Raw genomic sequence first — 503,818 nt, forward strand, 5'->3', positions numbered from 1 at the left:
TTAAGGGTCACTCACTGTGTAACTGTACAGAGTCACTGTTTATTCAGGGTAAGGATCACTCACTGTGTAACTGTACAGAGTCACTGTTTATTCAGGGTAAGGATCACTCAGTGTGTAACTGTACAGAGGCACTGTTTATTCAGGGTAAGGATAACTCACTGTGTAACTGTGCAGAGTCATTGTTTATTCAGGGTCAGGATCACGCACTGTATAAATACACAGAGTCACTTTTTATTCAGGGTAAGAATCACTCACTGTGTAACTGTACAGAGTCACTGTTTATTCAGGTTAAGGATCACTCACTGTGTAAATCCACAGAGTCACTGTTTATTCAGGGCAAGGATCACTCACTTTGTAACTGTACAGATTCACTATTTATCCAGGGAAAGGTTCACTCACTGTGTAACTGTACAGAGTCACTGTTTATTCAGCCTGGTAAGGATCACTCACTGTTTAACTTTACCGAATCACTGTTTATTCAAGGTAAGGATCACTCACTGTGTAACTGTACAGAGTCACTATTTATCCAGGGAACGATTCACTCACTGTGTAACTGTATAGAGTCACTGTTTATTCAGGGTATGGATCACTCACTGTGTAACTGTACAGAGTCACTGTTTATTCAGGGAAAGCATCACTCACTGTGTAACTGTACAGAGTCACTGTTTATTCCGGGTAAGGATCACTCACTGTGTAACTGTACAGAGTCGTTGTTTATTCAGGGTAAGGGTCACTCACTGTGTAACTGTACAGAGTCACTGTAATTCAGTGTAAGGAACACTCTCTGTGTAACTGTACAGATTCACTGTTTATTCAGGGTGAGGGTCACTCACTGTATAACTGTACAGAGTCACTGCTTATTCAGGGTAAGTGTGACTCACTGTGTAACTGTACAGAATCACTGTTTATTCAGGGTGATGGTCACTCACTGTGTAAATCCACAGTGTCACTGTTTATTTAGTGTAAGGATCACTCACTGTGTAACTGTACAGAGTCACTGTTTATTCAGGGTAAGCATCACTCACTGTGTAACTGTACAGAGTCACTGTTTATTTTGGGTGAGGATCACTCACTGTGTAACTGTACAGAGTCACTGTTTATTCAGTGTAAGGATCACTCACTGTGTTACTGTACAGATTCACTGTTTATTCAGTGTAAGGGTCACTCACTGTGTTTCTGAACCGAGTCACTGTTTATTCCGGGTAAGTATCACTCACTGTGTAACTGTACGGAGTAATTGTTTATTCAGGGTAAGGATCACTCACTGTGTAACTGTACAGAGTCACTGTTTATTCAGGATAAGGGTCACTCACTGTGGAACTATACAGAGTCACTGTTTATTCAGAAGTATCACTCACTGTGTAACTGTACAGAGTCACTGTTTATTCAGGGTTAGTGTCACTCACTGTGTAACTGTACAGAGTCACTGCTTAATCAGGGTAAGTGTGACTCACTGTGTAACTCTATAGAATCACTGTTTATTCATGGTGATGGTCACTCACTGTGTAAATCCACAGTATCACTGTTTATTCAGGGTAAGGATCAATCATTGTGTAACTTTACAGAGTCACTGTTTATTCAGGGTAAGGATAACTCACTGTGTAACTGTACAGAGTCATTGTTTATTCAGGGTAAGGATCACTCACTGTGTAACTGTACAGAGTCACTGTTTATTTAGGGTCAGGATCACGCACTGTATAAATACACAGTGTCACTGTTTATTCAGGGTAAGAATGACTCACTGTGTAACTGTACAGAGTCACTCTTTATTCAGGTTAAGGATCACTCACTGTGTAAATCCACAGAGTCACTGTTTATTCAGGGCAAGGATCACTCACTTTGTAACTGTACAGAGTCACTGTTTATTCAGCCTGGTAAGTATCACTCACTGTTTAACTGTACAGAGTCACTATTTATCCTGGGAAAGGTTGACTCACAGTGTAACTGTACAGAGTCACTGTTTATTCAGGGTAAGGATCACTCACTGTGTAACTGTACAGAGTCACTGTTTATTCAAGGTAAGGATCACTCAATGTGTAACTGTACAGAGTCACCGTTTATCCAGGGAAAGGTTCACTCACTGTGTAACTGTACAGAGTCTCTGTTTATTCAGGGTAAGCATCACTCACTGTGTAACTGTACAGAGTCGTTGTTTATTCAGGGTAAGGGTCTCTCACTGTGTAACTGTACAGAGTCACTGCTTATTCAGGGTAAGAGTGACTCACTGTGTAACTGTACAGAATCACTTTTTATTCAGGATGATGGTCACTCACTGTGTAAATCCACAGTGTCACTGTTTATTCAGTGTAAGTATCACTCACTGTGTAACTGTACAGAGTCACTGTTTATTCAGGGTGAGGATCACTCACTGTGTAACTGTACAGAGTCACTGTTTATTCAGTGCAAGGATCACTCACTGTGTTACTGTACAGATTCACTGTTTATTCAGTGTAAGGGTCACTCACTGTGTTTCTGAACCGAGTCACTGTTTATTCCGGGTAAGGGTCACTCACTGTTTAACTGTACAGAGTCACTGTTTATTCAGGGTAAGGATCACTCATTGTGTAACTGTACAGAGTCACTGTTTATTCAGGGTCAGGATCACAAACTGTGTAACTGTACAGAGTCACTGTTTATTCAGGATAAGGGTCACTCACTGTGTAACCGTACAGAGTCACTGTTTATTCAGAAGTATCACTCAGTGTTTAAGTGTACAGAGTCATTGCTTAATCAGGGTAAGTGTGACTCACTGTGTAACTCTATAGAATCACTGTTTATTCATGGTGAAGGCCACTCAGTGTGTAAATCCACAGTATCACTGTTTATTCAGGGTAAGGATCAATCATTGTGTAACTTTACAGAGTCACTGTTTATTCAGGGTAAGGATAACTCACTGTGTAACTGTAAAGAGTCATTGTTTATTCAGGGTAAGGAGCACTCACTGTGTAACTGTACAGAGTCACTGTTTATTCACGGTAAGGATCACTCACTGTGTAACTGTACAGAGTCATTGCTTATTCAGGGTAAGGATCACTCACTGTGTAACTGTACAGAGTCACTGTTTATTCAGGGTCAGGATCACGCACTGTATAAATCCACAGAGTCATTGTTTATTCAGGGTAAGAATGACTCACTGTGTAACTGTACAGAGTCACTGTTTATTCAGGTTAAGGATCACTCACTGTGTAAATCCACAGAGTCACTGTTTATTCAGGGCAAGGATCACTCACTTTGTAACTGTACAGAGTCACTGTTTATTTAGCCTGGTAAGGATCACTCACTGTTTAACTGTACAGAGTCACTATTTATCCAGGGAAAGGTTGACTCACAGTGTAACTGTACAGAGTCACTGTTTATTCAGGGTATGGATTACTCACTGTGTAACTGTACAGAGTCACTATTTATCCAGGGAAAGGTTGACTCACAGTGTAACTGTACAGAGTCACTGTTTATTCAGGGTAAGGATCACTCCCTGTGTAACTGTACAGAGTCGTTGTTTATTCAGGGTAATGATTACTCACTGTGTAACAGTACAGATTCACTGTTTATTCAGGTTAAGGGTCACTCACTGTGTAACTGTACAGAGTCACTGTTTATTCAGGGTATGGGTCACTCACTGTGTAACTGTACAGAGTCACTGTTTATTCAGGGTAAGGATCACTCACTGTGTAACTGTACAGAGTCACTGTTTATTCAGGGTAAGGATCACTCAGTGTGTAACTGTACAGAGTCACTGTTTATTCAGGGTAAGGATAACTCACTGTGTAACTGTGCAGAGTCACTGTTTATTCGGGGCAATGGTGACTCACTGTGTAACTGTTCAGAGTCATTGTTTATTCAGGGTCAGGATCACGCACTGTATCAATACACAGAGTCACTTTTTATTCAGGGTAAGAATCACTCCCTGTGTAACTGTACAGAGTCACTGTTTATTCAGGGTATGGATCACTCACTGTGTAACTGTACAGAGTCACTATTTATCCAGGGAAAGGTTGACTCACAGTGTTACTGTACAGAGTCACTGTTTATTCAGGGTAAGGATCACTCCCTGTGTAACTGTACAGAGTCGTTTTTTATTCAGGGTAATGATTACTCACTGTGTAACAGTACAGATTCACTGTTTATTCAGGTTAAGGGTCACTCACTGTGTAACTTTACAGAGTCACTGTTTATTCAGGGTAAGGATCACTCACTGTGTAACTGTACAGAGTCACTGTTTATTCAGGGTAAGGATCACTCAGTGTGTAACTGCACAGAGTCACTGTTTATTCAGGGTAAGGATAACTCTCTGTGTAACTGTGCAGAGTCACTGTTTATTCGGGGTAATGGTGACTCACTGTGTAACTGTTCAGTGTCATTGTTTATTCAGGGTCAGGATCACGCACTGTATAAATACACAGGGTCACTTTATATTCAGGGTAAGAATCACTCACTGTGTAATTGTACAGAGTCACTGTTTATTCAGGTTAAGGATCACTCACTGTGTAAATCCACAGAGTCACTGTTTATTCAGGGCAAGGATCACTCACTTTGTAACTGTACAGATTCACTATTTATCCAGGGAAAGGTTCACTCACTGTGTAACTGTACAGAGTCACTGTTTATTCCGGGTAAGGATCACTCACTGTGTAACTGTACAGAGTCACTGTTTATTCAGGAAAAGCATCACTCACTGTGTAACTGTACAGAGTCGTTGTTTATTCAGGGTAAGGGTCACTCACTGTGTAACTGTACAGAGTCACTGTAATTCAGTGTAAGGAACACTCTCTGTGTAACTGTACAGATTCACTGTTTATTCAGGGTGAGGGTCACTCACTGTATAACTGTACAGAGTCACTGCTTATTCAGGGTAAGTGTGACTCACTGTGTAACTGTACAGAATCACTGTTTATTCAGGGTGATGGTCACTCACTGTGTAAATCCACAGTGTCACTGTTTATTTAGTGTAAGGATCACTCACTGTGTAACTGTATAGAGTCACTGTTTATTCAGGGTATGGATCACTCACTGTGTAACTGTACAGAGTCACTGTTTATTCAGGGAAAGCATCACTCACTGTGTAACTGTACAGAGTCGTTGTTTATTCAGGGTAAGGGTCACTCACTGTGTAACTGTACAGAGTCGCTGTAATTCAGTGTAAGGAACACTCTCTGTGTAACTGTACAGATTCACTGTTTATTCAGGGTGAGGGTCACTCACTGTATAACTGTACAGAGTCACTGCTTATTCAGGGTAAGTGTGACTCACTGTGTAACTGTACAGAATCACTGTTTATTCAGGGTGATGGTCACTCACTGTGTAAATCCACAGTGTCACTGTTTATTTAGTGTAAGGATCACTCACTGTGTAACTGTACAGAGTCACTGTTTATTCAGGGTAAGCATCACTCACTGTGTAACTGTACAGAGTCACTGTTTATTTTGGGTGAGGATCACTCAGTGTGTAACTGTACAGAGTCACTGTTTATTCAGTGTAAGGATCACTCACTGTGTTACTGTACAGATTCACTGTTTATTCAGTGTAAGGGTCACTCACTGTGTTTCTGAACCGTGTCACTGTTTATTCCGGGTAAGGATCACTCACTGTGTAACTGTACGGAGTAACTGTTTATTCAGGCTAAGGATCACTCACTGTGTAACTGTACAGAGTCACTGTTTATTCAGGATAAGGGTCACTCACTGTGTAACTATACAGAGTCACTGTTTATTCAGAAGTATCACTCACTGTGTAACTGTACAGAGTCACTGTTTATTCAGGGTTAGTGTCACTCACTGAGTAACTGTACAGAGTCACTGCTTAATCAGGGTAAGTGTGACTCACTGTGTACCTCTATAGAATCACTGTTTATTCATGGTGATGGACACTCACTGTGTAAATCCACAGTATCACTGTTTATTCAGGGTAAGGATCAATCATTGTGTAACTTTACAGAGTCACTGTTTATTCAGGGTAAGGATAACTCACTGTGTAACTGTACAGAGTCATTGTTTATTCAGGGTAAGGATCACTCACTGTGTAACTGTACAGAGTCACTGTTTATTTAGGGTCAGGATCACGCACTGTATAAATACACAGAGACACTGTTTATTCAGGGTAAGAATGACTCACTGTGTAACTGTCCAGAGTCACTCTTTATTCAGGTTAAGGATCACTCACTGTGTAAATCGACAGAGTCACTGTTTATTCAGGGCAAGGATCACTCACTTTGTAACTGTACAGAGTCACTGTTTATTTAGCCTGGTAAGTATCACTCACTGTTAACTGTACAGAGTCACTATTTATCCTGGGAAAGGTTGACTCACAGTGTAACTGTACAGAGTCACTGTTTATTCAGGGTAAGGATCACTCACTGTGTAACTGTACAGAGTCACTGTTTATTCAAGGTAAGGATCACTCAATGTGTAACTGTACAGAGTCACCGTTTATCCAGGGAAAGGTTCACTCACTGTGTAACTGTACAGAGTCTCTGTTTATTCAGGGTAAGCATCACTCACTGTGTAACTGTACAGAGTCGTTGTTTATTCAGGGTAAGGGTCTCTCACTGTGTAACTGTACAGAGTCACTGCTTATTCAGGGTAAGAGTGACTCACTGTGTAACTGTACAGAATCACTTTTTATTCAGGATGATGGTCACTCACTGTGTAAATCCACAGTGTCACTGTTTATTCAGTGTAAGTATCACTCACTGTGTAACTGTACAGAGTCACTGTTAATTCAGGGTAAGCATCACTCACTGTGTAAATGTACAGAGTCACTGTTTATTCAGGGTGAGGATCACTCACTGTGTAACTGTACAGAGTCACTGTTTATTCTGTGCAAGAATCACTCACTGTGTTACTGTACAGATTCACTGTTTATTCAGTGTAAGGGTCACTCACTGTGTTTCTGAACCGAGTCACTGTTTATTCCGGGTAAGGGTCACTCACTGTTTAACTGTACAGAGTCACTGTTTATTCAGGGTAAGGATCACTCATTGTGTAACTGTACAGAGTCACTGTTTATTCAGGGTCAGGATCACAAACTGTGTAACTGTACAGAGTCACTGTTTATTCAGGATAAGGGTCACTCACTGTGTAACCTTACAGAGTCACTGTTTATTCAGAAGTATCACTCAGTGTTTAAGTGTACAGAGTCATTGCTTAATCAGGGTAAGTGTGACTCACTGTGTAACTCTATAGAATCACTGTTTATTCATGGTGATGGCCACTCAGTGTGTAAATCCACAGTATCACTGTTTATTCAGGGTAAGGATCAATCATTGTGTAACTTTACAGAGTCACTGTTTATTCAGGGTAAGGATAACTCACTGTGTAACTGTAAAGAGTCATTGTTTATTCAGGGTAAGGAGCACTCACTGTGTAACTGTACAGAGTCACTGTTTATTCAGCGTAAGGATCAATCACTGTGTCACTGTACAGAGTCACTGTTTATTCAGGGTAAGGATCACTCTCCGTGTAACTGTACAGAGTCACTGTTTATTCAGCGTTAGGGTCACTCACTGTGTAAATGTACAGAGTGACTGTTTATTCAGGGTAAGGATCACTCACTGTGTAAATGTACAGAGTCACTGTTTATACAGGGTAAGGATCACTCACTGTGTAAATGTACAGAGTCACTGTCTATTCAGGGTAAGGGTCACTCACAGTGTAACTGTACATAGTCACGGTTTTTTCATGATCAGGATCAATCACTGTGTTACTGTACAGAGTCACTGTTTATTCAGGGTAAGGATCACTCACTGTGTAACTGTACAGAGTCACTGCTTATTCAGGGTAAGGATCACTCACTCTGTAACTGTACAGAGTCCTTTTTATGCAGGGTAAGGATCACTCACTGTTTAACTGTACAGAGTCACTGTTTATTAAGGTTAAGAATCACTCACTCTGTATATGTACAGAGTCACTGTTTATTCAGGGTAAGGGTCACTCACTGTGTTACTATACAGAGTCTCTGTTTATTCAGGGTAAGGATCACTCACTGTGTCACTGTACAGAGTCACAGTTTATTCAGGGTTAGTGTCACTCGCTGTGTAACTCTACAGAGTCACTGTTTATTCAGGGTAAGGATCACTCACTGTGTACGTGTACAGAGTCACTGTTTATTCAGAAGTATCACTCAGTATGTAACTGTACAGAGTCACTGTTTATTCAGGAGAAGGCTCACTCAGTTTGTAACTGTACAGAGTCACTGTTTATTCAGGAGAAGGATCACTCAGTTTGTAACTGTACAGAGTCACAGTTTAAAAAGGGTAAGTGCCACTCACTGTGTAACTGTACGGAGTGACTGTTTATTCAGGGTTAGTGTCACTCACTGTGTAAATGTACAGATTCACTGTTTATTCAGGGTAAGTGTTACTTACTGTGTAACAGTACAAAGTCACTGTTTATTCAGGGTTAGTGTCACTCGCTGTGTAACTGTACAGAGTCATTGCTTATTCATGGTAAGGATCACTCACTGTGTAACTGTACAGAGTCACTGTTTATTCAGGGTTAGGATCACTCTCTGTGTAACTGTACAGAGTCACTGTTTATTCAGGGTTAGGAAGAATCACTGTGTAACTGTACAGAGTCACTGTTTATTCAGGATAAGGATCACTCAGTGTAACTGTACAGAGTCAATGTTTATTGAGGGTCAGAAACATTCACTGGGTAACTGTACATAATCGCTGTTTACATATGGTTAGGGTCACTCACTGTGTAACTGTACAGACTCAATCTTTATTCAGAGTAAGGATCACTCACTGTGTAACTGTACAGATTCTCGGTTTATTCAGGGTAAGGTCACTCACAGTGTAATTGTACAGAATCACTGATTAATCAGGGTAAGGTCACTCACTGTGTAACTGTACAGAGTCACTGTTTATTCAGGGTTAGGATCACTCACTGTGTAACTGTACAGAGTCACTGTTTATTCAGGGTTAGGAACACTCACTGTGTAACTGTACAGAGTCAATGTTTATTGAGGGTCAGAATCATTCACTGGGTAATTGTACAGAATCGCTGTTTACATATGGTTGGGGTCACTCACTGTGTAACTGTACAGATTTACTGTTTATTCAGGGTAAGGATCACTCAGTGTGTAACTGTACAGATTTACTGTTTATTCAGAGTAAGGATCACTCACTGTGTAACTGTACAGAGTCACTGTTTATTCAGGGTGAGGATCACTCACTGTGTAACTGTACAGAGTCACTGTTTATTCAGGGTGAGGATCACTCACTGTGTAACTGTACAGAGTCACTGTTTATTCAGGGTGAGGATCACTCACTGAGTAACTGTACAGAGTCACTGTTTATTCAGGGTAAGGATCACTCTCCGTGTAACTGTACAGAGTCACTGTTTATTCAGGGTAAGGGTCACTCACTTTGTAACTGTACAGAGTGACTGTTTATTCAGGGTAAGGATCACTCACTGTGTAAATGTACAGAGTCACTGTTTATACAGGGTAAGGATCACTCACTGTGTAAATGTACAGAGTCACTGTCTATTCAGGGTAAGGGTCCCTCACAGTGTAACTGTACATCGTCACGGTTTTTTCATGATCAGGATCAATCACTGTGTTACTGCACAGAGTCACTGTTTGTTCTGGTTGAGGGTCACTCACTCTGTGACTGTACAGAGTCACTGTTTATTCAGGGTAAGGATCATTCACTGTGTAAATGTACAGACTCGCCGTTGATTCAGGATAAGGATCACTCACTGTGTAACTGTACAGTGTCACTCTTTATTCAGGGTAAGGATCACTCAGTGTGTAATTGTACAGAGTAACCGTTTATTCAGGGTAATTGTCACTCACTCTGTAACTGTACAGAGTCACTGTTTATTCAGGGTAAGGGACACTCACTGTGTCACTGTACAGAGTCACTGTTTATTCAGGGTAAGGGTCACTCACTGTGTAACTGTACAGAATCATTGTTTATTCAGGGAAAGGGTCACTCACTGTGTAACTGTACAGAGTCACTGTTTATTCAGGGGTAGGATCACTCACTGTGTAACTGTACAGAGTCACTGTTTATTCAGAGTATGGATCACTCACTGTGTAACTGTACAGAGTCATTGTTTATTCTGGGTGAGGGTCACTCACTCTGTAACTGTACAGAGTCACCGTTTATTCAGGATAAGGATCACTCACTTTGTAACTGCACAGAGTCACTGTTTATTCAGGGTAAGGATCACTCACTGTGTAACTGTACAGAGTCACTGTTTATTCAGGGTAAGGATCACTCAGTGTGTAACTGTACAGAGTCACATGTTTATTCAGGGTAAGAATCACTCACTGTGTAACTGTACAGAGTCACTATTTATTCAGGTTATTGGTGACTCACTGTGTAACTGTACAGAGTCATTGTTTATTCAGGGTAAGGATCACGCACTGTATAAATCCACTGAGTCACTGTTTATTCAGGGGAAGGATCACTCACTTTGTAACTGTACAGAGTCGCTGTTTATTCAGCCTGGTAAGTATCACTCACTGTTTAACTGTACAGAGTCACTATTTATCCTGGGAAAGGTTGACTCACAGTGTAACTGTACAGAGTCACTGTTTATTCAGGGTAAGGATCACTCACTGTGTAACTGTACAGAGTCACTGTTTATTCAAGGTAAGGATCACTCAATGTGTAACTGTACAGAGTCACCGTTTATCCAGGGAAAGGTTCACTCACTGTGTAACTGTACAGAGTCTCTGTTTATTCAGGGTAAGCATCACTCACTGTGTAACTGTACAGAGTCGTTGTTTATTCAGGGCAAGGGTCTCTCACTGTGTAACTGTACAGAGTCACTGCTTATTCAGGGTAAGAGTGACTCACTGTGTAACTGTACAGAATCACTTTTTATTCAGGATGATGGTCACTCACTGTGTAAATCCACAGTGTCACTGTTTATTCAGTGTAAGTATCACTCACTGTGTAACTGTACAGAGTCACTGTTAATTCAGGGTAAGCATCACTCACTGTGTAACTGTACAGAGTCACTGTTTATTCAGTGCAAGGATCACTCACTGTGTTACTGTACAGATTCACTGTTTATTCAGTGTAAGGGTCACTCACTGTGTTTCTGAACCGAGTCACTGTTTATTCCGGGTAAGGGTCACTCACTGTTTAACTGTACAGAGTCACTGTTTATTCAGGGTAAGGATCACTCATTGTGTAACTGTACAGAGTCACTGTTTATTCAGGGTCAGGATCACAAACTGTGTAACTGTACAGAGTCACTGTTTATTCAGGATAAGGGTCACTCACTGTGTAACCTTACAGAGTCACTGTTTATTCAGAAGTATCACTCAGTGTTTAAGTGTACAGAGTCATTGCTTAATCAGGGTAAGTGTGACTCACTGTGTAACTCTATAGAATCACTGTTTATTCATGGTGATGGCCACTCAGTGTGTAAATCCACAGTATCACTGTTTATTCAGGGTAAGGATCAATCATTGTGTAACTTTACAGAGTCACTGTTTATTCAGGGTAAGGATAACTCACTGTGTAACTGTAAAGAGTCATTGTTTATTCAGGGTAAGGAGCACTCACTGTGTAACTGTACAGAGTCACTGTTTATTCAGCGTAAGGATCAATCACTGTGTCACTGTACAGAGTCACTGTTTATTCAGGGTAAGGATCACTCTCCGTGTAACTGTACAGAGTCACTGTTTATTCAGCGTTAGGGTCACTCACTGTGTAAATGTACAGAGTCACTGTTTATACAGGGTAAGGATCACTCACTGTGTAAATGTACAGAGTCACTGTCTATTCAGGGTAAGGGTCACTCACAGTGTAACTGTACATAGTCACGGTTTTTTCATGATCAGGATCAATCACTGTGTTACTGTACAGAGTCACTGTTTATTCAGGGTAAGGATCACTCACTGTGTAACTGTACAGAGTCACTGCTTATTCAGGGTAAGGATCACTCACTCTGTGACTGTACAGAGTCCTTTTTATGCAGGGTAAGGATCACTCACTGTTTAACTGTACAGAGTCACTGTTTATTAAGGTTAAGAATCACTCACTCTGTATATGTACAGAGTCACTGTTTATTCAGGGTAAGGGTCACTCACTGTGTTACTATACAGAGTCTCTGTTTATTCAGGGTAAGGATCACTCACTGTGTCACTGTACAGAGTCACAGTTTATTCAGGGTTAGTGTCACTCGCTGTGTAACTCTACAGAGTCACTGTTTATTCAGGGTAAGGATCACTCACTGTGTACGTGTACAGAGTCACTGTTTATTCAGAAGTATCACTCAGTATGTAACTGTACAGAGTCACTGTTTATTCAGGAGAAGGCTCACTCAGTTTGTAACTGTACAGAGTCACTGTTTATTCAGGAGAAGGATCACTCAGTTTGTAACTGTACAGAGTCACAGTTTAAAAAGGGTAAGTGCCACTCACTGTGTAACTGTACGGAGTGACTGTTTATTCAGGGTTAGTGTCACTCACTGTGTAAATGTACAGATTCACTGTTTATTCAGGGTAAGTGTTACTTACTGTGTAACAGTACAAAGTCACTGTTTATTCAGGGTTAGTGTCACTCGCTGTGTAACTGTACAGAGTCATTGCTTATTCATGGTAAGGATCACTCACTGTGTAACTGTACAGAGTCACTGTTTATTCAGGGTTAGGATCACTCTCTGTGTAACTGTACAGAGTCACTGTTTATTCAGGGTTAGGAAGAATCACTGTGTAACTGTACAGAGTCACTGTTTATTCAGGATAAGGATCACTCAGTGTAACTGTACAGAGTCAATGTTTATTGAGGGTCAGAATCATTCACTGGGTAACTGTACATAATCGCTGTTTACATATGGTTAGGGTCACTCACTGTGTAACTGTACAGACTCAATCTTTATTCAGAGTAAGGATCACTCACTGTGTAACTGTACAGATTCTCGGTTTATTCAGGGTAAGGTCACTCACAGTGTAATTGTACAGAATCACTGATTAATCAGGGTAAGGTCACTCACTGTGTAACTGTACAGAATCACTTTTTATTCAGGATGATGGTCACTCACTGTGTAAATCCACAGTGTCACTGTTTATTCAGTGTAAGTATCACTCACTGTGTAACTGTACAGAGTCACTGTTAATTCAGGGTAAGCATCACTCACTGTGTAAATGTACAGAGTCACTGTTTATTCAGGGTGAGGATCACTCACTGTGTAACTGTACAGAGTCACTGTTTATTCAGTGCAAGGATCACTCACTGTGTTACTGTACAGATTCACTGTTTATTCAGTGTAAGGGTCACTCACTGTGTTTCTGAACCGAGTCACTGTTTATTCCGGGTAAGGGTCACTCACTGTTTAACTGTACAGAGTCACTGTTTATTCAGGGTAAGGATCACTCATTGTGTAACTGTACAGAGTCACTGTTTATTCAGGGTCAGGATCACAAACTGTGTAACTGTACAGAGTCACTGTTTATTCAGGATAAGGGTCACTCACTGTGTAACCGTACAGAGTCACTGTTTATTCAGAAGTATCACTCAGTGTTTAAGTGTACAGAGTCATTGCTTAATCAGGGTAATTGTGACTCACTGTGTAACTCTATAGAATCACTGTTTATTCATGGTGATGGCCACTCAGTGTGTAAATCCACAGTATCACTGTTTATTCAGGGTAAGGATCAATCATTGTGTAACTTTACAGAGTCACTGTTTATTCAGGGTAAGGATAACTCACTGTGTAACTGTAAAGAGTCATTGTTTATTCAGGGTAAGGAGCACTCACTGTGTAACTGTACAGAGTCACTGTTTATTCACGGTAAGGATCACTCACTGTGTAACTGTATAGAGTCATTGCTTATTCAGGGTAAGGATCACTCACTGTGTAACTGTACAGAGTCACTGTTTATTCAGGGTCAGGATCACGCACTGTATAAATCCACAGAGTCATTGTTTATTCAGGGTAAGAATGACTCACTGTGTAACTGTACAGAGTCACTGTTTATTCAGGTTAAGGATCACTCACTGTGTAAATCCACAGAGTCACTGTTTATTCAGGGCAAGGATCACTCACTTTGTAACTGTACAGAGTCACTGTTTATTTAGCCTGGTAAGGATCACTCACTGTTTAACTGTACAGAGTCACTATTTATCCAGGGAAAGGTTGACTCACAGTGTAACTGTACAGAGTCACTGTTTATTCAGGGTATGGATCACTCACTGTGTAACTGTACAGAGTCACTATTTATCCAGGGAAAGGTTGACTCACAGTGTAACTGTACAGAGTCACTGTTTATTCAGGGTAAGGATCACTCCCTGTGTAACTGTACAGAGTCGTTGTTTATTCAGGGTAATGATTACTCACTGTGTAACAGTACAGATTCACTGTTTATTCAGGTTAAGGGTCACTCACTGTGTAACTGTACAGAGTCACTGTTTATTCAGGGTATGGGTCACTCACTGTGTAACTGTACAGAGTCACTGTTTATTCAGGGTAAGGATCACTCACTGTGTAACTGTACAGAGTCACTGTTTATTCAGGGTAAGGATCACTCAGTGTGTAACTGTACAGAGTCACTGTTTATTCAGGGTAAGAATAACTCACTGTGTAACTGTGCAGAGTCACTGTTTATTCGGGGCAATGGTGACTCACTGTGTAACTGTTCAGAGTCATTGTTTATTCAGGGTCAGGATCACGCACTGTATAAATACACAGAGTCACTTTTTATTCAGGGTAAGAATCACTCCCTGTGTAACTGTACAGAGTCACTGTTTATTCAGGGTATGGATCACTCACTGTGTAACTGTACAGAGTCACTATTTATCCAGGGAAAGGTTGACTCACAGTGTTACTGTACAGAGTCACTGTTTATTCAGGGTAAGGATCACTCCCTGTGTAACTGTACAGAGTCGTTGTTTATTCAGTGTAATGATTACTCACTGTGTAACAGTACAGATTCACTGTTTATTCAGGTTAAGGGTCACTCACTGTGTAACTGTACAGAGTCACTGTTTATTCAGGGTAAGTATCACTCACTGTGTTACTGTAGAGATTCACTGTTTATTCAGTGTAAGGGTCACTCACTGTGTTTCTGAACCGAGTCACTGTTTATTCCGGCTAAGGATCAATCACTGTGTAACTGTACGGAGTAATTGTTTATTCAGGGTAAGGATCACTCATTGTGTAACTGTACAGAGTCACTGTTTATTCAGGATAAGGGTCACTCACTGTGTAACTATACAGAGTCACTGTTTATTCAGGGCAAGGATCACTCACTTTGTAACTGTACAGAGTCACTGTTTATTCAGGGTAAGGATCACTCACTGTTTAACTGTACAGAGTCACTTTTTATTCAGCCTGGTAAGGTTCACTCACTGTGTAACTGTACAGAGTCACTATTTATCCAGGGAAAGGATCACTTACTGTGTAACTGTACAGAGTCACTATTTAATCAGGGTAAGGATCACTCACTGTGTATCTGTACAGAGTCAGTTTTTATTCAGGGTAAGGGTCACTCACTGTGTAACTGTACAGAGTCACTGTTTATTCAGCGTAAGGATCACTCACTGTGTAACTGTGCAGAGTCACTGTTTATTCAGGTTAAGGATCACTCACTGTGTAAATTCACAGAGTCACTGTTTATTCAGGGCAAGGATCACTCACTTTGTAACTGTACAGAGTCACTTTTTATTCAGCCTGCTAAGGATCACTCACTGTGTTACTGTACAGAGTCACTATTTATCCAGGGAAAGGATCACTTACTGTGTAACTGTAAACAGTCACTATTTAATCAGGGTAAGGATCACTCACTGTGTATCTGTACAGAGTCAGTTTTTATTCAGGGTAAGGGTCACTCACTGTGTAACTGTACAGAGTCACTGTTTATTCAGGGTAAGGGTCACTCACTGTGTAACTGTACAGAGTCACTGTTTATTCAGCGTAAGGATCACTCACTGTGTAACTGTACAGAGTCACTGTTTATTCAGGGGGATGGTCGCTAACTGTGTAAATCCACAGTGTCACTGTTTATTCAGGGTAAGGATCAATCATTGTGTAACTGTACAGAGTCGATGTTTAATCAGGGTAAGGATCGCTCACTGTGTAACTGTACAGAGTCATTGTTTACTCAGGGTAAGGTCACTCACTGTCTAACTGTACAGAGCCACTGTTTATTCAGCGTAAGGATCACTCACTGTGTAACTGTACAGAGTCACTGTTTATTCAGGGGAAGGATCACTCACTGTGTAACTGTACAGAGTCACTGTTTATCCGGGGAAAGGATCACTCACTGTGTGACTGTACAGTGTCACTGTTTAATCAGGGTAAGTGTCACTCACTGTGTAACTGTACACAGTCACTGTTTATTCAGGGTAAGGATCACTCACTGTGTAACTGTACAGAGTAACTGTTTATTCAGGCTAAGCATCACTCACTTTGTAACTGTACAGAGTCGTTGTTTATTCAATGTATGGATCACTCTCTGTGTAACTGTACACTGTCACTGTTTATTCCGGGTAAGGGTCACTCACTGTGTATCTGTACAGAGTCACTCTTTATTCAGGGTGAGGGTCTCTCCCTGTGTATCTGTACAGATCACTGTCTATTCAGAAGGATCACTCAGTGTGTAACTGTACAGAGTCACTGTTTATTCAGGCTTAGTGTCACTCACTGTGTAACTGTACGGAGTCACTGTTTATTCAGGGTTAGTGTCACTCACTGTGTAAATGTACAGATTCACTGTTTATTCAGGGTGATGGTCACTCACTGTGTAAATCCACAGTGTCACTGTTTATTCAAGTTTAGGATCAATCATTGTGTAACTGCACATAGTCACTGTTTATTCAGGGTAAAGGTCGCTCCCTCTGTAACTGTGCAGAGTCACTGTTTATTCAGGGTGACGGTGACTCACTGTGTGACTGTACAGAATCATTGTTTATTCAGGGTAAGGATCACTCAGTGTGTAACTGCACAGAGTCACTGTTTATTCAGGGTAAGGGTCACTCACTGTGTAACTGTACAGAATCACTGTTTATTCAGGATAAGGATCACTCACTGTGTAACTGTACGGAGTCACTGTTTATTCAGGGTAAGGGTCAGTCACTGTGTAACTGTACAGAGTCACTGTATATTCAGGGTAAGGATCACTCACTGTGTATCTGTACAGAATCACTGTTTATTCAGCGTAAGGTTCAATCACTGTGTAACTGTACAGAATAATTGTTTATTCAGGGTAAGGGTCATTCACTGTGTAACTGTACAGAATCACTGTCTATTCAGGGTAAGGATCACTCACTGTGTAAATGTACAGAGGCAATTTATTCAGGGTGATGATCACTCACTGTGTAACTGTACAGAATAATTGTTTATTCAGGGTAAGGATTACTCACTGTTTAACTGTACAGAGTCACTGTTTATTAAGGTTAAGAATCACTCACTCTGTATCTGTACAGAGTCACTGTTTATTCAGGGTAAGGGTCACTCACTGTGTTACTATACAGAGTCTCTGTTTATTCAGGTTAAGGATCACTCACTGTGTCACTGTACAGAGTATCAGTTTATTCAGGGTTAGTGTCACTCGCTGTGTAACTCTACAGAGTCACTGTTTATTCAGGGTAAGGATCACTCACTGTGTACGTGTACAGAGTCACTGTTTATTCAGAAGTATCACTCAGTATGTAACTGTACAGAGTCACTGTTTATTCAGGAGTAGGATCACTCAGTTTGTAACTGTACAGAGTCACTGTTTAAAAAGGGTAAGTGCCACTCACTGTGTAACTGTACAGAGTCACTGTTTATTCAGGGTTAGTGTCACTCACTGTGTAAATGTACAGATTCACTGTTTATTCAGGGTAAGTGCCACTCACTGTGTAACTGTACAGAGTCACTGTTTATTCAGGTTTAGTGTCACTTACTGTGTAACAGTACAGAGTCACTGTTTATTCAGGGTTAGTGTCACTCGCTGTATAACTGTACAGAGTCACTGTTTATTCATGGTAAGGATCACTCACTGTGTAACTGTACAGAGTCACTGTTTATTCAGGTTTAGGATCACTCACTGTGTAACTGTACAGAGTCACTGTTTATTCAGGGTTAGGAAGACTCACTGTGTAACTGTACAGAGTCACTGTTTATTCAGGATAAGGATCACTCAGTGTAACTGTACAGAGTCAATGTTTATTGAGGGTCAGAATCATTCACTGGGTAACTGTACAGAATCGCTGTTTACATATGGTTAGGATCACTCACTGTGTAACTGTACAGACTCAATCTTTATTCAGAGTAAGGATCACTCACTGTGTAACTGTACATATTCTCGGTTTATTCAGGGTAAGGTCACTCAGTGTGTAATTGTACAGAATCACTGTTTATTCAGGGTAAGGTCACTCACTGTGTATTTGTACAGAATCACTGTTTATTCAGGGTAATGTCACTCACTGTGTAATTGTACAGAATCACTGTTTATTCAGGGTAAGGATCACTCACTGTGTAACTGTACAGAGTCAATGTTTATTCAGGGTTTGGATCACTCACTGTGTAACTGTACAGAGTCACTGTTTATTCAGGGTTAGGATCACTCACTGTGTAACTGTACAGAGTCACTGTTTATTCAGGGTTAGGAACACTCACTGTGTAACCGTACAGAGTCAATGTTTATTGAGGGTCAGAATCATTCACGGGGTAACTGTACAGAATCGCTGTTTACACATGGTTAGGGTCACTCACTGTGTAACTGTACAGACTCAATCTTTATTCAGAGTAAGGATCACTCACTGTGTAACTGTACAGATTTACTGTATATTCAGGGTAAGGTCACTCACAGTGTAATTGTACACAATCACTGTTTATTCAGGGTAAGGTCACTCACTGTGTAATTGTACAGAATCACTGTTTATTCAGGGTAAGGTCACTCACTGTGTAACTGTACAAAGTCACTGTTTATTCAGGGTAAGGATCACTCACTGTGTAACTGTACAGATTCACTGTTTATTCAGGGTAAGGTCACTCACTGTGTTATTGTACAGAGTCACTGTTTATTCATGGTAAGGATCACTTACTGTGTAACTGTACAGAGTCACTATTTAATCAGGGTAAGGATCACTCACTGTGTATCTGTACAGAGTCAGTTTTTATTCAGGGTAAGGGTCACTCACTGTGTAACTGTACAGAGTCACTGCTTATTCAGCGTAAGGATCACTCACTGTGTCACTGTAGAGAGTCACTGTTTATTCAGGGTAAGGATCACTCTCCGTGTAACTGTACAGAGTCACTGTTTATTCAGCGTAAGGGTCACTCACTGTGTAACTGTACAGAGTGACTGTTTATTCAGGGTAAGGATCACTCACTGTGTAAATGTACAGAGTCACTGTTTATACAGGGTAAGGATCACTCACTGTGTAAATGTACAGAGTCACTGTCTATTCAGGGTAAGGGTCACTCACAGTGTAACTGTACATAGTCACGGTTTTTTCATGATCAGGATCAATCACTGTGTTACTGTACAGAGTCACTGTTTATTCAGGGTAAGGATCACTCACTGTGTAACTGTACAGAGTCACTATTTATTCAGGGTAAGGATCACTCACTCTGTAACTGTACAGAGTCCTTTTTATTCAGGGTAAGGATCACTCACTGTTTAACTGTACAGAGTCACTGTTTATTAAGGTTAAGAATCACTCACTCTGTATATGTACAGAGTCACTGTTTATTCAGGGTAAGGGTCACTCACTGTGTTACTATACAGAGTCTCTGTTTATTCAGGGTAAGGATCACTCACTGTGTCACTGTACAGAGTCACAGTTTATTCAGGGTTAGTGTCACTCGCTGTGTAACTCTACAGAGTCACTGTTTATTCAGGGTAAGGATCACTCACTGTGTACGTGTACAGAGTCACTGTTTATTCAGAAGTATCACTCAGTATGTAACTGTACAGAGTCACTGTTTATTCAGGAGAAGGCTCACTCAGTTTGTAACTGTACAGAGTCACTGTTTATTCAGGAGAAGGATCACTCAGTTTGTAACTGTACAGAGTCACAGTTTAAAAAGGGTAAGTGCCACTCACTGTGTAACTGTACGGAGTGACTGTTTATTCAGGGTTAGTGTCACTCACTGTGTAACTGTACAGAGTCACTGTTTATTCAGGATAAGGATCACTCAGTGTAACTGTACAGAGTCAATGTTTATTGAGGGTCAGAATCATTCACTGGGTAACTGTACATAATCGCTGTTTACATATGGTTAGGGTCACTCACTGTGTAACTGTACAGACTCAATCTTTATTCAGAGTAAGGATCACTCACTGTGTAACTGTACAGATTCTCGGTTTATTCAGGGTAAGGTCACTCACAGTGTAATTGTACAGAATCACTGATTAATCAGGGTAAGGTCACTCACTGTGTAACTGTACAGAATCACTTTTTATTCAGGATGATGGTCACTCACTGTGTAAATCCACAGTGTCACTGTTTATTCAGTGTAAGTATCACTCACTGTGTAACTGTACAGAGTCACTGTTAATTCAGGGTAAGCATCACTCACTGTGTAAATGTACAGAGTCACTGTTTATTCAGGGTGAGGATCACTCACTGTGTAACTGTACAGAGTCACTGTTTATTCAGTGCAAGGATCACTCACTGTGTTACTGTACAGATTCACTGTTTATTCAGTGTAAGGGTCACTCACTGTGTTTCTGAACCGAGTCACTGTTTATTCCGGGTAAGGGTCACTCACTGTTTAACTGTACAGAGTCACTGTTTATTCAGGGTAAGGATCACTCATTGTGTAACTGTACAGAGTCACTGTTTATTCAGGGTCAGGATCACAAACTGTGTAACTGTACAGAGTCACTGTTTATTCAGGATAAGGGTCACTCACTGTGTAACCGTACAGAGTCACTGTTTATTCAGAAGTATCACTCAGTGTTTAAGTGTACAGAGTCATTGCTTAATCAGGGTAATTGTGACTCACTGTGTAACTCTATAGAATCACTGTTTATTCATGGTGATGGCCACTCAGTGTGTAAATCCACAGTATCACTGTTTATTCAGGGTAAGGATCAATCATTGTGTAACTTTACAGAGTCACTGTTTATTCAGGGTAAGGATAACTCACTGTGTAACTGTAAAGAGTCATTGTTTATTCAGGGTAAGGAGCACTCACTGTGTAACTGTACAGAGTCACTGTTTATTCACGGTAAGGATCACTCACTGTGTAACTGTATAGAGTCATTGCTTATTCAGGGTAAGGATCACTCACTGTGTAACTGTACAGAGTCACTGTTTATTCAGGGTCAGGATCACGCACTGTATAAATCCACAGAGTCATTGTTTATTCAGGGTAAGAATGACTCACTGTGTAACTGTACAGAGTCACTGTTTATTCAGGTTAAGGATCACTCACTGTGTAAATCCACAGAGTCACTGTTTATTCAGGGCAAGGAGCACTCACTTTGTAACTGTACAGAGTCACTGTTTATTTAGCCTGGTAAGGATCACTCACTGTTTAACTGTACAGAGTCACTATTTATCCAGGGAAAGGTTGACTCACAGTGTAACTGTACAGAGTCACTGTTTATTCAGGGTATGGATCACTCACTGTGTAACTGTACAGAGTCACTATTTATCCAGGGAAAGGTTGACTCACAGTGTAACTGTACAGAGTCACTGTTTATTCAGGGTAAGGATCACTCCCTGTGTAACTGTACAGAGTCGTTGTTTATTCAGGGTAATGATTACTCACTGTGTAACAGTACAGATTCACTGTTTATTCAGGTTAAGGGTCACTCACTGTGTAACTGTACAGAGTCACTGTTTATTCAGGGTATGGGTCACTCACTGTGTAACTGTACAGAGTCACTGTTTATTCAGGGTAAGGATCACTCACTGTGTAACTGTACAGAGTCACTGTTTATTCAGGGTAAGGATCACTCAGTGTGTAACTGTACAGAGTCACTGTTTATTCAGGGTAAGAATAACTCACTGTGTAACTGTGCAGAGTCACTGTTTATTCGGGGCAATGGTGACTCACTGTGTAACTGTTCAGAGTCATTGTTTATTCAGGGTCAGGATCACGCACTGTATAAATACACAGAGTCACTTTTTATTCAGGGTAAGAATCACTCCCTGTGTAACTGTACAGAGTCACTGTTTATTCAGGGTATGGATCACTCACTGTGTAACTGTACAGAGTCACTATTTATCCAGGGAAAGGTTGACTCACAGTGTTACTGTACAGAGTCACTGTTTATTCAGGGTAAGGATCACTCCCTGTGTAACTGTACAGAGTCGTTGTTTATTCAGTGTAATGATTACTCACTGTGTAACAGTACAGATTCACTGTTTATTCAGGTTAAGGGTCACTCACTGTGTAACTGTACAGAGTCACTGTTTATTCAGGGTAAGGATCACTCACTGTGTTACTGTAGAGATTCACTGTTTATTCAGTGTAAGGGTCACTCACTGTGTTTCTGAACCGAGTCACTGTTTATTCCGGCTATGGATCAATCACTGTGTAACTGTACGGAGTAATTGTTTATTCAGGGTAAGGATCACTCATTGTGTAACTGTACAGAGTCACTGTTTATTCAGGATAAGGGTCACTCACTGTGTAACTATACAGAGTCACTGTTTATTCAGGGCAAGGATCACTCACTTTGTAACTGTACAGAGTCACTGTTTATTCAGGGTAAGGATCACTCACTGTTTAACTGTACAGAGTCACTTTTTATTCAGCCTGGTAAGGTTCACTCACTGTGTAACTGTACAGAGTCACTATTTATCCAGGGAAAGGATCACTTACTGTGTAACTGTACAGAGTCACTATTTAATCAGGGTAAGGATCACTCACTGTGTATCTGTACAGAGTCAGTTTTTATTCAGGGTAAGGGTCACTCACTGTGTAACTGTACAGAGTCACTGTTTATTCAGCGTAAGGATCACTCACTGTGTAACTGTGCAGAGTCACTGTTTATTCAGGTTAAGGATCACTCACTGTGTAAATTCACAGAGTCACTGTTTATTCAGGGCAAGGATCACTCACTTTGTAACTGTACAGAGTCACTTTTTATTCAGCCTGCTAAGGATCACTCACTGTGTTACTGTACAGAGTCACTATTTATCCAGGGAAAGGATCACTTACTGTGTAACTGTAAACAGTCACTATTTAATCAGGGTAAGGATCACTCACTGTGTATCTGTACAGAGTCAGTTTTTATTCAGGGTAAGGGTCACTCACTGTGTAACTGTACAGAGTCACTGTTTATTCAGGGTAAGGGTCACTCACTGTGTAACTGTACAGAGTCACTGTTTATTCAGCGTAAGGATCACTCACTGTGTAACTGTACAGAGTCACTGTTTATTCAGGGGGATGGTCGCTAACTGTGTAAATCCACAGTGTCACTGTTTATTCAGGGTAAGGATCAATCATTGTGTAACTGTACAGAGTCGATGTTTAATCAGGGTAAGGATCGCTCACTGTGTAACTGTACAGAGTCATTGTTTACTCAGGGTAAGGTCACTCACTGTCTAACTGTACAGAGCCACTGTTTATTCAGCGTAAGGATCACTCACTGTGTAACTGTACAGAGTCACTGTTTATTCAGGGGAAGGATCACTCACTGTGTAACTGTACAGAGTCACTGTTTATCCGGGGAAAGGATCACTCACTGTGTGACTGTACAGTGTCACTGTTTAATCAGGGTAAGTGTCACTCACTGTGTAACTGTACACAGTCACTGTTTATTCAGGGTAAGGATCACTCACTGTGTAACTGTACAGAGTAACTGTTTATTCAGGCTAAGCATCACTCACTTTGTAACTGTACAGAGTCGTTGTTTATTCAATGTATGGATCACTCTCTGTGTAACTGTACACTGTCACTGTTTATTCCGGGTAAGGGTCACTCACTGTGTATCTGTACAGAGTCACTCTTTATTCAGGGTGAGGGTCTCTCCCTGTGTATCTGTACAGATCACTGTCTATTCAGAAGGATCACTCAGTGTGTAACTGTACAGAGTCACTGTTTATTCAGGCTTAGTGTCACTCACTGTGTAACTGTACGGAGTCACTGTTTATTCAGGGTTAGTGTCACTCACTGTGTAAATGTACAGATTCACTGTTTATTCAGGGTGATGGTCACTCACTGTGTAAATCCACAGTGTCACTGTTTATTCAAGTTTAGGATCAATCATTGTGTAACTGCACATAGTCACTGTTTATTCAGGGTAAAGGTCGCTCCCTCTGTAACTGTGCAGAGTCACTGTTTATTCAGGGTGACGGTGACTCACTGTGTGACTGTACAGAATCATTGTTTATTCAGGGTAAGGATCACTCAGTGTGTAACTGCACAGAGTCACTGTTTATTCAGGGTAAGGGTCACTCACTGTGTAACTGTACAGAATCACTGTTTATTCAGGATAAGGATCACTCACTGTGTAACTGTACGGAGTCACTGTTTATTCAGGGTAAGGGTCAGTCACTGTGTAACTGTACAGAGTCACTGTATATTCAGGGTAAGGATCACTCACTGTGTATCTGTACAGAATCACTGTTTATTCAGCGTAAGGTTCAATCACTGTGTAACTGTACAGAATAATTGTTTATTCAGGGTAAGGGTCATTCACTGTGTAACTGTACAGAATCACTGTCTATTCAGGGTAAGGATCACTCACTGTGTAAATGTACAGAGGCAATTTATTCAGGGTGATGATCACTCACTGTGTAACTGTACAGAATAATTGTTTATTCAGGGTAAGGATTACTCACTGTTTAACTGTACAGAGTCACTGTTTATTAAGGTTAAGAATCACTCACTCTGTATCTGTACAGAGTCACTGTTTATTCAGGGTAAGGGTCACTCACTGTGTTACTATACAGAGTCTCTGTTTATTCAGGTTAAGGATCACTCACTGTGTCACTGTACAGAGTATCAGTTTATTCAGGGTTAGTGTCACTCGCTGTGTAACTCTACAGAGTCACTGTTTATTCAGGGTAAGGATCACTCACTGTGTACGTGTACAGAGTCACTGTTTATTCAGAAGTATCACTCAGTATGTAACTGTACAGAGTCACTGTTTATTCAGGAGTAGGATCACTCAGTTTGTAAATGTACAGAGTCACTGTTTAAAAAGGGTAAGTGCCACTCACTGTGTAACTGTACAGAGTCACTGTTTATTCAGGGTTAGTGTCACTCACTGTGTAAATGTACAGATTCACTGTTTATTCAGGGTAAGTGCCACTCACTGTGTAACTGTACAGAGTCACTGTTTATTCAGGTTTAGTGTCACTTACTGTGTAACAGTACAGAGTCACTGTTTATTCAGGGTTAGTGTCACTCGCTGTATAACTGTACAGAGTCACTGTTTATTCATGGTAAGGATCACTCACTGTGTAACTGTACAGAGTCACTGTTTATTCAGGTTTAGGATCACTCACTGTGTAACTGTACAGAGTCACTGTTTATTCAGGGTTAGGAAGACTCACTGTGTAACTGTACAGAGTCACTGTTTATTCAGGATAAGGATCACTCAGTGTAACTGTACAGAGTCAATGTTTATTGAGGGTCAGAATCATTCACTGGGTAACTGTACAGAATCGCTGTTTACATATGGTTAGGATCACTCACTGTGTAACTGTACAGACTCAATCTTTATTCAGAGTAAGGATCACTCACTGTGTAACTGTACATATTCTCGGTTTATTCAGGGTAAGGTCACTCAGTGTGTAATTGTACAGAATCACTGTTTATTCAGGGTAAGGTCACTCACTGTGTATTTGTACAGAATCACTGTTTATTCAGGGTAATGTCACTCACTGTGTAACTGTACAGAGTCACTGTTTATTCAGGGTTAGGATCACTCACTGTGTAACTGTACAGAGTCACTGTTTATTCAGGGTTAGGAACACTCACTGTGTAACTGTACAGAGTCAATGTTTATTGAGGGTCAGAATCATTCACGGGGTAACTGTACAGAATCGCTGTTTGCACATGGTTAGGGTCACTCACTGTGTAACTGTACAGACTCAATCTTTATTCAGAGTAAGGATCACTCACTGTGTAACTGTACAGATTTACTGTATATTCAGGGTAAGGTCACTCACAGTGTAATTGTACACAATCACTGTTTATTCAGGGTAAGGTCACTCACTGTGTAATTGTACAGAATCACTGTTTATTCAGGGTAAGGTCACTCACTGTGTAACTGTACAAAGTCACTGTTTATTCAGGGTAAGGATCACTCACTGTGTAACTGTACAGATTCACTGTTTATTCAGGGTAAGGTCACTCACTGTGTTATTGTACAGAGTCACTGTTTATTCATGGTAAGGATCACTTACTGTGTAACTGTACAGAGTCACTATTTAATCAGGGTAAGGATCACTCACTGTGTATCTGTACAGAGTCACTGTTTATTCAGGGTAAGGGTCACTCACTGTGTAACTGTACAGAGTCACTGCTTATTCAGCGTAAGGATCACTCACTGTGTCACTGTAGAGAGTCACTGTTTATTCAGGGTAAGGATCACTCTCCGTGTAACTGTACAGAGTCACTGTTTATTCAGCGTAAGGGTCACTCACTGTGTAACTGTACAGAGTGACTGTTTATTCAGGGTAAGGATCACTCACTGTGTAAATGTACAGAGTCACTGTTTATACAGGGTAAGGATCACTCACTGTGTAAATGTACAGAGTCACTGTCTATTCAGGGTAAGGGTCACTCACAGTGTAACTGTACATAGTCACGGTTTTTTCATGATCAGGATCAATCACTGTGTTACTGTACAGAGTCACTGTTTATTCAGGGTAAGGATCACTCACTGTGTAACTGTACAGAGTCACTATTTATTCAGGGTAAGGATCACTCACTCTGTAACTGTACAGAGTCCTTTTTATTCAGGGTAAGGATCACTCACTGTTTAACTGTACAGAGTCACTGTTTATTAAGGTTAAGAATCACTCACTCTGTATATGTACAGAGTCACTGTTTATTCAGGGTAAGGGTCACTCACTGTGTTACTATACAGAGTCTCTGTTTATTCAGGGTAAGGATCACTCACTGTGTCACTGTACAGAGTCACAGTTTATTCAGGGTTAGTGTCACTCGCTGTGTAACTCTACAGAGTCACTGTTTATTCAGGGTAAGGATCACTCACTGTGTACGTGTACAGAGTCACTGTTTATTCAGAAGTATCACTCAGTATGTAACTGTACAGAGTCACTGTTTATTCAGGAGAAGGCTCACTCAGTTTGTAACTGTACAGAGTCACTGTTTATTCAGGAGAAGGATCACTCAGTTTGTAACTGTACAGAGTCACAGTTTAAAAAGGGTAAGTGCCACTCACTGTGTAACTGTACGGAGTGACTGTTTATTCAGGGTTAGTGTCACTCACTGTGTAAATGTACAGATTCACTGTTTATTCAGGGTAAGTGTCACTTACTGTGTAACAGTACAAAGTCACTGTTTATTCAGGGTTAGTGTCACTCGCTGTGTAACTGTACAGAGTCACTGCATATTCATGGTAAGGATCACTCACTGTGTAACTGTACAGAGTCACTGTTTATTCAGGGTTAGGATCACTCTCTGTGTAACTGTACAGAGTCACTGTTTATTCAGGGTTAGGAAGACTCACTGTGTAACTGTACAGAGTCACTGTTTATTCAGGATAAGGATCACTCAGTTTAACTGTACAGAGTCAATGTTTATTGAGGGTCAGAATCATTCACTGGGTAACTGTACATAATCGCTGTTTACATATGGTTAGGGTCACTCACTGTGTAACTGTACAGACTCAATCTTTATTCAGAGTAAGGATCACTCACTGTGTAACTGTACAGACTCAATCTTTATTCAGAGTAAGGATCACTCACTGTGTAACTGTACAGATTCTCGGTTTATTCAGGGTAAGGTCACTCACTGTGTAATTGTACAGAGTCGCTGTTTATTCAGGGTTAGGATCACTCACTGTGTAACTGTACAGAGTCACTGTTTATTCAGGGTAAGCAACACTCACTGTGTAAATGTACAGAGTCACTGTTTATTCAGGGTGAGGATCACTCACTGTGTAACTGTACAGAGTCACTGTTTATTCAGTGCAAGGATCACTCACTGTGTTACTGTACAGATTCACTGTTTATTCAGTGTAAGGGTCACTCACTGTGTTTCTGAACCGAGTCACTGTTTATTCCGGGTAAGGGTCACTCACTGTTTAACTGTACAGAGTCACTGTTTATTCAGGGTAAGGATCACTCATTGTGTAACTGTACAGAGTCACTGTTTATTCAGGGTCAGGATCACAAACTGTGTAACTGTACAGAGTCACTGTTTATTCAGGATAAGGGTCACTCACTGTGTAACCGTACAGAGTCACTGTTTATTCAGAAGTATCACTCAGTGTTTAAGTGTACAGAGTCATTGCTTAATCAGGGTAAGTGTGACTCACTGTGTAACTCTATAGAATCACTGTTTATTCATGGTGATGGCCACTCAGTGTGTAAATCCACAGTATCACTGTTTATTCAGGGTAAGGATCAATCATTGTGTAACTTTACAGAGTCACTGTTTATTCAGGGTAAGGATAACTCACTGTGTAACTGTAAAGAGTCATTGTTTATTCAGGGTAAGGAGCACTCACTGTGTAACTGTACAGAGTCACTGTTTATTCACGGTAAGGATCACTCACTGTGTAACTGTATAGAGTCATTGCTTATTCAGGGTAAGGATCACTCACTGTGTAACTGTACAGAGTCACTGTTTATTCAGGGTCAGGATCACGCACTGTATAAATCCACAGAGTCATTGTTTATTCAGGGTAAGAATGACTCACTGTGTAACTGTACAGAGTCACTGTTTATTCAGGTTAAGGATCACTCACTGTGTAAATCCACAGAGTCACTGTTTATTCAGGGCAAGGAGCACTCACTTTGTAACTGTACAGAGTCACTGTTTATTTAGCCTGGTAAGGATCACTCACTGTTTAACTGTACAGAGTCACTATTTATCCAGGGAAAGGTTGACTCACAGTGTAACTGTACAGAGTCACTGTTTATTCAGGGTATGGATCACTCACTGTGTAACTGTACAGAGTCACTATTTATCCAGGGAAAGGTTGACTCACAGTGTAACTGTACAGAGTCACTGTTTATTCAGGGTAAGGATCACTCCCTGTGTAACTGTACAGAGTCGTTGTTTATTCAGGGTAATGATTACTCACTGTGTAACAGTACAGATTCACTGTTTATTCAGGTTAAGGGTCACTCACTGTGTAACTGTACAGAGTCACTTTTTATTCAGCCTGCTAAGGATCACTCACTGTGTTACTGTACAGAGTCACTATTTATCCAGGGAAAGGATCACTTACTGTGTAACTGTAAACAGTCACTATTTAATCAGGGTAAGGATCACTCACTGTGTATCTGTACAGAGTCAGTTTTTATTCAGGGTAAGGGTCACTCACTGTGTAACTGTACAGAGTCACTGTTTATTCAGGGTAAGGGTCACTCACTGTGTAACTGTACAGAGTCACTGTTTATTCAGCGTAAGGATCACTCACTGTGTAACTGTACAGAGTCACTGTTTATTCAGGGGGATGGTCGCTAACTGTGTAAATCCACAGTGTCACTGTTTATTCAGGGTAAGGATCAATCATTGTGTAACTGTACAGAGTCGATGTTTAATCAGGGTAAGGATCGCTCACTGTGTAACTGTACAGAGTCATTGTTTACTCAGGGTAAGGTCACTCACTGTCTAACTGTACAGAGCCACTGTTTATTCAGCGTAAGGATCACTCACTGTGTAACTGTACAGAGTCACTGTTTATTCAGGGGAAGGATCACTCACTGTGTAACTGTACAGAGTCACTGTTTATCCGGGGAAAGGATCACTCACTGTGTGACTGTACAGTGTCACTGTTTAATCAGGGTAAGTGTCACTCACTGTGTAACTGTACACAGTCACTGTTTATTCAGGGTAAGGATCACTCACTGTGTAACTGTACAGAGTAACTGTTTATTCAGGCTAAGCATCACTCACTTTGTAACTGTACAGAGTCGTTGTTTATTCAATGTATGGATCACTCTCTGTGTAACTGTACACTGTCACTGTTTATTCCGGGTAAGGGTCACTCACTGTGTATCTGTACAGAGTCACTCTTTATTCAGGGTGAGGGTCTCTCCCTGTGTATCTGTACAGATCACTGTCTATTCAGAAGGATCACTCAGTGTGTAACTGTACAGAGTCACTGTTTATTCAGGCTTAGTGTCACTCACTGTGTAACTGTACGGAGTCACTGTTTATTCAGGGTTAGTGTCACTCACTGTGTAAATGTACAGATTCACTGTTTATTCAGGGTGATGGTCACTCACTGTGTAAATCCACAGTGTCACTGTTTATTCAAGTTTAGGATCAATCATTGTGTAACTGCACATAGTCACTGTTTATTCAGGGTAAAGGTCGCTCCCTCTGTAACTGTGCAGAGTCACTGTTTATTCAGGGTGACGGTGACTCACTGTGTGACTGTACAGAATCATTGTTTATTCAGGGTAAGGATCACTCAGTGTGTAACTGCACAGAGTCACTGTTTATTCAGGGTAAGGGTCACTCACTGTGTAACTGTACAGAATCACTGTTTATTCAGGATAAGGATCACTCACTGTGTAACTGTACGGAGTCACTGTTTATTCAGGGTAAGGGTCAGTCACTGTGTAACTGTACAGAGTCACTGTATATTCAGGGTAAGGATCACTCACTGTGTATCTGTACAGAATCACTGTTTATTCAGCGTAAGGTTCAATCACTGTGTAACTGTACAGAATAATTGTTTATTCAGGGTAAGGGTCATTCACTGTGTAACTGTACAGAATCACTGTCTATTCAGGGTAAGGATCACTCACTGTGTAAATGTACAGAGGCAATTTATTCAGGGTGATGATCACTCACTGTGTAACTGTACAGAATAATTGTTTATTCAGGGTAAGGATTACTCACTGTTTAACTGTACAGAGTCACTGTTTATTAAGGTTAAGAATCACTCACTCTGTATCTGTACAGAGTCACTGTTTATTCAGGGTAAGGGTCACTCACTGTGTTACTATACAGAGTCTCTGTTTATTCAGGTTAAGGATCACTCACTGTGTCACTGTACAGAGTATCAGTTTATTCAGGGTTAGTGTCACTCGCTGTGTAACTCTACAGAGTCACTGTTTATTCAGGGTAAGGATCACTCACTGTGTACGTGTACAGAGTCACTGTTTATTCAGAAGTATCACTCAGTATGTAACTGTACAGAGTCACTGTTTATTCAGGAGTAGGATCACTCAGTTTGTAAATGTACAGAGTCACTGTTTAAAAAGGGTAAGTGCCACTCACTGTGTAACTGTACAGAGTCACTGTTTATTCAGGGTTAGTGTCACTCACTGTGTAAATGTACAGATTCACTGTTTATTCAGGGTAAGTGCCACTCACTGTGTAACTGTACAGAGTCACTGTTTATTCAGGTTTAGTGTCACTTACTGTGTAACAGTACAGAGTCACTGTTTATTCAGGGTTAGTGTCACTCGCTGTATAACTGTACAGAGTCACTGTTTATTCATGGTAAGGATCACTCACTGTGTAACTGTACAGAGTCACTGTTTATTCAGGTTTAGGATCACTCACTGTGTAACTGTACAGAGTCACTGTTTATTCAGGGTTAGGAAGACTCACTGTGTAACTGTACAGAGTCACTGTTTATTCAGGATAAGGATCACTCAGTGTAACTGTACAGAGTCAATGTTTATTGAGGGTCAGAATCATTCACTGGGTAACTGTACAGAATCGCTGTTTACATATGGTTAGGATCACTCACTGTGTAACTGTACAGACTCAATCTTTATTCAGAGTAAGGATCACTCACTGTGTAACTGTACATATTCTCGGTTTATTCAGGGTAAGGTCACTCAGTGTGTAATTGTACAGAATCACTGTTTATTCAGGGTAAGGTCACTCACTGTGTATTTGTACAGAATCACTGTTTATTCAGGGTAATGTCACTCACTGTGTAACTGTACAGAGTCACTGTTTATTCAGGGTTAGGATCACTCACTGTGTAACTGTACAGAGTCACTGTTTATTCAGGGTTAGGAACACTCACTGTGTAACTGTACAGAGTCAATGTTTATTGAGGGTCAGAATCATTCACGGGGTAACTGTACAGAATCGCTGTTTGCACATGGTTAGGGTCACTCACTGTGTAACTGTACAGACTCAATCTTTATTCAGAGTAAGGATCACTCACTGTGTAACTGTACAGATTTACTGTATATTCAGGGTAAGGTCACTCACAGTGTAATTGTACACAATCACTGTTTATTCAGGGTAAGGTCACTCACTGTGTAATTGTACAGAATCACTGTTTATTCAGGGTAAGGTCACTCACTGTGTAACTGTACAAAGTCACTGTTTATTCAGGGTAAGGATCACTCACTGTGTAACTGTACAGATTCACTGTTTATTCAGGGTAAGGTCACTCACTGTGTTATTGTACAGAGTCACTGTTTATTCATGGTAAGGATCACTTACTGTGTAACTGTACAGAGTCACTATTTAATCAGGGTAAGGATCACTCACTGTGTATCTGTACAGAGTCACTGTTTATTCAGGGTAAGGGTCACTCACTGTGTAACTGTACAGAGTCACTGCTTATTCAGCGTAAGGATCACTCACTGTGTCACTGTAGAGAGTCACTGTTTATTCAGGGTAAGGATCACTCTCCGTGTAACTGTACAGAGTCACTGTTTATTCAGCGTAAGGGTCACTCACTGTGTAACTGTACAGAGTGACTGTTTATTCAGGGTAAGGATCACTCACTGTGTAAATGTACAGAGTCACTGTTTATACAGGGTAAGGATCACTCACTGTGTAAATGTACAGAGTCACTGTCTATTCAGGGTAAGGGTCACTCACAGTGTAACTGTACATAGTCACGGTTTTTTCATGATCAGGATCAATCACTGTGTTACTGTACAGAGTCACTGTTTATTCAGGGTAAGGATCACTCACTGTGTAACTGTACAGAGTCACTATTTATTCAGGGTAAGGATCACTCACTCTGTAACTGTACAGAGTCCTTTTTATTCAGGGTAAGGATCACTCACTGTTTAACTGTACAGAGTCACTGTTTATTAAGGTTAAGAATCACTCACTCTGTATATGTACAGAGTCACTGTTTATTCAGGGTAAGGGTCACTCACTGTGTTACTATACAGAGTCTCTGTTTATTCAGGGTAAGGATCACTCACTGTGTCACTGTACAGAGTCACAGTTTATTCAGGGTTAGTGTCACTCGCTGTGTAACTCTACAGAGTCACTGTTTATTCAGGGTAAGGATCACTCACTGTGTACGTGTACAGAGTCACTGTTTATTCAGAAGTATCACTCAGTATGTAACTGTACAGAGTCACTGTTTATTCAGGAGAAGGCTCACTCAGTTTGTAACTGTACAGAGTCACTGTTTATTCAGGAGAAGGATCACTCAGTTTGTAACTGTACAGAGTCACAGTTTAAAAAGGGTAAGTGCCACTCACTGTGTAACTGTACGGAGTGACTGTTTATTCAGGGTTAGTGTCACTCACTGTGTAAATGTACAGATTCACTGTTTATTCAGGGTAAGTGTCACTTACTGTGTAACAGTACAAAGTCACTGTTTATTCAGGGTTAGTGTCACTCGCTGTGTAACTGTACAGAGTCACTGCATATTCATGGTAAGGATCACTCACTGTGTAACTGTACAGAGTCACTGTTTATTCAGGGTTAGGATCACTCTCTGTGTAACTGTACAGAGTCACTGTTTATTCAGGGTTAGGAAGACTCACTGTGTAACTGTACAGAGTCACTGTTTATTCAGGATAAGGATCACTCAGTTTAACTGTACAGAGTCAATGTTTATTGAGGGTCAGAATCATTCACTGGGTAACTGTACATAATCGCTGTTTACATATGGTTAGGGTCACTCACTGTGTAACTGTACAGACTCAATCTTTATTCAGAGTAAGGATCACTCACTGTGTAACTGTACAGACTCAATCTTTATTCAGAGTAAGGATCACTCACTGTGTAACTGTACAGATTCTCGGTTTATTCAGGGTAAGGTCACTCACTGTGTAATTGTACAGAGTCGCTGTTTATTCAGGGTTAGGATCACTCACTGTGTAACTGTACAGAGTCACTGTTTATTCAGGGTAAGCAACACTCACTGTGTAAATGTACAGAGTCACTGTTTATTCAGGGTGAGGATCACTCACTGTGTAACTGTACAGAGTCACTGTTTATTCAGTGCAAGGATCACTCACTGTGTTACTGTACAGATTCACTGTTTATTCAGTGTAAGGGTCACTCACTGTGTTTCTGAACCGAGTCACTGTTTATTCCGGGTAAGGGTCACTCACTGTTTAACTGTACAGAGTCACTGTTTATTCAGGGTAAGGATCACTCATTGTGTAACTGTACAGAGTCACTGTTTATTCAGGGTCAGGATCACAAACTGTGTAACTGTACAGAGTCACTGTTTATTCAGGATAAGGGTCACTCACTGTGTAACCGTACAGAGTCACTGTTTATTCAGAAGTATCACTCAGTGTTTAAGTGTACAGAGTCATTGCTTAATCAGGGTAAGTGTGACTCACTGTGTAACTCTATAGAATCACTGTTTATTCATGGTGATGGCCACTCAGTGTGTAAATCCACAGTATCACTGTTTATTCAGGGTAAGGATCAATCATTGTGTAACTTTACAGAGTCACTGTTTATTCAGGGTAAGGATAACTCACTGTGTAACTGTAAAGAGTCATTGTTTATTCAGGGTAAGGAGCACTCACTGTGTAACTGTACAGAGTCACTGTTTATTCACGGTAAGGATCACTCACTGTGTAACTGTATAGAGTCATTGCTTATTCAGGGTAAGGATCACTCACTGTGTAACTGTACAGAGTCACTGTTTATTCAGGGTCAGGATCACGCACTGTATAAATCCACAGAGTCATTGTTTATTCAGGGTAAGAATGACTCACTGTGTAACTGTACAGAGTCACTGTTTATTCAGGTTAAGGATCACTCACTGTGTAAATCCACAGAGTCACTGTTTATTCAGGGCAAGGAGCACTCACTTTGTAACTGTACAGAGTCACTGTTTATTTAGCCTGGTAAGGATCACTCACTGTTTAACTGTACAGAGTCACTATTTATCCAGGGAAAGGTTGACTCACAGTGTAACTGTACAGAGTCACTGTTTATTCAGGGTATGGATCACTCACTGTGTAACTGTACAGAGTCACTATTTATCCAGGGAAAGGTTGACTCACAGTGTAACTGTACAGAGTCACTGTTTATTCAGGGTAAGGATCACTCCCTGTGTAACTGTACAGAGTCGTTGTTTATTCAGGGTAATGATTACTCACTGTGTAACAGTACAGATTCACTGTTTATTCAGGTTAAGGGTCACTCACTGTGTAACTGTACAGAGTCACTGTTTATTCAGGGTATGGGTCACTCACTGTGTAACTGTACAGAGTCACTGTTTATTCAGGGTAAGGATCACTCACTGTGTAACTGTACAGAGTCACTGTTTATTCAGGGTAAGGATCACTCAGTGTGTAACTGTACAGAGTCACTGTTTATTCAGGGTAAGAATAACTCACTGTGTAACTGTGCAGAGTCACTGTTTATTCGGGGCAATGGTGACTCACTGTGTAACTGTTCAGAGTCATTGTTTATTCAGGGTCAGGATCACGCACTGTATAAATACACAGAGTCACTTTTTATTCAGGGTAAGAATCACTCCCTGTGTAACTGTACAGAGTCACTGTTTATTCAGGGTATGGATCACTCACTGTGTAACTGTACAGAGTCACTATTTATCCAGGGAAAGGTTGACTCACAGTGTTACTGTACAGAGTCACTGTTTATTCAGGGTAAGGATCACTCCCTGTGTAACTGTACAGAGTCGTTGTTTATTCAGTGTAATGATTACTCACTGTGTAACAGTACAGATTCACTGTTTATTCAGGTTAAGGGTCACTCACTGTGTAACTGTACAGAGTCACTGTTTATTCAGGGTAAGTATCACTCACTGTGTTACTGTAGAGATTCACTGTTTATTCAGTGTAAGGGTCACTCACTGTGTTTCTGAACCGAGTCACTGTTTATTCCGGCTAAGGATCAATCACTGTGTAACTGTACGGAGTAATTGTTTATTCAGGGTAAGGATCACTCATTGTGTAACTGTACAGAGTCACTGTTTATTCAGGATAAGGGTCACTCACTGTGTAACTATACAGAGTCACTGTTTATTCAGGGCAAGGATCACTCACTTTGTAACTGTACAGAGTCACTGTTTATTCAGGGTAAGGATCACTCACTGTTTAACTGTACAGAGTCACTTTTTATTCAGCCTGGTAAGGTTCACTCACTGTGTAACTGTACAGAGTCACTATTTATCCAGGGAAAGGATCACTTACTGTGTAACTGTACAGAGTCACTATTTAATCAGGGTAAGGATCACTCACTGTGTATCTGTACAGAGTCAGTTTTTATTCAGGGTAAGGGTCACTCACTGTGTAACTGTACAGAGTCACTGTTTATTCAGCGTAAGGATCACTCACTGTGTAACTGTGCAGAGTCACTGTTTATTCAGGTTAAGGATCACTCACTGTGTAAATTCACAGAGTCACTGTTTATTCAGGGCAAGGATCACTCACTTTGTAACTGTACAGAGTCACTTTTTATTCAGCCTGCTAAGGATCACTCACTGTGTTACTGTACAGAGTCACTATTTATCCAGGGAAAGGATCACTTACTGTGTAACTGTAAACAGTCACTATTTAATCAGGGTAAGGATCACTCACTGTGTATCTGTACAGAGTCAGTTTTTATTCAGGGTAAGGGTCACTCACTGTGTAACTGTACAGAGTCACTGTTTATTCAGGGTAAGGGTCACTCACTGTGTAACTGTACAGAGTCACTGTTTATTCAGCGTAAGGATCACTCACTGTGTAACTGTACAGAGTCACTGTTTATTCAGGGGGATGGTCGCTAACTGTGTAAATCCACAGTGTCACTGTTTATTCAGGGTAAGGATCAATCATTGTGTAACTGTACAGAGTCGATGTTTAATCAGGGTAAGGATCGCTCACTGTGTAACTGTACAGAGTCATTGTTTACTCAGGGTAAGGTCACTCACTGTCTAACTGTACAGAGCCACTGTTTATTCAGCGTAAGGATCACTCACTGTGTAACTGTACAGAGTCACTGTTTATTCAGGGGAAGGATCACTCACTGTGTAACTGTACAGAGTCACTGATTATCCGGGGAAAGGATCACTCACTGTGTGACTGTACAGAGTCACTGTTTATTCAGGGTAAGGATCACTCCCTGTGTAACTGTACAGAGTCGTTGTTTATTCAGGGTAATGATTACTCACTGTGTAACAGTACAGATTCACTGTTTATTCAGGTTAAGGGTCACTCACTGTGTAACTGTACAGAGTCACTGTTTATTCAGGGTATGGGTCACTCACTGTGTAACTGTACAGAGTCACTGTTTATTCAGGGTAAGGATCACTCACTGTGTAACTGTACAGAGTCACTGTTTATTCAGGGTAAGGATCACTCAGTGTGTAACTGTACAGAGTCACTGTTTATTCAGGGTAAGAATAACTCACTGTGTAACTGTGCAGAGTCACTGTTTATTCGGGGCAATGGTGACTCACTGTGTAACTGTTCAGAGTCATTGTTTATTCAGGGTCAGGATCACGCACTGTATAAATACACAGAGTCACTTTTTATTCAGGGTAAGAATCACTCCCTGTGTAACTGTACAGAGTCACTGTTTATTCAGGGTATGGATCACTCACTGTGTAACTGTACAGAGTCACTATTTATCCAGGGAAAGGTTGACTCACAGTGTTACTGTACAGAGTCACTGTTTATTCAGGGTAAGGATCACTTCCTGTGTAACTGTACAGAGTCGTTGTTTATTCAGTGTAATGATTACTCACTGTGTAACAGTACAGATTCACTGTTTATTCAGGTTAAGGGTCACTCACTGTGTAACTGTACAGAGTCACTGTTTATTCAGGGTAAGGATCACTCACTGTGTTACTGTAGAGATTCACTGTTTATTCAGTGTAAGGGTCACTCACTGTGTTTCTGAACCGAGTCACTGTTTATTCCGGCTAAGGATCAATCACTGTGTAACTGTACGGAGTAATTGTTTATTCAGGGTAAGGATCACTCATTGTGTAACTGTACAGAGTCACTGTTTATTCAGGATAAGGGTCACTCACTGTGTAACTATACAGAGTCACTGTTTATTCAGGGCAAGGATCACTCACTTTGTAACTGTACAGAGTCACTGTTTATTGAGGGTAAGGATCACTCACTGTTTAACTGTACAGAGTCACTTTTTATTCAGCCTGGTAAGGTTCACTCACTGTGTAACTGTACAGAGTCACTATTTATCCAGGGAAAGGATCACTTACTGTGTAACTGTACAGAGTCACTATTTAATCAGGGTAAGGATCACTCACTGTGTATCTGTACAGAGTCAGTTTTTATTCAGGGTAAGGGTCACTCACTGTGTAACTGTACAGAGTCACTGTTTATTCAGCGTAAGGATCACTCACTGTGTAACTGTGCAGAGTCACTGTTTATTCAGGTTAAGGATCACTCACTGTGTAAATTCACAGAGTCACTGTTTATTCAGGGCAAGGATCACTCACTTTGTAACTGTACAGAGTCACTTTTTATTCAGCCTGCTAAGGATCACTCACTGTGTTACTGTACAGAGTCACTATTTATCCAGGGAAAGGATCACTTACTGTGTAACTGTAAACAGTCACTATTTAATCAGGGTAAGGATCACTCACTGTGTATCTGTACAGAGTCAGTTTTTATTCAGGGTAAGGGTCACTCACTGTGTAACTGTACAGAGTCACTGTTTATTCAGGGTAAGGGTCACTCACTGTGTAACTGTACAGAGTCACTGTTTATTCAGCGTAAGGATCACTCACTGTGTAACTGTACAGAGTCACTGTTTATTCAGGGGGATGGTCGCTAACTGTGTAAATCCACAGTGTCACTGTTTATTCAGGGTAAGGATCAATCATTGTGTAACTGTACAGAGTCGATGTTTAATCAGGGTAAGGATCGCTCACTGTGTAACTGTACAGAGTCATTGTTTACTCAGGGTAAGGTCACTCACTGTCTAACTGTACAGAGCCACTGTTTATTCAGCGTAAGGATCACTCACTGTGTAACTGTACAGAGTCACTGTTTATTCAGGGGAAGGATCACTCACTGTGTAACTGTACAGAGTCACTGTTTATCCGGGGAAAGGATCACTCACTGTGTGACTGTACAGTGTCACTGTTTAATCAGGGTAAGTGTCACTCACTGTGTAACTGTACACAGTCACTGTTTATTCAGGGTAAGGATCACTCACTGTGTAACTGTACAGAGTAACTGTTTATTCAGGCTAAGCATCACTCACTTTGTAACTGTACAGAGTCGTTGTTTAATCAGGGTAATGATTACTCACTGTGTAACAGTACAGATTCATTGTTTATTCAATGTATGGATCACTCTCTGTGTAACTGTACACTGTCACTGTTTATTCCGGGTAAGGGTCACTCACTGTGTATCTGTACAGAGTCACTCTTTATTCAGGGTGAGGGTCTCTCCCTGTGTATCTGTACAGATCACTGTCTATTCAGAAGGATCACTCAGTGTGTAACTGTACAGAGTCACTGTTTATTCAGGCTTAGTGTCACTCACTGTGTAACTGTACGGAGTCACTGTTTATTCAGGGTTAGTGTCACTCACTGTGTAAATGTACAGATTCACTGTTTATTCAGGGTGATGGTCACTCACTGTGTAAATCCACAGTGTCACTGTTTATTCAAGTTTAGGATCAATCATTGTGTAACTGCACATAGTCACTGTTTATTCAGGGTAAAGGTCGCTCCCTCTGTAACTGTGCAGAGTCACTGTTTATTCAGGGTGACGGTGACTCACTGTGTGACTGTACAGAATCATTGTTTATTCAGGGTAAGGATCACTCAGTGTGTAACTGCACAGAGTCACTGTTTATTCAGGGTAAGGGTCACTCACTGTGTAACTGTACAGAATCACTGTTTATTCAGGATAAGGATCACTCACTGTGTAACTGTACGGAGTCACTGTTTATTCAGGGTAAGGGTCAGTCACTGTGTAACTGTACAGAGTCACTGTATATTCAGGGTAAGGATCACTCACTGTGTATCTGTACAGAATCACTGTTTATTCAGCGTAAGGTTCAATCACTGTGTAACTGTACAGAATAATTGTTTATTCAGGGTAAGGGTCATTCACTGTGTAACTGTACAGAATCACTGTCTATTCAGGGTAAGGATCACTCACTGTGTAAATGTACAGAGGCAATTTATTCAGGGTGATGATCACTCACTGTGTAACTGTACAGAATAATTGTTTATTCAGGGTAAGGATTACTCACTGTTTAACTGTACAGAGTCACTGTTTATTAAGGTTAAGAATCACTCACTCTGTATCTGTACAGAGTCACTGTTTATTCAGGGTAAGGGTCACTCACTGTGTTACTATACAGAGTCTCTGTTTATTCAGGTTAAGGATCACTCACTGTGTCACTGTACAGAGTATCAGTTTATTCAGGGTTAGTGTCACTCGCTGTGTAACTCTACAGAGTCACTGTTTATTCAGGGTAAGGATCACTCACTGTGTACGTGTACAGAGTCACTGTTTATTCAGAAGTATCACTCAGTATGTAACTGTACAGAGTCACTGTTTATTCAGGAGTAGGATCACTCAGTTTGTAACTGTACAGAGTCACTGTTTAAAAAGGGTAAGTGCCACTCACTGTGTAACTGTACAGAGTCACTGTTTATTCAGGGTTAGTGTCACTCACTGTGTAAATGTACAGATTCACTGTTTATTCAGGGTAAGTGCCACTCACTGTGTAACTGTACAGAGTCACTGTTTATTCAGGTTTAGTGTCACTTACTGTGTAACAGTACAGAGTCACTGTTTATTCAGGGTTAGTGTCACTCGCTGTATAACTGTACAGAGTCACTGTTTATTCATGGTAAGGATCACTCACTGTGTAACTGTACAGAGTCACTGTTTATTCAGGTTTAGGATCACTCACTGTGTAACTGTACAGAGTCACTGTTTATTCAGGGTTAGGAAGACTCACTGTGTAACTGTACAGAGTCACTGTTTATTCAGGATAAGGATCACTCAGTGTAACTGTACAGAGTCAATGTTTATTGAGGGTCAGAATCATTCACTGGGTAACTGTACAGAATCGCTGTTTACATATGGTTAGGATCACTCATTGTGTAACTGTACAGACTCAATCTTTATTCAGAGTAAGGATCACTCACTGTGTAACTGTACATATTCTCGGTTTATTCAGGGTAAGGTCACTCACAGTGTAATTGTACAGATTCACTGTTTATTCAGGGTAAGGTCACTCAGTGTGTAATTGTACAGAATCACTGTTTATTCAGGGTAAGGTCACTCACTGTGTATTTGTACAGAATCACTGTTTATTCAGGGTAATGTCACTCACTGTGTAATTGTACAGAATCACTGTTTATTCAGGGTAAGGATCACTCACTGTGTAACTGTACAGAGTCAATGTTTATTCAGGGTTTGGATCACTCACTGTGTAACTGTACAGAGTCACTGTTTATTCAGGGTTAGGATCACTCACTGTGTAACTGTACAGAGTCACTGTTTATTCAGGGTTAGGAACACTCACTGTGTAACTGTACAGAGTCAATGTTTATTGAGGGTCAGAATCATTCACGGGGTAACTGTACAGAATCGCTGTTTACACATGGTTAGGGTCACTCACTGTGTAACTGTACAGACTCAATCTTTATTCAGAGTAAGGATCACTCACTGTGTAACTGTACAGATTTACTGTATATTCAGGGTAAGGTCACTCACAGTGTAATTGTACACAATCACTGTTTATTCAGGGTAAGGTCACTCACTGTGTAATTGTACAGAATCACTGTTTATTCAGGGTAAGGTCACTCACTGTGTAACTGTACAAAGTCACTGTTTATTCAGGGTAAGGATCACTCACTGTGTAACTGTACAGATTCACTGTTTATTCAGGGTAAGGTCACTCACTGTGTTATTGTACAGAGTCACTGTTTATTCATGGTAAGGATCACTTACTGTGTAACTGTACAGAGTCACTATTTAATCAGGGTAAGGATCACTCACTGTGTATCTGTACAGAGTCAGTTTTTATTCAGGGTAAGGGTCACTCACTGTGTAACTGTACAGAGTCACTGCTTATTCAGCGTAAGGATCACTCACTGTGTCACTGTAGAGAGTCACTGTTTATTCAGGGTAAGGATCACTCTCCGTGTAACTGTACAGAGTCACTGTTTATTCAGCGTAAGGGTCACTCACTGTGTAACTGTACAGAGTGACTGTTTATTCAGGGTAAGGATCACTCACTGTGTAAATGTACAGAGTCACTGTTTATACAGGGTAAGGATCACTCACTGTGTAAATGTACAGAGTCACTGTCTATTCAGGGTAAGGGTCACTCACAGTGTAACTGTACATAGTCACGGTTTTTTCATGATCAGGATCAATCACTGTGTTACTGTACAGAGTCACTGTTTATTCAGGGTAAGGATCACTCACTGTGTAACTGTACAGAGTCACTATTTATTCAGGGTAAGGATCACTCACTCTGTAACTGTACAGAGTCCTTTTTATTCAGGGTAAGGATCACTCACTGTTTAACTGTACAGAGTCACTGTTTATTAATGTTAAGAATCACTCACTCTGTATATGTACAGAGTCACTGTTTATTCAGGGTAAGGGTCACTCACTGTGTTACTATACAGAGTCTCTGTTTATTCAGGGTAAGGATCACTCACTGTGTCACTGTACAGAGTCACAGTTTATTCAGGGTTAGTGTCACTCGCTGTGTAACTCTACAGAGTCACTGTTTATTCAGAAGTATCACTCAGTATGTAACTGTACAGAGTCACTGTTTATTCAGGAGAAGGCTCACTCAGTTTGTAACTGTACAGAGTCACTGTTTATTCAGGAGAAGGATCACTCAGTTTGTAACTGTACAGAGTCACAGTTTAAAAAGGGTAAGTGCCACTCACTGTGTAACTGTACGGAGTGACTGTTTATTCAGGGTTAGTGTCACTCACTGTGTAAATGTACAGATTCACTGTTTATTCAGGGTAAGTGTCACTTACTGTGTAACAGTACAAAGTCACTGTTTATTCAGGGTTAGTGTCACTCGCTGTGTAACTGTACAGAGTCACTGCATATTCATGGTAAGGATCACTCACTGTGTAACTGTACAGAGTCACTGTTTATTCAGGGTTAGGATCACTCTCTGTGTAACTGTACAGAGTCACTGTTTATTCAGGGTTAGGAAGACTCACTGTGTAACTGTACAGAGTCACTGTTTATTCAGGATAAGGATCACTCAGTTTAACTGTACAGAGTCAATGTTTATTGAGGGTCAGAATCATTCACTGGGTAACTGTACATAATCGCTGTTTACATATGGTTAGGGTCACTCACTGTGTAACTGTACAGACTCAATCTTTATTCAGAGTAAGGATCACTCACTGTGTAACTGTACAGATTCTCGGTTTATTCAGGGTAAGGTCACTCACTGTGTAATTGTACAGAGTCACTGTTTATTCAGGGTTAGGATCACTCACTGTGTAACTGTACAGAGTCACTGTTTATTCAGGGTTAGGAACACTCACTGTGTAACTGTACAGAGTCAATGTTTATTCAGGGTTAGGAAGACTCACTGTGTAACTGTACAGAGTCACTGTTTATTCAGGATAAGGATCACTCAGTGTAACTGTACAGAGTCAATGTTTATTGAGGGTCAGAATCATTCACTGGGTAACTGTACAGAATCGCTGTTTACATATGGTTAGGATCACTCACTGTGTAACTGTACAGACTCAATCTTTATTCAGAGTAAGGATCACTCACTGCGTAACTGTACATATTCTCGGTTTATGCAGGGTAAGGTCACTCACAGTGTAATTGTACAGAATCATTGTTTATTCAGGGTAAGGTCACTCAGTGTGTAATTGTACAGAATCACTGTTTATTCAGGGTAAGGTCACTCACTGTGTATTTGTACAGAATCACTGTTTATTCAGGGTAATGTCACTCACTGTGTAATTGTACAGAATCACTGTTTATTCAGGGTAAGGATCACTCACTGTGTAACTGTACAGAGTCAATGTTTATTCAGGGTTTGGATCACTCACTGTGTAACTGTACAGAGTCACTGTTTATTCAGGGTTAGGATCACTCACTGTGTAACTGTACAGAGTCACTGTTTATTCAGGGTTAGGAACACTCACTGTGTAACTGTACAGAGTCAATGTTTATTGAGGGTCAGAATCATTCACGGGGTAACTGTACAGAATCGCTGTTTACACATGGTTAGGGTCACTCACTGTGTAACTGTACAGACTCAATCTTTATTCAGAGTAAGGATCACTCACTGTGTAACTGTACAGATTTACTGTATATTCAGGGTAAGTTCACTCACAGTGTAATTGTACACAATCACTGTTTATTCAGGGTAAGGTCACTCACTGTGTAATTGTACAGAATCACTGTTTATTCAGGGTAAGGTCACTCACTGTGTAACTGTACAAAGTCACTGTTTATTCAGGGTAAGGATCACTCACTGTGTAACTGTACAGATTCACTGTTTATTCAGGGTAAGGTCACTCACTGTGTTATTGTACAGAGTCACTGTTTATTCATGGTAAGGATCACTCACTGTGTAACTGTACAGAGTCACTGTTTATTCAGGATAAGGATCACTCAGTGTAACTGTACAGAGTCACTGTTTATTGAGGGTCAGAATCATTCACTGGGTAATTGTACAGAATCGCTGTTTACATATGGTTAGGGTCACTCACTGTTTAACTGTACAGAGTCACTCTTTATTCAGAGTAAGGATCACTCACTGTGTAACTGTACAGAGTCACTGTTTATTCAGGGTTTGGATCACTCACTGTGTAACTGTACAGAGTCACTATTTATTCACGGTTAGGATCACTCACTGTGTATCTGTACAGAGTCACTGTTTATTCAGGGTTAGGAACACTCACTGTGTAACTGTACAGAGTCAATGTTTATTGAGGGTCAGAATCATTCACTGGGTAACTGTACAGAATCGCTGTTTACATATGGTTAGGGTCACTCACTGATTAATTGTACAGACTCAATCTTTATTCAGAGTAAGGATCACTCACTGTGTAACTGTACAGATTCTCGGTTTATTCAGGGTAAGGTCACTCACAGTGTAATTGTACAGAATCACTGTTTATTCAGGTTAAGGTCACTCAGTGTGTAATTGTACAGAATCACTGTTTATTCAGGGTAAGGTCACTCACTGTGTAATTGTACAGAATCACTGTTTATTCAGGGTAAGGTCACTCACTGTGTAATTGTACAGAATCACTGTTTATTCAGGGTAAGGTAACTCACTGTGTAACTGTACAGAGTCACTGTTTATTCAGGGTAAGGATCACTCACTGTGTAACTGTACAGATTCACTGTTCATTCAGGGTAAGGTCACTCACTGTGTTATTGTACAGAGTCACTGTTTATTCATGGTAAGGATCATTCACTGTGTAACTGTACAGATTCACTGTTTATTCAGGGTAAGGTCACTCACAGTGCAATTGTACAGAATCACTGTATATTCAGGGTAAGTATCACTCACTGTGTCACTGTACAGAATCACTGTTTATTCAGGGTAATGGTCACTCACTGTTTAAATCCTCACGGTTTCTGTTTATTCTGGGTAAGCATCACTCACTGTGTAACTGTACAGAGTCACTGTTTATTGAGGGTAAGGGTCACTCACTGTGTAACTGTACAGCGTCAATGTTTATTGAGGGTAAGGGTCACTCACTGTGTAACTGTACAGAGTCACTGTTTATTCAGGGTAATGATCACTCAGTGTGTAACTGTATAGATTCACTGTTTATTCAGGGTCAGGATCATTCACTGTGTAACTCTACAGAATCTCTGTTTACACATGGTAAGGGTCTCTCACTGTGTAACTGTGCTGAGTCACTGTTTATTCAGGGTAAGGGTCACTCACAGTGTAACTGTACGGAGTCACTGTTTTTTCATGGCCAGTATCACTCACTGTGTAAATGTGCACAGTCACTGTTTATTCAGGGTAAGGGTCACTCACTGTGTAACTGTACAGAGTCACTGTTTATTCAGGGTAAGGATCACTCACTGTGTCACTGTGCAGAGTCACTTTTATTCAGGGTAAGGGTCACTCACTGTGTAACTGTACAGAGTCACTGTTTATGCAGAAGGATCACTCAGTGTGTAATTGTACAGAGTCATTCTTTATTCAGGAGAAGGATCACTCACTGTGTAACTGCACAGAGTCACTGTTTATTCAGGGTAAGGGACACTCACTGTGTCACTGTACAGAGTCACTGTTTATTCAGGGTAAGGGCCACTCACTGTGTAACTGTAGAGAATCATTGTTTATTCAGGCAAAGGGTCACTCACTATGTAACTGTACAGAGTCACTGTTTATTCAGGGTATGGATCACTCACTGTGTAACTGTACAGAGTCACTGTTTATTCAAGTTAAGGATCACTCACTGTGTAACTGTACAGAGTCACTGTTTATTCTGGGTGAGGGTCACTCACTCTGTAACTGTACAGAGTCACTGTTTATTAAGGGTAGTGATCACTCAGTGTGTAACTGTACAGAGTCACTGTTTATTCAGGGTAATGATCACTCAGTGTGTAACTGTACAGAGTCACTGTTTATTCAGGGTAATGATCACTCAGTGTGTAACTGTACAGAGTCACTGTTTATTCAGGGTCAGGATCATTCACTGTGTAACTCTACAGAATTCTGTTTACAAATGGTAAGGGTCTCTCACTGTGTAACTGTGTAGAGTCACTGTTTATTCAGGGTAAAGGTCACTCACAGTGTAACTGTACAGAGTCACTATTTTTTCATGGTCAGTATCACTCACTGTGTAACTGTATAGAATATCTGTTTACACATGGTAAGGGCCACTCACTGTGTAACTGTACAGTGTCACTGTTTATTCAGGGTAAGGATCACTCACTGTGTAACTGTACAGGGTCACTGTTTATTCAGGGTAAGGGTCACTCGCTCTGTAACTGTACAGATTCACTGTTTATTCAGGGTAAGGGTCACTCACTGTGTTACTGAACCGAGTCACTGTTTATTCCGGGTAAGGATCACTCACTGTGTCACTGTACAGAGTCACTTTTTATTCAGGGTAAGGGTAACTCACTGTTTAACTCTACAGATTCACTGTTAAATCTGGATAAGGATCACTCACTCTGTTACTGTACAGAGTCACTGTTTATTCAGGGTAAAGGTCACTCACTGTGTAACTGTATAGATTTACTGTTTATTGAGGGTAAGGATCACTCTCTGTGTAACTGTACAGATTTACTGTTTATTCAGGGTAAGGATCACTCACTGTGTAACTGTACAGATTCACTGTTTATTCAGGGTAAGGATCACCCTCTGTGTAACTGTACAGATTTACTGTTTATTCAGGGTAAGGATCACTCTGTGTAACTGTACAGAGTTACTGTTTATTCAGGATAAGGATCACTCTCTGTTTAACTGTACAGATTTACTGTTTATTCAGGGTAAGGTTCACTCTCTCTGTAACTGTACAGAGTGACTGTTTATTCAGGATAAGGATCACTCACTGTGTAAATGTACAGAGTCAATTTTTATACAGGGTAAGGATCACTCACTGTGTAAATGTACAGAGTCACTGTTTATTCAGGGAAAGGGTCCCTCACAGTGTAACTGTACATAGTCACGGTTTTTTCATGATCAGGATCACTCACTGTGTTACTGTACAGAGTCACTGTTTGTTCTGGGTGAGGGTCACTCACTCTGTGACTGTAAAGAGTCACTGTTTATTCAAGGTAAGGATCACTCACTGTGTAAATGTACAGACTCACCGTTTATTCAGGATAAGGATCATTCACTGTGTAACTGTACAGAGTCACTCTTTATTCAGGGTAAGGATCACTCAGTGTGTAACTGTACAGAGTCACCGTTTATTCAGGGTAAGTGTCACTCACTCTGTAACTGTACAGAGTCACTTTTTATTCAGGGTAAGGGACACTCACTGTGTCACTGTACAGAGTCACTGTTTATTCAGAGTATGGATCACTCATTGTGTAACTGTACAGAGTCACTGTTTATTCAGGGTAAGGGTCACTCACTGTGTAATTGTACAGAGTCACTGTTTATTCTGGGTGAGGGTCACTCACTCTGTAACTGTACAGAGTCACCGTTTATTCAGGATAAGGATCACTCACTTTGTAACTGCACAGAGTCACTGTTTATTCAGGGTAAGGATCACTCACTGTGTAACTGTACAGAGTCACTGTTTGTTCAGAAGGATGACTCAGTGTGTAACTATACAGAGTCACTGTTTATTCAGGGTAAAGGTCACTCATTGAGTATCTGTACAGAGTCACTGCTTATTCAGAAGGATCACTCAGTGTGTAACTGTACAGATTCACTGTTTATTCAGGAGAAGAATCACTCATTTTGTAAATGTACAGAGTCACAGTTTCATAAGTGTAAGTGCCACTCACTGTGCAACTGTACAGAGTCACTGTTTATTCAGTGTAAGGATCACTCACTGTGTAACTGTACAGAGTCACTGTTTATTCAGGGTAAGGGCCACTCACTGTGTAACTATACAGAGTCACTGTTTATTCTGGGTAAAGGTCACTCATTGAGTTTCTGTACAGAGTCAATGTTTATTCAGAAGGATCACTCAGTGTGTAACTATACAGAGTCACTGTTTATTCAGGGGAAGGATCACTCACTGTGTAACTGTACAGGGTCACTGTTTATTCAGGGTAAGGGTCACTCGCTCTGTATCTGTACAGATTCACTGTTTATTCAGGGTAAGGGTCACTCACTGTGTTACTGAACCAAGTCACTGTTTATTCCGGGTAAGGATCACTCACTGTTTAAATATACAGATTCACTGTTAAATCTGGATAAGGATCACTCTCTGTGTAACTGTACAGATTTACTGTTTATTCAGGGTAAGGATCACTCTCTGTGTAACTGTACAGAGTGACTGTTTATTCAGGATAAGGATCACTCTCTGTTTAACTGTACAGATTTACTGTTTATTCAGGGTAAGGATCACTCACTGTGTAACTGTTCAGAGTCACTGTTTATTCAGGGTAAGGGTCACTCACAGTTTACCTGTACAGAGTCACTGTTTGTTCTGGGTGAGGGTCACTCGCTCTGTAACTGTACAGACTCACCGTTTATTCAGGATAAGGATCACTCACTGTGTAACTGTACAGAGTCACTCTTTATTCAGGGTAAGGATCACTCACTGTGTCACTGTACAGAGTCACTGTTTATTCAGGGTAAGGGTCACTCACTGTGTAACTGTACAGAATCATTGTTTATTCAGGGAAAGGGTCACTCACTGTGTTACTGTACAGAGTCACTGTTTATTCTGGGTAAGGCTCACTCACTGTGTAAATGTACAGAGTCACTGTTTATTGAGGGCAAGGATCACTCTCTGTGTAACTGTACAGAGTCACTGTTTATTCAGGGTAAGGATCACTCTCTGTGTAACTGTACAGATTTACTGTTTATTCAGGGTAAGGATCACTCTCTGTGTAACTGTACAGAGTTACTGTTAATTCAGGATAAAGATCACTCTCTGTTTAACTATACAGAGTAACTGTTTATTCAGGGTAAGGATCACTCTCTATGTAACTGTACAGATTTACTGTTTATTCAGGGTAAGGTTCACTCACTGTGTAAATGTACGGAGTCACTGTTTATACAGGGTAAGGATCACTCACTGTGTTACTGTACAGAGTCACTGTTTGTTCTGGGTGAGGGTCACTCACTCTGTGACTGTACAGAGTCACTGTTTATTCAGGGTAAGGATCACTCACTGTGTAAATGTACAGACTCACCGTTTATTCAGGGTAAGGATCACTCAGTGTGTAACTGTACAGAGTCACCGTTTATTCAGGGTAAGTGACACTCACTCTGTAATGTACAGAGTCACTGTTTATTCAGGGTAAGGATCACTCACTGTGTAAATGTACAGAGGCAATTTATTCAGGGTGATGATCACTCACTGTGTAACTGTACAGAATAATTGTTTATTCAGGGTAAGGATTACTCACTGTTTAACTGTACAGAGTCACTGTTTATTAAGGTTAAGAATCACTCACTCTGTATCTGTACAGAGTCACTGTTTATTCAGGGTAAGGGTCACTCACTGTGTTACTATACAGAGTCTCTGTTTATTCAGGTTAAGGATCACTCACTGTGTCACTGTACAGAGTATCAGTTTATTCAGGGTTAGTGTCACTCGCTGTGTAACTCTACAGAGTCACTGTTTATTCAGGGTAAGGATCACTCACTGTGTACGTGTACAGAGTCACTGTTTATTCAGAAGTATCACTCAGTATGTAACTGTACAGAGTCACTGTTTATTCAGGAGAAGGCTCACTCAGTTTGTAACTGTACAGAGTCACTGTTTATTCAGGAGAAGGATCACTCAGTTTGTAACTGTACAGAGTCACAGTTTAAAAAGGGTAAGTGCCACTCACTGTGTAACTGTACGGAGTGACTGTTTATTCAGGGTTAGTGTCACTCACTGTGTAAATGTACAGATTCACTGTTTATTCAGGGTAAGTGTCACTTACTGTGTAACAGTACAAAGTCACTGTTTATTCAGGGTTAGTGTCACTCGCTGTGTAACTGTACAGAGTCACTGCATATTCATGGTAAGGATCACTCACTGTGTAACTGTACAGAGTCACTGTTTATTCAGGGTTAGGATCACTCTCTGTGTAACTGTACAGAGTCACTGTTTATTCAGGGTTAGGAAGACTCACTGTGTAACTGTACAGAGTCACTGTTTATTCAGGATAAGGATCACTCAGTTTAACTGTACAGAGTCAATGTTTATTGAGGGTCAGAATCATTCACTGGGTAACTGTACATAATCGCTGTTTACATATGGTTAGGGTCACTCACTGTGTAACTGTACAGACTCAATCTTTATTCAGAGTAAGGATCACTCACTGTGTAACTGTACAGATTCTCGGTTTATTCAGGGTAAGGGTCACTCACTGTGTAATTGTACAGAGTCACTGTTTATTCAGGGTTAGGATCACTCACTGTGTAACTGTACAGAGTCACTGTTTATTCAGGGTTAGGAACACTCACTGTGTAACTGTACAGAGTCAATGTTTATTCAGGGTTAGGAAGACTCACTGTGTAACTGTACAGAGTCACTGTTTATTCAGGATAAGGATCACTCAGTGTAACTGTACAGAGTCAATGTTTATTGAGGGTCAGAATCATTCACTGGGTAACTGTACAGAATCGCTGTTTACATATGGTTAGGATCACTCACTGTGTAACTGTACAGACTCAATCTTTATTCAGAGTAAGGATCACTCACTGCGTAACTGTACATATTCTCGGTTTATGCAGGGTAAGGTCACTCACAGTGTAATTGTACAGAATCATTGTTTATTCAGGGTAAGGTCACTCAGTGTGTAATTGTACAGAATCACTGTTTATTCAGGGTAAGGTCACTCACTGTGTATTTGTACAGAATCACTGTTTATTCAGGGTAATGTCACTCACTGTGTAATTGTACAGAATCACTGTTTATTCAGGGTAAGGATCACTCACTGTGTAACTGTACAGAGTCAATGTTTATTCAGGGTTTGGATCACTCACTGTGTAACTGTACAGAGTCACTGTTTATTCAGGGTTAGGATCACTCACTGTGTAACTGTACAGAGTCACTGTTTATTCAGGGTTAGGAACACTCACTGTGTAACTGTACAGAGTCAATGTTTATTGAGGGTCAGAATCATTCACGGGGTAACTGTACAGAATCGCTGTTTACACATGGTTAGGGTCACTCACTGTGTAACTGTACAGACTCAATCTTTATTCAGAGTAAGGATCACTCACTGTGTAACTGTACAGATTTACTGTATATTCAGGGTAAGTTCACTCACAGTGTAATTGTACACAATCACTGTTTATTCAGGGTAAGGTCACTCACTGTGTAATTGTACAGAATCACTGTTTATTCAGGGTAAGGTCACTCACTGTGTAACTGTACAAAGTCACTGTTTATTCAGGGTAAGGATCACTCACTGTGTAACTGTACAGATTCACTGTTTATTCAGGGTAAGGTCACTCACTGTGTTATTGTACAGAGTCACTGTTTATTCATGGTAAGGATCACTCACTGTGTAACTGTACAGAGTCACTGTTTATTCAGGATAAGGATCACTCAGTGTAACTGTACAGAGTCACTGTTTATTGAGGGTCAGAATCATTCACTGGGTAATTGTACAGAATCGCTGTTTACATATGGTTAGGGTCACTCACTGTTTAACTGTACAGAGTCACTCTTTATTCAGAGTAAGGATCACTCACTGTGTAACTGTACAGAGTCACTGTTTATTCAGGGTTTGGATCACTCACTGTGTAACTGTACAGAGTCACTATTTATTCACGGTTAGGATCACTCACTGTGTATCTGTACAGAGTCACTGTTTATTCAGGGTTAGGAACACTCACTGTGTAACTGTACAGAGTCAATGTTTATTGAGGGTCAGAATCATTCACTGGGTAACTGTACAGAATCGCTGTTTACATATGGTTAGGGTCACTCACTGATTAATTGTACAGACTCAATCTTTATTCAGAGTAAGGATCACTCACTGTGTAACTGTACAGATTCTCGGTTTATTCAGGGTAAGGTCACTCACAGTGTAATTGTACAGAATCACTGTTTATTCAGGTTAAGGTCACTCAGTGTGTAATTGTACAGAATCACTGTTTATTCAGGGTAAGGTCACTCACTGTGTAATTGTACAGAATCACTGTTTATTCAGGGTAAGGTCACTCACTGTGTAATTGTACAGAATCACTGTTTATTCAGGGTAAGGTAACTCACTGTGTAACTGTACAGAGTCACTGTTTATTCAGGGTAAGGATCACTCACTGTGTAACTGTACAGATTCACTGTTCATTCAGGGTAAGGTCACTCACTGTGTTATTGTACAGAGTCACTGTTTATTCATGGTAAGGATCATTCACTGTGTAACTGTACAGATTCACTGTTTATTCAGGGTAAGGTCACTCACAGTGCAATTGTACAGAATCACTGTATATTCAGGGTAAGTATCACTCACTGTGTCACTGTACAGAATCACTGTTTATTCAGGGTAATGGTCACTCACTGTTTAAATCCTCACGGTTTCTGTTTATTCTGGGTAAGCATCACTCACTGTGTAACTGTACAGAGTCACTGTTTATTGAGGGTAAGGGTCACTCACTGTGTAACTGTACAGCGTCAATGTTTATTGAGGGTAAGGGTCACTCACTGTGTAACTGTACAGAGTCACTGTTTATTCAGGGTAATGATCACTCAGTGTGTAACTGTATAGATTCACTGTTTATTCAGGGTCAGGATCATTCACTGTGTAACTCTACAGAATCTCTGTTTACACATGGTAAGGGTCTCTCACTGTGTAACTGTGCTGAGTCACTGTTTATTCAGGGTAAGGGTCACTCACAGTGTAACTGTACGGAGTCACTGTTTTTTCATGGCCAGTATCACTCACTGTGTAAATGTGCACAGTCACTGTTTATTCAGGGTAAGGGTCACTCACTGTGTAACTGTACAGAGTCACTGTTTATTCAGGGTAAGGATCACTCACTGTGTCACTGTGCAGAGTCACTTTTATTCAGGGTAAGGGTCACTCACTGTGTAACTGTACAGAGTCACTGTTTATGCAGAAGGATCACTCAGTGTGTAATTGTACAGAGTCATTCTTTATTCAGGAGAAGGATCACTCACTGTGTAACTGCACAGAGTCACTGTTTATTCAGGGTAAGGGACACTCACTGTGTCACTGTACAGAGTCACTGTTTATTCAGGGTAAGGGCCACTCACTGTGTAACTGTAGAGAATCATTGTTTATTCAGGCAAAGGGTCACTCACTATGTAACTGTACAGAGTCACTGTTTATTCAGGGTATGGATCACTCACTGTGTAACTGTACAGAGTCACTGTTTATTCAAGTTAAGGATCACTCACTGTGTAACTGTACAGAGTCACTGTTTATTCTGGGTGAGGGTCACTCACTCTGTAACTGTACAGAGTCACTGTTTATTAAGGGTAGTGATCACTCAGTGTGTAACTGTACAGAGTCACTGTTTATTCAGGGTAATGATCACTCAGTGTGTAACTGTACAGAGTCACTGTTTATTCAGGGTAATGATCACTCAGTGTGTAACTGTACAGAGTCACTGTTTATTCAGGGTCAGGATCATTCACTGTGTAACTCTACAGAATTCTGTTTACAAATGGTAAGGGTCTCTCACTGTGTAACTGTGTAGAGTCACTGTTTATTCAGGGTAAAGGTCACTCACAGTGTAACTGTACAGAGTCACTATTTTTTCATGGTCAGTATCACTCACTGTGTAACTGTATAGAATATCTGTTTACACATGGTAAGGGCCACTCACTGTGTAACTGTACAGTGTCACTGTTTATTCAGGGTAAGGATCACTCACTGTGTAACTGTACAGGGTCACTGTTTATTCAGGGTAAGGGTCACTCGCTCTGTAACTGTACAGATTCACTGTTTATTCAGGGTAAGGGTCACTCACTGTGTTACTGAACCGAGTCACTGTTTATTCCGGGTAAGGATCACTCACTGTGTCACTGTACAGAGTCACTTTTTATTCAGGGTAAGGGTAACTCACTGTTTAACTCTACAGATTCACTGTTAAATCTGGATAAGGATCACTCACTCTGTTACTGTACAGAGTCACTGTTTATTCAGGGTAAAGGTCACTCACTGTGTAACTGTATAGATTTACTGTTTATTGAGGGTAAGGATCACTCTCTGTGTAACTGTACAGATTTACTGTTTATTCAGGGTAAGGATCACTCACTGTGTAACTGTACAGATTCACTGTTTATTCAGGGTAAGGATCACCCTCTGTGTAACTGTACAGATTTACTGTTTATTCAGGGTAAGGATCACTCTGTGTAACTGTACAGAGTTACTGTTTATTCAGGATAAGGATCACTCTCTGTTTAACTGTACAGATTTACTGTTTATTCAGGGTAAGGTTCACTCTCTCTGTAACTGTACAGAGTGACTGTTTATTCAGGATAAGGATCACTCACTGTGTAAATGTACAGAGTCAATTTTTATACAGGGTAAGGATCACTCACTGTGTAAATGTACAGAGTCACTGTTTATTCAGGGAAAGGGTCCCTCACAGTGTAACTGTACATAGTCACGGTTTTTTCATGATCAGGATCACTCACTGTGTTACTGTACAGAGTCACTGTTTGTTCTGGGTGAGGGTCACTCACTCTGTGACTGTAAAGAGTCACTGTTTATTCAAGGTAAGGATCACTCACTGTGTAAATGTACAGACTCACCGTTTATTCAGGATAAGGATCATTCACTGTGTAACTGTACAGAGTCACTCTTTATTCAGGGTAAGGATCACTCAGTGTGTAACTGTACAGAGTCACCGTTTATTCAGGGTAAGTGTCACTCACTCTGTAACTGTACAGAGTCACTTTTTATTCAGGGTAAGGGACACTCACTGTGTCACTGTACAGAGTCACTGTTTATTCAGAGTATGGATCACTCATTGTGTAACTGTACAGAGTCACTGTTTATTCAGGGTAAGGGTCACTCACTGTGTAATTGTACAGAGTCACTGTTTATTCTGGGTGAGGGTCACTCACTCTGTAACTGTACAGAGTCACCGTTTATTCAGGATAAGGATCACTCACTTTGTAACTGCACAGAGTCACTGTTTATTCAGGGTAAGGATCACTCACTGTGTAACTGTACAGAGTCACTGTTTGTTCAGAAGGATGACTCAGTGTGTAACTATACAGAGTCACTGTTTATTCAGGGTAAAGGTCACTCATTGAGTATCTGTACAGAGTCACTGCTTATTCAGAAGGATCACTCAGTGTGTAACTGTACAGATTCACTGTTTATTCAGGAGAAGAATCACTCATTTTGTAAATGTACAGAGTCACAGTTTCATAAGTGTAAGTGCCACTCACTGTGCAACTGTACAGAGTCACTGTTTATTCAGTGTAAGGATCACTCACTGTGTAACTGTACAGAGTCACTGTTTATTCAGGGTAAGGGCCACTCACTGTGTAACTATACAGAGTCACTGTTTATTCTGGGTAAAGGTCACTCATTGAGTTTCTGTACAGAGTCAATGTTTATTCAGAAGGATCACTCAGTGTGTAACTATACAGAGTCACTGTTTATTCAGGGGAAGGATCACTCACTGTGTAACTGTACAGGGTCACTGTTTATTCAGGGTAAGGGTCACTCGCTCTGTATCTGTACAGATTCACTGTTTATTCAGGGTAAGGGTCACTCACTGTGTTACTGAACCAAGTCACTGTTTATTCCGGGTAAGGATCACTCACTGTTTAAATATACAGATTCACTGTTAAATCTGGATAAGGATCACTCTCTGTGTAACTGTACAGATTTACTGTTTATTCAGGGTAAGGATCACTCTCTGTGTAACTGTACAGAGTGACTGTTTATTCAGGATAAGGATCACTCTCTGTTTAACTGTACAGATTTACTGTTTATTCAGGGTAAGGATCACTCACTGTGTAACTGTTCAGAGTCACTGTTTATTCAGGGTAAGGGTCACTCACAGTTTACCTGTACAGAGTCACTGTTTGTTCTGGGTGAGGGTCACTCGCTCTGTAACTGTACAGACTCACCGTTTATTCAGGATAAGGATCACTCACTGTGTAACTGTACAGAGTCACTCTTTATTCAGGGTAAGGATCACTCACTGTGTCACTGTACAGAGTCACTGTTTATTCAGGGTAAGGGTCACTCACTGTGTAACTGTACAGAATCATTGTTTATTCAGGGAAAGGGTCACTCACTGTGTTACTGTACAGAGTCACTGTTTATTCTGGGTAAGGCTCACTCACTGTGTAAATGTACAGAGTCACTGTTTATTGAGGGCAAGGATCACTCTCTGTGTAACTGTACAGAGTCACTGTTTATTCAGGGTAAGGATCACTCTCTGTGTAACTGTACAGATTTACTGTTTATTCAGGGTAAGGATCACTCTCTGTGTAACTGTACAGAGTTACTGTTAATTCAGGATAAAGATCACTCTCTGTTTAACTATACAGAGTAACTGTTTATTCAGGGTAAGGATCACTCTCTATGTAACTGTACAGATTTACTGTTTATTCAGGGTAAGGTTCACTCACTGTGTAAATGTACGGAGTCACTGTTTATACAGGGTAAGGATCACTCACTGTGTTACTGTACAGAGTCACTGTTTGTTCTGGGTGAGGGTCACTCACTCTGTGACTGTACAGAGTCACTGTTTATTCAGGGTAAGGATCACTCACTGTGTAAATGTACAGACTCACCGTTTATTCAGGGTAAGGATCACTCAGTGTGTAACTGTACAGAGTCACCGTTTATTCAGGGTAAGTGACACTCACTCTGTAATGTACAGAGTCACTGTTTATTCAGGGTAAGGGACACTCACTGTGTCACTGTACAGAATCATTGTTTATTCAGGGAAAGGGTCACTCACTGTGTAACTGTACAGAGTCGCTGTTTATTCAGAGTATGGATCACTCACTGTGTAACTGTACAGAGTCACTGTTTATTCATGGTAAGGGTCACTCACTCTGTAACTGTACAGAGTCACTGTTTATTCAGGGTAAGGAGCACTCACTGTGTTACTGAACCGAGTCACTGTTTATTCAGGGTAAGGATCACTCGCTGTGTAACTGTATAGAATCTCTGTTTACACATGGTAAGGGTCACTCACTGTGTAACTGTACAGAGTGACTGTTTATTCAGGGTAAGGGTCACTCACTGTGTAACTGTACAGAATCACTGTTTATTCAGGGTAAGGATCACTCACTGTGAAACTGTACAGAATCACTGTATATTCAGGGTAAGGATCACTCACTGTGTCACTGTACAGAATCACTGTTTATTCAGGGTAATGGTCACTCACTGTTTAAATCCTCACGGTTTCTGTTTATTCTGGGTCAGCATCACTCACTGTGTAACTGTACAGAGTCACTGTTTATTGAGGGTAAGGGTCACTTACTGTGTAACTGTACAGCGTCACTGTTTATTGAGGGTAAGGGTCACTCACTGTGTAACTGTACAGAGTCACTGTTTATTCAGGGTAATGATCACTCAGTGTGTAACTGTATAGATTCACTGTTTATTCAGGGTCAGGATCATTCACTGTGTAACTCTACAGAATCTCTGTTTACACATGGTAAGGGTCTCTCACTGTGTAACTGTGCAGAGTCACTGTTTATTCAGGGTAAGGGTCACTCAATGTGTAACTGTACGGAGCCACTGTTTTTTCATGGCCAGTATCACTCACTGTGTAACTGTGCAGAGTCACTGTTTATTCAGGGTAAGGGTCACTCACTGTGTAACTGTACAGAGTCACTGTTTATTCAGGGTAAGGATCACTCACTGTGTCACTGTGCAGAGTCACTGTTATTCAGGGTAAGGGTCACTCACTGTGTAACTGTACAGAATCATTGTTTATTCAGGGTAAGGGTCACTCACTGTGTAACTGTATAGAGTCACTGTTTATTCAGGGTATGGATCACTCACTGTGTAACTGTACAGAGTCACTGTTTATTCAGGGTAAGGGTCACTCACTGTGTATCTGTACAGAGTCACTGTTTATGCAGAAGGATCACTCAGTGTGTAATTGTACAGAGTCATTCTTTATTCAGGAGAAGGATCACTCACTGTGTAACTGTACAGAGTCACTGTTTATTCAGGGTAAGGGACACACTGTGTAACTGTACAGAGTCACTGTCTATTCAAGTTAAGGTTCACTCATTGTGTAACTGTACAGAGTCACTGTTTATTCTGGGTGAGGGTCACTCACTCTGTAACTGTACAGAGTCACTGTTTATTCAGGGTCAGGATCATTCACTGTGTAACTCTACAGAATCTCTGTTTACAAATGGTAAGGGTCTCTCACTGTGTAACTGTGCAGAGTCACTGTTTATTCAGGGTAAAGGTCACTCACAGTGTAACTGTACATAGTCACTATTTTTTCATGGTCAGTATCACTCACTGTGTAACTGTATTGAATCTCTGTTTACACATGGTAAGGGTCACTCACTGTGTAACTGTACAGTGTCACTGTTTATTCAGGGTAAGGATCACTCACTGTGTAACTGTACAGGGTCACTGTTTATTCAGGGTAAGGGTCACTCGCTCTGTAACTGTACAAATTCACTGTTTATTCAGGGTAAGGGTCACTCACTGTGTTACTGAACCGAGTCACTGTTTATTCCGGGTAAGGATCACTCACTGTGTCACTGTACAGAGTCACTTTTTATTCAGGGTAAGGGTAAATCACTGTTTAACTCTACAGATTCACTGTTAAATCTGGATAAGGATCACTCACTGTGTTACTGTACAGAGTCACTGTTTATTCAGGGTAAAGGTCACTCACTGTGTAACTGTACAGATTTACTGTTTATTCAGGGTAAGGTCACTCACTGTGTAATTGTACAGAATCACTGTTTATTCAGGGTAAGGTCACTCACTGTGTAGTTGTACAGAATCACTGTTTATTCAGGGTAAGGTCACTCACTGTGTAATTGTACAGAATCACTGTTTATTCAGGGTAAGGTAACTCACAGTGTAACTGTACAGAGTCACTGTTTATTCAGGGTAAGGATCACTCACTGTGTAACTGTACAGATTCACTGTTTATTCAGGGTAAGCTCACTCACTGTGTTATTGTACAGAGTCACTGTTTATTCATGGTAAGGATCATTCACTGTGTAACTGTACAGATTCACTGTTTATTCAGGGTAAGGTCACTCACAGTGCAATTGTACAGAATCACTGTATATTCAGGGTAAGGATCACTCACTGTTTCACTGTACAGAATCACTGTTTATTCAGGGTAATGGTCACTCACTGTTTAAATCCTCACGGTTTCTGTTCATTCTGGGTAAGCATCACTCACTGTGTAACTGTACAGAGTCACTGTTTATTGAGGGTAAGGGTCACTCACTGTGTAAATGTACAGCGTCACTGTTTATTGAGGGTAAGGGTCACACACTGTGTAACTGTACAGAGTCACTGTTTATTCAGGGTAATGATCACTCAGTGTGTAACTGTATAGATTCACTGTTTATTCAGGGTCAGGATCATTCACTGTGTAACTCTACAGAATCTCTGTTTACACATGGTAAGGGTCTCTCACTGTGTAACTGTGCAGAGTCACTGTTTATTCAGTGTAAGGGTCACTCAATGTGTAACTGTACAGAGTCACTGTTTATTCATGGTAAGGAACACTCACTGTGTCACTGTGCAGAGTCACTGTTATTCAGGGTAAGGGTCACTCACTGTGTAACTGTACAGAATCATTGTTTATTCAGGGTAAGGGTCACTCAATGTGTAACTGCACAGAGTCACTGTTTATTCAGGGTATGGATCACTCACTGTGTAACTGTACAGAGTCACTGTTTATTCAGGGTAAGGGTCACTCACTGTGTATCTGTACAGACTCACTGTTTATGCAGAAGGATCACTCAGTGTGTAATTGTACAGAGTCATTCTTTATTCAGGAGAAGGATCACTCACTGTGTAACTGTACAGAGTCACTGTTTATTCAGGGTAAGGGACAGTCACTGTGTCACTGTACAGAGTCACTGTTTATTCAGGGTAAGGGCCACTCACTGTGTAACTGTAGAGAATCATTTTTTATTCAGGCAAAGGGTCACTCACTGTGTAACTGTACAGAGGCACTGTTTATTCAGGGTATGGATCACTCACTGTGTAACTGTACAGAGTCACTGTTTATTCAAGTTAAGTTTCACTCACTGTGTAACTGTACAGAGTCACTGTTTATTCTGGGTGAGGGTCACTCACTCTGTAACTGTACAGAGTCACTGTTTATTCAGGGTCAGGATCATTCACTGTGAAACTCTACAGAATCTCTGTTTACAAATGGTAAGGGTCTCTCACTGTGTAACTGTGCAGAGTCACTGTTTATTCAGGGTAAAGGTCACTCACAGTGTAACTGTACATAGTCACTATTTTTTCATGGTCAGTATCACTCACTGTGTAACTGTATTGAATCTCTGTTTTCACATGGTAAGGGTCACTCACTGTGTAACTGTACAGTGTCACTGTTTATTCAGGGTAAGGATCACTCACTGTGTAACTGTACAGGGTCACTGTTTATTCAGGGTAAGGGTCACTCACTCTGTAACTGTACAGATTCACTGTTTATTCAGGTTAAGGGTCACTCACTTTGTTACTGAACCGAGTCACTGTTTATTCCGGGTAAGGATCACTCACTGTGTCACTGTGCAGAGTCTCTTTTTATTCAGGGTAAGGGTAACTCACTGTTTAACTCTACAGATTCACTGTTAAATCTGGATAAGGATCACTCACTGTGTTACTGTACAGAGTCACTGTTTATTCAGGGTAAAGGTCACTCACTGTGTAACTGTACAGATTTACTGTTTATTCAGGGTAAGGATCACTCACTGTGTAACTGTACAGATTCACTGTTTATTCAGGGTAAGGTTCACTCTCTGTGTAACTGTACAGATTTACTATTTATTCAGGGTAAGGATCACTCTGTGTAACTGTACAGAGTTACTGTTTATTCAGGATAAGGATCACTCTCTGTTTAACTGTACAGATTTACTGTTTATTCAGGGTAAGGTTCACTCTCTGTGTAACTGTACAGAGTGACTGTTTATTCAGGGTAAGGGTCAGTCACTGTGTAACTGTACAGAATCATTGTTTATTCAGGGAAAGGGTCACTCACTGTGTAACTGTACAGAGTCACTGTTTATTCAGAGTATTCATCACTCACTGTGTAACTGTACAGAGTCACTGTTTATTCAGGGTAAGGGTCACTCAGTGTGTAACTGTACAGAGTCACTGTTTATTCTGGGTGAGGGTCACTCACTCTGTAACTGTACAGAGTCACCGTTTATTCAGGATAAGGATCACTCACTTTGTAACTGCACAGAGTCACTGTTTATTCAGGGTAAGGATCACTCACTGTGTAACTGTACAGAGTCACTGTTTATTCAGAAAGATCACTCAGTGTGTAACGAGACAGTGTCACTGTTTATTCAGGGTAAAGGTCACTCATTGAGTATCTGTACAGAGTCAGTGCTTATTCAGAAGGATCACTCAGTGTGTAACTGTACAGAGTCACTATTTATTCAGGAGAAGAATCACTCATTTTGTAAATGTACAGACTCACAGTTTCATAAGTGTAAGTGCCACACACTGTGTAACTGTACAGAGTCACTGTTTATTCAGTGTAAGGATCACTCACTGTGTAACTATACAGCGTCACTGTTTATTCAGGGTAAGGATCACTCACTGTGTCACTGTACAGAGTCACTGTTTATTCAGGGTAACGGTCACTCACTGTGTAACTGTACAGAATCACTGTTTATTCAGGGGAAGGGTCACTCACTGTGAAACTGTACAGAGTCACTGTTTATTCAGGGTAAGGGTCAGACACTGTGTAACTGTACAGAGTCACTGTTTATTCAGGGTAAGGATCACTCACTGTGGATCTGTACAGAATCACTGTTTATTCAGGGTAAGGTTCACTCACTTTGTAACTGTACAGAATAATTGTTTATTCAGGGTAAGGGACACTCACTGTGTAACTGTACAGAGTCACTGTTTATTCAGGGTAAGGATCACTCACTGTGTAACTGTACAGCGTCACTGTTTATTGAGGGTAAGGGTCACTCACTGTGTAACTGTACAGAGTCACTGTTTATTCAGGGTAATGATCACTCAGTGTGTAACTGTATAGATTCACTGTTTATTCAGGGTCAGGATCATTCACTGTGTAACTCTACAGAATCTCTGTTGACACATGGTAAGGGTCTCTCACTGTGTAACTGTGCAGAGTCACTGTTTATTCAGGGTAAGGGTCACTCAATGTGTAACTGTACGGAGCCACTGTTTTTTCATGGCCAGTATCACTCACTGTGTAACTGTGCAGAGTCACTGTTTATTCAGGGTAAGGGTCACTCACTGTGTTACTGTACAGAGTCACTGTTTATTCAGGGTAAGGATCACTCACTGTGTCACTGTGCAGAGTCACTGTTATTCAGGGTAAGGGTCACTCACTGTGTAACTGTACAGAATCATTGTTTATTCAGGGTAAGGTTCACTCACTGTGTAACTGTCAGGGTATGGATCACTCACTGTGTAACTGTACAGAGTCACTGTTTATTCAGGGTAAGGGTCACTCACTGTGTATCTGTACAGAGTCACTGTTTATGCAGAAGGATCACTCAGTGTGTAATTGTACAGAGTCATTCTTTATTCAGGAGAAGGATCACTCACTGTGTAACTGTACAGAGTCACTGTTTATTCAGGGTAAGGGACAGTCACTGTGTCACTGTACAGAGTCACTGTTTATTCAGGGTAAGGGCCACTCACTGTGTAACTGTAGAGAATCATTGTTTATTCAGGCAAAGGGTCACTCACTGTGTAACTGTACAGAGGCACTGATTATTCAGGGTATGGATCACTCACTGTGTAACTGTACAGAGTCACTGTCTATTCAAGTTAAGGTTCACTCACTGTGTAACTGAAAAGAGTCACTGTTTATTCTGGGTGAGGGTCACTCACTCTGTAACTGTACAGAGTCACTGTTTATTCAGGGTCAGGATCATTCACTGTGTAACTCTACAGAATCTCTGTTTACAAATGGTAAGGGTCTCTCACTGTGTAACTGTGCAGAGTCACTGTTTATTAAGGGTAAAGGTCACTCACAGTGTAACTGTACATAGTCACTATTTTTTCATGGTCAGTATCACTCACTGTGTAACTGTATTGAATCTCTGTTTACACATGGTAAGGGTCACTCACTGTGTAACTGTACAGTGTCACTGTTTATTCAGGGTAAGGATCACTCACTGTGTAACTGTACAGGGTCACTGTTTATTCAGGGTAAGGGTCACTCGCTCTGTAACTGTACAGATTCACTGTTTATTCAGGGTAAGGGTCACTCACTGTGTTACTGTACAGAGTCACTGTTTATTCAGGGTAAAGGTCACTCACTGTGTAATTGTACAGATTTACTGTTTATTCAGGGTAAGGTCACTCACTTTGTAATTGTATAGAATCACTGTTTATTCAGGGTAAGGTAACTCACTGTGTAGTTGTACAGAATCACTGTTTATTCAGGGTAAGGTCACTCACTGTGTAGTTGTACAGAGTCACTGTTTATTCAGGGTAAAGGTCACTCACTGTGTAACTGTACAGAATAATTGTTTATTCAGGGTAAGGGACACTCACTGTGTAACTGTACAGAGTCACTGTTTATTCAGGGTAAGGATCACTCACTGTGTAACTGTACAGAGTCACTGTTTATTCAGGGTAAGGATCACTCACTCTGTAACTGTACAGAGTCCTTTTTATTCAGGGTAAGGATCACTCACTGATTAACTGTACAGAGTCACTGTTTATTAAGGTTAAGAATCACTCACTCTGTATCTGTACAGAGTCACTGTTTATTCAGGGTAAGGTTCACTCACTGTGTTACTATACAGAGTCTCTGTTTATTCAGGGTCAGGATCACTCACTGTGTCACTGTACAGAGTCACAGTTTATTCAGGGTTTGTGTCACTCGCTGTGTAACTCTACAGAGTCACTGTTTATTCAGGGTAAGGATCACTCACTGTGTACGTGTACAGAGTCACTGTTTATTCAGAAGTATCACTCAGTATGTAACTGTACAGAGTCATTGTTTATTCAGGAGAAGGCTCACTCAGTTTGTAACTGTACAGAGTCACTGTTTATTCAGGAGTAGGATCACTCATTTTGTAACTCTACAGAGTCACAGTTTAAAAAGGGTAAGTGCCACTCACTGTGTAACTGTACAGAGTCACTGTTTATTCAGGGTTAGTGTCACTCGCTGTGTAACTGTACAGAGTCACTGTTTATTCATGGTAAGGATCACTCACTGTGTAACTGTACAGAGTCACTGTTTATTCAGGATAAGGATCACTCAGTGTAACTGTACAGAGTCAATGTTTATTGAGGGTCAGAATCATTCACTGGGTAACTGTACAGAATCGCTGTTTACATATGGTTAGGATCACTCACATTGTAACTGTACAGAGTCACTCTTTATTCAGAGTAAGGATCACTCACTGTGTAACTGTACAGAGTCACTGTTTATTCAGGGTTTGGATCACTCACTGTGTAACTGTACAGAGTCACTGTTTATTCAGGGTTAGGATCACTCACTGTGTAACTGTACAGAGTCACTGTTTATTCAGGGTTAGGAACACTCACTGTGTAACTGTACAGAGTCAATGTTTATTGAGGGTCAGAATCATTCACTGGGTAACTGTACAGAATCGCTGTTTACATATGGTTTGGGTCACTCACTGTGCAACTCTACAGACTCAATCTTTATTCAGAGTCAGGATCACTCACTGTGTAACTGTACAGATTCTCGGTTTATTCAGGGTAAGGTCACTCACAGTGTAATTGTACAGAATCACTGATTATTCAGGGTAAGGTCACTCACTGTGTAATTGTACAGAATCACTGTTTATTCAGGGTAAGGTAACTCACTGTGTAACTGTACAGAGTCACTGTTTATTCAGGGTAAGGATCACTCACTGTGTAACTGTACAGAATCACTGTTTATTCAGGGTAAGCATCACTCACTGTGTCACTGTACAGAATCACTGTTTATTCAGGATAATGGTCACTCACTGTTTAAATCCTCACGGTTTCTGTTTATTCTGGGTAAGCATCACTCACTGTGTAACTGAACAGAGTCACTGTTTATTGAGGGTGAGGATCACTCACTGTGTAACTGTACAGCGTCACTGTTTATTGAGGGTAAGGGTCACTCAATGTGTAACTGTACAGAGTCACTGTTTATTCAGGGTAATGATCACTGAGTGTGTAACTGTATAGATTCACTGTTTATTCAGGGTCAGGATCATTCACTGTGTAACTCTACAGAATCTCTGTTTAAACATGGTAAGGGTCACTCACTGTGTAACTGTACAGTGTCACTTTTTATTCAGGGTAAGGATCACTCACTGTGTAACTGTACAGGGTCACTGTTTATTCAGGGTAAGGGTCACTCGCTCTGTAACTGTACAGATTCACAATTTATTCAGGGTAAAGGTCACTCACTGTGTTACTGAACCGAGTCACTGTTTATTCCGGGTAAGGATCACTCACTGTGTCACTGTACAGAGTCACTTTTTATTCAGGGTAAGGGTAACTCACTGTTTAACTCTACAGATTCACTGTTAAATCTGGATAAGGATCACTCACTGTGTTACTGTACAGAGTCACTGTTTATTCAGGGTAAAGGTCACTCACTGTGTAACTGTACAGATTTACTGTTTATTCAGGGTAAGGATCACTCACTGTGTAACTGTACAGATTCGTTGTTTATTCAGGGTAAGGATCACTCTCTGTGTAACTGTACAGATTTACTGTTTATTCAGGGTAAGGATCACTCTGTGTAACTGTACAGAGTTACTGTTTATTCAGGATAAGGATCACTCTCTGTTTAACTGTACAGAGTGACTGTTTATTCAGGGTAAGGGTCAGTCACTGTGTGACTGTACAGAATCATTGTTTATTCAGGGAAAGGGTCACTCACTGTGTAACTGTACAGAGTCACTGTTTATTCAGAGTATTAATCACTCACTGTGTAACTGTACAGAGTCACTGTTTATTCAGGGTAAGGGTCACTCACTGTTTAACTGTACAGAGTCACTGTTTATTCTGGTTGAGGGTCACTCACTCTGTAACTGTACAGAGTCACCTTTTATTCAGGATAAGGATCACTCACTTTGTAACTGCACAGAGTCACTGTTTATTCAGGGTAAGGATCACTCACTGTGTAACTGTACAGAGTCACTGTTTATTCAGAAGGATCACTCAGTGTGTAACGATACAGAGTCACTGTTTATTCAGGGTAAAGGTCACTCATTGAGTATCTGTACAGAGTCAGTGCTTATTCAGAAGGATCACTCAGTGTGTAACTGTACAGAGTCACTGTTTATTCAGGAGAAGAATCACTCATTTTGTAAATGTACAGAGTCACAGTTTCATAAGTGTAAGTGCCACTCACTGTGTAACTGTACAGAGTCACTGTTTATTCAGTGTAAGGATCACTCACTGTGTAACTGTACAGAGTCACTGTTTATTCAGGGTTAGGGCCACTCACTGTGTAACTATACAGAGCCACTGTTTATTCAGGGTAAGGATCACTCACTGTGTCACTGTACAGAGTCAATGTTTATTCAGGGTAACGGTCACTCACTGTGTAACTGTACAGAATCACTGTTTACTCAGGGGAAGGATCACTCACTGTGAAACTGTACAGAGTCACTGTTTATTCAGGGTAAGGGTCAGTCACTGTGTAACTGTACAGAGTCACTGTTTATTCAGGGTAAGGATCACTCACTGTGGATCTGTACAGAATCACTGTTTATTCAGGGTAAGGTTCACTCACTGTGTAACTGTACAGAATAATTGTTTATTCAGGGTAAGGGACACTCACTGTGTAACTGTACAGAGTCACTGTTTATTCAGGGTAAGGATCACTCACTGTGTAACTGTACAGAGTCACTGTTTATTCAGGGTAAGGATCACTCACTCTGTAACTGTACAGAGTCCTTTTTATTCAGGGTAAGGATCACTCACTGTTTAACTGTACAGAGTCACTGTTTATTAAGGTTAAGAATCACTCACTCTGTATATGTACAGAGTCACTGTTTATTCAGGGTAAGGGTCACTCACTGTGTTACTATACAGAGTCTCTGTTTATTCAGGGTAAGGATCACTCACTGTGTCACTGTACAGAGTCACAGTTTATTCAGGGTTAGTGTCACTCGCTGTGTAACTCTACAGAGTCACTGTTTATTCAGGGTAAGGATCACTCACTGTGTACGTGTACAGAGTCACTGTTTATTCAGAAGTATCACTCAGTATGTAACTGTACAGAGTCATTGTTTATTCAGGAGAAGGCTCACTCAGTTTGTAACTGTACAGAGTCACTGTTTATTCAGGAGTAGGATCACTCAGTTTGTAACTCTACAGAGTCACAGTTTAAAAAGGGTAAGTGCCACTCACTGTGTAACTGTACAGAGTCACTGTTTATTCAGGGTTGGTGTCACTCGCTGTGTAACTGTACAGAGTCACTGTTTATTCATGGTAAGGATCACTCACTGTGTAACTGTACAGAGTTAGTGTTTATTCAGGATAAGGATCACTCAGTGTAACTGTACAGAGTCAATGTTTATTGAGGGTCAGAATCATTCACTGGGTAACTGTACAGAATCGCTGTTTACATATGGTTAGGGTCACTCACTGTGTAACTGTACCGAGTCACTGTTTATTCAGGGTTTGGATCACTCACTGTGTAACTGTACAGAGTCACTGTTTATTCAGGGTTAGGATCACTCACTGTGTAACTGTACAGAGTCACTGTTTATTCAGGGTTCGGAACACTCACTGTGTAACTGTACAGAGTCAATGTTTATTGAGGGTCAGGATCATTCACTGGGTAACTGTACAGAATCGCTGTTTACATATGGTTAGGGTCACTCACTGTGCAACTCTACAGACTCAATCTTTATTCAGAGTAAGGATCACTCACTGTGTAACTGTACAGATTCTCGGTTTATTCAGGGTAAGGTCACTCACAGTGTAATTGTACAGAATCACTGATTATTCAGGGTAAGGTCACTCACTGTGTAATTGTACAGAATCACTGTTTATTCAGGGTAAGGTCACTCACTGTGTAATTGTACAGAATCACTGTTTATTCAGGGTAAGGTCACTCACTGTGTAATTGTACAGAATCACTGTTTATTCAGGGTAAGATAAATCACTGTGTAACTGTACAGAGTCACTGTTTATTCAGGGTAAGGATCACTCACTGTGTAACTGTACAGAATCACTGTTTATTCAGGGTAAGGATCACTCACTGTGTCACTGTACAGAATCACTGTTTATTCAGGGTAATGGTCTCTCACTGTTTAAATCCTCACGGTTTCTGTTTATTCTGGGTAAGCCTCACTCACTGTGTAACTGTACAGAGTCACTGTTTATTGAGGGTAAGGGTCACTCACTGTGTAACTGTACAGCGTCACTGTTTATTGAGGGTAAAGGTCACTCAATGTGTAACTGTACAGAGTCACTGTTTATTCAGGGTAATGATCACTCAGTGTGTAACTCTATTGATTCACTGTTTATTCAGGGTCAGGATCATTCACTGTGTAACTCTACAGAATCTCTGTTCAAACATGGTAAGGGTCTCTCACTGTTTAACTGTGCAGAGTCACTGTTTATTCAGGGTAAGGGTCACTCACAGTGTAACTGTACGGAGTCACTATTTTTTCATGGCCAGTATCACTCACTGTGTAACTGTGCAGAGTCACTGTTTATTCAGGGTAAGGGTCACTCACTGTGTAACTGTACAGAGTCACTGTTTATTCAGGGTAAGGATCATTCACTGTGTCACTGTGCAGAGTCACTGTTATTCAGGGTAAGGGTCACTCACAGTGTAACTGTACAGAATCATTGTTTATTCAGGGTATGGGTCACTCACTGTGTAACTGTACAGAGTCACTGTTTATTCCGGGTATGGATCACTCACTCTGTAACTGTACAGAGTCCTTTTTATTCAGGGTAAGGATCACTCACTGTCTAACTGTACAGAGTCACTGTTTATTAAGGTTAAGAATCACTCACTCTGTATATGTACAGAGTCACTGTTTATTCAGGGTAAGGGTCACTCACTGTGTTACTATACAGAGTCTCTGTTTATTCAGGGCAAGGATCACTCACTGTGTCACTGTACAGAGTCACAGTTTATTCAGGGTTAGTGTCACTCGCTGTGTAACTCTACAGAGTCACTGTTTATTCAGGGTAAGGATCACTCACTGTGTACGTGTACAGAGTCACTGTTTATTCAGAAGTATCACTCAGTATGTAACTGTACAGAGTCATTGTTTATTCAGGAATAGGCTCACTCAGTTTGTAACTGTACAGAGTCACTGTTTATTCAGGAGTAGGATCACTCAGTTTGTAACTCTACAGAATCGCTGTTTACATATGGTTAGGGTCACTCACAGTGTAACTGTACAGAGTCACTCTTTATTCAGAGTTTGGATCACTCACTGTGTAACTGTACAGAGTCACTGTTTATTCAGGGTTTGGATCACTCACTGTGTAACTGTACAGAGTCACTGTTTATTCAGGGTTAGGATCACTCACTGTGTAACTGTACAGAGTCACTGTTTATTCAGGGTTAGGAACACTCACTGTGTAACTGTACAGAGTCAATGTTTATTGAGGGTCAGGATCATTCACTGGGTAACTGTACAGAATCGCTGTTTACATATGGTTAGGGTCACTCACTGTGCAACTCTACAGACTCAATCTTTATTCAGAGTAAGGATCACTCACTGTATAACTGTACAGATTCTCGGTTTATTCAGGGTAAGGTCACTCACAGTGTAATTGTACAGAATCACTGATTAATCAGGGTAAGGTCACTCACTGTGTAACTGTATAGAGTCACTGTTTATTCAGGGTAATGATCACTCAGTGTGTAACTGTATAGATTCACTGTTTATTCAGGGTCAGGATCATTCACTGTGTAACTCTACAGAATCTCTGTTTAAACATGGTAAGGGTCTCTCAGTGTTTAATTGTGCAGAGTCACTGTTTATTCAGGGTAAGGGTCACTCACAGTGTAACTGCACGGAGTCACTGTTTTTTCATGGCCAGTATCACTCACTGTGTAACTGTGCAGAGTCACTGTTTATTTAGGGTAAGGATCACTCGCTGTGTCACTGTGCAGAGTCACTGTTATTCAGGGTAAGGGTCACTCACAGAGTAACTGTACAGAATCATTGTTTATTCAGGGTAAGGGTCACTCACTGTGTAACTGTACAGAGTCACTGTTTATTCAGGGTAAGGGTCACTCACTGTGTATCTGTACAGACTCACTGTTTATGCAGAAGGATCACTCAGTGTGTAATTGTACAGAGTCATTCTTTATTCAGGAGAAGGATCACTCACTGTGTAACTGTACAGAGTCACTATTTATTCAGGGTAAGGGACACTCACTGTGTCAGTGTACAGAGTCACTGTTTATTCAGGGTAAGGGCCACTCACTGTGTAACTGTAGAGAATCATTGTTTATTCAGGCAAAGGATCACTCACTGTGTAACTGTACAGATTCACTGTTTATTCAGGGTATGGATCACTCACTGTGTAACTGTACAGAGTCACTGTTTATTCAAGTTAAGGTTCACTCACTGTGTAACTGTACAGAGTCACTGTTTTTTCTGGGTGAGAGTCACTCACTGTGTAACTGTACAGAGTCACTGTTTATTAAGGTTAATGATCACTCAGTGTGTAACTGTACAGAGTCACTGTTTATTCAGGGTAATGATCACTCAGTGTGTAACTGTAGAGAGTCACTGTTTATTCAGGGTAATGGTCACTCAGTGTGTAACTGTACAGAGTCACTGTTTATTCAGGGTCAGGATCATTCACTGTGTAACTCTACAGAATCTCTGTTTACAAATGGTAAGGGTCTCTCACTGTGTAACTGTGCAGAGTCACTGTTTATTCAGGGTAAAGGTCACTCACAGTGTAACTGTACAGAGTCACTATTTTTTCATGGTCAGTATCACTCACTGTGTAACTGTATAGAATCTATGTTTACACATGGTAAGGGCCACTCACTGTGTAAGTATACAGAGTCACTGTTTATTCAGCGTAAGGATCACTCACTGTGTCACTGTACAGAGTCACTGTTTATTCAGGGTAACGGTCACTCACTGTGTAACTGTACAGAATCACTGTTTATTCAGGGGAAGGATCACTCACTGTGAAACTGTACAGAGTCACTGTTTATTCAGGGTAAGGGTCAGTCACTGTGTAACTGTACAGAGTCACTGTTTATTCAGGGTAAGGATCACTCACTGTGGATCTGTACAGAATCACTGTTTATTCAGGGTAAGGTTCATTCACTGTGTAACTGTGCAGATTAATTGTTTTTTCAGGGTAAGGGTCATTCACTGTGTAACTGTACAGAGTCACTCTCTATTCAGGGTAAGGATCACTCACTGTGTAAATGTACAGAGGCAATTTATTTAGGGTGATGATCACTCACTGTGTAACTGTACAGAGTCACTGTTTATTCAGGGTAAGGATCACTCACTGTGTAACTGTACAGAGTCACTGTTTATTCAGGGTAAGTTTCACTCAGTTTGTAACTGTACAGAGTCCTTTTTATTCAGGGTAAGGATCACTCACTGTTTAACTGTACAGATTCACTGTTTATTAAGGTTAAGAATCACTCACTCTGTATCTGTACAGAGTCACTGTTTATTCAGAAGTATCACTCAGTATGTAACTGTACAGAGTCACTGTTTATTCAGGAGAAGGCTCACTCAGTTTGTAACTGTACAGAGTCACAGTTTAAAAAGGGTAAGTGCCACTCACTGTGTAACTGTACAGAGTCACTGTTTATTCAGGGTTAGTGTCACTTACTGTGTAACAGTACAGAGTCACTGTTTATTCATGGTAAGGATCACTCACTGTGTAACTGTACAGAGTCACTGTTTATTCAGGATAAGGATCTCTCAGTGTAACTGTACAGAGTCAATGTTTATTGAGGGTCAGAATCATTCACTGGGTAACTGTACAGAATCGCTGTTTACATATGGTTAGGGTCACTCACTGTGTAACTGTACAGAGTCACTCTTTATTCAGAGTAAGGATCACTTACTGTGTAACTGTACAGAATCACTGTTTATTCAGGGTTAGGATCACTCACTGTGTAACTGTACAGACTCACTGTTTATTCAGGGTTAGGAACACTCACTGTGTAACTGTACAGAGTCAATGTTTATTGAGGGTCAGGATCATTCACTGGGTAACTGTACAGAATCGCTGTTTACATATGGTTAGGGTCACTCACTGTGTAACTGTACAGACTCAATCTTTATTCAGAGTAAGGATCATTCACTGTGTAACTGTACAGATTCTCGGTTTATTCAGGGTAAGGTCACTCACAGTGTAATTGTAAAGAATCACTGTTTATTCAGGGTAAGGTCACTCACTGTGTAATTGTACAGAAACACTGTTTATTCAGGGTAAGGTCACTCACTGTGTAATTGTACAGAATCTCTGTTTATTCAGGGTAAGGTCACTCACTGTGTAATTGTACAGAATCACTGTTTATTCAGGGTAAGGTCACTCACTGTGTAACTGTACAGAGTCACTGTTTATTCAGGATAAGGATCACTCACTGTGTAACTGTACAGATTCACTGTTTATTTAGGGTAAGGTCACTCACTGTGTTATTGTACAGAGTCACTGTTTATTCATGGTAAGGATCATTCACTGTGTAACTGTACAGATTCACTGTTTATTCAGGGTAAGATCACTCACAGTGCAATTGTACAGAATCACTGTATATTCAGGGTAAGGATCATTCACTGTGTCACTGTACAGAATCACTGTTTATTCAGGGTAATGGTCACTCACTGTTTAAATCCTCACGGTTTCTGTTTATTCTGGGTAAGCATCACTCACTGTGTAACTGTACAGAGTCACTGTTTATTGAGGGTAAGGGTCACTCACTGTGTAACTGTACAGCGTCACTGTTTATTGAGGTTAAGGGTCACTCACTGTGTAACTGTACAGAGTCACTGTTTATTCAGGGTAATGATCACTCAGTGTGTAACTGTATAGATTCACTGTTTATTCAGGGTCAGGATCATTCACTGTGTAACTCTACAGAATCTCTGTTTAAACATGGTAAGGGTCTCTCACTGTTTAACTGTGCACAGTCACTGTTTATTCAGGGTAAGGGTCACTCACAGTGTAACTGTACGGAGTCACTGTTTTTTCATGGCCAGTATCACTCACTGTGTAACTGTGCAGAGTCACTGTTTATTCAGGGTAAGGGTCACTCACTGTGTAACTGTACAGAGTCACTGTTTATTCAGGGTAAGGATCACTCACTGTGTCACTGTGCTGAGTCACTGTTATTCAGGGTAAGGGTCACTCACTGTGTAACTGTACAGAATCACTGTTTATTCAGGGTAAGGATCACTCACTGTGTCACTGTGCAGAGTCATTGTTATTCAGGGTAAGGGTCACTCACTGTGTAACTGTACAGAATCATTGTTGATTCAGGGTAAGGGTCACTCACTGTGTAACTGTACAGAGTCACTGTTTATTCAGGGTATGGATCACTCACTGTGTATCTGTACAGAGTCACTGTTTATGCAGAAGGATCACTCAGTGTGTAATTGTACAGAGTCATTCTTTATTCAGGAGAAGGATCACTCACTGTGTAACTGTACAGAGTCACTGTTTATTCAGGGCAAGGGACACTCACTGTGTCACTGTACAGAGTCACTGTTTATTCAGGGTAAGGGCCACTCACTGTGTAACTGTCGAGAAGCATTGTTTATTCAGGCAAAGGGTCACTCACTGTGTAACTGTACAGATTCACTGTTTATTCAGGGTATGATTCACTCAATGTGTAACTGTACAGAGTCACTGTTTATTCAAGTTAAGGTTCACTCACTGTGTAACTGTACAGAGTCACTGTTTATTCTAGGTGAGGGTCACTCACTCTGTAACTGTACAGAGTCACTGTTTATTAAGGATAATGATCACTCAGTGTGTAACTGTACAGAGTCACTGTTTATTCAGGGTAATGATCACTCAGTGTGTAACTGTAGAGATTCACTGTTTACTCAGGGTAATGGTCACTCAATGTGTAACTGTACAGAGTCACTGTTTATTCAGGGTCAGGATCATTCACTGTGTAACTCTACAGAATCTCTGTTTACAAATGGTAAGGGTCTCTCACTGTGTAACTGTGCAGAGTCACTGTTTATTCAGGGTAAAGGTCACTCACAGTGTAACTGTACAGAGTCACTATTTTTTCATGGTCAGTATCACTCACTGTGTAACTGTATAGAATCTCTGTTTACACATGGTAAGGGTCACTCACTGTGTAACTGTACAGTGTCACTGTTTATTCAGGGTAAGGATCACTCACTGTGTAACTGTACAGGGTCACTGTTTATTCAGGGTAAGGGTCACTCGCTCTGTAACTGTACAGATTCACTGTTTATTCAGGGTAAGGGTCACTCACTGTGTTACTGAACCGAGTCACTGTTTATTCCGGCTAAGGATCACTCACTGTGTCACTGTACAGAGTCACTTTTTATTCAGGGGAAGGGTAAATTACTGTTTAACTCTACAGATTCACTGTTAAATCTGGATAAGGATCACTCACTGTGTTACTGTACAGAGTCACTGTTTATTCAGGGTAAAGATCACTCACTGTGTAACTGTACAGATTTACTGTTTATTGAGGGTAAGGATCACTCACTGTGTAACTGTACAGATTCACTGTTTATTCAGGGTAAGGATCACTCTCTGTGTAACTGTACAGATTTACTGTTTATTCAGGGTAAGGATCACTCATTGTGTAACTGTACAGATTCACTGTTTATTCAGGGTAAGGATCACTCTCTGTGTAACTGTGCAGATTTACTGTTTATTCAGGGTAAGGATCACTCTGTGTAACTGTACAGAGTTACTGTTTATTCAGGATAAGGATCACTCTCTGTTTAACTGTACAGATTTACTGTTTATTCAGGGTAAGGTTCATTCTCTGTGTAACTGTACAGAGTGACTGTTCATTCTGGGTAAGGATCACTCACAGTGTAACTGTACATAGTCACGGTTTTTTCATGATCAGGATCACTCACTGTGTTACTGTAGAGAGTCACTGTTTGTTCTGGGTGAGGGTCACTCACTCTGTGACTGTACAGAGTCACTGTTTATTCAGGGTAAGGATCACTCACTGTGTAAATGTACAGACTCACCGTTTATTCAGGATAAGGATCACTCACTGTGTACCTGTACAGAGTCACTCTTTATTCAGGGTAAGGATCACTCGGTGTGTAACTGTACAGAGTCACCGTTTATTCAGGGCAAGGGACACTCACTGTGTCACTGTACAGAGGCACTGTTTATTCAGGGTAAGGGTCACTCACTGTGTAACTGTACAGAATCATTGTTTATTCAGGGAAAGGGTCACTCACTGTGTAACTGTACAGAGTCACTGTTTATTCAGAGTATGGATCACTCACTGTGTAACTGTACAGAGTCACTGTTTATTCAGGGTAAGGGTCACTCACTGCGTAACTGCACAGAGTCACTGTTTATTCTGGGTGAGGGTCACTCACTCTGTAACTGTACAGATTCACCGTTTATTCAGGATAATGATCACTCACTTTGTAACTGCACAGAGTCACTGTTTATTCAGGGTAAGGATCACTCACTGTGTAACTGTACAGATTCACTGTTTATTCAGAAGGATCTCTAAGTGTGTAACGAGACAGAGTCACTGTTTATTCAGGGTAAAGGTCACTCATTGAGTATCTGTACAGAGTCACTGCTTAATCAGAAGGATCACTCAGTGTGTAACTGTACAGAGTCACTGTTTATTCAGGAGAAGATTCACTCATTTTGTAAATGAACAGAGTCACAGTTTCATAAGTGTCAGTGCCACTCACTGTGTAACTGTACAGAGTCACTGTTTATTCAGTGTAAGGATCACTCACTGTGTAACTGTACAGAGTCACTTTTTATTCAGGGTAAGGGCCACTCACTGTGTAATTATACAGAGTCACTGTTTATTCAGGGTAAGGATCACTCACTGTGTCACTGTACAGAGTCACTGTTTATTCAGGGTAACGGTCACTCACTGTGTAACTGTACAGAATCACTGTTTATTCAGGGGAAGGATCACTCACTGTGAAAATGTACAGAGTCACTGTTTATTCAGGGTTAGGGTCAGTCACTGTGTAACTGTGCAGAGTCACTGTTTATTCAGGGTAAGGATCACTCACTGTGGATCTGTACAGAATCACTGTTTATTCAGGGTAAGGTTCATTCACTGTGTAACTGTGCAGATTAATCGTTTATTCAGGGTAAGGGTCATTCACTGTGTAACTGTACAGAGTCACTCTCTATTCAGGGTAAGGATCACTCACTGTGTAAATGTACAGAGGCAATTTATTCAGGGTGATGATCACTCACTGTGTAACTGTACAGACTCACTGTTTATTCAGGGTAAGGATCACTCACTGTGTAACTGTACAGAGTCACTGTTTATTCAGGGTAAGGATCACTCAGTTTGTAACTGTACAGAGTCCTTTTTAGTCAGGGTAAGGATCACTCACTGTTTAACTGTACAGATTCACTGTTTATTAAGGTTAAGAATCACTCACTTTGTATCTGTACAGAGTCACTGTTTATTCAGGGTATGGGTCACTCGCTGTGTTACTATACAGAGTCTCTGTTTATTCAGGGTAAGGATCACTCACTGTGTACGTGTACAGAGTCACTGTTTATTCAGAAGTATCACTCAGTATGTAACTGTACAGAGTCACTGTTTATTCAGGAGAAGGCTCACTCAGTTTGTAACTGTACAGAGTCACTATTTATTCAGGAGAAGGATCACTCAGTTTGTAACTGTACAGAGTCACAGTTTAAAAAGGGTAAGTGCCACTCACTGTGTAACTGTACAGAGTCACTGTTTATTCAGCGTTAGTGTCACTTACTGTGTAACAGTACAGAGTCACTGTTTATTCATGGTAAGGATCACTCACTGTGTAACTGTACAGAGTCACTGTTTATTCAGGATAAGGATCTCTCAGTGTAACTGTAATGAGTCAATGTTTATTGAGGGTCAGAATCATTCACTGGGTAACTGTACAGAATCGCTGTTTACAGATGGTTAGGGTCACTCACTGTGTAACTGTACAGAGTCACTCTTTATTCAGAGTAAGGATCACTCACTGTGTAACTGTACAGAGTCACTGTTTATTCAGGGTAAGGGTCACTCACTGTGTAACTGTACAGAGTCACTGTTTATTCAGGGTTAGGATCACTCACTGTGTAACTGTACAGAGTCACTGTTTATTCAGGGTTAGGAACACTCACTGTGTAACTGTACAGAGTCAATGTTTATTGAGGGTCAGGATCATTCACTGGGTAACTGTACAGAATCGCTGTTTACATATGGTTAGGGTCACTCACTGTGTAACTGTACAGAGTCACTCTTTATTCAGAGTAAGGATCACTCACTGTGTAACTGTGCATAGTCACTGTTTATTCAGGGTAAGGGTCACTCACTGTGTAACTGTACAGAGTAACTGTTTATTCAGGGTTAGGATCACTCACTGTGTAACTGTACAGACTCACTGTTTATTCAGGGTTGGGAACACTCACTGTGTAACTGTACAGAGTCAATGTTTATAGAGGGTCAGGATCATTCACTGGGTAACTGTACAGAATCGCTGTTTACATATGGTTAGGGTCACTCACTGTGTAACTGTACAGACTCAATCTTTATTCAGAGTAAGGATCACTCACTGTGTAATTGTACAGAATCACTGTTTATTCAGGGTAAGGTCACTCACTGTGTAATTGTACAGAAACACTGTTTATTCAGGGTAAGGTCACTCACTGTGTAATTGTACAGAATCACTGTTTATTCAGGGTAAGGTCACTCACTGTGTAATTGTACAGAATCACTGTTTATTCAGGGTAAGGTAACTAACTGTGGAACTGTACAGAGTCACTGTTTATTCAGGGTAAGGATCACTCAATGTGTAACTGTACAGATTCACTGTTTATTCAGGGTAAGGTCACTCACTGTGTTATTGTACAGAGTCACTGTTTATTCATGGTAAGGATCACTCACTGTGTAACTGTACAGATTCACTGTTTATTCAGGGTAAGGTCACTCACAGTGCAATTGTACAGAATCACTGTATATTCAGGGTAAGGATCACTCACTGTGTCACTGTTCAGAATCACTGTTTATTCAGGGTAATGGTCACTCACTGTTTAAATCCTCACGGTTTCTGTTTATTCTGGGTAAGCATCACTCACTGTGTAACTGTACAGAGTCACTGTTTATTGAGGGTAAGGGTCACTCACTGTGTAACTATACAGCGTCACTGTTTATTGAGGTTAAGGGTCACTCACTGTGTAACTGTACAGAGTCACTGTTTATTCAGGGTAATGATCACTCAGTGTGTAACTCTATAGATTCACTGTTTATTCAGGGTCAGGATCATTCACTGTGTAACTCTACAGAATCTCTGTTTAAACATGGTAAGGGTCTCTCACTGTTTAACTGTGCAGAGTCATTGTTTATTCAGGGTAAGCGTCACTCACAGTGTAACTGTACGGAGTCACTGTTTTTTCATGGCCAGTATCACTCACTGTGTAACTGTGCAGAGTCATTGTTTATTCAGGGTAAGAGACACTCACTGTGTCACTGTACAGAGTCACTGTTTATTCAGGGTAAGGGCCACTCACTGTGTAACTGTTGAGAATCATTGTTTATTCAGGCAAAGGGTCACTCACTGTGTAACTGTACAGATTCACTGTTTATTCAGGGTATGGATCACTCACTGTGTAACTGTACAGAGTCACTGTTTATTCAAGTTAAGGTTCACTCACTGTGTAACTGTACAGAGTCACTGTTTATTAAGGATAATGATCACTCAGTGTGTAACTGTACAGAGTCACTGTTTATTCAGGGTAATGATCACTCACTGTGTAACTGTATAGAATCTCTGTTTACACATGGTAAGGGTCACTCGCTCTGTAACTGTACAGATTCAATGTTTATTCAGGGTAAGGGTCACTCACTGTGTTACTGAACCGAGTCACTGTTTATTCCGGGTAAGGATCACTCACTGTGTCACTGTACAGAGTCACTTTTTATTCAGGGTAAGGGTAAATTACTGTTTAACTCTACAGATTCACTGTTAAATCTGGATAAGGATCACTCACTGTGTTACTGTACAGAGTCACTGTTTATTCAGGGTAAAGGTCACTCACTGTGTAACTGTACAGATTTACTGTTTATTGAGAGTAAGGATCACTCACTGTGTAACTGTACAGATTCACTGTTTATTCAGGGTAAGGATCACTCTCTGTGTAACTGTACAGATTTACTGTTTATTCAGGGTAAGGATCACTCACTGTGTAACTGTACAGATTCACTGTTTATTCAGGGTAAGGATCACTCTCTGTGTAACTGTGCAGATTTACTGTTTATTCAGGGTAAGGATCACTCTGTGTATCTGTACAGAGTTACTGTTTATTCAGGATAAGGATCACTCTCTGTTTAACTGTACAGATTTACTGTTTATTCAGGGTAAGGTTCACTCTCTGTGTAAGTGTACAGAGTGACTGTTCATTCAGGGTAAGGATCACTCACAGTGTAACTGTACATAGTCACGGTTTTTTCATGATCAGGATCACTCACTGTGTTACTGTAGAGAGTCACTGTTTGTTCTGGGTGAGGGTCACTCACTCTGTGACTGTACAGAGTCACTGTTTATTCAGGGTAAGGATCACTCACTGTGTAAATGTACAGACTCACCGTTTATTCAGGATAAGGATCACTCACTGTGTACCTGTACAGAGTCACTCTTTATTCAGGGTAAGGATCACTCAGTGTGTAACTGTACCGAGTCACCGTTTATTCAGGGTAAGTGTCACTCACTCTGTAACTGTACAGAGTCACTGTTTATTCAGGGTAAGTGTCACTCACTGTGTAACTGTACAGAATCATTGTTTATTCAGGGAAAGGGTCACTCACTGTGTAACTGTACAGAGTCACTGTTTATTCAGAGTATGGATCACTCACTGTGTAACTGTACAGAGTCACTGTTTATTCAGGGTAAGGGTCACTCACTGTGTAACTGTACAGAGTCACTGTTTATTCTGGGTGAGGGTCACTCACTCTGTAACTGTACAGAGTCACCGTTTATTCAGGATAAGGATCACTCACTTTGTAACTGCACAGAGTCACTGTTTATTCAGGGTAAGGATCACTCACTGTGTAACTGTACAGATTCACTGTTTATTCAGAAGGATCACTCAGTGTGTAACGAGACAGAGTCACTGTTCATTCAGGGTAAAGGTCACTCATTGAGTATCTGTACAGAGTCACTGCTTAATCAGAAGGATCACTCAGTGTGTAACTGTACAGAGTCACTGTTTATTCAGGAGAAGAATCACTCGTTTTGTAAATGTACAGAGTCACAGTTTCATAAGTGTAAGTGCCACTAACTGTGTAACTGTTCAGAGTCACTGTTTATTCACTGTAAGGATCACTCACTGTGTAACTGTACAGAGTCACTTTTTATTCAGGGTAAGGGCCACTCACTGTGTAAGTATACAGAGTCACTGTTTATTCAGGGGAAGGATCACTCACTGTGAAACTGTACAGAGTCACTGTTTATTCAGGGTAAGGGTCACTCACTGTGTAACTGTACAGAGTCACTGTTTATTCAGGGTAAGGATCACTCACTGTGGATCTGTACAGAATCACTGTTTATTCAGGGTTAGGTTCATTCACTGTGTAACTGTGCAGATTAATTGTTTATTCAGGGTAAGGGTCATTCACTGTGTAACTGTACAGAGTCACTCTCTATTCAGGGTAAGGATCACTCACTGTGTAAATGTACAGAGGCAATTTATTCAGGGTGATGATCACTCACTGTGTAAATGTACAGGGTCACTGTTTATTCAGGGTAAGGGTCACTCGCTCTGTAACTGTACAGAATCATTGTTTATTCAGGGTAAGGTTCACTCACTGTGTTACTGAACCGAGTCACTGTTTATTCCGGGTAAGGATCACTCACTGTGTCACTGTACAGAGTCACTTTGTATTCAGGGTAAGGGTAACTCACTGTTTAACTCTACAGATTCACTGTTAAATCTGGATAAGGATCACTCACTGTATTACTGTACAGAGTCACTGTTTATTCAGGGTAAAGGTCACTCACTGTGTAACTGTACAGATTTACTGTTTATTCAGGGTAAGGATCACTCACTGTGTAATTGTACAGAGTCACTGTTTATTCAGGGTCAGGATCACTCACTGTGTAACTGTACAGAGTCACTGTTTATTCAGGGTGAGGATCACTCACTGTGTAACAGTACAGATTCACTGTTTATTCAGGGTAAGTTTCACTCTCTGTGTAACTGCACAGAGTCACTGTTTATTCAGGGTAAGGATCACTCACTGTGTAACTGTACAGAGTCACTGTTTATTCAGGGTAAGGGCCACTCACTGTGTAAGTATACAGAGTCACTGTTTATTCAGGGGAAGGATCACTCACTGTGAAACTGTACAGAGTCACTGTTTATTCAGGGTAAGGGTCAGTCACTGTGTAACTGTACAGAGTCACTGTTTATTCAGGGTAAGGATCACTCACTGTGGATCTGTACAGAATCACTGTTTATTCAGGGTTAGGTTCATTCACTGTGTAACTGTGCAGATTAATTGTTTATTCAGGGTAAGGGTCATTCACTGTGTAACTGTACAGAGTCACTCTCTATTCAGGGTAAGGATCACTCACTGTGTAAATGTACAGAGGCAATTTATTCAGGGTGACGATCACTCACTGTGTAAATGTACAGGGTCACTGTTTATTCAGGGTAAGGGTCACTCGCTCTGTAACTGTACAGAATCATTGTTTATTCAGGGTAAGGTTCACTCACTGTGTTACTGAACCGAGTCACTGTTTATTCCGGGTAAGGATCACTCACTGTGTCACTGTACAGAGTCACTTTGTATTCAGGGTAAGGGTAACTCACTGTTTAACTCTACAGATTCACTGTTAAATCTGGATAAGGATCACTCACTGTATTACTGTACAGAGTCACTGTTTATTCAGGGTAAAGGTCACTCACTGTGTAACTGTACAGATTTACTGTTTATTCAGGGTAAGGATCACTCACTGTGTAATTGTACAGAGTCACTGTTTATTCAGGGTCAGGATCACTCACTGTGTAACTGTACAGAGTCACTGTTTATTCAGGGTGAGGATCACTCACTGTGTAACAGTACAGATTCACTGTTTATTCAGGGTAAGTTTCACTCTCTGTGTAACTGTACAGAGTGACTGTTTATTCAGGGTAAGGATCACTCACTGTGTCACTGTACAGAGTCACTGTTTGTTCTGGGTGAGGGTCACTCACTCTGTGACTGTACAGAGTCACTGTTTATTCAGGGAAAGGATCACTCACTGTGTAAATGTACAGACTCACCGTTTATTCAGGATAAGGATCACTCACTGTGTAACTGTACAGAGTCACTCTTTATTCAGGGTAAGGATCACTCAGTGTGTAACTGTACAGAGTCACCGTTTATTCAGGTTAAGTGTCACTTACTCTGTAACTGTACAGAGTCACTGTTTATTCAGGGTAAGGGACACTCACTGTGTCACTGTACAGAGTCACTGTTTATTCAGGGTAAGGGTCACTCACTGTGTAACTGTACAGAATCATTGTTTATTCAGGGAAAGGGTCACTCACTGTGTAACTGTACAGAGTCACTGTTTATTCAGAGTATGGATCACTCACTGTGTAACTGTAAAGAGTCACTGTTTATTCAGGGTAAGGGTCACTCACTGTGTAACAGTACAGAGTCACCGTTTATTCAGGATAAGGATCACTCACTTTGTAACTGCACAGAGTCACTGTTTATTCAGGGTAAGGATCACTCACTGTGTAACTGTACAGAGTCAGTTTATTCAGAAGGATCACTCAGTGTGTAACGAGACAGAGTCACTGTTTATTCAGGGTAAAGGTCACTCATTGAGTATCTGTACAGAGTCACTACTTATTCAGAAGGATCACTCAGTGTGTAACTGTACAGAGTCACTGTTTACTCAGGAGAAGAATCACTCATTTTGTAAATGTACAGAGTCACAGTTTCATAAGTGTAAGTGCCACTCACTGTGTAACTGTACAGAGTCACTGTTTATTCAGTGTAAGGATCACTCACTGTGTAACTGTACAGAGTCACTGTTTATTCAGGGTAAGGGCCACTCACTGTGTAACTATACAGAGTCACTGTTTATTCAGGGTAAAGGTCACTCATTGAGTTTCTGTACAGAGTCAATGTTTATTCAGAAGGATCACTCAGTGTGTAACTATACAGAGTCACTGTTTATTCAGGGTAAGGATCACTCACTGTGTAACTGTACAGGGTAACTGTTTATTCAGGGTAAGGGTCACTCGCTCTGTATCTGTACCGATTCACTGTTTATTCAGGGTAAGGGTCACTCACTGTGTTACTGAACCGAGTCACTGTTTATTCCAGGTAAGGATCACTCACTGTGTCACTGTACAGAGTCACTTTTTATTCAGGGTAAGGGTTACTCACTGTTTAAATATACAGATTCACTGTTAAATCTGGATAAGGATCACTCACTGTGTAACTGTACAGAGTCACTGTTTATTCAGGGTGAGGATCACTCTGTGTAACAGTACAGATTCACTGTTTATTCAGGGTAAGGATCACTCTCTGTTTAACTGTACAGATTTACTGTTTATTCTGCGTAAGGATCACTCTGTGTAACTGTACAGAGTTACTGTTTATTCAGGATAAGGATCACTCTCTGTTTAACTGTACAGATTTACTGTTTATTCAGGGTAAGTTTCAGTCTCTGTGTAACTGTACAGAGTGACTGTTTATTCAGGGTAAGGATCACTCACTGTGTAAATGTACAGAGTCACTGTTTTTTCATGATCAGGATCACTCACTGTGTTACTGTACAGAGTCACTGTTTGTTCTAAGTGAGGGTCACTCACTCTGTGACTGTACAGAGTCACTGTTTGTTCAGGGTAAGGATCACTCACTGTGTAAATGTACATACTCACCGTTTAATCAGGATAAGGATCACTCACTGTTTAACTGTACAGAGTCACTCTTTATTCAGGGTAAGGATCACTCAGTGTGTAACTCTACACAGTCACCCTTTATTCAGGGTAAGTGTCAGTCACTCTGTAACTGTACAGAGTCACTGTTTATTCAGGGCAAGGGACACTCACTGTGTCACTGTACAGAGGCACTGTTTATTCAGGGTAAGGGTCACTCACTGTGTAACTGTACAGAATCATTGTTTATTCAGGGAAAGGGTCACTCACTGTGTAACTGTACAGAGTCACTGTTTATTCAGAGTATGGATCACTCACTGTGTAACTGTAAAGAGTCACTGTTTATTCAGGGTAAGGGTCACTCACTGTGTAACTGTACGGAGTCACTGTTTATTCTGGGTGAGGGTCACTCACTCTGTAACTGTACAGAGTCACCGTTTATTCAGGATAAGGATCACTCACTTTGTAAATGCACAGAGTCACTGTTTATTCAGGGTAAGGATCACTCACTGTGTAACTGTACAGAGTCACTCTTTATTCAGAAGGATCACTCAGTGTGTAACGAGACAGAGTCACTGTTTATTCAGGGTAAAGGTCACTCATTGAGTATCTGTACAGAGTCACTGCTTATTCAGAAGGATCACTCAGTGTGTAACTGTACAGAGTCACTGTTTATTCAGGAGAATAATCACTCATTTTGTAAATGTACAGAGTCACAGTTTCTTAAGTGTAAGTGCCACTCACTGTGTAACTGTACAGAGTCACTGTTTATTCAGTGTAAGGATCACTCACTGTGTAACTGTACAGAGTCACTGTTTATTCAGGGTAAGGGCCACTCACTGTGTAACTATACAGAGTCACTGTTTATTCAGGGTAAAGGTCACTCATTGAGTTTCTGTACAGAGTCAATGTTTATTCAGAAGGATCACTCAGTGTGCAACTATACAGAGTCACTGTTTATTCAGAGTATGGATCACTCACTGTGTAACTGTAAAGAGTCACTGTTTATTCAGGTTAAGGGTCACTCACTGTGTAACAGTACAGAGTCACCGTTTATTCAGGATAAGGATCACTCACTTTGTAACTGCACAGAGTCACTGTTTATTCAGGGTAAGGATCACTCACTGTGTAACTGTACAGAGTCACTGTTTATTCAGAAGGATCACTCAGTGTGTAACGAGACAGAGTCACTGTTTATTCAGGGTAAAGGTCACTCATTGAGTATCTGTACAGAGTCACTGCTTATTCAGAAGGATCACTCAGTGTGTAACTGTACAGAGTCACTGTTTACTCAGGAGAAGAATCACTCATTTTGTAAATGTACAGAGTCACAGTTTCATAAGTGTAAGTGCCACTCACTGTGTAACTGTACAGAGTCACTGTTTATTCAGTGTAAGGATCACTCACTGTGTAACTGTACAGAGTCACTGTTTATTCAGGGTAAGGGCCACTCACTGTGTAACTATACAGAGTCACTGTTTATTCAGGGTAAAGGTCACTCATTGAGTTTCTGTACAGAGTCAATGTTTATTCAGAAGGATCACTCAGTGTGTAACTATACAGAGTCACTGTTTATTCAGGGTAAGGATCACTCACTGTGTAACTGTACAGGGTAACTGTTTATTCAGGGTAAGGGTCACTCGCTCTGTAACTGTACCGATTCACTGTTTATTCAGGGTAAGGGTCACTCACTGTGTTACTGAACCGAGTCACTGTTTATTCCAGGTGAGGATCACTCACTGTGTCACTGTACAGAGTCACTTTTTATTCAGGGTAAGGGTTACTCACTGTTTAAATATACAGATTCACTGTTAAATCTGGATAAGGATCACTCACTGTGTAACTGTACAGAGTCACTGTTTATTCAGGGTGAGGATCACTCTGTGTAACAGTACAGATTCACTGTTTATTCAGGGTAAGGATCACTCTCTGTTTAACTGTACAGATTTACTGTTTATTCTGCGTAAGGATCACTCTGTGTAACTGTACAGAGTTACTGTTTATTCAGGATAAGGATCACTATCTGTTTAACTGTACAGATTTACTGTTTATTCAGGGTAAGTTTCAGTCTCTGTGTAACTGTACAGAGTGACTGTTTATTCAGGGTAAGGATCACTCACTGTGTAAATGTACAGAGTCACTGTTTTTTCATGATCAGGATCACTCACTGTGTTACTGTACAGAGTCACTGTTTGTTCTAAGTGAGGGTCACTCACTCTGTGACTGTACAGAGTCACTGTTTGTTCAGGGTAAGGATCACTCACTGTGTAAATGTACATACTCACCGTTTAATCAGGATAAGGATCACTCACTGTGTAACTGTACAGAGTCACTCTTTATTCAGGGTAAGGATCACTCAGTGTGTAACTCTACACAGTCACCCTTTATTCAGGGTAAGTGTCAGTCACTCTGTAACTGTACAGAGTCACTGTTTATTCAGGGCAAGGGACACTCACTGTGTCACTGTACAGAGGCACTGTTTATTCAGGGTAAGGGTCACTCACTGTGTAACTGTACAGAATCATTGTTTATTCAGGGAAAGGGTCACTCACTGTGTAACTGTACAGAGTCACTGTTTATTCAGGGAAAGGGTCACTCACTGTGTAACTGTACAGAGTCACTGTTTATTCAGAGTATGGATCACTCACTGTGTAACTGTACGGAGTCACTGTTTATTCTGGGTGAGGGTCACTCACTCTGTAACTGTACAGAGTCACCGTTTATTCAGGATAAGGATCACTCACTTTGTAAATGCACAGAGTCACTGTTTATTCAGGGTAAGGATCACTCACTGTGTAACTGTACAGAGTCACTCTTTATTCAGAAGGATCACTCAGTGTGTAACGAGACAGAGTCACTGTTTATTCAGGGTAAAGGTCACTCATTGAGTATCTGTACAGAGTCACTGCTTATTCAGAAGGATCACTCAGTGTGTAACTGTACAGAGTCACTGTTTATTCAGGAGAAGAATCACTCATTTTGTAAATGTACAGAGTCACAGTTTCTTAAGTGTAAGTGCCACTCACTGTGTAACTGTACAGAGTCACTGTTTATTCAGTGTAAGGATCACTCACTGTGTAACTGTACAGAGTCACTGTTTATTCAGGGTAAGGGCCACTCACTGTGTAACTATACAGAGTCACTGTTTATTCAGGGTAAAGGTCACTCATTGAGTTTCTGTACAGAGTCAATGTTTATTCAGAAGGATCACTCAGTGTGCAACTATACAGAGTCACTGTTTATTCAGAGTATGGATCACTCACTGTGTAACTGTAAAGAGTCACTGTTTATTCAGGTTAAGGGTCACTCACTGTGTAACAGTACAGAGTCACCGTTTATTCAGGATAAGGATCACTCACTTTGTAACTGCACAGAGTCACTGTTTATTCAGGGTAAGGATCACTCACTGTGTAACTGTACAGAGTCACTGTTTATTCAGAAGGATCACTCAGTGTGTAACGAGACAGAGTCACTGTTTATTCAGGGTAAAGGTCACTCATTGAGTATCTGTACAGAGTCACTGCTTATTCAGAAGGATCACTCAGTGTGTAACTGTACAGAGTCACTGTTTACTCAGGAGAAGAATCACTCATTTTGTAAATGTACAGAGTCACAGTTTCATAAGTGTAAGTGCCACTCACTGTGTAACTGTACAGAGTCACTGTTTATTCAGTGTAAGGATCACTCACTGTGTAACTGTACAGAGTCACTGTTTATTCAGGGTAAGGGCCACTCACTGTGTAACTATACAGAGTCACTGTTTATTCAGGGTAAAGGTCACTCATTGAGTTTCTGTACAGAGTCAATGTTTATTCAGAAGGATCACTCAGTGTGTAACTATACAGAGTCACTGTTTATTCAGGGTAAGGATCACTCACTGTGTAACTGTACAGGGTAACTGTTTATTCAGGGTAAGGGTCACTCGCTCTGTAACTGTACCGATTCACTGTTTATTCAGGGTAAGGGTCACTCACTGTGTTACTGAACCGAGTCACTGTTTATTCCAGGTGAGGATCACTCACTGTGTCACTGTACAGAGTCACTTTTTATTCAGGGTAAGGGTTACTCACTGTTTAAATATACAGATTCACTGTTAAATCTGGATAAGGATCACTCACTGTGTAACTGTACAGAGTCACTGTTTATTCAGGGTGAGGATCACTCTGTGTAACAGTACAGATTCACTGTTTATTCAGGGTAAGGATCACTCTCTGTTTAACTGTACAGATTTACTGTTTATTCTGCGTAAGGATCACTCTGTGTAACTGTACAGAGTTACTGTTTATTCAGGATAAGGATCACTCTCTGTTTAACTGTACAGATTTACTGTTTATTCAGGGTAAGTTTCAGTCTCTGTGTAACTGTACAGAGTGACTGTTTATTCAGGGTAAGGATCACTCACTGTGTAACTGTACAGGGTAACTGTTTATTCAGGGTAAGGGTCACTCGCTCTGTAACTGTACCGATTCACTGTTTATTCAGGGTAAGGGTCACTCACTGTGTTACTGAACCGAGTCACTGTTTATTCCAGGTGAGGATCACTCACTGTGTCACTGTACAGAGTCACTTTTTATTCAGGGTAAGGGTTACTCACTGTTTAAATATACAGATTCACTGTTAAATCTGGATAAGGATCACTCACTGTGTAACTGTACAGAGTCACTGTTTATTCAGGGTGAGGATCACTCTGTGTAACAGTACAGATTCACTGTTTATTCAGGGTAAGGATCACTCTCTGTTTAACTGTACAGATTTACTGTTTATTCTGCGTAAGGATCACTCTGTGTAACTGTACAGAGTTACTGTTTATTCAGGATAAGGATCACTATCTGTTTAACTGTACAGATTTACTGTTTATTCAGGGTAAGTTTCAGTCTCTGTGTAACTGTACAGAGTGACTGTTTATTCAGGGTAAGGATCACTCACTGTGTAACTGTACAGGGTAACTGTTTATTCAGGGTAAGGGTCACTCGCTCTGTAACTGTACCGATTCACTGTTTATTCAGGGTAAGGGTCACTCACTGTGTTACTGAACCGAGTCACTGTTTATTCCAGGTGAGGATCACTCACTGTGTCACTGTACAGAGTCACTTTTTATTCAGGGTAAGGGTTACTCACTGTTTAAATATACAGATTCACTGTTAAATCTGGATAAGGATCACTCACTGTGTAACTGTACAGAGTCACTGTTTATTCAGGGTGAGGATCACTCTGTGTAACAGTACAGATTCACTGTTTATTCAGGGTAAGGATCACTCTCTGTTTAACTGTACAGATTTACTGTTTATTCTGCGTAAGGATCACTCTGTGTAACTGTACAGAGTTACTGTTTATTCAGGATAAGGATCACTCTCTGTTTAACTGTACAGATTTACTGTTTATTCAGGGTAAGTTTCAGTCTCTGTGTAACTGTACAGAGTGACTGTTTATTCAGGGTAAGGATCACTCACTGTGTAACTGTACAGGGTAACTGTTTATTCAGGGTAAGGGTCACTCGCTCTGTAACTGTACCGATTCACTGTTTATTCAGGGTAAGGGTCACTCACTGTGTTACTGAACCGAGTCACTGTTTATTCCAGGTGAGGATCACTCACTGTGTCACTGTACAGAGTCACTTTTTATTCAGGGTAAGGGTTACTCACTGTTTAAATATACAGATTCACTGTTAAATCTGGATAAGGATCACTCACTGTGTAACTGTACAGAGTCACTGTTTATTCAGGGTGAGGATCACTCTGTGTAACAGTACAGATTCACTGTTTATTCAGGGTAAGGATCACTCACTGTGTAAATGTACAGAGGCAATTTATTCAGGGTGATGATCACTCACTGTGTAAATGTACAGGGTCACTGTTTATTCAGGGTAAGGGTCACTCGCTCTGTAACTGTACAGAATCATTGTTTATTCAGGGTAAGGTTCACTCACTGTGTTACTGAACCGAGTCACTGTTTATTCCGGGTAAGGATCACTCACTGTGTCACTGTACAGAGTCACTTTGTATTCAGGGTAAGGGTAACTCACTGTTTAACTCTACAGATTCACTGTTAAATCTGGATAAGGATCACTCACTGTATTACTGTACAGAGTCACTGTTTATTCAGGGTAAAGGTCACTCACTGTGTAACTGTACAGATTTACTGTTTATTCAGGGTAAGGATCACTCACTGTGTAATTGTACAGAGTCACTGTTTATTCAGGGTCAGGATCACTCACTGTGTAACTGTACAGAGTCACTGTTTATTCAGGGTGAGGATCACTCACTGTGTAACAGTACAGATTCACTGTTTATTCAGGGTAAGTTTCACTCTCTGTGTAACTGTACAGAGTGACTGTTTATTCAGGGTAAGGATCACTCACTGTGTCACTGTACAGAGTCACTGTTTGTTCTGGGTGAGGGTCACTCACTCTGTGACTGTACAGAGTCACTGTTTATTCAGGGAAAGGATCACTCACTGTGTAAATGTACAGACTCACCGTTTATTCAGGATAAGGATCACTCACTGTGTAACTGTACAGAGTCACTCTTTATTCAGGGTAAGGATCACTCAGTGTGTAACTGTACAGAGTCACCGTTTATTCAGGTTAAGTGTCACTTACTCTGTAACTGTACAGAGTCACTGTTTATTCAGGGTAAGGGACACTCACTGTGTCACTGTACAGAGTCACTGTTTATTCAGGGTAAGGGTCACTCACTGTGTAACTGTACAGAATCATTGTTTATTCAGGGAAAGGGTCACTCACTGTGTAACTGTACAGAGTCACTGTTTATTCAGAGTATGGATCACTCACTGTGTAACTGTAAAGAGTCACTGTTTATTCAGGGTAAGGGTCACTCACTGTGTAACAGTACAGAGTCACCGTTTATTCAGGATAAGGATCACTCACTTTGTAACTGCACAGAGTCACATTTAAAAAGGGTAAGTGCCACTCACTGTGCAACTGTACAGAGTCACTGTTTCTTTAGGGTAAGGGTCACTTACTGTCTATCTGTACAGAGTCACTGTTTATTCAGGGTGTGGATCACTCACTGTGTAACTGTACAGAGTCACTGTTTATTCAGGGTAAGGATCACTCACTCTGTAACTGTACAGAGTCACTGTTTATTCAGGTTAAGGGTCACTCACTCTGTAACTGTACAGATTCACTCTTTATTCAGGGTAAGGATCACTCACTGTGTATCTGTACAGAGTCACTGTTTATTCAGAAGGATCACTCAGTGTGCAACTGTACAGAGTCGCTGTTTATTCAGGAGAAGTATCACTCAGTTTGTAACTGAACAGAGTCACAGTTTAAAAAGGGTAAGTGCCACTCACTGTGCAACTGTACAGAGTCACTGTTTATTCAGGGTTAATGTCACTTACTGTGTAACTGTACAGAGTCATTGTTTATTAAGGGTTAGTGTCACTCGCTGTGTAACTGTACAGAGTATCTGTTTATTCAGTGTAAGTTTCACTCACAGTGTAACTGTACGGAGTCTCTGTTTATTCATGTTAAGGAGAACTGACTGTGTAACTGTACAGAGTCACTGCTTGTTCAGGGTAAGTATGACTCATTATGTAACTGTACAGAGGCACTGTTTATTCAGGGTAAGTGTGACTCTTTGTGTAACTGTACAGAGTCACTGCTTATTCAGGGTAAGTGAGACTCTCTGTGCAACTGTACAGAATCACTGTTTATTCAGGGTAATGGTCACTCACTGAGTAAATCCTCATGGTTTCTGTTTATTCAGCGTAAAGATCACTCATTGTGTAACTCTAAAGATTCACTGTTTATTCAGGGTAAGGATCACTCACTCTGTAACTGTACAGAGTCACTGTTATTTCTGGCTAAGGTGCACTCTCCGTGTAACTGTACAGAGTCACTGTTTATTCAGCATAAGTATCACTCACTGTGTAACTGTACGAGTCACTGTTTATTCAGGGTAAGGATCACTCATTGTGTAACTGTAAAGAGTCACTGTTTATTCAGGGTAAGGATCATTCATTGTGTAACTGTACAGAGTCACTGTTTATTCAGGGTAAGGATCACTCAGTGTGTAACTGTACAGAGTCACTGTTTATTCAGGGTAAGGGTCACTCACTTTGTATCTGTACAGAGTCACTGTTTATTCAGAATGATCACTCAGTGTGTAACTGTACAGAGTCACTGTTTATTCAGGGTAAGGGTCACTCACAGTGTAACTGTACAGATTCACGGTTTTTTCATGGTCAGGATCACTCACTGTGTAACTCTATAGAATCTCTGTTTACACTTGGTAAGGGTCACTTACTGTTTATCTGTACAGAGTCACTGTTTATTCAGGGTAAGGATGACTCAGTGTGTAACTGTACAGAGTATCTGTTTATTCAGGGTAAGGATCACTCACTGTGTAACTGTACAGAGTCACTGTTTATTCAGGGTAAGCATCACTCACTCTGTAACTGTACAGAGTCACTGTTTATTCAGGGTAAGGATCACTCACTCTGTAACGGTACAGAGTCACTGTTTATTCAGGGTAAGGGTCACTCACTGTGTATCTGTACCGAGTCACTGTTTATTCAGAAGGATCACTCAATGTGTAACTGTACAGAGTCACTGTTTATTCAGGAGAAGGATCACTCAGTTTGTAACTGTACAGAGTCACTGTTTATTCAGGGTAAGGATCATTCATGGTGTAACTGTACAGAGTCACTGTTTATTCAGGGTAAGGATCACTCAGTGTGTAACTGTACAGAGTCACTGTTTATTCAGGGTAAGGGTCACTCACTTTGTATCTGTACAGAGTCACTGTTTATTCAGAATGATCACTCAGTGTGTAACTGTACAGAGTCACTGTTTATTCAGGGTAAGGGTCACTCACAGTGTAACTGTACAGAGTCACGGTTTTTTCATGGTCAGGATCACTCACTGTGTAACTCTATAGAATCTCTGTTTACACATGGTAAGGGTCACTTACTGTTTATCTGTACAGAGTCACTGTTTATTCAGGGTAAGGATGACTCAGTGTGTAACTGTACAGAGTATCTGTTTATTCAGGGTAAGGATCACTCACTGTGTAACTGTACAGAGTCACTGTTTATTCAGGGTAAGCATCACTCACTCTGTAACTGTACAGAGTCACTGTTTATTCAGGGTAAGGATCACTCACTCTGTAACGGTACAGAGTCACTGTTTATTCAGGGTAAGGGTCACTCACTGTGTATCTGTACCGAGTCACTGTTTATTCAGAAGGATCACTCAATGTGTAACTGTACAGAGTCACTGTTTATTCAGGAGAAGGATCACTCAGTTTGTAACTGTACAGAGTCACAGTTTAAAAAGGTTATTGGCACTCACTGTGTAACTGTACAGAGTCACTGTTTATTCAGGGTTAGTGTCACTTACTGTGTAACTGTACAGAGTCACTGTTAATTCAGGGTTAGTGTCACTCGCTGTGTAACTGTACAGAGTAACTGTTTATTCAGGATAAGTGTGACTCTCTGTGTAACTGTACAGAATCACTGTTTATTCAGGGTAATGGTCACTCACTGAGTAAATCCTCATGGTTTATTTTTATTCAGGGTAAGGATCACTCATTGTGTAACTCTAAAGATTCACTGTTTATTCAGGGTAAGGATCACTCACTGTGTATCTGTACAGAGTCACTGTTTATTCAGAAGGATCACTCAGTTTGTAACTGTACAGAGTCACAGTTTAAATAGGGCAAGTGCCACTCACTGTGTAACTGTACAGAGTCACTGTTTATTCAGGGTTAGTGTCACTCGCTGTGTAACTGTACAGAGTCACTGTTTATTCAGTGTAAGTTTCACTCACAGTGTAACTGTACGGAGTCTCTGTTTATTCATGTTAAGGATCACTGACTGTGTAACTGAACGGAGTCACTGCTTATTCAGGGTAATTGTGACACTCTGTGTAACTGTACAGAATCACTGTTTAATCAGGGTAATGGTCACTCACTGTGTAAATCCTCATGGTTTCTGTTTATTCAGGGTAAGGATGACTCATTGTGTGACTCTAAAGATTCACTGTTTAACCAGGGTAAGCATCACTCACTGTGTAACTGAACATAGTCACTGTTTATTCAGGGTAAGGGTCACTCACTGTGTAACTGTACAGAGTCACTGTTTATTCAGGGTAATGATCACTCAGTGTGTAACTGTACAGAGTCTCTGTTTATTCTGGGTATGGGTCACTCACTCTGTAACTGTACAGAGTCACTGTTTATTCAGGGTAAGGATCCCTCACTGTGTATCTGTACAGAGTCACTGTTTATTCAGAAGGATCACTCATTGTGTAACTGCACAGAGTCAATGTTTATTCAGGAGAAGTTTCACTCAGTTTGTAACTGTACAGAGTCACAGTTTAAAAAGGGTAAGTGCCACTCACTGTGCAACTGTACAGAGTCACTGTTTATTCAGGGTTAGTGTCACTTACTGTGTAACTGTACAGAGTCACTGTTTATTCAGGGTTAGTGTCACTCGCTGTGTAACTGTACAGAGTCACTGTTTATTCAGTGTAAGTTTCACTCACTGTGTAACCGTACGGAGTCTCTGTTTATTCATGTTAAGGATCACTGACTGTGTGACTGTACAGAGTCACTGCTTATTCAGGGTAAGTGTGACACTCTGTGTAACTGTACAGAATCACTGTTTAATCAGGGTAATGTTCACTCACTGTGTAAATCCTCATGGTTTCTGTTTATTCAGGGTAAGGATCACTCATTGTGTAACTCTAAAGATTCACTGTTTAATCAGGGTAAGCATCACTCACTGTGTAACTGCACATAGTCACTGTTTATTCAGGGTAAGAGTCACTCACTGTGTAACTGTACAGAGTCACTGTTTATTCAGGGTAAGGATCACTCACAGTGTAACTGTCCAGAGTCACTGTTTATTCAGGCTAAGGAGCCCTCTACGTGTAACTGTACAGAGTCACTGTTTATTCAGGGTAAGAGTCACTCACTGTGTAACTGTACACAGTCACTGTTTATTCAGGGTAATGATCACTCACTGTGTAACTGTACAGAGTCACTGTTTATTCAGGCTAAGGAGCCCTCTACGTGTAACTGTACAGAGTCACTATTTATTCAGGGTCAGGATCATTCACTGTGTAACTCTACAGAATCTCTGTTTACACATGGTAAGGGTCACTCACTGTGTAACTGTACAGAGTCACTGTTTATTCAGGGTAAGGATCACTCACTGTGTAACTGTACAGGGTCACTGTTTATTCAGGGTAAGTGTCACTCGCTCTGTAACTGTACGAGTCACTGTTTATTCAGGGTAAGGATTACTCATTGTGTAACTGCACAGAGTCACTGTTTATTCATGGTAAGGATCACTCACTGTGTAACTGTGCAGATTCACTGTTTACTCAGGGTAAGGATCACTCAGTGTGAAACTGTACAGAGTCACTGTTCATTCAGGGTAAGGGTCACTCACTGTATAACTGTACAGAGTCACTGTTTATTCAGGCTAAGGAGCCCTCTACGTGTAAATGTACAGAGTCACTCTTTATTCAGCATAAGTGTCACTCACTGTGTAACTGTCCAGAGTCACTGTTTATTCAGGGAATGGGTCACTGACTGTGTAACTGTACAGAGTCACTGTTTATTCAGGGTAAGGATCACTCACTGTGTAACTGTAAAGAGTCACTGTTTATTCAGGGTAAGGATCACTCATTGTGTACCTGTACAGAGTCACTGTTTATTCAGGGTAAGGATCACTCACTGTGTAACTGTACAGAGTCACTGTTTATTCAGGGTAAGGAACACTCACTGTGTAACTGTACAGATTCATAGTTTTTTCAGGGTCAGGATCACTCACTCTGTAAATGTATAGAATCTCTGTTTACACATGGTAAGGGTCACTTGCTGTGTATCTGTACAGAGTCACTGTTTATTCAAGGTATGGATGACTCAGTGTGTAACTGTACAGAGTCACTGTTTATTCAGGGTAAGGGTCACTCACTGTGTAACTGTACAGAGTCATCATTTATTCAGGGTAAGGATCACTCACTGTGTAACTGTACAGAGTCACTCTTTATTCTGGGTAAGGGTCACTCACTCTGTAACTGTACAGAGTCACTGTTTATTCAGAAGGATCACTCAGTGTGTAACTGTACAGAGTCACTGTTTATTCAGGGTTAGTGTCACTTACTGTGTAACTGTACAGAGACACGGTTTATTCAGGGTTAGTGTCACTCGCTGTGTAACTGTACAGGGTCACTGTTTATTCAGTGTAAGTTTCACTCACAGTGTAACTGTACGGAGTCTCTGTTTATTCATGTTAAGGATCACTGACTGTGTAACTGTACAGAGTCACTGCTTATTCAGGATAAGTGTGACTTTCTGTGTAACTGTACAGAATCACTGTTTATTCAGGGTAATGGTCACTCACTGTGTAAATCCTCATGGTTTCTGTTTTCTCAGGGTAAGGATCACTCAGTGTGTAACTGTACAGAATCTCTGTTTACACATGGTAAGGTTCTCTCACTGTCTAACTGTGCAGAGTCACTGTTTATTCAGGGTAAGGGCCACTCACAGTGTAACTGTACAGAGTCACTGTTTTTTCATGGTCAGTATCACTCACTGTGTAACTGTATAGAATCTCTGTTTACACATGGTAAGGATCACTCACTGTGTAACTGTACAGGGTCACTGTTTATTCAAGGTAAGGGTCACTCACTTTGTAACTGTACAGAGTCACTGTTTATTCAGGGTAAGGGTCACTCACTGTGTAACTCTACAGATTCACTGTTTATTCAGTGTAAGGGTCACTCACTGTGTTACTGAACCGAGTCACTGTTTATTCAGGGTAAGGATCACTCACTGTGTCACTGTACAGAGTCACTGTTTATTCAGGGTAAGGGTCACTCACTGTGTAACTGTACAGTATCACTGTTTATTCAGGGTAATGCTCACTCACTGAGTAAATCCTCATGGATTCTGATTATTCAGGGTAAGGATCACTCATTGTGTAACTGTACAGAGTCACTGTTTATTCAGGGTAAGGATCACTCACTCTGTACCTGTACAGAGTCACTGTTTATTTAGGGTAAGGATCACTCACTGTTTAACTGTACAGAGTCACTGTTTATTCTGGGTATGGGTCACTCACTCTGTAACTGTACAGAGTCACTGTTTATTCAGGGTAAGGATCACTCACTGTGTATCTGTACAGAGTCACTGTTTATTCAGGAGAAGTATCACTAAGTTTGTAAGTGTACAGAGTCACAGTTTAAAAAGGGTAAGTGCCACTCACTGAGTAACTGTACAGAGTCACTGTTTATTCAGGGTTAGTGTCACTCGCTGTGTAACTCTACAGAGTCACTGTTTATTCAGTGTAAGTTTCACTTAAAGTGTAACTGTACAGAGTCACTGTTTATTCAGGGTTAGTGTCACTCGCTGTGTAACTGTACAGAGTCACTGTTTATTCAGTGTAAGTTTCACTCATAATGTAACTGTACAGAGTCACTGTTTATTCCGGGTTAGTGTCACTCGCTGTGTAACTGTACAGAGTCACTGTTTATTCAGTGGAAGTTTCACTCACAGTGTAACTGTACGGAGTCTCTGTTTATTCATGTTAAGGATCACTGACTGTGTAACTGAACAGAGTCACTGCTTATTCAGGGTAAGTGTGACACTCTGTGTAACTGTACAGAATCACTGTTTAATCAGGGTTAGTGTCACTCACTGTGTAAATCCTCATGGTTTCTGTTTATTCAGGGTAAGGATGACTCATTGTGTAACTCTAAAGATTCACTGTTTAATCAGGGTAAGCATCATTCACTGTGTAACTGCACTTAGTCACTGTTTATTCAGGGTAAGGATCACTCAGTGTGTAACTGTACAGAGTCACTGTTTATTCAGTGTAAGGATCACTCACTTTGTCACTGTACAGAGTCACTGTTTATTCAGTGTAAGGATCACTCACTGTGTCACTGTACAGAGTCACTATTTATTCAGGGTCAGGATCATTCACTGTGTAACTCTACAGAATCTCTGTTTACACATGGTCAGGATCACTCACTGTGTAACTCTACAGAATCTCTGTTTACACATGGTAAGGGTCACTTACTGTGTATCTGTACAGAGTCACTGTTTATTCAGGGTAAGGATAACTCAATTTGTAACTGTACAGAGTATCTGTTTATTCAGGGTAAGGATCACTCACTGTGTAACTGTACAGAGTCACCGTTTATTCAGGGTAAGGATCACTCACTCTGTAACTGTACAGAGTCACATTTAAAAAGGGTAAGTGCCACTCACTGTGCAACTGTACAGAGTCACTGTTTCTTTAGGGTAAGGGTCACTTACTGTCTATCTGTACAGAGTCACTGTTTATTCAGGGTGTGGATCACTCACTGTGTAACTGTACAGAGTCACTGTTTATTCAGGGTAAGGATCACTCACTCTGTAACTGTACAGAGTCACTGTTTATTCAGGTTAAGGGTCACTCACTCTGTAACTGTACAGATTCACTCTTTATTCAGGGTAAGGATCACTCACTGTGTATCTGTACAGAGTCACTGTTTATTCAGAAGGATCACTCAGTGTGCAACTGTACAGAGTCGCTGTTTATTCAGGAGAAGTATCACTCAGTTTGTAACTGAACAGAGTCACAGTTTAAAAAGGGTAAGTGCCACTCACTGTGCAACTGTACAGAGTCACTGTTTATTCAGGGTTAATGTCACTTACTGTGTAACTGTACAGAGTCATTGTTTATTCAGGGTTAGTGTCACTCGCTGTGTAACTGTACAGAGTATCTGTTTATTCAGTGTAAGTTTCACTCACAGTGTAACTGTACGGAGTCTCTGTTTATTCATGTTAAGGAGAACTGACTGTGTAACTGTACAGAGTCACTGCTTGTTCAGGGTAAGTATGACTCATTATGTAACTGTACAGAGGCACTGTTTATTCAGGGTAAGTGTGACTCTTTGTGTAACTGTACAGAGTCACTGCTTATTCAGGGTAAGTGAGTCTCTCTGTGCAACTGTACAGAATCACTGTTTATTCAGGGTAATGGTCACTCACTGAGTAAATCCTCATGGTGTCTGTTTATTCAGCGTAAAGATCACTCATTGTGTAACTCTAAAGATTCACTGTTTATTCAGGGTAAGGATCACTCACTCTGTAACTGTACAGAGTCACTGTTATTTCTGGCTAAGGTGCACTCTCCGTGTAACTGTACAGAGTCACTGTTTATTCAGCATAAGTATCACTCACTGTGTAACTGTACGAGTCACTGTTTATTCAGGGTAAGGATCACTCATTGTGTAACTGTAAAGAGTCACTGTTTATTCAGGGTAAGGATCATTCATTGTGTAACTGTACAGAGTCACTGTTTATTCAGGGTAAGGATCACTCAGTGTGTAACTGTACAGAGTCACTGTTTATTCAGGGTAAGGGTCACTCACTTTGTATCTGTACAGAGTCACTGTTTATTCAGAATGATCACTCAGTGTGTAACTGTACAGAGTCACTGTTTATTCAGGGTAAGGGTCACTCACAGTGTAACTGTACAGAGTCACGGTTTTTTCATGGTCAGGATCACTCACTGTGTAACTCTATAGAATCTCTGTTTACACATGGTAAGGGTCACTTACTGTTTATCTGTACAGAGTCACTGTTTATTCAGGGTAAGGATGACTCAGTGTGTAACTGTACAGAGTATCTGTTTATTCAGGGTAAGGATCACTCACTGTGTAACTGTACAGAGTCACTGTTTATTCAGGGTAAGCATCACTCACTCTGTAACTGTACAGAGTCACTGTTTATTCAGGGTAAGGGTCACTCACTCTGTAACTGTACAGAGTCACTGTTTATTCAGGGTAAGGATCACTCACTCTGTAACGGTACAGAGTCACTGTTTATTCAGGGTAAGGGTCACTCACTGTGTATCTGTACCGAGTCACTGTTTATTCAGAAGGATCATTCAATGTGTAACTGTACAGAGTCACTGTTTATTCAGGAGAAGGATCACTCCGTTTGTAACTGTACAGAGTCACAGTTTAAAAAGGTTATTGGCACTCACTGTGTAACTGTACAGAGTCACTGTTTATTCAGGGTTAGTGTCACTCGCTGTGTAACTGTACAGAGTAACTGTTTATTCAGGATAAGTGTGACTCTCTGTGTAACTGTACAGAATCACTGTTTATTCAGGGTAATGGTCACTCACTGAGTAAATTCTCATGGTTTATTTTTATTCAGGGTAAGGATCACTCATTGTGTAACTCTAAAGATTCACTGTTTATTCAGGGTAAGGATCACTCACTGTGTATCTGTACAGAGTCACTGTTTATTCAGAAGGATCACTCAGTTTGTAACTGTACAGAGTCACAGTTTAAATAGGGCAAGTGCCACTCACTGTGTAACTGTACAGAGTCACTGTTTATTCAGGGTTAGTGTCACTCGCTGTGTCTAACTGTACAGAGTCACTGTTTATTCAGTGTAAGTTTCACTCACAGTGTAACTGTACGGAGTCTCTGTTTATTCATGTTAAGGATCACTGACTGTGTAACTGAACGGAGTCACTGCTTATTCAGGGTAAGTGTGACACTCTGTGTAACTGTACAGAATCACTGTTTAATCAGGGTAATGGTCACTCACTGTGTAAATCCTCATGGTTTCTGTTTATTCAGGGTAAGGATGACTCATTGTGTGACTCTAAAGATTCACTGTTTAACCAGGGTAAGCATCACTCACTGTGTAACTGAACATAGTCACTGTTTATTCAGGGTAAGGGTCACTCACTGTGTAACTGTACAGAGTCACTGTTTATTCAGGGTAATGATCACTCAGTGTGTAACTGTACAGAGTCACTGTTTATTCTGGGTATGGGTCACTCACTCTGTAACTGTACAGAGTCACTGTTTATTCAGGGTAAGGATCCCTCACTGTGTATCTGTACAGAGTCACTGTTTATTCAGAAGGATCACTCATTGTGTAACTGCACAGAGTCAATGTTTATTCAGGAGAAGTTTCACTCAGTTTGTAACTGTACAGAGTCACAGTTTAAAAAGGGTAAGTGCCACTCACTGTGCAACTGTACAGAGTCACTGTTTATTCAGGGTTAGTGTCACTTACTGTGTAACTGTACAGAGTCACTGTTTATTCAGGGTTAGTGTCACTCGCTGTGTAACTGTACAGAGTCACTGTTTATTCAGTGTAAGTTTCACTCACTGTGTAACCGTACGGAGTCTCTGTTTATTCATGTTAAGGATCACTGACTGTGTGACTGTACAGAGTCACTGCTTATTCAGGGTAAGTGTGACACTCTGTGTAACTGTACAGAATCACTGTTTAATCAGGGTAATGTTCACTCACTGTGTAAATCCTCATGGTTTCTGTTTATTCAGGGTAAGGATCACTCATTGTGTAACTCTAAAGATTCACTGTTTAATCAGGGTAAGCATCACTCACTGTGTAACTGCACATAGTCACTGTTTATTCAGGGTAAGAGTCACTCACTGTGTAACTGTACAGAGTCACTGTTTATTCAGGGTAAGGATCACTCACAGTGTAACTGTCCAGAGTCACTGTTTATTCAGGCTAAGGAGCCCTCTACGTGTAACTGTACAGAGTCACTGTTTATTCAGGGTAAGAGTCACTCACTGTGTAACTGTACACAGTCACTGTTTATTCAGGGTAATGATCACTCACTGTGTAACTGTACAGAGTCACTGTTTATTCAGGCTAAGGAGCCCTCTACGTGTAACTGTACAGAGTCACTATTTATTCAGGGTCAGGATCATTCACTGTGTAACTCTACAGAATCTCTGTTTACACATGGTAAGGGTCACTCACTGTGTAACTGTACAGAGTCACTGTTTATTCAGGGTAAGGATCACTCACTGTGTAACTGTACAGGGTCACTGTTTATTCAGGGTAAGTGTCACTCGCTCTGTAACTGTACAGAGTCACTGTTTATTCAGGGAAAGGGTAACTGACTGTGTAACTGTACAGAGTCACTGTTTATTCAGGCTAAGGAGCCCTCTCCGTGTAACTGTACAGAGTCACTCTTTTTTCAGCATAAGTGTCAATCACTGTGTAACTGTACGAGTCACTGTTTATTCAGGGTAAGGATTACTCATTGTGTAACTGTCCAGAGTCACTGTTTATTCATGGTAAGGATCACTCACTGTGTAACTGTACAGATTCACTGTTTACTCAGGGTAAGGATCACTCAGTGTGAAACTGTACAGAGTCACTGTTCATTCAGGGTAAGGGTCACTCACTGTATAACTGTACAGAGTCACTGTTTATTCAGGCTAAGGAGCCCTCTACGTGTAAATGTACAGAGTCACTCTTTATTCAGCATAAGTGTCACTCACTGTGTAACTGTCCAGAGTCACTGTTTATTCAGGGAATGGGTCACTGACTGTGTAACTGTACAGAGTCACTGTTTATTCAGGGTAAGGATCACTCACTGTGTAACTGTACAGAGTCACTGTTTATTCAGGGTAAGGATCACTCATTGTGTACCTGTACAGAGTCACTGTTTATTCAGGGTAAGGATCACTCACTGTGTAACTGTACAGAGTCACTGTTTATTCAGGGTAAGGAACACTCACTGTGTAACTGTACAGAGTCACGGTTTTTTCAGGGTCAGGATCACTCACTCTGTAAATGTATAGAATCTCTGTTTACACATGGTAAGGGTCACTTGCTGTGTATCTGTACAGAGTCACTGTTTATTCAAGGTATGGATGACTCAGTGTGTAACTGTACAGAGTCACTGTTTATTCAGGGTAAGGGTCACTCACTGTGTAACTGTACAGAGTCATCGTTTATTCAGGGTAAGGATCACTCACTCTGTAACTGTACAGAGTCACTCTTTATTCAGGGTAAGGATCACTCACTGTGTAACTGTACAGAGTCACTCTTTATTCTGGGTAAGGGTCACTCACTCTGTAACTGTACAGAGTCACTGTTTATTCAGAAGGATCACTCAGTGTGTAACTGTACAGAGTCACTGTTTATTCAGGGTTAGTGTCACTTACTGTGTAACTGTACAGAGACACGGTTTATTCAGGGTTAGTGTCACTCGCTGTGTAACTGTACAGGGTCACTGTTTATTCAGTGTAAGTTTCACTCACAGTGTAACTGTACGGAGTCTCTGTTTATTCATGTTAAGGATCACTGACTGTGTAACTGTACAGAGTCACTGCTTATTCAGGATAAGTGTGACTTTCTGTGTAACTGTACAGAATCACTGTTTATTCAGGGTAATGGTCACTCACTGTGTAAATCCTCATGGTTTCTGTTTTCTCAGGGTAAGGATCACTCAGTGTGTAACTGTACAGAATCTCTGTTTACACATGGTAAGGTTCTCTCACTGTCTAACTGTGCAGAGTCACTGTTTATTCAGGGTAAGGGCCACTCACAGTGTAACTGTACAGAGTCACTGTTTTTTCATGGTCAGTATCACTCACTGTGTAACTGTATAGAATCTCTGTTTACACATGGTAAGGATCACTCACTGTGTAACTGTACAGGGTCACTGTTTATTCAGGGTAAGGGTCACTCACTTTGTAACTGTACAGAGTCACTGTTTATTCAGGGTAAGGGTCACTCACTGTGTAACTCTACAGATTCACTGTTTATTCAGTGTAAGGGTCACTCACTGTGTTACTGAACCGAGTCACTGTTTATTCAGGGTAAGGATCACTCACTGTGTCACTGTACAGAGTCACTGTTTATTCAGGGTAAGGGTCACTCACTGTGTAACTGTACAGAGTCACTGTTTATTCAGTGTAAGGGTCACTCACTGTGTTACTGAACCGAGTCACTGTTTATTCAGGGTAAGGATCACTCACTGTCTCACTGTACAGAGTCACTGTTTATTCAGGGTAAGGGTCACTCACTGTGTAACTATACAGATTCGCTGTTAATTCAGGATAAGGATCACTCACTGTGTAACTGTACAGAGTCACTTTTTATTCACGGTAAGGATCACTCACTGTGTAACTGTTCAGAGTCACTGTTTATTCAGGGTTAGGATCACTCTCTGTGTAACTGTACAGAGTCACTGTTTATTCAGGGTAAGGATCACTCACTGTGTAACTGTACAGAGTCACTGTTTATTCAGGGTTAGGATCACTCTCTGTGTATCTGTACAGAGTCACTGTTTATTCAGGGTAAGGATCACTCACTGTGTAACTGTACAGAGTCACTGGTTATTCAGGGTAATGATCACTCACTTTATAACTGTACAGATTCACTGTTTATTCAGGGTAATGATCACTCACTGTGTTACTGTTCAGAGACAATGTTTATTCAGGATATGGATCACTCACTGTGTAACTGTACAGAGTCACTGTTTATTCAGGGTAAGGATCACTCACTGTGTTACTGTACAGATTCACTGTTTATTCAGGGTAATGATCACTCACTGTGTTACTGTACAGAGACACTGTTTATTCAGGATATAGCTCACTCACTGTGTAACTGTACAGAGTCACTGTTTATTCAGGGTAAGGATCACTCACTGTGTAAAGGTACAGATAGATTGTTCACATTTAGCAGTGCTCTGTGTAATTTTACAGAGTCATTTTTCATTCAGAGTAAGGTTCCTTCACATTTTCCACTTTGCAACCAGAATTTGTTGTTTATTGTCTTTTATTTTTAGTGTTTCCCTTTGCTTCTGAAGCTCATCTTTCTGATTCTCTGTATTTGTACCTGCCAGTTTAGCTCCAATGCTGAGAATTGGACACAGCATCAAGTGAATACCGTCTTGATGAGCAGAGATTTTGCAGTTTTGTTTAATTTTACAGCCTCCTTGCCTGTTCCTCAGTGATATTTATGACCGTATCCTGCTCTCCTGTTCTGTTTCCCTCAATCACTAACAGTTTCGAGGGGTTGGACACTGTCCAGTGTGAAGAACACAATGCTGTGTTTGGCTCAGTCTCTGTGATCCTGAATCTTTAACCCAGACACTAATGATCTGGGTCTGATCACAGACCTGCCCTGTTTAATATTGTCATCGGCTCTGACAATGCACCAAGGAATAATTGTCTGTTTTGAAAGCCAGTGAGAGCTGTGTGATCAATCACTCAGTGTCTGCTGAGCTCAAAGCTGGGAATGACCACCTGATTTGCTGACTGTCAGCTGCTTTCCTGGGAGTCCTGCTGTGGTCAAGTGTTGGCTGAGACTCACTGCAAAAATGGTCAGTGTCCAAACCACAAACTGGGAATGAGCCACGAGTCAGGCAAGATGTCTGGATTGGCCCAGTGGGATCGATAACCCTGGACCCTTTCCACACAGTAACTTCATCTGTTTGGCTTGAATCCTCTCCCCTCAGACTCCACAATTGCAATTTCCTCCTGTTGGCCTGTAAACTGGAATCTTCCAACTGTAGCATCATTCAGGAGCCTCCAGGAGATTGGGGTTGGATGTCAATGTGAGGGATTAGGAAGGGGAAAATTGGGGGAGGGTTAAGGAAGTGGGAGAGCAAGGGAAGGAGGATTGGGGAATTGGGAAAATGAGTGGAGTGTAAGCAATGCAGAGAGGACACTGCGTGTAAAAGGTTTTATACACAGTACTTTAAAATATCTGATCCATTCTTCAGCTCTCGATTCCAGCTCTTTACAGTTTGTTTAATTTTCTCTGAGTCCACACCCAGGCTTAACCAATCAAGCCTCGTGGGCATCAATAGTAAATACACTCTCATAATCTAAACAATTGAACAATCGGACCGTACAGGGAGACTCCGGGAAGGGGGAACGGGGGAGGGTGGGAGGTAGAGAATGGGGAGCATCAGGGATTTGGGGAATGGGTTGAGGCCAGGGGAAGCTGAGGAATTGGGGGGGTTCAGAAAAGAGGAGAATGGGGACGGTGAGGGAAGTGGGGGAATTGGGTGAGGGTCGGGAAAGGGGGAATGGAGAGGATGGGGTTAAGTAGAGGAAAGGGGGATGCTGGGGGAAATGGGGAAACAGGGAGGGTCAGGTGGCTGAAGTGAGCAGGCCTCAGGTTCCATGATCTCCAGGTAGAAGCTGTTAACCCTGGGAGAGGCTTGGAGAAGCTGAGCAGAGACTGGCCTGGGGCTTCTTCCTGTTTGTTTCAAAATTAAATTTCTCTCTAAATGGCGGTGATACTATCTGAGGATGGAGTGGATCATATTCCTTCATAAATCACTGGCTACGGCCCAGCTGGAGGATTGCGTCCAACTCTGGCTTTACACTTTAGGAAGAATGTCAGGGCCTTGGAGAGGGTGCGGAGGAGATTTATCAGAATGGGACCAGGGATGAGGAACTTCAGTTAATGTGGGGAGACTGGAGAAGCTGGGATTGTTACGAACATATGAACAAGGAACAGGAGTAGGCCATTTGGCCCCTCGAGCCTGCTCTGCCATTCAGTAAGATCGTGGCTGATCTGTTTGTGTTTCGATTTCCACATTCCCATCTACCCCGATAACCTTTGATTCCCTTGCCTAACAAGAGTCTATCTACCTCTGCCTTAAAAATATTCAATGACCCCGCCTCCACCACCTTCTGAGGCAGAGAGTTCCAAAGTCAAACAACCCTCTGAGAAAAAATTCTCCTCATCTCTGTCCTAAAAGGGCGACCCCTAATTTTAAAACAGTTCCCCCTAGTTCTGGACTCACCCACAAGAGGAAACATCCTTTCCACATCCACCTTGTCAAGGCCGTTCAGGATCTTGTAAACTTCAATCAAATCACCCCTCACTCTTCTAAACTCCAGTGGAAACAAGCCCAGTCTGTCCAACCTTTCCTCATAAGACAACCCACTCATTCCAGGTATCAATCTAGTAAACCTCCTCTGAACCACCTCCAATGCATTTACATCCTTCCTTAAATAAGGAGACCAAAACTGCACACAGTATTCGAGGTGCGATCTCATCAATGCCCTGTATAACTGAAGCATAACATCCTTACTTTTATGTTCAATCCCTCTTGTAATAAAGGATAACATTCTATTAGCTTTCTTAAATACTTGCTGTACCTGCATACTAACTTTTTGTGAATTGTGCACTAGAATACTGAGCTCCTCCTGCATCTAAGAATTCTGCAGCCATTCTTTATTTATGTAATACTCTGCTTTTTTATTCTTCCTGCCCAAAGTGAACAACTTCACATGTCCTTACTTCATATGCCATCTGCCAGATATTTGCCCACGCACTCTATACCCTTCTTATGTCCTCTTCACAATATACCTCCTTACCTACCTTTATTTCATCTGCAATTTTAGCTATCATTTTTCTTGTTCATTCATGGGATGTGGGCTTTGCTGGCTGGACCAGCATTTATTACCCATCCCTAATTGCCCTTGAGAAGGTGGTGGTGAGCTGCCACCTTGAACCGCTGCAGTCCATGTAGTGTAGGTACACCCACAGTGCTGTTAGGGAGGGAGTTCCAGGGTTTTGACCCAGCGACAGTGAAGGAACGGTGATATATTTCCAAGTCAGGATGGTGAGTGACTTGGAGGGGAACTTCCAGGTGGTGGTGTTCCCATCTATCTGCTGCCCTTGTCCTTCTAGGTGGTAGTGGTCGTGGGTTTGGAAGGTGCTGCCCAAGGAGTCTTGGTGAATTCCTGCAGTTCATCTTGTAGATGGTACACACTTCTGTTACTGTGCGTTGATGGCAGAGAGAGTAAATGTTTGTGGATGGGGTGCCAATCAAGCGGGGCTGCTTTGTCCTGGGTGGTGTCCAGCTTCTTGAGTTTTGTGGGACCTGCACTCATCCAGGCAAGTGGGGAGTATTCCATCACACTCCTGACTTGCGCCTTGTAGATGGTGCCTTCACTCCCCTCATCTGACCCCTGTGGGACTTCACTTGTCACATTCTGCCAATCAGAAAAAGACCCATTTCTGCATACTCTCTGCTTTCTGCCAGACAACCAATCCTCTATCCACATTAAAATGTTACCCCCAACAACATGAGCTTTTATCTTCTGCAATAATCCTTGATGTGGCACCTTATCAAATGCCTTCTGGAAATCCAAGCACAGCACGTCTACAGGCTCCCCTTTATCCGAGTGGTGGACTCGGTGGGGGGTGGGGGGGGTGGGGGGGGTGGTGGTGTGGGTGGGTGTGGGAGGGGGAGGGGGTGGGTGTGGGAGGGCGTGGGTGGGGGTGGGTGGGGGTTGGGGTGGGGGTGGGAGGGGGTGTGGGAGGGGGAGCAGGGCTGGGCCTGAGTCCCAGGGGCCCGGAAGGAATGTTTGAATCTCCCTGAGATGCAGAATCTGCTTCAGAATCATTGACACTTGTTGAAAACATCATTAAATACAATAAAAATGTAATAAAACATTCCCCGTATGTGACTCTGCCACATGAGCTGGGGCGTTTTTATATCAAAAGGAAAGTTTTTATTTAGTGTTTATTTGTTTTAGGAAATCCCATCTCACCCGTGGATGAGGTTTCCTCGAAATTGTAAAGGCCACTCGGCCGTTCACCTGCTCATCGACCGTCCGGTCGGACAGGGAGTGTAAAATTCATTTCAATTCGCTTGTTAATGGCCAAAATAGACGCGCAGCCAAACTCCAGCGCCACACCCACCGAATGAAATATCGCATGAGTGCGCGATGACATCAGAACACGCGCCCAATGCCAACGCACGTCATGTCATTGCCTGGGCATGTCGGACACGCGCCCACTCACACAGCGTAACATTCTGGCCATCCTTTCCATGTCCACCTTGTCAAGGCCGTTCAGGATCTTGTAAACTTCAATCAAATCACCCCTCACTCTTCTAAACTCCAGTGGAAACAAGCCCAGTCTGTCCAACCTTTCCTCATAAGACAACCCACTCATTCCAGGTATCAATCTAGTAAACCTCCTCTGAACCGCCTCCAATGCATTTACATCCTTCCTTAAATAAGAAGACCAAAACTGCACAGAGTGTTCGAGGTGCAGTCTCCCCAATGCCCTGTATAACTGAAGTATAACATCATTACTTTTATGTTCAATCCCTCTTGTAATAAAGGATAACATTCCATTAACCATCCTAATTACTTGCTGTACCTGCAAACTAACTTTTTGTGACTCATGTACTAGAACACCCAGATCCCTCTGCACGTCAGAATTATGCAGCCGTTCTCCATTTAAGTAATACTCTGCTTTTTTGTTCTTCCTGCCAAAGTGAACAACTTCACATTTTCCCACATTAAACTCCATTTGCCAGATCTTTGCCCACTCACTCAACCTATCTCTATCCATCTGCAACCTCCTCATGTCCTCTTCACAATGTACTTTCCTACCTATCTTTGTGTCACCTGCAGATTGAGCTCCCATGTCTTCACTCCCCTCACCTAAGTCATTGATGTAAATCGTAAAAAGTTGAGGCCCCAGTACAGACCCCTGTGGGACTCCTCAGAGTGCAGTGGATGCTGGAACGCTGAATAAATTTAAGAAGGAGATAGACAGATTTTTAATTAGTAACAGGTTGAAAGGTTATGGGGAGAGGGCGGGAAATTGGAGTTGAGGCCGAAATGAGATCAGCCATGATGGTATTGAATGGCGGGGCAGGCTCGAGGGGCTGAATTGCCCACTCCTGCTCTTAGTTCTTATGTTCTATGTTTGAGTCATCTGCAAATTTAGCTACCATGCCTTCACTCCCCTCATCTAAGTCATTGATAAAATTGTAAAAAGTTGAGGCCCCAGTACAGACCCCTGTGGGACTCCACTTGTCACATCCTGCCAATCAGAAAAATACCCATTTCTGCATACTCTCTGCTTCCTGCCAGCCAGCCAATCCTCTATCCATGTTAATATGTTACCCACTACACCATGAGCTTTTATTTTCTGTAATAATCTTTGATGTGGCACCTTATCAAATGCCTTCTGGAAATCCAAGTACAGCACATCTACAGGTTCCCCTTTATCCACAGCGCATGTTACTCCTTCAAAAAACTCCAATAAATTGGTTAAACATTATTTTTCACAAAACCATACTGACTCTTCCCGATTAGCTTGAGCTCTTCTAATTGCCCAGTGATAAATTCCTTAATGATCGATTCTAATAACTTCCCCATGACAGACGTCAAGCTAACTGGCCTATAGTTTCCTGTTTTCTGTCTCCCTCCCTTCTTGAATAGAGGGGGTATATTTACTACTTCCCAGTCCGATGGAACGTTTCCAGAATCTAGCTAATTTTGGAAAATTAACACCAGCACATCGACTACCTCATTAGCACCTCTTATAAGACCCGAGGATATAGTCCATTGGGACCCGGAGACTTGCCAGCCCACAGCTCCATCAATTTGCTCAGTACCATTTCCCTAGTTACTGTAATTTCACCAAGTTCCTTTCTCCCTTTCACCCCCTGATTTGCAGCTATTACTGGAATATTTTTTGTATCCTCTACAGTGAACACTGAAGCAAAATATTTGTTCATTTCTTCTGCCATTTCCTTATTATCTACTATTAACTCCGCACTGTCACTCTCTAGAGGACCAACACTCACTTTACTTACTCTTATCCTTTTTAAATACCTGTAGAAACTCTTACTATCACAGAATCACAGAATCACACAGTACAGAAGAGGCCCTTCGGCCCATCGAGTCTGCACTGACACGTGAGAAACACCTGACCTACCTACCTAATCCCATTTACCAGTACTTGGCCCATAGCCTTGAATGTTATGACGTGCCAAGTGCTCATCCAGGTACTTTTTAAAGGATGTGAGGCAACTCGCCTCCACCACCCTCCCAGGCAGCGCATTCCAGACCGTCACCACCCTCTGGGTAAAAAGGTTTTTCCTCACATCCCCCCTAAACCTCCTGCCCCTCACCTTGAACTTATGCCCCCTTGTGACTGACCCTTCAACTAAGGGGAACAGCTGCTCCCTATCCACCCTGTTCGTGCCCCTCATAATCTTATACACCTCGATCAGGTCACCCCTCAGTCTTCTCTGCTCCAACAGAAAACAACCCAAGTCTATCCAACCTCTCTTCATAACTTAAATGTTTCATCCCAGGCAACATCCTGGTGAATCTCCTCTGCACCCCCTCCAGTGCAATCACATCCTTCTTATAATGTGGCGACCAGAACTGCACACAGTACTCCAGCTGTGGCCTTACCAAGGTTCTATACAACTCCAACATGACCTCCCTACTTTTGTAATCTATGCCTCGATTGATAAAGGCAAGTGTCCCATATGCCTTTTTCACCATCCCACTAACATGCCCCTCCGCCTTCAGAGATCTATGGACATACACGCCAAGGTCCCTTTGTTCCTCAGAACTTCCTAGTGCCATGCCATTCATTGAATTCTTCCCAGTCAAATTACTCCTTCCAAAGTGTATCACCTCACACTTTTCAAGGTTAAATTCCATCTGCCACTTATCTGCCCATTTGACCATCCCGTCTATATCTTCCTGTAGCCCGAGACACACAACCTCACTGTTAACCACCTGGCCAATCTTTGTGTCATCCGCAAACTTACTAATCCTACGCCCACATAGTCATCTGTGTCGTTTATATAAATGACAAATAATAGGGGACCCAGCACAGATCCCTGTGGTACGCCACTGGACACTGGCTTCCAGTCACCAAAGCATCCTTCTGTCATCACCCTCTGTCTCCTACAACTAAGCCAATCTTGAATCCACCTTATCAAATTACCCTGTATCCCATGTGCATTTGCTGCCTTTATAAGTCTCCCATGTGGGACCTTGACAAAGGCTTTGCTGAAATCCATATAAACTACATCAACTGCACTACCCTCATCTACACACCTGGTCACCTCCTCAAAAAAGTCAATCAAATTTGTCAGGCATGACCTCCCTCTGACAAAGCCATGCTGACTATCCCTGATCAAACCTTGCCTCTCCAAGTGGAGATAGATTCTCTCCTTCAGGACTTTCTCCAATAGTTTCTCTACCACTGACGTGAGACTCACTGGCCTGTAGTTCCCTGGCTTATCTCTACAATCCTTCTTAAATAGCGGAACCACATTAGCTGTTCTCCAGTCCTCTGGCACCTCCCCTGTGGCCAGAGAGGAATTAAAAATTTGGGTCAGAGCCCCTGCGATCTCCTCCCTTGCCTCCCTCAGCAGTCTGGGACACAAACCATCCAGACCTGGAGATTTGTCCACTTTTAAGCCTGCCAACACCTCCAATACCTTGTCACTCCCTATATCAATTTGCTTAAGAACCTCACAGTCTCTCTCCCCGAGTTTGATACCTTCAACCTCATTCTCTTGGGTGAAGACGGACGTGAAGTATTCATTCAACACTCTAGCGATGTCCTCTGGCTCCACCCATAGATTGCCCCCTTGGTCCCTTATGGGCCCTACTCTTTCCCTGGTTATCCTCTTCCCATTGTTATACTTATAGAATATCATGGGATTTTCCCTACTTTTACCAGCCAGAGCTTTCTCATATCCCCTCTTTGCTCTCTGAATTGCTTTCTTAAGCTCCACCCTGCACTTTCTGTGCTCCACTAATGCCTCCGCTGATTTGCTTCCCTTGTACCTGCTAAAAGCCTCTCTTTTCCTTCTCATCGTAACCTGAATATCTCTGGTCATCCATGGTTCTCTGGGCTTGTTACTCCTTCCTATCACCCTGGAGGGAACATGTTGAGCTTGTACCCTCCCCATTTCCTTTTTGAACGCCCCCCCCACTGTCCCTCTGTAGATTTCCCCACAAGTAACTGTTCCCAGTCTACCTTGGCCAGATCCTGCCTTATTTTACTAAAATCCACTCTCACCCAATCCAAAACATTTTTTTGCAACTTGTCGATTTCTTTGTCCATAACAAAACTTAAACTGTACCATGTTGTGGTCGCTATCGCTAAAATGCTCCCCCACCACCACCTCAGCCACCTGTCTGGCTTCATTCCCCAGAATTAGGTCCAGCAATGCACCGTCCCTTGTTGGACCCTCTACATATTGACCTAAAAAGTTCTCCTGTACACATTTCAAGAAATCCACTCCATCCAAGCCCTTAACACTATGTCTATCCCAATTAATGTTGGGAAAGTTCAAATCACCTAATATAATTACCCTATTGTTATTGTTTTTACACACCTCCACAAATTGTGCGCATATTTGCTCCTCAATTTCCTGCTGCCACTCTTGGGTCGATAATAAACACCTAATAATGTGGCTGCTCCTTTTTTATTCCTAAGCTCTACCGACAAAGCTTCGTTTGATGCCCCCTCCAAGATATCATCTCTCCTTACTGCAGTAACTGACTCCTTAACTAATAATGCAATGTCTCCTCCTCTTTTACCCCCTCCCCTGTCTCGCCTGAAGATTCTATATCCCGGAATGTTGAGCTGCCAATCCTGCCCTTCCCTCAACCACGTCTCAGTGATGGCTACTATATCACAATTCCACATGTCAATCCTCACCCTTAACTCATCCGTTTTACCTGTAATACTCCCGGCATTTAAGTACAGGCCATCCAGCCTTGCCTTACTCCCTTGAAGCTTATTGCAGCTGTACTCCCTCTGACTTGACTGTTTTACTGTATTATGATGTGTCCCTATTCTGCTAACATTCTGTGTCCCCTCCCCCTGCCGAATTAGTTTAAACTCCTCCCAACAGCACTAGCAAACCCGCCCACATTTCTAGCTAGCTTCTTCTCCTGCTCTAATTTCTTTCTCTTAATTAACCTTTTAGCCATTCCTTGCAGTTCCTTATATTCTGTCCAATCATCTGTCCTGTCACTCATCTTTGCGGAGTTATATGCTTTTTGCTTAAGTTTGATGTTTTCCTTAACTTATTTAGTTAACGACAGATGGTGGGTCCTCCCCTTAGAATTTTTCTGCATAGTAGGAATGTACTTATTCTGAATACTCTGAAATATCCTCTTAAATCTCTGCCACAGCTTCTCTATTGATCTATCCTCTAGCCTAGTTTCCCAGTTTACTTCAGCTAGCTCAGCTTTCATCACCACATAGTTGCCCTTATTTACGTTTAAGATACTAGTCTTAGACCCACTCTTCTCCCTTTCAAACTGGATATAAAATTCAATCATATTGTGGTCGCTGCTACCTAGGGGTGCCTTTACTTTGGGTCATTAATTAATCCTGTCACGTTACACAATACCAAGTCTAATATAACCTGCTCTCTGGTTGGTTCCAGAACATGCTGCTCTAAGAAACTATCTTGAAAGCATTCTAAGAACTCCTCATCCAGGCTACTACTGCCAATCTGATTTTTCCAGTTTATGTGTAGATTAAAACCACCCATGATTATTGCCGTCCCTTTATCACAAGCACACAATATTTTCTCTTGAATACTTTGTCCTACATTGTGGTTACTGTTAGGGGGCCTGTAGACCACTCCCACTAATGACTTTTTCCCCGACTATTCCTCATCTCCACCCAAACCAATTTTACAACCTGATTTCCTGAAACAAGGTCATCTCTAACTATTGCATCAATTCCCTCTTTGATTAACAGCGCTACCCCTCCACCTTTACTCAGCTTTCAATTCTTCTTGAATGTCATGTACCCTTCAATATTAAGGACCCAATCATTGTCGACCTGCAGCCATGTCTCTGTAATTACTATCAGATCATATTTATTTACTTCAATGTGCACTATCAATTCATTTACTTTGTTATGAATACTACACGCATTCAGACACAGAGCCTTTAGTTTTGTCTTTTAGTTACCTTTGTAACATCTAGTCTTGACTGTTGATAGATTCTTAGGTTTTTTCTCTCTGTCCCTTCCTGCCAATCTCTGACCCTCATTTCCCATGTTACTATTTTGCTTTCCTCTCTTGACTCTACACTTTGAATTGCTACCTCTACCCAAAACTTCATCCATCATCCCTCTTGTTTAGTTTAAAGCCCTCTCTACTTCCCCAGTTATGTGATGTGCGAGGACACTGGTCCCAGCACAGTTCAGGTGTAAACCATCCCAACGATACAGCCCCCACTTTCCCCAGTACTGATGCCAGTGCCCCACAAACTGGAACCCACTTCTCCCTCGCCAGTCTTTGAGCCACACATTCATCTCTCTGATCTTATTTGCCCTGTGCCAATTTGCACGTGGCTCAGATAATAATCCAGAGATTATCACCTTTGAGGTTCTGTTTAAATTGGTGCCGAGCTCCTCATATTAACTTTGCAGAACCTCTTTCCTAGTTCTACCTATGTCGTTAGTACCTACATGGACCATGACAACTGGATCCTCCCCCTCCCACGGCAAGTTCATCTCCAGCCCTGAGCACATGTCCTGAACCCTGGGACTGGGCAGGTAACACAGCCGCCTGGACTCCTGCTCTTTGCTGCAGAGAACAGTGTCAATCCCCCTCACTATACTGTCCCCGACTACCACTACATTCCTGTTTACTCCCCCAGCTTGAACGGCCTCCTGTACCACAGAGCCATGGCCAGTCAGCTCATCCACCTTGCAGACTTCGCTTTCATCCACACAGGTTGTGAGCACCTCAAACCTGTTTGACAATCGCAAAGTCTGAGGCTCCTCCCCCAATGTCTGCTCGGTCCCATTACCTGCCTCACTGACAGTCACATCCTCCTGTCCCTCACTGCTGACCAAAACAGATGACCCTCTTCCAAGAGGTGTGACTGTCTTCTCGAACAAAGTGCCCAGGTATTTCTCCCCCTCCCTTATGTCGTGCAATGTCTGCATTTCGGCTTCCAGATCAATAATCCTGATCTGGAATTCCTCAAGATGCTAACACTTCCTGCTGACGTGTTTGTCCTGAATCGCCTTGGCATCCAAAAGTGCCCACATTCCACAGCTGCAACATAACACCTGTCCACCATTCTAACTTATGTTACTTAGTTAATTTACTTTAATTACATAAGAAGAAAACATGCTACAATTTACTGTGTTTATTCAATGTTAGTACCGCTGATTACTAAAGGTTATATGCTTCTTAACTACAAGGAATGTGTTTTAGATATTTGTTTAAATTACTTTATTTTTATTGCCTTTTGTAAATCTTTATTGTTTGATTTTAAAGATTTCAAATTTTGGTTTATTATTTTAAAGTTTTAGTTCTTTTTATTTATGGATCTACCTGAACTCACCTGTCCTGAGCTGCTTTCTCACACACTGTCCCTTAGACTGAGCACCTACCGGCCAATCAGCTTACCAGCTTCCTGTGACATCACAGTTGCTTCTTCTCCCCGCCCCCCCACAGCCCCGCCCCCAGCCCCACCCCGCCCCCGCCCCCGGCCCCACCCCCAGCCCCGGCCCCCTGTCCCCCACCCGCTCCCCCCACCCCGCCCCCGGCCCGCCCCCCTTGCCCTGCTCCCCAGCTCTGCTCCTAATGGATACGTTGGTGGTCATCTTCCGAGATTCTATAGACTCCGGAACAGTTCCTACAGATTGGAGGGTAGCTAATGTAACCCCACTATTTAAAAAGGGAGGTAGAGAAAAAACAGGGAATTATGGACCAGTCAGCCTGACGTTGGTAGTGGGGAAAATTCTAGAGTCCATTATAAAAGATTTAACAGCTGAGCACTTGGAAAACAGTGACAGAATCGGACAGAGTCAGCATGGATTTACGAAAGGGAAATCATGCTTGACAAATCTACTGGAATTTTTCAGTGATGTAACTAGTAGAGTTGATGAGGGGGAGCCAGTGGATGTGGTTTATTTGGACTTTCAGAAGGTTTTTGACAAAGTTCCACATAAGAGATTAGCGTGTAAAATTAAAGCACATGGGATTGGGGGTAGTGTATTGAGATGGATAGAAAACTGGCTGGCAGACAGGAAACAAAAAGTAGGAATAAATGGGTCTTTTTCTGAATGGCAGGCAGTGACTAGTGGGGTACCGCAGGGATCGGTGCTGGGACCCCAGTTATTCACAATATATATTAGTGATTTAGATGAGGGAATTAATTGTAATATCTCCAAATTTGCAGATGACACAAAGCTGGGTGGGAGGGTGAGCTGTGAGGAGGATGCCGAGATGCTTCAGTGTGATTTGGACAAGCTGAGTGAGTGGGCAAATGCATGGCAGATGCAGTATAATATGGATAAATGTGAGATTATCCACTTTGATAGCAAAGACAGGAAGGCAGTTTATTATCTGAATGGCTATAAATTGAGAGAGGGGAATGTGCAACGAGACCTGGGTGTCCTTGTACACCAGTCGCTGAAGGTAAGCATGCAGGTGCAGCACGCGGTAAAGAAGGCAAATGGTATGTTGGCCTTCATAGCCAGAGGATTTGAGTACAGGAACAGGGATGTCTTGCTGCAATTATACAGGGCCTTGGTGAGACCACACCTGGAATATTGTTTGCAGTTTTGGTCTCCTTATCTGAGGAAGGGTGTACTTGCTATAGAGGGAGTGCAGCGAAGGTTTACCCAACTGATTCCTGGGATGGCGGGACTGACATATGAGGAGAGATTGAGTCGGTTAGGATTATATTCGCTGGAGTTCAGAACAATGAGGGAGGATCTCATAGAAACCTATAAAATTCTAACAGGACTAGACAGGGTAGATGCAGGAAGGATGTTCCCGATGGTGGGGGAGTCCAGAACCAGGGGTCACAGTCTGAGGATATGGGGTAGACCATTTAGGACTGAGATGAGGAGAAATTTCTTCACCCAGAGGGTGGTGAGCCTGTGGAATTTGCTACCACAGAAAGTAGTTGAGACCAAAACATTGTATGTTTTCAAGAAGGAGTTAGATATAGCTCTTGGGGTGAAAGGGATCAAAGGATATGGGGAGAAAGCGGGAGCAGGTTATTGAGTTGGATGATCAACCATGATCATAATGAATGGGGGAGCAGGCTCGAAGGGCTGAATGGCCTCCTCCTGCTCCTAGTTTCTATGTTCTACGTTTCAATTTGATACTATCCTTAACTTTTATGGTGAACCATGGTTGGTTTATCCCTTTCCGTGAATCCCCCTTCCTCACTGGGATCTATCTTTGTTGTGAGTCATGAACTATTTTCGTAAAGATCCGCCATTTGTTCATCAACTGTCTTTTCTGCTAAACTCCTTTCCCAGCTCACTCCAGCCAACTCTGCCCTAATTCCTTTGTAATCACCCTTATTTAAGTTTAGCACAGTTGTTTCCAACCCAAGTTTCTCAATCTCAAACTGATGGTAAATTCTACCATGTTATGGTCACTGTTTCCTCGGGGATCCTTTACTCTGAGATCATTTATTAAATCTGCCTCATTACACATTACCAGATCCAAAATAGCCTGATCCCTGGTTGGATCCACAACATGTTGCTCTAGGAAACTGTCCCGAATACTCTATGAATTCTTGCTCATGGCTACCTCTGCTAATTTGATTTTCCCAATCTACATGAAGATTAATGTCACCCATGATTAATGTACTGCCTTTTTTACATACCCTCATTATCTCCTGATTTATTCTCTGCCCTACAATATAGCTACTGTTAGGGGACCTACAGACTACTCTCACCAGTGCCGTCTTCCCTTAATTATTTCTTACCTCCACCCCTATGGATTCTACATCTTCTGATCCAAGATCATTTCTTGCTATCATACATATTCCATTTCGTACTAACAAAGCTACCCCACCACCCTCTCCTCCTTTCCTCTCCTTTCAAAAAGTGACATACCCCTGAATACTTAGTTCCCAGCTTTGATCCCCTTGTAACCATGTCTTCATAATGACTATAAGATCATACCACTAACCTCTGTTTGTGTTAATTCATTTATTTTGTTCCGAATACTATGTGCATTTAAATAAAGAGCCATTAATTTTGCCTTTTTACCATTTTTTCCCCCTTTGACCCTATTTGCTGCATTTTTTTTTATGTTTGTACACTCTGTCCCTTCCTGTCACACTCTGGTTATCATTATGTAAATAGCTGCCCTGCAAGGCTGCCATATCCTTTCACTTTGTAAGCTTACATACCCCTTTCCAGAACCCTCCCCCCCTCTATTTAGTTTAAAGCCACCTCTACAGCCCTAATTATTCGATTCGCCAGGACACTGGTCCCAGCACGGTTCAAGTGAAGCCCATCCCACTGGAACAGCTCCCTTCTACCCCAGTACTGGTGCCAGTGCCCCATGAACTGAAACCCATACCTCCTGCCCCAATCTCTGAGCCACACATTTATTTACCCTATGTCAGTTTGCCCAGGGCTCGGGCAGTAATCCCGCGTATGTTACAGTGGGGTGATGGCGGGAGGGCAAGTGAGACCCCGCCCAACATGGAAACGGACTGTTTCCTGGGAATGCAAAATAATGAGATGGGTTTGGGACCAGCGTTATCGGCGTGACCAGCGGTTAAATATCGTTTTACCCGCCCACTACCACACAGTGTGAATTAGGGAAAACTCTGACCAGTGTGTGTGAGAGAGAGGATGAGTGACTGTGTTTGAGAGTGTGGGTCAGTGTGTGAGAGAGTGAGTTTGTGTGAGGGTGTGTGTGTCAGAGACCGTGTGTGCGAGTGACTGTGTGTGCATGAGGGCGTGTGTGTGTTAGAGAGCGTGTGAGTGTGAGAGTGTGTGTGAGTGAATGTGTGAGTGTGAGTCAGTGTGAGTGTGTGTGTGTGAATGAGTGTGTGAGTGTGAGAGAGAGTGAGTGTGTGAGAGAGTGAGTGTGTGTGAGAGTGTGTGCATCAGCGAGAGTGTGTGTGTGTGACAGAGTGTGTGAAAGAGTGTGATTATGTTAGTATATGTGGGTGTATGAACGCAAGAGTGTGAGTATGTGAGTGTGTGTGTGAGTGCATGTGTGTGAGAGTGTGTATATGTGCGTATGAGGGTATGTGTGTGTGAGTGCGTGAGGGTGCAAATGTGTGTCAGAGTGTGCATGTGTGTGTGCGTGAGAGAGAGAGCGGGTGCGCGTGTATAAGAGAGAATGTGTGTGTGTGCGGGAGAGTGTGTGTGAGAGTGCGAGAGTGAGAGAGAGAGAATGTGTGTGTTTGTGAGTGAGAGTCTGTATGTGTGTCCGTGAGATTGTTTGAGAGAGCATGAGTGTGTGTGTATGTGTGTGTTAGGGTGAATGTGAGTGTGTGTGATTATGTTAGTGTGTGTGCGTGTGTGTGTGAGAGAGCGTGCGTGTCAGAGAGTTTGTCTGTGTGTGCATGAGAGTGTGTGTGTGTGTGTGCATGGTTTTGTGAGAGCGTGAGTCTGTGTGCGCGCATGCGTGTGAGGGGGGTGTGTGTGTGTTTGTGAGAGTGTGGGAGTGTTTGTGAGAGTGCATGTGTAAGAGAGCGAGTGAGTGTGTGTCTGAAGGAGTGTGATTGTGTGTGTTTGAGAGTGTATGAGTGTGTGTGTATATGAGGGTGTGTGTGTGTCTGAGAGCGCGTGTGTGTGTGTGTGTTTGAGAGTGTATGAGTGTGTGTGTCTGAGAGTGCGTGTGTGTGTGTGTTTCACTCCCAGTCTCAGACTTCTCTCTCACCCTCATCCCCACACACCAACAGCTGCTCCCACCCATTCACACAGTGGGCAAGGGTGTGAGTGGGTGAACATCCAGAGACTGGGAATGAGCCAGACACACACCAGTGTGTGTGAGAGAGAGGATGAGTGACTGTGTTTGAGAGTGTGTATATGTGTGTGTGTCAGAGAGCTTGTATGTGTGTATGAGAGTGTGTGTGTGTGTTTGAGAGTGTGGGTCAGTGTGTGAGAGAGTGAGAGTGTGTGAGGGTGTGTGTGTCAGAGAGGGTGCGTGTGCGAGTGACTGTGTGTGTGTGAGTGAATGTATGAGAGAGTGACTGTGTGTGCATGAGGGCGCGTGTGTGTTAGAGAGCATGAGTGTGAGTGTGTGTGTGTGAATGAGTGTGTGAGAGTGTGTGTGTGTGAGAGTGTGAGAGTGACTGTGTGTGTGTGTGTGTCAGAGTGTGTGTGTGTGTGAGCGTGAGTGTCTGTGAGAGTGAGAGCGTGTATGTGTGAGAATGTCTGTGTCAGAGATGGTATGAGAGTCTGTGAGAGAGAATATGTGTGTGTGTGAGGGTATGAGTGTGTGACAGAGTGTATGAGTGTGTGAGAGAGTGTGTGTGTATGTGAGAGTGTGTGTGTGAGTGAATGTGTGTGTGAGGGTGTGTGTATGTGTGTGTGAGGGAATGTGTGTGTGAGGGTATGAGTGTGTGAGAGTGTGTGTGTGTATGTGAGTGTGTGTGTATGTGTGTGTGTGAGAGGGAGTGTGTGAGTGTGTGTGAGAGTTTGTGTGAGTGTGTGTGTGTATGAGAGGGTGTGTGTGTATGAGAGTATGTCAGAAAGAAAGAGTGTGTGTGTGTGAGAGACAAAGAGTGCATGAGTGTGAGTGTGTGAGTGGTTTTGTGTGAGAGTGTATGTGTGTGTGAGAGAGTGGGTCAGTGTGTCAGAGAGTGTGTGTGTGAGAGGGAGTGTATGTGTTCATGAGTGTGAGTGTGCATGAGTGTGTGTTTGATAGAGCATGAGTGCGCATGCGAGTGCGTGTGTGAGAGAGTGTGGGTGACAGAGTGGGTGTGTTAGAGCGAGTGAGAGTGTATGTGCTTATGTTAGCAAGTGTGTGTGTGTGAATGTTCTTGTGTGAGAGTGTAAGAGTGTGTCTGTGATGGTTTGTGTGTGTTAGAGCGAGTGTGTGTGTGATTATGATAGCGAGTGTATGAGTGTGTGTCCTTGTGTGAGAGCGTAAGTGTGTGTGTGTGTGTGTGACAAAGTGTGTGAAAGAGGGTGTGAGTGTCTGAGAGCGCGTGTGTGTGTGTGTTTGAGAGTGTATGAGTGTGTGTGTATATGAGGGTGAGTGTCTGAGAGCGTGTGTGTGTGTGTTTGAGAGTTTTTGAGTGTATGTGTATATGAGGGTGTGTGTGTCTGAGAGCGTGTGTGTGTGTTTGAGAGTGTATGAGTGTGTGTGTCTGAGAGCGCGTGTGTGTGTCTGAGAGCGTGTGTGTGTGTGTGTTTGAGAGTGTATGAGTGTGTGTGTATATGAGGGTGTGTGTGTCTGAGAGCGTGTGTGTGTGTTTGAGAGTGTATGAGTGTGTGTGTATGAGGGTGTGTGTCTGAGAGCGTGTGTGTGTGTGTGTTTGAGAGTGTATGAGTGTGTGTGTGTCTGAGAGCGTGTGTGTGTGTGTGTGTGTTTGAGTGTATAAGTGTGTGTGTATATGAGGGTGTGTGTGTCTGAGAGCGTGTGTGTGTGTGTGTTTGAGAGTGTATGAGTGTGTGTGTATATGAGGGTGTGTGTGTCTGATAGCGTGTGTGTGTGTGTTTGAGAGTGTATGAGTGTGTGTGTATATGAGGGTGTGTGTCTGAGAGCGTGTGTGTGTGTGTTTGAGAGTGTATGAGTGTGTGTGTGTCTGAGAGCGTGTGTGTGTGTGTGTGTGTTTGAGGGTGTATGAGTGCGTGTGTATATGAGGGTGTGTGTGTCTGAGAGCGTGTGTGTGTGTGTTTGAGAGTGTATGAGTGTGTGTGTATATGAGGGTGTGTGTGTCTGAGAGCGTGTGTGTGTGTGTTTGAGAGTGTATGAGTGTGTGTGTATATGAGGGTGTGTGTGTCTGATAGCGTGTGTGTGTGTGTTTGAGAGTGTATGAGTGTGTGTGTGTCTGAGAGCGTGTGTGTGTGTGTGTGTGTTTGAGGGTGTATGAGTGTGTGTGTATATGAGGGTGTGTGTGTCTGAGAGCGTGTGTGTGTGTGTTTGAGAGTGTATGAGTGTGTGCGTATATGAGGGTGTGTGTGTGTGTTTCACTCCCAGTCTCAGACCTTCTCTCTCACCCTCATCCCCACACACCAACAGCTCCTCCCACCCACACACACAGTGGGCAAGGGTGTGAGTGGCTGAGCATCCAGAGACTGGGAATGAGCCAGACACACACACATACTGACCCTTTCACATTCTAATGGCCATCTTTATTAATTACTCCATTTTAAAATGATCAATTTATTGCTTTGCCATTGCTTTAGTTTTGCTCAGCAAGTTGTTTCTTTTCGTCATTCTCAACCTTTTTTGAAATTCATGTATCTTTCTGAAATTTGCTCATTGGTCCCTTGGGAAAAAAATGGAAATGTGTGACCGTCCACACACCCTGTTTTTAATCAGGAATCTATCTGGCTCTGCCTTAAAAACATTCAAAGACTCTGTTTCCACCGCCTCTCGAGGAAGAGAGTTCCAAAGACTCAAGACCCTCAGTGAAAAGATTTCGCCTCATCCCCATTTTAAATGAGTGACCCCTTATTTTTAAACAGTGACCCCTCGTTCTAGATTCTCCCACAAGAGGAAACATCCTCTCCACATCCACCCTGTCCAGACCCCTCAGGACCTTATATGTTTCAATCAAGTCGCCTCTCATAAACTCCAGTGGATACAAGCCTAACCTGTCCAACATTTCCTCATAAGACAACCCACCCATTCCAGGTATTAGTCTGGTAAACCTTCTCTGAACCGCTCCTAACACAACATTAATGAGTCTTGGACAAAGATTTGTACAAATCAATGGATTTAATGAAACGTCTGTTTATAAAAGTTGGACCAATATGGCACAGAGATCAAACATTTGCCCCACTGGGGATGCCATAAACAAGACTTTCCAATTCACCTTGAGATTCATGCAATTGTGTTAAATCAGAGTACAAAACACTGCTTATATTACAAAGTGTAAAAATAAATAAGACCTTTTATCTTTCGCACATTTCTGAATAAAAATAGCTGCAAAGAACAGAAATCAACCACGGCCAAGTCACTGCAAGGTCCCCACTGGGGTCAGGTTCCTCCACTGAGGTGAGATAAAGAATGACCAGAGATACAGAATCAGGTTCCCCAGGGTCCCAGTGTTTCAATGCTCTTCCCACATAGTCTGTGTCACTGAAACAAAACCCATCGCTCTATTCCGGCCACTGCAAAAGTCACTGATCTTTGATCACCAATGGGATCAACAGCTCCCTCAGTGAAAGAGGGAGCGAGGGGAAATCAGCCAGGGAACCTGCTCCTGATCACTGTCCAGTGATCCCTGATGGAGAGAGCATGTATCAACACTATGGCTTCCACACACACTGACTCTCACTGGGGTACGGGTCCCACACACACTGACTCTCACTGGGGTACGGGACCCACACACACTGACTCTCAATGGCTACAGGTTCCACAGTGTGTGTGGGACCTGTACCCCAGTGAGAGTCAGTGTGTGTGGCACCCGTACCCCAGTGAGAGTCAGTGGGTGTGGGACCCGTACCCCAGTGAGAGTCAGTGTGTGTGGGACCCGTACCCCAGTGAGAGTCAGTGTGTGTGGGTCCCGTACCCCAGTGACAGTCAGTGTGTGTGGGACCCGTACCCCAGTGAGAGTCAGTGTGTGTGGGACCCGTACCCCAGTGAGAGTCAGTGTGTGTGGGACCCGTACCCCTGTGAGAGTCAGTGTGCGTGGAACCCATACCCCAGTGAGAGTCAGTGTGTGTGGGACCTGTATCCCAGTGAGAGTCAGTGTGTGTGGGACCCCTAGCTCAGTGACAAAGCAGCAATTTGGACAAAGGAGGAGAAAAAAATTTGAACAATGAAAATTTGTGGTTGAACAACAAACTGAATTTTTTTCTTATTCACGTTATGAAATATCTCCAAACAACACAATCCAACACACAGCAAGACATCTCCCGGAGAGCTCAGCCACAGACTAACTCTCTGAGGCTCACTGTGCTATTGGCTGTCACTGATTCCCAATCGAGCTTTGGATAGTGATCGTCACTGTTCAGTTCTCGAACCCCTTCGCATTTTCCCTGTTGTTCTTCGATATTCCAGATCTCAACAATCTGGACACTTCTTAAACTCGAAAATGGAACATTCTACACGCAGCCCAATGAGAACTGTGTGGAATTCAAGAAGCGGTTAGGATTGAGTGTCTGTGAAGAGGGATCGCTGGTGGTTTAAGAATTGTGGAAAATTTCGGAGTGAGGGAGCTGGTCTCCGATTTGGAGCTTCTGAGTAGCCACCTGGTGAATCAGCGTTGGAGGAATCTCAGTCTCTGCATTCAGCCCCAGTCCTTGACTTGCGTTTCAAATACATTAAAAATGTTAAACATATGTAAATCTGAATTGCAGTCTCATGATATCATCTACTCCTGACCTTGCAAAGTAGTTTACAGGCAATTTACCAACTGGCCAGTCTTCACTGGCCATTGATAGAAAATCTGTTCTTTTATAGTCTCAGTAAATTACAATGATTATTTTACACAGCAGTTGTGCAAATTAAGGATAAAAATAGGAAAGTGAGGATTCACATCCTTTAAGTAGAGTTCTAATCTTTATTTACACTGGATTCTCCTGGAATCACATCAGGATTTGTTTAGGATTCTGGGCAAAGGGCAGGGGCAGTGTGTCACACAACACTGTCACACCGTCACATAACACTGTCACACCGTCACATAACACTGTCACACCGTCACATAACACTGTCATACCGTCACATAACATTGTCACATAACACTGTCATACCGTCACATAACACTGTCACACTGTCACATAACACTGTCACACCATCACATAACACTGTCACACTGTCACATAACACTGTCACATAAGACTGTCACACCGTCACATAACACTGTCAAACCGTCACATAACACTGTCACACTGTCACATAACACTATCACACCATCACATAACACTGTCACACTGTCACATAAGACTGTCACACCGTCACATAACACTGTCATACCGTCACATAACACTGTCACACTGTCACATAACACTATCACACCATCACATAACACTGTCACACAGTCACATAACACTGTCACACCGTCAAATAACACTGTCACGCCATCATATAACATTATCACACTGTCATATAACGCTGTCACACCGGCACACAACACTGTCACACAACACTGTCATACTGTCACAAAACACTGTCACACAACACTGTCACACACTTGTCATACCATCATATGACACTGTCACACAACACTGTCACACTGTCATATAACACTGTCACATACCGCTGTCACACAGTCGAATAACACTGTCACACAGTCACATAGCACTATCACACAGTCACATAACACTGTCACACAACACTGTCACACCGTCACATAACACTGTCACACTGGCAGACAACACTGTCACACTGGCAAACATTGTCACACCATCACACAACACTGTCACACAGTCACATAACACTGTCACACAGACACATAATGCTGTCACACCGTCATACAATGCTGTCACATCGTCACATAACGTTGTCACACTGGCACACAACACTGTCACATAACACTGTCACATAACACTATCATATAACACTGCCATATAACGCTGTCACACACCACTGTTACACTGTCACATAATACCGTCATGTCACCCTGTCACAGAACACTGTCAAATAATACTGTCACATTATCATATAACGCAGTCACACTGTTGCATGACACTTATGCTGACACATAACAATGTTACACTGTCACATTGTAACATAACACTGTCCCTCTGTCACAGAATTACTGTCACCCTATCACATTGTCACACTGACATATCACACTTTCACATAACGCTGTCACCTTATCACATAACACTCCCATACTGTCGCTGAACACTGCACATAACACTCTCACATTGTCACATAACACTGTCATACTGTCACATAATACTCTTACACTGTCACACACTATCACTTAATACTGTCACAGAATATTGTCCATTGTCCTGTCACACTGTCACAGAACACTGTCACACACCTTCACCTAACACTGTCACACTGTCACACACCTTCACCTAACACTGTCACACACCTTCACCTAACACTGTCACACTGTCCGTAACACTGTTAATGAATGTCATATAAAACATCCAATAGGAGGCCTGACCACTGCAGACCACTGGTCAGGATTTTCAGTTAGAAATCATGGTCATGCAGCTGGAAATGTGACTCATTTCTGAAGGTTAATTCATTTCACCGTGAACAGAAGAAAACCTTTAACAGAATTGTTTTCAAAACCCACAGGCTTCTCAGGACATTTGTGAAGGAACATTTCAGAGGTGAGGGCAGAGTTCAGGAGTGAAGGGGTAAGAGTCCTTGATATCAGCTATTGAGCAGGTATAGGGCAGGCACGAGTGGGGGTGTGACCCAAGGGGCTGTGAATACTTGTACCCGCTGTGTGATAGGCAAAACGGGCTGCAGGGAATAAACAGAGAAAACCATTTCAAGAGTTTAAAGAGGAAAATTCAACTTCCCTTTTCCTGCTTAACAGGAAATTCCAAACTGAGGCTAGCATCATGTTTCTGAGCTCCCCGAAGCCTAACCTTCATTGACCTCTGACCCTAAGCATCATTGATGCCTAATGTGAATCTTGACCATCACTAAACCCTGACCAGAACCTGAACCCAAACACTCACTGAGCCCGCTTGCAAGTGTGTGAGAGTGTGAAAGTCAGTGGGTCACTCAGGGTTCCTGTCTCCTTGTCTTTATTCTGGTCTGGGTTTAAGAGAGTCTGACACAGTGAAAAGGTGAAGATAAATAACACCAGTGATATCCCCATCAAACACTCCCAGGACAGCTACAGCACGGGGTTAGATACAGAGGATCTACACTGGTTCAATAATCTATTTAAGCCCTATCCCTCAATTAGGGAACTCCTGCTCCAACTGTCTGGCATTTTTCAACTCCCCACTTCAACTCTCTGAGGCTCAGAATCAGTTTGTCTCCAATCTCCTGGTAATGGTGGTGAGTTAGTTAATTGATGAATGAAATGCTGTTTTCATTCTGTTGACCTGGACTGTTTGGTGATTTGTTTCTTAGACTCTGACACCATCTCTTCCTAAACCTTTGCACAACGTCACAATGTTCAGGCGGCTGCTCTCACTGTGATCAGGGCCCAGTCTCTGCACCTTGTGAGTCTGAGTGAAGCTCATTGGTGCTGACCAAAGTTGAAATTATATTCGTAGTTCTGGTTCCTCTGCATTGTCTAAGGAGTGCTCGGTGCTAATCATTGAGGTTGAAGGTCCTTGGGAAACATCGAACGGGGATACAGCAGGTGATCGAGCTGCCAGAGGTGAGAGAGATGGGGAGAAGCTGGGAGACATGGCTGCCGATGTTATTGAGGCATCGCTGGTGATGGGGGACCGCGGCATTCCTGTCACGTGGCTATGGGTACGACCCACAGCCAGCCGAGGAGGTACAGACATGGCGTTGGGATGGGCCACAGAGGTGATGAGTGGAGGGGGATCAATACGAGGTTTGGGGTCCACTTTGGGTTTTGATTGGAAGTGTTTGCGAGGTGCACTCTCATCCTTGAGTCGAGCGATCTCAGTGAAGACACTGGCCAATGGCTGGAACTGTGGGCACCAGTTAAGCAGGTAGTCCCAGTTGTAGCTGCCTCTCAGTTCCTCATCGCTGGCAACAATGGCTGTCAGGGATCCTTGGGCTGATGGGCACCCATCTTCAGCAAAGACATAGTCTTTGGCTTGACAAACTCCCAGGCCCACTCCTGTTCGCATATAGCCACCTCCATCATCTCTGTACAGCTGCTGTTGTCCGACTGGCATCAGGAGACCACTGCTTTTCTTATGTTTAAACCACTCCATCCCTGGGTCAGTGGAAACGTCCGACATCTGATCAGCATCTTGCTGGATGCCAGAATCTGGGCCACGCGTAGACACATGTTCCTGCATGGAGGAAGTGATACTGCTCACACGTGGATACTCATTGATCATCCGAATTTCATTGTCTTCCACTGCTTCTGCCTCTGCTGATCCACGGCCACTAGAGTGCGAGGGATCTATCGAGTCCCCTCTGGTGTATGGACTTCCCACCACTGTCGGCTCCGCTGAGTATCCTGGCAACGTTTGATGGTAGATGCGGTCACTGGCTGGTAATGTAGCATCGTCTGCTCCCAATTTCTGTAAGGTGTTGTCCTGAATGTTGTTGAGTTGTGAACTGGTTTCTTCGTGATTCTTTCTCCTCCTGGCTCGTACAATCACCAGAGCTAAGCCAATGATGGCGAGAATCCCTCCAATACCCAGAGACGCTGCCAAGGCAACAATCAGCAGCAGGTTCACCTCAGGAGCTAGGCCAAAGGAGGTCTGGGTAATGTCGACACTTGCTTGGGTGATTGTGGACCTGGAAGTAGCCAATGGGCTCTTGGCTTGGATGTTCAGAGTCAGTGTCCGTGTTTCCCTCTTTGACCGCTTGCTCTGGTGTCTCTGACTATCCATCTTGAGAATAATGTCACCTGTGGTTTTGTTCACCTCAAAGTATTGTGATGGTGTCAACAGCGAGTACAGGACAATCCCATCCAGACCTCCATCCTCATCTGTAGCCATTACCTGCCCAATGATCTGGCCCTTCTTTGCATTCTCTGGAACAACAAAGTTGTATGTTGGGTTGACAAACACTGGGTCGTACTCGTCCTCACCGGTGACAAGTACCTGGACAGTGACAGTCGCTGAGGAATTCCCAGAATCCACTGCTTTCACCACAACTTGGAAGGTGTTTAACTTCTCGAAATCAAAGGAGAGTTTTGTGCGGAGTGCTCCTGTGGACTGGTTAATGTAAAAAATCTCTTTCTCTTTTCCTAGGCCCTGCTGGGAGATGGGTTGGCTGATTATCGAGTATTGTAGCTTGCCAAATATTCCACAGTCAAAGTCAATGGCGTGAACTTTAGTCACAAGTGAATGAGCGGGTAGATTTTCTCGAATGTTGGCACTCAGCTTTTCCATTGGGAAAAAGGGGTAATTGTCATTCACATCTTTAACTTCTACCATCAATGGGACCAGGGCAAAGTTGGAATGAGGGCCCTGGCTGTCGGTCACCTGGATAATGAAGGTGTGTCGATCCCGCGCCTCTCGGTCCAGTGGCTTCACCAATCTCACTAGTCCTGTTGTTTCGCTGACTGCAAACTGCCCGTTCTCATCGCCGGATGTGATGGTGTATCTGAGCTCCGAGTTCTGGCCAGAGTCTGGATCGTGGGCTGCCACCCGGACTATCTCAGTTCCCACGGCAACATTTTCACTCACTGTCACCTTGTACTGTGTACGGTTAAAAATTGGGGGATTATCATTCACATCCTGGATGGTTATGACGGCTGAAACAACAGCACTGTGCTGAGGAACGCCACGGTCTGACGCTGCGATGGTTAAATTGTACTCGGAGACAGTTTCAAAATCCAAAACATCCAGGAGGACAATGGACCCCAATGTTCTGAACTGACCGTTTTCAACCTGGACGCTGGTCTCCACCTGGAAAACATTGGCGGTGTTGCCATTGACGATGGTGTAATCCAAGCCGTTGTTATCTCGGGAAATATCAGAGTCCATGGCCTCCAAGGTGAGGATTGTACTCCCGGGTCGGATGTCCTCCAGAATGTGGGCCATGTACACTCTGTGGGTAAAGGTTGGCGAATGGTCATTGATGTCCAGGACCTGGATCTGGACAGTGGTGAGAGAGGAAAGAGGGGGAGAGCCTCCATCTCGCGCCTCAATCACCAGGTCCAATGGCTCGGAGACCCCAAAATCCACTTCTCGTACAGTAAATAGGGTCCCTAAAACAGAGAAAACAAGCCATAGTATAAACCAGCACTCGCACAGAGTTATCACCCACTCCCGCGCTCCCCCGAACTTTAAACTAACTCGGCAGGGGTGTGAGAACCAGGAAAGAATATTAGAGAGGAATACCAGGGGGCACGGAATACTGGGAGGGACAGATAGCACTAGTATAGGGAATAGTAAGTTAATAGGTGAAGTCAGGGTGAGGGAGAAAGTAACAGAATCTAAATCAGGGTTACTGTGCATGTGTGTGAATACACGGAGTATAGTGAATAAGATTGGGGAGTTACAGGTGCAGATTGCCATGTGGAAATATAATGTTGTGGCGATAACAGAGACCTGGCTCAAGGAAGGGCAGAACTGGGTGTTAAATATTCCTGGGTACAAGGTGTTCAGAAGAGATAGGAAAGGAGGAGGGGTGTCGGAGTTGGTTAAGGAGAGCATTGCAGTGCTGGAGAAAGAGGATGTCCCAGAGGGTTCAAGGACAGAATCAATTTGGCTCAAGCTAAGGAGCAAAAAGGGGAGAATTACATTGCTCAGTTAGACCACCAAATAGTGAGAAGGACGTAGAAGAACAAATCTGCAGGGAAATTATAGAGAGATGCAGACATTATAGAGTAGTTATAATGGGGGACTTCAATTACCTGAATGTAGACTGGGACAGTGGTAGTGTAAAGGGTGGAGAGGGGCAAATGTTCCTAGATTGTGTTCAGAATTTTCTACAGCAGTGTGTGTCCAATCCAACAAGAAAAGATGCACTGTTGGACTTGGTTTTTGGAAATGAGGTGGGCCAAGTAGATCAAGTGGTAGTGGAGGAACATTTAGGAGACAGTGATCATTGTATTGTACATTTTAGGATGATGATAGAAAAGGACGATAGGCGATCCAGGATAAGAATAATTAACTGGACAAGGGCCAACTTCAATGGGGCAAGAACAGAGCTGGGCCAGATAGACTGGAATGAATGATTGGCAGGAAAAACTGTAGCTGAACATTGGGCTACCTCCAAAAAAGAATTGGTTCAGGCACAGACAAGGTGTATTCCATCGAAAGGGAAAGGTAGGGCAAACAAATCCAGAGCTCCCTGGATGGAAAAGGAGATTGAAATTAAGATAAAGAAGAAAAAGTGTGTCTATGACAGTGTCAGGTAGAAAATACAATTGAGAACCAAGAGGAATACAGAAGGTTCAGAGGGGAGGTGAAAAAGTATTTTGGAGAAGTGAAGAGGGATTATGACAAAAGACTGGCAGCCAACATAAAGGGGAATCCCAAAGTCTTCTATAGGCATATAAATAGGAAAAGGGTGGTTAAAGGAGGAGTAGGGCTGATTAGGGACCTAACAGGGAAATTACAAATGGACGAAGGGGCCATGGCTGAGGTATTAAATGAATACTTTGCATTTGTCTTCACCAAGGAGGTAGATACTACCCAGGCCATGGTGACAGACGAGGAAACTCTGTCACTAGAAGGGTTCAAAATTGACAAGGAGGAAGTGATAGATAAACTGTTGGATAGGTTGACAAGGCACCGGGACTGGATGAGATACATCCAAGGATATTGAAGGAAGCGAGAGTAGAAATTGCTGGGGCACTGGCCACAATCTTTCAGTCTTCCCCAGGCTCAGGGGAGGTGCCAGAGGGCTGGGGAACTGCAAACATTATGCCCTTGTTCAAAAAAAGTTGTGAGGATAAGCCCAGCAATTACAGACCAGCCAGTTTAACTTCAGTGGTGGGCAAGATTCTAGAAACAATTATTTGGGATAGAATTAATAATCATATAGAAAAATATGGGTTGATAAGGAAGAGCCAGCATGGATTTCTAAAGGGGAAACAATGTTTAACTAACTTGCTGGAGTTTTTTGAAGAGGTAACAGAGAGTTGATGAGGGTAATGCTGTTGATGTGATGTACATGGACTTTCAAAAGGCATTTGACACAGTGCCACACAACAGACTTGTGAGAAAAGTTATTTTTCATGGAATAAAAGGGACATTAGCAACATGGATACAAAATTGGCTGAAAAATAGGAAGCAGAGAGTAATGGTTAATGGATATTTTTCGGGCTGGAGGAAGGTTTGTAGTGGAGTTCCCCAGGGGTCGATATTGGGACCCTTGCTTTTCCTGATATATATAAATGATCTAGATCTTGATATGCAGGGGACAATTTTAAAGTTTGCGGATGATATGAAGCTGGGGAGTGTTGTGAACTGCGAGGAGGATGGTGTGGAACTTCAAGAGGACAAGTTGGTGGAGTGGGCAGATAGGTGGCAGATGAAGTTCAATGTGGAGAAGTGTGAGGTGATGCATTTTGGTAGGAAGAACATGGATAGACAATATAAAATAAGGGGTGAAATTTTGAAGGGGGTGCAGGAGCAGAAAGACCTGGGTGTATATGTGTGTAGATCATCACAGGACAGGTGGAGAGAGCAGTTAATAAGGTATACAGTATCCTGGGCTTTATTAATAGGGACTTTATTAATAACAGCATAGAGTACAAGTGCAAGGAGGTTATGCTGAATTAATATAAGGCTCTCATTAGACCTCAGCTGGAATATTGTGTACAGTTCTGGGCAACACATTATAGGAAGAATGTAAACACATTGGAGAGAGTGCAGAAGAGGTTTACAAGAATGGTTCCAGAGATGAGAAACTTCAGCTATGAGGATAGATAGGAGAGGTTGGGACTGTTCTCCTTGGAGAGAAGAAGACTAAGAGGAGATATGATAGAGATGTTCAAAATCATGAGGGGGCTGGACAGAGTAGATAGGGAGAAGCTGTTCCCACTCGTAAAAGGATCAAGAACGAGAGGGCACAGATTTAAAGTGATTTGCAAAAGAAGCAAACGTGATGTGAGAAAAAACTTTTTCACACAACGAGTGGTTTGGGTCAGGAATGCACTGCCTGGAAGTGTGGTGGAGGCAGGTTCAATCGAGGCATTCAAGAGGGCATTAGATGATTATTTGAATAGAAACAATGTGCAGGGGTATAGGGAAAAGGCAGGGCAATGGCACTAGGTCATAATGTTCTTTCGGAGAGCCGGTGTAGACATGATGGGCTGAATGGCCTCCTTCTGCATTGTCACAATTCTCAGTGTCTTTGCAACTCTCTCCCTCAAAAGGTAGTGGAAGCAAAGTCTGAATATTTTTAAGGCAGAGCTGGATAGATTCTTGACAAGCAAGGGGGTGAAAGGTTATCGGGGGTGGGCAGGAATGTGGGATTGAGCTTACATTCAGATCAGTATCGATCTTATTGAATGGGGGAGCAGGTTCGAGGGGCCGAGTAGCCTACTCCTGCTCCTAATTCGTATGTTCACATGTTTCCCTGATTCCCCCCTCCCCATCCTTCACTCACTCACTTTCACACGCTCTCCCCCCAGCAGCCGCCCACAACTTCAATCACCCCCCCGCCCCCCTCAACCTTTCTGCTGCCCTGTTTCTGGCCCCCAAGGTCACTCACCATTGTGAGGGTCGATAGAAAATACCCCAGTTGATGGTGACGTCAGCCTGTAGAGAATTTGTCCATTCTCTCCAGAATCTCGGTCAGTCGCTGTCACAGTAACGATGCTACAGCCGGAACTCACAAACTCTGACATTGTTACCTGACAGGGGAATAAAATGGACAGAAGCTCAAGCTCATAGCACAAGATCGTACTAAACATCACACAGTTTTCATCATTTACACATGTGTCTCAGTGTCAGCTCCTGTACAGTCCGTGTGTGTGTCTCAGTGTCAGCTCCTGTAGGTTCCGTGTGTGTGTCTCAGTGTCAGCTCCTGTACAGTCCGTGTGTATGTCTCAGTGTCAGCTCCTGTACAGTCCGTGTGTGTGTCTCAGTGTCAGCTCCTGTACAGTCCATGTGTGTGTGTGTGTGTGTGTCTCAGTGTCAGCTCCTGTACGGTCCATGTGTGTGTGTCTCAGTGTCAGCTCCTGTACGGTCCGTGTGTGTGTCTCAGTGTCAGCTCCTGTACAGTCCGTGTGTGTCTCAGTGTCAGCTCCTGTACGGTCTGTGTGTGTGTCTCAGTGTCAGCTCCTGTAGGTTCCGTGTGTGTCTCAGTGTCAGCTCCTGTACAGTCCATGTGTGTGTGTGTGTGTGTGTGTGTGTGTGTCACAGTGTCAGCTCCTGTACAGTCCGTGTGTGTGTGTCTCAGTGTCAGCTCCTGTACGGTCCGTGTGTGTGTGTCTCAGTGTCAGCTCCTGTACAGTCCGTGTGTGTGTGTGTGTGTGTCACAGTGTCAGCTCCTGTACAGTCCGTGTGTGTGTGTCTCAGTGTCAGCTCCTGTACGGTCCATGTGTGTGTGTCTCAGTGTCAGCTCCTGTACAGTCCATGTGTGTGTGTGTGTGTGTGTGTGTGTGTCACAGTGTCAGCTCCTGTACGGTCCATGTGTGTGTGTCTCAGTGTCAGCTCCTGTACGGTCCGTGTGTGTGTTTCAGTGTCAGCTCCTGTGCAGTCCATGTGTGTGTGTGTGTGTGTGTGTGTGTCACAGTGTCAGCTCCTGTACGGTCCATGTGTGTGTGTCACAGTGTCAGCTCCTGTACGGTCCGTGTGTATGTCTCAGTGTCAGCTCCTGTACGGTCCGTGTGTGTGTTTCAGTGTCAGCTCCTGTGCAGTCCATGTGTGTGTGTGTGTGTGTCACAGTGTCAGCTCCTGTACGGTCCATGTGTGTGTGTCACAGTGTCAGCTCCTGTACGGTCCGTGTGTATGTCTCAGTGTCAGCTCCTGTACGGTCCGTGTGTGTGTTTCAGTGTCAGCTCCTGTGCAGTCCATGTGTGTGTGTGTGTGTGTCACAGTGTCAGCTCCTGTACAGTCCGTGTGTGTGTGTCACAGTGTCAGCTCCTGTACGGTCCGTGTGTATGTCTCAGTGTCAGCTCCTGTACGGTCCGTGTGTGTGTTTCAGTGTCAGCTCCTGTGCAGTCCATGTGTGTGTGTGTGTGTGTCACAGTGTCAGCTCCTGTACGGTCCATGTGTGTGTGTCTCAGTGTCAGCTCCTGTACGGTCCGTGTGTGTGTTTCAGTATCAGCTCCTGTGCAGTCCATGTGTGTGTGTCTCAGTGTCAGTGGCTCCCTCTCACCTGATACAAATCCTGTACAAAGACTGGAGGATTGTCATTAACATCCTCAACTACAATGGTCAGATTAGCCTCAGTTCCATGTTTCGAGTCGGATGTTTGGACTGTGAGCATATACCAGCTCCGATCTTCGAAGTCCAGTGTGTCTGACAGAGAGATGATGCCATGGTAAGGATTGATGCTGAACTTCTGACTCCCTGTCACCAACTTGTAGGACAACACAGGACCGGAATCCACATCATTTCCTGTCACCTTGGTGATCTCTGAGCCAATCAGTGCATCTGTAGCCAGGATAGAGAGAGAGGGAGATGAGTCACAAAGTCTCTGGAGGGTGATTCCTGCCTCATGCCCGGGGAGGGAATGTCCTGCCTGGGGTGGACAGGTAGCTGGCCTGGCCAGAAGGTGCTGGGTAAGGAGATAAACACACCAATCTCTCAGCCCTCAATCTCTGCTGCTTTACTCAGAGACATCACAAGAACTTATATTTGTACTTTTAACACAATAAAATGCCCCAGGGTGAGCAAAATAAAACAAAATCTGGCACCAAACCACAAAAGGAGAAACCAGATCAGGGGACCAAAAACTTGGGCAAAAAGGTAAGTTTTAAGAAGTGTCTTAAAGGAGCAAAGCGATGTAGAGAGGCAGAGAGGTTGTGGGTGGGAATTCCAGAGATTAAGTGAGGGATCCCAACAAGGATAAACATTTTAAAACCAAGACATTGCTTAACCGGTAGCCAATCGAGTACAGGAATGATAGGGAATGGTACTTGCTGTGGGTTAAGAAATGGGCAGTGGAGTTCTGGATAACCTCAAGTTTGCAGAGTGTAGAATGTGGAATACTAGCCAAGAGTGTGTTGAAATAATTGAGTCTAGAGGCAAGGAATACACGAATGAGCGTTTTAGCATCAGATGAACTGAGCAGAAGCTAAGTCATAAGATTAAATAGTTTATCTAGCACAGAACCAGGCCATTCAACCCAACCAGACCATGTGGGTGTTTACGTTCCTCTCAAACCTCATCCCATCGTTCCTCATCTAAATCTACCATTGGAACACTCTATTTCCTTCTCCCTCAGATGTTTATCCTGTTTCCCCTTAAATGTTTTTTGTTTTAACCTCCTGACTTCCCAATGTCTGCCCACCATCTACAAGGCACAAGTCAGGGGTGTGATGGAATACTCCCCACTTGCCTGGATGAGTGCAGCTCCAGCAACACTCAAGAAGCTTGACACCGTCCAGAACAAGGCAGCCCCGCTTGATCTGCAAAACACCTGTTCAATTCATCTGTCACCTCCTTATTTTCCATTATCTTTCCTTCTCACTTTCTATGGGACCAACGCTCACTTTGTTAACATCTTTTTAAAAAATCTATAAAAACTTATACCATCTGTTTTTATATTTCTAGCTAGCTTTCTCTCATCCTCAACTTTTTCCCTCTTAATATTTTTTTAGTTATTCTTTGCTGGTTCTTAAAATCTGCCCAATCTTCTGACTGACCAGTGATCTTTGCAGATTTGTAGTGTTTCTTTCAATTTGATACCATCCTTAACTTCTTTATCCAGCTACGAATGATGCATCCTTCTCAAAGAGTCTTTTTTTTCTCACGGGGATAAACCTTTGCTGAGACTTATTAAAAGCCTGCCACAGTATCTCTACTGTCCTACTTTTAACCTAGTTTCCCAGTTCACTTTAGTTAGCTCTTCTTTCATACCCTTATAATTGCCTTTTTTCAAGTTTAAAACATTAGTCTTAGATTCACACTTCACTCCTCCAAATGGAAAGGGGTATGTGAGAAAACATGCGACTACACCAGAATGAGACAGAGGCTGATTGAGTAGCGAACTGGGTTTACATGGTAAGCTCTGGTAAGTCCTTTTCAGCTTTTAACTGCAGATTAAGAATCAAGATGTGACATAGTACTAACCTTCAGGTTAACTTGTTAAACAGAAAACTACATGGGGTGGCAGTTATCTGTCAATCAACTGAAAATAGTTGGTTCAAGAGGTGTTAATTACTGTAGCAAAAAGCTAAACTAGCTAATGACTCATCAGAGGGCCTATAAAAGAGACAGGCTACCTGTTTATGAATTGAGTTGTTTTAGTTCAAAGGGGGATATATGCAGATTGTAAACGGTGTAAGGTAAAGATAGGGTAAGTTTGTTTTTACAAGTCTAAGAGCTAGCGTAAAGAAACGAGTTTAATCAATTCTAGGAAGAAAGCATTTCTGAAGAGACTGCTTAAGACAATAGAGAGATCAAAGGGAAGGAACGCAATTAAGGAAATACTGAAGCCCAGGTGGGGGCAGCTGCTCAGGTCTCCCAGAAGACAGCAGGATAGCTGTCAGAACTCCCAGAAAACAGTGTGAACAAGGCCAGACTGGGAGAACCAGTTGCTGTCAGCCTCAGGGGACACCCAAGGAAAAAGGCACAGTGTGGTAAAAATTACTGGAATTCTATAGATTTTCTATACAAGCTGCTGAACAGGAAAGGGGAAGGTTAGCTCTGAGGGTAGTTAAGTTATGATCTGTGGAACTGTTTTAAAATACTATTTATTGTGTGAAGCCATTCTTGTGTTCAAGGGTAATTGTGTTTTTCCCCCTTTATTCTTATAATAAATATTTACTTTACTATAAAATCATCACAAGGAGTCGGGGACATCATTTCCTGATTTCAGAACCACTCCTCATACTACACAATTCGCAAAAACCATATTGGCAGCTATTTCAAATTTCCCTCTGGGAACCTCAGCATTTACTATTAGCCATGTTACAACATTTTTCAAACCATACAATCAGTAAGGGGCATGTGAAGGGACAGGCGCCCAAGTCAGAGTGAGATGGGGACTGAGTGAGCCTCAGCTACATATGGGAATGAGGTGTGGTATACATGGGAATTATTCTAAGTGAATTAATTGAGTGCCTTACCCCAAAATCAACATCCTGGGGGTTACCATTAACCAGAAACTGAACTGGACCAGCCATATAAATACTGTGGCTACAAGAGCAGGTCAGAGGCTGGGAATCCTGCATTGAGTAACTCACCTCCTGACTCCCCAAAGCCTGTCCACCATCTACAGGGCACAAGTCAGGAGTGTGATGGAATACTCTCCACTTGCCTGGATGAGTACAGCTCCCACAACACTCAAGAAGCTTGACACCGTCCAGGACAAAGCAGCCCACTTGATTGGCATCACATCCACAAACATTCACTCCCTCCACCACCAACACACAGTAGCAGCAGTGTGTACCATCTACAAGATGCACTGCAGGAATTCACCAAGGCTCCTTCAACAGCACCTTCTAAACCCATGATCACTACCATCTAGAAGGACAAGGGCAGCAGATAGATGGGAACACCACCAACTGGAAGTTCCCCTCCAAGTCACTCACCATCCTGACTTGGAAATATATCGCCGTCCCTTCACTGTCTCTGGGTTAAATTCCTGGAACTCCCTTCCTAACAGCACTGTGGGTGTACCTACACCACATGGACTGCAGCGGTTCAAGAAGGCAGCTCACCACCACCTCCTCAAGGGCAATTAGGAATGGGCAATAAATGCTGGCCCAGCCAGTGAAGCCCACACCCTGTTAATGAATAAATGAATAAAAAATTAAATTAAATTAAGTTAACTAAATGAGTAACAATGGTGGGACAGGTGTTATGTTGCAGCTGTGGAATGTGGGCACTTTTGGATGCCAAGGCGATCCAGGACAAACACGTCAGCAGGAAGTGTTAGCAGTTTGAGGAATTCCAGATCAGGATTATTGATCTGGAAGCCGAAATGCAGACATTGCACGACATAAGGGAGGGGGAGAAATACCTGGGCACTTTGTTCCAGAAGACAGTCACACCTCTTGGAAGAGGGTCATCTGTTTTGGTCAGCAGTGAGGGACAGGAGGATGTGACTGTCAGTGAGGCAGGTAATGGGACCGAGCAGACAGTGGGGGGGAAGCCTCAGGCTTTGCGATTGTCAAACAGGTTTGAGGTGCTCACAACCTGTGTGGATGAAAGCGAAGTCTGCAAGGTGGATGAGCTGACTGGCCATGGCTCTGTGGTACAGGAGGCCGTTCAAGCTGGGGGAGTAAACAGGAATGTAGTGGTAGTCGGGGACAGTATAGTGAGGGGATTGACACTGTTCTCTGCAGCAAAGAGCAGGAGTCCAGGTGGCTGTGTTACCTGCCCGGTGCCTGGATTATTACCTGAGCCACATGCAAATTGGCATGGGGCAAATAAGATCAGAGAGATGAATGTGTGGCTCAGAGACTGGCGAGGGAGAAGTGGGTTCCGGTTTGTGGGGCACTGGCATCAGTACTGGGGAAAGTGGGGGCTGTATCGTTGGGACAGTTTACACATGAACTGTGATGGGACCAGTGTCCTCGCAAATCACATAACTGGGGAAGTAGAGAGGGCTTTAAACTAAACAAGATTGATGAGGGGCGGGAGTGGGGGTGAGGGATCAAGCTTGGGAAGATGTCAAGGGGTACAGTCAAGACAGGAGATCATAATAGCAATATGGGAACTGAGGGTCAGTGAATAGCAGGAAGGGGCAGAGAGATAAAACCTAAGGGTACAACAATAGTCAAGACTAGATTTTACAAAGATAACAAAAAGACAAAACTAATGGGTCTGTATCTGAATTGATAGTACACAGTGAAGTAAATAAATATGATCTGAAAGCCCTTATGGAGACATGGCTGCAGGATGAATAGTGAGAGGTAAATAACCTTCAAGAAGAAAAGGAAACTAGGTAAAGGTCGAGGGGTGGAGGGGTAGCGCTGTTAATCAAGGATGGCATTGGTGCAATAGTTAGAGATGACCTTGGTTCACGAGATCAGAATATAGAATCGGTTTGGGTGGAGATGGGGAATAGTAGGGGAAAGAAGTCACTAGTGGGAGTGGTCTACAGGCCCCCTAACAGTAGCCACAATGTAGGACAAAGTATACATAAGAAATATTGTGTGCTTGTGATAAAGGGACAGCAATAATCATGGGTGATTTTAGTCTACATTTAAACTGGAAAAATCAGATTGGCAGTAGCAGCCTGGATGAGGAGTTCTTAGAATGCTTTCCAGATAGTTTCTTAGAGCCATACATTCTGGAACCAACCAGAGAGCAGGTTATATTAGACTTGGTATTGTGTAACATGACAGGATTAATTAATGACCTCAGAGTAAAGGCACCCCTCGGCAGCAACAACCACAATATGATTGAATTTTACATACAGTTTGAAAGGGAGAAGAGTGGGTCTAAGACTAGTATCTTAAACTTAAATAAAGGCAACTATGTGACCATGAAAGCTGAGCTAGCTGAAGTGAACAGGGTTACTAGGCAAGGGGATAGAACAACAGAGAAGCAGTGACAGACATTAAAGGGGATATTTCAGGATACTCAGATACATTCCTTCTATAAAGAAAAATTCTAAGGGGAGGGACCCACCATCCGTGGTTAACTCGAGAAGTTAAGGAAAGCATCAAACTTAAGGAATAAACATATAACTGCGCAAAGATGAGCGGCAGGACAGATGATTGGTCAGAATATAAAATATGGCAGAGAATGACTAAAAGGTTAATCAGGAGAAAGAAATTAGAGCATGAGAGGAAGCTAGATAGAAATGTAAAACGGATAGCAAGAGTTTCTAGTATTTAAAAAGGAAAAGAGTAAATAAAGTGAGTGTTGGTCCACTAGAGAGTGACAGTGGGGAGTTAATAGTAGACAATAAGGAAATGGCAAAAGAAATGAACAAATATTTTATTTTTGTCCTCACTATAGAGGATATAAAAACATTCCAGTAATAGCTGTAAATCAGGAGGTGGAAGGGAGAGGGGAACTTGGTGAAATTATAATCACTAGGGAAGTGGGACTGAGCAAACTGATGGAGCTGTGGGCTGACACGTCTCTGGGTCCTGATGGACTTCATCCTAGGGTCTTAAAAGAGGCGGCTAATGAGGTAGTAGATACATTGGTATTAATTTTCCAAAATTCCTTAGATTCTGGAAAGGTTCCATCAGATTGGAAAGTAGCAAGTATAACCCCTCTATTCAAGGGAGGGAGGCAGAAAACAGGAAATTATAGGCCAGTTAGCTTGATGTCTATAGTGGGGAAGGTGTTAGAATCAATCATTAAGGAGGTTATAGTTGGGCACTTAGAAAAACTCAAGGTAATTGTGAAGAGTCAGCATGGTTTTGTGAAAGGGGAATTATGTTGAAACAATTTCTTGGAGTTCTTTGAAGGAGTAACATGCGCTGTGGATAAAGGGGAGCCTGTAGATGTGCTGTACTTGGATTTTCAGAAGGCAATTGATAAGGTGCCACATCAAGGATTATTGCAGAAAATAAAAGCTCATGTTGTTGGGGGTAACATTTTAATGTGGATAGAGGATTGGTTGTCTGGCAGAAAGCAGAGAGTATGCAGAAATGGGTCTTTTTCTGATTGGCAGAATGTGACAAGTGAAGTCCCACAGGGGTCTGTACTGGGGCCTCAGCTTTTTACAATTTACATCAATGACTTAAATGAGGGGAGTGAAGGCACCATCTACAAGGCACAAGTCAGGAGTGTGATGGAATCCTCTCCACTTGCCTGGATGAGTGCAGGTCCCACAACACTCAAGAAGCTGGACACCACCCAGGACAAAGCAGCCCCGCTTGATTGGCACCACATCCACAAACATTTACTCTCTCTGCCATCAACGCACAGTAACAGAAGTGTGTACCATCTACAAGATGAACTGCAGGAATTCACCAAGACTCCTTGGGCAGTACCTTCCAAACCCACGACCACTACCACCTAGAAGGACAAGGGCAGCAGATAGATGGGAACACCACCACCTGGAAGTTCCCTCCAATCACTCACCATCCTGACTTGGAAATATATCACCGTTCCTTCACTGTCGCTGGGTCAAAACCCTGGAACTCCCTCCCTAAGACTGTGGGTGTACCTACACCACATGGACTGCAGCGGTTCAAGGTGGCAGCTCACCACCACCTTCTCAAGAGCAACTAGGGATGGGCAATAAATGCTGGTCCAGCCAGCAAAGCCCACATCCCATGAATGAGCAAGAAAAATGATAGCTAAAATTGCAGATGAAATAAAGGTAGGTAAGGAGGTATATTGTGAAGAGGACATAAGAAGGGTATAGAGTGCGTGGGCAAATATCTGGCAGATGGCATATGAAGTAAGGACATGTGAAGTTGTTCACTTTGGGCAGGAAGAATTAAAAAGCAGAGTATTACATAAATAAAGAATGGCTGCAGAATTCTTAGATGCAGGAGGAACTCGGTATTCTAGTGCACAATTCACAAAAAGTTAGTATGCAGGTACAGCAAGTATTTAAGAAAGCTAATAGAATGTTATCCTTTATTACAAGCAGAATTGAACATAAAAGTAAGGATGTTATGCTTCAGTTATACAGGGCATTGGGGAGACTGCATCTCGAATACTGTGTGCAGTTTTGGTCTCCTTATTTAAGGAAGGATGTAAATACATTGGAGACGGTTCAGAGGAGGTTTACTAGATTGACACCTGGAATGAGTGGGTTGTCTTATGAGGAGAGGTTGGACAGACTGGGCTTGTTTCCATTGGAGTTTAGAAGAGTGAGGGGTGATTTGATTGAAGTTACAAGATCCTGAACGGCCTTGACAAGGTGGACGTGGAAAGGATGTTTCCTCTTGTGGGTGAGTCCAGGACTAGGGGACACTGCTTTTTCTCTGAGGGTTGTTTGACTTTGGAACTCTCTGCCTCAGAAGGTGGTGGAGGCAGGGTCATTGAATATTTTTAAGGCAGAGGTAGATAGACTCTTGTTAGGCAAGGGGATCAAAGGTTATCGGGGTAGATGGGAATGTGGAATTCGAAACACAAATAGATCAGCCATGATCGTGTTGAATGGCAGAGCAGGCTCGAGGGGCCGAATGGTCTACTCCTGTTCCTATTTCTTATGTTTGCATGCAGATGAAATTCTATCGTGTTATGATCGCTGTCACCACTGCCTGCTCCCTGGTTGGCTCTAGAACATACAGTATTCACAGAATCACAGAATTTTAACGGCACAGAAGGAGGCCATTCGGCCCATCTTGTCTGCACCGACTCTCCAAATGAGCATTATGACCTAGTACCATTGCCCTGCCTTTTCCCCATACCCCTGCACATTGATCCTATTTAAATAATCATCTAATGCCCTCCTGAATGCCTCGATTGAACCTGCCTCCACCACACTTCCAGGCCGTGCATTCCAGACCTGAACCACTCGCTGTGTGAGAAAGTTTTTTCTCACGTCACATTTGCTTCTTTTGCAAATCACTTTAAATCTGTGCCCTCTCGTTCCTGATCCTTTTACGAGTGGGAACAGTTTCTCCCTATCTACTCTGTCCAGCCCCCTCATGATTTTGAACATCTCTATCAAATCTCCTCTTAGTCTTCTTCTCTCCAAGGAGAACAGTCCCAACCTCTCCAATCTATCCTCATAGCTGAAGTTTCTCATCTCTGGAACCATTCTTGTAAACCTCTTCTGCACTCTCTCCAATGTGTTCACATCCTTCCTATGATATGGTGCCCAGAACTGTACACAATACTCCAGCTGGGATGTAACTAGTGTCTTATATAAATTCAGCATAACCTCCCTGCTCTTGTACTCTATGCCCCTGTTAATAAAGCCCAGGATACTATATACTTTATTAACTGCTCTCTCCACCCTCCTGCCATCTTCAATGATTTATGCACATATACACTCAGGTCTAACCCAACAAAAATAAATTCAAAAACAAATGCTGAAAAAATGCTGGAAAAACTCAGCAGGTCTGACAGCATCTGTGGAGAGAAAGACACAGTTAACGTTTCGAGTTGGTTTGACTCTTCTTCAGAGCCAAAGAGAAGTAAAAATGTGATGAAATTTATACTGTTTAAGAGGGGGTGGGGCAGGTGGAGCTGGATAGAAGGTCAGTGATAGGTGGAGGCAAAGGAGAGATTGACAAAGATGTCATAAATAAAAGGTGAAAGGGTTGTTAATGGTGGTGATACTGGCTAAAGGAGGAGCTAATGGTGACATGAAGATCAGAAAGCAGGATGTGGTAATGGCCGGACCAGGGTGAGCACTCTGGAAAGTGACAGATGGCCCTAGTGGGGGTGGGGTGGGGGGAAAGGACGGTGGAGGGAAAAATGATTGAAAATAGGGTAAAAACTGGAGATAAAACAATGAATAAAAATGGAAATAAGTTTAAAAAATAATAATAATGAAACTAAGTGGAATTAATAAATAAAAGTAAAAAAATAAAAATTAATATAGAAAAAAGGGGCACCAAAAAGTGGGTGGGGATGGAGGAGAGAGTTCATTGTCTGAAGTTGTTGAACACAATATTCAGTCCGGAAGGCTGTAAAGTGCCTAGTCGGAAGATGAGGTGCTGTTCCTCCAGTTTGCGTTGAGCTTCACTGGAACATTGCAGCAGGCCAAGGACGGACATGTGGGCATGAGAGCAGGGTGGAGTGTTAAAATGGCAAGCGACAGGGAGGTCTGGGTAATGCTTGCGGACAGACCGAAGGTGTTCAGCAAAGCGGTCACCCAGTCTGCATTTGGTCTCTCCAATGTAGAGGAAACCACATTGGGAGCAACGAATGCAGTAGACTAAATTGAGGGAAGTGCAAGTGAAATGCTGCTTCACTTGAAAGGAGTGTTTGGGCCCTTGGACGGTGAGGAGGGGGGAAGTGAAGGGGCAGGTGTTGCATGTTCTGCGTGGGCATGGGGAGGTGCCATAGGTGGGGGTTGAGGAGTAGGGGGTGATGGAGGAGTGGACCAGGGTGTCCCAGAGGGAACGATCCCTACGGAATGCCGCCAGGGGGGTTGAAGGGAAGATGTGTTTGGTGGTGGCATCATGCTGGAGTTGGCGGAAATGGCGGAGGATGATCCTTTGAATGCGGAGGCTGGTGGGGTGATAAGTGAGGACAAGGGGGACCCTATCATGTTTCTGGGAGGGAGAGGAAGGTGTGAGGGCGGATGCGTGGGAGATGGGCCGGACACGGTTGAGGGCCCTGTCAACCACCGTGGGTGGGAAACTTTGGTTACACCCAATTCAAAATTTCACCCTTTATTTTCTATTGTCTGTCCACGAACAGAATTTTCCCCCCGTCGGGGGAGAAGTTGGAGAATGGGCGCGTGGAGACACGCCTCTGATCAGCGCCCCCAATCGGGGTCATGCCGCCATTTTACGTGGGATGGCCAATTAAGGCCCGCCCAGCGTGATGTCCATCAGTAATCGCTATGCGCTCCCTGTGCGGGCGGGGGAGGGGGGAGGGGGGAGATTCCCCTATCCGGGGGTCTGCTCTTTCACACATACGCACACACTGATCTCCCGGAGGCTAAGCGCTGCCTCAGGGACATCGGCTTCACACTAAAAAATGCTCAAAACAGAAAAAAATATTTCCCTGACATGTTCCCTCATGGGGACACGTCACATGAGTTGGGACATGTCCATCACTTTGATTACACTTTTATTACATTTTTAAAACCCACATGAAACCTCATCCCGCCCGTGGATCAGGTTTGATGCTTTTTCTACTTCCTGCCAGGGCTCCCGGCCTGCCCGTTAACCTTAAGGTTGGACGGGCAGGTCCATTAATTACTTTAATTACTTTGTCAATGGCCTCAATTGGCCATTGACAGGTCGGTGGGCGCAGAGCTGATTCGGCTGTGCCCCCGCCTTCCTGAAAATTTAAATGGGGCGCGGTGACGTTGGGAGTTCCGCCCGTCACCCCACGTCATTTTACACATCGGCAAGCGGGCCCCATCCCCTCCGCTCACCGACCGGGAAACCCTGGCCCATGTCCTTCCTAACAAAATGCATCACCTCACACTTCTCTGCATTGAACTTCATCTGCCACCTATCTGCCCACCCCACCAACTTGTCTATGTCCTCTTGAAGTTCCACACCATCCTCGCAGTTTACAACACTCCCAAGCTTCGTATCATCCACAAATTTTGAAATTGTCCCCTGCACACTAAGATCTAGATCATTAATATATATCAGGAAAAGCAAGGGTCCCAATACCAACCCATGGGGAACTCCACTACAAACCTTCCTCCAGCCCAAAAAACTCCATTGACCATTCTCTCTGCTTCCTATTTTTCAACCAATTTTGTATCCATGTTGCTAGTGTCCCTTTTATTCCATGAGCAATAACTTTTCTCACAAGTCTGTTGTGTGGCACTGTGTCAAATGTCTTTTGAAAGTCCATGTGCACCACATCAACAGCATTACCCTCATCGACCTTTCCTGTTACTTCTTCAAAAAACTCCGGCAAGTTAGTTAAACACAATTTCCCCTTTAGAAATCCATGCTGGCTCTTCCTTATCAACCCATATTTTTCCACGTGACTACTAATTCTATCCCAAATAATTGTTTCTAGAATCTTGCCCACCACTGAAGTTAAACTGATTGGTTTGTAATTGCTGGGCTTATCCTTACAACCTTTTTTGAACAAGGGTGTAATGTTTGCAATTCCCCAGTCCTCTGGCACCTCCCCTGAGTCTGGGGAAGACTGAAAGATTGTGGCCAGTACCCCTGCAATTTCTACTCTCACTTCCTTCAATATCCTTGGATGCATCTCATCCAGTCCCGGTGCCTTGTCAACATTAAGTACCGACAGTCTATTCAACACTTCCTCCTTCTCAATTTTGAGCCCTTCTAGTGACAGAGTTTCCTTGTCTGTCACCACGGCCTGGGTAGTATCCAACTCCTTGGTAAAGACAGGTGCAAAGTATTCATTTAATACCTCAGACGTGGCCCCTTCGTCCATGTGTAAATTCCCTTTTAGGTCCCTAATCGGCCCTACTCCTCCTTTAACCACCCTTTTACTATTTATATGCCTATAGAAGACAGGATTTTCCTTTATGTTGGCTGCCAGTCTTTTCTCATAATCCCTCTTCACTTCTCTAATATGCTTTTTCACCTCCCCTCTGAACCTTCTGTATTCCTCTTGGTTCTCAATTGTATTTTCTACCTGACACTGTCATAGACACACTTTTTCTTCTTTATCTTAATTTGTATCTCCTTTTTCCATCCAGGGTGCTCTGGAATCATTTGCCCTACCTTTCCCTTTCGATGGAATACACCTTGACTGTGCCCGAACCAATTCTTTTTTGAAGGTAGCCCAATGTTCAGCTACAGTTTTTCCTGCCTATCTTTCATTCCAGTCTATCTGGCCCAGCTCCGTTCTTGCCCCGCCAGCTCTCACCCAGTTAATTATTCTTACTCTGGATTGCCTATCGTCCTTTTCTATCATCATCCTAAAATATACAATACAATGATCACTGTCTCCTAAATGCTCCCCCACATACACTTCATCTACTTGGCCCACCTCATTTCCAGGAATCAGGTCTAACAGTGCGTCTTTTCTTGTTGGATTGGACACATACTGCTGTAGAAAATTCTCCGGAACACAATCTAGGAACTTTTGCCCCTCTCCACCCTTTACACTACCACTGTCCCAGTCTACATTCAGGTAATTAAAGCCCCCCATTATAACTACTCTATAATGCCTGCATCTCTCTGTAATTTCCCTGCAGATTTGTTCTTCTACGTCCTTCTCACTAGTTGGTGGTCTATCGACTACACCGAGCAATGTAATTCCCCCCTTTTTGTTCCTTAGCTTGAGCCAAATTGATTCTGTCCTTGAACCCTCTGGGACATCCTCTTTCTCCAGCACTGCAATGCTCTCCTTAACCAACTCCGACACCCCTCCTCCTTTCCTATCTTTTCTGAACACCTTGTACCCAGGAATATTTAACACCCAGTTCTGCCCTTCCTTGAGCCAGGTCTCTGTTATCGCCACAACATCATATTTCCACATGGCAATCTGCACCTGTAACTCCCCAATCTTATTCACTATACTCCGTGTATTCACACACATGCACAGTAACCCTAATCCTGATTTAGAATTTGTTACTTTCTCCCTCACCCTGACTTCACCTATTAACTTACTGTTCTCTATACTAGTGCTATCTGTCTCTCCCAGTATTTTGTGCACACTGGTATTCCTCTCTAATGTTTTCTCTTGGTTCCCACACCCCTACCGAGTTAGTTTAAAGCCCTCCCAACAGCACTAGCAAAATGCCCCACAAGTAACTCAGTCCCAGCTCTGTTCAGGTACAACCTGTCCAGCTTGTACAGGTGCCGTCTCCCCCAGAGCCAGTCCCAGTGTCCCAGGAATCTAAAGCCCTCCCTCCTGCACCATCTTTCCAGCCACACATTCATCTGCCTTAACCTCCTATTTCTGTACTCACTGGCACGTGGCACTGGGAGTAATCTGGAGATTACTACATTAGAGGTCCTGTTTGCTAATTTTCTACCTAGCTCCCTAAATTCTGTCTGCAGGACCACATCCCCCTTCCTACCTAAGTCATTGGAACCAATGTGGACCACGACCTCTGGCTGTTTACCCTCCCCCAGAAGTATGTCCTACGGCCGCTCTGTGACAACCTTGACCCTGGTACCAGAGAGGCAACATCCCATCCTGCAGTCACATCTATGGCCACAGAAACACCTGTTTGTTCGCCTAACCAATGAATCCCCTAAAACTATAGCTCTTCCTTTCTACTTCCTGCCCTCCTGCACAGCCGAGCTATTCATGGTGCCACAAACTTGGCTCTGACTCCGCTCCTCTGAGGAACCAGTGCCCTCACCAGCTTCCAAAACCAAAAACTGATTTGTGAGCGGGACTCCAGGGGACCCCTGCACTGCCTGCCTACTTCTCTTGGACTGCCTGTTCCCTCTCTGTCTCCAGGCCCTTAAGCTGCAGTGTGACCACTTCTCTGACCGTGCTAGCCATGTAGTTCTCACCCTCCCGGATGTTCCACAGTGACTCCAGCCACTGTTTGAGCTCTGAAAACCGGAGCTCAAGTTTCTGCAGCTGACAGCACTTCCTGCATACGTGGTTGTCTAGGACACCGGTAGTGTCCATGACTTCCCACATATTACAGGACATGCATTCCACTTGACTGAGCTGCCCTACCATGTCTTAACTCTACTCCCCTTACGTTAACTTTATTCTACTTTGGATTATTTTCATTACTTTATTAATTTGGCCCTAAATTTCCCTTATTCCTGGCACTTCTCAATTAATTCCAAGTATAGAAACTTGTTTAAAAATCCCCTATGATTATTGCGGTACCTTTCTTACCTGCCCCATATATTTCTTCCTGTATATTCTGTCCTACAGTGTAACTACTTTTAGAGGCCGATAAACTTCTCCCACAAGTGACCCCTTACCTTTCCTATTTCTTATCTCTACCCAAACTGACTCTACATCTTGCTCTTTCGAGCTAAGGTCATCTCTCACTACTGCATTAATGACATCATTTATTAACAGAGCTACCCCACCACCTTTTCATAGCTTCCTATCTTTTCGAAAAAGTAAATACCCTTCAATATTCATGTCCTAGCCTTGGTCACCCTGTAACCTTGTCTCTGTAATGACTGTCAGGTCTTACATATTTATTACTATCTGTGCTAACAATTCATCCATTTTGTTATGAATTCTGCACACATTCAGATACAGAACCTTCAACTTTGTCTTTTTACCATTTCTGCAATCGCTGGCCTTATCTGCTGGTGCCCTCTTAAGTTTGTACTCTCTGTCCCTTCCTGCCACACTGGTTATCATTACCCAAATTGCTACTCTGATCTAGTATCTCATTGTTACCCTTTGATTTAGTACATCTCCTCTCACACAATCCCTTCCCTCAACTATTTAGTTTAAAGCCCTCTCCACCGCCCTAGATATACGACTTGCCAGAACACTGGTCCCAGCATGGCTCAGGTGAAGCTTGTCCCCACGGTACAGCTCCCACTTTCCCCAGTACTGGTGCCAGTGCCCCAGGAATTAAAACCCATTTCTCCCACACCAATCTTTGAGCCATGCATTTAACTCTCTAATCTTATCTACCCTGCACCAATTTGCTTGTGGCACAGGTAAAATCCAGAGATGATTACTTTTGAGGTTCTGATTTTAATTTAGCCCCTAGCTGCTCATACCCACCCAGCAGAACCTTTTTCCTAATCCTATATATGTCATTGGTAGCTACGTGGACCACAACCATTGGATCCTCCCCTTCCAACTGTAAGTTCCTCTCCAGCCCAGAGCAGATGTCCCGAACCCTGGAATCGGGCAGGGAACAGAGCCATCTAGAGCCTCGCTCTCGGCCGCAGAGTGGCTTCCTGTACCACGGAGTCATGGTCAGTTTGCTCATCCACCACTCCTGCTGGTCCCACAAAGACCTCAAACCTATTGGACAATTGCAAGGGCTGAGACTCTTCAATTTCTACCTTTTTGATTCCCTTACCATAAGACCATAAGACATAGGAGCAGAAATTAGGCCATTCGGCCCATCGAGTCTGCTCCGCCATTCAATCATCGCTGATAAGTTTCTCAACCCCATTCTCCCGCCTTCTCCCCGTAACCTTTGATCCCCTAACCAATCAAGAACCTATCTATCTCGATCTTAAATACACTCAATGACCTGGCCTCCACAGCCTTCTGTGGCAATGAATTCCATAGATTCACCACTCTCTGGCTAAAGAAGTTTCTCCTCATCTCTGTTCTAAAAGGTCTTCCCTTTACTCTGAGGCTGTCCCCTCGGGTCCTAGTCTCTCCTACTAATGGAAACATCTTCCCCACGTCCACTCTATCCAGGCTTCTCAGTATTCTGTAAGTTTCAATCAGATCCCCCCTCATCCTTCTAAACTCCATCAAGTATAGACCCAGAGTCCTCAAACATTCCTCATATGTTAAGCCTTTCATTCCTGGGATCATTCTCTGAACCTTCTCTGGACCCTCTCCAGGGCCAGCACATCCTTCCTGAGATACGGGGCCCAAAATTGCTCACAATATTCTAAATGTGGTCTGACCAGAGCCTTATAAAGCCTCAGCAGCACATCCCTGCTTTTATATTCTAGTCCTCTCGAAATAAATGCCAACATTGCATTTGCCTTCCTAACTACCGACTCAACCTGCAAGTTAACCTTAAGAGAATCCTGGACTAGGACTCCCAAGTCCCTTTGCACTCCAGATTTCTGAATTCTCTCCCCAGTTAGAAAATAGTCTATGCCTCTATTCTACCTACCAAAATGCATGACCTCACACTTGCCCACATTGTATTCCATTTACCACTTCTTTGCCCATTCTCCTAACCTGTCCAATTCCTTCTGCAGCCTCCCTGCCTCCTCAATGCTAATTGTCCCTCCACTTATCTTTGTATCATCGCAGTCACACCTTCCTAATCCTGACCAAATCAGAAAACCCTATTCTAAAGGATGTGACTGCCACCTGGAACAAACTGTCCAGGTAACTTCCCCCCTCCTTGATGTGTCTCAGTGTCTGCAGCTCGGCCTCCAGTGCTGATTCTCAGCCAAAGCTCCTTAAACTACTGGCACTCCCTGCAGATGTGTTCGCCTGGATCACTCCAGTATCCAGGATCACCAACATTCTGCAGTCACAACACATCATCTTTATTATGTGTTAATTCATTTATCTTCTTAAGTAATTTGTAATTAATAAACCCTACTATTCCCAAAGAGCTTACCACTGTTCATAAACCTTACTAATTCTAATAAAATCTTACAATTCCTAATAAATTACTCTGGGTTTTCAAAGATAAATGAACAAAATATTCACCAACCAATCACGTACTTGCTTCCCTCCTTCCTCACTGCACCAAAAGTCTTCACTCACCAAATTTCCAAGTTTACACTCTATGACTAACTGCACTCAGTGATGAGCTGCTGTCTTTGTGCTTGCTTACTTAAGAGCTCTGGAGAAGTTATATCAGCAATGCCTCTGCCACACCCAGTGCCATAATATCGCAACCAGAACTGCACACATTACTCTAAAATTTTGTCTAACCAAGGGTCCAATACAGGTTCAACATAACTACCTTATTTTTCAATTCTATCCCCCTAGAAATAAAGCCCAATGCTTGGTTGTTTTTTTTAATGACCTTGTGTACCTGTGGTGCAACTTTTAGTGATCGATATATTTGTACACCAAGGTTCCTTTATTCCTCTGCCCTACTTAGATTCACATTTACCTGTGTTGAACTTCACTTGCTAATTATTTGCTCAATCTGCAAGGTTATTAATGTCCTCCTGTAATTTGTCACAGTCGCCCTCAGTATTGACTATCCCCGCAAATTTAGGTGTTGTGTTTTTTGGGATTTTGAGATTGCAGTTGTAATTGGAATTGGGGGTATTTTTATTCCAGGGCTGGATACAGGGGGAGGTAAAGGGTGGGGCATGGAAGATGGATGTGGGTAGTGAGTGATACAAGGAAGTGATTGGAGAAGGCCTTATCTTTAATTCATACGGTGGGATTATCAGACCATGTGAGACGGTAAGGTCAAGGGGAGATCATCAATCTGGGTTGGGGGGTTTACATGGAGGGAGAGATTTGTGGAGGATGAGAGGGCAGTGAACTGAGAGGAGAGAGAACATGATGAGTTGAGATGGAGATTGATATCACTGAGGGTGAGAAGTCACTCGGTGCAGAGGCTGAGAGAGGAAAGCAGTGAAGACATTTTTATCAAAGGGCTGAATGGCCTACTCCTGCTCAAAAGTCCTTTGTTCCTATTGGAAGACAGATAGAACAACGAAAGCGAGGTCAGAGGGTCAAACAAATGAGATGCTCAAAAGAACCAACATTATGAACAGATTTAAGCTAAAAGCAAAAAACTGCGGATGCTGGAAATCCAAAACAAAAACAAAAATACCTGGAAAAACTCAGCAGGTCTGACAGCATCTGCGGAGAGGAACACAGTTAACGTTTCGAGTCCGAATGTCTGATGAACAGTCATACGGACTCTCCGCAGATGCTGTCAGACCTGCTGAGTTTTTCCAGGTAGTTTTGTTTTTGTCATGAACAGATTTAACTGTTCACTATCTCATTATCTCATTATCAATCTCTCAATATCTTATTGCTGTTTACAACATCTTACTGTTTGTAAATAGGATGCATGTTTCCAACATTAAAACTACCCTTTTAAAGTACTTCAGTGGCTTTAAAGCATATTGCGATACAATGAGAGCCATTATAGAGATGCAAATTTTCCTTCACTCTCAATCTCTCACTGTAAGTGTTTGTGTCTGTGTGAATGTATGTTTGCATGTGTGTGTGTGTGTGCATGTGCATGTGTGCATGTGTATGTGTGTGTGTGAATGTGTGTGTGAATGCCTGCATATGTGTGTGTGTGCATGTGCGTGTGTATGTGCATATGTGTGTGTGCATGCATCAGTGTATGTATGTGTGTGAGAATGTGTGTGTGTGAGCAAGTATGAGAGTGTGTGTATATGTGCATGTGTGTATGTGATTGTGTGTGTGTATGAGTGTGTATGTGGGAACGTGTGTGTGTGTGTGCACGCGTATGTGTGTGAATGTGTGTATGTGTGCGTGTGTGAGAATGTGCGTATGTGCGTGTGAGAATGTATGTGCATGAGTGTGTGTGTGAATGTCTGCGTATGTGCCTGTGTATGAGGATGTGTGTGTATGTGCGTGTGCATGTGTGTGTGTGCGTGAATGTGTGTGACAGATTGTGTGTATGCATGTGTACACACACGTGTGTGTGAATGTGGGTATGTGCGTGTGTGTGTGTGTGATCCAAAGGGGGTGTGGGAGGAGGTGGGAATGATTCTGGCGGGGTGAGCTTATAATGCAGGTGTATTACAATGAGGTTACATAAGAAACATAAGAAATAGGAACAGGAATAGACCATTCGGCCCATCGAGCCTGCTCCCCCATTCAACGGGATCATGGCTGATCTGTTTGTGTTTCCATTTCCACATTCCCATCTAACCCCGGTAACCTTTGATTCCCTTGCCTAACAAGAATCTATCTACCTCTGCCTTAAAAATATTCAATGATCCCGCATCCACCACCTTCTGAGGCAGAGAATTCCAAAGTCACAGGTTCCTGATGTCTGACAGCGGGAGATGCAGACTGCCATTGATGGGCAGAGCGGACGGTTTTTGGCCTCCTCACCATATTGTCCACTCACACCGCCGAACAGTGGGCATAGATAATTCTGCCCTTTGTGTGTGTGTGTGATTGTGAGTGTTTGTGTGTGTGTGTTTGTGTGTGTGTGTGTGTGTGTGATTGTGTGAGTGTGTTTGTGTGTGTGTGTGAGTGTGTGTTTGTGTGATTGTGTGTGTTTGTGTGTGAGTGTGTGTTTGTGTGATTGTGTGAGTGTGATTGTGTGTGTGTTTGTGTGTGTGTGTGTGATTGTGTGAGTGTGTTTGTGTGTGTGTGTTTGTGTGATTGTGAGTGAGTTTGTGTGTGTGTGAGTGTGTTTGTGTGTGTGTGTGTTTGTGTGAGTTTGTGTGTGTGTGTGTTTGTGTGATTGTGTGTGTGTGCTTGTGTGTGTGTTTGTGTTTGTGTGTGTGTGATTGTGCGAGTGTGTTTGTGTGTGTGTTTGTGTGTGTGTGTTTTTGTGATTGTGTGAGTGTGTTTGTGTGTGTGAACATGAGTTTGCATGTCAATGTGTGAATGTGAGGTTGTGTGTGTGAGAGATTTGTGTGTTATCTCTCTGCATGTTTTTTTCTGAGTGTGTGGCTGGTCCGAGTGTGTAAATGTGAGAGTTTGTGTGTGTGTAAATGTATGTATGCATGTGACATGTCACTGATGATGTGGTCACTCACTCTCTGGTACCCGCACCACACGGGGAAATGGGATGGTTGGGCTATTGTCATTCAGGTCCAGGACGATGACAGTCAGTGTGGAAGTGCCCACAAGCCTTGGAGTCCCTCTGTCTGTTGCTGTCAAACGCAACCTGAAATCACAAGGGAAGAAATCAGTTCAAAAAGCAGCCAATTTTAAATAATCACAATGCCCAGCAATGGCAGGTGTGGTCAGTGTCCAGAATCAAAAAATATTACAATGAGGTCAGCATGGATTTCAAAAGGGAAAATCTTGCTTGGCCAACCTTATTGAACTTTAGAGGGGTTGAGAGTAGACAATGGTGATGCAGTAGATGTAATCTATCTGGATTTTCAAAATCTTTGATAAGGTGCCTCATAATAGGCTAATGAATAAGGTCAGAGAATGTGGAGTTGGGACACCTGGCAGAATGGATTTCTGGCTGGCTTCAGACAGAGAGCAGACATTGGGAGTAAAGGGTTGTTATTCAGAGTCACAGAAAGTGGGAAATGGTGTTCCCCAAGAGTCACTGTTGGGATCACTGCTGTTTACAATTTACATTAACAATTTAGACTTTGAAATGAAAAACACAATTTCTAAATTTGCAGATGACACCAAACTGGCCGATAGTTAATACTGAGGAGAACTAACAAATTACAGGAGGAAATAATAAACTTGCAGAATTGGTAAATAGTTGGCAAATAATGTTCAACACAGATACATGTGAGTTAGTGCATTTTTATTGGAAGAATAAGGAGATCACTTATCACCATACAAACATACAAATTAAGAGGAGGCCATTCGGCCCCTACAGCCTGCTACGCCATTCAGTAAGATCATGATGATCTGATTGTGGCCCCAATTCCACATTCCCGCCTACCCCTGATAGCCTTTGACTCCTTTGTTAATCAAAAATTTATCTAACTCTGCCTTTAAAATATTCAATGACCCTGCCTCCACTGCTCTCTGGGGAAGAGAGTTCCAAAGACTTACAAATCCTCAGGGAAATAGTTTTTCCTCATCTCCATCTTAAAATGGGACACCCCTTATTTTCAAACTGTGTCCCCTAGTTCTAGTCTCTCCCAAAGGGGGAAACATCATTTCAACATCTACCCTGTCAAACCCCCTCAGGATATGTTTCAATAAGATCACCTTTCATTCTTCTGAACTCCAATGGATACAGGCCCAGCCTGTCCAACCTTTCCTCATAAGAAAAACCCTTCAACCCAGTAATCAGTCGAATTGCTTCTAATGCAATTATGTCCTTTCTTAAATTAGGAGACCAAAACAGTACACAGTATTCTAGATGTGTTCTCACTAATGCCCTGTACAACTGAAGCAACTGTCCCCTACTTTTATATTCAATTCCCCTCTCAATAAATAACAACATTCCATTTGCCTTCCTAAGCACTTGCTGCACCTGCATACCAACTTTTTGTGATTCATGTACCAGGACACCCAGATCTTTCTGTACCACCGAGTTCTGTAATCTCTCTCCATTTAAATTATTTGCTGCTTTTCTGTTCTTCCTGTCAAAGTGGACAATTCACATTTTCCACAATATACTCCACCTGCCAAATTTTTGCCCACCCACTTTAACCTGTCTCTATCCCTTTGCAGACTCTCTGGGCAGAATTTTGCCCTTGATGGGAGGACAGCCGGCGAAATGGGCCAAGCCGCCATTTTGAGTGGGCGGGGCCAGTTAAGGCCCACCCAGCGGGCTGCCCGACGGGAAGCGCTATGGAGGGGGGGGATTCCCCAGCTGTCAGAGTGCGCACTGCTCCTTGAAACTAAGTGCTGCCTCAGGGAGATCGGTGAAAGCTTTATAAACATCAAAAATAGAAAAATAAAAAAATTATTAACATGTCCCCCTCATGTGACAATGTCACACAAGATGGGATATGTTAATAAATATCACAGAAACTTTATTAAACTTTTTAAAAACAGACATGAAGCCTCATCCCGCTGGTGGATGAGGTTTGATGTTTTATCAGACGCCCCCTGGGTTTCCTGGCCTGCCCACCAGTCTCAAGGTTGGATGGGCAGGTCTTTAATTGGGTTAACTACCCTGTTAATGGCCTCAATTGGCCATTGACAGGTCGGCGGGCGGACAGCTGATTTCGTTGTCCGCCCGCCTTCCTGAAAATTTAAAGGGACAGGGATGATGTTGGGGATTCCTCCTGACATCATCCCGCGTCATTTTCCCCTCGGAGAGCGGGCCCTGCCCCCAAATCGCCGACGGGAAAATTCTGGCCTCTATTTCCTCTTGACAACTTACTTTCTTATCCATCTTTGTGCCATCAGGAAATTTAGCTACCATAGATTTGGTCCTTTCATCCCAGTCATTGATATAAATTGTAAATAGTTGAGGCTTCAGCACTGATCCCTGTGTCACTCCACTAGTTACAGCTTGCCAAACCCAAAAATTACCCATTTATTTCTACTCCATTTCCTGTAAGTTAATCAATCCTCTATCCATGCTAATGTGAGGTAACCTTCGGTGTAGAACAATCGGTGTCAAATGCCTTCTAGTAATCAAGTACACCACATCTACAGGTTCTCCTTTATGCATGTTGCTTGTTATTTCCTCAAAGAATTCTAATAAATTAGTCACGCACAATTTCCCTTTCACAAAGTGATGTTGACGGCATGATTGCATTGAGATTTTCCAAATGCCCTGCTTTAACATCTTTTACTAGGTGGAAGGTGTGAGTGAGGGTGGGGTAGTCTCGGGGTACAAATACACCAGTCACTGAAAGTTACTCCACAGGTTAACAAGGCCAGAAAAAAACAAACCAAGCATTAGGCTTTATTTCTAGAGGGATAGAATTGAAAGTAGGGAAGTTATGCTGAACCTGTATCGAACCTTGGTCAGACCCATACTTGGAGAACTGTGTGTAGCCCTGGTCACCATATTATAAAAAGAATATCGAGACATGGAGAGGGTGCAGAGAAGACTTACAAGGATGAAACCCGAAATGTGTGGGTATAAATATTAGGAAAGGATTGACAGGCTGGGTCTCCTCTCTTGAAAAACAAAGGCTGAGGGGTGACTTAATAGAGGTTTTTAAAATGATGAAAGGTTTTGATCGAGTGGACACAGAGAGAATGTTTCCTCTTGTGGGGAAGAGCATACCGAGAGGCGATCAGTATAAGATAGTCACCCAAAAAATCCAATAGGGAATCCAGAAGAAACTTCCTTACCCAGAGAGAATGGTGAGAACGTGGAACTCACTACCACAGGGAATAGTTATAAGGAATAGTATAGATGCATTTTAAGGGGAAGCTAGACAAACAGTTGAGGGAGGAGGGAATAGAGGGTTACGATGGTAGATTTAAATGAGAAAAGATGGGGCAAGGCTTCAGTGGAGCATAAGCACCAGCATGGACTGGTTAGGCCTGTTTCTGTGCCATATGTTTGATGTAATCCTATGTAAAGGAGGTGGTACAGCGAAGGGTCACTTGATTGGTCCCTGGGATGAGGGGGTTGTCCTATGATGAGAGGCTGAGTAAATTGGATTTATATTCTCTGGAGTTTTGGAGAATGAGAGGTGATCTCATTGAAACCTACAAAATTTGAAGGGGTTTGATAGGGTGGACACAGAGATTGTTTCCACCGGTCGGGGAATCTAAAACACGGGGGCACAGTCTCAGGATGAGGGACCGATCACTTAGGACTGGGATGAGGAGAAATTACTTTACTCAGGGTTGTGAAACTTTGGAATTCTCTACCCCAGAGGGTTGTGGATTCTCCACCGTTGAATATATTTAAGGCTGGGATAGACAGATTTTTGGTCTCTCGGGGAATTAAGGGATATGGGGAGTGGGCGGGAAAATGGAGTTGAAGCCCCAGATCAGCCATGATTGTATTGAATGATCCTGCAGAACAGGATCGACAGGCTGAATGGCCTAGACTTGCTCCTAATTCATATGATCTTATGTTCTATTTCTTATGAACATACGAGTTAGGAACAGGAGGAGGCCACTCGGCCCCTCGAACCTGTTCCGTCATTCAATGAGATCATGGCTGATCTGAATGTAACCTCAATCCACATTCCTGCCCACCCCTGATAACCTTTCACCCTCTTGTTAATCAGGAATCTATCTCGTTCTGCCTTAACTCTGCTTCCACTGCCTTTTGAGGAAGAGAGTTCCAAAGACTCACAACCCTCTGAGGGAAAAATTTTCTCATCTCTGTCTTAAATGAGCGACCCCTTATTTTTAAACAGTGACCCCTAGTTATAGATTCTCCCACAAGAGGAAACATCCTCTCTACATCCACCCTGTCAAGACCCCTCAGGATCTTATATGTTTCAATCAAGTCGCCTCTTACTCTTCTAAACTCCAGTGGATACAAGCCTAACCTGTCCAACGTTTTCTCATAAGATAACCTGCCCATTCCTGGTATTAGTCTGGCAAACCTTCTCTGAACTGCTTCTAATGCATTTACATCTTTCCTCAAATAAGGAAACCAAAACCGTACACAATACTCTAGATGTGGTCTCACTAGTGCCCTGTATAACTGAAGCATAACCTCCCTACTTTTATATTCAATTCCCCTCACAATAAACAATAACATTCTATTAGATTTCCTAATTACCTGCTGTACCTGCACACTAACCTTTTGTGATTCATACACTAGGACACCCAGATCCCTCTGAATCTCAGAGCTCTGCAATCTCTCACCATTTAGATAATAAGCTTCTCTTTATTCTTCCTGCCAAAATGGTCAATTTCACATTTTTCCATATTATACTCTATTTGCCAGATCTTTGCCCACTCACTTAACCTGTCTATGTCCTTTATAGTTTCCTTATGTCCTCACCACTTACTTTTCTATCTCTGTGTCATCAGCAAATTTAACAACCATTCCTTCGGTCCCTTTGTCCAAGTCATTTTTATAAATTGTAAAATGTTGAGACCCCAGCACTGATCCCTGTGACACACCACTCATCACATCCTGCCAACCAGAAAAATACCCATTTATGCCAACTCTCTGCTTCCTGTTAGCCAGCCAATCTTCTACCCATGTCAACATGTTACCCCCTACACCATGAGCTTTTATTTTCTGCAATCACCTTTGATGTGGCTCCTAATCAAATACCTTCTGGAAATCTAAGTACAGCACATCCACTGGTTCCCCTTATCCACAGCACATGTTACTCCTTCAAAGACTCCAATAAATTGGTAAAATAATTTCCATTTCACAAAGCCATGTAGACTCTGCTTAATTACTTTGAACTTTTCCAAGTGCTCTGAGATAACGTCTTTAATAATAGCTTCTAACATATTCCCTATGACAGGTGTTAGGCTAACTGGCCTGAACTTACCTGCTCTCTGCCTCCCTCCCTTTTTGAATAAAGCAGTAACATTCGCTATTTTCCAATCTAATGGAAGCTTCCCCAAATCTAGGGAATTTTGGAAAATTAAAACCAACACATAACTATTGCACTAGCCACTTCTTTTATTGAGTGTGGTAAGTGCTCGGACTAATCAACATTTGGTTTGGTCAGTATCGGTGTGGTCAGTGCCCAATGTGATCAGTACTGGTGCGATCAGTACCTAGACTGGTAAGTTTCTGGTGCAGTCAGTACCTGGTGTGGTCAGTACCGAGTGCGGTCAGTACCCAGTGCGGTCAGTACCCAGTGTGGTCAGTCCCCAGTGTGGTCAGTACCGAGTTTGGTCAGTACCCAGTGCGGTCAGTACCCAGTGTGGTCAGTCTCCAGTGTGGTCAGTACCCGGTGTGGTCAGTACCCAGTGCGGTCAGTACCCAGTGAGGTCAGTCCCCAGTGCAGTCAGTACCCAGTGCGGTCAGTACCCAGTGAGGTCAGTCCCCAGTGCAGTCAGTACCCAGTGTGGTCAGTACCCAGTGTGATCAGTACCCAGTGTAGTCAGTACCCAGTGCGGTCAGAACCCAGTGCGGTCAGTACCCGGTGTGGTCAGTGCCAAATGAGGTCAGTACCCAGTGCGGTCAGTACCCAGTGCGGTCAGTACCCGGTGTGGTCAGTGCCCAGTGAGGTCAGTACCCAGTGCGGTCAGTACCCAGTGCGGTCAGTACCCAGTGAGGTCAGTACCCGGTGTGGTCAGTGCCCAGTGAGGTCAGTACCCAGTGCGGTCAGTACCCAGTGCGGTCATTACCCAGTGCGGTCAGTACCCAGTGTAGTCAGTACACAGTGCGGTCAGTACCCAGTGCAGTCAGTACCCAGTGCAGTCAGTACCCGGTGTGGTCAGTGCCCAGTGAGGTCAGTACCCAGTGCGGTCAGTACCCAGTGTAGTCAGTACCCGGTGCAGTCAGTACCCAGTGCGGTCAGTACCCAGTGTAGTCAGTACCCAGTGCGGACAGTAACCAGTGTAGTCAGCACCCAGTGTGGTCAGTACCCAGTGCGGTCAGTACCCAGTGCGGTCAGTACCCAGTGCAGTTAGTACCCAGTGTGGTCAGTACCCAGTGTAGTCAGTACCCCGTGCGGTCGGTACCCAGTGAGGTCAGTAGCCAGTGAGGTCAGTACCCAGTGTGGTCAGTACCCAGTGCGGTCAGTACCCAGTGAAGTCAGTACCCGGTGCGATCAGTACCCAGTGAAGTCAGTACCCAGTGCGGTCAGTACCCAGTGCAGTCAGTACCCAGTGCGGTCAGTACCCGGTGCGGTCAGTACCCGGTGCGGTCAGAACCCGGTGTGGTCAGTATCCAGTGAAGTCAGTACCCGGTGTGGTCAGTACCCAGTGAAGTCAGTACCCAGTGCGGTCAGTACCCAGTGAAGTCAGTACCCGGTGCGGTCAGTACCCAGTGAAGTCAGTACCCGGTGCGGTCAGTATCCAGTGAAGTCAGTACCCAGTGCGGTCAGTACCCGGTGCAGTCAGTACCCGGTGTGGTCAGTATCCAGTGAAGTCAGTACCCGGTGCGGTCAGTACCCAGTGAAGTCAGTACCCAGTGCAGTCAGTACCCGGTGCGGTCAGTACCCAGTGCGGTCAGTACCCAGTGAAGTCAGTACCCGGTGCGGTCAGTACCCGGTGCGGTCAGTACCCAGTGAAGTCAGTACCCAGTGCGGTCAGTACCCGGTGCGGTCAGTACCCAGTGAAGTCAGTACCCAGCGCGGTCAGTACCCGGTGTGGTCAATACCCAGTGAAGTCAGTACCCGGTGCGGTCAGTACCCAGTGAAGTCAGTACCCAGTGCGGTCAGTACCCTGTGCAGTCAGTACCCGGTGCGGTCAGTACCCGGTGCGGTCAGTACCCAGTGCAGTTAGTACCCGGTGCGGTCAGTGCCCAGTGCGGTCAGTACCCGGTGCGGTCAGTACCCAGTGTGGTCAGTACCCAGTGAAGTCAGTACCCAGTGCGGTCAGTACCCGGTGCAGTCAGTACCCAGTGCAGTTAGTACCCGGTGCGGTCAGTGCCCAGTGCGGTCAGTACCCGGTGCGGTCAGTACCCAGTGAAGTCAGTACCCGGTGCGGTCAGTATCCAGTGCAGTTAGTACCCGGTGCAGTCAGTGCCCAGTGCGGTCAGTACCCGGTGTGGTCAGTACCCAGTGAAGTCAGTACCCAGTGCGGTCAGTACCCGGTGCGGTCAGTACCTAGTGCAGTTAGTACCCGGTGTGGTCAGTACCCAGTGCAGTTAGTACCCGGTGCGGTCAGTACCCAGTGCGGTCAGTACCCAGTGCAGTTAATACCCGGTGTGGTCAGTACCCAGTGGAGTTAGTACCCGGTGCGGTCAGTACCCAGTGTGGTCAGTACCCAGTGTGGTCAGTACCCAGTGCAGTCAGTTCTTACTGAGTTTGTGGCCAGATCTCACGGTCCATGATGGCAGCTGTGCTGATATCTCCTGTCAAGGGGTTGATTCGGAAGAGGTCACTCTGGGGAGAAGCTGCAATGGAGTACGTCACTTGGCCATTTTGTCCTTGGTCCAAATCATTTGCCAAAACCTGAGGGACACAAAATGACAGACACATAATCAGACAGAAACAGGCACAGAAAAGCAAAGAGAGAGGAACAGGCACAGAGGGAAAAATGGACACAGAAACAAAACAAGGCAGGCGTACAGAGGCACATAGGGTAGAAAGAAATGTGATTAAATATACTCAGCACAAATAGAATCATAGAATTCAACAGACGGCGGTAGTGAGAAGTGACTGAGAAGCATTCTGAGAGAAGTCAGCGCAGTCACCGCAACTTAGAAGGGGATTAAGGAGGACCCACTATCAAAGAATGGAATAGCCCCAAACATTACATTGCTGTAGTGTTTCCATCCCTCCCTCCTCCTCAAACTAAAACGAGAGAGAGAGAGAGGGAGGGAGAGGCAGTACCTTCAGGAGCGCACCAGATCTGCGAGGGACACTCTTCCGAAAGTGGATTTTAAAGAAAAAGCAGCTGATTGGTGAGTAAATCCTGGTGAGATGCTCTGAGGATGATTTTCCAATCTTCACTAGATACAGGGAAGGTACCGGAGGACTGGAGAAATGCAAACGTAGTTCCATTGTTTAAAAAGGGATCAAAGGAAATGCCAAACAATTATAGGCCAGTTAGTCTGAGCAAATTAGTAGAATCAATCCTGAGAGATAGGATTAACTGTCATGTGGAAAGGCATGGACTAGTCAGGGATGGTCAGCATGGATTTGTTAAAGGAAGGTCTTGCCTCACAAATTTGATTGAATTCTTTGAGGAAGTGAGAAGAAGGGTTGATGAAGGTAGTGCAGTGGATGTTGTGTACATGGATTTTAGCAAGGCATTTGACAAGGTCCCACATGGCAGATTGGTCAGGAAAGTAAAAGCCCATGGGATTCAGGGTAATGTGGCAAACTGGATGAAAGGTTGGCTTTGTAACAGGAAACAAAGGGTAATGGTCGATGGATGCCCTTGCGAATAGAAAGTTGTCTCAAGTGGTATTCCACAGGGCTCGGTGTTGGGACCCTTGCTGTTTGTGTTATATATTAACGATTTGGACGTGAACATGGGGGGCACGATTGGGAAATTTGCAGATGACACAAAGATTGGCCGAGTAGTGGATAGTGTAGAGGATAGCCATAATCTCCAAAACGATATAGATGGGTTGGTGGAGTGGACGGTAAAGTGGCAGATGGATTTTAACATAGAGAAGTGTGAGGTCATACATTTAGGGAGGTCAAACAGTTACAGGGATTACAAAATAAATGGGAATATACTAAGAGGGGTAGATGAAGTGAGAGATCTTGGTGTACAAGTACACAGGTCCCTGAAGGCAGCAGTTCAAGTAGACAAGGTTGTAAAGAAGGCATATGGAATGTTCTCCTTCATTGGCAGAGGTATAGAATATAAAAGTAAGGATATAATGTTGGAATTGTATAAAACACTGGTGAGACCACAACTGGAGTATTGTGTGCAGTTCTGGTCACCACATTACAGGAAGGATGTAATAGCTCTGGAGAGAGTGCAGAGGAGGTTTACAAGAATGTTGCCAGGGTTAGAAAAGTGTAGCTACGAGGAGAGATTGGATAGGTTGGGGTTATTTTCCTTAGAACAAAGAAGGCTGAGAGGTGACTTGATTGAGGTGTACAAAATTATGAGGGGAATGGATAGAGTGGACAGGATCAAATTGTTTCCCTTGGTGGAGAATTCTAGAACCAGGGGACAGAGATTCAGGATAAGTGGCAGAAGGTGTAGGGGGGACATGAGGAAGAACTTTTTTACACAGAGGGTAGTGGGTGTCTGGAATTCGCTGCCCAAGTTGGTGGTAGAGGCAGAAACTCTAAACTCTTTTAAAAAGTACCTGGATCTGCACCTTAAGTGCTGTAAGCTGCAGGGCTATGGGCCGGGTGCAGGAAGGTGGGATTAGAAAGGGCACCTGGGTGTCCTCGGGCTGGCATGGACAAGATGGGCCGAATGGTCTCCTTCTGTGCTGTAACTTTTCTATGGTTCTATGGTTCTACTGGGGTTATTTTCTTCAGAACAGAGAAGGCTGAGGGGGGACCTGATAGAGGTATACAAAATTATGAGGGGCATAGATAGGGTAGATAGGAAGAAACTTTTCCCCTTAGCGGAGGGGTCAATAACCTGGGGGCGTAGATTTAAGGTAAGGGGCAGGAGGTTTAGAGGGGATTTGAGGAAATTTTTTTCACCCAGAGGGTGGTTGGAATCTGGAACTCACTGCCTGAGGGGATGGTAGAGGCAGGAACCCTCACAACATTGAAGAAGTATTTAGATGAGCACTTGAAATGCCTCAGCACACAGGGCTACAGGCCAAGTGCTGGGAAATGGGATTAGAATAGATAGGGGCTTGATGGCCGACATGGACACGATGGGTCGAAGGGCCTCTTTCTGTGCTGTAAAATTCTCTGACTCTATAAGGTCAGAAGTGGGGATGTTCGCTGATGATTGAACAATGTTCAGCACCATTCACGACTCCTCAGATACTGAAGCAGTCCCATGTCCAAATGCAGCAAGACCTGGACAATATCCAGGCTTGGGCTGACAAGTGGCAAGTAACATTCATGCCACACAAGTGCCAGGCAATGACCATCTCCAACAAGAGAGAATCCAACCATCGCCCCTTGATGTTCAATGACATTACCATCACTGAATCCCCCACTATCAACATCCTGGGGGTTACCATTGACCAGAAACTGAACTGGACTAGCCATATAAATACTGTGGCTACAAGAGCAGGTCAGAGGCTAGGAATCCTGCATTGAGTAACTCACTTCCTGACTCCCCAAAGCCTGTCCACCATCTACCAGGCACAAGTCAGGAGTGTGATGGAATATTCCCCACTTGCCTGGGTGAGTGCAGCTCCCACAACATTGAAGGAGCTTAACACCATCCAGGACAAAGCAGCCGCTTGATTAGCACCACATCCACAAACATTCACTCCCTAGCTGCAGTGTGTACCATCTACAAGATGCACTGCAGGAATTCACCAAGGCTTCTTCAACAGCACCTTCCAAACCCACGACCACTACCATCTAGAAGGACAAGGGCAGCAGATAGATGGGAACACCACCACCTGGAAATTCCTCTCCAAGTCACTCACCATCCTGACTTGGAAATATATCACCGTTCCTTCACTGTCGCTGGGTCAAAATCCTGGAACTCCCTTTCTAACAGCACTGTGGGTGTACCTACACCACATGGACTGCAGCGGCTCAAGAAAGCAGCTCACCACCACCTTCTCAAGGGTAATTAGGGATGGGCAATAAATGTTGGCCAAAGCAGTGACACCCACATCTCATAAATGAATTTAAAAAAATGTCTGCCATGTGGGACCTTGCTAAAATCTATCTAGACTATATCAACTGCACCAACCTCATCAATCCTCCTTGTTCCCATCTCAAAAAATTCAAATTAGTTAGACATGATCTTCCCTTAACAAACCAATGCTGACGATCCCTGGTCAATCTGTGTCTAAGTGACAGTTAATCCTTTCTTTCAGAATTGATTCCAATAATTTGCCCGCTACCGAGGCCAGACTGACTGGCCTATAATTATTCGGTCTATCCCTCGCTTGCTTTTTAAACAAAGGTACAACGTTAGCAGACTTCCAATCCTCTGGCATCTCACCTGTATCCAGTGAGGATTGGAAAATGATGGTCAGACCCTCCGCAATTTCCTCCCTGGCTTCTTTTAACAGCCTGGGATACATTTCATCCGGTCCTGGTGATTAATTCAATTTCAATTTCAAGGATGCTAATCATCTTAATACTTCCTCTCTCTCTCTCAACGTTTATTACATCCAATATTTCACACTCCTCCTCCTTAACTACAATGTTTGCATTGTCCCCCTCGTGAAGTCAGATGCAAAAGTATTCATTAAGAACCATACCCACATCCTCTGCCTCCACACACAGGTTCCCTTTTTTGTCTTTTATGGGCCTTACTCTTTCCTTAGTTATCCTCTTACTCTTGATGTATTGATAAAACATCTTTGGGTCTCTTTGGTTTTACTTGCCAATATTCTTTCATGCCCTCTCTTTGCTCTCCGAATTTCCTTTTTGATTTCGCCCTTCCACTTTCTTTACTCCTCTTGGCTTTCTGTGGTATTGAGTTCTTGGTGTCTGACATAAGCTTTCCTTTTCTGCTTTAGCTTACCCTGTAAGTTCCTTGAGATCCAGGGGGCTCTAGATTTGACCATCCTAACCTTATTCTTTGCAGGAATATGTTTACTCTGAACCGCTTGAATCTCCGCTTTGGATGCCTCCCACTGCTCTGACACTGATTTACCTTCAAGTAGCTGTTTCCAGTCCACTTTTGCTGAATCACTCCTCAGCTTAGTAAAATTCCCTACTTGAAAATTTTGACATCATTTGACATCACTTACATTCAACAGTGTTCATTTGCACTCATTTGACATTAATGACACTCAAAAGCAATCATTTAGCTAACATTTAAAATTGCAATAGTGTAACTGACATTATTGTCATCGATTGCCCCTAAACTGCAGAACTCAAACATCTGCAATTAGCAACATCACTTCCCTTAAGCATTCGAACACCAAAAACAGAGTTTATTTTCCATAGTTCTGCATTTCAACAGCTTCAAACATCCTAAAACCGAGCTAACTATAAAAAAGACTCGGTTTTAACACAGCTTTTGATCAGCCACTTTAATGATTTTCTTCACAATCTATAACTAGTACAGCACAAACCTACCCCCCCCACACATGCCCCAACCCCCCCACCATCTTACACCCAACACCCCCCCACATGCCCCAACACCCACCATCTTACACCCACCCCCCCACATGCCCCAACACCCCCACCATCTTACACCCAACACCCCCCCACATGCCCCAACACCCCCACCATCTTACACCCAACACCCCCACCATCTTACACCCAACACCCCCACCATCTTATACCCAACACCCCCACCATCTTACACCCACCCCCCCACATGCCCCAACACCCCCACCATCTTACACCCAACACCCCCACCATCTTACACCCAACACCCCCACCATCTTACACCCAACACCCCCACCATCTATACACCCAACCCCCCCCCCCCAACCCCCGGGTTGCAGCAGTTTTCTCGACCCATCCCCCAAAGGTAACAAAAAGACAAAACTAAAGGCTCTGTGTCTGAATGTGTGTAGCATTCATAACAAAGTAAATGAATTGATAGTGCACATTGACGTAAATAAATATCACCTGATAGTAATTACAGAGACATGGCTGCAGGTCGACAATGATTGGGTCCTTAATATTGAAGGGTACATGACATTCAAGAAGAATTGGAAGCTGGGTAAAGGTGGAGGGGTAGCGCTGTTAATCAAAGAGGGCATTAGTGCAATAGTTAGAGATGACCTTGTTTCAGGAGATCAGGATATAGAATCGGTTTGGGTGGAGATGGGGAATAGTCGGGGGAAAAAGTCATTAGTGGGAGTGGTCTACAGGCCCCCTAACAGTAACCACAATGTAGGACAAAGTATTCAAGATAAAATATTGTGTGCTTGTGATAAAGGGACGGCAATAATCATGGGTGACTTTAATCTACATATAAACTTGAAAAATCACATTGGCAGTAGTAGCCTGGATGAGGAGTTCTTAGAAGGCTTTTTAGATAGTTTCTTAGAGCAGCATGTTCTGGAACCAACCAGAGAGCAGGTTATATTAGACTTGGTATTGTGTAACGTGACAGGATTAACTAATGACCCCAGAGTAAAGGCACCGCTAGGTAGCAGCGACCACAATATGATTGAATTTTACATCCAGTTTGAAAACGAGAAGAGTGGGTCTAAGACTAGTATCTTAAACTTAAATAAGGGTAACTATGTGGGGATGAAAGCTGAGCTAGCTGAAGTAAACAGGCTAGAGGATAGATCAATAGAGAAGCAGTGGCAGATATTTAAGGGGATATTTCAGAAGATTTGGAATAAGTACATTCCTACTACAAAGAAAGATTCTAAGGGGAGGACTCAACGTCTGTGGTTAACTAGAGAAGTTAAGGAAAGCATCAAACTTAAGGAAAAAGCATATAACTGTGCAAAGACGAGCGGCAGGACAGATGATTAGACAGAATATAAAGAATGACAGAGAATGACTAAAAGGTTAATCAGGAGAAAGAAATTAGAGTATAAGAGGAAGAAAGCTAGAAATATAAAAACAGATAGCAAGAGTTTCTACAGATGTTTAAAAAGAAAAGAGTAAGTAAAATGAGTGTTGGTTCTCTAGACAGTGACAGTGGGGAGTTAATAGTAGACAACAAGGAAATGGCGGAAGCTATGAACAAATATTTTGCTTTTGTGTTCACTATAGAGGATACAAAAAACATTCTAGTAATAGCTGCAAATCAGGGGGTGAAAGGGAGAAAGGAACTTGGTGAAATTACAGTAACTAGGGAAATGGTACTGAGCAAATTGATGGAGCTGTGGGCTGGCAAGGCTCCGGGTCCCAATGGACTATATCCTCGGGTCTTATAAGAGGTGCTAATGAGGTAGTCGATGCACTGGTGTTAATATTCCAAAATTAGCTAGATTCTGGAAAGGTTCCATCAGACTGGAAAGTAGTAAATATACCCCCTCTATTCAAGAAGGGAGGGAGGCAGAAAACAGGAAACTATAGGTCAGTTAGCTTGACGTCTGTCATGGGGAAGTTATTGGAATCGATCATTAAGGAGGTTACAACTGGGCACTTAGAAGAGCTCAAGGTAATCGGGAAGAGTCAGCATGGTTTTGTGAAAAATCATGTTTAACCAATTGGAGTTTTTTGAAGGAGTAACATGCACTGTGGATAAAGGGGAGCCTGTAGATGTGCTGTACTTGGATTTCCAGAAGATATGTGAGAAGGTGCCGCATCAAAGATTATTACAGAAAATAAATGCTCATGGTGTAATGGGTAACATATTAACATGGATAGAAGATTGGCTGACTGGCAGGAAGCAGAGAGTGTGCAGAAATGGGTCTTTTTCGGATTGTCAGGATGTGACGAGTGGAGTCCCACAGGGGTCTGTACTGGGGCCTCAACTTATTACAATTTACATCAATGACTTAGATGAGGGGAGTGAAGACATAATAGCTAAATTTGCAGGTGACACAAAGATAGGTAGGAAAGTATGTTGTGAAGAGGACATGAGGAGGTTGTAGATGGATACAGATAGGTTGAGTGAGTGGGCAAAAATCTGGCAAATGGAGTTTAATGGGGAAAATGTGAAGTTGTTCCCTTTGGCAGGAAGAACAAAAAACAGAGTATTACAGAGTATTAAATGGAGAACGGCTGCATAATCCTGAGATGCAGAGAGATCTAAGTGTTCTAGTACACGAGTCACAAAAAGTTAATATGAAGGTACAGCAAGTAATTAAGGAGGCTTCTTGTTCTTATAGTGTCCACGGACAGTCTATACACGGCCCAGCCGGAACTGGGGACATTTTTGCGCCTTGTTGTTGAATTCGGCAAGATCTGCAACAATGCAGAAGTGTTGACATCGCGGCCCTGTTTCTACCAATTCTACCACCACCACGCGCAGCAAGTAGTGTATTAAGAAAGCTAATGGAATGTTATCCTTTATTACGAGAGGGATTGAACATAAAAGTAAGGATGTTATGCTTCAGTTATACAGGGCATTGGGGAGATCGCACCTCGAATACTGTGTGCAGTTTTGGTCTCCTTATTTAAGGAAGGATGTAAATGTATTGGAGACGGTTCAGAGGAGGTTTACTAGATTGATACCTGGAATGAGTGGGTTGTCTTATGAGGAAAGGTTGGACAGACTGGGCTTGTTTCCACTGGAGTTTAGAAGAGTGAGGGGTGATTTGATTGAAGTTTACAAGATCCTGAACGGCCTTGACAAGGTGGATGTGGAAAGGATGTTTCCTCTTGTGAGTGAGCCCAGAACTAGGGGGCAGTGTTTTAAAATTAGGGGTCGCCCTTTTAGGACAGAGATGAGGAGAATTTTTTCTCTCAGAGGGTTGTGTGACTTTGGAACTCTCTGCCTCAGAAGGTGGTGGAGGCGGGGTCATTGAATATTTTTAAGGCAGAGGTAGATAGATTCTTGTTAGGCAAGGGAATCAAAGGTTATCGGGGTTAGATGGGAATGTGGAAATTGACACACAAACAGATCAGCCACGATCTTACTGAATGACAGAGCAGGCTCGAGGGGTCGAATGGTCTACTCCTGTTCCTAATGTTCTGAAAGCAATTTTCTTCTGCACCGCCAAACACCCCCCTCCCAGCCCCTTGGTGCAACAGTTTGCTTTCCCCATCTCCCCCCTCCCTTTCTCCCCTTCTTTCCTCCACCCTCTATCTCTCCATCCCAATGTTTTACCCACCTCTCCTTACTCCCTTTCTTTCAACCCTGTCCTACCCCTCTCTCTCCGCTCGTTCTCTATTTTTCATTCTTTCATGGGATGTGGGCTTCGCTGGCTGGGCCAGCATTTATTGCCCGTCCTTAGTTGCCCTTGAGAAGGTGGGGGTGAGCTGCCTTCTTGAACCGCTGTAGTCCATGTGGTGTAGGTACACCCACACTGCTGTTAGGGAGGGAGTTCCAGGATTTTGACCCAGCGACAATGAAGGGAACGGTGATATATTTCCAAGTTAGGATGGTGAGTGACTTGGAGGGGAACTTTCAGGTGGTGGTGTTCCCATCTATCTGCTGCCCTTGTCCTTCCAGGTGGTAGCGGTCTTGGGTTTGGAAGGTGCTGTCTAAGGAACCTTAGTGAATTCCTGCAGTGCATCTTATAGATGGTAATGCCATTGAATGTCAAGGGGCAATGGTTAGATTCTCTCTTGTTGGAGATAGTCATTGCCTGGCACTTGTATGGCGCGAATGTTACTTGCCACTTGTCAGCCCAAGCCTGGATATTGTCCAGGTCTTGCTGCATTGGGACAGGGGCTGCTTCAGTATCTGAGGAGTCTCACTAACTTGATCAAGTTTTTCGAGGAAGTGACAAAGATGATCGACGATGGAAGGGCAGTGGATGTTATCTACATGGATTTCAGTAAGGCCTTTGACAAGGTCCCTCATGGCAGACTGGTACAGAAGGTAAAGTCGCACGGGATCAGAGGTGAGCTGGCAAGATGGATACAGAATTGGCTTGGTCATAGAAGACAGGGGGTAGTAGTGGAAGGGTGCTTTTCTGAACGGAGAGCTGTGACTAGTGGAGTTCCGCAGGGATCAGTGCTGGGACCTTTGCTGTTTGTAGTATACATAAATGATTTGGAGGAAAATGTAACTGGGCTAATTAGTAAGTTTGCAGACGACACTAATGTTGGAGGAGTTGCAGATAGTGAAGAGAATTGTCAAAGGATACAATGGGATATAGATCGGTTGGAGACTTGGGCGGAAAAATGGCAGATGGAGTTTAATCCGGACAAATGTGAAGTAATGAATTTGGAAGGTCTAATACAGGTAGGAATTATACAGTAAATGGCAGAACCCTTAAGTGCATTGACGGGCAGAGGGATCTGGGTGTACAGGTCCACAGGTCACTGAAAGTGGCAACGCAGGTGGACAAGGTAGTCAGGAAGGCATATGGCATGCTTGCCTTCATTGGCAGGGGTATTGAGTATAAAAGCTGGGAAGTCATTCTGCAGCTGTATAAAACCTTGGTTAGGCCACACTTGGAATATTGCGTGCAATTCTGGTCGCCACATTACCAGAAGGATATGGAGGCGTTGGAGAGGGTGCAGAGGAGGTTTACCAGGGTACTGCCTGGTCTGGAGGTTATTAGCTATGAGGAGAGGTTGGAGAAACTCGGATTGTTTTCACTAGAGCGGCGGAGATTGAGGGGCGACTTGATAAAAGTTTACAAAATTATGAGTGGCATGGACAGAGTAGATAGTCAGAAGCTTTTTCCCAGGGTGGAAGAGTCAATTACTAGGGGACATAGATTTAAGGTGAGAGGAGAAAACTATAGAGGAGATGTGCGGGGCAAGTTTTTTACACAGAGGGTAGTGAGTGTCTGGAATTCGCTGCCAGAGGAGGTGGTGGAAGCAGGTACGATAGTGGTGTTTAAGAGGCAGCTTGACAAATACATGAATAGGATGGGAATAGAGGGATACGGACCCCGGAAGTGCAAAATGTTTTAGTTGATGGGCAATATGATCGGCGCAGGCTTGGAGGGCCGAAGGGCCTGTTCCTGTGCTGTACTTTTCTTTGTTCTTTGAGTCGCAAATGGTGCTGAACATTGTGACATCATCAGCGAACATCCCCACTTCTGACCTTATGATGGAAGGAAGGTCATTGATGAAGCAGCTGAAGATGGTTGGGCCGAGGACACTACCCTGAGAACTCCTGCAGTGATGTCCTGGAGCTGAGCTGACTGACCTCCAACAACCACAACCATCTCCCTTTGTGCTAGGTATGACTCCAACCAGTGGAGAGTTTACCCCCGATTCCCATTGACTCCAGTTTTGCTAGGGCTCCTTGATGCCACACTCGGTCAAATGCTGCCTTGATGTCAAGGGCAGTCACTCTCACCTCACCTCGGGAGTTCAGCTCTTTTGTCCATGTTTGAACCAAGGCTGTAATGAGGTCAGGAGCTGAGTGGCCCTGGTGGAACCCAAACTGGGCATCTGTGAGCAGGTTATTGCCGCTTGATAGCACTGTTGATGACCCATTCCATTACTTTGCTGATGATCGAGAGTAGATTGATGGGGAGGTAATTGGCCGGGTTGGATTTGTCCTGCTTTTTGTGTACAGGACACACCTGGGTAATTTTCCACATAGCCGGGTAGATGCCAGTGTTGTAGCTGTACTGGAACAGCTTGGCTAGGGGCGCGGCAAGTTCTGGAGCACAAGTCTTCAGTACTATTTCTGGAATAAAGTCAGGGCCCATAGCCTTTGCAGTATCCAGTGGCTTCAGCCGTATCTTGATATCATGTGGAGTGAATCTAATTGGCTGAAGACTGGCATCTGTGATGCTGGGGACCTCCAGAGGAGGCCGAGATGGATCATCCACTCGGCACTTCTGGCTGAAGATTGTAGCAAATGCTTCAGCCTTATCTTTTGCACTGATGTGCTGGGATCCTCCATCATTGAGGATGGGGATATTTGTGGAGCCTCCTCCTCCAATGAGTTGTTTAATTGTCCACCACCATTCACTACTGGATGTGGCAGGACTGCAGAGCTTAGATCAAATCCGTTGGTTGTGGGATCACTTAGCTCTGTTTATCACTTGCTGCTTATGCTGTTTGGCAAGTAGTCCTGTGTTAAAGCTTCACCAGGTTGACAGCTCATTTTTGGGTTTGCCTGGTGCTGCTCCTGGCATGCCCTCCTGCACTCTTCATTGAACCAGGGTTGATCCCCTGGCTTGATGGTAATAGTAGAGTGGGGGATATGCTGGGCCACGAGGTTACAGATTGTGTTCGAGTACAATTCTGCTGATGGCCCACAGCACCTCATGGATGCCCAGTCTTGAGTTGCTAGATCAAAATCTAACCCATTTAGCACGGTGGTAGTGCCACACAACATGATGGAGGGTATCCTTAATGTGAAGGTGGGACTTCGTCTCCACAATGATTGTGTGGTGGTCACTCCTACCGACACTGTCATGGACAGATGCATCTGTGGCAGGCAGGTTGGTGAGGATGAGGTCAAGTATGTTTTTCCCTCTTGTTGGTTGCCTCACCACCTGCCGCAGACCCAGTCTAGCAGCTATGTTATTCAGGACTCAGCCAGCTCGGTCAGTAGTGGTGCTACCGAGCCACTCTCGGTGATGGACATTGATGTCCCCACCCAGAGTACATTCTGCACCCTTGCAACCCTCAGTGCTTCCTCCAGGTGATGTTCAACATGGAGGAGCACTGATTCATTAGCTGAGGGAGGGCGGTACATGGTAATCAGCAGGAGGTTTCCTTGCCCATGTTTGACCTGATGCCATGAGACTTCATGGGGTCCGGAGTCAATGTTGAGGATTCCCAGGGCAAGTCTCTCCTGATTGTATACCACTGTGTCGCCACCTCTGCTGGGTCTGTCCTGCTGGTGGGACAGGACATATCCGGGGATGGTGATGGTGAGTCTGGGACATTATCTGTAAGATATGATTCGGTGAGGATGACTATGTCAGGCTGTTGCTTGACTAGTCTGTGTGACAGCTCTCCCAATTTTGGCACTAGCCCCCAGATGTTAGTAAGGGGAACTTTGCAGGGTTGACAGGGCTGAGTTTGCCGTTGTTGTTTCCGGTGCCCAGGTCGATGCCGGGTGGTCCGTCTGGTTTCATCCCTTTTTTATGATTTTGTAGCGGTTTGATATAACTGAGTGTCTGGATCGGCCATTTCAGAGTCAACCACATCACTGTGGGTCTGGAGCCACATGTAGGCCAGATAAGGGCAGCAGATTTCCTTCCCTAAAGGACATTAATGAACCAGATGGGTTTTTACAACAATCGATGGTTTCCTGGTCATCATCAGAATTTTAATCCCAGATTTTTATTGAATTCAAATTCTACCATCTGCCTTGATGGGATTGGAACCCGGGCCCCCAGAGCATTACCCCGGGTCTCTGGAATACTAGCCCAGTGACAATACCAGTGTATCATCACTGATGGGGATCTGGCGGTGTTCTCAGCATGTATAGTGGAAAGAATATTTGGGCAAAATGAAAAAAACTGAATAAATGCAGATATTATTTAAGTCTTTAATTTCTTGAATTTTTCAACGTGGTTGTTGAGCATGTTTGCTGCCTTTGAGTGTATTTGATCACTTTGAGCGTACTCGATGCGTTTCTCTGCCTTTTGCTATTGATCACATTTGATATCAAAGATGGTAAAACACCTGCTGAGTGAATGAAAACCTCATTTCAAATTAGAACATTTGGTGTCAAATGATCACTGATCATTTCTCAGCATTTGCAAACGCAAAAATAATGTCACAATTTTTGGGTAGGGAAGTGTCCAAACTCCAATTCAAAACTCGAACTTCTGTTCTTCCTGTCATTTCCCATAATTATATTAAAACTAAATGAATTGTGATCACATCTATCATCAATAATAGAAGTTTAAAGTGTAAGTAACAGAACAAGATCCAATTTCCATTTTGAAGGAGACCTGTGACTGAGAGACACCAGTCAGTGTACAGATATCTCCCTGAGAGAGAGGGAATGAGAGACATCAGTCAGTGTTCAGATATCTCCCTGAGAGAGAGGGGACTGAGAGATACCAGTCAGTGTACAGATATCTCTCTGAGAGAGAGGGGACTCAGAGACACCAGTCAGTGTACAGATATCTCCTTGAGAGAGAGAGGGACTGAGAGACACCAGTCAGTGTACAGATATCTCCTTGAGAGAGAGAGGGACTGAGAGACACCAGTCAGTGTACAGATATCTCCCTGAGAGAGAGGGACTGAGGGACACCAGTTAATGTACAGATATCACCCTGAGAGAGAGGGGACTGAGAGATACCAGTCAGTGTACAGATATCTCTCTGAGAGAGAGGGGACTCAGAGACACCAGTCAGTGTACAGATATCTCCCTGAGAGAGAGAGAGGGACTGAGAGACACCAGTCAGTGTACAGATATCTCCCTGAGAGAGAGAGAGGGGACTGAGAGACACCAGTCAGTGTACAGATATCTCCTTGAGAGAGAGAGGGACTGAGAGACACCAGTCAGTGTACAGATATCTCCCTGAGAGAGAGGGACTGAGGGACACCAGTTAATGTACAGATATCACCCTGAGAGAGAGGGGACTGAGAGATACCAGTCAGTGTACAGATATCTCTCTGAGAGAGAGGGGACTCAGAGACACCAGTCAGTGTACAGATATCTCCCTGAGAGAGAGAGAGGGACTGAGAGACACCAGTCAGTGTACAGATATCTCCCTGAGAGAGAGAGAGGGGACTGAGAGACACCAGTCAGTGTACAGATATCTCCTTGAGAGAGAGAGGGACTGAGAGACACCAGTCAGTGTACAGATATCTCCCTGAGAGAGAGGGACTGAGGGACACCAGTTAATGTACAGATATCACCCTGAGAGAGAGGGGACTGAGAGACACCAGTCAGTGTACAGATATCTCCCTGAGAGAGGGAATGAGAGACATCAGTCAGTGTTCAGATATCTCCCTGAGAGAGAGGGGACTGAGAGATACCAGTCAGTGTACAGATATCTCTCTGAGAGAGAGGGGACTCAGAGACACCAGTCAGTGTACAGATATCTCCTTGAGAGAGAGAGGGACTGAGAGACACCAGTCAGTGTACAGATATCTCCTTGAGAGAGAGAGGGACTGAGAGACACCAGTCAGTGTACAGATATCTCCCTGAGAGAGAGGGACTGAGGGACACCAGTTAATGTACAGATATCACCCTGAGAGAGAGGGGACTGAGAGATACCAGTCAGTGTACAGATATCTCTCTGAGAGAGAGGGGACTCAGAGACACCAGTCAGTGTACAGATATCTCCCTGAGAGAGAGAGAGGGACTGAGAGACACCAGTCAGTGTACAGATATCTCCCTGAGAGAGAGAGAGGGGACTGAGAGACACCAGTCAGTGTACAGATATCTCCTTGAGAGAGAGAGGGACTGAGAGACACCAGTCAGTGTACAGATATCTCCCTGAGAGAGAGGGACTGAGGGACACCAGTTAATGTACAGATATCACCCTGAGAGAGAGGGGACTGAGAGATACCAGTCAGTGTACAGATATCTCTCTGAGAGAGAGGGGACTCAGAGACACCAGTCAGTGTACAGATATCTCCCTGAGAGAGAGAGAGGGACTGAGAGACACCAGTCAGTGTACAGATATCTCCCTGAGAGAGAGGAACTGAGAGACACCAGTTAATGTACAGATATCACCCTGAGAGAGAGGGGACTGAGAGACACCAGTCAGTGTACAGATATCTCCCTGAGAGAGAGGGACTGAGAGATACCAGTCAGTGTACAGATATCTGCCTGAGAGAGAGGGACTGAGATACACCAGTTAATGTACAGATATCACCCTGAGAGAGAGGGGACTGAGAGATACCAGTCAGTGTACAGATATCTCCCTGAGAGAGAGGGACTGAGAGAGGCCAGTCAGTGTACAGATATCTCCCTGAGAGAGAGAGGGGACTGAGAGTCACCAGTCAGCGTACAGATATCACCCTGAGAGAGAGAGGGGACTGAGAGTCACCAGTCAGCGTACAGATATCTCCCTGAGAGAGAGAGGGGACTCAGAGAAACCAGTCAGTGTACAGATATCGCCCTGAGAGAGAGGGGACTGAGAGGCACCAGTCAGTGTACAGATATCTCCCTCAGAAAGAGGGACTGAGAGACACCAGTCAGTGTACAGATATCTCCCTGAGAGAGAGGGGGCTGAGAGACAGCAGGCTGTGCACAGATATCTCCCTGAGAGAGAGGGACTGAGAGAAGCCAGTCAGTGTACAGATAACTCCCTGAGAGAGAGACGGACTGAGAGACACCAGTCAGTGTACAGATATCTCCTTGAGAGAGAGAGGGACTGAGAGACACCAGTCAGTGTACAGATATCTCTCTGAGAGAGAGGGGACTCAGAGACACCAGTCAGTGTACAGATATCTCCCTGAGAGGGACTGAGAGACACCAGTTAATGTACAGATATCACGCTGAGACAGAGGGGACTGAGAGATACCATCAGTGTACAGATATCTCCCTGAGAGAGAGGGACTGAGAGACGCCAGTCAGTGTACAGATATCTCCCTGAGAGAGAGAGGGGACTGAGAGTCACCAGTCAGTGTACAGGTATCTCCCTCAGAGAGAGGGTCTGAGAGACACCAGTCAGTGTAAAGATATCACCCTGAGAGAGAGAGGGACTGAGAGACACCAGTCAGTGTACAGATACCTCCCTGAGAGAGAGAGGATTGAGAGACACCAGTCAGTGTACAGGTATCTCCTTGAGAGGGAGGGACTGAGAGACACCAGTCAGTGTACAGATATCTCCCTGAGAGAGAGAGGACTGAGAAACACCAGTCAGTGTACAGGTATCTCCATGAGAGAGAGGGACTGAGAGACACCAGTCAATGTACGGGTATCTCCTTGACAGAGAGTGACTGAGAGACACCAGTGTACAGATATCTCCCTGAGAGAGAGACGGACTGAGAGACACCAGTCAGTGCACAGGTATTTCCTTGAGAGAGAGGGACTGAGAGACACCAGTCAGTGTACAGATATCTCCTGGAGAGAGAGGGGACTGAGAGACACCAGTCAGTGTACAGATATCTCCCTGAGAGAGAGAGGGACTGAGAGACACCAGTCAGTGTGCAGATATCTGCCTGAGAGAGAGGGACTGAGATACACCAGTCAGTGTACAGATATCTCCCTGAGAGAGAGGGACTGAGAGACACCAGTCAGTGTACAGATATCTACCTGAGAGAGAGAGGGGACTGAGTCACCAGTCAGTGTACAGATATCTCCTTGAGAGACAGTGACTGAGAGACACCAGTCAGTGTACAGATATCTCCATGAGAGAGAGAGGGGACTGAGAGACGCCAGTCAGTGTACAGATATCTCCCTGAGAGAGAGACGGACTGAGAGACACCAGTCAGTGCACAGATATCTCCTTGAGAGAGAGTGACTGAGAGACACCAGTCAGTTTACAGATATCTCCCTGAGAGAGAGAGGGTCTGAGAGACACTAGTCAGTGTACAGATATCTCCTTGAGAGAGAGAGGGACTAAGAGACACCAGTCAGTGTACAGATATCTCCCTGAGAGACAGAGGGAGGACTGAGAGACACCAGTCAGTGCACAGATATCTCCATGAGAGAGAGGGGACTGAGAGATACCAGTCAGTGTACAGATATCTCCCTGAGAGAGAGAGGGACTGAGACACACCTTCAGTGTACTGATATCTCCCTGAGAGAGAGATGGGGGACTGAGAGACACCTGTCAGTGTACAGATATCTCCCTGAGGGAGAGAGGGACTGAGAGATACCAGTCAATGTACAGATATCTCCCTGAGAGAGAGATGGGGGACTGAGAGACACCAGTCAGTGTACAGATATCTCCTTGAGAGAGAGGGACTGAGAGACACCAGTCAGTGTACAGATATCTCTCTGAGAGAGAGGTGACTGAGAGACACCAGTCAGTGTACAGATATCTCCCTGAGAGAGAGGGACTGAGAGACACCAGTTAATGTACAGATTTCACCATGAGAGAGAGGGGACTGAGAGATACCAGTCAGTGTACAGATATCTCCCTGAGAGAGAGGGACGGAGAGACACCAGTCAGTGTACAGATATCTCTCTGAGAGAGAGGGGACTCAGAGACACCAGTCAGTGTACAGATATCACCCTGAGAGAGAGGGGACTGAGAGACACCAGTTAGTGTACAGATGTCTCCCTGAGAGAGAAAGGGGGGACTGAGAGACACCAGACAGTGTACAGATATCACCCTGAGAGAGAGAGGACTGAGAGACACCAGTTAGTGTACAGATATCTCCCTGAGAGAGAGGGACTGAGAGACACCAGTCAATGTACGGGTATCTCCTTGAGAGAGAGTGACTGAGAGTCACCAGTCAGTGTACAGATATCTCCCTGAGAAAGAGATGGACTGAGAGACACCAGTCAGTGTACAGGTATCTCCTAAAGAGAGAGGGGACTGAGAGACACCAGTCAGTGTACAGATATCTCCCTGAGAGAGAAAGGGACTGAGAGACACCAGTCAGTGTACAGGTATCTCCTTGAGAGAGAGAGGGACTGAGAGACACCAGTCAGTGGACAGATATCTCCTGGATAGAGAGGGGACTGAGAGACACCAGTCAGTGTACAGATATCTCCCTGAGAGAGAGAGGGACTGAGAGACACCAGTCAGTGTACAGATATCTACCTGAGAGAGAGGGACTGAGAGACACCAGTCAATGTACGGGTATCTACTTGAGAGAGAGTGACTGAGAGTCACCAGTCAGTGTACAGATATCTCCCTGAGAAAGAGATGGACTGAGAGACACCAGTCAGTGTACAGATATCTCCTGGAGAGACAGGGGACTGAGAGACACCAGTCAGTGTACAGATATCTCCCTGAGAGAGAAAGGGACTGAGAGACACCAGTCAGTGTACAGATATCTCCCTGAGAGAGAGGGACTGAGAGACACCAGTCAGTGTACAGATATCTCTCTGAGAGAGAGGGACTGAGAAACACCAGTCAGTGTACAGATATCTCCCTGAGAGAGAGGGACTGAAAGACACCAGTCAGTTTACAGATATCTCCCTGAGAGAGAGAGAGACTGAGAGACACCAGTCAGTGTACAGATATCTCCCTGAGACAGAGAGGGAGGACTGAGAGACACCAGTCAGTGCACAGATATCACCCTGAGAGAGAGGGGACTGAGAGACACCAGTCAGTGTACAGATATCTCCCTGAGAGAGAGGGACTGAGAGATACCAGTCAGTGTACAGATATCTCCCTGAGAGGGACTGAGAGACACCAGTTAATGTACAGATATCACGCTGAGACAGAGGGGACTGAGAGATACCATCAGTGTACAGATATCTCCCTGAGAGAGAGGGACTGAGAGACGCCAGTCAGTGTACAGATATCTCCCTGAGAGAGAGAGGGGACTGAGAGTCACCAGTCAGTGTACAGATATCTCCCTCAGAGAGAGGGTCTGAGAGACACCAGTCAGTGTACAGATATCACCCTGAGAGAGAGAGGGACTGAGAGACACCAGTCAGTGTACAGATACCTCCCTGAGAGAGAGAGGATTGAGAGACACCAGTCAGTGTACAGGTATCTCCTTGAGAGGGAGGGACTGAGAGATACCAGTCAGTGTACAGATATCTCCCTGAGAGAGAGAGGACTGAGAGACACCAGTCAGTGTACAGGTATCTCCTTGAGAGAGAGGGACTGAGAGACACCAGTGTACAGATATCTCCCTGAGAGAGAGACGGACTGAGAGACACCAGTCAGTGCACAGGTATCTCCTTGAGAGAGAGGGACTGAGAGACACCAGTCAGTGTACAGATATCTCCTGGAGAGAGAGGGGACTGAGAGACACCAGTCAGTGTACAGATATCTCCCTGAGAGAGAGAGGGACTGAGAGACACCAGTCAGTGTGCAGATATCTGCCTGAGAGAGAGGGACTGAGATACACCAGTCAGTGTACAGATATCTCCCTGAGAGAGAGGGACTGAGAGACACCAGTCAGTGTACAGATATCTACCTGAGAGAGAGAGGGGACTGAGTCACCAGTCAGTGTACAGATATCTCCTTGAGAGACAGTGACTGAGAGACACCAGTCAGTATACAGATATCTCGCTGAGAGAGAGGGACTGAGAGACACCAGTTAATGTACAGATTTCACCATGAGAGAGAGGGGACTGAGAGATACCAGTCAGTGTACAGATATCTCCCTGAGAGAGAGGGACGGAGAGACACCAGTCAGTGTACAGATATCTCTCTGAGAGAGAGGGGACTCAGAGACACCAGTCAGTGTACAGATATCACCCTGAGAGAGAGGGGACTGGGAGACGCCAGTCAGTGTACAGATATATCCCTGAGAGAGAGACGGACTGAGAGACACCAGTCAGTGCACAGATATCTCCTTGAGAGAGAGTGACTGAGAGACACCAGTCAGTTTACAGATATCTCCCTGAGAGAGAGAGGGACTGAGAGACACTAGTCAGTGTACAGATATCTCCTTGAGAGAGAGAGGGACTAAGAGACACCAGTCAGTGTACAGATATCTCCCTGAGAGACAGAGGGAGGACTGAGAGACACCAGTCAGTGCACAGATATCTCCATGAGAGAGAGGGGACTGAGAGATACCAGTCAGTGTACAGATATCTCCCTGAGAGAGAGAGGGACTGAGACACACCTTCAGTGTACTGATATCTCCCTGAGAGAGAGATGGGGGACTGAGAGACACCTGTCAGTGTACAGATATCTCCCTGAGGGAGAGAGGGACTGAGAGACACCAGTCAATGTACAGATATCTCCCTGAGAGAGAGATGGGGGACTGAGAGACACCAGTCAGTGTACAGATATCTCCATGAGAGAGAGGGCACTGAGAGACACCAGTCAGTGTACAGATATCTCCTTGAGAGAGAGGGACTGAGAGACACCAGTCAGTGTACAGATATCTCTCTGAGAGAGAGGTGACTGAGAGACACCAGTCAGTATACAGATATCTCGCTGAGAGAGAGGGACTGAGAGACACCAGTTAATGTACAGATTTCACCATGAGAGAGAGGGGACTGAGAGATACCAGTCAGTGTACAGATATCTCCCTGAGAGAGAGGGACGGAGAGATACCAGTCAGTGTACAGATATCTCTCTGAGAGAGAGGGGACTCAGAGACACCAGTCAGTGTACAGATATCACCCTGAGAGAGAGGGGATTGAGAGACACCAGTTAGTGTACAGATGTCTCCCTGAGAGAGAAAGGGGGGACTGAGAGACACCAGACAGTGTACAGATATCACCCTGAGAGAGAGAGGACTGAGAGACACCAGTTAGTGTACAGATATCTTCCTGAGAGAGAGGGACTGAGAGACACCAGTCAATGTACAGGTATCTCCTTAAGAGAGAGGGGACTGAGAGACACCAGTCAGTGTACAGATATCTCCCTGAGAGAGAAAGGGACTGAGAGACACCAGTCAGTGTACAGGTATCTCCTTGAGAGAGAGAGGGACTGAGAGACACCAGTCAGTGGACAGATATCTCCCTGAGAGAGAGAGGGACTGAGAGACACCAGTCAGTGTACAGATATCTCCCTGAGAGAGAGGGACTGAGAGACACCAGTCAATGTACGGGTATCTACTTGAGAGAGAGTGACTGAGAGTCACCAGTCAGTGTACAGATATCTCCCTGAGAAAGAGATGGACTGAGAGACACCAGTCCACAGATATCTCCTGGAGAGACAGGGGACTGAGAGACACCAGTCAGTGTACAGATATCTCCCTGAGAGAGAAAGGGACTGAGAGACACCAGTCAGTGTACAGATATCTCCCTGAGAGAGAGGGACTGAGAGACACCAGTCAGTGTACAGATATCTCTCTGAGAGAGAGGGACTGAGAAACACCAGTCAGTGTACAGATATCTCCCAGAGAGAGAGGGACTGAGAGACACCAGTCAGTGTACAGATATCTCCCTGAGAGAGAGAGGGACTGAGAGACACCAGTCAGTGTACAGATATCTACCTGAGAGAGAGGGACTGAGAGACACCAGTCAATGTACGGGTATCTACTTGAGAGAGAGTGACTGAGAGTCACCAGTCAGTGTACAGATATCTCCCTGAGAAAGAGATGGACTGAGAGACACCAGTCAGTGTACAGATATCTCCTGGAGAGACAGGGGACTGAGAGACACCAGTCAGTGTACAGATATCTCCCTGAGAGAGAAAGGGACTGAGAGACACCAGTCAGTGTACAGATATCTCCCTGAGAGAGAGGGACTGAGAGACACCAGTCAGTGTACAGATATCTCTCTGAGAGAGAGGGACTGAGAAACACCAGTCAGTGTACAGATATCTCCCTGAGAGAGAGGGACTGAAAGACACCAGTCAGTTTACAGATATCTCCCTGAGAGAGAGAGAGACTGAGAGACACCAGTCAGTGTACAGATATCTCCCTGAGACAGAGAGGGAGGACTGAGAGACACCAGTCAGTGCACAGATATCACCCTGAGAGAGAGGGGATTGAGAGACACCAGTCAGTGTACAGATATCTCCCTGAGAGAGAGGGACTGAGAGATACCAGTCAGTGTACAGATATCTCCCTGAGAGGGACTGAGAGACACCAGTTAATGTACAGATATCACGCTGAGACAGAGGGGACTGAGAGATACCATCAGTGTACAGATATCTCCCTGAGAGAGAGGGACTGAGAGACGCCAGTCAGTGTACAGATATCTCCCTGAGAGAGAGAGGGGACTGAGAGTCACCAGTCAGTGTACAGATATCTCCCTCAGAGAGAGGGTCTGAGAGACACCAGTCAGTGTACAGATATCACCCTGAGAGAGAGAGGGACTGAGAGACACCAGTCAGTGTACAGATACCTCCCTGAGAGAGAGAGGATTGAGAGACACCAGTCAGTGTACAGGTATCTCCTTGAGAGGGAGGGACTGAGAGACACCAGTCAGTGTACAGATATCTCCCTGAGAGAGAGAGGACTGAGAGACACCAGTCAGTGTACAGGTATCTCCTTGAGAGAGAGGGACTGAGAGACACCAGTGTACAGATATCTCCCTGAGAGAGAGACGGACTGAGAGACACCAGTCAGTGCACAGGTATCTCCTTGAGAGAGAGGGACTGAGAGACACCAGTCAGTGTACAGATATCTCCTGGAGAGAGAGGGGACTGAGAGACACCAGTCAGTGCACAGGTATCTCCTTGAGAGAGAGGGACTGAGAGACACCAGTCAGTGTACAGATATCTCCTGGAGAGAGAGGGGACTGAGAGACACCAGTCAGTGTACAGATATCTCCCTGAGAGAGAGGGACTGAGAGACACCAGTCAGTGTACAGATATCTACCTGAGAGAGAGAGGGGACTGAGTCACCAGTCAGTGTACAGATATCTCCTTGAGAGACAGTGACTGAGAGACACCAGTCAGTGTACAGATATCTCCATGAGAGAGAGAGGGGACTGAGAGACGCCAGTCAGTGTACAGATATCTCCCTGAGAGAGAGACGGACTGAGAGACACCAGTCAGTGCACAGATATCTCCTTGAGAGAGAGTGACTGAGAGACACCAGTCAGTTTACAGATATCTCCCTGAGAGAGAGAGGGACTGAGAGACACTAGTCAGTGTACAGATATCTCCTTGAGAGAGAGAGGGACTAAGAGACACCAGTCAGTGTACAGATATCTCCCTGAGAGACAGAGGGAGGACTGAGAGACACCAGTCAGTGCACAGATATCTCCATGAGAGAGAGGGGACTGAGAGATACCAGTCAGTGTACAGATATCTCCGTGAGAGAGAGAGGGACTGAGACACACCTTCAGTGTACTGATATCTCCCTGAGAGAGAGATGGGGGACTGAGAGACACCTGTCAGTGTACAGATATCTCCCTGAGGGAGAGAGGGACTGAGAGACACCAGTCAATGTACAGATATCTCCCTGAGAGAGAGATGGGGGACTGAGAGACACCAGTCAGTGTACAGATATCTCCCTGAGAGAGAGGGCACTGAGAGACACCAGTCAGTGTACAGATATCTCCTTGAGAGAGAGGGACTGAGAGACACCAGTCAGTGTACAGATATCTCTCTGAGAGAGAGGTGACTGAGAGACACCAGTCAGTATACAGATATCTCGCTGAGAGAGAGGGACTGAGAGACACCAGTTAATGTACAGATTTCACCATGAGAGAGAGGGGACTGAGAGATACCAGTCAGTGTACAGATATCTCCCTGAGAGAGAGGGACGGAGAGACACCAGTCAGTGTACAGATATCTCTCTGAGAGAGTGGGGACTCAGAGACACCAGTCAGTGTACAGATATCACCCTGAGAGAGAGGGGATTGAGAGACACCAGTTAGTGTACAGATGTCTCCCTGAGAGAGAAAGGGGGGACTGAGAGACACCAGACAGTGTACAGATATCACCCTGAGAGAGAGAGGACTGAGAGACACCAGTTAGTGTACAGATATCTTCCTGAGAGAGAGGGACTGAGAGACACCAGTCAATGTACAGGTATCTCCTTAAGAGAGAGGGGACTGAGAGACACCAGTCAGTGTACAGATATCTCCCTGAGAGAGAAAGGGACTGAGAGACACCAGTCAGTGTACAGGTATCTCCTTGAGAGAGAGAGGGACTGAGAGACACCAGTCAGTGGACAGATATCTCCCTGAGAGAGAGAGGGACTGAGAGACACCAGTCAGTGTACAGATATCTCCCTGAGAGAGAGGGACTGAGAGACACCAGTCAATGTACGGGTATCTACTTGAGAGAGAGTGACTGAGAGTCACCAGTCAGTGTACAGATATCTCCCTGAGAAAGAGATGGACTGAGAGACACCAGTCCACAGATATCTCCTGGAGAGACAGGGGACTGAGAGACACCAGTCAGTGTACAGATATCTCCCTGAGAGAGAAAGGGACTGAGAGACACCAGTCAGTGTACAGATATCTCCCTGAGAGAGAGGGACTGAGAGACACCAGTCAGTGTACAGATATCTCTCTGAGAGAGAGGGACTGAGAAACACCAGTCAGTGTACAGATATCTCCCAGAGAGAGAGGGACTGAGAGACACCAGTCAGTGTACAGATATCTACCTGAGAGAGAGTGACTGAGAGACACCAGTCAGTGTACAGATATCTCCATGAGAGAGAGTGACTGAGAGACGCCAGTCAGTGTACAGATATCTCCTTGAGAGAGAGTGACTGAAAGACACCAGTCAGTTTACAGATATCTCCCTGAGAGAGAGAGAGACTGAGAGACACCAGTCAGTGTACAGATATCTCCCTGAGACAGAGAGGGAGGACTGAGAGACACCAGTCAGTGCACAGATATCACCCTGGGAGAGAGGGTACTGAGAGACACCAGTCAGTGTACAGATATCTCCCTGAGAGAGAGGGACTGAGAGATACCAGTCAGTGTACAGATATCTGCCTGAGAGAGAGGGACTGAGATACACCAGTTAATGTACAGATATCACCCTGAGAGAGAGGGGACTGAGAGATACCAGTCAGTGTACAGATATCTCCCTGAGAGAGAGGGACTGAGAGACGCCAGTCAGTGTACAGATATCTCCCTGAGAGAGAGAAGGGACTGAGAGTCACCAGTCAGCGTACAGATATCTCCCTGAGAGAGAGAGGGGACTGAGAGTCACCAGTCAGCGTACAGATATCTCCCTGAAAGAGAGAGGGGACTCATAGAAACCAGTCAGTGTACAGATATCGCCCTGAGAGAGAGGGGACTGAGAGGCACCAGTCAGTGTACAGATATCTCCCTCAGAGAGAGGGACTGAGAGACACCAGTCAGTGTACAGATATCTCCCTGAGAGAGAGGGGGCTGAGAGACACCAGTCTGTGCACAGATATCTCCATGAGAGAGAGGGACTGAGAGATGCCAGTCAGTGTGCAGATAACTGCCTGAGAGAGAGACGGACTGAGAGACACCAGTCAGTGTACAGATATCTCCTTGAGAGAGAGAGGGACTGAGAGACACCAGTCAGTGTACAGATATCTCCTTGAGAAAGAGGGACTGAGAGACACCAGTCAGTGTACAGATATCTCTCTGAGAGAGAGGGGACTCAGAGACACCAGTCAGTGTAAAGATATCTCACTGAGAGGGACTGAGAGACACCAGTTAATGTACAGATATCACGCTGAGACAGAGGGGACTGAGAGAAACCATCAGTGTACAGATATCTCCCTGACAGAGAGGGACTGAGAGACGCCAGTCAGTGGACAGATATCTCCCTGAGAGAGAGAGGGGACTGAGAGTCACCAGTCAGTGTACAGATATCTCCCTCAGAGAGAGGGTCTGAGAGACACCAGTCAGTGTACAGATATCACCCTGAGAGAGAGAGGGACTGAGAGACACCAGTCAGTGTACAGGTATCTCCTTGAGAGGGAGGGACTTAGAGACACCAGTCAGTGTACAGATATCTCCCTGAGAGAGAGAGGACTGAGAGACACCAGTCAGTGCACAGATATCTCCTTGAGAGAGAGTGACTGAGAGACACCAGTCAGTTTACAGATATCTCCCTGAGAGAGAGAGGGACTGAGAGACACTAGTCAGTGTACAGATATCTCCTTGAGAGAGAGAGGGACTAAGAGACACCAGTCAGTGTACAGATATCTCCCTGAGAGACAGAGGGAGGACTGAGAGACACCAGTCAGTGCACAGATATCTCCATGAGAGAGAGGGGACTGAGAGACACCAGTCAGTGCACAGATATCTCCATGAGAGAGAGGGGACTGAGAGATACCAGTCAGTGTACTGATATCTCCCTGAGAGAGAGGGAGCTGGGAGACACCAGTCAGTGTACAGATATCTCCCTGAGAGAGAGATGGGGGACTGAGAGACACCTGTCAGTGTACAGATATCTCCCTGAGGGAGAGAGGGACTGAGGGACACCAGTCAATGTACAGATATCTCCCTGAGAGAGAGATGGGGGACTGAGAGACACCAGTCAGTGTACAGATATCTCCCTGAGAGAGAGGGGACTGAGAGACACCAGTCAGTGTACAGATATCTCCCTGAGAGAGAGAGGGACTGAGAGACACCAGTCAGTGTACAGATATCTCCCTGAGAGAGAGGGACTGAGAGACACCAGTCAATGTACGGGTATCTCCTTGAGAGAGAGTGACTGAGAGTCACCAGTCAGTGTACAGATATCTCCCTGAGAAAGAGATGGACTGAGAGACACCAGTCAGTGTACAGGTATCTCCTTAAGAGAGAGGGGACTGAGAGACACCAGTCAGTGTACAGATATCTCCCTGAGAGAGAAAGGGACTGAGAGACACCAGTCAGTGTACAGATATCTCCCTGAGAGAGAGGGACTGAGAGACACCAGTTAATGTACAGATTTCACCATGAGAGAGAGGGGACTGAGAGATACCAGTCAGTGTACAGATATCTCCCTGAGAGAGAGAGGGGACTCAGAGGCACCAGTCAGTGTACAGATATCTCCCTGAGAGAGAGGGACGGAGAGACACCAGTCAGTGTACAGATATCTCTCTGAGAGAGAGGGGACTCAGAGACACCAGTCAGTGTACAGATATCACCCTGAGAGAGAGGGGACTGGGAGACACCAGTTAGTGTACAGATGTCTCCCTGAGAGAGAAAGGGGGGACTGAGAGACACCAGACAGTGTACAGATATCACCCTGAGAGAGAGAGGACTGAGAGACACCAGTTAGTGTACAGATATCTCCCTGAGAGAGAGGGACTGAGAGACACCAGTCAATGTACGGGTATCTCCTTGAGAGAGAGTGACTGAGAGTCACCAGTCAGTGTACAGATATCTCCCTGAGAAAGAGATGGACTGAGAGACACCAGTCAGTGTACAGGTATCTCCTTAAGAGAGAGGGGACTGAGAGACACCAGTCAGTGTACAGATATCTCCCTGAGAGAGAAAGGGACTGAGAGACACCAGTCAGTGTACAGGTATCTCCTTGAGAGAGAGAGGGACTGAGAGACACCAGTCAGTGGACAGATATCTCCTGGAGAGAGAGGGGACTGAGAGACACCAGTCAGTGTACAGATATCTCCCTGAGAGAGAGAGGGACTGAGAGACACCAGTCAGTGTACAGATATCTCCCTGAGAGAGAGGGACTGAGAGACACCAGTCAATGTACGGGTATCTCCTTGAGAGAGAGTGACTGAGAGTCACCAGTCAGTATACAGATATCTCCTGGAGAGAGAGGGGACTGAGAGACACCAGTCAGTGTACAGATATCTCCTGGAGAGAGAGGGGACTGAGAGACACCAGTCAGTGTACAGATATCTCCCTGAGAGAGAAAGGGACTGAGAGACACCAGTCAGTGTACAGGTATCTCCTTGAGAGAGAGAGGGACTGAGAGACACCAGTCAGTGTACAGATATCTCCATGAGAGAGAGTGACTCAGAGACGCCAGTCAGTGTACAGATATCTCCCTGAGAGAGAGACGGACTGAGAGACACCAGTCAGTTTACAGATATCTCCCTGAGAGAGAGAGGGGACTGAGTCACCAGTCAGTGTACAGATATCTCCTTGAGAGAGAGTGACTGAGAGACACCAGTCAGTGTACAGATATCTCCCTGAGAGAGAGACGGACTGAGAGACACCAGTCAGTGTACAGATATCTCCTTGAGAGAGAGTGACTGAAAGACACCAGTCAGTTTACAGATATCTCCCTGAGCGAGAGAGGGACTGAGAGACACCAGTCAGTGTACAGATATCTCCCTGAGACAGAGAGGGAGGACTGAGAGACACCAGGCAGTGCACAGATATCTCCATGAGAGAGAGGGGACTGAGAGACACCAGTCAGTGTAGAGATATCTTCCTGAGAGAGAGGGACTGAGAGACACCAGTCAGTGTACAGATATCTCCCTGAGAGAGAGGGACTGAGAGACACCAGTTAATGTACAGATTTCACCATGAGAGAGAGGGACTGAGAGATACCAGTCAGTGTACAGATATCTCCCTGAGAGAGAGGGACTGAGAGACGCCAGTCAGTGTACAGATATCTCCCTGAGAGAGAGAGGGGACTCAGAGACACCAGTCAGTGTACAGATATCACCCTGAGAGAGAGGGGACTGAGAGACACCAGTTAGTGTACAGATGTCTCCCTGAGAGAGAGTGACTGAGAGACACCAGTCAGTTTACAGATATCTCCCTGAGAGAGAGAGGGACTGAGAGACACTAGTCAGTGTACAGATATCTCCTTGAGAGAGAGAGGGACTAAGAGACACCAGTCAGTGTACAGATATCTCCCTGAGAGACAGAGGGAGGACTGAGAGACACCAGTCAGTGCACAGATATCTCCATGAGAGAGAGGGGACTGAGAGACACCAGTCAGTGCACAGATATCTCCATGAGAGAGAGGGGACTGAGAGATACCAGTCAGTGTACTGATATCTCCCTGAGAGAGAGGGAGCTGAGAGACACCAGTCAGTGTACAGATATCTCCCTGAGAGAGAGATGGGGGACTGAGAGACACCTGTCAGTGTACAGATATCTCCCTGAGGGAGAGAGGGACTGAGGGACACCAGTCAATGTACAGATATCTCCCTGAGAGAGAGATGGGGGACTGAGAGACACCAGTCAGTGTACAGTTATCTCCCTGAGAGAGAGGGGACTGAGAGACACCAGTCAGTGTACAGATATCTCCTTGAGAGAGAGGGACTGAGAGACACCAGTCAGTGTACAGATATCTCTCTGAGAGAGAGGGGACTGAGAGACACCAGTCAGTGTACAGATATCTCCCTGAGAGAGAGGGACTGAGAGACACCAGTTAATGTACAGATTTCACCATGAGAGAGAGGGGACTGAGAGATACCAGTCAGTGTACAGATATCTCCCTGAGAGAGAGGGACGGAGAGACACCAGTCAGTGTACAGATATCTCTCTGAGAGAGAGGGGACTCAGAGACACCAGTCAGTGTACAGATATCACCCTGAGAGAGAGGGGACTGAGAGACACCAGTTAGTGTACAGATGTCTCCCTGAGAGAGAAAGGGGGGACTGAGAGACACCAGACAGTGTACAGATATCACCCTGAGAGAGAGAGGACTGAGAGACACCAGTTAGTGTACAGATATCTCCCTGAGAGAGAGGGACTGAGAGACACCAGTCAATGTACGGGTATCTCCTTGAGAGAGAGTGACTGAGAGTCACCAGTCAGTGTACAGATATCTCCCTGAGAAAGAGATGGACTGAGAGACACCAGTCAGTGTACAGGTATCTCCTTAAGAGAGAGGGGACTGAGAGACACCAGTCAGTGTACAGATATCTCCCTGAGAGAGAAAGGGACTGAGAGACACCAGTCAGTGTACAGGTATCTCCTTGAGAGAGAGAGGGACTGAGAGACACCAGTCAGTGGACAGATATCTCCTGGAGAGAGAGGGGACTGAGAGACACCAGTCAGTGTACAGATATCTCCCTGAGAGAGAGAGGGACTGAGAGACACCAGTCAGTGTACAGATATCTCCCTGAGAGAGAGGGACTGAGAGACACCAGTCAATGTACGGGTATCTCCTTGAGAGAGAGTGACTGAGAGTCACCAGTCAGTGTACAGATATCTCCCTGAGAAAGAGATGGACTGAGAGACACCAGTCAGTGTACAGATATCTCCTGGAGAGAGAGGGGACTGAGAGACACCAGTCAGTGTACAGATATCTCCTGGAGAGAGAGGGGACTGAGAGACACCAGTCAGTGTACAGATATCTCCCTGAGAGAGAAAGGGACTGAGAGACACCAGTCAGTGTACAGGTATCTCCTTGAGAGAGAGAGGGACTGAGAGACACCAGTCAGTGGGCAGATATCTCCTGGAGAGAGAGTGACTGAGAGACGCCAGTCAGTGTACAGATATCTCCCTGAGAGAGAGACGGACTGAGAGACACCAGTCAGTTTACAGATATCTCCTTGAGAGAGAGGGACTGAGAGGCACCAGTCAGTGTACAGATATCTCTCTGAGAGAGAGGGGACTCAGAGACACCAGTCAGTGTACAGATATCTCACTGAGAGGGACTGAGAGGCACCAGTTAATGTACAGATATCACGCTGAGACAGAGGGGACTGAGAGATACCATCAGTGTACAGATATCTCCCTGACAGAGAGGGACTGAGAGACGCCAGTCAGTGTACAGATATCTCCCTGAGAGAGAGACGGACTGAGAGACACCAGTCAGTTTACAGATATCTCCCTGAGAGAGAGAGGGGACTGAGTCACCAGTCAGTGTACAGATATCTCCTTGAGAGAGAGTGACTGAGAGACACCAGTCAGTGTACAGATATCTCCCTGAGAGAGAGACGGACTGAGAGACACCAGTCAGTGTACAGATATCTCCTTGAGAGAGAGTGACTGAAAGACACCAGTCAGTTTACAGATATCTCCCTGAGAGAGAGAGGGACTGAGAGACACCAGTCAGTGTACAGATATCTCCCTGAGACAGAGAGGGAGGACTGAGAGACACCAGTCAGTGCACAGATATCTCCATGAGAGAGAGGGGACTGAGAGACACCAGTCAGTGTAGAGATATCTTCCTGAGAGAGAGGGACTGAGAGACACCAGTCAGTGTACAGATATCTCCCTGAGAGAGAGGGACTGAGAGACACCAGTTAATGTACAGATTTCACCATGAGAGAGAGGGACTGAGAGATACCAGTCAGTGTACAGATATCTCCCTGAGAGAGAGGGACTGAGAGACGCCAGTCAGTGTACAGATATCTCCCTGAGAGAGAGAGGGGACTCAGAGACACCAGTCAGTGTACAGATATCACCCTGAGAGAGAGGGGACTGAGAGACACCAGTTAGTGTACAGATGTCTCCCTGAGAGAGAAAGGGGGGACTGAGAGACACCAGTCAGTGTACAGGTATCACCCTGAGAGAGAGGGGACTGAGAGACACCAGTCAGTGTACAGATATCTCCCTGAGAGAGAGGGACTGAGAGACCCCAGTCAATGTACGGGTATCTCCTTGAGAGAGAGTGACTGAGAGTCACCAGTCAGTGTACAGATATCTCCCTGAGAGAGAAAGGGACTGAGAGACACCAGTCAGTGTACAGGTATCTCCTGGAGAGAGAGGGGACTGAGAGACACCAGTCAGTGTACAGATATCTCCCTGAGTGAGAGAGGGACTGAGAGACACCAGTCAGTGTACAGATATCTCCCTGAGAGAGAGGGACTGAGAGACACCAGTCAGTGTACAGATATCTCCCTGAGAGAGAGGGGACTGAGATACACCAGTCAGTGTACAGATATCTCCTGGAGAGAGAGGGGACTGAGAGACACCAGTCAGTGTACAGGTATCTCCTGGAGAGAGAGGGGACTGAGAGACACCAGTCAGTGTACAGATATCTACCTGAGAGAGAGGGGACTGAGATACACCAGTCAGTGTACAGATATCTCCCTGAGAGAGAAAGGGGGGACTCAGAGGTACTATTTGCTCTGCTAATATCTCCATCAGGGGGAAATCTGCCCATTGCCCAACTCTGAAGGTTATTTTGCATTTTAGTGTCCTGAGTTTGTAGGCATTTTCCATGATCACAGGCTGAGGTACAGGCTGCTATTTTTTGTGTGATATCTGGTTATGAACAGCTCGATAAGGGTAGACTGAGCTTGGGCAATGTTAAACAGTGTGGTGTCGAGAACAGATTTCCCTGTGGTACACGTATGTCCTACCTGCATGATGGGCGTGTTATAGCCTTGCGCTTCCCAGATAAAGGCCACGTAATTTTGCAGCTGAAAATGTGGCAAATTATCGTTGACATCATTGAGACTGAGGGTGACAGCAGTGAAAACGAAGGAGGAAGATGATTCTGCTTTGACCACCAGGCGTAACTTGGGGCTTTGTTCATAGTCCAGTCCTGATGAACTCTTCACTGAGATATCACCTGGGGAGAGTAAGGAACCTGTCACTCTCTGTGCACAAAACCCTGCTAGTCCCTTAGTTTGAATACAGTCTGGCAAATCACTGACAATTTATACATCTCATTAACATAGAAACATAGAAAATAGGAGCAGGAGTAGGCCTTTCGGCCTTTCGAGCCTGCTCTGCCATTCAATATGATCAGAGCTGATCCCCTATCTCAAGGTCGTTCTCCCGCTCTCTCCCCAAACCACTTGACTTTAGAGTCCAGAAATCTATCTATTCCTTTCTTAAATATATACAGTGACTTGGCCTCCATGGCCCTCTGTGGTAGAGAATTCCACAGTACTGACCCCTTGACAGTGCGGCACTCCCTCAGTACTGACCCTCTGACAGTGCGGCGCTCCCTCAGTACTGACCCTCTGACAGTGCAGCACTCCCTCAGTACTGACCCACTGACAGTGCAGCACTCCCTCAGTACTGACCCCCTGACAGTGCAGCACTCCCTCAGTACTGACCCTCTGACAGTGCAGCACTCCCTCAGTACTGACCCCCTGACAGTGCAGCACTCCCTCAGTACTGACCCTCTGACAGTGCGGCACTCCCTCAGTACTGACCCTCTGACAGTGCAGCACTCCCTCAGTACTGACCCCCTGACAGTGCAGCACTCCCTCAGTACTGACCCCCTGACAGTGCAGCACTCCCTCAGTACTGACCCTCTGACAGTGCGGCGCTCCCTCAGTACTGACCCCCTGACAGTGCAGCACTCCCTCAGTACTGACCCCCTGACAGTGCAGCACTCCCTCAGTACTGACCCTCTGACAGTGCGGCACTCCCTCAGTACTGACCCTCTGACAGTGCGGCACTCCCTCAGTACTGACCCTCTGACAGTGCGGCACTCCCTCAGTACTGACCCCCTGACAGTGCGGCACTCCCTCAGTACTGACCCTCTGACAGTGCGGCACTCCCTCAGTACTGACCCTCTGACAGTGCAGCGCTCCCTCAGTACTGACCCTCTGACAGTGCAGCACTCCCTCAGTACTGACCCTCTGACAGTGCAGCACTCCCTCAGTACTGACCCTCTGACAGTGCAGCACTCCCTCAGTACTGACCCTCTGACAGTGCGGCGCTCCCTCAGTACTCACCCCCTGACAGTGCAGCACTCCCTCAGTACTGACCCCCTGACAGTGCAGCACTCCCTCAGTACTGACCCTCTGACAGTGCGGCACTCCCTCAGTACTGACCCTCTGACAGTGCAGCACTCCCTCAGTACTGACCCTCTGACAGTGCAGCACTCCCTCAGTACTGACCCCCTGACAGTGCAGCACTCCCTCAGTACTGACCCTCTGACAGTGCGGCACTCCCTCAGTACTGACCCTCTGACAGTGCAGCGCTCCCTCAGTACTGACCCTCTGACAGTGCAGCACTCCCTCAGTACTGACCCTCTGACAGTGCAGCACTCCCTCAGTACTGACCCTCTGACAGTGCAGCACTCCCTCAGTACTGACCCTCTGACAGTGCAGCACTCCCTCAGTACTGATCCTCTGGGAGTACACCTGGTCAGGTAGTGGGGCTGGTTTGGGGGTGGGGCTGGTTTGGGGGTGGGGCTGGTTTAGGGGTGGGGCTGGTTTGGGGGTGGGGCTGGTTTGGGGGTGGGGCTGGTTTGGGGGTGGAGCTGGTTTGGGGGTGGGGTTGGTTTGGGGGTGGGGCTGGTTTGGGGGTGGGGCTGGTTTGGGGGTGGGGCTGGTTTGGGGGTGGGGCTGGTTTGGGGGTGGGGCTGGTTTAGGGGTGGGGCTGGTTTGGGGGTGGGGCTGGTTTGGGGGTGGGGCTGGTTTGGGGGTGGGGCTGGTTTGGGGGTGGAGCTGGTTTGGGGGTGGGGTTGGTTTGGGGGTGGGGCTGGTTTGGGGGTGGGGCTGGTTTGGGGGTGGGGCTGGTTTGGGGGTGGGGCTGGTTTGGGGGTGGGGCTGGTTTAGGGGTGGGGCTGGTTTAGGGGTGGGGCTGGTTTGGGGGTGGGGCTGGTTTGGGGTTGGGGCTGGTTTGGGGGTGGGGCTGGTTTGGGGGTGGGGCTGGTTTGGGGGTGGGGCTGGCTTGGGGGTGGGGCTGGCTTGGGGGTGGGGCTGGTTAGAGGGTGGGGCTGGTTTAGGGGTGGGGCTGGTTTGGGGGTGGGGCTGGTTTGTGGGTGGGGCTGGTTTAGGGGTGGGGCTGGTTTGGGGGTGGGGCTGGTTTGGGGGTGGGGCTGGTTTGGGGGTGGGGCTGGTTAGGGGGTGGAGCTGGTTTAGGGGTGGGGCTTGTTTGGGGGTGGGGCTGGTTAGGGGGTGGGGCTGGTTTGGGAATTTCATGTAATATTTTTCTTATTGTACATATGAACAAAGAGCAGGAATAGGCCATTCAGCCCCTTGAACCTGCTCCACCATTTAATAAGATCATGGCTGATGTGATAGTAACCCTGAAATCTGCATCCCACCCACCCCCAATAACCTTTCACCCCCTAACTTAGCAAGAATCTATCCACCTCCATAGAAAATGAATAGGCAACGTCTCAACATCAGTACATTCATTTTGACAAACTCTTTCTCTGCCTCTTCACAGCTCCGCCTGTCAAGTGCTAAATAATAGGGAGTCAGAAGCGACTGCCAGACTGCTGCTTTTAGCTTTTTGTTTTTATATGCTGTGTAATGTCGTGTTTATAATTTTATGCTGCCTGGGTTCAGTGGCCAAACCTCAGGCAGAGAATGAGCTCAATGGAATGAAAGCATTTTGGGCCCTGCCTCACTGCTGCCTGTTCGTGTTTGGGAGAATCTTGTCAGCGAATGTGGGAAGCAGCTTTCAATGAGAAAAAGAGTTATGGGGACTTGATGGGGCAAAGGCTGGGACTGATTAGCAGTCACCTTCAAACTATGTTCTCCAACACTTCCACATGGAAACACTTGTAACACACAAACTGCTCAGAGAGAGAAGCAGTGCCAGCAACAAGCTCCATATCAACTTGTATATCGGGCTGTGAGCTTAAATATATAACAACAAACTGACCCAGAACTAAGGGGAATGAAAAGCTGAGGCCAAGAGGATCACTAGAGGGTAACTAAGGAAAGAACAGAGCCAATTAGAGACCAAAAAAGTAATGTGGCTCCAGAAAGCAAGACCAGATTTTTACTGAATACTTAGCATTTGTCTTCACAAAAAAGAGAGACAATTCAAATGTTGTAGGTAAGGAGGAGTGCAAAATATTGGATGTGTGAGGGAAAATATTCAAGCATTTAGTGTAGCATAAAGGGTTAACAGAATGGATATGCTAACCTATCAGGTACGTGATGATGTAGCACTGACATCAGGCAGTCCTGCGCTGAGTACCCCAAGAAGCAGACAGGCAGCCACGAGGGGAGATGTACCATCCCTGTAACCTACTTAGTACAAACTGTAAATAGTGTAAATAAACTAATTTTTAAGTAAATCTCCTGATAGGCCTACAGCTCTTCCTTGTTAGAATCCAAGCTTAGCACATTCTACAATATGGTACAGTGGTGGTGGCAACAATTTAGTCCATTGTTGGTGCCCATATGACAAAGAGCCCATGGTCCAAGATGACCAGGGTCCATGGTCGGTGCAGGACCTCATCAGGTATCTTAGTGACACCATCATCACAGACAAGGAGCGACGGCAACATTGCAGGAGCAGTCACTGCTCTACCCTGCCCGTTTACAAACCTCGCATACCCCACTCAGAGATCACTACTGGAAGACGCGACAATTTTCCACAGTTCCGAGTGGTTTCGGCTTTCTGCACCCACACATAGCCAGTCCAGGTCAGTCTTTTCCCTTCCTTTGGGGGGCCAGATGCGAATTGGAACATTGTCTCCCAGGCCTCCGATGGACCCATTCACTCAGTCCTGACCACATCGCGCTCCATAACTACTCCTTACCCACAACAGTCCTCAATACAACGTGGTTGGGATGGGCGGACTGAAACAAAGTGAATTTGGTCCACTAGCTCGCTGTGCACCAAGGTGAAGGCCCATGTCTCTGGCAGGCTCAAACACAGTAACTCCGCCAAAATGGTACAAAAGATGGGAAACTAGTCTTCTGCCATTTTGAAATGTGTGCGTTGTGGTGTGAGTTGAGGGTACAGAAAGCAGGATTGCCCTCAGGGGGCACTGGCGGTTTCAGGTGTGGCCGGACAGGACAATTCCAGCTCAGAAAGAGTCTCCAGCAAACAGAGCAAACAAGGGCACCATGAGAACATAACAGCTTCTCACATTTCTCACACATCCAACACTTCCTAGGCACAGTTCATCAGCATTTCCCAGGACTTGTAGTCCATCAATTTAGAGGTCAGAGGGTTCCCAACATGCTTCAGCCTTGACACAGGCGCAGGGTACCTGTACTGGCCGATCACCTTGCATGGTTCCGCACAATTGTTCTTCAGCCTTCCGATATAAAGCTTCAGGGACTGGGAGGGACAAGCCTCCACATTAAGGGTCAGATTACTACCACAAGGGGCAACAGATCACAGAGACGCTTTGTATCATTTGCAATCAAGCCACCAGTTTATATTTCTCCCTTCTCCTAACTATGCTTCAGTTCTGCCGAAGGGCCATGAAGGCTCGAAACGTTAACTGATTTCTTCTCCGCCAATGCTGCCAGACCTGCTGAGTTTTTCCAGGTAATTCTGTTTTTGTTTTGTTCCTAATTAGCAGGAACACTTGTACAGTTAGGCATCACACAGAAAGTCGATGAGATTCTTTCTTTTGAACCAGGGTTACATTCAGTCAGGAACTTTCACAACTTTTCCGAGGGCTGGGGAAGCTGAAGAGCGAATATCATATTTCTCTGCTCCCAGACACCGTGCCAGTCTGTCTGTTTACCCCTAGTGAGGTGCCACAACCCCTGTTGCTGAAGGTTAAGGAGAAACTTGACCACGTGTTACACAGGGCAACACTTCCCTGGTCACACAGGGCTTCTGCCCTGGTCACCATTCCTAAGCCTAATGATCACCTCTGGCTTCATGTGGATCTTACGCAGTTTAATAAAGTCGTCCAGAGGGAAGTCCACCTGCTGGCATTGGGAGACGACAGGTTTGCCAAGTTTGCCAATAGTGTCCAATTTAGTACGTTTGATGTGAACAGCGGCTTTTGGCAAATCCCCTTGACAAGGAACCTAGGCTCCTGGCAAGTTTTATCACATCCTCTCATCGATTTTGCTTTAATCACTTCCCTTTGACATTTTGTCTATCCTTGAGATATTCCAATGTACCACATCAACAATCCTCGAGGGATAACAAGGTGTTATCTGCTATTTGGACAACAGCCTCCTACACGGTTCCACATGAGCTGAACATGACAATAGTGTGAGAGGGTCCTCCAGGAAGCAGGCCTCATGCTGAATGCCAAGTGAGAGTTCATCAGGGCCAACATAAAATCCCTGGCACATCATCCAGCAGCTTGGTATTGCAGCCAATCCTCAGAAAGCAAAGGTCATTACTGAGTTTCCCAACCAACGTGCATCATCAACATTCAGCGTTTCCTGGGGAGGGTAAACCAGGTGGGAAAGTTTATGCTTAACTTGGCCACACTGACGAAACCCTTGAGAGACCTCCTACAAAGAGCTAACAATGATTCTGGGGCACGGAACAAATCAGGGCCTTTCTATCCATTAAAGGTCACCGAGCCTCCTAAGATGTCCTGGTGCATTACAACCCCATGTTTCCTACTGTTGTCACTGCAGACACTTTCCTCCACAGGCCTCAGCACTGGTCTCACCCAGTTGAAAAAGGATGGTGATAGAAAATCTGTCCATTTTGCTTCTAGAACTCTCACGGAAACTGAACAAAGGGATGTCACTATTGAGAAGGAGGCACTAGAGGGTACATGGGTTGTCAAGCGCTTTTCTGAAGACCTGATGGAGCTGCCCATTCAGGTGGAAACAGACCACAAGCCCCACACAACACTCCTCAAACCCACGGAGGTTGTTAAGATGCCGATCCGATTTCAACGATTTCACCTCCAGTTGATGTAGTCCCGATGTACAGCCGTCTATGTCCCAGGGAATTCAGAAAGGATGGATGATGTTCTTTCCAGAGCTACAGTTGACCAGACTGTTGCCCCTGATTTTGCGTTGGTTAAAGAAGTGGAAGCATTTTCCTCACCATCCTCAGCCACCTGCCAATATCCACCATGAAGCTTCAGGATGCTCAATGCACCAAAAAGACAATGCTGAATATATTCAAATGCAGGAGTTGTGCCTCAAAGATGGTCTAAGTGGAGCTCTACAAATGGTCATATCGACAAATACTATGAGCAGTGAGCCCATTTGGCTATTGCAGATGGCCCCCTAGTCTATAACCGTCATTCCAGGCGTCATGTGACAGCAGATTCTTCACGGTCTCCAAGGAGGGATCACTAAACGCAGAGCGAGAGCCTGTCAATCTGTCTGGTGGCCGGGCATCAGAGAAGCAGCCCAAGGTTTTGTCCAATCCTGCCACAGAGACACAGGATAAAAGAGCGAGAGGAGAGCGGAGACACAGCATTTATTGCCCATCCCTAATCGCCCTTGAGAAGGCGGTGGTGAGCTCCCACTTAAACTGCTGCAGTCCACCCACAGAACTGTTCTGCAACGAGCAATTAAGAATCAACCACATTGCTGTGCGTCTGGAGTTACACGTGGGCCAGAATAGGTAAGGACAGCAGATTTATTTCCCTACAGGACATTAGTGAACTGATGGTTTCATGATCATTATTACTGAAACTATCTTTTTATTCTAGATTTATTAATTGAATTTAAATATTCTGTAAAGAGATTCACTTTGCTGAAGTTTTTCATCTTACACTCATCAGGACAAACACAAGAATTCCAAATTTCAAACAATCACTGCAATTTATACTATAGGAGAAAAGGGCGCTGATTGGTTGGCAAGTCAACTCTGATTGGTTGAGGCATTGCTATGGAGAAAGCAATGGGAAACTATAGGCTCCCCAAGCTCTTTGGTAATTTAGAGAAGACAGAAGGCTTGAACATATTCCTTTTGTTTGCAGAGAACAGGTCCCTGTGTTTGAAACTCTTTCGAGTTATCAACAGTCACAGATTGCAACTCTTTCGAGTACAATCACAGTTCTTGGTTTCCGGGAGTGGGACATGAACCCACAACCCTCTGATTCAAAGGCGAGGGTGCTATGAACTGAGCCACAGCTGACACCTCTCCCTGTGCTTGAATGTGTGTCACTTATAGCACGTGTAAATGAGCTACCTTACAAGCTCGATTGATTATCTTAAATTGGTTGTACGTGTAGCCACTGGCGCATTCAGAATTGTTCAGCAATTATCCAGGAGCCCAGGGAGCAATTGGTACATCGTTGCTTTCTCCATGGAAATGCCTCAACTAGAGTCGACTTACCAACCAATCGGCACCCTTTCCTCCTGTACTATAAATTGTGATTATTTGAAATTTGGCAGCCTCTCTTTTCAGTAATATCCAATTTCTGTGCTGCCAAGTGACTCTTTCAATTTAAATTCCCCCAGTTAGTGTGGTGGGATTTGGGGGTGTGTGCGAATGCGCGCATGTGTGTGTATGTGTGTGGATGTGCATATGTGAGTGTCTGGGTGTGTGTGTGAGAGAGAGGGTGTGTGTGTGTGTGAGAGAGGATGTATGTCTGGTGTGTGTGTGTGTTTGTCCGTGTATGTCTGTCTGAGTGTGTGTCTGTGTGTGGGGGTGTGTCTGTGTGTGTGGCTGTCTGAGTGTGTGTCTGTGTGCGGGCGTGTGTGTCTGTCTGAGTGTGTGACTGTGTGCGGGCGTGTGTGTCTGTCTGAGTGTTTGACTGTGTGTGGAGGGGTGTGTGTGTGTGTGTCTGTCTGAGTGTGTGGGCGTGTGAGTGTGTGTGTCTGTCTGAGTGTGTGTCTGTGTATGGGCGTGTGAGTGTGTGTGTCTGTCTGAGTGCGTGTTTGTGTGTGGAGGTGTGTGGTGTCTGTGTGTGTGTGTCCGTGTGTGTGTGTGTCTGAGTGTGTGGGTGTGCGTCTGTGTATGGGTGTGCGTGTGTGTGTGTGTATCTGGGTGCGTGTCTGTGTGTGGGGGTGTGTGTGTGTCTGTGTGTGGGGGTGTGTGTGTATGTGTGTGTCTGGGTGTGTTTCTGTGTGTGTGTGTGTGTGTGGGTGTGCGCGCACGTGTGTATGTGGGGGGGTGGTGTGTGTATGTGTGTGTGTCTGCCTGGGTGTGTGTCTGTGTGTGTGTCTGAGTGTGTGTCTGTGTGTCTGTCAGGGTGTGTGTCTGTGTGTGGGTGTGGGTGTGCGTGTGTCTGTCGGGGTGTGTGTCTGTGTGTGCGGGTATGCGTGTGTGTCTGTCGAGGTGTGTTGGGGGAGTGCGTGGGGGTGTGTCTGTGTGTCTGTCGGGGTGTGTGGGGGTGCGTGTGTGTGTGTTGTGTCTGTCGGGGTGTGTGTCTGTCGGGGTGTGTGTGTGTGTTTGTCCGTGTATGTCTGTCTGAGTGTGTGTCTGTGTGTGGGGGTGTGTCTGTGTGTGTGTCTGTCTGGGTGTCTGTCTGCGTGTGGGGGGGTGTCTGTGTGTGTCTGTCTGAGTGTGTGTCTGTGTGCTGGCGTGTAAGTGTGTGTGTCTGTCTGAGTGTGTGTCTGTGTGTGGGCGTGTGAGTGTGTGTGTCTGTCTGAGTGTGTGTTTGTGTGTGGAGTGTGTGTGTGTGTCTGTGTGTGGGTGTGTGTGTATGTGTGTATCTGTCTGGGTGTGTTTCTGTGTGTGTGTGTGCGTGTGTGTGTGCGTGTGTATGTGGGCGTGTGTGTGTATGTGTGTGTGTATGTGTGTGTCTGCCTGGGTGTGTGTCTGTGTGTGGTGGTTGTGTGTGTGTGTCTGAGTGTGTGTATGTGTGTGTCTGTCGGGGTGTGTGTCTGTGTGTGGGTGTGTGTGTGTGTCTTTCTGGGTGTGTGCATGTGGGGGTGTGCGTGTGGGAGGGTGTGTGCATGTGTGAGTGGGGGTATGTGTATGTGTGTGTGTCTGTCCGGGTGTGTGTGTGTGTGGGGGTGGGTGTGTGTGTCTGTATGTCTGTCGGGGTGTGTGGGTGTGTGTGTGTGTCTGAGTGTGTGGCTGTCGGGGTGTGTGTCTGTGTGTGGGGGTGTGTGTGTGTGCCTGTGTGTCTGTCGGGGTGTGTGGGTGGGTGTGTGTGTGTGTGTGTGTGTGTCTGTCGGGGTGTGTGTCTGTGTGTGCGGGTATGTGTTTGTGTCTGTCGAGGTGTGTGGGGGGGGTGCATGGGGGTGTGTCTGTGTGTCTGTCGTGGTGTGTGTGTGTCTGTCGGGGTGTGTCTGTGTGTGGGTGTGTGTGTGTCTGTGTGTGCGTGTGTCTGTCAGGGTGTGTGTCTGTGTCTGGGGGTGTGTGTGTCTGTGTGTGTGTGTCTGTCGGGGTGTTTGTGTCTGTTGGGGTGTGCGTGTGTGTGTGTCTGTCGGGGTGTGTGGGGGTATGTGTATGTCTGTCGGGGTGTGAGTTTGTGTCTGTCGGGGTGTGTGTCTGTGTGTGTGTGTGTCTGTCGGGGTGTGTGGGGGTGCATGTGGGGGTGTGTGTGTATGTGTGAGTGGGGGTATGTGTATGTGTGTGTGTCTGTCGGGGCGTGTGGGGGGGTGCATGGGGGTGTGTCTGTGTGTCTGTCGTGGTGTGCGTGTGTCTGTCGGGGTGTGTCTGTGTGTGGGTGGCTGTGTGTCTGTCGGGGTGTGTCTCTGCCTCGGTGTGTGTCTGTGTGTCTGTCGGGGTGTGTGTCTGTTGGGGTGTGTGTGTGTGTGTGTGAGAGGATGTATGTCTGGTGTGTGTGTGTGTGTTTGTCCGTGTATGTCTGTCTGAGTGTGTGTCTGTGTGGGGGGGGGTGTCAGTCTGGGTGTCTGTCTGGGTGTGGGGGGGGTATCTGTGTGTGTCTGTCTGAGTGTGTGTCTGTGTGCGGGCGTGTGTGTGTGTCTGTCTGAGTGTGTGTGTGGGCGTGTAAGTGTGTGTGTCTGTCTGAGTGTGTGACTGTGTGTGGAGGTGTGTGTGTGTGTCTGTGTGTGTGTCTGTGTGTGGAGGTGTGTGTGTGTCTGAGTGTGTGGGTGTGCGTCTGTGTATGGGTGTGCATGTGTGTGTATCTGGGTGCGTGTCTGTGTGTGAGGGTGTGTGTGTATGGGTGTGTCTGTCTGGGTGTGTTTCTGTGTGTGTGTGTGTGTGTGCGCGCGCGTGTGTATGTGGGGGTTGTGTGTGTATGTGTGTGTCTGCCTGGGTGTGTGTGTGTGTGTGTGTGTGTGTCTGAGTGTGTGTCTGTTGGGGTGTGTGCCTGTGTGTGTGTGTATGTGGGGGGCGTGTGTGTATGTGTGTGTCTGCCTGGGTGTGTATCTGTGTGTGGGGGTTGTGTGTGTGTGTCTGAGTGTGTGTCTGTGTGTCTGTTGGGGTGTGTGTCTGTGTGTGGGTGTGTGTGTGTGTCTTTCTGGGTGTGTGCGTGTGGGGGTGTGTGTGTATGTGTGAGTGGGGGTATGTGTATGTGTGTGTGTCTGTCCGGGTGTGTGTCTGTCGGGGTGTGTGTCTGTGTGTGGGGGTGTGTGTGTCTGTGTGTGTGTGTCTGTCGGGGTGTGTGGTGGGCTGCATGGGGGTGTGTCTGTGTGTCTGTCGGGGTGTGTGTGTGTGTCTGGGGGTTTGTGTGTCTGTGTGTGTGTGTCTGTCGGGGTGTGTCTGTCGGGGTGTGTCTGTGTGTGGGGGGGTGTGTGCCTGTGTGTCTGTCGGGGTCTGTGTCTGTCGGGGTGTGTGTCTGTGTGCCTGTCAGTGTGTGTGTGTGTGTCTGTGGGGGGATGTCTGTCAGGGTGTGTCTGTGTGTCTGTCAGGGTGTGTGTGTGTGTGTGTCTGTGGGGGTGTGTCTGTTGGGGTGTGTGTGTGTGTCTGTGGGGATGTGTCTGTGTGTCTGTCGGGGTGTGTGTGTGTGTGTGTGTGTGTGTGTGTGTGTCTGTGGGGCTGTGTCTGTGTGTCTGTCAGGGTGTGTGTGTGTCTGTGGGGGTGTGTCTGTGTGTCTGTCGGGGTGTGTGTCTGTGTGCCTGTCAGTGTGTGTGTGTGTGTCTGTGGGGGGATGTCTGTCAGGGTGTGTCTGTGTGTCTGTCAGGGTGTGTGTGTGTGTGTGTCTGTGGGGGTGTGTCTGTTGGAGTGTGTGTGTGTGTGTCTGTTTGTCTGTCGGGGTGTGTCTGTCGGGGTGTGTGTGTGTGTGTGTCTGTGGGGGTGTGTCTGTGTGTCTGTCAGGGTGTGTGTGTGTCTGTGGGGGTGTGTCTGTCGGGGTGTGTGTGTGTGTGTGCGTGTCTGTGGGGGTGTGTGTGTGTCTGTGTGTGTGTGTGTGTCTGTGGGGGTGTGTGTGTGTCTGTGTGTGTGTGTGTGTCTGTGTGTGTGTGTGTCTGTGTGTAGCGGGGGAGTCTCTCCCCGGCCGCACTCTCTACCTGTATTTGAGCGAATGGTGAAGGCGCCTTTCTCATTGCCGCTGAAGATGCTGTAGAGGATTCCTCTGTGCGAACCATCCGGATGTTGGGCCTGTATCCTCACAACAGACGTACCTGCAATAAGTGGGAACACTGCATTAACACAACTGTGACCCGGTGCGTTAATATGGACAGTTCAGGGACAAAACTTCAAATCGAGTAACATTGACTCTACAGCACAAGAAGAGGCCATTTGCCCAGCTGCTCAATGCCAGGATTTATATTCCACACAAGCCAACTGCCCTCTCTTCCCAGGCAGCCATAAATCCTGACATTCTGGTCCTCCCTCGTCTCCCTTTCTTTCATTCTCCTTTCAGGGATATATTGACCCTCCCCTATGAGTGACTCACTCCTCCCAGCTTCAACCACTCCACTCGCAAACTCTCTATTTGAAGAAATTTCTCTGAAATCCTTTATTTTACCTCCGTAAGGTCACGTCTTAATCTTCTCTTGGCCGGGGAAGAGAGACCCGGTCGGTTCAATCTTTTCACCTGGTCCTGTAAATCTTGTTTGTGCTTCAGTTGTGCTTTAAAAAATATTCGATTCAAGTTTAACGTAATCTCTCTGCTTTTGTAATTGCTTCCACTCAGGATAAACCTCACTGCTTGATTTGTACTCTTTATGACCTTATTAACTTGTACTTGCAATTTTAATGATGAATGTGTTTGTGTTCCCAGACCCCACTTCTCCTGCATATCCTATATTGTGAGGCTGCCTCATTCCATCGCTCATAATGAAACATCTCACATTTCAGGAACTTGAATTTTATTTCCTATTCCAGATCATTCTGAAAGTCTTCTCCCTGGATTTTGGTTCAGTCTCTATTAATACTTAGAGTACATTAATCCCTACCAATTTGGCACTGGCTGCAAATTTTCACAATTCCTGAGTCTTAATCACTGACCCGTCCTGACTGATTCCCAGTGATCGGTGCTCTGGGCACTGCCTGCGATTAATGTTCCCGCCATTGATTCCTAGTTATCGATATTCCTGGCACTGATTCCCAGTGATCGGTGCTCCCGGCAGATTCCCAGCGATCGGTGTTCCCGGCATTGCCGGTTATTGGTGTTGTCCGTACTGATTGCCGGGGATTGATGACCCTGGCACTGATTGCTGGGGATCGGTGTTGCCTGCACTGACTCCTAGTGATCAATGCTCCCAACACTGATTGCCCGGGATCGATTTTCCCAGCACTGATTCCTGGTGATGCCATAGCTCACAATCATCTCCCTCAGTGCCTTAGTAACTGCCTCTGTGATAATCGTATATATTTGCTTCACCTCAACCCACCTGGAGAACCACTATAAGGAATGATTTGCTGTTGAATACAAACAGGTCAACACCCAGCCTCTCCGATGGCCTGGTGGGGAATTGTGTGGGGATGAGGGGCTCTCTTTGGCCCTCCCTATGCAGCGCACACACCTGACAGTTTGCTATGGTGTCCCCGGACACAAGGCAGCAGGTTGGGCCATGCTCTGCACTTGGTGATGCCCAGGTGGTTCTGGTGGATTTTTGGAAGGATCTCTGGTCACAGGGGAACTGGGATGACTGGCCACTCATTGTTGACCATGAGATTGTCAATGATCATAAAGTATTTTTATTGTTCAAACCCAGCTTTCATGGTACCACCGCTTGGTCTCTGCTGAGGCCAACCTTGTTGGCAATAATGGCAGCTGTGGGTACAATCCTCATCACGTATTCGTTCTGAGCAAATCTGTTGGAGTTTACTTGTGGTCGCTGGCAGGTGACTCCTTGTCAACTGGGAGTATGCTGCCAACTGTTTGATGAGATTGACAATCTGAATTGTCAGGAGGGCCCTGGAAAGTGTATCCGCTGTTGCCTTGTTTTTACCCTGGATGTATACCGTCTGATAGGTGAACCTCTTGGGGCGCAGGCCAAACCTCTAGATTCTGGGAGGCAGCTTTGCCAGCTTCTTCTCGTCCAATAAGGAGACTAGTGGCTTGTGATCTATTTTTGATTGTAACTCTGAGGCCAATGATATAGCCTGAAAACTTCTCGCATGAGCTGCGAGGGCTTCCTTTTCTATGACAGGTACCTGGTCTGTGTCTGACCACCCCCTGTACGCGTGGTACACAGGTCAACACCTTCCATCCAGTTGTTCCTGGAAGGTGACTGTTCCCAGGCCTATGGATGAAGCATCACTGCTATGGCAGTGGGCAGGGATTCTCTTTATTCTTTCATGGGGTGTGGGCTTTGCTGGCTGGGCCAGCATTTATTGCCCATCACTAATTGTCCTTGGGCAGAATTCTCCCCCCCATTAGGAGAGAAGTTTAGGAGTGGGTGCATGTGGGCGCGTGGAGACACGCCTCTGATCAGCGCCCCCAATCGGGGTCATGCCGCCATTTTACGTGGGATGGCCAATTAAGGCCCGCCCAGCGTGATGTCCGCCAGTAATCGCTATGCGCTCCCTGTGCGGGCGGGGGAGGGGGGAGGGGGGAGATTCCCCTATCTGGGGGTCTGCTCTTTCACACATACGCACACACTGATCTCCCGGAGGCTAAGCGCTGCCTCAGGGACATCGGCTTCACACTAAAAAATGCTCAAAACAAAAAAAACAATTTCCCTGACATGTTCCCTCATGGGGACACGTCACATGAGTTGGGACATGTCCATCACTTTGATTACACTTTTATTACATTTTTAAAACCCACATGAAACCTCATCCCGCCCGTGGATCAGGTTTGATGCTTTTTCTACTTCCTGCCAGGGCTCCCGGCCTGCCCGTTAACCTTAAGGTTGGACGGGCAGGTCCATTAATTACTTTAATTACTTTGTCAGTGGCCTCAATTGGCCATTGACAGGTCGGTGGGCGCAGAGCTGATTCGGCTGTGCCCCCGCCTTCCTGAAAATTTAAATGGGGCGCGGTGACGTTGGGAGTTCCGCCTGTCACCCCACGTCATTTTACACATCGGCAAGTGGGCCCCACCCCCTCCGCTCACCGACCGGGAAACCCTGGCCCTTGAGAAGGTGGTGGTGAGCTGCCTTCTTGAACCGCTGCAGTCCATGTGGTGTAGGTACACCCACAGTGCTGTTAGGAAGGGAGTTCCAGGATTTTGACCCAACGACAGTGAAGGAACGGGGATATATTTCCAAGTCAGGATGGTGAGTGATTTGGAGGGGAACTTCCAGGTGGTGGGCTTGGTCATAATGGAGAGTGGAGAGTAGCATCATCTTGATATGAGAGAAAGTTTACTCTTCACGGGAGTCCCAGCACCATGCATGGTCTTTCTTAAGTAGATACCTGAAGGGTTCTGTGACCTGTGCCAAATTTGGTAAATATTTTGCCAGCTGGTTCACCATCCTTAAGAATCACAGGAGGTCTGGAATTGAAGACAGGGTTGGGAACTTGCTGATACCTTTAGTTTTCTGTGAGTCAGCCGTGAAGCCTTCATTGCTGACAATGTGGCCCAGGAATTGAATTGAATTGAAACTTCTATTCAGTGTCAGCCCTGTTTCCTGCAAGCTTTCTAAACCTGCTCTGAGTCTCTCGTCATCTTCATCCATCATTGTACCATGAACCAATATCTTCGACCATGTGGCAAATGACCCTCTGAAGTCCCTGCAAAATGGCCAACAATATTTCTGGTGCCAAAGTGATTATAAACAGCTGTTTGCCTCCAGTTTTGAAAATATCGTGCTTTTCAACAAGTTAGTCAGGCTTTCATCCACTGAGGACATGGAATGTGCTCCTTTTGCTCTGGTTTTATCGAACTGTGTCAGGTCGATGCAGAAAAGAATGGACCCATTGGGTTTTGAGACTGGGACCATCCTGGAAGACCGTGCAGCTGGTTGTGTGACTGGGGAGATGATTCCCATGTTTGGCATCTCATCCAGCTGCTGCTACACCTGCTTCATGAGTGGGTGTGTGGGATCTTACGCGGTTTGTATAGGCACACAGGTTTAGCACCCTCCCTCAGTGTGATCCTCTTTACATTTTTCAGTCATTCCAGTTCTGTAAAGAGCTTCGGTAAATCACTTTTATACTTGGAACCAGGCCCTTGTTGGTTGACCTTGTCAATTTTTTGTAGAAGATTAAGTTCGACGCAGACTTGGCAGCTTTTAGAAGTGAACAGTCCTGAGCAGGGTCCCTTGGATTCTTTTACCCCTGTACCTCAATGTCACCTTCCGGGTGCCTTTTATGCCTCTTTGCTCCATCTAGGTGTGTTGTGGATGGTATCGTAGCCATGGTTCTCTGTCTGACAGGACTGTAACACTGGCCCCCGTGTCCAGTTTAAAACTTGTGAGATGGTCGTTAGCCACAATGTCCACATTCCAATCTGCAAATCCTGGATCTTTGAGCTCACTCAAGAAGCATGTCGATGGGTCTTCTTGATGCACAGTGTGAACTTCATGAATCATCTTTGGGTCTCCTGTATGTTTAGATGTTTTGGCCTTGCACAGTTACACTGACAGCATTGGGTGGAAATTGCAGGACATTAATTTCACCTGTGGGAGCGCTTTGCTCCATAGTGCTGATATCATCAGTCTACTGGTCAGTTAGGGTATGTCTCCCTTGGCCTGGAGAGTCCCTGTTTCTGTGCTGTTTCACTAACTCGACTGTGGGGTTTCCTTTGTACCAGGGTTTACTTTCTCCTCTTAAAATGGGCCTGTGCTGCACATGGAGCTCACACTGCTGAACAATCTGGATTTTAGGTCTCCGTACTCACAGTATTCAGCCATCCTGATCAGATCGATCGGGTCTCCTGGCTGTGAACACTTGTTCAATTTAACCCTTTCCAGGATTTTGTTGCTTCTTAGGTTGAAATAAACCTCAAATTATTTTAATACTTCTTCAAATTTAGCAAATGACTCATTGATTCCTTGTCCAGCAATAATGTTGTCTGCTTTCAGCCTACTGAGTAAAGCAATGTTAGCTTGTTCATCTCCTGTCCTTTTATCCAGACCTGAAGCGATTAGTATCTAAGGAATCTTTTTCTCCAGTTATGTGATTGATCTGGGCCTTGGATAAGCCCAATCTGATCTGGAAGAATGGATTTCAATCCATGATTAAAAAATGTTGAAGTGTAGGTTCAGCTTTAAGAAGCTGCTGAAATTGAAGATGGTGCTGCCGTTGGGTTGAAGACACAGGGTTTTCCCATGCCTGCCGGGCTCCCACTGTAACAGCCTTCACACTCAGCCTTGAAAAGCCTTTAAACAATGGCTGCTCGGATTGATGAGCCGCAGACTTCTCAGTTTGAGCGCAATGCTTTAGGATCACGAAAGCATCGAATCCTGGCCTTTGCTGGTCTTTAAAGCTGTTTCTTTAGTTGCAATTCTTCCGAATTAATTAATATGTTTTCTTCTCTGAGTGAGGTCAGCGGCCACCTGTTCAGGCGCTGACTGGGGATTCTGGCTGGGCCACGCCACTTTCAGAAATGCTCTGACTTTTCAAAGACTAAAATCATTTTTAAACTAGTTCTGGCCAAGAACTTAATTTTTTATCTCACCCCTGCAATGTCCTTTGATTCTGCAATCTGTGGGCATTCAATCTGAACCATCACGTGACCTTTCTCTTCTGTCCTCTGGTTCCAGTCCTGCTATGGAGCTTCTCTCAGGCTATCTCCCTCTGTGTTTTCACTTCAGGCACTTTCAGTCAGGACAGAACACTCCTCCTTTAATTCTCCAGCTGTTGAATTTCTGCTCCAGTTTCTCCGCGAGCTGCCACCATGTTGTAGGGTGTTGGATACTGTTTGGGAGGTCTTAGTGAAGGCTTTGTAGCCTTAAGTAGGTTAACCGTATGTATTACAAAAACAGAATTACCTGGAAAAACTCAGCAGGTCTGGCAGCATCGGCGGAGAAGAAAAGAGTTGACGTTTCGAATTCTGTTTTTGTTTTGGATTTCCAGCATCCGCAGTAGTTTTTTGTTTTTATAACCGTATGTATTTATTAATTCGAGAACTATGTACATATACAGTAAAGGGTTTAATCTAGGATGAATGAGAGGGAGGGAAGAGAACTATTGGCATATTAAAACATTGCTAAGAAGTGGAATGCAGAGACATTGACCATTGTCTGTATCGAGTTATAGATTCTCTTCAGGTGATATCATCAGATACATAGATGAATAAGCTCCTGACCAAGAGCAGGGCCGATCAGATTGTCTCACATATTGATACCGAGAGATTGGAAAGTGTTGCCATCGCCCTCTCACTAACCATTCCCAAGTTCAGTTCCACGGACACCAGGCCTCTTCCCACATCCCTCAAACACCCATATTATTCACGTGAAATTGTAGCTGGGCTCAATTTGCCACCCAGATTGTAAAAATTGTTCAAGTCAGTGCTCTTATTTCCCAGTTTTTACTGATTTTTCCTTTTGGGTAATGCTCCATAATTCTTGTTTTCAATCCCACCCCCTCCCAATCTCTGTAATCTCCTTCAGCCCCACAACTAATGAGATATTTCAGCTCATCTCATTCCAATTTTAACAGTGGTTACACCTTCAGCTCCTGGGCCCTAAGCTCTGGAGATTCCTTCCTAAGCCTCCCTACCTCACTTTCCTCCATTAACACATCAATTCAAACCTTGATCAAGCTTTTGATCACCTATCCTAATATCACCTTAGGTGTCAAAGTTTGTTTCACTACACTTTTGTGAAGTGCCAAGAAATGTTTTAATATGTTAAAGGCACCACATAAATCCAAATGATTATTATTGGGTGTGCGAGAGTGTAAGTGTAAGAGTGTGAGTGTAAGAGTGTGAGTGTAAGAGAGTGAGTGTAAGAGTGTGAGTGTAAGAGTGCGAGTGTAAGAGAGTGAGTGTAAGAGTGCGAGTGTAAGAGTGCGAGTGTAAGGGTGCGAGTGTAAGAGTGCGAGTGTAAAAGTGCGAGTGTAAGAATGCGAGTGTAAGAATGCGAGTGTAAGAGTGCGAGTGTAAGAGTGCGAGTGTAAGAGTGCGAGTGTAAGAATGCGAGTTTAAGAGTGCGAGTGTAAGAGTGCGAGTGTAAGGGTGCGAGTGTAAGAGTGCGAGTGTAAAAGTGCGAGTGTAAGAATGCGAGTATAAGAGTGCGAGTGTAAGAGTGCGAGTGTAAGAGTGCGAGTGTAAGAATGCGAGTTTAAGAGTGCGTGCGTAAGAGTGCGAGCATAAGAGTGCGAGTGTAAGAGTGTGAGTGTAAGAATGCGAGTGTAAGAGTGGGAGTGTAAGAGTGCGAGCGTAAGAGTGCGAGCGTAAGTGTGCGAGTGTAAGAGTGCGAGTGTAAGAATGCGAGTGTAAGAATGCGAGTGTAAGAGTGCGAGTGTAAGAGTGCGAGTGTAAGAGTGCGAGTGTAAGAGTGCGAGTGTAAGAGTGTGATTTTTCTTTCTTTTTATTCTTCCATGGGATGTGGGCGTCACTGGTAAGGTCAGTGTTTGTTGCCCATCCCTAATGTCCCTTGAACTGAGGGTCTCGCTTGGCCATTGCAGAGGGAATTTAAGAGTCAACCACATTGCTGTGGGTCTGGAGTCACATGTAGGCCAGACCAGGTAAGGACGGCAGATTTCCTTCCCTAAAGGACATCTGTGAACTCAATGGGTTTTTATGACAATTGGCAATGGCTTCATGGTCACTGTGACTGAAACTTGATTATCAGTTAATGGATTTTAAACTCCACCAGGTGCCAGGGTGGGATTTGAACACATGTCCCCAGAGCATTAGCCTGGGCCTCTGGATTACCAGTCCAGTGACATTACCACCATCTCCCCTTAAGATTATGGGTAGAGTTTTTAGCTCAGCATGCAGGCACGTGCCCGACCCACTCGAGCGTAAAATAGCGCATGATGGCGTCAGGTGAGCATCCCGATGTCATCCCGCGCTGACATGATATTCCGGTTGGCAGGCGTGCGCAGAAGTCAGAAGCTTGCCCACCGATGATTAAGAGGGCATTAAGCCTATTAAAGGTCTGAAGATTTAAGAAGTTGGATAGCAAAGAAAAAATGCAAAGAGCACCTCTTCCCCTCAGCACCAAATTCCCACTGTGCACCAACTGCCAATACCCACACTCACTCTGGCTCTGTCTCACTCAGGATAGAACCTCGGCGAGGCCACAGCTGGAGTACTGTGTGCAGTTCTGGTCATCACATTATAGGAAGGATGTGATTGCACTGGAGGGGGTGCAGAGGAGATTCACCAGGATGTTGCCTGGGATGAAACATTTAAGTTATGAAGAGAGGTTGGATAGACTTGGGTTGTTTTCGTTGGAGCAGAGAAGACTGAGGGGTGACCTGATCGAGGTGTACAAGATTATGAGGGACATGGACCGGGTGGATAGGGAGCAGCTGTTCTCCTGAGTTGAAGGGTCAGTCACAAGGTGGCATAAGTTCAAGGTGAGGGGCAGGAGGTTTAGGGGGGATGTGAGGAAAACCTTTTTTGCCCAGAGGGTGGTGACGGTCTGGAATGCACTGCCTGGGAGGGTGGTGGAGGCGGGTTGCCTCACATCCTTTAAAAAGTATCTGGATGAGCACTTGGCACGTCATAACATTCAAGGCTATGGGCCAAGTGCTGGTAAATGGGATTAGTTACGTAGGTCAGGTGTTTCTCACGTGTCGGTGCAGACTCGATGGATCGAAGGGCCTCTTCTGCACTGTGACTCTGTGATTCTGTGAAAATTCCAATTGGCCCCGGTTTTTCATGGTCTGTCCAACCTCGTGGGCGAATCTGCCGGGCGGACTCTGCATTTTTGATGAAACCTCATCCAAGGGCGGGATGAGGTTTCTGTTCTTAAATAAAAATATGTATGGACAGAATTTTCACCATTTATAAATTCCGGAGACTGATTCTGATTCGTGGACATTTTTTTACGGGTTTTAAAATCTTTATTTATTGGTTTTAAATTCTTCAGCTCTCGGTCTTCAGGGAGATTTCGTTCAGCGCCCACCCCCCACCACCCTCAACCCCCACCCACCCCCCCCAAACCCTCAACACCCCCCCCCCGCACCCCCAACCCCACCCGCACCCCCACCCCCCCCGCACCCCCCACCCCACCACCGAGTGAATGTGTCTATGTGTGTGTGTGTGAGTAAGTGTGTGAGAGTGAGTGTGTGAGTGAGTGTGTGAGAGTGAGTGTGTGAGTGAGTGTGTGAGAGTGAGTGTGAGTGTGTCTATGTGTGTGTGAGTGAGTGTGTGAGAGTGAGTGTGTGTGTGTGAGAGTGAGTGTGTGAGAGTGAGTGTGTGTGTGAGTGTGTGTGAGTGTGTGAGAGTGAGTGTGTGTGAGAGTGAGTGTGTCTATGTGTGTGTGAGTGAGTGTCTGAGTGAGTGTGTGTGTGTGAGAGTGAGTGTGTGAGAGTGAGAGTGAGTGTGAGTGTGTGTGTGAGAGTGAGTGTGTCTATGTGTGTGTGTGTGTGTGAGAGTGAGTGTGTGAGAGTGAGTGTGTGAGAGTGAGTGTGTCTATGTGTGTGTGAGTGAGTGTGTGAGAGTGAGTGTGTGTGTGTGTGAGAGTGAGTGAGTGTGTGTGTGTGTGTGAGAGTGAGTGTGTCTATGTGTGTGTGTGTGAGAGTGAGTGTGTGAGAGTGAGTGTGTGAGAGTGAGTGTGTCTATGTGTGTGTGAGTGAGTGTGTGAGAGTGAGTGTGTGAGAGTGAGAGTGAGTGTGAGTGTGTGAGTGTGTGAGAGTGAGTGTGTCTATGTGTGTGTGTGTAAGTGTGTGAGAGTGAGCGTGTGAGAGTGAGTGTGTGAGAGTGAGTGTGTGAGAGTGAGTGTGTCTATGTGTGTGTGAGTGAGTGTGTGAGAGTGAGTGTGTCTATGTGTGTGAGAGTGAGAGTGAGTGTGAGTGTGTGTGTGAGAGTGAGTGTGTCTATGTGTGTGTGTGTGAGTGTGTGAGAGTGAGTGTGTGAGAGTGAGTGAGTGTGTGTGTGAGTGTGTGAGAGTGAGTGTGTCTATGTGTGTGTGTGAGAGTGAGTGTGTGAGAGTGAGTGTGTGAGAGTGTGTGTGTCTATGTGTGTGTGAGTGAGTGTGTGAGAGTGAGTGTGAGAGTGAGAGTGAGTGTGTGTGTGAGAGTGAGTGTGTCTATGTGTGTGTGTGTGAGTGTGTGAGAGTGAGTGTGTGAGAGTGAGTGTGTGAGAGTGTGTGTGTCTATGTGTGTGTGAGTGAGTGTGTGAGAGTGAGTGTGAGAGTGAGAGTGAGTGTGTGTGTGAGAGTGAGTGTGTCTATGTGTGTGTGTGTGAGTGTGTGAGAGTGAGCGTGTGAGAGTGAGTGTGTGAGAGTGAGTGTGTGAGAGTGAGTGTGTCTATGTGTGTGTGAGTGAGTGTGTGAGAGTGAGTGTGTGAGAGTGAGTGTGTGAGAGTGAGCGTGTGAGAGTGAGTGTGTGAGAGTGAGTGTGTGAGTGAGAGTGAGTGTGTGTGAGTGTGTGAGTGTGAGAGTATGTGTGAGAGTGAGAGTGAGTGTGAGTGTGTATGAGAGTGAGTGTGTCTATGTGTGTGTGTGAGTGAGTGTGTCTATGTGTGTGTGAGTGTGTGTGAGAGTGAGCGTGTGAGAGTGAGTGTGTGAGTGTGAGATGTGTGAGAGTGAGTGTGTGAGTGTGTGAGAGTGAGTGTGTGAGAGTGAGCATGTGAGAGTGAGTGTGTGAGTGAGTGTGAGAGTGTGTGAGAGTGAGTGTGAGAGTGTGTGAGAGTGAGTGTGTGTGTGTGAGTGAGTGTGAGAGTGTGTGAGAGTGTGTGTGTGAGTGTGAGAGTGAGTGTGTGAGTGAGTGTGAGTGTGAGAGTGAGTGTGTGAGAGTGAGTGTGTGAGTGAGTGTGAGTGAGTGTGAGAGTGAGTGTGAGAGTGAGTGTGTGTCTGTGCACAGTTGCCTTTGATGAACAAGGTGTTTCTGGCGCTGGTACCTGGTGCGGAATTCTCAGCCAATGGGATCTCTCTGACACTGCGGCGGAATCGAATGCCGCGATATTGCTCCTCCTTCAGGTAGATGATCACGACTCCTGTGGATGAGCGAGATGGTGAACCCTGATCTGTCGCCACGACAAACAACGTACGCTGGCTCTGAGTCATCGAGGACGCTGGGGTCAGCAGGCGAATCTCTCCTGTGAAGGAATTGATGCTGAATCCTGAAATCACATCCGAGAAGCGATAGAATATGGAGGCATTTGCGCCAAAGTCTTTGTCCTCGGCCTTCATGGTGACCACAACCTGGTTGACGGGTAAGTGTTTGGAGATGTTGACGATGAGCGGGTCTGTGATGAAATGTGGAGAATTATCATTGACATCCTTCACATTCACTTCTACCCGGGTGGTGGAACTCCTCGGGTCGGAAGGTGCAGAGTCAACAGCTTGAACCAGGAATGTGTAGCTCGATTGTTTCTCCCGGTCCAGAGACATGACTGTGCTAATCTTTCCCATTTCATCGATGTGAAACATACCCTGTGCTTCACTGCTCAAATAATACAACACATCACCATTAGATCCCTCATCACCATCAGCAGCAGATACTACCTGAACCACTGTGCCCACTGCACTGTCCTCTGGGATGTCTATGGTGTAGGAAGGCTCCATGAATGTTGGGGAGTTATCATTGATGTCGAGCACAGTAACAGAGACAGACACGGTGCTGCTGTGTTGTGGGGTTCCCTGGTCTCGAGCCAGAATGGTCAAAGTATAGAGTGAAATGCTTTCCCTGTCGAGGCCACTGGTTGTGGACAAAATCCCGGTATTCTTGTCAATCCAAAAATGTCCATTGGGATCGCCCTCTGTAACAAGAAAAAAAGGAGCAAAAATAATTGGAGTGAAAGTGTTGTTTTTCCATCAAAGATGCCGACACTGAATTGTGACGATAAGAGAATCATTCAAATCCCACCAAACCCTCCACCGCAGCCCCTCCTCGCCAAACCCTCCACCGGAGCCCCTCCTCGCCAAACCCTCCACCGCAGCCCCTCCTCGCCAAACCCTCCACCGCAGCCCCTCCTCGCCAAACCCTCCACCGCAGCCCCTCCTCGCCAAACCCTCCACCGCAGCCCCTCCTCGCCAAACCCTCCACCGCAGCCCCTCCTCGCCAAACCCTCCACCGCAGCCCCTCCTCGCCAAACCCTCCACCGCAGCCCCTCCTCACCAAACCCTCCACTGCAGCCCCTCCTCGCCAAACCCTCCACTGCAGCCCCTCCTCACCAAACCCTCCACCGCAGCCCCTCCTCGCCAAACCCTCCACCGCAGCCCCTCCTCACCAAACCCTCCACCGCAGCCCCTCCTCGCCAAACCCTCCACCGCAGCCCCTCCTCACCAAACCCTCCACTGCAGCCCCTCCTCAACAGACACTTTGTCCCCAGGCTGAGTTTCTCTCTCTCTCTGTCTCTCTAACCCAGGGGTCACTGGACAGTGACCAGTCTATTCAGCCCCTCTAGCCTGTAATTCAGGAACAGAAGGAGGCCCTTCAGCCCCTTGAGCCTGTTACACAGGAAAAGGAGACCCTTGAGCTCTGCTCCCCCACTCATTTTACTCATTGCTGCTCCGTATCTTTACTCACGGCCACAGGGAACGGCTGAAGAAAATAGTGTTAAATATGGTTTTAAACATTTGAGTGAGAAAAGAATAAGTGGTTACAATGGTAGATTTAAATGCGAAAAGATGGGAGGAGGGTGGAGTGAAGCAGAAACACTGGAATAAGCTGTATAGGCCCAATGGCCTGTTTCTGTGCTGGGTACCCTCTCTAATTTTACACAACCAATTGTAACAAAGGGGCTTAACCTTAAAATGGGAGCCAGGTTGTTCAGGGGTGATGTCAGGAGGCAAAATCAATTGAGGCCATGGCTACAGGGTCAGCAAGAAAGGAACAGGTCAGCGAGTGGGAGAGGTCATGAGCGGAGGGACAGCGAGTGGGACAGGTCACGAGCGGAGGGTCATCGAGTGGGAGAGGTCACGGGCGGAGGGTCAGCGAGTGGGAGAGGTCACGGGCGGAGGGTCAGCGATTGGGAGAGGTCACGGGCGGAGGGTCAGCGAGTGGGAGAGGTCACGGGTGGAGGGTCATCGATTGGGAGAGGTCACGGGTGGAGGGTCAGCGAGTGGGAGAGGTCACGGGCGGAGGGTCAGCGAGTGGGAGAGGTCACGAGTGGAGGGTCAGCGAGTGGGAGAGGTCACGGGCGGAGGGTCAGCGATTGGGAGAGGTCACGGGCGGAGGGTCAGCGATTGGGAGAGGTCACGGGCGGAGGGTCAGCGAGTGGGAGAGGTCACGGGTGGAGGGTCATCGATTGGGAGAGGTCACGGGCAGAGGGTCAGCGATTGGGAGAGGTCACGGGCGGAGGGTCAGCGAGTGGGAGAGGTCACGAGTGGAGGGTCAGCGAGTGGGAGAGGTCACGAGTGGAGGGTCAGCGATTGGGAGACGTCACGGGTGGAGGGTCAGCGATTGGGAGAGGTCACGGGCGGAGGGTCAGCGAGTGGGAGAGGTCACGAGTGGAGGGTCAGCGATTGGGAGAGGTCACGAGTGGAGGGTCAGCGATTGGGAGAGGTCACGAGTGGAGGGTCAGCGATTGGAAGCTAAGTCGAAAGAATCAGCATATTTTTTTTATAATTTAAAATTTATTTTCTTTCAGAAATTATTTCTTTTACAAATATAAAAATATAGCAACGTAAAGTATTTCAACTTACAGGGCGAAAGGTTTTAACTTTTTTCTGATGAGAAAGATCCGACTGAACCTAACTACAGCTTTTAATGGGAAAATCTGATTCATTTAAAGTTGCACTTTTCAGGAACTCAGCTTCTAACTCAGGACTAACTGGGGACTGGGCCTTGGCCAATAAAGCCAGGCATCCTTGATTTTGATTGAATCACATTTTGAATCTACTTCCTTGCAGACTGGGAAACATTTCAAACTTTTAATTGAAACCTTTAAGATCCTGAGGTGTCATAGAGTTATACAGCACAGAAACAGGCCCTTCAACCCATCGTGTCTGTGCTGGCCATCAAGCCCCTATCTATTCTAATCCCATTTCCCAGCACTTGGCCTGTAGCCCTGTGTGTTGAGGTGTTTCAAGTGCTCATCTAAATACTTAAATGTTGTGAGGGTTTCTGCCTCTACCACCCCCTCAGGCAGTGAGTTCCAGATTCCAACCACCCTCTGGGTGAAAAAATCCCTCCTCAAATCCCCTCTAAACCTCCTGCCCCTTACCCTAAATCTATGCCCCCTGGTTATTGACACCTCCCTAAGGGGAAAAGTTTCTTCCTATCTACCCTATCTATGCCCCTCACAATTTTGTATACCTCTATCAGGTCCCCCCTCAGCCTTCTCTGCTCTAAGGAAAACAGCCCCAGCCTATCCAGTCTTTCTTCATAGCTGAAACACTCCAGCCCAGGCAACATCCTGGTGAATCTCCTCTGCACCCCCTCCAGTGCAATCACATCCTTCCATTAATGTGGCGACCGGAACTGCACACAGTACTCCAGCTGTGGCCTAACTAGCATTTTATACAGCTCCATCATAACCTCCTGCTCTTGTATTCAGTGCCTTGGCTAATAAAGGCAAGTATCCCATATGCCTTCTTAATGACCTTATCTACCTGTGCTGCTGCCTTCAGGGATCTATGGACATGTACACCAAGGTCCCTCTGATCCTCTGTACTTCCTAGGGTCCTACCATTCATTGTGTATTCCCTGCCTTGTTAGTCCTCCCAAAATGCATCACCTGACACTTCAGGATTAAATTCCATTTGCCACTGGTCTGCCCATCTTACCAGCCCATCTATATCGTCCTGTAATCTAAGACTTTCCTCCTCACTATTTACAACACCACCAATTTTCATGTCATCTGCGAAGTTACTGATCATACCTCCTATATTCACATCTAAATTGTAAATCCACATTACAAACAGCCAGGGTCCCAGCACTGATCCCTGTGGTACACCACTCGTCACAGGCTTCCAATCACAAAAACAACCTTCGACCATCACCCTCTGCCTCCTGCCCCTCAGCCAATTTTGGATCCAATTTGTCAAATTGCCCTGGATCCCATGGGCTCTTACCTTCTTGACCAGTCTCTTGTGTGGGACCTTGTCAAAAGCCTTACTGAAATCCATGTAAACCACATCAACTGCACTACCCTCATCTACACAATTAGTCACCTCCTTGAAAATTTCAATCAAATTTGTTAAGACATAATCTCCCCTTGACAAAGCCATGCTGACTATCCCTGATTAATCTCTGTCTCTCCAAGTGGAGATTAATTCTGTCCTTTAGAATTTTTTCCAATAGTTTCCCTAACACTGATGTTAGACTCACGGGACTATAGTTTCCTGGTTTATCCCTACTACCCTTCTTGAATAACGGTACCACATTCACTATCCTCCAGTCCTCTGGCACCTCTCCTTTGAGGTCCTACTTTTCAACTTACTTCCTAAATCCCCATATTCCCCCATATAGGACCTCATCCCTTTTTTTACCTATGTCGTTTGTACCAATGTGCACCACGACCACTGGCTGTTCATCCTCCCCCTTCAGAGTGTCCTGCATCCACTCTGAGACATCCTTGACCCTAGCACCAGGGAGGCAACATACCATCCTGGAGTCTCGTTTGCAGCCACAGAAACACCTATCTATTCCCCTTACAATTGAATCCCCGATAACTATTGCATTCCCACACTTTTTACTCCTCCCTGTGCAGCAGAGCCAACCACGGTGCAACAAATTTGGCTGTTGCTGCTTTCCCCTGAGAGGCCATTCCCCCCAACAGTATCCAAAGCGGGATATCTGTTTTGCAGGGGAATAGCCACAGGATATTCCTGCACTGCCTGCCTAGTCCTCTTGCTCTGCCTGGTGGTCACCCATTCCCTTCCTGCCTGTGGACTTTTAGCCTGCAGTGTGACCACCTCTCTATACGTGCTATCCACGATACTCTCCGCCTTGTGGATGCTCCACAGTGTCCCCAGCTGCCGCTCCAGCTCCGAAACCCGGGCTTCCAGGAGCTGCAGCTTCAGACACTTTCAGCACACATGCTGGTCCACTGGAAATGTTCCAGGCTTCCCACATAGAACAGGAGGAGCACAACACAGCTTTGAGCTCTCCTGCCATGACTTACCCCTTTAAATTAAATTAAACCTTTTGGAAGATACTCAATATTAAATAATATCAATTACTCTCAGGCCCTTCTTCCCTGCTCCTTGTTGTTACAGAATATAGCCCTTACAAATGATGAACCACAAAATAAGACCTTAAAAACTATAAGCGATAAAAGTAGTAAATACTTACCCGACCGTACTCATGGTACTCAAAGGGTCACCTCGTTCCCTCCTCACCAAACTCCCTCCGTCACCAAACTCCAACTTAAGCACTCTACTACAGCCCAAAGCAGCACTCCAGTGCAGACAAAGTCAGCACTGTAAGATGGCCTGTTTTTATACTCTCTGAATCTAGCCTCTGAAAACCTGTTTAAGCCAGTTATCTAATTAACTAGTAGCTGCAAGCAGAGCCTGTATAAACCCTGTTTTGAAACTAGCCTAAAACTTACCTTCTTCCAACCCAAACATCAACTTTTAGCTAATGACTAAATTAAAGAAAGACTAGACTTTAGATAGAAATTAACCCTTAAATTCCCTCAGTCACAAAACTCCAACTTAAGCACTCTACTGCAGCCCAAAGCAGCACTCCAGTATTGGCAATCACAGCCCTGTCAACCCTGCAAAGTCCCCCTTACTAACATCTGGGGGCAAGTGCCAAAATTGGGAGAGCTGTCTCACAGACTAGTCAAGCAACAGCCTGATATAGTCATCCTCACGGAATCATACCTTACAGATAATGTCCCAGGCTCCACCATCACCATCCCTGGGTATGTCCTGTCCCACCGGCAGGACAGACCCAGCAGAGGGGGCGGCACAGTGGTGTACAGTCGGGAGGGAGTTCCCCTGGGAGTCCTCCACATCGACTCCGGACCCCATGAAGTCTCATAGAATCAGGTCAAACATGGGCAAGGAAACCTCCTGCTGATTACCATATACCGCCCTCCCTCAGCTGATGAATCAGTGCTCCTCCATGTTGAACACCACTTGGAGGAAGCACTGAGGGTGACAAGGGCGCAGAATGTACTCTGGGTGGGGGACTTCAATGCCCATCATCAAGAGTGGCTCGGTAGCACCACTACTGACCGAGCTGGCCGAGTCCTAAAGGACATAGCTGCTAGACTGGGTCTGCGGCAGGTGGTGAGGGAACCAACAAGAGGGGAAAACATACTTGACCCCATCCTCACCAACCTGCCTGCCACAGATGCATCTGCCCATGACAGTATCGGTAGGAGTGACCACCGCACAATCATTGTGGAGATGATGTCCCACCTTCACATTGAGGATACTCTCCATCGTGTTGTGTGACACTACCACCGTGCTAAATGGGATAGATTTTGAACAGATCTAGCAACTCAAGACTGGGCATCCATGAGGTGCTGTGGGCCATCAGCAGCAGCAGAATTGTACTCGAACACAATCTGTAACCTCATGGCCCAGTATATCCCCCACTCTACCATTACCATCAAGCCAGGGGGTCAACCCTGGTTCAATGAAACGTGCAGGAGGACATGCCAGGAGGAGCACCAGGCAAACCTAAAAATGAGGGGTCAACCTGGTGACACAGGACTACTTGTGTGCCAAACAACATAAGCAGCAAGTGATAGATGGAGCTAAGCGATCCCACAACCAACGGACCAGATCTAAGCTCTGCAGTCCTGCCACATCCAGTCGTGAATGGTGGTGGACAATTAAACAACTCACTGGAGGAGGAGGCTCCACAAACATCCCCATCCGCAATGATGGAGGAGCCCAGCACATCAGTGCAAAAGATAAGGCTGAAGCATTTGCTACAATATTCAGCCAGAGGTGCCGAGTGGATGATCCATCTCGGCCTCCTCTGGAGGTCCCCAGCATCACAGATGCCAATCTTCAGCCAATTCGATTCACTCCATGTGATATCAAGAAACGGCTGAAGGCACTGGATACTGCAAAGGCTATGGGCCCTGACAATATTCTGGCAATAGGACTGAAGACCTGTGCTCCAGAACTTGCCGTGCCCCTAGCCAAGCTGTTCCAGTACAGCTACAACACTGGCATCTACCCGGCTATGTGGAAAATTGCCCAGGTGTGTCCCGTACACAAAAAGCAGGACAAATCCAACCCGGCCAATCACTGCCCCATCAGTCTACTCTCCATCATCAGTAAAGTAATGGAAGGGATCGTCAACAGTGATACCAAGCGGCACTTGCTTAGCAATAACCTGCTCACTGATGCCCAGTTTGGGTTCCGCCAGGGCCACTCAGTTCCTGACCTTATTACAGCCTTGGTTCAAACATAGAGAAAAGAGCTGAACTCCCGAGGTGAGATGAGAGTGACTGCCCTTGACATCAAGGCAGCATTTGACAGAGTGTGGCATCAAGGAGCCCTAGCAAAATGATCCAGTTGTTGTGGTCCACGTCGGGACAAATAACATAGGTAAGACTAGGAAAGAGGACCTGTTTGGGGATTATCAGGAACTAGGAACTAAATTAAAGAACAGGTCCTCAAGGGTTATAATCTCTGGATTACTACCCGAGCCACGTGCAAATTGGCATAGGGACGCGAGAATAAGGGAAGTAAACACGTGGCTAAAGGAGTGGTGCGGGAAAGAGGGGTTCCATTTCGTGGGGCACTGGCATCGGTATTGGAACAGGAGGGATCTGTACCGTTGGGACGGTCTCCACCTGAACCGATCTGGGACCAATGTTCTAGCGAAAAGGGTAAATAGGGTGGTCAACAGGATTTTAAACTAGAAAGTGGGGGGGAAGGGAAGGGTAAAACTCCAAGAAGTATGACTAATGGGATACAAAGCAGCAGGTTAGCGTATGGGGGAGGTGGATTCAACTTCATGGAAAATTATGAAAAAACTGAAAAGAAAGGAGAGCCCAGGAGATGCTATGAAAGTCCCCAGAACATAAAATAGGACAGAGTGTTTGGAAACGGCTAGGAACCTAACTTCAAGCACATCAGATAAAGGGACGACAATGAGAAAAGGGACGGGAAATACAGGGCTGAAGGTGTTGTATCTGAATGCACACAGTATACGAAATAAGGTAAATGAGCTTGTGGTGCAGATTGAAATTGGCAGGTATGATGTGGTGGGCATTACGGAGACATGGCTGCAAGGGGATCAGGACTGGGAGCTAAATATCCAAGGATATACATCTTATCGAAAAGATAGGCAGGTTAGCAGAGGGGGTGGGGTTGCTTTGTTAGTAAGAAATGAAATTAAATCGATAGCAAGAAACGACGTAGGGTCAGATGATGTAGAATCTGCGTGGGTAGAGTTGAGGAACCGCAAAGGTAAAAACATCATAATGGGAGTTATGTACAGGCCTCTGTATGTCAGGATGTGGGGCACAAGATACACCAGGAGATTGAAAAGAAAAGGTGTGTAAGAAAGGCAAGGTTACAGTGATCATGGGGGATTTCAATATGCAGGTAGACTGGGAAAATCAGGTTGGTAGTGGATCCCAAGAAAAGGAATTTGTGGAATGTCTACGAGATGGCTTTTTGGAGCAGCTTGTGGTGGAGCCCACTCGGGAACAGGCAATTCTAGATTTAGTGATGTGTAATGAGGCAGATTTGATAAGGAAGCTTAAGGTGAAGGAAACCTTAGGAGGAAGTGACCATAATATGATAGAATTTACCTGCAACTTGAAAGGAAAAAGCTGGAATCAGATGTAACGGTATTACAGTTGAATAAAGGCAACTACAGAGGCATGAGGGAGGAGCTGGCCAGAATTGACTGGGAGATGAGCCTAGCAGGAAAGACAGTGGAACAGCAGTGGCAGGAGTTTCTGGGAGTAATTTGGGAGACACAGCAAAAATTCATCCTTAGGAAGAAGAAGCATACTAAAGGGAGGACGAGGCAACCATGGCTGACAAGGGAAGTCAGGGACAGCATAAAAGCTAAAGAGAAAGCATACAATGCGGCGATGAGCAGTGGGAAACCAGGGGATTGGGAAGCCTACAAAGACCAACAGAGGACAACTAAAAAAGAAATAAGGAGGGAGAAGATTAAATATGAGGGTAAACTAGCCAGTAATATAAAAGAAGATTGCAAGAGCTTTTTTAGATATATAAAGGGTAAGAGAGAGGCAAATGTGGACATTGGGCCGCTGGAAAATGACGCTGGAGAAGTAGTAGTGGGAAACAAAGAAATGGCAGAGGAACTGAATAGGTACTTTGCGTCAGTCTTCACGATGGAAGACACGAGTAACATCCCCAAAGTTCAAGAGAGTCGGGGGGGCAGAGGTGAGTATGGTGGCCATTACCAAGGAGAAGGTGCTAGGAAAACTGAAAAGGTCTGAAGGTGGATAAATCACCTGGACCAGCTGGATTACATCCCAGAGTTCTGAAGGAGATAGCTCAAGAGATAGTGGAGGCATTAGTGGTGATCTTTCAGGAATCACTGGAGTCAGGGAGGGTCCCAGACGACTGGAAAATCACTAATGTAAACCACCTGTTTAAGAAGGGAGTGAGGCAAAAGACAGGAAATTACAGGCCGATTAGCCTGACTTCGGTCATTGGTGAGATTTTAGAGTCCATTATTAAGGATGAGATTTCAGAATACTTGGAAGTGCATGGTAAAATAGGGCAAAGTCAGCATGGTTTCATCAAGGGGAGGTCATGCCTGACAAATCTGTTAGAATTCTTTGAGGAGGTAACGAGTAGGTTAGACAAAGGAGCCAATGGATGTTATCTACTTGGACTTCCAGAAGGCCTTTGACAAGGTGCCGCACAGGGGGCTGCTCAGTAAGATAAGAGCCCATGGTGTTAGAGGCAAGGTACGAGCATGGATAGAAGATTGGCTGTCTGGCAGGAGGCAGAGAGTGGGGATAAGGGGGTCCTTCTCAGGATGGCAGTCGGTGACTAGTGGAGTTCCACAGGGGTCAGTGTTGGGACCACAACTTTTCACTCTATACATTAATGATCTAGATGAAGGAACTGAGGGCATCCTGGCTAAGTTTGCAGATGATACAAAGATAGGTGGAGGGACAGGTAGTATTGAGGAGGCGGGGAGGCTGCAGAAGGATTTGGAACGGTTAGGAGAATGGGCAAAGAAGTGGCAGATGGATTACAACATGGGCAAGTGTGAGGTCATGCACTTTGGTAGGAAGAATAGAGGCATAGACTATTTTCTAAATGGGGAGAGAATTCAGAAATCTGGAGTGCAAAGGGACTTGGGAGTCCTAGTCCAGGATTCTCTTAAGGTTAACTTGCAGGTTGAGTCGGTAGTTAGGAAGGCAAATGCAATGTTGGCATTTATTTCGAGAGGACTAGAATATAAAAGCAGGGATGTGCTGCTGAGGCTTTATAAGGCTCTGGTCAGACCACATTTAGAATATTGTGAGCAATTTTGGGCCCCGTATCTCAGGAAGGATGTGTTTGCCCTGGAGAGGGTCCAGAGGAGGTTCACGAGAATGATCCCAGGAATGAAAGGCTTAACATATGAGGAACGTTTGAGGACTCTGGGTCTATACTCGATGGAGTTTAGAAGGATGAGGGGGATCTGATTGAAACTTACAGAATACTGAAAGGCCTGGATAGAGTGGACGTGGGGAAGATGTTTCCATTAGTAGGAGAGACTAGGACCTGAGGGCACAACCTCAGAGTAAAGGGAAGACATTTTAGAACAGAGATGAGGAGAAACTTCTTTAGCCAGAGAATGGTGAATCTATGGAATTCATTGCCACAGAAGGCTGTGGAGGCCAGGTCATTGAGTGTATTTAAGACCGAGATTGATAGGTTCTTGATTGTTAAGGGGGTAAAAGGTTACGGGGAGAAGGCGGGAGAATGGGGCTGAGAAACTTATCAGCCATGATTGAATGGCGGAGCAGACTTGATGGGCCGAATGGCCTAATTTCTGCTCCTATGTCTTATGGTCTTATGGTCAAAACTGGAGTCAATGGGAATCAGGGGGAAAACTCTCCGCTGGTTGGAGTCATACCTAGCACAAAGGAATATGGTTGTGGTTGTTGGAGGTCAGTCATCTCAGCACCAGGACATCACTGCAGGAGTTCCTCAGGGTAGTGTCCTAGGCCCAACCATCTTCAGCTGCTTCATCAATGACCTTCCTTCCATCATAAGGTCAGAAGTGGGGATGTTCGCTGATGATTGCACAATGTTCTGCACCATTCACAACTATTCAGATACTGAAGCAGTCCATGTCCAAATGCAGCAAGACCTGGACAATATCCAGGCTTGGGCTGATAAGTGGCAAGTAACATTTGCGCCACACAAGTGCCAGGCAATGACCATCTCCACAAGAGAGAATCCAACCATCGCCCCTTGATTTTCAGTGGCTTTACCATCACTGAATCCCCCACTATCAACATCGTGGGGGTTACCAATGACCAGAAACTGAACTGAACCAGTCATATAAATACTGTGGCTACAAGAGCAGGTCAGAGGCTAGGAATCATGCGACAAGTAACTCACTTCCTGACTCCCCAAAGCCTGTCCACCAGCTACAAGGCACAAATCAGGAATGTGATGGAATACTCCCCACTTGCCTGGATAAGTGCAGCTCCTACAACATTGAAGGAGCTTGACACTGTCCAGGACAAAGCAGCCCCGCTTGATTGGCATCACATCCACAAACATTCACTCCCTCCACAACCGATGCACAGTAGCAGCAGTGTGTGTACCATCTACAAGATGCACTGCAGGAATTCACCAAGGCTCCTTCGACAGCATCTTCCAAACCCACGACCACTACCATCTAGAAGGACAAGGGCAGCAGATAGATGGGAACACCACCACCTGGAAGTTCCCCTCCAAGTCACTCATCATCCTGACTTGGAAATATATCGCCGTTCCTTCACTGTCACTGGGTCAAAATCCTGGAACTCCCTCCCTAACAGCACTGTGGGTGTACCTACACCACATGGACCGCAGCGGCTCAAGAAGGCAGCTCACTCCCACCTTCTCAAGGGTAATTAGAGATGGGCAATAAATGCTGGCCCAGCCAGCGAAGCCCACATCCCATGAATGTCTAAAAAAAAGGTGACTTAATTGATACCTTTAAGATTCTGAGGGGTCTTGACAGGGTGGGTGTGGAGAGGATGTTTCCTCTTGTGGGAGAATCTAGAACTAGGGGGTCACTGTTTAAAAATAAGGGGTCACTCATTTAAGACAGAGATGAGGAGAAATTTTTTCTCTCAGAGAGTTGTGAGTCTTTGGAACTCTCTTCCTCAAAAGAAGGTGGAAGCAGAGTCTTTGAATATTTTTAAAGCAGAGGTGGATAGATTCTTGACTAACAAGGGGGTGAAAGGTTATCAGGGGTAGGTAGGGATGTGGGGTTGAGGTTACAGCCATGATCTTATTGAATGGTGGAGCAGACTCGAGGGGCCGAGTGGCCTACTCCTGCTTCTAATTTGTATGCTCGTATTTCACCTGGGTCTGATGATTATATTGTCCAGTGCTTCACATGCTTTTTTTATTATTCATTCACAGGATGTGGGCTTCGCTGGCTGGGCCAGCATTTATTGCCCATCCCTAATTACCCTTGAGAAGGTGGTGGTGAGCTGCCTTCTTGAACCGCTGCAGTCCATGTGGTGTAGGTACACCCACAGTGCTGTTAGGGAGGGAGTTCCAGGATTTTGACCCAGCGACAGTGAAGGAACGGCGATATATTTCCAAGTCAGGATGGTGAGTGACTTGAAGAGGAACTTCCAGGTGGTGGTGTTCCCAACTATCTGCTCCCCTTGTCCTTCTAGATGGTAGTGGTCATGGTTTTGGGAGGTGCTGTCGAAGGAGCCTTGGTGAATTCCTGCAGTGCATCTTGTAGATGGTACACACTGCTGCTACTGTGTGTCGGTGCTGGAGGGAGTGAATGTTTGTGGATGTGGTGCCCATCAAGTCGGCTGCTTTGTCCTGGACAGTGTCAAGCTTCTTGAGTGTTGTGGGAGCTGCACTTATCCAGGCAAGTGGGGGGTATTCCATCACACTCCTGACTTGTGTCTTGTAGATGGTGGACAGGCTTTGTGGAGTCAGGAGGTGAGTTACTCATCACACGATTCCTAACCTCTGACCTGCTCTTGTAGCCACAGTATTTATATGGCTAGTCCAGTTCAGTTTCTGGTCAATGGTAACCCCCAGGATGTTTATAGTGGGGGATTCAGTGATGGTAATGCCATTGAACGTCAAGGGGCAATGGTTAGATTCTCTCTTGTTGGAGATGGTCATTGCCTGGCACTTGTGTGGCATGAATGTTACTTGCCACTTATCAGCCCAAGCCTGGATAATGTCCAGGTCTTGAGGCAATTGGACGTGGACTGCTCAGTATCTGAAGAGTCGTGAATGGTGCTGAACATTGTGTAATCATCAGCGAACATCCCCTCTTCTGACCTTATGATGGAAGGAAGGTCATTGATGAAGCAGCTGAAGATGGTTGGGCCGAGGACACTACCCTGAGGAACTCCTGCAGTGATGTCCTGGAGCTGAGATGATTGACCTCCAACAACCACAACCATCTTCTTTTGTGCTCAGTATGACTCCAACCAGCGGAGAGTTCCTCCCCCCGGGTCACTGTTTAAAAATAAGGGTTTGCACATTTAAAACCTAGATGAGGTGAATTTTTTTCACTCAGAGGGTCGTGAGTCTTTGGAACTCTCTTCCTGAAAAGGTGGTGGACACAGAGTCTTAAATATTTTTATGGCAGAGGTGGATAGATTCTTGGTAACCAAGGGAGTGATAGGTTATTGGGGGTAGGTGGGATACAGATTTGAGGTTACTATCAGGTTAGCAATAATCGTATTAAAGGGCGGAGCAGGCTCGAGGGGCCAAATGGCCTACTCCTGCTCCTCGTTCATATGCTCATATTCCCATTGACTCCAGTTTTGCTAGGTCTCCTTGATGCCTCACTTGGTCAAATGCGGCCTTGATGTCAAGGGCAGTCACTCTCATCTCACCTCGGGAGTTCAGCTCTTTTCTCTATGTTTGAACCAAGGCTGTAATGAGGTCAGGAGCTGAGTGGCCCTGGCGGAACCCAAACTGGGCGTCAGTGAGCAGGTTATTGCTAAGCAAGTGCTGCTTGATAGCACTGTTAATGACCCCTTCCATTACTTTACTGGTGATCGAGAGTAGACTAATGGGGCGGTAATTGGCCAGGTTGAATTTGTCCTGCTTTTTGTGTACAGGACATACCTGGGCAATTTTTCACATAGCCGGGTAGATGCCAGTGTTGTAGCTGTACTGGAACAGCTTGGCTAGGGGCGCGGCAAGTTCTGGAGCACAAGTCTTCAGTACTATTGCCGGAATATTGTCAGGGCCCATAGCCTTTGCAGTATCCAGTGCCTTCAATCATTTCTTGATATCACATGGAGTGAATCTAATTGGCTGAAGGCTGGCATCTGTGATGCTGGGGACCTCCGGAGGAGGCAGAGATGGATCATCCACTCAGCACTTCTGGCTGAAGATTGTAGCAAAGTCTTATCTTTTGCACTGATGTGCTGGGCTCCTCCATCATTGAGGATGGGGATATTTGTGGAGCCTCCTCTTCCAGTGAGTTGTTTAATTGTCCACCACCATTCATGATTGGATGTGGCAGGACTGCAAAGCTTAGGTCTGATCCATTGTTTGTGGGATCGCTTAGCTCTGTCTATCACTTGCTGCTTATGCTGTTTGTCACGCAAGTAGTCCTGTCTTATAGCTTCAGCAGGTTGACAATGTATTTTTCTGCATTCAAGAACAGAATAACATAAGAAATAGGAGCAGGTTTAGGCCATTCAGCCCCTCAAGCCTACCCCGTCATTCAATAAGATCATGGCTGATCTGCCCCAGGTCTCAACTCCTCTCTCATGCCCTCATAGCCCTCAACTCCCCGATATTTCAAAAATCTATCTACCTCCTCTTTAAATACTTTCAGTGATCTAGCCTCCACAGCTCTCCGAGGTAGAGAATTCCAGACATTCACTACCCTCTGAGAGAAGAAATACCTTTGCAGTTCAGTTTTAAATGAGTGTCCCCTTATTCTGTGACTATGTCCCCTAGTTTGAGATTCCCCCACTAGTGGAAACATCTTCTCAACATCTACCCTGTCAAGCCCCCTCAGAATCTTGTACATTTCAATAAGATCACCCCTCATTCTTCTAAACTCTAATGTATAAAGGCCTAACCTGTTTAGCCGTTCTTGATTATTCAACCCTTTCATTCCAGGAATCAGCCTAGTGAATCTCTTTTGAACTGCCTCCAATGCCAGTATATCCTTTCTTAAATATTGGGACCAAAATTGTACACAGTACTCCAGGTGCAGCCTCACCAACACCCTGTAAAGCTGTAACAAGGCTTCCCTGTTTTTAAACTCCAACCCCCTAGCAATACAGGCCAAAATTCCATTTACCTTCTGTTTCATGCACAAGAACACCCAGATCCCTCTGCGCTACACTTTTTTTGGAGTCTGTCCCCATTTAAATAATAGACTGCCTTTTGATTCTTCCTACCAAAGTGCATGACTTCACACTTTCCTACATTGAACTCCATCTGCCAAGTTTTTGCCTACTCACTCAACCTGTCTATATCCTTTACAAATTCCTTACGTCTTCATCACAACATGCCCTCCCATCTATTTTTGTATCATCAGCAAATTTGGATACATTACACTCTGCTCCCTCCTCCAAGTAATTAAAATAGACAGTAAATAATTGAGGCCCTAGGACTGATCCTTGAGGCCCTCCACTAGTTACGTCTTTCCAACCTGAAAAAGACCCATTAATCCTGACCCTCTGTCTTCTGTGTGTTAACCAATGCTCGATCCATGCTAATACATTACCCCCAATACCGTGAGCTCTTATCTTGTGCAATAACCTTCTGTGTGGCACCTTATCGAATGCCTTCTGGAAATCCAAATACATTACATCTACCAGTTCCCCTTTATCAACTCTGCTTGTTATATCCTCAAAGAACTCCAGCAAATTTGTCAAACCTGATTTCCCTTTCACAAAACCATGTTGACTCTGTTTGATTGTGTTAAACTTTTCTAAATGTCCTGCTATTTCTTCCTGAGTAATGGACTCTAGCATTTTTCCAACGACAGATGTTAGGCTGACTGTCCTATAGTTTCCTGCTTTTTGTCTCCCTCCCTTCTTGAACAGGGGTGTTACATTAGCAGTTTTCCAATCTGCTGGGACCCTCCCGGATTCCAGTGAGTTCTGGAATATTTCGACCAATGCCTCCACTATCTCTGCAGCCACTTCCTTTAAAACCCTTGGATTCAGGCCATCAGGTCCTGGAGACTTGTCTGCCTTTAGTCCCGTTGGCTTGTCAAATACTTTGTCCCTCATGATAGAGACTGTTACAAGATCTTTCCTCCCATTAGCTCCTTGCTTATCTGATATCTTTGCGATGTTTATAGTGTCCTCCACTGTGAAGGCCAATGCAAAATATTGGTTTAAATGCCTGGTGCTGCTCCTGGCATGCCCTCCTGCACCCTTCATTGAACCAGGGTTGATCCCCTGGCTTGATGGTAATGGTAGAGTGGGGGATATGCTGGGCCATGAGGTTACAGATTGTGTTCAAGTACAATTCTGCTGCTGCTGATGGCCCACAGCGCCTCATGGATGCCCAGTGTTGAGTTGCCAGATCTGTTTGAAATCTATCCCATTTAGCACGGTGGTAGTGCCACACAACACGATGGAGGGTATCCTCAATGTGAAGAGTGACTTCGTCTCCACATGAGTGTGTGGTGGTCACTCCTACCGATACTGTCATGGACAGATGCATCTGGGGCAGGCAGGTTGGTGAGGATGAAGTCAAGTATGATTTTCCTTCTATACAACGTCTGCATTACATCCTCTTTACTGAAGACAGATGCATAGTATACAATAAGAATCATTTCCAGATCTCCCGCCTCCAAATACAGGTAACTTTTTAGTTTCTAATGGACCCTCCTCTTGCTTTTTATGTGTATATTAAACATTCTTGGGTTTTGCTTCATTTTACTTGCCAATTCCTTTTCCATGCCCACTCACTGCTTTCCAAATTTTCTTTTTAATTTCACACCTGCATATTCAATACTCCACTATTTGACTTTGAGACAAGTTGCTGAGCAGATATACACACCTTCACTAAAGCCACCTCTTCCCATCTTGGTAACATCACCTGGCTTCGCTCCTGTCTCAGCTTGTCTACTGCTGCAACCTCGTCCATGCCTTTGTTAACTCTGCTCGACCATCCCAGAGCAGGCCTGGCTGACCTCCCATATTCAAGAACCTTCAATTCATTTAAGAGGTGTCTGGATATGCACCTGAAATCCTGACCACTCCAGGACTATGGGCCAAGTGCTGGAGAATAGGAGTAGGCTGGGTGCAGCCGGTGCACACACGATGGGCAGAGTGGCCTCCTTCTGTGCTGAAAATGTTTCTACATTTTCTAACTACCTGAAAGGAGTAATATGCAGTGATGTGGGGAGAAGGTAGGGGAGGGGCAGTAAGCGAATTGCTCCTTAGGAGAGCCAGCACGGACACAATGGGCCAAATGGCCGCCTTCTGTGCTGTAATGATTTTATGATTCTATCCTCTGTAAACTTGAGGTCACCCAAAATTCCTCTGCCCATGTCCAAACTCGCACCAAGCCCTGTCACCCATCACCCCTGTGCTCGCTGAACCTGGTAATGCAATGCCTCAATTTCTTAGATAAAAACAAAAAACTACTGCGGATGCTGGAAATCCAAAACAAAAACAGAATTACCTGGAAAAACTCAGCAGGTCTGGCAGCATCGGCGGAGAAGAAAAGAGTCAACGTTTCGAGTCCACATGACCCTTCAACAGAACTGGTCGAACTGGTAGAAGGGTCAAGTGGACTCGAAACGTCGACTCTTTTCTTCTCCGTCGATGCTGCCAGACCTGCTGAGTTTTTCCAGGTAATTCTGTTTTTGCCTCAATTTCTTATCCTTGTTTTCAAATCCCTCCATGGTCTTATCCTTCCCCATCTCTGTAATCTCCAACCCTCCAAGTTTTTTTTAACTTTTATTCCTTCATGGGTTGTGGGCATCACAGACAAGTTCAACATTTGTTGCCCATCCCTAATTGCCCTTGAACTGAGTGCCTTGCTAGGGCCATTTCAGAGGGCAGTTGTGGCTCTGGAGTCACATGTAGGCCAGACTGGGTAAGGACGGCAGATTTCCTTCCCTAAAGGTCATTAGTGAACTAGATGGGTTTTTACAACAAGCGATGGTTTTTAAAATTCATTCATGGAATGTGAGCTTCGCTGACTGGGCCAGAATTTATTGCCCATCCCTAGTTGCCCTTGAGAAGGTGGTGGTGAGCTACCTTCTTGAGCCGCTACAGTCTATGTGGTGTAGGTACACCCACAGTGCTGTTAGGGAGGGAGTTCCAGGATTTTGTCCCAGTGACAGTGAAGGAACGGCGATATATTTCCAAGTCAGGATGGTGAGTGACTTGGAGGGGAACTTCCAGGTGGTGGTGTTCCCATGTATCTGCTGCCCCTTGTCCTTCTAGATGGTAGCAGCCATGGGTTTGGAAGGTGCTGCCTAAGTCAGTTTATATATTTGGGGATGTCTTAGCTCCACAAAGTTGGAGGTCAAAAAGGTGTAAAATAGGTTTTTAACTATGGTTTCTTCCAAGAGGAAAAACAAGCCTTCTTTATGTTAAGACTAAAGTGTACAAAACATACTAATGTCCTCAGTTGAACTTTGACTTATTTAGTACCAACATAATGCTGGCTGGGCCTTAAACTAAACAAATATCTCTCAAACTTCAAGAACTTTCAGAACTGTAAAACAAAACTTGGTGAGTTGCTGCAGTGCATCCTGTAGATGGTACACACTGCTGCTACTGTGCGTCGGTGGTGGATGGAGTGATTGTTTGTGGATGTGGTGCCAATCAAGCGGGCTGCTTTGTCCTGGATGGTGTCCAGCTTCTTCACTGTTGTGGGTGCTGCACTCATCCAGACAAATGCGGAGTCTTCCATCACACTCCTGACTTGGGCCTTGTAGGTGGTGGGCAGGCTTTGGGGAGTCAGGAGGTGAGTTACTAGCCACAGGATTCCTAGCCTCTGACCTGCTCTTGTAGCCACAGTATTTATATGGCTGGTCCAGTTCAGTTTCTGGACAATGATAACCCCCAGGATGTTGATAGTGGGGGATTCAGTGATGGTAATGCCATTGAACATCAAGGGGTGATGGTTAGATTCTCTCTTGTTGGAGATGGCCTTTGCCTGGCACTTGTGTGGCGTGAATGTTACTTGCCACTTGTCAGCCCAAACCTGGATATTGTCCAGGTCTTGCTGCATTTGGACATTGGCTGCTTCAGTATCTGAGGAGTCGCCAATGGTGCAGAACATTGTGCAATCATCAGCGAACATCCCCATTTCTGACCTTATGATGGAAGAAAGGTCATTGATGAAGCAGCTGAAGATGGTTGGGCCGAGGACACTACCCTGAGGAACCCCTGCAGTGATGTCCTGGAGCTGAGATGATTGACCTTCAACAACCACAACCATCTTCCTTTGTGCTAGGTATGACTCCAACCAGTGGAGAGTTTTCCCCCTGATTCCCTTTAACTCCAGTTTTGCTAGGGCTCCTTGATGCCACACTCGGTCAAATGGAGCCTTGATGTCAAGGGCTGATCAGTGGCAAATGGAATTTAATCCGGATAAGTGTGAGGTGATGCACTTGGGCAGGACAAACAAGGCATGGGAATACACGATGAATGGTAGGACCCTGGGAAGTACCGGGGATCAGAGGGACCTTGGTGTGCATGTCCACTGGTCCCTTAAGGTAGCGAGACAGGTAGATAAGGTGGTTAAGAAGGCATATGGGATACTTGCCTTTATCAGCCGAGGCATAGAATATAAGAGCAGGGAGGTAATGCTGGAACTGTATAAAACACTGGTTAGGCCACAGCTGGAGTATTGCGTGCAGTTCTGGAATCCGCATTATAGGAAGGATGTGATTGCACTAGAGAGAGTGCAGAGGAGATTTACCAGGATGTTGCCTGGGCTGGAGAGTTTTAGTTATGAGGCGAGATTGGATAGACTGGGGTTATTTTCCCTGGAGCAGAGGAGATTGAGGGGGGACATGATTGAGGTGTATAAAATTATGAGGGGCATAGATAGGGTAGACATGAAGGAACTTTCCCTGTGGTGGAAGGACCAATAGCCAGGGGGCATAGATTTAAGGTAAGGGGCAGGAGGTTTAGAAGGGATGTGAGGAAGAATTTTTTCACCCAGAGGGTGGTGGGAATCTGGAACTCACTGCCTAAAATAACATAACATAACATTTAAGGAGTATTTGGATGTGCACTTGCAATGCCATGGCATACAAGGCTATGGGCCTAGTGCTGGAAAATGGGATTAGAATAGTTAGGTACTTGTTTGACCAGCGCAGACTGGATGGGCTGAAGGGCATTTTTCTATGCTGTAAACCTCTATGATTCTAGATGATGTGAGAATTGGCTGAGTTGGATTTGTCCTGCTTTGTGTGCACATGACATACCTGAGCAATTTTCCACATAGCCAGGTAGATGCCAGTGTTGTAGCTGCACTGGAACAGCTTGGATAGGGGTGCAGCACATTCTGGAGCACAAGTCTTCAGTACTATTGCCGGAATATTGTCAGGGCCCATAGCCTTTGCAGTATCCTGTGCCTTCAGCCATTTCTTGATATCACGTAGAGTGAATCTAATTGGCTGAAGACTGGCATCTGTGATGCTGGGGACCTCCGGAGGAGGCTGAGGTGGATCATCCGCTTGGCACTTCTGGCTGAAGATTGTTGCGAATGCTTCAGCCTTATCTTTTGCACTGATGTGCTGGGCACCCCCATCATTGATGATGGGGATGTTTGTGGAGCCTCCTCCTCCAGGGAGTTGTTTAATTGTCCATCACCATTCACAACTGGATGTGGCAGGACTGCAGAAGTTAGATCTGATCCATTGGTTGTGGGATGGCTTAGCTCTGTCTATCACCTGCAGCTTTTGCTGTTTGGCACACAAGTAGTCCTGTGTTATAGCTTCACCAGGTTGATACCTTATTTTTAGGTATGCCTGGTGCTGCTCCTGGCATGCCCTCCTGCACTCTTCATTGAACCAGGGTTAGTCGCCTGGCTTGGTGGTAATGGTAGAGTAGCAGATATGCCAAGCCATGAGGTTACAGATTGTGTTCGAGTACAATTCTGCTGCTGCTGATGGCCCACAGCACCTCATGGATAGCCAGTGTTGAGTTTCTAGATGTGTTCAAAATCTATCCCATTTAGCACGGTGGTAGTGCCACACAACATGATGGAGGGTATCCTCAATGTGAAGACGAGACTTCGTCTCCACAACGACTGTGCGGTGATCACTCCTACCGATACTGTTATAGACAGATGCATCTGTGGCAGGCAGGTTGGTGAGGATGAGGTCAAGTATGTTTTTCCCTCTTGTTGGTTCCTCACCACCTGCTGCAGACCCAGTCTAGCAGCTATGTCCTTTAGGACTCGGCCAGCTCGGTCAGTAGTGGTGCTACCGAGCCACTCTCGGTGATGGGCATTGAAGTCCCCACCCAGAGTACATTCTGTGCCCTTGTCACCCTCAGTGCTTCCTCCAGGTGATGTTCAACATGGAGGGGCACTGATTCATCAGCTGAGGGAGGGAGGTACGTGGTAATCAGCAGGAGGTTTCCTTGCCCATGTTTGACCTGATGCCATGAGACTTCATGGGGTCCGGAGTCGATGTTGAGGACTCCCAGGGCAACTCCCTCCTGACTGTATACCACTGTGCCCCTACCTCTGCTGGGTCTATCCTGCCAGTGGGACAGGACATACCCAGGGATGGTAATGGTGGTGTCTGGGACATTATCTGTAAGATATGATTCGGTGAGGATGACTATGTCAGGCTGTTGCTTGACTAGTCTGTGAGACAGCTCTCCCAATTTTGGCACAAGCCCCCAGATGTTAGTAAGGGGGACTTTGCAGGGTTGACAGGGCTGAGTTTGCCGTTGTTGTTTCTGGTGCCTAGGTCGATGCTGGGTGGTCTGTCCGGTCTCATTCCTTTTTAATTCAATTAATAAATCTGGAATGAGATGCTAATCACATTAGTAACAATCATTAAACTGCCATATTATTGTAAAAATCCATCTGGTTCACAAATGCCCTTATAAGACGTAGGAGCAGGAGTTGGCCATTCGGCCCATTGAGTCTGCTCCACCATTCAATGAGATCATGGATGATCTGATAATGTCCTTACCTGGTCTGCCCTACATGTGACTCCAGACTCATGGCAATGCGGTTGAATCTTAACTGTCCTCTGAAATGGCCTAGCAAGCCACTCAGTTCAAGGGCAATTAGGGATGGGCAACAAATGTTGACTCCGCCAGTGATGCCCACATCCCATGAAAGAATAAAAAAATGTAAACTCCAGTTGTTCTATTGAGACTCATTCACAAAATAGATACAAATTCTTACATTTGCTTACACACTAACACACTCACAAAACACACACACCTTCCACACTTAAATTCTCTCACCAACTCAAACACTCTCTTAATCTTACCAATGATCTCATATTCCAAGCGCCCATTTTCACCAGAGTCTTTATCTGTGGCCTTAGCTGTGAAGAGTGTCACACGCTCCTGGTTTTCTGGCACTTGCAGCTCATATACATCCTTCTCAAACATTGGCCTGTTGTCATTTTCATCTTCAATCCTGATGGAAACTGTCACCGTTGCAAAATTGGGAGGAGTCCCACTATCTTTAACATAAACTACAACAAATAACCTGTTAGTAAACAATGCAACCACGTAGACACTCCAAGATAAAAGAGGTGGAGTGATTGTGATAGAGAGAGGGAGAGTGGGCAAGGGACAGAAATGGGGAGAGAGAGAGAGGCAGAGAGAGAATGTGAGCATGAAAGGGACAATGAGAGCGGAATAATATTTCGGCACAGACTAGAAGGGCCGAATGACCTGTTTTCTGTGCTGTAGTGTTCTATGGTTCTATGGATAGTCACAGTATTGAGAAGGGGGAGGGAGAGAAAGAAGGAGAGAGACAGATAATGAGACAGACAGAAAGAGGGAGAGGAAAAATAGAGGCAGTGCGGCAGAGTTCACTAGATTGGTTCCTGAGATGTGAGGGTGATGATGAGAAGTGAGTAAATTGGGTCTATATTCTCTGGAGTTAAGAATGGGGGGTGATCTTATTGAAACATAGAAGGTTCTGAAGGGGCTTGACAGGGTAGATACTGAGAGGCTCTTTTCCCTGGCTGGGGAATGTAGATTACAGTGGCACTGTTTCAGAATGAGGGGTTAATCATTTAGGATTGAGATGTGGAGAAATTTCTTCACTCAAAGGGTTATGAATGTTTGGAATTCTCTACCCCAGAGGGTTGTGGATGTTCCATTGTTGAATATTTTTAAGGCTGAGATAAACGAATCTTTTGGTCTCTCAGGGAATAAAGGGATATGGGGAACAGGCAGGAAAGTGGAGTTAAGGTAGATCACTCATGACTTTACTGAATGGTGGAACTGGCTCGATGGGCTGAATGGTCTACTCCTGCTCCTATTTCTCATGTTCTTATTTAAAAGGATGGAGAGGAATAAACGATAAGGATAATATGATGATAGAGACAGAAAGGCTGGGAGTGAAGAAACAGAAGAAGAGAGACATATTATATAGAGGAGTGAGGCAGACAGAGTGACAGAGAGAGAGTGAGTGAAACAGAGGGTAAGAGAGAGATTGATGGAGAGAGAGACAGAGAGAGAGAGAGAGAAAGAAACTGTGAAGACATCATAGAGACAGAAAGAGAGAATTATTGTCGAGCTCTCTTGCAACATCAAATGGTCACTTACCTGTGACCTGATAGTGATCCTGTGCTTCTCTGTCCATTACTCGACTGGTTCTTATAACACCTGTCACTGGGTCAATGGAGAAACTGTTCTCCACCACCCCACCATACCTCAGGAGGCCATTAGAGCCTAGAGTGATGAAAGATAGAACTCATTTCAAAACTGGCAAAAAATAACAAACAGTAAAAGAAAGAGATACAATGGAGGCGTTTAATACAAACAAATATGGAACAAGGGAAATAGAACAAGACCTCGACCCATCAAGGGCATTCCAACCACAGCCCCATGTACACTCTCCCCTATCACTGACTCTACCCACCCATTTAATCCACTCCCACAGCCCCATGTACACTCTCCCCTATCACTGACTCTACCCACCCATTTAATCCACTCCCACAGCCCCATGTACACTCTCCCCTATCACTGACTCTACCCACCCATTCACTACCCTCCCACAGCCCCATGTACACTCTCCCCTATCACTGACTCTACCCACCTATTCACTACCCTCCCACAGCCCCATGTACACTCTCCCCTATCACTGACTCTACCCACCCATTCACTACCCTCCCACAGCCCCATGTACACTCTCCCCTATCACTGACTCTACCCACCCATTTAATCCACTCCCACAGCCCCATGTACACTCTCCCCTATCACTGACTCTACCCACCCATTTAATCCCCTCCCACAGCCCCATGTACACTCTCCCCTATCACTGACTCTACCCACCTATTCACTACCCTCCCACAGCCCCATGTACACTCTCCCCTATCACTGACTCTACCCACCCATTCACTACCCTCCCACAGCCCCATGTACACTCTCCCCTATCACTGACTCTACCCACCTATTCACTACCCTCCCACAGCCCCATGTACACTCTCCCCTATCACTGACTCTACTCACCCATTTAATCCCCTTCCACAGCCCCATGTACACTCTCCCCTATCACTGACTCTACCCACCCATTTAATCCCCTCCCACAGCCCCATGTACACTCTCCCCCTATCACTGACTCTACCCACCCATTTAATCCACTCCCACAGCCCCATGTACACTCTCCCCTATCACTGACTCTACCCACCCATTTAATCCCCTCCCACAGCCCCATGTACACTCTCCCCTATCACTGACTCTACCCACCCATTTAATCCCCTCCCACAGCCCCATGTACACTCTCCCCTATCACTGACTCTACCCACCCATTTAATCCCCTCCCACAGCCCCATGTACACTCTCCCCTATCACTGACTCTACCCACCCATTTAATCCCCTCCCACAGCCCCATGTACACTCTCCCCTATCACTGACTCTACCCACCCATTTAATCCCCTCCCACAGCCCCATGTACACTCTCCCCTATCACTGACTCTACCCACCCATTTAATCCACTCCCACAGTCCCATGTACATTCTCCCCTATCACTGACTCTACCCACCCATTTAATCCACTCCCACAGCCCCATGTACACTCTCCCCTATCACTGACTCTACCCACCCATTTAATCCACTCCCACAGCCCCATGTACACTCTCCCCTATCACTGACTCTACCCACCCATTTAATCCCCTCCCACAGCCCCATGTACACTCTCCCCTATCACTGACTCTACCCACCCATTTAATCCCCTCCCACAGCCCCATGTACACTCTCCCCTATCACTGACTCTACCCACCCATTTAATCCACTCCCACAGCCCCATGTACACTCTCCCCTATCACTGACTCTACCCACCCATTTAATCCCCTCCCACAGCCCCATGTACACTCTCCCCTATCACTGACTCTACCCACCCATTTAATCCCCTCCCACAGCCCCATGTACACTCTCCCCTATCACTGACTCTACCCACCCATTTAATCCCCTCCCACAGCCCCATGTACACTCTCCCCTATCACTGACTCTACCCACCCATTTAATCCCCTCCCACAGCCCCATGTACACTCTCCCCTATCACTGACTCTACCCACCCATTTAATCCCCTCCCACAGCCCCATGTACACTCTCCCCTATCACTGACTCTACCCACCCATTTAATCCCCTCCCACAGCCCCATGTACACTCTCCCCTATCACTGACTCTACCCACCCATTTAATCTCCTCCCACAGCCCCATGTACACTCTCCCCTATCACTGACTCTACCCACCCATTTAATCCCCTCCCACAGCCCCATGTACACTCTCCCCTATCACTGACTCTACCCACCCATTTAATCTCCTCCCACAGCCCCATGTACACTCTCCCCTATCACTGACTCTACCCACCCATTTAATCCCCTCCCACAGCCCCATGTACACTCTCCCCTATCACTGACTCTACCCACCCATTTAATCCCCTCCCACAGCCCCATGTACACTCTCCCCTATCACTGACTCTACCCACCCATTTAATCCCCTCCCACAGCCCCATGTACACTCTCCCCTATCACTGACTCTACCCACCCATTTAATCCACTCCCACAGCCCCATGTACACTCTCCCCTATCACTGACTCTACCCACCCATTTAATCCACTCCCACAGCCCCATGTACACTCTCCCCTATCACTGACTCTACCCACCCATTTAATCCCCTCCCACAGCCCCATGTACACTCTCCCCTATCACTGACTCTACCCACCCATTTAATCCCCTCCCACAGCCCCATGTACACTCTCCCCTATCACTGACTCTACCCACCCATTTAATCCTCTCCCACAGCCCCATGTACACTCTCCCCTATCACTGACTCTACCCACCCATTTAATCCCCTCCCACATCCCCATGTACACTCTCCCCTATCACTGACTCTACCCACCCATTTAATCCCCTCCCACAGCCCCATGTACACTCTCCCCTATCACTGACTCTACCCACCCATTTAATCCCCTCCCACAGCCCCATGTACACTCTCCCCTATCACTGACTCTACCCACCCATTTAATCCCCTCCCACAGCCCCATGTACACTCTCCCCTATCACTGACTCTACCCACCCATTTAATCCCCTCCCACAGCCCCATGTACACTCTCCCCTATCACTGACTCTACCCACCCATTTAATCCCCTCCCACAGCCCCATGTACACTCTCCCCTATCACTGACTCTACCCACCCATTTAATCCACTCCCACAGCCCCATGTACACTCTCCCCTATCACTGACTCTACCCACCCATTTAATCCCCTCCCACAGCCCCATGTACACTCTCCCCTATCACTGACTCTACCCACCCATTTAATCTCCTCCCACAGCCCCATGTACACTCTCCCCTATCACTGACTCTACCCACCCATTTAATCCCCTCCCACAGCCCCATGTACACTCTCCCATTTTGCTGCTACTCCTAGGCTGCAGCTGACAGCGTCAATCCAGATTTTTCCCCCAGGGTAGTTTGTACCCAGTTTTATGCTGTTAGTGTTTCATCTCCAGCAGCTGTGCTTGGAGTGACTGTTAGCGGGTCCATCACTCACCTTGACACCCCCAAACACTGCCCCTCCCAACATAGCCCAGGTTCTGTTTATCTGTCGAGTGAGTGGTTACCTTGGTCCCTGTCAGTGGCGTGGATCTGGATAACCTGAGTTCCAGTTGATTGATTCTCCATGACACTAGCTTCATACACCGTCTCCTCAAACATTGGCACCTCATCATTGACATCAATCAGCTGAATGTGGAGGAGCTGTGTAGCAGAGCGTCTGAAAGTGCCATGATCACAAGCCTCAATTGTCAGGTTAATCCAACTCTGTTCTTCACAATCTAGATCTTTCACAATGGACAAGGCCCCTGCAATCAAACAGGCAGGATCTTGATCATTAAGCAGTGATTCGCAGAACCCATTCTTCCAAACAACTGCAAGGCTCTGTGAAGGTCAGGCAACAGATGTGTGTGATCAGCAAAGGGGACAATGGGGAGGAGGGGGTCAGCTGGGGTAATCGGGGTGTTGACAGGGTAATTTTTTTTGTTCATGGGGTGTGGGTGTCGCTGGCTAGGCCAGCATTTATTGCCCATCTTGACTAGATAGCAGAGAACATCTAACAGTCAACCACATTACTGTGGGTCTGGAGTCACATGTAGGCCAGATCAGGTAAGGACAGCAGATTTCCTTCCCTAAAGGACATTAGTGAACCAGATGGATTTTTACAACAATCGGCAATGCTTTCATGGTCATCATCAGACTTTTAATTCCAGGTTTTTATTGAAATCAAATTCCACCATCTGCTGTGTCAGGATTCAAACCCAGGTCCCCAGAGCATTCGCAGAATCACAGAATCACACAGTGCAGAAGAGGCCCTTTGGCCCATCGAGTCTGCACCGACACGTGAGAAACACCTGACCTACCTACCTAATCCCATTTACCAGCACTTGGCCCATAGCTTTGAATGTTATGACGTGCCAAGTGCTCATCCAGGTACTTTTTAAAGGATGTGAGGCAACCCGCCTCCACCACCCTCCCAGGCAGTGCATTCCAGACCATCACCACCCTCTGGGTAAAAAAGTTTTTCCTCACATCCCCCCTAAACCTCCTGTCCCTCACCTTGAACTTATGTCCCTTCGTGACTGACCCTTCAACTAAGGGGAACAGCTGCTCCCTGTCCACCCTGTCCATGCCCCTCATAATCTTGTACACCTCGATCAGGTTGCCCCTCAGTCTTCTCTGCTCCAACGAAAACAACCCAAGTCTATCCAACCTCTCTTCATAACTTAAATGTTTCATCCCAGGCAACATCCTGGTGAATCTCCTCTGAACTCCCTCCAGTGCAATCACATCCTTCCTATAATGTGGCGACCAGAACTGCACACAGTACTCCAGCTGTGGCCTCACCAAGGTTCTATACAACTCCAACATGACCTCTCCACTTTTGTAAGCTATGCCTCGATTGATAAAGGAAAGGGTCCCAAATGCCTTTTTCACCACCCCACTAACATGCCCCTCCGCTCTCAGAGATCTATGGACACACACGCCAAGGACCCTTTGTTCCTCAGAACTTCCTAGTGTCATGCCGTTCATTGAATACTTCCTTGTCAAATTACTCCTTCCAAAGTCTATCACCTCACACTTTTCAGGGTTAAATTCCATCTGCCACTTATCTGCCCATTTAACCATCCCGTCTATATCTTCCTGTAGCCCAAGACACTCAACCTCACTGTTAACCACCTGGCCAATCTTTGTGTCATCCACAAACTTACTAATCCTACCCCCCAACATAGTCATCTATGTCGTTTATATAAATGACAAATAATAGGGGACCCAGCACAGATCCCTGTGGTACGCATTACCCTGGGTCTCTGAATTACTAGTCCAGCAACAATACCAACTACGCCATCGCCTCCTGGATACTTATGTGCTAATGGGGCTAATTGGGTGTACATTTGTGGTAATCGGTTAACTGTGGTAATTGAGGGTTATTTGGCATAATCAGGGTTATCTGGGGTAATCAGGGGTTAACTGGAATAATTGGCGGGGTTATCTGGGGTTAACTGTGGTAATTGGGGGTTTTCTGGGGATATTGGGGGTTAATAGAGAGATATCGGGGGTTATTGAGCATCCCTGTCTCCCTCAAACACCATCACTTAAATGCTCACCTGTGTTTGGATTGAGCCGGAACTTGCTGCCTCCAAAGCTGGATTTTAGACGGTAACTAAGTCGGCCGTTCTCTCCCAGGTCATCATCCTGGGCAACAACGTAAGAGATAATTGTGCCAATCGGCTGATTCTCCATCACATTGAGCACAGACGGGGAAAGGAAATGGGGACTGTTATCATTCTCATCAGTCACAAAGACACGAACAGTTACTGCTGAGGATTTGCGCTGGGAGCCGTTAATCGCTTGGTCCATAGCTTGTACCACAAGAAGGAAGAATGGAGTGAGCTCACGGTCAATAGGTGCTCCTGCTGTCAGTATCCCTGTAATTGGATCAATGTGGAGGAAGGTTCCTGGGGGAGTCTGTTGGAGAAGCGAGTATTGGACCTCACTGTTGGGGCCACTTCCATCTTTATCAACTGCCTGAAAGGTATAAACAGAGGCACCGAGCTCTGCATTCTCACTGATAACAACAGTGATGGGATCCTCAGCAAACTGTGGCGCATACTCATTGCGATCTTCAATATCAATTTCTACAATGGTAATGGTTCTGTGAGGAAAGCCTGTGCTCAGATCATCAATAGCAATCTCCAGCTGGTAACGTGAGCCTGATTCATAATCCAGCTCCTGAGCGAGGTAGATGTCACCTGTCAACCTGTCCACCACAAATCGCCCATCCAAATCCGTTCCCCCTACCACAGTGTAGGTTACCTGTCCATCCACACGTGTCAGTCGATCCTGGGGAGCTACTGAACCAATCACAGAGCCTGGGGCCATTCCCTCAATAGATTTGAATGTGACAGTGCTACTGCCAGGTTGGGGCAAGCTGCTGGGGGAGCTCATCACCTGATGGGTTAAACAAAAGCAAGTTAAAAGAGGATAGGAATGCAGGAAAGCTGGATAAACACAGAAGGGACAGAGGGTTACAATGATATGCTGATGAGGTGAGATGAAGAGGGATTGAGAAGAGGCTGTTTCTTTGCTCTCCACTTGATGTAATTTTAAATAAAAGTGGGTTGAAATCTCTGGTTGAGGTCAATTGGAACTGAAAACAAGCAAGGAAGACAGAAAGTTCTGGAAAATATTCCTCTCTCCTAGGCCTTTGTGCAGCAACAACATGTATTTATATTACATTTTAACCCTAAGGTACATCTCAGGAGCAATGGTCAAGTAAAATTTGAGACTGAGCCATTTAAGGCAATATTGGGTCAGGTGACCTAAACTTTGGTCAAAGATGTTGGTTATAAGCAACGTCTTAAAGGAGGAAAGTGAAGTAGAGAGGCGGAGAGGTTTAGGGAGGGAATTCCAGACCTTGGGGCCCAGGCAGCTGAAGGCACATAAGGCGGAGCAATTAAAATTGGGGATGGTCATGAGGCCAGAATTGGAGGAAAGCAGCTATCTGGCTGAGACAGAGAGAAGGCAGGGTGAGGCCATGGGAACGATACCATAGTGGTCATGTTACTGGCTGGGTAATGCAGAGGCCTGGACTGATGATCCACACGTATAAGTTCAAATCTCACCACAGCAGCTGGGAAATTTAAATAGTTAAATTAATCAAAAATAATAAGCCACTAGCAGTGATGGTGACCATGAAACTACTGAATTTTTGTAAAGACCCACCTGGTTCACTTAAGATCTTTAGGGAAGGAAATCTGCCATCCTTACTTGGTCTGGCCTACATGTGATCCCAGTCCCACAGCAATGTGGTTTGTTCTTAACTGTTCTCTGAAATGGCCAAGTGAGCCACTCAGTTGTATCAAACAGAAAAGGTGAATAATCATAGAAACAGAGCATTGGACACATCCAAGGCACACTCCAACCAGTCACACCTGCAAAGTTCTTCCATTTTTAAGAAATTCATTCATGGGATGTGGGCGTCACTGGCTGGGCCAGCTTTTATTGCCCATCCCTAATTGCCCTTGAGAAGGTGGTGGTGAGCTGCCTTCTTGAACTGCTGCAGTCCATGTGGTGCAGGTACACCCACAGTGCTGTTAGGGAGGGAGTTCCAGAATTTTGACCCAGTGGCAGTGAAGGAACGGCGATATATTTCCAAGTCAGGATGGTGAGTGACTTGGAGGGGAACTTCCAGGTGGTGGTGTTCCCATCTATCTGCTGCCCTTGTCCTTCTAGATAGTAGTGGTCATGGGTTTGGAAGGTGCTGTCTAAGGAGTCTTGGTGAGTTGCTGCAGTGCATCTTGTAGATGGTACACACTGCAGCTACTGTGCATTGGTGATGTAGGGAGTAACTGTTTATGGATGTGGTGCCAATCAAGTGGGCTGCTTTGTCCTGGACGGTGTCAAGCTTCTTGAGTGTTGTTGATGCTGCACTGATCCAGGCAAGTGGGGAGTATTTAATCACATTCCTGACTTGTGCCTTGTAGATGGTGGACAGGCTTTGGGGAGTCAGGAGGTGAGTTACTCGTCACACGATTCCTAGCCTCTGACCTGCTCTTGTAGCCACAGTATTGATATGGCTAGTCCAGTTCAGTTTCTGGTCGATGGTAACCCCCAGGATGTTGATAGTGGGGGATTCAGTGATGGTAATGCCATTGAACATCAAGGGGTGATGGTTGGATTCTCTCTTGTTGGAGATGGTATTTGCCTGACACTTGTGTGGTGTGAATGTTACTTGCCACTTGTCAGCCCAAGCCTGGATATTGTCCAGGTCTTGCTGCATTTGGACATGGACTGATTCAGTATCTGAGGAGTAGTGAATAGTGCTGAACATTTCACAATCATCAGCGAACATCCCCACTTCTGACCTTATGATGGAAGGAAGGTCATTGATGAAGCAGCTGAAGATGGTTGGACCTAGGACACTACCCTGAGGAACTCCTGCAGTGATGTCCTGAAGCTGAGATGACTGACCTCCAACAACCACAACCATCTTCCTTTGTGCTCGGTATGACTCCAACCAGCGGAGAGTTTTCCCTCTGATTCCCATTGATTCCAGTTTTGCTAGGGCTCCTTGATGCCACACTCAGTCAAATGCTGCTTTGATGTCAAGGGCAGTCACTCTCACCTCACCTCGGGAGTTCAGCTCTTTTCTCTATGTTTGAACCAAGGCTGTAATAAGGTCAGGAACTGAGTGGCCCTGGCAGAACCCAAACGGGGCATCAGTGAGCAGGTTATTGCTAAGCAAGTGCCGCTTGATAACACTGTTGATAACCCCTTCCATCACTTTACTGATGATTGAGAGTAGACTAATGGGGCAGTAATTGGCCAGTTGGATTTGTCCTGCTTTTTGTGTACAGGACACACCTGGGCAATTTTCCACATAGTCAGGTAGATGCCAGTGTTGTAGCTGTGCTGGAACAGCTTGGCTAGGGGTGCGGCAAGTTCTGGTGTACAAGTCGTCAGTACTATTGCCGGAATATCGTCAGAGCCCAAAGCCTTTGCAATATCCAATGCCTTCAGCTGTTTCTTGATATCACATGGAGTGAATCGAATTGGCTGGAGACTGGCATCTGTGATGCTGGGGACCTCCGGAGGAGGCCGAGATGCATCATCCACTCGGCACATCTGGCTGAAGATTGTAGCCAATGCTTCAACCTTATCTTTTGCACTGATGTGCTGGGCTCCTCCATCACTGAGGATGGGGATATTTGTGGAGTCTCCTCCTCCAGTGAGTTGTTTAATTGTCCACCACCATTCACGACTGGATGTGGCAGAACTGCAGGGCCTAGATCTGATTTGTTGGTTGTGGGATCACTTAGCTCTGTCCATCACTTGCTCCTTATGCTGTTTGGCACGCAAGCAGTCCTGTGTTATAGCTTCACCAGGTTGACCCCTCATTTTTAGGTGTGCCTGGTGCTGCTCCTGGCATGCCCTCCTGCACTCTTCATTGAACCAGGGTTGATCCCCTGGCTTGATGGTAATGGTAGAGTGGGGGATATGCCGGGCCATGAGGTTACAGATTGTGTTCGAGTACAATTCTGCTGCTGCTGATGGCCCAAAGCACCTCATGGATGCCCAGTCTTGCTCGATCTGTTTGAAATCTATCCCATTTAGCACGGTGGTAGTGCCACACAACATGATGGAGGGTATCCTCAATGTGAAAGTGGGACTTGTCTCCACAACAACTGTGCGGTGGTCACTCCTACTGATACTGTCATGGACAGATGCATCTGTGGCAGGCAGGTTGGTGAGGGTGAGGTCAAGTATGTTTTTCCTTCTTGTTAGTCCCCTTACCACCTGTCGCAGACCCAGTCTAGCAGCTATGTCCTTTAGGACTCGGCCAGCTCGGTCAGTAGTGGTGCTACCGAGCCACTCTCAATGATGGACTTTGAAGACCCCAACCAGAGTACATTCTGTGCCCTTGCCACCCTCAATGCTTCCTCCAGGTGACGTTCAACATGGAGGGGCACTGAATCATCAGCTGAGGGAGGGTGGTACATGGTAATCAGCAGGAGGTTTCCTTGCCCATGTTTGACCTGATGCCATGAGACTTCATGGGGTCCGGAGTCGATGTTGAGGACTCCCAGAGCAGCTCCCTCCCGACTGTATACCACTGTGCCGCTACCTCTGCTGGGTCTGTCCTGCTGGTGGGACAGGACATACCCAGAGATGGTGATGGTGGAGTCTGGGATATTATCTGTAAGATTTGATTCTGTGAGGATGACTATGTCAGGCTGTAGCTTGACTAGTCTGTGAGATAGTTCTCCCAAATTTGGCACAAGCCCCCAGATGTTAGTAAGGGGGACTTTGCAGGGTTGACAGGGCTGAGTTTGCTGTTGTTGTTTCTGGTGCCCAGGTCGATGCCGGGTGGTCTGTCTGGTTTCATTCCTTTTTTGAGACTTTGTCTTGGTTTATTACAACCGAGTGTCTGGATCGGCCATTTCAGAGTCAACCACATTGCTACCTTCAAACATCAGGGGGCTAGTGCCAAAATTGGGAGAGCTGTCTCACAAGAAAGTCAAGCAACAGCCTGACATAGTCATCCTCAAGGAATCATATCTTACAGATAATGTCCCAGACTCCATCATCATCATCCCTGGGTATGTCCTGTCCCACCGGCAGGATAGACCCAGCAGAGGTAGGGGCACAGTGGTATACAGTCGGGAGGGAGCTGCCCTGGGTGTCCTCAACATCGACTCCGGACCCCATGACGTCTCATGGCATCAGGTCAAACATGGGCAAGGAAACCTCCTGCTGATTACCATGTACCGCCCTCCCTCAGCTGATGAATCAGTGCCCCTCCATGTTGAACACCACTTGGAGGAAGCACTGAGGGTGACAAGGGCACAGAATGTACTCTGGGTGGGGACTTCAATGGCCATCACCAAGAGTGGCTCGGTAGCACCACTACTGACCGAGCTGGCTGAGTCCTGAATGACATAGCTGCTAGACTGGGTCTGCGGCAGGTGGTGAGGGAACCAACAGGAATTCCGCTCCTAAGCCACTCACCATCCTGACTTGGAAATATAGCACCGTTCCTTCACTGTCAAAATCCTGGAACTCCCTCTCTAACAGCACTGTGGGTGTACCTACACCACATGGACTGCAGCGGTTCAAGAAGGCAGCTCACCACCACCTTCTCAAGGGCAATTAGGGATGGGCAATAAATGTTGGCCCAGCCAGCGAAGCCCACATCCCATGAATGAAAATCTATGGAGTAACTAGTAAACAAGGATAAGAGTGGTGGTGTTGCCGGGCAGCGATCTAGTGTAGGTCAGCAATCACCTAGGTATGGGTAAATTGACCCTGGTGTGAGTTTGAGTGTGGTGAGTAGGGGTTTGGCTGAGTTCTGGTTTATGCGGGTTGGAAGATGGGAAGCTGAGCAGGAGTGCGATTCGATAGTTGTTTGTAGTGAACAAAGGCATGGATAGGGGTCTTGAAGCATGGACAGGCAATATATTACAGAGATGTTCCTGATGAAAGGATAGACATGGGGTCAGAAACTCATGTTCAATCAGCTTCAACTTCAGACAGGGACAGGGAGTGGGACCAGAGCACAGCGAGAATGTTGCACAGTTTTCACATTTTCAGATTCTGTACAGTCCAACATTACACATTTCCTGATTTCAGAAAGCTTTTTCCAAAATTTAGCTCGGGCAACATTCAATGTTTCACACAGGTATCCCCATCAAACACTCCCAGAACAGGTACAGCACGGGGTTAAATACAGAGTAAAGCTCCCTCTACACTAACCCATCAAACACTCCCAGGGCAGGTACAGGACAGGGTTACATACAGAGTAAAGCTCCCTCTACACTGTGCCCATCAAACATTCCCAGGTCACGTACAGCATGGGGTTAGATACAGAGTAAAGCTCCCTCTACACTGTCCCCATCAGACACTCCCAGGCCAGGTACAGCACGGGGTTAGAAACAGGGTATAGCTCCATCTGCACTGTCCCCATCAAACACTCCCAGGACAGGTAAAGCAAGGGTTAGATACAGATTAAAGCTCCCTCTACACTGTCCCCATCAAACACGACCAGGACAGGTACAGCACAGGGTTAGACACAGAGTAAAGCTCCCTCTACACTTTCCACATCAAACACTACCAGGGCTGGTACAGGAAGGGGTTAGATACAGAGTAAAGCTCCATCTACACTGTCCCCATCAAACACTCCCAGGGCAGGGACAGCACGGGGTTACATACAGAGTAAAGCACCATCTACATTGTCTCCGTCAAACACTCCCAGGACAGGTACAGCACGGGGTTAGATAGACAATAAAGCTCCCTCTACACTATCCCCGTCAAACACTCCCACGGCAGGTACAGCATGGGGTAAGATACAGACTAAAGCGCCCTCTACACTGTCCCCAACAAACACTTCCAGGACAGGTACAGCACGGGGTTAGATACAGAGTAAAGCTCCCTCTACACCGTCCCCAACAAACACTCCCAGGACAGGTACAGCACGGGATTAGATACAGAGTAAAGATTCCTCTACACTGTCCCCATCAAACAATCCCAGGGCAGGTACAGCGTGGGGTTAGCTACAGAGTAAAGCACCCTCTACACTGTCCCCAACAAACACTCCCAGGACAGGTACAGCACGGGGTTAGATACAAAGTAAAGCACCCTCTACACTGACCCCATCAAACACTCCCAGGACAGGTACAGCACGGGGTTAGATACAGAGTAAAGCGCCCTCTACGCTATCCCCATCAAACACTCCCAGGACAGGTACAGCATGGGGTTAGATACAGTGTAAAGCTCCATCTACACTGTCCCCGTCAAACACTCCCAGGATAGGTACAGCACGGGGTTAGATAGAGAATAAAGCTCCCTCTTCACTATCCCTGTCAAACTCTCCCAGGGCAGGTACAGCATGGGGTAAGATACAGACTAAAGCTCCCTCTACACTGTCCCCAACAAACACTTCCAGGACAGGTACAGCACAGGGTTAGATACAGAGTAAAGCTCCCTCTACACTAACCCATCAAACACTAACAGGAGTGGTCCAGCACGGGGTTAGATACAGAGTAAAGTTCCCGCTACACTGTCCCCATCAAACACTCCCAGGACAGGTACAGCACGGGGTTAGATACAGAGTAAAGCTCCCTCTACACTGTCACAATCAAACACTCCCAGGACAGGTACAGCACGGAGTTAGATACAGAGTAAAGATCCGTCTACACTGTCCCCATCAAACACTCCCAGGGCAGGTACAGCGTGGGGTTCGATACAGAGTAATGCTCGCTCTACACTGACCGCATCAAACACTCCCAGGACAGGGACTGCACGGGGCTAGATACAGAATAAATCCCTCTGTACGCTGTCCTCATCAAACACTCCAGGACAGGTACAGCACAGGGTTATACAGAGTAAAGCTCCCTCTACACTGTCCCCATCAAACACTCCCAGGGCAGGTATAGCAAGGGGTTAGATACAGAGTAAAACTCCCTCTACACTGACCCCATTAAACACTCCCAGGGCAGGGACAGCACGGGGTTAGATACAGAGTAATGATCCCTCTCCAATGGCCCCATCAAACACTCCCAGGGCAGGTACAGCATGGGGTTAGCTACAGAGTAAAGCTCCCTCTACACTATCCCTAACAAACACTCCCAGGACAGGTACAGCACAGGGTAAGATACAGAGTAAAGCACCCTCTACACTAACCCATCAAACACTCCCAGGGCAGGTACAGTACAGGGTTATATAAAGAGTAAAGCTCACTCTACACTGTCCCCATCAAACACTCCAGGGACAGGTACAGCACGGGGTTAGATACAGAGTAAAGCTCCCTCTACACTGTCCCCATCAAACACTCCCAGGACAGGTACAGCACGGGGTTAGATACAGAGTAAAGCTCCCTCTACACTGTCCCCATCAAACACTCCCAGGGCAGGTACAGCTTGGGGTTAGATACATAGTAAAGCTCCATCTACACCAAACCATCAAACACTCCCAGGGCAGGTACAGCACGGGGTTAGATACAGAGTAAAGCTCCCTCTACAGTGTCCATGTCAAACACTCCCAGGACAGGTACAGCACGGGGTTAGATACAGAGTAAAGATCCCTTTACACTTTCCACATCAAACACTCCCAGGGCTGGTACAGGACGGGGTTAGATACAGAGTAAAGCTCCCTCTATACTGTCCCCATTAAACACTCCCAGGACAGGTACAGCACGGGGTTAGATACAGGGTATAGCTCCCTCTGCACTGTCCCAATCAAACACTCCCAGGACAGGTAACGCACAGGGTTAGATACAGAGTAAAGCTCCCTCTACACTGTCCCCATCAAACACTCCCAGGATAGGTACAGCATGGGGTTAGATACAGAGTAAAGCTCCCTCTACACTGTCTCCATCAAACACTCCCAGGGCAGGTACAGCATGGGGTTAGATACAGAGTAAAGCTCCCTTTACACTTTCCACATCAAACAATCCCAGGGCTGGTACAGGACGGGGTTAGATACAGAGTAAAGCTCCCTCTACACTGTCCGCATCAAACACTCCCAGGACAGTTACAGCATGGGGTTAGATACAGAGTAAAGCTCCCTCTATACTGTCCCCATCAAACACTCCCAGGACAGGTACAGCACGGGGTTAGATACAGGGTATAGCTCCCTCTACACTGTCCCCATCAAACACTCCCAGGACAGGTAACGCACAGGGTTAGATACAGAGTAAAGCTCCCTCTACACTGTCCCCATCAAACACTCCCAGGATAGGTACAGCACGGGGTTAGATACAGAGTAAAGCTCCCTCTACACTGTCTCCATTAAACACTCCCAGGGCAGGTACATCATGGGGTAAGATACAGACTAAAGCTCCCTCTACACTGTCCCCAACAAACACTTCCAAGACAGGTACAGCACAGGGTTAGATACAGAGTAAAGCTCCCTCTACACTGTCCCCATCAAACACTCCCAGGACAGGTACAGCACGGGGTTAGGTAGACAATAAAGCTCCCTCTACACTATCCCCGTCAAACACTCCCAGGGCAGGTACAGCATGGAGTAAGATACTGACTAAAGCTCCCTCTACACTGTCCCCAACAAACACTCCCAGGACAGGTACAGCGTGGGGTTAGATACAGAGTAAAGCTTCCTCTACACTGACCCCATCAAACACTCCCAGGACAGGGACTGCACGGGGTTAGATACAGAGTAAATCCCTCTCTACGCTGACCTCATCAAACACTCTAGGACAGGTAGAGCACAGGGGTATACAGAGTAAAGCTCCCTCTACAATGTCCCCATCAAACACTCGCAGGGCAGGTACAGCAAGGAGTTAGATACAGAGTAAAGCTCCCTCTACATCGTCCCCAACAAACACTCCCAGGACAGGTACAGCATGGGATTAGATACAGAGTAAAGATCCCTCTACACTGTCCCCATCAAACACTCCCAGGGCAGGTACAGCGTGGGGTTAGATACAGAGTAAAGCACCCTCTACAATGTCCCCATCAAACACTCCCAGGACAGGTACAGCACGAGGTTAGATACAGAGTAATGTTCCCTCTACACTGACCCCATCAAACACTCCCAGGACAGGTACAGCACGGGGTTAGATACAGAGTAAAGCTACCTCTACACCAACCCATCAAACACTCCCAGGGCAGGTACAGCACGGGGTTAGATACAGAGTAAAGCTCCCTCAACACTATCCCCATCAAACACTCCCAGGACAGGTACAGCATGGGGTTAGATGCAGAGTAAAGCTCCATCTACACTGTCCCCGTCAAACACTCCCAGGACAGGTACAGCACGGGGTTAGATAGAGAATAAAGCTCCCTCTTCACTATCCCCGTCAAACACTCCCAGGGCAGGTACAGCATGGGGTAAGATACAGACTAAAGCTCCCTCTACACTGTCCCCAACAACCACTTCCAAGACAGGAACAGCACAGGGTTAGATACAGAGTAAAGCTCCCTCTACACTAACCCATCAAACACTCCCAGGACGGGTACAGCAAGGGGTTAGAAACAGGGTATAACTCCCTCTACACTGTCCCCATCAAACACTCCCAGGACAGGTAAAGCACAGGGTTAGATACAGAGTATAGCTCCCTCTACACTTTCCACATCAAACACTCCCAGGGCTGGTACAAGACGGGGTTAGATACAGAGTAAAGGTCCCTCTACACTCTCCCCATCAAACACTCCCAGGGCAGGTACAGCACGGGGATAGATACAGAGTAAAGCTCCATCTACACTGTCTCCGTCAAACACTCCCAGGACAGGTACGGCACGGGGTAAGATAGAAAATAAAGCTCCCTCTACACTATCCCCGTCAAACACTCACAGGGCAGGTACAGCATGGGGTAAGATACAGACAAAAGCTCCATCTACACTGTCCCGAACAAACACTCCCAGGACATGTACAGCACGGGATTAGATACAGAGTAAAGATCCCTCTACACTGTCCCCATCAAATACTACCAGGGCAGGTACAGCGTGGGGTTAAATACAGAGTAAAGCTCCCGCTACACTGAGCCCATCAAACACTCCCAGAACAGGGACTGCACGGGGTTACATACAGAGTAAATCCCTCTCTACGCTGACCTCATCAAACACTCCAGGACAGGTACAGCACAGGGTTATACAGAGTAAAGCTCCCTCTACACTGTCCCCATCAAACACTCCCAGGGCAGGTACAGCACGGGGTTAGATACAGAGTAAAGCTCCCTCTACAATGTCCCCATCAAACACTCCCAGGACAGGGAGAACACGGGGTTAGATACAGAGTAAAGCTCCCTCTACACTGTCCCCATTAAACACTCCAAGGGCAGGGACAGCACGGGGTTAGATACACAGTAATGATCCCTCTCCAATGGCCCCATCAAACACTCCCAGGGCAGGAACAGCACAGGGTTAGATACAGAGTAAAGCACCATCTACACTAACCCATCAAACACTCGCAGGGCAGGTACAGGACAGGGTTACATAAAGAGTAAAGCTCACTCTACACTGTCCCCATCAAACACTCCCAGGACAGGTACAGCACGGGGTTAGATACAGAGTAAAGCTCCCTCTACACTGTCCCCATCAAACACTCCCAGGTGAGGTACAGCGCGTGGTTAGATACAGAGTAAAGCTCGTTCTACACTAAACCATCAAACACTGCCAGGCAAGGTACAGCACGGGGTTAGATACAGAGTAAAGCTCCCTCTACACTGTCCCCGTCAAACACTCCCAAGGAAAGTTACAGCATGGGGTTAGACACAGAGTAATGCTCCCTCTACACTTTCCACATCAAACACTCCCAGGGCAGGTACAGCACGGGGATAGATACAGAGTAAAGCTCCATCTACACTATCTCCGTCAAACACTCCCAGGGCAGGTACAGCACGGGGTTAGATACAGAGTAAAGCTCCCGCTACACTATCCCCCTCAAACACTCACAGGGCAGGTACAGCATGGGGTAAGATACAGACAAAAGCTCCATCTACACTGTCCCCAACAAACACTCCCAGGACATGTACAGCACGGGATTAGATACAGAGTAAAGATTCCTCTACACTGTCTCCATCAAATACTACCAGGGCAGGTACAGCGTGGGGTTAAATACAGAGTAAAGCTCCCTCTACACTGAGCCCATCAAACACTCCCAGGACAGGGACTGCACGGGGTTACATACAGAGTAAATCCCTCTCTACGCTGACCTCATCAAACACTCCAGGACAGGTACAGCACAGGGTTATACAGAGTAAAGCTCCCTCTACACTGTCCCCATCAAACACTCCAAGGGCAGGTACAGCACGGGGTTAGATACAGAGTAAAGCTCCCTCTACAATGTCCCCATCGAACACTCCCAGGACAGGGAGAACACGGGGTTAGATACAGAGTAAAACTCCCTCTACACTGTCCCCATTAAACACTCCAAGGGCAGGGACAGCACGGGGTTAGATACACAGCAATGATCCCTCTCCAATGGCCCCATCAAACACTCCCAGGGCAGGAACAGCATGGGGTTAGCTACAGAGTAAAGCTCCCTCTACACTGTCCCCAACAAACACTTCCAAGACAGGTACAGCATAGGGTTAGATACAGAGTAAAGCTCCCTCTACACTGTCCCCATCAAACACTCCCAGGATAGGTACAGCACGGGGTTAGATACAGAGTAAAGCTCCCTCTACACTGTCTCCATCAAACACTCCCAGGGCAGGTACATCATGGGGTTAGATACAGACTAAATCTCCCTCTACACTGTCCCCAACAAACACTTCCAAGACAGGTACAGCACAGGGTTACATACAGAGTAAAGCTCCCTCTACACTAACCCATCAAACACTCCCAGGACAGGTACAGCACGGGGTTAGATACAGAGTAAATCTCCCTCTACACTTTCCACATCAAACACTCCCAGGGCTGGTACAGGACGGGGTTAGATACAGAGTAAAGCTCCCTCTACAGTGTCCCCATCAAACACTCCCAGGGCAGGTACAGCACGGGGATAGATACAAAGTAAAGCTCCATCTACTCTGTCTCCGTCAAACACTCCCAGGACAGGTACAGCACGGGTTTAGATAGACAATAAAGCTCCCTCTACACTATCCCCGTCAAACACTCCCAGGGCAGGTACAGCATGGGGTAAGATACAGACTAAAGCTCCCTCTACACTGGCCCCAACAAACACTCCCAGGACATGTACAGCACGGAATTAGATACAGAGTAAAGATACCTCTACACTGTCCCCATCAAACACTCCCAGGGCAGGTACAGCGTGGGGTTAGATACAGAGTAAAGCTCCATCTACACTGACCCCATCAAACACTCCCAGGACAGGGACGGCACGGGGTTAGATACAGAGTAAATCCCTCTCTACGCTGACCTCATCAAACATTGCAGGACAGGTACAGCACAGGGGTATACACAGTAAACCTCCATCTACACTGTCCCCATCAAACACTCCCAGGACAGGTACAGCACGGGGTTAGATACAGAGTAAAGCTCCCTCTACACCGTCCCCAACAAACACTCCCAGGACAGGTACAGCACGGGGTTAGATACAGAGTAAAGCTCCCTCGACACTGACCCCATCAAACACACCCAGGACAGGTACAGCACGGGGTGAGATACAGAGTAAAGCTACCGCTACACCAACCCATCAAACACCCCCAGGGCAGATACAGCACAGGGTTAGATACAGAGTAAAGCTCCCTCTACACTATCCCCATCAAACACTCCCAGGACAGGTACAGCATGGGGTTAGATGCAGAGTAAAGCTCCCTCTACACTGTCCCCGTCAAACACTCCCAGGACAGGTACAGCACGGGGTTAGAAAGAGAATTAAGATCCCTCTTCACTATCCCCGTCAAACAATCCCAGGGCAGGTACAGCATGGGGTAAGATACAGACTAAAGCTCCCTCTACACTGTCCCCAACAAACACTTCCAAGACAGGTACAGCACAGGGTTAGATACAGAGTACAGCTCCCTCTACACTAACCCATCAAACACTGCCAGGACAGGTACAGGATGGGGTTAGAAACAGGGTATAACTCCCTCTACACTGTCCCCATCAAACACTCCCAGGACAGGTAAAGCACAGGGTTAGATACAGAGTAAAGCTCCCTCTACACTGTCCCCATCAAACACTCCCAGGACAGGAACAGCACGGGGTTAGACAAAGAGTAAAGCTCCCTCTACACTTTCCACATCAAACACTCCCAGGGCTGGTACAGGACGGGATTAGATACAGATTAAAGCTCACTCTAGACTGTCCCCATCAAACACTCCCTGGGCAGGTACAGCACGGGGATAGATACAGAGTAAAGCTCCCTCTACACTAAACCATCAAACACTCCCAGGCCAGGTACAGCACGGGGTTAGATACAGAGTAAAGCTCCCTCTACACTGTCCCCGTCAAACACTCCCAGGACAGTTACAGCATGGGGTTAGATACAGAGTAAAGCTCCCTCTACACTGTCCCCATCAAACACTCCCAGGACAGGTACAGCACGGGGTTAGATACAGGGCATAGCTCCCTCTACACTGTCCCCATCAAACACTCCCAGGACAGGTACAGCATGGGGTTAGATACAGAGTAAAGCTCCCTCTAAACTGTCCCCATCAAACACTCCCACGACAGGTACAGCATGGGGTTAGATACAGAGTAAAGCTCCCTCTACACTGTCCCCATTAAACACTCCCAGGGCAGGTACATCATGGGGTAAGATACAGACTAAAGCTCCGTCTACACTGTCCCCATCAAAGACTCCCAGGACAGGTACAGCACGGGGTTAGATACAGGGTATAGCTCCCTCTACACTGTCCCCGTCAAACACTCCCAGGACAGGTACAGCACAGGGTTAGATACAGAGTAAAGCTCCCTCTACACTGTCCCCGTCAAACACTCCCAGGACAGGTACAGCACAGGGTTAGATACAGAGTAAAGCTCCCTCTACACTGTCCCCATCAAACACTCCCAGGGCAGATACAGCACGGGGTTTGATAAAGAGTAAAGCTCCATCTACACTGTCCCCGTCAAACATTCCCAGGACAGGTACAGCACGGGGTTAGATAGAGAATAAAGCTCCCTCTTCACGATCCCCGTCAAACCCTCCCAGGGCAGGTACAGCACGGGGTTAGATACAGAGTAAAGCTCCCTCTACACTAACCCATCAAACACTCCCAGGACAGGTACAGCACGGGGTTAGATACAGAGTAAAGATCCCTCTACACTGTCCCCATCAAACACTCCCAGGACAGGTACAGCACGGGGTTAGATACAGAGTAAAGATCCCTCTACACTGTCCCCATCAAACACTCCCAGGGAAGGTACAGCACGGGCTTAGATACAGAGTAAAGATCCCTCTACACTGGCCCCATCAAACACTCCCAGGGCAGGGACTGCACGGGGTTACATACAGAGTAAATCCCTCTCTACGCTGACCTCATCAAACACTCCAGGACAGGTACAGCACAGGGTTAGATACAGAGTAAAGCTCCCTCTACACTGTCCCCATCAAACACTCCAAGGGCAGGTACAGCACGGGGTTAGATACAGAGTAAAGCTCCCTCTACAATGTCCCCATCGAACACTTCCAGGACAGGGAGAACACGGGGTTAGATACAGAGTAAAACTCCCTCTACACTGTCCCCATTAAACACTCCAAGGGCAGGGACAGCACGGGGTTAGATACACAGCAATGATCCCTCTCCAATGGCCCCATCAAACACTCCCAGGGCAGGAACAGCATGGGGTTAGCTACAGAGTAAAGCTCCCTCTACACTGTCCCCAACAAACACTTCCAAGACAGGTACAGCATAGGGTTAGATACAGAGTAAAGCTCCCTCTACACTGTCCCCATCAAACACTCCCAGGATAGGTACAGCACGGGGTTAGATACAGAGTAAAGCTCCCTCTACACTGTCTCCATCAAACACTCCCAGGGCAGGTACATCATGGGGTTAGATACAGACTAAATCTCCCTCTACACTGTCCCCAACAAACACTTCCAAGACAGGTACAGCACAGGGTTACATACAGAGTAAAGCTCCCTCTACACTAACCCATCAAACACTCCCAGGACAGGTACAGCACGGGGTTAGATACAGAGTAAATCTCCCTCTACACTTTCCACATCAAACACTCCCAGGGCTGGTACAGGACGGGGTTAGATACAGAGTAAAGCTCCCTCTACAGTGTCCCCATCAAACACTCCCAGGGCAGGTACAGCACGGGGATAGATACAAAGTAAAGCTCCATCTACTCTGTCTCCGTCAAACACTCCCAGGACAGGTACAGCACGGGTTTAGATAGACAATAAAGCTCCCTCTACACTATCCCCGTCAAACACTCCCAGGGCAGGTACAGCATGGGGTAAGATACAGACTAAAGCTCCCTCTACACTGGCCCCAACAAACACTCCCAGGACATGTACAGCACGGAATTAGATACAGAGTAAAGATACCTCTACACTGTCCCCATCAAACACTCCCAGGGCAGGTACAGCGTGGGGTTAGATACAGAGTAAAGCTCCATCTACACTGACCCCATCAAACACTCCCAGGACAGGGACGGCACGGGGTTAGATACAGAGTAAATCCCTCTCTACGCTGACCTCATCAAACATTGCAGGACAGGTACAGCACAGGGGTATACACAGTAAACCTCCATCTACACTGTCCCCATCAAACACTCCCAGGACAGGTACAGCACGGGGTTAGATACAGAGTAAAGCTCCCTCTACACCGTCCCCAACAAACACTCCCAGGACAGGTACAGCACGGGGTTAGATACAGAGTAAAGCTCCCTCGACACTGACCCCATCAAACACACCCAGGACAGGTACAGCACGGGGTGAGATACAGAGTAAAGCTACCGCTACACCAACCCATCAAACACCCCCAGGGCAGATACAGCACAGGGTTAGATACAGAGTAAAGCTCCCTCTACACTATCCCCATCAAACACTCCCAGGACAGGTACAGCATGGGGTTAGATGCAGAGTAAAGCTCCCTCTACACTGTCCCCGTCAAACACTCCCAGGACAGGTACAGCACGGGGTTAGAAAGAGAATTAAGATCCCTCTTCACTATCCCCGTCAAACAATCCCAGGGCAGGTACAGCATGGGGTAAGATACAGACTAAAGCTCCCTCTACACTGTCCCCAACAAACACTTCCAAGACAGGTACAGCACAGGGTTAGATACAGAGTACAGCTCCCTCTACACTAACCCATCAAACACTGCCAGGACAGGTACAGGATGGGGTTAGAAACAGGGTATAACTCCCTCTACACTGTCCCCATCAAACACTCCCAGGACAGGTAAAGCACAGGGTTAGATACAGAGTAAAGCTCCCTCTACACTGTCCCCATCAAACACTCCCAGGACAGGAACAGCACGGGGTTAGACAAAGAGTAAAGCTCCCTCTACACTTTCCACATCAAACACTCCCAGGGCTGGTACAGGACGGGATTAGATACAGATTAAAGCTCACTCTAGACTGTCCCCATCAAACACTCCCTGGGCAGGTACAGCACGGGGATAGATACAGAGTAAAGCTCCCTCTACACTAAACCATCAAACACTCCCAGGCCAGGTACAGCACGGGGTTAGATACAGAGTAAAGCTCCCTCTACACTGTCCCCGTCAAACACTCCCAGGACAGTTACAGCATGGGGTTAGATACAGAGTAAAGCTCCCTCTACACTGTCCCCATCAAACACTCCCAGGACAGGTACAGCACGGGGTTAGATACAGGGCATAGCTCCCTCTACACTGTCCCCATCAAACACTCCCAGGACAGGTACAGCATGGGGTTAGATACAGAGTAAAGCTCCCTCTAAACTGTCCCCATCAAACACTCCCACGACAGGTACAGCATGGGGTTAGATACAGAGTAAAGCTCCCTCTACACTGTCCCCATTAAACACTCCCAGGGCAGGTACATCATGGGGTAAGATACAGACTAAAGCTCCGTCTACACTGTCCCCATCAAAGACTCCCAGGACAGGTACAGCACGGGGTTAGATACAGGGTATAGCTCCCTCTACACTGTCCCCGTCAAACACTCCCAGGACAGGTACAGCACAGGGTTAGATACAGAGTAAAGCTCCCTCTACACTGTCCCCGTCAAACACTCCCAGGACAGGTACAGCACAGGGTTAGATACAGAGTAAAGCTCCCTCTACACTGTCCCCATCAAACACTCCCAGGGCAGATACAGCACGGGGTTTGATAAAGAGTAAAGCTCCATCTACACTGTCCCCGTCAAACATTCCCAGGACAGGTACAGCACGGGGTTAGATAGAGAATAAAGCTCCCTCTTCACGATCCCCGTCAAACCCTCCCAGGGCAGGTACAGCACGGGGTTAGATACAGAGTAAAGCTCCCTCTACACTAACCCATCAAACACTCCCAGGACAGGTACAGCACGGGGTTAGATACAGAGTAAAGATCCCTCTACACTGTCCCCATCAAACACTCCCAGGACAGGTACAGCACGGGGTTAGATACAGAGTAAAGATCCCTCTACACTGTCCCCATCAAACACTCCCAGGGAAGGTACAGCACGGGCTTAGATACAGAGTAAAGATCCCTCTACACTGGCCCCATCAAACACTCCCAGGGCAGGTACAGCATGGGGTTAGATACAGAGTAAAGCTCCCTCTTCACTGTCCCTAACAAACACTCCCAGGACAGGTACAGCACAGGGTTAGATACAGAGTAAAGCTCCCTCTACACTGTCCCCATCAAACACTCCCAGGACAGGTACAGCATGCGGTTAGATACAGAGCAAAGCTCACTCTACACTGTCCCCGTCAAACACTCCCAGGACAGATACAGCATGGGGTTAGATACAGAGTAAAGCTCCCTCTACACTGTCCCCATCAAACACTCCCAGGACAGGTACAGCACGGGGTTAGATACAGGGTATAGCTCCCTCTACATTGTCCCAATCAAACACTCCCAAGGCAGGTATAGCACGGGGTTAGATACAGAGTAAAGCTCCCTCTACACTGTCCCCAACAAACACTCCCAGGACAGGTACAGCACAGGGTTAGATACGGAGTAAAGCTCCCTCTACACCGTCCCCATCACACTCTCCAAGGCAAGTATGGAATCTCTAGTATAAAAACAAAAAACTAATGTGGATGCTGGAAATTCAAAACAAGAACAGAATTACCTGGAAAAACTCAGCAGGTCTGGCAGCATCGGTGGAGAAGAAAAGAGTTGACGTTTCAGGTCCTCATGACCCTTCGGCAGAACTGAGTAAAGTTAGGAGAGGGGTGAAATATAAGCTGGTTTAAGGTTGGTGGGGAGGTGGGAGTGGGGAGAGAAGTTGGAGGGGGCCTGTTGTAGGGACAAGCAAGCAGTGATAGGAGCAGAGAATCAAAAGATGTCACAGACAAATGGATCAAAGAGGTGTTGAAGGTGGTGATATTATCTAAGAGAATGTGCTAATTAAGAAATAATGGCTGGAAACTCAAGGTACAGCTCTAGTGGGGGTGGGGTGGGTGGAAAGACTGACAGGGTATTACAGGTATAGATTTAAAAATAATGGAAATAGGTGGGAAAAGAAAAATCTATATAAATTATTGAAAAAAACAAAAGGGAGGGGGAAGAAACGGGGTGGGGATGGAGGGAGGGAGTTTAAGATCTAAAGTTGTTGAATTCAATATTCAATAAAGTGCCTTTACAGCCTTCCGGTCTGAATATTGAGTTCATCAACTTTAGATCTTAAACTCCCTCCCCCCATCCCCACCCCGTTTCTTCCCCCTCCCTTTTGTTTTTTTCAATAATTTATATAGATTTTTCTTTTCCCACCTATTTCCATTATTTTTAAATCTATACCTGTAATGCCCTGTCAGTCTTTCCACCCACCCCACCCCCACTAGAGCTGTACCTTGAGTTTCCTGCCATTATTTCTTAATTAGCACATTCTCTTAGATAATATCACCACCTTCAACACCTCTTTGATCCTTTTGTCTGTGACATCTTTTGATTCTCTGCTCCTATCACTGCTTGCTTATCCCTACAACCACCCCACCCTCAACTTCTCTCTCCCCCCGCCCCCCACCTTAAACCAGCTTATATTTCACCTCTCTCCTAACTATACTCAGTTCTGCCGAAGGGTCATGTGGACTCGAAACATCAACTGTTTTCTTCTCCACCGATGCTGCCAGACCTGCTGAGTTTTTCCAGGTAATTCTGTTTTTGTTATGGAATCTCTCCTGTCTTCCACCCAATTATTGAACTTCCCTTTTGTTTTTTCTGTTCCCTTCCCCCTTCCAGTGGTTTGAAAACTCTTATATTTCTATCTTTCTTCAGTTCTGTTGAAGGATCATCTCAACCTGAAAGTTTAACTCTGTTTTCTCTCCACAGATGTTACCAGAACTGCTGAGTATTTCCAACAGTTTCTCTTTTTACTCGTTCAGGATTTGGTGGATGATTTTGGCCAATTAAGCAGTGTCACTCCGTGACCTAACCATTCGGGTGATGTCAGTCGAATTTGCCTGAAGCCGATTGGTAAATGAAGTCTTTTATCCCATCATGCTGCAGGGTTGGTCCCAGCATTGATGGCTGAGTGTCTATAAATGCATTAGACACTGAACACTGCCTGGATAGTATCACACCTCACAATTCACATCCATTCCATTTGGGGAATGTTTATTTACCTGAACATGAACAGTGAGGGATGTGGTCTGAGGAGGGAGGCCATGATCACTGGCCAGGACTGTCAACTCATACTCATGTCTCTCCAGCCTGTGTAGTATTGTGGCTGTCCTGAGTTCACCAAAGGTGGGATGGAGAGAGAACTGCTGTGCCCAGGATCCTAGAGATAGAAAGAGAGAGAGAGATGGAAATCATGGATCAAAATAATATGAGAGTTTGTGTGATCGCCTAGACTGGGTGACTTGCTTTCCATAAAAGGGAGTGTGAGAACATCACTATCCTTTTCTGGCAACATAGAAACAACAGAGGCCATTCAGCCCCTCGAGCCTGTTCTGCCATTCAATTAGATCATGGCTGATTTGTACCTTAACTCTACCTACATTCAATGGCTCTATAACAATTAATATCCTTAACCAATAAATTTACACCCAGCTCAGTTTTAACTTTTTCTATGGACCCCCACCCTCAGCAGCTTTTTGTGGGAAGGAATTCTCAGATTTCCACTCCCCTTTGTCTGAAAGGATGCTCCCTAACATCACCCTGATTGACATGGCTCGAATTTTAAGATTCTGTCCCCTTGTTTGGATTCCCCTAACAGGGGAAATAGATTTTCTCTATCTCTTTAATCACCTAACCCATATTTGCAAGATCACCCCTAATCTTCTATATTTAAGGGCAATTAGGGATGGGCAACAAATACTGACCAGCCATCCCATGAAGGGATGTAAAAAAGGCTGATAACCCAGTATCGACAACCTGTCTTTATTAATTAACCTTTTATTCCCAGTATCATTCCAGTGAGTTTGTGCCAAATTTCCTCCAACGTCTGTGGACACTTCCTGAGGCAACTGATGGGATTTAATCAGAACATTATACAACCGTCATGTATTCCAGCCCTCGAGGTAACATTCCAAAACCCTTTTTAATTATTTTCTGTAGCTGTCATGAGGTTTTAATGATTTCTGTACTTGCACCCCTAAATTTCCCTTCTCCGTCAGTTTCCAGTGTCCCACCATTTAGATAACGCTCTGATTAATCGTCCTTTCGCCCACAGTGAAAGGCTCACATTTTCCGGTGTTCAATTTTATCTGCTACGTTTTACCTGCTGATTTCCCCATTCCCCAGTCTTACCTGAGAGAGAGTAAACCACAGTGCCATTCTCCCCCTCATCTGGATCCTTTGCGTGGAAACTTGCCACAAGAGATCCTGATGGGATTCCTTCAAAAACCTGCATGGAGACGACAATGAGATCGATAGTGTTAGTGATCAGGATTTACCAGGTGAACTAACTTGGTGGAAAAGAAGTTGGAAGAAGACACTCACACTCTCACTCGCTGTCACACTCTCACTCGCTGTCACACTCGCTGTCACACTCTCACTCGCTGTCACACTCGCACTCGCTGTCACACTCGCACTCGCTGTCAAACTCGCTGTCACACTCTCACTCGCTGTCACACTCTCACTCGCTGTCACACTCGCTGTCACACTCTCACTCGCTGTCACACTCTCACTCGCTGTCACACTCGCTGTCACACTCTCACTCGCTGTCACACTCTCACTCGCTGTCACACTCGCACTCGCTGTCACACTCGCTGTCACACTCGCTGTCACACTCTCACTCGCTGTCACACTTGCATCCGCTGTCACACTCTCACTCGCTGTCACACTCGCTGTCACACTCGCACTCGCTGTCACACTCGCTGTCACACTCACTGTCACACTCTCACTCGCTGCCACACTCTCACCCGCTGCCACACTCTCACCCGCTGTCACACTCGCACTCGCTGTCACACTCGCACTCGCTGTCACACTCGCATCCGCTGTCACACTCGCACTCGCTGCCACTCTCGCACCCGCTGTCACACTCTCACTCGCTGCCACACTCGCACCCGCTGCCACACTCGCACCCGCTGCCACACTCGCACCCGCTGCCACACTCGCATCCGCTGTCACACTCGCACTCGCTGCCACTCTCGCACTCGCTGTCACACTCGCACTCGCTGCCACTCTCGCACCCGCTGTCACACTCGCACTCGCTGCCACTCTCGCACTCGCTGTCACACTCGCACCCGCTGCCACACTCGCACCCGCTGCCACACTCTCACCCGCTACCACACTCGCACCCGCTGTCACACTCGCACCCGCTGTCACACTCTCACTCGCTGCCACACTCGCACTCGCTGTCACACTCGCACCCGCTGCCACACTCGCACCCGCTGCCACACTCGCACTCGCTGTCACACTCGCACTCACACTCGCTGTCACACTCGCACTCGCTGTCACACTCGCACTCGCTGCCACACTTGCACTCGCTGTCACACTCGCACTCGCTGCCACACTCGCACTCGCTGTCACACTCGCACCCGCTGTCACACTCTCACTCGCTGCCACACTCGCACTCGCTGCCACACTCTCACTCCCTGCCACACTCGCACTCGCTGTCACACTCGCACCCGCTGCCACAGTCGCACCCGCTGCCACACTCTCACTCGCTGCCACACTCTCACTCGCTGCCACACTCGCACTGGCTGCCACACTTGCACTCGCTGCCACACTCGCACTCGCTGCCACACTCGCACCCGCTGTCGCACTCTCACTCGCTGCCACACTCGCACCCGCTGTCACACTCTCACCCGCTGCCACACTCGCATCCGCTGTCACACTCGCTCCTGCTGTCACACTCGCACTCGCTGTCACACTCGCACTCGCTGCCACACTCGCACTCGCTGCCACTCTCGCACTCGCTGTCACACTCGCACTCGCTGCCACTCTCGCACTCGCTGTCACACTCTCACTCGCTGCCACTCTCGCACCCGCTGCCACACTCACACCCGCTGCCACACTCGCACCCGCTGCCACACGCTCACCCGCTGCCACACTCGCACTCGCTGTCACACTCGCACTCGCTGCCACACTCGCACTCGCTGTCACACTCGCACTCGCTGTCACACTCGCACTCGCTGCCACACTCTCACTCGGTGTCACACTCTCACTCGCTGCCACACTCGCACTCGCTGTCACACTCGCACCCGCTGCCACACTCGCACCCGCTGCCACACTCTCACTCGCTGCCACACTCGCACTCGCTGTCACACTCTCACTCGGTGTCACACTCTCACTCGCTGTCACACCCGCTGCCACACTCTCACTCGCTGTCACACTCGCACTCGCTGTCACACTCGCACTCGCTGCCACACTCGCACTCGCTGTCACACTCGCACTCGCTGTCACACTCGCACTCGCTGTCACACTCGCACTCGCACTAGCTGTCACACTCGCACTCGCTGTCACACTCGCATCCGCTGCCACACTCACACTCGCTGCCACACTCTCACCCGCTGTCACACTCGCACTCACACTCGCTGTCACACTCGCACTCGCTGTCACACTCGCACTCGCACTCACTGTCACACTCGCAGCCACACTCGCACTCGCTGCCACACTCGCACTCGCTGTCACACTCGCACCCGCTGCCACACTCGCACCCGCTGCCACACTCTCACTCGCTGTCACACTCGCACTCGCTGCCACACTCTCACTCGCTGCCACACTCGCACTCGCTGCCACACTCGCACCCGCTGCCACACTCGCACCCGCTGCCACACTCTCACTCGCTGTCACACTCGCACTCGGTGTCACACTCTCACTCGGTGTCACACTCGCACTCGCTGTCACACTCGCACTCGCTGTCACACTCGCTGTCACACTCTCACTCGCTGTCACACTCTCACTCGCTGTCACACTCACTGTCACACTCTCACTCGCTGTCACACTCTCACTCGCTGTCACACTCGCTGTCACACTCTCACTCGCTGTCACACTCGCACTCGCTGTCACACTCGCTGTCACACTCGCTGTCACACTCTCACTCGCTGTCACACTCGCATCCGCTGTCACACTCTCACTCGCTGTCACACTCGCTGTCACACTCGCACTCGCTGTCACACTCGCTGTCACACTCTCACTCGCTGCCACACTCTCACCCGCTGCCACACTCTCACCCGCTGTCACACTCTCACTCGCTGTCACACTCGCACTCGCCGTCACACTCGCACCCGCTGTCACACTCGCATCCGCTGTCACACTCGCACTCGCTGCCACTCTCGCACTCGCTGTCACACTCTCACTCGCTGCCACACTCGCACTCGCTGCCACACTCGCACCCGCTGCCACACTCGCATCCGCTGTCACACTCGCACTCGCTGCCACTCTCGCACCCGCTGCCACACTCGCACCCGCTGTCACACTCGCACTCGCTGTCACACTCGCACCCGCTGTCACACTCTCACCCGCTGCCACACTCTCACCCGCTGCCACACTCGCACCCGCTGCCACACTCGCACCCGCTGTCACACTCTCACTCGCTGTCACACTCTCACTCGCTGCCACACTCTCACTCGGTGTCACACTCTCACTCGATGCCACACTCGCACTCGCTGTCACACTCGCACCCGCTGCCACACTCGCACCCGCTGCCACACTCTCACTCGCTGCCACACTCGCACTCGCTGTCACACTCGCACTCGCTGCCACACTCGCACTCGCTGTCACACAGAATCACAGAATTGTTATGATGTAGAAGGAGGCCATTCGGCCCATTGTGTCTGCACCGTCTCTCTGATCAGTGCCAATCTCCTGCCTTTTCCCCGTAACCCTGCACATTGTTATTATTTAAATAATCATCCAATGCCCTTTTGAATGCCTCAATTGAACCTGCCTCCACCACACTTCCAGGCTGTGCATTCCAGACTCAAACCACTCGCTGTGTGAAAAAGTTTTTTCTCACCACGCGTTTGCTTCTTCTGCAAAACAATTTAAAACTGTGCCCCCTGTTTCTCGATCCGTTTATGGGTGGGAACAGTTTCTCCCTATCTACTTTGTCCAGCCCCCTCATGATTTTGAAAACTCCTATCAAGTCTCCTCTCAGCTTCTTCTCTCCAAGGAAAACAGTCCCAAACTCTCCAATCTTTCCTTATAACTGAAGTGCCTCATCCCTGGAACCATTCTTGTAAACCTCTTCTACACTCTCTCCAACTGCACATCCTTCCTATAGTGTGACGCCCAGAACTGTGCACAATACTCCAGCTGAGGTTTAACCAGTGTCTTATGTAAGTACATCATAGCCTCCTTGCTCTTGTACTCCATGCTCTTGTACTCACACACAGTGTCACACTCACACCTGCTGTCACACTTACACAAAGTGTCACACGCCCGGTGTCACACTCTCATGCAGTATCCCACAGGAATGCATAATTAATGAGGCAGGATTGGAGAAGCCGCCATTGTACCAGCGGGTAAAATCTCCTTTTTCCCGCCCACTATAGTGTGACAGAGTGAGAGTGAGAATGTGAGTGTGTGAGATAGTGTGAGGCAGAGTGACAGTGAGAAAGAGTGAAACAGAGTGTGAGAGCCAGAGTCAGAGTGCGAGACAGAGAGACTCTCACACTCACACTCAGTCTCACACACACATTGCCTCACTCACTTAGTCTCACAAACTCACATTCTGACTTTTCTCATGCTCACACTCAGTCTCACACTGACACTCACATTTTGACTGTTTCACACTCACATTCTCTCACATTCTGACTCTGACTTTGTCTCACTCACACTCAGTCTCACGCTCACACTCTCACCCAGTCTCACGCTTAAACTCACACTCAGTCTCACACTCACACTCACTCAGTCTCACGCTTAAACTCTCACTCAGTCTCACACTCACACTCACTCAGTCTCACACTCACACTCACTCAGTCTCACACTCACTCACTCAGTCTCACACTCACACTCACTCAGTCTCACACTCACACTCACTCAGTCTCACACTCACACTCACTCAGTCTCACGCTTAAACTCTTGCTCAGTCTCACACTCACACTCACTCAGTCTCACACTCACACTCACTCAGTCTCACGCTTAAACTCTTGCTCAGTCTCACACTCACACTCACTCAGTCTCACACTCACACTCACTCAGTCTCACACTTAAACTCTTGCTCAGTCTCACACTCACACTCACTCAGTCTCACACTCACACTCTCACCCAGTCTCACGCTTAAACTCTCACTCAATCTCACACTCAGTCTCACACACACATTGCCTCACTCACACTCGGTCTCACAAACTCACATTCTAACTTTTCTCATGCTCACACTCAGTCTCACACTGACACTCACATTTTGACTCCGTTTCACACTCACACTCTCTCACATTCTGACTCTGACTTTGTCTCACGCTCACACTCTTACTTAGTCTCACACTTACTCTCACTCTCACGCTCACACTCTCGCTCAATCTCACGCTCACACTCTCATTCTCACACTCAGTCTCACGCTCACACTCTCACTCAGTCTCACGCTCACACTCTTACACTCTCATGCTCACACTCAGTCTCACGCTCACAGTCTCACGCTCACTCAGTCTCACACTCACACTCTCACTCAGTCTCATGCTCACACTCAGTCTCACACACACATTGCCTCACTCACACTCGGTCTCACAAACGCACATTCTAACTTTTCTCATGCTCACACTCAGTCTCACACTGACACTCACATTTTGACGCCGTTTCACACTCACACTCTCTCACATTCTGACTGACTTTGTCTCACGCTCACACTCTTACTCAGTCTCACACTCACTCTCATGCTCACACTCTCACTGAGTCTCACGCTCACACTCTCACTCAGTCTCATGCTCACACCCACTCAGTCTCACGCTCACACCCACTCAGTCTCACGCTCACACTCTCACTCAGTTTCACGCTCACACGCACTCAGTCTCATGCTCACATTCACACTCAGTCTCATGCTCTCGCTCAGTCTCACACTCACACTCTCGCTCAGTCTCACACTCACTCTCACACACTCTCACGCACACACTCACACTCAGTCTCACGCTCACTCTCATTCACCCTCATGCTCATACTCTCAGTCTCACACTCATACTCATTCACTCTCACGCTCACACTCACTCACTCTCACGCTCACACTCACTCAGTCTCACGCTCACACTCACTCAGTCTCACGCTCACACTCACTCAGTCTCACGCTCACACTCACTCACTCTCTCGCTCACGCTCACACTCACTCATGCTCACGCTCACACTCACTCATGCTCACGCTCACACTCTCTCAGTCTCACGCTCACACACTCTCTCAGTCTCACGCTCACACTCTCTCAGTCTCACGCTCACACACTCTCTCAGTCTCATGTTCACACTCACTCACGCTCACGCTCACACTCACTCATGCTCACGCTCACACTCACGCTCACGCTCACACTCACTCAGTCTCACGCTCACACTCACTCAGTCTCACGCTCACACTCTCTCAGTCTCACGCTCCCACTCTCTCAGTCTCACGCTCACACACTCTCTCAGTCTTACGCTCACACTCACTCACTGTCACGCTCACACTCACTCACTCTCACGCTCACACTCACACTCTCTCAGTCTCACACTCACTCACTCTCACGCTCACACTCACTCAGTCTCACGCTCACACACTCTCTGTCTCATGCTCACACTCTCTCAGTCTCACGCTCACACTCACTCACTCTCATGCTCACACTCTCACTCACTCTCATGCTCACACTCTCTCAGTCTCACACTCACTCACTCCCACGCTCACACTCACTCACTCTCACGTTCACACTCACTCTCACGCTCACACTCACTCACTATCATGCTCACACTCACTCAGTCTCACGCTCACACACTCTCTCAGTCTCACGCTCACACTCTCTCAGTCTCACGCTCACACTCACTCTCACGCTCACACTCACTCACTCTCACGCTCACACTCTCAGTCGCACACTCACTCACTCTCACGCTCACACTCACTCACTCTCACGTTCACACTCACTCACTCTCACGCTCACACTCACTCACTCTCACGCTCACACTCTCAGTCTCACGCTCACACTCTCTCAGTTTCATGCTCACTCACTCTCACGCTCACACTCAGTCTCATGCTCACACTCAGTCTCACGCTCACACTCAGTCTCACGCTCACACACTCTCTCAGTCTCACGCTCACACTCTGGGTGGAATTGTCCCAGACTGGCACCAAGCGCAGTAGCGACCGGATAAAACTGACCGGCCACAATGGTGGGTTTTCAGGCTGTATCGTCCCAAACCTCCCACATTAATTATGCAGTCCAGGGAAACACGCTGTTTCCATGGCGAGTGGGCTCTCATTTGGCTGCCACACCATCACCTCGCTGCTTCAGCACACTGGGCACCATATTTACAGTTCAGTTGCGCGCGCACACATCTCAGAGCTCCCAGCCCACAGCTACTGCAGGCAAGACATGGCCTCGAAAGGCAAAAAATCTGCAGCCTCCAGGTTCAATGACGTGTCCCTCGAGCATCTTTTGGACACAGTGGAGGTTCGTCGTGATGTCCTCTGCTCCAGTCTGACCTCAGGGCCTCACTAGCCCCGCTTGAGAGGTGGGGGCAGTGGTGGTCAAAGCCCTGCAGAGGAGGACAGCCACCCAGTGCCGCTAGAGGATGAATAACCTCCTCAGTTCCGCCAGGGTAAGTCACTCTTCTCATCACTGTCAACTCACACACTCACAAACCCATCACACACCCACAGGGCCCTCACTCGCTGCCAGTGCAAGGGACATCACCATTCACTCTCTCACACTCACCATCATTGTCCTCATCCTGTCCATGGGACCACTCACCACCCACACAGGCCAGACACACTTATCATCTGGCCCGGCGGGCATCCTGATACACTCTCCCCATCTCTATCCATGCAGGACAAACTAGCTCACAACAGGAGGGGAAGGTCACAGACAGGTGGAGAGATGCCGGAGATCAAAGCTCTGACAGAATTTGAAAACAGAGCCATCCAGCTGGCCGGTGATGACCGGGACCGGTCCTGTGCTGACAGTGAGGTTGGCGCTGCTCTACCAAGTGAGGATCCAGCAGTGCAACATCCATCAGACAACCAGGCTGTGAGTGATGTGTCCTCTTTCACAGGCCACTGCCATGCACTAATTATCCCCCCTTGCTTTCACAGGCACATCTGGGAAGCAGCCGACAGAGTCCATGACCCTGGGCCTCCAATCAAGCCCCGAAGAAACCTCTGAAGAGGAATCTGGAGGCACCCTCCCTGAAGACCCTTCACAGCCTTACCCACACCCTCCACCAACGCAGAGACACACACCTCGGTGGGACCAAGCTTTAGAGTAGCTTCGGGGTCACAATCTGGTGAGCACATCGCACTGTCTGATCCACAGCAGGTGGAGGCAGGACTGCTAGAGGCCAGAACGTTGCTGAGTCCGAGTCAGATGATGAGCCTCTGAACTCAGTCATGTCACAGTTGCTGGAGCTGCAAAGACAAGCTGGGGAACATCAGGAAGGGATGTCCACTGCACTCCTCAGATTGCAAGAAACAATGGAGGAGTCCATCCACCATCAGTCTGAGGTGATAGCGATGGCATCGCAATGCACCGAGGTCAACACTGGCAGGATGACGGCCGCCATGGAGACCTTGGTCCAGGACGTTGCTCCTGCACTGCTGCACGGGCTCAACTCCATCGCTAACACCATAGTCGGCCTCCAACAGTGTGTACACGAGAGGGGTGCTGGGCAGCTCGATCTCACTCCAGCTACCCCTGCTCCTCACGGAGTCAGCCTGGGGCCCCCGGGCACCCATAGGGAGGAGGATCAGCAGGTGCACACCTTTGGGCCATCCACCCAGGTGACTCTGGGAGTGACCAGCCCAACCGAATCCCCTCTTCCTGTGACCCCAGTAACTCCAGCTCCACAGGCCGAGGAGGGGGTCACTGCCACACAGCAGGACCCCGAAAGCAGGCCGGGACCTCCAGGTCTCGGCCCTCCAGAGGACGCCCCTCAAGGTCATCACAGACAGGGTGTCACAGTCAGCAGGCTGCCTCCACCTCCACTGTGGATGTCTGGGGAGCACCGAGGCACAGCGGCAGGGTCAGGAAAGTTAAGGAGAATTAGTTGCACAGCCTGGGTATGGGTGTTGATCACTTGTACAGACTGTTCACTATTGTCAATAAACTCCCAACAATGTCCCCCTGCCTATGGCTCCTTGTTCTGATGAGCAATGTTCTTGTCACTCGGATGTGAAACCTTTCTGCACAAGATAAAGGGAGATGTCTCAGTCCAGGGCCTCTTCCCTGTGTCTGTGCAGCCTTCAGACCACAGTGATGGTCCAGCCTCACACTCCCTGGACACATTACTGATGCCTGCACCTCGATGGTGCTGGTCATTGCTGCCAGAATGTAGTGGGCAGGCGTCACAGAGTTCTCTCATCCTCTCTGTGTGCTCTCAGCACTTTTAAGGTGGGGCAGGCCCCCATCTCTTCAGCACCTGTGCCCAGTGACGCTGTGCTCCTGAAGGGCTCAGGTGCTGAAGGGTCAGGTTCTACTGAAGTTTCATGGCTGCGTCTCTATGACATGACCCTGATCACAGAGCGCAAGCGAGCTGCCCTCGGCCAGACAGGAGTCAGACATTCTCAGAGGCTGTGTGAAGATCTATGGAGTGTCCTTATTGAATGTTGTCATCATCCTTCAGCAATCCAATGATTGCTAGGGCCTCCACTGGAACATTCTCACAGAGGGTATGTGTGCTGCCATAAGCCAGACATAGAAACATAGAAACTAGGAGCAGGAGTAGCCATTCAGCCCTTCAAGCCTGCACCAGCATTCAATATGATCATGGGATCATGGCTGATCCTCTCTCTCAACATCATGTTCCCGATTTCTCTCCACACCCCTTGATGCCCTCAATATCCAAAAATTTATCAATTTCTTTCTTGAATATACTCAGTGACCCGGCCTCCACAGCCTCTGTGGTAGAGAATTCCACAGGTTCATCACCCTCTGAGTGAAGAAATTTTCCTCAACTCAGTCCTAAATGGCCTACCCCGTATCCTGAGACTGTGGCCCCTGGTTCTAGACTCGCCACCCAGGGGAAACATCCTCCCTGCATCCAGTCTGTCAAGCCCTGTTAGAACTTAATACATTTCAACCAAATCCCCTTTCATTCTTCTAAACTCTAGCAAATGCAGGCCCAGTCGAACCAATCCCTCCACATACGGCCAATCCTACCATCCCCGGTATCAGCTTAGTGAACTTTCGCTGCACTCCCTCTATGGCAAGTATATCCTTTCTTAGGTAGGGAGACCAAAACTGCACACAATACTCCAGGTGTGGTCTCACCAAGGCCTTGTATAACCGCAGTAAGACATCCCTACTTCTGAACTCAAATCCTTTTGCAATGAAGGCCAACATACCATTTGCCTTCCTAATTGTTTGCTGCACCTGCCTGTTTACTTTCATTGACTGGTGTACAAGGACACCCAGATCCCTTTGTACATCCATCTTTCCCAATATATCACCATTTAAATAATACTCTGTCTTTCTGTTTCTCACACCGAAGTGTATAACTTCACGTTTATCCACGTTATACTGCATCTGCCATGTGTTTACCCACTCACTCAACTTGTCTAAATCGCCTTGAAGCCTCCTTGCATCCTCCTCACAACTCACAACCCCGGCCAGTTTTGGGTCATCAGCAAACTTGGAAATATTGCATTTGGTTCCCTCACTGAAGTCATTGATATATATTGTGAATAGCTGGGACCCAAGCACTGATCCCTGTGGGTACACCACGAGTCACCACCTGCCATCCAGAAAAAGACCCATTTATTCCCACTCTCTGTTTCCGGTCTGTCAACTAATTCTCAATCTATGCCAGTATATTACCCCCTATCCCATGTGCTTTAATATTGCCCACTAGCCTCTTATGTGGGACCTTATCAAAGCCTTCTTGAGATCCAAATACACCACATCCACTGGTTCCCCCTTATCTATTCTACTAGTTACATCCTCAAAAAACTCTAGTAGATTAGTTAAACCATGATTTCCCTTTCATAAACCCATGCTGACTTTGTCTAATCCCATTAATGCTTTCCAAGTGCTCTGTTACCATGTCTTTTATAATAGACTCTAGCATTTTCCGCACTATTGATACTAGGCTAACTGGTCTGTAATTCTCTGTTTTCTCTCCCTCCTTTTTTAAATAGTGGGGTTACATTTGCCACCCTCCAATCTGTAGGAACTGCTCCAGTCTATAGAATTTTGGAAGATGACCACCAATGCATCCAATATTTCCAGGGCCACTTCCTTTAACACTCTGGGATGTAGATTATCAGGCCCTGGAGATTTTTCAGCCTTTAACCCCATTAATTTCTCTAGCACCATTTTTTTACTAATACTGATTTTCTTCAATTCCTCCCTCTCACTAAGCCCTTGGTTCCCTAACATTCCTGGGGAATTATTTGTGTCCTCTTTTGTGAAGACAGAACCAAAATATGTGTTCAATTCTTCTGCCATTTCTTTGTTCCCCATTATAATTTCCCCCATTTCTGAATGTAAGGGACCTATGTTTATCTTATTGATGGAAGCTTTTACAATCAGTTTTTATGTTCCTTGCAAGTTTACTCTCATACTCCATTTCCCCTTCTTGATCAATCTTTTTGTCCACTTTTGCCGAATTCTAAACTGCTCCCAATCCTCTGGCTTGCTGTTTTATTCTGGCAATTTTGTATGTCTCCTGTTTGGATCTAATACTATCCCTAATTTCTTTTGTAATCCATGGTTGAGCCACCTTTCCTGTTTTATTTTTGAACCAGACAGGGGTGAATAATTTTTGTAATTCATGCATACATTCCTTAAATATTAGTCATTGCCTATCCACTGTTAACCCTTTCAGTAAGGTTCCCCAATCCATCATTGCCAATTCGCGCCTCATACCCTCAGACTTCCCTTTATTTAGACTCAGGACCCTAGTTTCGGATTCAGCTTCTTCGTTCTCCATCCCAATGGACAATTCTACCATTATATGGTCGCTCTTCCCCAAGGGACCCTGCACAACAAGATTGTTAATCAATCCTTTCTCATTGCACAATACCCAGTCTAGGATAGCCTGCTCTCTAGTTGGTTCCTCAACATATTGGTCTAAAAAACCATCACACACATTCCAGAAAATCCTCCTCAACAGTATTATTGCTAGTTTAGTTTGTCCAATCTATCTGTAGATTAAAATCATCTTTGATTACAGATTTACCCTCATTGCATCTCTAATTTCCTGCGTAATGCCTTCCCTTACATCTCCATTACTGTTTGGGGGCCTATAGACAACCCCCACCAATGTTTTCTGCCCTTTGGTGTTTCTTATCTCCACCCAAACAGATTGCACATCACGATTTTCTGAGCCAATATCCTTCCTCACTATTGCATTGATTTCCTCTTTTACTAACAGTGCTACCCCACCTCCTTTCCCTATTTGTCTGTCCTTCCAAAATATTGAATACCCCTGGATGTTCAGTTCTCATCTTTGGTCACTGGAGTCAAACGTTCACAAATGCGATGTGAGGAGTTATGGTGTCTCCTCACTGCATGTCATCATCCTTCACAAATCTAGCAGCCATAGGGCCTCCTGAGCGCGCCTGCCCTCGTCTGCCCACTGTGAGGGCCTCATCCCCGTCATTATCTCCTTTGAGGACCTTCTCACCCTTGTCCCCGTAGGCGTCCTCTTCATCGGAGGAGACCTCCAGCTCCTCGATCTCCTCCTCAGCCAGCTCCTCACCCCATTGGAGCGCCAGGTTGTAAAGGGCGCAGCAGATAACGACGATGCCTGACACCCTCTGCGGACTGTATTGCAGGGCTCCACTAGACCCACCCAGGCACCGGAACCTCATCTTCAGCATCCTGATGGTCTGCTCCACCAAGTTGCGAGCTGCAGCATGAGCCTCATTACAGTGTCGCTCTGCTGCAGTCTGAGGCCGCCGCACGGGTATCATCACATGGGGGATCTCATAGAAACCTATAAAATTCTAACAGGACTAGACAGGGTAGATGCAGGAAGGATGTTCCCGATGGTGGGGGAGTCCAGAACCAGGGGTCACAGTCTGAGGATACGGGGTAGACCATTTAGGACTGAGATAAGGAGAAATTTCTTCACCCAGAGAGTGGTGAGCCTGTGGAATTCATTACCACAGAAAGTAGTTGAGACCAAAACATTGTATGTTTTCAAGAAGGGGTTAGATATAGCTCTTGGGGTGAAAGGGATCAAAGGGTATGGGGAGAAAGCAGGAGCAGGCTATTGAGTTGGATGATCAGCCATGATCATAATGAATGGAGGAGCAGGCTCGAAGGGCCGAATGGCCTATTCCTGCTCCTAGTTTCTATGTTTCTATCAGCCACATCCTCTTCGGGTGGCCCTTGTCCCCAAGGAGTCCTCCTGTAGCCTTTGTGGCCTCTGAAAGACTCCAGGGATCTGTGACCGACTGAAGATGTAGGCGTCGTGCACACTCCCTGTAAACCATGCATGTACCTGCAGGATGTGTTTCTGGTGGCCGGACACCAGCTGTATGTTCAGTGAGTGGAAGCCCTTGCGATTGATGAAGTCACTGAGTGTAGCGATGGAGACCTGAGCACCACATGAGTGCAGCCAATTGCACCCTGTACCTGTGGGAAACCCGAGATCAGGGTGAATCCAATGGCCCTGGTATCCTGGCTGTCCCGGTCCCGGGCGAAATGCACATAGTCGTTGCCATGGAGAAGATGCATCTGTGACCTCATGGATGCATTTGTGGGTGGCGGATTGTGAAATCCCACAGGGGTCGCCTGTGGAGCCCTGAAAGGAGCCACTGGCATAGACATTGAGTGCTGTGGTCACTTTCACAGCCCTGGCACTGGATGCCCTCCATGTCCCCTTGGCACCAAGTCCTGCAGTAACTGGCAGATGTGACCAACCATCTCCCTAGACATTCGCTGTCTTCAGTGACACTGATTCTCAGTCATCTCCAGGAATGGCAGGCGGCGTCTATAGACCCTGGGTGTCACTAGGTGCTGACCAGCGATGTCTCGCTGTGAATCTTCAGCGCCGTGTGAGGGAGCTGCAGCTGCCCCTTCTTCCCGATGTTGCTGCTCCTCCCTCTGCGCAGCCAGGAGCCTCAGTCACTCTCTCCTCCGTCGTCTTCACTCTCTGTTGGCCATCAGGCACACAGCCAGTTCACCAGGATCCACGCTCCTGATGTACTCCTCCTGCAGGATGAAAGAGAGAGACACGTGGTTAGCGTGGGTGCACTAAGAACCTGCCCTGGTTAGTGTAACAGCTTCTTAACGCTTCCCGGAGAGAGCTGACCACCACCTGGGGAGCCAGAGATTAGTGCGCTGCCCAAAACCTCACCTGACCGATTGGCAGCAGCTTTGCCCACTGGACTGCATCGTGTGCTCTCAGTTCAGGCACAGACATTCCCCTAACCCACACTGAAAGGCTGCCCTGTTAGCTTGACCCATGGAGGAGACTGGTCCAAACCGGGATGGTGACATTGCAAAGGGGCTGTGAGCACCTCCAACTGTGACTGCCCCATGGCCAGATTTAGCGAGGAGATTGTACCAGGCGCCCAGTCATGTTCTGTAGTTCACTGAAATGCCGGTGGGTTTGCAGTCTGTGCCCGAGGGGTGAGAAGCTCTGGAGCATTTGGCAGCGTTTTCATGTCTCTGAGTTGTTTGACTGGGCAGCGAATCTCAAGACCCGACTCCAATCATTTCAATGTGGCTGCGCCTGAACTGCCTCAGCTACAGAGAATTGGTCACTTTACACAGGGTGTCCCTGATGTGTGGCCACTTCCCTCCCCCCGTTCCCACCCCCACCCCCACCCCCACCCCACCCTCAACCCCACCCCCAACCCCACCCCACCCCCACCCCCACTCTCAACCCCACCCCCAACCCCACCCCCACCCCCACCCCACCCCACCCCCACCCCCAACCCTACACCTACCCCCACCACACCCCCACCCCCACCCCCACCCCCACCCTCACCTCGCACCCCCACCCCCACCCCCACCCTCAACCCCACCCCCACCTCCACCTCCACCCCCACCCCACCCCCACCCCCAACCCTACACCCACCCCCACCCCACCCCACCCCCACCCCCAACCCCACCCCACCCCCACCCTCAACCCCACCCCCAACCCCACCCCACCCCCACCCCCACCCTCAACCCCATCCCCAACCCCACCCCACCCCCACCCCCTACCCCCACCCCCCCCCACCCCCACCCCCACCCTCAACCCCACCCCCACCTCGCACCCCCACCCCCACCCCCACCCTCAACCCCACCCCCACCCCCACCTCCACCTCCACCCCCACCCCCACCCTCAACCCCACCCCCACCCCCAACCCCACCCCACCCCCACCCCCACCCTCAACCCCATCCCCAACCCCACCCCACCCCCACCCCCTACCCCCACCCCCCCCCACCCCTACCCCCACCCCCCCCCCACCCCACCCCCACCCCACCCCCACCCCCACCCTCAACCCCATCCCCAACCCCACCCCACCCCCACCCCCTACCCCCACCCCCCCCCACCCCCACCCCCACCCTCAACCCCACCCCCACCTCGCACCCCCACCCCCACCCCCACCCTCAACCCCACCCCCACCCCCACCTCCACCTCCACCCCCACCCCCACCTCAACCTTAAAGTCTGACAAGTGACCCAGACGAGCGTTTTGCAACGTTGTTGTTCACTCACCTCCGAGTCCCCTCAAAGCTCGGCCGCCAAGTACAGGCCGTTTATTTGCTGTTGTGAATCACGTGGGGCAGATGATCCGGTGAGGGAGGCGGATCCAGCCGGCTGGATATTCAGATGATTACAAAGAGATTCCCGATCTCTGACGGGGGGGACACAGCCCCAGCACCGGGAAGCCGAATGGACCATCGCAAACTGGCTTCATCACATCGTGAAACCGATTTTTGGCATTCTCGCCATATTGTCCACTCACATCACCAAACACACCCGATGCCAGCGGGCACGGCTGATTCTGCCTTCTGTCTCGTGCTCGCGCTCTGTCTCGCGCTCGCGCTCTGTCTCGCGCTCGCGCTCTGTCTCGCGCTCTGTCTCGCGCTCGCGCTCTGTCTTGCGCTCGTGCTCTGTCTCGCGCTCGTGCTCTGTCTCGCGCTCTGTCTCGCGCTCGTGCTCTGTCTTGCGCTCGCACTCTGTTTCGTGCTTGCGCTCTGTCTCGCGCTCGCACTGTCTCGTGCTCGCGCTCTGTCTCGCGCTCGCGCTCTGTCTCGCGCTCTGTCTCGCGCTCGCGCTCTGTCTCGCGCTCGCGCTCTGTCTCGCGCTCGTGCTCTGTCTCGCGCTCTGTCTCGCGCTCGTGCTCTGTCTTGCGCTCGCACTCTGTTTCGTGCTTGCGCTCTGTCTCGCGCTCGCACTGTCTCGTGCTCGTACTCTGTCTCGCGCTCGCACTGTCTCGTGCTCGTACTCTGTCTCGCGCTCGCACTGTCTTGTGCTCGTACTCTGTCTCGCGCTCGCACTGTCTCGCGCTTGCACTGTCTTGTGCTCGTACTCTGTCTCGCGCTCACACTGTCTTGCGCTAGCACTCTGTCTTGCACAATCCTGACCCCGAGTGGTACAAGCGAGTTGGGTTTTCTGAACAGACATGAGCCAGAGTTTTAAGGCCCCACCATGGCGTGTCTCCCACCCCCGGCAGATGCAGCGAGTCATTTAAATCTCCGTTCAGTTTGGCAGCACCGCAATATCTGGCCAGGCGGTTGGGCAGTAAAATCCTGGCCCTGATTCTTTTAAAAAACTAACCAAAAATATTTGAGGAATGAGTTGAATTTAAAATAGAATATTTATCTAGTGAAGTGAGAAATTTAAATATTTGTCCACAAGGAAAGCAAATACGATTTTGCATTAACAATCGGGTATTATTTATTTCTCCAATGTTCTCGGGTTAAGGATTACAAGAGTGAATATACATAACCCAGATTGGCTGTTTTTAAGTGCAGTTTTTATAGACTTAAAACACACAGAAGCATTCTTGGCGTGTGAGTATTGCATTTATTTGGATCCAGCTGTCCTCATTAACTGACCAAATCTATTGCACAAGGAGAATTTGGAGGCTGTGCGCACTGAAATCTGTTTGTTTACTTTTCTTGAACTTTGCCAATACTGAAGGGATTTTAGAAAGTGTCGACACAACCTTTCACACTCCTCTGCTCAACTCTAAGTTTCCTATCGATTCTGGCTCTCCTGATATTCTCATTGTGAAACTCCTCGCTCCTCAAATATCTGATCATTAACTCATTTCACTCTGTTCTCCCAAACTCTGGGACACCTTGCACCCTCCCCCCCACAGCCCAAACCCAGACAATGGTGCTCCTACCCTTCAAACCTTGCAGTGATTTAATAGTTACAATGCATTCTCCACAACAAATAAAACAGGAAGAGCTGAGATTTAGCACTGTATTTGACCTTACCGACATGCAAACATACAAATTAGGAACAGGAGTAGGCCATTCGGCCCCTCGAGCCTGCTCTGCCATTCAATAAGATCATGGCTGATCTGTTTGTGTTTTGAGTTCCACTTTCCCATCGAACCCCGATAACCTTTGATTCCCTTCCTAACAAGAATCTATCACCATAGATAAAAACAAAATACTGCGGGTGCTGGAAATCTGAAACAAAAACAAAAGGTGCTGGAAAAACTCAGCAGGTCTGAGAGCCTCTGTGGAGGGAAACACAGAATTAACGTTTCAAGTCCGTATGACTCTTCATCAGAACTAAAGAGAAGTAGAAATGTGGTGAAATATATAATGTTAAAGGGGGTGGGGCAGGTGAAGCTGGATAGGGGGCCAGTGATAGGTGGAGGCAAAGGAGAGATTGCGAAAACTGTCATAACCAAAAGGTCAAAGGGTTGTCAACAGTGGTGGTACTGGCTATAGGAGGTGCTAATCATAGAATCACAGAATCACACAGTGCAGAAGAGGCCCTTCGGTCCATCGAGTCTGCACCGACACGTGAGAAACACCTGACCTACCTACCTAATCCCATTTACCAGCACTTGGCCCATAGCTTTGAATGTTATGACGTGCCAAGTGCTCATCCAGGTACTTTTTAAAGGATGTGAGGCAACCCGCCTCCACCACCCTCCCAGGCAGTGCATTCCAGACCGTCACCATCCTCCGGGTAAAAAAGTTTTTCCTCACATCCCCCCCTAAACCTCCTGCCCCTCACCTTGAACTTGTGTCCCCTTGTGACTGATCCTTCAACTAAGGGAAACAGCTGCTGCCTATCCACCCTGTCCATGCCCCTCACAATCTTGTACACCTCGATCAGGTCACCCCCTCAGTCTTCTCTGCTCCAACGAAAACAACCCAAGTCTATCCAACCTCTCTTCATAACTTAAATGTTTCATCCCAGGCAACACCCTGGTGAATCTCCTCTGCACCCCCTCCAGTGCAATCACATCCTTCCTATAATGTGGCGACCAGAACTGCACACAGTACTCCAGCTGTGGCCTCACCAAGGTTCTATACAACTCCAACATGACCTCCATAATTTTGTAATCTATGCTTCGATTGATAAAGGCAAGTGTCCCATATGCCTTTTTCACCACCCCACTAACAAGCCCCTCTGCCTTCAGAGATCTATGGACACACACGCCAAGGTCCCTTTGTTCCTCAGAACTTCCTAGTGTCATGCCGTTCATTGAATACTTCCTTTACAAATTACTCCTTCCAAAGTCTATCACCTCACACTTTTCAGGGTTAAATTCCATCTGACACTTATCTGCCCATTTGACCATCCCGTCTATATCTTCCTGTAGCCCAAGACACTCAACCTCACTGTTAACCACCTGGCCAATCTTTGTGTCATCCGCAAATTTACTAATCCTACGCCCCACATAGTCATCTATGTCGCTTATATAAATGACAAATAATAGGGGACCCAGCACAGATCCCTGTGGTACGCCACTGGACACTGGCTTCCAGTCACTAAAGCATCCTTCTGTCATCATCCTCTGTCTCCTACAACTAAGCCAATTTTGAATCCACCTTAACAAATTACCCTGTATCCCATGTGCCTTTGCCTTCTTTATAAGTCTCCCATGTGGGACCTTGTCAAAGGCTTTGCTGAAATCCATATAAACTACATCAACTGCACTACCCTCATCTACACACCTGGTCACCTCCTCAAAAAATTCAATCAAATTTGTTAGGCATGACCTCCCTCTGACAAAGCCATGCTGACTATCCCTGATCAAACCTTGCCTCTCCAAGTGGAGATAGATTCTCTCCTTCAGATTATTTCCAATAGTTTCCCTACCACTGACATGAGACTCACTGGTCTGTAGTTCCCTGGATTCTCTCTACAATCCTTCTTAAAAAGCAGAACCACATTAACTGTTCTCCAGTCCTCTGGCACCTCCCCCGTGGCCAGAGAGGAATTAAAAATTTGGGTCAGAGCCCCTGCGATCTCCTCCCTTGCCTCCCTCAGCAGTCTGGGACACAAACCATCCAGACCTGGAGATTTGTCCACTTTTAAGCCTGCCAACACCTCCAATACCTTGTCACTCCCTATATCAATTTGCTCAAGAACCTCGCAGTCTCTCTCCCCGAGTTCCATACCTTCATCCTCATTCTCTTGGGTGAAGACAGATGTGAAGTATTCATTCAACACTCTAGCGATGTCCTCTGGCTCTACCCATAGATATCCCCCTTGGTCCCTAATGGGCCTTACTCTTTCCCTGATTATCCTCTTCCCATTGTTATACTTATAGAATATCTTGGGATTTTCCCTACTTTTACCAGCCAGAGCTTTCTCATATCCCCTCTTTGCTCTCTAATGGTGACAGTAAGAGTGGAAAGCAGAATGTGATATTGTGATTCATTTTTATTCATTGTTTTATCTCCAGTTTTTACCCTATTTTCAATCATTTTTCCCTCCACCGTCCTTTCCCCCCACCCCACCCCCACTAGGGCCATCTGTCACTTTCCAGAGTGCTCACCCTGGTCCGGCCATTACCACATCCTGCTTTCTGATCTTCATGTCACCATTAGCTCCTCCTTTAGCCAGTATCACCACCATTAACAACCCTTTCACCTTTTATTTATGACATCTTTGTCAATCTCTCCTTTGCCTCCACCTATCACTGACCTTCTATCCAGCTCCACCTGCCCCACCCCCTCTTAAACAGTATAAATTTCATCACATTTCTACTTCCCTTCAGCTCTGAAGAAGTCATACGGACGCGAAACGTTAACTCTGTCTTTATCTCCACAGATGCTGTCGGACCTGCTGAGTTTTTCCAAGAATCTACCTCTGCCTTAAAATTATTCAATGACCCCAGTTCCACCACCTTCTGAGGCAGAGAGTTCCAAAGTCGCTCAATCCTCTGGGAGAAAAAGATATCTCCTCATCTCTGTCCTAAAAGGGTGACCCCTAATTTTAAACAGTGCCCCCTAGTTCTGGACTCACCCACAAGAGGAAACATCCTTTCCACATCCACCTTGTCAAGGCCGTTCAGGATTTGTATACTTCATCTGACATCTGGCAATGCGCGATAAACCCAGTGAACTGGGGGTTGTCCTTACCTGAACAACAAGCTCCTTTCCCACCGGTAGATTGGTGAAGGTCGGGGAATTATCATTCTCATCCAACACCATGACATAGACTGAGCCAGTGACAGTGCGCGGTGGAGTGCCACCATCCTGAACCAGCACCGTCACCTGGTGACTGGCCTGAACCTCGCGATCAAAGGTCACCCTCGAGCTTATCTCACCTGGAAACAGAATGAAAAGGAAATCACAGGTACTTCAAAAAATGTGCATGTTAAAGATTTCAAACTTTACTCTGATTTCCAAGCATTGATTCTCCTTGTCCAGCAGAGACTGACCATTCGGACAGCAATGGCTCTGGCTGGTGGGGGTGGAGAGAGAGACTCTGTCCCCAGGCTGGGGGGTGGGGGAGGCTCTGTCCCCAGGCTGGGGGTGGGTGGGTGGGGGTGGGGGAGGCTCTGACCCCGGTGAGAATTTACTCGGTAATATAATCAAAATATGATTGAAGTGTTTACCGGTTGAATTGAAACGGCTGCTCAATCACAGCCTTTCTCCAGCCATTGAACGTTTATAATGAGGGCCGACTGACACAAGATGAAATTTAGGACAGAAAACAGGAGAAGCTGCTTCATTTAGTGAGTTATGAGGCTCAGGGAGTCACCTCCAGGATTCACTGAATGACAGAGAATAGGAGGAGGGGATTTAACCGAGCAGTGACCTGGTCAGGTGGGCCAAAAAGTGGCAAATGGAATTTAACGTGGAGAAGTGTGAATTGAGGACAAGTAAGGCAAGGGAATCCACTAATTCAAATCACTCCACATGATTTCAGGAAATGGCTGAAGGCACTGGATACTGCAAAGGCTATGGGCCCTGACAATATTCCGGCAATAATACTGAATACTTGTGCTCCAGAACTTGCCGCACCTCTAGCCAAGCTGTTCCAGCACAGATACAACACTGGCATCTTCCCGGCTATGTGGAAAATTGCCCAGGTATGTCCTGTACACAAAAAGCAGGACAAATCCAACCTGGTTAATTACTGCCCCATCAGTCTACTCTCCATCATCAGTAAAGTAATGGAAAGTGTATCAACAGTGCTATGAAGCAGCACTTACACTGCAATAACCTGCTCACTGATGCTCAGTTTGGGTTCCACCAGGGCCACTCAGCTCCTGACTTCATTACAGCCTTGGTTCAAACATGGACAAAAGAGCTGAACTCCTGAGGTGAGGTGAGAGTGACTGCCCTTGACATCAAGGCCACATTTGACCGAGTGTGGCATCAAGGAGCCCTAGTAAAACTGGAGTCAGTGGAATCAGGGGGAAAACTCTCTACTGGTTGGAGTCATACCTAGCACACAGGAAAATGGTTGTGGTTGTTGGAGGTCAGTCATCTCAGCTCCAGGACATCACTGCAGGAGTTCCTCAGGGTAGTGTCCTAGGCCCAACCATCTTCAGCTGCTTCATCAATGACCTCCCTTCCATCATAAGGTCAGAAGTGGGGATGTTCACTGATGATTGTACAATGTTCAGCACCATTTGTGACTCCTCAGATACTGAAGCAGTCCATGTCCAAATGCAGCAAGACCTGGGCAATATCCAGGCTTGGGCTGACAAGTGGCAAGTAACATTCATGCCACACAAGTGCCAGGCAATGACCATCTCCAACAAGAGAGAATCAAACCATCGCCACTTGACATTCAATGGCATTACCATCACTGAATCCCCCAATATCAACATCCTGGGGGTTACCATTGACCAGAAACTGAACTCACCTCCTGACTCCCCAAAGCCTGTCCACCATCTACAAGGCACAAGTCAGGAGTGTGATGGAATACTCCCCACTTGCCTGGATGAGTGCAGCTCCCACAACACTCAAGAAGCTTGACACCGTCCAGGAGAAAGCAGCCCACTTGATTGGCAGCACATCCACAAACATTCACTCCCTCCACCACCGACACACAGTAGCAGCAGTGTGTCCCATCTACAGGATGCACTGCAGGAACTCACCAAGGCTCCTTAGACAGCACCTTCCAAACCCATGACCACTACCACCTAGAAGGACAAGGGCAGCAGATAGATGGGAACACCACCACCTGGAAGTTCCCCTCCAAGCCACTCACCATCCTGACTTGGAAATATATCGCCGTTCCTTCACTGTCGCTGGGTCAAAATCCTGGAACTCCCTTCCTAACAGCACTGTGGGTGTACCTACACCACATGGACTGCAGCGGCTCAAGAAGGCAGCTCACCACCACCTTCTCAAGGGCAACTAGGGATGAGCAATGAATGCTGGCCCAGCCAGTGAAGCCCACATCCCATAAATAAAAAAATTCTGTGTTGGCAAGCTGCTACTTGTGGAGCACCACAGGGATCAGTTCTAGGGCCTGAACTATTTACAATCAATATTAATGACTTGGATGTAGGGCTGGAATATAAGGTGGTTAAATTTGCTGATGACACATAGATAAGCAGCAGAGTCAGATGTGAAGAGGACAAAAGGGGCGGAATTTTACAGCCCCTCCTGCTGGCGGGATTTTCTGGTCCTGCTGAAATCAATGGTCTTTCCGCCACATCTTCTGGCCCCTCCCCCGCCGAGAGGGGGCTGCAAAATTCTTCCCAAGCCGTCTGTGAAAGGACAGGTTAAATGAGTGGGAAAAAATTTGGCAGATGGAGTGTAATGTGTGAAAATGTGAACTTGTCTACTTTGGTAGGAAGAATAGAAAAGCAGCAAATTATTTAAATGGAGAAAAATTGCAGAATTCAGTGGTACAGAGGGATCTGGGTGTCCCGGTACATGGATCACAAAATGTGAGTATGGAGGTACAGCAAGTGTTTAGGAAGTTGCTGATTATTGCAAGAAGAATCGAGTTTACAAGTAAAGATGTTTTGCTATATGTGTTCTGGGCATGGGTAAGACCACATCTGGAATACTGAGCACAGTTTTGGTCTCCTGACTTAAGGAATGATATAATTGCATTTGAAGTAGTTCAGAGAAGGTCCACTTGATTGATTCCTGGGATGAAGAGGTTATCTTATGAGGAAAGATTAGACAGATTGTGCCCAGACCCATTCGAGTTTAGAAGAATGAGAGGTGATTCTATTAAAACATATAAGATCCTGAGTGGACTTGATAGGGTGAATGCTGAAAGGGTATCTCCACTTGTGGGGCAGACTCGTAGGGCACAGGTTAAAAATAAGGGGTCTCCCATTCAAGATGAAGATGAGGAGCAATTTTTTTTCCCTCAGAGGGTGGTTAGTCTGTGGAATTCTCTTCCCCTGAGGGCAGTTGAGGCTGGGTCATTGAATATTTTTAAGGCCGAGTTAGATGCTTGACTAACAAGAGAGTCAGTGGGTAGAAGGGGTAGACAGGAAAGTGGAGTTGAGGCCACAATCTGATCAGCCATGATCTTAACAAATGGTGGAGCAGGCTTGAGGGTTGAATGGGCTCCTCCTGCTCCTAATTTGTATGTTCGTATGCATGTTTCATCCTGCCACACGGGTGTTAACCCAGAAGACTTGCCATGCGAGGAGTACAAAAAGCAAACCCTGTCAGGATTAAATCTATGATTAGCACTGAATTTGGCGTGTCTTCCCTAAAGAGAGCGACGCAGGGCGCTCACAAGCTCCCCAGTTGATGGGTGCGACCCCCAGTCGCTACATTAAATTCCGCCCTCTCAGCACATTTAAAAAAATGTTTCATGTCGATTTGTAGTGCTGCAATTCACATGGTTACAGACCAAGAGCCAGAAAGTGGGATTAAACTGAATAGCTCTTTTCCAGCCAGGACAACGAAAATGGGCCGAATTGGCAAATAAAATTGGCAAGAAATATAAAAACAAACAGCAAGAGCTTCTACGGGTTTATAAAAAGAGAGAGAGAATAGCTAAAGTGAGTGTGGGATCCTTGGAGGATGTGACTGGAGAATTAATAATGAGGAACAGGGAAATGGCAGATAATTTAAACCAATATTTTGCATCGGCCTTCACAGTGGAGGACACTATAAACATCCCAAAGGTATCAGATAAGCAAGGAGCTAATGGGAGGAAAGATCTTGTAACAGTCTCTGTCACAAGGGACAAAGTATCTGACAAGCCAATGGGACTAGAGCCAGACAGGTCGCCAGGACCTGATGGCCTGAATCTAAGGGTTTTAAAGGAAGTGGCTGCAGAGATAGTGGAGGCATTGGTCGAAATATTCCAGAACTCACTGGATTCCAGGAGGGTCCCAGCGGATTGGAAAACTGCTAATGTGACACCCCTGTTCAAGAAGGGAGGGAGACAAAAAGCAGGAAACTATAGGCCAGTCAGCCTAACATCTGTCATTGGGAAAATGCTGGAGTCCATTATTAAGAAAGAAATAGCAGGACATTTAGAAAATCTTAACGCAATCAAACAGAGTCTACATGGTTTTGTGAAAGGGAAATCAGGATTGACAAATTTGCTGGAGTTCTTTGAGGATATAACAAGCAGAGTTGATAAAGGTAGATGTGGTGTCTTTGGATTTCCAGAAAGCATTTGATAAGGTGCCACATAAAAAGTTATTGCACAAGATAAGAGCTCACAGTTTTGGGGGTAATGTATTAGCATGGATCGAGCATTGGTTAACACACAGAAGACAGAAAGTTGGGATTAATGGGTCTTTTTCAGGTTGGAAAGACGTAACTAGTGGAGCACCTCAAGGATCAGTCCTAAGGCCTCAATTATTTACTGTCTATTTTAATAACTTGGAGGAGGGGGCAGAGGGTAATGTATCCAAATTTGCTGATGATACAGAAATAGATGGGATGGCATGTTGTGATGAGGACATAAGGAATCTGCAAGGGGAAATAGACAGGTTGAGTGAGTGGGCAAAAACTTGGCAGATGGAGTTTAATGTAGGAAAGTGTGAGGTTAGGCACTTTGGTAGGAAAAATCAAAAGACAGACTATTATTTAAATGGAGAGAGACTCCAAAAAAAGTGCAGCACAGAGGGATCTGGGTGTTCTTGTGCATGAAACACTAAAGGTTAGCGTGCAGGTGCAGCAAGTCCTTAAGAAGGTAAATGGAATTTTAGCCTGTATTTCTAGGGGTTGGCGTTTAAAAATAGGGAAGTCTTGTTACAACTGTACAGGGTGTTGGTGAGGCCGCACCTGGAGTACTGTGTACAATTTTGGTCCCCGTATTTAAGAAAGGATATACTGGCATTGGAGGCAGTTGAAAAGAGATTCACTAGGCTGATTCCTGGGATGAAGGGGTTGATTTATCAAGAACAGCTAAACAGGTTAGGCCTTTATTCATTAGAGTTTAGAAGAATGAGGGATGATCTTACTGAAACATACAAGATTCTGAGGGGGCTTGACAGGGTAGATGTTGAGAATATGTTTCCACTAGTGGGGGAATCACAAACTAGGGGACATAGTTACAGAATAAGGGGACACTCATTTATAATTGAGATGCAAAGGAATTTCTTCTCTCAGAGGGTAGTGAATGTCTGGAATTCTCTACCTCGGTGAGTTGTGGAGGCTAGATCACTGAAAGTATTTAAAGAGGAGGTAGATAGACTTTTGAAATGTCGGGGAGTTGAGGGCTATGAGGAACTGGCACGAGAGAGGAGTTGAGGCCTGGGGCAGATCAGCCATGATCTTATTGAATGGCGGGGCAGGCTTGAGGGGCTGAATGGCTTCCTTCCAGCTGCAAATCTGCCTCTGGTTCTCTCTATGGTCCATTGTGCTCTGTGAAAGAGCTACTCATTTGTCTTTCTCCTACAAATCTCTCCCTTCAAGTATTTATATAATTTCCTTTTGAAAGGGAATAGTTTGTGGTTGAGACTCAATCCTGTAAACATTCCAGGCTGGATTATTGGGCTGAGAAAGCGAATGAAGCTGAAGATATTTCAGAAGAAGGCGGAGCCATGGGTTTGGAATATCTGTTCACGTGGAGGGGAGAAGGCCAACAGGGACTGAAAGGCTTGTTTCCATGTTGGAACTTCTGGGTATTGTGGTGTAAAACTCTCACAGTGCAAAGCAATCACCCACTCTTCTGGACAGTGACCAGGAGCAGGAACCCTGGCTGATTTCCTCTCTCTCTCTAACCCAAGATTCACTGGACAGTGATCATGAGCAGGAACCATGGTTAATGCTATTGATGTGGTGTACATGGACTTCCAAATGGCATTTGATACAGTGCCACACAACAGACTTGTGAGAAAAGCCATATCTCATGGAATAAAAGGGACAGTAGCAACATGGATACAAAATTGGCTGAAAAATAGGAAGCAGAGAGTAATGGTCAATGGATATTTTTCGGGCTGGAGGAAGGTTTGTAGTGGAGTTCCCCAGGGGTCGGTATTGGGACCCTTGCTTTTCCTAATATATATTAATGATCTAGATCTTGGTGTGCAGGGGACAGTTTCAAAGTTTGCGGATGGTCCAAAACTTGGAAGCATTGTAAACTGTGAGGAGGATAGTGTAGGACTTCAAAAGGATATTGACACATTGGTGGAGTGGGCAGATAGGTGGCAGATGAAGTTCAATGCGGAGAAGTGTGAGGTGATGCATTTTGGTAGGAAGAATATGGATAGACAATATAAAATAAGGGGTGAAATTTTGAAGGGGGTGCAGGAGCAGAAAGACCTGGGTGTATATGTGCATAGATCATTGAAGGTGGCAGGACAGGTGGAGAGAGCAGTTAATAAAGCATATAATATCCTGGGCTTTATTAATAGGGACACAGAGTACAAGAGCAGGGAGGTTATGCTGAATTTACATGAGATGCTCGCTAAACCTCAGCTGGAGTATTGTGTACAGTTCTGGGCACCATATCATAGGAAGGATGTGAACACATTGGAGAGAGTGCAGAAGAGGTTTACAAGAATGGTTCCAGGGATGAGAAACTTCAGCTATGAGGATAGATTGGAGAGATTGGGACTGTTCTCCTTGGAGAGAAGATGACTAAGAGGAGATTTGATACAGATGTTCAAAATCATGAGGGGGCTGGACAGAGTCGATAGGGAGAAGCTGTTCCCGCTCGTAAAAGGATCAAGAACGAGAGGGCACAGATTTAAAGTGATTTGTAAAAGAAGCAAATGCGATGTGAGAAAAAACTTTTTCACACAACGAGTGGTTCGGGTCTGGAATGCACGGCCTGGAAGTGTGGTGGAGGCAGGTTCAATCGAGGCATTCAAGAGGGCATTAGATGATTATTTAAATAGGATCAATGTGCAGGGAAACAGGGAAAAGGCAGGGCTTTGGCACTAGGTCATAATGTTCATTTGGAGAGCCGGTGTAGACATGATGGGCTGAATGGCCTCCTTCTGCATTGTCACAATTCTGTGATTTCCCCTCTCTCTCTAACCCATGGATCACTGGACAGTGATCAGGAGCAGGAACCCTGGCTGATTTCCCCTCTCTCTCTAACCCAGGGGTTACTGGACAGTGATCAGGAGCAGGAACCTGGGCTGATTTCCCTCTCTCTCTAATCCATGGATCACTGGACAGTGATCAGGACCAGGAACCCTGGCTGATTTCCCCTCTCTCAAACCCAGGGGTTACTGGACAGTGATCAGGAGCAGGAACACTGGCTGATTTCCCCTCTCTCTCTAACCCAGGGGTTACTGGACAGTGATCAGGAGCAGGAACCCTGGCTGATTTCCCCCCTCTCTCTAACCCAGGGGTTACTGGACAGTGATCAGGAGCAGGAACCCTGGCTTATTTTCCCCTCTCTCTCAAACCCAGGGGTTACTGGACAGTGATCAGGAGCAGGAACCCTGGCTGATTTCCCCTCTCTCAAACCCAGGAGTTACTCGACAGTGATCAGGAGCAGGAACCCTGGCTGATTTCCCCTCTCTCTCTCTAACCCAGGGGTTACTGGACAGTGATTAGGAGCAGGAACCCTGGCTGATTTCCCCTCTCTCTCTAACCCAGGGGTTACTGACAGTGATCAGGAGCAGGAACCCTGGTTGATTTCCCCTCTCTCTCTCTAACCTAGGGGTTACTGTACAGTGATCAGGACCAGGAACCCTGGCTGATTTCCCCTCTCTCTCTAACCCAGGGGTTACTGGACGGTGATCAGGACCAGGAACCCTGGCTGATTTCCCCTCCCTCTCTAACCCAGGGGTTACTGGACAGTGATCAGGAGCAGGAACCCTGGCTGATTTCCACTCTCTCTGAAATAGGTAAAGTTGGATAGTGGTCAGATTCTTGATAAACAAGGGGGTGAAAAGTTATCAAGGGTAGGCATGAGGTTATGATCAGATCAACCATGATCGTATTGAATGGTGGAGCAGGCTCGAGGGACCGAATGGCTTCCTCCTAATTGGTATCATTGTATGTTCACAAGGATCCTGGGCTGATTTCCCCTCTCTCTCTAACCCAGGGGTTACTGGACAGTGATCAGGAGCAGGAACCTGGGCTGATTTCCCCTCTCTCTCTAACCCAGGGGTCACTGGACAGTGATCAGGAGCAGGAACCCTGGCTGATTTCCCCTCTCTCTCTAACCCAGGGGTCACTGGACAGTGATCAGGAGCAGGAACCCTGGCTGATTTCCCCTCTCTCTCTAACCCAGGGGTTACTGGACAATGATCAGGAGCAGGAACCTGGGCTGATTTCCCCCCCCCCCCTCTCTCTCTCTCTCTAACCCAGGGGTCACTGGACGATGATCAGGAGCAGGAACCTGGGCTGATTTCCCCCCTCTCTCTCTCTAACTCAGGGGTCACTGGACAGTGATCAGGAGCAGGAACCCTGGTTGATTTCCCCTCTCTCTCTAACTCAGAGGTTAGTGGACAGTGATCAGGAGCAGGAACCTGGGCTGATTGCCCCTCTCTCTCTAACTCAGGAGTTACTGGCTGTTGCCCCTCCCTGCAAGGTGCCTTTGTGGTTCAGTACTGGGCTGACCGGACATTAACCCAACAAGATGCTTCTGCCTAAAGCACGTCTGCATTGATTACCGGTCAATGAGTTGATGTGAAAGCTGGAGTGAGCTGGGAACAGTCTGTAGGTCAGCTTGCTGTTTAACCCATGGTCTCGATCTGTTGCCAGGATCCGTCCAATTGTAGATGTGGGTGGTATGTTCTCCTGGATTGTGAAGAAATAACGATTCTCACTGAGTTTCGGTGCATTGTCATTCTCGTCAGTGACACAGACTCTCACCATGGTAGTCCCTGTTTTCCTCTGGTCACCCTCACTACTAGAAGCCACAACAGTCAGACTGAAAAGGTCCTTGTTTTCACGGTCAAGGGCACTTTTCACATACAACCAACCACTTTCAGGCACAATTCCAAAGTTGGCTGAGTCTCCATCAGAACGCAGATGGTAAGTGATGCGGGTGTCTCTGTCCTGGCTCAATGCACGAACCTGAAGAAACCGGGTGTTAACAGGTGTGCCTTCCTTGACCTCAACCCTGTAGGTTAAAGTGTCGAAGATTGGGGCATTATCACTCTCATCCTGAACGTGAATCAGCAATGTGAAGGTGGAGCTGAGTTGTGGGGCACCACTGTCTTTGGCCACAATTTTCAGGTCATAACGTGGGACCATCTCATAGCTCAAAGGTCCAATCACACGGAGCTTTCCAGTGGTTCTGTCAATGCTGAACGTTCTTTCCGCATTAGAAACAATGTCAAACTGCACTTGGCCATTGGCTCCACTATCCCGATCCTCTGCATTGACTGTATAGATGACGGAGCCAATTTCTGTGTTCTCTGGGACAAGAATGGACTCAGATGAGGTGGGGAATGTTGGTGTGTTATCGTTGATGTCAGAGATTGTGATCTTGACTTTCGTACTGCTGTAGGCAGGAGGGGAGCCACTGCAAGCCTGAATATCCAGGATCACGACAGGATGAGATTCATGGTCCAGAGGGATGCTTGTTTGGATCATGCCTGAGCTAACACCAATTGCAAAGTAGCCATTGGGGTCTCCAGAGGAAATGGTGTAGGAGACAGCATCAGAATGACCTGCCAGTCAGAAAATAAATAAGGCAATCAGTTTAAAACAGGAAAACACAGCTGAATACTGAAAATCTTACTCAGGTTTGCACCTACAAACCTTGTTCAATCACCTGTCTGCAGCTCTTTGTAGCATTAATTTATCTGTGTTTTTGCCACATAGAGCATTGTATTACAACACACATGACATTTAACCCACTTGCTGCTCCTTTGCACTCATGTGAATTTAACACCCTTTTGATAAAGGATGTCTTGATAAAGTGAATAGGGAGAAACTGTTCCCAGTGGCAGGAGGAGAAGTAACCAGAGGGACACAGATTGAAGAGAATCAACAAAAAATACAGAGGGGGAGACCAGAAGTTTTTTTGCACAACCACTTGTTATAATCTGGAATGCACTGCTTGAAAAGGATTGTGAAAGCAGATTCAATAACAATTTTCAAAGGAAATTTTAAATAGGATCATACAGGAGGTCATTTGGCCCCTCATGCCTGTGCTAGCACTTTGAAAGATCTATCCAATCAGTCCCACTCCTGCTCTTTCCCCCAGAGCTCTGTAATTTCTTTCCTTTCAAGTTTTTATCCAATTCCCATTTGAAAGTTTTTTTTACTTAGTCTACAAAACTCTCCACAATTTTGAACACCTCCATTAAATCTTTCTTTAATCTCTGCTCTAAGAACAATCTCAGCTTCTTCAGTCTCTCCACATTAACAGAATTCCCTGACTGGAACTATTCCAGTAAATCACCTCTACAATTTTCACGTCCTTCTTGAATTATAGTGCCCAGAATTAGACATAATAGTCTAGCTGAGACCAGGCCAGTATTTTATCAAGGTGCAGTATAAGTTCCTCACTTTGGTATTCTGTGCCTTTACTTATGAAGACAAGGAGACTGTGTTTTTCTAACAGACTTCTCAACTTGTCCTGCCACCTTCAATGATTTGTGTCCATACACCTGCAGGTCTTTCTGTTCCTGCACTTCTTTTAAAATTGTATCATTCTATAGAATAGCGGCTGCACAGAAGGAAGCCACACAGCCCATTGTGTCTGTGCTAGCTCTCCAAGAGCATTTCACTGAGTGCCATCCCCCCACCTTCTCCCTGTAACTCTGCACATTCTTCCTTTTCAGATAATGATCCAATTCCCTCTTGAAAGCCTCGATTGAACCTGCCCTCACCACACTCACAGACAGTGCATTTCAGACCTGAACCAACTGCTGCGTGAAAAAGTTTCTCCTCATGTCACCATTGATTCTTTTGCCAATCACCTTCAATCTGTGCCCTCTGGTTCTCGATCCTTCCACCAATGGGAACAATTTCTCCCTATCTGCTCTGTCCAGACCCCTTTTGATTTTTTTTCATTCGCTCATGGGATGTGGGTATCGCTGGCTAGGCCAGCATTTATTGCCCATCCCTAATTGCCCCTGTTCACAGGGCATTTAAGAGTCAACCACATTGCTGTGGATCTGGAGTCACATGCAGGGTAGGCTAGGTAAGGACTCCAGGTTTCCTTCCCTAGAGGAAATTAGTGAACCAGATGGGAACACTTTGATCAAATCTCCTCTCAATCTTTTCTTCTTGGAGAACAGTCCCAACTTCTCCAATCTATCCATGTAGCTGAAGTTCAATTTAGATTATGTTGCCTCTACTCATTCTTCCTAGCAAAACGTGTCACGCACCCTTCTGTGTTAACTATCATCTGTTGACAGGGTCTGAGAGTGACCATTGACCAGTCAGAGTGCAGAGTTTGAGAGTGACCAATGACCAGACACAGTGAAGGGTCTGAGAGTGACTAATGACCAGTCAGAGTGAAGGGACTGAGAGTGGCCGATCACCAGAGTGAAGGGTCTGAAACTGACCAATGAGCAGTCAGAGTGAAGGGTCTGAGACTGACCAATGATCAGTCAAAGCGAAGGGTCTGCGAGAGTCCAATCACCAGAGTGAAGGGTCTCAGAGTGACCAATGACCAGTCAGAGTGAAGTTGTTGCTGATTATGGGAAGCCAGCGTCTTGAAGGCATCCACATGATCTACACCTACTGTTGGATGGTTTGATGGCCATTTGAAAGGAGAGTAACATGAGAGATAACATAAAAAATACCACCCAAAGCTGGAATTATTCATTACTCAGATTTCCAGCATTCACAATATTTTGCTTTTCTATAGGTCTGAGGTTTTAAGCAGGTAGAGTTCAAAGGTGATTCTCCACTAGGATTCACTGTCAGCTTCACCTGAACAGTGATACCAAATTTCCTTCTTATTGCAGCTTTTCACTCTCACCTGGGGAGTTTTTCCCCGATTCTCACCTGGCGAGTTTAGAGCCCTAACGGAGCCGATATGTGATCCTCTCCTCACATCTTCAGGGATTGTGAAAAAGTACTGGGCTTGTTCGAAGAGCGGTGGCGAAATTGTACCTGAGACGATGCTGATATTCACCATGGCATTGACCAGTGACATGAGACCACCTGCGTCCTGTGCAGAGATGACCAATCGCTGCACCGTGTCTGCTTTGCCTTGTAAATGAGCAACGAGTGAGAGGACTCCTGTGGGAGGAATTCATGTCATTGAATTCAGAGAATTGGTCTGAGAACAGCAATCACTGGCTCAACTCCCCCTCTTATACACAGATGCTGCACACAGTGCACAATAACCCTTAACCCCTGACCCTAACCCCTGACCACAATTCACACCCTTTGGACATAACACAACCCCTCCCCCTATCAGGAATCCCTCATCAGACAGATTCTGATGTTTTGACCATAAGAAATCTTGAAGAAAGAAGAGTTGTTTTTTTCCTTTTGCTGAACTTCTAGCGAGCATCTGATTAGTTATTTTTGCAATTTTATTTTTATACTTGTGCTTCCTGTTGGAAAAGGCAGAGTGTAATTCCTGTTACCAGAACAATGAGAGTGCATTCGGACCCAGGGACAGCAAACGCCCTCACTGCACTGAGCACTGGACAATAGCGGACTGCAAAGTGTCTTCTACCTGCTGCCTGTTTCAGGTACTGTCAGTCTCGCATTGCGCCTGAATCACAGGCCACAGCCTGATTGTCCCAAATCCGTCAGCCGTTTGCCGCATACACCATAGTATTTTTTGGCATGTGTGTAAAGCCTTTTAACTGATGCAGGAAATTGCCAAAGGCACAGGAAGAGGAAGAGAGTTATAGTTGTACAGGAGACATGGCCAATATCCAGTGACATTTACAACAAAGAATGCTGTAAGGCGTGACTATGGGACCCACTTAGAGGCATATTCTGCACCTGCCACGACCTGGAGCCCTGTCAGCCGGGCTTAGGACGTATGACACACACAGAAAAGACACTGCAATTCGAACAGTCCTGTCCAAACGCATAGACTCAATTACAAAGTGTTTTCATGAAACATGGAATCAATGACAAAGTTAGACAGCAGCGGGGTAGATCAATGAGAGAATCTTTCTCTCTCAGAAGGTTGTTAGGATGTGGAATTCTCTTCCCAGAAAGCAGTGCCGGCTCAGTCACTGAGTTCATTCAAAACAGACTTAGACAGATTTTTGAGAGGCAAGTAAGTCAAGGCTTATGGGGGGCAGACAGGGAAGTGGAGTTCAGACACAACCAGATCAGCCATGATCTTATTGAATGGTGCAGGAGGCTCGAAAGGCTGGATGACCTCCTCCATCTCCTAACTCCTAGTCTCATGTTCCTAGGACCACTCAAAATACTCCCTCAGACTGCATCCAGCACTAACACCAAATTCTTCACACTGACTGTGTGAAGGAGTCAGTACAGTGTGTCCTCTGTGGGGAGGGGTCAGTACAGTGCGCACTCTGTGGGGAGGGGTCAGTACAGTGCACACTCTGTGGGGAGGGGTCAGTACAGTGGGCACTCTGTGGGGAGGGGTCAGTACAGTGCACACTCTGTGGGGAGGGGTCAGTACAGTGCACACTCTGTGGGGAGGGGTCAGTACAGTGGGCACTCTGTGGGGAGGGGTCAGTACAGTGGGCACTCTGTGGGGAGGGGTCAGTACAGTGTGTCCTCTGTGGGGAGGGGTCAGTACAGTGTGTCTTCTGTGGGGAGGGGTCAGTACAGTGCGCACTCTGTGGGGAGGGGTCAGTACAGTGGGCACTCTGTGGGGAGGGGTCAGTACAGTGGGCACTCTGTGGGGAGGGGTCAGTACAGTGTGTCCTCTGTGGGGAGGGGTCAGTACAGTGTGTCCTCTGTGGGGAGGGGTCAGTACAGTGTGTCCTCTGTGGGGAGGGGTCAGTACAATACGCACTCTGTGGGGAGGGGTCAGTACAGTGTGTCCTCTGTGGGGAGGGGTCAGTACAGTGTGTCCTCTGTGGGGAGGGGTCAGTACAGTGTGTCCTCTGTGGGGAGGGGTCAGTACAGTGCGCACTCTGTGGGGAGGGGTCAGTACAGTGTGTCCTCTGTGGGGAGGGGTCAGTACAGTGCACACTCTGTGGGGAGGGGTCAGTACAGCGTGGCCTCTGTGGGGAGGGGTCAGTACAGTGCGCACTCTGTGGGGAGGGGTCAGTACAATGTGTCCTCTGTGGGGAGGGGTCAGTACAGTGGGCACTCTGTGGGGAGGGGTCAGTACAATGCGCACTCTGTGGGGAGGGGTCAGTACAGTGTGTCCTCTGTGGGGAGGGGTCAATACAATGTGTCCTCTGTGGGGAGGGGTCAGTACAGTGCGCACTCTGTGGGGAGGGGTCAGTACAGTGTGTCCTCTGTGGGGAGGGGTCAGTACAGTGTGTCCTCTGTGGGGAGGGGTCAGTACAGTGGGCACTCTGTGGGGAGGGGTCAGTACAGTGGGCACTCTGTGGGGAGGGGTCAGTACAGTGCGCACTCTGTGGGGAGGGGTCAGTACAGTGTGTCCTCTGTGGGGAGGGGTCAGTACAGTGGGCACTCTGTGGGGAGGGGTCAGTACAGTGTGGCCTCTGTGGGGAGGGGTCAGTACAGTGTGTCCTCTGTGGGGAGGGGTCAGTACAGCGTGTCCTCTGTGGGGAGGGGTCAGTACAGCGTGTCCTCTGTGGGGAGGGGTCAGTACAGTGTGTCCTCTGTGGGGAGGGGTCAGTACAGTGTGTCCTCTGTGGGGAGGGGTCAGTACAGCGTGTCCTCTGTGGGGAGGGGTCAGTACAGTGCGCACTCTGTGGGGAGGGGTCAGTACAGTGTGCACTCTGTGGGGAGGGGTCAGTACAGTGTGCACTCTGTGGGGAGGGGTCAGTACAATACGCAGTCTGTGGGGAGGGGTCAGTACAATGCGCACTCTGTGGGGAGGGGTCAGTACAGTGCGCACTCTGTGGGGAGGGGTCAGTACAGTGCGCACTCTGTGGGGAGGGGTCAGTACAGTGCGCACTCTGTGGGGAGGGGTCAGTACAATGTGGTCTTGCACCTGCTTTGATAAAGTCAAAGTGACCATCCATACTTTTTGTTCTCCAGATCCCACCCTGACCTCCATTTAGAGTCGGGAGGGTTAAGATCCCAGCCGGAATTCAGCCTTTCCATGTCCACTCTGAGAGGCAGAAATCTGAATAAATCCTCCTTTAATTAGGCTAATTAGTTGTATAAGGGTAATGAGGAATGTCTCCTGAAGTCAAGAGGTGAGGGAAAGAAGGAGAGAAAGGGAGAGAAAGAGAGAGAGAAACGGACAGACAAATAAGTAGAGAGTAAGAGAGAGAGAGGAAGAGAGGTGGAACTACATTGAATATCAGCTGGGAGGCAAGTTTCTCCGTCAACAACTCATTGAAAATACATGGGGGGGTTTTCACATGTTCTGAGCAGAACAATACGTTTCTCACAGCTGCTCACGGGAGGTAGAATGTTAAACAGGAAGTTCCCAGAGGGCAGGAAACTTCCCAACAAAAACTACCGGACATGATGGGAAACATTAGCAATGTTTCTGTGAAAGAATCTCCCAGAGCCAAAGGGCTTTTTAACTGTGATAAGGACAAGGCCACTGAGACACAGTGATTCAACTAGGTGAAGGACACCACCAATTTCTGTAGCTTCAGTCTCAACCTCTGAAGCTCAGGAAACATTGGGAATCTCTGACACAAAAACAGAATTACCTGGAAAAACTCAGCAGGTCTGGCAGCATCGGCGGAGAAGAAATCAGTTAACGTTTCGAGCCTTCATGGCCCTTCGACAGAACTGAAGCATAGTTAGGAGAAAGGAGAAATATAAACTGGTTTAAGGTGGTGGGGGGGGTGGGGGGGGGAAAGAGAGAAGTTGAGGGTGTGAAGGCTCGAAACGTTAACTGATTTCTTCTCCGCCGATGCTGCCAGACCTGCTGAGTTTTTCCAGGTAATTCTGTTTCTGTGATTGGGAATCTCTGTTCAGGCATTACCAGTGGGTCTGGGGTCAGGGGAAATCACAGCTTTTACACAGCACTATGGGTTGGATATGTTGGATGGAGGGAAGGGGAGAAAGGGACCTGGGGATACAGCCAGGTGCTGCGCATGCGGCTGGGCCAAATGGCCTATTTCAATATATTCATCAGAAACACTGGACTCTGTGACACAAACACACTTACCTGTGTCTCTGTTGAGTGTGAATAAAGATAGCAGATTCCCGGAGAGAATCCGATACGTCACTTTGCCATTCCTCCCACCATCCTTGTCGAATGCAGAGACCCTAAGCACTGTGGTTCCAGGTAAACTCTGTGTGCTGAGGCTGGCTGCATACTGAACCGGATAGAACACTGGTCTGTTGTCATTGATATCATCCAAGAAAACTTTCACATAGGCCATGGACTTCAGACCACCCTGTAGGAGAGGCAGAGATACAGGCTGAGATCAGATACCTGGATGAATTCAAGACAAGCCCCAGGACCCTGACACCTACAAACCCCTTTCCCCCCTCCAACCCCGACACTCAGCATTCCCTGAGATTGGCACCTTGAAGATGATTAATTACCTAATATAAAGCATAGAATGAATGGGTGCAACCTGGTGATTGGGTGCAGCCTGGTGATTGGGTGCAGCCTGGTGAATGGGTGCAGCCTGATGAAAATCTCCCATTTCTTTCAACAATGTTACCCTGGTGAAATCCTAGGTTTTGCTGAAGGAGTTGGGGGAGGGTTGACAACACAGGTTAAGGCAGTGAGAGAGGAATTCAGCCTGGAGTTGTACATCTCAGGCCACTCCCATTGGAGGATCAGAGGGAACCTGGCAGGGCATCTGGAGTTAATCACCTTGTCTTTCTATTTGAGGACAGGAGAAGGCCGGGTATGGGTGCACATTTCGAGGGACCAGTGGCTGCAGACTTGCTCCCCCGGCACGAGATACCAGAGCTAGGGTAATGCTGAGGGAGCGCAAGCGCCAAACAAAGCACTTGAGTTTGTAGATCCAACTGGGTTCAGGAAAGTTCAGTTACAGCTCCCTCTACACTGTCTTAATTGTCATGCCAAGTGAAGGAATGTCCTATTCATAACTTTAAATATGGATGTACTTAGTATAGAATTTTCTGGAACTGTCGTTTATTTGAAAATGGATACTAACAAGACTTAAGATGGCTGCCAACGGTCAGGTGACTTTTGAAATTTCTGCACAAGGATTAACTCACATCTGAAGATGCCTCAGGAAAGTTTGAAAATGCAAATGGCTTTCTCATGTGAAAAGGGACAATCCTTACTAGCTCAATGGAAGAGATCTAACAAACAATGGAAGAGATCTAACAAACAATGGAAGAGATCTAACAAACAATGGAAGAGATCTAACAAACAATGGAAGAGATCTAACAAACAATGGCTGCCAGATGAATCAGAGCCGTGAGGATGGAAGTTCAAATAAGGTCTCCCAGTGAGCTAATCGTAGCTGGCATGTTGATGGGTTGTCAATCATTCCCCCATTGTGTATCAATCACCCTGACTCCAACCCATTATGTGAACACTGGAAGGCACTGAAACTTGCCATCATGTGATTGAAACTAGCTTCTGATACCAAATCCCTTATTATTCTAAGAACCAGAGAGAAAATGGTCAGTCAGTCTACACAGATCACCAGCTGCAAGACATCAGCAGCAGAAAAGTCAGTAAACCCACACCTTTTTAAACTAGGAGACTATTACAATAAAAAGTCTTCTAGCCTGATTCCTATCCAAAGCCATCCACAAAGAAAATTCATCTCCTCGTAAGATAAAAACTACAAGTGACTAACTTCGTGATCTCCATTTCTTTGAAAGAATCTTGCAATAATCCCTGATATACGACTATAGTTATTGAAACCACCAAAACGAACCTTTCAAAGTGAAAATGCTGCCTTCACCGGGTGTGCAATGACTGTTCTTCCCACAATGAGCCAAACACGTGAACTATGAAATATTCTTTTGTTTTCAACTTGTAAAAGTGCACTATTCGCTTGAACTGTATCTTCCCTGTGTGTGTGTATGTGTGAGTGACATAGCGTTTAGACTTTTGGGGTGAATGCATGAATAAATAACCCTCTTTACTTAAACCCGTAAGAGCTTGCTCCACCATTTCTCCCAAATCCAGCATGATACCATCACCAAACACATCTTCCCCTCCCCTCCCAGTCAGCATTCTGAATGGACCATTCCCTCTATGACATCCTGGTCCACTCCTCTATCACTCCCAACAGCTCATCCCCTTCCCACAGCACTTTCCCATGAAATCGCAGGAGGTGTAACACCTGCCCCTTTAACTCATCCCTCTTCACAGTCCAAGGTACCAAAACCTCCTTCCAGGTGAAGCAGTGATTTACTTGTACTTCTTTAAAGTTAGTCTGTTATATTGACTGTTCGTAAGGCAGTCTGCTCTACATTGGCAAGGCTAAACGCAGACTGAGTGAGCGCTTTGGGAAACACCTCCATTTAGTCTCCAAGCATCTTAGTTCACCATATTGTTCTCATGCTCATATTTCTCTCCTCAGCCTGCTACAGTGTTCCAGTGAAGCCAACCATAAGCTGGAGGAACAGCCCCTCATGTCTAACTGGGCACTATTCAGCCTTCTGGACTCAGCAACTTCAGACCATGAATTCTGGCTCCCACTTTGTATCTTGTTTCCCCTAGTACCAGTCTGAGCCTTGTTCACATGTTTTTCTTTCAGACAGAGCTGACTTTTACTCCGCTATTAACACCTACTCCAGACCAATGCTTTGTTCCTTTATTACTAACTTTACCAGGTCCTTTTTCCACAAAATCTTTGCCACTTGAAGCTCCTCCATCCTCAAACCTATTCCTCACCTCCCATTTTGCTCCACCTGCCCCTCCCCTAACATTTTTCAACAGTACAAAACCATTCACATTTCTACCTCTCTCCAGTGATAAACAAGAGTTAGATGGGACTCGAAATATTAGCTCTGTTCCTCTCTCCACAGATGCCACCAGATCTGCTCAGTTCTTCCAACATTTTCTGTTTTATTACTCATTCTACACTTTCCCCATCAAACACTCCCAGGACAGGTACAGCACGGGGTTAGATACAGAGTAAAGCTCCTTCTACACCGTCCCCATTAAACACTCCCAGGGCAGGTACAGCACAGGGTTAGATGCAGAGTAAAGCTCCCTCTACACTGTCCCCGTCAAACACTCCCAGGACAGGTACAGCACGGGGTTAGATACAGAGTAAAGCTCCCTCTACACTGTCCCCGTCAAACACTGATCATCTTGTGATTGGGTAAGTTTCGGATCTGGTTGAGTCAAGGTTAAAGGTTTGACGATATTTCTTACCCCATCGACTGCTGTCACTGTGAACTCATAGTGCTTGGGCCCCTCGTCCCGATCCAGTTTTTTTGTGGTGCAGATTCTCCCCGTGTGTTGGTCGATAATGAATTGAGTGGGAGCCAAACTGCCAATCCCAGAACCAATGGAATAAGTAATAGTGCCAAAACTTCCACTGTCAGCATCGGTGGCCGAGACCTGTGAGGAGTAAAGAAATGAAAATGTGAGTGTCAGGATGATGTAACAGGAGAACCAGAGCCAATCAACTGCTGTACACTGAATTGGACAGATACTGTTCCTCCTCCAGCAAGGACATGATGGACTGAATGGCCTCCTATGATTTTATGTTTTCTCCAATCCTAAATTTGCTATTAAATAAGCTACAGTATAGTTAAATAAAAACTAAAGAAAAATGGGCAGGAATAGACAATTCAGCCCCTCGAGCCTGCTCTGCCACTCAATATGATCATGGCTGATCTGATTGTGGCCTCAACTCCATTTTCCTGCCTGTCCCTCATAAGCCTTGACTCCCTTGTCGATCAAAAATCTGTTGAACTCAGCCTCTTTATCAGGAAAAAGGTTGTCAATAATCTTCCTCAACTCTGTTCAACAATTTCTGCACAGTATCTACTGCAATGGTGAAAACGTTAACATTCCCCAACCCATCACCTTCAGAGTGCCATTCATGCAAACAAACATCTCAAAGTGCTTCACTCAGCCCTCATTGGGTTTGACACCAAGCCACATAAAGAGATATTAATACAGGTGTCTAAAAGCTTGGTCAAAGAGGTAGGTTTTAAGGAGGATCTGAAGGAAGGAAAGCGGGACAGAGATGTGAGGTGTACAGAGGATGTCCCAGAGTTAATGGCGCAGGCAGCTGAAGGCATAGCCACCAGTGGTGGAGTGATTACCATTAGGGGTACATAAGAGGACAGAACTAGAGGAGGGCAGATATCTCAGAGGTTTATGGGGCTGGAGGAGATACAAAGATTGGAAGGAGTAGGGCCATGGAGAGATTTGAAAGGGATTGAGAGATGAGAATTATAAAAAAAGAAAAGTGCTAATGAGTTCCACTATGCTGAGAAAAAGTGGATGGGGTGAACCGGGGTTGGGAGGGGGGGGAAATGCGCAGGAGGGGGGCATGGTCAGTGGGACATGGTAAGGAGTGTGGGGTGAATGAGAGGGAAGTGGAGAGGGACACTAACTGAAGAGGCAGGGATGAAATAGAGGACAAAGTGAGAGAGAAGACAGCAAGGGGCAGTGTGGAGCTGAGACTGACTCAGTCAGCAGGTGAAGAGTTTGCCTCCTGACAGAAAGTGCAGAGAGGGGTTTGAAGATTCACACAGATTTGCAACAAACAGGTTTAACCATCGGGCTCAGATGGACACAGCAGAAACTGCACAAACTGACAATGTAACTATGGTGGACCAAATGAACTACTTTATTCAATGGCCCCACCATTGACTGGGCAGGTGAATGGCTCTGGTCTTGATAATGCCACATTCACTCTCTATAGCGAGTTGAAGCAGGATACAATTATCCAGTCATCTGACACCTGGTCCCAGCAGCATGGTCCCCACCTCCAATCCCTGGATCCAGGGCTAGGCTCCTAACAACTGGACCCAGAATCCAGACATCAGGTATGCCATTTACAGGTAGGTGCAGCTTTCACTGTGGGATCAGGGTGCAATAGTGCTCTGATTACACGAGATGAGGCCTATTCATTGAGTCTAGACAAGCAGGAGAAAGACTGAAATACGCAATGACAAGGTCCTTTGGAGCGATTTCAAAGACCCAGATATCAGCTCAGACTCAACATTCTGATTCAAGCAGTTTACATTCCCTCTATTACAGTTAGGAATAATGCTCTCTCAAACCGCCAGACCATCACAAGATTGCTAGCAGTTCTGTTTAAAAAGCATGATATGTTTGTTTAACAAGATTGCAGCTGGATCATCTCCCTGGTCTGGCCATTTTACAAAGCATAGACAAACAAGGGCCCTTAGTTCTGGGACTGGTGGACACACAATAGAATTTAACTCTCAGCTGGTTTAAAGTGCAGTAAAACATATTAGTATTTTCTCAAATATCATCCACAGTCGCTCTCTGTGAGAATGTTCTCATTCCCAGCAATCTAGGTTAGAAAGGATTGAAACCAACTGAGATTGGCAAAATCAACACACCACAAATTAAACAGGATCCAGCTCAGCAAAGCTGCCCTTGATGGACCACTTCAAACTGATATGATTTGATTTTTCCATTCTAATGTTTTCTGCATGCATGTTCACACTGCTACCACAGCATTGACCTTCTGGCACAAACCCCTAACACAGTGTTGTCCCTTTACTGAGACTACCTCTCACACTGGTGGACAATAATACAGGTTTTGGCATCTAGGGAGAGAAAGAGAGAGAGACAGACATAGGGCCAGATTTTCGCAGAGTCAGGAAGGCTCTGCAGACAATTCAAAATGGCGGGTGGGACGTGGACATTAAAATCCCACCCCCTTTTCCAATAGATCCAATTTTTGCCAACAAGGAGAAGGGGGTGTGGCATCATTCACACAGGCAGAAAACTGAGCTCAGCAGGGCCATTTGAATTTGGGACTGAGTTCAAACCAGACTCCATTTTGGATGTTGCAAAGGTCTTAGTCTGCCTTTTGGGAGTCACAAATTTATGCAGTTTATGTAAATGCTCTTGTAGAACAGGTAAGTACTGTCTAAGTATCATAATATGAAGTTCTTTAAATCCTCTACTCTTTGAACATGAAGTAAAAAACAGGCTAAAGCTGCCAGCGAGAGTTAAAAAAAACCCTCTGCTGGACTGCTTTTATTGACAGTTATAGTTTAGAAAAAAATCATGACCATCTAGTCACAGTTTCAATAAAGTTTTTTGTTGACATTTCCCCAAGGGCTATTATTTCATTATGAATGCTTGGCTGAGTTTCAAAAGATATACGCATCTCACTAGGGGTGCTGAATTCGCAATTTGATTGACATTTTAAATATTCTATTAAAGGAGTAGATGCTTGAAGGGGGCCTGAATAAAAATTTGTTTGTTATGATAAGAGACTAACCACCTACACATGATGAATGGTAGGACCCTGGGAAATACCAAGGATCAGAGAGATCTTGGTGTGCATGTTCAGTGGTCCCTTAAGGTAGTGAGTAGATAAAGTGGTTAAGAAGGCATATGGGATACTTGCATTATTAGCCAAGGCATAGAATATAAGAGCAGGGACATTATGCTGGAACTGTATAAAATGCCAGTTAGGCTACAGCTAGAGTACTGCGTGCAGTTCTGGAATCCGCATTATAGAAAGGATGTGATTGCACTAGAGAAAGTGCAGAGGAGGTTTACCAGGAGGTTGCCTTGGCTGGAAAGTTTTAGTTAAGAGGAGAGATTGGATAGACTGGGATTATTTTCCCTGGAGCAGAGGAGATTGAGGGGGGACATGATTGAGGTGTATAACATTATGAGGGGCATAGATAGGATAGACAGGAAGGAACTTTTCCCTTGGTGGAAGGATCAATAACCAGGGGGCATAGATTTAAGGTAAGGGGCAGGAGGTTTAGAGGGGATGTGAGGAAGAATTCTTTCACCCAGAGGGTGTTGGGAATCTGGAACTCACTGCCTGAAAGGGTGGTAGAGGCAGAAACTCTCATAACATTGAAGAAATATTTGGATGTGCACTTGCTATGCCATGGCATACAAGGCTATGGGCCTAGTGCTGGAAAATGGGATTAGAATAGTTAGGTACTTGTTTGACCAGCGCAGACTTGATGGGCCGAAGGGCCTTTTTCTGTGCTGTAGACCTCTATGACTCCATGACACCTGAGGAGATTTAAAAGATTTGAATGGGGTTCATGAATGGGAGTTTTTTTCAGTATCCAGCGTGCATGAGTGAGAGACATATTAGATTGTTAGAAGTTTATCATCATTTCACATGGCTCCTCAGGTCTGCCCATGGTGGATACTGGGTCATGGCTATGGAGGGGCCATGGTGGGGCGGTGGGGGTGGGGGGTGGAGTAGGTGAAGCTGGATAGGCGGCCAGTGATAGGTGGGGCCAAAAGAGAAATTGACAAAGATGTCATGGATACAAGACAAAGGGAGTGTTAATGGGAGTGGTAAGGGCTAAAGGAGATGCTGATAGTGGCATAAAGGTATCCATCCTTGACTTGCTGCATTGTTCCAGTGAAGCCCAACGCAAACTGGAGGAACAGCACCTCATCTTCTGACTAGGCACTTTACAGCCTTCTGGACTTAACACTGAGCTCAACAACTTCAGACCATGAACTCTCTCCTCTATCTTCACCCCCTTTTTTAAACCCTTTTTAAAATGTACTATTTTTTATCTATTAATTTTTATTCATTTTTTATTTTTATTCATTTATTCATTGTTTTATTCCCTTTTTTTATCCCCCATTTTTATCCCTTTTTCCCAAACCACCACCCCTCCTTCCACCCCACCCCCACAAGGACCACCTGTTACTAGTTTCATGTTGTTCTTTCCAGAGTGCTTACCCATGTCCTGCTATTACCACATTCTGCTTCCTGACCTTAATGCCACCATCAGCACCTCCTTTAGCTCTTACCACTCCCATTAACACTCTCTTTGTCTTGTGTCCATGACATCTTTGTCAATCTCTCCTTAGCCCCCACCTATCGCTGGCCTTCTATCCAGCTTCACCTGCCCCACCCCCTTAAATAATATACATTTCATCACATTTCTACTTCTCTTTAGCTCTGAAGAAGTCATACGGATTCGAAACATTAACTCTGTTTCTCTCTCCACAGATGCTGTCAGACCTGTTGAGTTTTTCCTGCATTTTCAGTTTTTATTTTATTTAATCATTATTTCTACAGTGACTTTCATGATCTGCTTCTGGGGAATGAGGTAGGTCAAGTGGATCAGGTATCAGTTGAACAACATTTAGTGATAATAAGGTTCAGGTTAGCTATGGAAAAGGACAAGGAGTGGTTGAGAATAAAATGCTTAATTGGGGAGGGATGATTTCTGTGCACCAAGGACAGATCTGGCCCCAGATAAATTAGAATCAAAGACTGACAGGAAAAACTGCAATGGAACAATTTTCTTTAAATTTTCTGTCTACCTTTAAAGAGGAGATAGTTCAGGTACAGTCAAGGTACATCCCCCCAGAGGGGGAAAGGTAGGGCAAACAAGGCCAAAGTTGCAAGGGTGAAGAGAGAGAGAGAGCGAGAGATGAAGCTGAAAAAAGGGTGCATATGACAGATGTCAGGTTGATAATACAAGCGAGAACCAAGCTACATTGGAATATAGGAAGTTCAGGGGGGAAATGCAAAAGAAAATAAAGCTATGATAAGAGACTGGCAGTTAACATAAAAGTGAAATTAAAAGTCTTCTATAACCATATAAATAGTAACAGGGTAGTAAGAGGAGGTGGGGCTGAATAGGAATCAAAAGGGGGGATTTGCACATGGAAGCAGAGGGCAAGGCTAAGGTACTAAATGAGCCATAGTGAAAGATGTAGTTGAGATACTAGAATAAGAATTGATAAAGAGGAAGTATTAGAACGGCTGACCACACCTTATGTTGATAAACCATCAGAAGTGGATGAGACTTATCCAAGGATACAAAGGAAAATAAGGGTGGAAACTGCAGAGATACTGGCCCTAATCTTCCAATTATCCCTAAGAATGAAGGGGTAGGGAGAGATGAGGCTGGGGATGCCACACAGCTGGGGAATTCCATTCTTTTCTCAGGCTGAGTGATTGGGCGAGCACATGGCAGATGGAGTATAATGTGAATAAATGTGAAGTTATCCACTTTGGTAGGAAAAAACTGAAAGATGGAATATTTCTTAAATGGTGAGTGGTTAGGAAGTGTGGGTATTCATGTTCATGAGTCACTAAAAGCTAGCATCCAGGTGCAGCAAGCAATTAGGAAGACAAATGGTATGTCGGTCTTCATCACAAGGGGATTTGAGTACAGGAGTAAAGATGTCTTGCTGCAGTTGTATAGAGCCTTGGTGAGGCTGCACCTGGAATATTGTGTACAGTTTTGGTCACCTTATCTAAGGAAAAAGAAACTTGCCATAGAAGGAGTTTAACAGAGGTTCACCAGACTAATCCCTGGGATTATTTTATGAGGAGAGATTGAGGAAACTGGGTCTGTATTCTCTAGAGTTTTGAAGAATGAGAGATGATCTCATTGAAACTTACAAAATTCTTACAGGGCTCACTAGGGTAGATGTGGATAGGATGTATCCCCTGGCTGGTGAGTCTAGAACCAGGGGACACAGTCTCAGAATAAGGGGCTGGCTATTTAAGACTGAGATGAGGAGGAATTTCTTCAGTCAGAGGGTGGTGAATCTTTGGAATTTTTACCCCAGAGGACTGTGGAAGCTCAATTATTGAGTATGCTCAAGACAGAAATCGATAGGTTTTTGGATACTAATGACATCAAGGAATATGGAAATAGTGCGGGAAAATGGTATTGAGCTGGTGATCAGCCATGATCTAATTGAATGGCAGAGCAGGCTCGATGGGCTGAATGGCCTACTTTTGTTCCTACATTTGAACAAGGGATAAGGATAAACCCAGCTACTAAAGACTCTCACTGGGGTACGTGTCCCACACACACTGACTCTCACTGGGGTACGGGTCACACACACACTGACTCTCACTGGGGTGCGGGTCACACACACACTGACTCTCACTGGGGTATGTGTCCCACACACACTGACTCTCACTGGGGTACGGGTCCCACACACACTGACTCTCACTGGGGTACAGGTCCCACACACACTGACTCTCACTGGGGTACGGGTCCCACACACACTGACTCTCACTGGGGTACGGGTCCCACACACACTGACTCTCACTGGGGTACGGGTCCCACACACACTGACTCTCACTGGGGTACGGGTCCCACACACACTGACTCTCACTGGGGTACGGGTCCCACACACACTGACTCTCACAGGGGTGCGGGTCACACACACACTGACACTCACTGGGGTACGTGTCCCACAGACACTGATGCTCACTGGTGTACAGGTCCCAGGTAACACAGGTACTCACATGCTCAATCTGGGAGACATACATGTTTACACATTTCCAGGCACATGCACACAATGCGCCACCAGATTTTTGATTGGGACCCAGGCTGATTTTCCAACTCGCTATCCAGAGATACTGAGTCCAAATTTGTGGTGCTGTTGTGACAGTTTGGGATGAACCTGGCAGCAGTGTGCCTCCCCTGGGAAGCAGTGACAGTGGATATAAAATGACTCTGAGACAGGGAGCGGGAGCTCTGTTGTTCTGCGCAGTGATGCTGTGGTTGGGGCATTCCGACATGAGATGTGGGCCAGATCAGACTGTGAACAATCAGCTCCAGATGGGAATTTCGAGCTTGCTTTAACAAGCTGCATATCTGAGTGCTGGAGTCACTTTCAAACGGTGGGGCCATCTGCTTCTCGTTAGGAGAGAGTATTTTTTGCCAGAGAGGAAATTTTATACAGTCCGATAATCAGATGGAGCAATTAGTCTTTCTGTGTAATAGTTGATGTGTTTGTATTACCAATATCGCACACACTCACCCATAGTCCCTCTGAGACCAACAGGCCACATGCTGAGCACAAGAGATGCCCACAGTTGGGGGAAGGGTAGTTCTATCATACACAGGGCACACCTGAGGGAAATTATGGGATGTTTCTGAAGTACAGACTCAACGATGACCAGACATTCACTGTAACACTGACATGAGGGACACTGGTGAGACAATCTTCATTCCCAGGAGGTTGAAATGAATAACTGACAGGCATAAAATTATCATTAAAATAGCAATCAGGATTGAAGAAAGCCCACTTGGCCACCTTCCTATCAGTCTCACCCCACTAGTTCCCTAACTCTCCCATCAATCTCATCGCTCTATCTCCTAACTCTCCCACTAACCCCTCCATCAAGTACATTAATTCCCATTAGTGTTTGATTTTCTCTGTAACTTACCCATCCCTAATTGCCCTTGAGAAGGTGGTGGTGAGCTGCCTTCTTCAACCACTGCAGTCCATGAGGTGTAGGTACACCCACAGTGCTGTTAGGGAGGGAGTTCCAGGATTTTGACCTAGTGACAGTGAAGGAACGGTGATATATTTCCAAGTCAGGATGGTGAGTGACTTGGAGGGGAACTTCCAGGTGGTGGTGTTCCCATCTATCTGCTGCCCTTGTCCTTCTAGATGGTAGAGGTTGTGATACTCCTGTACTTAAAACCCCTTGTAATAGAGGCCAACGTACCATTTGCCTTGCTAATTGCTTGCTGCACCTGCATGTTACCTTTCAGTGACTCTTTGGAGATCAACCCCTCCCAACATCTCACCATTTAAAAAATACTCTGTCTTTCTGTTTTTGCTATTCAAATGGATAACTTCACACTTATTCACAGGAACAGGAGAAGGCCATTCAGCCCAACAAGCCTGCTCCACCAGTCAATACGATTAGGCCTGATCGAACACTTGAAAGCCTTTCACACACACTATCCCCATAACTCTTTACGTTATTGTTAATCAGAAATCTATCAATCTCGACTTAAACATACTCAATGACTGAGCATCCACGGCCCTCTGGGGTACAGGATTCCAAAGATTCACAACACTCTGAGTGAAGACATTTCTCCTCATCTCGGTCCTAAGTGGCTTCCCCCTTATTTTCCTTTATTCATTCATGGGATGTGGGATTCGCTGGCTGGACCAGCATTAATTGCGCATCCCTAGTTGCCTTTGAGAAGGTGGTGGTGAGCTGCCTTCTTGAGCCGCTGCAGTCCTTGTGGTGTAGGTACACCCACAGTGCTGTTAGGGAGGGAGTTCCAGGATTTTGACCCAGCGACAGTGAAGGAACGGTGATATATTTCCAAGTCTGGACGGTGGGTGACTTGGAGGGGAACTTCCAGGTGGTGGTGTATCCATCTGTCTGCTGCCCTTGTCCTTCTAGATGGTAGTGGTCGTGGATTTGGAAAGTGCTGTCTAAGGAGCCTTGGTGAATTCCTGCAGTGCATCTTGTAGATGGTACACACTGCTGCTACTGTGTGTCGGTGGTGGAGGGAGTGAATGTTTGTGGATATGGTGCCAATCAAGCGGGCTGCTTTCTCCTAGATGGTGTCAAGCTTCTTGAGTGTTGTGGGAGCTGCACTCATCCAGAGAAGTGGGGAGTATTACATCACATTCCTGACTTGTGCCTTGTAGATGCTCGACAGGCTTTGGGGAGGCAGGAGGTGAGTTACTCATCGCTGAAGATCATTGGGCTTAGGTCACTACCCTGAGGAACCCCTGCAGTGATGTCCTGGAGCTGAGATGACTGACCTCCAACAACCACAACTATCTTCCTTTGTGCTAGGTATGACTCCAACCAGTAGAGAGTTTTCCCCCTGATTCCCATTGACTCCAGTTTTGCTAGGTCTCCTTGATGCCACACTCAGTCAAATGCTGCCTTGATGTCAAGGGCAGTCACTCTCACCTCATCTGAGGAGTTCAGCTCTTTTGTCCATGTTTGAACCAAGGTTGTAATGAGGTCAGGAGCTGAGTGGCACTGGCGAAACCCAAACTGGGCGACAGTGCACAGGTTATTACCGAAGCATGTGCCACTTGATAACACTATTCATGACCCCTTCCATCACTTATGATCGAGAGTAGACTGATGGGGCAGTAATTGGCCGGGTTGGATTTGTCCTGCTTTTTGTGTACAGGACATTCCTGAGCAGTTTTCCACATAGCCGGGTAGATGCCAATGTTGTAGCTGTACTGGAACAGCTTGGCTAGGGGCGCGGCAAGTTCCAGAGCACAAGTCTTCAGTGCTATTGCCGGAATTTTGTCAGGGCCCATAGCCTTTGCAGTATCCAGTGCCTTCAGCCAAATCTTGATATCACGTGGAGTGAATCGAATTGGCTGAAGACTGGCATCTGTGATGCTGGGGACCTCCAGAAGAGTCCGAGTTGGATCATCCAATCGGCACGTCTGGCTGAAGATTGCTGCAAATGCTTCAGCCTCATCTTTTGCACTGATGTACTGGGATCCTCCATCATTGAGGATGGGGATATTTGTGGAGCCTCCTCCTCCAGTGAGTTGTTTAATTGTCCACCACCATTCATGACTGGATGTGGCAGGACTGCAGAGCTTAGATCTGATCCGTTGGTTGTGGGATCACTTAGCTCCATCTATCACTTGCTGCTTATGCTGTTTGGCAAGTAGTCCTGTGTTATAGCTTCACCAGGTTGACGCCTCATTTTTAGGTGTGCCTGGTGCTGCTCCTGGTATGCTCTCCTGCAATCTTCATTGAACCAGGGTTGATCCCCTGGCTTGATGGTAATGGTAGAGTGGGGGATATACTGAGCCATGAGGTTACAGATTGTGTTTGAATACAATGGTGGCAATGGCATAGTGTTATTGTCACTGGACTAGTAATCCAGAGACCCAGGGTAAATGGGGAGAGAATTCAGAAATCTGGAGTGCAAAGGGACTTGGGAGTCCTAGTCCAGGATTCTCTTAAGGTTAACTTGCAGGTTGAGTCGGTAGTTAGGAAGGCAAATGCAATGTTGGCATTTATTTCGAGAGGTCTAGAATATAAAAGCAGGGATGTGCTGCTGAGGCTTTATAAGGCTCTGGTCAGACCACATTTAGAATATTGTGAGCAATTTTGGGCCCTGTATCTCAGGAAGGATGTGCTGGCCCTGGAGAGGGTCCAGAGGAGGTTCAGAGAACGATCCCAGGAATGAAAGGCTTAACATATGAGGAACGTTTGAGGACTCTGGGTCTATACTCGATGGAGTTTAGAAGGATGAGGGAGGATCTGATTGAAACTTACAGAATACTGAAAGGCCTGGATAGAGTGGACGTGGGGAAGATGTTTCCATTAGTAGGAGAGACTGGGACCCGAGGGGACAGCCTCAGAGTAAAGGGAAGACCTTTTAGAACAGAGATGAGGAGAAACTTCTTTAGCCAGAGAGTGGTGAATCTATGGAATTCATTGCCTCAGAAGGCTGTGGAGGCCAGGTCATTGAGTGTATTTAAGACCGAGATAGATAGGTTCTTGACTGGTAAGGGGATCAAAGGTTACGGGGAGAAGGCGGGAGAATGGAGTTGAGAAACTTATCAGCCATGATTGAATGGCAGAGCAGACTCGATGGGCCGAATGGCCTAATTTCTGCTCCTATGTTTTATGGTCTTATGGTAATGCTCTAGGGACGTGGGTTTGAATCCCACCATGGCAGATGGTGAAATTTGAATCCAATAAAAATCTGGAATTAAAAGTTTGATGGTGACCATGAAACCATTGTCAATTGTTATAAAAATCCATCTGGTTCACTAACGTCCTTTAGGGAGGGAAATCTGCTGTCCTTACCTGGTCTGACCTACATGTGACTCCAGACCCACAGCAATGTGGTTCACTCTTAAAAAATGCCCTCTGAACAAGGACAATTAGGAATGGGCAATGAATGTTGGCTTGGCCAGCGACACCCGCATCCCACGAATGAATAATAAAAAAAAAATTCTGCTGCTGCTGATGGCCCACAGCGCCTCATGGACGCCCAGTCGAGTTGCTAGATCTGTTTGAAATCTATCCCATTTAGCACAGTGGTAGTGCCACACAACACGATGGAGGGTATCCTCAATGTGTAGATGGAACTTTGTCTCCACAAGGACTGTGCAGTGGTCACTCCTACTGATACTGTCATGGACAGATGCATCTGCGGCAGGCAGGTTGGTGAGGATGAGGTCAAGTATGTTTTTCCTTCTTGTTGGTTCCCTCACCACCTGCCGCAGACCCAGTCTAGCAGCTATGTCCTTTAGGACTCGGCCAGCTCGGTCAGTAGTGGTGCTACCGAGCCACTCTCGGTGATGGACTTTGAAGACCCCAACCAGAGTACATTCTGTGCCCTTGCCACCCTCAGTGCTTTCTCCAGGTGATGTTCAACATGGAGGGGCACTGATTCATCAGCTGAGGGAGGGCGGTACGTGGTAATCAGCAGGAGGTTTCCTTGCCCATGTTTGATCTGATGTCATGAGACTTCATGGGGTCCGGAGTCGATGTTGAGGACTCCCAGGGCAACTCCCTTCTGACTGTATACCACTGTGCCGCCACCTCTGCTGGGTTTATCCTGCTGGTGGGACAGGACATACCCAGGGATGGTGATGATGGAGTCTGGGACATTATCTGTAAGATATGATTCGGTGAGGATGACTATGTCAGGCTGTTGCTTGACTAGTCTGTGAGACAGCTCTCCCAATTTTGGCACTAGCCCCCAGACGTTATTAAGGAGGACTTTGCAGGAGATTGCCATTGTCGTTTCCAGTGCCTGGGTCAATGCCGGGTGGTCCGTCCAGTTTCATTCCTTTTTTGTGGCTTGACAGCGGTTTGATACAACTGGGTGTCTTGCCCGGCCATTTCAGAGGGCATTTACGAATGAACCACAGTCCTGTGGATCTGCAGTCACATGTAGACCAGACCAGGTAAGGACGACAGATTTCCTTCCCTAAAGGGCATTAGTGAACCAGATGGGTTTATACATCAATCAACAATGGTTTCATGGTCATCATTAGACTTTGAATTTAAACTCCACCATCTGCCGTGGTGGGATTTGAACTGGGTCCACAGCGCATTATCCTGGGTCCTTGGATTACTAGTCCAGTGACAATACCACTACGTCATCGCCTTCCATTAGCTTCCTAATTGCCTGCTGCACCTGCATGTTAGCTTTCAGTGATTAATGGATAAGGACACCCAGGTCCCTTTGTAAACCTACACTTTCTAATCTCTTATCATTTAGGAAATACTCTGCACATCCATTCCTCTACCAAAGTGGATAACCTCACATTTTTCCACATTATATTCCATCTGCCGTATTCTTGCCCACTCACTAAGTCCGTCCAAATCCTCCTGTAGCCGCTTTACATCTTCCTCACAACACACATTCCTGTCTAGCTTTGTATCATCCGCAAACTTGGAAATATTACATTTGGTCCCTACATCCAAATCATTGATATATACTGTGAACAGTTGGTGGGGCCCAAGTACTGATCCTTGCGATACCCCACTAGTCACAGCCTGTCAACGTAAGAATGACAGTTTATTCCTACTCTCTGTTTTCTGCCTGTCAGCTAAACCTTAATCCATGATTAAAAAATGTTGAAGTGTAGGTTCAGCTTTAAGAAGCTGCTGAAATTGAAGATGGTGCTGCCGTTGGGTTGAAGACACAGGGTTTTCCCATGCCTGCCGGGCTCCCACTGTAACAGCCTTCACACTCAGCCTTGAAAAGCCTTTAAACAATGGCTGCTCGGATTGATGAGCCGCAGACTTCTCAGTTTGAGCGCAATGCTTTAGGATCACGAAAGCATCGAATCCTGGCCTTTGCTGGTCTTTAAAGCTGTTTCTTTAGTTGCAATTCTTCCGAATTAATTAATATGTTTTCTTCTCTGAGTGAGGTCAGCGGCCACCTGTTCAGGCGCTGACTGGGGATTCTGGCTGGGCCACGCCACTTTCAGAAATGCTCTGACTTTTCAAAGACTAAAATCATTTTTAAACTAGTTCTGGCCAAGAACTTAATTTTTTATCTCACCCCTGCAATGTCCTTTGATTCTGCAATCTGTGGGCATTCAATCTGAACCATCACGTGACCTTTCTCTTCTGTCCTCTGGTTCCAGTCCTGCTATGGAGCTTCTCTCAGGCTATCTCCCTCTGTGTTTTCACTTCAGGCACTTTCAGTCAGGACAGAACACTCCTCCTTTAATTCTCCAGCTGTTGAATTTCTGCTCCAGTTTCTCCGCGAGCTGCCACCATGTTGTAGGGTGTTGGATACTGTTTGGGAGGTCTTAGTGAAGGCTTTGTAGCCTTAAGTAGGTTAACCGTATGTATTACAAAAACAGAATTACCTGGAAAAACTCAGCAGGTCTGGCAGCATCGGCGGAGAAGAAAAGAGTTGACGTTTCGAATTCTGTTTTTGTTTTGGATTTCCAGCATCCGCAGTAGTTTTTTGTTTTTATAACCGTATGTATTTATTAATTCGAGAACTATGTACATATACAGTAAAGGGTTTAATCTAGGAGCTGTCTCCATGCTTGCTTGTGCACACAGCTCTGTCCAACACTAGACTGACTCCAAGGTGTGGGTCATGTGTTTTCTTATATCACTGTATGGGTGGTGCTGTACTCAGTCCCACGTTAATCCTGTATGTACTGGACCCTTAGACAACAGAGTTGAGGCCACAGTCAGATCAGCCATTATCTTATTGAATGTTGGAGCAGGCTCGAGGGGCCGAATGGCCTACTGCTCCTAATTTGTTTGTTCATATTTATGTCTGTATGTGAAGTGCCTTGGGATGTTTTAGAATGTTTAACCTCCCCAATGATGATTGCACAATGTTCAGCACCATTTGTGACTGCTCAAGACACTGAAGTAATCCATGTCCAAATGCAGCAAGACCTGGACAATATCCAGGCTTAGGCTGATAAGTGGCAAGTAACATTCACACCACACAAAAGTCAGGCAATGACCATCTCCAACAAGAGAGAATCCAACCATCACCCCTTGATGTTCAATGGCATTACCATCACTGAATCCCCCATTATCATCATCCTGGGAGTTACCATTGACCAGAAACTGAACTGGACTAGCCATATAAATACTGTGGCTACAAGAGCAAGTCAGAGGCTAGGAATCCTGTGGCGAGTAACTCACCTCCTGACTCCCCAAAGCCTGTCCACCATCTACAAGGCACAAGTCAGGAGTGTGATGGAATACTCCCCACTTGCCTGGATGAGTGCAGCTCCCACAATACTCAAGAAGCTTGACACCGTCCAGGACAAAGCAGCCCGCTTGATGGGCACCACATCCACATTCACTACCCTCACCATCGACACGCAGTGGCAGCAGTGGGTACCATCTACAAGATGCACTGCAGGAATTCACCAAGGCTCCTTAGACATCACCTTCCAAACCCACAACTGCTACCACCTAGAAGGACAAGGGCAGCCGATAGATGGGAACACCACCACCTGGAAGTTCCCCTCCAAGTCACTCACCATCCTGACTTGGAAATATATCACCGTTCCTTCACTGTCGCTGGGTCAAAATCCTGGAACTCCCTCCCTAACAGCACTGTGGGTGTACCTACACTACATGGACTGCAGCGGTTCAAGAAGGCAGCTCACCACCACCTTCTCAAAGGCAACTAGGGGTGGGCAATAAATGCTGGCCCAGCCAACGAAGCCCACATCCTGTGAATGAAAAAAAAGGTATATTGCCTCCTATCCCATGTGCTTTTATTTTGCTAATCAACCTCCTTTGGGGGACTTTATCAAAATCCTTCTGAAAATCCAAGTATACTACTTCTATCAACTATCAATTTTGTTAGCAGCATTCTTAAAAAACTCCAACAAGTTCATCAAACATGATTTCCCATTCGCAAATCCTTGCTCAATCAGACCGTCATTATCCAAGTATCCATTTATCACATCCTTTATAATAGATTCTAGTATTTTCCCTGCTACTAATGTAAGGCTAACAGGTCTGTAATTCCCTGTTTTCTCTCTACCTCCCTTCTTAAACAGTGGAGTGATATTTACTACCTTCAATCTGCAGGAACCATTCCAGAATCTATAGAATTTTGGAAGATGATCACCAATATAGCCACTATCTCTATAGCAATCTCTTTCAACACTCTGGGATGCAGAATATCACGTCCCAGGGAATTATCAACTTTCAGTCCCATTAATTTTTCCAATACAACTTTCTTACTTATACTAAATTTCCTTCAACTCCTCCTCCATTCACATTATATTCCATCTACCATGTTCTTGCCCATTCACTAAGCCTCTCCAAATCCCCTTGAAGCCTCCTTGCATCCTCCTCACACCTTACGTTCTCATCTAGTTTTGTGTCATCAGCAAATTTTAAAATATTACATTTAATCCCCATATACAAATCATTGATATAGATTGTGAACAGCTGTGGCCGCAGCACTGATCCTTGTGTTACCGCACTAATAAGAGGCTGCCATCCTGATATGACCTGTTTATTCCTACTCTCTGTTTTCTGTCTCTTAACCAATTCTCAATCCATACCAATATATTTGTAGTAATTATGGTTTTATTTAGTGTATAATGTACCTTTAAGAATAATACTTTTTAGGGAAGGCCACATGATCTATAGTAACCAGTAGGAGAGTAGTGCAGGCTACCTCAGCAGTCAGTGTAGAGATAGAGTTGGAGTTGAAAGCAGATGTGTAGTTGTTGCTGGGTATATTGTAAATAAACTTAATGTTTCCATCCAGGAAGTGTCTGCAGATCAACTCTATCATTAATAGTGCAAGTCTGCCACCCTACAACAAACTGGCGATGAGGGTAAAACAGGATTGAACAGAAGAAATCAAGTTAGAGAGAAATTGGCACTGTACCTTGTCCAGTGATTCTAAGTAGCAAGCTCCATTAGAATTGAAGAAGTTATCCTGTCTCAAAATGCCACAATTTGGGAGAATTGATCCTTTTGACCAGCCACAGATGATTGGTCTCAATACATAGAGCTCCTCACGTTCTTTTCTCAAGTGAACAAGAATACTGGGGAAGAGAAGAGACGAGCAATCCTCTTGAGTACTTGTGGGAGCAAAAGCTATGGTTTGAATTGAAGTTTCATGGCACCCAGTGCCCCAGATTCAAAGAATTTATATGAATTTGTGGACCTCGTGAAGGGTCACATTCAACACAAGCCCTCAGTCATGATGCAGAGGCTCAGGTTCAATTCATGAAATAGAGCCCCAGGTGAGACAATTGTATGCTACGTGACAAACCTGAAGCAGCTAACGTAACACTGTGGGTTCGGTATGACTCTGAACGACATACTCAGAGATCGTTTAGTGTGTGGTGTGAAAGAGGACACTATTCAGAAAAGATTATTGTCCGAAGTGAATCTGGATTTCAAGAAAGTGCTAGAGATAGCGCTGACCATGGAAAGCACAGTGAGAGATTCACAAGCAACACAGGGTGTGCAAAATGGCTCCGTCCTCAACATCGGGTGGGAAACCCCAGCTGAAAGTGGCGCAAAGGAGCGAGAGTCTAGTGGGAAACAGCCCCCGCTAGCCGAAGAATAAAGAAAAATAGCTTAGTAGCGAAATCGAAGAATAATTTTAATAAAGGTGGAAATGATCAGCCTTTTAGTGACTGGCAGTCTAAAGAAATCGAATATTATTATTGTCACAGAAATGGACATATAATGAGACGACGTAAGGAAAGATTCAAGCAGGATTGTAAACAAAAGAAAAAACTCAATGAAATCTACAATGTAGAAGAGCCTGAAACAACAAATTCAGACATTTACTCATTTAATCTGAAAGTTGGAAAGACAGAACCAATTTTTGGAATGGGGTACCTGTCACAATATCTGTCACAGTGAAAGTAAATGGCAAACCTGTTAAAATGGAAATGGATACAGGACAGTAATTGGGAAACATACCTTCAGATATCTGAATAATGGTGAACGTCAATTAGGTTTGGAATGAACAGCGGCCAAGTGAAAAACATATACGGGTGAAGACATTCAAGTAAAAGGCATAAGCAGAGTAATTGTTCATTATGGAAGCCAATCGACAAAGCTACTCATGATAGTGGTAGCAGATGAAGGGTCAAGCCTCCTGGGCGAAATTAGTTAAAGCAGATTAAGTTAGAATGGTCCAAAATCTTTCAGTTGAGAACAAGTGGGCTACCAGAACTACTTAAAAAATGCGCCACCATCTTCGAGGACAAAGTTGGCCTTTAGGCCAAGGTTTACGTGGATCCGGCAGCAACCCCTCGCTTCATGAAGGCGAGACCGGTGCCATACGCCCTGCAAGAGAAAGTCGACATTGAACTGAACAGACTAGAGAAACTGGGCGTTATACAAGGTGTTCCGTTCTCAGAATGGGCGGCACCCATAGTCCCCATCCTTAAATCCAACCAAAGCGTCCGAATTTGTGGGGACTACAAACTGATGGTTAACAAAGTAGCCAAACTGGACAGGTACCCCATTCCAAAAATCAAAGACCTGTATGCCAAGCTGACAGGAGGGACAACATACACCAAGTTTGGTATAGTCATGCTTATCAACAAACAGAGTTGGATAATGCCTCCCAGGAATTTGTCACAATTAATACCCACAAAGGGTTGTACCAATATACAGGATTGCCTTTCGGTGTCTCCTCCGCTTGTGCCATCTTTCAGAGAACAATGGAAAGTTTACTGCAGGGACTGCCCCAGGCTGAAGTCTATTTAGACAATGTATCGGTGACAGGATTCACTGAGAAAGAGTATTTGGCAAACTTAGAAGAAGTCTTAAAATGGTTCTTGTAAGCTGGAGTGCATTTAAAAAAAGAAAAGTGCAAGTTTCAAGCGAGGGAAGTAATCTATTTGGGTCACCGGGTGGATTCACAGGGCCTCCACTCGGTTGAGGAGAAAGTGAGAGCTATAAGGGAGGCACCTGCGCCAAAGAACGCCTCAGAGTTCAAATCATCCCTAGGAATGATCAACTATTATGGGTGGTTCTTCCCCAACTTGTCTACAGTGCTGGCCCCCCTTCATTCTCTACTCAAAAAGAACCAACGTTGGTCTTGGGAGGCGCCCCAGAAAGAAGCTTTCATAAAGGTAAAGCAATTGTTGAACTCGTCCAATCTTTTAATGCATTACGACCAGACAGAAGAATTGGTGCTGACATGATGCATCTCCCTCCAGAGTGGGAGCAGTGCTCTGTCATCGGATGGACAATGGCACGGAATGGCCAATAGGTTACGTATCAACAAGAGGGCACAAGAACGAGAGGGCACAAGAACGAGAGGGCACAGATTTAAAGTGATTTGCAAAAGAAACAAATGTGACGTGAGAAAAAACTTTTTCACACAGCAAGTGGTTCCGTTTGGAATGCACGGCCTGAAAATGTGGTGGAGGTAGGTTCAGTTGAGACATTTAAGAGGGCATTAGATGAGTATTTGAATAGAAAAAATGTGCAAGGGTACGGGGAAAAGGCAGGACAACGGCACTAGATCAGTGAAGAGCTGGTGCAGACACGATGGGCCAAATGACCTCCTTCTGTGCCCTTAAAATTTTGTGATTCTGTGATGTACTGATCTCATCCCTTATTAACAGCGCTACTCCACCTCCTTTTCCTTCTTGACTATCCTATCTAAATAACCAATATCCTTGAATATTCAGTTCAGGTCGTTACCCTGTAACCACATTTCTGTAATGACAGTTATATCCCACCCATTTACCTCTATTTGTGCCTTCAAGTCTCTACCTTGTTGTCAAGGCTGCATGCATTCAGATGGAGTATAACTTGCCATTTATCAGCCCAAACATGAAGGTTGTGCAGGTCTTGCTATGATGAATATGGACTATTTCAGTATCTGAGGTGTCGTGAATGATGCTGAACCTTGTGCTTTTAATGAAGATATAGTCCACTGAAGAAGAAAGACTCTACTAGAAGAATGCACCATCCGTGGCTAACTCAGGAAGTTAAGGATCATATCAAATGAAAGGAAAGATGTTCAATGCTGCTAGGATTAGTGGTAGGCCAGAAGGTTGAGAAAGATTTAGAAACCAGCAAAGGAAGGCTAAAAAAAAATAAAGAGGGAGAAATTGGAGTATGAGGGAAACTAGCAAGAAATATGAAGACATTCAGTAAAAGCTTCTACAAGTCTATAAAAAGGAAAAGAGTCACCAAAGTGACCGCTGGCCCCTTAAAAATGAGACTGGGGAATTAATAATGGGAAATAAGGGCCGGAATGGTTTCGAGCATCATGGCAGGTGACAACTTCCCAAGACAGCCAAAAATCGGGTTCACTCCATCGTGAAACTAGTTATCAATCATCTGCTCCACCCGTCCATGGTGGCTGCATCTCCCATTACTGCATGTCGGGAATCTAATTTCAATACTTTAGCATCTCATTATCAGCCCTGCTCGCCGGAATCATCCGCCCATGTTGGATCATCCAGGCACGTTGATGTGATCGCACACCAACGTGTTTCACAACCATACATTAGCGGCGTGCACCTGGTGAGCTGCATTTCACTCGGGACTTCTGTTTGCCGACCTTCAGGCAGCACTCGCAGTCTCAGCGCCAGGATTCACAGACAAAACCACAGCACTTTTAGGGGGGTCACGGGCAGGTCTCTACCTACCAGGCCAGCTGAAAGGCAGGGGAGGCTTTTCAAAGGCTACAGGGTGAGGGCTTGGCCTGGGGAAAGGGGAGAAGTGGCCTCAGGCAAGGGAAGAGGCTGCAGGGCGAGGGCTGTAGTGGGGGAGGAGGGTATCCCAGGGTCTGTATGTGGGGCGGCACATGTTGATCTGTGCAAATGATCTTAAGATGGTGAGGGCTGAGGAGGCAGTCTCCAGAGGAGATGAGGCCAGATGGAGATGTGAGGGTCTATGTGAGATAGTGAGTGGTGATGTCCTTTGAGCTGGCAGTGAGTGAGATACCAGTGAATGTGAGATGGCCTTGAGAGTGTGTGAGTTTAGAACGATGAGATGGTTGCCTTACCCTGGCAGCAAGGATGAGATCATTCATTCGTTTTCTACACTGGATGAACGACCTCATGTGCAGCATTGGCACTGACCACCTCTGCCACTGCCTCCCAAGCTGGAGTGGAGAGACTGATGGGCCTCCTGCAGCCCGAGCGGGGGGTCGAGGGCATCGCAATGGCCTCCACAGTGTCCAGAAGGCATCCCAGCAATGCATCACTGAATCGGAGGGCTGCACATGTCCAGGGCTGCAAGTTCTGAGAAGTGCACACGCAGCTGCAGTTTAAATATGGCGCCCTGCGTGAGAAAGTGGTGAGGTAACATCATGGCGGGTAAATTGGAAGCCGCCCACCAGCGAGATGGCATGTGGCTGCATAATTAATCAGGTGGGAAGGGGATGGTGTCGCGTGAAAACCCACCATTGCGGCCAGCAGGTAAAACATCTTCTCTCCCATTACCGCACTTTGTGTAAATCTGGGACGATTCTGTCCAAGGAAATGCCACAGAGTTTGAACAAGTATTTTGTATCCATCTTCCCAGTTGAAGGCACAAAATAATCCGAAGAATAGTTGAAAATCAAAAGTCAAAAGAAGGGAGAAACTTAAAAACAATCACTATAGTTACAGAAAAAGTAATGGTAAAACTACTGGGGTGAAAGGCTGACAAGTTCCCGATGGCCTGCATTCTAGAGTCTTAATGGAAGTGGCTGCAGAGATGGTGCGTGCATTGGTTATAATCTTCCAAAATTGCTTAGGTCCTGGAAAGGTCACTGCAGATTGGAAAACTGAAAATGTAAGACCTCGATTGAAGAAAAGAGGAAGACAGAAAGAAAGAAACTATAGATCAGATAGTCTATCATCTGTCATTGGGAAAATGCTAGAATCCATTGTTAAAGAGGTAGTAGAAGGTCACTGAGAAAATCATAATACAATTAGGTACAGTCAAGTTTTTTGTGAAGGGGAAATCATGACTGACAAATTTATTAGAGTTCTTTGAGAATGTAGCAAGCAGGGTGGATAAAGGGGAACTAGTAGATGTAGTATATTTGGATTACTAAAGACATTTGACAAGGTGCCACATAGAAGTTATGAAGATAGATTGAAGAAGTTGGGATTGTTTCCTTGGAGAAGAGAAGGCAGAGAGGAGGTTTGATAGAGGTGTTCAAAATCATGAGGGGCCTGGACAGAGTAGTAGGGAGAAATTCACAGAATCACACAGTGCAGAAGAGGCCCTTCAGCCCATCGAGTCTGCACCGACACGTGAGAAACACCTGACCTACCTACCTAATCCCATTTACCAGCACTTGGCCCATAGCCTTGAATGTTATGACGTGCCAAGTGCTCATCCAGGTACTTTTTAAAGGATGTGAGGCAACCCGCCTCCACCACCCTCCCAGGCAGTGCATTCCAGACCGTCACCACCCTCTGGGTAAAAAGGTTTTTCCTCACATCCCCCCTAAACCTCCTGCTCCTCACCTTGAACTTATGTCCCCTTGTGACTGACCCTTCAACTAAGGGGAACAGCTGCTTCCTATCCACCCTGTCCATGCCCCTCATAATCTTGTACACCTCGATCAGGTCGCCCCTCAGTCTTCTCTGCTCCGACAAAAACAACCCAAGTCTATCCAACCTCTCTTCATAACTTAAATGTTTCATCCCAGGCAACATCCTGGTGAATCTCCTCTGCACTCCCTCCAGTGCAATCACATTCTTCCTATAATGAGGCAACCAGAACTGCACACAATATTCCAGCTGTGGCCTCACCAAGGTTCTGTACAACTCCAACATGACCTCCCTACTTTTGTAATCTATGCCTCAATTGAGAAAGGCAATTGTCCCATATGCCTTTTTCACCACCCCACTAACATGCCCCTTTGCCTTCAAAGATCTATGGACACACACGCCAAGGTCCCTTTGTTCCTCATAACTTCCTAGTGCCATGCCGTTCATTGAATATTTCCTTTACAAATTACTCCTTCCAAAGTCTATCACCTCACACTTTTCAGGGTTAAATTCCATCTGCCACTTATCTGCCCATTTGACCATCCCGTTTATATCTTCCTATAGCCCAAGACACTCAACCTCACTGTTAACCACCCGGCCAATCTTTATGTCATCCGCAAATTTACTAATCCTATCCCCCACATAGTCATCTATGTCATTTATATAAATGATGAATAGGGGACCCAGCACAGATCCCTGTGGTACGCCACTGGACACTGGCTTCCAGTCACTAAAGCATCCTTCTGTCATCACCCTCTGTCTCCTGCAACTAAGACAATTTTGAATCCACCTTATCAAATTACCCTGTATCCCATGTGCATTTGCCTTCTTTATAAGTCTCCCATGTGGGACCTTGTCAAAGACTTTGCTGAAATCCATATAAACTACATCAACTACACTACCCTCATCTACACACCTGGTCACCTCCTCAAAAAATTCAATCAAATTTGTTCGGCATGACCTCCCTCTGACAAAGCCATGCTGACTATCCCTGATCAAACCTTGCCTCTCCAAGTGGAGATAGATTCTCTCCTTCAGAATTTTCTCCAATAGTTTCCCTACCGCTGACATGAGACTCACTGGCCTGTAGTTCCCTGGCTTATCTCTACAACCCTTCTTAAATAGCGGAACCACATTAGCTGTTCTCCAGTCCTCTGGCACCTCCCCCATGGCCAGAGAGGAATTAAAAATTTGGGTCAGAGCCCCTGCGATCTCCTCCCTTGCCTCCCTCAGCAGTCTGGGACACAAATCATCCGGACCTGAAGATTTGTCCACTTTTAAGCCTGCCAACACCTCCAATACCTTGTCACTCCCTATATCAATTTGCTCAAGAACCTCGCAGCCCCTCTCCTCGAGTTCCATACCTTCATCCTCATTCTCTTGGGTGAAGACGGATGTGAAGTATTCATTCAACACTCTAGCGAAGTCCTCTGGCTCCACCCATAGATTGCCCCCTTGGTCCCTTATGGGCCCTACTCTTTCCCTGGTTATCCTCTTCCCATTGATATACTTATAGAATATCATGGGATTTTCCCTACTTTTACCAGCCAGAGCTTTCTCATATCCCCTCTTTGCTCTCCTAATTGCTTTCTTCAGCTCCACCCTGCACTTTCTGTACTCCGCTGGTTTGCTTCCCTTGTACCTGCTAAAAGCCTCTCTTTTCCTTCTCATCGTAACCTGAATATCTCTGGTCATCCATGGTTCTCTGGGCTTGTTACTCTTCCTATCACCCTGGAGGGAACATGTTGAGCTTGTACCCTCCCCATTTCCTTTTTGAACACCCCCCACTGCTCCTCTATAGAATTCCCCACAAGTAGCTGTTCCCAGTCTACCTTGGCCAGATCCTGCCTTATTTTACTAAAATCCACTCTCCCCCAATCCAAAACATTTTTTTGCAACTTGTCTATTTCTTTGTCCATAACAAGCTTAAACTGTACCATGTTGTGGTCGCTATCACTAAAATGCTCCCCCACCACCACCTCAGCCACCTGTCCGGCTTCATTCCCCAGAATTAGGTCCAGCAATGTGCCGTCCCTTGTTGGACCCTCTACATATTGACCTAAAAAGTTCTCCTGTACACATTTCAAGAAATCCTCTCCATCCAAGCCCTTAACACTATGTCTATCCCAATTAATGTTGGGAAAGTTGAAATCACCTAATATAATTACACTATTGTTATTGTTTTTACACACCTCCACAAATTGTGCACATATTTGCTCCTCAATTTCCTGCTGACTATCTGGGGGTCTATAATAAACACCTAATAATGTGGCTGCCCCTTTTTTATTCCTAAACTCTACCCACAAAGCTTCATTCGATGCTCCCTCCAAGATATCATCTCTCCTTACTGCAGTAACTGACTCCTTAACTAATAATACAACACCTCCTCCTCTTTTACCCCCTCCCCTGTCTCACCTGAAGATTCTATATCCCGGAATGTTGAGCTGCCAATCCTGCCCTTCCCTCAACCACTTCTCTGTGATGGCTACTATATCACAATTCCAGGTGTCAATCCTCACCTTTAACTCATCCGTTTTACCTGTAATACTCCTGGCATTAAAGTACAGGCCATCCAGCCTTGCCTTACTCCCGAGAAACTTAATGCAGCTGTACTCCCTCTGACTTGATTGTTTTACTGTATTATGATGTGTCCCTATTTCTGCTAACATCCTGTGTCCCCTCCCCCTGCCAAATTAGTTTAAACTCCTCCCAACAGCACTAGCAAACCCACCCGCAAGGATGTTAGTCCCGCTCTGGTTCAGATGTAGACCGTCTCGCTTGTACGGGTCCCACCTTCCCCAGAAACGGTCCCAGTGATCCAGGAATCTAAAACCCTCCCTCCTGCACCAACTCTTAAGCCACGTATCCATCTGTGCTATTCTCCTATTTCTGAGCTCACTAGCATGTGGCACTGGGAGTAATCCACAGATTACAACCCGTGAGGTCCTGCTTTTTCGTCTACGGCCTAACTCCCTGAATTCTTGATGCAAGACCTCATCCCTCTTTCTACCTATGTCATTGGTACCAACATGTACCATGACCTCTGCCTTATCACCCTCCCCCTTCAGGATGCCCTGCAGCCGTTCAGTGACATCCCGGACCCTGGCACCAGGGAGGCAACACACCATCCTGGAGTCACATTGACGGCCACAGTAGCACCTATCTGTTCCCCTGACTATAGAATCCCCTATTACTATTGCTCTTCCTCCCCTCCTGTACAGACAGGCTGCTTGTGGTGCCAGAAGCTTGGCTCTGTCTGCACTCCCTGGAGGAACCAGCGCCCTCATCAGCCTCCAAAATGGAATACCGAATTGCGAGCGGGACCCCAGAGGACTCCTGAACTACCTGCCTGTTTCTCTTGGACTGCCTGGTGGTCACCCATTCCCTTCCTTCCTCAAGTCCCTGTATCTGCGGTGTGACCCCCTCTCTAAACGTGCTATCCACGATGCTCTCAGACTGGCGGATGCTCCACAGTGTCCCCAGCCGCCGTTCCAGCTCTGAAACCCGAACTTCCAGGAGCTGCAGCTGGACACACTTCCTGCACACATGCTGGTCCCAGGCACTGGAAATGTCCCCGGCTTCCCATATGGAAATTCAAATTGTTGCCATTGGTGGAAGGATTGAGAACCAGGGGGCACGGATTTAAGGGAATTGGCAAATGAAGCAATGACGACATGAGGAGAAACTATTTTACACAGCGAGTGGTTAGGGTCCGGAATGTGCTGCCTGACAATGTGGTGGAGGCAGGGTCAATTGAGGCTTTCAAAATGGAATTGGTTCATTATCTGAAGAGGAAGAATTTGCAGCATTGTTTGGGGAAAGGCAGGGATGCAGGAGAATTGTTCCTGTAGAGAGATGGCGCAGACACAACGGGCTGAATGGTCTCTTTCTGTGCTATAACCATTCTGTGATTCGAATTCAAATTCCACCATTCAGTGAATTCGATAACCACACGTGTGTGACAGGAATAGAGGGGAAAGGTGATGAGGGGTGGGAGAAGGTCCGTGTGGAGCGTAAACATCCTATTGGGCTGAACAGCCTATTTCTGTGCTACAGTCTGAATGTTACAGAATCACAGAATTTTGACAGCGCAGAAGGAAGCTGTTCGGCTCTGCACCGGATATCAGAACGAACAATTGACCCAGTGCCATTATCCCACAGAATCACAGAATCACACAGTGCATAAAAGGCCGTTCGGCCCATCGAGGATGCACCGACATGTGAGAAACACCTGACCTACCTACCTAATCCCATTTACCAGCACTTGGCCCATAGCCTTGAATGTTATGACGTGCCAAGTGCTCATCCAGGTACTTTTTAAAGGATGTGAGGCAACCCGCCTCCACCACCCTCCCAGGCAGTGCATTCCAGACCGTCACCACCCTCTGGGTAAAAAGGTTTTTCCTCACATCCCCTCTAAACCTCCTGCCCCTCACCTTGAACTTATGCCCCCTCATGACTGACCCTTCAACTAAGGGGAACAGCTGCTCCCTATCCACCCTGTCCATTCCCCTCATAATCTTGTACACCTTGATCAGGTCACCCCTCAGTCTTCTCTGCTCTGACAAAAACAACCCAAGTCTATCCAACCTCTCTTCATAACTTAAATGTTTCATCCCAGGCAACATCCTGGTGAATCTCCTCTGCACTCCCTCCAGTGCAATCACATCCTTCCTATAATGTGGCAACCAGAACTGCACACAACACTCCAGCTGTGGCCTCACCAAGGTTCTATACAACTCCAACATGACCTCCCTACTTTTGTAATCTATGCCTCGGTTGATAAAGGCAAGTGTCCCATATGCCTTTTTCACCACCCCACTAACATGCCCCTCTGCCTTCAGAGATCTATGGACACACACGCCAAGTTCCCTTTGTTCTTCAGAACTTCCTCGTGTCATGCCGTTCATTTAATACTTCCTTGTCAAATTACTCCTTCCAAAGTCTATCACCTCACACTTTTCAGGGTTAAATTCCATCTGCCACTTATCTGCCCATTTGACCATCCCGTTTATATCTTCCTATAGCCCAAGACACTCAACCTCACTGTTAACCACCCGGCCAATCTTTATGTCATCCGCAAATTTACTAATCCTATCCCCCACATAGTCATCTATGTCATTTATATAAATGACGAATAGGGGACCCAGCACAGATCCCTGTGGTACGCCACTGGACACTGGCTTCCAGTCACTAAAGCAGCCTTCTGTCATCACCCTCTGCCTCCTGCAACTAAGACAATTTTGAATCCAATTTGCCTTCTTTATAAGTCTCCCATGTGGGACCTTGTCAAAGGCTTTGCTGAAATCCATATAAACTACATCAACTGCACTACCCTCATCTACACACCTGGTCACCTCCTCAAAAAATTCAATCAAATTTGTTAGGCATGACCTCCCTCTGACAAAGCCATGCTGACTATCCCCGATCAAACCTTGCCTCTCCAAGTGGAGATAGATTCTCTCCTTCAGAATTTTCTCCAATAGTTTCCCTACCACTGACATGAGACTCACTGGCCTGTGGTTCCCTGGCTTATCTCTACAACCCATCTTAAATAGCGGAACCACATTAGCTGTTCTCCAGTCCTCTGGCACCTCCCCCGTGGCCAGAGAGGAATTAAAAATTTGGGTCAGAGCCCCTGCGATCTCCTCCCTTGCCTCCCTCAGCAGTCTGGGACACAAACCATCCGGACCTGGAGATTTGTCCACTTTTAAACCTGCCAACACCTCCAATACCTTGTCACTCCCTATATCAATTTGCTCAAGAACCTCACAATCTCTCTCCCCGAGTTCCATACCTTCATCCTCATTCTCTTGGGTGAAGACGGATGTGAAGTATTCACTCAACATCTACCGACATCCTCTGGCTCCACCCATAGATTGCCCCCTTGGTCCCTTATGGGCCCTACTCTTTCCCTGGTTATCCTCTTTCCATTGATTTACTTACAGAATATCTTGGGATTTCCCCTACTTTTACCAGCCAGAGCTTTCTCATATCCCCTCTTTGCTCTCCTAATTGCTTTCTTCAGCTCCACCCTGCACTTTCTGTACTCCACTAATGCCTCCGCTGATTTGCTCCCCTTGTATCTGTAACCGTGCACATTCTTCCTTTCACTATCTTCTCCCATCTATCTTCATAACTGACATTCCTCATCACTGGAACTGGAACCATTGTTTTGAATCTTTTCTGCATCCTCTCCATCGCCTTCACATCCTTCCTAAAGTGTGGTGCCCAGAACTGAACTGTATACTCCAGTTGAGGCCGAATTAGTGTATGATGCAAGTTCAACATAATCTCTTTGCTCTTGTACTCTATGCCCCTTTTAATAAAGCCTAGGATACTGTATGTTTTAGTAACTGTGCTTTCAACCTGTCCCACCACCTTCAATGATTTATGCACATATACACCCAGGTGCCTCTGCTCCTGCACCCCCTTTGGCATTGTACCCCCTATTTTATATTCTATCTCCATGTTCTTTCAAATGAATGAATCACTTCACATTTCTCCGCTCTGAACTTCATCTACCACCTGTCCACCCATCCCAACAACTTGTTTATGTCCTTTTGAAGTTCTACACTGTCCTTCTCACAGTTCACTAAGTTTCATATCAAAAACATTTTGAAATATGTTCAAAACATATTTTGAAACTGTGCGCTACACACCAAGGTCTTGATCATTAATTTTTATCAGGAAAAGCAAGGGTCCCAATACCGACCCTTGGAACTCCACTACAAACCTTCCTCCAACTGAAACAATCCATTAAGCTCTACCCTGTTTCTTACCTTGTATCCATGTTACTGCTTTTCCTTTTATTCTCTGAGCTGTAACTTTTCTCACAAGTCTGTTGTGTGGCACTGTATCAAATGCCTTTTGAAAGTCCATGTACACCACATCAACAGCATTACCCTCATCAACTGGGACCCCAGTTATTCACAGTATATATTAATGATTTAGATGAGGGAACTAAATGTAATATCTCCAAATTTGCAGACGACACAAAGCTGGGTGGGAGGCTGAGCTGTGAGGAGGATGCAGAGATGCTTCAGTTTGATTGGGACAAGCTGAGTGAGTGGGCAAATGCATGGCAGATGCTGTGTAATGTGGATAAATGTGAGGTTATCCACTTTGGTAGCAAAAACAGGAAGGCAGATTATTACTTGAAAGGCTATAAATTAAGAGAGGGGAATATGCAACGAGACCTGGGTGTCCTCGTACACCAGTCGCTGAAGGTAAGCATGCAGGTGCAGCAGGCAATAAAGAAGGCAAATGGTATGTTGGCCTTCATAGCCAGAGGATTCGAGTACAGGAACAGGGATGTCTTGCTGCAATTGTACATGGCGAGGCCACACCTGGAATATTGTGTGCAGTTTTGGTCTCCTTATCTGACGAAAGATGTTCTTGCTGAGGGAGTGCAGTGAAGGTTTACCAGACTGATTCCTGGGATGGTGGGACTGACATATGAGGAGAGATTGAGTCGATTAGGATTATGTTCGCTGGAGTTCAGAAGAATGAGGGCGGGATCTCATAGAAACCTATAAAATTCTAACAGGACTAGACAGGGTAGATGCAGGAAGAATGTTCCCGATGGTGGGAGAGTCCAGAACCAGGGGTCATAGTCTGAGGATACGGGGTAGACCATTTAGGACTGAGATGAGGAGAAATTTCTTCACCCAGAGAGTGGTGAGCCTGTGGAATTTGTTACCACAGAAAGTAGTTGAGGCCAAAACATTGTATGTTTTCAAGAAGGAGTTAGATATAGCTCTTGGGGCGAAAGGGATCAAAGGGTATGGGGAGAAAGCGGGAGCAGGCTATTGAGTTGGATGATCAGCCATGATCATAATGAATGGCGGAGCAGGCTCGAAGGGCCGAATGGCCTAATCCTGCTCCTAGTTTCTATGTTTCCATAACCCTCTCTGCTACCTTTTCAAAAAACTCACACAAGTTAGTTAAACATAATTTTCCCTCAACAACTCCATGCTTAACCTGCATTGTCCACGTGACCATTATTTTGACCCGAATTTGTGTATACAAAATTGGCTGAAATTTAGGAAGCAGAGAGTAATGGTCAATGGATATTTTTTAGGCTGGAGGAAGGTTTGTAGTGGAGTTCCTCAGGGGTCGGTATTGGGACCCTTGCTTTTCTTGATATATATCAATGATCTAGATCTTGGTGTGCAGGGGACAATTTCAAAGTTTGCGGATGATACGAAGCTTGGGAATGTTGTGAACTGCGAGGATCACAGAACCACAGAATTTTAACGGCACAGAAGGAGGCCATTCGGCCCATCGTGTCTGCACCGGCTCTCCAAATGAGCATTATGACCCAGTGCCATTGCCCTGCCTTTTCCCTATACCCCTGCACATTGTTTCTATTTAAATAATTATCTAATGTCCTCTTGAATGCCTTGATTGAACCTGCCTCCACCACACTTCCAGCCAGTGCATTCCAGACCCAAATCATTCGAGACATTCAAGAGGGTTTTAGATGATTATTTGAATAGAAGCAACGTGCAAGGGTACATGGAAAATACAGGGCAATGGCACTGGGTCATAATACTCATTTGGAGACCGGGTGCAGACACGATGGGCCAAATGGCCTCCTTCTGTGCTATTAAAATTCTGTGATTCTGTGACTAGTGCTTCCAGAAGCTTCCTCACCATCGAAGGTAAACTGACTAGCCTGTAGTGGCTGGGCTTATCTTTACACCCTTTTTTGAACAAGGGTGTCATGTTTGCAATCTCTAGTCCACTGGCACCATCCCTGAGCCTAAGGGAGACTGAAAAATTCTGGCCAGTGCCTACACAATTCCCCCTCTCGCTATCCTCAGTATCCTTGAATGCATCTCCTCCCGTCCCGGTGCCTTATAAACTTTAAGTATAAACAGCCTGTCCAATACCTCCTCCTTATCAATTTTAAATCTGACTAGCATCTGAATTTCTTCCTCTTTCACCATGACCCAGGTAGCATCTGCTTCCTTGGTAAAGACAGATGCAAAGTATTCATTTAATACCTCAGCCATACTCCCTCCCTCCATGTGTAAATCCCCTTTTTGGTCCCTAATTGGCCCTACTACTCCTTTTACCGCCCTTTTACTATTTATATGTCTATCAAAGACTTTGGGATTCCCTTTTATGTTGGCTGCCAGTCTCATTTCATACCCCCTCTTTGCTTCTCTTATTTGCTTTTTCACTTCCCCTCTGAACCTTCTATATTCACCCTGGTTCTCCATGTATTATCTACCTGACATCTGTCATAAGCGCGCTTTTTCATCTTCATCTTATTCTCTCTTTTGTCATCCAGGGAGCTCTGGATTCATTTGCCCTACCCTTCCCTTTCAATGGAATATACCTTGACTATGTACGAAAACTCTCTTCTTTGAAGGTAGCCCATTGTTCAGTTACCACTTTTCCTGCCAACCATTGGTTCCAATTTATTTGGCCCAGATCTGTCCTTTATTGAAACATAAGAACATAAGAAATAGGAACAGAAGTAGACCATTCGGCCCCTTGAACCTGAAGTTGGCTATCCCTCAGTTAATTATTCTTATTCTAGATTGTTATTTGTCTTTTTCCATAGCCACCCTAAGCCTTATGATACAGTGATCACTGTGCCCTAAATGTTCCCCTCCTGATATTTGATCCACTTGGGCCCACCTCATTCCCAACAACCAGGTCCAGCAGTGCCTCCCCTCTCGTTGGACTGGAAACAGTGCTGTAGAAAATTTTCCTATCCCTGTCTGCCCTTTACACTATGACTAACTCAGACTAGGGGCAGAGCAGTGATGTCACTGGACTAGTAAACCAGAGGACTAGTAATCCTAAACTCTGGGGCACAGGTTCAAATCCCACCATTGGCAGCTGGTGGAATTGGAATTCAATTATTAAATCTGGAACTAAAAGAAAGACTCAGTTATCGTGACCATGTCATTAAAAACCCATCTGTTTCACTAATGCCCTTTAAGGGCATTACTGTCCTTACCTGGTCTGGCCTACATGTGACTCCAGACACACAGCAATGTGGTTGACTCTTAAATGGCCTAGCAAGCCACTCAGTTGTATCAAACCACTACAAAGAATGAAAAAGGAACAAAATCGGGTGGACATCAGAAACTACAACAGCATACCCAGTCAACCCTGCCAAGTCTGCCTTATTAACCTCTGGGCTTGTGCCAAAATTGGGAGAGCTGTCCCACAGATTTCAAACAACAGCCTGACATAATCCTACTCAACAAATCATACAATGTCCCAGACACAACCATCCCTGGGTATGTCCTGTCCGCCAGCACAAAGACCCAGCAGAGGTGGCGGCACAGTGGTATACAGACGGGAGGGAGTTGCCCTGGGAGTCCTCAACATCGACCCCAGACCCCATGAAGTCTCATGGCATCAGGTCAAACATGGGCAAGGAAACCTCCTGTTGATTACCACATACGGCCCTCCCTCAGCTGATGGATCAGTGCTCCTCCATGTTGAACACCACTTGGAGGAAGCACCGAGGGTGGCAAGGGCACAGAATGTACTCTGGGTGGAGGACTTCAACGTCCATCACCAAGAGTGGCTCGGTAGCACCACTACTGACTGAGCTGGCCGAGTCCTAAAGGACATAGCTGCTAGACTGGGTTTATGGCAGGTGGTGAGAGAATCAACAAGAGGGAAAGAGAGGGAAAAAGCTATTTGCATCTGCCCGCGACAGTATGCGGAGGAGTGACCACTGCACAGTCCTTGTGGAGATGAAGTCCCGCCTTCACATTGAGGATACCCTCCATTGTGTTGTGTGGTACTACCACCGTGCTAAATGGGATAGATTTCGAACAGAACTAGAAAACTCAAGACTGGGCATCCATGAGGTGCTGTGGGCCATTAGCAGCAGCAGAATTGTACTCGAACACAATCTGTAACCTCATGGCCCAGCATATCCCCCACTCTACCATTACCATCAAGCCAGGGGATCAACTCTGGCTCAATGAAGAGTGCAGGTGGGCATGCCAGGAGCAGCACCAGGCACACCTAAAAATGAGGTGTCAATCTGGTGAAGCTATAACTCAGGACTACTTGTGTGCCAAACAGCATAAGCAGCAAGTGATAGACAGAGCTAAGCGATCCAACAACCTATGGATCAGATCTAAGCTCTGCAGTCCTGCCACATCCAGTCGTGAATGGTGGTGGACAATTAAACAATTCACTGGAGGAGGAGGCTCCACAAATATCCCCATCGTCAATGATGGAGGAGCCCAGCACATCAGTGCAAAAGATAAGGCTGATGCAGTTGCTACAATTTTCAGCCAGAAGTACTGAGTAGAAGATCCATCTCAGTCTTCAGTCAATTTGATTTACTAAACGTGATTTCAAGAAACGGTTGAAGGTACTGGGTAATGCAAAAGCTATGGGCCCTGTCCACATTTTGGCAATTATACTGAAGACTTGTGCTCCAGAACTTGCCGCGCCCCTAGCCAAGCTGGTCCAGTACAGCTACAACACTGGCATCTACCCGGCTATGTGGAAAATTGCCCAGGTATGTCCTGTACACAAAAAGCAGGACAAATCCAACCCGGCCAATTACCTCCCCATCTGTCTACTCTCCATCATCAGTAAAGTGATGAAAGGTGTCATCAACAGTGCTATCAAGTGGCACTTGCTCAGCAATAACCTGCTCACTAACACCCAATTTGGGTTCCACCAGGACCACTCAGCTCCAGATCTCATTACAGACTTGAACCAAACATGGAAAAAAGAGCTGAACTCCTAAGGTGAGGTGAGAGTGTCTGCCCTTGACATCAAGGCAGCAGTTGACCATGTGTGGTATCAAGGAGCCCTAGCAAAACTGGCATCAATGGGAATGAGTGGGGTAACTCTCCACTGGCTGGAGTCATACCTAGCACGAAGGAAGTTGGTTGTGGTTGTTGAGGTCAGTCATCTCAGCTCCAGATATCACTGCAGGAGTTCCTCAGGGTAATGTCCTCAGCCCTACCATCTTCAGCTGCTTCATCAATGACCTTCCTTCCATCATAAGGTCAGAAGTGGGGATGTTCGCTGATGATTGTACAATGTTCAGCACCATTCGCAACTCCTCAGATACTGAAGCAGTCCATGTCCAAATGCAGCAAGACCTGGACAATATCCAGGCTTGGGCTGACAAGTGGCAAGTAACATTCACACCACACAAGTGTCAGGCAATGACCATCGCCAACAAGAGAGGGTCTAACCATTGACCCTTGACATTCAATGGCATTACCATCACTGAATCCCCCTATCAGCGTCCTGGGGGTTACCATTGACCAGAAACTGAACTGAACCAGAGGCTGGGAATTCTGCATCAAATAACCCACCTCTTGACTCCCCAAAATCTGTCCACCCTCAACAAGGCTCAAGTCAGGCATATGATGGAATATTCTGTAATTGCCTGGATGAGTGCAGCTCCAACAACACTCAAGAAGCCCAACACCATCCAGGACAAAAAGTCCACTTGATTGGCACTCCATCCACCACCTTCAAAATTCACTCCCTCCACTACCAACACATAGTGGCAGCAGTGTATACCATCTATAAGATGCACTACAGCAACTCACCAAGGCTCCTTCAACAGTACCTTCCAAATCCATGACCAGAAGGACAAGGGCAGCAGATACTTGGGAACACCACCACGTGGAAGCTCCCCTCCAAGACACACAACATCCGGACTTGGAAATATATCGCCATTCCTTCACTGTCGCTGGGTCAAACTCCTGGAACTCCCTTTCCTAACAGCACTGTGGGGGTACCTACGGACTATGGACTGCAATGGTTCAAGAAGGCAGTTCACCACCACCTTCTGAAGGGTAATTAGGGGTGGGCAATAAATGCTGGCCTAGCAAGCGATGCCCACATCCCATAAAAGAATTTTTTAAAGTGTATTCGGATGAAGACCCCCATTATAACTACTCTATAATTTTTGCACCTCTGTAATTTCCTTGCAAACTTGTTCCTCTACATCTCTCCCACTAAATGGTGGCCAATAGACTACACCGAGCAATGTATTTGCATCTTTTTGTTTCTTAATTCTCGCCAAATAGATTCTGTACTTGACCCTTGGGGACATCCTCTTTCTCCAGCACTGCAATGTTCCCCTTAATCAATACTTCCAGCCCACCCCCTTTTCTTCCTTTCCCATACAGCTTGTATCCAGGAATATTTAACCCCCGGTCCTGCTGTTGCCACCTAGTCTCTGTTGCAGCCACAACATCATATTTCCATATGGCAATCGGCACCTGTAACTCGCCAATCTCATTTACCATACTCTGTGCATTCACATATATGCACAGTAACCCTGATTTAGGGTTTATTACTTTCTCCCTTACTCTGACCCCACCTAATAATTTATTATTCCCTACTCTAGTGCTGTCCGTCCCTCCCGGTATACTGTGCACCTAGGTATTCCTCTCTGATAATTCCTCCTGGTTCCCACACCCATGCCTTTTCTGAAATTGGGTCCTTCTATCTTGGACTCTAGGCATGGGACATACCAGACTGTAAACATACTCTAGTGTCTGCTTAACACTTGTTTATTAGTACTATATCTAGACAGGTTACAGATTAGGCACGTAGCTCCTAGGTATTATTCCAACTCCTCTCTCTCCTGAGAGTCTAACACATGACTGACTGATGTCAGTAGTACATCATCATCTACATCACACGTTAGCATATCCCACTGTCAAGTTAGTTTAAAACCTCCCCAATAGCACCAGCAAATCACCCAGAAGGAACTCAGTCCTGGCTCTGCTCAGGTACAACCTGTCCAGCCTGTCCAGGTCCCATCTCCCTGAGCCTCAGTCCCAATGCCCCAAGAATCTAAAGCCTCCTGCACCATCTCTCCAGCCATACATTCATCTGCTTTATTGTCCTATTTTTATATTAACTTGCGCTTGGTACTGGGAGCAATCTGGAGATTATTACTTTTGAAATGCTACTTGCTAATCTCCTACCTAGCTCCCTAAATTCTGACTGCAGGACCACATCCCTCTTTCTACCTAAGTCATTGGTACCAAGGTGGACCATGACAGCTGGCTGTTCACCCATCCCCCACTGGATGTTCTGCAGTCGCTTATTGACATCCTTGACTCCCGAGGTGAACCATTACTCTCATCAGTAAACAGAACAGAATACTGGCTGGAGAGCGGGATGTACTCAGGGGACTCCTGCACGACTTGCCTGTTTCTACTTGACTGTCTGTGGTCACCCATTCCCTCTCTCCCTCCATACTCTTAAACCACGGGATGACCATATCTATAAATGTGGTATCCACAAAGCTCTCAACCTCTTGGATATACCACAGTGACGCCAACTGCTGCTCAAGATCCAAAACCCTGAGCTCAAGCTGCTGCATCTGATGGCACTTCCTGCACAAATGGTTATCCAGGATATGGGAAGTGTCCTGAAGTTCCCACATAATACAGGATGTGCATTCTATAGGTTGGAGCAGTCCTGCCATTCCCCCAATTTGTTAATTAATAATCTTGCTACTTCTAATAAACTGTTACCAATACTAACAAACATTAATAAACCTAACCAGTGATAATAATCCTTACAATTACTAAATAATACTTAATACACCCAACTTTAAACCATAATGTAAAAAAGGAAAATGACACTCAGCTGTTTATTCCCTTGTTTAGAGAGGGAATGCTCACCAACATCTACTTGCTTCCCTGAGATGTCACACTTCAATTTTCTTTTCTGAGGGTGAGCCCTGAACAGACACAGACAGCCCCACTCTGCCCTCACTGGCTCCTGGTGGTAACAGACAGCTCCACTCTGCCGTCACTGGCTCCTGGTGGTAACAGACAGCCCCACTCTGCCCTCACTGGCTCCTGGTGGTAACAGACAGCCCCACTCTGCCCTCACTGGCTCCTGGTGGTAACAGACAGCCCCACTCTGCCCTCACTGGCTCCTGGTGGTTACGGATAGCCCACTCTGCATTCACTGTTTCCCACTGCTAACCAAGTCTAACTTTGCAGGAAAGGAGAGCAGCAACAATACTCACCAGCCAATCAACCCATGGCTTTCCAATAATCTCACAGTTTGCTTTTGTTTTCTCTCTCCCACTTGACACACTTCACACTCCCTGTCTCCTCACAGTGATCCAGATCTGCTTCACACTCCTCCCGGGCTGCTTCACACTGATCCACATCTGCTTCACACTCCTCCCGGGCTGCTTCACAGTGATGCTGACCTGCTTCACACTCATCACGGGCTGCTTCACAGTGATCTTGACCTGCTTTACACTCCTCCCGCTCTCTTCACAATGATCCTGACCTGCTTCACACTCCTCCCGGTCTGCTTCACAGTGATGCTGACCTGCTTCACACTCCTCCCGCTCTGCTTGACAGTGATGCAGACCTGCTTCATACTCTTCCAGCTTTCTTCTCCGGTGATCCTGACCAGCTTCACACTCCTCCCGGGCTGCTTCACAGTGATGCTGACTTGCTTCACACTCTTCCCGCTCTCTTCTCCAGTGATGCTGACCTGCTTCACACTCTTCCTGGTCTGCTTCACAGTGATCCTGACCTGCTTCACACTCCTCCCAGTTTGCTTCACAGTGTTGCTGACCTGCTTCACACTCCTTCTGGTCTGCTTCTCAGTGATGCTGACCTGCTTCACACTCCCCCTGGTCTGCTTCACAGTGATCCTGACCTGCTTCACACTCCTGCTCTCTTCACAGTGCTCCTGACCTGCTTCACACTCCTCCCGGGCTGCTTCACAGGGATCCTGACCTGCTTCACACTCCTCCCGGTCTGCTTCACAGTGATCCTGACCTGCTTCACACTCCTCCCGGTCTCTTCACAGTGATGCTGACCTGCTTCACACTCCTCCCGGTCTCTTCACAGTGATGCTGACCTGCTTCACACTCCTCCCGGTCTGCTTCACAGTGATGCTGACCTGCTTCACACTCCTCCCGGTCTCTTCACAGTGATGCTGACCTGCTTCACACTCCTCCCACTCTGTTTACAGTGATCCTGACCTGCTTCAAACTCCTCCTGCTCTCTTCATAGTGATCCTGACCTGCTTCACACTCTTCCCAGTTTTTTCACAGTGATCCTGACCTGTTTCACACTCCTCCCAGTCTTTTCACGGTGATCCTGACCTGTTTCACACTCCTCCCGATGTAACTCAATGTAATTTTATCATGGCTGATCTATATCTTAACTCTTTTTGCCTGCCTTTGTTCATGTCAGTAAGATTCTTACCCAATAAAAATCTATTGATCTTTTTGTTGAAAGGTCCAGCTGACCTGTAGCCTGGACAGTGTTTTGGGGCCGAGTTCTAGATTTCCACTCTCTTTTGTGTGAACGAGTGCTTCCTGACCTCTCCCCTGAACAGTCTAACATTTCCCCAGATTGAATTTGCCATAATTTGGAACTGAATCTGGCTCATTTCTTTTGTCACTTCCTGCTTCCATCTGTATAACTTCCTTTGCCTCCTAACATGTTCCTAGCCTCGCGTTCTCTCGTCCTCCTCTTGTACCTCTCCATTCCCAGTGCAATAGCTTCAGTAGTTTTACAAGGAGAGGTAGAATGTTCTGTGAGAGACTGGAGGATGGCAATGGGGAACGCAAAAGGGGAAAAAATGATCAAAGCTGAGGTTCTGGCTTATTTTAGTTAGAAGCAGCTGTGTAATTAAAGCCCCTTATTAGTGGAAAAATCTCATAAATTATTGACCAAATAAAACCTCTCTCAAGGCTCAGCTACCTATCAGAACACAGCCAAAATAAACAGAGCTCAGGAATATTTTCAAACCAGGGTGAAGAGCAGGGGCACAGCAGGAGACAGCAAAAAATTCAAAGAGAGACAGAGGGATAGGTATAGAAATGGATAGGGAGGGAGAGAGAAATAAAGATGGAAAGCGATCAAGGCAGAGAGCAGAAAGAGATAAAACAGAGATGGGGGTGGGGAAGAGAAGGAGGAAGAGAGAGAAAGACAGGCAGAGAAAGAGAGAGAGAGAAAAACAGATAGAGATGGGGAGAGAGACAGGCAGAGAGGGAGAAAGAGTGGGAGAGAAAGAAAGAGATAGAGAGGGAAAGAGGCGGAGAAAGAGAGAAGGGGGCGAGTGTTAGGGTTGAGTTTGCAACAAGAAAGTTATTCGTTTCCTGCAGAACTATGCCAGACAGATTGTAAAAATAGAAATTAATCACCTGGGACTAACAACACGATCATTTCAGCAGAGGACAGAGATCAGAGAGGAAAGGGGAGAAAGCGGATCGGAAGGAGGGGGAGGCAGGGCAATATTGGGGAGGGAAGGAGGAGAAGTGGAGGATATGGGAGGGAAAGGGAGGGTTAGGGAGGGGGAGAAGGAGGGAGGGTGGTTGAGCAGATGCGGAGGGAGGGGAGCATCGGGAAGGTAAGCAAGGTGATTGGATATGGAGGGGTAGGGTGATCAGAAGATGGTGAGGCATATGAAAGGGGAGGGTGATGGACAAAGTGAGGATAGGGAGAAAGAGAGGAGAAGGTTGATGGAGTATGGATCAATAGAGAAGGGAGTGGTAGGGGAAGGAGGGCAGCAGGAAAGCAGAGAGAGGGAAGGGTGAGGGGGATGGGGAGGGAGGAGGAAGGGGAGAAGGTGGGAAGGGTGAGGGGAAAGGGAGGAGGAGGGGGAGGGAGGAGGGGGAGGGAGAGAGGGTAAGGTGAGTGAAGAAAGTGGAGGGTGAGGAGAGAGGGTGAGGGCATATCTACCTGTATCCAATAATGTGGCTTAATTGTAAAGCTGTGTCCAGGAAGTTTAGCCACCTAATTTCTTGGTTAAAGAATAATCAAAACCAGATTTATTTTCAACATACTTAACCTTTTGTTATTATTTTTGCTTGTGTGCCTTTGCATAAATTAAGGTTAAATAAAACTGAGGAGGAAATAGCAATAATAGAAAGATGGCCCCTGAGAACATCGAGGGAAAGCTAATTAGCGCCTGGACCAGACAGTCCTTTAGAGTCTAGACCAGGTTTTGATGTAAGAGACAGTGTCAGTTAGGGTTGCATGGGTAGTTCACGTCTCTGAGTGAGGCATCAGTATGCTCAAGCCCCTGTCCCAAAACTTAAGCACAGAATCCAGGAGTAATTGAGGTGAGTATTATTGAGGGAGAAAGGAATAGGGTGGGTAATTAGAGATTTGGCAGAAATATTACATGATTATCTCTATTCAGTATTTACCAGGTAGAACAGGTAGACATGACATTGAAAAATTAGATCAACAATGAGATGAGTACATTTAAAATAAAATTGAATAAACTAAACAAACTAAGAGAGCAAGGCCCCTGATACAGTGGCTGAATGGAATCCCAGAAGGAAAAAAGCAGCTTAACTGAAACAGTTGCCAATCAGTATGTGGGACCAGTTGACTACAGTTGATCCTAGTTGGCTTCAAGACAGAGAGCGGACGTTGGGAGTAAAGAGTCGTTATTCAGAGTTACAGAAAGTGGGAAATGGTGTTCCCCAAGAGTCAGGGCTGGAATCGCTGCTGTTCACAATTTACATTAACAATTTGGATTTTGAAATGAAAAACACAATTTCTAATTTTGCAGATGACACCAAACTGGCCGAATAGTTAATACTGAGAAGAACTGTAACAAATTACAGGTGGAAATTAATAAACTTGCAGAATTGGTAGTTGGCAAATTAAGTTTAACACAGATAAATGTATTTTTTATTCATTCATGGGATGTGGGCATCGCTGGCTAGGCCAGCATTTATTATTAATGTGAGGTGGTACATTTTGATAGGACGAATAGGAAGGTCATTTACTAGCTGGAAGGTGCGAGTGAGGGTGGGGTAGTCTCGGGGTACAAACACACCAGTCACTGAAAGTTACTCCACAGGTTAACAAGGCCAGAAAAAAACAAACCAAGCATTAGGCTTTATTTCTAGAGGGATAGAATTGAAAGTAGGGAAGTTAAGCTGAACCTGTATCGAACCTTGGTCAGACCCATACTTGGAGAACTGTGTGTAGCCCTGGTCACCATATTATTAAAAGAATATCGAGACATGGAGAGGGTGCAGAGAAGACTTACAAACCCGAAATGTGTGGGTGTAAATATCGGGAAAGGATTGACAGGCTGGGTCTCCTCTCTTGAAAAACAAAGGCTGAGGGGTGACTTAATAGAGGCCTTTAAAATGATGAAAGGTTTTGATCGAGTGGACACAGAGAGAATGTTTCCTCTTGTGGGGAAGAGCAGAACGAGAGGCTGTCAGTATAAGATAGTCACCCAAAAAATCCAATAGGGAATCCAGAAGAAACTTCCTTACCCAGAGAGAATGGTGAGAACGTGGAACTCACTACCACAGAGAGTGGCTGAAGTCAATACTATCGATACATTTAAGGAGAAGCTAGAAAACAGTTGAGGGGGAAGAGAATAGAGGGTTATGATGGTAGATTTAGATGAGAAGGCTTGAGTGCAGCAGAAACATCAGCACCAATCTGTTGGGCTGAATGATCTGTTTCTGTTCTGTACATTCTATATAGTTCCATGCAATGTAAAGGCACTGTTCACGATCTCTTCTGGAACATTCAATCCCATTCAGAACGTTTGTTCAGAATCCCATCCTGATTGCTCACTCACAATCCCATCCCAACCACTCTCTCGCAATCACACCCAGAGCAATCACGCGCAATACATTCCAGATTTTGCAATCCTTTCCAGAAAAGTCGCTCACAATCCCATCCCAACTGTACACTTGCAGACCCATCCAGAATGCTCAGTGGCAATCCCACCTGGAATGTTATTGCAATCTCCTCCGGACCATTCATTCATAATTCCAGAAACAAGTCATTCAGCCCAGCAGGTCAGTGCTGATGTTCCTACTCCAAAAAACTCTCCTCCCACCCTCTTGATCTGAACCTATCAACATATCCTTCATAAGATTACATAGGATATACAACACAGAACCAGGTCAACACTCTCTTACAATCTGATCCCGAATGCGCACACACAATACAATTCAGAACAATCTCATAACCTCATCTGCAACACACACTTGCAAACCACTCCTGACTTCTCATTCACAATCCCAGCTGCTCCACTCTTGCAATCCCAACCAGAATGTTCTTGTAATCCCACGTTGTCTGTTCACTCCCAGTCCCATCCTGAACATTCTTGCAATCACTTCTAGAATGATTATTCACAGTCCCATCCTAATGGCTCATTTGCAATCCCATCTGGAACCCTTCTGCAATCTAATCTGGACCGTTCATTTGCAATCTCACCCTGATGATTTATATGCAATCTCATCCAAAAAGATCCCACAATCCTATTAAGGCCAACCTCTCACAAACCCATCCAGATTATTCACTTGCAATCCAATCTGGAATTCTCACTCACAATCCCACCTGGGCCACTCGAGCAATCCAATGTGAATGATTTTGTAATCCCATATGGACAGTTCACTCATGGTGCCATATGGAATGCTGACAATTTCATCTGAATTCTCTCCCAATCCCATCCTGAGAGCGGATGATATCTTGGAAGGATCATCAAATGAGTCCATATGGGTAAAAGTAAAAAACACAAAAGGGCAAACACACTGTTGTGTGTGTACTATAGGCCCCCAAACAGTCAGGGAGAGATAGAGGATCAAATATGCAACCAAATTTCAGAGAAATGTAAGAAAAATAAGGCAGTAAAAAGGGATTTTAACTACTCAAATATTAACTGGGATAGTTTGTGTGCAAGGTAGGGAGGGAGCAAAATTCTTAAGTTGCATCCAGGAGAGCTTTTTTAGCCAGAAGTAGAAAGCCCAACAAGAGAGAGGGCAGTTCTGGACCTAATATTCGGAATTGAGCTCGGGCAGGTGGAAGGCTTATCAGTTGGGGAGCATTTTGGAGATAGTGACCACAACTCAGTTAGATTTAGGATAGTTATGGAAAAGGGTAAGGTTGGGCCGGGAATTAAAGTTCTAAACTGGGAAAAGGCTAATTTTACTAAGATGAGATACGCTTTGGCCCAAGTGGACTGGGAATAGCTAGTTGCAGATAAAACTGTGTCAGGGCAGTGAGAGGCATTCAAGGAGGAAATAGCGAGAGTACAGGGCAAATATGTTCCCGTAAAGCTAAATCTGGAGAACCCTGGATGTCAAGGGACATAAAGGTTAGGATTAAGAAAAAAAGAGAAGCTTATCGCAGATACTGAGGGCTCAATAAAGCAGAGTTCTGAGAGGAGTATAAAAAGCGCAGGGGGGAACTTAAAAAAGAAACTAGGAAAGTTAAGAGAGTGCATGAGAAAGCATTGGTGGACAGAATAAAGGAAACCCAAAGGGTTTTTTTAAATGTATAAAGACAAAGAGAATAACTAGGGAAAGAGTAGGGGCAATTTGGGACCATAGAGATAATGTGTGTGTGGACCCGGAAGATGTGGGTACAATCCCCAATGAATACTTTGCGTCGGTCTTCACAATGGAAAAGGATGACGTAGGTATAGACATCAGGGTGGAGGACTGTGACATATTAGAGGAAATTAACATAGAGAGAGAGGAGGTACTAGCAGGTTTAGCAGCCTTAAAAGTGGATAAATCCTCAGGCCCAGGTGAGATGTATCCCAGGCTGTTGAGGGAGTCAAGGGAAGAGGTATCAGGGGCCCTGGCAGTAATTTTCAAATCCTCTCTGGTCACAGGTGAGGTGCCAGAGGACTGGAGGATGCTAACGTTGTCCCATTATTAAAAAGGGAGGAAGGGGCAGACCAGGAAATTACAGGCCAGTCAGTCTAACCTCGATAGTGGAGAAGTTACTAGAAAGAATTCTGAGGGACAGAATATATCTGCACTTGGAGAGACAAGGATTAAACAGGGATAGTCAGCATGGATTTGTTAAGGGAAGGTCGCGTTTGACAAATTTGATTGAATTTTTTGAGGAGTAACCGGAGTGTTGATGAGGGTAATGCATTTGATGTGGTCTACATGGACTTTAGCAAGGCTTTTGATAAGGTCCCTCATGGTAGACTGGTCAAGAAAGTAAAAGCCCATGGGATCCAAGGCAAAGTCGCATGTTGGATCCAAAATTGGCTGAGAGGCAGGAAGCAGAGGGTGATGGTAGAGGGATGTTTCTGTGACTGGAAGTCTGTTTCCAGTGGGGTTCTGCAGGGCTCTGTGCTGGGGCCCTTGCTGTTTGTGGTGAACATAAATGATATGGACTTAAATGTAGGGGGTATGATCAAGAAGTTCGCGGATGACACGAAAATTGGTAGAGTGGTAACTAGTGAGGAGGATAGCTGTAAACTGCAGGAGGATATCAATGGACTGGTCAGGTGGGCAGAGCAGTGGCAAATGGAATTAAACCTGTAAAAGAGTGAGGTAATGCCCTTGGGGAGGGCTAACAAGGCAAGGGATTACACTATGAATGGTAGGACCCTGGAAAGTACTGAAGATCAGAGGGACCTTGGTGTGCATATCCACAGATCCCTGAAGGTAGCAGGGCAGGTAGATAAGGTGGTTAAGAAGGCATATGGGATAGTTGCCTTTATTAGCCGAGGCATAGAATATAAGAGCAGGGAGATTATGCTGGAACTGTATAAAACGCTGGTTAGGCCACAACTGGAGTACTGTGTGCAGTTCTGGAATCTGCATTATAGGAAGGATGTGATTGCACTGGAGAGGGGGCAGAGGAGATTTACCAGGATGTTGCCTGGGCTGGAGGGTCTTAGCTATGAGGAAAGATTGGATAAGCTGGGGTTGTTTTCCTTGGAGCAGCGAAGGTTGAGAGGGGACCTGATAGAGGTGTATAAGATTCTGAGGGGCATAGATAGGGTGGATAGGAAGGTACTTTTTCCATTAGTAGAGGGGTCAATAACCAGGGGACATAGATTTAAGGTAAGAGGTAGAAGGCTAAGAGGGGAGCTGAGGAAGAATTTTTTCACCCAGAGGGTGGTGGGAGTTTGGAACTCACTGCCTGAAAGGGTGGTTGATTCAGAAACTCTTGTAACATTTAAGAAGTATTTAGATATTCACTTGTGTTGTCATAGCCTCCAGGGCTATGCGCCAAATGCTGGAAAATGGGATTAGTGTAGTCAGATCTTTGTTGACCGGCGTGGACACAATGGGCCGAATGGCCTCCTTCTGTGCTGTAAATGTCTGTGAGTCTATGAACTTTCTCTCACAATCCCATCTGGATTGATCTTGTAATTCCATCCAGATGACTCACTCGCAATTCCACTTCGAATGCTCAATCAAAATCTGGAATGCTCTCACAATCTTATCAGGAATGCTCACTTGCAATTTCATTCCTACCGCTCACTCAAAATCCCATTCAGAACAATTTCACAATTCCATCAAGGAGGATCTCACAACCCTTCCCGGACTAATAATCCAATCTGGAACACTCTCAGAGTCCCAGGTGTTGCCTACGCACTGACACAAGCAATCACAAGATGGTATCAGGTATCATCTGGGTATATCCATTAGGCTCAGGTATCCAAAGAGTTAAATCCGAGGCACTCCAATGAAAAAACATTTCAGTGAAGGAAGAAAATTAAACTAAAGTGGGGGAGCATGACCAGTCATGTGATGCTTATAGTCATCAAGCTTCAAATAAATCTTAAGCTGATGTGACCTGTTACAGCTTTCAGTGTCACCTGATGGAGCCAATTCTTTGAACCAGGGGCATTTGTAGGAGCATTAAGGAGATCAAAGATATGGAGGGATTTATAAGCAGAGAGAGACACACGTGTTGATACCTGGGACACTCGCTGATAATTGGGACTTCTCCTGATAATTGGGTCATCCATCAATAACTGAGCAATAATTGAGACACTCTCTGATAACAGAGACACGCCCTGATAACTTGGAATCTGTCTGATGTCTGGGACACTCCCTGACAACTTGGATATTCCCTGATAACTGGGACACTCCCTGATAACTGGGACAGTCCCTTAGGAGAGAGAGACGAGAGATCATTAAAGAGTGCGGACAGAGAGAGAGAGAGAGACCGTTAATAAGCTTCAAATAAATCTTAAACTGATGTTACAGCTTTCAGTGTCACCTGATGGAGCCAATTCTTTGAACTAGGGGCATTTGTAGGAGCATTAAGGAGATCAAAGATATGGAGGGATTTATAAGCAGAGAGAGACACGTGTTGATACCTGGGACACTCCCTGATAACTGGGACACTCCCTGATAACTGGAACACTCCCTTGTAACTGGGACACTCCCTGATAACTGAGACATGCCCTGATAAGCTGGACTCTCTATGAGGTCTGGGACACTCTCTGATAATGGGTAAACACTTTGTTAACTGGGACACTCTCTGATAACTGGGACACTCCCTGATAACTGAGACACTCTCTGATAACTGGGAAGCTCCCTGATAATGGGGAATCACGCTGATAATCGGGAAACACTCTGATAAATGGGACGCCCCCTGATAACTGGGGTACTCCCTTGGGAGAGAGAGACGAGTGACCATTAAAGAGCGCGGAGACAGGGACGAGAAACCATTAAAGAGTGTGGAGGGAGAGGGAGAGTCGAGAAACCATTAAAGAGTGCGGAGACAGAGAGACGAGTGACCATTAAAGAGTGTGGAGAGAAAGATAAGAGACCATTAAATAGCGCGGAGAGAGAGAGAGACGAGCGACCAGTAAAGAGTGCGGAGAGAAAGATAAGAGACCATTAAATAGCGCAGAGAGAGAGAGAGACGAGTGACCATTAAAGAGGGCAGAGAGAGAGAGAGACAAGAGACTATTAAAGAGCACGGAGAGAGAGAGAGAGAGAGAGAGACGAGACCGTTAAAGAGTGCGGAGAGAAAGATAAGAGACCATTAAAGAGCGCGGAGAGAGAGAGAGAGAGACGAGTGACCATTAAATAGCGCTGAGAGAGAGAGACGAGTGACCATTAAAGAGTGCGGAGAGAGAGAGAGAGAGAGACGAGTGACCATTAAAGAGCGCGGAGAGAGAGAGAGAGAGGGAGAGAGAGAGAGAGACGAGTGACCATTAAAGAGCGTGGAGAGAGAGAGAGACGGACGAGTGACCATTAAATAGCGCGAAGAGAGGGACGAGAGACCATTAAAGAGTGCGGAGAGAGAGAGAGAGAGTCGAGTGACCATTAAAGAGTGCGGAGAGAGAGAGACAGAGACGAGAGACCATTAAAGAGTGCGGAGAGAGAGAGAGAATCGAGAAACCATTAAAGTGTGCGGAGAGAAGAGAGAGTCGAGTGGCCATTAAAGAGTGTGGAGAGAGAGAGAGACTATTAAATAGGGCGGAGAGAGAGAGACGAGCGACCATTAAAGTGTGCGGAGAGAGAGAGTCGAGTGACCATTAAAGAGTGCGGAGAGAGAGAGAGAGAGTCGAGTGACCATTAAAGAGTGCGGAGAGAGAGAGAGAGAGACGAGAGACCATTAAAGAGTGTGGAGAGAGAGAGAGAATCGAGAAACCATTAAAGAGCACGAGAGGAGAAAGAGCGCGGAAGGCAGCTGAGTGGTGAGTAGAATTGGTGAGCATTTCTAGGTTTTAAAGTTGAAGTAAGGTCTTTAATTTGTTTTCAGGTCTCTAGTCTTTTTGACGCTTAAAAATAGCTTGTTAAGTTTGGGGTCGATGCTGGTGTAAAAAAAAATTACAATGAAGCATTAAGAGCGGGGGATTCTTCAAGTGTAAAGAGCAGGGACACTAGAGTAATTAATTAATAAATTAAATAAAATACAATAGTGATGGCAGGATGGGTGACGTGTTGCTGCTGCAGCATGTGGGAGCTGCTGGACACCAAAGTGATCCAGAGTGAACTCATCTGTAAGTGTTTGCAGTTCGGGAAACTTGGGAACTGAGTTGAGGAGCTGGAGTCCGAGCTGCAGACATTGAGCCACATCAGGGAGGGGGAAAGTTATCTGGACACTTTGCTCCAGGAGGCGGCCACACCCCTCAGATTAGGTCATTCAAATTTAGTCTGTGATCAGGGACAGGAGGGTGCGACTGCAGGTGAGGCAGGTGTAGGGACCCAGGGGGTAGAGTTCGAGGAGCCTCGGCCCCTGCAATTGTCCAACAATTACAAGGTTCTTGCAAGCTGTGTGGATGAGAGCAAGGACTGCAAGGAGGGTGAGTGAACTGACCACAGCACCGTGCTACAGGGAGCCATTAGGTGGGGGGGTGGAATAGGAATGCAGTAGTGGTAGGGACAGTATAATTAGGGGGATAGATACTGTTCTCTGCAGCCATGAGCGTGAGTCCCGAAGGCTGTGTTGCCTGCCCAGTGCCAGGGTTAAGGACATCTCCTCAGGGCTGGAGAGGAATTTGGAGTGAGAGGGGAGGGATCCAGTTGTCATCGTCCACATTGGTGCCAACGACATTGATAGGACTAGAAAGGAGGCTCTGCTGAAAGAATTTGAACAGTTAGGAGCTAAATTAAAAAGCAGAACCTCCAAGGTAATAATCTCAGGATTACAACCTGAGCCACGGGCAAACTGGCATAGGGTAAATAAAGCCAAGGAGTTAAATGTGTGGCTCAGAGATTGGTGTGGGAGGAATGGGTTTCAGCTCATGGGGCACTGGCACCAGTACTGGGGTAGGAGGGAGCTGTTCCGATGGGACGGGCTTCACTTGAACCGTGCTGGGACCAGTGTCCTAGTGAATTGAATAACTAGAGCTGTAGAGAGGGCTTTAAACTAAATAGAGGGGGCAGGGTTCTGGAGAGGGGAGAGAGGCAGACAAAGCAAAAGGATATGGCAGTTTTGCAGGGCACCTATTTAGGTAATGGTACCCAGAGAGTGAAGGGAAGGGGCAGGTAATAGGGAAGGCAAATGGAATGTTGGCCTTTATTTCAAAGGGAATGGAGAATAAAAATAGGGAAGTCTTGCTAAAACTATACAAGGCACTTGTTAGACCACATCTAGAATACTGTGAACAGTTTTGGTCTCCTTATCTAAGGAAAGTTATACTGGCATTGAGGCAGTCCAGAGAAGGTTCATTAGGTTGATCCTGGGTATGGAGGGATTTTCTTATGAGAAGTTGAGTAGGTTGGGCCTGTACTCATTGGAGTTTAGAAGAATGAGAGGCGACCTTATTGAAACATATAAGATTCTTAGGGGGTTTGACAGGGTAGATGTTGAGAGGTTGTTTCCCCTTGTGGGAGAGTCTAGGACCAGAGGGCATAATCTCAGAGTAAGGGATCGCCCATTTAAAACAGAGATGGGAAGGAATTTCTTCTCTCTGAGGGTAGTTAATCTGTGGAATTCTTTACCGCAGAGGGCTGTAGAGGTTGGGTCATTAAGTATATACAAGGCGGAGATGGACAGATTTTTAATCAGTAAGGGAATCAAGGGTTATGGGGAAAAGGCAGGAAAGTGGAGTTGAGGATTATCAGATCAGCCATGATCTCATTGGATGGCGGAGCAGACTCGATGGGCCGAATGGCCTCCTTCTGCTCCTACGTCTTATGGTCGGATAACTGGGACACTAATAACTGGAAAACTCTGTGATAACTGGGAGACTCTCTGATAACTGGGACACTCCTTGATAACTGGGACCCTCTCTGATAACTGGCACACTCCCTGATAACAGGGACAGCCCCTGGTAACTGCTCCCTAATATCTGTCAGAGATCGATGGTGTTTCATCGGGTTGTAGCTGGAATTCGCAGTTGAATTCAGTTTAATGACCAATCCCTACTTTGTTTGGTAGTTTATTCTCTATACTCCTAACTTTTGCCTTCCCTGCAGGTATGGAAGGAGCTTTACTAGATCAGGCTGCAAACTGCAATATATCCAAACTGAAAGCAAAGGCAAAAACACATTGCAGCCCGATCAGAGACCTCCTCCACACTGAGGATGCTGCTCTAGCTGCACACACAGAAATTCAGCTATAAAGACTCATGGATTGTCTTTTCTATGCCCATAACTTGTTCTCCCTGACAGGCAGCATCAAGAAAATCGTGGTCATGGGACAAGGTGCATTTCTGCCCCTGATCACCTGCTCAAAGCGGTTAGCCTTAGGTCCACGATGATAATCTGACCCCTGATGCAGAACTTGATATATGCAAAGCAAAAGCAGTTACCACCTTTAACTGACTTACAAAATGTGCAGGGAATATCATCAAGTTGACCCTTAGGACCAAGCTGATAGTTCATGAGGCCTGTGTTCTCAGCACCTTTTTTTTATGGCTGTGAAACATAGACGACTTACAGCTACCAGGCAAAGAAGTTCAACAATTTCCATCTTCGCTGTTTGTGGCCGTATTGGCCATTTCATCAAAGGATAAAATCACAAATGCAGAAACCCTTTCAAAGGCAAATCTCCCAAGTGTGTTAGCTCATCAAAAAAGAAGCGGCTTTGTTGGGCCTGTCCACAGGATGGAAGACGGACGCGTAATTCAAGATCTCCCATACAGTGAAATATCTGGAGACAGACAACCTGTAAGATGACCAAAGCTCCGCTTCAAGGATGTTTGCAAGCATGACATGAAGACCCCAAACATCGATTATCGCTCCTGGGAGACACTAAGCTGATGACAGAGGAAAATGGTGACATCACCTGTGGGCATCACCATGACAATCAGTGGCCAAAGCAGCTTGACAACAGGCACCAACACTGAAAACAACAACCCACAACGATACCTAATAACCACTTCATATGTGTCACTTGTGGCAGAACCTGCCTCTCACAGATTGGTCCCTTCAGACATGCCGCATGTCCATTATTTTACACAGATTGAAGGATGCCAATGATGATTGACGAGCTCCTGAATCTTCTAAATGCTCAACACATTATCTGGCAGATGGTCTCACATCAGAATCCTTGGGTTAAAGATATGGCTCATGACTTTCCTTACCCCCTCCCACCCCCCCCATTGCCCCCCGGAACTTGGGAGGTCACAAAATCCTGATTTCAGGCAGAATAGTGCCAGAAAGTGCATAGCAAAGCTATGAGCTTTTAATGAGACTCCTTCCAAACAGGGCCTTTAATAAGAATTTCAGCGGGGTTTATCTGATCCTTCACTGTAACTTCCACACAAGATCAGCTGAAAATCAGGGAAAATAAACACTAGCCCAACTTGGAAATATATCACCGTTCCTTTACTGTCGCTGGGTCAAAATCCTGGAACTCCCTCCCTAACAGCATTGTGGGTGTACCTACACCACATGGACTGCAGCGGTTCAAGAAGGCAGCTCCCCACCACCTTCTCAAGGGCAACTAGGGATGGGCAATAAAAGCTGGCCCAGCCAGTGACACCCACATCTCGTGAATGAATAAACAAGGAACAGGCTGACGCAAGAGTATTAGGTGCCCTGGGAGAACCTTCAACCTTGCACCGAGCCCTCACAATTAACTTTCAGAAATGAATGTTGTGCATTAGTGTGAATAAAAATTCTGCATTTATAATTACAGATTTATTTTACATGAAAAAGGAGAATATTATGACTCTGATTGTATATTCTCATTGTTCTACACTTTTTACAGGATATGTACTGGAAGAAATGCACATTATAATATGTAATATGGCTCATGTGATGTAACACTGCGTTCCTGCGACAGTTACTAGGTGGTTTTATGCACAATTTACACAAACAATAATTATTATGATAGAGTGGGCTAGTTTAAATTACGTTCTTTGATATTATTTACTGGTTCGCACTTTTGAAATAGTCATGTAGATATACAAATTTGTAAGACTGTCACATAAACAAAATGAGGAATATAATATGAAATTTTGGGCAAGATGTATGTCAGTGAATGTGGATGTATATCAGTAGATCTAAACTTTTCATTCCCACTGCTGAAGCCTGTTTGTTTACTCATGTGGTTTCATGAATAATTCGTTCAGCTTTTTATTCCTCACCACCCCTGCCAATGAACCCCAAATTTTGCTGCTCTAGGTGACTACCTTGTCGAGTGACTCCACCGGCCCTGACAAGGGGTCAAGTCCCTTCTTAAAAAATAATAACTTGCATTCTTGCATTTACATAACGCCTTTAACGAGTAAAAGGTCCCAAAGCATTTCACAGGAACACCACCAACAAAAAAATGTGATACCGAGTCACAAAAGGAGATATTAGGACTGACGATCAAAAGCTTGGTCAGGGAGCATCTTAAAGAAGGAAAGGGAGATAGAAAGCTGGAGAGGTTTAGGGAGGAAACGCCAGAGCTCAGGGTCCAGGCAGCTGGAGGTACAGCCACCAATGGTGGAGAAATTAAAGTCAGAGATGCTCAAGAGGTCAGAATCAGAGGAGCAGAGAGACCTCAGGGTCTAAAGAGGGAGTCTGGGTATTAGGACACCTTTAAAGGGGTCTGTTTCCACTCAGATCTTCAGCTCCCATCCCAAAGATCTAGACCAATTTGTCAAGAGCCGAGTATCAGTGAAATTAAAATAATTTGAATATGAAATAGTCCCAGTCTCATCTGTTTCCCATTGCTGGAGGGACCACATTAGAAAATTATTTTATCAACAGCATAAAAAGCCAGACAAGAGCTAAGTTAAGTGTCAGTCCATACCACCCTGAAGGCACCTTACTTAGGCTATATATAGTACTGCAGTGCTGAAGTGGTTAACAATGATGGTTTCAATCATCGAAAGAAGATGGGGCTTGTGTGTGCCAAACCCTCCAAGTGAGGAACAGTTCAAAGTCAGGCAGGGTGAGGCACAAACCATTCCCTCTGCTACAATGAACAGCTTAATGAGTGAGGTAATGAATGAGTTGGGATTCAGGATGAGGGGCTTAGTAGCAGACATTGTGGATTCATGGTTAGTACCCACCACAAGCTATGTAAAGTAATGGGGTGATTCTTAGTTAATCATTCGTACACTCTGAAACACACAAAGGTCCCTCTGTTCCCCTAGGCTTCACTGTCGTACCTTTTATTGTATATTCCCTTGATCTGTTTGCCCCCAAATGCACTACCTCACACTTCTTCAGATTGAATTCCATTTGCCAATTTTCCACCCTTGTGACCAAACCACTCATATCTTCCCCTCCCCATCTTTAGCCTCACTAGTAACAATCCTCTCGTCCTCCACTAACATTCAATCTTCTACAATCACTGCACCGCACCTCCTTCGCATCCTCATAAGCTCAGCACTTTTACAACCTTCACTTCCACACATTTCACACACAGACCATCAACTATTCTGTCCTACCATCCACATTTGGGATGGGGGATTTTAGTTACAAGGTTAGGTTGGAGAAGCTGGAGTTGATCTCCTTGGAGCGAAGGAGATTGAGGGGAGATTTGACTGAGGTGTACAAGATTATGACAGGTTTAGATAAGGTAGACAAAGAAAAGCTGTTCCCATTGGCTGATGGTTACAATGATGCTCCAACTGGATGATGTTACAGCTGATCGAAGGTTTCAATGTGGGGATCTGTATGCACTTCCCGCTTCAGGACTTGGGCATCCTAGAGATGATGTGGTTTCCCCAGATGATGTTGACACAGGACACAGGGGGCACAGATTGAAGGTTTTGGGCAAGAGATGCAAGGTCAATGTAAGGAAGAAAATTTTTACACAGCAAATGGGAATGAACTGGAACTTGCTGTCAACAAGGGTGGTGGAATCGGAGACAATCAATGATTTCAAACGGAAATTAGATCAGCGCTTGAGGGAAATAAACTCGCAGGGCTACAGGATAAGAATGGAGCAATGGAACTGACTGGATTGCTCTGCAAGGACCCAGTGTGGACTTGATGGACCAAATCGCCTCCTCCTGTACCTTCAATGAACTCTATGACCCTATGGGCAGAATTTTGCCCTCGTCGGGCGGGCTCAGCAGGGGTGAGCAGGAGCGGCTGACCCACTGCCTGTGACCAACGCCCAAGCGCGATTTCACACAGGCGGCCCAATTAAGGCCCAATCAGCACAAAATGCGCGTCGCAACGCTGCCTGTGTCAGGAGTTGGGGAGGAGGGTGAGTGTGCAAGTGCACAGAGGAAAATCTCCCTGAGGCACAGAAAGCTGCCTCAAGGAAATGAAGGTTTTGAACAATGAAGATAAAGAATTTAAAAACGTTTGTAACATGTTCCCTCATGTGACTGTCACATGAGCAAGGACAGGTTAGAACTTAGCTTGAAAAACTTTCTTTTTTTAATTACTGAATGAAAACTCATCCTGCCCATGGATGAGGTTTCGTTAAAAGTCCAAAGGCCACTTAGGCTTTTTGCCTGCCCGCCAACCATAAGGTTGGATGGGCAGCGAAAAATTTAATTAAACTGGTATTTTAAAGGCTTTAATAGGCCTGTTAATTGTCAGCGGGCGCGCTGCCGATTCCTGCACACACCCACCAACCAAAATGTCATGCAAGTGCGCGATGATGTCGGGTCTCCAGAGCATTACCCTGGGTCTCTTATCCAGCGACAATACCACTACGCCATCGCCTTCCCCATCTGTAATAAAAACAGAAAATGCTGGAAAAGCTCAGAGCTCTGGAGAAGGGTCAGACAGACACAAAACGTTAACTCTGTTTCTCTCTCCACAGATGCTGTCAGACCTGCTGAGTTTTTGCAGCATTTTCTGTTTTTAATTCAATAAACTTATTCCTGGGATGAGGCGTTTGTCTTATGAGGCGAGGTTGAGTAGGTTGGGCCTGTACTCATTTGAGTTTAGAAGAATGAGAGGAGATCTTATTGAAATTCTTAGGGGGCTTGACAGGGTAGATGCTCAGAGGTTGTTTCTCCTTGTGGGGAATCTGGAACTAGGGGCAGGATTTTACAGTTCCACCGATTTCAATGAACTTTTGAATGGCTTTGCCGCAAAGGACAGCCCTGCCCCTGCCACAATGGGGCGTAAAACTCCACCCTCGGAGGCACAGTTTCAAAATAAGGGGTTTCCCATTTAAGCCAGAAATTAAGAGGTATTACTTCTTGGTAAGTGCTTGGAATTCTCTCCCCCAGAGATTACTGGAGGCTGGGTCATTGAAGGTGCTCAAGGCTGAGTTAGACAGATTTTTGGTTAACAAGGGAGTCACAGGTTATGGGAGACAGGCAAGGCAGTGGAGTTAAGGCCACAATCAGATCAGCTATCATGACATTGAATGGCACAACAGGCTCAAGGGGCCAAATGTCCTCCTCCTGCTCCTTTTTCTTATGTTCTTATGCCATCATAGAGAGCCCAGTCGTGCTTCCAGTGGAATATCCAGAGGGAATATTCGGAGACTTCATGCCCAATGATGTTGTCAAGGGGATGAAAGGTGGCAACTGTGGAGGGGTATCCCTTCCACTTTGTGCCCTACTTCCTACAATGCCTCTTTATTCGCTGACTCCTCTACAGGCAACCAAAGGGGCCTCCACGTTGAAACGCCCTCTTCTTCACCAACTTGCCTCAGTAACTGCCTCTGATTGGTCCATTCTTAATTAGCACTTTTCTTAGATAATATCACCACCTTCAACACCTCTTTGATCCTTTTGTCTGTGACATCTTTTGATTATCTGCTCCTATCACTGCTGGCTTATCCCTACAACCACCCCACCCTCAACTTCTCTCCCCCCGCCCTTCACCTTAAACCAGCTTATATTTCACCCCTCTCCTAACTATACTTCAGTTCTGTTGAAGGGTCATGTGGACTCGAAACGTCGACTCTTTTCTTCTCCGCCGATGCTGCCAGACCTGCTGAGTTTTTCCAGGTAATTCTGTTTCTGTTTCTGATTGGTCATCCCGTTTCCATTGTGCATTGTAATTGGATGGAGCTTCTGGATGCAGCTTCCGAATTAGCTGTTTCTGGGAAGATTGCAGCTGACATCTCACCACAGCCATTCCTAAGTTCCCGACTGCCCAATATTGGATCGTGACCTAACTGGGAAAATCCAGCACATTTACTTCAACATTCAATTTCAAACAGGAACCAATCTTCCTGATGTCAGTGAGACAGAGGGTGATTGCTCCCTGAGGTGCCACTTCTATAGGTTCAGTTTGTTCAAGCACTGAGCTGCATTTGAAGGCACAGAGGAGATGGTGATTACAAATGCGAATCTATTTCATGAGCATTCGAACAACTGGATTTGATAAATGTCAGTTCAATGATTCATTCTCTGCCAAGCCCCCCCAGTCTATATTTGGCAGAGCTCATGCTTGGGAGATCTTCTGTGTGTTTAAAATAGTTTTCCTGCCTTTTTTTAACCAACTGCGTGCAAAATAAGATGGAAAGATGGATCATGTGGGATTGTACATGTGGATTTAATCTGAGTCAAATGCTGGAACAGCCCTCGGGTATCTTAGAGCTGGGCAGGGGCCCCTTTCACACCAATAACTTTTAAACTTCTTTTCTATTATCACCATCCGCCATAACACATTACATCCAATCAGCCTCAGGGTCAGGTACAGTGAAGGGTCACAGGCCAAGGGTCAAGTACTGTGCAGAATCACAGGTCAGGGTCTGGATGTAGTGCAGGGTCACAAGTTAGGTCAGGGTAGTGCTGGGTGAGGGTGAGGGTCAGGATAGTGTCCTCCTGTACTGTGTACCCACCGTGTATTCTGATCAGCTTCACAGTGATTAATCAACAGGCTCTGCCACATGCTTATCACACGGAAATTTCTGCACTATTTCTGTCCTCGCCATGTGCTTTTACGCAGTTCATTCAAATCAGTTCAAGCTGTAGCTCATTTTCTTGTGTGCCCCTATGTCTCCCTGTCCTCCTCTGTATTTTCTGTGTCTCTGTCCATGTTTTTTTTTATCAGTCTCTCCTATATTTCTTGCTCTTAATTATGTCTTCACTGTTCCATCTTTCTGTCAATCCCTGCCTCCCTCTCGCGCTCTGTTTCTTTTATTATTTTCCAATCAAGGTAGTGTCCTCGGCCCAACCATCTTCAGCTGCTTCATCAATGACCTTCCTTCCATCATAAGGTCAGAAGTGGGGATGTTCGCTGATGATTGCACAATGTTCAGCACTATTTGTGACTCCTCAGATACAGAAGCAGCCCATGTCCAAATGCAGCAAGACCTGGACAATATCCAGGCTTGGGCTGACAAGTGGCAAGTAACATTCATGCCATACAAGTGCCAAACAATGACCATCTCCAACAAGAGTGAACCTCACCACCTCCTCTTGATGTTCAATGCCATTCCATCACTGAATTCCCCATTATCAACATCCTGGGGGTTACCATTGACCAGAAACTGAACTGGACTAGCCATATAAATACTGTGGCTACAAGAGCAGGCCTGAGGCTAGGAATCCTGCGATGAGTAACTCACCTCCTGACTCCCCAAAGTCTGTCCACCATCTACAAGGCACAAGTCAGGAGTGTGATGGAATACTCCCCACTTGCCTGGGTGAGTGCAGCTCCCACAACACTCAAGAAGCTCAACACCGTCCAGGATCAAGGAGCCCGCTTGATTGGCACCACATCCACAAACATTCACTCCCTCCACCACTGACACACAGTGGCAGCATGTGTACCATCTACAAGATGCAGGAACTCAATAAGACACCTTCGACAACGGATTGGAAAATAATGTCACACCTTCATTCAAGAAAAGAGGGAGGCAGAAAACAGTAATTTACAGGCCAGTTAGCCTAACATCTGTCATATGGAAATTGCTGGAATCCATTATTAAGGAGGTTATAGCAGGATACTTAGAAAATCATAATGTGATCAGGCTGAGTCACCATGGCTTTGTGAAAGGGAAATCATGTTTAACTAATTTATTAAGATTTCTGAGGAAGTAACAAGTGGATAAAGGGGAACCTGTAGGTGGACTTGGATTTCCAAAAGGTATTTGATAAGGTGCCACATCAAAGGTTACTACACAAGATAAGAACTCATGGTGTAGGGGATAACATACTAGAATGAATAGAGGATTAGCTAACTAACAGGAAGCAGAGGGTAGAGAAAAATGGGTATTTTTCAGGTTGGTAACTTGTAGCTAGTGGAGTGCCAAGGGGATCAGTGCTGAGGTCTCAAACATTTGCAATCTAAATCAATAATTTGGATGAAGGGGACAAATGTATGGTGGCTAAATTTGCCAATGTTACCAAGATGGGTAGGAAAGTAAGTTGTCATGAGGAGTTAGAGAGTCTGCAAAGGGATAGAGACAGGGTTAGGTGAGTGAGAAAAAATGTGGCAGATGGAGAATAATGTGGGAAAATGTGAACTTATCTACTTTGGCAGGAAGAACAGAAAAGCAGTATATTCTTGAAAGGTTGCAGAACTCTGAGGTACAGAGGGATCTGGGTGTCCTGGTACATGAAAGTTAGTATGCAGGTACATCAAGTGATTAGGAAGGCAAATAGAACATTGGCATTTATTGCAAGGGGAATGGAATATAAAAGTAGGGAAGTTTTATTGCAACTGTACAGGGCCTTGGTGAGACCACATTTTTTTTAATTCATTCAAGGGATGTGGGCCTCACTGGCTAGGCCAGCATTTATTACTCATCCCTAATTGCCCAAGTCAACCACATTGCTGTGGGTCTGGAGTCACACGTAGGCAAGACCAGGTAAGGATGGCAGATTTCCTTCCCTAAAGGACATTAGTGAACCAGATGGATTTTTACAATTGACAATGGTTTTGTGGTCATCATTAGACTTTTAATTCCAGATTTTTATTGAATACAAATTCCACCATTTGCTGTGGTGGGATTCAAACCCGGGTCCTCAGAGCATTCCCCTAGATACCTGGAGTACTAGCCCAGTGACAATACCACTACACCATCGCCTCTGGAATATTGTGTACAGTTTTGGTCTCCTTATTTGAAAAAAGATGTAATTGCATTAGAAGCACTTCAGAGGATGTTCACTCAACTCATTCCTTGGGTGGGGAGCTTATCTTATAAAAAAAGGTTGAACAAATTAGACCTCTTCCCATTGGAATTTAGAAAACTGAGAGGTGATCTTATTGAAACATATAAGATCCTGAGGGGATTTGATCGGGAGGATGTTTCCACTTCTGGGGGAGACTTGAACAATGGGGGGGACAGGTTAAGAACAGGAGTAGGCCATTCAGCCCATCGCGCTTACACCTCCATTCAATATAATCATGGCTGATCACCAACTTCAATGCCTTTTTCCCACACTATCCCCATATCCCTTTATGTCATTGGTATTTAGAAACCTGTCAGTCTCTACTTTAGACATATTCAATGACTGAGCATCCACAGCTCTCTGGAGTAGGGAATTCCAGTGCAATGTCCAGAGGGACCATCAGAGCCAGAGACTCCATGCCCAATGAGGTGGCCAAGGGGATGAATGACGGCAACTGTGTCTGGGGAAACATTTTACCTTCAGCTATCCTGTCTATCCCTTTAATTATTTTGTAGGTTTCAATGGGATCACCTCTCATTCTTTAAAACGAGAGAATACAGACCCAATTTCCCCAGTCTCTCTTCATAGGACAGTCCTACTATCCCAGGAACAAATCTGGTGAAACTTTGTTGCACTCCCTCTACGTCAATAATATCCTTCCTAAGGTAAAGAGACCAAAACTACACAAAATACTCCAATTGCGGTTTAACCAAGGTTCTATACAATCCTCTTGTGATAAAGGCTAACATGTCATTAGCCTTCCTAATTGCTTGCTGCACCTGCATGTTAGCTTTCAGTATCTTACTGATGAGGATGCCCAGGTCCCTTTGTACATCTACATTTTCCAATCTCTCAGCATTTAAAAATAGAACCACAGAAAAGTTATGGCACAGAAAGAGGCCATTCAGCCCATCGTGACTGTGCCGGCTAAAAAACAGAAAAAAAGAAACTAGCCGCTCACTTTAATCCCACTTTCCAGCCCCTGGTCCATAGCCTTGCAGGTTCCAGCGCTTCAGATTAGATCCAGACACCTCTTAAATGAGTTGAGTGATTTGGCCTCAACCACCAATTTAGGCAGTGAATTCCAGACACCCACCACTCTCTGGGTGAAAAGGTTTTTCCTCATGTCCCCTCTAATCCTTCTACCAATCACCTTAAATCTATGCCCCCTGGTAATTGACCCCTCAGCTAGGGGAACAAGTCTTTCCTGTTTACTCTATCTAGGCCCCTCATAATTTTGAACACCTCAATTAAGTCACCCCTCAGCCTCCTCTGTTCTAAGGAAAACAACCCCAGCCTATCCAATCTCTCCTCATAGCTGCAATTCTCAAGCCCTGGCAACATTCATGTAAATCTCCTCTGTCTCTCTCCAGAGCAATTATGTCCTTCCTGTAATGTGGTGACCAGAACTGTACACACAATTCCAGCTGTGGCCTAACCAGCATTTTATACAGTTCCAGCATTACATCCCTGCTTTTGTATTCAATACCCCGTCCAATAAAGGAAAGCATTCCATCTGCTTTCTTTACCACCTTGTCCACCTGTCCTGCTACCCTCAGGGACAAGGTCTCTCATTTCCTCAACTCCTCTCAATATCTTCGCATTTATTGAGCATTCCCTTGCTTTGTTTGCCCTCCCCAAATGCATTACCTCACGCTTTTCTGGATTGAATTCCATCTGCCACTTCTCTGCCCACTCAACCAAACCATTGACATCATTCTGGAGTCGACAGCTATCCTATCAACTACATGGACAGTTTTTGTGTCACCTGCAAATTTCCCAATGATACCTCCCACTTTTATGCCTAAATCATTAATATCTACAACAAACAGCAAGGGCCCCAACACCGAGCCCTGTAGAACACCACTGGAAACTGTTTTCCATTTGCAAAAACATCCATCGACCGTTACCCTTTGTTTCCTCTCCCTGAGCCAATTTTGGATCCAACCTGCAACCTTCCCCTGTATCCCATGGGATCTCACTTTCCTGACCAGTCTGCCATGTGGGACCTTGTCAAATGCCTTCCTAAAATCCATGTAGACAACATCCACTGCACTCCCCTCATCAATCCTCCTTGTTACTTCCTCAAAAAATTCTAAGTTAGTGAGACACCATCTTCCCCTAACAAAACCATGCTTACTATCCTGATTGAATACTCTGCACATCTGCACCTCCTGCCAAAGTGGTTCTCAAATTTTTCCATATTACATTCCATCCACCATGCCTTGCCCACTCACTAAATGTGTCCAAATCCTCTTGAAACTGCCTTGCAACTTCCTCATCACACACATTCCCACCAAGCTTTGAGTCATTCATGAACTTGGGAATATTACATTGGGTCCCACATCCAAATCATTGATATATATTGTAAACAGCTGTGGCCCAGGTACTGATCCTTGCGGTACCCCACTAGTCATAGCCTGCCAATGCAGGAATGACCAGAATAAGAGGTCTTTAAGAATAAGAGGTCCACAACATGGTAATATTTAAGCTTAGTATGGACAAAAAAATAGACAAATTGCAAAACAATGTTTTGGATTGGGGGAGAGCAGATTTTAGTAAAATAAGGCAGGATCTGGCCAAGGTAGACTGGGAACAGTTACTTGTGGGGAAATCTACAGAGGAACAGTGGGGGATGTTCAAAAAGGAAATGGGGAGGGTACAAGCTCAACATGTTCCCTCTAGGGTGATAGGAAGGAGTAACAAGCCCAGAGAACCATGGATGACCAGAGATATTCGGGATACGATGAGAAGGAAAAGAGAGGCTTTTAGCAAGTACAAGGGAAGCAAATCAGCAGAGGCATTAGTGGAGCACAGAAAGTGCAGGGTGGAGCTTAAGAAAGCAATTAGAGCAAAGAAGGGATATGAGAAAGCTCTGGCTGGTAAAAGTAGGGAAAATCCCAAAATATTCTATAAGTATATCAGTGGGAAGAGGATAACCAGGGAAAGAGTAGGGCCCATAAGGGACCAGAGGGCAATCTATGGATGGAGCCAGAGGACATCAGTAGAGTGTTGAATGAATACTTCACATCCGTCTTCACCCAAGAGAATGAGGATGAAGGTATCGAACTCGGGGAGAGAGACTGTGAGGTTCTTGAGCAAATTGATATAGGGAGTGACAAGGTATTGGAGGTGTTGGCAGGCTTAAAAGTGGACAAATCTCCGGGTCTGGATGATTTGTGTCCCACACTGCTGAGGGAGGCAAGGGAGGAGATCGCAAGGGCTCTGACCCAAATTTTTAATTCCTCTCTGGCCACAGGAGAAGTGCCAGAGGATTGGAAAACAGCTAATGTGGTTCCGCTATTTAAGAAGGGCTGTAGAGATAAGCCAGGGAACTATAGGCCAGTGAGTCTCACGTCAGTGGTAGGGAAACTATTGGAGAAAGTTCTGAAGGAGAGAATCTAACTCCACTTGGAGAGGCAAGGTTTGATCAGGGATAGTCAGCATGGCTTTGTCAGAGGGAGGTCACGCCTAACAAATTTGTATGAATTTTTTGAGGAGGTGACCAGGTGTGTAGATGAGGGTAGTGCAGTTGATATAGTTTATATGGATTTCAGCAAAACCATTGACAAGGTCCCACATGGGAGACTTATAAAGAAAGCAAATGCACATGGGATACAGGGTAATTTGATAAGGTGGATTCAAAATTGGCTTAGTTGTTGGAGACAGAGGGTGATGACAGAAGGATGCTTCAGTGACTGGAAGCCAGTGTCCATTGGCGTACCACAGGGATCTGTGCTCGGTCCCCTATTATTCATCATTTATATAAATGACTTAGATTACTTAGATGGGGGGTAGGATTAGTAAGTTTGCGGATGACACAAAGATTGGCCGGGTGGTTAACAATGAGGTTGAATGTCTTGGGCTACAGAAGATATAGACGGGATGGTCAGATGGGCAGATAAATGGCAGATGGAATTTAACCCTGAAAAATGCAAGGTGATAGACTTTGGAAGGAGTAATTTGACAAGGAAGTATTCAATGAATGGCATGACACTAGGAAGTTCTGAGGAACAAAGAGACCTTGGCGTGTATGTCCATAGATCTCTGAAGGCGGAGGGGCATATTAGTGCGGTGGTGAAAAAGGCTTATGGGACACTTGCCTTTATCAATCGAGGCATAGATTACAAAAGTAGGGAGGTCATGTTGGAGTTGTATAGAACCTTGGTGAGGCCACAGCTGGAGTACTGTGTGCAGTTCTGGTCACCATATTGTAGGAAAGATGTGATTGCACTGGAGGGGGTGCAGAGGAGATTCACCAGGATGTTGCCTGGGATGAAACATTTTAGTTATGAAGAGAGGTTGGATAGACTTGGGTTGTTTTCGTTGGAGCAGAGAAGACTGAGGGGCAACCTGATCGAGGTGTACAAGATTATGAGGGGCATGGACAGGGTGGATAGGGAGCAGCTGTCCCCCTCATGTTAAAGGGTCAGTCACGAGGGGACACAAGTTCAAGGTGAGGGACAGGAGGTTTAGGGAGGATGTGAGGAAAAACTTTTTTACCTAGAGGGTGGTGATGGTCTGGAATGCGCTGCCTGGGAGGGTGGTGGAGGCGGGTTGCCTCACATCCTTTAAAAAGTACCTGGATGAGCACTTGGCACGTCATAACATTCAAGGCTATGGGCCAAGTGCTGGTAAATGGGATTAGGTAGGTAGGTCAGGTGTTTCTCGCGTGTCGGTGAAGACTCGATGGGCCGAAGTGCAGAAGAGGCCCTGTGTGATTGTGTGATTCTATGACTGAGGTAAGGAGAATTTTTTTCTCTCAGAGGGTCATTCGTCTGTGGAATTCTCTTCCCCAGAGAGCAGTGGAGGCTGGGTGATTGAATTTATTCAAGGCTGAGTTCGACAGGATTTTGATCGACAAGAGAGTCAAGGGTTATGTGGAGCTCAGGCCACAACCAGATCAGTCATGATCTTATTGCATGGCGGAGCAGGCTCGAAGGGCTGAATGGCCTCCTCCTGCTCCCAAGTCCTATGTTCTTAGCACCTTCCAAACCCACGACCAATACCATCTAGAAGGACAAGGGCAGCACACGTATGGGAACACCACCAACTGGAAGTTCCCCTCCAACTCACACACAATCCTGACTTGAAAATATATCGCCGTTCCTTCACTGTTGCTGGGTCCTATAGAAAGCCACAGTGCTACAAGAGGTGGTTAAGTGCAATGAATTAGCTGAAATATCCTCAAAGGGAAGGCCTGATTATGAAATTAACAGATACCTGGCCAAGAATTACCATCATCTTTCCACGAGGGCTAAAGGTGGAAAAAGGGATGAACTTGGGAGTCAGAGTGATGAGATTCAGTTTCTGTATCTGTGATAAATAAATTATTGTATTGCACTGAGAATTAAATCAATTAAATATTTCAACGCTAATCAGTCAGATATTGTCTCTCCTCCAGTCTCAGATAATGTGCTGGTCAGTTGAGAATTTGGGCAGTCAGTGGACACAGTGATTCCAACCACAAGAAGCTCAGGTGTCTGGCTCGATATCACAAACAGCTCACAGATTATGTGTCACAGGTCAGCCCCAGTTGACCTTAATGCTGAATTTCCATTTTACTGCCAAAGTCCAACAGCAGTCAGCCCCAGGAACCTTCAGAACATGGGAAAAGACAGATTCAAATGTGGGAAAGACAGCATGAAGGTCCAGTTGCAGTGTTTGCTGAGGAGCGTTTTGTATGTGATTGATCTTCCCCATTTATTAAAGGTATTTTTATAGCTGGCCTCCCACTCAGCTCCAGTTACAGGACTGTGATCTGATGTGACGCCTGCTCAGTGACCTCCCTGACCCCAGGAGCACACTGATCCGTCAATGCTAATTTTACAGCTTTACATTTCCACCGCTTTGCTGGTAACCTCTGACCTCTATAGTCTCTTGTACCCCCCATTCTGCACTCAAACGTCAGGCATTCTCAGACTGTTTAAAGAGATGAACAACTGGAGGTTTTACACAGGAGATGAGGGGGTCAGGGGTTAATTCTCTCCATAACTCTGTGTCTCCCCTTTACAGAGAACAGTTGACCAAGTGCCTCACAAAACTCCCTTCCCATTTTCCTTCTCCTCACGCCCTATAACAGTTTGCCTCTCTTCCGCACTCGGTGTTCCTCCAATCACAGACTCTCTCTCTCCTGCACTTGGTGCTCCTCCAATCACAGACACTCTCTCTCCCGTGTTCGATCATTGCTACTCCAATCACAGCTGCATTTTTTCCTACTCTCTGCAGTCACTCACTGTTTGAGATCTAACAAACAACAATGGGCAGTAAACATTGGTGGGGTTGTTTATAGGCCACCAAATAGTGGTGGTAATGTAGGGCATGGCATAAATCAAAAAATTAGAGGTGCCTGTAACAAGGGTAATATAGTAATCATAGAGGGGCTTCAATCCACATATAGGCTGGATAAACCTAATTAACACTAATGGTGTAGAGGGCAAATTCCTAGAATGTATACAAGATGGTTTTCTAGAACAGTGTGTTGCGGAACCAACGATAGAACAGGCTATTTTAGATCTACTATTGTGCTATGAGGAAGGGCTAATTAATAATCTTGTTGTAAAGGAGCATTTAGGGAAGAGTGACTATTAAAGTAACATTGGCACCACACAAGTGCCAGGCAATGACCACCTCCAAGATGAGAATCCAACCATTGCCCTTTGACGTTCAATGGTATTACCAATGCTGAATATCCCACTATCAACATCCTGGGGTTTACCATTGACCAGAAACTGAACTGGACTAGCCATATAAATATCATGGCCACAAGAGCAGGTCAGAGTCTAGGAATTCTACGATGAGTAACTCACCTCCTGACTCCCCAAAGCCTCTCCACCATCTACAAGGCACAAATCAGGAGTGTGATGCAATACTCTCCAATTCCTGGATGAGTGCAGCTCCAACAACAATCTAGAAGCTTGACACCATTCAGGACAAAGCAGCCCGCATGACTGGCACCCCATCCACAAACATTCACTCCCTCCAGCACCGATGAACAGTGGCAGCAGTGTGTACCATCTACATGATGCACTGCAGGAATTCACCAAGGCTCCTTAGGCAGCACCTTCCAAACCCATGATCACTACCATCTAGAAGGACAAGGGCAGCAGACACATGGGAACACCACCTCCAAGTCACTCAGCATCATGACTTGGAAATATATCGCTGTTCCTTCACTGTTGCTGGGTCAAAATCCTGGAACTCCCTCCCTAACAGCACTGTGGGTGTACCTACACCACATGGACTGCGGTGGTTCAAGAAGGTAGCTCACCACCACCTTCTCAAGGGCAACTAGGGATGGGCAATAAACTCTGGCCCAGCCAGTGACACCCACATCCCGTAAATGAATAAAAAAATAGATGAAATTTTACATTAAATTTGTGATGTAGTTCAATCCGAAACTAGAGTTTTAAAACTAAAGAAAGGAAACTATGAAGGTATGAGGGGAAAATTGGCTGTGGTAGATTGGGATCTACATTAAATGGTATGATGGTAGATGGGCAATGGTCAGCATTTAAAGAATTAATACACAGTTTACAATAAATTTACATTCCTTTGAGGCACAAAACCCAGCAGGAAAGATGATACAACCATGGCTAACAAGAAAAGTTAAAGATTGTATTATATCAAAGGAAGAAGCATATAAAGTTGCCAGAAAGTAGTAGGCCTGAGAATTGGGAGTATTTTAGAATTCAGCAAAAGAGGACCAATATAAAGAAAGATAAAACAGAATATGAGAGTAAACTAGCAAGAAACACTGAAACGACGGTATGTAAAAATGAAAAGATTAGCAAAGACAAAGGGTCTATTACAAGCAGAGTCAGGACAATTTATAATGGGGAATAAGGAAAGGAACTAAGGAAGATACAAAAAAACCTCCTAGAAAACTAGAGAATCAAGGGACAAACGAGAATGAGAAACTTAAAGAGCTAAGCATTAGATACTCAGTCAATGGTATAGGGGTTACATATTAGCATGGATAGAGGATTGGTTAACTAAAAGGAAGCAGAGAGTGGGGATAAAGGGGTCATTTTCAGGTTGGCAGGCTGTGACCAGTGGAATGTCACAGGGATCAGTGCTGGGGCCTCACCTATTTACAATCTATATCAATGACTTAGATGAAGGGGCCAAATGTATAGAGGATAAATTGGTGAATGACACAAAGATAGGTAGAAAAGTAAGTTGTCAAAATGACATAAGGAGTCGACAAAGGGATTTAGATTAAGTGAGTGGGCAAAAATTTGGCAAATATAGTCTTATGTGGGAAATTGTGAACTTGTCCACTTTGGCAGGAAGAATAGACAAGCAGCATAATATCTGAATAGAAAGATACTGCAGAATGCTATGGTACAAAGGGGTCTGGGTCTCCTGGTACATGAATCACAAAAAGTTGGTATGCAGAGACAGCAAGTGATTAGGAAGTCAAATGGAATATTGGCATTTCTTGAAAAAGGAATGGAATATAAAAGTAGGGAAGTTTTATTGCAACTGTATAGGACATTAGTTGGAATGCATCTGGATTACTATGTATATCCACCCTGTCAAGACCCCTCAGGATCTTATATGTTTCAATCAAGTTGCCCCTTACTCTTCCAAACTCCAATGGATACAAGCCTAGCCTGCCCAACATTTCCTCATGAGACAACTTGCCCATTCCAGGTATTAGTCTGGTAAACCTTCTCTGAACTGCTTCCAATGCATTTACATTCTTCCTTAAATAAGGAGACCAGTACTGTACACAATATTACAGAAGTTGGCTCACTCATGCCCTGTACAACTGAAGCACAACCTCCCAACTTTTGACCTCTCTGTCTCAATTTCTGGTGATAGACTGTCCACCAATATCCATTACAAGCCTACCGACTCTCACAGCTACCTCGGCTACAGCTCCTCACACCCCGCTTCCTGTAAGGACTCCGTCCCATTCTCTCAGTTCCTTCGCCTCCATTCTGTTCTGATGATGCCACTTTCAAAAACAGTTCCTCTGACATGTCTTCCGCCTTCCTTAACCGAGGTTTTCCACCCATGGTGGTTGACAGGGCTCTCAACCGTGTCCGGCCCATCTCCCGTGCATCCGCCCTCACACCTTCCTCTCCCTCCCAGAACCATGATAGGGTCCCCCTTGTACTCACTTATCACCCCACCAACCTCCACATTCAAAGGATCATCCTCCGCCATTTCCGCCAACTCCAGCATGATGCCACCACCAAACACATCTTTCCTTCACCCCCCCTGGCGGCATTCCGCAGGGATCTTTCCCTCCGGGACACCCTGGTCCACTCCTCCATCACCCCCTATACCTCAACCCCCTCCCACGGCACCTTCCCATGCAACCGCAGAAGGTGCAACACCTGCCCCTTTGCTTCCCCTCTCCTCACCGTCCAAGAGCCCAAACACTCCTTTCAAGTGAAGCAGCATTTCACTTGCACTTCCCTCAATTTAGTCTACTGCATTCACTGCTCCCAATGCGGTTTCCTCTACATTGGAGAGACCAAACGCAGACTGGGTGACCACTTTGCGGAACACCTTCAGTCTGTCCGCAAGCATGACCCAGACCTCCCTGTCGCTTGCCATTTTAACACTCCACCCTGCTCTCTTGCCCACGTGTCTGTCCTTGGCTTGCTGCATTGTTCCAGTGAAGCTCAACGCAAACTGGAGGAACAGCACCTCATCTTCCGACTAGGCACTTTACAGCCTTCTGGACTGAATATTGAGTTCAACAATTTTAGATCATGAACTCTCTCCTCCATCCCCACCCCCTTTCCGATCCCCCCCTTTTTTTTTCCAATAATTTATATAGATTTTTCTTTTCCCACCTATTTCCATTATTTTTAAATGTATTTCTATCCATTGTTTTATTTCTACCTTTTAGCCTTTTTTGATTCCTTCACCCCACCCCCACTAGAGCTATCTGTACCTTGCTTGTCCTGCTTTCTACCCTTAATTAGCACATCCCTTAGATAATATCACCACCTTCAACACCTCTTTGTCCTTTTGCCTATGACATCTTTTGGTTATCTCCACCTATCACTGGCCCTCTATCCAGTTCTACCTGTCCCACCCCCCCACCTTAAACCAGCTTATATTTCACCTCTCTTCTATTTTTACTTAGTTCTGTTGAAGGGTCATTCGGACTCGAAACGTTAACTGTGTTCCTCTCCGCAGATGCTGTCAGACCTGCTGAGTGTTTCCAGGTATTTTTGTTTTTGTTTTGGATTTCCAGCATCCGCAGTTTTTTTGCTTTTATCTCCCTGCTTTTGTATTCAATTCTCTTCGCGATAAATGATAACATTCTATTAGATTTCCTAATTACTTCCTGTACCTGCATACTAGCCTTTTGTGATTCATGCACAAGGACACCCAGATCCCTCTGCACCTCAGAGCTCTGCAATCTCTCACCATTTAGATAATATGCTTTCATTTTTATTCTTCCTGCCAAAACAGACAACTTCACATTTTCCCATATTATACTCCATTTGCCAGATCTTTGCCCACTCACTTAACCTGTCTATATGTGTTTGTAGCCTCCTTATGTCCTCTTTACAACTTACTTTACAACCTATCATTGTGTCATCAGCAAATTTGGCAACAATCCCTTCAAACCCTTCATCCAAGTCATTTATATAAATTGTAAACAGTTGAGGTCCCAGCACTGATCCCTGTGGCACGTCACTTGTTACATCCCACCAACCTGAAAGACCCATTTATGCCGACTCTCTGTTTCCTGTTAGCCAGTCAATCTTCTCTCCATGTCAATATGTTATCCCCTGTATCATGAGCTTTTATTTTCTGCAATAACCTTTGATGTGGCCCTTTATTAAATGCCTTCAGGAAATGTAAGTACAGTAGATCCACTAGTTTCCCTTTATCTACAGCACATGGTGCCTCTTCAAAGAACTCCAATCACAGAATCACAGTGCAGAAGAGGCCCTTTGGCCCATCGAGTCTGCACCGACACGTGAGAAACATCTGACCTACCTACCTAATCCCATTTACCAGCAATTGGCCCATAGCCTTGAATGTTATGACGTGCCAAGTGCTCATCCAGGTTCTTTTTAAAGGATGTGAGGCAACCCGCCTCCACCACCCTCCCAGGCAGTGCATTCTAGACCATCACCACCCTCTGGGCAAAAACGTTTTTCCTCACATCCTCCCTAAACCTCCTGCCCCTCACCTTGAACTTATGCCCCCATGTGACTGACCCTTCAAGTAAGGGGAACAGCTGTTCCATATCCACCCTGTCCATGCCCCTCATAATCTTGTACACCTCGATCAGGTCGCCCCTCAGTCTTCTCTGCTCCAACAAAAACAACCCAAGTCTATCCAACCTCTCTTCATAACTTAAATGTTTCATCCCAGGCAACATCCTGGTGAATCTCCTCTGTAACCCCTCCAGTGCAATCACATCCTTCCTATAATGTGGTGACCAGAACTGCACACAGTACTCCAGCTGTGGCCTCACCAAGGTTCTATACAACTCCAACATGACCTCCCTACTTTTGTAATCTATGCCTCGATTTATAAAGGCAAGTGTCCCATATGCCTTTTTCACCACCCCACTAACATGCCCCTCCGCCTTCAGAGATCTATGGACACACACGCCAAGGTCCCTTTGTTCCTCAGAACTTCCTAGTGTCATGCCGTTCATTGAATACTTCCTTGTCAAATTACTCCTTCCAAAGTGTATCACCTCACACTTTTCAGGGTTAAATTCCATCTGCCATTTATCTGCCCATTTGACCATCCCGTCTATATCTTCCTGTAGCCCAAGACATTCAACCTCACTGTTAACCACCTGGCCAATCTTTGTGTCATCCGCAAACTTACTAATCCTAGCCCCCACATAGTCATCTATGTCGTTTATATAAATGACAAATAAAAGGGGACCGAGCACAGATCCCTGTGGTACACCACTGGACACTGGCTTCCAGTCACTAAAGCATCCTTCTGTCATCACCCTCTGTCTCCTTGAACTAAGCCAATTTTGAATCCACCTTATCAAATTACCCTGTATCCCATGTGCATTTGCCTTCTTTATAAGTCTCTCATGTGGGACCTTGTCAAAGGCTTTGCTGAAATCCATATAAACTACATCAACTACACTCCCCTCATCTACACACCTGGTCACCTCCTCAAAAAATTCAGACAAATTTGTTAGGCATGACCTCCCTCTGACAAAGCCATGCTGACTATCCCTGATCAAACCTTGCCTCTCCAAGTGGAGATAGATACTCTCCTTCAGAATTTTCTCCAATAGTTTCCCTACCACTGACGTGAGACTCACTGGCCTGTAGTTCCCAATAAGTTGGATAAGCACAATTTCCCTTTCAAAAAACCATGTTGACTCTGCCTGATCACCTTGAGCTTATCCAAGTGCCCTGCTATGACTTATTTAATAATAGCTTCTAACATTTTCCCTACGACAGATGTTAAGCTAACTGGCCTGTATTTTCCCACTTTCTGTCTCCCTCCCTTTTTGAAAAATGAAGTTACATATGCTATCTTCCAATCTAATGGGACCATCGCTGAATCTAGGGAGTTTTGTAAAATTGCATAGAAACATTGAAAATAGGAGCAGGAGTAGGTCATTCAGCCCTTCGGGCCAACTCTGCTATTCAGTATGATCATGGCTGATCCTCTATCTCAACACTGTACTCCCGCTCTCTCCCCTACCCCTTGATGCCTTTAGAGTCCAGAAATCTATTTCCTTCTTAAATATATTCAGTGACTTGGCCTCCACAGCCTCTGTGGTAGAGAATTCCACAGGTTTATCACCCTCTGAGTGAAGAAGTTTCTCCTCATCTCAGTCCTAAATGGCCCACCCTGTATCCTGAGACTGTGACCCCTTGTTCTAGACCCCCCCAGCCAGAGGAAACATCATCCCTGCATCCAGTCTGTCCATCCCTGTCAGAATTTTATATGTTTCAATGAGATCTCCCCTCATTCTTCTAAACTCCAGTGAATACTGGCCTAGTCAGCCCAAACTCTCCTCATACAACAATCCTGCCATCCCAGGAATCAGTCTGGTGAACCTTCGCTGCACTCCCTCTATGGCAAGTATATCCTTTCTTAGATAAGGAGACCAAAACTGCACACAATACTCCAGGTGTGGTCTCACCAAGGCCTTTGTACAGCTGCAGTAAGACACCCTTGTTCCTGTACTCAAGTCCTCTCGCAGGATAGATAAGGGAGAACCAGTCGATGTGATGTATTTGGATTCTCAGAAAGCTTTTGATAAAGTCCCACATAACAGGTTAGCGTGTAAAATTAAAGCACATGGGATTGGGGGTAATATATTGGCATGGATTGAGAATTGGTTAGCAGACAGGAAAAAGAGAGTCGGAATAAATGGGTCTTTTTCAGAGCGGCAGGCGGTGACTAGTGGGTTACCACAGGGATCAGTGCTTGGGCCCCAGCTATTCACAATATACATCAATGATTTGGATGACAGAACCAAATGTAATATTTCCAAATTTGCTGACAACATGAAACTTGGTGGGAATGTGAGCAATGAGGAGGGTGTTAAGAGGCTTCAAGGTGATTAGACAAGTTGAGTGAGTGGGCAAATACATGGCAGATGCAGTTTAATGTGGATAAGTGTGAAGTTATCCACTTCGGTAGGAAAAACAGAATGGCAGAGTATTATTTAAATGGTGATAGATTGGGAAATGTTGATGTACAAAGGGACCTTGATGTCCTTGTACACCAATCACTGAAAGCAAGCATGCAGGTACAGCAAGCAGTTAAGAAGGCAAATGGTATGTTGGCCTTCATTGCAAGAGGACTTTAACAGGAGCAAGGATGCCTCACTACAGCTGTACAGGGCCTTGGTGAGACCACACCTGGGGTATTGTGTGCAATTTTGGTCTCCTTGCTTAAGAAAGGATATACTTGCCATAGAGGGAGTGCAGTGAAGGTTTACCAGACTGATTCCTGGGATGGCAGGATTATTGTATGAGGAGAGATTGGGACGACTAGGCCTGTATTCACTAGAATTATTTACTGGAACGAAAGATTGGCGGGAAAAGCTGTAGCTGAACAATGGGCTACCTTCAAAAAAGAATTGGTTCGGGCACAGTCGAGGTAGATTCCATTGAAAGGCAAGGGTAGGGCAAACAAATCCAGAGCTCCCCGGATGAAAAAGGAGATAGAAATTAAGATAAAGAAGAAAAAGTGTGTTTATGACAGGTGTCAGGTAGAAAATAAATTGAGAACCAAGAGGAATACAGAAGGTTCAGAGGGGAGATGAAAAAGCATATTAGAGAAGTGAAGAGCAATTATGAGAAAAGACTGGCAGCCAACATAAAGGGGAATCCCAAAGTCTTCTCTTGGCACAGAAATAATAAAAGGGTGGTAAAAGGAGGGGACCTAAAAAGGAATTTACACATGGATGAAGGGGCCATGGCTGAGGTATTAAATGAATACTTCGTATCCGTCTTTACCAAGGAGGTAGATACTACCCAGGCCGTGGTGACAGATGAGGAAACTCTGTCACTAGAAAGGTTCAAAATTGATAAGGAGGAAGTGTTGAATAGACTCTCAGTACTTAAAGTTGACGAGGCACTGGGACTGGATGAGATACATCCAAGGATATTGAAGGAAGTGAGAGTAGAAATTGCAGGGGCACTGGCCATAATCTTTCAGTCTTCCCTAGACTCAGGGAAGGTGCTGGAGGACTGGGGAATTGAAAACATTACACCCTTGTTCAAAATAGGTTGTAAGGATAACCCCAGCAATTACAGGCCAGCCAGTTTAACTTCAGTGGTGGGCAAGATTCTAGCAACAATTATTTGGGATAGAATTAGTTAGTCACATGGAAAAATATGGGTTGATAAGGAAGAGCCAGCATGGATTTCTGAAGAGGAAATTGCGCATTAATTAACTTGCTGGAGTTTTTTAAAGTGGTAACAGGAAAGGTCGATGAGGGTAATGCTGGTGATGTGGTGTACATGGAGTTTCAAAAGGCATTTGGCACAGTGCCACACAACAGACTTGTGAGGAAAGTTATTGCTCATGGAATAAAAGGGACAGTAGCAACGTGGATACAAAATTGGCTGAAAAATAGGAAGCAGAGATTAATGGTCAATGGATATTTTTCAGGTTGGAGGAAGTTTTGTAATGAAGTTCCCCAGGGGTCGATATTGGGACCTTTGTTTTTCCTGATATATATTAATGATCTAGATCTTGGTGTGCAGGGGAAAATTTCAAAGTTTGCAGATGATACGAAGCTTGGGAGTGTTGTGAACTGCGAGGAGAGTGTAGAACTTCAAAAGGACATAGACAAGTTGGTGGAGTGGGCAGATAGGTGGCAGATGAAGTTCAATGCGGAGAAGTGTGAGATGATGCATTTTGGTAGGAAGAACATGGACCGACAATATAAAATAAGGGGTGAAATTTTGAAGGGGATGCAGGAGCAGAAAGACCTGGATGTATATGTGCATAAATCATTGAAGGTGGCAGGACAGGTGGAGAGAGCAGTTAATAAAGCATATAGTATCCTGGGCTTTATTAACAGGGGCATAGAGTACAAGAGCAGGGAGGTTATGCTGAATTTATATAAGGCACTCATTAGACCTCAGCTGGAATATTGTGCACAGTTCTGGGCAACACATTATAGGAAGGATGTGAACACATTGGAGAGAGTGCAGAAGAGGTTTACAAGAATGGTTCCAGGGATGAGAAACTTCAGTTATGAGGATAGATTGGAAAGGTTAGGACTGTTCTCCTTGGACAGAAGAAGACTAAGAGGAGATTTGATAGAGATGTTCAAAATCTTCAGGGGGCTGGACAGAGTAGATAGGGAGAAGCTGTTCCCGGTTGTAAAAGGATCAAGAACGAGAGGACACAGATTTAAAATGATTTGCAGAAGAAGCAAATGTGATGTGAGAAAAAACATTTTCACACAATGAGTGGTTCGGGTCTGGAATGCACTGCCTCGACGTGAGGTGGAGGCAGGTTCAATTGAGCCATTCAAGGGGGGATTGGATGATTATTTAAATAGAAACAATGTACAGGGGTATGGGGAAAAGTTAGGGCAATGGCACTCGGTCATAATGCTCATTTGGAGAGTTGGTGCAGACACGATGGGCTGAATGGCCTCCTTCTGTGCCCTTAAAATTCTGTGATTGTTTAAAAGAATGAGAGGACATCCCATTGAAACATATAAAATTCTGACAGGGATGAACAGACAGGATGCAGGGATGATGTTTCCTCTGGCTGGGGGTTCTAAAACAAGGGGTCATAGTCTCAGGATACAGGGTAGACCATTTAGGACTGAGATGAGGAGAAACATCTTTACTCAGAGGGTGGTGAACCTGTGGAATTCTTTACCACAGAGGCTGTGGAGGCCAAGTCACTGAATATATTTAAGGAAATAGATTGATTTCTGGACCCTAAAGGCATCAAGGGGTATGGGGAGAGTGCAGGAATACGGCATTGAGATAGAGGATCAGCCATGGTCATATTAAATGGCGGAGCACTTGAAGGGAAGAGTGACCTACTCCTACTCCTATTTTCTATGTTTCTGTATATTCTGTACAATCTGAAATATCCCTTTAAATGTCCACCATTGAACCTCTATTGACCTGTTCCTTATCCTCATTTGCCAGTTCACTTTAGCTAGCTCCGCTTTCGTGCCCTTATAATTATTTAAGTTTAAAGTAATAGTCTTGGACGCACTCGTAAATCCCTCAAAATGAATGTAAAATTCCATCATATTATGATCACTGCTACTTAGGGGTGCCTTCACTAGGAGGTCATCAATTAATCCTATCTCATTATTCAATGCCAGGTCTCGTATAGCCTACTGTCTGGTTGCCTCCAGAAGGTGCTGTTCTAAGAAACTATCCCCAAAACATCTATGAACTCCTCATCTAGGCTCCCTTTGCCCATCTGATTTTTCTAGTCTATGTGTAGATTAAAATCCCCTGTGATTATTGTTGTACCTTTCTGGCAAGCTCTCATTATCTCTACTTTTATACTCTGTCCTACCATGTAGTTACAATTAAGGGGCCTGTACACCACTCCCACAAGTGACTTCTTGCCTTTATCATTCCCCATCTCAACCTAAACCCTTCTACATTCTGGTTTCCTGATGTGCTAATACCATCATTAATTAACAGAGCCACCTCTCCACCTTTTCCTAACTCCCTGTCCTTCATAAATGTCAGGTACCCTTCAATATTCAGCTCCCAATCTACGTCACCCTGCAGCCATGTCTCTGTAATGGATATCAGATCGTACTTATTTATTTCTATTTGTGCTATCAGTTTATCTGCATTGTTTCAAATGCTACATGTGTTTAGATACAGAGCCTTTAGTTTATTCTTTTTATTATTTTTGTAGCGTCTAGCCTTACCTGCTGATTTACTCACATTCATACTCTTTGTACCTTTCCTGTCACGGTCTGTTTATCATTTCCCATATTAATACCTTTCTCGCTTGCCTTGTCTTTACTCTTTGGTTACCACATCTTCCCAAATTTGATCCCTTGCTCCATTATTCAGTTTAAAACTCTCTCTAGTTCCCTAGTTATGCAGCTCACAAGGACACCAGCCCCAGCACGATTCAGGTGTAAACCGTCCCAACGGTACAGATCCCACTTTCCCCGGTACTGGTGCCAGTGCCCCACAAACCGGAACCCACTTCTCCCTCGCCAGTCTTTGAGCCACACATTCATCTCTCTGATCCTATTTGCCCCATGCCAATTTGCACATGGCTCAGGTAATAATCCAGAAATTATAACCTTTGAGGTTCTGCTTCTTAATTTGGTGCCTAGTTCCTCATACTGGCTATGCAGAGCCTCTTCCCTTGTCCAGCCAATGTTGTTGGTACCTACATGGACCACAATAACTGGATCCTCCCCCTCGCACTGCAAGTTCCTCTCCAGCCCTGAACAGCTGTCTGGGCTCACTCTTTGCTGCAGAGAACAGTGTCAATCCCCCTCACTATACTGTCCCCTACTACCACTGCATACCCTTTCACTCCCCCCACTTGAATAGCTTCCTGTACCATGGTGCCATGGTCAGTTTGCTTATCCACCCTGCAGCCCCCACTCTCATCCAAACAAGCTGAGAGAACTTCAAACCTGTTGGACAATTGTAGAGTCTCACACTCCTGCCCTCTGGGTTCCCTTACTTGCCTCACTCGCAGACACACCCTCCTGTCCCTGACCACCTTCCAAATCAGAAGACCCTGTCCTAAGTGGTATGACTACCTCCTGGTACAAAGCATCCAGGTAACTTTCCCCCTCCCTGATGCGTTGCAGTGTCTGCAGCTCAGCCTCCAGCTCAATGACTCTAAGCCGAAGTTCCTCAAGCCGCAGACGTGTTTGCCCTGGATCACGATGTTATCCAGGAGCTCCCACATGCTGCAGCCTTGACACATCACCTGTCCTGCCATCCTTAATGTGTTTTAATTACTTAATTATATTAATCACTTATTAAGCTGCTTCCTTACATATTTTATGAACTTTACCACCAATTTGTGCACTACTTTAGACCTCCGTTTCAGACTATATCTTCAGCTTCAGGGTCACAACGGAAACGGATCACAAGCCACTAGTCTCCTTATTGGACGAGAAGAAGCTGGCAAAGATGCCTCCCAGAATCTGGAGGTTCGGCCTGCGCCCCAAGAGGTTCACCTATCAGACGGTATACATCCAGGGTAAAAACAAGGCAACAGCGGATACACTTTCCAGGGCCCTCCTGACAATTCAGATTGTCAATCTCATCAAACTGTTGGCAGCATACTCCCAGTTGACAAGGAGTCACCTGCCAGCGACCACAAGTAAACTCCAACAGATCTGCTAGGAACGAATCTAGAATCTATCCAGCTCCACCTTAAAAATATTCAGTGACCCCGCCTCCACCATCTTCTAGGGCAGACAATTCCAAAATCACACAACCCTCTGAGAGAAAAAAATTTCTCTTCATCTCTGTCCTAAAAGGGTGACCCCTAATTTTAAAACAGTGCCCCCTAGTTCTGGACTCACCCACAAGAGGAAACATCCTTTCCACACCCACCTTGTCAAGGCCGTTCAGGATCTTGTAAACTTCAATCAAATCACCCCTCACTCTTCTAAACTTGCTGGAAACAAGCCCAGTCTGTCCAACCTTTCCTCATAAGACAACCCACTCATTCCAGGTATCAATCTAGTAAACCTCCTCTGAATCACCTCCAATGCATTTACATCCTTCCTTAAATAAGGAGACCAAAACTGCACACAGTATTCGGGGTGCAGTCTCCCCAATGCCCTGTATAACTGAAGCATAACATCCTTACTTTTATGTTTAATTCCTCTCGTAATAAAGGATACCATTCCATTTGCCTTCTTAATCACTTGCTGTACCTGCATATTAACTTTCTGTGACTCATGCACTCAAACACCTAGATCCCTCTGCACCTCAGAATTCAGCAGCTGTCCTCCATTTAAGTAATACTGGTTTTTTATTCTTCCTGCCAAAGTGAACAACTTCACATTTTTCTACATTATACTCCATCTGCCAGATTACTCATTCAACCTATTTGTATCCGTCTGCAAACTCTTTTTGTCCTCTTCACAACATACTTTCCTACCTATCTTTGTGTCATCTACAAATAGAGCTACCATGTCATCATCGCTCCCATCATCTAAGTCATTGATGTAAATCGTAAAAAGCTGAGGTCCCAGTTCAGGCCCCTGGGGGACACCACTTGATACATCCTACCAATCAGAAATAGACCCATTTATGCATACTCTCTGCTTTCTGCCAGCCAGCCAATCTTCTATCCATGCTCATATGTTACCCACTACACCATGCGCTTTTATTTTCCGTAATAATCTTTGATGTGGCACCTTATCAAATGTTCTGGAAATCTAAGTACAGCACGTTTACAGGCTCCCCTTTATCCACAGCACATGTTACTCCTTCAAAGAACTCCAATAAATTGGTTAAACGTGATTTCTCTTTTACAAACCCATGCTGACTCTTCCCAATTACCTTGAGTTTCTCTAAGTGCCCAGCTATAACCTCCTTAATGATCGATTCTAATAACTTCCCCATGACAGACGTCAAGCTAACTGGCCTATAGTTTCCTGTTTTCTGTCTCCCTCCCTTCTTGAATAGAGGGGTTATACTTGCTACTTTCCAATCTGATGGAACCTTTCCAGAATCTAAGGAATTTTGGAAAATTAATACCAATGTATCGACTACTTCCTTAGCCGCCTCTTTTAAGACCCTAGATTGAAGCCCATCAGGACCCAGAGACTTGTCAGCCCACAGCTCCATCAGTTTGCTCAGTACCACTTCCCTAGTGATTATAATTTCACCAAGTTCCCCTCTCCCTTCCACCTCTTGATTTACAGCTATTACTGGAACTTTTTTTATCCTCTTTGTGAAGACAGGAGCAAAAGATTAGTTCATTTAATCCGCCATTTCCTTATTATCAATTATTAACTACCCACTGTCACTCTCTAAAGGGCCAACACTCACTTTGTTTACTCTTTTCCTTTGCGGATTTTGCCATCACCACCACCGTCTTCCACCAACATCTTCCACCACCACCGTCTTCCACCACCACCATCTTCCACCACCATCTTCCACCACCACCATCTTCCACCACCACCATCTTCCACCACCACCGTCTTCCACCACCACCATCTTCCACCACCATCCTCCACCACCACCATCTTCCAACACCACCGTCTTCCACCACCACCGTCTTCCACCACCACCATCTTCCACCACCACCATCTACCACCACCACCATCTTCCACCACCACCATCTTCCACCACCACCATCTTCCACCACCACCATCTTCCACCACCATCTTCCACCACTACCATCTTCCACCACCATCTTCCACCACCACCATCTTCCACCACCACCATCTTCCACCACCATCTTCCACCACCACCATCTTCCACCACCATCTTCCACCACCACCATCTTCCACCACCACCATCTTCCACCACCACCATCTTCCACCACCATCTTCCACCACCACCATCTTCCACCACCACCATCTTCCACCACCATCTTACACCACCACCATCTTCCACCACCATCTTCCACCACCACCATCTTCCACCACCACCATCTTCCACCACAACCTTCCACCACCACCATCTTCCACCACCACCATCTTCCACCACTACCATCTTCCACCACCATCTTCCACCACAACCATCTTCCACCACCATCTTCCACCACCACCATCTTCTACCACCATCTTCCACCACCATCTTGCACCATCAACTTCCACCACCACCATCTTCCACCACCACCGTCTTCCACCAGCACTGTCTTCCACCACCATCTTCCACCACCACCATCTTCCACCACCACCTTCCACCACCACCATCTTCCACTACCACCATCTTCCACCACCACCATCTTCCACCACCACCATCGTCCACCACCATCTTCCACCACCACCACCTTCCACCACCACCATCTTCCACCACCATCTTCCACCACCACCATCTTCCACCACCATCTTCCACCACCACCATCTTCCACCACCACCATCTTCCACCACCACCATCTTCCACCATCATCTTCCACCACCACCATCTTCCACCACCATCTTCCACCACCACCATCTTCCACCACTACCAACTTCCACCACCATCTTCCACCACCACTATCTTCCACCACCATCTTCCACCACCACCATCTTCTACCACCATCTTCCACCACCACCGTCTTCCACCACCACCATCTTCCACCACCACCATCTTCCACCACCATCTTCCACCACCACCATCTTCCACCACCACCATCTTCCACCAACACCATCTTCCACCACAATCTTGCACCATCAACTTCCACCACCACCATCTTCCACCACCACCGTCTTCCACCACCACTGTCTTCCACCACCATCTTCCACCACCACCATCTTCCACCACCACCTTCCACCACCACCATCTTCCACCACCACCATCTTCCACCACCACCATCTTTCGCCACCATCTTCCACCACCACCATCTTCGACAACCACCTTCCACCTCCACCATCTTCCACCACCACCATCTTCCACCACCACCTTCCACCACCACCATCTTCCACCACCACCATCTTCCACCACCATCTTCCACCACCACCATCTTCCACCACCATCTTCCACCACCACCACCTTCCACAACCACCATCTTCCACCACCACCATCTTCCACCACCACCATCTTCCACCACCACCGTCTTCCACCACCACCATCTTCCACCACCATCTTCCACCACCACCATCTTCCACCACCACCTTCCACCACCACCATCTTCCACCACCATCTTCCACCACCACCATCTTCCACCACCACCATCTTCCACCACCACCTTCCACCACCACCATCTTCCACCACCATCTTCCACCACCACCATCTTCCACCACCATCTTCCACCACCACCATCTTTCGCCACCATCTTCCACCACCACCATCTTCCACCACCTTCTTCCACCACCACCATCTTCCACCACCACCATCTTCCACCACCATCTTCCACCACCACCATCTTCCACCACCACCATCTTCCACCACCACCATCTTCCACCACCACCGTCCACCACCACCATCTTTCGCCACCATCTTCCACCACCACCATCTTCCACCACCACCATCTTCCACCACCACCATCTTCCACCACCACCTTCTACCACCACCATCTTTCACCACAATCTTCCACCACCACCATCTTCCACCACCACCATCTTCTACCACCATCTTCCATCACCACCATCTTCCACCACCATCTTCCACCACCACCATCTTCCACCACCACCATCTTCCGCCACCATCTTCCACCACCACCATCTTTCGCCACCATCTTCCACCACCACCATCTTCCACCACCATCTTCCACCACCACCACCTTTCACCACCACCATCTTCCACCACCACCTTCTACCACCACCATCTTTTGCCACAATCTTCCACCACCACCATCTTCCACCACCATCTTCCACCACCACCATCTTCCGCCACCACCATCTTCCACCACCACCATCTTTCGCCACCATCTTCCACCACCACCACCTTCCACCACCACCATCTTCCACCACCACCTTCCACCACCATCATCTTCCACCACCACCATCTTCCACCACCATCTTCCACCACCACCATCTTCCACCACCACCATCTTCCACCACCACCTTCTACCACCACCATCTTTCGCCACAATCTTCCACCACCATCTTCCACCACCACCATCTTCCACCGCCACCATCTTCCACCACCACCATCTTCCACCACCACCATCTTTCGCCACCATCTTCCACCACCACCATCTTCCACCACCATCTTCCACCACCACCACCTTCCACCACCACCATCTTCCACCACCACCTTCTACCACCACCATCTTTTGCCACAATCTTCCACCACCACCATCTTCCACCACCATCTTCCACCACCACCATCTTCCACCACCACCACCTTCCACCACCACCATCTTTCGCCACCATCTTCCACCACCACCATCTTCCACCACCATCTTCCACCACCACCACCTTCCACCACCACCATCTTCCACCACCACCTTCTACCACCACCATCTTTTGCCACAATCTTCCACCACCACCATCTTCCACCACCATCTTCCACCACCACCATCTTCCACCACCACCATCTTCCACCACCACCATCTTTCGCCACCATCTTCCACCACCACCATCTTCCACCACCACCATCTTCCACCACCACCTTCCACCACCATCATCTTCCACCACCACCATCTTCCACCACCATCTTCCACCACCACCATCTTCCACCACCACCATCTTCCACCACCACCTTCTACCACCACCATCTTTCGCCACAATCTTGCACCACCATCTTCCACCACCATCTTCCACCACCACCATCTTCCACCACCACCATCTTCCACCACCACCATCTTCCACCACAACCTTCCACCACCATCATCTTCCACCACCACCATCTTCCACCACCATCTTCCACCACCACCATCTTCCACCACCATCTTCCACCACCACCACCTTCCACCACCATCTTCCACCACCACCATCTTCCACCACCACCTACCACCACCACCATCTTCCACCACCATCTTCCACCACCACCATCTTCCACCACCATCTTCCACCACCACCATCTTTCGCCACCATCTTCCACCACCACCATCTTCCACCACCGTCTTCCACCACCACCATCTTCCACCACCACCATCTTTCGCCACCATCTTCCACCACCACCATCTTCCACCACCATCTTCCACCACCACCATCTTCCACCACCACCACCTTCCACCACCACCATCTTTCGCCACCATCTTCCACCACCACCATCTTCCACCACCACCATCTTCCACCACCACCATCTTCCACCACCACCTTCTACCACCACCATCTTTCACCACAATCTTCCACCACCACCATCTTCCACCACCACCATCTTCTACCACCATCTTCCACCACCACCATCTTCCACCACCACCATCTTCCACCACCATCTTCCACCACCACCATCTTTCGCCACCATCTTCCACCACCACCATCTTCCACCACCATCTTCCACCACCACCACCTTCCACCACCACCATCTTCCACCACCACCTTCTACCACCACCATCTTTTGCCACAATCTTCCACCACCACCATCTTCCACCACCATCTTCCACCACCACCATCTTCCACCACCACCATCTTCCACCACCACCATCTTTCGCCACCATCTTCCACCACCACCATCTTCCACCACCACCATCTTCCACCACCATCTTCCACCACCACCATCTTCCACCACCACCATCTTCCACCACCACCTTCTACCACCACCATCTTTCGCCACAATCTTCCACCACCATCTTCCACCACCATCTTCTACCACCACCATCTTCCACCACCAACATCTTCCACCACAACCTTCCACCACCATCATCTTCCACCACCACCATCTTCCACCACCATCTTCCACCACCACCATCTTTCACCACAATCTTCCACCACCACCATCTTCCACCACCACCATCTTCTACCACCATCTTCCATCACCACCATCTTCCACCACCATCTTCCACCACCACCATCTTCCACCACCATCTTCCACCACCACCATCTTTCGTCACCATCTTCCACCACCACCATCTTCCACCACCATCTTCCACCACCACCACCTTCCACCACCACCATCTTCCACCACCACCTTCTACCACCACCATCTTTTGCCACAATCTTCCACCACCACCATCTTCCTCCACCATCTTCCACCACCACCATCTTCCACCACCACCATCTTCCACCACCACCATCTTTCGCCACCATCTTCCACCACCACCATCTTCCACCACCACCATCTTCCACCACCACCTTCCACCACCATCATCTTCCACCACCACCATCTTCCACCACCATCTTCCACCACCACCATCTTCCACCACCACCATCTTCCACCACCAGCTTCTACCACCACCATCTTTCGCCACAATCTTCCACCACCATCTTCCACCACCATCTTCTACCACCACCATCTTCCACCACCAACATCTTCCACCACAACCTTCCACCACCATCATCTTCCACCACCACCATCTTCCACCACCATCTTCCACCACCACCATCTTCCACCACCATCTTCCACCACCACCATCTTCCACCACCATCTTCCAACACCACCATCTTCCACCACCATCTTCCACCACCACCATCTTTCGCCACCATCTTCCACCACCACCATCTTCCACCACCATCTTCCACCACCACCATCTTCCACCACCATCTTCCACCAACACCATCGTTCGCCACCATCTTCCACCACCACCATCTTCCACCACCTTCTTCTACCACCGCACCAGCTCCCTGTGATACCCAGTCAAATGGGGGAGCTGAAAGAGGTGTCTGAACTTCCATCTACATCAGAAAGTACTGCACCAGACATTGCCACAATTACAGAAAGGTGACAAGGTCTGGATTAAAGACCTTCAGAGTGAAAGCACCATCATTAGAAAGGAAAAGAACCAACCTCGCTCCCACCTGGTTGGCACTGCAGAGGGGGCACAGTCAGGAGAAACAGGAGGACTCTCCTCCTCATCCCTAGGCTGCCCATCCCAAACGTGCAATGGAGAGATGTCAAGGAACATACCCAGATGCCAGAACAACCTTCAAACCTACAGGAAGAATCAGCAGACCCTACCAATCCTCTGACAGCAGTGGGAATGAGATATGGAAGGGTCATCAGGCCTCCAGGCTGCCTAATGGGCTAGGGATAATGTAGTAATGACAATATAAATGTATGATAGTAATAATAATGCAAGACAAAAGGTAAACTATAATCACTTGAAATACATTGGTTAAAGACTTGGGGGATGTGTACTATAAGGGTCTGGCATATAAGGTTAATGTGGGACTGAGTACAGTACCCCCCCCCCCCCCCCGCCCCCCCACAGTGATGTAAGGGAGCACATGACCCGCACCCAGGATCGGTCTAGTGGTGGACAGAGCCACGTGCAGACCAAAGCAAGGAGATATCTCCTAGCTTGTACCCTTTACTGTATGTTTGTAAATTGTTCTAGCAGTTAATAAAGACTTATGGTAAACCTACGTATGACTACGAAGACTTCTTTGGACCTACTGAACTGTAGCCAACACTCACAACAGAAACATATAAGATTCTAAGGGGATTTGACAGGGTGGATGCTGGGAGGATGTTTCCACTTGTGGGGAGCCTAGAACCAGGGGACAGAGTTTCAAAATAAGGGGTCTCGCATTTAAAACAGAGATGGGGAAATTTATTTTCTCTCCCGGAGAGTCATTAGTCTGTAAAATTATCTTCCCCAGGCAGCAGCGGAGGCTGGGTCATTAAATATATAAGGGGAGATAGTGGCATAGTGGTATTGTTCCTAAATTAGTATTCCAGAGATCCAGGGTAATGCTCTGGGGAGCCGGGTTCAAATTCTGCCATGGCAGATGGTTGAATTTGAATTCAATAAAAACCTGCAATTAAAAGCCTGATGATAAACATGAAACAACTGTCATAAAAACCCAGCAGTTGACAGTTCTGTTGAAGAGTCATACAGACTCAAAACATTAACTGTGTTCCTCTCTGCAGATGCTGTCAGACCTGCTGAGTTTTTCCAGGTATTTTTATTTTTGTTTTGGATTTCCAGCATCCGCAGTTTTTTGCTTTTGTCATAAAAACTCATCTGGTTCACTAATGTCCTTTAGGGGAGGAAATCTGTCGTCCTTACCTGGTCTGGCCTACATGTGACTCCAGACCCACAGCAATGTGGTTGACTCTGAAATGGCCGAGCAAGTCACAAAAAAGGTCTTTAGGTCCAAAAAGGGATGGACCTAGGCACCAGAAACAGCACAGGCAGGACAGGCCCAGCAGAGGTGGCGGCACAGTGGTATACAGTCAGGAGGGAGTTGCCCTGGGAGTCCTCAACATTGACTTCAGACCCCATGAAGTCTCATGGCATCAGGTCAAACATGGGCAAGGAAACCTCCTGCAGATTACCAACGCCCTCCCTCAGCTGATGAATCAGTGCTCCTCCATGTTGAACATCACCTGGAGGAAGCACTGAGGGTGGCAAGGATCCAGAATGTACTCTGGATGGGGACTTCAATGTCCATCACCAAGAGTAGCTTGCTTGTGCACATCACATTGTCTTTTTCTGGTTTGTCACTGACCTCACATATATGTTTCTGACCGGATACCAGATGGCACAATGGTGAGGCATAACCGAGGACAAATCAGATTCATTCCAGCTCCTCAACCACCGTACAATCCTATTGCCTTGAGGACGAGATCCCAAATGAAACCAGGAACAACATCCAAGAATGACAACCCCACAGATCACTGTGAGCAATTTGTTGATATGGTAGGTGGTATTTGCCAGGCTGACCAAATCCCAAAGGGAAACTTGGCCAAGCTATCATAACGATTTTGCAATTTGTATTTATTATGAGGTTTGTACACTGAAGTCAGAAGTAATGAGTCCACTGCCACCTTTAGAGGTTCTAAAGATTAAAGTAAAACATTTATTAACAAAAGAAAAGAAAACTTAAAGACACAAGGTTACCGTTACACAGTTAGATTTAGTTTATAACAATTCTCAAAGAGTTTCTACCTAACTAGACTCCCAAGTACACACCCCTTTCAGGCAATTTATGTAACATCCAGCAATATTACCAGAAGTGCCCATTGTTGCTGTAAGGGGGGGATCTCACAGCTTCTCTCTCCCTCTCACTCGACAGTGAAACTCCAAAGGCTTTTAACAAAACCTTGGTTACTGGAACAGGAAACTAGAGGCTTTTTCCACATATCTGTTTCATGCATCTTCCAAGGTCTCACATGGTCACACCCACACAGCTTTCCATCTTTCTTTAAATATTTTTCCTCCCTTTTGATCTGTAAAGCCCATTGTTTCAATGTTTCTTTAAAAGTTACTTATCCCAAAATATAAAAATCTTCCACGTTGTCATTATGACCAGCACTTTCGGGAAAAATAAAATTAATAACCTTGCTTTATTTATCTTGCCAGTTGTAAACATCTTATCCTGTCCCTTTGAAAATCAACAAACCTCTAAACTTATGTAAAATGTGCAAATTCCATTCACACCATATCTGCGGAGACTCCATCCTCGCTCACCCATCGCCATTTCAAATGCCTGTTTTACACTTAATCCCTTTTAATGATTCCAACCTTGCAGTCTGACTGTCTGCAGTTTAATGAAATTAGACACACACACAAACATACACACACCCCATAAGCCTGCTTCAGTATCCCACAGTAATAAGTAATAATAGGAAAAGAAAGATATTTTCTTTACAAATTAAATAAAGATCCAGACAAGTTTACCATGACAAGATCTGAGCTTACCAGCAGATTACTTCTACACTTTAGAGACTCTTAGATTCATCAGTTTTAATATGTAATGGTAACTAAACATGAACATGTATTGAAAATAGTTATACTCCTTTGGAAGGGGAAAGTATCGTTACAAAGAAAGGGGGATGTTGTAATATGCCTTTAAGAGAAAAACAGAATTACCTGGAAAAACTCAGCAGGTCTGGCAGCATCGGCGGAGAAGAAATCAGTTAACGTTTCGAGCCTTCATGGCCCTTCGGCAGAACTGAAGCATAGTTAGAAGAAGGGAGAAATATAAACTGGTTTAAGGTGGGTGGGGGGGGTGGGGAGAGAGACATTGAGGGTGTGGTGATTGTGGAGATGAGCAGATAATCAAAAGATGTCACAGACAAAAGGGTCAAAGAGGTGTTTTGTCTGAGAAAAGTGCTAATTAAGAATGGAGGACAGGATATTCAAAGTACAGCTCTAGTGGGGGTGGGGTGGAAAGGCTAACAAGGTTTTAGTTTTAGATTTAAAAATAATGGAAATAGGTGGGGAAAGAAGAATCTATATAAATTATTGAAAAAAAAGCGGGGGGGGTGGGGGGGGAGAAACGGGGTGGGGATGGGGGGAGGGGGAGTTTAAGATCTAAAGTTGTTGAATTCAATATTCAGCCCGGAAGGCTGTAAAGTGCCTAGTCGGAAGATGAGGTGCTGTTCCTCCAGTTTGCGTTGGGCTTCACTGGAACAATGCAGCAGGCCAAGGACAGACATGTGGGCAAGAGAACAGGGTGGAGTGTTAAAATGGCAAGCGACAGGGAGGTTTGGGTCTTTCTTGCGGACAGACCGCAGGTGTTCCGCAAAACGGTCGCCCAGTTTGCGTTTGGTCTCTCCAATGTAGAGGAGACCGCATTGGGAGCAACGAATGCAGTAGACTAAGTTAGGGGAAATGCAAGTGAAATGCTGCTTCACTTGAAAGGAGTGTTTGGGCTCTTGGACGGTGAGGAGAGAGGAAGTGAAGGGGCAGGTGTTGCATCTTCTGCGTGGGCATGGGGAGGTGCCATAAGTGGGGGTCGAGGAGTAGGGGGTGATGGAGGAGTGGACCAGGGTGTCCCGGAGGGAACGATCCCTACGGAATGCCGTCGGGGGGGGGTGAAGGGAAGATGTGTTTGGTGGTGGCATCATGCTGGAGTTGGCGGAAATGGCGGAGGATGATCCTTTGAATGCGGAGGCTGGTGGGGTGATAAGTGAGGACAAAGGGGACCCTATCACGTTTCTGGGAAGGAGGAGAAGGCGTGAGGGAGGATGCGCGGGATATGGGCCAGACACGGTTGAGGGCCCTGTCAACGACCGTGGATGGAAAACCTCGGTTTCTGAGCCTTTAAGAGATATCAGCACGACATCACTCGAAGGAAAATGTGTCATGTTAGTTTCAGCAGAGCTGATACGCACAACCTGCTGCTGATATCTTCAAGTTTTCTATCCATGTGTATCTTTTCTCATGCGCTAATCTAAATAAATGAACCCACATCGTGTTTACCCAAACCCTTGGTTATGGGGAGACGGTGGATTGTGGTAATGTCACTGTATAGCAAACCAGAGGTTCAGGCTAATATTCTGGGGGAAAAGGACTCAAATCTCACCACAGCAGCTGCTGAAACTTAAATTAAATTAATAATTTGGGATTGTAAAGCTAATCTCAGCAATGGTGGCCACAAAACCATTGGCGATTGTTGTAAAAACCCACCTGGTTCACTAATATCCTTCAGGGAAGGAAATCTGCCATTCTTACCTGGTCTGGCCTTCATGTGACTCCAGACCCACAGCAATGTGGTCGACCCTGAAATGCCCTCTGAAATGACCTAGCAAGGTCAGTTCAAGGGCAATTAGGGATGGGCAACAAATGCTGGCCTTATCAGTGACACCCACATCCCATGAATGAATAAATAATAAGAAAGAGTGGTGCTTATATCGTTACAACAGCATTACAAACCCCAAACATGTTAAAGAAGGATCCACTTGCAAGCTTTTTTTAATTCATTTATTGGGTGTGGGCGTCACTGGCTAGGCCAGCATTTATTGCCCATCCCTAATTGGCCTTGAGAAGGTGCCTTCTTGAACCACTGCAGTCCATGTGGTGTAGGTACACCCACAGTGCAGTTAGGAAGGTTCCAGGATTTTGACCCAGCGACAGTGAAGGAACGGCGATATATTTCCAAGTCAGGATGATGAGTGACTTGGAGGGAAACTTCCAGGTGGTGGTGTTCCCATCTATCTGCTGCCCTTGTCCTTCTAGATGACAGTGGTCGTGGGTTTGGAAGGTGCTGCCTGAGGAACCTTAGTGTGTTCCTGCAGTCCATCTTGTAGATGGTACACACTGCTGTTACTGTGTGTCGGTGGTGGAGGGAGTGAATGTTTATGGATGTGGTGCCAATCAAATGGGCTGCTTTGTCCTGGATGGTGTCAAGCTTCTTGAGTGTTGTGCGAGCTGTACTCATCCAGGCAAGTGGGGAGGGTCCCACCACACTCCTGACTTGTGCCTTGTAGATGGTGGACAGGCTTTAGGGAGTCAGGAGGCGAGTTACATGCTGCAGGATTCCTAGCCTCTGGTCTTCTCTTGTAGCCACAGTATTTATATGGCTAGTCCAGTTCAGTTTCTGGTCAATGGTAACCCCCAGGATGTTGATAGTGGGGAATTCAGTGATGGTAATGCCATTGAATTCAAGGGGCAATGGTTATATTCTGTCTTGTTTGAGTTGGTCATTGCCTGACACTTGTGTGACACGAATTTTACTCGCCACTTGTCCTGGAACTGAGATAATTGACCTGCAACAGCCACGACCATCTTCCTTAGTGCTCAGTGTGATTCCAACCAGTGGAGAGTTTTCCCCCTGATTCCCATTGACTCCAGTTTTGCTAGGGCTCACACTTGATGTCACACTCGATCAAATGCTGCCTTGATGTCAAGGGCAGTCACTCTCACCTCACCTCGGGAGTTCAGCTCTTTTGTCCATGTTTGAACCAAGGCTGTAATAAGGTCAGGAGCTGAGTGGCCCTGGTGGAACCCAAATTGAGCATCAGTGAGCAGGTTATTGCTAAGCAAATGCCGCTTGATAGCACTGTTGGCGGCCTCTTCGATTACTTTGCCGATGATTGAGAGTCGACTGATGGGGCGGTAATTGGCCGGGTTGGATTTGTCCTGCTTTTTGTGTACTGGGCAATTTTCCACATAGCCGGGTAGATGCCAGTGTTGTAGCTGTACTGGAACAGTTTGGCTAGGGGCGCAGCAAGTTCTGGGGCACAAGTCTTCAGTACTATTGCCAGTACAGTGTCGCTTTCACACGCCTTTCCGAAGCTCCGCCGATTATAATCGCAACTACCCTGGCCCAATTTTTCTGACAGTTTGTTTTGTTTTTTTGCTTGACTCTTCCTCGCTCGCTATCGATCCAGCCCACACTCTAGTCTGTCACCTGTCCAGACAGAGCTGACCCGTACTGGTCCTCTAGTTGCACTGTCCCACTCGCTGATTGACAGCCTGTGATACAATCTCACCATGAGGCCATAGTTTTAGGCTAAGGGAGGGTAGATTTAAATCAGAGATGAGGAGGAATTACTTTTCTCAAAGGGTCGTGAATCTGTGGAATTCACTACCTCAGAGCGCAGTGGATGCCGGGACGCTGAATAAATTTAAGGTGGAGATAGACAGATTTTTAATTAGTAACGGGTTGAAAGGTTATGGGGAAAGGGTGGGAAATTGGAGTTGAGGCTGAAATGAGATCAGCCATGATCATAATGAATGGCGGGGCAGGCTCAAGGGGCTGAATTGCCTACTCCTGTTCCTAGTTCTTATGTTCTTATGAAGGATGTGTCTGCTTACCAGCTATTTATTTGAGCACTATATTGGCACTGTGTCGTCAAAGCTCTTCTGTGCAGTCACCATGCTGTAATTTCAACACTCTCTGAAACTGATTCCGTTGTGATCTGGCCAAAATGTCGAGGGTCATCTCATGCTATGAAGCATGGTCTAAGGCTGTTCTCCCTGTCGTACCTGTATTTAACCTTGCTGCCACCTGTCTTACCACCAGGAACACCATGTCATGTTGTTATAATGATATAAGCACCAATCACTCATAAGGGACTGTGTAAACAATTTATTGAGACTAAGCACATGGGAACTGTTATACATGGATAGAAAGCTTGAAGACAGCAGCAGAGTTGTGTGTGAGAGCTCTGCTCAAAGGAAGAGTGAAACTGAGTGGATCACATGACACCTCCCTTCTCGTGATGTCATGCTGCTATCCCTTAAAGGCACATTACAACAGGGTTACAGGTAGAGTTCTTTAAAAGGTTCTCGTAAGGCATTTCAGAACCAAAAATATAGCTTTTATGAAGGACTCTGACCTGTAGGTGATTAAATACATCGTGTAGCACATACCAAACTGAATATGCGTTTCCTTGCTGAAAGGCAGAAAAAGCTCTGTCTACACTTCACTCGAAAACTCTTGAATTCCACCTCCCATTGCCACTCTCTCTCCCCACAACCACATAAAAGTAAATGTGCGATGCAATTAAGGAGAAAAGACACCATTCTACAAATAAGGTATAGAACGCATAGAGTATGAGGCAGCCTGGTCACTCACTTTATAAAACTGATAAATAGTATGTAAAGGATTGAGAATTTAATGAACTCAACCTGATAACAGGTCGATGGAGTTTAATACAAAATGCAGAAGCCACTTAATTTTTATTCTGTAAATTAAGGAGACCAGTGTTTTGCAACATATTTTAATTACTTATATGCTGAAATGATTATAACTGTGCAATCCTTTTCTTATTTTATACTTTCTATTTTTTTAATGATTGTCTAGAACTCGGTTATGAATTATGATTACTTATTTTATTTGAATTTTCATCATAATCTGGCTCATGCCTCCATGATGATTTTTGCAAAGAACCTATTATCTATCTTTCTGTCTGCCTGTCTTTCTGTCTGTCTTTCTGTCTGTCTGTCTTTCTTTCTGTCTGTCTTTCTTTCTGTCTGTCTTTCTTTCTGTCTGTCTTTCTTTCTGTCTGCCTGTCTTTCTTTCTGTCTGTCTGCCTGTCTGTCTGTCCATCTATCTGTCTATCTATCCTTCTGTCAGTCTATCTTCCTGTCTACCTACCTTTCTGTCTACCTACTTTTCTGTCTACCTATCTTTCTGTCTACCTATCTTTCTACCTATCATTCTGTCTGCCTATTTGTCTATCTTTCTGTCTATCCTTCTGTCTATCTTTCTGTCTGACCTATCTTTCTATCTGTCTGTCTTTCTTTCCGTCTGTCAATCTTTCTGCCTGTCTCTCTCTTTGTCTGTCTATCTTTCTGTCTGTCTGTCTTTCTGCATATCTATCTTCCTGTCTGTCTTTCTACCTGTCTATCTTCCTGTCTGTCTTTCTATCTGTCTATCTTCCTGTCTGTCTTTCTATCTGTCTATCTTCCTGTCCATCTGTGTCTATCTTCCTGTCTGTTTGTCAATCTTTGTCTGCCTGTCTATCTTTCTGCCTGTCTGTCTATCTTTCTACTTGTCTGTCTATCTTTCTACCTGTCGTCTATCTTTCTGCCTGTCTGTCTATCTTTATGCCTGTCTGTCTATCTTTCTGCCTGTCTGTCTATCTTTCTGCCTGTCTGTCTATCTTTCTGTCCATCTATCCTTCCGTCTACCTTTCTGAATGTTGGTCTATCTTTGTCTATCTTTCTGTCTATCCTTATGTCTGTCTGTCTGTCAGTCTATCTATCTTTCTGTCTACCTATCTTTCTGTCTGCCTATCTGTCTATCTTTCTGTCTATCCTTATGTCTGATCTATCCTTCTGTCTGATCTATCTTTCTGTCTATCCTTATGTCTGTCTGTCAGTCTATCTATTTTTCTGTCTACCTAGCTTTCTGTCTGCCTATCTGTCTATCTTTCTGTCTATCCTTCTGTCTGATCTATCTTCCTGTCTTTCCATCTATCTATCTTTCTGTCTACCTGTCTTTATGTCTACCTATCTTTATGTCTGTCTATTTGTCTATCCTTCTGTCTATCCCTCTGTCTATCCTTCTGTCTGACCTATCTTTCTATCTGCCTGTCGATCTTTCTGCCTGTCTCTCTCTCTTTGTCTGTCCATCTTTCTGTCTGTCTGTCTATCTGCTTATCTTTCTGTCTGTCTTTCTATCTGTCTATCTGCCTGTCCATCTGTGTGTCTATCTTCCTGTCTGTCAATCTTTGTCTGTCTGTCTATCTTTCTGCCTGTCTGTCTATCTTTCTGCCTGTCTATCTTTCTGTCCGTCTATCCTTCTGTCTATCTTTCTGTATGTCTGTCTATCTTTGTCTATCTTTCTGTCTATCCTTCTGTCTGTCTATCTTTCTGTCTATCTTTCTGTCTACCTATCTTTCTGTCTGCCTATCTGTCTATCTTTCTGTCTATCTTTCTGTCTATTTATCTTTCTGTCTGATCTATCTTTCTGTCTGGTCTAGCTTTCTGTCTGATCTATCTTTCTGTCTATCTTTCTATCGGGCAAATTTTTTATGCAGAGGGTAGCAGTGGAAAGTTGCTTTTCTGAATGGAGAGCTGTGACTAGTGGTGTTCCACAGGGATCAGTGCTGGGACCTTTGCTGTTTGTGGTATACATAAATGATTTGGAGGAAAATGTAACTGGGCTAATTAGTAAGTTTGCAGACGACACTAAGGTTGGAGAAGTTGCAGATAGTGAGGAGGATTGTCAAAGGATACAACGGGATATAGATTGGTTGGAGACTTGCGCGGAGAAATGGCCGATGGAGTTTAATCCGGACAAATGCGTGGTAATGCATTTTGGAAGGTCTAATACAGGCAGGAATTATACAGTAAATGGCAGAACCCTTAAGTGCATCGACGGGCAGAGGGATCTGGGTGTACAGGTCCACAGGTCACTGAAAGTGGCAACGCAGGTGGATAAGATAGTCAGAAAGGCATATGGCATGCTTACCTTCATTGGCAGGGGTATTGAGTATAAAAGCTGGGAAGTCATGCTGCAGCTGTATAGAACCTTGGTTAGGCCACACTTGGAATATTGCGTGCAATTCTGGTTGCCACATTACCAGAAGCATATGGAGGCGTTGGAGAGGGTGCAGAGGAGGTTTACCAGGGTACTGCCTGGTCTGGAGGTTATTAGCTATGAGGAGAAGTTGGAGAAACTCGGATTGTTCTCACTAGAGCGATGAAGATTGAGGGGCGACTTGATAGATGTTTACAAAATTATGAGTGGCATGGACAGAGTAGATAGTCAGAAGCTTTTTCCCAGGGTGGAAGAGTCAATTACTAGGGGACATAGATTTAAGGTGAGAGGAGAAAACTATAGAGGATGATGTGCGGGGCAAGTTTTTTACGCAGAGGGTAGTGAGTGTCTGGAATTCGCTGCCAGAGGAGGTGGTGGAAGCAGGTACGATAGTGGTGTTTAAGACGCAGCTTGACAAATACATGAATAGGATGGGAATAGAGAGATACGGACCCCGGAAGTGCAAAATGTTTTAGTTGACGGGCAATATGATCGGCGCAGGCTTGGAGGGCCGAAGGGCCTGTTCCTGTGCTGTACTTTTCTCTGTTCTTTGTCCTGTCTGTCTGCCTTTCTGTCTCTCTGCTTATCTTTATGTCTGTCTTTCTATCTGTCCATCTGTCTGTCTATCTTTCTGCCTGTCTGTCTATCTTTTTGTCTATCAGTCCGTCTGTCTGTCTATCTGTCAGTCTATCTTCCTGTCTACCTATCTTTCTGTCTATTTGCCTATCCTTCTGTCTATCCCTCTATCTTTCTGTCTGACCTATCTTTCTATCTGTCTGTCTTTCTTTCTGTCTGTCGATCTTTCTGCCTGTCTCTCTCTCTTTGTCTATCTTCCTGTCCATCTGTCTGTCTATCTTTCTGCCTGTCTGTCTATCTTTCTGCCTGTCTGTCTATCTTTCTGCCTGTCTATCCATCTTTCTGCCTGTCTGTCTATCTTTCTGCCTGTCTGTCTATTTTTCTGCCTGTCTATCCATCTTTCTGTCTATCTGTCTATCCATCTTTCTGCCTGTCTGTCTATCTTTCTGCCTGTCTGTCTATCTTTCTGCCTGTCTATCCATCTTTCTGTCTATCTGTCTATCTCTCTATCTAATCGTTAATCTATTAATGCTTTATGTTTTTTTTTAAAAACCATGATATTCATATAAAATCTCTCGATTTTTAAGAGTTTGTCTCTTGGTTTTATGCGCTGACAGGGACGGCTTGTCTATGATGTTGATATTTTACATAAATAATTTAAACTCAGCAATCAGAAGGTCAATTTCGAAATTTGCGGGTGACACCAAACTGGGGAGATGCAGGCTAATGAGAATAGGATCTACAACATTAACACACATGTAGAATGAGCGTGTAATTGGCAAAAACACTTTAATATAGGAAAGTTTGAAGTATTACATTTTGGTATGAAGAATAAAGGGGCAACATCCTTCTTGTAAACAAAGGCCGGAATTTTCCGGCGCCTCCCATCAGTGCGATTTTCCCATCCCACCAAAGTGAATGGACATTTGATTGGCTCGCTGCATTTTCTGGCCCCGCCCCCCCACCACAACAGGGCCAGAAATTTCCACTCTAAGGATCTAAATGGGGTCGAGGAGCAGAGCAGTCTGGGGGCCACATATCAACAAATCACTAAAAATGACAACACGCGTTATTAAGGTCATAGAAAGAAAACCAAGCAAGAGTCTTCATTTCGAGAGAGATGGAACTGGAAAGTGGTTAAGTTCTGTTAAATTTGCATGGAACCTTGTTGTACCTCTGAACAGTTCTGATCTCTATATTGTAAAAAAGGAGAGAGAGGGGCAATAGAGAGGGTAAAAATACCAGAACTAAGGGATTATACCAATCAGCAAAGATTGAACAGACTGCAGTTCTTTTTTTTAGATTCTTTAAGACTATGAAAGGGTTTGATAGTGTAGATTTCAGGCGAGACCAGACTAGGAACCATAAATATAAGATAGTCACTATTAAATCCAATAGGGAATTCAGATGAAACTTCTTTACCCAGAGAGTGGTGAGAATGTGGAACTCGTTACCACAGGGAGTGGTTGAGATGGATAGGGTAGATGGGGAAACTGCATAAACACATGAAAGAGAAAGGAATAAAAGAAAATGGAGATGTCGTGAGCTGAAGAGTGGATGAGTGGAGGCTCATGTGGAAAATAAACACCAGGAATGATCTGTTTTTGTGAGGTAAATACTGCTTAGCTCCATGTCATCCAGTCATTAAGCTGGTCTCCTATGAAAAGAGATTGAGTAGAATGGGGTGGAACCTGATCAACGGTCTGGGGGTTGAAACTGACCGATGGTGTGTGGGTTGAATCTGACCCATTGCCAGGGGGTCACTTCCACACTTCCTGCAGTGATTTCGACTTTGAATTTCTGACCGATTACCAACAGCAAAACAAATCTCTATGTTTAAAATACACTAGTGCGCTTAGGCAATGATTCATCCAATGTTGTAAATAAACTCTCTCAAGCTGTCAGATGTTAATAAACATGAGGCACAATCAAACTCACAGCAAAATCACTATTATTCCAGTATCTTTCTGAATTTAATTATTCAACACTACTCTCCTGAACATATTACTGCACATTGGGGTACGGGTACACACACACTGACTCTCACTGGGGTACAGGTCCCACACACTGACGCTCACTGGGGTACGGGCTCCACACACACTGACTCTCACTGGGGTACGGGACCTACACACACTGACTCTCACAGGGGTAAGGGTTCCACACACACTGACTCTTGCTGGGGTACGGGTCCCACACACACTGACTCTCACTGGGGTACGGGTCCCACAGACACTCACTCTTACTGGGGTACGGGTCCCACACACACTGACTCTCACTGGGGTACGGGTCCCACACACACTGACTTGAACTGGGGTACAAGTCCAACACACACTGACTCTCACTGGGGTACGGGTCCAACATACACTGACTCTCACTGGGGTACGCGTCCCACACACACTGACTCTCACTGGGGAACAGTTCCACACACACTGACTCTCACTGGGGGACGGGTCCCACACACACTGACTCTCACTGGGGTACGGGTCCCACACACACTGAATCTCACTGGGGTACAGGTCCAACACACACTGACGCTCACTGGGGTACGGGCTCCACATACACTAACTCTCACTGGGGTACGGGACCCACACACACTGACTCTCACAGGGGTAAGGGTTCCACACACACTGACTCTCATTGGGGTACGGGTTCCACACACACTGACTCTCATTGGGGTATGTGTCACACACACACTGACTCTCACTGGGGTGCGGGTCCCACACACACTGACTTGAACTGGGGTACGAGTTCCACACATACTGACTCTCACTAGGATACGGGTTCCACACACACTGACTCTCACTGGGGTACAGGTCCCACACACACTGACTCTCACTGGGGTACAGGACCCACACACACTGACTCTCACTGGGGTACGGGTTCCACACACACTGACTCTTGCTGGGGTACGGGTTCCACACACACTGACTCTTGCTGGGGTACGGGTCCCACACACACTGACTCTTACTGGGGTACGGGTCCCACACCCTTTGACTCTCACTGGGATACGGGTCCCACACACACTGACTTGAACTGGGGTACGAGTTCCACACACACTGACTCTCACTGGGGTACGGGTTCCACACACACTGACTCTCACTGGGGTACGGGTCCCACACACACTGACTTGAACTGGGGTATGAGTTCCACACACACTGACTCTCACTGGGGTACGGGTCCCACACACACTGACTCTCACTGGGGTTCACATCCAACATACACTGACTCTCACTGGGGTACGTGACCCACATACACTGACTCTGACTGGAGTATGAGTTCCACACACACTGAATCTCACTGGGGTACGGGTTCCACACACAATGATTCTTGCTGGGTTAGGGGTCCCACACACACTGACTCTCACGGGGGTACGGGTCCCACACACACTGACACTCACTGGGGTACGGGTCCCACACACACTGACTCTCACTCCGGTACGGGTCCCACACACACTGACTCTCACTCCGGTACGGGTCCCACACACACTGGTTCTCACTGGGGTACGAGTCCCACACACACTGACTCTCACTGGGGTGCGAGTCCCACATACACTGACTCTCACTGGGATACGGGGCCCACACCCACAGACTCTCACTGGGGTACGGGTCCCACATACACTGACTATCACTGGGGTATGGGTCCCACACCCACTGACTCTCACTGGGGTACGGGTCCCACACACACTGTCTCTCACTGGGGTATGGGTCCCATACACACTGACTCTCACAGGGGTACTGGTCCAACACACACTGAATCTCACTGGGGTACGAGTCCCACACACACTGACTCTCACTGGGGTACGAGTCCCACATACACTGACTCTCACTGGGGTACGGGTCGCACACCCACTGACTCTCACTGGGGTACAGGTCCCACACACACTGACTATCACTGGGGTATGGGTCCCACACCAACTGTCTCCCACTGGGGTATGGGTCCCACACACACTGACTCTCACAGGGGTACTGGTCCAACACACACTGAATCTCACTGGGGTAGAGGTTCCACACACACTGACTCTCACTGGGGTACGGGTCCCAGACACACTGTCTCTCACTGGGGTATGGGTCCCACACACACCGACTCTCACTGGGGTACTGGTCCAACACACACTGAATCTCACTGGGGTAGAGGTTCCACACACACTGACTCTCACTGGGTTACGGGTCCCACACACACTGACTGTCACTGGGGTATGGGTCCCACACCCACTGACTCTCACTGGGGTACGAGTCCCACACACACTGACTCTCACTGGGGTACGGGTCCCAGACACACTGTCTCTCACTGGGGTATGGGTCCCACACACACCGACTCTCACTGGGGTACTGGTCCAACACACACTGAATCTCACTGGGGTAGAGGTTCCACACACACTGACTCTCACTGGGTTACGGGTCCCACACACACTGACTATCACTGGGGTATGGGTCCCACACCCACTGACTCTCACTGGGGTACGAGTCCCACACACACTGACTCTCACTGGGGTACGGGTCCCACACCCACTGACTCTCACTGGGGTACGGGTCCCACACACACTGACTCTCACTGGGGTACGGGTCCCACACACACTGACTCTCACAGGGGTACTGGTCCAACACACACTGAATCTCACTGGGGCAGAGGTCCCACACACACTGACTCTCACTGGTATATGGGTTCCACACACACTGACTCTCGCCGGGGTACGTGACTCACACACACTGACTCTCACTGGGGTATGGGTCCCACACATACTGACTCTTACTGGGGTACGAGTCCCACACACACTGACTCTCACTTGGGTATGGGTTCCACACACACTGACTCTCACTGGGGTACGGGTCCCACACACACTGACTCTCACTGGGGTACGGTCCCACACACCCTGACTCTCACAGGGGTACTGGTCCAACACACACTGAATCTCACTGGGGTAGAGGTTCCACACACACTGACTCTCACTGGGGTACGTGACCCACACACACTGACTCTCACTGGGGTATGAGTTCCACACACACTGAATCTCACTGGGGTACGGGTTCCACACACACTGATTCTTGCTGGGTTAGGGGTCCCACACACTCTGACTCTCACTGGGGTATGGGTTCCACGCACACTGACTCTCACTGGGGTACGGGTCCCACACACACTGACTCTCACTGGGGTACGGGTCCCACTCACACTGACTCTCAATGGGGTACAGGACCCACACACACTGACTCTCATTGGGGTACGGGTCCCACACGCACTGACTCCCACTGGGGTACGGGTCCCACACACACTGACTCTCACTGGGGTACAGGTCCCACGCACACTGACTCTTACTGGGGTACGGGTCCCACACACACTGACTCTCACTGGGGTACGGGTCCCACACACACTGACTCTCATTGGGGTACGAGTCCCACACACACTGACTCTCACTGGGGTACGGGTCCCGCACACACTGACTCTCACTGGGGTATGGGTCCCACACCCACTGACTCTCACTGGGGTACGGGTCCCACACACACTGACTCTCACTGGGGTACGGGTCCCACACACACTGACTCTCACAGGGGTACTGGTCCAACACACACTGAATCTCACTGGGGTAGAGGTTCCACACGCACTGACTCTCACTGGGTTACAGGTCCCACACACATTGACTCTCACTGGGGTATGTGTTCCACACACACTTACTTTCACTGGGGTACGGGTCCCACACACATTGACTCTCACTGGTATATGGGTTCCACACACACTGACTCTCACTGGGGTACGTGACTCACACACACTGACTCTCACTGTGGTATGGGTTCCACACACACTGACTCTCACTGGGGTATGGGTCCCACACCCACTGACTCTCACTGGGGTACGGGTCCCACACACACTGACTCTCACTGGGGTACGGGTCCCACACACACTGGTAGAATTTTGCTATCCTACTTGTAGTGGGTTTCATGGCAGGTGTGGGCAGTGAATCTGTAGAATGGCAAAAAATCGGATTGCCACTAGTGTGAAAAGAGCTTACAATTCTCCTGAGATCTCTTTGGGGCTTGATAGCCGGCTGGGTATCCGGCTTATTAGTGATGTGAATGCCATTGGCGTTCATTACCATCTCATGATTGCTCATTAAACATGTTTCTGCCTGGAATTATTTGGTGCCTTCCAATCTAGCGACTCAGCAGCAGGAATTCACACCAGTCTGAAACACGTTTGAAAAAGAGCGGCATGCTGTGGTCAGGCCTCACTCTGCTCGCGGCTTCAAGATGAGTGCAACATTCATAGTTTCCCTGCAATTGCACTGTGCCAGTCGAAAACGTGACACTACTGGAGGTGTAGGTCTGCTCCCACTGGATGCCTCCATCATCCTAGAAGACACTGCAGTGCATCGTCACTTAGGCAGGGCTAATACTCTCAAACAGAGGCCAGCATTGAGACCGGGGTGGCGTGAAAGGATAATAAGACGGACACATGGAGGGCAACAGGGTAGGAAGGTGTTGGAACGGGGTGGGGCCAGAGGGACGACGGCAGGCAGAGGGGAGAGGGTAGAGATAGTCGAGGGTTCACTGTCAGGAGCGAGAGAGAAAGGACAGTCCTGGGCTGCAGTGGCCTATGCTACAGGGCTATGCATGGCCTGCACAATGTACTCCCACTCGAGGGAGGGGTAAGGCCTGTGTACTCAACTGGTTAAGGCACAGCTTGGTATGCAGGCCATGTTCACAGTCGGTGTCCATGGGCTTGTCTGGCCCTGTACTGGGCTGGTTAGGAGAGGCATCTGCAGCCTGAAGATGATAAAACCTAATAAGGGAGGGTGTATTAGAAGCTCTGTTGGCGTGGCAGGGGAGGATGGGCAGTTTCCTCTGAAGGTGACCGTGCACACAGCCTCTAGATGGGGAGGGGGGGGGGGGGGGGAGGTCCACGTGGGGGGTTCAGGGGGGAGGATTGGAATGTTGGCCACAACAATGGGATCCAGTATTACGGGGGGAGGCTGGAGAATAACAGGAGGGAGCTCTAGCTGCACATCGTGAGGTTCCAGGAAAATTGGAGAGGCCTGAACACTGACAGGGGGAGGATTGAAACAAGTCTCAGAATAAAAGTGAAGAACCGCCAACCTGCACAGGCGAAGTAACGGCGCAGTTTGAAATCAAAACGAGAAACGAATCTGCGCAGGAGGGGTCAGAGGCAATGTGGGAGGAGCGCACTGCTGGACTAAGGGGCCCCTTCAGGGGCACCCTCAAACTTTTATTAGGCACAAGATTGAATTTGAGTCAGAGCTGAGAGGAAATAGGGAGACTTCCTTGAGAAGGTTGCCATTGGAGCCGGTGGCTTTGGCCATGTGGTAACTAGGAACGGCAGGAGTCACTGGCTTCACATAACAGTCACTCTATCTCGACATTAACACACAGGAATGTGAAAATTGGGAATGCAGCAACAGTTATTCACAATATGTGTTAATGATTTAGATGAGGGAATTAAATGTAATATTTCCAAATTTGCAGATGACACAAAGCTGGGTGGGAGGGTGAGCTGTGAGGAGGATGCAGAGATGCTTCAGTGTGATTTGGACAAGCTGAGTGGGCAAATGCATGGCAGATGCAGTATATTGTGGATAAATGTGAGGTTATCCACTTTGGTAGCAAAAACAGGAAGGCAGATTATTACCTGAATGGCTATAAATTGAGAGAGGGGAATGTGCAACAAGACCTGGGTGTCCTTGTACACCAGTCGCTGAAGGTAAGCATGCAGGTGCAGCACGCGGTAAAGAAGGCAAATGGTATGTTGGCCTTCATAGCCAGAGGATTCGAGTACAGGAGCAGGAATGTCTTGCTGCAATTATACAGGGCCTTGGTGAGACCACACCTGGAATATTGTGTGCAGTTTTGGTCTCCTTATCTGAGGAAGGATGTTCTTGCTATAGAGGGAGTGCAGCAAAGGTTTACCCGACTGATTCCTGGGATGGCGGGACTGACATATGAGGAGAGATTGAGTCGATTAGGATTATATTCGCTGGAGTTCAGAAGATTGAGGGAGGATCTCATAGAAACCTATAAAATTCTAACAGGACTAGACAGGGTAGATGCAGGAAGGATGTTCCCGATGGTGGGGGAGTCCAGAACCAGGGTCACAGCCTGAGAATACGGGGTAGACCATTTAGGACTGAGATGAGGAGAAATTTCTTCACCCAGAGAGTGGTGAGCCCGTGGAATTCGCTACCACAGAAAGTAGTTGAGGCCAAAACATTGTATGTTTTCAAGAAGGAGTTAGATATAGCTCTTGGGGCGAAAGGGATCAAAGGGCATGGGGAGAAAGCCGGAGGAGGCTATTGAGTTGGATGATCAGCCATGATCATAATGAATGGCGGAGCAGGCTCGAAGGGCCGAATGGCCTCCTCCTGCTCTTAGTTTCTATGTTTCTATGTTAAGGAGGCGCAGCTGCTCCATATATGGCAGATCATCAATGAAAGGCTCTCGTGTGCTTTCCTCAATTGGCATGGATAACGGGCCAAAGGACATCCAGTCATTAATCATGAGCAAGTTATTCTTAATCAGTTGCCAGATCTGAGGTTGGAGGTGGCTATTCAATCCTTCTCCAACTTCTGTGGGATTCAGATCTTAAGTCTCAGGGATGGCATCTTGGTCATCTTGATTTGTCCATGTGCGCCTCAGATACAAGGCTGCATCAGCGACAAGTCTGGTAGAGTAGGAGGTGCTTGAGACCATTACAGTGGCTTTTTGTTCGTGATTGTGAGCTTCACTGTTTTTCCCCGTTATTCATTAATGTCTTTAATCTATCATTTCACAGAGAGAAGGGCAAAGCAATAATGGAGCCTGGGCTCAATGCTGCCTTCTTGAGGGTTTTCAGAGAATGGAAGAGGAGAAGAAGCAGTCGGCACTGCTGAGTGCAGCTTCAGGAGGAGGCCCTGCCTCAGTTCCAGGACCCAGGGGAGCCCCAGCAACAACATGAGGATATGGAGGATAGACTCAGGCCACGGAGGTGACTAGGTCGACCAAGGGTCTACCCAAGAACACTCTCCAATCTGCAGGTGATTGAGAGACATTGCCGCGCATGTCTGCGCTTGTCCTGAGTGCTGGTGGATCACATCTGCCACATTCTTCAAAAAAACATTTTTACCCAGAGGGTGGTGATGGTCTGGAATGCGTTGCCTGGGAGGGTGGTGGAGGTGGGTTGCCTCACATCCTTTAAAAAGTACCTGGATGAGCACTTGGCACATCGTAACATTCAAGGTTATGGGCCAAGTGCTGGTAAATGGGATTAGGTAGGTAGGTCAGGTGTTTCTCACGTGTCGGTGCAGACTCGATGGGCCGAAGAGCCTCTTCTGCACTGTGTGATTCTGTGATTCTTTGTCAGGAACTAACAACCGTGAAGTCGGAGGCTATCCCCTGCCAGTGGCCCTGAAGGTTACCACCACACTCAGTTTCTTTGCCTGCGGACCATTCCAGGGATCCACAGGGTACCTTTGCGTCATCTCATAGTCCACCACACATCAATGCATCAAGGAGGTCACAGATGCCTCTACAGAAAGCCTCATCGATATATGAGGTTTATATTTGATGAAGGTAGCCAGGCTGCTAGATTCAATGGGTTTGCAGCTATCTCAGGCTTCCCTAGGATCCAGGGTAAACTCAGCTGCACCCATGTAGACTTGACATGGCAGCAGCCCCTAATCTTTATCAACTGTAAAGGGTTCCACTCTATCAACATTCAACTGGTGTGTGATCATCAGGTACCCTGGGAATTCCCATGACTCATACATCCCGAGTCAATCCCAGCTGCCTCAGATATTCAAAGTGCCTTTGCGAGTTCAGGGGTGTCTGCTTGGGAATAAGTGGTACCCACAAAAATGCTGGCTCATTAAACCCGTGCATCGGCCTCAGAGGCTCATAGCAACACTTGGTCCATAATCGAGCAGAACATCAGCATCCTGAAGATGCGCTTCCAATGTTTAGACTGATCAAGTGGAGCTCTGCAGTACTCCCAGACAGGGTCCCCAGCATCATCGCTGTATATTGTGTCCTTCACAACCTGTCGCTGTAAAGGGGTGATCCTTTGTCAGAGGGAGAAATGGAGGAGGTTGACAGCTCTGTGGAGGATGAAGAGCAAGGGGGTATAGAAAATGTGCCTGTGCCACACTGATGGCCACAAGAGTCCAGGAGGAGTAAGGTGCAGGCAACAGGACACGGGCACATTGCCCTGGTCCCTTAGCGCCATGTCAGTGCACAGAAAGGCCTTTACAACCAGTGACATCGAGACCAAGTTCAGCATTTGGATTTGCACCTTCAAGCCTCATAGAAACATAGGAAGTAGGAGCAGGAGTAGGTCATTTTGCCCTCAAGCCTGCTCCACCATTCAGTGTGATCATGGCTGATCTTCCACCCCAACGCCAAACTTCCGCTCTCTCCCCAAACCCCTTGATGCCTTTAGAGTCCAGAAATCCATTTCCTTCTTAAATATATTCAGTGACTTGGTCTCCACAGCCCCTGTGGTAGAGAATTCCACAGGTTCACCACCCTCTGAGTGAAGAAGTTTCTCATCTCAATCCTAAATGGCCTGCCCAGTATCCTGAGACTGTGACCCCTTGTTCCAGACCCCCAGCCAGAGGAAACATCCTCCCTGCATCCAGTCTGCCCATCCCTGTCAGAAATTTATATGTTTCAGTGAGATCTCCTCTCATTCTTCTAAACTCCAGTGAATACTGGCCTAGTCAACGATTGTCTGGATGAGTGCAGCTCCCACAAAACTCAAGAAGTTTGACACCGTCCAGGACAGAGCAGCCCATTTGATTGGCACCCCATCCACAAACATTCACTCCCTCCACCACTGACGCACAGTAGCAGCAGTGTGTATACCATCTACAAGATGCACTGCAGAAATTCACCAACGCTCCTTCGACAGCACCTTCCAAACCCACAACCACTACCATCTAGAAGGACAAGGGCAGCAGATAGATGGGAACACCACCACCTGGAAGATCCCCTCCAAGTCACTCACCATCCTGCCTTGGAAATATATCGCCGTTCCTTCACTGGCGCTGGGTTAAAATCCTGGAACTCCCTTCCTAACAGCACTGTGGGTGTACCTACACCACATGGACTGTAGCGGTTCAAGATGGCAGCTCACCACCAACTTCTCAAGGGCAACTAGGGGTGGGCAATAAATGCTGGCCCAGCCAGCAAAGCCCACATCCCATAATGAATTTTTTAAAAGTCGGTCCAATCTCTCCTCATGCAACAACTCTGCCATCCCAGGAATCAGTCTAGTGAACCTTCATTGCACTCCCTCTATGGCAAGTATATCCTTTCTTAGGTAAGGAGACCAAAACTGCACACAATACTCCAGGTGTGGTCTCACCAAGGCCCTGTACAGCTGCGGTAAGGCATCCTTGCTCATGTACTCAAGTCCTCTCGCAATGAAGGCCAACATACCATTTGCCTTCTTAACTGCTTGCTGCACCTGCATGCTTGCTTTCAGTGATTGGTGTACAAGGACACCCAGCTCCCTCTGTACATCAACATTTCCCAATCTATCACCATTTAAATAATACTTTCTCATTCTGTTTTTCCTACCGAAGTGGATAACTTCACATTTATCCACGTTATACTGCATCTGCCATGTATTTGCCCACTCACTCAACCTGTCTAAATCACCTTAAAGCCTCTTAACCCCCTCCTCACCACTCATATTCCCAGCTAGTTTTGTGTCATCAGCAAACTTGGAATATTACATTTGGTTCCCTCATCCAAACTATTGATATATATTATGAATAGCTGGGGCCCAAGCACTGATCCCTGTGGTACCCCAGTAGTCACTGCCTGCCATTCCAAAATAGACCCATTTATTCCAACTCTCTGCTCCCTGTTTGCTAACCAATTCTCAATCCATGCCAATATATTACCCCCAATCCCATGTGCTTTAATTTTACACACTAACCTCCTATGTGGGACTTTATCAAAAACTTTCTGAAAATCCAAATACACCACATCCACTGGTTCTCCCTTATCTATTCTGCTAGTTATGTCCTCAAAAACTCCAGTTGGTTTGTCAAACATGATTTCCCTTCATAAATCCATGTTGACTTTGTCTAATCCCGTTGATATTTTCTATATCATGGTCCTGTTATCACATCCTTTATAATAGACTCTAGCATTTTCCCTACTACTGATGTTAGGCTAACCGGTCTGTAATTCCCTGCTTTTTCCCTCCCTCCTTTTTTAAATAAGGGGGGGGTTACATTTGCCACCCTCCAATCAGCCAGGACTGTTCCAGAATCTACAGAATTTTGGATGATGACAACCAACACATCCATTATTTCCATGGTCATCTCCTTTAGTGCCCTGGGATGTAGATTATCAGGCCCTGGGGGTTTATCAGCTTTCAGTCCCATTAATTTCTGCAGCACTAATTTTTAGTAATACTAATTTCCTTCAATTCCCCCTTCTCACTAGACCTTTGGTTCCCTAGTATTTCTGGGAAGTTATTTGTGTCTTCCTTGGTGAAGACAGAACTAAAATAATTGTTTAATTGCTCTACCATTTCCTTGTTTTCTCTTATAAATTCTCCCGTTTCAGACTGTAAGGGACCTACATTTGTCTTCACTAATCTTTTGCTTCACACATACTTTTACGGTCTACTTTTATGTTCCTTGCAAGTTTACTCTCATGCTCTATTTTTCCCCTCTTAATCAATCTCTTGGTCCCCCTTTGCTGAATTCTAAACTGCTCCCAATCCTCAGGCTTGCTACATTTTCTAGCAACTTTATATGTCTCCTCTTTGGATCTAATACTATCCTTAACAGGCCCTGGTTGGGCCGCTTTTCCTGATGTGTTTTTGGGCCAGAAAAGAATGTATAACTGTTGCAATGCATACATTCGTTCCTTAAAAATTAGCCATTGTCTCTCCACCTTTTAATGAATTCCCCAATCTGTCTTAGTCAACTCACACATCATACCTTCGTAGTTTGCTTTGTTTAGATTTGGGACCCTAGTTTCAGATCCGACTACTTCATTTTCCATCCTAATGAAGAATTCTATGATGTTATGGTCACTATTCCCTAAAGGACCCCATACAACAAGGTTATTAATTAAACCCTTCTCATTGCACAAAACCAAATCCAGGATGGCCTGTTTCCTAGTCGGTTCCTCGACATACTGGTCTAAAAAACCATCTCGTACCCATCCCAGGAATTCACCCGCCACAGTATTATCGCCAATTTGGTTTGTCCAGTTTATATGCAGGTTAAAGTTACCCATGCTTACTGTAGCACCCTTGTTACAGGCACCTCTAATTTCCTATTTAATACCATCCCCTATCTTACCACTACTGTTTGGAGGCCTATAGACAATTCCCACTAATGTTTTCTGCCCCTTGTTGCTTCTTAGCTCCACCCAGGCTGATTCTACATCTAGATTTTCTGAGCCAATACCCTTTCTCGCTATTGCACTGATTTCAACCTTAACTAACAACACAACACCACCTCCTTTTCCTTTTTGCCTGTCCGTCCTAAATATCGAGTACCCTTGGATATTCAGTTCCCAGCCTTGGTCACCCTGCAGCCATATCTCTGTAATCAGAATTGTGTCGTACCCGTTTACATTTATTTGCGCTGTTAACTCATCTACCTTATGGCGAATGTTCTGTGCATTCAGGTACAGTGCCTTTAGACTTGTCTTTTTAACACTTTTACACTTTTTTTTTGCACTATGGCCCTATTTTCTGCTAAGCCCCCATTTCGTCTGTTTTCCAATTTTGCTTTTTACTTTTCTGTCTTTCATTTCTATCTTTGTTTCCCTCTCTTGTGTCTCTCCGCTCAGGTTCCCATCCCCCTACCCCTGCCTCATAATTGACCAGGCCATGATCCCAAAGAAGGTCAGTGGTGCACCCTCTACGCATGGGCTCTGGGAAGTGAAAGTCAACACAACAGCAAGAATGCTGCATCAAAGAACCTGATGCAGTCGTCACCACATTAATGAGAAACTATAGCGGCCAGTGAGATGAGGACGTGGTTGGAGATATCCTCTCGTCCAGGCCTTATCCTTTGGCACTATCACTGAGAAGACACAACTGCCGCTAATCCCTCGAGGCCACTGAGCTTCCCTCATACAATGGTGTGTCACAACCAATATGGGTTATAAACACATTTAGTACAGACTTCCAATAAAGATTTTGACACATCTCCCTGACATCACACAATGGTCCAGAAACTATCTTCAGTGAGGCTGATATATATGAATATGCACGACGCCTTCAGTTGCCCAAAACATTCACATAACCATCAAATGTATTCACAAAAGTGCAATTTCTTCACATGCATAGCACACCCAAGGCCCAAAAGTGACACCAATTTTTCTTTAACTTTTCAAATTCTACCGCTACCCCTGGGTGCAGCCCTGACATCCACAGCAGAGGTGGAGGCAGCTGCCGACTGCTACATCCTGATGTCTGTGATGACCTTGGCAGATGTCCTCTGGTGGCCAGAAGCCTGGATGGCCCCGGCCTCATAGGAGTTTCCTACTCAGGGGGAGACGCACCTTCGTCGGCCTGAGCAGCTGGAGTGGATGGGGTCACAGGTCGAGGGAATTGGGAGCAGCTGGGCACCCCTGGACTGACCTGGATACCACAGGGTATCAGACTGACGCTCCTCCTCCCTGTGGGTGCCTGAGGGCCCCTCCCTGGCTCTTTGAGGAGAAGGGGCACCAGGAGGGAGGTCAAGGTGCCCAGTCCCCTCTCACCCAGATCCCACCAATGTCTGAGTCATGGAGTCCAGGATCACTTGCAAATCCAGCAAAACCTGCTTGTCAAAGGTCTCCACGGTGGTCACCACCCTTCCCATGGTGACCTCAAGGTGTTTGAAGTCAGAGCCATGACATCAGGCAGAACATGGGCAGACTCCTCTATCCTTTGCTCCAGTCTGCTGAGTGGCTCTCACATCTCTGTCTGATGTTCTGCCACCTGTTGTTGCATCTCCAGCATTGTTTCAGTAGTCACTCACAGAGGCTCATCATTTGGTTCAGACTCATTGGGTACCTGAATGTCCTCTGAATGCCAGAGGCTTAGGCTGTCACTCCCTCCCTAACAGCACTGTGGGTGTACCTACAGCATGGGAACTGCAGCGGCTCAAGAAGGCGGCTCACCACCACCTGCTCAGGTGCAATAAGGGATGGATAATAAATGCTGGCCCAGCCAGTGACACTCACATCCTGTAAATGAATTTTTAAAAACGTCTGCTCCTATTTCGTGTGTTCGTAATTTTGTTCTTAAATTTTGCTCTTAAAGCGAATTTTGAAAAAGGCTCGGGTTGTTTTTTTTGCAACAGAAGAAGCTGAGGGAAGACCTACCTGAATGGTTTGACGTAGATAGAGTGGACAGGAAAGGTCCATTATCCTTAGTAGAGTGGTCCATAACCAGGGGGCATGGAATTAAAGTAACTGGTGGAAGAATTATGAGGGAATTGAGGGGTAGTTCTTTTTACCCAGAAAAGAGAGCTTGGAAATTGCTGTCTGAAAGGGTGGTACTGACAGAAATCCTCCTCAGATTTTACAAATAAGTGAATATGTATTTGAAGTGTCATGGTCTACAGACCAAAAGCTGCAAAGTGGGATTACGATGGAGAACTCGCTTTTACTTGGCACAGACACAATGGGCCAAATACTCTCCTTCTGTACCATAAATTCTTCTGTGTTTCTACGTTCAGTTGAAGATAGTCTAGCACATCAATGAGAAGATTGGAATTAAATTAATCATAACATCCAGAAAAATCCTTCTATAGAGGGCGCTGGTGAGAAGTGACTGAAGCATTCTGGGAGAAGTCAGCGCAGTCACCACGACTCAGGAGGGAATCGAGGAGAAGGACTCTTGCACTCAACATTTGAAAAAGAGAGCGGATCTAGAAGGCAGGTCAGTTGAAAAAGAGCGCGGAGATTGAAAATAAAAGGAGGGGAAGCTGAAGAGGAGCGGCCAGCCTGTGAGGGGCCAGTGGGCAAGTGGCCCAGTAAAGGAGTGGAGCTTTGAGGCTTTGGCTCGATAGGCTTAGGCGAGCAGAGGCTGAGGACGAGCTTGCTCCCAGTGAGGTAGGGCCGGGTAAAGTCCTTTTAAGTAAATTAGGAGTAGGTAATGGAGGCAGCAGTTGGGGCAGTCGAGTGCTCCGAATGCAGCATGTGGGAAGTCTGAGACAGCACAATTGTCCCTGATGACTACACCTGCAAAAGATGCATCCAGCTGCAGCTCCTGAGAAGCCAAGTTAGGGAACTGGAGCTGGAGCTGGATGAACTTTGGATTATACGGGAGGCAGAGGCAGTAATAGACAGGAGTTTCAGGGAGATAGTCACCCCTAAAAGTCAGCAGACAGGCAGCTGGGTGAATGTCAGGAGAGGGAAGGGGAATAGACAGAGCAGAGCACCCCTGTGGCCGTTCCCATCAACAACAGGTATACCGTTTTGGATACTGTTGGTGGGGACAACCTACCAGGGACAAGTTGTAGTGGTCGCATCTCTGGCACCGAGACTGGACCCTCAGCTCAGAAAGGAGGGAGGGAAAAGAGGAGAGCAGTAGTGATAGGGGATTCAATACTTAGGGGGACAGATAGGAGGTTCTGTGGGAGAGATCGAGAATCCCGGATGGTCTGTTGCCTCCCTGGTGCCAGGGTCTGCAATAGCTCGGATCGAGTTCTCAGTATTCTCAGGAGGGAGGGTGAGCAGCCAGATGTCGTGGTCCATGTAGGGACCAATGACGTGGATAGGAAAGAGGAGGAGGTCCTGCAAAGAGAGTTTAGGGAGTTAGGTGCAAAGTTGAAGGACAGGACCTCCAGGGTTGCGATCTCAGGAGTGCTACCCGTGCCACGTGCTAGTGAGGCTAGAAATAGGAGGATAATGCAGCTAAATACGTGGCTAAGGAGATGGTGCAGGAGGGAGGGCTTCATGTTTCTGGACAATTGGGCTCTGTTCCAGGGAAGGTGGGACCTGTTCCGACGGGACGGTTTGCACCTGAACTGGAGGGGGACTAACATCCTTGCGGGTAGGTTTGCTAGTGCTGCTCCGGGGCGTTTAAACTAGATTTGCAGGGGGAGAGGAACCAGAGTGTTAGAGCAGATAGTGAGGTGGAGGAGGATAAAGGTCAAGCGAGGAATGCATGTATAGACAGAAATCAAGGGTTTGTACGTGATAGAAATGTTTTCAGGTGCATCTATTTCAATGCAAGGAGTATTGTCGGAAAGGCAGATGAGCTTAGGGCGTGGATTGGTACGTGGGATTACGACATTATTGCTATTAGTGAGACTTGGTTGCAGGAGGGGCAGGACTGGCAGCTCAATGTTCCGGGGTTCCGTTGTTTCAGACGTGATAGAGGGGGAGGGATGAAAGGGGGAGGAGTGGCATTACTAGTCAGGGAAAATATCACAGCTGTGCATAAGCAGGACAGCCCGGAGGTCTCGTCTACAGAGGCCATATGGATGGAGCTGAGGAACGGGAAAGGTGTGACCACACTAATAGGGTTGTATTATAGACCGCCTAATAGTCAGAGAGAATTGGAGGAGCAAATCTGTAGAGAGACAGCAGACCGATGTAAGGAACAGAAAGTTGTGATAGTAGGAGATTTTAATTTTCCACATATTGACGGGGACTCCCACACTGTAAAAGGGCTGGATGGCTTGGAGTTTGTCAAATGTGTTCAGGAAAGTTTTCTAAATCAATATATAGAGGTACCAACGAGAGAGGATGCAGTACTTGATCTCCTATTAGGGAACCAGACAGGTCAGGTGACAGAAGTATGTGTAGGCGAACATTTTGGGTCCAGTGACCACAATGTCATTAGTTTTAAGCTAATTATGGATAAGGATAGGTCTGGTCCTCGAGTTGAGATTCTAAATTGGAGAAAGGCCAATTTTGTGGAAATGAGAAAGGATCTAGGAAGAGTGGATTGGGATAAGTTGTTTTCTGGCAAGGATGTGTTCAGTAAGTGGAAGGCATTCAAAGGCGAAACTTTGAGAGTGCAGAGTTTGCATGTTCCTGTCAGGATTAAAGGCAAAGTTAACAGGCATAGGGAACCTTGGTTTTCAAGGGATATTGGCGATCTGGTTAAGAAGAAGAGAGAGGTGTATAGCAGGTATAGGCAACAAAGAGCAAATGAGGTACTTGTAGAGTATAGAAAATGTAAGAAAATACTAAAAAAGGAAATCAGGAAGGCAAAAAGAAGACATGAGGTTGCTTTGGCAGATAATGTGAAGGTAAACCCGAAGGGTTTCTACAAGTATATTAAGAGTAAAAGGATAGTAAGGGACACAATTGGTCCCCTTGAAAGTCAGAGTGGTCGTCTATGTGTGGAGCCTCACGAGATGGGGGAGATCTTAAACAGTTTTTTGGATCAGTATTTACTCAGGAAACTGGCATAGTGTATAAGGAAGGAAGGGAAACAAGCAGTAGTTTCATGGAACATATAGAGATTAAAGAGGAGGAGGTGCTTGCTGCCTTACAGCGCATAAAGGTAGATAAATCCCCCAGGCCTGACATGATATTCCCTCGGACCTTGAGGGAGACTAGATTAGAAATTGCAGGGGCCCTGGCAGAAATATTTTAAATGTCCTTAGCCACGGGTGAGGTGTCGGAGGATTGGAGGGTAGCTCATGTTGTTCCGTTGTTTAAAAAAGGCTCCAAAAGTAAACCAGGTAATTACAGACCAGTGAGCCTGACGTCAGTAGTAGGTAAATTATTGGAAGGTGTTCTGAGAGATCGGATATATAATTATTTGGACAGCCAAGGGCTGATTAAGGATAGTCAGCATGGCTTTGTGCGTGGTAGGTCGTGTTTAACGAACCTTGTAGAGTTTTTCGAGGAGGTTACCAAGAAAGTAGATGAAGGAAAGGCTATGGATGTTGTCTACATGGACTTTAGTAAGGCCTTTGACAAGGTCCCACATAGGAGGTTAGTTCAGAAGGTTCAGACACTTGGTATCCGTGGAGAGGTTGTAAACTGAATTCGAAATTGGCTGTGTGGGAGAAGACAGAGAGTGGTAGTGGATGATTGCTTCTCAGACTGGAGGTCTGTGACTAGTGGTGTGCCTCAGGGATCTGTACTGGGACCATTGTTGTTTGTTGTCTATATCAATGATTTGGATGATAATGTGGTAAATTGGATCAGCAAGTTTGCTGATGACACTAAGATTGGAGGCATTGTGGACAGCGAGGAAGGCTTTCAAAGCTTGCAGAGAGATCTGGACCAACTGGAAAAATGGGCCAGAAAATGGCAGATGGAACTTAATGTGGAAAAGTGTGAGGTGTTACATTTTGGAAGGTCAAACCAAGGTAGGACATACACAGTAAATGGTAGGGCACTGAGGAGTGCGGAGGAACAAAGGGATCTGGGAGTTCAGATACATAATTCCCTGAAAGTGGCGTCACAGGTAGACAAGGTTGTAAAGAAAGCTTTTGGCATACTGGCCTTCATAAATCAAAGTATTGAATATAGGAGTTGGGATGTTATGGTGATGTTGTATAAGACATTGGTGAGGCCAACCTTGGAGTATTGTGTGCAGTTCTGGTCGCCTAACTACAGGAAGGATATCAGTAAGATTGAGAGAGTGCAGAGAAGATTTACTAGGATGTTGCCGGGTCTTAAGGAGTTGAGTTACAGGGAAAGATTAAACAGGTTAGGTCTTTATTCCTTGGAGCGTAGAAGAATGTGGGGAGATTTGATAGAAGTTTACAAAATTGTGAGGGGTATAGACAGAGTAAATGCGAATAGGCTCTTTCCACTTAGATTAGGAGAAATAAACACGAGAGGAAATGGCTTTAGGGTGAAAGGGGAAAGGTTTAGGGGAACATTAGGGGGAACTTCTTCACTCAGAGAGTGGTGAGAGTGTGGAACGAGCTACCATCTGATGTGGTAAATGCAGACTCACTCTTAAGTTTTAAGAATAAATTAGATAGGTACATTGATGGGAGAGGTCTGGAGGGTTATGGACTAGGTGCAGGTCAATGGGACTAGCGGAATAATATTTCGGCACAGACTAGAAGGGCCGAATGACCTGTTTTCTGTGCTGTAAAGTTCTATGGTTCTATAGCTGATTCGCAATTCAATTCCAAATGACTGAAGGATGCAATTGATGAATCTGCTGCACAGACCTTGGCTTCAAAAGCTGCTTCTGATTGAAGCTGTCACTGTGACTGCCCACACTCGTCCTTCTGTGGTGGTTTGTGATGGAGAATAGCGTGCGGGGAATCTACATTAGAGATTTGTTGAAGGAGGGAGGAAAGAGCAGGAAACAGAGGCTGCTGCACTGCTGGTAAACTTAGAATGATGGGATCCATTTACAAACCAGTTCAGATCAAAGCACCAAAACCAGGGACACCGAGCAATTCAGGTCATGCGGCGAGTGCACCAGGTTCTAGTAGATAGCTTCTTCCTCTGAAAGTTGTCCATGTTTTGAAAGTATTAAATTCAACAAACAAAAGGGTTGACCCAGGCACAGATAACACAAAATCCTCAACACATACAACAGTACGGGTTCCACACACACTGACTCTCACTGGGGTACGGGTCCCACACACACTGACTCTCACTGGGGTACGGGTTCCATACAAACTGACTCTCACTGGGGTACGGGTCCCACACACACTGACTCTCACTGGGGTACGGGTCCCACACACACTGACTCTCACTGGGGTACGGGTTCCATACAAACTGACTCTCACTGGGGTACGGGTCCCACACACACTGACTCTCACTGGGGTACGGGTCCCACACACACTGACTCTCACTGGGGTACGGGTTCCACTCACACTGACTCTCACTGGGGTACGGGTTCCATACAAACTGACTCTCACTGGGGTACGGGTTCCATACAAACTGACTCTCACTGGGGTACGGGTCCCACACACACTGACTCTCACTGGGGTACGGGGCCCACACACACTGACTCTCACTGGGGTACAGGTCCCACACACACTGACTCTCACTGGGGTACGGGTTCCATACAAACTGACTCTCACTGGGGTACAGGTTCCATACAAACTGACTCTCACTGGGGTACGGGTTCCATACAAACTGAATCTCACTGGGGTACGGGTTCCATACAAACTGACTCTCACTGGGGTACGGGTTCCACACACACTGACTCTCACTGGGGTACGGGTTCCACACACACTGACTCTCACTGGGGTACGGGTTCCATACAAACTGAATCTCACTGGGGTACAGGTTCCTCACACACTGACTCTCACTGGGGTACGGGGCCCACACACACTGACTCTCACTGGGGTACGGGTCCCACACACACTGACTCTCACTGGGGTACGGGTCCCACACACACTGACTCTCACTGGGGTACGGGTTCCATACAAACTGACTCTCACTGGGGTACGGGTTCCATACAAACTGAATCTCACTGGGGTATGGGTCCCACACACACTGACTCTCACTGGGGTACGGGTCCCACACACACTGACTCTCACGGGGGTACGGGTCCCACACACACTGACTCTCACTGGGGTACGGGTCCCACACACACTGACTCTCACTGGGGTACGGGTTCCACACACACTGACTCTCACTGGGGTACGGGTCCCACACACACTGACTCTCACTGGGGTACGGGTTCCTCACACACTGACTCTCACTGGGGTACGGGTTCCATACAAACTGAGTCTCACTGGGGTACGGGTTCCTCACACACTGACTCTCACTGGGGTACGGGTTCCATACAAACTGACTCTCACTGGGGTACGGGTTCCATACAAACTGAATCTCACTGGGGTACAGGTTCCTCACACACTGACTCTCACGGGGGTACGGGTCCCACACGCACTGACTCTCACTGGGATATGGGTTCCACACACACTGACTCTCACTGGGGTACGGGTTCCACACGCACTGACTCTCACTGGGGTACGGGTCCCACACACACTGACTCTCACTGGGGTACGGGTCCCACACACACTGACTCTCACTGGGGTACGGGTTCCACACACACTGACTCTCACTGGGGTACGGGTCCCACACACACTGACTCTCACTGGGGTACAGATTCCTCACACTGACTCTCACTGGGGCACGGGTCCCACACACACTGACTCTCACTGGGGTACGGGTTCCTCACACACTGACTCTCACTGGGGTACGGGTCCCACACACACTGACTCTCACTGGGGTACGGGGTCCACACACACTGACTCTCACTGGGGTACGGGTCTCACACACACTGACTCTCACTGGGGTATGGGTTCCTCACACACTGAATCTCACTGGGGTACGGGGCCCACACACACTGACTCTCACTGGGGTACGGGTTCCACACACACTGACTCTCACTGGGGTACGGGTCCCACACACACTGACTCTCACTGGGGTACGGGTCCCACACACGCTGACTCTCACTGGGGTACGGGTTCCACACACACTGACTCTCACTGGGGTACGGGTCCCACACACACTGACTTTCACTGGGGTCTGGGTCCATAAGACCATAAGACATAGGAGCAGAAATTAGGCCATTCGGCCCATCGAGTCTGCTCCGCCATTCAATTGTGGCTGATAAGTTTCTCAACCCCATTCTCCCGTCTTCTCCCTGTAACCTTTGATCCTCTTACCAATCAAGAACATATCTATCTCGGTCTTAAATACACTAAATGACCTGGCCTCCACAGCCTTCTGTGGCAATGAATTCCATAGATTCACCACTCTCTGGCTAAAGAAGTTTCTCCTCATCTCTGTTCTAAAAGGTCTTCCCTTTACTCTGAGGCTGTGCCCTCGGGTCCTAGTCTCTCCTACTAATGGAAACATCTTCCCCACGTCCACTCTATCCAGGCCTTTCAGTATTCTGTAAGTTTCAATTAGATCCCCCCTCATCCTTCTAAACTCCATCGAGTATAGACACAGAGTCCTCAAACGTTCCTCATATGTTAAGCCTTTCATTCCTGGGATCATTCTCGTGAACCTCCTCTGGACCCTCTCCAGGGCCAGCACATCCTTCCTGAGATACGGGGTATGGGTCCCTCATACACTGACTCTCACTGGGGTACGGGTCCCACACACACTGACTCTCACTGGGGTACAGATTCCTCACACTGACTCTCACTGGGGCACGGGTCCCACACACACTGACTCTCACTGGGGTACGGGTTCCTCACACACTGACTCTCACTGGGGTACGGGTCCCACACACACTGACTCTCACTGGGGTACGGGTCCCACAAACACTGACTCTCACTGGGGTACAGGTTCCTCACACACTGACTCTCACTGGGGTACGGGGTCCACACACACTGACTCTCACTGGGGTACGGGTCTCACACACACTGACTCTCACTGGGCTATGGGTTCCTCACACACTGAATCTCACTGGGGTACGGGGCCCACACACACTGACTCTCACTGGGGTACGGGTCCCACACACACTGACTCTCACTGGGGTACGGGTCCCACACACACTGACTCTCACTGGGGTACGGGTCCCACACACACTGACTCTCACTGGGGTACGGGTCCCACACACACTGACTCTCACTGGGGTACGGGTCCCACACCCACTGACTCTCACTGGGGTACGGGTCCCACACACACTGACTCTCACTGGGGTACGGGTCCCACACACACTGACTCTCACTGGGGTACGGGTCCCACACACACTGACTCTCACTGGGGTACAGAAATGTTCAGAAAGATCAGACAGTTAACACAATACTAGAAATGATAGCTGATGATGTCAGTCACTGAGCATTCTGGCATTGATGGACAATTTGCCCTTTAATCACCTCCAAATCCTACTGGCTCCAGCCTTTAATTAGATTGTGATGTTCATTCCCCCCTATTCTCCACCTTGTAAACCCTAAATATTCCACATTTTTAGTGAGTAACACTTTGAAATATTTTCTATGAAATCACTACCACTTCTCAATGCAGATGTCGAGATTAATTCTGGGCTGGAGTCACTGCAAGGAAGTTACAGCAGGATTCTCAAACCAGCTCAGTTAGAATCAGAAACTCCTTCCCCCCTCTCGTTCTCTTCCATGTCCCCCTCACAGAGGCCCCTCCTTGAAGCTGCTGTCATCTGGTGCCCAAATGCAGGAATGTGAGAAATGTGACTGTAAATCTCACCGCTCACCATAACAGTTAGAAACTCTCTGTAAATAATGGCATTGAGTGCCAGAGAAAAAGCTTTAAAACTCATTTAAAAAACAGAATTTGCCAATGCTTCGAATTGATGAACGAGAGCAGCTGCAGTTACTGGTCATGAACATATGATACACAAAGGTATAACCCGCAGGAATACTCTGCAGATTGTTCATGCAGCCCAAACCCACCATTAAACCAAAATTCAGTAACACCTTTTCTTCATGGTATAGGCAAGGATCAATCCCACTCCCCGGGGCTCAGTCCCACATCCGGGCGGGACTCTCCCACTCCCCGGGGCTCAGTCCCACACCCAGGCGGGACTCTCCCACTCCCCGGGGCTCAGTCCCACACCGGGGCAGGACTCCCCCACTCCCCGGGGCTCAGTCCCACACCGGGGCAGGACTCCCCCACTCCCCGGGGCTCAGTCCCACACCGGGGCAGGACTCCCCCACTCCCCGGGGCTCCGTCCCACACCCAGGCGGGACTCTCCCACTCCCCGGGGCTCAGTCCCACACCGGGGCAGGACTCCCCCACTCCCCGGGGCTCAGTCCCACACCCGGGTGGGACTCTCCCACTCCCCGGGGCTCAGTCCCACACCCGGGCAAGTCTCTCCCACTCCCCGGGGCTCAGTCCCACACCCGGGCAAGTCTCTCCCACACCCCAGGGCTCAGTCCCACCCCCGGGCAGGACTCCCCCACTCCCCGGGACTCAGTCCCACCCCCGGGCAGGACTCTCCCACTCCCCGGGACTCAGTCCCATACCCGGGCGGGACTCCCCCACTCCCCGGGGCTCCGTCCCACACCCAGGCGGGACTCTCCCACTCCCCGGGGCTCAGTCCCACACCCGGGCAGGACTCCCCCACTCCCCGGGCCTCAGTCCCACACCGGGGCAGGACTCCCCCACTCCCCGGGCCTCAGTCCCACACCGGGGCAGGACTCCCCCACTCCCCGGGGCTCAGTCCCACCCCCGGGCGGGACTCTCCCACTCCCCGGGGCTCAGTCCCACACCCGGGCAAGTCTCTCCCACTCCCCGGGGCTCAGCCCCACCCCCGGGCGGGACTCTCCCACTCCCCGGGGCTCAGTCCCACCCTGAGCTGGACTCTCCCACTCCCCGGGGCTCAGTCCCACCCCCGGGCAAGTCTCCCCCACTCCCCGGGGCTCAGTCCCACTCCGGGCAAGTCTCTCCCACTCCCCGGGGCTCAGTCTCAACCCAGCTGGGACTCTCCCAATTTCTGGGACTCAGTCCTACACTGTGCAATGTATTCTACTGTGTCAAGCATCATTCCTCTGATGCTGGCAATCTTGCTCCCTCTTTCTCCCCATATCTGTGAATCCCTTGTAACTGAACTAGTCTAATTGTTGTGTAGCTGCTGATGCTCTGTTCACCATTCATCGCCTGACAGCTCATCAACAAAAACAGAGCCTTAAACTTTTTTTTTATTCATTCATGGGATGTGGGCTTCACTGGCTGGGCCAGCATTCATTGCCCATCCCTAGTTGCCCTTGAGAAGGTGGTGGTGAGCTGCCTTCTTGAACCGCCGCAGTCCATGTGGTGTAGGTACACCCACAGTGCTGTTAGGGAGGGAGTTCCAGGATTTTGACCCAGCAACAGTGAAGGAACGGCGATATATTTCCAAGTCAGGATGGTGAGTGACTTGGAGGGGAACTTCCAGGTGGTGGTGTTCCCATCTATCTGCTGCCCTTGTCCTTCTAGATGGTAGTGGTCGTGGGTTTGGAAGATGCTGTCTAAGGCACCTTGGTGAATTCCTGCAGTGTATCTTGTAGATGGTACACACACTGCTGTTACTGTGCATCGGTGGTGGAGGGAGTGAATGTTTGTGGATGTGGTGCCCATCAAGTGGGCTGCTTTGTCCTGGACGGTGTCAAGCGTCTTGATTGTTGTGGGAGCTGCACTCATCCAGGCAAGTGGGGAGGATTCCATCACACTCCTGACTTGTGCCTTGTAGATGGTGGACAGGCTTTGGGGAGTCAGGAGGTGAGTTACTCGCCGCATGATTCCTAACCTCTGACTTGCTCTTGTAGCCACAGTATTTATATGGCTAGTCCAGTTCAGTTTCTGGTCAATGGTAACCCCCAGGATGTTGATAATGGGGGATTCAGTGATGGTAATGCCATTGAACATCAAGGGGTGATGGTTGGATTCTCTCTTGTTGGAGATGGTCATTGCCTGACTTTTGTGTGGTGTGAATGTTACTTGCCACTTATCAGCCTAAGCCTGGATATTGTCCAGGTCTTGCTGCATTTGGACATGGATTACTTCAGTGTCTTGAGCGGTCACAAATGGTGCTGAACATTGTGCAATCATCATTGGGGAGGTTAAACATTCTAAAACATCCCAAGGCACTTCACATACAGACATAAATATGAACAAACAAATTAGGAGCAGTAGGCCATTCGGCCCCTCGAGCCTGCTCCAACATTCAATAAGATAATGGCTGATCTGACTGTGGCCTCAACTCTGTTGTCTAAGGGTCCAGTACATACAGGATTAACGTGGGACTGAGTACAGCACCACCCATACAGTGATATAAGAAAACACATGACCCACACCTTGGAGTCAGTCTAGTGTTGGACAGAGCTGTGTGCACAAGCAAGCATGGAGACAGCTCCTAGATTAAACCCTTTACTGTATATGTACATAGTTCTCGAATTAATAAATACATACGGTTATAAAAACAAAAAACTACTGCGGATGCTGGAAATCCAAAACAAAAACAGAATTCGAAACGTCAACTCTTTTCTTCTCCGCCGATGCTGCCAGACCTGCTGAGTTTTTCCAGGTAATTCTGTTTTTGTAATACATACGGTTAACCTACTTAAGGCTACAAAGCCTTCACTAAGACCTCCCAAACAGTATCCAACACCCTACAACATGGTGGCAGCTCGCGGAGAAACTGGAGCAGAAATTCAACAGCTGGAGAATTAAAGGAGGAGTGTTCTGTCCTGACTGAAAGTGCCTGAAGTGAAAACACAGAGGGAGATAGCCTGAGAGAAGCTCCATAGCAGGACTGGAACCAGAGGACAGAAGAGAAAGGTCACGTGATGGTTCAGATTGAATGCCCACAGATTGCAGAATCAAAGGACATTGCAGGGGTGAGATAAAAAATTAAGTTCTTGGCCAGAACTAGTTTAAAAATGATTTTAGTCTTTGAAAAGTCAGAGCATTTCTGAAAGTGGCGCGGCCCAGCCAGAATCCCCAGTCAGCGCCTGAACAGGTGGCCGCTGACCTCACTCAGAGAAGAAAACATATTAATTAATTCGGAAGAATTGCAACTAAAGAAACAGCTTTAAAGACCAGCAAAGGCCAGGATTCGATGCTTTCGTGATCCTAAAGCATTGCGCTCAAACTGAGAAGTCTGCGGCTCATCAATCCGAGCAGCCATTGTTTAAAGGCTTTTCAAGGCTGAGTGTGAAGGCTGTTACAGTGGGAGCCCGGCAGGCATGGGAAAACCCTGTGTCTTCAACCCAACGGCAGCACCATCTTCAATTTCAGCAGCTTCTTAAAGCTGAACCTACACTTCAACATTTTTTAATCATGGATTGAAATCCATAATTACAAAGCAGGTGAAATTAATGTCCTGCAATTTCCATCCAATGCTGTCAGTGTAACAGGATTGGACACTTTGGCAAACTGTGCAAGGCCAAAACATCTAAACATACAGGAGACCGAAAGATGATTGAAGTCGAGGCTGTGCATCAAGGGGACACACAACCATGCTTCTTGGGTGAGCTCAAAGATCCAGGATTTTCATCTTGGAATGTGGACATCTTGGTTAACGGCCATCTCTCACAAACATTAACTTGGACACGGGAGCCAGTGTTACGGTCCCTGTCGGACAGAGAACTGTGGCTGAGAGACCTCTGGCTTCGAACAACAGACACCCCATTCTACAGGCCTGGAGGAATCTGACTTCCGGTCATAAGCATGATTCTGAAATCACCACCTAACACCACAACAGCCAAATCAACAAAGAGCAGTTCAATACCAAGGAATGGAGAAAGAGGATGAAAAGATACCCAGATGCCAGGACAACCTTCAAATTAACAGAGCTTAGAGTTCAGATACATAATTCCCTGAAAGTGGCGTCACAGGTAGACAAGGTTATAAAGAAAGCTTTTGGCATACTGGCCTTCATAAATCAAAGTATTGAGTATAGGAGTTGGGATGTTATGGTGAGGTTGTATAAGACATTGGTGAGGCCAACTTTGGAGTATTGTGTGCAGTTCTGGTCGCCTAACTACAGGAAAGATATCAGTAAGATTGAGAGAGTGCAGAGAAGATTTACTAGGACGTTGTCCAGTCTTAAGGAGTTGAGTTACAGGGAAAGATTAAACAGGTTAGGACTTTACTCCTTGAAGCGTGGAAAAATGAGGGGAGATTTGATAGAAGTTTACAAAATTGTGAGGGGTATAGACAGAGTAGATGCGAGTAGGCTCTTTCCACTTAGATTAGGAGAAATAAACACGAGAGGAAATAGCTTTAGGGTGAAAGGGGAAAGGTTTAGAGGGAACATTAGGGGGAACTTCTTCACTCAGAGAGTGGTGAGAGTGTGGAACGAGCTACCATCTGACGTGGTAAATGCGGGCTCATTCTTAAGTTTTAAGAATAAATTAGATAGATACATGGATGGGAGAGGTCTGGAGGGTTATGGACTGGGTGCAGGTCAATGGGACTAGCGGAATAATATTTCGGCACAGACTAGAAGGGCCGAATGACCTGTTTTCTGTGCTGTAGTGTTCTATGGTTCTATGGTTCTTACTTGCAGCGATACAGCCTCCCACTCCTCTAACAGTAGTGTGAATGAGATATGACGGGTTATAAGGCCTCCAGACAGCCTGAACCAATGAACTCAGAGAGTTGAGGGGCCGGGGGCCGGTTGGGGGTGGGGGTGGGGAGAATGATACGGTAGTAATAATGATATACATACATGGGGTAAATTAGAATAACTTGAAATACATTGGAGAAAGACTTGGGGCAAAAGTTTGCCCTTGGTGTGCGAGGGTGGTCGGGAAGCCGACTGCCAACCACGATGGGCACCGCGACACGATGGGCACCGCGACACGATGGGCACCGTGCCACGATGGGCACCACGCCACGATGGGCACCGTGCCACGATGGGCACCGCACCATGATGGGCCAATTGAATCCCGCCCAGCGTGATACACGAGCAGCAGCGCTGAGCGCTGCCTGTGCGGGAGGGGGGAGGACGGTGAGTGGGCCGAGCATGAACTTTGCACATGTGAGTGAGTGAGCGCTGCCTAATCTCCCTGGGGCACTGAGCTGCTTCAGGGAGATGAAGAGATATTAAAAAAAAATAAAGAGCAGAAAAATGTAATGAAACATGTCCCCTCATGTGACTCCGTCCCCTCTGTCACATGAGCAGCATGTTTTTAAATGAAAAAATAAAGTTTTTTTTATTTTTATTTGCTTTTGGAAACCTCATTCCTCACCCCCGCAATCCACCCCCCCTCAACCCCAATGGACGAGGTTTCCAAAAAAATGCCAAGGCCACTTGGTCTTTTCACCCACCTGTCAATCGTTAGGTTGGACAGGCAGCGAAAATTTTACGTTAATTGCTAATTTAATGGCCTTAACAGGTCTTTTAATTGTTGGTGGGCGCGTTGCCAGCTCTGGCAAGCACCCGCCCGCCGAGGTGAAAATTCTGCCCTTGGGGGAGGTGTAGTATAAGGGTCTGGCACATATAGAGTTAATGTGAGACTATGTACAGTACCGCCCACACAGTGATGTGAGAGAACGCATGACCCTAGGGGTCAGTCTAGTGTTGGACAGGGCTGTGTGAACAAGCAAGCATGGAGACAGCTCCTACTGTATATATGTACATAATTCTTTCAGTTAAAAATTCATACAGTTAAGCTACTCAAGACTATGAATACTTCAAAAAGACCTACTGAACAATATCCAATAATTCTGAATACCTTCAAGCTTACAGAGGGTAGAATGTGGGAGGGCAGCCAGGAGCACTTCGAAACAATCACATCAAGGGAACAAAGGATTGACTGAGGATTTCAGTAGCAGATGAGCTGAGGCAGGGGCAGAGGGGAAAGAAATTATAGATGTAAAAATTAGTGATCTTGGAATTAAATATGACACCAAGGTTATGAGCAGACTGGCCCAGGGTTGCCATGGAAAGAACTGGAGTAGGTGGCAACGGAATGGAGTTTGGAGCAGGAACAGAAAGCAATGGCTCCAGCCTTTCCAATATTTAATTGGAGGAAATTTCTGCTTATCCAGTATATGTCATATAAGCAGTCTGATAATTCAGCAACAACAGATGAGTCATGAGAGGTGCTGGTGAGGTGGAGCAACCCACAACTAGATGCCTCTTTAGGTGAAGTTGTTTCCCAATTTGCTGCTTACTCCAAACATCATTATTTGTAACATCAGTGCCCTGACATTAAACCTTTGACCTTAAGGAACCAAATGCACATGCCAGTTCCCCTGCACTCCACCAGCATCATCTGTTTTATGGTATGTATCAATGATTGAGACATAAATGCAGGCTGCATGATTCAGAATAAACAGATGGCGCAAAAATTAGTCGTATGGTTGATGATGAGGAAGAAAGCTGAAGGCTGCGGGAAAATATCAATGGACTGGTCAGGTGGTTGGAACAGTGGCAAATGTGAAGTGATGCATTTGGGGAGGACAAACAAGGCAAGAGTTAGACCAGAGCTAGAGTACTGTGTTCATTTCTGGTCACCACATTATAGGAAGGATATGCTAGAGCAGATACAGAGGAGATTTATGAGGATGCTGCCTGGCATGGAGAATTTTAGTTACAGGAAAAGATTGGATAGGCTAAAGGGAGGCAGTGGCATAGTGGTATTGTCAGTGGGCGGGTAATCCAGGGACCCAGGGTAATGCTCTGGGGACCTGGGTTCAAATCCCAACACAGCAGATGATGGAATTTGAATTCAATAAAAATCTGGAATTAAAAGTCTAATGATGACCCATCTGGTTCACTAATTCCCTTTAGGGAAAGAAACCTGGTCTGGCCTGCATGTGACTCTAAATCTGCAGTAATGTTGTTGACTCTGAAATGGCCAAACTAACAAACTGCTAGAAAGTCACGAAAAAGGAATAAAAAGACAAATGTGGGCTCGTTATAGACAGAGACAGGAGAATTTATAATGGGAAATAAGGAAGTGGCAGAGAAACTAAACAAATACTCTGGAAGAAACAAAAAACCTACCAGAGAACCAAGGGACAAGTGGAAAAAGGAACTGAAAGAATTAAGTATTAGTAAAAAAGTACTACTGGAGAAATTAATGAGACTAAAAGTTGATAAATCTCCCAGGCCTGATGATCTACATTCCAGAGTGCTGAAAGAGTTTGCTGCAGAGATAGTGGATACATTGATGGCTATCTCTGGTTGGAGCCATACCTAGCACAAAGGAAGATGGTTGTTGGAGGTCAGTCATCTCAGCTGCAGGAATTCCTCAGGTTCGCTAATGATTGCACAATGTTCAGCACCATCCATGACTCCTCAGATACTGAAGCAGTCCATGTCCAAATGCAGCAAGACCTGGACAATATCCAGCGAACAGCCCCACTTCTGACCTTATGATGGAAGGAAAGTCATTGATGAAGCAGCTGAAGATGATTGGGCCTGAGGAACTCCTGCAGTGATGTCCTGGAGCTGAGATGACTGACCTCCAACAACCACAACCATCTTCCTTTGTGCTAGGTATGACTCCAACCAAGGCTGACAAGTGGCAAGTAATATTCACACCACACAAGTATCAGGCAATTACCATCTCCAGCAAGAGAGAATCCAACCATCGCCTCTTGATGTTCAATGGCATTACCATCACTGAATCCCCCACTATCAACATTGACCAGAAACTGAACTGGACTAGCCATATAGATACTGTGGCTACAAGAGCAAGTCAGAGGCTAGGAATCCTGCGACAAGTAACTCACCTCCTGACTCCCCAAAGCCTGTCCACCATCTACAAGGCAGGAATGTGATGGAACATCCCCACTTGACTGGATGAGTGCAGCTCTTACAACACTGAAGAAGCTGAACACCATCCAGGACAAAGCAGTCGCTTGATTGGCACCACATCCATAAGCATTCACTCCCTCCACCACCGACGCACAGTAGCAGCAGTGTGTACCATCTACAAGATGCACTACAGGGATTCACAAAAGCTCCTTAGATAGCACCTTCCAAACCCACGAGCACTACCACCCAGAAGGACAAGGGCAGCAGATAGATGGGAACACCAACACCTGGAATTTCACCTCCAAGTCACTCACCATCCTGACTTGGGAATACATCACCGTTCCTTCACTGTCACTGGGTCAAAATTCTGGAGCTCCCTCCCTAACAGCACTGTGGGTGTACCTACACCACATGGACTACAGCGGTTCAAGAAGGCAGCTCACCACCAACTTCTCAAGGGCAACTAGGGATGGGCAATAAATGCTGGCCCAGCCAGCGAAGCCCGCATCCCATGAATGAATAAAAGGGAAAATGCTAACTGAACACATGGAAAATAATGATGAGGTTGGGCAGAGTCAACATGGATTACGAAAGGGAAACCATGTTTGACAAATCTGTTGGGAGGTTTTTGAGGATGTAGCAAGCAGAATAGATAAGGGGGAAGCGGTGGATGTGGTGTATTTGGACTTTCAAAAGGTTTTGGATAAGAGGTTAGTAAACAAAATTAGAGCACATGGAATTTGGGGTAATATACTGACATGGATTGAGAATTGGTTAACAGGCGCAAAACAGAGTAGGAATAAATGGGTTATTCTCCGGATGGCAGGCTATTACTAGTGAGGTATCACAAGGATCATACCTTGGGCCTCAGCTATTCACAATCTATATTAATGATTTGGATGTGGGGTTTAAATGTAATATTTCCAAGTTTGCTGATGACACAAAACTTGGTGGGAATGAGTTGTGAGGAGGATGAAAAGAGGCTTCAAGGAGATTTAGACAGGCTAAGTGAGTGGGCAAGAACATGGCCGGATGGAATATAATGTGAAAAAATGTGAAATTATCCACTTTGGAAGGAAAAACAGAAATGCAGAGTATTTCTTAAATGGTGAGAGATTGGAAAGTATTGATATCAAAATGGGCCTGGGAGTCCTTGTTTGTGAGTCACCGAAAGCTAGCATGCAGGTGCAGCGAGCAATTAGGAAGGCAAATGGTATGTTGGTCTTTATTGCAAGAGGATTTGAGTACAGGAGTAAAGATACAACATATGAAGTAGGAGGAGTAGGCCACTTGGTCCTTCGAGTGTGCTCCGCCATTCAATAAGATCATTAATCTGGCTGTAACCTCCCACCTACCCCCAGTAACACTTCACTCCCTGTTCATCAAGGATCTACCTACCTCTGCCTTGAAAACATTCAAAGACTTTGGTTCCGCTGCTTTTTGAGGAAGAGAGTTCCAAAGACTCACGACCCTCAGAGAAAAAAATTCTTCTCATCTCTGTCTTAAATGGGTGACCCCTTACTTTCAAACAGTGACCCTTAGTTCTAGATTCTCCCACAATAGGAAACATCCTCACCACATCCACCCTGTCAAGACCCCTCAGGATCTTACATATTTCAATCAAGTCACCTCTTACTCTTCTAAACTCCAGTAGATACAAGCCTAGGCTATTCAACCTTTCCTCATAAGACTACCTGCCCATTCCTGGTATTACTTTAGATGTCTTGTTGCAATTGTGTAGAGCCTTGGTGAGACCACACCTGGAGCATTGTACATATGGGCATACAAGTTAGGAGCAGGAGTAGGCATTCAACCGTTTGAGCCTGCTTGCCATAGAGGGAGTGCAACAAAGGTTCACCAGGCTGATCGCTGGGTTGGTGGGATTGTCCTATGAGGAGAGATTGAGGAGACTGGGCTTTTATTCTCTGGAGTTTAGAAGAATGAGAGGTGATCTCATTGAAACTTATAAAATTCTTACAGGGCTCGACAGAGCAGGAAGGATATTTCCCCTGGCTGGGGTGGGGGTTGGGGTGGGTTGTCTAGACACAGTCTCAGGGTAAGAGGTAGGCCATTTAGGACTGAGATGAGGAAGAATTTCTTCACCCAGCGGGTAGTGAATCTTTGCAATTCTCTACCCCAGCGGGCTATGAAGGCTCAGTCATTGAGTATGCTCAGTACAGAGATCGATAGATTTCTACATAGTAAAGGCATCAAGGGATATGGAGGTAGTGTGAGGAAATGATCAGTCATGATCCATTCAAACAGTGGAGCAGGCTCGAGGGACCGAATGGCCTACTCCTGCTCCTATTTCTTATGTTCCTATGTTCCTGTAGCACTAGAATAAGGAATAGTAAGTTATTAGGTGGGGTCAGAGTAAGGGAAAAAGTAATAATGTCTAAATCAGGGTTACTGTGCATGTATGTGAATGCACGGAATGTGTTTAATAAGATTGGTGAGTTACAGGCGCAGATTGTCATGTGGAAATATGTTGTTGTGTTTATAAGAGACCTGGCTCAAAGAAGGGCAGGACTGGGTTATATATTCCTGGATACACACTGTTCAGGAAAGACAAGAAAGGAAGAAAAGGGGGAGGGGCGGTATTGATAATGGAGAGCATTGAAGTGTTGGAGGAAGAGAATTTCCCAGGAGAGTCAAGGACAGAATCCATTTGGCTAGTGTTACGAACGGGATGGGAATGGCCAATTGTTTACCTATACCTCTAGTACCCAGAAGCAAAGAGACTCTGACCAGGCTCCTTTCAAAAACTCAGAACGATTCATTTATTTTAAAACAAAACTTCTTTTAACAAGTTGCAAGTACTGGTTAACATACAGTTGTAATCGGGAAATAAAACTAATTTATCTCTTCCTGAATAATTCACCAGCACACACGCACATACACACACAAACAAACACGCACGCACACACAGACGGACAAACAGATAGAGTCTCTCTGCAGAGATGGGTTTTGGAGGGTGGGCGATATAGAATAAAGGATAAAGTCCGTAGGGTCTCGATGCTGTTGACCTGGACTTCCCTCCTGTGAAGATGGGCCCCTGGTCCTGGTGGATGTCTGGAAGTTCTCACCACTGGTCTCAGCTTTGCAGGTCCAAATGCAGACTGGTTACAATCAGATGAGGGTTCTCTGGGTACAGATTGACAACCCCACACAGTTTTAGGTAAGGTAGAGAGAGGGGAGCCAGTCAAGGCTGCACTTCTTTCCTCAGCTTGTTCCCCAAAAAGACATCCTTTCAAATCAGCAGGTTCACAACTCAGGGGTTTTCCCTCTGAAATTTGACGGCCTTTTTGTCTCCCAGCTTTTCATTAATTAAAGAGCTTTGCAGTTCAACACAAACAAACAACTCCTCCTCAGGTACCATCAAGATGAGGTGATTTCTTGGAAGAGGCCTGCTTGCTGACAGTTCCAAGGTAAGCTTATGTCCTTCTTTAAAAAAAATCCTAGGTTAACATCCCCATGTCCAGATCATGCTGCATCCCTCCAAATTGTAAAAGAAAAATTCACTCTTGAGAGGCATGATTCTAACACCAGAGCTAAGAAACAAAAAAAGGTGCAATGACATTGCTTGCTGTCGTCTATAGGCCAACTAGTGGGAAGGAAGTAGAGGAAAAAATTTGCAAGGAAATTCCAGAAATGTACAAGAATTATAGAGTTATAATGGGGAACTTAAAATATCTAAATATAGACTGGGATAGTAGTGGTGTAATGGCAGACAGGGGCAAGAGTTCCCACAGTGTGTTCACAAAATTTTCTACAGCTTTATGGTACCAAAAAGGAAGCACCCACTGCAAGACCTGATTCTTGCGGAAGGAGGTAGGCCAAGTGGATCAAGTGCCAGGAGGGAAAAAAACACTTGGAGGACAGTGATTTTCTATTTTCATTCATGGGATTAGGGCATGCTGGCTAGGCCAGCATTTATTGCCCATTCCTAACTGCCCTTGAGAAGGTGGTTGTGAGCTACCTTCTTGAACTGCTGAAGCCCATGTGGTGTAGGTACACCCACAGTGCTGTTAGGAAGGGAGTTCCAGGATTTGACCCAGCGACAGTGAAGAAACGGCGATATATTTCCAAGTCAGGATGGTGAGTGACTTGGAGGGGAACTTGCAGGTAGTGGTGTTCCCATGTGCCTGCTGCCCTTGTAGATAGTAGTGGTTGTGGGTTTGGAAGGTGCTAAGGAGCCTTGGTGAGTTTCTGCAGTGCATCTTGTAGATGGTACACACTGCTGCTACTGTGTGTCGATGGTGGAGGAAGTGAATATTTGTGGATGGGGTGCCAATCAAGCAGGGCTGCTTTGTCCTGGATGGTGTTGAGATTGAGTGTTGTTAGAACTGAACTCATCCAGACTTTGGGGTCAGGATGTGAGCTACTAGCCACAGGATTCCTAGCCTCTGAACTGCTCTTGTAGCCACAGTATTTATATGGCTAGTCCAGTTCAGTTTCTGGTCAATGGTAACTCCTAGGTCAATGCCATTGAATGTCAAGGGGCAATGGTTATATTCTCTCTTGTTGGAGATGGTCACTGCCTGGCACTTGTGTTGTGCAAATATTACTTGCCACTTTTCAGCCCAAGTGTGGATATTGTCCAGTTCTTGCTGTATTTGGACATGGACTGCTTCAGTATCTGAACAGGTGCTGAACATTGTGCAATCATCAGCGAACATCCCCACTTTTGACCTTATGATGGAAGGAAGGTCATTGATGAAGCAGCTGAAGATGGTTGAGCGTAGGACACTACCCTGAGGAACTCCTGCAGTGATGTCCTGGAACTGAGACGATTGACCTTTTTCATTTTCAAATCCTCTCTGGCCACCGGAGTAGTGTCAGAGGACTGGAGGACAGCGAAAGTAGTATCATTATTCAAGAAGGGTGGTAGGGATAAACCAGGTAATTACAGGCCAGTGAGTCTGACATCAGTTTTAGGGAAACTATTGGAAAAATTCTGAGGGACAGGGTTAATCCCCACTTGAAGAGGCAGGGATTAATCAGGGATAGTCAGCATGGCTTTGTCAGGGGGAAGAGCATGCCTAACAAATTTGATTGAATTTTTTGAGGAGGTGACTAGGTGTGTAGATGAGGGTAGTGCAGTTGCTGTAGGCTACATGGACTTAAGTAAGGCTTTTGACAAGGTCCCACATGGGAGAATGGTCAAGAAGGTAAGAGCCCATGGGATCCAGGGCAATTTGGCAAATTGGATCCAAAATTGGCTTAGTAGCAGGAGGCAGAGGGTGATGGTCGAAGGTTGTTTTTGCGATTGGAAGCCTGTGACGAGTGGTGTACCACAGGGATCGGTGCTGGGACCCTTGCTGTTTGTAATGTACGTTAATGATTTAGACGTGAATATATGATTAGTAAGTTCGCAGATTACGTGAAAATTGGTGGTGTGGTAAATAGTGAGGAGGAAAGCCTTAGATTACAGGACGATATAGATGGGCTGGTAAGATGGGCAGACCAGTGGCAAATGGAAGTGTGAGGTGATACATTTTGGGAGGGGTAAAACGGCAAGGGAATACACAATGAATGGCAGGACCCTAGGAAGTACAGAGGATCAGAGGGACCTTGGTGTACATGTCCATAGATCCCTGAAGGCAGCAGCACAAGTAGATAAGGTCATTAAGAAGGCATATGGGATACTTGCCTTTATTAGCCGAAGCATAGAATACAAGAGCAGGCGGTTATGTTGGAGCTATATAAAACGCTAGTTAGGCCACAGCTGGAGTACTGTGTGCAGTTCTGGTCACCACTCCATAGGAAGGATGTGATTGCACTGGAGGGGGTGCAGAGGAGATTCACCAGGATGTTGCCTGGGCTGGAGTGTTTCAGCTATGAAGAGAGACTGGATAGGCTGGGGCTGTTTTCCTTAGAGCAGAGAAGGCTGAGGGGGGACCAGATAGAGGGCTTGATAGAGTAGATAGGAAGGAACTTTTCCCCTTAGCGGAGGGGTCAATAATCAGGGGCATAGATTTAAGGTAAGGGGCAGGAGGTTTAGAGGGGATTTAAGGAAATCTTTTTTCACCCAGAGGGTAGTTGGAATCTGGAACTCACTGCCTGAGGGGGTGGTAGAGGCAGGAAACACAGCAATGTGGTTGACTCTTAAACGCCCTCTGAAGAAGGGCAGTTAGGGATGGGCAATAAATGCTGGCCTAGACAGCAATGCCCATATCCCATCAACAAACAAAAAATAAAAAAAACATTTAAGAAGCATTTAGATGAACGCTTGAAACACCATAACATACAGGGCTACGGGCCAAGTGCTGGAAAATGGTATGAGAATAGATAGGTGCTTGATGGCCGGCACGGACATGATGGGCCAAAGGGCCTGTTTCTGTGCTGTATAACTCTACGACCTCCAACAACCACAACCATCTTCCTTTGTGTGAGGTATGACCCCAAACAACAGAGTTTCCCCCCTGATTCCCATTGACTCCAGTTTTGCTAGGGCTCCTTGATGCCACACTCGGTCAAATGCTGCCTTGATGTCAAGGGCAGTCACTCTCACCTCACCTCAGGAGTTCAGCTCCTATGTCCATGTTTGAACCAAGGATATAATGAGGTCAGGAGTTGAGTGACCCTGGCAGAACCCAAACTGAGCGTCAGTGAGCAGGTTAATGATAATCAAGTGCTGCTTGATAGCACTGTTGATAACCCCTTCCATCACTTTACTGATGATCAAGAGTAGACTAATGGGGCGGTAATTGGCCAGGTTGGATTTGTCCTGCTTTGTGTGTACAGAACACACCTGGGCAATTTTCCACGTAGCCGGGTAGATGCCAATGTTGTAGCTGTACTGGAACAGCTTGGCTAGAGGCGCGGCAAGTTCTAGAGCACAAGCCTTCAGTATTATTGCCAGAATTTTGTCAGGGCCAATAGCCTTTGCAGTATCCTGCGCCTTCAGCCAAATCTTGATATCACGTGGAGTGAATCAAACTGGCTGAAGGCTGGCATCTGTGATGCTGGGGACCTCTGGAGGAGGCTGAGATGGATCATCCACTCGGCACTTCTGGCTGATGATTGTAGCAAATGCTTCAGCTTCATCTTTTGCACTGATGTGCTGGGCTCCTCCATCATTGAGGATGGGGATATTTGTGGAGCCTCCTCCTCCAGTGAGTTGTTTAGTTGTCCACCAGCATTCACAACTGGATGTGGCAGGACTGCAGAAGTTAGATCTGATCCGTTGGTTATGGGATCGCTTAGCTCCATCTATCACTTGCTGCTTATGCTGTTTGGCACACAAGTAGTCCTGTGCTTCACCAGGTTGACACCTCATTTTTAGGTATGCCTGGTGCTGCTCCTGGCATGCCCTCCTGCACTCTTCATTGGACCAGGGTTGACCCCCAGCTTGATGGTAATGGTAGAGTGAGGGATATGCCATAGACTATTTTCTAAATGGGGAGAGAATTCAGAAATCTGGAGTGCAAAGGGACTTGGGAGTCCTAGTCCAGGATTCTCTTAAGGTTAACTTGCAGGTTGAGTTGGTAGTTAGGAAGGCAAATGCAATGTTGGCATTTATTTCGAGAGGACTAGAATATAAAAGCAGGGATGTGCTGCTGAGGCTTTATAAGGCTCTGGTCAGACCACATTTAGAATATTGTGAGCAATTCTGGGCCCCGTATCTCAGGAAGGATGTGCTGGTCCTGGAGAGGAACCAGAGGAGGTTCACGACAATGATCCCAGGAATGAAAGGCTTAACATATGAGGAACGTTTAAGGACTTTGGGTCTATACTCGATGGAGTTTAGAAGGATGAGGGGGGATCTGATTGAAACTTACAGAATACCGAAAGGCCTGGGTAGAGTGGACGTGGGGAAGATGTTTCCATTAGTAGGAAAGACTAGGACCCGAGGGCACAGCCTCAGAGTAAAGGGAAGACCTTTTAGAACAGAGATGAGGAGAAACTTCTTTAGCCAGAGAGTGGTGAATCTATGGAATTCATTGCCACAGAAGGCTGTGGAGGCCAGGTCATTGAGTGTATTTAAGACCAAGATAGATAGGTTCTTGATTGGTAAGGGGATCAGAGGTTACGGGGAGAAGGCGGGAGAATGGGGTTGAGAAACTTATCAGCCATGATTGAATGGCAGAGCAGACTCGATGGGCCGAATGGCCTAATTTCTGCTCCTATGTCTTATGGTCTTATTCCGGGCCATGAGGTTACAGATTGTGTTTGAGTACAATTCTGCTGCTGCTGATGGTCCACAGCGCCTCATGGATGCCCAGTCTTGAGTTTTTAGATCTGTTTGAAATCTATCCCATTTAGCACGGTGGTAGTGCCACACAACACGATGGAGAGTATCCTCAATGTGAAGCCGGGACTTCGTCTCCACAACAACTGTGCGGTGGTCACTCCTACCGATACTGTCATGGACAGCTGCATCTACGGCAGGCAGGTTGGTGAGGATGAGGTCAAGTATGTTTTTTACATCCAACGTTCCGGTTTGTGGGCAGGTGAATCGGCCAGGCAGCCTTCGGATTTTTGAGGGAACCTCATCCAAGGGCGGGATGAGGTTTCCGATATCAATTTTTAAAAATAAAAATGTTTGGGCAGAATTTTTATTATCTGTATGTTTAGGTGAGTGAGTCCGAAGTGTGGACATTTTTTTCTGCATTTTTACATCCTTATTTCTTGGTTTTAAATTCTTCAACTCCCTGAGGTAGCTCTCTGCCTTTAGGGAGCTTTCATTGCCCGCTCTCCCGCTCCCACGCTGACATCAGCGCCTGCCCTCTTCCCGCCCCCACCCCCACGCCCCGAAGCCTTTCAGCGCCTTTAATTGGCCAGCCAGCGTGAAATCGCTGTCGGGGGCCAAAGACAGGCGGCGGGCCGCTCCCAGGCCTGCCCACCACACCAACCCGACAATCCTGCCAAGACTGGCAAATCCTATCAAACAGCATGTCCCAGCCGCTGTTCGCAATGGGCAGGGTATAGACTGTACCCAACCAGCCCGTGCTTGCAAAGCTCAAAACACAGTGTCCAACATTAGATGTAATTCTGCAATTGGACATTTGCTAAATAATCCTCAGTGTGCTAAGAATTACATTGACAACCAATTTAATGTTGTCAGTCAGACTCACAATGTGACACATTTGCGTGTACTGGAAGCTAGATATATTAATATACAGGGCCCTATTCTTTGCAGACAGAAAGAACATGTACACACATTGTGCCTGTTTCAGCCAAACAAAATAAGTGACAGCCTTTTACTGGTTCATTCCCCAGGGCAATGTTTTGACCAATCAGAGTCAAGCTGCCTGGTTTAAATTTCAAACAATGTTGGCAGTTAACTGTCAGTCACTATCAACTGGTGCATTCTCCATGGCAATGCCTCTATCAATAACAGTCCACTTGCCAACGAATCAGCACTCTCTTCTCACACAGTATAAATATGTTGCTTCCCCGATTGGTATTTTCTTGCAAATTGTCCTGATGAGTACAAGACGAGAAGCTTTGACACAAAATGTCTTTATTTTTCAGCAATACTACCAACGGCAGTTCTGTACTACCAACCATATCATCAGCAAACTTAGATACATTATTCTCTGTCTCTTCATCTAAGTCATTAATATAACTTTTTTCACTTTTCTTATTTGTTCTTGGGATGTGGCTGTCATTGGCTAGGCCAGCATTTTTTGACCATCCCTAAAGTTGCCCTTGTTTAGAGGGAATTTAAGAGTCAACCACATGGCTGTGGGTCTGGAGTCACATGTAGGCCTGACCAGGTAAGGATGGCAGATTTCCTTCCCTGAAGGACATTAGTGAACCAAATGGGTTTTTACGACAATCGACAATGGTTTCATGGTCATCATCAGACTTTTAATTCCAGTTTTTTTTTCATTGAATTCAAATTCTACCATGTGCCATGGTGGGATTTGAACCTGGGTCCCCAGAGCATTACCCTGGGTCTCTAGATTACCAATCCAAAGACAATATCACTATGCCACTGCCTCCCATGGTAAGGCTGAGACCCCGGCACTGATCCTTGTTGGCAGGCAGTGAATAGTGGAGTGCCGCCTGAAAAAGCCCCATCTATACCGCTCTCGGTTTTCTAACCATTAACCTATCCTCTATCAATGCTAATATATTATCCCAGCCCATTAAGCCCTTATCTTACCTATTAATATTTCGCGTGGTACCAATGGCCGAGCCAGCCCCTCAGTTGTATCAAACCGCAACAAAGTCTCAGAAAAGGAATGAAACTGGACGGACCACCCAGCATCGACCTGGGCACCAGAAACAACAACGGCAAACTCAGCCCTGTTAACCCTGCAAAGTTCCCCTTACTAACATCTGGGGGCTAGTGGGAGAGCTGTCTCACAGACTAGTCAAGCAACAGCCTGACATAGTCATCCTCACAGAATCATATCTTACAGATAATTTTGTTTTGGGTATTTAAGAGTCACCCACAGTCCTGAGAGTCCGGAGTCACATGTAGGCCAAACCGGGTAATGACGGCAGCTTTCCTTCCCTAAAGGACATTAGTGAACCAGATGGGTTTTTACAACAATTGACAATGGCGTCATGGTCATCATCAGACTTTTAATTCCAGATTTTTATTGAATTCAAATTCTACCATGTGCCTTGGTGGGATTTGAACCCAGGTCCCAAGAGAATTACCCAGGGTCTCTGGGTTACTAATCCAGCGACAATCACCCTACACCATCACCTCTCCCCTGCGAAGCCCCTAGCCAAGCTGTTCCAGTACAGCTACAACACTGGCATCTACCCGGCTATGTGGAAAATTGCCCAGGTATGTCCTGTACACAAAAAGCAGGGCAAATCCAACCCAGCCAATTACTGCCCCATCAGTCTACCCGCGATCATTAGTAAAGTAATGAAAGAGGTCATCAACAGTGCTATCAAGCGGCACTTGCTTAGCAATAACCTGCTCACTGACGCCCAGTTTGGGTTCCGTCAGGGCCACTCAGCTCCTGACCTCATTACAGCCTTGGTTCAAACATAGAGAAAAGAGCTGAACTCCCAAGGTGAGGTGAGTGACTGCCCTTGACATCAAGGCAGCATTTGACCGAATGAGGCATCAAGGAACCCCAGCAAAACTGGTGTCAATGGGAATCAGGGGGAAAACTCTCTGTTGGTTGGAGTCATACCTAGTACAAAGGAAGATGGTTGTGGTTGTTGGAGGTCAGTCAGCTCAGCCCAAGGGCATCACTGCAGGAGTTCCTCAGGGTAGTGTCCTAGGCCCAATCATCTTCAACTGCTTCATCAATGACCTTCCTTCCATCATAAAGTCAGAAGTGGGATGTTCGCTGATGATTGCACAATGTTCAGCATCATTCACGACTCCTCAGATACTGAAGCAGTCCATGTCCAAATGCAGCAAGACCTGGACAATATCCAGGCTTGGGTTGACAAGCAGCAAGTAACATTCGCGCCACACAAGTGCCAGGCAGTGACCATCTCCAACAAGAGAGGATCTAATCATCGCCCCTTGACATTTGATGGCATTACCATCAATGAAACCCCCCACTATCAACATCCTGGGAGTTACCACTGACCAGAAACTGAACTGGACCCTGGGTAAATACTGTGGCTACAAGAGCAGGTCAGAGGCTAGGAATCGCACGATGAGTAACTCACCTCCTGACTCCCCAAAGCCTGTCCACCATCTGCAAGGCACAAGTCAGGAGTGTGATGGAATACTCCCCACTTGCCTGGATGAGTGCAGCTCCCACAACACTCCAGAAGCTTAACACTGTCCAGGACAAAGCAGCCCCCTTGATTGGCATCACATCCACAAACATTCACTCCCTCCACCACCAACGCACAGTAGCAGCAGTGTGTACCATCTACAAGATGCACTGCAAGAATTCACCAAGGCTCCTTAGACAGCACCTTCCAAACCCACGACCACTCCACCTAGAAGGACAAGGGCAACAGATAGATGGGAACACCACTGCCTGGAGGTTCCTCTCCAAGTCACTCACCATCCTGACTTGGAAATATATCGCCGTTCCTTCACTGTCGCAGGGCCAAAACCCTAGAACTCCCTTCCTAACAGCACTGTGGGTGTACCTACACCACATGGGCTGCAGCGGTTCATGAAGGCAGCTCACCACCACCTTCTCAAGGGCAACAACGGATGGGCAATAAATGTTGGCCCAGCCAGCGAAGCCCACGTCCCGTGAATGAATTAAAAGAAACCCTTATTGAATGCCTTTTGGAAATCCAGGTAAATTACATCCACGGGTTCCCCTCTTTCTAACCTGCTGCTAGTTACATCCTGAAAAAATGCTAATAAATTTGTCAGATAGGATTTCTAATTATATTATGCTCTTCTAAGTTCATTGTTAAAGCTTCCTTAATAATAAATTCCAGAATTTTCCAACAACTGATGTTAGGCTAACTGACCTGTTGTTCAGTAGAATTTTCAAAAATCATAGCTAACATATCCACTATCTCTGCAGCTAAACTGTTGCTTCTTTTGCCAGTCACCTTAAATTGGTGCTCTCTGATTCTCAATCCTTGCATCAATGAACAGTTTCTCCCTATCAACTCTGTCCTATCTACCCTCATGATTTTGAATATTTCCATAAAATTTCCTTTCAACCATCTCTTCTCCAAGGGAAACAATCCCACTTTCCTAATCCATGTAACTGAAGTCTTTCATTTCTGGAACCATTCTCACAAATCTTTTCTACACCCTCTCTAAGATCTTCACATCCTTCCTAAACTGGACACAATACTCCAATTGAGACCAAACCAGTGTTTAGTACAATTGTACTATAACTTCCTTGCTCTTGTACTCTATGCCCCTATTAATAAAGCCTAGGATGCTACATGCTTTATTAACTGATCTCTCAACCTGTCCTGCCACCTTCAATGGTATGTGCACATATACAGCCAGGTTTCTCTGCTCCTGCACCCCATTTAGAATTGTACCCTTTATTTTATGCTGTCTCTCCATGTTACACCTACCAAAATGAATCACTTCATATTTCTCCACACTGAACTTCATCTGCCACTTGTCCACACATTCCACCAACTTGTCTATGTCCTTTTCAAGTTCTACATTATCCTCCTCACAGTTCACAATGTTTCCAAGTTTTGTATCATCCACAAATTTTGAATTTGTGTCCTGTACACCAAGGTCCAGGTCATTAACATATTTCAAGCGGGACTGCAGTAGTTCGAGAAGGCAGTTCACTGTCGCTGGGTCAAAATGCTGGAACTCCCTCCCTAACAGCACTGTGGGTGTACCTACACCACATGGACTGCAGCGGTTCAAGAAGGTAGCTCACCACCACCTTCTCAAGGGCAATTAGGGATGGGCAATAAATGATGGCCTAGCCAATGACACTCATATCCAGTGAATGAATAAATTAAAAAAAGAAAATCAGTAGTCCAAACAGTGACCCCTGGTGTACCCCACTATAAACCTTCCTCCAGCCCGAAAAACAGACGTTCTTACTGCTCTGTTTCCTATCACTCAGACAATTCCATATCCATGTTGCTACTGTCCCTTTTATTCCATGAACTCTAACTTTGCTCACATGTCTGTTGCACAGCACGGTATCAAATGCCTTTTGGAAATCTATGTATACCACATCAACAGCATGACCCTCATCAACCCTCTCTGTTACCTCATCAAAAAACTTCAGAAAGTTTTCTCCCAATCAGGTCCGCGCCGCCATTTTACTTGGGCGGGCCAATTAAGACCCGCCCAGCGTGATGCTTGCCCGGAAGCGCTGAGCGCTCCCTGTGTGGGCAGGGGGGGTGGGGAGTAGATTCCCTGAGTGGTTCCCTGCACGCGAAAGAGCACAGATCTCTCCCTGAAGCACGGAGGCGCCTCAGGGAGATTTGTTTAATTTATGGAAATTTGAATAAAGGTGGGAAAAATATTTAAGGACATGTCCCCTCATGTGAAACTATCACATAAGCTGGGACATGTCCATTATTTATTTCAAAAATTTCTATTTAAATAATAAACCCTTCAAATGAAACCTCATCCCACCTGTGGATGAGGTTTCATGAAAAACGCGAAGGCCGCCTGGGCTCTTCGCCTGCCCCCAATCTTAAGGTTGGACAGGCAGCTCCGTTAATTGCTTTAATTACTTTTTAATAGGCCTTTGACAGTTCGGCAGGCACGCAGCCGAGTCGGGTGTGTGCCCACCAACTGAATATCGGAATGATGTGCGGTGATGTAGGGACTCCCGTCCAATGTCACTGCGCATTATTTTACACGTCGGCAAACAGGTCCCGCCCCCTGCTCGCCGATGGGAAAATGCTGCCCCAAGTCTTCCATATATTTTTAAAAAACAGTGGTCCTAGCGCCAACCCCTGTGGAACACCATTGTCTACAATCCTCCAGCCTGAAAAAAAATAACCATTTACCACGACTCACTGCTTTCCGTCCTTAAGCCAATTTTTAAATCTTTTATTTTAAACGAGGCAAGGTAACATGATCCCAATCCCAACCAAACCCCATCCAATCCCAACCCTGAGGCTAATCCAATTTTCTTTCCAGCTGATAATCAAAATAAACCTTAATCCTGTTCCATTTTATCCGACTGCTACCCTTATTGCAAGGCAATAGGCTTAAATGGGATAGATTTCAAACAGACCTTGCAACTCAAGACTGGGCATCCATGAGGCGCTGTGGGCCATCAGTAGCAGCAGAATTGTACTCGAACACAATCTGTAACCTCATGGCCCGGCATATCCCCCACTCTACCATTACCATCAAGCCAGGGGATCAACCCTGGTTCAATGAAGAGTTCAGGAGGGCATGCCAGGAGCAGCACCAGGCATACCTAAAAATGAGGTGTCAACCTGGTGAAGCTACAAAACAGAACTACTTGCATGCAAACAGCATAAGCAGCATGCGATAGACAGAGTTAAGCGCTCCCACAACCAATGGATCAGAATCTTAGATAAAAGCAAAATACTGCGGGTGCTGGAAATCAAACAAAAACAGAAAATGCTGGAAAAACTCAGCAGGCCTGACAGCATCTGTGCAGAGAGAAACAGAGTTAACGTTTTGAGTTCGTATGCCCCTTCTTCACAGCCAGTGATCTCCACATACACAGAGTGAGTTAAAAAAATACCAATTTCTATTCCATTCTATACAATTCTCCACCCTTTACCAATCTGCTCAGTCTCAAACCCATTGCCTGTCATAGCCCTGGATCCAAGTCTGTCCTGTCCTTCTGTGTCGTTACCCTCCAATCCTACCTCCGAACCAGAGCTGTAATCTTTGTCCTCCCTCCACAATCCTGCCATCTCTATTCAGCCCCCAGGCTGCCGGGGCCCATTCTGCAGTTGTGGACATTAAACTGACCCTGCTGACCAAACTGAAGGCTGTGCAGAGAGAGGATGAATGATTTTACACTGGGAAAGTGGCCAATCAAACTGGACACACGGCAGGCTGGGGTCAGAGGGCACAGCTAACAAATAAATTAAACCTCACAATCATCTCTAAAAAAAATTGAAACCAGCTGTTGTTTATTACAATATTACTCAGACAGCCAGCAGCCCAGCTCCTCAGCTCTAATATAAAACTTCAAGCTGTTAGCAAAATATTTTTGGTTCCAATGTGCTCCAGATGAATGTTATATTGCGCTGTCTCAGGTTCTCCTCAGCTCGGTTGCCATGGTAACGATGAGGAGATTTACAGACAGCTGACTTTCCTCAAGCTTCCTGACAAGACCCAGTGGCGTCTCACAGAGAGGCCTAGCGTGCCTCAAAGCCTGACAGCCACCATCCAACAACACAGGGAGCCAACAAATGCTGAAGCATCGTAAATTAAACCAGGCTCACCTTGGGCAGCAAGACAGGAGGATCAGGTAAGATGGACAGGTCAGTCCCAAGGACAATCCCCAGTGCCTCTGGTTCAGCCTTGCTGCATTTTGAATCTTCACCCTTCAAATGGCGCCTAAGTTCATCCAAGCAGCCACAGCAATGTGTTTAGCTTTTATAAACAGTAAATTAAATCAATTTTTTCTCATATTTGCTAACCATTTCTCAGCAGTATGGGGACCCGTCCCCCAGTGAGAGTCAGTGAGTGAGGGACCCGTCCCCCAGTGAGAGTCAATGTGTGTGGGACCCGTACCCCAGTGAGAGTCAGTGTGTGTGGAACCCGTACCCCAGTGAGAGTCAGTGTGTGTGGGACCCGTACCCCAATGAGAGTCAGTGTGTGTGGGACCCGTCCCCCAGTGAGAGTCAGTGTGTGTGGGACCCGTCCCCCAGTGAGAGTCAGTGTGTGTGGAACCCGTACCCCAGTGAGAGTCAGTGTGTGTGGGACCTGTCCCCCAGTGAGAGTCAGTGTGTGTGGGACCCGTCCCCCAGTGAGAGTCAGTGTGTGTGGGACCCGTCCCCCAGTGAGGGTCAGTGTGTGTGGGACCCGTCCCCCAGTGAGAGTCAGTGTGTGTGGGACCCGTCCCCCAGTGAGAGTCAGTGTGTGTGGGACCCGTCCCCCAGTGAGGGTCAGTGTGTGTGGGACCCGTCCCCCAGTGAGGGTCAGTGTGTGTGGGACCCGTCCCCCAGTGAGGGTCAGTGTGTGTGGGACCCGTCCCCCAGGGAGGGTCAGTGTGTGTGGGACCCGTCCCCCAGTGAGGGTCAGTGTGTGTGGGACCCGTACCCCAGTGAGAGTCAGTGTGTGTGTGGGACCCGTACCCCAGTGAGAGTCAGTGTGTGTGTGGGACCCGTACCCCAGTGAGAGTCAGTGTGTGTGGGACCCGTACCCCAGTGAGAGTCAGTGTGTGTGTGGGACCCGTCCCCCAGTGAGAGTCAGTGTGTGTGGGACCCGTACCCCAGTGAGAGTCAGTGTGTGTGTGGGACCCGTACCCCAGTGAGAGTCAGTGTGTGTGGGACCCGTACCCCAGTGAGAGTCAGTGTGTGTGTGGGACCCGTCCCCCAGTGAGAGTCAGTGTGTGTGGGACCCGTACCCCAGTGAGAGTCAGTGTGTGTGGTACCCGTCCCCCAGTGAGAGTCAAACAGTTTTCTCCATATTGCTCGAATTTTTCAGGTTCACTGGGTCCCCTCTCCTTAACCCACACCTTGCGTTCCATTTACAGTTGGCAGACCCAAAAAAAACACTTCTCTCAATGCGCTGCATCCTGTCAATCGAAATGCCGCCCACTTGCTGACGTTAAGGTGTTGTACCAGGATCTCCATTTTGCACAGAGAATGAAATCGTTCCTCCTGGCATCGGGCAGCTTTTACCTTTCAGAATCCTGATTGGCCAGTACATCCAAATGGTTCAATTGGCCAGTCAGAGATTCCATGGAGAAACGGGTGGGGCAGAGCTGGAGAATAGCAGGGATTCACTGAGGGTTATTTACATACATTACTGCGGGTAATTTACAGTAGTAACTTGGGGTAATTTACAGGAGTAACTGGGGTTAATTTACAGGAGTAACTGGGGGTAATTTACAGGAGTAACTGGGGATAATTTACGAGAGTAACTGGGGGTAATTTACGAGAGTAACTGGGGTTAATTTACAGGAGTAACTGGGGTTAATTTACAGGAGTAACTGGGGTTAATTTACAGGAGTAACTGGGGGTAATTTACGGGAGTAACTGGGGGTAATTTACGGGAGTAACTGGGGGTAATTTACGGGAGTAACTGGGGGTAATTTACGGGAGTAACTGGGGGTAATTTACGAGAGTAACTGGGGTTAATTTACAGGAGTAACTGGGGTTAATTTACAGGAATAACTGGGGGTAATTTACAGGAGTAACTGGGAGTAAGTTACAGCTGTTAGTGAGGGTAATTTACAGAAGTAACTGGGAATAATTTACAGGAGAAACTGGGGATAATTTACAGGAGAAACGGGGTAATTTACAGGAGAAACGGGGTAATTTACAGGAGTAGCTGGGGTTAATTTACAGGAGTAACTGGGGTTAATTTACAGGAGTAACTGGGGTTAATTTACAGGAGTAACTGGGGGTAATTTACAGGAGTAACTGGGGGTAATTTACAGGAGTAACTGGGGGTAATTTACGGGAGTAACTGGGGGTAATTTACGAGAGTAACTGGGGGTAATTTACGAGAGTAACTGGGGTTAATTTACAGGAGTAACTGGGGTTAATTTACAGGAATAACTGGGGGTAATTTACAGGAGTAACTGGGGTTAATTTACAGGAGTAACTGGGGTTAATTTACAGGAGTAACTGGGGTTGATTCACAGCAGGAACTGGGGGTAATTTACAGACATCTCTGGGGGTAATTGACCGGACGAACTGGGGATAATGTACAGGGGTAATGGGGCGTAATTTACAGGAGTAACTGGGAGTAAGTTACAGCTGTTAGTGAGGGTAATTTACAGAAGTAACTGGGAATAATTTACAGGAGAAACTGGGGGTAATTTACAAGAGAAACGGGATAATTTACAGGAGAAACGGGGTAATTTACAGGAGTAGCTGGGGTTAATTTACAGGAGTAACTGGGGGTAATTTACAGGAATAACTGGGGGTAATTTACAGGAATAACTGGGGGTAATTTACAGACGTTACTAGGGGTAATTTACGAGAGTAACTGGGGACAATTTAGAGGTGTAACTGGGAATAATTTATAGGAGTAACTGGGGTTGATTCACAACAGGAACTGGGGGTAATTTACAGACATCTCTGGGGGTAATTGACCGGACGAACTGGGGATAATGTACAGGAGTAATGGGGCGTAATTTACAGGAGTAACTGGGAGTAAGTTACAGCTGTTAGTGAGGGTAATTTACAGAAGTAACTGGGAATAATTTACAGGAGAAACTGGGGATAATTTACAGGAGAAACGGGGTAATTTACGGAGAAACGGGGTAATTTACAGGAGTAGCTGGGGATAATTTATAGGACTAACTGGGGATAATTTACAGCAGTAACTGGGGGTAATTTACAGCAGTAACTGGGGATAATTTACAGCAGTAACTGGGGATAATTTACAGCAGTAACTGGGGATAATTTACAGGAGAAACGGGGTAATTTACAGGAGAAACGGGGTAATTTACAGCAGTAACTGGGGATAATTTACAGCAGTAACTGGGGGTAATTTACAGCAGTAACTGGGGATAATTTACAGCAGTAACTGGGGATAATTTACAGCAGTAACTGGGGATAATTTACAGCAGTAACTGGGATAATTTACAGAGGTTACTGGGGGTAGTTAACAGGAATAATTGTGGGTAAATTACCAACGTTACTGGGGGTAATTTACAGTAGTAACTGGGGATAATGTACACGAGTAACTGGGTAGCTTATAGGAGGAACTGGGTTAATTTACAGGAGTAACTGGGAGTAGTTTACAGGCTTTACTTGGGTAATATACAGGAGTAACTGGGGGTGATTTACAGGAGTAACTGAGGGTAATTTGCAGAGGTTACTGGGAGTAATTAATAGGAGTAACTGTAGGTAAGTTACCGACGTTACTGGTGATAATTGCCAGGAGTGATTGGGGATAAATTACAAACGTCGCTGGGGCCAGATCTTCTGGCCAGCGTGAGGAGGCAGGCCCCATGCACCGACGCATTAAATGACACGCAGTGACATCGGGCGTGCGTTCAATGTCACCGCAAGCCTTTCCGATCTTCAGTTCGCTTGGCCTGTCGAGGCCATTTAAATATAAAAACAAAAAGCTAAAAGCTACTGCGGATGCTGGAAATCCAAAACAAAAACAGAATTACCTGGAAAAACTCAGCAGGTCTGGCAGCATCGGTGGAGAAGAAATCAGTCAACGTTTCGAGTCTTCATGACATGAGGCCATTTAAAAACTAATTAAAACAATTAACGGAGCTGCCCGTCCAGCCTTAAGGTTGGGGGGCAGGTGAAGAGCCCAGGCGGCCTTCGCATTCTCCATGAAACATCATCCACGGGCGGGATGAGGTTCAATGAAGGATTTATAAATCAAATAAATGTTTTAATTAAAATTCATTGACATGTTCCAGCTCACGTGACATTGTCACATGAGGGAACATTTCTGAATTTTATTTTTCTCTTCAATGAAATTTTTCCTCATGAAATTAAACTCTCTGAGGCAGCTCCCTGAATGCCTCAGGGAGATTTCCGCACTCTTTCGCGCACATGTTCAAAAGGGCGCAGGCCCCGACTCAGCCTCCTCCCCCCCACCCGCACAGGGAGTGCTCAGCACTTCCAGGTGCGCGTCACACAGCACCCCACCCCCGACAGGGAGAAAATTCTCCCACGGGGGTAATTTACTGGAGATACTGGGGATAATGTAAAGGAGTAACTGGGGGTAATTTACAGGAGTAACTGGGGGTAATTTACAGGAGTAACTGGGGGTAATTTACAGGAGTAATTAGGAGTAATATACAGAAGTTATGGAGCATTATTTACAGGAGTAACTGGTGGTAATTTACAGGAGTAACAGGCTAATTTACAGCAGTGACAGGGGGTAATTTACAGAAGTAACTGGGGGTAATTTACAGACTTTACTCGGGGTAAATTAGATACTTTACTGGGGTTAATTTACAGGAGTAACTGGGGGTAATTTACAGGAGTAACTGGGGGTAATTTACAGGAGTAACTGGGGGTAATTTACAGGAGTAATTAGGAGTAATATACAGAAGTTATGGAGCATTATTTACAGGAGTAACTGGTGGTAATTTACAGGAGTAACAGGCTAATTTACAGCAGTGACGGGGGGTAATTTACAGAAGTAACTGGGGGTAATTTACAGACTTTACTCGGGGTAAATTAGATACTTTACTGGGGTTAATTTATAGGAGTAACAGGGGTAATTTAGAGGAGTAACTAGGGGTTATTTACATGAATAACTAGGGGTTATTTACATGAGTAACTGGGGGTTATTTACAGGGTTAACGGGGTAAGTTTACTTTACAGACTTTACTGGGGGTAATTTACAGGAGTAACTGTGGGTAATTTAGAGGTTACTGGGCATAATTAACAGGTGTAACTGAGGTTAGGTTACTGACGTTACTGGTGGTAATTGACAGGAGTAACTAGGGGTGATTTACAGATGTTACTGGGGCCAGAATCTTCTGGTTGGCGTGCGGGTGTGGGCTGTGCTCGCTGACACGTAAAATGATGCACGGTGACGTTCAAGCATGCAACTTTACTGGGGGTAATTTATAGGAATAACTGGGGGTAATCTACAGGAGTAACTGGGGGTAATTTGAAGGAGTAACTGGGGATAATTTGCAGATGTCACTGGGGGTAATTTACCAGAGTAACTAGGGATAATGCACAGGACCAATTGTGGGTGATTTACAGGAGTAATTGGGGATAATTTACAGGAGTAACTGTGGGTTATTTTTAGGTCTAACTGGGGGTAATTTACAGGGGTAACGGGGGAAATTACAGACTTTACTGGGGATAATTTATAGGAGTAACTCAGGGTAATTTACAGGAGTAACAGGGGGTAATTTACAGACGTAACTGGAGGTAATTTGCCAACATTACTGGAGGTAATTTACAGGAGTAACTGTGGGTAAATTACCGATGTAACTGAGGGTAATTTACAGACGTTACTGGGAGTAATTAACAGATGTTACTGGAGATAATTTACAGGAGTAACTGGGGAGAATTTAGAGGAGTAACTGGAAATAATTTATAGCAGTAACTGGGGGTTATTTACAGCAGGAATTGGGGTAATTTACAGACGTCACTGAGGGTAATTTACCAGACTAACCGGGGATAATGTACAGGACTAATTAGGTGTAATTTACAGGAGCAACCAGGGATAACTTACAGGAGTAACTGCGGCTAATTTATAGGAGTAACTGCGGCTAATTTATAGGAGTAACTGCGGCTAATTTATAGGAGTAACTGCGGCTAATTTATAGGAGTAACTGCGGCTAATTTATAGGAGTAACTGCGGCTAATTTTTAGGAGTAACTCGGGTTAATTTACAGGAGTAAATGGGGGAAATTTACAGGTGTTACTGGCTGTAATTTACAGGAGTAACTGGGGATAATTTACTGACGTTACTGGGGGTAATTTATAGGAGTAACTGGGGGTAACTTACAGGAGTAACTGGGGGTAACTTACAGGAGTAACTGGGGGTAACTTACAGGAGTAACTGGGGGTAACTTGCAGGAGTAACTGGGGGTAAATTACAGACGTTACTGGGGGTATCTTACAGCAGGAACTGGGAGAAATTTACAGACGTCACTGGGGGTAATTTGCTGGAGTAACAGGGATAATTTATAGAGGTAACTGGGAGTAATTTACAGGAGTAATTGGGGGTAACTTACAGGAGTAACTGGAGGTAATTTACAGGAGTAACTGGAGGTAATTTACAGGAGTAACTGGAGGTAATTTACAGGAGTAACTGGGGATAATTTATAGGAGGACCTGGGGGTAATTTACAGAAGTAACTGGGGGTAATTTACAGGAGTAATTAGAAGTAATATACAGGAGTAATTAGAAGTAATATACAGGAGTTATGGGGGATTATTTACAGGAGTAAATGATGGTAATTTACAGGGGCAACTGAGGATAATTTATAGACGTTACTTGGGGTAATTTACAGGAGTAACTGGAGATAAATTACAGGGGTAACTGGGGGTAATTTACAGGGGTAACTGGGGGTAATTTACAGGGGTAACTGGGGGTAATTTACAGGGGTAACTGGGGGTAATTTACAGGGGTAACTGGGGGTAATTTACAGAGGTAACTGGGGGTAATTTACAGGAGCAACTGGGGGTAATTTGCAGGAGCAACAGTAGGTAACTGTCAGCCAAGGTGGAGGGTGGGTGTTTTGGGGAGGGGGCCCTCTGGAGAGGGGGAGGGGCCTATTTGATACAAACCTGCAGAAAGAAGGGAAACAATTGGGAGAATGAGCCCAGCCAATCAGCCATTTCACCCTCTGCAGGTTTCAGCAGCCTGGGAGAAAAATGGGGAGGTGGAGAGTCCCAGAGGGAGGCCCTAAATCATGGGGGGAGGGGCCCCTGCCACCCATAAACTAATTTCCTATCATCATGGCAACCAACCCCTCTGCGGGAATCTCGTCTGTTGTTGAAAATCTGGTGCATAACTGCTGGGATGGAACTGCCTAGGAAACAGCAAACAGCAATTTAAACATGCGCTCTCCTGGATCCAGAGAGGGCAGAGACCCAACTGTTGACCCATCCCAGCAAATAAATCCTCTCGGATTTACTCTGACCAAACCTCCTCCTGCAACGTGACTCATGGCCGAAGCCTCAATTGGGAAAAAGGTCCCTAATCCAATGTCCCATCGAAGTCAAGATTTGCTTCACACAAAAATTTAAACACTAAGTTGTGCTTTTCATTCATGGCAGGGTCACAGTGGTACCTTGCATTTATTTAAATAAACCTTCTGCTTCCTGGGCCTCTGGCTGTGTCTCCATAGTAACGGAAATCCTAGTAGTTTTGCAGTCGAGGACTAACACAGTGCTTTCTTTCAATGTGACTGGTAAAGGGACCTCTTCTGAGTGGCACTTTCCCCATCAATCTCCCCAAAGACTCCACATTAAACACTTTTTCTGCCTACCTCCAACTTCAGCAGCAATTAAACAGCTCTTGGGCCTGTTTAAGTCGGGTTGATTTAACATGAAAAGAAACAAATAAAAGTCAAGCAGGAGCTCCAAACATCCCAGCCTCCTGTTTACAATCCTTAATCACACATATAGAACTGCATACAACACTGCCCAGACACAAAGATTCGCTGAGCTGTGGCACCTTCTTAAGGAGGAGAGGGTTAGGGAATGGTTACAAATGAATTGACCCTGAGCTGAGCTTCCAACCTCATATTGACTCCATCAGAAAGACTGGCCTCCTTAAACAGCACCTTCCAAACCCACGACCTCTACCATCTAGATGAACACATGGGAACGCCACCACCTGGAAGTTCCCCTCCAAGTCACTCACCATCCTGACTTGGAAATATATCGCTGTTCCTTCACTGTCGCTGGGTCAAAATCCTGGAACTCCCTCCCTAACAGCACTGTGGGTGTACCTACACCACAGGGACTGCAGCGGCTTAAGAAGGCAGCTCACCACCGCCTTCTCAAGGGCAACTAGAGATGGGCAATAAATGCTGGTCTATAGCCTAGTTGCCCACATCCATGAAAGAATAAAAAGGGCCTATTAAGACCAAAGTGCTGAGGCTCACTGGAATTTTCCAGGTGACCAGCAGGCCCCCCACTGGTGGACAAATCCTGGCCAATGAATGGAGGTGGCTTCCCAGCAGACGACCGGTGGGGTGTGGTGGTCAGTGTTCCAGCATCAATTTAAACCCTCATTGTTGATATACCAAGATGGTCACAGATTCACCCCTGGGATTCCCCCTCCACAATGTCAGCCTGGCAGCTGTGGCCTCTTTTTGTTTTTAAGTCTATAGAGGGCCCTCAATCTTGGGCGGTAGAAGCGGAGACGATGACTGATTGGAAAAGGAAATTGGATGGGCATTTAAGGAAATAAACTCACAGGGTTACAGGGATGGAGCCAGGGAATGGGACTGACTGGATTGCTCTACAGTGAGCCAGCATGGACTTGGTGGGCCGAATGGGCTCCTTCTGTGCAGTAAATGATTCTATGAATGTGTGATCACATTCCCAAACCCCCACCCAACATGTACACAGTTTGGAACTCACTGTTAAAACCTTTCAGAGTGACTCTACTCTGTGTGACCTTCCCTCTTTGACCATGAGGGGTCAGAGAGACAGACAAGGACAAGATTAGAAGCCAGACAACAAAGGACTTGTTCAGTGATTATTGTTATATACGATGCAAGGAGCCATTTGAACAAGGCAGATGAGCTAAGGGCACAAATAGATACATAGCTTTTCCAGAAACATGGTTGAAAGAAAAGCAGGAAGGGGTGCTCAACATTCCTGGTTACACGGAGTTTTCAGACAGGATAGGGAGACTTCACAATAGTGATTAAAGAAACAATTATAGCCGTGAAGAGGTGTGATATGGTAAATGGATCATCAAATGAGGCTATATGGGTTGAACTGTGGAACATTTTTATGATATTTGCATAGTGCCCTTAATGAAAGATGTGTATTAAATTATGAGGAACCTAAACAAGGATGTTATGCTGATAAAACATTGGGGTTGTTCTCCTTGGAACAAAGGAGATTGAGGGGAGATTTGATAGAGGTGTACAAGATTATGATGGTGCAAGAACTAGGTAGACACAGGTTTAAGATTTTGGGCAAGATATACAGGGGTAATGTGAGGAGGAAGGTTCTGACACAGTGAGCGGCAATAATCTGGAACTTGCTGCCCACGAGGGTGGCGCAAGCAGGAGGTGGTCAATTATTTCAAAAGGGAATTGGATGAACACTTGAAGCAAATAAACTTGCAGAACTTTGGGGATCGAGTGGGGGAGTGGAACAGACTGGATTGCTCCATAATGAGTTGGCATGGACTTGATGGGTGGTACGGCCTCCTTCTGTACTGCAAGTCACGCTATGGGCTGTATTTCACACAGGGTCTTGCCTGCTAGCTTTCCAGCCAGCTGGAGCCCCACATCACCTCCTTTCGGGAAGGCCTGCCGAATTGAGTACCCATCAGGCACTTTTTAAGTGATCAGTGACAGGCTTTTACCAGGGTTATGGGTGCCAAGGGCAGAAATCCCAGCCCCACACAAGCTGTCAGCCAGGAGAGGTTGGCACCTGTGAATTGCAAACAGCACCACTGGGGGAGCTCTGACTGCAGTTAGTAATGTACCCACCTGACACCATAATGTCATTTACAGCACAGGAGGAGGCCATTCAGCTGATCGAGGGTATGCTGGCTCCCACAGAACATTCCAGTCAGTCCCAGTGCCCTGCTTGGTCCTCATAACCCTGCAAGTTAATTTCCTTTTTTTTTAATTCAATCACGGGATGTGGGCGTCACTGGCTGGGCCAGCATTCATTGCCCACCCCTAGTTGCCCTTGAGAAAGTGGTGGTGAGCTGCCTTCTTGAACCGCTGCAGCTCATGAGGTGTAGGTACACCCACAGTGCTGTTAGGGAGGGAGTTCCAGGGTTTCGGCCCAGTGACAGTGAAGGATCGGCGATATATTTCCAAGTCAGGATGGTGAGTGGCTTGGAGAGGAACTTCCAGGTCGTGGTGTTTCCCATCTATCTGCTGCTCTTGTCCTTCTGGGTGGTAGGGAGGGGTTTGGAAGGTGATGTCTAAGGAGCCTTGGTGAATTCCTTCAGTGCATCTTGTAGATGGTACACACTGTTGCTACTGTGCGTCGGTGGTGGAGGGAGTGAATGTTTGTGGATGTGGTGCCAATCAAGCAGAGCTGCTTTGTCCTGAATGGTTTCAAGCTTCTTCGGTGTTGTGGGAGCTGCACTCATCCAGGCAAGTGGGGAGTAGTCCATCACACTCCTGACTTGTGCCTTGTAGATGGTGGACAGGTTTTGGGGAGTCAGGAGGTGAGTTACTCACCACAGGATTCCTAGCCTCTGACCTGCTCTTGTAGGCACAGTATTTATATGGCTGGTCCAATTCAGTTTCTGGTCAATGGTAACCCCCAGGACATTGATAGTGGGGGATTCAGTGATGATAATGCCATTGAACATCCAAGGTGCGATGGTTGGATTCTCTCTTGTTGGAGATGATCATTGCCTGACACTTGTGTGGCGCGAATGTTATTTGTCATTTGTTAGCCCAAGCCTGGATATTGTCCAGGTCTTGCTGCATTTGGACATGGACTGCTCAGTATCTGGGGAGTCGCGAATGGTGCTGAACATTATGCAATCATCAGCAAACATCCCCACTTCTGACCTTATGATGGAAGGAAGGTCTTTGATGAAGCAGCTGAAGATGGTTAGGCTGAGGACACTACCCTGAGGAACTCCTGCAGTGATGTCCTGGAGCTGAAATGACTGTCCTCCAACAATCACAACCATCTTCCTTTGTGCTAGGTATCACTCCAACCAGCAGAGAGTTTTCCCCCGATTCCCATCGACTCCAGTTTTGCTAGGGCTCCTTGATGCCACACTCAGTCAAATGCTGCCTTGATGTCCAGGGCAGTCACTCTCACCTCACCTCGGGAGTTCAGCTCTTTTCTCCATGTTTGAACCAAGGCTATGGGCCTAGAGGTCAGGAGCTGAGTGGCCCTGGTGAAACCCAAACTGGGCGTCAATGAGCAGGTTATTGCTAAGCAATTGCAGCATGGTAGCACCATTGATGACCCCTTCCAATACTTCACTAATGATCGAGAGTAGACTGATTGGCCGGGTTGGATTTGTCCTGTTTTTTGTGTATAGGACAAAACTGGGCAATTTTCCACATAGCCGGGTAGATGCCAGTGCTGTAGCTGTACTGGAACAGCTTGGCTAGGGGCACGGCAAGTTCTGGAGCACAAGTCTTCAGTACTATTGCCAGAATATTGTCAGGGCCCATAGCCTTTGCAGTATCCAGTGCCTTCAGCTGTTTCTTGATATATGGTGGAGTGAATCAAATTGGCTGAAGACTGGCATCTGTGATGTTGGGGACTTCTGGAGGAGGCCGAGATGGATCGTCCACTCAGCACGTCTGGCTGAAGATTGTTGCAAATGCTTCAGCCTTATCTTTTGCATTGATGTGCTGGGCTCCTCCATCATTGAGGATGGGGATATTTGTGGAGCCTCCTCCTCCAGTGAGTTGTTTAATTGTCCACTGCCATTCACGACTGGATGTGGCAGGACTGCAGAGCTTAGATCTGATCCGTTGGTTGTGGGATCGCTTAGCTCTGTCTATCACTTGCTGCTTACGCTGTTTGGCACGCAAGTAGTCCTGTTTTATAGCTTCATCAGGTTGTCACCTCTTTTGGTGCCTGGTGCTTCTCCTGGCATGCACTCCTGCACTCTTCATTGAACCAGAGTTGATCATATTAGGTGATTTCAACTTTCCCAACATTAATTGGGATAGACATAGTGTTAAGGGTTTGGATGGAGTGGATTTCTTGAAATGTGTACAGAACTTTTTAGGTCAATATGTAGAGGGTCCAACAAGGGACGGTGCATTGCTGGACCTAATTCTAGGGAATGAAGCCAGACAGGTGGCTGAGGTGGTGGTGGGGGAGCACTTTAGTGATAGCAACCACTACATGGTACAGTTTAAGCTTGTTATGGACAAAGAAATAGACAAGTTGCAAAAAGATATTTTGGATAGGGGGAGAGTGGATTTTAGTAAAATAAGGCAGGAGCTGGTCAAGGTAGACTGGGAACAGTTACTTGTGGGGAAATCTACAGAGGAACAGTGGGGGGTGTTCAAAAAGGAAATGGGGAGGGTACAGGCTCAACATGTTCCCTCTAGGGTGATAGGAAGGAGTAACAAGCCCAGAGAACCATGGATGACCAGAGATATTCAGGTTACGATGAGAAGGAAAAGAGAGGCTTTTAGCAGGTACAAGGGGAGCAAATCAGCGGAGGCATTAGTGGAGTATAGACAGTGCAGGGTGGAGCTTAAGAAAGCAATTCAGAGAGCAAAGAGGGGATATGAGAAAGCTCTGGCTGGTAAAAGTAGGGGAAATCCCAAGATATTCTATAAGTATATCAATGGGAGGAGGATAACCAGGGAAAGAGTAGGGCCCATTAGGGACCAAGGGGACAATCTATAGATGGAGCCAGAGGACATCGCTAGAGTGTTGAATGAAAACTTCACATCTGTCTTCAGCCAAGAGAACGAGGATGAAGGTATGGAATCGGGGAGAGAGATTGTGAGGTTCTTGAGCAAATTGATATAGGGAGTGACAAGGTATTGGAGGTATTGGCAGGCTTAAAATTGGACAAATCTCCAGGTCTGGATGGTTTGTGTCCCAGACTGCTGAGGGAGGCACGGGAAGAGATCGCAGGGGCTCTGACCCAAATTTTTAATTCCTCTCTGGCCACGGGGGAGGTGCCAGAGGACTGAAGAACAGCTAATGTGGTTCCGCTATTTAAGAAGGATTGTAGAGATAAGCCAGGGAACGACAGACCAGTGAGTCTCATGTCAACGGTAGGGAAACTATTGGAGAAAATTCTGAAGGAGAGGATCTATCTCCACTTGGAGAGGCGAGGTTTGATCAGGGATAATCAGCATGGCTTTGTCAGAGGGAGGTCATACCTAAAAAATTTGATTGAATTTTTTGAGGAGGTGACCAGGTGCGTAGATGAGGGTGGTGCATTTGATGTAGTTTATATGGATTTCAGCAAAGCCTTTGATAAGGTCCCACATGGGAGACTTATAAAGAAGGCAATTGCACATGGGATACAGGGTAATTTGATAAGGTGGATTCAAAATTGGCTTAGTTGTAGGAGACAGAGGGTGATGACAGAAGGATGCTTTAGTGACTGGAAGCCAGTGTCCAGTAGCATACCACAGGGATCTGTGCTCGGTCCCCTATTATTCGTCATTTATATAAACGACATAGATGACTATGTGGGGGGTAGGATTAGTAAGTTTGCGGATGACACAAAGATTGGCCAGGTGGTTAACAGTGAGGTTGAGTGTCTTGGGCTACAGGAAGATATAGACGGGATGGTCAAATGGGCAGATAAATGGTAGATGGAATTTAACCCTGAAAAGTGTGAGGTGATACAAGGAGTAATTTGACAAGGAAGTATTCAATGAATGGCATGACACTAGGAAGTTCTGAGGAACAAAGGGACCTTGGCATGTGTGTCCATAGATCTCTGAAGGTGGAGGGGCATGTTAGTGGGGTGGTGAAAAAGGCATATGGGACAATTGGCTTTATCAATCGAGGCATAGATTACAAAAGTAGTGAGGTCATGTTGGAGTTGTATAGAACCTTGGTGAGGCCACAGCTGGAGTATTGTGTGCAGTTCTGATCGCCACATTATAGGAAGGATGTGATTGCACTGGAGGGGGTGCAGAGGAGATTCACAAGGATGTTGCCTGGGATGAAACATTTAAGTTATGAAGAGAGGTTGGATAGACTTGGGATGTTTTCGTTGGAGCAGAGAAGGCTGAGGGGCGACCTGATCGAAGTATACAAGATTATGAGGGGTATGGACTGGGTGGATAGGAAGCAGATGGAATTTTTCAAGGATGTAACGAGTAGAGTTGATGAGGGGGAGCCAGTGGATGTGGTTTATTTGGACTTTCAGAAGGCTTTTGACAAAGTCCCACACAAGAGATTGGCGTGTAAAATTAAAGTGCTGGGATTGGGGGTAATGTATTGAGATGGATAGAAAACTGGTTGGCAGACAGGAAACAAAGAGTAGGAATAAACGGGTCTTTTTACGAATGGCAGGCAGCGACTAATGGGGTACCGCAGGGATCGGTGCTGGGACCCCAGTTATTCACAATATATATTAATGATTTAGATGAGGGAATTAAATGTAATATCTCCAAATTTGCAGATGACAAAGCTGGGTGGGAGGGTGAGCTGTGAGGAGGATGCAGAGATGCTTCAGTGTGATTTGGACAAGCTGAGTGAGTGGGCAAATGCATGGCAGATGCAGTGTATTGTGGATAAATATGAGGTTATCCATTTTGGTAGCAAAAGCAGGAAGGCAGATTATTATCTGAATGGCTGTAAATTGAGAGAGGGGAATGTGCAACGAGACCTGGGTGTCCTTGTATACCAGTCGCTGAAGGTAAGCATGCAGGTGCAGCAGGCGGTAAGGAAGGCAAATGGTATGTTGGCCTTCATAGCGAGAGGATTCGAGTACAGAAACAGGGATGTCTTGCTGCAATTGTACAGGGCCTTGGTGAGACCACACCTGGAATATTGTGTGCAGTTTTGGTCTCCTTATCTGAGGAAGGATGTACTTGCTACAGAGGGACTGCAGCGAAGGTTTACCCAACTGATTCCTGGAATGGCGGGACTGACATATGAGGAGAGATTGAGTCGATTAGGATTATATTCGCTGGAGTTCAGAAGAATGAGGAGGGATCTCATAGAAACCTATAAAATTCTAACAGGACTAGACAGGGTAGATGCAGGAAGGATGTTCCCGATGGTGGGGCAGTCCAGAACCAGGGGTCACAGTCTGAGGATATGGGGTAGACCATTTAAGACTGAGATGAGGAGAAATTTCTTCACCCAGAGAGTGGTGAGCCTGTGGAATTCGCTACCACAGAAAGTAGATGAGACCAAAACATTGTATGCTTTCAAGAAGGAGTTAGATATAGCTCTTGGGGCGAAAGGGATCAAAGCCTGCTCCCGCTTGCTCCCCATATCCTTTTGCCCCAAGAGCTACTGGCTCACCACTCTCTGGGTGAAGAAATTTCTCCTGATCTCATCTAAATGGTCTATCCCATATCCTCAGACTGTGACCCCTGGTTCTGGACTCCCCCACCATCAGGAACATCCTTCCTGCCTCTACCCTGTCTAGTCCTGTTAGAATTTTATAGGTTTCTATAATTAGTGAACCAGATGGGTTTTTACAACAATCATTGGACTTTTAATTCCAGATTTGCTGTGGTGGGATTCGAGCCTGGGTACCCAGAGTATTACCCTGGGTCTCTGGATTACTCATCCAGTGACAATACCACTAAGTATTGGAGAAATTTAAGGGACTAAAATCTGACAAATCCCTGGGACATGATGGTCTACACCCTAGGGTTCCAAAAGGGACAGGTGCAGAGATAGTGGATGTGCTGGCTATGATTTTCCAAAATTCCTTAGATTCAGGAACAATCCCACTAGATTAGAGTTGGTAAATGTTATGCTGCTTTTTAAAATTTATTAGAATTCTTTAAGGAGGTAACAAGCAGAATAGATAAAGGGGAACCAGTAGATGTAATATATTTGGATTTCCAAAAGGCGTTCGATAAAGTACCACACATAAGGCTACTTCATAAGGTAAGAGCCCATGGTGTTGGGGATAGTATATTGGCATGGATAGAGGGTTGGCTAACTAATAGACGACAGAGAGTTGGGATAAGGGGGGCATTTTCAGGATGGCAACCTGTAACTAGTGGAGTGCCACAGGGATCAGTGCTGGGGCCACAATTATTTACAATATATATTAATGACTTTGATGAGGTAAGTGAATGTACTATCGCCAGGTTTGTGGATGACACAAAAATATGTGGGAAGGCAAGTGGTGAGGATGATACAAAGAGTCTACAGAGGGATATAGACAGGTTAAGTGAGTGGGCTTAAATGTGGCAGATGGAATATAATGTGGGAAAATGTGAGGTTATGCATTTTGGCAGGAAGAATAGAGGAGCTGAATATTATTTAAATGGAGAAAGACTGCAGAAAGCTGCAGCACAGAGGGATTTGGGGGTCCTTGTGCATGAATCCGAAAAAGCTAGCATACAAGTTCAGCAGATAATAGGGAAGGCAAATGGAATGTTGGCCTTTATTTCAAAGGGAATGGAGTATAAAAATAGGGAAGTCTTGCTAAAATTATACAAGGCACTTGTTAGACCACACCTAGAATACTGTGAACAGTTTTGGTCCCCTTATCTAAGGAAAGATATACTGGCATTGGAGGCAGTCCAGAGAAGGTTCACTAGGTTGACCCCAGGGATGGAGGGATTTTCTTATGAGCAGAGGTTGAGTAGGTTGGGCCTGTGCTTATTGGAGTTTAGAAGAATGAGAGGCGACCTTATTGAAACATATAAGATTCTTAGGGGGCTTGACAGAATAGATGCTGAGAGGCTGTTTCCCCTGTGGGAGAGTCTAGGATCAGAGGGCATAATCTCAGTGTAAAGGGTCGCCCATTTAAAACAGAGATAAGGAGGGATTTCTTCTCTCAGAGGGTAGTCAATCTGTGGAATTCTTTACCGCAGAGGGCTGTAGAGACTGGGTCATTAAGTATATTCAAGGCTGAGGTAGACAGAATTTTAATCAGTAAGGGAATCAAGGGTTATGGGGAAAAGGCAGGAAAGTGGAGTTGAGGATTATCAAATCAGCCACAATCTCACTGAATGGCGGAGCAGATTTGATGGGCCAAATGGCCTACTTTTGCTCCTATGTCTTATGCTTTTCAAGAAAGGAGGGAGAGAGAAAACAGAACTACATGCCAGTTAGCCTAACATCAGTTGTTGGGAAAATGCTGGAATCTATTATTAAGGAAGACTTAACAAAGCACTTAGAAAAGCAGATTATAATTAGAAGAAGTTAACATAGTTTTAGGATGTAACTACTAGGATAAATAAAGGGGAACCAGTAGATGTAGTACACCTGGGTTTCTAAAAGCCATTCGATAAGGTGCCAACCAAAAGGTTAATAGGCAAAACAAGAGCTCAAGGAGTTTTATTAGCATGGATGAAGGATTGCTTAACAGATAGAAAACAGAGAGTGGGGATAAACGGGACATTCTCAAGTTGGCAGGCAGTGAATCGTGGAGTGCCGCAAGATTAATGCTGGGACTGAGCTATTTACAATCTAGATCAATGGCTTTGGTGAAGAGACAGAGAGTAATGTATCAAAGTTTGCTGATGATACCAAACTAGGTGGAAAGGTAAGCTTTGGGGAGGACACAGAGGGGCTGTAAAGAGATATAGACAGGTCAAAAACAGAATTACCTGGAAAAACTCAGCAGGTCTGGCAGCATCGGTGGAGAAGAAAACAGTTGACGTTTCGAGTCCACATGACCCTTCGCCAGAACTGAAGTATAATTAGGAGAGAGGTGAAATATAAGCTGGTCTAAGGTGGGGGGCGGGCGGAGAGAGAAGTTGAGGGTGGGATGGTTGTGGGGATCAGCAAGCAGTGATAGGAGCAGATAATCAAAAGATGTCACAGACAAAAGGATCAAAGAGGTGTTGAAGGTGGTGATATTATCTAAGAAAAGTGCTAATTAAGAATGGATGGCAGGACACTCAAGGTACAACTCTAGTGGGGGTGGGATGGAAAGACTTATAAAGTATTAGTTGTAGATTTAAAAATAATGGAAATAGGTGGGAAAAGAAGAATCTATATAAATTATTGAAAAAAAAAGGGAGGGGGAAGAAACGGGGTGGGGATGGGGGGAGGGGGAGTTTAAGATCTAAAGTTGTTGAATTCAATATTCAGCCCGGAAGGCTGTAAAGTGCCTAGTCGGAAGATGAGGTGCTGTTCCTCCAGTTTGCGTTGGGCTTCACTGGATCAATGCAGCAAGCCAAGGACAGACATGTGGGCAAGAGAACAGGGTGGAGTGTTAAAATGGCAAGCGACAGGGAGGTTTGGGTCTTTCTTGCGGACAGACTGCAGGTGTTCTGCAAAGCGGTCGCCCAGTTTGCGTTTGGTCTCTCCAATGTAGAGTAGACCGCATTGGGAGCAACGAATGCAGTAGACTAAGTTAGGGGAAATGCAAGTGAAATGCTGCTTCACTTGAAAGGAGTGTTTGGGCCCTTGGACGGTGAGGAGAGAGAAAGTGAAGGGGCAGGTGTTGCATCTTCTGCGTGGGCATGGGGAGGTGCCAAAGGTGGGGGTTGAGGAGTAGGGGGTGATGGAGGAGTGGACCAGGGTGTCCCGGAGGGAACGATCCCTACGGAATGCCGCCAGGGGGGGTGAAGGGAAGATGTGTTTGGTGGTGGCATCATGCTGGAGTTGGCAGAAATGGCGGAGGATGATCCTTTGAATGCGGAGGCTGGTGGGGTGATAAGTGAGGACAAGGGGGACCCTATCATGTTTCTGGGAGGGAGGAGAAGGCGTGAGGGCGGATGCGCGGGATATGGGCCGGACACGGTTGAGGGCCCTGTCAACCACCGTGGGTGGAAAACCTCGGTTAAGGAAGGAGGAGGACATGTCAGAGGAGCTGTTTTTGAAGGTAGCGTCATCAGAACAGATGCGACGGAGGCGAAGGAACTGAGAGAATGGGATGGAGTCCTTACAGGAAGCGGGGTATGAGGAGCTGTAGTCGAGGTAGCTGTGGGAGTCGGTAGGCTTGTAATGGATATTGGTGGACAGTTTATCATCAGAAATTGAGACAGAGAGGTCAAGGAAGGGAAGAGAAGTGTCAGAGATGGACCATGTGAAAATGATGGAGGGGTGGAGATTAGACAGGTCAAGTGAGTTGGCAACAAGATGGCAGATGGAGTATAATATACGGAAGTGTGAAGTTATTCACTCTGGTCAGGAAATAGAAAAGCAAAGTATTTTTAAAAGGTGTGAAACTTGTAAGTGTTGATGCTCAAAGAGACTTGGGTGTGCTTATACAAGGAACGCAGAAAGTTAGCATGCAGACGCAGCAAGCGATTAGGAAAGCAATGACTTGTTTTTTATTACAAGGGGATTGAAGTGCAAGAATAAAGAAATCTTGCTACAATTGTACTGGGTTTTGGTGAGACCACATCTGGAATACTGTGTGCAGTTTTGGTCTCCACATTTAAGAAAGGATATAATTGCATTGGAGGCAGTACAGCAAAGGTTCACTAAATTGGTCCCTGGGATGAAGATGTTGTCCTATGATGAGAGGCTGAGTAAATTGTGTCTATATTCCCTGGAGTTTTGGAGAATGAGAGGTGACCTCATTGAAACCTACAAAATTTGAAGGGGTTTGATAGGGTGGACACAGAGATTGTTTCCACCGGTCGGGGAATCTAAAACACAGGGGCACAGTCTCAGGATGAGGGGCCGATCATTTAGAACTGAGATGAGGAGAAATTACTTCACTAAAAGGATTGTGAGTCTTTGGAATTCTCTACCCCAGAGGGTTGTGGATACACCACAAGACATTTAAGGCTGGGATAGACAGATTTTTGGCCTCTCAGGGAATTAAGGGATATGGGGAGCGGGCGGGAAAATGGAGCTGATGTCCAAGTTCAGCCATGATCGTATTGAATGACGGAGCAGGCTCGATGGGCCGAATGGTCTACTCCTGCTCCTATTTCTTCTGCTCTTGTGACTCACTCATGTATGGGTTCCACACACACACTGACTCTCAATGGGGTACATGTTCCACTACCTCTTGTATATGTTGGGGTTCGGTATCTGGATTAAATTAGTGGCTTGATTCCATGCAGAGTATAAATGGCCTCTGGAGGAACAAGTTTGAATAATCTTTTCTCATTGTTCTTTTCAGAAATATGCCACTAACACAGTCAGAACTTGCCTGAGGTTTAAGGACCCCTCTGCACCATCCTTAACATGGCCCATATAAGGAAATGATCTAATTCACAAGCACTGTACACCAGTGAAACTCGTTATGTGATTTGAAGTGGCAAAAACAGAAATCAAATTGAGAAATACATTTCTCAGTGAATAGCATGTTATTGAATTAGTGAAACTAACTGCGCTCAGAAAGCTACCTCACTTTTTGCTGAGTATTTCACTTGGAATAAAACATTATTAATCACAGGTTGGCAGCAACTCAATAAAATCCTGCAGCTCCCTGTAAATCTCAATCTCTAATCCTGCCAACTCTGAACCCCATCTCCAATCCTGCCCCACCAAATCAAACCACCCAATTGAAACACAGCAAAAGTCATCAGGGCTGTAGGATGGATTTTCCATGGATTTGGCCTCACGCAATGGGGATTTCAAGGTACAAACACTCCACCCCCAAGAAAGGTTTGGAATGAGATGAGTCGCAGTGAGTTGATGGATCAGCTGAGTCGCTGTACTGGCCTCGAGCTTTATTCAGGCTATCCGGAACTGCACATAGTTATTAACTCAGGGTGAGAACAAACACCTGGAGATCTTGGCAGCAGCTACAACTCTGTTCTCTCATTTTATTTAAATCACAGGAGCTGGGCCCCTCAACCCATTCACTGGCTTCGTGCCAAACAACTTAAAATACAACAAGATTTGCTGCCTCTACCAACACTTCAGGCTCTGAAAAAATCTTGTAAAATTGACCCTCGAGACAGACACAAATTGGCTTAAAGTGGGTGACTCTGCCTCCCTCCTCCCCGATATAAACACTGGGGGAGGAGGGTCAGTGTCTCTACACCCAGACATAAACACAGTGTGTGTGTGGGGGTGGGGGGGGGGGAACAGTCTCCCTACACCCAGATATAAACACTGGGGGGGGGAGGGGAACAGTCTCCCTACACCCGGATATAAACACTGGGGGGAGGGGAACAGTCTCCCTACACCCGGATATAAACACTGGGGGGAGGGGAACAGTCTCCCTACACCCGGATATAAACACTGGGGGGTGGGGGGGGAAAACAGTGTCTCTACACCCGGATATAAACACTGTGGGGGGGAGGGTCAGTGTCTCTACACCCGGATATAAACACTGTGGGGGCGGGGGGGGGGGGTGGGGGGGACAGTGTCTCTACACCCGGATATAAACACTGGGGGGGGGGGGCAGTTTCCCTACACCCGGATATAAACACAGTTTGTTGGGGGGGGGCAGTTTCCCTACATCCTGATAATAACAGAAGAAAATCTTCTTCCTCTCATTACGATGATTATTGCTCCAAATCACTTGAGGCAAAGTCTCATTTAATTGAGTAAATACCCGATTCGGAGAAACAGCAAACAAATCCCCCTAAAGATTATTTAGTGTCTTTTTAAAATTCAGATAATGGTCACAACCTCACAATAAAAACTGACCCATCTAAAAAACAGAAAAGAAAATGATCCAACCCGGTCAAAACAGATCCATAGGACCAAAGTTTGAAGCATCCACAGAGGGAGGACTGGAGCCAGATGGGCCCAACACCTACATCCTGATAATAACAGTTGGGTCCTGACAGTTTTCCAACATGCTTCCAACATCTGGACTATCTTTGAACTTGTCAACGGGTAACCAACCGGACATCTTTAAGGGCATATTAAGGCCACTCTGGCAATGCTGACTGCAGTTTTCCAGTTGGCAGGCTTGTCTTACTGAGGCCAAAACATGGCCAAGGGATTGTTGTGGCTTCACAGTGGCAGACCAGAGCAGTGAGGGGAGGGTGGAGTGCTGTGCTTGATTTAAGCACAATTTAACCTCTCTCCATGCCACAGCTGATAGATGGGGCTCCCTCTCCACAATGATGGCCTGGCTGCTGTGGGCTCTTCATATTTTTCGTTTTCAAAAAGTTTTCAGAGGGCAGCTTCATACTGAGGCATTCTCTCTCTCCTACATACATTAGCAGACCCCACCTCGGGTGGTGGGGCGGCTGACATTCTGGTACTGGACAGCCTCCTACTGGCACTCTAGCCTCGGGAGGCTCCTCCATCTTTAATCAGGTGATCAAGCTGCACTCTGGCAACTAATTGGCCTCTTTGTCCAAAATTGTATTAGGCATCAGGTGGCATGCCTCAAGTTCAGAAACCAGAAACACAAGGTCCTGACCCCAGAAAGCAAATTCATCCTAGAGAGTCAAAACAGCACAGGAGGCCATTTAGCCCATCAAGTCCATGCCAGTCTCTGCAGACCAATCCATTCCCACTGTCCCATTCTATCCCCGTAGCCCGGCCAGTTTATTTCCCTCAAGGGCCCATCCAATTTCACTGTCTCCATCAAACACTCTCAAGACAGGTACAGCACAAGGTTAGATACAGAGTAAAGATCCCTCTACACTGTCCCCATCAAACACTCCCAGGACAGGTACAGCACGGGGTTAGATACAGAGTAAAGCTTCCTCTACACTGTCCCCATCAAACACTCCCAGGACAGGTACAGCACGGGGTTAGATACAGAGTAAAGCTCCCTCTACACTGTCCCCATCAAACACTCCCAGGACAGGTACAGCACGGGGTTAGATACAGAGTAAAGCTCCCTCTACACTGTCCCCATCAAACACTCCCAGGACAGGTACAGCACGGGGTTAGATACAGAGTAAAGCTCCCTTTACATATTCCCCATCAAACATTCCCAGGACAGGTACAGCACGAGGTTAGATACAGAGTAAAGCTCCCTTTACACTGTCCCCATCAAACATTCCCAGGAAGGTACAGCACAAGGTTAGATATAGAGTAAAGCTCCCTCTACACTGTCCCCATCAAACACTCCCAGGACAGGTACAGCACGGGGTTAGATACAGAGTAAAGCTCCCTCTACACCAGCAGTTCCCAAACTTTGGGTCTCTACTCCAGTTGGGATTCCTGAAACAATGAATGGGGCTGTGAGTTCTCTCATCTCTGAGAATGTACCCTGCAGCAGAACATAGGCTATCAGGTTGGGGAAACAAGTGGCAGATGGAATTTAATACAGAGAAGTGTGAGGTGATGCACTTTAGCAGAAGGGATAGGGAGAGGCAACATTGACTTAATGGCACAATTCTAGAGTATACAGGGACCTGGGGATTCATGTGCATTGAATTTTTAAGATGGCAGAATATATCGAGAGAGTAGTTAACAAAGAATATTAGACTTAGGGCTGCATAAGTAGAGGTATTGAATACAAAAGAAAATAATTATGCTGAACCTTTATAAAGCTCTGATTAGGCCACAACTAGAGTATTGCATGCAGTTCTGGTCACACCTCAAAGGATGGGATGGTTCTTGAGAGGGTGCAGGGGTGACTTACCAGGATGGTTTCACGGATGAGGGAATTTTGTTACAAGGTTAGGTTGGAGAAGCTGGGGTTGATCTCCTTGGAGTGAAGGAGATTGAGGGGAGATTTGACTGAGGTGTACAAGATTATGACAGGTTTAGATAAGGTAGACAAAGAAAAGTTGTTCCCATTGGCTGATGTATAAGGACATGGATTTAAGATTTCATGGAAAAGATGGAGTGGAGATCACAGAATCTTAACAGTACAAGACGCCACCATTCAGCCCATCATGTCTGCACTGGGTCTCCAAATGAGGATTATGACCTAGTGCCATTGCCCTGCGTTTTCCCCGTACCCCTGCACATTGTTTCTATTCAAATAATCATCTAATGCCCTCTTAAATGCCTCAATTGAACCTGCCTCCACCAAACTTCCAGGCAGTGCATTCCAGACCCAAAGCACTCACTGTGTGAAGAAGTTTTTTATTGCATCTTTCGCAAATCACTTTAAATCTGTGCCCTCTCGTTCTTCATCCTTTTATAAGCGGGAGCAGCTTCTCCCTATCTACTCTGTCCATGTGATAAAAAAGCTTTTTACATGACAAGTGATATTGAGATTGAATTCACTGCCAATGAGAGTGGAGGAAGTTAAGATGATCAAAGAAGAAATCGGATGGATACTTGAGGAAAATAAAGTTTGTGGGTGCGGGATAGAGGAGTGGGACTGACAGAATTGATCCACAGGGAGCCAGCAGAGACTGGCTGAATGGTCTCCTTCTGTACTGTAACGACTCAATGGCTCTGAATCCAGGAAAGGGGAAGGGGCAGAGGCCCAAGGACTTTGTGAGGGCCAATGGGGGATACAGGAGTGAAGGGGGTCAGAGGAACTACTTTTGCCATTTGCCCCCCTTCATCTAGAGATTCTGTTGCCAGGCAACAGAAAGCCCAGGTTTTCCCCAGCCTGGACTTTAAAACGAGATCATGGCAATGATGATATCTTCAGACCATGACTTTTGCATCTTAAATTGGTCCCAGAGCCTGAATCACCACCTGCTGAAAGATCTGAAACATTAACTCTGTTTCTCTGTCAACAGATGCTGTATATCTGCTGAGTATTCCCAGTATTTTCTGTTTTTATCTGGGAAATCAGAAGTCTGTTTCACTCTATCACCCATGGGTCTGCAGCAGATATTCAAATCTATCAATGCATCAAAGCCATCAATAATACTCACTGAGAACCTTTGTAACTGAAAACCACCAATTAAGCAGTGGGGAGGTGATGATGTAGTGATATTGTTGCTGGACGAGTGATCCAGAGACCCAGGGTAATACTCTGGGGACTCAGATTCAAATCCCACTGCGGCAGATGTTGGAAGTTGAATTCAATAAAAATCGGGAATTAAAAGTCTAATGATGACTGTGAAACTATTGTCGATTTTTGTAAAAACCCATCTGGTTCACTAGTATCCTTTAGGGAAGGAAATCTGTCACCCTTACCTGGTCTGGCCTACATGTGACTCCAGACCCACAGCAATGTGACTCACTCTTAAATGCCCGCCGGAATGGCCTAGCAAGCCACTCAGTTGTCATAAAAAGGAATGAAACCAGACCACCCGGCATCGATCTAGGCGCTTGAAACGACAACGGCAAACTCAGCCCTGTCAACCCTGCAAAATCCTCCTTACTAACATCTAGGGGCTAGTCTCACAGACTAGTCAAGCTACAACCTGACATGGTCTTCCTCACGGATTGCAGAAAATATCACAGACTCCACCATCACCATCCCTGGATATGTCCTGTCCCACCAGCAGGACAGACCCAGCAGAGGTGGCAGCACAGTGGTATACAATCAGGAGAGACTTGCCCTGGGAATCCTCAACATTGACTCCGGACCCCATGAAGTCTCATGGCATCAGGCATGTGCAAGGAAACCTTCTGCTCCTACCACATTTCTCAGCTGATGATGAATCAGTGCTCTCCACGATGAAGGAAGCACAGAGGGTGACAAGGGCGCAAAATGTACTCTAGGCGGGGGACCTCAAAGTCCATGAGTGGCTTGGTAGCACCACTACTGACCGAGCTGGCCAAGCCCTAAAGGACATAGCTGCTAGACAGGGACCAAAAAGAGGGAAAAACATACTCGACCTCATCCTCACCAACCTCCCTGCTGCAGGTGCATCTCTCCATGACAGTATCAGTAGGAGTGACCACCGCAAAGTCCCGCCTTCACATTGAGGATACCCACCATCGTGTTGTGTGGCACTACCACCGTACTAAATGGGATAGATTTCAAACAGATCTAGCAACTAAAGACTGGGCATCCATGAGGTGCTGTGGGCCATCAGCAGCAGCAGAATTGTACTCGAACACAATCTGTGACCTCATGGTTCGGCATATCCCCCACTCTACCATTACCATCAAGCTAGGGGATCAACCCTGGTTCAATGAAGAGGGCAGGAGGGCATGCCAGGAGCAGCACCAGACATATCTAAAAATGAGGTGTCAACCTGGTGATGCTATAACACAGGACTATTGGCATGCCAAGCAGCATAAGCAGCAAGTGATAGACAGAGCTAAGTGATCCCACAACCAACGGGTCAGGCCTAGGCTCTGCAGTCATGAATGAAAATTAAACAACTCGCTGGAGGAGGAGGCTCCACAAATATCCCCATCTTCAATGATGGAGGAGCCCAGCACAACAGTGCAAAAGATAAGGCTGAAGCATTCGCAACAATCTTCAGCCAGAAGTGCCGAGTGGATGATCCATCTTGGCCTCCTCTGGAGGTCCCCAGCATCACAGATGCCAGTCTTCAGCCGATTCAATTCACTCCACCATATATCAAGAAACGGCTGAAGGCACTGGGTACTGCAAAGGCTATGGGCCCTGACAATATTCCAGCAATAGTACTGAAGACTTGTGCTCCAGAACTTGCTGCGCCCCTAGTCAAGCTGTTCCAGTGCGGCTACAGCACTGGCATCTACCCGGCTATGTGGAAAATTGTCCAGGTATGTCCCTTACACAAAAAGCAGGACAAATCCAATCCGGCAAATGACCACCCCATCAGTCTACTCTCGATCATCAGTAAAGTAATGGAAGAGGTCATCAACAGTGCTATCAAGCGGCACTTGCTTAGCAATAACCTGCTCACTGACGCCCAGTTTGGGTTCCGCCAGGGTCACTCAGCTCCTGATCTCATTACAGCCTTGATTCAAACATGGAGAAAAGAGCTGAACTGCCAAAGTGAGGTGGGAGTGACTGCCCTTGACATCAAGACTGCATTTGACCGAGTGGGGCTTCAAGGAGCCAGGCAAAGCTGGTGGTCACTGGGGGAAAATTCTCCGCTGGTTGGAGTCATACCTAGCACTAAGGAAGATGGTTGTGGCTTTGAAGGTCGGTTATCTCAGCTCCAGGACATCACTGCAGGAGTTCCTCAGGGTAGTGTCTTAGGCCCAACCATCTTCAGCTGCTTCATCAATGACCTTCCTTCCATAAGATCAGAAGTGGGGATGTTCGCTGATGATTGCACAATGTTCAGCACCATTTGTGACTCCTCAGACACTGAAGCAGTCCATGTCCAAATGCAGCAAGACCTGGACAATATCCAGGTTTGGGCTGACAAGTGGCAAATAACATTCATGCCACATAAGTACCAGGCAATGACCATCTCCAACAAGAGAGAATCCAATCATCGTCCCATGATGTTCAATGGCATTATCATCATTCAATCCCCCACTATCAACAACCTGGGGGTTACCACTGACCAGAAAATGAACTGGACTAGCCCCATATAAATACTGTGGCTTCAAGAGCAGGTCACAGGCTAGGAATCATGCGACGAGTAACTCACCTCCTGACTCCCAAAGCCTGTCCATCATCTACAATGCACAAGTCAGGAGTGTGATGAAATACTCTCCACTTGCCTGGGTGAGTGCAGCTCCCACAACACTCAAGAAGCTCAACACCATCCAGGACAAGGCAACCTGCTTGATTGGCACCACATCCACAAACATTCACCCTCTCCACCGCCAACGCAGAATGGCAGCAGTGTGTACCATCTACAAGATGCACTGCAGGAATTCACCAAGGCTCCTTAGGCAGCACCTTCCAAATCCATGGCCGCTACCACCTATAAGGACAAGGGCAGCAGATAGATGGGAACACCACCACCTGGAAGTTCCCCTCCAAGCCACTCACCATCCTGACTTGGAAATATATCCGCCGTTCCTTCACTGTCACTGGGTCAAAATCCTGGAACTTCCTTCCTAACAGCGCTGTGGGTGTACCTACACCACATGGACTGCAGCGGCTCAAGAAGGCAACTCACCGCCACCTTCTCAAGGGCAATTAGGGATGGGCCATAAACTCTGGCCAAGCTAGTGAAGCCCACATCCCATGAATGAATAAAAAAAAGGAAGCGCAGAATATCTCCACCATAAATTTTCCAGATAAAATTTACATAACCTTCAGGTTGCTATCATGATAAAACATTAGTTAGACTGCAGCTAAAGTATTGCGTTCAGTTCTGATCAACATGGGGCAAATTTTATGGCGTCCCTGCCTGAAAGTGGGTGGCCAGCCTACTGCCTTCTCACCCACTCGCAACCTGTCGACCAGAATTTGGGGGCCCGCTCGCCCTTAGGCCTATTGAGGCCAATTAACTGCCACTTAAGGGCCTCAATTCGCCTCCACCGCAATTTTCCATCCAGCTGGGCAAGGCAGCGGAAGGGCAAGCAACCCATCAACTTTTACTGCAAATCTGCTGGCAGGAAATGGGGGGAAATACCTCCTTTGCGGGGGTGCATTCGCTCAAGATTGTACATCCCTCTATCCCTCCGCCCATCTTCCCCCACTGGCCTCTAAAACCCAGCCCACAGCGCAGAGGAGGGGAGGCAGGTAGTCCGTCAACCTGTAAAACTGACCCTCAGATTACAAACTGGATGTGGAATTACTCAGAGGGTACAGAAGCGATTAGCAAGAAATAAAAACAGAAAATGCTACAAAAACTCAGCAGGTCAGGCGGCATGAGGAGAGAGAAACAGAGTTAATGTTTCGAGTCCATGTGACTCTTCAGAACTGGCAATTTGCAAGGATGTTTCCAGGAATGGAAAGTTTTACCTGTGAGGAATGATTGAATAGGCTGGGGTTGTTTTCTTTGGAACAAAGGAAGCTGAGAAGGAATTTAACTGAGGTGAATAAATTAAAAGGTTCTGAGACAGAGTGGATAGGAAGGGCCTATTTCCTTAAACAGGTCAATAGCCACAGGACATATATTTATAAGTAAAATGACAGAATTAAAGTAAATGGTAGAAGGATTAGCGGGGAGTTGAGGAGTGACATCTTTCACTCAGAGAATAGTGAGGGTCTGGGACTCTGCCTGAAAGGATGGTCGAGGCACTTGGATGGGGACTTGAAGTGAAGGAACCTGCAAGGATCCAGACCCAAGAGCTGGAAAACAAGACTAGACTGGAAAGCTCTTTTTCAGCAAGATGGGCCAAGTGGTCTCTTTCTGCACCATATAAATTTCCATTTTTACAACAAGCCACCATTCCATTTAGAGCAAAAAGATTTTCTTGTTGCTTGTATGTCTGTGTACAAACATTTCTCCAGATTGTTTTTATCTCGCACATTCATACCGAGGGCCGAATTTTATGGTCCCTCCTGCCGGTGAGATTTGCCAGTCCCGCCCAAGTCAATGGACTTTTGAACAGCTCACCGCATTTTCCGGCTCTGTCCCCGGTACAATTCCATCCCCAGTGTCTACTTTGGACATACCTAATGGAACTTTGCCTCATCGATGACCTCATTATGTGGAGCAAAGAACTGAGGCGGCTCTTAATTAGCATCACATGTATCTTTTTTAGCTTAATTTTAAGGAGCATTTCATTTACTTTCTGTATGTACAGAGGAAGAGCTCTTATGGTGCAGTTGGTAGCATCCCTTCCACTGAGCCAGAAGTGCCAGGTTCAAATCCCACTCCAGGACTTGATGGTCATGGAAAGCGTGTTCAGAATGCGGCCAAACAAGTTAATTATCTATCTGCAAATTCTTCCGATATATGCCAATGGCAGGTAAGAGCAGGAGGGATTCCTGGTCAGCATGTGATGGAAAGAAATTGGAGCCTCTATGTCACTAAGCATAGCTCCAGGCTACAACATCCACGTAAAAGTGCATGTTGTCATAGCAACTTGGACTCTGGGTCAGATTGGTGCCAACAACAAGGGATTTGATCCCCATTCTGGCAGAGGTGGCTTTGGGACCCACCTCCTTGCCCTATCCCTGGTGGAGCTCATGGCATTGTGGGTCAGACCTGCCTTCAGGCAGAGAACTCAAGAAGATGATGCACTTAGGAATAGGAGGCCATTTTGCCCCTTGAGTCTGTTGCACAAATGGCTGATCTGTACTTCTTCTCTATCTAACCACCTTGGTTCCACATCCTTGAGGTTTGGTGCCCAGGGCTGAACACAGTTACTCCAGATGGGGTCTAACCAGAGCTTTATATAACTGTAGCATATCTTCCATCCCTTTGTATTCCACACCTCAAAATAGGCCACTTTGATTATGTAGAAGTCCATGAAGCAAACTTTAAAATTTCATGGGGTAATTTAAAACAGTCGCTTTTAGTTGTGAAGTTTTACCCTGTTCAGGTGTGCATGCTTCATTTCTCATGGTTGTTCAAAAGTCTCTCGTCAGGCAGGGATGGCTTCATACGGTACCTAAGAGGAGCATATAATTGGACCAGTCTTCCAATTTCTTCCTCCAAGGAATGTTTGTGACTCTATATAGCATCACTGTGTTCACCTCCTCATGCCCAATTAACCCCCTCACCCTCAAATGCTGCTTCAGCCTCAGAAACACCGCCCCACTGCACCCCCGAGCCAATCACCCTCCTCATGATGCTAGAGACTGGACATTTAAAGTGAACATACAAAAAGTTACAAGTTCATCAACATTTATAAGTTATTACCAATCATAACTCTATCAATACAAATGTTCCTACCTGGAGGAAGCAAGTCCCCATTGGTTCATTTTCTTTGATTGACGTATTATAGAAATTGCTGCTGAACACGGGCTCGTTGTCATTAACATCCTGTATCACTATAGTAACAGTGACAGAGGATGACAAGGGGGTATTTCCCTGATCAGTGGCCATCACTGTCAACCTGGGAGCAGGATCTGTTTCATAATCCAAAGTTGCAGCTGTAGTAATAACGCCAGTGGCTTGATCGATGGTGAACCAATCAGAATGAAACTTTGGGTTGCTGATGATGCTGTAGACAATTTCACCATTACTGCCTTCATCTTTATCTCTGGCTGTTACTTGTAGCACAAAGCTTCCAGGGTACAGGACCTCTGGAATTGACTGTCTATATCCTGAGTGATCAAAGACTGGGGGGTTGTCATTAACATCAGTCACATGGATGGTAAATGTGGATTCAGCCCTCAATGGTGGTGTTCCAGAATCAGTTGCCATAACACTCAACTGGTAAGTATCTTGCTCCTCTCTGTCTAACACCTGGTCCACGCAGATCAGATAAATAATATTGTCCTTTGTAGTGAGTCCAAATTTACCATCACCACCATCCAGGGATACATTGACTTTGGCATATTCTCCATAGTCAGGATCTGATACAGAAATCCTGGCCACAAATTGGCCAGGTTGAGCTCCCTCTGAGATATGAGGTGAGCCATCTTCACTGAGAAAGATGATGGTGAGTGTGGGCTGGTTATCATTGTAATCTTTGACCTGGACAGTTACAAATGCTGTTGTTACTTCAGGGTGTGTGGCATTGTCTCTCGCTTGGACGACCAGCTCATGAACTTTCTTCATTTCATAATCCAATCCTTTATTTAACTTGATCACACCCGTCTTTGAATCTATGGCAAAGTACTGGTTGGGATCACTCTGCCTCCTGTTGATCTCATAAATGACCACACCATTATTCCCTTCATCTACATCTGTGGCAAAGACCTGCAGAAGACTGCTGCCAGGCTGTAAGCTCTCTGAGATCATGGTGTAGTATCGAGTCTGATTAAATATTGGAGCATTATCATTTACATCCAATATGGAGACATCCAATGTCATCTGACTTGTTCTGTGGGGAGATCCACCATCAAAAGCTTCAATCACCAAAGTGTAAGTGGATCTCTTCTCCCTGTCCAGAGGATTATTGACCACTAATTCCAGATCTAGTGTCTCTGCAACTCTCTTAGTTTCAAGCCTAAAGGCTTGCCCAACGTTTCCATCTTTAATAAGATATCCCTGTGTGCTAAATTGACCTCCATCTGCATCAATGGCTGAATCTAAACGAAACCTTGTTCCCACAGGTGTCTGTTCAGGCACATTCAGCTTCATTTGACTGTTGGGAAACACTGGAGAGTTATCATTGATATCATTGACTATTATCACCACCTCCACTGCATCACCTCCCCAATTTACTGCAACAAACTTGTACTTATCCCTGGACTCATGATCCAACACTCTGGCTGTTTTGATAATCCCTGTGGTTTCATCAATAATTAAATCGGAGGACATGCCTGTGCCATCAGTCTCATGAATAAAGAAGCTGCTGGTTATATGTCCAGGGGGAAGACCTGCGTTGATATCTCCAATGATGGTGAAAGGTGGCTGTTCCTCATCAATTTGCAGAACAAGAGGTTCATCTGACCCTGCCTTGGACCATCCAACCAACAATCCTGATATAAGGTGAAGCCACAGAAACATGCTTCTGCATTTAGGCTGGGGCCTCTTCATTAAACCCATAATTCCAAACAATATTACTCCAATTAATGAAGTTGCACCTCCTCTCTTCATGCGAAGAATCTCACCTAGTCCATAAAAGAAATGATTCCATTGTTAGTCACAGGTGTAGCAGGAGATTACAAACAACTGCAGTATTACCCCAGTAAGAGTCAGTGTGTGTGGGACCCGTACCCCAGTGAGAGTCAGTGTGTGTGGGACCCGTACCCCAGTGAGAGTCAGTGCGTGTGGGACCCGTACCCCAGTGAGAGTCAGTGTGTGTGGGACCCGTACCCCAGTGAGAGTCAGTGTGTGTGGGACCCGTACCCCAGTGAGAGTCAGTGTGTGTGGGACCCATACCCCAGTGAGAGTCAGTGTGTGTGGAACCCGTACCCCAGTGAGAGTCAGTGTGTGTGGAACCCGTACCCCAGTGAGAGTCAGTGTGTGTGGGACCCGTACCCCAGTGAGAGTCAGTGTGTGTGGGACCCGTACCCCAGTGAGAGTCAGTGTGTGTGGGACCCGTACCCCAGTGAAGGGCAGGGGTGTGTGAAACCCTTACCCCAATGAGGGGCAGTGGGTGTGTGACCCGTACCCCAGTGAGAGTCAGTGTGTGTGGAACCTGTACTCCCTTGAGAATCAGTGCCTATGGAATCTGTACTTCAGTTAGAGTCAGGATTGATCACATTACTCCAGCTGAGGAATAACCATAGGAACACAGGAACAGGAGGTGGCCATTTAGCCCCTTGAACCTGTTCCGCTGCCATTCAATGACGTCATAGGAGATTTGCGATCTAACTCCATATTAGCTGTTTACAATCTATAGTAACGGCTTAGATGATAGGCAGAAGGCAATGTTTGCTGATGATACAAAGTTAGGTGAGAATATAAGCTGTGAGGAGGACACAAAGAGGATGCAAGGAAATATACAAGTTAGTGGCAGATGGAGTATAACATGGGTAAGCATGAAGTTATTCACTTTGATATTAAGAATAAAAAAATATATATTTTAAAAGGCATGAAACTTTTAAGTGCTGATGCTCAAAAAGGCTTGGGTATACTCATACAAGGAACAAGAAAATTTAGCATGTGGGTACTGAAAGTAGGTAAGAACGTAAATGGCATGTTGGCCTTAATTGCAAGGCGATTGGATTACAAGAACAAAGAAGCCTTGCTACAGTTGTACAGGGTTTTGTTGAAACTGCACCTGGAATGCTGTGTGCAATCTGGGTGTCCACATTTAAGGAAGGATACACTTGCATTGGAGGTGGTACAGTGAAGTTTCACTAGATTGATCCCTGGGGTGAGAAGTTGGCCTATAATAAGTGGCTGAGTAAATTGTGCCACACTCTTGGAAGTTTAGAAGAATGAGTTAATCTCATTGAAACATTCAGGATTTTGAAGGGGTTTGACAAGGTAACAACTGAGAGCTTATTTCCCCTGGCTGGGAAATCTCGGACACGGAGACATCGTCTCAGGATAAGGGATCAATCATTTAGGACTAAGATGAAAGGAAATTTCTTCACCTAAAGGGTGAATCTTTGGGATTCTCCAATCCAGAGGGTTGTGGATGCTCCATCATTAAATATATTTAAGGCTGGGATAGACAGATTTTTGATCATTTAGGGAATCAGAGGGATATGGGGAATGGGCAGAAAACTGGAGTTCAGACAGAAGATCAGCCATGGTTATACTGAATGGCGGAGCTGGCTCAAGGGGCCATGTGTTGACACCTGTTCCTATTTCTTAGGATTTAATATTCCGTCCTTTGTCCCATATCCTTAATTCCTTTGGTTAGTAAAATCTATCAATCTCAAATTTAAAATTAATAACTAATCGAGCATTTGTGGAAGAGAGTTCCAAACTTCTCCCACCCTTTATGTGTAGAAATGTTTCCTAATTTCACTCCTGAAAGTTCTGTAACTTCACATCCGTCTTCACCCAAGAGAATGAGGATGAAGGTATGGAACTTGGGGAGAGAGACTGCGAGGTTCTTGAGCAAATTGATATAGGGAGTGACAAGGTATTGGAGGTGTTCACAGGCTTAAAAGTGGACAAATCTCCGGGTCTGGATGATTTGTGTCCCAGACTGCTGAGGGAGGCAAGGGAGGAGATCACAGGGGCTCTGACCCAAATTTTTAATTCCTCTCTGGCCACGGGGGAGATGCCAGAGGACTGGAGAACAGCTAATGTGGTTCTGCTATTTAAGAAGGGTTGTAGAGAGAAACCAGGGAACTACAGACCAGTGAGTCTCACGTCAGTGGTAGGGAAACTATTGGGGAAAATTCTGAAGGAGAGAATCTAATTCCACTTGGAGAGGCAAGGTTTGATCAGGGATAATCAGCATGGCTTTGTCAGAGGAAGGTCATGCCTAACAAATTTGATTGAATTTTTTGAGGAGGTGACCAGGTGTATAGATGAGGGTAGTGCAGTTGATGTAGTTTATATGGATTTCAGCAAAGGCTTTTACAAGGTCCCACATGGGAGACTTATAAAGAAGGCAAATGCACATGGGATACAGGGTAATTTGATAAGGTGGATTCAAAATTGGCTTAGTTGTAGAAGACAGAGGGTGATGACAAGGATGCTTTAGTGACTGGAAGCCAGTGTCCAGTGGCGTACCACAGGGATCTGTGCTCGGTCCCCTATTATTCGTCATTTATATAAACGACATAGATGACTATGTGGGGGGTAGGATTAGTAAGTTTGCGGATGACACAAAGATTGGCCGGGTGGTTAACAGTGAGGTTGAGTGTCTTGGGCTACAGGAAGATATAGACGGGATGGTCAAATGGGCAGATAAGTGGCAGATGGAATTTAACCCTGAAAAGTGTGAGGTGATACACTTTGAAAGGAGTAATTTGACAAGGAAGTATTCAATGAACGGCACGACACTAGGAAGTTCTGAGGAACAAAGGGACCTTGGCATGTGTGTCCATAGATCTCTGAAGGTGGAGGGGCATGTTAGTGGGGTGGTGAAAAAGGCATATGAGACACTTGCCTTTATCAATCGAGGCATAGATTACAAAAGTAGGGAGGTCATGTTGGAGTTGTATAGAACCTCGGTGAGGCCACAGCTGGAGTACTGTGCGCAGTTCTGGTCACCACATTATAGGAAGGATATGATTGCACTGGAGGGGGTGCAGAGGAGATTCACCAGGATGTTGCCTGGGATGAAACATTTAAGTTATGAAGCGAGGTTGGAGAGACTTGGGTTGTTTTCGTTGGAGCAGAGAAGACTGAGGGATGACCTGATCAAGGTATACAAGATTATGAGGGGAATGGACAGAGTGGATAGGGAGCAGCTGTTCCCCTTAGTTGAAGGGTCAGTCACGAGGGGACATAAGTTCAAGGTGAGGGGCAGGAGGTTTAGGGGGGATGTGAGGAAAAACGTTTTTACCCAGAGGGTGGTGACGGTCTGGAATGCGCTGCCTGGGAGGGTGGTGGAGGCGGGTTGCCTCACATCCTTTAAAAAGAACCTGGATGAGCACTTGGCACGTCATAACATTCAAGGCTATGGGCCAAGTGCTGGTAAATGGGATTAGGTAGGGAGGTCAGGTGTTTCTCACGTGTCGGTGCAGACTCAATGGGCTGAAGGGCCTCTTCTGCACTGTGTGATTCTGTGATACTTTTTGGACTATGTCCCTTTGCCCTGGACTTCCCAGGCAATAGAAATAGTTTTTCTCTACTCCATCTGTTCTCCTTAGTATCTTGAAAACTGATTAAATCACTCCTTAAGCAAAATTCCAAGGAATACAATCCAGATTTATGTAATCCCTCCTCATAATTTAACCCTTGGAGTCCAGTTATTATTCTGCCAAATCTACGCTGCGTTCCCTCCAAGGGCAAGATATCCTTCGTAAGGTGTGGTACCCAGAACTGCTCCCAGTATTCCAGGTGTAGTCTCACCTGTGTATTCACAGAATCACATAATTTTAACGGCACAGAAGGAGACCATTCGGCCCATCGTGCCTGCACCGGCTCTCCAAATGAGCATTATGACCTAGTGCCATTGCCCTGCCTTTTCCCTGCACCCCTGCACATTATTTCTATTCAAATAATCATCTAATGCCCTCTTGAATGCCTCGATTGAACCTGCCTCCACCACACTTCCAGGCAGTGCATTCCTGACCCAAACCACTCGTTGTGTGAAAAAGTTTTTTCTCACATCACGTTTGCTTCTTTTGCAAATCACTTTAAATCTGTGCCCTCTCGTTCTTGATCCTTTTACGAGCTGGAACAGCTTCTCCCTATCTACTCTGTCCAGCCCCCTCATGATTTTGAACATCTCTATCAAATCTCCTCTTAGTCATCTTCTCTCCAAGGAGAACAGTCCCAATCTCTCCAATCTATCCTCATAGCTGAAGTTTCTCATCTCTGGAACCATTCTTGTAAACCTCTTCTGCACTCTCTCCAATGTGTTCACATCCTTCCTATAATGTGCTGCCCAGAAATATACACAATACTCCAGCGGTCCAGTGTCTTATATAAATTCAGCATTACTTCCCTGCTCTTGTATTCTATGCCCCTATTAATAAAGCCCAGGATACTATATGCTTTATTAACTGCTCTCTTCACCTGCCCTACCACCTTCAATGATTCTTGCACATATACACCCAAGTCTTTCTGCTCCTGCACCCACTTTCACATTTCACCGCTAATTCTATATTGTCTGTCCATGTTCTTCCTACCAAAATGCATCACCCCACACGACTCCACATTAAACGTCATTGACCCCCTATCTGCCCACTCCACCAACTTGTCTATGTCCTTTTAAAGTTCTACACTGTCCTCCTCATAGTTTACAACACTCCCAAGCTTCATATTATCCGCAAATTTTGAAATTGTACCCTGCACACCAAGATCTAGATCATTAATATCTATCAGGAAAAGCAAGGGTCCCAATACCGACCCCTGGGGAACTCCACTACAGACCTTGCTCCAGCCCAAAAAATATCCATTGACCATTACTCTCTGCTTCCTATTTTTCAGCCAATTTTGTATCCATGTTGCTACTGTCCCTTTTATTCCATGAGCTATAACTTTTCTCACAAGTCTGTTGTGTGGCACTGTATCAAATGCCTTTTGAAAGTCCATGTACATCACATCAACAGCATTACCCTCATCGACCTTTCCTGTTACTTCTTCAAAAAACTCCAGCAAGTTAGTTAAACACGATTTCCCATTTAGAAATCAATGCTGGCTCTTCTTTATCAACCCATATTTTTCCATGTGACTACTAATTCTATCCCAAATAATTGTTTCTAGAATCTTGCCCACCACCGAAGATAAACTGACTGGCCTGTAATTGCTGGGCTTATCCTTACAACCTTTTTTGAACAAGGGTGTAATGTTTTCAATTCTCCAGCCCTCTGGCACCTCCCCTGAGTCTGGGGAAGACTGAAAGATTATGGCCAGTACCCCTGCAATTTCTACTCTCGCTTCCTGCAATATCTTTGGATGCATCTCATCCAGTCCCAGTGCCTTGTCAACTTTAAGTACTGACAGCTATTCAACACTTCCTCCTTCTCAATTTTGAACCCTACTAGTGGCAGAGTTTCCTTGTCTGTCACCATGGCCATGTCTACCTCCTTGGTAAAGACGGATGCAAAGTATTCATTCAGTACCTCAGCCATGGCCCCTTCGTCCATGTGTAAATTCCCTTTTAGGTCCCTAATCATAAGAACATAAGAACTAGGAGCAGGAGTAGGCAATTCAGCCCCTCGAGCCTGCCCCGCCATTCAATACGATCATGGCTGATCTCATTTCGGCCTCAATTCCAATTTCCCGCCCTCTCCCCATAAGCTTTCAACCCGTTACTAATTAAAAATCTGTCCATCTCCTCCTTAAATTTATTCAGCGCCCCAGCATTCACTGCGCTCTGAGGTAGTGAATTCCACAGATTCACAACCCTTTGAGGAACGTAATTCCTCCTCATCTCTGATTCAAATCTACCGCCCCTTCAGCCTAAAACTATGGCCTCTCGTTCTAGAATGCCCCACAAGGGGAAACATCCATTCCATGTCTACTTTGTCTATACCCTTTAGCATCTTAGATACCTAAATTAGATCTCCTCTCATCCTTCTAAACTCTAGCGAGTACAGGACTAAACTGCTCAATCTCTCCTCATAAGACAAGCCCCGCATCTCTGGAATCAATCTAGTGAACCTCCTCTGAACCACCTCCAATGCAACTACATCCTTCCTCAAGTAAGGGGACCAAAACTGTGCACAGTACTCCAGGTGCAGGTCTCACCAATGCCTTGTACAGTTGCAACAACACTTCCCTATTTTTATACTCAATTCCTTTAGCAATAAATGCCAAAATTCCATTTGCCTTCCTAATTACCTGCTGTACCTGTATACTAGCTTTCAGCAATTCATGCACGAGGACACCCAGATCCCTCTGCACTGAAGCATTCTGAAGTTTCTCTCCATTTAAATAATAAGTCGCCTTTTTATTCTTCTGACCAAAATGGATAACCTCACACTTATCCACGTTAAACTCCAACTGCCAAATTTTGGCACATTCACCTAACCTTTTCACTTAGATTAGGAGAAATAAACACAAGAGGACATGGCTTTAGGGTGAAAGGGGAAAGGTTTAGGGGGAACATTAGGGGGAACTTCTTCACTTAGAGAGTGGTGAGAGTGTGGAACGAGCTACCATCTGACGTAGTAAATGCGGGCTCACTCTTAGGCTTTAAGAATAAATTAAATAGATACATGGATGGGAGAGGTCTGGAGGGTTATGGACTAGGTGCAGGTCAATGGGACTAGCGGAATAATATTTTGGCAGACTAGAAGGGCCGAATGGCCTGCTTTCTGTGCTGTAGTGTTCTATGGTTCTATGGTTCTGTCCATATCCATTTGTAAATTTCTTATTTCTTCATTGCAACTTACTTTCCCACCTATTTTGGTGTCATCTGCAAATTTAACCATAGCACCTTCTATCCCTGAATCCAAGTCATTAATATAGATTGTAAATAGTTGGGGCCCAAGGACCGAACCCTGTGGCACCCCACTAGTTACAGCTTGCCATCCAGAAAAAGACCCATTTATCCCGACTCTCTGCTTTCTGTTGGTTAGCCAATCCTCTATCCACGCTAATATATTATCCCTAACTCCATGTGATCTTATCTTGTGTATTAATCTTTTGTGCGGCACCTTATCAAAGGCCTTCTGGAAGTCCAGATATACTAAATCTACAGGATCCCCATTATCCACTTTGCTTGTCACATCTTCAAAGAACTCTAGCACATTAGTAAAACACGATTACTCTTCATAAAACCATGCTGACTCTGATTGCATTTTGACTTTCCAAATGCCCCATTACTACTTCCTTAATAATGGATTCCAACAATTTCCCAACGACAGACATTAAACTAACTGGTCTATAGTTTCCTACTTTCTGCCTCTCCCCCCCACCCCCCACTTTTTGAATAAGGGCATTATATTAGCATTTTCCCAACCCACTGGAACCTTTCCAGAATCCATGGAATTTTGGAATATTATAGCCAATGCATCCACTATCTCTGCTGCCACTTCCTTTATGACCCTGGGATGTAGGCCATCAGGTCCTGGGGACTTGTCACCCTTTAATCCCAATAGTTTGCTCAGTACTTTTTCTCTAGCGATGGTGATTATTCTAAGTTCCTCCTTCTCTAAACCCTCTGCACCACCTGTTACTATTGGGTTGGTACTAGTGTCCTCCACTGTGAAAACTGAGGCAAAATGTTGATTAAGCGTCTCTGCCATTTCTGCGTTCCCCACTATTAACTCCCCAGTCTCATCCTCCAATGGACCAACATTCACTTTAGCTACTCTCTTTCCTTTTACATACTTGTAGAAGCTTTTGCTATCAGTTTTTACATTTTGCCCTACTTTTCTTTCATAATTTACCTTTGTCCTTTTTATTATTTTTTTTCAGTAACCCTTTGTTGATCTTTAAAAGTTCCCCAATCTTCCAGCCTGCCACTGACCTTTGCAATTTGATATGCCTTAGTTTTTGCCTTTGTTATCTTTAACTTCCTTGCTTAGCCATGGGTGCTTTTTCCCCCTCTTACCATCTTTCTTCCTCTTTGGAATATATTTTACTTGGGAGGAATTGAATATCTCCTTAAATATCTGCCACTGTTCATCAACTGTCCTACCTTGTCGTCTTCCTGCCCAGTCCACAAGGACCAAATCTGCCCTCATGCCTATGTAGTTACCTTTGTTTAACTCCAGAACACTAGTGTGGGACTCAAGGGACTGAATTTGAAATTATATCATGCTATGATCACTCTTCCCTAGAGGATCCTTTACTCTGAGATCATTAATTAATCTCATCTCATTACACAAAACCAAATCCAGAATAGCCTGCTCCCTGGTTGGTTCCACAACATATTGCTCCAAGAAACAATCTCTAATACACTCTATGAACTCTCTCTCGAGGCTACCCTTGCCAATTTGATTAGTCCAGTCTATATGCATATTAAAATCACCCATGATTATTGCTGTGCCTTTCTTACATGCTCCCAGTATTTCCTGGTTTATACTGTGCCCTACTGTTTAACTACTGTTTGGGGACCTATAGGTTACTCCCACCAGGGACTTCTTTCCCTTGCTATTTCTTATTTCTACCCAGACTGACTCTACATCTTGCTCTCCAGTGCCTATATCATTCCCCACTATAGCACTGATCTCTTCCTTTACTAACAAAGCTACACCACCTCCTTTTCCTTCCTGCCTATCCTTCCAGAACACTGAGTACCCTTAGATATTCAACTCCCAAACCTGTTCTCCCAATAATCACGTCTCAGTAATCGCCACCACATCATATCTATTTATCTCTATTTGCGCTGTTAACTCATTAGTTTTATTCCGAATGCTACGGCCCTACTCCTCCTTTGACCACCCTTTTACTATTTATATGTCTATAGAAGACTTTGGGAATCCCCTTTATGTTGGCTGCCAGTCTTTTCTCATAATCCCTCTTTGCTTCTCTATATGCTTTTTCACCTCCCCTCTGAACCTTCTGTATTCCTCTTGGTTCTCAATTGTATTTTCTAACTTGTCACCTGTCATAAGTGCACTTTTTCTTCTTTATCTTAATTTCAATCTCCTTTTCCATCCAGGGAGTGCTGGATTTGTTTGCCCTACCTTTCCCTTTCGATGGGATACACCTCGACTATGCCTGAACCAATTCTTTTTTGAAGGTAGTCCAATGTTCAGCTACAGTTTTTCCTGCCAATCATGCATAGCTGATACATGACTTCACAGAATTTATACAGTGCAGAAAGAAGCCAATTGGCCCAACATGCCTGCACTGGTTCTCTGAACGAGCAATTCACTGGTACCATTTTCCCACCTTTTCCCCATAACCCTTCATGTTCTTTCTTTTCAGATATCAGTCTAATTCCTTTTGAAAGCTTCGATTGAATCTACCTTCACATCATGTTGCTGGGTCAAAATCCTGGAACTCCCTCCCTAGCAGCACTGTGGGTGTACCTATACCACATGGACTGCAGCGGTTCAAGAAGGCAGCTCACCACCACCTTCTCAAGGGCAACTAGGGATGGGCAATAAATTCTGGCCCAGCCAGTGAAGCCCACATCCCGTGAATGAATTAAAAAAAACTCTCAGGCAGCCCATTCCAGACCTTAACCAGTCGCAGCGTTAGAAAGATTTTTCTCATATCACTTTTGCTTCTTTTACCAGTTACTTTGAACCTGTGCCCTCTTGTCCTCAATCCTTAAATGAATGAGAACAGTTTCTCCCTATCTACTCTTTCCGGGTACCTCATGATTTTTAATGCCTCTATCAAGTCTCCTCTCAGCCTTCTCTTCTCTAATAAAGTAGTCCCAACTTCTCCAATCTATCTTCATAACTGAAGTTCCTCATAGAATCTCTCAGAATCTTTACCATGCAGAAGGAGGCCATTCCGCCCATTGGGTCTGCACTGCACCGCACCGAAAGAGCAATCCCACTCCCACAAAGTCCCACTCCCCTGCCTTATCCCCGTAACTTTGCACATTATTTCTTTTCTGGTAGCAATCCAATTCCCTTTTGAATATCCTGGTTGAACCTGCCTCACCACCTTTTCAGGAAGTTTGTCCCAGACTCCAACCACCCTCTGGTTGAAAAGATTTTTCATCACATCACTTCTACTCCTTTTAACCATTATTTTGAATCTGTGCCCAGATAGGACCATTCTCATGAATCTTTTCTGCACTCTCTCAAATGCTTTCACACCTTTTCTAAAGTGCAGTGCCCAGAACTGGACACAATGCTGCAGCTAAGGCCGAGCTAGTGTCTCATGCAAGTTCAACATAGCTCTTTGCTCTTGTACTCTGTGCCCCTATCAATAAAGCCCAGGATACTATATGCTTTATTAACCACTCTCTCCACCTGTCCTGCCATCTTCAATGATATATGTACATATACACCCAGGTCCCACTGCTCCTGCACCCCCTTTACAGTTGTACCCTTTATTTTATATTGTCTCTCCATGTTCTTCCTACCAAAATGAATCACTTCACACTTCTCCGCATTGCACTTCATGTGCCACCTATGCAGCCATTCCACCAACTTGTCTATGTCCTTTTAGAAGTTCTATACTATCCTCCTAACAGTTCACAATGATTCCAAGTATTGTATCATCTGCAAATGTACACCAAGGGCCAGGTCGTTAATATATATCAGGAAAAGCAACGGTCCCAACACTGACTCCTGGGGAACTCCACTACAAACCTTCCTCCAGCCCGAAAAATATCCATTAACCATTACTCTGTTCCTGTAACTTTGCCAATTTCGTATCCATGTTGCTAATGTCCCTTTTATTCCACTGCAGCAACTTTGTTCACGAGTCTGCTGTGTGGTACTGTATCAAATACACTTTGGGGTCCATGTACACCATAATCAACAGCATTGCCCTCATCAACCCTCTCTGTTACCTCATCAAAAAACCCCAGGAAGTTAGCTGAACACGATTTTCCCTGAACAAATAAGAACATGAGAAATAGGAGTAGGAGGCCATTCAGCCCTTCCAGCCCACTCCTCCATTCAATGCGATTGTGGCTGATCTTCTACTTCAACAACATTTCCCTGCGCTATCCCCATATCGTTTGATGTTTTTAATATGTAGAAATCTATCGATCTCGGCCTTGAACATACTCAATGACTGAGCCTCCACAGTCCTCTGGGACAGAGCATTCCAAAGATTCCAAAGTGAGGAAATTCTTCCTCATCTCAGTCCGAAATGGCCTGCCCATTATTCTGAGACTGTGTCCCTGGTTCTAGGCCGCCCCATCCCAGCCAGGGGAAATATCCTTTCTGCATCTACCCTGTCGAGCCCTGTAAGAATTTGATATGTTTGAATGAGATCACCTCTCATTCTTATAAACTCCAGAGAATAATCACAGAATCACAGTGCAGAAGAGGCCCTTCAGCCCATCGAATAATGTCCCAGTCTATTTAATCTTTCCTCATAGAACAGTCCCTCCATCCCAGGAATTAATTTAATGAACCTTCGGGGCACCCCCTCTATAGCAAGTATATCTTTCCTGAGGTAAAGAGACAAAAACTGTACACAACACTCCAGGTGCGGTCTCACCAAAGCTGTATATAATTGCAGTAAGACTTCTTTACTCCTGTACTCAAAATCCTCTTGTAATGAAGACCAATAATAATATTTGCCTTCTTAATTGCTTGCTGTACCTGCATTTTAGATTTCAGTGACTCATATACAAGGACACCCAAGTCCCTTTTAAGTTCAACACTTCCCAGCCTCTCACCATTTATGAAGTACTCTGTATTTCTGTTTTTCCTGCCAAAGTGGATAACCTCACATTTCTCCACATTGTGTTCCATCTGTCAAATTTTTCCCAAATCCCCAAATCTCTCCAAATCCCCTCGAAGTATCTTTGCATCCTCCTCACAACTCACACTCCCAACTAGTTCTGTGTCATCTGCAAACTTGGAAATGTTACATTTAATCCCCACATCCAAATCATTGATATAAATTGTGAATAGCTGGGGCCCAAGTACTGATCCTTGTGATACCCCACTAGTCACAGTCTGCCAATCTGAAAATGAGAGAAGAAATAGCTTTTGCATCTCAGTTTTAAATGATTGTTCCCTTATTCTATAACTATGTCCCCTAGTTCGAGATTCCCCCACTAGTGGAAACATCTTCTCAACATCTACCCTGTCAAGCCCCCTCAGAATCTTGTACATTTCAATAAGATCATCCCTCATTCTTCTAAACTCTAATGGATAAAGGCCTAACCTGTTTATCCGTTCTTGATAAGTCAACCCCTTCATACCAGGAATCAGCCTAGTGAATCTCTTTTGAACTACCTCCAATGCCAGTATATCCTTTCTTAAATACAGGGACCAAAACTGTATACAGTACTCCAGGTGCGGCCTCACCAACACTCTGTACAGTTGTAACAAGACTTCCATATTTTTAAACTCCAACTCCCTAGCAATACAGGCCAAAATTCCATTTACCTTCTGAATTACTTGCTGCACCTGCATGCTAACCTTTAGTGTTTCATGCACAAGAACACCCAGATCCCTCTGTGCTGCACTTTTCTGGAGTGTCTTTCCATTTAAAAGGTCTGCCTTTTGATTTTTCCTACCAAAGTGCCTAACCTCACACTTTCCTACATTAAACTCCATCTGCCAAGTTTTTGCCCACTCACTCAACCTATCTATATCCCCTTGCAGGTTCCTTATGTCCTCATCACAACATGCCATCCCATCTATTTTTGTATCATCAGCAAATTTGGATACATTACCCTCTGCCCCCTCCTCCAAGTCATCAATATAGATTGTAAATAATTGAGGCCCTAGGACCTTTCCTTGTGGCACTCAACTAGTTACAGCTTTCCAACCTGAAAAGGACCCATTAATCCCGGCTCTCTGTCTTCTGTGTGTTAACCAACGCTCAATCCATACTAATACATTACCTCCAATACCGTGACCTCTTATCTTGTGCAATAGCCTTTTATGTGGCACCTTATCAAATGCCTTCTGGAAATCCAAATACATTACATCTACTGGCTCCCCTTTATCAAATCTGCTTGTTATATCCTCAAAGAACTCCAGCAAATTTGTCAAACATGATTTCCCTTTCACAAAACCATATTGACTCTGTTTGATTGTGTTAAACTTTTCTAAATGTCCTGCTATTTCTTCCTGAGTAATGGACTCTAGCATTTTCCCAATGACAGATGTTAGGCTGACTGGCCTATAGTTTCCTGCTTTTTGTCTCCCTCCCTTCTTGAACAGGGGTGTTACATTAGCGATTTTCCAATCTGCTTGGACCCTCCTGGAATCCAATGAGTTCTGGAATATTTCGACCAATGCCTCCACTATCTCTGCAGCCACTTCCTTTAAAACCCTTGGATTCAGGCCATCAGGTCCTGGCGACCTGTCTGCCTTTAGTCCCATTGGCTTGTCAAATACTTAGTCCCTCATGACAGAGACTGTTACAAGATCTTTCCTCCCATTAGCTCCTTGCTTATCTCCCCCCTATCTATTCTGCTAGTTACATCCTCAAAAAAACTCCAACAGCTTTGTTAAACATGATTTCCTTTTCATAATCCATGTTGACTCTGCCCAATCCTACCATTTTTTCCTACTTGTCCTGTCATTACATCCTTTATTATAGATTCTGGCATTTTCCCCACTACTGATGTCAGGCTAACAGGTCTGTTGTTCCTCATTTTCTCTCTCCCTCATTTCTTAAAATAGTATTATATTTGCCACCTTCCAATCTGTAGGAACTATTCCAGAGTCTATAGAATTTTGAAAGATAACCACCAATGCATCGGTTATCTCTATAGCCACCTCATTCAACACTCTGGGATGTAGATCATCAGGTCCAAGGGATACTTATCGACTTTAAGTCCCATTAATTTTTCTAGTACTTTTTTTTACTAATATTAATATCTTGCAGTTTCTCGTTTATACTAATCCCTTGATTCTCCATGATTTCTATGAGGTTTTTATTATTTTCCTCCATGAAGACAGGCACAAAGTATTTTAGTTTCTCTGCAATTTCCTTTATTCCACATTATAAATTCTCCTGACTTCACTTGTAATGGACCCATATTTGTCTTTGCTTATCTTTTCTTTTTACGTACCTATAGAAGCTTTTATTGTCTGTTTTTATGTTTCTTGCTAGTTTACAATATTTATTAAAATATTCTATTTTGCCTTCCTTAATCTTTTTCTTGATCCTCCTTTGCAGAATTCTAAAATGCCCCCAGTTCTCAGGCTTGCTATTTTTTTGGCAACTTCATGTGCCTCTTCCTTTGAGTTAACGCAATTCTTGATTTCTTTTACAAAAACAGAAATACCTGGAAAAACTCAGCAGGTCTGGCAGCATCGGCAGAGAAGAACAAAGTTCAACAATTTTAGATCATGAACCCTCTCCTCCATCCCCACCCACTTTCCGATCCCCCTTTTTTCCAATAATTTATATAGATTTTTCTTTTCCCACCTATTTCCATTATTTTTAAATGTATTTCTATCCATTGTTTTATCTCTACCTTTTGGCCTTTTTCGATTCCTTCCCCCCACCCTACCCCCACTAGGGCTATCTGTACCTTGCTCATCCTGCTTTCTACCCTTAATTAGCACATTCCTTAGATAATATCACCACCTTCAACACCTCTTTGTCCTTCTGTCTGTGACATCTTTTGGTTATCTCCACCTATCACTGGCCCTCTATCCAGCTCTACTTGTCCCACCCCCCCTTAAACCAGCTTATATTTCACCTCTCTTCTATTTTTACTTAGTTCTGTTGAAGGGTCATTCGGACTCGAAACGTTAACTGTGTTCCTCTCCGCAGATGCTGTCAGACCTGCTGAGTTTTTCCAGGTATTTTTGTTTTTGCCCATTCCCTAGTTGGTTCCTCAACGTGCTCATCTAGAAAACCATCTTACATATTTTCCAAGAATTAATACTAATTAAGTACGAATTAAAACATCAGTACTAATTAGGTTTACCCAGTCTATATGTAGATTGAAATCTCCCATGATTACTATATCCATGCTAGCCTTCCTTAATTAACCCTCATTTGACCATGGGACTATTAATTTTTTCCCGAATGGCCATAACTTCTGGTGCAGTGGCAATTGAGTTGGATTGCCACTCTGCCAAAATGACTTATCTAGAAATCCAGGCAATCATATCTCGCCTGGCCTTCCAGCTCAGGCTGGGCGAGATCTGTGTACTGGGTGGTGGTGGTGGGGGGGCCTTCCCCATCTCATCTTTGGGGTACCCCCCCTTACTCCACCTCTCCCCCCCCCCATACACTGCCCCGGAGCTCAGAAGTTACAGCCCATTGTTTCTAGAAGTTGCCCCTCCACCGAAGTTGAACTGACTTGCCTGTAGTTGCTGGGCTTATCTTTACACACTTTTTTGAACAAGGGTGTAACATTCGCAATTCTCCAGTCTTCTGGAACACGCCCAGAGCCTAAGGAAGGCTTGAAAATTCTGGCCAGTACCTCCACAATTTCCGCTCTCACTTCCCTCAGTATCTCAAACAGCCCTAGTGTGTTATCAACTTTAAGTATAGGCAGCCTATCCAATACCTTCTCCTTATCAATTTTAAATCCTTCTAGCATATTAATTACCTCCTTTTTAATTATTCCAGTTAATTATTCTTACACTAGGTTGTTCTTTGTCCTTTTCTGTAACCAATCTAAACTTTATAATACCATGATCACTGTCCCCTAAATGTTCTCCTACTGATATTTGATCCACTTAGCCCACCTCATTTCCAAGAACCAAGTCTAGCAGTGCCTCGTTTCTCATTGGACTAGAAACATACTCCTGTCGGAAAATTTCATGAATACACTCTAGGAATTCTTGACCCTCTCTGCCCTTTACACTACTAATGTACCAGTCTATATTGAGGTAATTAGAGTGCCCATTATAATTACTCTATAATTCCTGTGCTTCCCAGTAATTTCCTTACAAATTTGTTCCTCTACATCTTTCCCACTAGTTGGTGGCCTATAGACTACACCGAGCAATGTATTTGCATCTATTCTGTTCCTCAGTTCTAGCAAAATAGATTCTGTCCTTGGCTTCCCTGGGGCATCCTCTTTCTCCAGCACTGCAATGCTGTCCTTTATCAATACTGCCACCCCTCCCCCTCCTACCTTTCATATTGTATCCAAGAATGTTTAACACCCAGTTCTGCCCTTCCTTGAGCCAGGTCTCTATTTTCACCACAGCATCATATTTCCACATGACAATCTGCGCTTGTAACTCCCCAATCTTATTCACTATACTCCGTGCATTCACACACATGCACAGTAACCCTGATTTAGATGTTATTACTTTTTCCCTTACTCTGCCTCCACCTAATAACTTACTATTCGCTACTCTAGTGCTGTCAGTCACTCCCAGTATTCTGTGCACCTTGGTATTCCTCTCTGATAATTCCTCCTGGTTCCCATACCCCTGTCAAGTTAGTTTAAAACCTCCCCAATAGCACCAGCAAATCACCCACGAGGAACTCAGTCCTGGCTCTGTTCAGGTACAACCTGTCCAGCCTGTCCAGGTCCCATCTCCCCTAGCACCAGTCCCAATGTCCCAAGAAGCTAAAGCCCTTCCTCCTGCACCATCTCTCCAGCCACTCATTCATCTGCTTCATCCTCCAATTTTTATACTCACTTGTGCTTGGTACTGGGAGTAATCCGGAGATTACTACTTTTGAAATGCTACTTGCTAATTTACTACCTAACTCCCTAAATTCTGACTGCAGGGCCACATCCCCCTTTCTACCTATGTTATTGGTATCGAGGTGGACCAAGACTGCTGGTCATTCACCCTCCCCCCTTCAGGGTGCTCTGCAGCCGCTCAGTGACATCCTTGACCCTGGCACCAGGGAGGCAACACCATCCTAGATTCATGTCTGTGGCCACAGAAGCACCTGTCTGTTCCCCTAACTATCAAATCACCTTTCACTATTGTTCTTCCAGACTTCATTTTACCCACCCTGCACAGCTCAGGTGACCAGTGGTGCCATGGACTTGGCTCTGGCTGCACTTCTCAGATAAACCATCATCTAAAACTTTGCTAGCCACAAAGTCCTCAACCTCATGGATTCATCACAGTGACAGCAGCTGCTGCTCAAGTTCTAAAACCCTGAGCTCAAGCTGCTGCAATTGGTGACACTTCCTGCAATTGGTGACACTTCCTGCATTGATGGTTATCCAGGACCTGGGCAGTGTCTTGGAGTTCCCACATAGCACAGAGCATGCACTCTAGAGGCTGGTGCAGCCCTGCCATTCCTCCATCTGTTAGTTAATAACTTTGGTACAGTTAATAAACCTCATTACTGCTATTAAACCTTTACCAATACCAATAAATCTTACTAATACTGATAAACCCTAAAGATAGACCTAACTAGAAATAGTAAACCATACTTTAAAACAAAAAGAAAGACAAGGCTCAGCGGTTTATTCCCTTGTTTAGATAAGATTTATATGAAATACCAGCAAATCACCTACTTGCATCCCTGTGATGTCACACTTCAATTTTTCACTCTGAGAGTGGGCTCTGAACCTACAGACTGGCTCCTGGGGGTAACAGACAGCCCCACTCTGCCCTGACTGGCTCCTGGGGGTAACAGACAGCCCCACTCTGCCCTCACTGGCTCCTGGTGGTAACAGACAGCCCCACTCTGCCCTCACTGTCCCACTGCTCACCAAGCCTAAGTTTGATGAAAGGTAAAGCAGTAGTAAAACTCACCAGCCAATCAACTCATGGCTTTGCAATGATATCACCATATGTTTTTTTTTCCTTTCAGAATCACAGTGCAGAAGAGGCCCTTCGGCCCATCATGTCTGCACTCTCTCTCACTTCAGTGTTGCTGACCTGCTTCACCCTCCCCCAGGACTTCTAGCCCCTTGTATTCTAGTCCTCTAGATATAAAGGCCAGAATTTGATTAAACTTTTTGATTATTTTCTGTATCTGTTCATGAAATCTTGATGATCTCTGTACCTAGACCCTCCACTTTTTATGATTTTCACCTTTTAGAAAATATCCTGTTCTATCCTTTTTTGGTTCAAAGTGGATGTGACCTCACACCTTTCAATTTGCCACAGTTTTGTTCGTTCACTTAATCTCTTAATATCTCTTTGTAATTTAATGCTTGCATTGTACACTGCTCAGAGTGCCACCTATCTTTTAATCACTGGCTAACATAGATATGTAGATTTCTGACCCATCATCTGCCATTAATAAACACATGAATAAGTGGTGTTTTATAAAGGGTTAGCATAATGTCCTTACATTTATACTCTATTCCTCTATTTATAAAGCCACGGATCCTTATGCTTTTTCACAGCCTTCTCAAAATGTCCTACCACCTTCAACAATTTACATCTTACTTACACCTCCAGCTCTCCCTGTACTTACACCTCCAGCTCTCCCTGTACTTACACCTCCAGCTCTCCCTGTACTTACACCTCCAGCTCTCCCTGTACTTACACCTCCAGCTCTCCCTGTACTTACACCTCCAGCTCTCCCTGTACTTACACCTCCAGCTCTCCCTGTTCTTACACCTCCAGCTCTCCCTGTACTTACACCTCCAGCTCTCCCTGTACTTACACCTCCAGCTCTCCCTGTACTTACACCTCCAGCTCTCCCTGTTCTTACACCTCCAGCTCTCCCTGTACTTACACCTCCAGCTCTCCCTGTACTTACACCTCCAGCTCTCCCTGTACTTACACCTCCAGCTCTCCCTGCACTTACACCTCCAGCTCTCCCTGTTCTTACACCTCCAGCTCTCCCTGTTCTTACACCTCCAGCTCTCCCTGTACTTACACCTCCAGCTCTCCCTGTTCTTACACCTCCAGCTCTCCCTGTTCTTGCACCCCCTTTAAATTGTAGCATTTTATTTATATTGCCTCTTTTCATTCTCCCTTCCAAAATGAATCACTTTACACTTGTGTTAAATTTCACCACCCATGTTTCAGCCCATTTCACAAGCCAATGTTTTCCTTAAGGCTGTTATTACTATTCTCCTCCACTTCCAAGCTCTTTATAAACTTTAGAATTATGTTCAATTAGACTTGAGTCCAGGTAATTAATATCAACACCAGCCCCTGGGGACTACACACAACTGTATACTTCCCAACACTCCCCTCTCTCCACCTTTTACTCCACATTTACTCTGTTTTCCAGAAAAAGGTCTCTCTTTTCCCCATCTCAATTTCTTTATCTCAATTTCCTTTTCTCAATTCCCTTTCCTCATACTAGCTCTTTGCTTTCCCTTTTCTCTCTCCTCCAATTTCCCCGTCTCCTAATCTTCTCCCATTGACCCCAGCACTTTCTCTGCTTCTTCCTCCTACCTGCTCTCACCTTCCCTCTTTAGCCCCTCTCCAGATATCCCACCCGTCTCTCTCTCTCTCTCGCTGTGTGTCTCTCTCTTTGTCTCTCTCTCTGTCTCTGTCTCTCTATCTGTCTCTCTCTCTATCTGTCTCTCTGCCTCCATTATCTCTCCCATCGCTGCTGCCGTTGTTGAAGCTGAGCTGATTTCTCACCTTTCTCTTTACCCTCATTCTTCCCGAGCCCTTTCGCTGCACCTTCTTTTCTCTCTTATTCCTCCTCCCCCCATTCTCTTCCCCTTTATCCGCTGTCCCTCTCCCTCTTTCTCTCTCTCCCTCCCTCT

General features: G+C 45.8%; 1 protein-coding gene across 2 annotated transcripts; it reads right to left on the minus strand.

Moving 5' to 3' along the window:
• Positions 1–127,111: 127,111 nt before the first annotated feature.
• LOC144682521 (protocadherin-16-like) lies at positions 127,112–484,658 on the minus strand. Of its 2 annotated transcripts, XR_013577065.1 has the most exons (21): positions 482,398–484,658; positions 309,053–309,241; positions 305,897–306,128; positions 301,690–301,926; positions 298,392–299,396; positions 289,504–289,691; positions 269,196–269,292; positions 268,067–268,224; positions 247,537–248,380; positions 245,497–245,736; positions 241,979–242,104; positions 240,685–240,894; positions 218,063–218,923; positions 207,216–207,329; positions 195,612–195,823; positions 163,768–163,919; positions 156,012–156,142; positions 136,355–136,632; positions 134,744–134,885; positions 127,539–131,285; positions 127,112–127,484 (listed from the first exon to the last, which is right to left on the minus strand). XR_013577065.1 is itself a non-coding variant. In XM_078544911.1 (20 exons), the coding sequence occupies exons 1-20, from the start codon at positions 484,210–484,212 to the stop codon at positions 128,680–128,682; spliced, it is 9,837 nt and encodes a 3,278-aa protein (XP_078401037.1). In that variant the 5' UTR covers positions 484,213–484,658; the 3' UTR covers positions 127,524–128,679. The 2 variants fall into 2 exon arrangements, 1 of the variants encoding a protein (XP_078401037.1); XM_078544911.1 differs by lacking the exon at positions 127,112–127,484 and having other exon boundaries at positions 127,524–131,285.
• Between the last annotated feature and the right edge of the window lie 19,160 nt (positions 484,659–503,818).

This window comes from Cetorhinus maximus, chromosome 7, assembly GCF_964194155.1.
Source record: "Cetorhinus maximus chromosome 7, sCetMax3.hap1.1, whole genome shotgun sequence".
Lineage (NCBI taxonomy): Eukaryota > Metazoa > Chordata > Chondrichthyes > Lamniformes > Cetorhinidae > Cetorhinus > Cetorhinus maximus.

What these genes read in the sequence shown, in the direction of transcription:
- LOC144682521 (XM_078544911.1), bottom strand. Translation starts at nt 484,212, where the DNA reads ATGAAGAGAGGAGGTGCAACTTCATTAATTGGAGTAATATTGTTTGGA. An exon ending in GAAAGGAGCTTGTTGTTCAG is followed by an intron (nt 269,293 to 289,503) that starts GTAAGGACAACC and finishes GTCTCCATGCAG; the next exon opens with GTTTTTGAAGGAATCCCATC. An exon ending in CCGGCTCAATCCAAACACAG is followed by an intron (nt 245,737 to 247,536) that starts GTGAGCATTTAA and finishes GTTTGATTGCAG; the next exon opens with GGGCCTTGTCCATTGTGAAA.